The sequence below is a fragment of the Zootermopsis nevadensis genome, unplaced genomic scaffold, assembly GCF_977971745.1.
Source record: "Zootermopsis nevadensis isolate Lab colony 2312 unplaced genomic scaffold, Znev_1.0 Znev_ptg000075l, whole genome shotgun sequence".
Lineage (NCBI taxonomy): Eukaryota > Metazoa > Arthropoda > Insecta > Blattodea > Termopsidae > Zootermopsis > Zootermopsis nevadensis.
In genome coordinates, this window is record NW_028259206.1 from 588434 (window position 1) to 1165149 (window position 576716).

Sequence of the window (576716 nt, forward strand, 5' to 3'; positions counted from 1 at the left end):
TAGGAATCTGAGAGACAAGACTTATGTCACTTTGAGGGAACGAACATGTCATCGTCATGACAGAGTCACGACAACGTACGTCGAAGAGTTTGGACGATAGAGACATTTTAATGTTTCGAGATTATTCGAAAGTAAATAATTGAAAGGCAAATATCTCCCGATCTGTAGGTGTCTGAGAGACAAAACTGATGTCACTATGAGGGAACGTATATGTCATCGTCATGTCAGAATCACGTCAATGTATGTCCAAGGGTTTGGAGGATAGAGTCATTTTAATTTTTCGAGATTATTCGAAAGTCAATTTTTGAAAAGGCAAATATCTCCCGATCTGTAGGAATCTGAGAGACAAAGCTTATGTCACTTTGAGGGAACTTATACGTCATCTTCATGTCAGACTCACGTCAATGTATGTCCAAGGGTTTGGAGAATAGAGACATTTTAATTTTTCGAGATTATTCAAAAGTCAATTTTTTAAAAGGCAAATATCTCCCGATCTGTAGGAATCTAAGAGATACAACTTATGTCACTTAGATGGAATGTGTTTGTCATAGTAATGTCATAGTCACGACAATGTATGTCCAAGGGTTTGGAGGATAGAGATATTTAAATTTTTCGAGATTATTCGAAAGTCAATTATTCAAAGGGAAATATCTCCCGATCAGTAGGAATCTGAGAGACAAAACATATGTCACTTTGAGGGAACGTTTATGTCATCGTCATGTCAGGGTCACGTCAATGTATGTCCAAGGGTTTGGAGGATAGAGACATTTCAATTTTTCGAGAATATTCGAAAGTCAATTATTCAAAGGCAAATATCACCCGATCTGTAGGAATCTGAGAGACAAAAACTTATGTCACTTTGAGGGAACGTAAATGTCTACAGCATGTCAGAGTCACGTCAATGTATGTCCAAGGGTTTGGAGGATAGAGACATTTAAATTTTTCCAGATTATTCGAAAGTCAATTATTCAAAGGCAAATATCTCCCGATCTGTAAAAATCTGAGAGACAAATGTTTTGAAACTTTGAGGGAACGCATATGTCATCGTTATATCAGAGTCACGTCAATGTATGTCCAAGGGTTTGGAGGATAGAGACATTTTAATTTTTCCAGATTTTTCGAAAGTCAATTATTCAAAGGCAAATATCTCCCGATCTGTAGGAATCTGAGAGACAAAACTTATGTCACTTTGAGGGAACGTATATGTCATTGTCATGTCAGATTCACGTCAATGTATGTAATAGGGTTTGGACGATAGAGACATTTTAATATTTCGAGGTTATTCGAAAGTAAATATTTCAAAGGCAAATATCTCCCGATCTGTAGGAGTCTAAGAGACAAAACTCATGTCACTATGAGGTCACTTACATGTCAACTTCATGTCAGAGTCACGACAATGTACGTCGAAGGGTTTGGAGGATAGAGACATTTGAATTCTTCGAGATTATTCGAAAGTCAATTATTCAAAGGCAAATAACTCCCGATCTGTAGGAATCTGAGGGACAAAACTTATGTCACTTTGAGGGAACGTATATGTCATCGTCGTGTGAGAGTCACGTCAATGTATGTCTAAGGGTTTGGAGGATAGAGACATTTTAATTTTTCAAGATTATTCTTAAGTCAATTATTCAAAGGGAAATATCTCCCGATCTGTAGGAATCTGAGAGACAAAAATTATGTCACTTTCAGGGAACGTATATGTCATCGTCATGTCAGAGTCACGTCAATGTATGTCCAAGGGTTTGGAGGATAGAGATATTTTAATTTTTCGAGTTTATTCGAAAGTCAATTTTTGAAAATGCAAATATCTCCCGATCTGTAGGAATCGGAGAGACAAAGCTTATGTCACATTGAGGGAACGTATATGTCATGGGCATGTAAGAGTCACGTCAATGTATGTCCAAGGGTTTTTAGGATAGAGACATTTTAATTTTTCGAGATTATTCGAAAGTCAATTTTTGAAAAGGCAAATATCTCCCGGTCTGTAGGAATCTGAGAGACAAAACTGATGTAACTTTGAGGGAACGTATATGTCATCGTCATGTCAGAATCACGTCAATGTATGTCCAAGGGTTTGGAGAATAGAGACATTTTAATTTTTCGAGATTATTCGAAAGTCAATATTTTAAAAGACAAATATCTCCCGATCTGTAGGAATCTGAGAGACAAAACTTATGTCACTTTCAGGGAACGTATGTGTCATCGTCATTTCAGAATCACTTCAATGTATGTCCAAGGGTTTGGAGGATAGAGACATTTTAATGTTTCGATGTTATTCGAAAGTCAATTATTCAAAGGGAAATATCTCCCGATCTGTAGGAATCTGAGAGACAAAACTTATGTAACTATGAGGGAACGTTTATGTCAACTTCATGTTAGAGTCACGTCACTGTATGTCCAAGGGTTTGGAGGATAGAGACATTTTAATTTTTTGAGATTATTCGAAAGTCAATTATTCAAAGGGAAATATATCAAGATCTGTAGGAATCTGAGAGACAAAACTTATGTCACTTTTAGGGAACGTATATGTCATCGTCATGTCAGAGTCTTGTCAATGTATGTCCAAGGGTTTGGAGGATAGAGACATTTTAATGTTTCGAGATTATTCGAAAGTCAATTATTCAAAGGCAAATATCTCCCGAATTGTAGGAATCTGAGAGACAAACCTTATGTCACTTTGAGGGAACGTATATGTCATCGTCATGTCAGAGTAACGGCAATGTATGTCCAAGGGGTTGTAGGATAGAGACATTTAAATTTTCTTAGATTATTGGAAAGTCATTTTTTGAAAAGGCAAATATCTCCCGATCTGTAGGAATCTGAGATACAAACCTTACATCACTTGGAGGGAACGTATATGTCATCGCCATGTCAGAGTCACGTTATTGTATGTCCAAGGGTTTGAAGGATAGAAACATTTTAATTTTTCGAAATTATTCGAAAGTCAATTATTCAAAGGCATATATCTCCCGATCTGTAGGAATCTGAGAGACAAAACATATGTCACTTTGAGGGAACGTATATGTCATCGTCATGTCAGAGTCACGTCAATGTATGTCAAAGGGTTTGGAGGATAGAGATATTTAAATTTTCGAGATTAATCGAAAGTCAATTTTTGAAAAGGCAAATATCTCCCGATCTGTAGGAATCTGAGAGACAAAACTTATGTCACTTTGAGAAAACGTATATATCATCGTCATGTCAGAGTCACGTCAATATATGACCAAGGGTTTGGAGGATAGAGACATTTTAATTCTTCCAGGTTATTCTAAAGTCAATTTTTGAAAAGGCAAATATCTCCCGATCTTTAGGAATCTGAAATACAAAACTTATGTCACTTTGAGGGAACGTATATGTCATCGTCATGTCTGAGTCACGTCAATGTATGTCTAAGGGTTTGGAGGATAGAGAAATTTTAATTTTTCAAGATTATTCGAAAGTCAATTATTCAAAGGCAAATATCTCCCGATCTGTAAGAATCTGAGAGACAAAACTTATGTCACTTTCAGGGAACGTATATGTCGTCGTCATGTCAGAGTCACGTCAATGTATGTCCAAGGGTTTGGAGGATAGAGACATTTAAATTTTCTTAGATTATTGGAAAGTCAATTTTTGAAAAGGCAAATATCTCCCGATCTGTAGGAATCTGAGAGACAAAACTTATGTCACTTTCAGGGCACGTATATGTAATCGTCATGTCAGAGTCACGTCAATGTATGTCCAAGGGTTTGGAGGATACAGACATTTAATTAATCGAGATTATTCGAAAGTCAATTATTCAAAGGCAAATATCTCCCGATCTGTAGGAAACTGAGAGACAAAACTTATGTCACTTTGAGGTAACGTATATGTCATCGTCATGTCAGAGTCATGTCAATGTATGTCCAAGGGTTTGGAGGATAGAGACATTTAAATTTTTCGAGATTATTCGAAGGTCAATTTTTGAAAAGGCAAATATCTCCCGATCTGTAGGAATCTAAGAGATACAACTTATGTCACTTAGATGGAATGTGTTTGTCATAGTAATGTCAGAGTCACGACAATGTATGTCCAAGGGTTTGGAGGATAGAGATATTTAAATTTTTCGAGATTATTCGAAAGTCAATTATTCAAAGGGAAATATCTCCCGATCTGTAGGAATCTGAGAGACAAAACTTATGTCACTTTGAGGGAACGTTTATGTCATCGTCATGTCAGGGTCACGTCAATGTATGTCCAACGGTTTGGAAGATAGAGACATTTCAATTTTTCGAGAATATTCGAAAGTCAATTATTCAAAGGCAAATATCTCCCGATCTGTAAGAATCTGAGAGACACAACTTATGTCACTTTGAGGGAACGTAAATGTCTACAGCATGTCAGAGTCACGTCAATGGATGTCCAAGGGTTTGGAGGATAGAGACATTTAAATTTTTCCAGATTATTCGAAAGTCAATTATTCAAAGGCAAATATCTCCCGATCTGTAGGAATCTGAGAGACAAAAGTTTTGAAACTTTGAGGAAACGCATATGTCATCGTTATATCAGAGTCACGTCAATGTATGTCCAAGGGTTTGGAGGATAGAGACATTTTAATTTTTCCAGATTATTCGAAAGTCAATTATTCAAAGGCAAATATCTCCCGATCTGTAGGAATCTGAGAGACAAAACTTATGTCACTTTGAGGGAACGTATATGTCATTGTCATGTCAGATTCACGTCAATGTATGTAATAGGATTTGGACGATAGAGACATTTTAATATTTCGAGATTATTCGAAAGTAAATATTTCAAAGGCAAATATCTCCCGATCTGTAGGAGTCTAAGAGACAAAACTCATGTCACTATGAGGTCACTTACATGTCAACTTCATGTCAGAGTCACGACAATGTACGTCGAAGGGTTTGGAGGATAGAGACATTTTAATTCTTCGAGATTATTCGAAAGTCAATTATTCAAAGGCAAATATCTCCCGATCTGTAGGAATCTGAGGGACAAAACTTATGTCACTTTGAGGGAACGTATATGTCATCGTCGTGTGAGAGTCACGTCAATGTATGTCTAAGGGTTTGGAGGATAGAGACATTTTAATTTTTCAAGATTATTCTTAAGTCAATTATTCAAAGGGAAATATCTCCCGATCTGTAGGAATCTGAGAGACAAAAATTATGTCACTTTCAGGGAACGTATATGTCATCGTCATGTCAGAGTCACGTCAATGTATGTCCAAGGGTTTGGAGGATAGAGATATTTTAATTTTTCGAGTTTATTCGAAAGTCAATTTTTGAAAATGCAAATATCTCCCGATCTGTAGGAATCGGAGAGACAAAGCTTATGTCACATTGAGGGAACGTATATGTCATGGGCATGTAAGAGTCACGTCAATGTATGTCCAAGGGTTTTTAGGATAGAGACATTTTAATTTTTCGAGATTATTCGAAAGTCAATTTTTGAAAAGGCAAATATCTCCCGGTCTGTAGGAATCTGAGAGACAAAACTGATGTAACTTTGAGGGAACGTATATGTCATCGTCATGTCAGAATCACGTCAATGTATGTCCAAGGGTTTGAAGAATAGAGACATTTTAATTTTTCGAGATTATTCGAAAGTCAATATTTTAAAAGACAAATATCTCCCGATCTGTAGGAATCTGAGAGACAAAACTTATGTCACTTTCAGGGAACGTATGTGTCATCGTCATTTCAGAATCACTTCAATGTATGTCCAAGGGTTTGGAGGATAGAGACATTTTAATGTTTCGATGTTATTCGAAAGTCAATTATTCAAAGGGAAATATCTCCCGATCTGTAGGAATCTGAGAGACAAAACTTATGTAACTATGAGGGAACGTTTATGTCAACTTCATGTTAGAGTCACGTCACTGTATGTCCAAGGGTTTGGAGGATAGAGACATTTTAATTTTTTGAGATTATTCGAAAGTCAATTATTCAAAGGGAAATATATCAAGATCTGTAGGAATCTGAGAGACAAAACTTATGTCACTTTTAGGGAACGTATATGTCATCGTCATGTCAGAGTCTTGTCAATGTATGTCCAAGGGTTTGGAGGATAGAGACATTTTAATGTTTCGATGTTATTCGAAAGTCAATTATTCAAAGGGAAATATCTCCCGATCTGTAGGAATCTGAGAGACAAAAATTATGTCACTTTCAGGGAACGTATATGTCATCGTCATGTCAGAGTCACGTCAATGTATGTCCAAGGGTTTGGAGGATAGGGATATTTAAATTTTTCGAGATTATTCGAAAGTCAATTATTCAAAGGCAAATATCTCCCGAATTGTAGGAATCTGAGAGACAAACCTTATGTCACTTTGAGGGAACGTATATGTCATCGTCATGTCAGAGTAACGGCAATGTATGTCCAAGGGGTTGTAGGATAGAGACATTTAAATTTTCTTAGATTATTGGAAAGTCCTTTTTTGAAAAGGCAAATATATCCCGATCTGTAGGAATCTGAGAGACAAAACTTATGTCACTTTCAGGGCACGTATATGTAATCGTCATGTGAGAGTCACGTCAATGTATGTCCAAGGGTTTGGAGGATACAGACATTTAATTAATCGAGATTATTCGAAAGTCAATTATATAAAGGCAAATATCTCCCGATCTGTAGGAAACTGAGAGACAAAACTTATGTCACTTTGAGGTAACGTATATGTCATCGTCATGTCAGAGTCATGTCAATGTATGTCCAAGGGTTTGGAGGATAGAGACATTTAAATTTTTCGAGATTATTCGAAGGTCAATTTTTGAAAAGGCAAATATCTCCCGATCTGTAGGAATCTAAGAGATACAACTTATGTCACTTAGATGGAATGTGTTTGTCATAGTAATGTCAGAGTCACGACAATGTATGTCCAAGGGGTTGGAGGATAGAGATATTTAAATTTTTCGAGATTATTCGAAAGTCAATTATTCAAAGGGAAATATCTCCCGATCTGTAGGAATCTGAGAGACAAAACTTATGTCACTTTGAGGGAACGTTTATGTCATCGTCATGTCAGGGTCACGTCAATGTATGTCCAAGGATTTGGAGGATAGAGACATTTCAATTTTTCGAGAATATTAGAAAGTCAATTATTCAAAGGCAAATATCTCCCGATCTGTAGGAATCTGAGAGACACAACTTATGTCACTTTGAGGGAACGTAAATGTCTACAGCATGTCAGAGTCACGTCAATGTATGTCCAAGGGTTTGGAGGATAGAGACATTTAAATTTTTCCAGATTATTCGAAAGTCAATTATTCAAAGGCAAATATCTCCCGATCTGTAGGAATCTGAGAGACAAAAGTTTTGAAACTTTGAGGGAACGCATATGTCATCGTTATATCAGAGCCACGTCAATGTATGTCCAAGGGTTTGGAGGATAGAGACATTTTAATTTTTCCTGATTATTCGAAAGTCAATTATTCAAAGGCAAATATCTCCCGATCTGTAGGAATCTGAGAGACAAAACTTATGTCACTTTGAGGGAACGTATATGTCATTGTCATGTCAGATTCACGTCAATGTATGTAATAGGGTTTGGACGATAGAGACATTTTAATATTTCGAGATTATTCGAAAGTAAATATTTCAAAGGCAAATATCTCCCGATCTCTAGGAGTCTAAGAGACAAAACGCATGTCACTATGAGGTCACTTACATGTCAACTTCATGTCAGAGTCACGACAATGTACGTCGAAGGGTTTGGAGGATAGAGACATTTTAATTCTTCGAGATTATTCGAAATTCAATTATTCAAAGGCAAATATCTCCCGATCTGTAGGAATCTGAGAGACAAAAATTATGTCACTTTCAGGGAACGTATATGTCATCGTCATGTCAGAGTAACGGCAATGTATGTCCAAGGGGTTGTAGGATAGAGACATTTAAATTTTCTTAGATTATTGGAAAGTCATTTTTTGAAAAGGCATATATCTCCCGATCTGTAGGAATCTGAGATACAAACCTTACGTCACTTTGAGGGAACGTATATGTCATCGCCATGTCAGAGTCACGTCATTGTATGTCCTAGGGTTTGGAGGATAGAAACATATAAATTTTTCGAAATTATTCTAAATTCAATTATTCAAAGGCATATATCTCCCGATCTGTAGGAATCTGAGAGACAAAACATATGTCACTTTGAGGGAACGTATATGTCATCGTCATGTCAGAGTCACGTCAATGTATGTCCAAGGGTTTGGAGGATAGAGACATTTAAATTTTTCGAGATCATTCGAAAGTCAATTTTGAAAAGGCAAATATATCCCGATCTGTAGGAATCTGAGAGACAAAACTTATGTCACTTTGAGGGAACGTATATGTAATCGTCATGTCAGAGTCACGTCAATGAATGTAAATAGCTTTGGAGGATAGAGACATTTTAATTTTTCGAGATTATTCGAAAGTCAATTTTTGAAAAGGCAAATATCTCCCGATCTGTAGGAATCTGAGAGACAAACCTTATGTCACTTTGAGGGAACGTATATGCCATCGTGATGTCAGAGTCACGTCAATGTATGTCCAAGGGTTTGGAGAATAGAGACATTTAAATTTTTCGAGATCATTCTAAATTCAATTATTCAAAGACAAATATCTCCCAATCTGTAGGAATCTGAGAAACAAACTTTATGTCACTTTGAGAGAACATATTTGTCATAGTCATGTAAGAGTCACGTCAATGTAAGTCCAAGGGTTTGGAGGATAGAGATATTTTAATTTTTCGAGGTTATTCGAAAATCAATTTTTGAAAAGGGAAATATCTCCCGATCTGTAGGAATCTGAGAGACAAAACTTATGTCACTTTGAGGGAACGAACATGTCATCGTAATGACAGAGTCACGACAACGTACGTCGAAGAGTTTGGACGATAGAGACATTTTAATGTTTCGAGATTATTCGAAAGTAAATAATTGAAAGGCAAATATCTCCCGATCTGTAGGTGTCTGAGAGACAAAACTGATGTCACTATGAGGTCACTTACATGTCAACTTCATGTCAGAGTCACGACAATGTACGTCGAAGAGTTTGGAGAATAGACACATTTTAATTTTTCGAGATTATTCGAAAGTTAATTATTCAAAGGCAAATATCTCCCGATCTGTAGGAATCTGAGGGACAAAACTTATGTCACTTTCAGGGAACGTATATGTCATCGTCATGTCAGGGTCACGTCAATGTATGTCCAAGGGTTTGGAGGATAGAGACATTTAAATTTTCTTAGATTATTGGAAAGTCAATTTTTGAAAAGGCAAATATCTCCCGATCTATAGGAATCTGAGAGACAAAACTTATGCCACTTTGAGGGAACTTATATGTCATCGTCATGTCAGATTCACGTCAATGTATGTCCAAGGGTTTGGAGAATAGAGACATTTTAATTTTTCGAGATTATTCGAAAGTCAGTTATTCAAAGGCAAATAGCTCCCGATCTGTAGGAATCTGAGAGAAACCTTATGTCACTTTGAGGAAACGTATATGTCATCGTCATGTCAGAGTCACGGCAAGGTATGTCCAAGGGGTTTGAGGATAGAGACATTTTAATTTTTCAAGATTATTCGAAAGTCAATTATTCAAAGGCAAATATCTCCCGATCTGTAAGAATCTGAGAGACAAAACTTATGTCACTTTCAGGGAACGTATATGTCATCGTCATGTCAGAGTCACGTCAATGTATGTCCAAGGGTTTGGAGGATAGAGACATTTAAATTTTCTTAGATTATTGGAAAGTCAATTTTTGAAAAGGCAAATATCTCCCGATCTATAGGAATCTGAGAGACAAAACTTATGCCACTTTGAGGGAACTTATATGTCATCGTCATGTCTGAGTCACGTCAATGTATGTCCAAGGGTTTGGAGGATAGAGAAATTTTAATTTTTCAAGATTATTCGAAAGTCAATTATTCAAAGGCAAATATCTCCCGATCTGTAAGAATCTGAGAGACAAAACTTATGTCACTTTGAGGGAACGTATATGTCATTGTCATGTCAGATTCACGTCAATGTATGTAATAGGGTTTGGACGATAGAGACATTTTAATATTTCGAGGTTATTCGAAAGTAAATATTTCAAAGGCAAATATCTCCCGATCTGTAGGAGTCTAAGAGACAAAACTCATGTCACTATGAGGTCACTTACATGTCAACTTCATGTCAGAGTCACGACAATGTACGTCGAAGGGTTTGGAGGATAGAGACATTTTAATTCTTCGAGATTATTCGAAAGTCAATTATTCAAAGGCAAATAACTCCCGATCTGTAGGAATCTGAGGGACAAAACTTATGTCACTTTGAGGGAACGTATATGTCATCGTCGTGTGAGAGTCACGTCAATGTATGTCTAAGGGTTTGGAGGATAGAGACATTTTAATTTTTCAAGATTATTCTTAAGTCAATTATTCAAAGGGAAATATCTCCCGATCTGTAGGAATCTGAGAGACAAAAATTATGTCACTTTCAGGGAACGTATATGTCATCGTCATGTCAGAGTCACGTCAATGTATGTCCAAGGGTTTGGAGGATAGAGATATTTTAATTTTTCGAGTTTATTCGAAAGTCAATTTTTGAAAATGCAAATATCTCCCGATCTGTAGGAATCGGAGAGACAAAGCTTATGTCACATTGAGGGAACGTATATGTCATGGGCATGTAAGAGTCACGTCAATGTATGTCCAAGGGTTTTTAGGATAGAGACATTTTAATTTTTCGAGATTATTCGAAAGTCAATTTTTGAAAAGGCAAATATCTCCCGGTCTGTAGGAATCTGAGAGACAAAACTGATGTAACTTTGAGGGAACGTATATGTCATCGTCATGTCAGAATCACGTCAATGTATGTCCAAGGGTTTGGAGAATAGAGACATTTTAATTTTTCGAGATTATTCGAAAGTCAATATTTTAAAAGACAAATATCTCCCGATCTGTAGGAATCTGAGAGACAAAACTTATGTCACTTTCAGGGAACGTATGTGTCATCGTCATTTCAGAATCACTTCAATGTATGTCCAAGGGTTTGGAGGATAGAGACATTTTAATGTTTCGATGTTATTCGAAAGTCAATTATTCAAAGGGAAATATCTCCCGATCTGTAGGAATCTGAGAGACAAAACTTATGTAACTATGAGGGAACGTTTATGTCAACTTCATGTTAGAGTCACGTCACTGTATGTCCAAGGGTTTGGAGGATAGAGACATTTTAATTTTTTGAGATTATTCGAAAGTCAATTATTCAAAGGGAAATATATCAAGATCTGTAGGAATCTGAGAGACAAAACTTATGTCACTTTTAGGGAACGTATATGTCATCGTCATGTCAGAGTCTTGTCAATGTATGTCCAAGGGTTTGGAGGATAGAAACATTTTAATGTTTCGAGATTATTCGAAAGTCAATTATTCAAAGGCAAATATCTCCCGAATTGTAGGAATCTGAGAGACAAACCTTATGTCACTTTGAGGGAACGTATATGTCATCGTCATGTCAGAGTAACGGCAATGTATATCCAAGGGGTTGTAGGATAGAGACATTTAAATTTTCTTAGATTATTGGAAAGTCATTTTTTGAAAAGGCAAATATCTCCCGATCTGTAGGAATCTGAGAGACAAAGCTTATGTCACTTTGAGGGAACTTATATGTCATCTTCATGTCAGACTCACGTCAATGTATGTCCAAGGGCTTGGAGAATAGAGACATTTTAATTTTTCGAGATTATTCAAAAGTCAATTTTTTAAAAGACAAATATCTCCCGATCTGTAGGAATCTGAGAGACAAAACTTATGTCACTTTCAGGGAACGTATATGTCATCGTCGTTTCAGAATCACGTAAATGTATGTCCAAGGGTTTGGAGGATAGAGACATTTTAATGTTTCGATGTTATTCGAAAGTCAATTATTCAAAGGGAAATATCTCCCGATCTGTAGGAATCTGAGAGACAAAACTTATGTCACTTTCAGGGAACGTATATGTCATCGTCATTTCAGAGTCACGTCAATGTATATCCAAGGGTTTGGAGGATAGGGATATTTAAATTTTTCGAGATTATTCGAAAGTCAATTATTCAAAGGCAAATATCTCCCGATCTGTAGGAATCTGAGAGACAAACCTTATGCCACTTTGAGGGAATGTATATGTCATCGTCATGTCAGAGTAACGGCAATGTATGTCCAAGGGGTTGTAGGATAGAGACATTTAAATTTTCTTAGATTATTGAAAAGTCATTTTTTGAAAAGGCAAATATCTCCCGATCTGTAGGAATCTGAGATACAAACCTTACATCACTTTGAGGGAACGTATATGTCATCGCCATGTCAGAGTCACGTTATTGTATGTCCAAGGGTTTGGAGGATAGAAACATTTTAATTTTTCGAAATTATTCGAAAGTCAATTATTCAAAGGCATATATCTCCCGATCTGTAGGAATCTGAGAGACAAAACATATGTCACTTTGAGGGAACGTATATGTCATCGTCATGTCAGAGTCACGTCAATGTATGTCAAAGGGTTTGGAGGATAGAGATATTTAAATTTTCGAGATTAATCGAAAGTCAATTTTTGAAAAGGCAAATATCTCCCGATCTGTAGGAATCTGAGAGACAAAACTTATGTCACTTTGAGAAAACGTATATATCATCGTCATGTCAGAGTCACGTCAATATATGACCAAGGGTTTGGAGGATAGAGACATTTTAATTCTTCCAGGTTATTCTAAAGTCAATTTTTGAAAAGGCAAATATCTCCCGATTTTAGGAATCTGAAATACAAAACTTATGTCACTTTGAGGGAACGTATATGTCATCGTCATGTCTGAGTCACGTCAATGTATGTCTAAGGGTTTGGAGGATAGAGAAATTTTAATTTTTCAAGATTATTCGAAAGTCAATTATTCAAAGGCAAATATCTCCCGATCTGTAAGAATCTGAGAGACAAAACTTATGTCACTTTCAGGGAACGTATATGTCGTCGTCATGTCAGAGTCACGTCAATGTATGTCCAAGGGTTTGGAGGATAGAGACATTTAAATTTTCTTAGATTATTGGAAAGTCAATTTTTGAAAAGGCAAATATCTCCCGATCTGTAGGAATCTGAGAGACAAAACTTATGTCACTTTCAGGGCACGTATATGTAATCGTCATGTCAGAGTCACGTCAATGTATGTCCAAGGGTTTGGAGGATACAGACATTTAATTAATCGAGATTATTCGAAAGTCAATTATTCAAAGGCAAATATCTCCCGATCTGTAGGAAACTGAGAGACAAAACTTATGTCACTTTGAGGTAACGTATATGTCATCGTCATGTCAGAGTCATGTCAATGTATGTCCAAGGGTTTGGAGGATAGAGACATTTAAATTTTTCGAGATTATTCGAAGGTCAATTTTTGAAAAGGCAAATATCTCCCGATCTGTAGGAATCTAAGAGATACAACTTATGTCACTTAGATGGAATGTATTTGTCATAGTAATGTCAGAGTCACGACAATGTATGTCCAAGGGTTTGGAGGATAGAGATATTTAAATTTTTCGAGATTATTCGAAAGTCAATTATTCAAAGGGAAATATCTCCCGATCTGTAGGAATCTGAGAGACAAAACTTATGTCACTTTGAGGGAACGTTTATGTCATCGTCATGTCAGGGTCACGTCAATGTATGTCCAACGGTTTGGAAGATAGAGACATTTCAATTTTTCGAGAATATTCGAAAGTCAATTATTCAAAGGCAAATATCTCCCGATCTGTAAGAATCTGAGAGACACAACTTATGTCACTTTGAGGGAACGTAAATGTCTACAGCATGTCAGAGTCACGTCAATGGATGTCCAAGGGTTTTGGAGGATAGAGACATTTAAATTTTTCCAGATTATTCGAAAGTCAATTATTCAAAGGCAAATATCTCCCGATCTGTAGGAATCTGAGAGACAAAAGTTTTGAAACTTTGAGGAAACGCATATGTCATCGTTATATCAGAGTCACTTCAATGTATGTCCAAGGGTTTGGAGGATAGAGACATTTTAATGTTTCGATGTTATTCGAAAGTCAATTATTCAAAGGGAAATATCTCCCGATCTGTAGGAATCTGAGAGACAAAACTTATGTAACTATGAGGGAACGTTTATGTCAACTTCATGTTAGAGTCACGTCACTGTATGTCCAAGGGTTTGGAGGATAGAGACATTTTAATTTTTTGAGATTATTCGAAAGTCAATTATTCAAAGGGAAATATATCAAGATCTGTAGGAATCTGAGAGACAAAACTTATGTCACTTTTAGGGAACGTATATGTCATCGTCATGTCAGAGTCTTGTCAATGTATGTCCAAGGGTTTGGAGGATAGAAACATTTTAATGTTTCGAGATTATTCGAAAGTCAATTATTCAAAGGCAAATATCTCCCGAATTGTAGGAATCTGAGAGACAAACCTTATGTCACTTTGAGGGAACGTATATGTCATCGTCATGTCAGAGTAACGGCAATGTATGTCCAAGGGGTTGTAGGATAGAGACATTTAAATTTTCTTAGATTATTGGAAAGTCATTTTTTGAAAAGGCAAATATCTCCCGATCTGTAGGAATCTGAGAGACAAAGCTTATGTCACTTTGAGGGAACTTATATGTCATCTTCATGTCAGACTCACGTCAATGTATGTCCAAGGGCTTGGAGAATAGAGACATTTTAATTTTTCGAGATTATTCAAAAGTCAATTTTTTAAAAGACAAATATCTCCCGATCTGTAGGAATCTGAGAGACAAAACTTATGTCACTTTCAGGGAACGTATATGTCATCGTCGTTTCAGAATCACGTAAATGTATGTCCAAGGGTTTGGAGGATAGAGACATTTTAATGTTTCGATGTTATTCGAAAGTCAATTATTCAAAGGGAAATATCTCCCGATCTGTAGGAATCTGAGAGACAAAACTTATGTCACTTTCAGGGAACGTATATGTCATCGTCATTTCAGAGTCACGTCAATGTATATCCAAGGGTTTGGAGGATAGGGATATTTAAATTTTTCGAGATTATTCGAAAGTCAATTATTCAAAGGCAAATATCTCCCGATCTGTAGGAATCTGAGAGACAAACCTTATGCCACTTTGAGGGAATGTATATGTCATCGTCATGTCAGAGTAACGGCAATGTATGTCCAAGGGGTTGTAGGATAGAGACATTTAAATTTTCTTAGATTATTGGAAAGTCATTTTTTGAAAAGGCAAATATCTCCCGATCTGTAGGAATCTGAGATACAAACCTTACATCACTTTGAGGGAACGTATATGTCATCGCCATGTCAGAGTCACGTTATTGTATGTCCAAGGGTTTGGAGGATAGAAACATTTTAATTTTTCGAAATTATTCGAAAGTCAATTATTCAAAGGCATATATCTCCCGATCTGTAGGAATCTGAGAGACAAAACATATGTCACTTTGAGGGAACGTATATGTCATCGTCATGTCAGAGTCACGTCAATGTATGTCAAAGGGTTTGGAGGATAGAGATATTTAAATTTTCGAGATTAATCGAAAGTCAATTTTTGAAAAGGCAAATATCTCCCGATCTGTAGGAATCTGAGAGACAAAACTTATGTCACTTTGAGAAAACGTATATATCATCGTCATGTCAGAGTCACGTCAATATATGACCAAGGGTTTGGAGGATAGAGACATTTTAATTCTTCCAGGTTATTCTAAAGTCAATTTTTGAAAAGGCAAATATCTCCCGATCTTTAGGAATCTGAAATACAAAACTTATGTCACTTTGAGGGAACGTATATGTCATCGTCATGTCTGAGTCACGTCAATGTATGTCTAAGGGTTTGGAGGATAGAGAAATTTTAATTTTTCAAGATTATTCGAAAGTCAATTATTCAAAGGCAAATATCTCCCGATCTGTAAGAATCTGAGAGACAAAACTTATGTCACTTTCAGGGAACGTATATGTCGTCGTCATGTCAGAGTCACGTCAATGTATGTCCAAGGGTTTGGAGGATAGAGACATTTAAATTTTCTTAGATTATTGGAAAGTCAATTTTTGAAAAGGCAAATATCTCCCGATCTGTAGGAATCTGAGAGACAAAACTTATGTCACTTTCAGGGCACGTATATGTAATCGTCATGTCAGAGTCACGTCAATGTATGTCCAAGGGTTTGGAGGATACAGACATTTAATTAATCGAGATTATTCGAAAGTCAATTATTCAAAGGCAAATATCTCCCGATCTGTAGGAAACTGAGAGACAAAACTTATGTCACTTTGAGGTAACGTATATGTCATCGTCATGTCAGAGTCATGTCAATGTATGTCCAAGGGTTTGGAGGATAGAGACATTTAAATTTTTCGAGATTATTCGAAGGTCAATTTTTGAAAAGGCAAATATCTCCCGATCTGTAGGAATCTAAGAGATACAACTTATGTCACTTAGATGGAATGTGTTTGTCATAGTAATGTCAGAGTCACGACAATGTATGTCCAAGGGTTTGGAGGATAGAGATATTTAAATTTTTCGAGATTATTCGAAAGTCAATTATTCAAAGGGAAATATCTCCCGATCTGTAGGAATCTGAGAGACAAAACTTATGTCACTTTGAGGGAACGTTTATGTCATCGTCATGTCAGGGTCACGTCAATGTATGTCCAACGGTTTGGAAGATAGAGACATTTCAATTTTTCGAGAATATTCGAAAGTCAATTATTCAAAGGCAAATATCTCCCGATCTGTAAGAATCTGAGAGACACAACTTATGTCACTTTGAGGGAACGTAAATGTCTACAGCATGTCAGAGTCACGTCAATGGATGTCCAAGGGTTTGGAGGATAGAGACATTTAAATTTTTCCAGATTATTCGAAAGTCAATTATTCAAAGGCAAATATCTCCCGATCTGTAGGAATCTGAGAGACAAAAGTTTTGAAACTTTGAGGAAACGCATATGTCATCGTTATATCAGAGTCACGTCAATGTATGTCCAAGGGTTTGGAGGATAGAGACATTTTAATTTTTCCAGATTATTCGAAAGTCAATTATTCAAAGGCAAATATCTCCCGATCTGTAGGAATCTGAGAGACAAAACTTATGTCACTTTGAGGGAACGTATATGTCATTGTCATGTCAGATTCACGTCAATGTATGTAATAGGATTTGGACGATAGAGACATTTTAATATTTCGAGATTATTCGAAAGTAAATATTTCAAAGGCAAATATCTCCCGATCTGTAGGAGTCTAAGAGACAAAACTCATGTCACTATGAGGTCACTTACATGTCAACTTCATGTCAGAGTTACGACAATGTACGTCGAAGGGTTTGGAGGATAGAGACATTTTAATTCTTCGAGATTATTCGAAAGTCAATTATTCAAAGGCAAATATCTCCCGATCTGTAGGAATCTGAGGGACAAAACTTATGTCACTTTGAGGGAACGTATATGTCATCGTCGTGTGAGAGTCACGTCAATGTATGTCTAAGGGTTTGGAGGATAGAGACATTTTAATTTTTCAAGATTATTCTTAAGTCAATTATTCAAAGGGAAATATCTCCCGATCTGTAGGAATCTGAGAGACAAAAATTATGTCACTTTCAGGGAACGTATATGTCATCGTCATGTCAGAGTCACGTCAATGTATGTCCAAGGGTTTGGAGGATAGAGATATTTTAATTTTTCGAGTTTATTCGAAAGTCAATTTTTGAAAATGCAAATATCTCCCGATCTGTAGGAATCGAAGAGACAAAGCTTATGTCACATTGAGGGAACGTATATGTCATGGGCATGTAAGAGTCACGTCAATGTATGTCCAAGGGTTTTTAGGATAGAGACATTTTAATTTTTCGAGATTATTCGAAAGTCAATTATTGAAAAGGCAAATATCTCCCGGTCTGTAGGAATCTGAGAGACAAAACTGATGTAACTTTGAGGGAACGTATATGTCATCGTCATGTCAGAATCACGTCAATGTATGTCCAAGGGTTTGGAGAATAGAGACATTTTAATTTTTCGAGATTATTCGAAAGTCAATATTTTAAAAGACAAATATCTCCCGATCTGTAGGAATCTGAGAGACAAAACTTATGTCACTTTCAGGGAACGTATGTGTCATCGTCATTTCAGAATCACTTCAATGTATGTCCAAGGGTTTGGAGGATAGAGACATTTTAATGTTTCGATGTTATTCGAAAGTCAATTATTCAAAGGGAAATATCTCCCGATCTGTAGGAATCTGAGAGACAAAACTTATGTAACTATGAGGGAACGTTTATGTCAACTTCATGTTAGAGTCACGTCACTGTATGTCCAAGGGTTTGGAGGATAGAGACATTTTAATTTTTTGAGATTATTCGAAAGTCAATTATTCAAAGGGAAATATATCAAGATCTGTAGGAATCTGAGAGACAAAACTTATGTCACTTTTAGGGAACGTATATGTCATCGTCATGTCAGAGTCTTGTCAATGTATGTCCAAGGGTTTGGAGGATAGAGACATTTTAATGTTTCGATGTTATTCGAAAGTCAATTATTCAAAGGGAAATATCTCCCGATCTGTAGGAATCTGAGAGACAAAAATTATGTCACTTTCAGGGAACGTATATGTCATCGTCATGTCAGAGTCACGTCAATGTATGTCCAAGGGTTTGGAGGATAGGGATATTTAAATTTTTCGAGATTATTCGAAAGTCAATTATTCAAAGGCAAATATCTCCCGAATTGTAGGAATCTGAGAGACAAACCTTATGTCACTTTGAGGGAACGTATATGTCATCGTCATGTCAGAGTAACGGCAATGTATGTCCAAGGGGTTGTAGGATAGAGACATTTAAATTTTCTTAGATTATTGGAAAGTCCTTTTTTGAAAAGGCAAATATCTCCCGATCTGTAGGAATCTGAGATACAAACCTTACGTCACTTTGAGGGAACGTATATGTAATCGTCATGTCAGAGTCACGTCAATGTATGTCCAAGGGTTTGGAGGATAGAGACATTTAAATTTTTCGAGATTATTCGAAAGTCAATTTTTGAAAAGGCAAATATATCCCGATCTGTAGGAATCTGAGAGACAAAACTTATGTCACTTTCAGGGCACGTATATGTAATCGTCATGTGAGAGTCACGTCAATGTATGTCCAAGGGTTTGGAGGATACAGACATTTAATTAATCGAGATTATTCGAAAGTCAATTATATAAAGGCAAATATCTCCCGATCTGTAGGAAACTGAGAGACAAAACTTATGTCACTTTGAGGTAACGTATATGTCATCGTCATGTCAGAGTCATGTCAATGTATGTCCAAGGGTTTGGAGGATAGAGACATTTAAATTTTTCGAGATTATTCGAAGGTCAATTTTTGAAAAGGCAAATATCTCCCGATCTGTAGGAATCTAAGAGATACAACTTATGTCACTTAGATGGAATGTGTTTGTCATAGTAATGTCAGAGTCACGACAATGTATGTCCAAGGGGTTGGAGGATAGAGATATTTAAATTTTTCGAGATTATTCGAAAGTCAATTATTCAAAGGGAAATATCTCCCGATCTGTAGGAATCTGAGAGACAAAACTTATGTCACTTTGAGGGAACGTTTATGTCATCGTCATGTCAGGGTCACGTCAATGTATGTCCAAGGGTTTGGAGGATAGAGACATTTCAATTTTTCGAGAATATTAGAAAGTCAATTATTCAAAGGCAAATATCTCCCGATCTGTAGGAATCTGAGAGACACAACTTATGTCACTTTGAGGGAACGTAAATGTCTACAGCATGTCAGAGTCACGTCAATGTATGTCCAAGGGTTTGGAGGATAGAGACATTTAAATTTTTCCAGATTATTCGAAAGTCAATTATTCAAAGGCAAATATCTCCCGATCTGTAGGAATCTGAGAGACAAAAGTTTTGAAACTTTGAGGGAACGCATATGTCATCGTTATATCAGAGCCACGTCAATGTATGTCCAAGGGTTTGGAGGATAGAGACATTTTAATTTTTCCAGATTATTCGAAAGTCAATTATTCAAAGGCAAATATCTCCCGATCTGTAGGAATCTGAGAGACAAAACTTATGTCACTTTGAGGGAACGTATATGTCATTGTCATGTCAGATTCACGTCAATGTATGTAATAGGGTTTGGACGATAGAGACATTTTAATATTTCGAGATTATTCGAAAGTAAATATTTCAAAGGCAAATATCTCCCGATCTCTAGGAGTCTAAGAGACAAAACGCATGTCACTATGAGGTCACTTACATGTCAACTTCATGTCAGAGTCACGACAATGTACGTCGAAGGGTTTGGAGGATAGAGACATTTTAATTCTTCGAGATTATTCGAAATTCAATTATTCAATGGCAAATATCTCCCGATCTGTAGGAATCTGAGGGACAAAACTTATGTCACTTTGAGGGAACGTATATGTCATCGTCGTGTGAGAGTCACGTCAATGTATGTCTAAGGGTTTGGAGGATAGAGACATTTTAATTTTTCAAGATTATTCTTAAGTCAATTATTCAAAGGGAAATATCTCCCGATCTGTAGGAATCTGAGAGACAAAAATTATGTCACTTTCAGGGAACGTATATGTCATCGTCATGTCAGAGTAACGGCAATGTATCTCCAAGGGGTTGTAGGATAGAGACATTTAAATTTTCTTAGATTATTGGAAAGTCATTTTTTGAAAAGGCAAATATCTCCCGATCTGTAGGAATCTGAGATACAAACCTTACGTCACTTTGAGGGAACGTATATGTCTTCGCCATGTCAGAGTCACGTCATTGTATGTCCTAGGGTTTGGAGGATAGAAACATATAAATTTTTCGAAATTATTCTAAATTCAATTATTCAAAGGCATATATCTCCCGATCTGTAGGAATCTGAGAGACAAAACATATGTCACTTTGAGGGAACGTATATGTCATCGTCATGTCAGAGTCACGTCAATGTATGTCCAAGGGTTTGGAGGATAGAGACATTTAAATTTTTCGAGATCATTCGAAAGTCAATTTTGAAAAGGCAAATATATCCCGATCTGTAGGAATCTGAGAGACAAAACTTATGTCACTTTGAGGGAACGTATATGTAATCGTCATGTCAGAGTCACGTCAATGAATGTAAATAGCTTTGGAGGATAGAGACATTTTAATTTCTCGAGATTATTCGAAAGTCAATTTTTGAAAAGGCAAATATCTCCCGATCTGTAGGAATCTGAGAGACAAACCTTATGTCACTTTGAGGGAACGTATATGCCATCGTGATGTCAGAGTCACGTCAATGTATGTCCAAGGGTTTGGAGAATAGAGACATTTAAATTTTTCGAGATCATTCTAAATTCAATTATTCAAAGACAAATATCTCCCAATCTGTAGGAATCTGAGAAACAAACTTTATGTCACTTTGAGAGAACATATTTGTCATAGTCATGTAAGAGTCACGTCAATGTAAGTCCAAGGGTTTGGAGGATAGAGATATTTTAATTTTTCGAGGTTATTCGAAAGTCAATTTTTGAAAAGGCAAATATCTCCCGATCTGTAGGAATCTGAGAGACAAAACTTATGTCACTTTGAGGGAACGAACATGTCATCGTAATGACAGAGTCACGACAACGTACGTCGAAGAGTTTGGACGATAGAGACATTTTAATGTTTCGAGATTATTCGAAAGTAAATAATTGAAAGGCAAATATCTCCCGATCTGTAGGTGTCTGAGAGACAAAACTGATGTCACTATGAGGTCACTTACATGTCAACTTCATGTCAGAGTCACGACAATGTACGTCGAAGAGTTTGGAGAATAGACACATTTTAATTTTTCGAGATTATTCGAAAGTTAATTATTCAAAGGCAAATATCTCCCGATCTGTAGGAATCTGAGGGACAAAACTTATGTCACTTTCAGGGAACGTATATGTCATCGTCATGTCAGAGTCACGTCAATGTATGTCCAAGGGTTTGGAGGATAGAGACATTTAAATTTTCTTAGATTATTGGAAAGTCAATTTTTGAAAAGGCAAATATCTCCCGATCTATAGGAATCTGAGAGACAAAACTTATGCCACTTTGAGGGAACTTATATGTCATCGTCATGTCAGATTCACGTCAATGTATGTCCAAGGGTTTGGAGAATAGAGACATTTTAATTTTTCGAGATTATTCGAAAGTCAGTTATTCAAAGGCAAATAGCTCCCGATCTGTAGGAATCTGAGAGAAACCTTATGTCACTTTGAGGAAACGTATATGTCATCGTCATGTCAGAGTCACGGCAAGGTATGTCCAAGGGGTTTGAGGATAGAGACATTTAAATTTTCTTAGATTATTGGAAAGTCAATTTTTGAAAAGGCAAATATCTCGCGATCGGTAGGAATCTGAGATACACACCTTATGTCACTTTGAGGGAACGTATATGTCAACGCCATGTCAGAGTCATGTCATTGTATGTCCAAGGGTTTGGAGGATAGAGACATTTTAATTTTTCGAGATTATTCGAAGGCAATTATTCAAAGGCATATATCTCCCGATCTGTAGGAATCTGAGACACAAAACTTATGTCACTTTGAGGGAACGTATATGTCATCGTCATGTCAGTGTCACGTCAATGTATGTAAAAGGGTTTGGAGGATAGAGATATTTAAATTTTTCGAGATTAATCGAAAGTCAATTTTTGAAAAGGCAAATATCTCCCGATCTGTAGGAATCTGAGAGACAAAACTTATGTCACTTTGAGAAAACGTATATGTCATCGTCATGTCAGAGTCACGTCAATATATGACCAAGGGTTTGGAGGATAGAGACATTTTAATTCTTCCAGATTATTCTAAAGTCAATTTTTGAAAAGGCAAATATCTCCGATCTGTAGGAATCTGAGAGACAAATTTTATGTCACTTTGAGGGAACATATTTGTCATAGTCATGTCAGAGTCACGTCAATGTAAGTTCAAGGGTTTGGAGGATAGAGATATTTTAATTTTTCGAGGTTTTTCGAAAGTCAATTTTTGAAAAGGCAAATATCTCCCGATCTGTAGGAATCTGAGAGACAAAACTTATGTCACTTTGAGGGAACGAATATGTCATCGTCATGACAGAGTCACGTCAATGTATGTCCAAGGGTTTGGAGGATAGAGACATTTTAATTTATCTAGATTATTCGAAAGTCAATTTTTGAAAAGGCAAATATCTCTCGATCTGTACCAATCTGAGAGACAAAACTTATGTCATTTTGAGGGAACGTATACGTCATCGCCATGTCAGAGTCATGTCATTGTATATCCAAGGGTTTGGAGGATAGAGATATTTTAATTTTTTGAGATTATTTGAAAGTCAATTATTCAAAGGTAAATATCTCCCGATTTGTAGGAATCGGAGAGACAAAGCTTATGTCACTTTGAGAGAACGTATATGTCATGGGCATGTAAGAGTCACGTCAATGTATGTAAAAGGGGTTGGAGGATAGAGACATTTTAATTTTTTGGGATTATTCGAAAGTCAATTATTCAAAGGGAAATATCTCAAGATCTGTAGGAATCTGAGAGACAGAAACTTATGTCACTTTTAGGGAACGTATATGTCATCGTCATGTCAGAGTCACGTCAATGTATGTCCAAGGGTTTGGAGGATAGAGACATTTTAATTTTTCGAGATTATTCGAAAGTCAATTTTTGAAAATTCAAATATCTCCCGATCTGTAGGAATCTGAGAGACAAAGCTTATGTCACTTTGAGGGAACTTATATGTCATCTTCATGTCAGACTCACGTCAATGTATGTCCAAGGGTTTGGAGAATAGAGACATCTTAATTTTTCGAGATTATTCAAAAGTCAATTTTTTAAAAGACAAATATCTCCCGATCTGTAGGAATCTGAGAGACAAAACTTATGTCACTTTCAGGGAACGTATATGTCATCGTCGTTTCAGAATCACGTAAATGTATGTCCAAGGGTTTGGAGGATAGAGACATTTTAATGTTTCGATGTTATTCGAAAGTCAATTATTCAAAGGGAAATATCTCCCGATCTGTAGGAATCTGAGAGACAAAACTAATGTCACTTTCAGGGAACGTATATGTCATCGTCATTTCAGAGTCACGTCAATGTATGTCCAAGGGTTTGGAGGATAGGGATATTTAAATTTTTCGAGATTATTCGAAAGTCAATTATTCAAAGGCAAATATCTCCCGATCTGTAGGAATCTGAGAGACAAACCTTATGTCACTTTGAGGGAATGTATATGTCATCGTCATGTCAGAGTAACGGCAATGTATGTCCAAGGGGTTGTAGGATAGAAACATTTAAATTTTCTTAGATTATTGGAAAGTCATTTTTTGAAAAGGCAAATATCTCCCGATCTGTAGGAATCTGAGATACAAACCTTACGTCACTTTGAGGGAACGTATATGTCATCGCCATGTCAGAGTCACGTTATTGTATGTCCAAGTTTTTGGAGGATAGAAACATTTTAATTTTTCGAAATTATTCGAAAGTCAATTATTCAAAGGCATATATCTCCCGATCTGTAGGAATCTGAGAGACAAAACATATGTCACTTTGAGGGAACGTATATGTCATCGTCATGTCAGAGTCACGTCAATGTATGTCAAAGGGTTTGGAGGATAGAGATATTTAAATTTTTCGAGATTAATCGAAAGTCAATTTTTGAAAAGGCAAATATCTCCCGATCTGTAGGAATCTGAGAGACAAAACTTATGTCACTTTGAGAAAACGTATATATCATCGTCATGTCAGAGTCACGTCAATATATGACCAAGGGTTTGGAGGATAGAGACATTTTAATTCTTCCAGGTTATTCTAAAGTCAATTTTTGAAAAGGCAAATATCTCCCGATCTTTAGGAATCTGAGATACAAAACTTATGTCACTTTGAGGGAACGTATATGTCATCGTCATGTCTGAGTCACGTCAATGTATGTCCAAGGGTTTGGAGGATAGAGAAATTTTAATTTTTCAAGATTATTCGAAAGTCAATTATTCAAAGGCAAATATCTCCCGATCTGTAAGAATCTGAGAGACAAAACTTATGTCACTTTCAGGGAACGTATATGTCATCGTCATGTCAGAGTCACGTCAATGTATGTCCAAGGGTTTGGAGGATAGAGACATTTAAATTTTCTTAGATTATTGGAAAGTCAATTTTTGAAAAGGCAAATATCTCCCGATCTGTAGGAATCTGAGAGACAAAACTTATGTCACTTTCAGGGCACGTATATGTAATCGTCATGTCAGAGTCACGTCAATGTATGTCCAAGGGTTTGGAGGATACAGACATTTTAATTAATCGAGATTATTCGAAAGTCAATTATTCAAAGGCAAATATCTCCCGATCTGTAGGAAACTGAGAGACAAAACTTACGTCACTTTGAGGGAACGTATATGTCATCGTCATGTCAGAGTCATGTCAATGTATGTCCAAGGGTTTGGAGGATAGAGACATTTAAATTTTTCGAGATTATTCGAAAGTCAATTTTTTAAAAGGCAAATATCTCCCGATCTGTAGGAATCTAAGAGATACAACTTATGTCACTTAGATGGAATGTGTTGTCATAGTAATGTCAGAGTCACGACAATGTATGTCCAAGGGTTTGGAGGATAGAGATATTTAAATTTTTCGAGATTATTCGAAAGTCAAAAATTCAAAGGGAAATATCTCCCGATCTGTAGGAATCTGAGAGACAAAACTTATGTCACTTTGAGGGAACGTTTATGTCATCGTCATGTCAGGGTCACGTCAATGTATGTCCAAGGGTTTGGAGGATAGAGACATTTCAATTTTTCGAGAATATTCGAAAGTCAATTATTCAAAGGCAAATATCTCCCGATCTGTAGGAATCTGAGAGACACAACTTATGTCACTTTGAGGGAACGTAAATGTCTACAGCATGTCAGAGTCACGTCAATGTATGTCCAAGGGTTTGGAGGATAGAGATATTATAATTTTTCCAGATTATTCGAAAGTCAATTATTCAAAGGCAAATATCTCCCGATCTGTAGGAATCTGAGAGACAAAAGTTTTGAAACTTTGAGGGAACGCTTATGTCATCGTTATATCAGAGTCACGTCAATGTATGTCCAAGGGTTTGGAGGATAGAGACATATTAATTTTTCCAGATTATTCGAAAGTCAATTATTCAAAGGCAAATATCTCCCGATCTGTATGAATCTGAGAGACAAAACTTATGTCACTTTGAGGGAACGTATATGTCATTGTCATGTCAGATTCACGTCAATGTATGTAATAGGGTTTGGACGATAGAGACATTTTAATATTTCGAGATTATTCGAAAGTAAATATTTCAAAGGCAAATATCTCCCGATCTGTAGGAGTCTAAGAGACAAAACTCATGTCACTATGAGGTCACTTACATGTCAACTTCATGTCAGAGTCACGACAATGTACGTCGAAGGGTTTGGAGGATAGAGACATTTTAATTCTTCGAGATTATTCGAAAGTCAACTATTCAAAGGCAAATATCTCCCGATCTGTAGGAATCTGAGGGAAAAAACTTATGTCACTTTGAGGGAACGTATATGTCATCGTCGTGTGAGAGTCACGTCAATGTATGTCTAAGGGTTTGGAGGATAGAGACATTTTAATTTTTGAAGATTATTCTTAAGTCAATTATTCAAAGGGAAATATCTCCCGATCTGTAGGAATCTGAGAGACAAAAATTATGTCACTTTCAGGGAACGTATATGCCATCGTCATGTCAGAGTCACGTCAATGTATGTCCAAGGGTTTGGAGGATAGAGATATTTTAATTTTTCGAGGTTATTCGAAAGTCAATTTTTGAAAATGCAAATATCTCCCGATCTGTAGGAATCTGAGAGACAAAACTTATGTCACTTTGAGGGAACGTATATGTCATCGTCATGTTAGAGTCACGTCAATGTATTTTCAAGTGATTGGAGGATAGAGACATTTTAATTTTTCGAGATAATGCGAAAGTCAATCATTCAAAGGCAAATATCTCCCGATCTGTAGGAATCTGAGAGACAAAACGTATGTCACTTTGAGGGAACGTATATGTAATCGTCATTTCAGAGTCACGTCAATGTATGTCCTAGGGTTTGGAGGATACAGACATTTTAATTAATCGAGATTATTCGAAAGTCAATTATTCAAAGGCAAATATCTCCTGATCTGTATGAAACTGAGAGACAAAACTTACGTCACTTTGAGGGAACGTATATGTCATCGTCATGTCAGAGTCACGTCAATGTATGTCCAAGGGATTGGAGGATAGAGACATTTTAATTTTTCGAGATTATTCGAAAGTCAATTTTTGAAAATTCAAATATCTCCCGATCTGTAGGAATCTGAGAGACAAATCTTTTGTCACTTTGAGGGAATGTATATGTCAACTTCATGTCATTGTTACGTCAATGTATGTCCAAGGGTTTGGAGGATAGAGACATTTTAATTTTAAGAGATTATTCGAAAGTCAATTTTTCAAAAGGCAAATATCTCCCGATCTGCAGGAATCTCAGAGACAAAACTTATGTCACATTGAGGGAACGTATATGTGAACTTCATGTCAGAGTCATGTCAATGTATGTCCAAGGATTTGGAGGATAGAGACATTTAAATTTTTCGAGATTATTCGAAAGTCAATTTTTGAAAAGGCAAATATCTCCCGATCTGTAGGAATCTGAGAGACAAAACTTATGTCACTTTGAGGGAGTGTATATGTCAACGTCATGTCAGAGTCACGTCAATGTATGTCCAAGGGTTTGGAGGATAGAGACATTTGAATTTTTCGAGATTTTTCGAAAGTCAATATTTGAAAAAGCAAATATCTCCCGATCTGTAGGAATCTGAGAGACAAAACTTATATCACTTTGAGGGAAAGTATATGTCAACTTCATGTCAGAGTCTCGTCAATGTATGTCCAAGGGTTTGGAGGATAGAGACATTTTAATTTTTCGAGATTTTTCGAAAGTCAATATTTGAAAAAGCAAATATCACCCGATCTGTAGGAATCTGAGAGACAAAACTTATATCACTTTGAGGGAAAGTATATGTCAACTTCATGTCACAGTCACGTCATTGTATGCCCAAGTGTTTGGAGGATAGAGACATTTTAATTTTTCGAGATTATTCGAAAGTCAATTTTTGAAAAGGCAAATATCTCCCGATCTGTAGGAATCTGAGAAACAAAATTTATTGCACTTTGAGGGAACGTATATGTCAACTTCATGTCAGAGTCACGTCAATGTATGTCCAAGGGTTTGGAGGATAGAGAGATTTTAATTTTTCGAGATTATGCGAAAGTCAATTTTTGAAAAAGCAAATATCTCCCGATCTGTAGGAATTTGAGAGACAAACCTTATGTCACTTTTAGGGAATGTATATGTCAACATCATGTCAGAGTCACGTCAATGTATGTCCAAGGGTTTGGAGGATATATACATTTTAATTTTCCGAGATTATTCGAAAGTCAATTATTCAAAAGTCAAATATCTACTGATCAGCAGGAATCTGGGAGACAAAACTTATGTCACTTTGAGGGAACGTATATGTGAACGTCATATCAGAGTCATGTCAATGTATGTCCAAGAGTTTGGAGGATAGAGACATTTATATTTTTCGAGATTATTCGAAATATAATTTCTGAAAAGGCAAATATCTCCCGATCTGTAGGAATCTGAGAGACAAAACTTATGTCACTTTGAGGGAACGTATATGTCAACTTCATGTCAGAGTCACGTCAATGAATGTCCATGGGTTTGGAGGATAGAGACATTTGAATTTTTCGAAATTATTCGAAAGTCAATTTTTTAAAAGGCAAATATCTCTCGATCTGTAGGAATCTGAGAGACAAACTTTATGTCACTTTGTGGGAACGTATATGTCAAGTTCATGTCAGAGTCACGTCAATGTATGTTCAAGGGTTTGGAGGATAGAGACATTTTAATTTTTCGAGATTATACGAAAGTCAATTAATGAAAAGGCAAATATCTCCCGATGTAAAGGAATCTGAGAGACAAAACTTATGTCACTTTGAGGGAACGTATGTCATCTTCATGTCAGAGTCAAGTGAATGTATGTCCATGGCTTTGGAGGATAGAGACATTTTAATTTTTCGAGATTATTCGAAAGTCAATTTTTAAAGAGGCAAATATCTCCCGATCTGTAGGAATCTGAGAGACAAACCTTATGTCACTTTGATGGAACGTATATACCATCGTGATGTCAGAGTCACGTCAATATATGTCCAAGGGTTTGGAGGATAGAGACATTTTAATTTTTCGAGATTATTCGAAAGTCAATTATTCAAAGACAAATATCTCCCGATCTGTAGGAATCTGAGAGACAAACCTTATGTAACTTTGAGGGAACGTATATGTCATCGTCATGTCAGAGTCTTGTCTATGTATGTCCAAGGGTTTGGAGGATAGAGACATTTTAATTTTTCCAGATTATTCAAAAGTCAATTTTTGAAAAGGCAAATATCTCCGATCTGTAGGAATCTGAGAGACAAATTTTATGTCACTTTGAGGGAACACATTTGTCATAGTCATGTCAGAGTCACGTCAATGTAAGTCCAAGGGTTTGGAGGATAGAGATATTTTAATTTTTCGAGGTTATTCGAAAGTCAATTTTTGAAAATGCAAATATCTCCCGATCTGTAGGAATCTGAGAAACAAAACTTATGTCACTTTGAGGGAACGAATATGTCATCGTCATGACAGAGTCACGTCAATGTATGTCCAAGGGTTTGGAGGATAGAGACATTTTAATTTATCTAGATTATTCGAAAGTCAATTTGTGTAAAGGTAAATATCTCCCGATCTGTAGGAATCTGAGAGACAAAACTTATGTCACTTTGAGGGAACGTATACGTCATCGCCATGTCTGAGTCATGTCATTGTATGCCCAAGGGTTTGGAGAATAGAGACATTTTAATTTTTGAGATTATTCGAAAGTCAATTTTTGAAAAGACAAATATCTCCCGATCTGTAGGAATCTGAAAGACAAAACTTATGTCACTTTGAGGGAACGTTTATGTCATCGTCATTTCAGAGTCACGTCAGTGTATGTCCAAGGGTTTGGAAGATAGAGACATTTAAATTTTTCGAGATTATTTGAAAGTCAATTTTTGAAAAAGCAAATATCTCCCGATCTGTAGGAATCTGAGAGACAAACCTCATGTCGGTTTGAGGTCACTTAAGTGTCAACGTCATGTCAGAGTGACGTCAATGTCTGTCCAAGGGTTTGGTGGATAGAGACATTTTAATTTTTCGAGATTATTCGAAAGTCAGTTATTCTAATCAAATATCTTCCAATCGGTAGGAATCTGAGAGACAAAACTTATGTCACTTTGAGGGAACGTATATGTAATCGTCATGTCAGAGTCACGTCAATGAATGTCCATGGCTTTGGAGGATAGAGACATTTAAATTTTTCGAGATTATTCGAAAGTCAATTATTCAAAGGAAAATATCTCCCGATCTGTAAGAATCTGAGAGACATACCTTATGTCACTTTGAGGGAACGTATATGTCATCGTCATGTCAGAGGCGTGTGAATGTATGTCCAAGGGTTTGGAAGATAGAAACATTTTAATTTTTCGAGATTATTCGAAAGTCAGTTATTCAAAGGCAAATATCTCCCGATCCGTAGGAATCTGAGAGACAAAACTTATGTCACTTTGAGGGAACGAATATGTCATCGTCATGTCAGAGTCACGTCAATGTATGTCCTAGGGATTGGAGGATAGTGACATTTTAATTTTTGGAGATTATTGGAAAGTCAATTTTTGAAAAGGCAAATATCTCCCGATCTGTAGGAATCTGAGAGACAAACATTATGTCACTTTGAGGGAACGTATATGTCATCGTCATGTTAGAGTCACGTCAATGTATTTTCAAGTGATTGGAGGATAGAGACATTTTAATTTTTCGAGATAATGCGAAAGTCAATCATTCAAAGGCAAATATCTCACGATCTGTAGGAATCTGAGAGACAAAACGTATGTCACTATGAGGGAACGTATATGTAATCGTCATTTCAGAGTCACGTCAATGTATGTCCTAGGGTTTGGAGGATACAGACATTTTAATTAATCGAGATTATTCGAAAGTCAAATATTCAAAGGCAAATATCTCCTGATCTGTATGAAACTGAGAGACAAAACTTACGTCACTTTGAGGGAACGTATATGTCATCGTCATGTCAGAGTCACGTCAATGTATGTCCAAGGGATTGGAGGATAGAGACATTTTAATTTTTCGAGATTATTCGAAAGTCAATTTTTGAAAATTCAAATATCTCCAGATCTGTAGGAATCTGAGAGACAAATCTTTTGTCACTTTGAGGGAATGTATATGTCAACTTCATGTCAGTGTAACGTCAATGTATGTCCAAGAGTTTGGAGGATAGAGACATTTTAATTTTAAGAGATTATTCGAAAGTCAATTTTTCAAAAGGCAAATATCTCCCGATCTGCAGGAATCTCAGAGACAAAACTTATGTCACATTGAGGGAACGTATATGTGAACTTCATATCAGAGTCATGTCAATGTATGTCCAAGGGTTTGGAGGATAGAGACATTTTAATTTTTCGAGATTATTCGAAAGTCAATTTTTGAAAAGGCAAATATCTCCCGATCTGTAGGAATCTGAGAGACAAAACTTATGTCACTTTGAGGGAATGTATATGTCAACGTCATGTCAGAGTCACGTCAATGTATGTCCAAGGGTTTGGAGGATAGAGACATTTGAATTTTTCGAGATTTTTCGAAAGTCAATATTTGAAAAAGCAAATATCTCCCGATCTGTAGGAATCTGAGAGACAAAACTTATATCACTTTGAGGGAAAGTATATGTCTACTTCATGTCAGAGTCTCGTCAATGTATGTCCAAGGGTTTGGAGGATAGAGACATTTTAATTTTTCGAGATTTTTCGAAAGTCAATATTTGAAAAAGCAAATATCTCCCGATCTGTAGGAATCTGAGAGACAAAACTTATATCACTTTGAGGGAAAGTATATGTCAACTTCTTGTCAAAGTCACGTCATTGTATGCCCAAGTGTTTGGAGGACAGAGACATTTTAATTTTTCGAGATTATTCGAAAGTCAATTTTTGAAAAGGCAAATATCTCCCGATCTGTAGGAATCTGAGAAACAAAATTTATTGCACTTTGAGGGAACGTATATGTCAACTTCATGTCAGAGTCACGTCAATGTATGTCCAAGGGTTTGGAGGATAGAGACATTTTAATTTTTCGAGATTATTCGAAAGTCAATTTTTGAAAAAGCAAATATCTCCCGATCTGTAGGAATTTGAGAGACAAACCTTATGTCACTTTGAGGGAATGTATATGTCAACATCATGTCAGAGTCACGTCAATGTATGTCCAAGGGTTTGGAGGATATATACATTTTAATTTTCCGAGATTATTCGAAAGTCAATTAGTCAAAAGTCAAATATCTACTGATCAGCAGGAATCTGGGAGACAAAACTTATGTCACTTTGAGGGAACGTATATGTGAACGTCATATCAGAGTCATGTCAATGTATGTCCAAGAGTTTGGAGGATAGAGACATTTATATTTTTCGAGATTATTCGAAATATAATTTCTGAAAAGGCAAATATCTCCCGATCTGTAGGAATCTGAGAGACAAAACTTATGTCACTTTGAGGGAACGTATATGTCAACTTCATGTCAGAGTCACGTCAATGAATGTCCATGGGTTTGGAGGATAGAGACATTAGAATTTTTCGAAATTATTCGAAAGTCAATTTTTTAAAAGGCAAATATCTCTCTATCTGTAGGAATCTGAGAGACAAACCTGATGTCACTTTGTGGGAACGTATATGTCAAGTTCATGTCAGAGTCACGTCAATGTATGTTCAAGGGTTTGGAGGATAGAGACATTTTAATTTTTCGAGGTTATTCGAAAGTCAATTTTTGTAAAGGCAAATATCTCCCGATCTGTAGGAATCCGAGAGACAAACCTTATGTAACTTTGAGGGAACGTATATGTCAACTTCATGTCAGAGTCACGTCAATGTATTTCCAAGGGTTTGGAGGATAGAGACATTTTAATTTTTGGAGATTATTCCAAAGCCAATTTTTGAAAAGGCAAATATCTCCCGATCTGTAGGAATCTGAGAGACAAAACTTATGTCACTTTGAGGGAACGTAATGTCAACTTCATGTCTGAGTCACGTCAATGAATGTCCAAGGGTTTGGAGGATAGGGACATTTGGATTTTTCGAAATTATTCGAAAGTCAATTTTTGTAAAGGCAAATATCTCACGATCTGTTGGAAATTGAGAGACAAAACGTATATCACTTTGAGGGAATGTATATGTCAACTTCATGTCAGAGTCTCGTCAATGTATGTCCAAGGGTTTGGAGGATAGAGACATTTGAATTTTTGGAGATTATTCGAAAGACAATTTCTGAAAAGGCAAATATCTCCCGATCTGTAGGAATCTGAGAGAAAAAACTTATGTCACTTTGAAGGAACGTATATGTCAACGTCATGTCAGAGTCAAGTCAATGTATGTCCAAGGGTTTGGAGGATATATACATTTTAATTTTCCGAGATTATTCGAAAGTCAATTTTTCAAAAGGCAAATATCTCCCGATCTGCAGGTATCTGAGAGGCAAAAATTATGTCACTTTTAGGGAACGTATATGTGAACTTCATATCAGAGTCATGTCAATGTATGTCCAAGGGGTTTTAGGATAGAGATATTTTTATTTTTCGAGATTATTCGAAAGTCAATTTTTGAAAAGGCAAATATCTCCCAATCTGTAGGAATCTGAGAGACATACCTTATGTCACTTTGAGGGAACGTATATGTCAACTTCATGTCAGAGTCACGTCAATGTATGTCCAAGGGTTTGGAGGATAGAGACATTTTAAGTTTCGAGATTATTCCAAAGCCAATTTTTGAAAAGGCAAATATCTCCCGATCTGTAGGAATCTGAGAGACAAACCTTATGTAACTTTGAGGGAACGTATATGTCAACGTCATGTCAGAGTCACGTCAATGTATGTCCAGGAGTTTGGAGGATAGAGACATTTTAATTTTTCGAGATTATTCGAAAGTCAATTAATCAAAGGCAAATATCACCCGATCTGTAGGAATCTGAGATACAAACCTTATGTCACTTTGAGGGATCGTATATATCAACTTTATGTCAGAGTCACGTCAATGTATGTCCAAGGGTTTGGAGGATAGAGACATTTTAATTTTTCGAGATTATTCAAAAGTCAATTTCTGAAAAGGCAAATATCTCCCGATCTGTAGGAATCTGAGAGACAAACCTTATGTCACTTTGTGGGAATGTATATGTCAACTTCATGTCAGAGTCACGACAATGAATGTCCAAGGGTTTGGAGGATAGAGAAATTTGAATTTTTCGAAATTATTCGAAAGTCAATTATTTAAAAGGCAAATTCTCCCGATCTGTAGGAATCTGAGAGACAAAACTTATGTCACTTTGAGGGAATGTATATGTCAACGTCATGTCAGAGTTACGTCAATGTATGTCCAAGGGTTTGGAGTATAGAGACATTTGAATTTTTCGAGATTATTCGAAAGTCAATATTTGAAAAGGGAAATATCTCCCGATCTGTAGGAATCTCAGAGACAAACCTGATGTCACTTTGAGGGAACGTGTATGGCAACTTCATGTCAGAGTCACGTCAATGTATGTCACAGGGTTTGGAGGATAGAGACATTTTAATTTTTTGAGATTATTCGAAAGTCAATTTTTGAAAAGGCAAATATCTCCTGATCTGTAGGAATCTGAGATACAAACCTTATGTCACTTTGAGGGAACGTATATGTCAACATCATGACAGAGTTACGTCAATGTATGTCCAAGGGTTTGGAGGGTATATACATTTTAATTTTCCGAGATTATTCGAAAGTCAATTTTTCAAAAGGCAAATATCTCCCGATCTGTAAGATTCTGACAGACAAAACTTATGTCACTTTGAGGGAACGTATATGTCAACTTCATGTCAGGGTCACGTAAGTGTATGTCCAAAGGTTTGGAGGATAGAGAAATTTAAATTTTTCGAGATTATTCAAAAGTGAATTATTCAAAGGCAAATATCTCCCGATCTGTAGGAATCTGAGAGACAAAACTTATGTCACTTTGAGGGAACGTATATGTCAACTTCATGTCAGAGTCATGTCAATGTATGTCTAAGGGTTTGGAGGATAGAGACATTTTAATTTTTCGAAATTATTCGAAAGTCAATTTTTTAATAGGCAAATATCTCCCGATCTGTATGTATCTGAGAGACAAAATTTATGTCACTTTGAGGGAAAGTCTATGTCAACTTCATGTCAGAGTCACGTCATTGTATGTCCAAGGGTTTGTAGGATAGAGACATTTTAATTTTTCGAGATTATTCGAAAGTCAATTTTTGAAAAGGCAAATATCTCCCGATCTGTAGGAATCTCAGAGACAAAACTTATGTCACTTTGAGGGAACATATATGTCAACCACATATCAGAGTCATGTCAATGTATGTCCAAGGGTTTGGAGGATAGAGACATTTTAATTTTTCAAGATTATTCGAAAGTCAATTTTTGAAAAGGCAAATATCTCCCGATCTGTAAGATTCTGACAGACAAAACTTATGTCACTTTGAGGGAACGTATATGTGAACTTCATATCAGAGTCATGTCAATGTATGTCCAAGTGTTTGGAGGATAGAGACATTTAAATTTTTCGAAATTATTCGAAAGTTAATTTTTGAAAAGGCAAATATCTCCCGATCTGTAGGAATCTGAGAGACAAACCATATGTCACTTTGAGGGAATGTATATTGTCAACTTCATGTCAGAGTCACGGCAATGAATGTCCATGGGTTTGGAGGATAGAGAAATTTGAGTTTTTGAAATTATTCGAAAGCCAATTATTTAAAAGGCAAATTCTCCCGATCTGTAGGAATCTGAGAGACAAATCTTATGTCACTTTGAGGGAACGTATATGTCAACTTCATGTCAGAGTCACGTCAATGTATGTCCAAGGGTTTGGAGGATAGAGACATTTTAATTTTTCGAGATTATTCGAAATTTAATTTTTGAAAAGGCTAATATCTCCCGATCTGTAGTAATCTGAGAGACATAACTAATGTCACTTTGAGGGAACGTATATGTCAACTTCATGTCAGAGTCACGTGAATGAATGTCCAAGGGTTTAAAGGATAGAGACATTTAAATTTTTCGAAGTTATTCGAAAGTCAATATTTTAAAAGACAAATATCTCCCGATCTGTAGGAATCTCAGAGACAAACGTGATGTCACTTTGAGGGAACGTATATGTCAACTTCATGTCAGAGTCATGTAAATGTATGTCCCAGGGTTTGGAGGATAGAGACATTTTAATTTTTTGAGATTATTCGAAAGTCAATTTTTGAAAAGGCAAATATCTCCCGATCTGTAGGAATCTGACAGACAAACCTTATGTCACTTTGAGGGAACGTATATGTCAACATCATGTCAGAGTTACGTCAATGTATGTCCAAGGGTTTGGAGGGTATATACATTTTAATTTTCCGAGATTATTCGAAAGTCAATTTTTCAAAAGGCAAATATCTCCCGATCTGCAAAAATCTGAGAGACAAAACTTATGTCACTTTTAAGGAACGTATATGTGAACTTCATATCAGAGTCATGTCAATGTATGTCCAAGGGTTTGGAGGATAGAGACATTTAAATTTTTCGAGATTATTCGAAAGTGAATTAGTCAAAGGCAAATATCTCCCGATCTGTATTAATCTGAGAGACAAAACTTATGTCACATTGAGGGAACGTATATGTCAACTTCGTGTCAGAGTCATGTCAATGTATGTCTAAGCGTTTGGAGGATAGAGACATTTTAATTTTTATAGATTATTCGAAAATCAATTTTTGAAAAGGCAAATATCTCCCGATCTGTTGGAATGTGAGAGACAAAACGTATGTCACTTTGAGGCAACGTCTATGTCAACTTCATGTCAGAGTCACGTCAATGAATGTCCAAGGGTTTGGAGGATAGAGACATTTAAATATTTCGAAATTATTCGAAAATCAATTTTTGTAAAGGTAAATATCTCCCGATCTGTTGAAATCTGAGAGACAAAACGGATGTCAATTTGAGGTAACGTATATGTCAACGTCATGTCAGAGTCACGTCAATGTATGTACAAGGGTTTGGAGGATAGAGACATTTTAATTTTTCGAGATTATTCGAAAGTCAATTTCTGAAAAGGCAAATATCTCCCGATCTGTAGGAATCCGAGAGACAAAACTTATGTCACTTTGAGGGAACGTATGTGTCAACTTCATGTCAGAGTCACGTCAATGAATGTCCAAGGGTTTGGAGGATAGAGACATTTGAATTTTTCGAAATTATTCGAAAGTCAATTTTTCTAAAGGCAAATATCTCCCGATCTGTTGGAATCTGAGAGACAAAACGTATGACACTTTGAGGGAACGTATATGTCAACGTCATGTCAGAGTCACGTCAATGTATGTTCAAGGGTTTGGAGGATAGAGACATTTTTATTTTTCGAGATTATTCGAAAGTTAATTTTTTAAAAGGGAAATATCTCCCGATCTGTAGGAATCTGAGAGACATAACTTATGTCACTTTGAGGGAACGTATATGTCAACTTCATGTCAGAGTCACGTCAATGAATGTCCAAGGCTTTGGAGGATAGAGACATTTGAATTTTTCGAGATTATTCGAAAGTCAATTTTTGAAAATTCAAATATCTCCCGATCTGTAGGAATCTGAGAGACAAAATTTATGTCACTTTGAGGGAACGTATATGTGAACTTCATGTCAGAGTCACGTCAATGTATGTCCAAGGGTTTGGAGGGTAGAGACATTTTAATTTTTCGATATTATTCGAAAGTCAATTTTTGAAAAGGCAAATATCTCCCGATCTGTAGGAATCTGAGAGACAAAAGTTATGTCACTTTGAGGGAACGTAAATGTCAACTTCATGTCAGAGTCACGTCAATGTATGTCCAAGGGTTTGGAGGATAGAGACATTTAAATTTTTCGAGATTATTCGAAAGTCAATTTTTGAAAAGGCAAATATATCCCGATCTGTAGGAATCTGCTAGACGAAACTTATGACACTTTGAGGGAACGTATATGTGAACTTCATGTCAGAGTCACGTCAATGTATGTCGAAGGGTTTGGAGGATAGAGACATTTTAATTTTTGAGATTATTCAAAAGTCAATTTTTGAAAAGGCAAATATCTCCCGATCTGTAGGAATCTGAGAGACAAAAAATATGTCACTCTGAGCGAACGTATATGTAAACATCATGACAGAGTCACGTCAATGTATGTCCAAGGGTTTGGAGGATAGAGACATTTTAATTTTCCGAGATTATTCGAAAGTCAATTTTTCAAAAGGCAAATATCTCCCGATCTGCAGGAATCTGAGAGACAAAACTTATGTCACTTTGAGGGAACGTATATGTGAACTTCATTTCAGAGTCACGTCAATGTATGTCCAAAGGTTTGGAGGATAGAGACATTTAAATTTTTCGAGATTATTCGAAAGTCAATTTTTGAAAAGGCAAATATCTCCCGATCTGTAGGAATCTGAGAGACAAAACTTATGTCACTTTGAGGGAACGTATATGTCATCGTCGTGTGAGAGTCACGTCAAAGTATGTCCAAGGGTTTGGAGGATAGAGACATTTCAAATTTTCGAGATTATTCGAAAGTCAATTATTCAAAGGAAAATATCTCCCGATTTGTAGGAATCTGAGAGACAAAACTTATGTCCCTTTGAGGAAACGTATATGTCAACTTCATGTCAGAGTCACGTCAATGTATGTCCAAGGGTTTGGAAGATAGAGACATTTTAATTTTTCGAGAATATTCAAAAGTCAATTTTTGAAAAGGCAAATATCTCCCGATCTGTAGGAATCTGAGATACAAAACTTATATCACTTTGAGCGAACGTATATGTCAACATCATGTCAGAGTCACGTCAATGTATGTCCAATGGTTTGGAGGAGAGAGACATTTAAATTTTCCGAGATTATTCGAAAGTGAATTTTTCAAAAGGCAAATATCTCCCGATCTGTAGGAATCTGCCAGACGAAACTTATGACACTTTGAGGGAACGTATATGTGAACTTCATGTCAGAGTCACGTCAATGTATGTCGAAGGGTTTGGAGGATAGAGACATTTAAATTTTTCGAGATTATTCAAAAGTCAATTTTTGAAAAGGCAAATATCTCCCGATCTGTAGGAATCTGAGAGACAAAAAATATGTCACTTTGAGCGAACGTATATGTCAACATCATGTCAGAGTCACGTCAATGTATGTCCAAGGGTTTGGAGGATAGAGACATTTTTATTTTTCGAGATTATTCGAAAGTTAATTTTTGAAAAGGCATATATCTCCCGATCTGTAGGAATCTGAGAGACAAAACTTATGTCACTTTGAGGGAACGTATATGTCAACTTCATGTCAGGGTCACGTCAGTGTATGTCCAAGGGTTTGGAGGATAGAGAAATTTAAATTTTTCGAGATTATTCAAAAGTGAATTATTCAAAGGCAAATATCTCCCGATCTGTAGGAATCTGAGAGACAAAACTTATGTCACTTTGAGGGAACGTATATGTGAACTTCATGTCAGAGTCATGTCAATGTATGTCTAAGGGTTTGGAGGATAGAGACATTTTAATTTTTATAGATTATTCGAAAATCAATTTCTGAAAAGGCAAATATCTCCCGATCTGTTGGAATCTGAGAGACAAAACATATGTCACTTTGAGGGAACGTCTATGTCAACTTCATGTCAGAGTCACGTCAATGAATGTCCAAGGGTTTGGAGGATAGAGACATTTTAATTTTTCGAAATTATTCGAAAGTCAATTTTTTAAAAGGCAAATATCTCCCGATCTGTAGGAATCTGATAGACAAAACTTATGTCACTTTGAGGGAATGTATATGTCAACGTCATGTCAGAGTCACGTCAATGTATGTCAAAGAGTTTGGAGGATAGAGACATTTGAATTTTTCGAGATTATTCGAAAGTCAATTTTTGAAAAGGCAAATATCTCCCGATCTGTATGTGTCTGAGAGACAAAATTTATGTCACTTTGAGGGAAAGTCTATGTCAACTTCATGTCAGAGTCACGTCATTGTATGTCCAAGGGTTTGTAGGATAGAGACATTTTAATTTTTCGAGATTATTTGAAAGTCAATTTTTGAAAAGGCAAATATCTCCCGATCTGTAGGAATCTGAGAGACAAACCATATGTCACTTTGAGGGAATGTATATTGTCAACTTCATGTCAGAGTCACGGCAATGAATGTCCATGGGTTTGGAGGATAGAGAAATTTGAGTTTTTGAAATTATTCGAAAGTCAATTATTTAAAAGGCAAATTCTCCCGATCTGTAGGAATCTGAGAGACAAATCTTATGTCACTTTGAGGGAACGTATATGTCAACTTCATGTCAGAGTCACGTCAATGTATGTCCAAGGGTTTGGAGGATAGATACATTTTAATTTTTCGAGATTATTCGAAATTTAATTTCTGAAAAGGCTAATATCTCCCGATCTGTAGTAATCTGAGAGACATAACTTATGTCACTTTGAGGGAACGTATATGTCAACTTCATGTCAGAGTCACGTGAATGAATGTCCAAGGGTTTAAAGGATAGAGACATTTTAATTTTTCGAAGTTATTCGAAAGTCAATATTTTAAAAGACAAATATCTCCCGATCTGTAGGAATCTCAGAGACAAACGTGATGTCACTTTGAGGGAACGTATATGTCAACTTCATGTCAGAGTCATGTAAATGTATGTCCCAGGGTTTGGAGGATAGAGACATTTTAATTTTTTGAGATTATTCGAAAGTCAATTTTTGAAAAGGCAAATATCTCCCGATCTGTAGGAATCTGAGAGACAAACCTTATGTCACTTTGAGGGAACGTATATGTCAACATCATGTCAGAGTTACGTCAATGTATGTCCAAGGGTTTGGAGGGTATATACATTTTAATTTTCCGAGATTATTCGAAAGTCAATTTTTCAAAAGGCAAATATCTCCCGATCTGCAAAAATCTGAGAGATAAAACTTATGTCACTTTTAAGGAACGTATATGTGAACTTCATATCAGAGTCATGTCAATGTATGTCCAAGGGTTTGGAGGATAGAGACATTTAAATTTTTCGAGATTATTCGAAAGTGAATTAGTCAAAGGCAAATATCTCCCGATCTGTAGGAATCTGAGAGACAAAACTTATGTCACATTGAGGGAACGTATGTGTCAACTTCATGTCAGAGTCATGTCAATGTATGTCTAAGGGTTTGGAGGATAGAGACATTTTAATTTTTATAGATTATTCGAAAATCAATTTTTGAAAAGGCAAATATCTCCCGATCTGTTGGAATGTGAGAGACAAAACTTATGTCACTTTGAGGCAACGTCTATGTCAACTTCATGTCAGAGTCACGTCAATGAATGTCCAAGGGTTTGGAGGATAGAGACATTTAAATATTTCGAAATTATTCGAAGGTCAATTTTTGTAAAGGCAAATATCTCCCGATCTGTTGAAATCTGAGAGACAAAACGGATGTCAATTTGAGGTAATGTATATGTCAACGTCATGTCAGAGTCACGTCAATGTATGTACAAGGGTTTGAAGGATAGAGACATTTTAATTTTTCGAGATTATTCGAAAGTCAATTTCTGAAAAGGCAAATATCTCCCGATCTGTAGGAATCCGAGAGACAAAACTTATGTCACTTTGAGGGAACGTATGTGTCAACTTCATGTCAGAGTCACGTCAATGAATGTCCAAGGGTTTGGAGGATAGAGACATCTGAATTTTTCGATATTATTCGAAAGTCAATTTTTGAAAAGGCAAATATCTCCCGATCTGTAGGAATCTGAGAGACAAAAGTTATGTCACTTTGAGGGAACGTAAATGTCAACTTCATGTCAGAGTCACGTCAATGTATGTCCAAGGGTTTGGAGGATAGAGACATTTAAATTTTTCGAGATTATTCGAAAGTCAATTTTTGAAAAGGCAAATATATCCCGATCTGTAGGAATCTGCCAGACGAAACTTATGACACTTTGAGGGAACGTATATGTGAACTTCATGTCAGAGTCACGTCAATGTATGTAGAAGGGTTTGGAGGATAGAGACATTTTAATTTTTCGAGATTATTCAAAAGTCAATTTTTGAAAAGGCAAATATCTCCCGATCTGTAGGAATCTGAGAGACAAAAAATATGTCACTCTGAGCGAACGTATATGTAAACATCATGTCAGAGTCACGTCAATGTATGTCCAAGGGTTTCGAGGATAGAGACATTTTAATTTCCCGAGATTATTCGAAAGTCAATTTTTCAAAAGGCAAATATCTCCCGATCTGTAGGAATCTGCCAGACGAAACTTATGACACTTTGAGGGAACGTATATGTGAACTTCATGTCAGAGTCACGTCAATGTATGTCGAAGGGTTTGGAGGATAGAGACATTTTAATTTTTCGAGATTATTCAAAAGTCAATTTTTGAAAAGGCAAATATCTCCCGATCTGTAGGAATCTGAGAGACAAAAAATATGTCACTTTGAGCGAACGTATATGTCAACATCATGTCAGAGTCACGTCAATGTATGTCCAAGGGTTTGGAGGATAGAGACATTTTTATTTTTCGAGATTATTCGAAAGTTAATTTTTGAAAAGGCATATATCTCCCGATCTGTAGGAATCTGAGAGACAAAACTTATGTCACTTTGAGGGAACGTATATGTCAACTTCATGTCAGGGTCACGTCAGTGTATGTCCAAGGGTTTGGAGGATAGAGAAATTTAAATTTTTCGAGATTATTCAAAAGTGAATTATTCAAAGGCAAATATCTCCCGATCTGTAGGAATCTGAGAGACAAAAGTTATGTCACTTTGAGGGAACGTAAATGTCAACTTCATGTCAGAGTCACGTCAATGTATGTCCAAGGGTTTGGAGGATAGAGACATTTAAATTTTTCGAGATTATTCGAAAGTCAATTTTTGAAAAATCAAATATATCCCGATCTGTAGGAATCTGCCAGACGAAACTTATGACACTTTGAGGGAACGTATATTTGAACTTCATGTCAGAGTCACGTCAATGTATGTCGAAGGGTTTGGAGGATAGAGACATTTTAATTTTTCGAGATTATTCAAAAGTCAATTTTTGAAAAGGCAAATATCTCCCGATCTGTAGGAATCTGAGAGACAAAAAATATGTCACTCTGAGCGAACGTATATGTAAACATCATGTCAGAGTCACGTCAATGTATGTCCAAGGGTTTGGAGGATAGAGACATTTTAATTTTCCGAGATTATTCGAAAGTCAATTTTTCAAAAGGCAAATATCTCCCGATCTGCAGGAATCTGAGAGACAAAACTTATGTCACTTTGAGGGAACGTATATGTGAACTTCATTTCAGAGTCACGTCAATGTATGTCCAAGGGTTTGGAGGATAGAGACATTTTAATTTTTCGAGATTATTTGAAAGTCAATTTTTGAAAAGGCAAATATCTCCCGATCTGTAGGAATCTGAGAGACAAAATTTATGTCACTTTGAGGGAACGTATATGTCATCGTCGTGTGAGAGTCACGTCAAAATATGTCCAAGGGTTTGGAGGATAGAGACATTTCAAATTTTCGAGATTATTCGAAAGTCAATTATTCAAAGGAAAATATCTCCCGATTTGTAGGAATCTGAGAGACAAAACTTATGTCCCTTTGAGGAAACGTATATGTCAACTTCATGTCAGAGTCACGTCAATGTATGTCCAAGGGTTTGGAAGATAGAGACATTTTAATTTTTCGAGATTATTCAAAAGTCAATTTTTGAAAAGGCAAATATCTCCCGATCTGTAGGAATCTGAGATACAAAACTTATATCACTTTGAGCGAACGTATATGTCAACATCATGTCAGAGTCACGTCAATGTATGTCCAATGGTTTGGAGGAGAGAGGCATTTTAATTTTCCGAGATTATTCGAAAGTGAATTTTTCAAAAGGCAAATATCTCCCGATCTGTAGGAATCTGCCAGACGAAACTTATGACACTTTGAGGGAACGTATATGTGAACTTCATGTCAGAGTCACGTCAATGTATGTCGAAGGGTTTGGAGGATAGAGACATTTTAATTTTTCGAGATTATTCAAAAGTCAATTTTTGAAAAGGCAAATATCTCCCGATCTGTAGGAATCTGAGAGACAAAAAATATGTCACTTTGACAGAACGTATATGTCAACATCATGTCAGAGTCACGTCAATGTATGTCCAAGGGTTTGGAGGATAGAGACATTTTTATTTTTCAAGATTATTCGAAAGCCAATTTTTGAAAAGGCAAATATCTCCCGATCTGTAAGATTCTGACAGACAAAACTTATGTCACTTTGAGGGAACGTATATGTCAACTTCATGTCAGGGTCACGTCAGTGTATGTCCAAGGGTTTGGAGGATAGAGAAATTTAAATTTTTCGAGATTATTCAAAAGTGAATTATTCAAAGGCAAATATCTCCCGATCTGTAGGAATCTGAGAGACAAAACTTATGTCACTTTGAGGGAACGTATATGTGAACTTCATGTCAGAGTCATGTCAATGTATGTCTAAGGGTTTGGAGGATAGAAACATTTTAATTTTTATAGATTATTCGAAAATCAATTTCTGAAAAGGCAAATATCTCCCGATCTGTTGGAATCTGAGAGACAAAACATATGTCACTTTGAGGGAACGTCTATGCCAACTTCATGTCAGAGTCACGTCAATGAATGTCCAAGGGTTTGGAGGATAGAGACATTTTAATTTTTCGAAATTATTCGAAAGTCAATTTTTTAAAAGGCAAATATCTCCCGATCTGTAGGAATCTGATAGACAAAACTTATGTCACTTTGAGGGAATGTATATGTCAACGTCATGTCAGAGTCACGTCAATGTATGTCCAAGAGTTTGGAGGATAGAGACATTTGAATTTTTCGAGATTATTCGAAAGTCAATTTTTGAAAAGGCAAATATCTCCCGATCTGTATGTATCTGAGAGACAAAATTTATGTCACTTTGAGGGAAAGTCTATGTCAACGTCATGTCAGAGTCACGTCATTGTATGTCCAAGGGTTTGTAGGATAGAGACATTTTAATTTTTCGAGATTATTCGAAAGTCAATTTTTGAAAAGGCAAATATCTCCCGATCTGTAGGAATCTCAGAGACAAAACTTATGTCACTTTGAGGGAACATATATGTCAACTACATGTCAGAGTCATGTCAATGTATGTCCAAGGGTTTGGAGGATAGAGACATTTTAATTTTTCAAGATTATTCGAAAGTCAATTTTTGAAAAGGCAAATATCTCCCGATCTGTAAGATTCTGACAGACAAAACTTATGTCACTTTGAGGGAACGTATATGTGAACTTCATATCAGAGTCATGTCAATGTATGTCCAAGGGTTTGGAGGATAGAGACATTTTAATTTTTCGAGATTATTCGAAAGTTAATTTTTGAAAAGGCAAATATCTCCCGATCTGTAGGAATCTGAGAGACAAACCATATGTCACTTTGAGGGAATGTATATTGTCAACTTCATGTCAGAGTCACGGCAATGAATGTCCATGGGTTTGGAGGATAGAGAAATTTGAGTTTTTGAAATTATTCGAAAGTCAATTATTTAAAAGGCAAATTCTCCCGATCTGTAGGAATCTGAGAGACAAATCTTATGTCACTTTGAGGGAACGTATATGTCAACTTCATGTCAGAGTCACGTCAATGTATGTCCAAGGGTTTGGAGGATAGAGACATTTTAATTTTTCGAGATTATTCGAAATTTAATTTTTGAAAAGGCTAATATCTCCCGATCTGTAGTAATCTGAGAGACATAACTTATGTCACTTTGAGGGAACGTATATGTCAACTTCATGTCAGAGTCACGTGAATGAATGTCCAAGGGTTTAAAGGATAGAGACATTTTAATTTTTCGAAGTTATTCGAAAGTCAATATTTTAAAAGACAAATATCTCCCGATCTGTAGGAATCTCAGAGACAAACCTGATGTCACTTTGAGGGAACGTATATGTCAACTTCATGTCAGAGTCATGTAAATGTATGTCCCAGGGTTTGGAGGATAGAGACATTTTAATTTTTTGAGATTATTCGAAAGTCAATTTTTGAAAAGGCAAATATCTCCCGATCTGTAGGAATCTGAGTGACAAACCTTATGTCACTTTGAGGGAACGTATATGTCAACATCATGTCAGAGTTACGTCAATGTATGTCCAAGGGTTTGGAGGTTATATACATTTTAATTTTCCGAGATTATTCGAAAGTCAATTTTTCAAAAGGCAAATATCTCCCGATCTGCAAAAATCTGAGTGACAAAACTTATGTCACTTTTAAGGAACGTATATGTGAACTTCATATCAGAGTCATGTCAAAGTAAGTCCAAGGGTTTGGAGGATAGAGACATTTAAATTTTTCGAGATTATTCGAAAGTGAATTAGTCAATGGCAAATATCTCCCGATCTGTAGGAATCTGAGAGACAAAACTTATGTCACATTGAGGGAACGTATATGTCAACTTCATGTCAGAGTCATGTCAATGTATGTCTAAGGGTTTGGAGGATAGAGACATTTTAATTTTTATAGATTATTCGAAAATCAATTTTTGAAAAGGCAAATATCTCCCGATCTGTTGGAATGTGAGAGACAAAACTTATGTCACTTTGAGGCAACGTCTATGTCAACTTCATGTCAGAGTCACGTCAATGAATGTCCAAGGGTTTGGAGGATAGAGACATTTAAATTTTTCGAAATTATTCGAAGGTCAATTCTTGTAAAGGCAAATATCTCCCGATCTGTTGAAATCTGAGAGACAAAACGGATGTCAATTTGAGGTAACGTATATGTCAACGTCATGTCAGAGTCACGTCAATGTATGTACAAGGGTTTGGAGGATAGAGACATTTTAATTTTTCGAGATTATTCGAAAGTCAATTTCTGAAAAGGCAAATATCTCCCGATCTGTAGGAATCCGAGAGACAAAACTTATGTCACTTTGAGGGAACGTATATGTCATCGTCGTGTGAGAGTCACGTCAAAGTATGTCCAAGGGTTTGGAGGATAGAGACATTTAAATTTTTCGAGATTATTCGAAAGTCAATTTTTGAAAAGGCAAATATATCCCGATCTGTAGGAATCTGCTAGACGAAACTTATGACACTTTGAGGGAACGTATATGTGAACTTCATGTCAGAGTCACGTCAATGTATGTCGAAGGGTTTGGAGGATAGAGACATTTTAATTTTTCGAGATTATTCAAAAGTCAATTTTTGAAAAGGCAAATATCTCCCGATCTGTAGGAATCTGAGAGACAAAAAATATGCCACTCTGAGCGAACGTATATGTAAACATCATGACAGAGTCACGTCAATGTATGTCCAAGGGTTTGGAGGATAGAGACATTTTAATTTTCCGAGATTATTCGAAAGTCAATTTTTCAAAAGGCAAATATCTCCCGATCTGCAGGAATCTGAGAGACAAAACTTATGTCACTTTGAGGGAACGTATATGTGAACTTCATTTCAGAGTCACGTCAATGTATGTCCAAAGGTTTGGAGGATAGAGACATTTAAATTTTTCGAGATTATTCGAAAGTCAATTTTTGAAAAGGCAAATATCTCCCGATCTGTAGGAATCTGAGAGACAAAACTTATGTCACTTTGAGGGAACGTATATGTCATCGTCGTGTGAGAGTCACGTCAAAGTATGTCCAAGGGTTTGGAGGATAGAGACATTTCAAATTTTCGAGATTATTCGAAAGTCAATTATTCAAAGGAAAATATCTCCCGATTTGTAGGAATCTGAGAGACAAAACTTATGTCCCTTTGAGGAAACGTATATGTCAACTTCATGTCAGAGTCACGTCAATGTATGTCCAAGGGTTTGGAAGATAGAGACATTTTAATTTTTCGAGATTATTCAAAAGTCAATTTTTGAAAAGGCAAATATCTCCCGATCTGTAGGAATCTGAGATACAAAACTTATATCACTTTGAGCGAACGTATATGTCAACATCATGTCAGAGTCACGTCAATGTATGTCCAATGGTTTGGAGGAGAGAGACATTTTAATTTTCCGAGATTATTCGAAAGTGAATTTTTCAAAAGGCAAATATCTCCCGATCTGTAGGAATCTGCCAGACGAAACTTATGACACTTTGAGAGAACGTATATGTGAACTTCATGTCAGAGTCACGTCAATGTATGTCGAAGGGTTTGGAGGATAGAGACATTTAAATTTTTCGAGATTATTCAAAAGTCAATTTTTGAAAAGGCAAATATCTCCCGATCTGTATTAATCTGAGAGACAAAAAATATGTCACTTTGAGCGAACGTATATGTCAACATCATGTCAGAGTCACGTCAATGTATGTCCAAGGGTTTGGAGGATAGAGACATTTTTATTTTTCGAGATTATTCGAAAGTTAATTTTTGAAAAGGCATATATCTCCCGATCTGTAGGAATCTGAGAGACAAAACTTATGTCACTTTGAGGGAACGTATATGTCAACTTCATGTCAGGGTCACGTCAGTGTATGTCCAAGGGTTTGGAGGATAGAGAAATTTAAATTTTTCGAGATTATTCAAAAGTGAATTATTCAAAGGCAAATATCTCCCGATCTGTAGGAATCTGAGAGACAAAACTTATGTCACTTTGAGGGAACGTATATGTGAACTTCATGTCAGAGTCATGTCAATGTATGTCTAAGGGTTTGGAGGATAGAGACATTTTAATTTTTATAGATTATTCGAAAATCAATTTCTGAAAAGGCAAATATCTCCCGATCTGTTGGAATCTGAGAGACAAAACATTTGTCACTTTGAGGGAACGTCTATGTCAACTTCATGTCAGAGTCACGTCAATGAATGTCCAAGGGTTTGGAGGATAGAGACATTTTAATTTTTCGAAATTATTCGAAAGTCAATTTTTTAAAAGGCAAATATCTCCCGATCTGTAGGAATCTGATAGACAAAACTTATGTCACTTTGAGGGAATGTATATGTCAACGTCATGTCAGAGTCACGTCAATGTATGTCCAAGAGTTTGGAGGATAGAGACATTTGAATTTTTCGAGATTATTCGAAAGTCAATTTTTGAAAAGGCAAATATCTCCCGATCTGTATGTGTCTGAGAGACAAAATTTATGTCACTTTGAGGGAAAGTCTATGTCAACTTCATGTCAGAGTCACGTCATTGTATGTCCAAGGGTTTGTAGGATAGAGACATTTTAATTTTTCGAGATTATTTGAAAGTCAATTTTTGAAAAGGCAAATATCTCCCGATCTGTAGGAATCTGAGAGACAAACCATATGTCACTTTGAGGGAATGTATATTGTCAACTTCATGTCAGAGTCACGGCAATGAATGTCCATGGGTTTGGAGGATAGAGAAATTTGAGTTTTTGAAATTATTCGAAAGTCAATTATTTAAAAGGCAAATTCTCCCGATCTGTAGGAATCTGAGAGACAAATCTTATGTCACTTTGAGGGAACGTATATGTCAACTTCATGTCAGAGTCACGTCAATGTATGTCCAAGGGTTTGGAGGATAGATACATTTTAATTTTTCGAGATTATTCGAAATTTAATTTCTGAAAAGGCTAATATCTCCCGATCTGTAGTAATCTGAGAGACATAACTTATGTCACTTTGAGGGAACGTATATGTCAACTTCATGTCAGAGTCACGTGAATGAATGTCCAAGGGTTTAAAGGATAGAGACATTTTAATTTTTCGAAGTTATTCGAAAGTCAATATTTTAAAAGACAAATATCTCCCGATCTGTAGGAATCTCAGAGACAAACGTGATGTCACTTTGAGGGAACGTATATGTCAACTTCATGTCAGAGTCATGTAAATGTATGTCCCAGGGTTTGGAGGATAGAGACATTTTAATTTTTTGAGATTATTCGAAAGTCAATTTTTGAAAAGGCAAATATCTCCCGATCTGTAGGAATCTGAGAGACAAACCTTATGTCACTTTGAGGGAACGTATATGTCAACATCATGTCAGAGTTACGTCAATGTATGTCCAAGGGTTTGGAGGGTATATACATTTTAATTTTCCGAGATTATTCGAAAGTCAATTTTTCAAAAGGCAAATATCTCCCGATCTGCAAAAATCTGAGAGACAAAACTTATGTCACTTTTAAGGAACGTATATGTGAACTTCATATCAGAGTCATGTCAATGTATGTCCAAGGGTTTGGAGGATAGAGACATTTAAATTTTTCGAGATTATTCGAAAGTGAATTAGTCAAAGGCAAATATCTCCCGATCTGTAGGAATCTGAGAGACAAAACTTATGTCACATTGAGGGAACGTATGTGTCAACTTCATGTCAGAGTCATGTCAATGTATGTCTAAGGGTTTGGAGGATAGAGACATTTTAATTTTTATAGATTATTCGAAAATCAATTTTTGAAAAGGCAAATATCTCCCGATCTGTTGGAATATGAGAGACAAAACTTATGTCACTTTGAGGCAACGTCTATGTCAACTTCATGTCAGAGTCACGTCAATGAATGTCCAAGGGTTTGGAGGATAGAGACATTTAAATATTTCGAAATTATTGGAAGGTCAATTTTTGTAAAGGCAAATATCTCCCGATCTGTTGAAATCTGAGAGACAAAACGGATGTCAATTTGAGGTAATGTATATGTCAACGTCATGTCAGAGTCACGTCAATGTATGTACAAGGGTTTGAAGGATAGAGACATTTTAATTTTTCGAGATTATTCGAAAGTCAATTTCTGAAAAGGCAAATATCTCCCGATCTGTAGGAATCCGAGAGACAAAACTTATGTCACTTTGAGGGAACGTATGTGTCAACTTCATGTCAGAGTCACGTCAATGAATGTCCAAGGGTTTGGAGGATAGAGACATCTGAATTTTTCGATATTATTCGAAAGTCAATTTTTGAAAAGGCAAATATCTCCCGATCTGTAGGAATCTGAGAGACAAAAGTTATGTCACTTTGAGGGAACGTAAATGTCAACTTCATGTCAGAGTCACGTCAATGTATGTCCAAGGGTTTGGAGGATAGAGACATTTAAATTTTTCGAGATTATTCGAAAGTCAATTTTTGAAAAGGCAAATATATCCCGATCTGTAGGAATCTGCCAGACGAAACTTATGACACTTTGAGGGAACGTATATGTGAACTTCATGTCAGAGTCACGTCAATGTATGTAGAAGGGTTTGGAGGATAGAGACATTTTAATTTTTCGAGATTATTCAAAAGTCAATTTTTGAAAAGGCAAATATCTCCCGATCTGTAGGAATCTGAGAGACAAAAAATATGTCACTCTGAGCGAACGTATATGTAAACATCATGTCAGAGTCACGTCAATGTATGTCCAAGGGTTTCGAGGATAGAGACATTTTAATTTCCCGAGATTATTCGAAAGTCAATTTTTCAAAAGGCAAATATCTCCCGATCTGTAGGAATCTGCCAGACGAAACTTATGACACTTTGAGGGAACGTATATGTGAACTTCATGTCAGAGTCACGTCAATGTATGTCGAAGGGTTTGGAGGATAGAGACATTTTAATTTTTCGAGATTATTCAAAAGTCAATTTTTGAAAAGGCAAATATCTCCCGATCTGTAGGAATCTGAGAGACAAAAAATATGTCACTTTGAGCGAACGTATATGTCAACATCATGTCAGAGTCACGTCAATGTATGTAAAAGGGTTTGGAGGATAGAGACATTTTTATTTTTCGAGATTATTCGAAAGTTAATTTTTGAAAAGGCATATATCTCCCGATCTGTAGGAATCTGAGAGACAAAACTTATGTCACTTTGAGGGAACGTATATGTCAACTTCATGTCAGGGTCACGTCAGTGTATGTCCAAGGGTTTGGAGGATAGAGAAATTTAAATTTTTCGAGATTATTCAAAAGTGAATTATTCAAAGGCAAATATCTCCCGATCTGTAGGAATCTGAGAGACAAAACTTATGTCACTTTGAGGGAACGTATATGTGAACTTCATGTCAGAGTCACGTCAATGTATGTCCAAGGGTTTGGAGGGTAGAGACATTTTAATTTTTCGATATTATTCGAAAGTCAATTTTTGAAAAGGCAAATATCTCCCGATCTGTAGGAATCTGAGAGACAAAAGTTATGTCACTTTGAGGGAACGTAAATGTCAACTTCATGTCAGAGTCACGTCAATGTATGTCCAAGGGTTTGGAGGATAGAGACATTTAAATTTTTCGAGATTATTCGAAAGTCAATTTTTGAAAAGGCAAATATATCCCGATCTGTAGGAATCTGCCAGACGAAACTTATGACACTTTGAGGGAACGTATATTTGAACTTCATGTCAGAGTCACGTCAATGTATGTCGAAGGGTTTGGAGGATAGAGACATTTTAATTTTTCGAGATTATTCAAAAGTCAATTTTTGAAAAGGCAAATATCTCCCGATCTGTAGGAATCTGAGAGACAAAAAATATGTCACTCTGAGCGAACGTATATGTAAACATCATGTCAGAGTCACGTTAATGTATGTCCAAGGGTTTGGAGGATAGAGACATTTTAATTTTCCGAGATTATTCGAAAGTCAATTTTTCAAAAGGCAAATATCAACCGATCTGCAGGAATCTGAGAGACAAAACTTATGTCACTTTGAGGGAACGTATATGTGAACTTCATTTCAGAGTCACGTCAATGTATGTCCAAGGGTTTGGAGGATAGAGACATTTTAATTTTTCGAGATTATTTGAAAGTCAATTTTTGAAAAGGCAAATATCTCCCGATCTGTAGGAATCTGAGAGACAAAACTTATGTCACTTTGAGGGAACGTATATGTCATCGTCGTGTGAGAGTCACGTCAATGAATGTCCAAGGGTTTGAAGGATAGAGACATTTAAATTTTTCGAAATTATTCGAAGGTCAATTCTTGTAAAGGCAAATATCTCCCGATCTGTTGAAATCTGAGAGACAAAACGGATGTCAATTTGAGGTAACGTATATGTCAACGTCATGTCAGAGTCACGTCAATGTATGTACAAGGGTTTGGAGGATAGAGACATTTTAATTTTTCGAGATTATTCGAAAGTCAATTTCTGAAAAGGCAAATATCTCCCGATCTGTAGGAATCCGAGAGACAAAACTTATGTCACTTTGAGGGAACGTATATGTCATCGTCGTGTGAGAGTCACGTCAAAGTATGTCCAAGGGTTTGGAGGATAGAGACATTTAAATTTTTCGAGATTATTCGAAAGTCAATTTTTGAAAAGGCAAATATATCCCGATCTGTAGGAATCTGCTAGACGAAACTTATGACACTTTGAGGGAACGTATATGTGAACTTCATGTCAGAGTCACGTCAATGTATGTCGAAGGGTTTGGAGGATAGAGACATTTTAATTTTTCGAGATTATTCAAAAGTCAATTTTTGAAAAGGCAAATATCTCCCGATCTGTAGGAATCTGAGAGACAAAAAATATGTCACTCTGAGCGAACGTATATGTAAACATCATGACAGAGTCACGTCAATGTATGTCCAAGGGTTTGGAGGATAGAGACATTTTAATTTTCCGAGATTATTCGAAAGTCAATTTTTCAAAAGGCAAATATCTCCCGATCTGCAGGAATCTGAGAGACAAAACTTATGTCACTTTGAGGGAACGTATATGTGAACTTCATTTCAGAGTCACGTCAATGTATGTCCAAAGGTTTGGAGGATAGAGACATTTAAATTTTTCGAGATTATTCGAAATTCAATTTTTGAAAAGGCAAATATCTCCCGATCTGTAGGAATCTGAGAGACAAAACTTATGTCACTTTGAGGGAACGTATATGTGAACTTCATGTCAGAGTCATGTCAATGTATGTCTAAGGGTTTGGAGGATAGAAACATTTTAATTTTTATAGATTATTCGAAAATCAATTTCTGAAAAGGCAAATATCTCCCGATCTGTTGGAATCTGAGAGACAAAACATATGTCACTTTGAGGGAACGTCTATGTCAACTTCATGTCAGAGTCACGTCAATGAATGTCCAAGGGTTTGGAGGATAGAGACATTTTAATTTTTCGAAATTATTCGAAAGTCAATTTTTTAAAAGGCAAATATCTCCCGATCTGTAGGAATCTGATAGACAAAACTTATGTCACTTTGAGGGAATGTATATGTCAACGTCATGTCAGAGTCACGTCAATGTATGTCCAAGAGTTTGGAGGATAGAGACATTTGAATTTTTCGAGATTATTCGAAAGTCAATTTTTGAAAAGGCAAATATCTCCCGATCTGTATGTATCTGAGAGACAAAATTTATGTCACTTTGAGGGAAAGTCTATGTCAACGTCATGTCAGAGTCACGTCATTGTATGTCCAAGGGTTTGTAGGATAGAGACATTTTAATTTTTCGAGATTATTCGAAAGTCAATTTTTGAAAAGGCAAATATCTCCCGATCTGTAGGAATCTCAGAGACAAAACTTATGTCACTTTGAGGGAACATATATGTCAACTACATGTCAGAGTCATGTCAATGTATGTCCAAGGGTTTGGAGGATAGAGACATTTTAATTTTTCAAGATTATTCGAAAGTCAATTTTTGAAAAGGCAAATATTTCCCGATCTGTAAGATTCTGACAGACAAAACTTATGTCACTTTGAGGGAACGTATATGTGAACTTCATATCAGAGTCATGTCAATGTATGTCCAAGTGTTTGGAGGATAGAGACATTTTAATTTTTCGAGATTATTCGAAAGTTAATTCTTGAAAAGGCAAATATCTCCCGATCTGTAGGAATCTGAGAGACAAACCATATGTCACTTTGAGGGAATGTATATTGTCAACTTCATGTCAGAGTCACGGCAATGAATGTCCATGGGTTTGGAGGATAGAGAAATTTGAGTTTTTGAAATTATTCGAAAGTCAATTATTTAAAAGGCAAATTCTCCCGATCTGTAGGAATCTGAGAGACAAATCTTATGTCACTTTGAGGGAACGTATATGTCAACTTCATGTCAGAGTCACGTCAATGTATGTCCAAGGGTTTGGAGGATAGAGACATTTTAATTTTTCGAGATTATTCGAAATTTAATTTTTGAAAAGACAAATATCTCCCGATCTGTAGGAATCTCAGAGACAAACCTGATGTCACTTTGAGGCAACGTATATGTCAACTTCATGTCAGAGTCATGTAAATGTATGTCCCAGGGTTTGGAGGATAGAGACATTTTAATTTTTTGAGATTATTCGAAAGTCAATTTTTGAAAAGGCAAATATCTCCCGATCTGTAGGAATCTGAGAGACAAACCTTATGTCACTTTGAGGGAACGTATATGTCAACATCATGTCAGAGTTACGTCAATGTATGTCCAAGGGTTTGGAGGTTATATACATTTTAATTTTCCGAGATTATTCGAAAGTCAATTTTTCAAAAGGCAAATATCTCCCGATCTGCAAAAATCTGAGAGACAAAACTTATGTCACTTTTAAGGAACGTATATGTGAACTTCATATCAGAGTCATGTCAAAGTAAGTCCAAGGGTTTGGAAAATAGAGACATTTAAATTTTTCGAGATTATTCGAAAGTGAATTAGTCAATGGCAAATATCTCCCGATCTGTAGGAATCTGAGAGACAAAACTTATGTCACATTGAGGGAACGTATATGTCAACTTCATGTCAGAGTCATGTCAATGTATGTCTAAGGGTTTGGAGGATAGAGACATTTTAATTTTTATAGATTATTCGAAAATCAATTTTTGAAAAGGCAAATATCTCCCGATCTGTTGGAATGTGAGAGACAAAACTTATGTCACTTTGAGGCAACGTCTATGTCAACTTCATGTCAGAGTCACGTCAATAAATGTCCAAGGGTTTGGAGGATAGAGACATTTAAATTTTTCGAAATTATTCGAAGGTCAATTCTTGTAAAGGCAAATATCTCCCGATCTGTTGAAATCTGAGAGACAAAACGGATGTCAATTTGAGGTAACGTATATGTCAACGTCATGTCAGATTCACGTCAATGTTGTACAAGGGTTTGGAGGATAGAGACATTTTAATTTTTCGAGATTATTCGAAAGTCAATTTCTGAAAAGGCAAATATCTCCCGATCTGTAGGAATCCGAGAGACAAAACTTATGTCACTTTGAGGGAACGTATGTGTCAACTTCATGTCAGAGTCACGTCAATGAATGTCCAACGGTTTGGAGGATAGAGACATTTGAATTTTTCGAAATTATTCGAAAGTCAATTTTTCTAAAGGCAAATATCTCCCGATCTGTTGGTATCTGAGAGACAAAACGTATGACACTTTGAGGGAACGTATATGTCAACGTCATGTCAGAGTCACGTCAATGTATGTTCAAGGGTTTGGAAAATAGAGACATTTTTATTTTTCGAGATTATTCGAAAGTTAATTTTTGAAAAGGCAAATATCTCCCGATCTGTAGGAATCTGAGAGACATAACTTATGTCACTTTGAGGAAACGTATATGCCAACTTCATGTCAGAGTCACGTCAATGAATGTCTAAGGCTTTGGAGGATAGAGACATTTGAATTTTTCGAGATTATTCGAAAGTCAATTTTTGAAAAGGCAAATATCTCCCGATCTGTAGGAATCTGAGAGACAAAATTTATGTCACTTTGAGGGAACGTATATGTGAACTTCATGTCAGAGTCACGTCAATGTATGTCCATGGGTTTGGAGGGTAGAGACATTTTAATTTTTCGATATTATTCGAAAGTCAATTTTTGAAAAGGCAAATATCTCCCGATCTGTAGGAATCTGAGAGACAAAAGTTATGTCACTTTGAGGGAACGTAAATGTCAACTTCATGTCAGAGTCACGTCAATGTATGTCCAAGGGTTTGGAGGATAGAGACATTTAAATTTTTCGAGATTATTCGAAAGTCAATTTTTGAAAAGGCAAATATATCCCGATCTGTAGGAATCTGCCAGACGAAACTTATGACACTTTGAGGGAACGTATATGTGAACTTCATGTCAGAGTCACGTCAATGTATGTCCAAGGGTTTGGAGGATAAACACATTTTAATTTTTAGAGATTATTCAAAAGTCAATATTTGAAAAGGCAAATATCTCCCGATCTGTAGGAATCTGAGAGACAAAAAATATGTCACTCTGAGCGAACGTATATGTCAACATCATGTCAGAGTCACGTCAATGTATGTCCAAGGGTTTGGAGGATAGAGACATTTAAATTTTCCGAGATTATTCGAAAGTCAATTTTTCAAAAGGCAAATATCTCCCGATCTGCAGGAATCTGAGAGACAAAACCTATGTCACTTTGAGGGAACGTATATGTGAACTTCATTTCAGAGTCACGTCAATGTATGTCCAAGGGTTTGGAGGATAGAGACATTTTAATTTTTCGAGATTAGTCGAAAGTCAATTTTTGAAAAGGCAAATATCTCCCGATCTGTAGGAATCTGAGAGACAAAACTTATGTCACTTTGAGGGAACGTATATGTCATCGTCGTGTGAGAGTCACGTCAAAGTATGTCCAAGGGTTTGGAGGATAGAGACATTTCAAGTTTTCGAGATTATTCGAAAGTCAATTATTCAAAATAAAATATCTCCCGATTTGTAGGAATCTGAGAGACAAAACATATGTCCCTTTGAGGAAACGTATATGTCAACTTCATGTCAGAGTCACGTCAATGTATGTCCAAGGGTTTGGAAGATAGAGACATTTTAATTTTTCGAGATTATTCAAAAGTCAATTTTTGAAAAGGCAAATATCTCCCGATCTGTAGGAATCTGAGATACAAAACTTATATCACTTTGAGCGAACGTATATGTCAACATCATGTCAGAGTCACGTCAATGTATGTCCAATGGTTTGGAGGAGAGAGACATTTTAATTTTTCGAAATTATTCGAAAGACAATTTTTGAAAAGGCAAATATCTCCCGATCAGTAGGAATGTGAGGGACAAACCTTATGTCACTTGGAGGGAATGTATATGTCAACTTCATGTCAGAGTCACGTCAATGTATGTCCAAGGGTTTGGAAGATAGAGACATTTAAATTTTTCGAGATTATTCGAAAGTCAATTTTTGAAAAGGCAAATATCTCCCGATCTGTAGGAATCTGAGAAACAAAACTTATGTCACATTTAGGGAACGTAAATGTCAACTTCATGTCAGAGTCACGTCAATGTATGTACAAGGGTTTGGAGGATAGAGACATTTAAATAGTTCGAAATTATTCCAAAGTTAATTTTTTAAAAGGCAAATATCTCCCGATCTGTAGGAATCTGAAAGACATAACTTATGTCACTTTGAGGGAACGTATATGTCAACTTCATGTCAGAGTCACGTCAATGAATGTCCAAGGGTTTGGAGGATAGAGACATTTCAATTTTTCGAGATTATTCGAAAGTCAATTTTTGAAAAGGCAAATATCTCCCGATCTGTAGGAATCTGAGAGACAAAATTTATGTCACTTTGAGGGAACGTATATGTGAACTTCATGTCAGAGTCACGTCAATGTATGTCCAAGGGTTTGGAGGGTAGAGACATTTTAATTTTTCGATATTATTCGAAAGTCAATTTTTGAAAATGCAAATATCTCGCGATCTGAAGGAATCTGAGAGACAAAACTTATGTCACTTTGAGCGAACGTATATGTCAACATCATGTCAGAGTCACGTCAATGTATGTCCAAGGGTTTGGAGGATAGGGATATTTAAATTTTTCGAGATTATTCGAAAGTCAATTATTCAAAGGCAAATATCTCCCGAATTGTAGGAATCTGAGATACAAACCTTACGTCACTTTGAGGGAACGTATATGTAATCGTCATGTCAGAGTCACGTCAATGTATGTCCAAGGGTTTGGAGGATAGAGACATTAAAATTTTTCGAGATTATTCGAAAGTCAATTTTTGAAAAGGCAAATATATCCCGATCTGTAGGAATCTGAGAGACAAAACTTATGTCACTTTGAGGGAACGTATATGTAATCGTCATGTCAGAGTCACGTCAATGAATGTAAATGGCTTTGGAGGATAGAAACATTTCAATTTTTCGAGATTATTCGAAAGTCAATTTTTGAAAAGGCAAATATCTCCCGATCTGTAGGAATCTGAGAGACAAACCTTATGTCACTTTGAGGGAACGTATATACCATCGTGATGTCAGAGTCACGTCAATGTATGTCCAAGGGTTTGGAGCATATAGACATTTAAATTTTTTGAGATCATTCTAAAGTCAATTATTCAAAGACAAATATCTCCCGATCTGTAGGAATCTGAGAGACAAAACTTATGTAACTTTGAGGGAACGTATATGTCATCGTCATGTCAGAGTCTCGTCAATGTATGTTCAAGGGTTTGGAGGATAGAGACATTTTAATTTTTCCAGATTATTCAAAAGTCAATTTTTGAAAAGGCAAATATCTCCGATCTGTAGGAATCTGAGAAACAAATTTTATGTCACTTTGAGAGAACATATTTGTCATAGTCATGTCAGAGTCACGTCAATGTAAGTCCAAGGGTTTGGAGGATAGAGATATTTTAATTTTTAGAGGTTTTTCGAAAGTCAATTTTTGAAAAGGCAAATATCTTCCGATCTGTAGGAATCTGAGAGACAAAACTTATGTCACTTTGAGGGAACGATAATGTCATCGTCATGACAGAGTCACGACAACGTACGTCGAAGGGTTTGGACGATAGAGACATTTTAATTTTTCGAGGTTATTCGAAGTCAATTTTTGAAAAGGCAAATATCTCCCGGTCTGTAAGAATCTGAGAGACAAAACTGATGTCACTTTGAGGGAACGTATATGTCATCGTCATGTCAGAATCACGTCAATGTATGTCCAAGGGTTTGGAGAATAGAAACATTTTAATTTTTCGAGATTATTCGAAAGTCAATATATTAAAAGCCAAATATCTCCCGAACTGTAGGAATCTGAGAGACAAAACTTATGTCACTTTCAGGGAACGTATGTGTCATCGTCATTTCAGAATTACTTCAATGTATGTATAAGGGTTTGGAGGATAGAGACATTTTAATGTTTCGATGTTATTCGAAAGCAAATTATTCAAAGGGAAATATCTCCCGATCTCTATGAATCTGAGAGACAAAACTTATGTCACTTTCAGGGAACGTATATGTCATCGTCATGTCAGAGTAACGGCAATGTATGTCCAAGGGGTTGTAGGATAGAGACTTTTAAATTTTCTTAGATTATTGGAAAGTCATTTTTTGAAAAGGCAAATATCTCCCGATCTGTAGGAATCTGAGATACAATCCCTACGTCACTTTGAGGGAACGTATATGTCATCGCCATGTCAGAGTCACGTCATTGTATGTCCTAGGGTTTGGAGGATAGAAACATTTTAATTTTTCGAGATTATTCGAAAGTCAGTTATTCAAAGGCAAATAGCTCCCGATCTGTAGGAATCTGAGAGAAACCTTATGTCACTTTGAGGAAACGTATATGTCATCGTCATGTCAGAGTCACGGCAAGGTATGTCCAAGGGGTTTGAGGATAGAGACATTTAAATTTTCTTAGATTATTGGAAAGTCAATTTTTGAAAAGGCAAATATCTCCCGATCGGTAGGAATCTGAGAGACAAAACTTATGTCACTTTGAGGGAACGTATATGTGAACTTCATGTCAGAGTCACGTCAATGTATGTCCAAGGGTTTGGAGGGTAGAGACATTTTAATTTTTCGATATTATTCGAAAGTCAATTTTTGAAAAGGCAAATATCTCCCGATCTGTAGGAATCTGAGAGACAAAAGTTATGTCACTTTGAGGGAACGTAAATGTCAACTTCATGTCAGAGTCACGTCAATGTATGTCCAAGGGTTTGGAGGATAGAGACATTTAAATTTTTCGAGATTATTCGAAAGTCAATTTTTGAAAAGGCAAATATATCCCGATCTGTAGGAATCTGCCAGACGAAACTTATGACACTTTGAGGGAACGTATATTTGAACTTCATGTCAGAGTCACGTCAATGTATGTCGAAGGGTTTGGAGGATAGAGACATTTTAATTTTTCGAGATTATTCAAAAGTCAATTTTTGAAAAGGCAAATATCTCCCGATCTGTAGGAATCTGAGAGACAAAAAATATGTCACTCTGAGCGAACGTATATGTAAACATCATGTCAGAGTCACGTTAATGTATGTCCAAGGGTTTGGAGGATAGAGACATTTTAATTTTCCGAGATTATTCGAAAGTCAATTTTTCAAAAGGCAAATATCTCCCGATCTGCAGGAATCTGAGAGACAAAACTTATGTCACTTTGAGGGAACGTATATGTGAACTTCATTTCAGAGTCACGTCAATGTATGTCCAAGGGTTTGGAGGATAGAGACATTTTAATTTTTCGAGATTATTTGAAAGTCAATTTTTGAAAAGGCAAATATCTCCCGATCTGTAGGAATCTGAGAGACAAAACTTATGTCACTTTGAGGGAACGTATATGTCATCGTCGTGTGAGAGTCACGTCAATGAATGTCCAAGGGTTTGGAGGATAGAGACATTTAAATTTTTCGAAATTATTCGAAGGTCAATTCTTGTAAAGGCAAATATCTCCCGATCTGTTGAAATCTGAGAGACAAAACGGATGTCAATTTGAGGTAACGTATATGTCAACGTCATGTCAGAGTCACGTCAATGTATGTACAAGGGTTTGGAGGATAGAGACATTTTAATTTTTCGAGATTATTCGAAAGTCAATTTCTGAAAAGGCAAATATCTCCCGATCTGTAGGAATCCGAGAGACAAAACTTATGTCACTTTGAGGGAACGTATATGTCATCGTCGTGTGAGAGTCACGTCAAAGTATGTCCAAGGGTTTGGAGGATAGAGACATTTAAATTTTTCGAGATTATTCGAAAGTCAATTTTTGAAAAGGCAAATATATCCCGATCTGTAGGAATCTGCTAGACGAAACTTATGACACTTTGAGGGAACGTATATGTGAACTTCATGTCAGAGTCACGTCAATGTATGTCGAAGGGTTTGGAGGATAGAGACATTTTAATTTTTCGAGATTATTCAAAAGTCAATTTTTGAAAAGGCAAATATCTCCCGATCTGTAGGAATCTGAGAGACAAAAAATATGTCACTCTGAGCGAACGTATATGTAAACATCATGACAGAGTCACGTCAATGTATGTCCAAGGGTTTGGAGGATAGAGACATTTTAATTTTCCGAGATTATTCGAAAGTCAATTTTTCAAAAGGCAAATATCTCCCGATCTGCAGGAATCTGAGAGACAAAACTTATGTCACTTTGAGGGAACGTATATGTGAACTTCATTTCAGAGTCACGTCAATGTATGTCCAAAGGTTTGGAGGATAGAGACATTTAAATTTTTCGAGATTATTCGAAATTCAATTTTTGAAAAGGCAAATATCTCCCGATCTGTAGGAATCTGAGAGACAAAACTTATGTCACTTTGAGGGAACGTATATGTGAACTTCATGTCAGAGTCATGTCAATGTATGTCTAAGGGTTTGGAGGATAGAAACATTTTAATTTTTATAGATTATTCGAAAATCAATTTCTGAAAAGGCAAATATCTCCCGATCTGTTGGAATCTGAGAGACAAAACATATGTCACTTTGAGGGAACGTCTATGTCAACTTCATGTCAGAGTCACGTCAATGAATGTCCAAGGGTTTGGAGGATAGAGACATTTTAATTTTTCGAAATTATTCGAAAGTCAATTTTTTAAAAGGCAAATATCTCCCGATCTGTAGGAATCTGATAGACAAAACTTATGTCACTTTGAGGGAATGTATATGTCAACGTCATGTCAGAGTCACGTCAATGTATGTCCAAGAGTTTGGAGGATAGAGACATTTGAATTTTTCGAGATTATTCGAAAGTCAATTTTTGAAAAGGCAAATATCTCCCGATCTGTATGTATCTGAGAGACAAAATTTATGTCACTTTGAGGGAAAGTCTATGTCAACGTCATGTCAGAGTCACGTCATTGTATGTCCAAGGGTTTGTAGGATAGAGACATTTTAATTTTTCGAGATTATTCGAAAGTCAATTTTTGAAAAGGCAAATATCTCCCGATCTGTAGGAATCTCAGAGACAAAACTTATGTCACTTTGAGGGAACATATATGTCAACTACATGTCAGAGTCATGTCAATGTATGTCCAAGGGTTTGGAGGATAGAGACATTTTAATTTTTCAAGATTATTCGAAAGTCAATTTTTGAAAAGGCAAATATTTCCCGATCTGTAAGATTCTGACAGACAAAACTTATGTCACTTTGAGGGAACGTATATGTGAACTTCATATCAGAGTCATGTCAATGTATGTCCAAGGGTTTGGAGGATAGAGACATTTTAATTTTTCGAGATTATTCGAAAGTTAATTCTTGAAAAGGCAAATATCTCCCGATCTGTAGGAATCTGAGAGACAAACCATATGTCACTTTGAGGGAATGTATATTGTCAACTTCATGTCAGAGTCACGGCAATGAATGTCCATGGGTTTGGAGGATAGAGAAATTTGAGTTTTTGAAATTATTCGAAAGTCAATTATTTAAAAGGCAAATTCTCCCGATCTGTAGGAATCTGAGAGACAAATCTTATGTCACTTTGAGGGAACGTATATGTCAACTTCATGTCAGAGTCACGTCAATGTATGTCCAAGGGTTTGGAGGATAGAGACATTTTAATTTTTCGAGATTATTCGAAATTTAATTTTTGAAAAGGCTAATATCTCCCGATCTGTAGTAATCTGAGAGACATAACTTATGTCACTTTGAGGGAACGTATATGTCAACTTCATGTCAGAGTCACGTGAATGAATGTCCAAGGGTTTAAAGGATAGAGACATTTTAATTTTTCGAAGTTATTCGAAAGTCAATATTTTAAAAGACAAATATCTCCCGATCTGTAGGAATCTCAGAGACAAACCTGATGTCACTTTGAGGCAACGTATATGTCAACTTCATGTCAGAGTCATGTAAATGTATGTCCCAGGGTTTGGAGGATAGAGACATTTTAATTTTTTGAGATTATTCGAAAGTCAATTTTTGAAAAGGCAAATATCTCCCGATCTGTTGGAATCTGAGAGACAAACCTTATGTCACTTTGAGGGAACGTATATGTCAACATCATGTCAGAGTTACGTCAATGTATGTCCAAGGGTTTGGAGGTTATATACATTTTAATTTTCCGAGATTATTCGAAAGTCAATTTTTCAAAAGGCAAATATCTCCCGATCTGCAAAAATCTGAGAGACAAAACTTATGTCACTTTTAAGGAACGTATATGTGAACTTCATATCAGAGTCATGTCAAAGTAAGTCCAAGGGTTTGGAAAATAGAGACATTTAAATTTTTCGAGATTATTCGAAAGTGAATTAGTCAATGGCAAATATCTCCCGATCTGTAGGAATCTGAGAGACAAAACTTATGTCACATTGAGGGAACGTATATGTCAACTTCATGTCAGAGTCATGTCAATGTATGTCTAAGGGTTTGGAGGATAGAGACATTTTAATTTTTATAGATTATTCGAAAATCAATTTTTGAAAAGGCAAATATCTCCCGATCTGTTGGAATGTGAGAGACAAAACTTATGTCACTTTGAGGCAACGTCTATGTCAACTTCATGTCAGAGTCACGTCAATAAATGTCCAAGGGTTTGGAGGATAGAGACATTTAAATTTTTCGAAATTATTCGAAGGTCAATTCTTGTAAAGGCAAATATCTCCCGATCTGTTGAAATCTGAGAGACAAAACGGATGTCAATTTGAGGTAACGTATATGTCAACGTCATGTCAGATTCACGTCAATGTTGTACAAGGGTTTGGAGGATAGAGACATTTTAATTTTTCGAGATTATTCGAAAGTCAATTTCTGAAAAGGCAAATATCTCCCGATCTGTAGGAATCCGAGAGACAAAACTTATGTCACTTTGAGGGAACGTATGTGTCAACTTCATGTCAGAGTCACGTCAATGAATGTCCAACGGTTTGGAGGATAGAGACATTTGAATTTTTCGAAATTATTCGAAAGTCAATTTTTCTAAAGGCAAATATCTCCCGATCTGTTGGTATCTGAGAGACAAAACGTATGACACTTTGAGGGAACGTATATGTCAACGTCATGTCAGAGTCACGTCAATGTATGTTCAAGGGTTTGGAAAATAGAGACATTTTTATTTTTCGAGATTATTCGAAAGTTAATTTTTGAAAAGGCAAATATCTCCCGATCTGTAGGAATCTGAGAGACATAACTTATGTCACTTTGAGGAAACGTATATGCCAACTTCATGTCAGAGTCACGTCAATGAATGTCTAAGGCTTTGGAGGATAGAGACATTTGAATTTTTCGAGATTATTCGAAAGTCAATTTTTGAAAAGGCAAATATCTCCCGATCTGTAGGAATCTGAGAGACAAAATTTATGTCACTTTGAGGGAACGTATATGTGAACTTCATGTCAGAGTCACGTCAATGTATGTCCATGGGTTTGGAGGGTAGAGACATTTTAATTTTTCGATATTATTCGAAAGTCAATTTTTGAAAAGGCAAATATCTCCCGATCTGTAGGAATCTGAGAGACAAAAGTTATGTCACTTTGAGGGAACGTAAATGTCAACTTCATGTCAGAGTCACGTCAATGTATGTCCAAGGGTTTGGAGGATAGAGACATTTAAATTTTTCGAGATTATTCGAAAGTCAATTTTTGAAAAGGCAAATATATCCCGATCTGTAGGAATCTGCCAGACGAAACTTATGACACTTTGAGGGAACGTATATGTGAACTTCATGTCAGAGTCACGTCAATGTATGTCCAAGGGTTTGGAGGATAAACACATTTTAATTTTTAGAGATTATTCAAAAGTCAATATTTGAAAAGGCAAATATCTCCCGATCTGTAGGAATCTGAGAGACAAAAAATATGTCACTCTGAGCGAACGTATATGTCAACATCATGTCAGAGTCACGTCAATGTATGTCCAAGGGTTTGGAGGATAGAGACATTTAAATTTTTCGAGATTATTCGAAAGTCAATTTTTCAAAAGGCAAATATCTCCCGATCTGCAGGAATCTGAGAGACAAAACCTATGTCACTTTGAGGGAACGTATATGTGAACTTCATTTCAGAGTCACGTCAATGTATGTCCAAGGGTTTGGAGGATAGAGACATTTTAATTTTTCGAGATTAGTCGAAAGTCAATTTTTGAAAAGGCAAATATCTCCCGATCTGTAGGAATCTGAGAGACAAAACTTATGTCACTTTGAGGGAACGTATATGTCATCGTCGTGTGAGAGTCACGTCAAAGTATGTCCAAGGGTTTGGAGGATAGAGACATTTCAAGTTTTCGAGATTATTCGAAAGTCAATTATTCAAAATAAAATATCTCCCGATTTGTAGGAATCTGAGAGACAAAACATATGTCCCTTTGAGGAAACGTATATGTCAACTTCATGTCAGAGTCACGTCAATGTATGTCCAAGGGTTTGGAAGATAGAGACATTTTAATTTTTCGAGATTATTCAAAAGTCAATTTTTGAAAAGGCAAATATCTCCCGATCTGTAGGAATCTGAGATACAAAACTTATATCACTTTGAGCGAACGTATATGTCAACATCATGTCAGAGTCACGTCAATGTATGTCCAATGGTTTGGAGGAGAGAGACATTTTAATTTTTCGAAATTATTCGAAAGACAATTTTTGAAAAGGCAAATATCTCCCGATCAGTAGGAATGTGAGGGACAAACCTTATGTCACTTGGAGGGAATGTATATGTCAACTTCATGTCAGAGTCACGTCAATGTATGTCCAAGGGTTTGGAAGATAGAGACATTTAAATTTTTCGAGATTATTCGAAAGTCAATTTTTGAAAAGGCAAATATCTCCCGATCTGTAGGAATCTGAGAAACAAAACTTATGTCACATTTAGGGAACGTAAATGTCAACTTCATGTCAGAGTCACGTCAATGTATGTACAAGGGTTTGGAGGATAGAGACATTTAAATAGTTCGAAATTATTCCAAAGTTAATTTTTTAAAAGGCAAATATCTCCCGATCTGTAGGAATCTGAAAGACATAACTTATGTCACTTTGAGGGAACGTATATGTCAACTTCATGTCAGAGTCACGTCAATGAATGTCCAAGGGTTTGGAGGATAGAGACATTTCAATTTTTCGAGATTATTCGAAAGTCAATTTTTGAAAAGGCAAATATCTCCCGATCTGTAGGAATCTGAGAGACAAAATTTATGTCACTTTGAGGGAACGTATATGTGAACTTCATGTCAGAGTCACGTCAATGTATGTCCAAGGGTTTGGAGGGTAGAGACATTTTAATTTTTCGATATTATTCGAAAGTCAATTTTTGAAAATGCAAATATCTCGCGATCTGAAGGAATCTGAGAGACAAAACTTATGTCACTTTGAGCGAACGTATATGTCAACATCATGTCAGAGTCACGTCAATGTATGTCCAAGGGTTTGGAGGATAGGGATATTTAAATTTTTCGAGATTATTCGAAAGTCAATTATTCAAAGGCAAATATCTCCCGAATTGTAGGAATCTGAGATACAAACCTTACGTCACTTTGAGGGAACGTATATGTAATCGTCATGTCAGAGTCACGTCAATGTATGTCCAAGGGTTTGGAGGATAGAGACATTAAAATTTTTCGAGATTATTCGAAAGTCAATTTTTGAAAAGGCAAATATATCCCGATCTGTAGGAATCTGAGAGACAAAACTTATGTCACTTTGAGGGAACGTATATGTAATCGTCATGTCAGAGTCACGTCAATGAATGTAAATGGCTTTGGAGGATAGAAACATTTCAATTTTTCGAGATTATTCGAAAGTCAATTTTTGAAAAGGCAAATATCTCCCGATCTGTAGGAATCTGAGAGACAAACCTTATGTCACTTTGAGGGAACGTATATACCATCGTGATGTCAGAGTCACGTCAATGTATGTCCAAGGGTTTGGAGCATATAGACATTTAAATTTTTTGAGATCATTCTAAAGTCAATTATTCAAAGACAAATATCTCCCGATCTGTAGGAATCTGAGAGACAAAACTTATGTAACTTTGAGGGAACGTATATGTCATCGTCATGTCAGAGTCTCGTCAATGTATGTTCAAGGGTTTGGAGGATAGAGACATTTTAATTTTTCCAGATTATTCAAAAGTCAATTTTTGAAAAGGCAAATATCTCCGATCTGTAGGAATCTGAGAAACAAATTTTATGTCACTTTGAGAGAACATATTTGTCATAGTCATGTCAGAGTCACGTCAATGTAAGTCCAAGGGTTTGGAGGATAGAGATATTTTAATTTTTAGAGGTTTTTCGAAAGTCAATTTTTGAAAAGGCAAATATCTTCCGATCTGTAGGAATCTGAGAGACAAAACTTATGTCACTTTGAGGGAACGATAATGTCATCGTCATGACAGAGTCACGACAACGTACGTCGAAGGGTTTGGACGATAGAGACATTTTAATTTTTCGAGGTTATTCGAAGTCAATTTTTGAAAAGGCAAATATCTCCCGGTCTGTAAGAATCTGAGAGACAAAACTGATGTCACTTTGAGGGAACGTATATGTCATCGTCATGTCAGAATCACGTCAATGTATGTCCAAGGGTTTGGAGAATAGAAACATTTTAATTTTTCGAGATTATTCGAAAGTCAATATATTAAAAGCCAAATATCTCCCGAACTGTAGGAATCTGAGAGACAAAACTTATGTCACTTTCAGGGAACGTATGTGTCATCGTCATTTCAGAATTACTTCAATGTATGTATAAGGGTTTGGAGGATAGAGACATTTTAATGTTTCGATGTTATTCGAAAGCAAATTATTCAAAGGGAAATATCTCCCGATCTCTATGAATCTGAGAGACAAAACTTATGTCACTTTCAGGGAACGTATATGTCATCGTCATGTCAGAGTAACGGCAATGTATGTCCAAGGGGTTGTAGGATAGAGACTTTTAAATTTTCTTAGATTATTGGAAAGTCATTTTTTGAAAAGGCAAATATCTCCCGATCTGTAGGAATCTGAGATACAATCCCTACGTCACTTTGAGGGAACGTATATGTCATCGCCATGTCAGAGTCACGTCATTGTATGTCCTAGGGTTTGGAGGATAGAAACATTTTAATTTTTCGAGATTATTCGAAAGTCAGTTATTCAAAGGCAAATAGCTCCCGATCTGTAGGAATCTGAGAGAAACCTTATGTCACTTTGAGGAAACGTATATGTCATCGTCATGTCAGAGTCACGGCAAGGTATGTCCAAGGGGTTTGAGGATAGAGACATTTAAATTTTCTTAGATTATTGGAAAGTCAATTTTTGAAAAGGCAAATATCTCCCGATCGGTAGGAATCTGAGATACAAACCTTATGTCACTTTCAGGGAACGTATATGTCATCGTCATGTCAGAGTCACGTCAATGTATGTCCAAGGGTTTGGAGGATAGAGATATTTTAATTTTTCGAGGTTATTCGAAAATTAATTATTCAAATGCAAATATCTCCCGATCTGTAGGAATCTGAGATACAAAACTTATGTCACTTTGAGGGAACGTATATGTCATCGTTATGTCAGAGTCACGTCAATGTATGTCCAAGGGTTTGGAGGATAGAGACATTTTAATTTTTCAAGATTATTCGAAAGTCAATTATTCAAAGGCAAATATCTCCCGATCTGTAGGAATCTGAGAGACGAAACTTATGTCAATTTCAGGGAACGTATATGTCATCGTCATGTCAGAGTCACGTCAATGTATGTCCAAGGGTTTGGAGGATAGAGACATTTAAATTTTCTTAGATTATTGGAAAATCAATTTTTGAAAAGGCAAATATCTCCCGATCTGTAGGAATCTGAGAGACAAAACTTATGTCACTTTGTGGAAACTTATATGTCATCGTCATGTCAGACTCACGTCAATGTATGTCCAAGGGTTTGGAGAATAGAGACATTTTAATTTTTCGAGATTATTCGAAAGTCAGTTATTCAAAGGCAAATAGCTCCCGATATGTAGGAATCTGAGAGAAACCTTATGTCACTTTGAGGAACGTATATGTCATCGTCATGTAAGAGTCACGGCAAGGTATGTCCAAGGGGTTTGAGGATAGAGACATTTAAATTTTCTTAGATTATTGGAAAGTCAATTTTTGAAAAGGCAAATATCTCCCGATCGGTAGGAATCTGAGATACAAACCTTATGTCACTTTCAGGGAACGTATATGTCATCGTCATGTCAGAGTCACGTCAATGTATGTCCAAGGGTTTGGAGGATAGAGATATTTTAATTTTTCGAGGTTATTCGAAAATTAATTATTCAAATGCAAATATCTCCCGATCTGTAGGAATCTGAGATACAAAACTTATGTCACTTTGAGGGAACGTATGTGACATCGTCATGTCAGAGTCACGTCAATGTATGTCCAAGGGTTTGGAGGATAGAGACATTTTAATTTTTCAAGATTATTCGATAGTCAATTATTCAAAGGCAAATATCTCCCGATCTGTAGGAATCTGAGAGACGAAACTTATGTCAATTTCAGGGAACGTATATGTCATCGTCATGTCAGAGTCACGTCAATGTATGTCCAAGGGTTTGGAGGATAGAGACATTTAAATTTTCTTAGATTATTGGAAAATCAATTTTTGAAAAGGCAAATATCTCCCGATCTGTAGGAATCTGAGAGACAAAACTTATGTCACTTTGAGGAAACTTATGTGTCATCGTCATGTCAGACTCACGTCAATGTATGTCAAAGGGTTTGGAGAATAGAGACATTTTAATTTTTCGAGATTATTCGAAAGTCAGTTATTCAAAGGCAAATAGCTCCCGATCTGTAGGAATCTGAGAGACAAAACTTATGTCAATTTGAGGGAACGTATATGTCAACGCCATGTCAGAGTCATGTCATTGTATGTCCAAGGGTTTGGAGGATAGAGACATTTAAATTTTTCGAGATTTTTCGAAAGTCAATTATTCAAAGGCATATATCTCCCGATCTGTAGGAATCTGAGAGACAAAACTTATGTCACTTTGAGGGAACGTATATGTCATCGTCATGTCAGGGTCACGTCAATGTATTTCCAAGGGTTTGGAGGATAGAGACATTTTAATTTTTCAAGATTATTCGAAAGTCAATTAATGAAAAGGCAAATATCTCCCGATCTATAGGAATCCGAGAGAGAAAACTTATGTCACTTTGAGGGAACGTATATGTCATCGTCATGTCAGTGTCACGTCAATGTATGTAAAAGGGTTTGGAGGATAGAGATATTTAAATCTTTCGAGATTAATCGAAAGTCAATTTTTGAAAAGGCAAATATCTCCCGATCTGTAGGAATCTGAGTGACAAAACTTATGTCACTTTGAGAAAACGTATATGTCAACTTCATGTCAGAGTCACGTCAATATATGACCAAGGGTTTGGAGGATAGAGACATTTTAATTCTTCCAGATTATTCTAAAGTCAATTTTTGAAAAGGCAAATATCTCCGATCTGTAGGAATCTGAGAGACAAATTTTATGTCACTTTGAGGGAACGTATATGTGAACTTCATATCAGAGTCACGTCAATGTAAGTTCAAGGGTTTGGAGGATAGAGATATTTTAATTTTTTGAAGTTTTTCGAAAGTCAATTTTTGAAAAGGCAAATATCTCCCGATCTGTAGGAATCTGAGAGACAAAACTTATGTCACTTTGAGGGAAAGAATATGTCATCGTCATGACAGAGTCACGTCAATGTATGTCCAAGGGTTTGGAGGATAGAGACATTTTAATTTTTCAAGATTATTCGAAAGTCAATTATTCAAAGGCAAATATCTCCCGATCTGTAGGAATCTGAGAGACGAAACTTATGTCAATTTCAGGGAACGTATATGTCATCGTCATGTCAGAGTCACGTCAATGTATGTCCAAGGGTTTGGAGGATAGAGACATTTAAATTTTCTTAGATTATTGGAAAATCAATTTTTGAAAAGGCAAATATCTCCCGATCTGTAGGAATCTGAGAGACAAAACTTATGTCACTTTGAGGAAACTTATATATCATCGTGATGTCAGACTCACGTCAATGTATGTCAAAGGGTTTGGAGAATAGAGACATTTTAATTTTTCGAGATTATTCGAAAGTCAGTTATTCAAAGGCAAATAGCTCCCGATCTGTAGGAATCTGAGAGAAACCTTATGTCACTTTGAGGGAACGTATATGTCATCGTCATGTCAGAGTCACGGCAAGGTATGACCAAGGGGTTTGAGGATAGAGACATTTAAATTTTCTTAGATTATTGGAAAGTCAATTCTTGAAAAGGCAAATATCTGCCGATCTGTAGGAATCTGAGAGACAAATTTTATGTCACTTTGAGGGAACATATTTGTCATAGTCATGTCAGAGTCACGTCAATGTAAGTTCAAGGGTTTGGAGGATAGAGATATTTTAATTTTTCGAGGTTTTTCAAAAGTCAATTTTTGAAAAGGCAAATATCTCCCGATCTGTAGGAATCTGAGAGACAAAACTTATGTCACTTTGAGGGAACGAATATGTCATCGTCATGTCAGAGTCACGTCAATGTAAGTTCAAGGGTTTCGAGGATAGAGATATTTTAATTTTTCGAGGTTTTTCAAAAGTCAATTTTTGAAAAGGCAAATATCTCCCGATCTGTAGGAATCTGAGAGACAAAACTTATGTCACTTTGAGGGAACGAATATGTCATCGTCATGACAGAGTCACGTCAATGTATGTCCAAGGGTTTGGAGGATAGAGACATTTTAATTTATCTAGATTATTCGAAGGTCAATTTTTGAAAAGGCAAATATCACTCGATTTGTAGGAATCTGAGAGACAAAACTTATGTCATTTTGAGGGAACGTATACGTCATCGCCATGTCAGAGTCATGTAATTGTATATCCAAGGGTTTGTAGGATAGAGATATTTTAATTTTTTGAGATTATTCGAAAGTCAATTATTCAAAGGTAAATATCTCCCGATTTGTAGGAATCGGTGAGACAAAGCTTATGTCACTTTGAGGGAACGTATATGTCATGGGCATGTAAGAGTCACGTCAATGTATGTAAAAGGGGTTGGAGGATAGAGACATTTTAATTTTTTGAGATTATTCGAAAGTCAATTATTCAAAGGGAAATATCTCAAGATCTGTAGGAATCTGAGAGACAAAACTTATGTCACTTTTAGGGAACGTATATGTCATCGTCGTGTCAGAGTCACGTCAATGTATGTCCAAGGGTTTGGAGGATAGAGACATTTTAATTTTTCGAGATTATTCGAAAGTCAATTTTTGAAAAGGCAAATATCTCCCGGTCTGTAGGAATCTGATAGACAAAACTGATGTCACTTTGAGGGAACGTATATGTCATCGTCATGTCAGAATCACGTCAATGTATGTCCAAGGGTTTGGAGGATAGAGTCATTTAAATTTTTCGAGATTATTCGAAAGTCAATTTTTGAAAAGGCAAATATCTCCCGATCTGTAGGAATCTGAGAGACAAAGCTTATGTCACTTTGAGGGAACTTATATGTCATCTTCATGTCAGACTCACGTCAATGTATGTCCAAGGGTTTGGAGAATAGAGACATTTTAATTTTTCGAGATTATTCAAAAGTCAATTTTTTAAAAGACAAATATCTCCCGATCTGTAGGAATCTGAGAGACAAAACTTATGTCACTTTCAGGGAAAGTATATGTCATCGTCGTTTCAGAATCACGTAAATGTATGTCCAAGGGTTTGGAGGATAGAGACATTTTAATGTTTCGATGTTATTCGAAAGTCAATTATTCAAAGGGAAATATCTCCCGATCTGTAGGAATCTGAGAGACAAAACTTATGTCACTTTCAGGGAACGTATATGTCATCGTCATTTCAGAGTCACGTCAATGTATATCCAAGGGTTTGGAGGATAGGGATATTTAAATTTTTCGAGATTATTCGAAAGTCAATTATTCAAAGGCAAATATCTCCCGATCTGTAGGAATCTGAGAGACAAACCTTATGTCACTTTGAGGGAATATATATGTCATCGTCATGTCAGAGTAACGGCAATGTATGTCCAAGGGGTTGTAGGATAGAGACATTTAAATTTTCTTAGATTATTGGAAAGTCATTTTTTGAAAAGGCAAATATCTCCCGATCTGTAGGAATCTGAGATACAAACCTTACGTCACTTTGAGGGAACGTATATGTCATCGCCATGTCAGAGTCACGTTATTGTATGTCCAAGGGTTTGGAGGATAGAAACATTTTAATTTTTCGAAATTATTCGAAAGTCAATTATTCAAAGGCATATATCTCCCGATCTGTAGGAATCTGAGAGACAAAACATATGCCACTTTGAGGGAACGTATATGTCATCGTCATGTAAGAGTCACGTCAATGTATGTCAAAGGGTTTGGAGGATAGAGATATGTAAATTTTTCGAGATTAATCGAAAGTCAATTTTTGAAAAGGCAAATATCTCACGATCTGTAGGAATCTGAGAGACAAAACTTATGTCACTTTGAGAAAACGTATATATCATCGTCATGTCAGAGTCACGTCAATATATGACCAAGGGTTTGGAGGATAGAGACATTTTAATTCTTCCAGGTTATTCTAAAGTCAATTTTTGAAAAGGCAAATATCTCCCGATCTTTAGGAATCTGAGATACAAAACTTATGTCACTTTGAGGGAACGTATATGTCATCGTCATGTCTGAGTCACGTCAATGTATGTCCAAGGGTTTGGAGGATAGAGAAATTTTAATTTTTCAAGATTATTCGAAAGTCAATTATTCAAAGGCAAATATCTCCCGATCTGTAAGAATCTGAGAGACAAAACTTATGTCACTTTCAGGGAACGTATATGTCATCGTCATGTCAGAGTCACGTCAATGTATGTCCAAGGGTTTGGAGGATAGAGACATTTAAATTTTCTTTGATTATTGGAAAGTCAATTTTTGAAAAGGCAAATATCTCCCGATCTGTAGGAATCTGAGAGACAAAACTTATGTCACTTTGAGGGAACGTATATGTCAACATCATGTCAGAGTCACGTCAATGTATGTCCAAGGGTTTGGAGGATAGAGACATTTAAATTTCCTAGATTATTCAAAAGTCAATTTTTCAAAAGGCAAATATCTCCCTATCTGCAGGAATCTGAGAGACAAAACTTATGTCACTTTGAGGGAACGTATATGTGAACTTCATATCAGAGTCACGTCAATGTATGTCCAAGGGTTTAGAGGATAGAGACATTTTAATTTTTTGAGATCATTCGAAAGTTAATTTTGAAAAGGCAAATATCTCCCGATCTGTAGGAATCTGAGAGACAAAACTTATGTCACATTTAGGGAACGTTAATGTCAACTTCATGTCAGAGTCACGTTTATGTATGTACAAGGGTTTGGAGGATAGAGATATTAAAATTTTTCAAGATTATTCAAAAATCAATTTTTGAAAAGGCAAATATCTCCCGATCTGTAGGAATCTGCGAGACAAAACTTATGTCACTTTGAGGGAACGTATATGTGAACTTCATATCAGAGTCATGGCAATGTATGTCGAAGGGTTTGGAGGGTATTGACATTTGAATTTTTCGAGATTATTCGTATGTCAATTTTTGAAAAGGCAAATATATCCCGATCTGTAGGAATCTGCGAGACAAAACTTATGACACTTTGAGGGAACGTATATGTGAACTTCATGTCAGAGTCACGTCAATGTATGTCGAAGGGTTTGGAGGATAGAGACATTTTAATTTTTCGAGATTATTCGAAAGTTAATTTTTGAAAAGGGAAATATCTCCCGATCTGTAGGAATCTGAGAGACAAACCTTATGTCACTTTGAGGGAACGTATATGTCAACTTCATGTCAGAGTCACGGCAATGAATGTCCATGTGTTTGGAGGATAGAGAAATTTGTATTTTTCGAAATTATTTCAAAGTCAATTTTTTAAAAGGCAAATATCTCCCGATCTGTAGGAATCTGAGAGACAAAACTTATGTCACATTGAGGGAACGTAAATGTCAACTTCATGTCAGAGTCACGTCAATGTATGTAAAAGGGTTTGGAGGATAGAGACATTTAAATTTTTCGAGATCATTCGAAAGTCAATTTTTGAAAAGGCAAATATCTCCCGATCTGTAGGAATCTGAGAGACAAAACTTATGTCACATTTAGGGAACGTTAATGTCAACTTCAAGTCAGAGTCACGTCAATGTATGTGCAAGGGTTTGGAGGGTAGAGACATTTGAATTTTTCGAGATTATTCGAAAGTCAATTTTTGAAAAGGCATATATATCCCGATCTGTAGGAATCTGCGAGACAAAACTTATGACACTTTGAGGGAACGTATTAGTCAACTTCATGTCAGAGTCACGTCAATGTATGTCCAAGGGTTTGGAGGATAGAGACATTTAAATTTCTTGAGATTATTCGAAAGTCAATTTTTGAAAAGGCAAATATCTCCCGATCTGTAGGAATCTGAGAGACAAAACTTATGTCACATTGAGGGAACGTAAATGTCAACTTCATGTCAGAGTCACGTCAATGTATGTAAAAGGGTTTGGAGGATAGAGACATTTAAATTTTTCGAGATTATTCGAAAGTCAATTTTTGAAAAGGCAAATATCTCCCGATCTGTAGGAATCTGCGAGACAAAACTTATGACACTTTGAGGGTACGTATATCTGAACTTCATGTCAGAGTCACGTCAATGTATGTCGCAGGTTTTGGAGGATAGAGACATTTTAATTTTTCGAGATTATTCAAAAGTCAATTTTTGAAAATGCAAATATCTCGCGATCTGTAGGAATCTGAGAGACAAAACATATGTCACTTTGAGCGAAAGTATATGTCAACATCATGTCAGAGTCACGTCAAAGTATATCCAAGGGTTTGGAGGATAGAGACATTTCAATTTTCCTAGATTATTCGAAAGTCAATTTCTCAAAAGGCAAATATCTCCCGATCTGCAGGAATCTGAGAGACAAAACTTATGTCACTTTGAGGGAACGTATATGTGAACTTCATATCAGAGTCACGTCAATGTATGTCGAAGGGTTTGGAGGATAGAGACATTTTAATTTTTCGAGATTATTCGAAAGTCAATTTTTGAAAAGGCAAATATCTCCCGATCTGAAGGAATGTGAGAGACAAACATTATGTCACATTGAGGGAACGTATATGTCAACTTCATGTCAGAGTCACTTCAATGTATGTAAAAGGGTTTGGAGGATAGAGACATTTTAATTTTTTGAGATCATTCGAAAGTCAATTTTTGAAAAGGCAAATATCTCCCGATCTGTAGAAATCTGAGAGACAAAACTTATGTCACATTTAGGGAACGTTAATGTCAACTTCATGTCAGAGTCCCGTTAATGTATGTACAAGGGTTTGGAGGATAGAGACATTAAAATTTTTTGAGATTATTCGAAAGTCAATTTTTGAAAAGGCAAATATCTGCCGATCTGTAGGAATCTGCGAGACAAAACTTATGTCACTTTGAGGGAACGTAAATGTCAACTTCATGTCAGAGTCACGTCAATGTATGTAAAAGGGTTTGGAGGATAGAGACATTTAAATTTTTCGAGATTATTCGAAAGTCAATATATGAAAAGGCAAATATTTCCCGATCTGTAGGAATCTGAGAGATAAAACTTATGACACTTTGAGGGAACGTAAATGTCAACTTCATGTCAGAGTCACGTCAATGTATGTAAAAGGGTTTGGAGGATAGAGACATTTAAATTTTTCGAGATTATTCGAAAGTCAATATATGAAAAGGCAAATATTTCCCGATCTGTAGGAATCTGAGAGATAAAACTTATGTCAATTCGAGGGAACGTAAATGTCAACTTCATGTCAGAGTCACGTCAATGTACGTCCGAGGGTTTGGAGGATAGAGAATTTAAATTTTTCTAGATTATTCGAAAGTCAATTTTTGAAACGGCATATATCTCCCGATCTGTAGGAATGTGAGAGACAAACCTTATGTCACTTTGAGGGAACGTATATGTCAACTTCATGTCAGAGTCACGTCAACGTATGTAAAAGGGTTTGGAGGATAGAGACATTTTAATTTTTTGAGATTATTCGAAAGTCAATTTTTGAAAAGGCAAATATCTCCCGATCTGTAGGAATCTGAGAGACAAAACTTATGTCACATTGAGGGAACGTAAATGTCAACTTCATGTCAGAGTCACGTCAATGTATGTAAAAGGGTTTGGAGGATAGAGACATTTAAATTTTTCGAGATTATTCGAAAGTCAATTTTTGAAAAGGCAAATATCTCCCGATCTGTAGGAATCTGCGAGACAAAACTTATGACACTTTGAGGGAACGTATATGTCAACTTCATGTCAGAGTCACGTCAATGTATGTCGCAGGGTTTGGAGGATAGAGACATCTTAATTTTTCGAGATTATTCAAAAGTCAATTTTTTAAAATGCAAATATCTCGCGATCTGTAGGAATCTGTGAGACAAAACTTATGTCACTTTGAGCGAACGTATATGTCAACATCATGTCAGAGTCACGTCAATGTATGTCCAAGGGTTTGGAGGATAGAGACATTTTAATTTTCCTAGATTATTCGAAAGTCAATTTTTCAAAAGGCAAATATCTCCCGATCTGCAGGAATCTGAGAGACAAAACTTATGTCACTTTGAGGGAACGTATATGTAAACTTCATATCAGAGTCACGTCAATGTATGTCCAAGGGTTTGGAGGATAGAGACATTTTAATTTCTCGAGATTATTCGAAAGTCAATGTTTGAATAGGAAATAACTCCCGATCTGTAGGAATGTGAGAGACAAACCTTATGTCACATTGAGGGAACGTATATGTCAACTTCATGTCAGAGTCACTTCAATGTATGTCCAAGGGTTTGGAGGATAGAGACATTTTAATTTTTTGAGATCATTCGAAAGTCAATTTTTGAAAAGGCAAATATCTCCCGATCTGTAGGAATCTGAGAGACAAAACTTATGTCACATTTAGGGAACGTTAATGACAACTTCATGTCAGAGTCACGTCAATGTATGTACAAGGGTTTGGAGAGTAGAGACATTTGAATTTTTCGAGATTATTCGAAAGTCAATTTTTGAAAAGGCAAATATATCCCGATCTGTAGGAATCTGCGAGACAAAACTTATGTCACTTTGAGGGAACGTATATGTCAACTTCATGTCAGAGTCACGTCAATGTATGTCCAAGGGTTTGGAGGATAGAGATTTTTGAATTTTTCGAGATTATTCAAATGTCAATTATTGAAAAGGCAAATATCTCCCGATCTGTAGGAATCTGAGAGACAAAACTTATGTTACGTTGAGGGAACGTATATGTCAACTTCATGTCAGAGTCACGTCAATGTATGTCCAAGGGTTTGGAGGATAGAGACATTTTAATTTTCGGAGATTATTCGAAAGTCAATTTTTGAAAAGGCAAATATGTCCCGATCTGTAGGAATCTGAGACACAAACCTTATGTCATTTTGATGGAACGTGTATGTCAACTTCATGTCAGAGTCAAGTCAATGTATGTCCAAGGGTTTGGAGGATAAAAACATTTTAATTTTCCGAGATTATTCGAAAGACAATTTTTGAAAAGGCAAATATCTGCCGATGTGTAGGAATCTGCGAGACAAAACTTATGTAACTATGAGGGAACGTGTATGTCAAATTCGTGTCAGTGTCACGTCAATGTATGTCCAAGGGTTTGGAGGATAGAAACATTTGAATTTTCCGAGATTATTCGAAAGTCAATTTTTGAAAAGGCTAATATCTCCCGATGTGTAGGAATCTTGGAGACAAAACTTATGTCAATTTGAGGGAACGTATATGTCAACTTCATGTCAGATTCTTGTCAATGTATGTCCAAGGGTTTGGAGGATAGAGACATTAAAATTTTCCGAGATTATTCGAGTGTCAATTTTTGAAAAGGCAAATATCTCCCGATCTGTAGGAATCTGAGAGACAAACATTATGTCACATTGAGGGAACGTATATGTCAACTTCATGTCAGAGTCATTTCAATGTATGTCGAAGGGTTTGGAGGATAGAGACATTTTAATTTTTTGAGATCATTCGAAAGTCAATTTTTGAAAAGGCAAATATCTCCCGATCTGTAGGAATCTGAGAGACAAAACTTATGTCACATTTAGGGAACGTTAATGTCAACTTCATGTCAGAGTCACGTTAATATATGTACAAGGGTTTGGAGGATAGAGACATTAAAATTTTTCGAGATTATTCGAAAGTCAATTTTTGAAAAGGCAAATATCTCCCGATCTGTAGGAATCTGCGAGACAAAACTTATGTCACTTTGAGGGAATGTATATGTAAACTTCATATCAGAGTCATGGCAATGTATGTCGAAGGGTTTGGAGGGTAGAGACATTTGAATTTTTCGAGATTATTCGAAAGTCAATTTTTGAAAAGGCAAATATTTCCCGATCTGTAGGAATCTGCGAGACAAAACTTATGACACATTGAGGGAACGTATATGTGAACTTCATGTCAGAGTCACGGCAATGAATGTCCATGGGTTTGGAGGATAGAGAAATTTGAATTTTTCGAAATTATTTCAAAGTCAATTTCTTAAAAGGCAAATATCTCCCGATCTGTAGGAATCCGAGAGACAAAACTTATGTCACTTTGAGGGAACGTATATGTCAACTTCATGTCAGAGTCAAATCAATGTTTGTCCAATGGTTTGGAGGATAGAGACATTTTAATTTTTCGAGATTATTCGAAAGTCAATTTTTGAATAGGCAAATATTTCCCGATCTGTAGGAATCTGAGAGACAAAACTTATGTCACATTGAGGGAACGTAAATGTCAACTTCATGTCAGAGTCACGTCAATGTATGTAAAAGGGTTTGGAGGATAGAGACATTTTAATTTTTTGAGATCATTCGAAAGTCAATTTTTGAAAAGTTAAATATCTCCCGATCTGTAGGAATCTGAGAGACGAACCTTATGTCACTTTGAGGGAACGTATATGTTAACTTCATGTCAGAGTCACGTCAATGTATGTCCAAGGGTTTGGAGGATAGAGACATTTTAATTTTTCGAGGTTATTCGAAAGTCAATTTTTGAAAAGGAAAATATCTCCCGATTTGTAGGAATCTGAGAGACAAAACTTATGCCACGTTGAGGGAACGTATATGTCAACTTTATGTCAGAGTCTTGTCAATGTATGTCTAAGGGTTTGGAGGATAGAGACATTTTAATTTTTCGAGATTATTCGAAAGTCAATTTTTGAAAAGGCAAATATCTCCCGATCTGTAGGAATCTGCTAGACAGAACTTGTGTACCTATGAGGGAATGTATATGTCAACTTCATGTCTGAGTCACGTCAATGCATGTCCAAGGGTTTGGAGGATAGAAACATTTTAATTTTCCGAGATTATTGGAAAGTCAATTTTTGAAAAGGCAAATATCTCCCGATCTGTAGGAATCTGAGAGACAAAACGTATGTCACTTTGAGGGAACGTATATGTCAACTTCATATCAGAGTCACGTCAATGTATGTCCATGGGTTTGGAGGATAGAGACATTTGAATTTTTCGAGATTATTCGAAAGTCAATATATGAAAAGGCAAATATTTCCCGATCCTTAGGAATCTGAGAGATAAAACTTATGTCAATTTGAGGGAACGTATATGTCAACTTCATGTCAGAGTCACGTGAATGTATGTCCTAGGGTTTGGAGGATAGAGAATTTAAATTTTTCTAGATTATTCGAAAGTCAATTTTTGAAACGGCATATATCTCCCGATCTGTAGGAATGTGAGAGACAAACCTTATGTCACTTTGAGGGAACGTATATGTCAACTTCATGTCAGAGTCACGTCAATGTATGTCCAAGGGTTTGGAGGATAGAGACATTTTAATTTTTTGAGATTATTCGAAAGTCAATTTCTTAAAAGGCAAATATCTCCCGATCTGTAGGAATCTGAGAGACAAAACTTATGTCACATTGAGGGAACGTAAATGTCAACTTCATGTCAGAGTCACGTCAATGTATGTAAAAGGGTTTGGAGGATAGAGACATTTAAATTTTTCGAGATTATTCGAAAGTCAATTTTTGAAAAGGCAAATATCTCCCGATCTGTAGGAATCTGCGAGACAAAACTTATGACACTTTGAGGGAACGTATATCTGAACTTCATGTCAGAGTCACGTCAATGTATGTCGCAGGGTTTTGGTGGATAGAGACATTTTAAGTTTTCGCGATTATTCAAAAGTCAATTTTTGAAAATGCAAATATCTCGCGATCTGTAGGAATCTGAGAGACAAAACTTATGTCACTTTGAGCGAACGTATATGTCAACATCATGTCAGAGTCACGTCAATGTATGTCCAAGGGTTTGGAGGATAGAGACATTTGAATTTTCCTAGATTATTCGAAAGTCAATTTTTCAAAAGGCAAATATCTCCCGATCTGCAGGAATCTGAGAGACAAAACTTATGTCACTTTGAGGGAACGTATATGTGAACTTCATATCAGAGTCACGTCAATGTATGTCTGAGGGTTTGGAGGATAGAGACATTTTAATTTTTCGAGATTATTCGAAAGTCAATTTTTGAAAAGGCAAATATCTCCCGATCTGTAAGAATGTGACAGACAAACCTTATGTCACATTGAGGGAACGTATATGTCAACTTCAGGTCAGAGTCTCTTCAATGTATGTCCAAGGGTTTGGAGGATAGAGACATTTTAATTTTTTGAGATCATTCGAAAGTCAATTTTTGAAAAGGCAAATATCTCCCGATCTGTAGGAATCTGAGAGACAAAACTTATGTCACATTTAGGGAACATTAATGTCAACTTCATGTCAGAGTCACGTCAATGTATGTACAAGGGTTTGGAGGGTAGAGACATTTGAATTTTTCGAGATTATTCGAAAGTCAATTTTTGAAAAGGCATATATATCCCGATCTGTAGGAATCTGCGAGACAAAACTTATGACACTTTGAGGGAACGTTTTTGTCAACTTCATGACAGAGTCACGTCAATGTATGTCCAAGGGTTTGGAAGATAGAGACATTTAAATTTCTTGAGATTATTCGAAAGTCAATTTTTGAAAATGCAAATATCTCGCGATCTGTAGGAATCTGAGAGACAAAACATATGTCACTTTGAGCGAATGTATATGTCAACATCATGTCAGAGTCACGTCAATGTATGTGCAAGGGTTTGGAGGATAGAGACATTTTAATTTTCCTAGATTATTCGAAAGTCAATTTTTCAAAAGGCAAATATCTCCCGATCTGCAGGAATCTGAGAGACAAAACTTATGTCACTTTGAGGGAACGTATATGTGAACTTCATATCAGAGTCACGTCAATGTATGTCCAAGGGTTTGGAGGATAGAGACATTTTAATTTTTCGAGATTATTCGAAAGTCAATTTTTGAAAAGGCAAATATCTCCCGATCTGAAGAAATGTGAGAGACAAACATTATGTCACATTGAGGGAACGTATATGTCAACTTCATGTCAGAGTCACTTCAATGTATGTAAAGGGTTTGGAGGATAGAGACATTTTAATTTTTTGAGATCATTCGAAAGTCAATTTTTGAAAAGGCAAATATCTCCCGATCTGAAGGAATGTGAGAGACAAACATTATGTCACATTGAGGGAACGTATATGTAAACTTCATGTCAGAGTCACTTCAATGTATGTAAAAGGGTTTGGAGGATAGAGACATTTTAATTTTTTGAGATCATTCGAAAGTCAATTTTTGAAAAGGCAAATATCTCCCGATCTGTAGAAATCTGAGAGACAAAACTTATGTCACATTTAGGGAACGTTAATATCAACTTCATGTCAGAGTCCCGTTAATGTATGTACAAGGGTTTGGAGGATAGAGACATTAAAATTTTTCGAGATTATTCGAAAGTCAATTTTTGAAAAGGCAAATATATCCCGATCTGTAGGAATCTGCGAGACAAAACTTATGACACTTTGAGGGAACGTATATGTGAACTTTATGTCAGAGTCACGTCAATGTATGTCGAAGGGTTTGGAGGATAGAAACAATTTAATTTTTCGAGATTATTCGAAAGTTAATTTTTGAAAAGGCAAATATCTCCCGATCTGTAGGAATCTGAGAGACAAAACCTATGTCACTTTGAGGGAACGTATATGTCAACTACATATCAGAGTCACGTCAACGTATGTTCATGGGTTTGGAGGATAGAGACATTTGAATTTTTCGAGATTATTTGAAAGTCAATATATGAAAAGGCAAATATTTCCCGATCTGTAGGAATCTGAGAGATAAAACTTAAGTCAATTCGAGGGAACGTAAATGTCAACTTCATGTCAGAGTCACGTCAATGTACGTCCGAGGGTTTGGAGGATAGAGAATTTAAATTTTTCTAGATTATTCGAAAGTCAATTTTTGAAACGGCATATATCTCCCGATCTGTAGGAATGTGAGAGACAAACCTTATGTCACTTTGAGGGAACGTATATGTCAACTTCATGTCAGAGTCACGTCAACGTATGTCCAAGGGTTTGGAGGATAGAGACATTTTAATTTTTTGAGATTATTCGAAAGTCAATTTTTGAAAATGCAAATATCTCCCGATCTGTAGGAATCTGCGAGACAAAACTTATGACACTTTGAGGGAACGTATATGTCAACTTCATGTCAGAGTCACGTCAATGTATGTCGCAGGGTTTGGAGGATAGAGACATCTTAATTTTTCGAGATTATTCAAAAGTCAATTTTTTAAAATGCAAATATCTCGCGATCTGTAGGAATCTGTGAGACAAAACTTATGTCACTTTGAGCGAACGTATATGTCAACATCATGTCAGAGTCACGTCAATGTATGTCCAAGGGTTTGGAGGATAGAGACATTTTAATTTTCCTAGATTATTCGAAAGTCAATTTTTCAAAAGGCATATATCTCCCGATCTGCAGGAATCTGAGAGACAAAACTTATGTCACTTTGAGGGAACGTATATGTAAACTTCATATCAGAGTCACGTCAATGTATGTCCAAGGGTTTGGAGGATAGAGACATTTTAATTTCTCGAGATTATTCGAAAGTCAATGTTTGAATAGGAAATATCTCCCGATCTGTAGGAATGTGAGAGACAAACCTTATGTCACATTGAGGGAACGTATATGTCAACTTCATGTCAGAGTCACTTCAATGTATGTCCAAGGGTTTGGAGGATAGAGACATTTTAATTTTTTGAGATCATTCGAAAGTCAATTTTTGAAAAGGCAAATATCTCCCGATCTGTAGGAATCTGAGAGACAAAACTTATGTCACATTTAGGGAACGTTAATGACAACTTCATGTCAGAGTCACGTCAATGTATGTACAAGGGTTTGGAGAGTAGAGACATTTGAATTTTTCGAGATTATTCGAAAGTCAATTTTTGAAAAGGCAAATATATCCCGATCTGTAGGAATCTGCGAGACAAAACTTATGTCACTTTGAGGGAACGTATATGTCAACTTCATGTCAGAGTCACGTCAATGTATGTCCAAGGGTTTGGAGGATAGAGATTTTTGAATTTTTCGAGATTATTCAAATGTCAATTATTGAAAAGGCAAATATCTCCCGATCTGTAGGAATCTGAGAGACAAAACTTATGTTACGTTGAGGGAACGTATATGTCAACTTCATGTCAGAGTCACGTCAATGTATGTCCAAGGGTTTGGAGGATAGAGACATTTTAATTTTCGGAGATTATTCGAAAGTCAATTTTTGAAAAGGCAAATATGTCCCGATCTGTAGGAATCTGAGACACAAACCTTATGTCACTTTGATGGAACGTGTATGTCAACTTCATGTCAGAGTCACGTCAATGTATGTCCAAGGGTTTGGAGGATAAAAACATTTTAATTTTCCGAGATTATTCGAAAGACAATTTTTGAAAAGGCAAATATCTGCCGATGTGTAGGAATCTGCGAGACAAAACTTATGTAACTATGAGGGAACGTGTATGTCAAATTCGTGTCAGTGTCACGTCAATGTATGTCCAAGGGTTTGGAGGATAGAAACATTTGAATTTTCCGAGATTATTCGAAAGTCAATTTTTGAAAAGGCTAACATCTCCCGATGTGTAGGAATCTTGGAGACAAAACTTATGTCAATTTGAGGGAACGTATATGTCAACTTCATGTCAGATTCTTGTCAATGTATGAACAAGGGTTTGGAGGATAGAGACATTAAAATTTTCCGAGATTATTCGAGTGTCAATTTTTGAAAAGGCAAATATCTCCCGATCTGTAGGAATCTGAGAGACAAGCATTATGTCACATTGAGGGAACGTATATGTCAACTTCATGTCAGAGTCATTTCAATGTATGTCGAAGGGTTTGGAGGATAGAGACATTTTAATTTTTTGAGATCATTCGAAAGTCAATTTTTGAAAAGGCAAATATCTCCCGATCTGTAGGAATCTGAGAGACAAAACTTATGTCACATTTAGGGAACGTTAATGTCAACTTCATGTCAGAGTCACGTTAATATATGTACAAGGGTTTGGAGGATAGAGACATTAAAATTTTTCGAGATTATTCGAAAGTCAATTTTTGAAAAGGCAAATATCTCCCGATCTGTAGGAATCTGCGAGACAAAACTTATGTCACTTTGAGGGAATGAATATGTAAACTTCATATCAGAGTCATGGCAATGTATGTCGAAGGGTTTGGAGGGTAGAGACATATGAATTTTTCGAGATTATTCGAAAGTCAATTTTTGAAAAGGCAAATATTTCCCGATCTGTAGGAATCTGCGAGACAAAACTTATGACACATTGAGGGAACGTATATGTGAACTTCATGTCAGAGTCACGGCAATGAATGTCCATGGGTTTGGAGGATAGAGAAATTTGAATTTTTCGAAATTATTTCAAAGTCAATTTCTTAAAAGGCAAATATCTCCCGATCTGTAGGAATCCGAGAGACAAAACTTATGTCACTTTGAGGGAACGTATATGTCAACTTCATGTCAGAGTCACGTCAATGTTTGTCCAATGGTTTGGAGGATAGAGACATTTTAATTTTTCGAGATTATTCGAAAGTCAATTTTTGAATAGGCAAATATTTCCCGATCTGTAGGAATCTGAGAGACAAAACTTATGTCACATTGAGGGAACGTAAATGTCAACTTCATGTCAGAGTCACGTCAATGTATGTAAAATTGTTTGGAGGATAGAGACATTTTAATTTTTTGAGATCATTCGAAAGTCAATTTTTGAAAAGTTAAATATCTCCCGATCTGTAGGAATCTGAGAGACGAACCTTATGTCACTTTGAGGGAACGTATATGTTAACTTCATGTCAGAGTCACGTCAATGTATGTCCAAGGGTTTGGAGGATAGAGACATTTTAATTTTTCGAGGTTATTCGAAAGTCAATTTTTGAAAAGGCAAATATCTCCCGATCTGCAGGAATCTGAAAGACAAAACGTATGTCACTTTGAGGGAGCGTATATGTCAACGTCTTGTCAGAGTCACGTCAATGTATGTCCAAGGTTTTGGAGGATAGAGAAATTTAAATTTTTCGAGATTATTCGAAAGTTAATTTTTGAAAAGGCAAATATCTCCCGATCTGTAGGAATCTGAGAGACAAAACTTATATAACTTTGAGGGAACGTACATGTCATCGTCATGTCAGAGTCACGTCAAAGTATGTCAGGGGGTTTCGAGGATAGAAACATTTTAATTTTTCGTGATTATTTGAAAGTCAATCTATGAAAAGGCAAATATCTCCCGATCTGTAGGAATCTGAGAGACAAAACCTATGTCACTTTGAGGGAACGTATATGTCAACTTCATATCAGAGTCACGTCAATGTATGTCCTAGGGTTTGGAGGATAGAGAATTTAAATTTTTCTAGATTATTCGAAAGTCAATTTTTGAAACGGCATATATCTCCCGATCTGTAGGAATGTGAGAGACAAACCTTATGTCACTTTGAGGGAACGTATATGTCAACTTCATGTCAGAGTCACGTCAATGTATGTCCAAGGGTTTGGAGGATAGAGACATTTTAATTTTTTGAGATTATTCGAAAGTCAATTTCTTAAAAGGCAAATATCTCCCGATCTGTAGGAATCTGAGAGACAAAACTTATGTCACATTGAGGGAACGTAAATGTCAACTTCATGTCAGAGTCACGTCAATGTATGTAAAAGGGTTTGGAGGATAGAGACATTTAAATTTTTCGAGATTATTCGAAAGTCAATTTTTGAAAAGGCAAATATCTCCCGATCTGTAGGAATCTGCGAGACAAAACTTATGACACTTTGAGGGAACGTATATCTGAACTTCATGTCAGAGTCACGTCAATGTATGTCGCAGGGTTTTGGTGGATAGAGACATTTTATTTTTTCGCGATTATTCAAAAGTCAATTTTTGAAAATGCAAATATCTCGCGATCTGTAGGAATCTGAGAGACAAAACTTATGTCACTTTGAGCGAACGTATATGTCAACATCATGTCAGAGTCACGTCAATGTATGTCCAAGGGTTTGGAGGATAAAGACATTTTAATTTTCCTAGATTATTCGAAAGTCAATTTTTCAAAAGGCAAATATCTCCCGATCTGCAGGAATCTGAGAGACAAAACTTATGTCACTTTGAGGGAACGTATATGTGAACTTCATATCAGAGTCACGTCAATGTATGTCTGAGGGTTTGGAGGATAGAGACATTTTAATTTTTCGAGATTATTCGAAAGTCAATTTTTGAAAAGGCAAATATCTCCCGATCTGTAAGAATGTGACAGACAAATCTTATGTCACATTGAGGGAACGTATATGTCAACTTCAGGTCAGAGTCTCTTCAATGTATGTCCAAGGGTTTGGAGGATAGAGACATTTTAATTTTTTGAGATCATTCGAAAGTCAATTTTTGAAAAGGCAAATATCTCCCGATCTGTAGGAATCTGAGAGACAAAACTTATGTCACATTTAGGGAACGTTAATGTCAACTTCATGTCAGAGTCACGTCAATGTATGTACAAGGGTTTGGAGGGTAGAGACATTTGAATTTTTCTAGATTATTCGAAAGTCAATTGTTGAAAAGGCATATATATCCCGATCTGTAGGAATCTGCGAGACAAAACTTATGACACTTTGAGGGAACGTTTTTGTCAACTTCATGTCAGAGTCACGTCAATGTATGTCCAAGGGTTTGGAAGATAGAGACATTTAAATTTCTTGAGATTATTCGAAAGTCAATTTTTGAAAATGCAAATATCTCGCGATCTGTAGGAATCTGAGAGACAAAACATATGTCGCTTTGAGCGAATGTATATGTCAACATCATGTCAGAGTCACGTCAATGTATGTGCAAGGGTTTGGAGGATAGAGACATTTTAATTTTCCTAGATTATTCGAAAGTCAATTTTTCAAAAGGCAAATATCTCCCGATCTGCAGGAATCTGAGAGACAAAACTTATGTCACTTTGAGGGAACGTATATGTGAACTTCATATCAGAGTCACGTCAATGTATGTCCAAGGGTTTGGAGGATAGAGACATTTTAATTTTTCGAGATTATTCGAAAGTCAATTTTTGAAAAGGCAAATATCTCCCGATCTGAAGGAATGTGAGAGACAAACATTATGTCACATTGAGGGAACGTATATGTCAACTTCATGTCAGAGTCACTTCAATGTATGTAAAAGGGTTTGGAGGATAGAGACATTTTAATTTTTTGAGATCATTCGAAAGTCAATTTTTGAAAAGGCAAATATCTCCCGATCTGTAGAAATCTGAGAGACAAAACTTATGTCACATTTAGGGAACGTTAATGTCAACTTCATGTCAGAGTCCCGTTAATGTATGTACAAGGGTTTGGAGGATAGAGACATTAAAATTTTTCGAGATTATTCGAAAGTCAATTTTTGAAAAGGCAAATATCTCCCGATCTGTAGGAATCTGCGAGACAAAACTTATGTCACTTTGAGGGAACGTATATGTGAACTTCATATCAGAGTCATGGCAATGTATGTCGAAGGGTTTGGAGGGTAGAGACATTTGAATTTTTCGAGATTATTCGAAAGTCAATTTTTGAAAAGGCAAATATATCCCGATCTGTAGGAATCTGCGAGACAAAACTTATGACACTTTGAGGGAACGTATATGTGAACTTTATGTCAGAGTCACGTCAATGTATGTCGAAGGGTTTGGAGGATAGAAACAATTAAATTTTTCGAGATTTTTCGAAAGTTAATTTTTGAAAAGGCAAATATCTCCCGATCTGTAGGAATCTGAGAGACAAAACCTATGTCACTTTGAGGGAACGTATATGTGAACTTCATGTCAGAGTCACGGCAATGAATGTCCATGGGTTTGGAGGATAGAGAAATTTGAATTTTTCGAAATTATTTCAAAGTCAATTTCTTAAAAGGCAAATATCTCCCGATCTGTAGGAATCTGAGAGACAAAACTTATGTCACATTCAGGGAACGTAAATGTCAACTTCATGTCAGAGTCACGTCAATGTATATAAAAGGGTTTGGAGGATAGAGACATTTAAATTTTTCGAGATTATTCGAAAGTCAATTTTTGAAAAGGCAAATATCTCCCGATCTGTAGGAATCTGCGAGACAAAACTTATGACACTTTGAGGGAACGTATATCTGAACTTCATGTCAGAGTCACGTCAATGTATCTTCAAGGGTTTGGAGGATAGAGACATTTTAATTTTTCGAGGTTATTCGAAAGTCAATTTTTGAAAAGGCAAATATCTCCCGATCTGTAGGAATCCGAGAGACAAAACTTATGTCACTTTGAGGGAACGTATATGTCAACTTCATGTCAGAGTCACGTCAATGTTTGTCCAATGGTTTGGAGGATAGAGTCATTTTAATTTTTCGAGATTATTCGAAAGTCAATTTTTGAATAGGCAAATATTTCCCGATCTGTAGGAATCTGAGAGACAAAACTTATGTCACATTGAGGGAACGTAAATGTCAACTTCATGTCAGAGTCACGTCAATGTATGTAAAAGGGTTTGGAGGATAGAGACATTTTAATTTTTTGAGATCATTCGAAAGTCAATTTTTGTAAAGTTAAATATCTCCCGATCTGTAGGAATCTGAGAGACGAACCTTATGTCACTTTGAGGGAACGTATATGTTAACTTCATGTCAGAGTCTCGTCAATGTATGTCCAAGGGTTTGGAGGATAGAGACATTTTAATTTTTCGAGGTTATTCGAAAGTCAATTTTTGAAAAGGCAAATATCTCCCGATCTGCAGGAATCTGAAAGACAAAACGTATGTCACTTTGAGGGAGCGTATATGTCAACGTCTTGTCAGAGTCACGTCAATGTATGTCCAAGGTTTTGGAGGATAGAGAAATTTAAATTTTTCGAGATTATTCGAAAGTCAATTTTTGAAAAGGCAAATATCTCCCGATCTGTAGGAATCTGAGAGACAAAACTTATATAACTTTGAGGGAACGTACATGTCATCGTCATGTCAGAGTCACGTCAAAGTATGTCAGGGGGTTTGGAGGATAGAAACATTTTAATTTTTCGTGATTATTTGAAAGTCAATCTATGAAAAGGCAAATATCTCCCGATCTGTAGGAATCTGAGAGACAAAACCTATGTCACTTTGAGGGAACGTATATGTCAACTTCATATCAGAGTCACGTCAATGTATGTCCATGGGTTTGGAGGATAGAGACATTTGAATTTTTCGAGATTATTCGGAAGTCAATATATGAAAAGGCAAATATTTCCCGATCCTTAGGAATCTGAGAGATAAAACTTATGTCAATTTGAGGGAACGTATATGTCAACTTCATGTCAGAGTCACGTCAATGTATGTCCTAGGGTTTGGAGGATAGAGAATTTAAATTTTTCTAGATTATTCGAAAGTCAATTTTTGAAACGGCATATATCTCCCGATCTGTAGGAATGTGAGAGACAAACCTTATGTCACTTTGAGGGAACGTGTATGTCAACTTCATGTCAGAGTCACGTCAATGTATGTCCAAGGGTTTGGAGGATAGAGACATTTTAGTTTTTTGAGATTATTCGAAAGTCAATTTCTTAAAAGGCAAATATCTCCCGATCTGTAGGAATCTGAGAGACAAAACTTATGTCACATTGAGGGAACGTAAATGTCAACTTCATGTCAGAGTCACGTCAATGTATGTAAAAGGGTTTGGAGGATAGAGACATTTAAATTTTTCGAGATTATTCGAAAGTCAATTTTTGAAAAGGCATATATCTCCCGATCTGTAGGAATCTGCGAGACAAAACTTATGACACTTTGAGGGAACGTATATCTGAACTTCATGTCAGAGTCACGTCAATGTATGTCGCAGGGTTTTGGTGGATAGAGACATTTTAAGTTTTCGAGATTATTCAAAAGTCAATTTTTGAAAATGCAAATATCTCCCGATCTGTAGGAATCTGAGAGACAAAACTTATGTCACTTTGAGCGAACGTATATGTCAACATCATGTCAGAGTCACGTCAATGTATGTCCAAGGGTTTGGAGGATAGAGACATTTTAATTTTCCTAGATTATTCGAAAGTCAATTTTTCCAAAGGCAAATATCTCCCGATCTGCAGGAATCTGAGAGACAAAACTTATGTCACTTTGAGGGAACGTATATGTGAACTTCATATCAGAGTCACGTCAATGTATGTCTGAGGGTTTGGAGGATAGAGACATTTTAATTTTTCGAGATTATTCGAAAGTCAATTTTTGAAAAGGCAAATATCTCCCGATCTGTAGGAATGTGACAGACAAACCTTATGTCACATTGAGGGAACGTATATGTCAACTTCAGGTCAGAGTCTCTTCAATGTATGTCCAAGGGTTTGGAGGATAGAGACATTTTAATTTTTTGAGATCATTCGAAAGTCAATTTTTGAAAAGGCAAATATCTCCCGATCTGTAGGAATCTGAGAGACAAAACTTATGTCACATTTAGGGAACGTTAATGTCAACTTCATGTCAGAGTCACGTCAATGTATGTAAAAGGGTTTGGAGGATAGAGACATTTAAATTTTTTGAGATCATTCGAAAGTCAATTTTTGAAAAGGCAAATATCTCCCGATCTGTAGGAATCTGAGAGACAAAACTTATGTCACATTTAGGGAACGTTAATGTCAACTTCATGTCAGAGTCACGTCAATGTATGTACAAGGGTTTGGAGGGTAGAGACATTTGAATTTTTCGAGATTATTCGAAAGTCAATTTTTGAAAAGGCATATATATCCCGATCTGTAGGAATCTGCGAGACAAAACTTATGACACTTTGAGGGAACGTATTTGTCAACTTCATGTCAGAGTCACGTCAATGTATGTCCAAGGGTTTGGAAGATAGAGACATTTTAATTTTCCTAGATTATTCGAAAGTCAATTTTTCAAAAGGCAAATATCTCCCGATCTGTAGGAATCTGAGAGACAAAACCTATGTCACTTTGAGGGAACGTATATGTGAACTTCATGTCAGAGTCACAGCAATGAATGTCCATGGGTTTGGAGGATAGAGAAATTTGAATTTTTCGAAATTATTTCAAAGTCAATTTCTTAAAAGGCAAATATCTCCCGATCTGTAGGAATCTGAGAGACAAAACTTATGTCACATTCAGGGAACGTAAATGTCAACTTCATGTCAGAGTCACGTCAATGTATGTAAAAGGGTTTGGAGGATAGAGACTTTTAATTTTTCGAGATTATTCGAAAGTCAATTTTTGAAAAGGCAAATATCTCCCGATCTGTAGGAATCTGCGATACAAAACTTATGACACTTTGAGGGAACGTATATCTGAACTTCATGTCAGAGTCACGTCAATGTATGTTCAAGGGTTTGGAGGATAGAGACATTTTAATTTTTCGAGGTTATTCGAAAGTCAATTTTTGAAAAGGCAAATATCTCCCGATCTGTAGGAATCCGAGAGACAAAACTTATGTCACTTTGAGGGAACGTATATGTCAACTTCATGTCAGAGTCACGTCAATGTTTGTCCAATGGTTTGGAGGATAGAGACATTTTAATTTTTCGAGATTATTCGAAAGTCAATTTTTGAATAGGCAAATATTTCCCGATCTGTAGGAATCTGAGAGACAAAACTTATGTCACATTGAGGGAACGTAAATGTCAACTTCATGTCAGAGTCACGTCAATGTATGTAAAAGGGTTTGGAGGATAGAGACATTTTAATTTTTTGAGATCATTCGAAAGTCAATTTTTGAAAAGTTAAATATCTCCCGATCTGTAGGAATCTGAGAGACGAACCTTATGTCACTTTGAGGGAACGTATATGTTAACTTCATGTCAGAGTCACGTCAATGTATGTCCAAGGGTTTGGAGGATAGAGACATTTTAATTTTTCGAGGTTATTCGAAAGTCAATTTTTGAAAAGACAAATATCTCCCGATCTGCAGGAATCTGAAAGACAAAACGTATGTCACTTTGAGGGAGCGTATATGTCATCGTCATGTCAGAGTCACGTCAAAGTATGTCAGGGGGTTTGGAGGATAGAAACATTTTAATTTTTCGTGATTATTTGAAAGTCAATCTATGAAAAGGCAAATATCTCCCGATCTGTAGGAATCTGAGAGACAAAACCTATGTCACTTTGAGGGAACGTATATGTCAACTTCATATCAGAGTCACGTCAATGTATGTTCATGGGTTTGGAGGATAGAGACATTTGAATTTTTCGAGATTATTCGAAAGTCAATATATGAAAAGGCAAATATTTCCCGATCTGTAGGAATCTGAGAGATAAAACTTATGTCAATTCGAGGGAACGTAAATGTCAACTTCATGTCAGAGTCACGTCAATGTATGTCCGAGGGTTTGGAGGATAGAGAATTTAAATTTTTCTAGATTATTCGAAAGTCAATTTTTGAAACGGCATATATCTCCCGATCTGTAGGAATGTGAGAGACAAACCTTATGTCACTTTGAGGGAACGTATATGTCAACTTCATGTCAGAGTCACGTCAATGTATGTCCAAGGGTTTGGAGGATAGAGACATTTTAATTTTTTAAGATTATTCGAAAGTCAATTTTTGAAAAGGCAAATATCTCCCGATCTGCAGGAATCTGAGAGACAAAACTTATGTCACATTGAGGGAAAGTAAATGTCAACTTCATGTCAGAGTCACGTCAATGTATGTAAAAGGGTTTGGAGGATAGAGACATTTAAATTTTTCGAGATTATTCGAAAGTCAATTTTTGAAAAGGCAAATATCTCCCGATCTGTAGGAATCTGCGAGACAAAACTTATGACACTTTGAGGGAACGTATATCTGAACTTCATGTCAGAGTCACGTCAATGTATGTCGCAGGGTTTTTAGGATAGAGACATCTTAATTTTTCGAGATTATTCAAAAGTCAATTTTTTAAAATGCAAATATCTCGCGATCTGTAGGAATCTGAGAGACAAAACTTATGTCACTTTGAGCGAACGTATATGTCAACATCATGTCAGAGTCACGTCAATGTATGTCCAAGGGTTTGGAGGATAGAGACATTAAAATTTTCCGAGATTATTCGAGTGTCAATTTTTGAAAAGGCAAATATCTCCCGATCTGTAGGAATCTGAGAGACAAAACTTATGTCACATTTAGGGAACGTTAATGTCAACTTCATGTCAGATTCACGTTAATGTATGTACAAGGGTTTGGAGGATAGAGACATTAAAATTTTTCGAGATTATTCGAAAGTCAATTTTTGAAAAGGCAAATATCTCCCGATCTGTAGGAATCTGCGAGACAAAACTTATGTCACTTTGAGGGAATGTATATGTAAACTTCATATCAGAGTCATGGCAATGTATGTCGAAGGGTTTGGAGGGTAGAGACATTTGAATTTTTCGAGATTATTCGAAAGTCAATTTTTGAAAAGGCAAATATATCCCGATCTGTAGGAATCTGCGAGACAAAACTTATGACACTTTGAGGGAACGTATATGTGAACTTCATGTCAGAGTCACGGCATTGAATGTCCATGGGTTTGGAGGATAGAGAAATTTGAATTTTTCGAAATTATTTCAAAGTCAATTTCTTAAAAGGCAAATATCTCCCGATCTGTAGGAATCTGAGAGACAAAACTTATGTCACATTGAGGGAACGTAAATGTCAACTTCATGTCAGAGTCACGTCAATGTATGTAAAAGGGTTTGAAGGATAGAGACATTTAAATTTTTCGAGATTATTCGAAAGTCAATTTTTGAAAAGGCAAATATCTCCCGATCTGTAGGAATCTGCGAGACAAAACTTATGACACTTTGAAGGAAAGTATATCTGAACTTCATGTCAGAGTCATGTCAATGTATGTTCAAGGGTTTGGAGGATAGAGACATTTTAATTTTTCGAGGTTATTCGAAAGTCAATTTTTGAAAAGGCAAATATCTCCCGATCTGTAGGAATCCGAGAGACAAAACTTATGTCACTTTGAGGGAACGTATATGTCAACTTCATGTCAGAGACACGTCAATGTTTGTCCAATGGTTTGGAGGATAGAGACATTTTAATTTTTCGAGATTATTCGAAAGTCAATTTTTGAATAGGCAAATATTTCCCGATCTGTAGGAATCTGAGAGACAAAACTTATGTCACATTGAGGGAACGTAAATGTCAACTTCATGTCAGAGTCACGTCAATGTATGTAAAAGGGTTTGGAGGATAGAGACATTTTAATTTTTTGAGATCATTCGAAAGTCAATTTTTGAAAAGTTAAATATCTCCCGATCTGTAGGAATCTGAGAGACGAACCTTATGTCACTTTGAGGGAACGTATATGTTAACTTCATGTCAGAGTCACGTCAATGTATGTCCAAGGGTTTGTAGGATAGAGACATTTTAATTTTTCGAGGTTATTCGAAAGTAAATTTTTGAAAAGGCAAATATCTCCCGATCTGCAGGAATCTGAAAGACAAAACGTATGTCACTTTGAGGGAACGTATATGTCAACGTCTTGTCAGAGTCACGTCAATGTATGTCCAAGGTTTTGGAGGATAGAGAAATTTAAATTTTTCGAGATTATTCGAAAGTCAATTTTTGAAAAGGCAAATATTTCCCGATCTGTAGGAATCTGAGAGACACAACTTATGTAACTTTGAGGGAACGTACATGTCATCGTCATGTCAGAGTCTCGTCAAAGTATGTCAGGGGGTTTGGAGGATAGAAACATTTTAATTTTTCGTGATTATTTGAAAGTCAATCTATGAAAAGGCAAATATCTCCCGATCTGTAGGAATCTGAGAGACAAAACCTATGTCAATTTGAGGGAACGTATATGTCAACTTCATGTCGGAGTCACGTCAATGTATGTCCTAGGGTTTGGAGGATAGAGAATTTAAATTTTTCTAGATTATTCGAAAGTCAATTTTTGAAACGGCATATATCTCCCGATCTGTAGGAATGTGAGAGACAAACCTTATGTCACATTGTGGGAACGTAAATGTCAACTTCATGTCAGAGTCACGTCAATGTATGTAAAAGGGTTTGGAGGATAGAGACATTTAAATTTTTCGAGATTATTTGAAAGTCAATTTTTGAAAAGGCAAATATCTCCCGATCTGTAGGAATCTGCCAGACAAAACTTATGACACTTTGAGGGAACGTATATGTCATCGTCATGTAAGAGTCACGTCAATGTATGTCGCAGTGTTTGGAGGATAGATACATTTTAATTTTTCGAGATTATTCAAAAGTCAATTTTTGAAAATGCAAATATCTCGCGATCTGTAGGAATCTGAGAGACAAAACTTTTGTCACTTTGAGCGAACGTATATGTCAACATCATGTCAGAGTCACGTCAATGTATGTCCAAGGGTTTGGAGGATAGAGACATTTTAATTTTCCTAGATTATTCGAAAGTCAATTTTTCAAAAGGCAAATATCTCCCGATCTGCAGGAATCTGAGAGACAAAACTTATGTCACTTCGAGGGAACGTATATGTGAACTTCATTTCAGAGTCACGTCAATGTATGTCCAAGGGTTTGGAGGAGAGACATTTTAATTTTTCGAGATTATTCGAAAGTCAATTTTTGAAAAGGCAAATATCTCCCGATCTGTAGGAATGTGACAGACAAACCTTATGTCACATTGAGGGAACGTATATGTCAACTTCAGGTCAGAGTCACTTCAGTGTATGTCCAAGGGTTTGGAGGATAGAGACATTTTAATTTTTTGAGATCATTCGAAAGTCAATTTTTGAAAAGGCAAATATCTCCCGATCTGTAGGAATCTGAGAGACAAAACTTATGTCACATTTAGGGAACGTTAATGTCAACTTCATGTCAGAGTCACGTCAATGTATGTACAAGGGTTTGGAGGGTAGAGACATTTGAATTTTTCGAGATTATTCGAAAGTCAATTTTTGAAAAGGCAAATATATCCCGATCTGTAGGAATCTGCGAGAAAAAACTTATGACACTTTGAGGGAACGTATATGTCAACTTCAAGTCAGAGTCACGTCAATGTATGTCCAAGGGTTTGGAGGATAGAGACATTTTAATTTCTTGAGATTATTCGAAAGACAATTTTTGAAAAGGCAAATATCTCCCGATCTGTAGGAATCTGAGAGACAAAACTTATGTCACATTGAGGGAACGTATATCTGAACTTCATGTCAGAGTCACGTCAATGTATGTAAAAGGGTTTGGAGGATAGAGACATTTAAATTTTTCGAGATTATTCGAAAGTCAATTTTTGAAAAGGCAAATATCTCCCGATCTGTAGGAATCTGCGAGACAAAACTTATGACACTTTGAGGGAACGTATATCTGAACTTCATGTCAGAGTCACGTCAATGTATGTAGCAGGGTTTGGAGGAGAGAGACATTTTAATTTTTCGAGAGAATTCAAAAGTCAATTTTTGAAAATGCAAATATCTCGCGATCTGTAGGAATCTGAGAGACAAAACTTATGTCACTTTGAGCGAATGTATATGTCAACATCATGTCAGAGTCACGTCAATATATGTCCAAGGGTTTGGAGGATAGAGACATTTTAATTTTCCTAGATTATTCGAAAGTCAATTTTTCAAAAGGCAAATATCTCCCGATCTGCAGGAATCTGAGAAACAAAACTTATGTCACTTTGAGGGAACGTATATGTGAACTTCATATCATAGTCACGTCAATGTATGTCCAAGGGTTTGGAGGATAGAGACATTTTAATTTTTCGAGATTATTCGAAAGTCAATTTTTGAAAAGGCAAATATCTCCCGATCTGTAGGAATGTGAGAGACAAACATTATGTCACATTGAGGGAACGTATATGTCTACTTCATGTCACAGTCACTTCAATGTATGTACAAGGGTTTGGAGGATAGAGACATTTTAATTTTTTGAGATCATTTGAAAGTCAATTTATGAAAAGGCAAATATCTCCCGATCTGTAGGAATGTGAGAGACAAAACTTATGTCACATTTAGGGAACGTTAATGCCAACTTCTTGTCAGAGTCACGTTAATGTATGTACAAGGGTTTGGAGGATAGAGACATTAAAATTTTTCGAGATTATTCGAAAGTCAATTTTTGAAAAGGCAAATATCTGCCGATCTGTAGGAATCTGCGAGACAAAACTTATGTCACTTTGAGGGAACGTATATATGAACTTCATATCAGAGTCATGGCAATGTATGTCGAAGGGTTTGGAGGGTAGAGACATTTGAATTTTTCGAGATTATTCGAAAGTCAATTTTTGAAAAGGCAAATATATCCCGATCTGTAGGAATCTGCGAGACAAAACTTATGACACTTTGAGGGAACGTATATGTGAACTTTATGTCAGAGTCATGTCAATGTATGTCGAAGGGTTTGGAGGATAGAGACATTTTAATTTTTCGAGATTATTCGAAAGTTAATTTTTGAAAAGGCAAATATCTCCCGATCTGTAGGAATCTGAGAGACAAAACCTATGTCACTTTGAGGGAACGTATATGTCAACTTCATATCAGAGTCACGTCAATGTATGTCCATGGGTTTGGAGGATAGAGACATTTGAATTTTTCGAGATTATTCGAAAGTCAAGATATGAAAAGGCAAATATTTCCCGATCTGTAGGAATCTGAGAGATAAAACTTATGTCAATTAGAGGGAACGTAAATGTCAACTTCATGTTAGAGTCACGTCAATGTATGTCCGAGGGTTTGGAGGATGGAGAATTTAAATTTTTCTAGATTATTCGAATGTCAATTTTTGAAACGGCATATATCTCCCGATCTGTAGGAATGTGAGAGACAAACCTTTTGTCACTTTGAGGGAACGTATATGTCAACTTCATGTCAGAGTCACGTCAATGTATGACCAACGGTTTGGAGGATAGAGACATTTTAATTTTTTGAGATTATTCGAAAGTCAATTTTTGCAAAGGCAAATATCTCCCGATCTGTAGGAATCTGAGAGACAAAACTTATGTCACATTGAGGGAACGTAAATGTCAACTTCATGTCAGAGTCACGTCAATGTTTGTAAAAGGGTTTGGAGGATAGAGACATTTAAATTTTTCGAGATTATTCGAAAGTCAATTTTTGAAAAGGCAAATATCTCCCGATCTGTAGGAATCTGCGAGACAAAACTTATGACACTTTGAGGGAACGTATATCTGAACTTCATGTCTGAGTCACGTCAATGAATGTAGAAGGGTTTGGAGGATAGAGACATTTTAATTTTTCGAGATTATTCAAAAGTCAATTTTTGAAAATGCAAATATCTCGCGATCTGTAGAAATCTGAGAGACAAAACTTATGTCACTTTGAGCGAACGTATATGTCAACTTCATGTCAGAGTCACGTCAATGTATGTCCAAGGGTTTGGAGGATAGAGACATTTTAATTTTTTGAGATTATTCGAAAGTCAATTTTTGAAAAGGCAAATATCTCCCGATCTGTAGGAATCTGAGAGACAAAACTTATGTCACATTGTGGGAACGTAAATGTCAACTTCATGTCAGAGTCACGTCAATGTATGTAAAAGGGTTTGGAGGATAGAGCCATTTAAATTTTTCGAGATTATTCGAAAGTCAATTTTTGAAAAGGCAAATATCTCCCGATCTGTAGGAATCTGCCAGACAAAACTTATGACACTTTGAGGGAACGTATATCTGAACTTCATGTCAGAGTCACGTCAATGTATGTCGCAGGGTTTGGAGGATAGATACATTTTAATTTTCCTAGATTATTCGAATGTCAATTTTTCAAAAGGCAAATATCTCCCGATCTGCAGGAATCTGAGAGACAAAACTTATGTCACTTCGAGGGAACGTATATGTGAACTTCATATCAGAGTCACGTCAATGTATGTCCAAGGGTTTGGAGGATAGAGACATTTTAATTTTTCGAGATTATTCGAAAGTCAATTTTTGAAAAGGCAAATATCTCCCGATCTGTAGGAATGTGACAGACAAACCTTATGTCACATTGAGGGAACGTATATGTCAACTTCAGGTCAGAGTCACTTCAGTGTATGTCCAAGGGTTTGGAGGATAGAGACATTTGAATTTTTTGAGATCATTCGAAAGTCAATTTATGAAAAGGCAAATATCTCCCGATCTGTAGGAATCTGAGAGACAAAACTTATGTCACATTTAGGGAACGTATATGTCAACTTCAGGTCAGAGTCACTTCAGTGTATGTCCAAGGGTTTGGAGGATAGAGACATTTGAATTTTTCGAGATTATTCGAAAGTCAATTTTTGAAAAGGCAAATATATCCCGATCTGTAGGAATCTGCGAGAAAAAACTTATGACACTTTGAGGGAACGTATATGTCAACTTCAAGTCAGAGTCACGTCAATGTATGTCGCAGGGTTTGGAGGATAGAGACATTTTAATTTTTCGAGATTATTCAAAAGTCAATTTTTGAAAATGCAAATATCTCGCGATCTGTAGGAATCTGAGAGACAAAACTTATGTCACTTTGAGCGAATGTAAATGTCAACATCATGTCAGAGTGACGTCAATATATGTCCAAGGGTTTGGAGGATAGAGACATTTTAATTTTCCTAGATTATTCGAAAGTCAATTTTTCAAAAGGCAAATATCTCCCGATCTGCAGGAATCTGAGAAACAAAACTTATGTCACTTTGAGGGAACGTATATGTGAACTTCATATCATAGTCACGTCAATGTATGTCCAAGGGTTTGGAGGATAGAGACATTTTAATTTTTCGAGATTATTCGAAAGTCAATTTTTGAAAAGGCAAATATCTCCCGATATGTAGGAATCTAAGAGACAAAACTTATGTCACTTTGAGGGAACGTATATGTCAACTTCATGTCAGAGACACGTCAATGTATGTCCAAGGGTTTGGAGGATAGAGACATTTTAATTTTTCGAGATTATTCGAAAGTCAATTTTTGAAAAGGCAAATATCTCCCGATCTGTAAAAATCTGAGAGACAAAACTTATGTCACATTGAGGGAACGTATATGTCAACTTCATGTCAGAGTCACGTCAATGTATGTCCAAGGGTTTGGAGGATAGAGACATTTTAATTTTCCGAGATTATTCGAAAGTCAATTTTTGAAAAGGCAAATATCTCCCGTTCTATATGAATCTGAGACAAAAACCTTATGTCACTTTGATGGAATGTGTATGTCAGCTTCATGTAAGAGTCACGATAATGTATGTCCAAGGGTTTGGAGGATAGAAAAATTTTAATTTTCCGAGATTATTCAAAAGTCAATTTTTGAAAAGGCTAATATCTCCAGATGTGTAGGAATCTGAGAGACAAAACTTATGTCAATTTGAGGGAACGTATATGTCAACTTCATGTCAGAGTCTTGTCAATGTATGTTCAAGGGTTTTGAGGATAGAGACATTATAATTTTCCGAGATTATTCGAGTGTCAATTTTTGTAAAGGCAAATATCTCCCGATCTGTAGGAATCTGAGATACAAAACTTATGTCACTTTGAGGGATCGCATATGTCAACTTCATGTCAGAGTCACGTCAATGTATGTCTAAGGGTTTGGAGGATAGAGACATTTTAATTTTTCGAGTTTATTCGAAAATCAATTTTTGTGAAGGCAAATATCTCCCGATGTGTAGGAATCTAAGAGACAAAACTTATGTCACTTTGAGGGAACGTATATGTCAACTTCATATCAGAGTCACGCCAATGTATGTCCAAGGGTTTGGAGGATAGAGACATTTTAATTTTCCGAGATTATTCGAAAGTCAATTTTTGAAAAGGCAAATATCTCCCGTTCTGTAGGAATCTGAGACACAAACCTTATGTCACTTTGATGGAACGTGTATGTCAACTACATGTCAGAGTCACGTCAATGTATGTCCAAGGGTTTGGAGGATAGAAACATTTTAATTTTCCGAGATTATTCGAAAGTCAATTTTTGAAAAGGCTAATATCTCCCGATGTGAAGAATCTGAGAGACAAAACATATGTCAATTTGAGGGAACGTATATGTCAACTTCATGTCAGAGTCACGTCAATGTATGTCCTAGGGTTTGGAGGATAGAGACATTATAATATTCCGAGATTATTCGAGTGTCAATTTTTGAAAAGGCAAATATCTCCCGATCTGCAGGAATCTGCGAGACAAAACTTATGTAACTCTGAGGGAACGTATATGTCAACTTCATGTCAGGGCCACGTCAATGTATGTTCAAGGGTTTGGAGGATAGAGTCATTTTAATTTTTCGAGATTATTCGAAAGTCAATTTTTGAAAAGGCAAATATCACCCGATCTGTAGGAATCTGAAAGACAAAACTTATGTCACGTTGAGGGAACGTGTATGTCAACTTCATGTCAGAGTCACGTCAATGTATGTCAAAGGGTTTGGAGGATAGAAACATTTTAATTTTCCGAGATTATTGGAAAGTCAATTTTTGAAAAGGCAAATATCTCCCGATCTGTAGGAATCTGAGAGACAAAACCTATGTCACTTTGAGGGAACGTATATGTCAACTTCATCTCTGAGTCATGTCAATGTATGTAAAAAGGGTTTGGAGGATAGAGACATTTAAATCTTTCGAGATTATTCGAAAGTCAATTTTTGAAAAGGCAAATATCTCCCGATCTGTAGGAATCTGAGAGACAAAACTTATGTCACTTTGAGGGAACGTAAATGTCAACTTCATGTCAGAGTCACGTCAATGTATGTCCAAGGGTTTGGAGGATAGAGACATTTTAATTTTTCGAGATTATTCGAAAGTCAATTTTTGAAAAGGCAAATATCTCCCGATCTGTAAAAATCTTAGAGACAAAACTTATGTCACATTGAGGGAACGTATATGTCAACTTCATGTCAGAGTCACGTCAATGTATGTCCAACGGTTTGGAGGATAGAGACATTTTAATTTTCCGAGATTATTCGAAAGTCAATTTTTGAAAAGGCAAATATCTCCCGTTCTATAGGAATCTGAGACACAAACCTTATGTCACTTTGATGGAATGTGTATGTCAACTTCATGTCAGAGTCACGATAATGTATGTCCAAGGGTTTGGAGGATAGAAAAATTTTAATTTTCCGAGATTATTCAAAAGTCAATTTTTGAAAAGGCTAATATCTCCAGATGTGTAGGAATCTGAGAGACAAAACTTATGTCAATTTGAGGGAACGTATATGTCAACTTCATGTCAGAGTCTTGTCAATGTATGTCCAAGGGTTTTGAGGATAGAGACATTATAATTTTCCGAGATTATTCGAGTGTCAATTTTTGTAAAGGCAAATATCTCCCGATCTGTAGGAATCTGAGATACAAAACTTATGTCACTTTGAGGGATCGTATATGTCAACTTCATGTCAGAGTCACGTCAATGTATGTCTAAGGGTTTGGAGGATAGAGACATTTTAATTTTTCGAGATTATTCGAAAATCAATTTTTGTGAAGGCAAATATCTCCCGATCTGTAGGAATCTAAGAGACAAAACTTATGTCACTTTGAGGGAACGTATATGTCAACTTCATATCAGAGTCACGCCAATGTATGTCCAAGGGTTTGGAGGATAGAGACATTTTAATTTTCCGAGATTATTCGAAAGTCAATTTTTGAAAAGGCAAATATCTCCCGTTCTGTAGGAATCTGAGACACAAACCTTATGTCACTTTGATGGAACGTGTATGTCAACTACATGTCAGAGTCACGTCAATGTATATCCAAGGGTTTGGAGGATAGAAACATTTAAATTTTCCGAGATTATTCGAAAGTCAATTTTTGAAAAGGCTAATATCTCCCGATGTGTAGGAATCTGAGAGACAAAACATATGTCAATTTGAGGGAACGTATATGTCAACTTCATGTCAGAGTCACGTCAATGTATGTCCTAGGGTTAGGAGGATAGAGACATTATAATTTTCCGAGATTATTCGAGTGTCAATTTTTGAAAAGGCAAATATTTCCCGATGTGTAGGAATCTGAGAGACAAAACTTATGTCACTTTGAGGGAATGTATATGTCAACTTCGTGTCAGAGTCACGTCAATGTATGTCCAAGGGTTTGGAGGATAAACACATTTTAATTTTTAGAGATTATTCGAAAGTCAAATCTTGAAAAGGCAAATATCTCCCGATCTGTAGGATTCTGAGAGACAAAACTTATGTCACTTTGAGGGAACGTATATGTCAACTTCAAGTCAGAGTCTGGTCAATGTATGTCCAAGGGTTTGGAGGATAGAGACATTTAAATTTTTCGAGATTATTCAAAAGTCAATTTTTGAAAAGGCAAATATCTCCCGATCTGCAGGAATCTGCGAGACAAAACTTATGTAACTATGAGGGAACGTATATGTCAACTTCATGTCAGGGCCACGTCAATGTATGTACAAGGGTTTGGAGGATAGAGTCATTTTAATTTTTCGAGATTATTCGAAAGTCAATTTTTGAAAAGGCAAATATCACCCGATCTGTAGGAATCTGAGAGACAAAACTTATGTCACGTTGAGGGAACTTGTATATCAACTTCATGTCAGAGTCACGTCAATGTATGTCAAAGGGTTTGGAGGATAGAAACATTTTAATTTTCCGAGATTATTGGAAAGTCAATTTTTGAAAAGGCAAATATCTCCCGATCTGTAGGAATCTGAGAGACAAAACGTATGTCACTTTGAGGGAACGTATATGTCAACTTCATCTCTGAGTCACGTCAATGTATGTAAAAAGGGTTTGGAGGATAGAGACATTTAAATCTTTCGAGATTATTCGAAAGTCAATTTTTGAAAAGGCAAATATCTCCCGATCTGTAGGAATCTGAGAGACAAAACTTATGTCACTTTGAGGGAACGTAAATGTCAAATTCATGTCAGAGTCACGTCAATGTATGTCCAAGGGTTTGGAGGATAGAGACATTTTAATTTTTCGAGATTATTCGAAAGTTAATTTTTGTGAAGGCAAATATCTCCCGATCTGTAGGAATCTAAGAGACAAAACTTATGTCACTTTGAGGGAACGTATATGTCAACTTCATGTCAGAGTCATGTCATTGTATGTCCAAGGGTTTGGAGGATAGAGACATTTAAATCTTTCGAGATTATTCCAAAGTCAATTTTTGAAAAGGCAAATATCTCCCGATCTGTAGGAATCTAAGAGACAAAACTTATGTCACTTTGAGGGAACGTAAATGTCAACTTCATGTCAGAGTCACGTCAATGTATGTCCAAGGGTTTTGAGGATAGAGACATTATAATTTTCCGAGATTATTCGAGTGTCAATTTTTGTAAAGGCAAATATCTCCCGATCTGTAGGAATCTGAGATACAAAACTTAAGTCACTTTGAGGGATCGTATATGTCAACTTCATGTCAGAGTCACGTCAATGTATGTCTAAGGGTTTGGAGGATAGAGACATTTTAATTTTTCGAGATTATTCGAAAATCAATTTTTGTGAAGGCAAATATCTCCCGATCTGTAGGAATCTAAGAGACAAAACTTATGTCAATTTGAGGGAACGTATATGTCAACTTCATATCAGAGTGACGCCAATGTATGTCCAAGGGTTTGGAGGATAGAGACATTTTAATTTTCCGAGATTATTCGAAAGTCAATTTTTGAAAAGGCAAATATCTCCCGTTCTGTAGGAATCTGAGACACAAACCTTATGTCACTTTGATGGAACGTGTATGTCAACTACATGTCAGAGTCACGTCAATGTATGTCCAAGGGTTTGGAGGATAGAAACATTTTAATTTTCCGAGATTATTCGAAAGTCAATTTTTGAAAAGGCTAATATCTCCCGATGTGTAGGAATCTGAGAGACAAAACATATGTCAATTTGAGGGAACGTATATGTCAACTTCATGTCAGAGTCACGTCAATGTATGTCCAAGGGTTTGGAGGATAGAGACATTATAATTTTCCGAGATTATTCGAGTGTCAATTTTTGAAAAGGCAAATATTTCCCGATGTGTAGGAATCTGAGAGACAAAACTTATGTCACTTTGAGGGAATGTATATGTCAACTTCGTGTCAGAGTCACGTCAATGTATGTCCAAGGGTTTGGAGGATAAACACATTTTAATTTTTAGAGATTATTCGAAAGTCAAATCTTGAAAAGGCAAATATCTCCCGATCTGTAGGATTCTGAGAGACAAACCTTATGTCACTTTGAGGGAACGTATATGTCAACTTCAAGTCAGAGTCTGGTCAATGTATGTCCAAGGGTTTGGAGGATAGAGACATTTAAATTTTTCGAGATTATTCGAAAGTCAATTTTTGAAAAGGCAAATATCTCCCGATCTGCAGGAATCTGCGAGACAAAACTTATGTAACTATGAGGGAACGTATATGTCAACTTCATGTCAGGGCCACGTCAATGTATGTTCAAGGGTTTGGAGGATAGAGTCATTTTAATTTTTCGAGATTATTCGAAAGTCAATTTTTGAAAAGGCAAATATCACCCGAACTGTAGGAATCTGAGAGACAAAACTTATGTCACGTTGAGGGAACGTGTATGTGAACTTCATGTCAGAGTCACGTCAATGTATGTCAAAGGGTTTGGAGGATAGAAACATTTTAATTTTCCGAGATTATTGGAAAGTCAATTTTTGAAAAGGCAAATATCTCCCGATCTGGAGGAATCTGAGAGACAAAACGTATGTCACTTTGAGGGAACGTATATGTCAACTTCATCTCTGAGTCACGTCAATGTATGTAAAAAGGGTTTGGAGGATAGAGACATTTAAATCTTTCGAGATTATTCGAAAGTCAATTTTTGAAAAGGCAAATATCTCCCGATCTGTAGGAATCTGAGAGACAAAACTTATGTCACTTTGAGGGAACGTAAATGTCAACTTCATGTCTGAGTCACGTCAATGTATGTCCAAGGGTTTGGAGGATAGAGACATTTTAATTTTTCGAGATTATTCGAAAGTTAATTTTTGTGAAGGCAAATATCTCCCGATCTGTATTAATCTAAGAGACAAAACTTATGTCACTTTGAGGGAACGTATATGTCAACTTCATGTCAGAGTCATGTCAATGTATGTCCAAGGGTTTGGAGGATAGAGACATTTAAATCTTTCGAGATTATTCGAAAGTCAATTTTTGAAAAATCAAATATCTCCCGATCTGTAGGAATCTAAGAGACAAAACTTATGTCACTTTGAAGGAACGTAAATGTCAACTTCATGTCAGAGTCACGTCAATGTATGTCCAAGGGTGTGGAGGATAGAGACATTTTAATTTTTCGAGATTATTCGAAAGTTAATTTTTGTGAAGGCAAATATCTCCCGATATGTAGGAATCTAAGAGACAAAACTTATGTCACGTTGAGGGAACGTATATGTCAACTTCATGTCAGAGTCAAGTCAATGTATGTCCAAGGGTTTGGAGGATAGAGACATTTTAATTTTTCGAGATTAAACGAAAGTCAATTTTTGAAAATTCAAGTATCTCCCGATCTGTAGGAATCTGAGACACAAACCTTATGTAACTTTGAGGAACGTGTATGTCAACTTCATGTCAGAGTCTGGTCAATGTATGTACAAGGGTTTGGAGGATAGAAACATTTTAATTTTTCCAGAATATTCGAAAGTCAATTTTTGAAAAGGCAAATATCTCCCGATGTGTAGGAATCTGAGAGACAAAACTTATGTCAATTTGAGGGAACGTATATGTCAACTTCATGTCAGAGCCACGTCAATGTATGTCCAAGGGTTTGGAGGATAGAGACATTTCAATTTTTCGAGATTATTCGAAAGTCAATTTTTTAAAAGGCAAATATCTTACGATCTGTAGGAATCTGAGAGACAAACCTTATGTCACTTTGAGGGAACGTATATGTCAACTTCATGTCAGAGTCACGGCAAATTATGTCTAAGGGTTTGAAGGATAGAGATATTTGAATTTTTCGAGATTATTCAAATATCAATTTTTGAAAAGGCAAATATCTCCCGATCTGTAGGAATCTGAGAGACAGAACTTAAGTCACTATGAGGGAACGTATATGTCAACTTCATGTCAGAGCCACGTCAATGTAAGTAAAAGGGTTTGGAGTATAGACTCATTTGAATTTTTCGAGATTATTCGGAAAACAGTTTTTGAAAAGGCAAATATCTCCCGATCTGTAGGAATCTGAGACACTTACCTTGTGTCACTTTGAGGGAACGTGTATGTCAACTTCATGTTAGAGTCACGTCAATGTATGTCTAAGGGTTTGGAGGATAGAGACATTTTAATTTTTCGAGATTATACGAAACTCAATTTTTGAAAAGGCAAATATCTTCCGATCTGTAGGAATCTGAGAGACAAGACTTATGTCACTTTGAGGGAACGTATATGTCAACTTCATGGCAGAGTCACGTCAAAGTATGTCCAAGGGTTTGGAGTATAGAGACATTTTAATTTTTCGAGATTATTCGAAAGTCAATTTTTGAAAAGGCAAATATCTCCCGATCTGTAGGAATCTGAGAGACAAATCTTATGTCACTTTGAGGGAACGTATATGTCAACTTCATGTCAGAGTCTAGTCAATGTATGTCCAACGGTTTGGAGGATAGAAACATGTTAAATTTCCGAGATTATTCGAAAGTCAATTTTTGAGTAGGCAAATATCTCCCGATCTGTAGGAATGTGAGAGACAAACCTTATGTCACATTGAGGGAACGTATATGTCAACTTCATCTCAGAGTCACGTCAATGTATGTCCAAGCGTTTGGAGGATAGAAACATTTTAATTTTCCGAGATTATTCGAAAGTCAATTTTTGAAAAGGCAAATATCTCCCGATGTGTAGGAATCTGAGAGAGAAAACTAATGTCAATTTGAGGGAACGTATATGTCAACTTCATGTCAGAGTCACGTCAATGTATGTCCAAGGGTTTGGAGGATAGAGACATTTATATTTTTCGTTATTATTCGAGTGTCAATTTTTGAAAAGGCTCAATATCTCCCGATCTGTACGAATCTGAGAGACAAACCTTATGTCACTTTGAGGGAACGTATATGTAAACTTCATGTCAGAGTCTTGTAAATGTATGTCTAAGGGTTTGGATGATAGAGACATTTAAATTTTTCGAGATTATTCGAAAGTCAATTTTTGTAAAGGCAAATATCTCCCGATCTGTAGGAATCTGTGAGACAAAACTTATGTAACTATGAGGGAACGTTTATGTCAACTTCATGTCAGAGTCACGTCAATGTATGTCCAAGGGTTTGGTGGATAGAGACATTTGCATTTTTCGAGATTATTCGAAAGTCAATTTTTGAAAAGGCAAATATCTACCGATCTGTAGGAATCTGAGAGACAAAACTTATGTCACTTTGAGGGAACGTATATGTCAACTTCATGTCAGAGTCACGTTAATGTATGTCTAAATGTTTGGAGGATAGAGACATTTAAATTTTCCGAGATTATTCGAAAGCAAATTTTTGAAAAGGCAAATATCTCCCGATCTGTAGGAATTTGAGAGACAAAACTTATGTCACTTTGAGGGAACGTATATGTAAACTTCATGTCAGAGTCACGTCAATGTATGTCCAAGGGTTTGGAGGATAGAGGCATTTTAATTTTTCGAGATTATTCGAAAGTCAATTTTTGAAAAGGCAATTATCTCCCGATCTGTAGGAATCTGAGACACAAACCTTATGTCACTTTGAGGGAACTTGTATGTCAATTTCATGTCAGAGTCACTTAAATGTATGTCCAAAGTTTTGGAGGATAGAAACATTTTAATTTTCCGAGAATATTCGAAAGTCAATTTTTGAAAAGGCATATATCTCCCGATATGTAAGAATCTGAGAGACAAAACATATGTAATTTTGAGGGAATGCATATGTCATCGTCATGTCAGAGTCATGTCAATCTATGTCCAAGGGTTTGGAGGATAGAGACATTTAAATTTTTCGAGATTATTCGACAATCAATTTATGAAAAGACAAATATCTCCCGATCTGTATTAATCTGAGAGACAAAACTTATGTCACTATGAGGGAACGTATATGTCAACTTCATGTCTGAGTCACGTCAATGTATGTTAAAAGGGTTTGGAGGATAGAGACATTTAATTTTTCGAGATTATTCGAAAGTCAATTTTTGAAAAGGCAAATATCTCCCGATCTGTAGGAATCTGAGAGACTAAACTTATGACGCTTTGAGGGAACGTATATGTCAACTTCATGTCAGAGTCACGTCAATGTATGTCCAAGTGTTTGGAGGATAGAGACATTTAACCCGTCAGCTGGGGTGTTTAAATGCCGCATTCGAGCTCGTACAGTGGGGATTTTTTCGATGTCCATTTAAATTTTGCTCTAAAACACTTTTTTTATCATAACTTTTAAACTATATGAGACTTAATAATGAAATTTCACTGAAATCCTTTTAAAAGATGGTTTTATAATCTTACCTTATAAGATGAGCACTCTGTGTGAGGAATGGAAGGAGGTAGATTAGAATTTCAAAGTTGGTTTTGTAATCTTATTTTATATGATGAACACTGTGTATGTTAGCAATGGAAGATGTTGTGTTTTGTATGTAGTTCTTGAAACGTCACCACACTACACTACACAAATAAAGAGATTCTATTCTTTTCTGACGTTTTCTGTATAACAGGCAATGAGGCCTGTGTCAGGAATAAGCGTGAGGAAATGTTGCAGCCTAACCCCACCATCTGACCCCGAACTGAAGGCCAAATATATGCATCATACATAACAGTTATAACCTGTCTCTTTCTAGGAAGGCTTCTTTCCTTACGCTTGTAAATATAGGGGTGCTAAAATGTTGTTATTCTGCCACACCGAAACATGAAAACGGCATATATTATAGAAAAATTATTGAGTCCCTCACCGTTTCAGAAGCTTTTTTTCCCCTCTGTTCCTCACAGCATTAGGTAAGATTGTAAAATAAAACTTTTTGGGATAAAAGGCACGTTTCTTCCCTTCACAAACAATCACCACAGTGAAGATTCAGTAAACTCTTAGGTCACGCAATCATACACGGACTTTGCCATGACAGATCCTAAAAGGCGACGTTGCCACAACATGAACAGAAAGAGCATTTTTTCCACGACAAATCAACTACAAACATCATATATCAGTCGTTATATTTCCATACTTATGGGCATTTGAAATTAGGCTTACAGCCGCACGTCATTGAACGTGGTTCCGAAGACCTAAATTTAAATGCCAGCACGTCTGGAGACGACTTCCCTCAGCGAGGGTTTAAATTTTTCGAGATTACTCGAAAGTCAAATTTTGAAAAGGCAAATATCTCCCGATCTGTAAGAATCTGAGAGACAAAACTTATTTCACTTTGAGGGAACGTATATGTCAACTTCATGTCAGAGTCACGTCAATATATGTCCAAGGGTTTGGAGGATAGAGACATTTTAATTTTTCGAGATTATTCGAAAGTCAATTCTTGAAAAGGCAAATATCTCCCGATCTGTAGGTATCTGAGAGACAAAACTTATGTCACTTTGAGGGAACGTATATGTCAACTTCATGTCAGAGTCACGTCACTGTATGTCCAAGGGTTTGGAGGATAGAGATATTTTAATTTTTCGAGATTATTCGAAAGTCAATTTTTGTAAAGGCAAATATCTCCCGATCTGTAGGAATCTGAGAGACAAAACTTATGTCACTTTGAGGGAACGTATATGTCAACTTCATGTCAGAGTCACGTCACTGTATGTCCAAGGGTTTGGAGGATAGAGATATTTTAATTTTTCGAGATTATTCGAAAGTCAATTTTTGTAAAGGCAAATATCTCCCGATCTGTAGGAATCTGAGAGACAAAACTTATGTCACTTTGAGGGAACGTATATGTCAACTTCATGTCAGAGTCACGTCAATGTATGTCCAAGGGTTTAGAGGATAAAGACATTTTAATTTTTCGAGATTATTCGAAAGTCAATTTTTGAAAAGGCAAATATCTCCCGATCTGTAGGAATCTGAGAAACAAACCTTATGTCACTTTGAGGGAACGTGTATGTCAACTTCATGTCAGAGTCAAGTCAATTTATGTCCAAGGGTTTGGAGGATAGAGACATTTTAATTTTTAGAGATTATTCTAAACTCAATTTTTGAAAAGGCAAATATCTCCCGATCTGTAGGAATCTGAGCTTCAAAACTTGTGTAAAATTGAGGGAAAGTATATGTCAACTTCACGTTAGAGTCACGTCAATGTATGTCCAAGAGTTTGGAGGATAGAGACATTTTAATTTTTTGAGATTATTCGAAAGTCAATTTGTGAAAAGGCATATATCTTCCGATCTGTAGGAATGTGAGAGACAAAATTTCTGTCACTTTGAGGGAATGTATATGTCAATTTTATGTCAGATTCACGTCAATGTATGTAAAAGGGTTTGGAGGATAGAGACATTTTAATTTTTCGGGATTATTCGAAAGTCAATGTTTGAAAAGGCAAATATCTCCCGATCTGTTTGAATCAGAAAGACAAAACTTTTGTCACTATGAGGGAACGTATATGTCAACTTCATGTCATAGTCACGTCAATGTATGTCCAAGGGTTTGGAGGATAGAGATAATTAAATTTTTCGAGATTATTCCAAAGTCAATTTTTGAAAGGGCAAATATCTTCCGATCTGTAGGAATCTGAGAGACAAAACTTATGTCACTTAGAGGGAACGTATATGTCAACTTCATGTCAGAGTCACGTCAAAGTATGTCCAAGGGTTTGGAGGATAGAGATATTTGAATTGTTCGAGATTATTCAAATGTCAATTTCTGAAAAGGCAAAGATCTCCCGATCTGTAGGAATCTGAGAGACAAAACTTATGTCACGTTGAGGGAACGTATATGTCAACTTCATGTCAGAGTCACGTCAATGTATGTCCAAGGGTTTGGAGGATAGAGACATTTTAATTTTTCGAGATTAAACGAAAGTCAATTTTTGAAAATTCAAATATCTCCCGATCTGTAGGAATCTGAGACACAAACCTTATGTCACTTTGAGGAACGTGTATGTCAACTTCATGTCAGAGTCTGGTCAATGTATGTACAAGGGTTTGGAGGATAGAAACATTTTAATTTTTAAAGAATATTCGAAAGTCAATTTTTGAAAAGGCAAATATCTCCCGATGTGTAGGAATCTGAGAGACAAAACTTATGTCAATTTGAGGGAACGTATATGTCAACTTCATGTCAGAGCCACGTCAATGTATGTCCAAGGGTTTGGAGGATAGAGACATTTCAATTTTTCGAGATTATTCGAAAGTCAATTTTTTAAAAGGCAAATATCTTACGATCTGTAGGAATCTGAGAGACAAACCTTATGTCACTTTGAGGGAACGTATATGTCAACTTCATGTCAGAGTCACGGCAAATTATGTCTAAGGGTTTGGAGGATAGAGATATTTGAATTTTTCGAGATTATTCAAATGTCAATTTTTGAAAAGGCAAATATCTCCCGATCTGTAGGAATCTGAGAGACAGAACTTAAGTCACTATGAGGGAACGTATATGTCAACTTCATGTCAGAGCCACGTCAATGTAAGTAAAAGGGTTTGGAGTATAGACTAATTTGAATTTTTCGAGATTATTCGAAAAACAGTTTTTGAAAAGGCAAATATCTCCCGATCTGTAGGAATCTGAGACACTTACCTTGTGTCACTTTGAGGGAACTTGTATGTCAACTTCATGTTAGAGTCACGTCAATGTATGTCTAAGGGTTTGGAGGATAGAGACATTATAATTTTTCGAGATTATACGAAACTCAATTTTTGAAAAGGCAAATATCTTCCGATCTGTAAGAATCTGAGAGACAAGACTTATGTCACTTTGAGGGAACGTATATGTCAACTTCATGGCAGAGTCACGTCAAAGTATGTCTAAGGGTTTGGAGGATAGAGATATTTGAATTTTTCGAGATTATTCAAATTTCAATTTTTGAAAAGGCAAATATCTCCCGATCTGTAGGAATCTGAGAGACAAAACTTATGTCACGTTGAGGGAACGTTTATGTCAACTTCATGTCAGTGTCACGTCAATGTATGTCCAAGGGTTTGGAGTATAGAGACATTTTAATTTTTCGAGATTATTCGAAAGTCAATTTTTGAAAAGGCAAATATCTCCCGATCTGTAGGAATCTGAGAGACAAATCTTATGTCACTTTGAGGGAACGTATATGTCAACTTCATGTCAGAGTCTAGTCAATGTATGTCCAACGGTTTGGAGGATAGAAACATTTTAAATTTCCGAGATTATTCGAAAGTCAATTTTTGAGTAGGCAAATATCTCCCGATCTGTAGGAATGTGAGAGACAAACCTTATGTCACATTGAGGGAACGTATATGTCAACTTCATCTCAGAGTCACGTCAATGTATGTCCAAGCGTTTGGAGGATAGAAACATTTTAATTTTCCGAGATTATTCGAAAGTCAATTTTTGAAAAGGCAAATATCTCCCGATGTGTAGGAATCTGAGAGAGAAAACTAATGTCAATTTGAGGGAACGTATATGTCAACTTCATGTCAGAGTCACGTCAATGTATGTCCAAGGGTTTGGAGGATAGAGACATTTATATTTTTCGTTATTATTCGAGTGTCAATTTTTGAAAAGGCTCAATATCTCCCGATCTGTACGAATCTGAGAGACAAACCTTATGTCACTTTGAGGGAACGTATATGTAAACTTCATGTCAGAGTCTTGTAAATGTATGTCTAAGGGTTTGGATGATAGAGACATTTAAATTTTTCGAGATTATTCGAAAGTCAATTTTTGTAAAGGCAAATATCTCCCGATCTGTAGGAATCTGTGAGACAAAACTTATGTAACTATGAGGGAACGTTTATGTCAACTTCATGTCAGAGTCACGTCAATGTATGTCCAAGGGTTTGGTGGATAGAGACATTTGCATTTTTCGAGATTATTCGAAAGTCAATTTTTGAAAAGGCAAATATCTACCGATCTGTAGGAATCTGAGAGACAAAACTTATGTCACTTTGAGGGAACGTATATGTCAACTTCATGTCAGAGTCACGTTAATGTATGTCTAAATGTTTGGAGGATAGAAACATTTAAATTTTCCGAGATTATTCGAAAGCAAATTTTTGAAAAGGCAAATATCTCCCGATCTGTAGGAATTTGAGAGACAAAACTTATGTCACTTTGAGGGAACGTATATGTAAACTTCATGTCAGAGTCACGTCAATGTATGTCCAAGGGTTTGGAGGATAGAGGCATTTTAATTTTTCGAGATTATTCGAAAGTCAATTTTTGAAAAGGCAATTATCTCCCGATCTGTAGGAATCTGAGACACAAACCTTATGTCACTTTGAGGGAACTTGTATGTCAATTTCATGTCAGAGTCACTTAAATGTATGTCCAAACTTTTGGAGGATAGAAACATTTTAATTTTCCGAGAATATTCGAAAGTCAATTTTTGAAAAGGCATATATCTCCCGATATGTAGGAATCTGAGAGACAAAACATATGTAATTTTGAGGGAATGCATATGTCATCGTCATGTCAGAGTCATGTCAATCTATGTCCAAGGGTTTGGAGGATAGAGACATTTAAATTTTTGAGATTATTCGACAATCAATTTATGAAAAGACAAATATCTCCCGATCTGTATTAATCTGAGAGACAAAACTTATGTCACTTTGAGGGAACGTATATGTCATCGTCATGTCAGAGTCATGTCAATCTATGTCTAAGGGTTTGGAGGATAGAGACATTTTAATTTTTCGAGATTATTCGAAAGTCAATTATTCAAAGGCAAATATCTCCCGATCTATATTAATCTGAGAGACAAAACTCATGTCACTTGGAGGTAATGTATATATCATCATGTCAGAATCACGTAAATGTAATTCCAAGGGTTTTCAGGATAGAGAACTTTTAATGTTTGAAGGTTATTGGACAGTCAATTTTTCAAGGGCATATAACTCCCGATCTGCAGGAACCTGAGAAACACAACTCATGTCAGTTTGAGGTAACGTATATATCATCATGACAGGGTTACGTCAATGTAGGTAAAAGGGATTGGAGGATAGAGAAATTTTAATTTTTCAGGGGTATTCGAAACTCAATTCTTCAAAGGCATATATCTCCAGATCTGTAGGTAGCTGAGTGACATAACTCATTTCAGTTTGAGGTAACGTACATAAAATCGTCATGTCATAGTCACGTGAATGTAAGCCCAAAGGGTTTGCAGGATAAAGAACTTTTAATTTTGAAGGTTATTCGAAAGTCAATGTTTCAAATGCATATATCTCCCGAACTATAGGAAACCTGGAGACAAAACTCATGTCACTTTGAGGTAACGTATATATCATCGTCTTGTCAGAATCACGTCAATGTAATTCCAAGGGTTTGCAGGATAGAGAACTTTTAATGTTTGAAGGTTATTGGACAGTCAATTATTCAAAGGCATATAACTCCCTATCTACAGGAACCTGAGAGACACAACTCATGTCAGTTTGAGGTAACGTATATATCATCGTGTCAGGGTCACGTCAATGTAAGTCCAAGGGTTTTGAGGATAGATAACTTTAATTTTTAAGGGGTATTCAAAACTCAATTTTTCAAAGGCATATTTCTCCAGATCTGTAGGAAACTGAGAGACAAAACTCATTTCATTTTGAGGTAACGTATATATCATCGTCATGTCAGAGTCACGTCAATGTAAGTCCATGAGTTTGCATTATAAAGAACTTTTAATTTTGAAGTTTATTCGAAAGTCAATTCTTCAAAGGCGTATATCTCCCGATCTGTAGGAAACTGAGAGACAAAACTCATGTCAGTTTCAGGTAACGTATATGTCATCGTCATATCAGAGTCACAACAATGTAAGTCCAAGGGTTTGCAGCATAGAGAACTTTTAATTTTTCAGGGGTATTCAAAACTTACTTCTTCAAAGGCATATATCTCCCGATCTGTATGAAACTGAGAGATAAAACTAATGTCAGTTTGAGGGAACATATATGTTACTGTCATGTAAAAGTCACGACAATGTAAGTCCAAGGATTTCCAGGATTAACAACCTTTAATTTGTGAAGGTTATTCGAAAGTCAGTTTTTCAAACGCATATATCTCCCGCTCTCTTGGAAACTGAGAGACAACAATCATGTCAGTTTCAGGTAACGTATATGTCATCGTCATATCAAAGTTACGTCAATGTGAGTGCAGGGGTTTGCAGGATAGAAACTTTTAAATTTTTCAGGGGTATACGAAACTCACTTTTTCAAAAGCATATATCTCCTGATCTGTACGAAACTGAGAGACACAACTCATGAGAGTTTGAGCAACGTTTATATCATCGTCATGTCAGAGTCACGTCAATGTAAGTCCAAGGGTTTACAGGATATAGAACTTTAAATTTTTGATGGTTATTCGAAATTCAATTTTTCAAAGGCATATATCTCCCGATCTGTAGGAAACTGAGAGACAAAACTCATGTATGTTTGAGGTAACATATATGTCATCGTCATGTAAAATTCACGTAAATGTAAGTCCAAGTGTTTGCAGGATAGATAACTTATAATTTTTGAAGATTATTCGAAAGTTACTTTTTCAAAGGCATATATCTCCCGATCTACCGGAAACACAGAGGGAAAAATTATATCAATTTGTTGAATCATTTATGTAATCGTCATGTCAAAGTCATTTCAATGTAAGTCCAACGGTTTGCAGGATAGAGAACTTTAAATTTTTGTAGGTTATTCGAAAGTCAATTTTTCAAAGGCATATATCTCCCGATCTGTAGGAAACTCAGAGACAACAATCATGTCAGTTTCATTTAACGTAAATGTCATCGTCATATCAGTGTCACGTCAATGTAAGTCCAAGGGTTTGCAGGATAGAGAACTTTTAATTTTTCAGGGGTATATGAAACTCACTTTTTCAAAGTCATATATCTCCCGATCTCTACGAAACTGAGAGATACAACTCATGACAGTTAGAGTTAACGTATATTTCATCGTCATGTCAGCGTCACGTCAATGTAACTCCAAGTGTTTGCAGGATAGGGAACTTTTAATTTTTGAAGTTTATTCGAAAGCCAATTTTTCAAAGGCTTATATCTCCCGATCTGCAGGAAACAGAGAGAAAACTTATCTCAGTTTGAGTTATCATATATGTTATCGTCATGTCAAAGTCACTTCAATGTAAGTCCAACGGTTTGCAGGATAGAGAACTTTTAATTTGTGAAGGTTATTCGAAAGTCAATCTTTCAAAGGCATATATCTCCCGATCTGTAGGAAACTGAGAGACAACATTCATGTCAGTTTCAGGTAACATATATGTCATCGTCATATCAGAGTCACGTCAATGTAAGTCCAATGGTTTGCAGGATAGAGACCTTCTAATTTTTCAGGTGTATACGAAACTCACTTTTTCAAAAGCATATATCTCCCTATCTGTACGAAACTGAGAGACACATCTGATGAGAGTTTGAGGTAACGTATATATCATCGTCAGGTCAGAGTCAAGTCAATGTAAGTCCAAGGGTTTGCAGGATAGAGAACTTTTAATTTTTGAAGGTTATTCGAAAGTCACTTTATCAAAGGCATATATCTCCCGATCTGTAAAAAACTGAGAGACAAAACTCATGTCAGTTTGAGGTAACATATATGTCATCGTCTTGTAAAAGTCACGTCAATGTAAATCCAAGGGTTTGCAGGATAGAGAACTTTAAATTTTTGAAGGTTATTCGAAAGCAACTTTTTCAAAGGCATATATCTCCCGATCTGCAGGAAACTCAGAGAGAAAACTTATATCAGTTTGACGTATCATATATGACATCGTCATGTCAAAGTCACTTCAATGTAAGTCCAACAGTTTGCAGGATAGAGAACTTTTAATTTTTGAAGGTTATTTGAAAGTCAATTTTTCAAAGGCATATATCTCCCGATCTGTAGGAAACTCAGGGACAACAATCATGTCTGTTTCAGGTAACGTAAATGTCATCGTCATATCAGAGTCTCGTCAATATAAGTCCAAGTGTTTTTTCAGAATAGAGAACTTTGAATTTTTCAGGGGGATACGAAACTCACTTTTACAAAGGCATATATCTTCCGATCTCTACGAAACTGAGAGACACAACTCATGAGAGTTTGAGGTAACCTATATATCATCGTCATGTCAGAGTCACGTCAATGTAAGTCGAAGTGTTTGCAGGATAGGGAACTTTTAATTTTTGAAGTTTATTCGAAAGTTAATTTTTCAAAGGCATATATCTCCCGATCTGTAGGAAACTGAGATACAAAACTCATGTCAGTTTGAGGGAACATATATGTCATCGTCATATCAAAGTCACGTCATTGTAATTCCAAGGGTTTGCAGGATAGAGAACTTTTAATTTTTGAAGGTTATCCTAAAGTCAACGTTTCAAAGGACTATATCTCCCGATCTGTAGATAACTGAGAGACACAACTCATGTCAGTTTGAGGTAACGTATATAACATCGTAATGTTAGCGTCACGTCAATATAAGTCCAAGTGTTTGGAGGATAGTGACCTTTCAAAGTTTCAAGGGTATTCGAAACTCAATTTTCAAAGGTATATATCTCCCGATCTGTAAGAATCTGAGAAACAAAACTCATGTCAGAATGAGGTCACGTATATGTCAACATTATATCAGAGTCACGTCAAAGTAAGTCCAAGGGTTTGCAAGATAGAGACCTTTTAATTTTTCAACGTTATTCGAAAATCAATTTTTCAAAGGCATATATCTCCCGATCTGTAGAAATCCGAGAGACAAAACTTATGTCACTTTGAGGTAACGTATATGTCAACGTCATGGCAGAGTCAAGACAATGTAAGTACAAGGTCTTGGAGGATAGACACCTTTTAATTCTTCAAGGGTATTCGAAAGTCAATTTAAAAAGGAATATATCTCCGGATCTGTAGGAATCTGAGAGACATAACTCATGTCAGTTTGATTTAACCAATATGTCATCGCCATGTCAGAGTCCTGTGAATGTAAGTCCAAGAGTTTGGAAAATAGAGAACTTAATTTTTCAAGGATATTCAAAAGTCAATTTTTCAAAGTCTTGACAAAGAATAATTTTAAATGGATACTTTGCTGCATCATTTAATATCGGTCTATGTCCACTTCTGTGTCAGGTTTGTTTAGCTTTTTTTTCAACTTATATTATGTTTCCGTTGCGTCTGCTGATAAACAAGACTAATGTTGCAACGTTGAATATGTTCATGCCAAAATGACTCAAGTGCAAGGTTACCGTATTATAAAGTTTTTTCCGAAAAGTACTATTTTCAGCATTAAAAAGAGTTTCGCAGATGAACTGTGAAGTCTAGCGGTCGGAATTGGCACTTATACTATAACACCAAGAAACCAACGTAGTTATTAAGTTTCTTTCATGCAACTGCATTATACATCTTGAGCGAAAATTACATTACAATTTAAAAGAAGTAATGACGTTTTATTTAAGTAAAGTACTCGAAAACAAATTTTTCTACGACCTTGAACAAAAATTCAAATTTCCCAACGTATTGCTGGAGTTTCCAGGCATTTCCCTAAAAGACGTGAAGATCCTATGAATTATTAATGGCGGATAACAATCGCAGGAAGCGTGCTTTTTGCTGTTCTGTAGATAAAGAAACACATTCATCGACCGCTGCAGAACGTCCTTACCAAATAAGATTTGAGGAGCAGTCTCCTAGCAGTGTATTCAATATTATGTGGCATTCGCAGTTCAAGAAGATGAAGAATTCTTCGGGAAAAAACCGTGTTTACTGAAGAAACTACGTTTCACGAAAGTGGTTAGTAACCATTTCTAACCATGCGGGGATCAGAATCGCCCGGGTTCGTAGTTGAACATCATCACCGCTTTCCGAAACTGAACAGCTATAAACAAAAACTTTGATGTTGGACCACTGTTGTAAAGCAATCTATTTTCCAATACGTGGTCTGAATAAAAACCTTTTTTAAATCTATACTGTAATTTGCAGTCGCCCTTCAACGTTCGTGCCGCTTGATTTCAACTTTAGTCAAACGACGCACACAGTTTTTATTAAAAAGCAGTTTATCAATCTCCTACTCACCACTCCTACGCGATGACCTCGAAGATACTTGTCTTCTTAGCGCATGGAGACCGCACGCATAAGAACAAAGACTGCAGACCAACCAAGTTCTCACAATAGCAAATTATGAACGACACACGAAAAACAGTCAAACTGGGCACCAGAACAGCATTCAGCACAAGGTATACGTAAGAAACAGATGAGTCTTCACAGCCAATATGTCTTTTTAAGAAATGTAGACTATTTCACAAGAAAAAAATGCACATCACTTGGCTTGTAAATCTTAATTTGTGGCAATGACATTAAAGAATCTATACACATCGCAGTATTAATAACGAAGATTATAAATGTTACGAATAAAATCACAGATAATATCCAACTGACAACGAAATGACACAGTCAGCACATCATAAATATTATTAATTTAAATTAAAGAAAATTAAAACTGTTGTCGAAGAAATTGTATTTACTACAGTGACCCCAGTAATCGTTATAAAGAATAAATATTTTCAAATTACATAGGTCCAGCTTCTGCACATACGCGATATCTGTATATGATTTACGTGTTACTAACTCGTACAAACGTCTTTACTGAACACACATGGCATGCAAATGTCCTTTCACTGAAGTCGTATATCTCAATGTGGCGAACCGCACATATTCTTGCATATTATGTTGAATTGGTGTTCACTTGTTTCTATTCTCACACGTCACGGAGAAGACATCCTTACACTGAGATTCACTGCTTGTAGCACTCGTTAATACGTGATTGAACGGGGATAATTATTCTTGTTAATGGTCCCGAAGAACTCTATTTCTAGAGCACAAAATTAAATTGATACTGACCTCCCGAAATGAAATAATTCCAACCGTAGTTTAATGGAGAGTATTCAACCGGGACCAGCCGACTGTTCCAAGACAAAATCGGTACTGACTGACTTCTGATTGGTCCTCGATGCCATTCGAAAGTATTGATTTCTTTCCATTGAGGTCATCACAGATGGCACGTTATATATTTGGTTCCGACTTCTCCGATAGACTGCGTCTTTGTGTTTGTACGTCGTGTCCTCGAGTAAATTTGAGGCAATATTTTCGATATATTTTTTTGACATTTGACATAGGACACCAATATGTCAAGACAAGTTTGACGTGCGCCACCAATTCCGAGACCACCAAGCATTGCAATTAAAGTACTAGAGATTTATATTCAATTTTTTGTGAGGCGATTTATATTAATTAATGACGTACTATCATTCACGTATGTTTATTCTAATTCTTTCGTTACATGATACTCATTTATAGTGAGTTAGATTAGGTCATCGTTACGCATGAATCTGCTACGTATTTGCGTCAACATCTACACTGCATCAATTTTGCAAGAAATAATTCTTCTGGAAACATTATGTAATTTTAGACGTGTTATGATGTATTACACTCATATAAGCACTATTTGTGTTATATGGGGATTGTGTGAGCGCGTAATATCGTTATTGATAAGTGGTCGTGGCCGACTTATTTAATAAATTATACTTCGTGTGACAACAAATATACTTACACAATGAAATGTTCAATAGCATCATATTTAAGTGATAAGTCATTGGTGTACTTTCAATTACTGAAAGTATGTGTCTAATAAAATATCCTTGTAAAAAAATTTAATTAGGTATGAAATTGAAACCCAGAATATAATATACTTCTTAAAGTGACGGAATCGAATTTCTGAGTGTTTAATAATTTACAATTAAGCATATCGAGCTCAAGGTGCCTTCACATGCGCACGTCATACGACTGCACTGCGCAACAACATCTGCGCAGGTGCCTCACTAACCTAACATAACCTAACCTAACCTAACCTAACCCAAACCAACCAATACGGTGTAATCCGGATCAGTGAAAAATAGTTTCATGCGCACTAATTTTGGAAAAAACGAATGGATGCTCAGAAATTATTGAAATTTTGTATGGACGTCATGCCACAGGTAAGTTAATGATATTCATACTCTATTATGTCTTATTGCTTTTTAGAAATTCGCACGAAGCCAGCAAATTCTTGAGGTGGAGGATGCGCAAAGTCGGCCACGACCACTTATCATTAATGATATTACGCGCTCACACAATCCCCATATAACACAAATAGTGCTTATATGCGTGTAATACATCATAACACGTTTAAAATTACATAATGTTTCCACAAGAATTATTTCTTTCAAAATTGATGCAGTGTAGACGTTGACGCAAATACGTGGCAGATTCATGCGTAACGATGACCCAATCTAACTCACTAAAAATAAGTATCAGGTAACGAAAGAATTGGAATAAACATACGTGAATGATAGTACGTCATTAATTAATATAAAATGCCTCACAAAAAAATTGAATATAAATCTCTGGTACATTAATTGCAATGCTTGGTGGGCACGGAATTCGTGGCGAACGTCAAACTTGTGGTAACATATTGGTGTCCTATGTCAAATGTCAAAAAATTATATCGATAATATTGCCTCACATTTACTCGAGGACATGACGTACAAACACAAAGACGCAGTCTATCGGAGAAATACGGAACCAAAGATATGACGTGCCATCTGTGATGTCTTCAATGGAAAGAAATCAATACTTTCGAATGGCATCGAGGACCAATCAGAAGTCAGTCAGTACGGATTTTGTCTTATACAGTCGGCTGGTCCCGGTTGAATAATCTCCATTAAACTACGGTTGGAATTATTTATTTCGGTCGGTCAGTATCAACGTAACGTTGTGCTCTACAAATAGAGTTCTTCGGGACCATTAACAACATTAATTACCACCGTTCAATCACGTATTAACGGGTGCTACATGCAGTGAATCTCAGTGTAAGGATGTCTTCTCCGTGACGTGTGAAAATAGAAACAAGTGAACACCAATCCAACATAACATGCAAGAATATGTGCGGTTCGCCATATTGAGATGTACGACTTCAGTGAAAGGACATTTACATGCTTTGTGTGCTCAGTAAAGACGTTTGTACGAGTTAATAACACGTAAATCATATACAGATATCGTGTATGTGCAGAAGCTGGACCTATGTAATTTGAGAACATTTATTCTTTATAACGATACTGTAGTAATTACATGTAGTGTAATATAAAATTAAATAAATATTTAATAAATTATTCTTCGTGTGACAACATGTATACTTCCACAATGAAAGTTTCAATAGCATTATATTTAAGTGATAAGTCATTGGTGTATTTGCAATTACTGAAAGTATGTGTCCAATAAAATATCCTTGTAAAAAAATTAAATTTGGTATGAAAGTGAAGCCCAGAATATAATATACTTCTTAAGGTGAAGGAATCGAATTTTTGAGTGTTTAATAATTTACAATTAAGCATATCGAGCTCAAGATGCCCACACATGCGCACGTCATACGACTGCACTGCGCAACAACGTCTGCGCAGGTGCCTCACTAACCTAACCTAATCTAACCTAACCTAACCCAAACCAACAAAAACGGTGTAGTCCGGATCAGTGCAAAATAATTTCCTGCGCACGAATTTTGGAAGAAACGTATCGATGATAAGAAATTATTGAAATTTTGTATGGACGTCATGCCACAGGTACGTTAATGATATTCATACTCTATTATGTCTTATTGCTTTTTAGAAATTCGCACGAAGCCATCAAATTCGTGAGGTGGGGGATGCGCAAAGTGGGCCACGACCACTTATCAATAATGATAATACGCGCTCACACAATCCCCATATAACACAAATAGTGCTTATAAGCGTGTAATACATCATAACACGTCTAAAATTACATAATGTTTTCACAAGAATTATTTCTTGCAAAACTGATGCAGTGTAGATGTTGACGCAAATACGTAGCAGATTCATGCGTAACGATGACCCAATTTAACTAACTGTAAATAAGTATCATGTAACGAAAGAATTGGAATAAACATACGTGAATGATAGTACGTCATTAATTAATATAAAATGCCTCACAAAAAAATTGAATATAAATCTCTGGTACATTAATTGCAATGCTTGGTGGGCACGGAATTCGTGGCGAACGTCAAACTTGTGGTAACATATTGGTGTCCTATGTCAAATGTCAAAAAATTATATCGATAATATTGCCTCACATTTACTCGAGGACATGACGTACAAACACAAAGACGCAGTCTATCGGAGAAATACGGAACCAAAGATATGACGTGCCATCTGTGATGTCTTCAATGGAAAGAAATCAATACTTTCGAATGGCATCGAGGACCAATCAGAAGTCAGTCAGTACGGATTTTGTCTTACACAGTCGGCTGGTCCCGGTTGAATAATCTCCATTAAACTACGGTTGGAATTATTTATTTCGGTCGGTCAGTATCAACGTAACTTTGTGCTCTACAAATAGAGTTCTTCGGGACCATTAACAACATTAATTACCACCGTTCAATCACGTATTAACGGGTGCTACATGCAGTGAATCTCAGTGTAAGGATGTCTTCTCCGTGACGTGTGAAAATAGAAACAAGTGAACACCAATCCAACATAACATGCAAGAATATGTGCGGTTCGCCATATTGAGATGTACGACTTCAGTGAAAGGACATTTGCATGCTTTGTGTGCTCAGTAAAGACGTTTGTACGAGTTAATAACACGTAAATCATATACAGATATCGTGTATGTGCAGAAGCTGGACCTATGTAATTTGAGAACATTTATTCTTTATAACGATTCGTGTAGTAATTACATGTAGTGTAATATAAAATTAAATAAATATTTAATAAATTATTCTTCGTGTGACAACATATATACTTCCAAAATGAAATGTTCAATAGGATCATATTTAAGTAATAAGTCATTGGTGTACTTTCAATTACTGAAAGTATGTGTCCAATAAAATATCCTTGTAAAAAAATTTAATTAGGTATGAAAGTGAAGCCCAGAATATATAGTACTTCTTAAAGTGACGGAATCGAAGTTTTTAGTGTTTAATAATTTACAATTAACCATATCGAGCTCAAGGTGCCTTCACTTGCGCACGTCATACGACTGCACTGCGCAACAACGTCTGCGCAGGTGCCTCACTAACCTAACATAACCTGACCTAACCTAACCTAACCTAACCTAACCCAAACCAACCAAAACGGTGTAATCCGGATCAGTGCAAAATAGTTTGCTGCGCTCGAATTTTGGAAAAAACCAATGGATGCTCAGAAATTATTGAAAATTTGTATGGACGTCATGCCACAGGTAAGTTAATGATATTCATACTCTATTATGACTTATTGCTTTTTAGAAATTCGCACAAAGCCATCAAATTCGTGAGGTGTTAAATGCGCAAAGTGGGCCACGACCACATATCAATAATGATATTACGCGCTCACACAATCCCCATATAACACAAATAGTGCTTATATGCGTGTAATACATCATAACACGTCTAAAATTACATAATGTTTCCACAAGAATTATTTCTTGTAAAACTGATGCAGTGTAGATGTTGACGCAAATACGTAGCAGATTCATGCGTAACTATGACCTAATCTAACTCACTATAAATAAGTATCATGTAACGAAAGAATTGGAATAAACATACGTGAATGATAGTACGTCATTAATTAATATAAACGTCTCACAAAAAAATTGAATATAAATCTCTGGTACATTAATTGCAATGCGTGGTGGGCGCGGAATTCGTGGCGCACGTCAAACTTGTGGTAACATATTGGTGTCCTATGTCAAATGTCAAAAAAATATATCGAAAATATTGCCTCACATTTACTCGAGGACACGACGTACAAACACAAAGACGCAGTCTATCGGAGAATTACGGAACCAAAGATATGACGTGCCATCTGTGATGACCTCAATGGAAAGAAATCAATACTTTCGAATGGCATCGAGGACCAATCAGAAGTCAGTCAGCACAGATTTATGTCTTGAAAAAGTCGGCTGGTCCCGGTTGATTACTCTCCATTAAACTACAGTTGGAATTATTTGATTTCGGTCGGTCAGTATCAACGTAATGTAACGGTCCAAATTACATCTTCTGCTGAGGTAATTTGATCCTACCATTTAGTTCTTTTATTATTTTATTAGGCTGAATTTCTTTTTACTTTTCGTTTCAAAATTCTAACTTGTTGTTGTGTTTGGAGGGTAATACTGGGATGTTTACTTCTAGTTCATGGCATATACCTAACTGTTTAAGACAAAGACGTCCGAGGACCTTCGGTTCCCAGGAGTCTTGTGTTTCTACACCAGGGCAATAAACTGTCGTGAATTGGTTGTAGTCCCAAGTGTCATATTATTATGGCGGAAATGTGTAGAAAGTTAGTTAGACTTGATGATTCATTGTGACTCAGCAGATAATGTTGCTGGACCTTATGCATCAAATAGGTTGAGAGAGGACTCTTCAACAAACTTTCGAGGTAGCCACACGCAAACCCAAAAGTTCTGAGATCATCGTCTTGTGGCTAAAGCCAAGTATTATCATCTGCACATCTGTATTTACTCTTAAATAATTAAATTGTGTATAGATAAAGTATTATATTCAGCGATAAAGGAAGCTTCTCGTTGTCGGGAGTTACATACCGTTAACACCCCTGAAGAGAGTCAAGTGATTACCAAGGAGCGAAGCTCTTATTACTGAGCGGCTATAGCAAAAGTGGCGATCCCAACGAGGGGCACGAAGTGGTAACGACGGCAACAGATCCAGAGGGCAGCCAGCTGAATATATTCAACAACACCATCACAAAGCAGACTACAGTTACAAACAACGACCACACCAGGAGTCGTACTGTAACACCAACAAAGTTCAAGAAGAACAGATCTGCAAGCTACGAGCGCTCCAGGAGTCCGCATTTAAGAAGATCACCAGATCATCAGCGTCATACGTAAAAGTTTAGTTGGTGAAGTGAGGGAAGAATGGCAACCCGCAGCTTACGTAACAGAATTGTGACTGTTTCAGAAGAAGAGAGCAACCATTTCGGAGACAGTGAATTAGAATTGTGTCGGGTTGAAGGGTCATTGGAGGAAAATGAAAGACTAGAAACGGGTTTAGGATCGGCTTTAGAATTAGTGGAACAGGAAGAAGTTGCATTAAGAATGAACGATGGGCAGCAGGCCTGTACTAGCGTTCCACAGAGTGATTCGCATAGTTATTTCCAAGATATGTTTGCTAAATTAATGAGTGTTATGAAGGCAGACAAATTAGAAGTAATTTCTAGCGTAAAGGGGGAAATTTCTGATATAAGAAAGGAAATTTCAAGTGTAGAAAATAAGATTGAGAGTTTACAAAGAAATGTAAATAACATACGAGAAGATGTCAGACTGGAAAACGAAAGGTTGATTAAAAGAGTTGAGAGGGAAAATTCGAAATTAAACAAAGAAATTTCAGATAAATTACATTCAGAATCTGTAAGATTTTCTTGCCAGATCAAACAAGTTAGAGAGGATAATGAAGGGGAGTTAAGAGCTGCTAAACGGAATATGCAGGAATTGTCAAATGATTTACATAATAAGTTAGACCATCACATCGTTGAGGTGAATTCGGTAACAGGAGAAATAACCAGTAGGGTTATCAAAAATGAGGAACATCTAGGACAAAAGCTAACGAAATTGACTGATGAAGTTCAGGACCTCAGAAATGATATGGTAAAAGAACAAAAGAAACAAAGTCATCGGCAGGGGGAGCGTTTTGTAGAGATAAACAAGGAATTTGAAAGGGTTAACTGCGTTAACGACAGTAGGTATGAGAAGTTGAACCTTGATATTAAACATTTAAAAGGTAAGTTGTCAGAACCGACTTCCGTTGTTTACAGTGGAAATTTCTCACGATCAGCTGATGGCAATGCAGCCAGTCAAAGCAGTTTCCACGGCGAGGCTGCTGAAAACTTGGGTAGTCAGGTGTCTGGGTCAATTGATATTTCAGGGAATGCGAGTGATGTGAATTGTAATGTGTGTATGAATGTACCTGTGAGTCATGATACCATGAATGTTCGCTATTACAATGCACATAACTATTTAAGTGCTGCTGATCTATCCCTACCCATGTTTGAAGACAGCGATAAGATCAACGCCATCTACCATTTAAACCAGCTTGATGAATTTATGAAGTTGAAGGGGGTACCAGAATCATTAAAATTGGCTATATCATTGAAGTCAATATCAGACCCTGTTGCTAAACAGTGGATGTCAGCTGTGGCTCATACATTAAATGACTATGAGCAGTTTAAAGTCGCATTCACTAAAACGTTTTGGTCCAAGACGACACAGAGTCGAGTGAAATGTTCGATATATCAAGACAAATATGAAAAGCAATCAAATCTCTCAATGTCAGGGCACCTGATTAAATATGCTGTTTTGGCTTCATATCTAGGGATGAGTGATGCCTAATTTATTGACGCAATTAAGTTGCACTACCCGGTGAACATACAGAGGTGTCTGGTGGGGGTTCCCTTGACTACAGTGCAGGAAGCCATAGACGTTTTGAAGCGCCTTGAAATGCTAGAGTTTAACGAAGCAGGTAGTAAAACAAATATAAGGGCTACTTATCACCAGAACTATAATCCCGATAAGAGGCAGAACCAGAATCATCAGTACGTGAGACAAACGTATAATGACAGGAGGCAGAATTATTCTGGTTACAGCCACAGCAATAGAAATGGGAACAACAACGGTAGAGGTGCTTATTTCTCTAGAGACAGGGAAGATGACAACCGTAATAAACACGAAGTTTCTTCCTTAAACCCTGGTGCCCCACCTTACCACAGTCCGACAAGGCAAACCGATAGGAAGGAACCGCAAGGGCCATCCGAGCGTCCGGCGTTAAACTAATATCGAGCGGCGTTACGGATCGAACCCCGTTCGCATCAAAGGCAATAAAAACTTCAGATCCGGACCCAAAGCACAGTGTAGTTTGTGAGGTGGGAGATAAATTTAGAGATGTGATGATTTCCGGTAGTAGTAATTATATGGATCCTTTGAATGAATTGGTGATATATTATATTAATGACAGCCATGTATTAAATTGTCCGCAGGTGTCAATTTCATTCGGTGATATCACTACCAATGCTATAATAGATTCAGGCAGCGAAGTTAACCTTTTGACCGAAAGTATTTATAAAGACTTAGTATCTGCAGGAGTGTCCACTTTAAGTTTACCCGTTGCCAACACAGTGTTAGTGGCAGCTTTTGGCAATAAGACTCGGCGTATTAAAGATCAGATCTATGTGGAATTTAGTATTGGGGGCGATAGTTTTGAGAGTGTGTTTTTAGTGTCCCCACAACTGACTAGCTCAGTGATTTTAGGTTGCGATTATGCAAATGAGTATGGGATTGTTTTGGATTTCAAAAGGAAATGCTTCCGTTATGAGCTAGATGGAATTGAGAAAGTGCAATTGTTTAATCGAGGTGACCGGTTACGTGATGTGAGCAACGATGGACAGGAGTTGAAGGGAAGTTCTGCTTATAGCAATCATTTGATAGTTCAGGATTCCAACCTAGTTCGAGAAGGAGGAGGAAGTGAAGTTTTAGGGCGAAGGTCCTTGTTTATAGATGCCACAGAAGGTGATAATGTCTACAAGTTTGATAAAGATGAAGAGAATTATGGTAGCCGTTAGGAAGGCGAATTTTTCGACGTAGCAAATAGCCGTCGTTTTTATTGTGATAGTAGTGAGAGACGAGTTGGAGAGGAAGGTCTGATGTATCCAGTTTTGGTGCAGAATACTAGGATAGGTTCCCCTGATCCACGTTCTTTGCAAGCTGTGGACGTAACCGCTCTGATTAATGCAAATGCACACCTCAACAGTCTTCAGAAAGAGAGTTTAATTAAATTGTTGTTGAAGTACCAGGAGTATTTGACTTCGAAACCAGGTATGTGTCGCCGCTTTCAGTACGAGTTCGTACTAAGTGATCTTAAGCCAGTCACGGGTAGTTCAAGAGTGCTCCCTTTCGCTGTCAGGCCAATTATAAGAGAACAAATAGCTCAGATGTTGGATGACGATATTTTAGAGACATGCAATTCTCCGTTCACAAATCCTATCACTATTGTGTATAAAGAAGGGAGAAAACCACGCCTTTGCATAGATGCTAGGAAAATAAATTCTGTTATGGTTCCAGATCGTGAAAGAGTTTACCCTATAGGCGAGTTATTACAGCGTTTTAATGGAGTAAGGTACATGACATCACTAGATCTCACCAGTGCTTTTCTGCAAATTATCCTTAAAGAAAGTTCACGCCGCTTTACAGCTTTCCTGTTTGATTCAACTGTGTACCAATTCAAACGTGTCCCTTATGGATTCAAAAACTCATTATCAGCATTTGTTAGGGCGTTGAAACTTGTGCTGGGTTCAGATAGTAAGGAGTTTGTTGTGTTTTATGTGGATGATTTATTGGTATTTTCGCGCAGCTTTGAAGACCACCTAAAGCATTTAAACATAGTGATCGGCAGGTTGACTGAGGCAGGATTCACCATAAACGCTGCAAAATGTCGGTTCTGTCAGACTGAAGTTACATTTTTGGGGCACATAATAAGTCAGACCGGTGTGTCTGCAGACCCTGAGCGAGTAGCCGCCATTTTGAAGTATCCTGCACCCCGTAACCAAAAGCACTTGATGCAGTTCTTAGGGACTTGTAACTTTCATAATAGGTTTATTATCAATTATGCAGGCTACGTAGACGCTCTCCTTCCATTGTTGAAAAAGGGAAGTAAATGGAAGTGGACAACAGAGATGCAATGTGCTTTTGAGGAACTACGTGCGAGGTTTGCACATCGAATACATTTAGTCCATCCCAATAATGACCTACCTTACGCCGTATACACTGACGCGTGCAAGTTTGGCATTAGCGCAGTTCTGATGCAGACAGACGAAGCGGGGGTTACCAACATTGTTTCTACAGCTTCAAGGGTGTTGTCATCCGCTGAGATGAGGTTCACTACGTGTGAGCAGGAATTGTTTGCCGTGGTATATGCACTCAGAAAATTCAGACTTTATGTTTTTGGGCAAAAGGTTACTTTGTTTTCAGATAATAAGGCTTTATCGTTCCTGAAGAAATGTGCTTTGACCTCCAACCGAATTACACGTTGGGTTTTAGAAATTCAAGGATATGACATTGACATCGTACATGTAAAGGGGTCAGACAACGTCCTTGCAGATGTTATGAGTAGAAATAATGTGGGCTTAACTGAAGAAGAGATCAAGGGAATGGGAAAGCCACGAGGCATGTTAGTAGCAGCCATAAACTTGAATATCGATACCAAGTTAAAGGGGGAATTAAAGAATCTAGCGCATCACCAAGCCAGGGACCCGTACGTAGTTAAGGCCAGAGAGAGACTAGCTTCGGGGGCGGCAACCTATTTGGACAAGTACATGCTAAGAAATGAAGTCCTATACCAAAAAGGTATAAACTACCCGTATTGGAGGCCCGTTCTCCCTAGCAGCCTGAAAGATCGTGTGATCAACTTTGTACATACTTCATCGGGCCATCAAGGTACTGATCGATGCATTGCACAAATAGCTCATACTTTTTACCTGAGAGATTTAGGCCGAAAGGTTCGCAAATACGTCGCACACTGCGACATCTGTCAGCGCGTAAAACATCCTAACAGGAGTTACGAGGTAGAATCTAGGTCACATATGCCATCTAAACCTGGTGAGCTAATGTCTTTGGACCTGTACGGCGCTCTGCCTACAGGACGTGGAGGAGTGAAGTACATTCTGGTATGTCTGGATGTATTTTCGAAACACGTGAAATTTATCCGATTAAATCAGCGACTACGAGAGCTTGTTTGAATAAGTTGACTCATTATTTCCGTCAAGTAGTCCAGCCTAAATCAATCCTTTCCGACCATGGCACGCACTTTACCTCACCATCGTGGAAGAAAGCCCTTTCCAACCTAAACATTTCCGTCAGATATTCTCCAATTAGCTATCCTCAGAGCAACCCCACAGAGAGAATAATGAGAGAATTAGCTAAATATTGCAGGATATATTGTAATATCACTCAGAGAAAATGGCCTGAATTAATTCCTCTTATCGAGAATTGGTTAAATTCATCCGTAAGTGGGACGACATGTTACACACCAGTGGAACTAATGTTTGACGAGCTTCTAGTTGTCGGGAGTTACATACCGTTAACACCCCTGACAAGAGTCAAGTGATTACCAAGGAGCGAAGCTCTTATTACTGAGCGGCTATACAATGTATGACCAAGGGTTTGGAGGATAGAGACATTTTAATTTTTCGAGATTATTCGAAAGTCAATTTCTGAAAAGGCAAATATCTCCCGATCTGTAGGAATCTGAGAGACATAAATAATGTCACTTTGAGGGAACGTATATGTCATCGTCATGTCAAAGTCACGTCAATGTATGTCCAAGGGTTTGGAGGATAGAGACATTTTAATGTTTCGAGATTATTCGAAAGCCAATTTATGAAAATACAAATATCTCCCGATCTCTAGGAATGTGAGAGAAAAATCTTATGTCACTTTGAGGGAACGTATATGTGAACTACATGTCAGAGTCACGTCAATGTATGTCCAAGGGTTTGGAAGATAGAGACATATTAATTTTACGAGATTATTCGAAAGTCAATTTGTGAAAGGAAAATATCTCCCGATCTGTAGGAATCTGAGAAACAAAACTTATGTCAATTTGAAGGAACGTATATGTCAACCTAAATGTCAGAGTCACGTAAATGTATGTAAAAAGTGTTTGGAGGATAGAGACATTTAAATTTTCCGAGATCATTCGAAAGTCAATTTTTGAAAAGGCAAATATCTCCCGATCTGTAGGAATCTGAGAGACAAAACTTATGTCACTTTGAGGGAACGTATGTGTCAACTTCATGTCAGAGTCACGTCAATGTATGTCCAAGGGTTTGGACGATAGAGACATTTTAATTTTTCGAGATTAATCGAAAGTCAATTTTTGAAAAGGCAAATATCTCCCGATCTGTAGGATCTGAGTGATAAAACTTATGTCACTTTGAGGGAACGTATATGTCATCTTCGTGTCACAGTCACGTCAATGTATGTCCAAGGGTTTGGAGGATAGAGACATTTTAATTTTTCGAGATTACTCGAAAGTCAATTTTTGAGAAGGCAAATATCTCCCGATCTGTAGGAATCTCAGAGACAAAACTTATGTCACTTTGAGGGAACATATATGTCATCGTCATGTCAGGGTCACGTCAATGTATGTCCAAGAGTTTGGAGGATAGAGACATATTAATTTTACGAGATTATTCGAAAGTCAATTTGTGAAAGGCAAATATCTCCCGATCTGTAGGAATGTGAGAGACAAAACGTATGTCACTTTGAAGGAACGTATATGTCAACTTCAATGTCAGAGTCACGTAAATGTATCTAAAAAGGGTTTGGAGGATAGAGACATTTTAATTTTCCGAGATTTTTCGAAAGTCAATTTTTGAAAAGGCAAATATCTCCCGATCTGTAGGAATCTGAGAGACAAAACTTATGTCACTCTGAGGGAAGGTATATTTCAACTTCATGTCAGAGTCACGTAAATGTATGTCCAAGGGTTTGGAGGATAGAGACATTTTAATTTTTCGAGATTATTCGAAAGTCAATTTTTGAAAAGGCAAATATCTCCCGATCTGTAGGAATCTAAGAGACAAAACTTATGTCACTTTGAGGGAAGGTGTATTTCAACTTCATGTCAGAGTCACGTAAATGTATGTCCAAGGGTTTGGAGGATAGAGACATTTAAATTTTTGAGGTTATTCGAAAGTCAATTATTCTGAAGGCAAATATCTCCCGATCTGTAGGAATCTGAGACACAAAACTTATGTCACTTTGAGGTAACGTATATGTCAACTTCATGTCAGAGCCACGTCAATGTATGTCCAAGGGTTTGGAGGATAGAGACATTTTAATTTTTAGAGATTATACTAAAGTCAATTTTTGAAAAGGCAAATATCTCCCGATCTGTAGGAATCTGAGCGCCAAAACTTATGTAACTTTGAGGGAAAGTATATGTCAACTTCATGTCAGAGTCACGTCAATATATGTAAAAAGGGTTTGGAGGATAGAGACATTTTAATTTTCCGAGATTATTCGAAAGTCAATTTATGAAAAGGCAAATATCTCCCGATCTGTATGAATTTGAGAGACAAGACTTATGACACTTTGAGGGAAAGTATATGTCAACTTCATGTCAGAGTCACTTAAATGTATGTCCAAGGGTTTGGAGGATAGAGACATTTAAATTTTTCGAGATTATTCGAAAGTGAAATTTTTAAAAGGCAAATATCTCCCGATATGTAAGAATCTGAGAGACAAAACTTATGTCACTTTGAGGGAATGCATATGTCAACTTCATGTCAGAGTCACGTCAATGTATGTCCAAGGGTTTGGAGGATAGAGATATTTTAATTTTTCGATATTATTCGAAAGTCAATAGTTGAAAAGGCAAGTATATCCCGATCTGTAGGAATCTGAGAGAAAAACTTATGTCACTTTGAGGGAACGTATATGTCAACTTCATGTCAGAGTCACGTCAATGTATGTCCAAGGGTTTAGAGGATAAAGACATTTTAATTTTTCGAGATTATTCGAAAGTCAATATTTGAAAAGGCAAATATCTCCCGATCTGTAGGAATCTGAGAGACAAACCTTATGTCACTTTGAGGGAACGTGTATGTCAACTTCATGTCAGAGTCACGTCAATGTATGTCCAAGGGTTTGGAGGATAGAGACATTTAAATTTTTCGAGATTATTAGAAAGTCAATTTTTGAAAAGGCAAATATCTCCCGATCTGTAGGAATCTGAGAGACAAAGCTTATGTCACCATGAGGGAACGCATATGTCATCAACATGTCAGAGGCACGTCAATTTATGTCCAAGGGTTTGGAGGATAGAGACATTTTAATTTTTCGAGATTATTCGAAAGTCAATTATTAAAAGGCAAATATCTCCCGATCTGCAGGAATCCGAGAGACAAAACTTATGTCACTTTGAGGGAACGTGTATGTGAACGTCATGTCAGAAACACGTCAATGTATGTCCAAGGGTTTGGAGGATAGAGACATTTTAATTTTTCGAGATTATTCGAAAGACAATTTTTGAAAAGGCAAATGTCTCCCGATCTGTAGGAATCTGAGAGACCAAACTTATGTCACTTTAAGGGAACGTATATGTCAACTTCATGTCAGAGTCTCGTCAATGTAAGTCGAAGGGTAAGGAGGATAGAGACATCTTAATGTTTCGAGATTATTTGAAAGTCAATTTCTGAAAATGCAAATATCTCCCGATCTGTAAGAATCTGAGCGACAACCCTTATGTCACATTAAGGGAACGTATATGTAAACTTCATGTCAGAGTTTTGTCAATATATGTCTAAGGGTTTGGAGGATAGAGACATTTAAATTTTTCGAGATTATTCCAAAGTCAATTCTTGAAGAGGCAAATATCTCCCGATGTGTAGGAATCTGAAAGACAAAGCTTATGTCACTTTGAGGGAATGTATATGTCAGAGTCAAGTCAGAGTCACGACAATGTATGTCCAAGGTTTTGGAGGATAGAGACATTTTAATTTTTCGAGATTATTCGAAAGTCAATTTTTGAAAAGGCAAATATCTCCCGATCTGTAGGAATCTGAGACAAAACTTATGTCACTTTGAGGGAACGTATATGTCAACGTCAAGTCAGAGTCACGTCAAAGTATGTCCAAGGGTTTGGAGGATAGAGACATTTTAATTTTTCGAGATTATTCGAAAGTCAATTTCTGAAAAGGCAAATATCTCCCGATCTGTAGGAATCTGAGAGACAAAACTTATGTCACTTTGAGGGAACATATATGTCATCGTCATGTCAGGGTCACGTCAATGTATGTCCAAGGGTTTGGAGGATAGAGACATAGTAATTTTACGAGATTATTCGAAAATGAATATTTGAAAAGGCAAATATCTCCCGATCTGTAATATTCTGAGAGACATATCCTATGTCACTTTGAGGGAACGTATATGTTAACTTCATGTCAGAGTCACGTCAATGTATGTCCAAGGGTTTGGAGGATAGAGACATTTTAATTTTTCGAGATTATTCGAAAGTCAATTATTGAAAAGGCAAATATCTCCCGATCTGTAGGAATCTGAGAGACAGAACTTAAGTCACTTTAAGGGAACGTATATGTCAACTTCATGTCAGAGTCTCGTCAATGTAAGTCGAAGGGTTTGGAGGATAAAGACATCTTAATGTTTCGAGATTATTCGAAAGACAATTTTTGAAAATACAAATATCTCCCGATCTGTAGGAATCTGATAGACAAATCTTATGTCACGTTGAGGGAACGTATATGTCAACTTCATGTCAGAGTCACGTCAATGAATGTCCAACGGTTTGGAGGATAGAAACATTTTAATTTTCCGAGAATATTCGAAAGTCAATTTTTGAAAAGGCAAATATCTCCCGATCTGTAGGAATCTGAGAGACAAAACTTATGTCACGTTGAGGGAACGTATATGTCAACTTCATGTCAGAGTCACGTCAATGTATGTCCAAGGGTTTGGAGGATAGAGACATTTTAATTTTTCGAGATTATTCGAAAGTCAATTTTTGAAAAGGCAAATATCTCCCGATCTGTAGGAATCTGAGAAACAAATCTTATTTCACTTTGAGGGAACGTATATGTCAACTTCCTGTCAGAGTCACGTCAATGTATGTCCAAGGGTTTGGAGCATAGAGACATTTTAATTTTTCGAGATTATTCGAGTGTCAATTTTTGAAAAGGCAAATATCTCCCGATCTGTAGGAATCTGAGAGACAAAACTTATGTCACGTTGAGGGAACGTATATGTCAACTTCATGTCATAGTCTTGTCAATGTATGTCCAAGGGTTTGGAGCATAGAGACATTTTAATTTTTCGAGATTATTCGAGTGTCAATTTTTGAAAAGGCAAATATCTCCCGATCTGTAGGAATCTGAGAGACAAAACTTATGTCACGTTGAGGGAACGTATATGTCAACTTCATGTCATAGTCTTGTCAATGTATGTCTAAGGGTTTGGAGGATAGAGACATTTTAATTTTTAGAGATTATTCGAAAGTCAATTTTTGAAGAGGCAAATATCGCCCGATCTGTAGGATACTGAGAGACAAAACTTATGTCATTTTGAGGGAATGTATATGTCAACTTCAAGTCAGAGACCGGTCAATGTATGTCCAAGGGTTTGGAGGATAAACACATTTTAATTTTTACAGATTATTCGAAAGTCAAATCCTGAAAAGGCAAATATCTCCCGATCTGTAGGAATCTGAGACACAAACCTTATGTCACTTTGAGGGAACGTGTATGTCAACTTCATGTCAGAGTCTCGTCAATGTATGTCAAAGGGTTTGGAGGATAGAGACATTTTAATTTTTCGAGATTATTCGAAAGTCAATTTTTGAAAAGGCAAATATCTCCCGATCTGTAGGAATCTGAGAGACAAAACTTATGTCACGTTGAGGGAACGTGTATGTCAACTTCATGTCAGAGTCACGTCAATATATGTCCAAGAGTTTGGAGGATAAAGACATTTAAATTTTTCGAGATTATTCGAAAGTCAAATTTTGAAAAGGCAAATATCTCCCGATCTGTAAGAATCTGAGAGACAAAACTTATGTCACTTTGAGGGAACGTAAATGTCAACTTCACGTCTTAGTGTTGTCAATGTATGTCCAACAGTTTGGAGGATAAAGACCTTTTAATTTTTCGAGATTATTCGAAAGTCACTTTTCGAAAAGGCAAATATCTCCCGATCTGTAGGAATCTGAGAGACAAAACTTATGTCACTTTGATGGAACGTAAATGTCAACTTCATGTCAGAGTCACGTCAATGTATGTCAAAGGGTTTGGAGGAGAGAGACATTTAAATTTTTCGAGATTATTCGAGTGTCAATTTTTGAAAAGGCAAATATCTCCCGATCTGTAGGAATCTGAGAGACAAAACTTATGCTACTTTGAGGGAACGTACATGTCAACTTCATGTCATAGTCACGTCAATGTATGTCCAAGGGTTTGGAGGATAGAGACATTTAAATGTTTAGAGATTATTCGAAAGTCAATTTTTAAAAAACAAATATCTCCCGATCTGTAGGAAACTGAGAGACAAAACTTATGTCACTTTGAGGGAACGTAAATGTCAACTTCATATCAGAGTCACGTCAATGTATGTTCAAGGGTTTGGAGGATAGAGATATTTAAATTTTTCGAGATTACTCGAAAGTCAAATTTTGAAAAGGCAAATATCTCCCGATCTGTAAGAATCTGAGAGACAAAACTTATGTCACTTTGAGGGAACGTATATGTCAACTTCATGTCAGAGTCACGTCAATATATGTCCAAGTTTTTGGAGGATAGAGACATTTTAATTTTTCGAGATTATTCGAAAGTCAATTCTTGAAAAGGCAAATATCTCCCGATCTGTAGGTATCTGAGAGACAAAACTTATGTAACTATGAGGGAACGTATATGTCAACTTCATGTCAGAGTCACGTCACTGTATGTCCAAGGGTTTGGAAGATAGAGATATTTTAATTTTTCGACATTATTCGAAAGTCAATTTTGTAAAGGCAAATATCTCCCGATCTGTTGGAATCTGAGAGACAAAACTTATGTCACTTTGAGGGAACGTATATGTCAACTTCATGTCAGAGTCACGTCAATGTATGTCCAAGGGTTTAGAGGATAAAGACATTTTAATTTTTCGAGATTATTCGAAAGTCAATTATTGAAAAGGCAAATATCTCCCGATCTGTAGGAATCTGAGACAAAAACCTTTGTCACTTTGAGGGAACGTATATGTCAACTTCATGTCAGAGTCACGTCATTGTATGTCCAAGGGTTTGGAGGATAGAGACATTTGAATTTTTCGAGATTATTCGAAAGACAATTTTTGAAAAGGAAAATATCTCCCGATCTGTTGGAATCTGAGAGACAAAACTTATGTCACGTTGAGGGAACGTATATGTCAACTTCATGTCAAAGTCTTGTCAATGTATGTCCAAGGGTTTGGAGCATAGAGACATTTTAATTTTTCGAGATTATTCGAGTGTCAATTTTTGAAACGGCAAATATCTCCCGATCTGTAGGAATCTGAGAGACAAAACTTATGTCACTTTGAGGGAACTTATATGTCAACTTCATGTCAGAGTCAAATCAATGTATGTCCAAGGGTTTGGAGGATAGAGACTTTTTAATTTTTAGAGATTATTCGAAAGTCAATTTTTGAAGAGACAAATATCTCCCGATCTGTAGGAATCTGAGACACAAACCTGATGCCACTTTGAGGGAACGTGTATGTCATCTTCATGTCAGAGTCTCGTCAATGTATGTCAAATGGTTTGGAGGATAGAGACATTTTAATTTTTCGAGATTATTCGAAAGTCAATTTTTGAAAAGGCAAATATCTCCCGATCTGTAAGAATCTGAGAGACAAAACTTATGTCACGTTGAGGGAACGTTTATGTCAACTTCATGTCAGAGTCACGTCAATGTATGTCCAAGGGTTTGGAGGATAGAGACATTTAAATCTTTCGAGATTATTCGAAAGTCAATTTTTGAAAAGGCAAATATCTCCCGATCTGTAGAATCTAAGAGACAAAACTTATGTCACTTTGAGGGAACGTAAATGTCAACTTCATGTCGGAGTCACGTCAATGTATGTCCAAGGGTTTGGAGGATGGAGACATTTTAATTTTTCGAGATTATTCGAAAGTCAATATTTGTGAAGGCATATATCTCCCGATCTGTAGAATCTAAGATACAAAACTTATGTTACTTTGAGGGAACGTATATGTCAACTTCATGTCAGAGTCACGTCAATTTATGTCGAAGGGTTTGGAGGATAGAGACATTTTAATTTTTGAGATTATTCGAAAGTCTTTTTCTCAAAATGCAAATATCTCCCGATCTGTAGGAATCTGAGAGACAAAACTTATGTCACTTTGAGGGAACGTAAATGTCAACTTCATGTCAGAGTCACGTCAATGTATGTCAAATGGTTTGGAGGAGAGAGACATTTAAATTTTTCGAGATTATTCGAGTGTCAATTTTTGAAAAGGCAAATATCTCCCGATCTGTAGGAATCTGAGAGACAAAACTTATGTCACTTTGAGGGAACGTACATGTCAACTTCATGTCATAGTCACGTCAATGTATGTCCAAGGGTTTGGAGGATAGAGACATTTAAATGTTTAGAGATTATTCGAAAGTCAATTTTTAAAAAACAAATATCTCCCGATCTGTAGGAATCTGAGAGACAAAACTTATGTCACTTTGAGGGAACGTAAATGTCAACTTCCTATCAGAGTCACGTCAATGTATGTCCAAGGGTTTGGAGGATAGAGATATTTAAATTTTTCGAGATTACTCGAAAGTCAAATTTTGAAAAGGCAAATATCTCCCGATCTGTAAGAATCTGAGAGACAAAACTTATGTCACTTTGAGGGAACGTATATGTCAACTTCATGTCAGAGTCACGTCAATATATGTCCAAGTTTTTGGAGGATAGAGACATTTTAATTTTTCGAGATTATTCGAAAGTCAATTCTTGAAAAGGCAAATATCTCCCGATCTGTAGGCATCTGAGAGACAAAACTTATGTAACTATGAGGGAACGTATATGTCAACTTCATGTCAGAGTCACATCACTGTATATCCAAGGGTTTGGAAGATAGAGATATTTTAATTTTTCGACATTATTCGAAAGTCAATTTTGTAAAGGCAAATATCTCCCGATCTGTAGGAATCTGAGAGACAAAACTTATGCTACTTTGAGGGAACGTACATGTCAACTTCATGTCATAGTCACGTCAATGTATGTCCAAGGGTTTGGAGGATAGAGACATTTAAATGTTTAGAGATTATTCGAAAGTCAATTTTTAAAAAACAAATATCTCCCGATCTGTAGGAAACTGAGAGACAAAACTTATGTCACTTTGAGGGAACGTAAATGTCAACTTCCTATCAGAGTCACGTCAATGTATGTTCAAGGGTTTGGAGGATAGAGATATTTAAATTTTTCGAGATTACTCGAAAGTCAAATTTTGAAAAGGCAAATATCTCCCGATCTGTAAGAATCTGAGAGACAAAACTTATGTCACTTTGAGGGAACGTATATGTCAACTTCATGTCAGAGTCACGTCAATATATGTCCAAGTTTTTGGAGGATAGAGACATTTTAATTTTTCGAGATTATTCGAAAGTCAATTCTTGAAAAGGCAAATATCTCCCGATCTGTAGGTATCTGAGAGACAAAACTTATGTAACTATGAGGGAACGTATATGTCAACTTCATGTCAGAGTCACGTCACTGTATGTCCAAGGGTTTGGAAGATAGAGATATTTTAATTTTTCGACATTATTCGAAAGTCAATTTTGTAAAGGCAAATATCTCCCGATCTGTTGGAATCTGAGAGACAAAACTTATGTCACTTTGAGGGAACGTATATGTCAACTTCATGTCAGAGTCACGTCAATGTATGTCCAAGGGTTTAGAGGATAAAGACATTTTAATTTTTCGAGATTATTCGAAAGTCAATTATTGAAAAGGCAAATATCTCCCGATCTGTAGGAATCTGAGACAAAAACCTTTGTCACTTTGAGGGAACGTATATGTCAACTTCATGTCAGAGTCACGTCATTGTATGTCCAAGGGTTTGGAGGATAGAGACATTTGAATTTTTCGAGATTATTCGAAAGACAATTTTTGAAAAGGAAAATATCTCCCGATCTGTTGGAATCTGAGAGACAAAACTTATGTCACGTTGAGGGAACGTATATGTCAACTTCATGTCAAAGTCTTGTCAATGTATGTCCAAGGGTTTGGAGCATAGAGACATTTTAATTTTTCGAGATTATTCGAGTGTCAATTTTTGAAACGGCAAATATCTCCCGATCTGTAGGAATCTGAGAGACAAAACTTATGTCACTTTGAGGGAACTTATATGTCAACTTCATGTCAGAGTCAAATCAATGTATGTCCAAGGGTTTGGAGGATAGAGACTTTTTAATTTTTAGAGATTATTCGAAAGTCAATTTTTGAAGAGACAAATATCTCCCGATCTGTAGGAATCTGAGACACAAACCTGATGCCACTTTGAGGGAACGTGTATGTCATCTTCATGTCAGAGTCTCGTCAATGTATGTCAAATGGTTTGGAGGATAGAGACATTTTAATTTTTCGAGATTATTCGAAAGTCAATTTTTGAAAAGGCAAATATCTCCCGATCTGTAAGAATCTGAGAGACAAAACTTATGTCACGTTGAGGGAACGTTTATGTCAACTTCATGTCAGAGTCACGTCAATGTATGTCCAAGGGTTTGGAGGATAGAGACATTTAAATCTTTCGAGATTATTCGAAAGTCAATTTTTGAAAAGGCAAATATCTCCCGATCTGTAGAATCTAAGAGACAAAACTTATGTCACTTTGAGGGAACGTAAATGTCAACTTCATGTCGGAGTGACGTCAATGTATGTCCAAGGGTTTGGAGGATAGAGACATTTTAATTTTTCGAGATTATTCGAAAGTCAATATTTGTGAAGGCATATATCTCCCGATCTGTAGAATCTAAGATACAAAACTTATGTTACTTTGAGGGAACGTATATGTCAACTTCATGTCAGAGTCACGTCAATTTATGTCGAAGGGTTTGGAGGATAGAGACATTTTAATTTTTGAGATTATTCGAAAGTCTTTTTTTTAAATTGCAAATATCTCCCGATCTGTAGGAATCTGAGAGACAAAACTTATGTCACTTTGAGGGAACGTAAATGTCAACTTCATGTCAGAGTCACGTCAATGTATGTCAAATGGTTTGGAGGAGAGAGACATTTAAATTTTTCGAGATTATTCGAGTGTCAATTTTTGAAAAGGCAAATATCTCCCGATCTGTAGGAATCTGAGAGACAAAACTTATGTCACATTGAGGGAACGTACATGTCAACTTCATGTCATAGTCACGTCAATGTATGTCCAAGGGTTTGGAGGATAGAGACATTTAAATGTTTAGAGATTATTCGAAAGTCAATTTTTAAAAAACAAATATCTCCCGATCTGTAGGAATCTGAGAGACAAAACTTATGTCACTTTGAGGGAACGTAAATGTCAACTTCCTATCAGAGTCACGTCAATGTATGTCCAAGGGTTTGGAGGATAGAGATATTTAAATTTTTCGAGATTACTCGAAAGTCAAATTTTGAAAAGGCAAATATCTCCCGATCTGTAAGAATCTGAGAGACAAAACTTATGTCACTTTGAGGGAACGTATATGTCAACTTCATGTCAGAGTCACGTCAATATATGTCCAAGTTTTTGGAGGATAGAGACATTTTAATTTTTCGAGATTATTCGAAAGTCAATTCTTGAAAAGGCAAATATCTCCCGATCTGTAGGTATCTGAGAGACAAAACTTATGTAACTATGAGGGAACGTATATGTCAACTTCATGTCAGAGTCACATCACTGTATATCCAAGGGTTTGGAAGATAGAGATATTTTAATTTTTCGACATTATTCGAAAGTCAATTTTGTAAAGGCAAATATCTCCCGATCTGTAGGAATCTGAGAGACAAAACTTATGCTACTTTGAGGGAACGTACATGTCAACTTCATGTCATAGTCACGTCAATGTATGTCCAAGGGTTTGGAGGATAGAGACATTTAAATGTTTAGAGATTATTCGAAAGTCAATTTTTAAAAAACAAATATCTCCCGATCTGTAGGAAACTGAGAGACAAAACTTATGTCACTTTGAGGGAACGTAAATGTCAACTTCCTATCAGAGTCACGTCAATGTATGTTCAAGGGTTTGGAGGATAGAGATATTTAAATTTTTCGAGATTACTCGAAAGTCAAATTTTGTAAAGGCAAATATCTCCCGATCTGTAAGAATCTGAGAGACAAAACTTATGTCACTTTGAGGGAACGTATATGTCAACTTCATGTCAGAGTCACGTCAATATATGTCCAAGTTTTTGGAGGATAGAGACATTTTAATTTTTCGAGATTATTCGAAAGTCAATTCTTGAAAAGGCAAATATCTCCCGATCTGTAGGTATCTGAGAGACAAAACTTATGTAACTATGAGGGAACGTATATGTCAACTTCATGTCAGAGTCACGTCACTGTATGTAAAAGGGTTTGGAAGATAGAGATATTTTAATTTTTCGACATTATTCGAAAGTCAATTTTGTAAAGGCAAATATCTCCCGATCTGTTGGAATCTGAGAGACAAAACTTATGTCACTTTGAGGGAACGTATATGTCAACTTCATGTCAGAGTCACGTCAATGTATGTCCAAGGGTTTAGAGGATAAAGACATTTTAATTTTTCGAGATTATTCGAAAGTCAATTATTGAAAAGGCAAATATCTCCCGATCTGTAGGAATCTGAGACAAAAACCTTTGTCACTTTGAGGGAACGTATATGTCAACTTCATGTCAGAGTCACGTCATTGTATGTCCAAGGGTTTGGAGGATAGAGACATTTGAATTTTTCGAGATTATTCGAAAGACAATTTTTGAAAAGGAAAATATCTCCCGATCTGTTGGAATCTGAGAGACAAAACTTATGTCACGTTGAGGGAACGTATATGTCAACTTCATGTCAAAGTCTTGTCAATGTATGTCCAAGGGTTTGGAGCATAGAGACATTTTAATTTTTCGAGATTATTCGAGTGTCAATTTTTTGAAACGGCAAATATCTCCCGATCTGTAGGAATCTGAGAGACAAAACTTATGTCACTTTGAGGGAACTTATATGTCAACTTCATGTCAGAGTCAAATCAATGTATGTCCAAGGGTTTGGAGGATAGAGACTTTTTAATTTTTAGAGATTATTCGAAAGTCAATTTTTGAAGAGACAAATATCTCCCGATCTGTAGGAATCTGAGACACAAACCTGATGCCACTTTGAGGGAACGTGTATGTCAACTTCATGTCAGAGTCTCGTCAATGTATGTCAAATGGTTTGGAGGATAGAGACATTTTAATTTTTCGAGATTATTCGGAAGTCAATTTTTGAAAAGGCAAATATCTCCCGATCTGTAAGAATCTGAGAGACAAAACTTATGTCACGTTGAGGGAACGTTTATGTCAACTTCATGTCAGAGTCACGTAATGTATGTCCAAGGGTTTGGAGGATAGAGACATTTAAATCTTTCGAGATTATTCGAAAGTCAATTTTTGAAAAGGCAAATATCTCCCGATCTGTAGAATCTAAGAGACAAAACTTATGTCACTTTGAGGGAACGTAAATGTCAACTTCATGTCGGAGTCACGTCAATGTATGTCCAAGGGTTTGGAGGATAGAGACATTTTAATTTTTCGAGATTATTCGAAAGTCAATATTTGTGAAGGCATATATCTCCCGATCTGTAGAATCTAAGATACAAAACTTATGTTACTTTGAGGGAACGTATATGTCAACTTCATGTCAGAGTCACGTCAATTTATGTCGAAGGGTTTGGAGGATAGAGACATTTTAATTTTTGAGATTATTCGAAAGTCTTTTTCTGAAAAGGCAAATATCTCCCGATCTGTAGGAATCTGAGAGACAAAACTTATGTCACTTTGAGGGAACGTAAATGTCAACTTCATGTCAGAGTCACGTCAATGTATGTCAAATGGTTTGGAGGAGAGAGACATTTAAATTTTTCGAGATTATTCGAGTGTCAATTTTTGAAAAGGCAAATATCTCCCGATCTGTAGGAATCTGAGAGACAAAACTTATGTCACTTTGAGGGAACGTACATGTCAACTTCATGTCATAGTCACGTCAATGTATGTCCAAGGGTTTGGAGGAAAGAGACATTTAAATGTTTAGAGATTATTCGAAAGTCAATTTTTAAAAAACAAATATCTCCCGATCTGTAGGAATCTGAGAGACAAAACTTATGTCACTTTGAGGGAACGTAAATGTCAACTTCCTATCAGAGTCACGTCAATGTATGTCCAAGGGTTTGGAGGATAGAGATATTTAAATTTTTCGAGATTACTCGAAAGTCAAATTTTGAAAAGGCAAATATCTCCCGATCTGTAAGAATCTGAGAGACAAAACTTATGTCACTTTGAGGGAACGTATATGTCAACTTCATGTCAGAGTCACGTCAATATATGTCCAAGTTTTTGGAGGATAGAGACATTTTAATTTTTCGAGATTATTCGAAAGTCAATTCTTGAAAAGGCAAATATCTCCCGATCTGTAGGTATCTGAGAGACAAAACTTATGTAACTATGAGGGAACGTATATGTCAACTTCATGTCAGAGTCACATCACTGTATGTCCAAGGGTTTGGAAGATAGAGATATTTTAATTTTTCGACATTATTCGAAAGTCAATTTTGTAAAGGCAAATATCTCCCGATCTGTAGGAATCTGAGAGACAAAACTTATGTCACTTTGAGGGAACGTATATGTCAACTTCATGTCAGAGTCACGTCAATGTATGTCCAAGGGTTTAGAGGATAAAGACATTTTAATTTTTCGAGATTATTCGAAAGTCAATTATTGAAAAGGCAAATATCTCCCGATCTGTAGGAATCTGAGACACAAACCTTTGTCACTTTGAGGGAACGTATATGTCAACTTCATGTCAGAGTCACGTCAATGTATGTCCAAGGGTTTGGAGGATAGAGACATTTGAATTTTTCGAGATTATTCGAAAGACAATTTTTGTAAAGGAAAATATCTCCCGATCTGTTGGAATCTGAGAGACAAAACTTATGTCACGTTGAGGGAACGTATATGTCAACTTCATGTCATAGTCTTGTCAATGTATGTCCAAGGGTTTGGAGCATAGAGACATTTTAATTTTTCGAGATTATTCGAGTGTCAATTTTTGAAACGGCAAATATCTCCCGATCTGTAGGAATCTGAGAGACAAAACTTATGTCACTTTGAGGGAACTTATATGTCAACTTCATGTCAGAGTCAAATCAATGTATGTCCAAGGGTTTGGAGGATAGAGACTTTTTAATTTTTAGAGATTATTCGAAAGTCAATTTTTGAAAAGGCAAATATCTCCCGATCTGCAGGAATCTGAGAGACAAAACTTATGTCACTTTGAGGGAATGTATATGTCAACTTCGTGTCAGAGTCACGTCAATGTATGTCCAAGGGTTTGGAGGATAAACACATTTTAATTTTTAGAGATTAATCGAAAGTCAAATCTTGAAAAGGCAAATATCTCCCGATCTGTAGGAATCTGAGACACAAACCTGATGTCACTTTGATGGAACGTGTATGTCAACTTCATGTCAGAGTCTCGTCAATGTATGTCAAAGGGTTTGGAGCATAGAGACATTTTAATTTTTCGAGATTATTCGAGTGTCAATTTTTGAAACGGCAAATATCTCCCGATCTGTAGGAATCTGAGAGACAAAACTTATGTCACTTTGAGGGAACTTATATGTCAACTTCATGTCAGAGTCAAATCAATGTATGTCCAAGGGTTTGGAGGATAGAGACTTTTTAATTTTTAGAGATTATTCGAAAGTCAATTTTTGAAGAGGCAAATATCTCCCGATCTGTAGGATTCTGAGAGACAAAACTTATGTCACTTTGAGGGAACGTATATGTCAACTTCAAGTCATAGTCTGGTCAATGTATGTCCAAGGGTTTGGAGGATAGAGATATTTTAATTTTTCGAGATTATTCGAAAGTCAATTTTTGAAACGGCAAATATCTCCCGATCTGTAGGAATCTGAGAGACAAAACTTATGTCACTTTGAGGGAACTTATATGTCAACTTCATGTCAGAGTCAAATCAATGTATGTCCAAGGGTTTGGAGGATAGAGACTTTTTAATTTTTAGAGATTATTCGAAAGTCAATTTTTGAAGAGGCAAATATCTCCCGATCTGTAGGATTCTGAGAGACAAAACTTATGTCACTTTGAGGGAATGTATATGTCAACTTCGTGTCAGAGTCACGTCAATGTATGTCCAAGGGTTTGGAGGATAAACACATTTTAATTTTTAGAGATTTTTCGAAAGTCAAATCTTGAAAAGGCAAATATCTCCCGATCTGTAGGAATCTGAGACACAAACCTGATGCCACTTTGAGGGAACGTGTATGTCAACTTCATGTCAGAGTCTTGTCAATGTATGTCAAACGGTTTGGAGGATAGAGACATTTTAGTTTTTCGAGATTATTCGAAAGTCAATTTTTGAAAAGGCAAATATCTCCCGATCTGTAAGAATCTGAGAGACAAAACTTATGTCACGTTGAGGGAACGTTCATGTCAACTTCATGTCAGAGTCACGTCAATGTATGTCCATGGGTTTGGAGGATAGAGACATTTAAATCTTTCGAGATTATTCGAAAGTCAATTTTTGAAAAGGCAAATATCTCCCAATCTGTAGAATCTAAGAGACAAAACTTATGTCACTTTGAGGGAATGTAAATGTCAACTTCATGTCAGAGTCACGTTAATGTATGTCCAAGGGTTTGGAGGATAGAGACATTTTAATTTTTCGAGATTATTCGAAAGTCAATTTTTGTGAAGGCATATATCTCCCGATCTGTAGAATCTAAGAGACAAAACTTATGTCACTTTTAGGGAACGTATATGTCAACTTCATGTCAGAGTCACGTCAATTTATGTCGAAGGGTTTGGAGGATAGAGACATTTTAATTTTTGAGATTATTCGAAAGTCTTTTTGTGAAAAGGCAAATATCTCCCGCTCTGTAGGAATCTGAGAGAGAAAACTTATGTCACTTTGAGGTAACGTATATGTCAACTTCATGTCAGAGTCACGTCAATGTATGTCCAAGGGTTTGGAGGATAGAGACATTTTAATTTTCCGAGATTATTCGAAAGTCAATTTTTGTGAAGGCAAATATCTCCCGATCTGTAGATTCTAAGAGACAAAACTTATGTCACTTTGAGGGAACGTATATGTCAACTTCATGTCAGAGTCACGTCAATGTATGTCCAAGAGTTTGGAGGATAGAGACATTTTAATTTTTGAGATTATTCGAAAGTCTTTTTCTGAAAAGGCAAATATCTCCCGATCTGTAGGAATCAGAGAGACAAAACTTATGTCACATTGAGGGAACGAATATGTCAACTTCATGTCAGAGTCACGTCAATGTATGTCCAAGGGTTTGGAGGATAGAAAAATTTTAATTTTCCGAGATTATTCGAAAGTCAATTTTTGAAAAGGCTAATATCTCCCGATGTGTAGGAATCTGAGAGACAAAACTTATGTCAATTTGAGGGAACGTATATGTCAACTTCATGTCAGAGTCTTGTCAATGTATGTACAAGGGTTTGGAGGATAGAGACATTAAAATTTTCCGAAATTATTCGAAAGTCAATTTTTGAAAAGGCAAATATCTCCCGATCTGTAGGAATCTGAGAGACAAACCTTATGTCACTTTGAGGGAACGTGCATGTCAACTTCATGTCAGAGTCACGTCAATGTGTGTCCAAGGGTTTGGAGGATAGAGACATTTAAATTTTTCGAGATTATTAGAAAGTCAATTTTTGAAAAGGCAAATATCTCCCGATCTGTAGGAATCTGAGAGACAAAGCTTAATTCACCATGAGGGAACGCATATGTCATCAACATGTCAGAGGCACGTCAATTTATGTCCAAGGGTTTGGAGGATAGAGACATTTTAATTTTTCGAGATTATTCGAAAGTCAATTTTTGAAAAGCAAATATCTCCCGATCTGCAGGAATCCGAGAGACAAAACTTATGTCACTTTGAGGGAACGTGTATGTGAACGTCATGTCAGAAACACGTCAATGTATGTCCAAGGGTTTGGAGGATAGAGACATTTTAATTTTTCGAGATTATTCGAAAGTCGATTTTTGAAAAGGCAAATATCTCCCGATCTGTAGGAATCTGAGAGACAAAACTTATGTCACTTTAAGGGAACGTATATGTTAACTTCGTGTCAGAGTCACGTCATTGTATGACCAAGGGTTTGGAGGATAGAGACATTTTAATTTTTCGAGATTATTCGAAAGACAATTTTTGAAAAGGCAAATGTCTCCCGATCTGTAGGAATCTGAGAGACCAAACTAATGTCACTTTAAGGGAACGTATATGTCAACTTCATGTCAGAGTCTCGTCAATGTAAGTCGAAGGGTTTGGAGGATAGAGACATCTTAATGTTTCGAGATTATTTGAAAGTCAATTTCTGAAAATGCAAATATCTCCCGATCTGTAAGAATCTCAGCGACAAACCTTATGTCACATTAAGGGAACGTACATGTAAACTTCATGTCAGAGTTTTGTCAATATATGTCTAAGGGTTTGGAGGATAGAGACATTTAAATTTTTCGAGATTATTCCAAAGTCAATTCTTGAAGAGGCAAATATCTCCCGATGTGTAGGAATCTGAAAGACAAAGCTTATGTCACTTTGAGGGAATGTATATGTCAGAGTCAAGTCAGAGTCACGTCAATGTATGTCCAAGGTTTTGGAGGATAGAGACATTTTAATTTTTCGAGATTATTCGAAAGTCAATTTTTGAAAAGGCAAATATCTCCCGATCTGTAAGAATCTGAGACAAAACTTATGTCACTTTGAGGGAACGTATATGTCAACGTCAAGTCAGAGTCACGTTAAAGTATGTCCAAGGGTTTGGAGGATAGAGACATTTTAATTTTTCGAGATTATTCGAAAGTCAATTTCTGAAAAGGCAAATATCTCCCGATCTGTAGGAATCTGAGAGACAAAACTTATGTCACTTTGAGGGAACGTTTATGTCAAATTCATTTCAGAGTCACGTCAATGTATGTCTAAGGGTTTGAAGGATAGAGACATTTTAATTTTTAGAGATTATTCGAAAGTCAATTTTTGAAAAGGCTAATATCTTCCGATCTGTAGGAATCTCCGAAACAAAACTTATGTCATTTTAAGGCAAATATCTCCCGATCTGTAATATTCTGAGAGACATATCCTATGTCACTTTGAGGGAACGTATATGTTAACTTCATGTCAGAGTCACGTCAATGTATGTCCAAGGGTTTGGAGGATAGAGACATTTTAATTTTTCGAGATTATTCGAAAGTCAATTATTGAAAAGGCAAATATCTCCCGATCTGTAGGAATCCGAGTGACAAAACTTATGTCACTTTGAGGGAACGTATATGTCAATGTCATGTCAGAGTCATGTCAATGTATGTCCAAGGGTTTGGAGGATAGAGACATTTAAATTTTTCGAGATTATTCGAAATCCATTTTTGAGAAGGCAAATATCTCCCGATCTGTAGGAATCTGAGAGACAAAACTTAAGTCACTTTAAGGGAACGTATATGTCAACTTCATGTCAGAGTCTCGTCAATGTAAGTCGAAGGGTTTGGAGGATAAAGACATCTTAATGTTTCGAGATTATTCGAAAGTCAATTTTTGAAAATACAAATATCTCCCGATCTGTAGGAATCTGATAGACAAATCTTATGTCACGTTGAGGGAACGTATATGTCAACTTCATGTCAGAGTCACGTCAATGAATGTCCAACGGTTTGGAGGATAGAAACATTTTAATTTTCGGAGAATATTCGAAAGTCAATTTTTGTAAAGGCAAATATCTCCCGATCTGTAGGAATCTGAGAGACAAAACTTATGTCACGTTGAGGGAACGTATATGTCAACTTCATGTCAGAGTCACGTCAATGTATGTCCAAGGGTTTGGAGGATAGAGACATTTTAATTTTTCGAGATTATTCGAAAGTCAATTTTTGAAAAGGCAAATATCTCCCGATCTGTAGGAATCTGAGAAACAAATCTTATTTCGCTTTGAGGGAACGTATATGTCAACTTCCTGTCAGAGTCACGTCAATGTATGTCGAAGGGTTTGCAGGATAGAGACATTTTAATTTTTAGAGATTATTCGAAAGTCAATTTTTGAAGAGGCAAATATCTCCCGATCTGTTGGAATCTGAGAGACAAAACTTATGTCACGTTGAGGGAACGTATATGTCAACTTCAAGTCAGAGACTGGTCAATGTATGTCAAAGGGTTTGGAGGATAAACACATTTTAATTTTTACACATTATTCGAAAGTCAAATCCTGAAAAGGCAAATATCTCCCGATCTGTAGGAATCTGAGACACAAACCTTATGTCACTTTGAGGGAACGTGTATGTCAACTTCATGTCAGAGTCTCGTCAATGTATGTCAAAGGGTTTGGAGGATAGAGACATTTTAATTTTTCGAGATTATTCGAAAGTCAATTTTTGAAAAGGCAAATATCTCCCGATCTGTAGGAATCTGAGAGACAAAACTTATGTCACGTTGAGGGAACGTGTATGTCAACTTCATGTCAGAGTCACGTCAATATATGTCCAAGAGTTTGGAGGATAAAGACATTTAAATTTTTCGAGATTATTCGAAAGTCAAATTTTGAAAAGGCAAATATCTCCCGATCTGTAAGAATCTGAGAGACAAAACTTATGTCACTTTGAGGGAACGTATATGTCAACTTCACGTCTTAGTGTTGTCAATGTATGTCCAACAGTTTGGAGGATAAAGACCTTTTAATTTTTCAAGATTATTCGAAAGTCAGTTTTCGAAAAGGCAAATATCTCCCGATCTGTAGGAATCTGAGAGACAAAACTTATGTCACTTTGAGGGAACGTAAATGTCAACTTCATGTCAGAGTCACGTCAATGTATGTCAAAGGGTTTGGAGGAGAGAGACATTTAAATTTTTCGAGATTATTCGAGTGTCAATTTTTGAAAAGGCAAATATCTCCCGATCTGTAGGAATCTGAGAGACAAAACTTATGTCACTTTGAGGGAACGTAAATGTCAACTTCATGTCAGATTCTAGTCAATGTATGTCCAAGGGTTTGGAGGATAGAGACATTTAATTGTTTAGAGATTATTCGAAAGTCAATTTTTAAAAAACAAATATCTCCCGATCTGTAGGAATCTGAGAGACAAAACTTATGTCACTTTGAGGGAACGTAAATGTCAACTTCCTATCAGAGTCACGTCAATGTATGTCCAAGGGTTTGGAGGATAGAGATATTTAAATTTTTCGAGATTACTCGAAAGTCAAATTTTGAAAAGGCAAATATCTCCCGATCTGTAAGAATCTGAGAGACAAACCTTATGTCACTTTGAGGGAACGTATATGTCAACTTCATGTCAGAGTCACGTCAATATATGTCCAAGTTTTTGGAGGATAGAGACATTTAAATTTTTCGAGATTATTCGAAAGTCAATTCTTGAAAAGGCAAATATCTCCCGATCTGTAGGTATCTGAGAGACAAAACTTATGTCACATTGAGGGAACGTATATGTCAACTTCATGTCAGAGTCACGTCACTGTATGTCCAAGGGTTTGGAAGATAGAGATATTTTAATTTTTCGACATTATTCGAAAGTCAATTTTGTAAAGGCAAATATCTCCCGATCTGTAGGAATCTTAGAGACAAAACTTATGTCACTTTGAGGGAACGTATATGTCAACTTCATGTCAGAGTCACGTCAATGTATGTCCAAGGGTTTAGAGGATAAAGACATTTTAATTTTTCGAGATTATTCGAAAGTCAATTATTGAAAAGGCAAATATCTCCCGATCTGTAGGAATCTGAGACACAAACCTTTGTCACTTTGAGGGAACGTATATGTCAACTTCATGTCAGAGTCACGTCAATGTATGTCCAAGGGTTTGGAGGATAGAGACATTTGAATTTTTCGAGATTATTCGAAAGACAATTTTTGTAAAGGAAAATATCTCCCGATCTGTTGGAATCTGAGAGACAAAACTTATGTCACGTTGAGGGAACGTATATGTCAACTTCATGTCATAGTCTTGTCAATGTATGTCCAAGGGTTTGGAGCATAGAGACATTTTAATTTTTCGAGATTATTCGAGTGTCAATTTTTGAAACGGCAAATATCTCCCGATCTGTAGGAATCTGAGAGACAAAACTTATGTCACTTTGAGGGAACTTATATGTCAACTTCATGTCAGAGTCAAATCAATGTATGTCCAAGGGTTTGGAGGATAGAGACTTTTTAATTTTTAGAGATTATTCGAAAGTCAATTTTTGAAAAGGCAAATATCTCCCGATCTGCAGGAATCTGAGAGACAAAACTTATGTCACTTTGAGGGAATGTATATGTCAACTTCGTGTCAGAGTCACGTCAATGTATGTCCAAGGGTTTGGAGGATAAACACATTTTAATTTTTAGAGATTAATCGAAAGTCAAATCTTGAAAAGGCAAATATCTCCCGATCTGTAGGAATCTGAGACACAAACCTGATGTCACTTTGATGGAACGTGTATGTCAACTTCATGTCAGAGTCTCGTCAATGTATGTCAAAGGGTTTGGAGGATAGAGACATTTTAATTTTTAGAGATTATTCGAAAGTCAATTTTTGAAAAGGCAAATATCTCCCGATCTGTAAGAATCTGAGAGACAAAACTTATGTCACGTTGAGGGAACGTTTATGTCAACTTCATGTCAGAGTCACGTCAATGTATGTCCAAGGGTTTGGAGGATAGAGACATTTAAATCTTTCGAGATTATTCGAAAGTCAATTTTTGAAAAGGCAAATATCTCCCGATCTGTAGAATCTAAGAGACAAAACTTATGTCACTTTGAGGGAACGTAAATGTCAACTTCATGTCAGAGTCACGTCAATGTATGTATAAGGGTTTGGAGGATAGAGACATTTTAATTTTTCGAGATTATTCGAAAGTCAAATTTTGAAAAGGCAAATATCTCCCGATCTGTAGGCGTCTGAGACACAAAACATATGTCACTTTGAGGGAACGTATATGTCAACTTCATGTCAGAGTCACGTCAATGTATGTCCAAGGGTTTAGAGGATAAAGACATTTTAATTTTTCGAGATTATTCGAAAGTCAATTATTGAAAAGGCAAATATCTCCCGATCTGTAGGAATCTGAGACACAAACCTTTGTCACTTTGAGGGAACGTATATGTCAACTTCATGTCAGAGTCACGTCAATGTATGTCCAAGGGTTTGGAGGATAGAGACATTTGAATTTTTCGAGATTATTCGAAAGACAATTTTTGTAAAGGAAAATATCTCCCGATCTGTAGGAATCTGAGAGACAAAACTTATGTCACGTTGAGGGAACGTATATGTCAACTTCATGTCATAGTCTTGTCAATGTATGTCCAAGGGTTTGGAGCATAGAGACATTTTAATTTTTCGAGATTATTCGAGTGTCAATTTTTGAAACGGCAAATATCTCCCGATCTGTAGGAATCTGAGAGACAAAACTTATGTCACTTTGAGGGAACTTATATGTCAACTTCATGTCAGAGTCAAATCAATGTATGTCCAAGGGTTTGGAGGATAGAGACTTTTTAATTTTTAGAGATTATTCGAAAGTCAATTTTTGAAAAGGCAAATATCTCCCGATCTGCAGGAATCTGAGAGACAAAACTTATGTCACTTTGAGGGAATGTATATGTCAACTTCGTGTCAGAGTCACGTCAATGTATGTCCAAGGGTTTGGAGGATAAACACATTTTAATTTTTAGAGATTAATCGAAAGTCAAATCTTGAAAAGGCAAATATCTCCCGATCTGTAGGAATCTGAGACACAAACCTGATGTCACTTTGATGGAACGTGTATGTCAACTTCATGTCAAGTCTCGTCAATGTATGTCAAAGGGTTTGGAGGATAGAGACATTTTAATTTTTAGAGATTATTCGAAAGTCAATTTTTGAAAAGGCAAATATCTCCCGATCTGTAAGAATCTGAGAGACAAAACTTATGTCACGTTGAGGGAACGTTTATGTCAACTTCATGTCAGAGTCACGTCAATGTATGTCCAAGGGTTTGGAGGATAGAGACATTTAAATCTTTCGAGATTATTCGAAAGTCAATTTTTGAAAAGGCAAATATCTCCCGATCTGTAGAATCTAAGAGACAAAACTTATGTCACTTTGAGGGAACGTAAATGTCAACTTCATGTCAGAGTCACGTCAATGTATGTATAAGGGTTTGGAGGATAGAGACATTTTAATTTTTCGAGATTATTCGAAAGTCAAATTTTGAAAAGGCAAATATCTCCCGATCTGTAGGCGTCTGAGACACAAAACATATGTCACTTTGAGGGAACGTATATGTCAACTTCATGTCAGAGTCACGTCAATTTATGTCGAAGGGTTTGGAGGATAGAGACATTTTAATTTTTGAGATTATTCGAAAGTCTTTTTCTGAAAAGGCAAATATCTCCCGATCTGTAGGAATCTGAGAAACAAAACTTATGTCACTTTGAGGTAACGTATATGTCAACTTCATGTCAGAGTCACGTCAATGTATGTCCATGGGTTTGGAGGATAGAGACATTTTAATTTTCCGAGATTATTCGAAAGTCAATTTTTGTGAAGGCAAATATCTCCCGATCTGTAGAATCTAAGTGACAAAACTTATGTCACTTTGAGGGAACGTATATGTCAACTTCATGTCAGAGTCACGTCAATTTATGTCAAAGGGTTTGGAGGATAGAGACATTTTAATTTTTGAGATTATTCGAAAGTCTTTTTCTGAAAAGGCAAATATCTCCCGATCTGTAGGAATCAGAGAGACAGAACTTATGTCACATTGAGGGAACGAATATGTCAACTTCATGTCAGAGTCACGTCAATGTATGTCCAAGGGTTTGGAGGATAGAGACATTTTAATTTTCCGAGATTATTCGAAAGTCAATTATTGAAAAGGCAAATATCTCCCGTTTTATAGGAATCTGAGACACAAACCTTATGTCACTTTGATGGAACGTTATGTCAACTTCATGTCAGAGTCACGTCAATGTATGTCCAAGGGTTTGGAGGATAGAAAAATTTTAATTTTCCGAGATTATTCGAAAGTCAATTTTTGAAAAGGCTAATATCTCCCGATGTGTAGGAATATGAGAAACAAAACTTATGTCAATTTGAGGGAACGTATATGTCAACTTCATGTCAGAGTCACGTCAATGTATGTCCAAGGGTTTGGAGGATAGAGACATTAAAATTTTCCGAGATTATTCGAGTGTCATTTTTGTAAAGGCAAATATCTCCCGATCTGTAGGAATCTGAGAGACAAAACTTATGTCACTTTGAGGGATCGTATATGTCAACTTCATGTCAGAGTCTAGTCAATGTATGTCCAAGGGTTTGGAGGATAGAGACATTTCAATTTTTCGAGATTATTCGAATGTCAATTTTTGAAAAGGCAAATATCTCCCGATCTGAAAGAATCTGAGAGACAAAACATATTTCCCTTTGAGGGAACGTATATGTCAACTTCACGTCAGAGTGTTGTCAATGTATGTCCAAGAGTTTGGAGGATAAAGACATTTTAATTTTTCGAGATTATTCGAAAGTCAATTTCTGAAAAGGCAAATATCTCTTGATCTGTAGGAATCTGAGAGACAAAACTTATGTCACTTTGAGGGAACGTAGAAGTCAACTTCATGTCAGAGTCACGTCAATGTATGTCCAAAGGTTTGGAGGAGAGAAACATTTTAATTTTTCGAGATTATTCGAGTGTCAATTCTTGAAAAGGCAAATATCTCCCGATCTGTAGGAATCTGAGTGACAAAACTTATGTCACTTTGAGGGAACGTTTATGTCAACTTCATGTCTGAGTCACGTCAATGTATGTGAAAAGGGTTTGGAGCTTAGAGACATTTAATTTTCCGAGATTATTCGAAAGTCAATTTTTGAAAAGGCAAATATCTCCCGATCTGTAGGAATCTGAGAGACAAAACTTATGACACTTTGAGGGAACGTTTATGTCAACTTCATGTCAGAGTCACGTCAATGTATGTCCAAGGGTTTGGAGGATAGAGACATTTAAATGTTTCGAGATTATTCGAAAGTGAAATTTTGAAAAGGCAAATATCTCCCGATCTGTAAGAATCTGGAGACAAAACCTATGTCACTTTGAGGGAACGTATATGTCAACTTCATGTCAGAGTCACGTCAATATATGTCCAAGGGTTTGGAGGATAGAGACATTTAAATTTTTCGAGATTATTCGAAAGTCAATTCATGAAAAGGCAAATATCTCCCGATCTGTAGGTATCTGAGATACAAAGCTTTTGTCACTTTGTGGGAACGTATATGTCAACTTCATGTCAGAGTCACGTCACTGTATGTCCAAGGGTTTGGAAGATAGAGATATTTCAATTTTTCGAGATTATTCGTAAGTCAATTTTTTAAAGGCAAATATCTCCCGATCTGTGGGAATCTGAGAGACAAAACTTATGTCAATTTGAGGGAACGTATATGTCAACTTCATGTCAGAGTCACGTCAATGTATGTCCAAGGGTTTAGAGGATAACGACATTTTAATTTTTCGAGATTATTCGAAAGTCAATTTTTGAAAAGGCAAATCTCTCCCGATCTGTAGGATTCTGAGAGACAAAACTTATGTCACTTTGAGGGAACGTATATGTCAACTTCATGTCAGAGCCACGTTAATGTATGTTCAAGGGTTTGGAGGATAGTGTCATTTTAATTTTTCGAGATTATTCGAAAGTCAATTTTTGAAAAGGCAAATATCTCCCGATCTGTAGGAATCTGAGAGACAAAACTGATGTGACTTTGAGGGAATGTATATGTCAACGTCGTGTCAGAGTCACGTCAATGTATGTCCAAGGGTTTGGAGGATAAACACATTTTAATTTTTAGAGATTATTCGAAAGTCAATTCTTGAAAAGGCAAATATCTCCCGATCTGTAGGAATCTGAGACACAAACCTTATGTCACTTGGAGGGAACGTGTATGTCAACTTCATGTCAGAGTCACGTCAATGTATGTCCAAGGGTTTGGAGGATAGAGACATTTTAATTTTTCGAGATTATACGAAAGTCAATTTTTGAAAAGAAAATATCTCCCGATCTGTAGGAATCTGAGAGACAAAACTTATGCTACGTTGAGGGAACGTATATGTCAACTTTATGTCAGAGTCTTGTCAATATATGTCTAAGGGTTTGGAGGATAGAGACATTTTAATTTTTCGAGATTATTCGAAAGTCAATTTTTGAAAAGGCAAATATCTCCCGATCTGTAGGAATCTGAGAGACAAAACTTATGTCACTTTGAGGGATCGTATATGTCAACTTCATGTCAGAGTCACGCCAATGTATGTCCAAGGGTTTGGAGGATAGAGACATTTTAATTTTCCGAGATTATTCGAAAGTCATTTTATGAAAAGGCAAATATCTCCCGATGTGTAGGAATCTGAGAGACAAAACTAATGTCAATTTGAGGGAACGTATATGTCAACTTCATGTCAGAGTCACGTCAATGTATGTCCAAGGGTTTGGAGGATAGAGACATTATAATTTTCCGAGATTATTCGAGTGTCAATTTTTGAAAAGGCAAATATTTCCCGATGTGTAGGAATCTGAGAGACAAAACTGATGTAACTTTGAGGGAATGTAAATGTCAACTTCATGTAAGAGTCACGTCAATGTATGTTCAAGGGTTTGGAGGATAGAGTCATTTTAATTTTTGGAGATTATTCGAAAGTGAATTTATGAAAGGCAAATATCTCCCGATCTGTAGGAATCTGAGAGACAAAACTTATGTCACTTTGAGGGAACGTATATGTCAACTTCAAGTAAGAGTCTGGTCAATGTATGTCCTAGGGTTTGGAGGATAGAGACATTTAAATTTTTCGAGATTATTCGAAAGTCAATTTTTGAAAAGGCAAATATCTCCCGATCTGCAGGAATTTGCGAAACAAAACTTATGTAACTAGGAGGGAACGTATATGTCAACTTCATGTCAGGTCCACGTCAATGTATGTCCAAGGGTTTGGAGGATAGAGACATTTTAATTTTTCGAGATTATTCGAAAGTTAATTTTTGTGAAGGCAAATATCTCCCGATATGTAGGAATCTAAGAGACAAAACTTATGTCACTTTGAGGGAACGTAAATGTCAACTTCATGTCAGAGTCACGTCAATGTATGTCCAAGGGTTTGGAGGATAGAGACATTTTAATTTTTCGAGATTATTCGAAAGTTAATTTTTGTGAAGGCAAATATCTCCCGATATGTAGGAATCTAAGAGACAAAACTTATGTCACGTTGAGGGAACGTATATGTCAACTTCATGTCAGAGTCACGTCAATGTATGTCCAAGGGTTTAGAGGATAACGACATTTTAATTTTCCGAGATTATTCGAAAGTCAATTTTTGAAAAGGCAAATATCTCCCGTTCTATAGGTATCTGAGACACAAACCTTATGTCACTTTGATGGAATGTGTATGTCAACTTCATGTCAGAGTCACGATAATGTATGTCCAAGGGTTTGGAGGATAGAAAAATTTTAATTTTCCGAGATTATTCAAAAGTCAATTTTTGAAAAGGCTAATATCTCCAGATGTGTAGGAATCTGAGAGACAAAACTTATGTCAATTTGAGGGAACGTATATGTCAACTTCATGTCAGAGTCTTGTCAATGTATGTCCAAGGGTTTTGAGGATAGAGACATTATAATTTTCCGAGATTATTCGAGTGTCAATTTTTGTAAAGGCCAATATCTCCCGATCTGTAGGAATCTGAGAGACAAAACTTATGTCACTTTGAGGGATCGTACATGTCAATTTCATGTCAGAGTCACGTCAATGTATGTCTAAGGGTTTGGAGGATAGACACATTTTAATTTTTCGAGATTATTCGAAAGTCAATTTCTGAAAAGGCAAATATCTACCGATCTGTAGGAATCTGAGAGACAAAACTTATGTCACTTTGAGGGAACGTATATGTCAACTTCATATCAGAGTCACGCCAATGTATGTCCAAGGGATTGGAGGATAGAGACATTTTAATTTTCCGAGTTTATTCGAAAGTCAATTTTTGAAAAGGCAAATATCTCCCGTTCTGTAGGAATCTGAGACACAAACCTTATGTCACTTTGATGGAACGTGTATGTCAACTACATGTCAGAGTCACGTCAATGTATGTCCAAGGGTATGGAGGATAGAAATATTTTAATTTTCCTAGATTATTCGAAAGTCAATTTTTGAAAAGGCTAATATCTCCCGATGTGTAGGAATCTGAGAGACAAAACTTATGTCAATTTGAGGGAACGTATATGTCAACTTCATGTCAGAGTCACGTCAATGCATGTCCAAGGGTTTGGAGGATAGAAACATTTTAATTTTCCGAGATTATTGGAAAGTCAATTTTTGAAAAGGCAAATATCTCCCGATCTGTAGGAATCTGAGAGACAAAACGTATGTCACTTTGAGGGAACGTATATGTCAACTTCATGTCAGAGTCTTGTCAATGTATGTCTAAGGGTTTGGAGGATAGATACATTTAAATCTTTCGAGATTATTCGAAAGTCAATTTTTGAAATGGCAAATATCTCCCGATCTGTAGGAATCTAAGAGACAAAACTTATGTCACTTTGAGGGATCGTATATGTCAACTTCATGTCAGAGTCACGCCAATGTATGTCCAAGGGTTTGGAGGATAGAAACATTTTAATTTTCCGAGATTATTCGAAAGTCATTTTTTGAAAAGGCAAATATCTCCCGTTCTGTAGGAATCTGAGACACAAACCTTATGTCACTTTGAGGGAACGTGTATGTCAACTTCATGTCAGAGTCACGTCAATTTATGTACAAGGGTTTGGAGGATAGAGACATTTGAATTTTTCCAGATTATTCGAAAGACAATTATTGAAAAGGCAAATATCTCCCGATCTGTAGGAATCTGAGAGACAAAACTTATGTCACGTTGAGGGAACGTATATGTCAACTTCATGTCATAGTCTTGTCAATGTATGTTCAAGGGTTTGGAGGATAGAGACATTTTAATTTTTCGAGATTATTCGAAAGTCAATTTTTGAAAAGGCAAATATCTTCCGATCTGTTGGAATCTAAGAGACAAAACTTATATCACTTTGAGGGAACGTAAATGTCAACTTCATGTCAGAGTCACGTCAATGTATGTCCAAGGGTTTGGAGGATAGAGACATTTAAATTTTTCGAGATTATTCGAAAGTTAATTTTTGTGAAGGCAAATATCTCCCGATATGTAGGAATCTAAGAGACAAAACTTATGTCACGTTGAGGGAACTTATATGTCAACTTCATGTCAGAGTCACGTCAATGTATGTCCAAGGGTTTGGAGCATAGAGACATTTTAATTTTCCGAGATTATTGGAAAGTCAATTTTTGAAAAGGCAAATATCTCCAGATCTGTAAAAATCTGAGAGACAAAACTCATGTCACATTGAGGGAACGTATATGTCAACTTCATGTCAGAGTCACGTCAATGTATGTCCAAGGGTTTGGAGGATAGAGACATTTTAATTTTCCGAGATTATTCGAAAGTCAATTTTTGAAAAGGCAAATATCTCCCGTTCTATAGGAATCTGAGACACAAACCTTATGTCTCTTTGATGGAATGTGTATGTCAACTTCATGTCAGAGTCACGATAATGTATGTCCAAGGGTTTGGAGGATAGAAAAATTTTAATTTTCCGAGATTATTCAAAAGTCAATTTTTGAAAAGGCTAATATCTCCAGATGTGTAGGAATCTGAGAGACAAAACTTATGTCAATTTGAGGGAACGTATATGTCAACTTCATGTCAGAGTCACGTCAATGTATGTCCAAGGGTTTGGAGGATAGAAACATTTAAATTTTCCGAGATTATTCGAAAGTCAATTTTTGAAAAGGCAAATATCTCCCGATCTGTAGGAATCTGAGAGACAAAACGTATGTCACTTTGAGGGAACGTATATGTCAACTTCATGTCAGAGTCTTGTCAATGTATGTCCAAGGGTTTGGAGGTTAGAGACATTTAAATCTTTCGAGATTATTCGAAAGTCAATTTTTGTGAAGGCAAATATCTCCCGATCTGTAGGACTCTAAGAGACAAAACTTATGTCACTTTGAGGGAACGTATATGTCAACTTTATGTCAGAGTCACGTCAATGTATGTCCAAGGGTTTGGAGGATAGAGACATTTAAATCTTTCGAGATTATTCGAAAGTCAATTTATGAAAAGGCAAATATCTCCCGATCTGTAGGAATCTGAGAGACAGACATTATGTCACTTTGAGGGAACGTAAATGTCAACTTCATGTCAGAGTCACGTCAATGTATGTCCAAGGGTTTGGAGGATAGAGACATTTTAATTTTTCGAGATTATTCGAAAGTTAATTTTTGTGAAGGCAAATATCTCCCGATATGTAGGAATCTAAGAGACAAAACTAATGTCACGTTGAGGGGACGTATATGTCAACTTCATGTCAGAGTCACGTCAATGTATGTATAAGGGTTTGGAGGATAGAGACATTTTAATTTTTCGAGATTATTCGAAAGTTAATTTTTGTGAAGGCAAATATCTCCCGATATGTAGGAATCTAAGAGACAAAACTTATGTCACGTTGAGGGAACGTATATGTTAACTTCATGTCAGAGTCACGTCAATGTATGCCCAAGAGTTTGGAGGATAGAGACATTTTAATTTTCCGAGATTATTCGAAAGTCAATTTTTGAAAAGGCAAATATCACCCGATCTGTAAAAATCTGAGAGACAAAACTTATGTCACATTGAGGGAACGTATATGTCAACTTCATGTCAGAGCCACGTCAATGTATGTCCAAGGGTTTGGAGGATAGAACATTTTAATTTTCCGAGATTATTCGAAAGTCAATTTTTGAAAAGGCAAATATCTCCCGTTCTATAGGAATCTGAGACACAAACTTTATGTCACTTTGATGGAACGTGCATGTCAACTTCATGTCAGAGTCACGACAATGTATGTCCAAGGGTTTGGAGGATAGAAAAATTTTAATTTTCCGAGATTATTCAAAAGTCAATTTTTGAAAAAGCTAATATCTCCCGATGTGTAGGAATCTGAGAGACAAAACTTATGTCAATTTGAGGGAATGTATATGTCAACTTCATGTCAGAGTCTTGTCATTGTATGTCCAAGGGTTTGGAGGATAGAGACATTATAATTTTCCGAGTTTATTCGAATGTCAATTTTTGTAAAGGCAAATATCTCCCGATCTGTTGAATCTGAGAGACAAAACTTATGTCACTTTGAGGGAGCGTATATGTCAACTTCATGTCAGATCCACGTCAATGTATGTACAAGGGTTTGGAGGATAGAGACATTTAATTTTCCGAGATTATTCGAAAGTCAATTTTTGAAAAGGCTAATATCTCCCGATGTGTAGGAATCTAAGAGACAAAACTTATGTCAATTTGAGGGAATGTATATGTCAACTTCATGTCAGAGTCTTGTCAGTGTATGTCCAAGAGTTTGGAGGATAAAGACATTTAAATTTTTCGAGATTATTCGAAAGTCAATTTTTGAAAAGGCAAATATTTCCCGATCTGTAGGAATCTGAAAGACAAAACTTATGTCACTTTGAGGGAACGTAAATGTCAACTTCATGTCAGAGTCACGTCAATGTATGTCAAAGGGTTTGGAGGAGAGAGACATTTAAATTTTTCGAGATTATTCGTGTGTCAATTCTTGAAAAGGCAAATATCTCCCGATCTGAAGGAATCTGAGAGACAAAACTTATGTCACTTTGAGGGAACGTATATGTCAACTTCATGTCTGAGTCACGTCAATGTATGTAAAAAGGGTTTGGAGGATAGAGACATTTAATTTTCCGAGATTATTCGAAAGTGAAATTTTGAGAAGGCAAATATCTCCCGATCTGTAGGTATCTGAGAGACAAAGCTTATGTCACTTTGAGGGAACGTATATGTCAACGTCATGTCAGAGTCACGTCAATATATGTCCATGGGTTTGGAGGATAGAGACATTTAAATTTTTCGAGATTATTCGAAAGTCAATTTTTGAAAAGGCAAATATCTCCCGATCTGTAGGAATCTGAGAGACAAAACATATGTCACTTTGAGGGAACGTATATGTCAACTTCATGTCAGAGTCACGTCAATGTATGTCCAAGGGTTTGGAGGATTGAGACATTTAAATTTTTCGAGATTATTCGAAAGTGAAATTTTGAAAAGGCAAATATCTCCCGATCTGTAGGTATCTGAGAGACAAAGCTTATGTCACTTTGAGGGAACGTATATGTCAACTTCATGTCAGAGCCACGTCAATGTATGTCCAAGGGTTTGGAGGATAGAGACATTTAAATTTTTCGAGATTATTCGAAAGTCAATTTTTGAAAAGGCAAATATCTCCCGATCTGTAGGAATCTGAGAGACAAAACATATGTCACTTTGAGGGAACGTATATGTCAACTTCACGTCAGAGTGTTGTCAATGTATGTCCAAGAGTTTGGAGGATAAAGACGTTTTAATTTTTCGAGATTATTCGAAAATCAATTTTTGAAAAGGCAAATATCTCCCGATCTGTAGGAACCTGAGAGACAAAACTTATGTCACTTTGAGGGAACGTAAATGTCAACTTCATGTCAGAGTCACGTCAGTGTATGTCAAAGGGTTTGGAGGATAGAGACATTTTAATTTTTCGAAATTATTCGAGTGTCAATTTTTGAAAAAGCAAATATCTCCCGATCTGTAGAAATCTGAGAGACAAAACTTATGACACTTTGAGGGAACGTATATGTCAACTTCATGTCAGAGTCACGTCAATGTATGTCCAAGGGTTTAGAGGATAGAGACATTTTAATTTTTCGAGATTATTCGAAAGTCAATTTTTGAAAAGGCAAATATCTCCCGATCTGTAGGAATCTGAGACACACACCTTATGTCACTTTGAGGGAACGTGTATGTCAACTTCATGTCAAAGTCACGTCAATGTATGTCAAAGTGTTTGGAGGATAGAGACATTTTAATTTTTCGAGATTATTCGAAAGTCAATTTTTGAAAAGGCAAATATCTCCCGATCTGCAGGAATCTGCTAGACACAACTTATGTAACTATGAGGGAACGAATATGTCAACTTCATGTCAGAGCCACGTCAATGTATGTTCAAGGGTTTGGAGGATAGAGACATTTTAATTTTTCGAGATTATTCGAAAGTCAATTTTTGAAAAGGCAAATATCTCCCGATCTGTAGGAATCTGAGAGACAAAACTTATGTCACTTTAAGGGAACGTATAGGTCAACTTCATGTCAGAGTCTTGTCAATGTATGTCCAAGGGTTTGGAGGATAGAGACATTTTAATTTTTCGAGATTATTCGAAAGTCAATTTTTAAAAGGCAAATATCTCCCGATCTGTAGGAATCTGAAAGATAAACCTGATGTCACTTTGAGTTAACGTATATGTCAACTTTAAGTCAGAATCACGTCAATGTATGTCCAAAGGTTTGGAGGAAAGAGATATTTTAATTTTTCGAGATTATTCGAAAGTCAATTTTTGAAAAGGCAAGTATCTCCCGATCTGTAGGAATCTGCGATACAAAACTTATGTAACTATGAGGGAATTTTTATGTCAACTTCATGTCAGAGTCACGTCAATGTATGTTCAAGGGTTTGGAGGATAGAGTTATTTTAATTTTTCGAGATTATTCGAAAGTTAATTTTTCAAAAGGCATATATCTCCCGATCTGCAGGAATCTGCGAGACAAAACTTATGTAACTATGAGGGAACGTTTATATCAACTTCATGTCAGAGTCACGTCACTGTATGTCCAAGGGTTTGGAGGATAGAGACATTTTAATTTTTCGAGATTATACGAAAGTCAATATTTGAAAAGGCAAATATCTCCCGATCTGTAGGAATCTGAGACTCAAACCTTATGTCACTTTGATGGAACGTGTATGTCAAATTCATGTCAGAGTCAAGTCAATGTATGTCCAAGGGTTTGGAGGATAGAAACATTTTAATTTTCCGAGATTATTCGAAAGTCAATTTTTGAAAAGGCTAATATCTCCCGATGTGTAGGAATCTGAGAGACAAAACTCATGTCAATTTGAGGGAACGTATATGTCAACTTCATGTCAGATTCTTGTCAATGTATGTCCAAGGGTTTGGAGGATAGAGACATTATAATTTTCCGAGATTATTCGAGTGTCAATACATGAAAAGGCAAATATCTCCCGATCTGTAGGAATCTAAGAAACAAAACTTATGTCACTTTGAGGGAACGTATATGTCAACTTCATGTCAGAGTCACGTCAGTGTATGTAAAAAGCGTTTGGAGGATAGAGACATTTTATTTTTCCGAGATTATTCGAAAGTCAATTTTTGAAAAGGCAAATATCTGCCGATGTGTAGGAATCTGAGAGACAAAACTTATGTCACTCTGAGGGAACGTATATGTCAACTTCATGTCAGAGTCACGTCAATGTATGTCCAAGGATTTGGAGGATAGAGACATTTAAATGCTTCGAGATTATTCGAAAGTGAAATTTTTAAAAGGCCAATATCTCCCGATCTGTAGGAATCTGAGAGACAAAACTTATGTCACTTTGAGGGAACGTATATGTCAACTTCATGTCAGAGCCTCGTCATAATATGTCCAAGGGTTTGGATGATAGAGACATTTTAATTTTTCGAAATTATTCGAAAGTCAATTCTTGAAAAGGCAAATATCTCCCGATCTGTAGGAATCTGAGAGACAAAACTTATGTCACTTTGAGGGAACGTATCTGTCAACTTCATGTCAGAGTCACGTCAATGTATGTAAAAAGGGTTTGGAGGATAGAGACATTTTAATTTTTCGAGATTATTCGAAAGTCAATTTTTGAAAAGCCAAATATCTCCCGATCTGTAGGAATCTAAGACACAAAACTTATGTAACTATGAGGGAACGTTTATGTCAACTTCATGTCAGAGTCACGTCAATGTATGTCCAAGGGTTTGGAGGATAGAGACATTTTAATTTTTCGAGATTATTGAAAAGTCAATTTTTGAAAAGGCAAATATCTCCCGATCTGTAGGAATCTGAGACACAAACCTAATGTCACAATGATGGAACGTGTATGTCAACTTCATGTCAGAATCACGTTAATGTAAGTCAAATTGTTTGGAGTATAGACTCATTTGAATTTTTCGAGATTATTCGAAAGTCAATTTTTGAAAAGGCAGATATTTCCCGATCTGTATTAATCTGCGAGACAAAACTTATGTAACTATGAGGGAACGTTTATGTCAACTTCATGTCAGAGTCGCGTCAATGAATGTCCAAGGGTTTGGAGGATAGAGACATTTTATTTGTTCGAGTTATTCGAAAGTCAATTTTTGAAAAGGCAAATATCTCCCGATCTGTAGGAATCTGAGAGACAAAACTTATGTCACGTTGAGGGAACGTGTATGTCAACTTCATGTCAGAGTCACGTCAATGTATGTCAAAGGGTTTGGAGGATAGAAACATTTAAATTTTCCGAGATTATTGGATAGTCAATTTTTGAAAAGGTAAATATCTCCCGATCTGAAGGAATCTGAGAGACAAAACGTATGTCACTTTGAGGGAACGTATATGTCAACTTCATGTCAGAGTCTTGTCAATGTATGTCCAAGGGTTTGGAGGATAGAGACATTTAAATCTTTCTAGATTATTCGAAAGTCAATTTTTTCAAAGGCAAATATCTCCCGATCTGTAGGAATCTGAGAGACAAAACTTATGTCACTTTTAGGGAACGTAAATGTCAACTTCATGTCAGAGTCACGTCAATGTATGTCAAAGGGTTTGGAGGATAGAGACATTTTAATTTTTCGAGATTATTCGAAAGTCAACTCATGTTAAGCCAAATATCTCCCGATCTTTACGAATCTGAGAGACAAAACTTATGTCACTTTGAGCGAACGTATATGTCAACTTCATGTCAGAGTCACGTCAATGTATGTCCAAGGGTTTGGAGGATAGAGATTTTTTAATTTTTCGTGATTATTCAAATGTCAAATTTATGAAAAGGCAAATATCTCCCGATCTTTAGGAATCAGAGAGACAAAACTTATGTCACGTTGAGGGAACGTATATGTCAACTTCATGTCAGGGTCTTGTCAATGTATATCCAAGGGTTTGGAGGATAGAGATTTTTGAATTTTTCGTGATTATTCAAAAGTCAATTTTTGAAAAGGCAAATATCTCCCGATCTGTAGGAATCTGCGATACAAAACTTTTGTAATTATGAGGGAACGTATATGTCAACTTCATGTCAGAGTCACTTCAATGTATGTCCAAGGGTTTGGAGGATAGAGACATTTTAATTTTCCGAGATTATTCGAAAGTCAATTTTTGAAAAGGCAAATATCTCCCGATCTGTAGGAATCTGAGAGACAAAACTTATGTCACATTGAGGGAACGTATATGTCAACTTCATGTCAGAGTCACGTCAATGTATGTCCAAGGGTTTGGAGGAAAGCAACATTTTAATTTTCCGAGATTATTCGAAAGTCAATTTTTGAAAAGGCTAATATCTCCCGATGTGTAGGAATCTGAGAGACAAAACTTATGTCAATTTGAGGGAACGTATATGTCAACTTCATGTCAGGTTCTTGTCAATGTATGTCCAAGGGTTTGGAGGATAGAGACATTATAATTTTCCGAGATTATTCGAGTGTCAATACATGAAAAGGCAAATATCTCCCGATCTGTAGGAATCTAAGAAACAAAACTTATGTCACTTTGAGGGAACGTATATGTCAACTTCATGTCAGAGTCACGTCAGTGTATGTAAAAAGCGTTTGGAGGATAGAGACATTTTATTTTTCCGAGATTATTCGAAAGTCAATTTTTGAAAAGGCAAATATCTGCCGATGTGTAGGAATCTGAGAGACAAAACTTATGTCACTCTGAGGGAACGTATATGTCAACTTCATGTCAGAGTCACGTCAATGTATGTCCAAGGATTTGGAGGATAGAGACATTTAAATGTTTCGAGATTATTCGAAAGTGAAATTTTTAAAAGGCAAATATCTCCCGATCTGTAGGAATCTGAGAGACAAAACTTATGTCACTTTGAGGGAACGTATATGTCAACTTCATGTCAGAGCCACGTCATAATATGTCCAAGGGTTTGGATGATAGAGACATTTTAATTTTTCGATATTATTCGAAAGTCAATTCTTGAAAAGGCAAATATCTCCCGATCTGTAGGAATCTGAGAGACAAAACTTATGTCACTTTGAGGGAACGTATCTGTCAACTTCATGTCAGAGTCACGTCAATGTATGTAAAAAGGGTTTGGAGGATAGAGACATTTTAATTTTTGAGATTATTCGAAAGTCTTTTTCTGAAAAGGCAAATATCTCCCGATCTGTAGGAATCTGCGATACAAAACTTTTGTAATTATGAGGGAACGTATATGTCAACTTCATGTCAGAGTCACTTCAATGTATGTCCAAGGGTTTGGAGGATAGAGACATTTTAATTTTCCGAGATTATTCGAAAGTCAATTTTTGAAAAGGCAAATATCTCCCGATCTGTAGGAATCTGAGAGACAAAACTTATGTCACATTGAGGGAACGTATATGTCAACTTCATGTCAGAGTCACGTCAATGTATGTCCAAGGGTTTGGAGGATAGAGACATTTAAATTTTTCGAGATTATTCGAAAGTCAATTTTTGAAAAGGCAAATATCTCCCGATCTGTAGGAATCTGAGAGACAAAACTTATGTCAATTTGCGGGAACGTATATGTCAACTTCTTATCAGAGTCTTGTCAAAGTATGTCCAAGGGTTTGGAGGATAGAGACATTTTAATTTTCCGAGAATATTCGAAAGTCAATTTTTGAAAAGGCAAATATCTCCCGATCTGTAGGAATCTGAGAGACAAAACTTATGTCACGTTGAGGGAACGTATATGTCAACTTCATGTCAGAGTCACGTCAATGTATGTCCAAGGGTTTGGAGGATAGAGACATTTCAATTTCTCGAGATTATTCGAAAGTCAATTTTTGAAAAGGCAAATATCTCCCGATCTGTAGGAATCTGAGAGTCAAAACATATTTCACTTTGAGGGAACGTAAATGTCAACTTCATGTCAGAGTCACGTCAGTGTATGTCAAAGGGTTTGGAGGATAGAGACTTTTTAATTTTTCGAGATTATTAGAGTGTCAATTTTTGAAAAGGCAAATATCTCCCGATCTGTAGAAATCTGAGATACAAAACTTATGTCAATTTGTGGGAACGTATATGTCAACTTCATGTCAGATTCTTGTCAATGTATGTCCAAGGGTTTGGAGGATAGAGACATTATAATTTTCCGAGATTATTCGAGTGTCAATTTTTGAAAAGGCATATATCTACCGATCTGTAGGAATCTGAGAGACAAAACGTATGTCACGTTGAGAGAATGTATATGTGAACTTCATGTCAGAGTCACGTCAATGTATGTCCAAGGGTTTGGAGGATAGAGACATTTGAATTTTCCGAGATTAATCGAAAGTCAATTTTTGAAAAGGCAAATTCTGCCGATCTGTAGTAATCTGAGACACAAACCTTATGCCACTTTTATGGAACGTGTATGTCAACATCATGTCAAAGTCACGTCAATGTATGTCCAAGGGTTTGGAGGATAAAAACATTTAAATTATCCGAGATTATTCGAAAGTCAGTTATTGAAAAGGCTAATATCTCTCGATGTGTATTAATCTGAGAGACAAAACTTATGTCAATTTGAGGGAACGTATATGTCAACTTCATGTCAGATTCTTGTCAATGTATGTCCAAGGGTTTGGAGGATAGAGACATTATAATTTTCCGAGATTATTCGAGTGTCAATTTTTGAAAAGGCAAATATCTCCCGATCTGTAGGAATCTAAGAGACAAAACTTATGTCACTTTGAGGGAACGTATATGTCAACTTCATGTCAGAGTCACGTCAATGTATGTTAAAAGTGTTTGGAGGATAGAGACATTTTAATTTTCCGAGATTATTCGAAAGTCAATTTTTGAAAAGGCAAATATCTCCCGATCTGTAGGAATCTGAGAGACGAAACTTATGTAACTATGAGGGAACGTTTATGTCAACTTCATGTCAGAGTCGCGTCAATGTATGTCCAAGTGTTTGGAGGATAGAGACATTTTATTTGTTCGAGTTATTCGAAAGTCAATTTTTGAAAAGGCAAATATCTCCCGATCTGTAGAAATCTGAGAGACAAAAGTTATGTCACGTTGAGGGAACGTATATGTCAACTTCATGTCAGAGTCACGTGAATGTATGTCAAAGGGTTTGGAGGATAGAAACATTTAAATTTTCCGAGATTATTGGAAAGTCAATTTTTGAAAAGGCAAATATCTCCCGATCTGTAGGAATCTGAGAGACAAAACTTATGCCACTTTGAGGGAACGTATATGTCAACTTCATGTCAGAGTCTTGTCAATGTATGTCCAAGGGTTTGGAGGATAGAGACATTTAAATCTTTCGAGATTATTCGAAAGTCAATTTTTTAAAAGGCATATATCTCCCGATCTGTAGGAATCTGAGAGACAAAACTTATGTCACTTTTAGGGAACGTAAATGTCAACTTGATGTCACAGTCACGTCAATGTATGTTAAAGGGTTTGGAGGATAGAGACATTTTAATTTTTCGAGTTTATTCGAAAGTCAACTCTTGTTAAGGCAAATATCTCCCGATCTGTAGGAATCTGAGAGACAAAACTTATGTCACTTTGAGCGAACGTATATATCAACTTCATGTCAGAGTCACGTCAATGTATGTCCAAGGGTTTGGAGGATAGAGATTTTTGAATTTTTCTTGAATATTCAAATGTCAATTTTTGAAAAAGCAAATCTCTCCCGATCTGTAGGAATCAGAGAGACAAAACTTATGTCACGTTGAGGGAACGTATATGTCAACTTCATGTCAGAGTCACGTCAATGTATGTCCAAGGGTTTGGAGGATAGAGACATTTTAATTTTCCGAGATTATTCGAAAGTCAATTTTTGAAAATGCAAATATCTCCCGATCTGTAGGAATCTGAGAGACAAAACTTTTGTCACATTGAGGGAACGTATATGTCAACTTCATGTCAGAGTCACGTCAATGTATGTCCAAGGGTTTGGAGGATAGAGACATTTTAATTTTCCGAGATTATTCGAAAGTCAATTTTTGAAAAGGCAAATATCTCCCGATCTGTAGGAATCTGAGACACAAACCTTATGTCACTTTGATGGAACGTGTATGTCAACTTCATGTCAAAGTCACGTCAATGTATGTCCAAGGGTTTGGAGGATAGACAAATTTTAAATTTCCGAGATTATTCGAAAGTCAATTTTTGAAAAGGCTAATATCTCCCGATGTGTAGGGTTCTGAGACACAAAACTTATGTCAATTTGCGGGAACGTATATGTCAACTTCATGTCAGAGCCTTGTCAATGTATGTCCAAGGGTTTGGAGGATAGAGACATTTCAATTTCTCGAGATTATTTGAAAGTCAATTTTTGAAAAGGCAAATATCTCCCGATCTGTAGGAATCTGCGATACAAAACTTATGTAACTATCAGGGATCGTATATGTCAACTTTATGTCAGAGCCACGTCAATGTATGTAAAAGGGTTTGGAGGATAGAGACATTTTAATTTTTCGAGATTATTCGAAAGTCAATTTTTGAAAAGGCAAATATCTCCCGATCTGTAGGAATCTGAGACACAAAACATATGTCACTTTGAGGGAACGTATATGTCAACTTCATGTCAGAGTGTTGTCAATGTATGTCCAAGAGTTTGGAGGATAAAGACATTTAAATTTTTCGAGATTATTCGAAAATCAATTTTTGAAAAGGCAAATATCTCCCGATCTGTAGGAACCTGAGAGACAAAACTTATGTCGCTTTGAGGGAACGTAAATGTCAACTTCATGTCAGAGTCACGTCAGTGTATGTCAAAGGGTTTGGAGGATAGACACATTTTAATTTTTCGAGATTATTCGAGTGTCAATTTTTGAAAAGGCAAATATCTCCCGATCTGTAAAAATCTGAGAGACAAAACTTATGTCAATTTGAGGGAATGTATATGTCAACTTCATGTCAGATTCTTGTCAATGTATGTCCAAGGGTTTGGAGGATAGAGACATTATAATTTTCCGAGATTATTCGAGTGTCAATTTTTGAAAAGGCAAATATCTCCCGATCTGTAGGAATCTGAGAGACAAAACTTATGTCACGTTGAGGGAATGTATATGTGAACTTTATGTCAGAGTCACGTCAATGTATGTCCAAGGGTTTGGAGGATAGAGACATTTTAATTTTCCTAGATTAATCGAAAGTCAATTTTTGAAAAGGCAAATATCTCCCGATCTGTAGGAATCTGAGACACAAACCTTATGTCACTTTGATGGAACGTGAATGTCAACATCATGTCAGAGTCACGTCAATGTATGTCCAAGGGTTTGGAGGAGAGAAACATTTTAATTTTCCGAGATTATTCGAAAGTCAATTTTTGAAAAGGCTAATATCTCCCGATGTGTAGGAATCTGAGAGCCAAAACTTATGTCAATTTGAGGGAACGTATATGTCAACTTCATGTCAGATTCTTGTCAATGTATGTCCAAGGGTTTGGAGGATAGAGACATTATAATTTTCCGAGATTATTCGAGTGTCAATTGTTGAAAAGGCAAATATCTCCGGATCTGTATTAATCTAAGAGACAAAACTTATGTCACTTTGACGGAACGTATATGTCAACTTCATGTCAGAGTCACGTCAATGTATGTAAAAAGTGTTTGGAGGATAGAGACATTTTAATTTTCTGAGATTATTCGAAAGTCAATTTTTGAAAAGGCAAATATCTCCCGATGTGAAGGAATCTGAGAGTCGAAACTTATGTAACTATGAGGGAACGTTTATGTCAACTTCATGTCAAAGTCGCGTCAATGTATGTCCAAGGGTTTGGAGGATAGAGACATTTTATTTGTTCGAGTTATTCGAAAGTCAATTTTTGAAAAGGCAAATATCTCCCGATCTGTAGGAATCTGAGAGACAAAAGTTATGTCACGTTGAGGGAACGTATATGTCAACTTCATGTCAGAGTCACGTCAATGTATGTCAAAGTGTTTGGAGGATAGAAACATTTAAATTTTCCGAGATTATTGGAAAGTCAATTTTTGAAAATTCAAATATCTCCCGATCTGTAGGAATCTGAGACACAAACCTTATGTCACTTTGATGGAACGTGTATGTCAACTTCATGTCAGAGTCACGTCAATGTATGTCCAAGGGTTTGGAGGATAGAAACATTTTAATTTTCAGAGATTATTCGAAAGTCAATTTTTGAAAAGGCAAATATCTGCCGATGTGTAGGAATCTAAGAGACAAAACTTATGTAACTATGAGGGAACGTTTATGTCAACTTCGTGTCAGAGTCATGTCAATGTATGTTCAAGGGTTTGGAGGATAGAGACATTTTAATTTTTCGAGATTATTCGAAAGTCAATTTTTCAAAAGGCATATATCTCCCGATCTACAGGAATCTGCGAAACAAAACTTATGTAACTATGAGGGAACGTTTATGTCAACTTCATGTTAGAGTCACGTCACTGTATGTCCAAGGGTTTGGAGGATAGAGTCATTTTAATTTTTCGAGATTATTCGAAAATCAATTCTTGAAAAGGCAAATATCTCCCGATCTGTAGGATTCTGAGAGACAAAAGTCACTTTGAGCGAACGTGTATGTCAACTTCATGTCAGAATCACGTCAATGTATGTCCAAGGGTTTGGAGGATAGAGACATTTTAATTTTTCGAGATTATTCGAAAGTCAATTTTTGAAAAAGCAAATAACTCCCGTTCTGTTTGAATCTGAGAGACAAAACTTATGTCACTTTGAGGGATCGTATATATCAACTTCATGTCAGAGTAACGTCAATGTATGTCCATGGGTTTGGAGGATAGAGACATTTAAATTTTTCTAGATTATTCCAAAGTCAATTTATGAAATGGCTAATATCTCCCGATCTGTAGGAATCTGAGAGACAAAACTTATGTCACTTTGTGGGAACGTATATGTCAACTTCATGTCAGAGCCACGTTAATATATGTCCAAGGGTTTGGAGGATAGAGACATTTAAATTTTTCGAGATTATTCGAAAGTCTATTCTTGAAAAGGCAAATATCTCCCGATTTGTAGGAATCTGAGAGACAAAACTTATGTCACCTTGAGGGAAGGTATATGTGAACTTCATGTCAGAGGCACGTCAATGTATGTAAAAACGGTTTTTAGGATAGAGACATTTTAATTTACCGAGATTATTCGAAAGTCAATTTTTGAAAAGGCAAATATCTCCCGATCTGTAGGAATCTGAGAGACAAAACTTATGTCACGTTGAGGGAACGTATATGTCAACTTCATGTCAGAGTCACGTCAATGTATGTCCAAGGGTTTGGAGGATAGAGACATTTTAATTTTCCGAGATTATTCGAAAGCCAATTTTTGAAAAGGCATATATGTCCCGATCTGTAGGAATCTGACACACAAACCTTATGTCACTTTGATGGAACGTGTATGTCAACTTCATGTCAGAGTCACGTCAATGTATGTCCAAGGATTTGGAGGATAGAAACATTTTAATTTTCCGAGATTATTCGAAAGTCAATTTTTGAAAAGGCAAATTTCTGCCGATGTGTAGGAATCTAAGAGACAAAACTTGTGTAACTATGAGGGAACGTTTATGTCAACTTCATGTTAGAGTCACGTCAATGTATGTCCAAGGGTTTGGAGGATAGAAAAAATTTAATTTTCCGAGATTATTCGAAAGTCAATTTTTGAGAAGGCAAGTATCTCCCGACCTGTAGGAATCTGATACACAAACCTTATGTCACTTTGATGGAACGTGTATGTCAACTTCATGTCAGAATCACGTTAATGTAAGTCTAAGGGTTTGGAGTATAGACTCATTTGAATTTTTCGAGATTATTCGAAAGTCAATTTTTGAAAAGGTAGATATCTCCCGATCTGTATTAATCTGCGAGACAAAACTTATGTAACTATGAGGGAACGTTTATGTCAACTTCATGTCAGAGTCGCGTCAATGTATGTCCAAGGGTTTGGAGGATAGAGACATTTAATTTGTTCGAGTTATTCGAAAGTCAATTTTTGGAAAAGCAAAAATCTCCCGATCTGTAGGAATCTGAGAGACAAAACTTATGTCACGTTGAGGGAACGTGTATGCCAACATCATGTCAGAGTCACGTCAATGTATGTCAAAGGGTTTGGAGGATATAAACATTTTAATTTTCCGAGATTATTGGAAAGTCAATTCTTGAAAAGGCAAATATCTCCCGATCTATAGGAATCTGAGAGACAAAACGTATGTCACTTTGAGGGAACGTATATGTCAACTTCATGTCAGAGTCTTGTCAATGTATGTCCAAGAGTTTGGAGGATAGAGACATTTAAATCTTTCGAGATTATTCGAAAGTGAATTTTTGAAAAGGCAAATATCTCCCGATCTGTAGGAATCTGAGAGACAAAACTTATGTCACTTTGAGGGAACGTATATGTCAACATCGTGTCAGAGTCACGACAAGGTATGGCCAAGGGTTTGGAGGATAGACACAATTTAATTTTTAGAGATTATTCGAAAGTCAATTCTTGAAAAGGCAAATATCTCCCGATCTGTAGGAATCTGAGTTACAAACCTTATGTCACTTTGAGGGAACGTGTATGTCAACTTCATGTCAGAATCACGTCAATGTAAATCCAAGGGTTTGGAGGATAAAAACATTTAAATTATCCGAGATTATTCGAAAGTCAGTTTTTGAAAAGGCTAATATCTCTCGATGTGTATTAATCTGAGATACAAAACTTATGTCAATTTGAGGGAACGTATATGTCAACTTCATGTCAGATTCTTGTCAATGTATGTCCAAGGGTTTGGAGGATAGAGACATTATAATTTTCCGAGGTTATTCGAGTGTCAATTTTTGAAAAGGCAAATATCTCCCGATCTGTAGGAATCTAAGAGACAAAACTTATGTCACTTTGAGGGAACGTATATGTCAACTTCATGTCAGAGTCACGTCAATGTATGTAAAAAGTGTTTGGAGGATAGAGACATTTTAATTTTCCGAGATTATTCGAAAGTCAATTTTTGAAAAGGCAAATATCTCCCGATGTGTAGGAATCTGAGAGACGAAACTTATGTAACTATGAGGGAACGTTTATGTCAACTTCATGTCAGAGTCGCGTCAATGTATGTCCAAGGGTTTGGAGGATAGAGACATTTTATTTGTTCGAGTTATTCGAAAGTCAATTTTTGAAAAGGCAAATATCTCCCGATCTGTAGAAATCTGAGAGACAAAAGTTATGTCACGTTGAGGGAACGTATATGTCAACTTCATGTCAGAGTCACGTCAATGTATGTCAAAGAGTTTGGAGGATAGAAACATTTAAATTTTCCGAGATTATTGGAAAGTCAATTTTTGAAAAGGCAAATATCTCCCGATCTGTAGGAATCTGAGAGACAAAACTTATGTCACTTTGAGGGAACGTATACGTCAACTTCATGTCAGAGTCTTGTCAATGTATGTAAAAGGGTTTGGAGGATAGAGACATTTAAATCTTTCGAGATTATTCGAAAGTCAATTTTTTAAAAGGTAAATATCTCCCGATCTGTAGGAATCTGAGAGACAAAACTTATGTCACTTTTAGGGAACGTAAATGTAAACTTCATGTCACAGTCACGTCAATGTATGTCAAAGGGTTTGGAGGATAGAGACATTTTAATTTTTCGAGTTTATTCGAAAGTCAACTCTTGTTAAGGCAAATATCTCCCGATCTGTAGGAATCTGAGAGACAAAACTTATGTCACTTTGAGCGAACGTATATGTCAACTTCATGTCAGAGTCACGTCAATGTATGTCCAAGGGTTTGGAGGATAGAGATTTTTGAATTTTTCTTGAATATTCAAATGTCAATTTTTGAAAAAGCAAATCTCTCCCGATCTGTAGGAATCAGAGAGACAAAACTTATGTCACGTTGAGGGAACGTATATGTCAACTTCATGTCAGAGTCACGTCAATGTATGTTCAAGGGTTTGGAGGATAGAGACATTTTAATTTTCCGAGATTATTCGAAAGTCAATTTTTGAAAATGCAAATATCTCCCGATCTGTAGGAATCTGAGAGACAAAACTTTTGTCACATTGAGGGAACGTATATGTCAACTTCATGTCAGAGTCACGTCAATGTATGTCCAAGGGTTTGGAGGATAGAGACATTTTAATTTTCCGAGATTATTCGAAAGTCAATTTTTGAAAAGGCAAATATCTCCCGATCTGTAGGAATCTGAGACACAAACCTTATGTCACTTTGATGGAACGTGTATGTCAACTTCATGTCAATGTCACGTCAATGTATGTCCACGGGTTTGGAGGATAGAAAAATTTTAAATTTCCGAGATTTTTCGAAAGTCAATTTTTGAAAAGGCTAATATCTCCCGATGTGTAGGAGTCTGAGACACAAAACTTATGTCAAATTGCGGGAACGTATATGTCAACTTCATGTCAGAGCCTTGTCAATGTATGTCCAAGGGTTTGGAGGATAGAGACATTTAAATTTCTCGAAATTATTCGAAAGTCAATTTTTGAAAAGGCAAATATCTCCCGATCTGTAGGAATCTGCGATACAAAACTTATGTAACTATCAGGGATCGTATATGTCAACTTCATGTCAGAGCCACGTCAATGTATGTCCAAGGGTTTGGAGGATAGAGACATTTTAATTTTTCGAGATTATTCGAAAGTCAATTTTTGAAAAGGCAAATATCTCCCGATCTGTGGGAATCTGAGACACAAAACATATGTCACTATGAGGGAACGTTTATGTCAACTTCATGTCAGAGTCGCGTCAATGTATGTCCAAGGGTTTGGAGGATAGAGACATTTTATTTGTTCGAGTTATTCGAAAGTCAATTTTTGAAAAGGCAAATATCTCCCGATCTGTAGGAATCTGAGAGACAAAAGTTATGTCACGTTGAGGGAACGTATATGTCAACTTCATGTCAGAGTCACGTCAATGTATGTCAAAGGGTTTGGAGGATAGAAACATTTAAATTTTCGGAGATTATTGGAAAGTCAATTTTTGAAAAGGCAAATATCTCCCGATCTGAAGGAATCTGAGAGACAAAACTTATGTCACTTTGAGGGAACGTATACGTCAACTTCATGTCAGACTCTTGTCAATGTATGTCCAAGGGTTTGGAGGATAGAGACATTTAAATCTTTCGAGATTATTCGAAAATCAATTTTTTAAAAGGCAAATATCTCCCGATCTGTAGGAATCTGAGAGACAAAACTTATGTCACTTTTAGGGAACGTAAATGTCAACTTGATGTCACAGTCACGTCAATGTATGTCAAAGGGTTTGGAGGATAGAGACATTTTAATTTTTCGAGTTTATTCGAAAGTCAACTCTTGTTAAGGCAAATATCTCCCGATCTGTAGGAATCTGAGAGACAAAACTTATGTCACTTTGAGCGAACGTATATGTCAACTTCATGTCAGAGTCACGTCAATGTATGTCCAAGGGTTTGGAGGATAGAGACATTTCAATTTTCCGAGATTATTCGAAAGTCAATTTTTGAAAATGCAAATATCTCCCGATCTGTAGGAATCTGAGAGACAAAACTTTTGTCTCATTGAGGGAACGTATATGTCAACTTCATGTCAGAGTCACGTCAATGTATGTCCAAGGGTTTGGAGGATAGAGACATTTTAATTTTCCGAGATTATTCGAAAGTCAATTTTTGAAAAGGCAAATATCTCCCGATCTGTAGGAATCTGAGACACAAACCTTATGTCACTTTGATGGAACGTGTATGTCAACTTCATGTCAAAGTCACGTCAATGTATGTCCAAGGGTTTGGAGGATAGACAAATTTTAAATTTCCGAGATTATTCGAAAGTCAATTTTTGAAAAGGCTAATATCTCCCGATGTGTAGGGTTCTGAGACACAAAACTTATGTCAATTTGCGGGAACGTATATGTCAACTTCATGTCAGAGCCTTGTCAATGTATGTCCAAGGGTTTGGAGGATAGAGACATTTCAATTTCTCGAGATTATTTGAAAGTCAATTTTTGAAAAGGCAAATATCTCCCGATCTGTAGGAATCTGCGATACAAAACTTATGTAACTATCAGGGATCGTATATGTCAACTTCATGTCAGAGCCACGTCAATGTATGTCCAAGGGTTTGGAGGATAGAGACATTTTAATTTTTCGAGATTATTCGAGTGTCAATTTTTGAAAAGGCAAATATCTCCCGATATGTAGAAATCTGAGAGACAAAACTTATGTCAATTTGAGGGAATGTATATGTCAACTTCATGTCAGATTCTTGTCAATGTATGTCCAAGGGTTTGGAGGATAGAGACATTATAATTTTCCGAGATTATTCGAGTGTCAATTTTTGAAAAGGCAAATATCTCCCGATCTGTAGGAATCTGAGACACATTCCTTATGTCACTTTGATGGAACGTGAATGTCAACATCATGTCAGAGTCACGTCAATGTATGTCCAAGGGTTTGGAGGATAGAAACATTTTAATTTTCCGAGATTATTCGAAAGTCAATTTCTCAAAAGGCAAATATCTCCCGATCTGATGGAATCTGAGAGACAAACCTTATGTCAATTTGAGGGAACGTATATGTCAACTTCATGTCAGATTCTTGTCAATGTATGTCCAAGGGTTTGGAGGATAGAGACATTATAATTTTCCGAGATTATTCGAGTGTCAATTTTTGAAAAGGCAAATATCTCCCGATCTGTATTAATCTAAGAGACAAAACTTATGTCACTTTGACGGAACGTATATGTCAACTTCATGTCAGAGTCACGTCAATGTATGTAAAAAGTGTTTGGAGGATAGAGACATTTTAATTTTCCGAGATTATTCGAAAGTCAATTTTTGAAAAGGCAAATATCTCCCGATGTGTAGGAATCTGAGAGTCGAAACTTATGTAACTATGAGGGAACGTTTTTTGTCAACTTCATGTCAAAGTCGCGTCAATGTATGTCCAAGGGTTTGGAGGATAGAGACATTTTATTTGTTCGATTTATTCGAAAGTCAATTTTTGAAAAGGCAAATATCTCCCGATCTGTAGGAATCTGAGAGACAAAAGTTATGTCACGTTGAGGGAACGTATATGTCAACTTCATGTTAGAGTCACGTCAATGTATGTCAAAGTGTTTGGAGGATAGAAACATTTAAATTTTCCGAGATTATTGGAAAGTCAATTTTTGAAAATTCAAATATCTCCCGATCTGTAGGAATCTGAGACACAAACCTTATGTCACTTTGATGGAACGTGTATGTCAACTTCATGTCAGAGTCACGTCAATGTATGTCCAAGGGTTTGGAGGATAGAAACATTTTAATTTTCAGAGATTATTCGAAAGTCAATTTTTGAAAAGGCAAATATCTGCCGATGTGTAGGAATCTAAGAGACAAAACTTATGTAACTATGAGGGAACGTTTATGTCAACTTCGTGTCAGAGTCATGTCAATGTATGTTCAAGGTTTTGGAGGATAGAGACATTTTAATTTTTCGAGATTATTCGAAAGTCAATTTTTCAAAAGGCATATATCTCCCGATCTACAGGAATCTGCGAAACAAAACTTATGTAACTATGAGGGAACGTTTATGTCAACTTCATGTTAGAGTCACGTCACTGTATGTCCAAGGGTTTGGAGGATAGAGACATTTTAATTTTTCGAGATTATTCGAAAATCAATTCTTGAAAAGGCAAATATCTCCCGATCTGTAGGATTCTGAGAGACAAAAGTCACTTTGAGCGAACGTGTATGTCAACTTCATGTCAGAATCACGTCAATGTATGTCCAAGGGTTTGGAGGATAGAGACATTTTAATTTTTCGAGATTATTCGAAAGTCAATTCTTGAAAAAGCAAATAACTCCCGTTCTGTGGGAATCTGAGAGACAAAACTTATGTCACTTTGAGGGATCGTATATATCAACTTCATGTCAGAGTAACGTCAATGTATGTCCATGGGTTTGGAGGATAGAGACATTTAAATTTTTCTAGATTATTCCAAAGTCAATTTATGAAATGGCAAATATCTCCCGATCTGTAGGAATCTGAGAGACAAAACTTATGTCACTTTGTGGGAACGTATATGTCAACTTCATGTCAGAGCCACGTTAATATATGTCCAAGGGTTTGGAGGATAGAGACATTTAAATTTTTCGAGATTATTCGAAAGTCTATTCTTGAAAAGGCAAATATCTCCCGATTTGTAGGAATCTGAGAGACAAAACTTATGTCACCTTGAGGGATGGTATATGTCAACTTCATGTCAGAGTCACGTCAATGTATGTAAAAACGGTTTTTAGGATAGAGACATTTTAATTTTCCGAGATTATTCGAAAGTCAATTTTTGAAAAGGTAAATATCTCCCGATCTGTAGGAATCTGAGAGACAAAACTTATGTCACGTTGAGGGAACGTATATGTCAACTTCATGTCAGAGTCACGTCAATGTATGTCCAAGGGTTTGGAGGATAGAGACATTTTAATTTTCCGAGATTATTCGAAAACCAATTTTTGAAAAGGCAAATATATCCCGATCTGTAGGAATCTGAGACACAAACCTTATGTCACTTTGATGGAACGTGTATGTCAACTTCATGTCAGAGTCACGTCAATGTATGTCCAAGGATTTGGAGGATAGAAACATTTTAATTTTCCGAGATTATTCGAAAGTCAATTTTTGAAAAGGCAAATTTCTGCCGATGTGTAGGAATCTAAGAGACAAAACTTGTGTAACTATGAGGGAACGTTTATGTCAACTTCATGTTAGAGTCACGTCAATGTATGTCCAAGGGTTTGGAGGATAGAGACATTTAATTTGTTCGAGTTTTTCGAAAGTCAATTTTTGGAAAGGCAAAAATTTCCCGATCTGTAGGAATCTGAGAGACAAAACTTATGTCACGTTGAGGGAACGTGTATGCCATCATCATGTCAGAGTCACGTTAATGTAAGTCCAAGGGTTTGGAGTATAGACTCATTTGAATTTTTCGAGATTATTCGAAAGTCAATTTTTGAAAAGGTAGATATCTCCCGATCTGTATTAATCTGCGAGACAAAACTTATGTAACAATGAGGGAACGTTTATGTCAACTTCATGTCAGAGTCGCGTCAATGTATGTCCAAGGGTTTGGAGGATATAAAGATTTTAATTTTCCGAGATTATTGGAAAGTCAATTTTTGAAAAGGCAAATATCTCCCGATCTATAGGAATCTGAGAGACAAAACGTATGTCACTTTGAGGGAACGTATATGTCAACTTCATGTCAGAGTCTTGTCAATGTATGTCCAAGAGTTTGGAGGATAGAGACATTTAAATCTTTCGAGATTATTCGAAAGTGAATTTTTGAAAAGGCAAATATCTCCCGATCTGTAGGAATCTGAGAGACAAAACTTATGTCACTTTGAGGGAACGTATATGTCAACTTCGTGTCAGAGTCACGACAAGGTATGTCCAAGGGTTTGGAGGATAGAGACATTTTAATTTTTCGAGATTATTCGAAAGTCAACTCATGTTAAGCCAAATATCTCCCGATCATTACGAATCTGAGAGACAAAACTTATGTCACTTTGAGCGAACGTATATGTCAACTTCATGTCAGAGTCACGTCAATGTATGTCCAAGGGTTTGGAGGATAGAGATTTTTTAATTTTTCGTGATTATTCAAATGTCAAATTTATGAAAAGGCAAATATCTCCCGATCTTTAGGAATCAGAGAGACAAAACTTATGTCACGTTGAGGGAACGTATATGTCAACTTCATGTTAGGGTCTTGTAAATGTATATCCAAGGGTTTGGAGGATAGAGATTTTTGAATTTTTCGTGATTATTCAAAAGTCAATTTTTGAAAAGGCAAATATCTCCCGATCTGTAGGAATCTGCGATACAAAACTTTTGTAATTATGAGGGAACGTATATGTCAACTTCATGTCAGAGTCACTTCAATGTATGTCCAAGGGTTTGGAGGATAGAGACATTTTAATTTTCCGAGATTATTCGAAAGTCAATTTTTGAAAAGGCAAATATCTCCCGATCTGTAGGAATCTGAGAGACAAAACTTATGTCACATTGAGGGAACGTATATGTCAACTTCATGTCAGAGTCACGTCAATGTATGTCCAAGGGTTTGGAGGATAGAAACATTTTAATTTTCCGAGATTATTCGAAAGTCAATTTTTGAAAAGGCTAATATCTCCCGATGTGTAGGAATCTGAGAGACAAAACTTATGTCAATTTGAGGGAACGTAAATGTCAACTTCATGTCAGATTCTTGTCAATGTATGTCCAAGGGTTTGGAGGATAGAGACATTATAATTTTCCGAGATTATTCGAGTGTCAATACATGAAAAGGCAAATATCTCCCGATCTGTAGGAATCTAAGAAACAAAACTTATGTCACTTTGAGGGAACGTATATGTCAACTTCATGTCAGAGTCACGTCAGTGTATGTAAAAAGCGTTTGGAGGATAGAGACATTTTATTTTTCCGAGATTATTCGAAAGTCAATTTTTGAAAAGGCAAATATCTGCCGATGTGTAGGAATCTGAGAGACAAAACTTATGTCACTCTGAGGGAACGTATATGTCAACTTCATGTCAGAGTCACGTCAATGTATGTCCAAGGATTTGGAGGATAGAGACATTTAAATGTTTCGAGATTATTCGAAAGTGAAATTTTTAAAAGGCAAATATCTCCCGATCTGTAGGAATCTGAGAGACAAAACTTATGTCACTTTGAGGGAACGTATATGTCAACTTCATGTCAGAGCCACGTCATAATATGTCCAAGGGTTTGGATGATAGAGACATTTTAATTTTTCGATATTATTCGAAAGTCAATTCTTGAAAAGGCAAATATCTCCCGATCTGTAGGAATCTGAGAGACAAAACTTATGTCACTTTGAGGGAACGTATCTGTCAACTTCATGTCAGAGTCACGTCAATGTATGTAAAAAGGGTTTGGAGGATAGAGACATTTTAATTTTTGAGATTATTCGAAAGTCTTTTTCTGAAAAGGCAAATATCTCCCGATCTGTAGGAATCTGCGATACAAAACTTTTGTAATTATGAGGGAACGTATATGTCAACTTCATGTCAGAGTCACTTCAATGTATGTCCAAGGGTTTGGAGGATAGAGACATTTTAATTTTCCGAGATTATTCGAAAGTCAATTTTTGAAAAGGCAAATATCTCCCGATCTGTAGGAATCTGAGAGACAAAACTTATGTCACATTGAGGGAACGTATATGTCAACTTCATGTCAGAGTCACGTCAATGTATGTCCAAGGGTTTGGAGGATAGAGACATTTAAATTTTTCGAGATTATTCGAAAGTCAATTTTTGAAAAGGCAAATATCTCCCGATCTGTAGGAATCTGAGAGACAAAACTTATGTCAATTTGCGGGAACGTATATGTCAACTTCTTATCAGAGTCTGTTCAAAGTATGTCCAAGGGTTTGGAGGATAGAGACATTTTAATTTTCCGAGAATATTCGAAAGTCAATTTTTGAAAAGGCAAATATCTCCCGATCTGTAGGAATCTGAGAGACAAAACTTATGTCACGTTGAGGGAACGTATATGTCAACTTCATGTCAGAGTCACGTCAATGTATGTGCAAGGGTTTGGAGGATAGAGACATTTTAATTTTCCGAGATTATTCGAAAGTCAATTTTTGAAAAGGCAAATATCTCCCGATCTGTAGGAATCTGAGAGTCAAAACATATTTCACTTTGAGGGAACGTAAATGTCAACTTCATGTCAGAGTCACGTCAGTGTATGTCAAAGGGTTTGGAGGATAGAGACTTTTCAATTTTTCGAGATTATTAGAGTATCAATTTTTGAAAAGGCAAATATCTCCCGATCTGTAGAAATCTGAGATACAAAACTTATGTCAATTTGTGGGAACGTATATGTCAACTTCATGTCAGATTCTTGTCAATGTATGTCCAAGGGTTTGGAGGATAGAGACATTATAATTTTCCGAGATTATTCGAGTGTCAATTTTTGAAAAGGCATATATCTACCGATCTGTAGGAATCTGAGAGACAAAACGTATTTCACGTTGAGGGAATGTATATGTGAACTTCATGTCAGAGTCACGTCAATGTATGTCCAAGGGTTTGGAGGATAGAGACATTTGAATTTTCCGAGATTAATCGAAAGTCAATTTTTGAAAAGGCAAATTCTGCCGATCTGTAGTAATCTGAGACACAAACCTTATGCCACTTTTATGGAACGTGTATGTTAACATCATGTCAGAGTCACGTCAATGTATGTCCAAGGGTTTGGAGGATAAAAACATTTAAATTATCCGAAATTATTCGAAAGTCAGTTTTTGAAAAGGCTAATATCTCTCGATGTGTATTAATCTGAGAGACAAAACTTATGTCAATTTGAGGGAACGTATATGTCAACTTCATGTCAGATTCTTGTCAATGTATGTCCAAGGGTTTGGAGGATAGAGACATTATAATTTTCCGAGATTATTCGAGTGTCAATTTTTGAAAAGGCAAATATCTCCCGATCTGTAGGAATCTAAGAGACAAAACTTATGTCACTTTGAGGGAACGTATATGTTAACTTCATGTCAGAGTCACGTCAATGTATGTAAAAAGTGTTTGGAGGATAGAGACATTTTAATTTTCCGAGATTATTCGAAAGTCAATTTTTGAAAAGGCAAATATCTCCCGATCTGTAGGAATCTGAGAGACGAAACTTATGTAACTATGAGGGAACGTTTATGTCAACTTCATGTCAGAGTCGCGTCAATGTATGTCCAAGTGTTTGGAGGATAGAGACATTTAATTTGTTCGAGTTATTCGAAAGTCAATTTTTGAAAAGGCAAATATCTCCCGATCTGTAGAAATCTGAGAGACAAAAGTTATGTCACGTTGAGGGAACGTATATGTCAACTTCATGTCAGAGTCACGTGAATGTATGTCAAAGGGTTTGGAGGATAGAAACATTTAAATTTTCCGAGATTATTGGAAAGTCAATTTTTGAAAAGGCAAATATCTCCCGATCTGTAGGAATCTGAGAGACAAAACTTATGCCACTTTGAGGGAACGTATATGTCAACTTCATGTCAGAGTCTTGTCAATGTATGTCCAAGGGTTTGGAGGATAGAGACATTTAAATCTTTCGAGATTATTCGAAAGTCAATTTTTTAAAAGGCATATATCTCCCGATCTGTAGGAATCTGAGAGACAAAACTTATGTCACTTTTAGGGAACGTAAATGTCAACTTGATGTCACAGTCACGTCAATGTATGTCAAAGGGTTTGGAGGAAAGAGACATTTTAATTTTTCGAGTTTATTCGAAAGTCAACTCTTGTTAAGGCAAATATCTCCCGATCTGTAGGAATCTGAGAGACAAAACTTATGTCACTTTGAGCGAACGTATATGTCAACTTCATGTCAGAGTCACGTCAATGTATGTCCAAGGGTTTGGAGGATAGAGATTTTTGAATTTTTCTTGAATATTCAAATGTCAATTTTTGAAAAAGCAAATCTCTCCCGATCTGTAGGAATCAGAGAGACAAAACTTATGTCACGTTGAGGGAACGTATATGTCAACTTCATGTCAGAGTCACGTCAATGTATGTCCAAGGGTTTGGAGGATAGAGACATTTTAATTTTCCGAGATTATTCGAAAGTCAATTTTTGAAAATGCAAATATCTCCCGATCTGTAGGAATCTGAGAGACAAAACTTTTGTCACATTGAGGGAACGTATATGTCAACTTCATGTCAGAGTCACGTCAATGTATGTCCAAGGGTTTGGAGGATAGAGACATTTTAATTTTCCGAGATTATTCGAAAGTCAATTTTTAAAAAGGCAAATATCTCCCGATCTGTAGGAATCTGAGACACAAACCTTATGTCACTTTGATGGAACGTGTATGTCAACTTCATGTCAAAGTCACGTCAATGTATGTCCAAGGGTTTGGAGGATAGACAAATTTTAAATATCCGAGATTATTCGAAAGTCAATTTTTGAAAAGGCTAATATCTCCCGATCTGTAGAAATCTGAGAGACAAAACTTATGTCAATTTGAGGGAATGTATATGTCAACTTCATGTCAGATTCTTGTCAATGTATGTCCAAGGGTTTGGAGGATAGAGACATTATAATTTTCCGAGATTATTCGAGTGTCAATTTTTGAAAAGGCAAATATCTCACGATCTGTAGGAATCTGAGAGACAAAACTTATGTCACTTTGTGGGAACGTATATGTCAACTTCATGTCAGAGCCACGTTAATATATGTCCAAGGGTTTGGAGGATAGAGACATTTAAATTTTTCGAGATTATTCGAAAGTCTATTCTTGAAAAGGCAAATATCTCCCGATTTGTAGGAATCTGAGAGACAAAACTTATGTCACCTTGAGGGAAGGTATATGTCAACTTCATGTCAGAGGCACGTCAATGTATGTAAAAACGGTTTTTAGGATAGAGACATTTTAATTTACCGAGATTATTCGAAAGTCAATTTTTGAAAAGGCAAATATCTCCCGATCTGTAGGAATCTGAGAGACAAAACTTATGTCACGTTGAGGGAACGTATATGTCAACTTCATGTCAGAGTCACGTCAATGTATGTCCAAGGGTTTGGAGGATAGAGACATTTTAATTTTCCGAGATTATTCGAAAGCCAATTTTTGAAAAGGCAAATATGTCCCGATCTGTAGGAATCTGAGACACAAACCTTATGTCACTTTGATGGAACGTGTATGTCAACTTCATGTCAGAGTCACGTCAATGTATGTCCAAGGATTTGGAGGATAGAAACATTTTAATTTTCCGAGATTATTCGAAAGTCAATTTTTGAAAAGGCAAATTTCTGCCGATGTGTAGGAATCTAAGAGACAAAACTTGTGTAACTATGAGGGAACGTTTATGTCAACTTCATGTTAGAGTCACGTCAATGTATGTCCAAGGGTTTGGAGGATAGAAAAAATTTAATTTTCCGAGATTATTCGAAAGTCAATTTTTGAAAAGGTAGATATCTCCCGATCTGTATTAATCTGCGAGACAAAACTTATGTAACTATGAGGGAACGTTTATGTCAACTTCATGTCAGAGTCGCGTCAATGTATGTCCAAGGGTTTGGAGGATAGAGACATTTAATTTGTTCGAGTTATTCGAAAGTCAATTTTTGGAAAGGCAAAAATCTCCCGATCTGTAGGAACCTGAGAGACAAAACTTATGTCACGTTGAGGGAACGTGTATGCCAACATCATGTCAGAGTCACGTCAATGTATGTCAAAGGGTTTGGAGGATATAAAGATTTTTATTTTCCGAGATTATTGGAAAGTCAATTCTTGAAAAGGCAAATATCTCCCGATCTATAGGAATCTGAGAGACAAAACGTATGTCACTTTGAGGGAACGTATATGTCAACTTCATGTCAGAGTCTTGTCAATGTATGTCCAAGAGTTTGGAGGATAGAGACATTTAAATCTTTCGAGATTATTCGAAAGTGAATTTTTGAAAAGGCAAATATCTCCCGATCTGTAGGAATCTGAGAGACAAAACTTATGTCACTTTGAGGGAACGTATATGTCAACTTCGTGTCAGAGTCACGACAAGGTATGGCCAAGGGTTTGGAGGATAGACACAATTTAATTTTTAGAGATTATTCGAAAGTCAATTCTTGAAAAGGCAAATATCTCCCGATCTGTAGGAATCTGAGTTACAAACCTTATGTCACTTTGAGGGAACGTGTATGTCTACTTCATGTCAGAATCACGTCAATGTAAATCCAAGGGTTTGGAGGATAAAAACATTTAAATTATCCGAGATTATTCGAAAGTCAGTTTTTGAAAAGGCTAATATCTCTCGATGTGTATTAATCTGAGATACAAAACTTATGTCAATTTGAGGGAACGTATATGTCAACTTCATGTCAGATTCTTGTCAATGTATGTCCAAGGGTTTGGAGGATAGAGACATTATAATTTTCCGAGATTATTCGAGTGTCAATTTTTGAAAAGGCAAATATCTCCCGATCTGTAGGAATCTAAGAGACAAAACTTATGTCACTTTGAGGGAACGTATATGTCAACTTCATGTCAGAGTCACGTCAATGTATGTAAAAAGTGTTTGGAGGATAGAGACATTTTAATTTTCCGAGATTATTCGAAAGTCAATTTTTGAAAAGGCAAATATCTCCCGATGTGTAGGAATCTGAGAGACGAAACTTATGTAACTATGAGGGAACGTTTATGTCAACTTCATGTCAGAGTCGCGTCAATGTATGTCCAAGGGTTTGGAGGATAGAGACATTTTATTTGTTCGAGTTATTCGAAAGTCAATTTTTGAAAAGGCAAATATCTCCCGATCTGTAGAAATCTGAGAGACAAAAGTTATGTCACGTTGAGGGAACGTATATGTCAACTTCATGTCAGAGTCACGTTAATGTATGTCAAAGGGTTTGGAGGATAGAAACATTTAAATTTTCCGAGATTATTGGAAAGTCAATTTTTGAAAAGGCAAATATCTCCCGATCTGTAGGAATCTGAGAGACAAAACTTATGTCACTTTGAGGGAACGTATACATCAACTTCATGTCAGAGTCTTGTCAATGTATGTAAAAGGGTTTGGAGGATAGAGACATTTAAATCTTTCGAGTTTATTCGAAAGTCAACTATTGTTAAGGCAAATATCTCCCGATCTGTAGGAATCTGAGAGACAAAACTTATGTCACTTTGAGCGAACGTATATGTCAACTTCATGTCAGAGTCACGTCAATGTATGTCCAAGGGTTTGGAGGATAGAGATTTTTGAATTTTTCTTGAATATTCAAATGTCAATTTTTGAAAAAGCAAATCTCTCCCGATCTGTAGGAATCAGAGATACAAAACTTATGTCACGTTGAGGGAACGTATATGTCAACTTCATGTCAGAGTCACGTCAATGTATGTCCAAGGGTTTGGAGGATAGAGACATTTTAATTTTCCGAGATTATTCGAAAGTCAATTTTTGAAAATGCAAATATCTCCCGATCTGTAGGAATCTGAGAGACAAAACTTTTGTCACATTGAGGGAACGTATATGTCAACTTCATGTCAGAGTCACGTCAATGTATGTCCAAGGGTTTGGAGGATAGAGACATTTTAATTTTCCGAGATTATTCGAAAGTCAATTTTTGAAAAGGCAAATATCTCCCGATCTGTAGGAATCTGAGACACAAACCTTATGTCACTTTGATGGAACGTGTATGTCAACTTCATGTCAATGTCACGTCAATGTATGTCCACGGGTTTGGAGGATAGAAAAATTTTAAATTTCCGAGATTTTTCGAAAGTCAATTTTTGAAAAGGCTAATATCTCCCGATCTGTAGAAATCTGAGAGACAAAACTTATGTCAATTTGAGGGAATGTATATGTCAACTTCATGTCAGATTCTTGTCAATGTATGTCCAAGGGTTTGGAGGATAGAGACATTATAATTTTCCGAGATTATTCGAGTGTCAATTTTTGAAAAGGCAAATATCTCACGATCTGTAGGAATCTGAGACACATTCCTTATGTCACTTTGATGGAACGTGAATGTCAACATCATGTCAGAGTCACGTCAATGTATGTCCAAGGGTTTGGAGGATAGAAACATTTTAATTTTCCGAGATTATTCGAAAGTCAATTTCTCAAAAGGCAAATATCTCCCGATCTGAAGGAATCTGAGAGACAAACCTTATGTCAATTTGAGGGAACGTATATGTCAACTTCATGTCAGATTCTTGTCAATGTATGTCCAAGGGTTTGGAGGATAGAGACATTATAATTTTCCGAGATTATTCGAGTGTCAATTTTTGAAAAGGCAAATATCTCCCGATCTGTATTAATCTAAGAGACAAAACTTATGTCACTTTGACGGAACGTATATGTCAACTTCATGTCAGAGTCACGTCAATGTATGTAAAAAGTGTTTGGAGGATAGAGACATTTTAATTTTCCGAGATTATTCGAAAGTCAATTTTTGAAAAGGCAAATATCTCCCGATGTGTAGGAATCTGAGAGTCGAAACTTATGTAACTATGAGGGAACGTTTCTTGTCAACTTCATGTCAAAGTCGCGTCAATGTATGTCCAAGGGTTTGGAGGATAGAGACATTTTATTTGTTCGAGTTATTCGAAAGTCAATTTTTGAAAAGGCAAATATCTCCCGATCTGTAGGAATCTGAGAGACAAAAGTTATGTCACGTTGAGGGAACGTATATGTCAACTTCATGTCAGAGTCACGTCAATGTATGTCAAAGTGTTTGGAGGATAGAAACATTTAAATTTTCCGAGATTATTGGAAAGTCAATTTTTGAAAATTCAAGTATCTCCCGATCTGTAGGAATCTGAGACACAAACCTTATGTCACTTTGATGGAACGTGTATGTCAACTTCATGTCAGAGTCACGTCAATGTATGTCCAAGGGTTTGGAGGATAGAAACATTTTAATTTTCAGAGATTATTCGAAAGTCAATTTTTGAAAAGGCAAATATCTGCCGATGTGTAGGAATCTAAGAGACAAAACTTATGTAACTATGAGGGAACGTTTATGTCAACTTCGTGTCAGAGTCATGTCAATGTATGTTCAAGGTTTTGGAGGATAGAGACATTTTAATTTTTCGAGATTATTCGAAAGTCAATTTTTCAAAAGGCATATATCTCCCGATCTACAGGAATCTGCGAAACAAAACTTATGTAACTATGAGGGAACGTTTATGTCAACTTCATGTTAGAGTCACGTCACTGTATGTCCAAGGGTTTGGAGGATAGAGACATTTTAATTTTTCGAGATTATTCGAAAATCAATTCTTGAAAAGGCAAATATCTCTCGATCTGTAGGATTCTGAGAGACAAAAGTCACTTTGAGCGAACGTGTATGTCAACTTCATGTCAGAATCACGTCAATGTATGTAAAAAGTGTTTGGAGGATAGAGACATTTTAATTTTCCGAGATTATTCGAAAGTCAATTTTTGAAAAGGCAAATATCTCCCGATGTGTAGGAATCTGAGAGTCGAAACTTATGTAACTATGAGGGAACGTTTCTTGTCAACTTCATGTCAAAGTCGCGTCAATGTATGTCCAAGGGTTTGGAGGATAGAGACATTTTATTTGTTCGAGTTATTCGAAAGTCAATTTTTGAAAAGGCAAATATCTCCCGATCTGTAGGAATCTGAGAGACAAAAGTTATGTCACGTTGAGGGAACGTATATGTCAACTTCATGTCAGAGTCACGTCAATGTATGTCAAAGTGTTTGGAGGATAGAAACATTTAAATTTTCCGAGATTATTGGAAAGTCAATTTTTGAAAATTCAAGTATCTCCCGATCTGTAGGAATCTGAGACACAAACCTTATGTCACTTTGATGGAACGTGTATGTCAACTTCATGTCAGAGTCACGTCAATGTATGTCCAAGGGTTTGGAGGATAGAAACATTTTAATTTTCAGAGATTATTCGAAAGTCAATTTTTGAAAAGGCAAATATCTGCCGATGTGTAGGAATCTAAGAGACAAAACTTATGTAACTATGAGGGAACGTTTATGTCAACTTCGTGTCAGAGTCATGTCAATGTATGTTCAAGGTTTTGGAGGATAGAGACATTTTAATTTTTCGAGATTATTCGAAAGTCAATTTTTCAAAAGGCATATATCTCCCGATCTACAGGAATCTGCGAAACAAAACTTATGTAACTATGAGGGAACGTTTATGTCAACTTCATGTTAGAGTCACGTCACTGTATGTCCAAGGGTTTGGAGGATAGAGACATTTTAATTTTTCGAGATTATTCGAAAATCAATTCTTGAAAAGGCAAATATCTCTCGATCTGTAGGATTCTGAGAGACAAAAGTCACTTTGAGCGAACGTGTATGTCAACTTCATGTCAGAATCACGTCAATGTATGTCCAAGGGTTTGGAGGATAGAGACATTTTAATTTTTCGAGATTATTCGAAAGTCAATTCTTGAAAAAGCAAATAACTCCCGTTCTGTAGGAATCTGAGAGACAAAACTTATGTCACTTTGAGGGATCGTATATATCAACTTCATGTCAGAGTAACGTCAATGTATGTCCATGGGTTTGGAGGATAGAGACATTTAAATTTTTCTAGATTATTCCAAAGTCAATTTATGAAATGGCAAATATCTCCCGATCTGTAGGAATCTGAGAGACAAAACTTATGTCACTTTGTGGGAACGTATATGTCAACTTCATGTCAGAGCCACGTTAATATATGTACAAGGGTTTGGAGGATAGAGACATTTAAATTTTTCGAGATTATTCGAAAGTCTATTCTTGAAAAGGCAAATATCTCCCGATTTGTAGGAATCTGAGAGACAAAACTTATGTCACCTTGAGGGATGGTATATGTCAACTTCATGTCAGAGTCACGTCAATGTATGTAAAAACGGTTTTTAGGATAGAGACATTTTAATTTTCCGAGATTATTCGAAAGTCAATTTTTGAAAAGGTAAATATCTCCCGATCTGTAGGAATCTGAGAGACAAAACTTATGTCACGTTGAGGGAACGTATATGTCAACTTCATGTCAGAGTCACGTCAATGTATGTCCAAGGGTTTGGAGGATAGAGACATTTTAATTTTCCGAGATTATTCGAAAACCAATTTTTGAAAAGGCAAATATATCCCGATCTGTAGGAATCTGAGACACAAACCTTATGTCACTTTGATGGAACGTGTATGTCAACTTCATGTCAGAGTCACGTCAATGTATGTCCAAGGATTTGGAGGATAGAAACATTTTAATTTTCCGAGATTATTCGAAAGTCAATTTTTGAAAAGGCAAATTTCTGCCGATGTGTAGGAATCTAAGAGACAAAACTTGTGTAACTATGAGGGAACGTTTATGCCAACTTCATGTTAGAGTCACGTCAATGTATGTCCAAGGGTTTGGAGGATAGAGACATTTAATTTGTTCGAGTTATTCGAAAGTCAATTTTTGGAAAGGCAAAAATTTCCCGATCTGTAGGAATCTGAGAGACAAAACTTATGTCACGTTGAGGGAACGTGTATGCCATCATCATGTCAGAGTCACGTTAATGTAAGTCCAAGGGTTTGGAGTATAGACTCATTTGAATTTTTCGAGATTATTCGAAAGTCAATTTTTGAAAAGGTAGATATCTCCGATCTGTATTAATCTGCGAGACAAAACTTATGTAACTATGAGGGAACGTTTATGTCAACTTCATGTCAGAGTCGCGTCAATGTATGTCCAAGGGTTTGGAGGATAGAGACATTTAAATCTTTCGAGATTATTCGAAAGTGAATTTTTGAAAAGGCAAATATCTCCCGATCTGTAGGAATCTGAGAGACAAAACTTATGTCACTTTGAGGGAACGTATATGTCAACTTCGTGTCAGAGTCACGACAAGGTATATCCAAGGGTTTGGAGGATAGACACAATTTAATTTTTAGAGATTATTCGAAAGTCAATTCTTGAAAAGGCAAATATCTCCCGATCTGTAGGAATCTGAGACACAAACCTTATGTCACTTTGAGGGAACGTGTATGTCAACTTCATGTCAGAATCACGTCAATTTAAATCCAAGGGTTTGGAGTATAGACTCATTTGAATTATTCGAGATTATTCGAAAGTCAATTTTTGAAAAGGCAAATATCTCCCGATCTGTAGGAATCTGAGACACAAACCTTATGTCACTTTGAGGGAACGTGTATGTCAACTTCATCTCGGAGTCTCGTCAATGTATGTCCAAGTGTTTGGAGGATAGAGACATTTCAATTTTTCGAGATTATTCGAAAGTCAATTTTTGAAAAGGCAAATATCTCCCGATCTGTAGGATTCTGAGAGACAAAACTTATGTCACGTTGAGGGAACGTATATGTCAACTTCATGTCAGAGTCACGTCAATGTATGTCCAAGGGTTTGGAGGATAGAGACATTTTAATTTTTCGAGATTATGCATAAGTCAATTTATTAAAAGGCAAATGTCTCCCGATCTATAGGAATCTGAGAAACAAAACTTATGTCACTTTAAGGGAACATACATGTCAACTTCATGTCAGAGTCTTGTCAATGTATGTCTAAGGGTTTGGAGGATAGAGATATTTTAATTTTTCGAGATTATTCGAAAATCAATTTATGGAAAGGCAAATATCTCCCGATCTGTAGGAATCTGAGAGACAAAACTTATGTCACTTTGAGGGAACGTATATGTCAACTTCATGTCTGAGTCACGTTAATGTATGTCCAAGGGTTTGGAGGATAGAGATTTTTGAATTTTTCGAGATTATTCAAATGTCAATTACTGAAAAGGCAAATATCTCCCGATCTGTAGGAATCTGAGAGACAAACCTTATGTCACGTTGAGGGAACGTATATGTCAACTTCATGTCAGAGTCACGTCAATGTATGTCCAAGGGTTTGGAGGATAGAGACATTTTAATTTTTCGAGATTATTCGAAAGTCAATTCTTGAAAAAGCAAATAACTCCCGTTCTGTAGGAATCTGAGAGACAAAACTTATGTCACTTTGAGGGATCGTATATATCAACTTCATGTCAGAGTAACGTCAATGTATGTCCATGGGTTTGGAGGATAGAGACATTTAAATTTTTCTAGATTATTCCAAAGTCAATTTATGAAATGGCAAATATCTCCCGATCTGTAGGAATCTGAGAGACAAAACTTATGTCACTTTGTGGGAACGTATATGTCAACTTCATGTCAGAGCCACGTTAATATATGTACAAGGGTTTGGAGGATAGAGACATTTAAATTTTTCGAGATTATTCGAAAGTCTATTCTTGAAAAGGCAAATATCTCCCGATTTGTAGGAATCTGAGAGACAAAACTTATGTCACTTTGTGGGAACGTATATGTCAACTTCATGTCAGAGCCACGTTAATATATGTACAAGGGTTTGGAGGATAGAGACATTTAAATTTTTCGAGATTATTCGAAAGTCTATTCTTGAAAAGGCAAATATCTCCCGATCTGTAGGAATCTGAGAGACAAAACTTATGTCACTTTGAGGGATCGTATATATCAACTTCATGTCAGAGTCGCGTCAATGTATGTCCAAGGGTTTGGAGGATAGAGACATTTTATTTGTTCGAGTTATTCGAAAGTCAATTTTTGAAAAGGCAAATATCTCCCGATCTGTAGAAATCTGAGAGACAAAAGTTATGTCACGTTGAGGGAACGTATATGTCAACTTCATGTCAGAGTCACGTTAATGTATGTCAAAGGGTTTGGAGGATAGAAACATTTAAATTTTCCGAGATTATTGGAAAGTCAATTTTTGAAAAGGCTAATATCTCCCGATCTGTAGGAATCTGAGAGACAAAACTTATGTCACTTTGAGGGAACGTATACGTCAACTTCATGTCAGAGTCTTGTCAATGTATGTAAAAGGGTTTGGAGGATAGAGACATTTAAATCTTTCGAGTTTATTCGAAAGTCAACTATTGTTAAGGCAAATATCTCCCGATCTGTAGGAATCTGAGAGACAAAACTTATGTCACTTTGAGCGAACGTATATGTCAACTTCATGTCAGAGTCACGTCAATGTATGTCCAAGGGTTTGGAGGATAGAGATTTTTGAATTTTTCTTGAATATTCAAATGTCAATTTTTGAAAAAGCAAATCTCTCCCGATCTGTAGGAATCAGAGATACAAAACTTATGTCACGTTGAGGGAACGTATATGTCAACTTCATGTCAGAGTCACGTCAATGTATGTCCAAGGGTTTGGAGGATAGAGACATTTTAATTTTCCGAGATTATTCGAAAGTCAATTTTTGAAAATGCAAATATCTCCCGATCTGTAGGAATCTGAGAGACAAAACTTTTGTCACATTGAGGGAACGTATATGTCAACTTCATGTCAGAGTCACGTCAATGTATGTCCAAGGGTTTGGAGGATAGAGACATTTTAATTTTCCGAGATTATTCGAAAGTCAATTTTTGAAAAGGCAAATATCTCCCGATCTGTAGGAATCTGAGACACAAACCTTATGTCACTTTGATGGAACGTGTATGTCAACTTCATGTCAATGTCACGTCAATGTATGTCCACGGGTTTGGAGGATAGAAAAATTTTAAATTTCCGAGATTTTTCGAAAGTCAATTTTTGAAAAGGCTAATATCTCCCGATCTGTAGAAATCTGAGAGACAAAACTTATGTCAATTTGAGGGAATGTATATGTCAACTTCATGTCAGATTCTTGTCAATGTATGTCCAAGGGTTTGGAGGATAGAGACATTATAATTTTCCGAGATTATTCGAGTGTCAATTTTTGAAAAGGCAAATATCTCACGATCTGTAGGAATCTGAGACACATTCCTTATGTCACTTTGATGGAACGTGAATGTCAACATCATGTCAGAGTCACGTCAATGTATGTCCAAGGGTTTGGAGGATAGAAACATTTTAATTTTCCGAGATTATTCGAAAGTCAATTTCTTAAAAGGCAAATATCTCCCGATCTGAAGGAATCTGAGAGACAAACCTTATGTCAATTTGAGGGAACGTATATGTCAACTTCATGTCAGATTCTTGTCAATGTATGTCCAAGGGTTTGGAGGATAGAGACATTATAATTTTCCGAGATTATTCGAGTGTCAATTTTTGAAAAGGCAAATATCTCCCGATCTGTATTAATCTAAGAGACAAAACTTATGTCACTTTGACGGAACGTATATGTCAACTTCATGTCAGAGTCACGTCAATGTATGTAAAAAGTGTTTGGAGGATAGAGACATTTTAATTTTCCGAGATTATTCGAAAGTCAATTTTTGAAAAGGCAAATATCTCCCGATGTGTAGGAATCTGAGAGTCGAAACTTATGTAACTATGAGGGAACGTTTTTTGTCAACTTCATGTCAAAGTCGCGTCAATGTATGTCCAAGGGTTTGGAGGATAGAGACATTTTATTTGTTCGAGTTATTCGAAAGTCAATTTTTGAAAAGGCAAATATCTCCCGATCTGTAGGAATCTGAGAGACAAAAGTTATGTCACGTTGAGGGAACGTATATGTCAACTTCATGTCAGAGTCACGTCAATGTATGTCAAAGTGTTTGGAGGATAGAAACATTTAAATTTTCCGAGATTATTGGAAAGTCAATTTTTGAAAATTCAAGTATCTCCCGATCTGTAGGAATCTGAGACACAAACCTTATGTCACTTTGATGGAACGTGTATGTCAACTTCATGTCAGAGTCACGTCAATGTATGTCCAAGGGTTTGGAGGATAGAAACATTTTAATTTTCAGAGATTATTCGAAAGTCAATTTTTGAAAAGGCAAATATCTGCCGATGTGTAGGAATCTAAGAGACAAAACTTATGTAACTATGAGGGAACGTTTATGTCAACTTCGTGTCAGAGTCATGTCAATGTATGTTCAAGGTTTTGGAGGATAGAGACATTTTAATTTTTCGAGATTATTCGAAAGTCAATTTTTCAAAAGGCATATATCTCCCGATCTACAGGAATCTGCGAAACAAAACTTATGTAACTATGAGGGAACGTTTATGTCAACTTCATGTTAGAGTCACGTCACTGTATGTCCAAGGGTTTGGAGGATAGAGACATTTTAATTTTTCGAGATTATTCGAAAATCAATTCCTGAAAAGGCAAATATCTCTCGATCTGTAGGATTCTGAGAGACAAAAGTCACTTTGAGCGAACGTGTATGTCAACTTCATGTCAGAATCACGTCAATGTATGTCCAAGGGTTTGGAGGATAGAGACATTTTAATTTTTCGAGATTATTCGAAAGTCAATTCTTGAAAAAGCAAATAACTCCCGTTCTGTAGGAATCTGAGAGACAAAACTTATGTCACTTTGAGGGATCGTATATATCAACTTCATGTCAGAGTAACGTCAATGTATGTCCATGGGTTTGGAGGATAGAGACATTTAAATTTTTCTAGATTATTCCAAAGTCAATTTATGAAATGGCAAATATCTCCCGATCTGTAGGAATCTGAGAGACAAAACTTATGTCACTTTGTGGGAACGTATATGTCAACTTCATGTCAGAGCCACGTTAATATATGTACAAGGGTTTGGAGGATAGAGACATTTAAATTTTTCGAGATTATTCGAAAGTCTATTCTTGAAAAGGCAAATATCTCCCGATTTGTAGGAATCTGAGAGACAAAACTTATGTCACCTTGAGGGATGGTATATGTCAACTTCATGTCAGAGTCACGTCAATGTATGTAAAAACGGTTTTTAGGATAGAGACATTTTAATTTTCCGAGATTATTCGAAAGTCAATTTTTGAAAAGGTAAATATCTCCCGATCTGTAGGAATCTGAGAGACAAAACTTATGTCACGTTGAGGGAACGTATATGTCAACTTCATGTCAGAGTCACGTCAATGTATGTCCAAGGGTTTGGAGGATAGAGACATTTTAATTTTCCGAGATTATTCGAAAACCAATTTTTGAAAAGGCAAATATATCCCGATCTGTAGGAATCTGAGACACAAACCTTATGTCACTTTGATGGAACGTGTATGTCAACTTCATGTCAGAGTCACGTCAATGTATGTCCAAGGATTTGGAGGATAGAAACATTTTAATTTTCCGAGATTATTCGAAAGTCAATTTTTGAAAAGGCAAATTTCTGCCGATGTGTAGGAATCTAAGAGACAAAACTTGTGTAACTATGAGGGAACGTTTATGCCAACTTCATGTTAGAGTCACGTCAATGTATGTCCAAGGGTTTGGAGGATAGAGACATTTAATTTGTTCGAGTTATTCGAAAGTCAATTTTTGGAAAGGCAAAAATTTCCCGATCTGTAGGAATCTGAGAGACAAAACTTATGTCACGTTGAGGGAACGTGTATGCCATCATCATGTCAGAGTCACGTTAATGTAAGTCCAAGGGTTTGGAGTATAGACTCATTTGAATTTTTCGAGATTATTCGAAAGTCAATTTTTGAAAAGGTAGATATCTCCCGATCTGTATTAATCTGCGAGACAAAACTTATGTAACTATGAGGGAACGTTTATGTCAACTTCATGTCAGAGTCGCGTCAATGTATGTCCAAGGGTTTGGAGGATAGAGACATTTAATTTGTTCGAGTTATTCGAAAGTCAATTTTTGGAAAGGCAAAAATTTCCCGATCTGTTGGAATCTGAGAGACAAAACTTATGTCACGTTGAGGGAACGTGTATGCCATCATCATGTCAGAGTCACGTCAATGTATGTCAAAGGGTTTGGAGGATATAAAGATTTTAATTTTCCGAGATTATTGGAAAGTCAATTTTTGAAAAGGCATATATCTCCCGATCTATAGGAATCTGAGAGACAAAACGTATGTCACTTTGAGGGAACGTATATATCAACTTCATGTCAGAGTCTTGTCAATGTATGTCCAAGAGTTTGGAGGATAGAGACATTTAAATCTTTCGAGATTATTCGAAAGTGAATTTTTGAAAAGGCAAATATCTCCCGATCTGTAGGAATCTGAGAGACAAAACTTATGTCACTTTGAGGGAACGTATATGTCAACTTCGTGTCAGAGTCACGACAAGGTATGTCCAAGGGTTTGGAGGATAGACACAAATTAATTTTTGAGATTATTCGAAAGTCAATTCTTGAAAAGGCAAATATCTCCCGATCTGTAGGAATCTGAGTCACAAACCTTATGTCACTTTGAGGGAACGTGTATGTCAACTTCATGTCAGAATCACGTCAATGTAAATCCAAGGGTTTGGAGTATAGACTCATTTGAATTATTCGAGATTATTCGAAAGTCAATTTTTGAAAAGGCAAATATCTCCCGATCTGTAGGAATCTGAGACATAAACCTTATGTCACTTTGAGGGAACGTGTATGTCAACTTCATCTCGGAGTCTCGTCAATGTATGTCCAAGGGTTTGGAGGATAAAGACATTTCAATTTTTCGAGATTATTCGAAAGTCAATTTTTGAAAAGGCAAATATCTCTCGATCTGTAGGAATCTGAGAGACAAAACTTATGTCACGTTGAGGGAACGTATATGTCAACTTCATGTCAGAGTCACGTCAATGTATGTCCAAGGGTTTGGAGGATAGAGACATTTTAATTTTTCGAGATTATGCATAAGTCAATTTATTAAAAGGCAAATATCTCCCGATCTGTAGGAATCTGAGAAACAAAACTTATGTCACTTTAAGGGAACATACATGTCAACTTCATGTCAGAGTCTTGTCAATGTATGTCCAAGGGTTTGGAGGATAGAGACATTTAAATCTTTCGAGATTATTCGAAAGTGAATTTTTGAAAAGGCAAATATCTCCCGATCTGTAGGAATCTGAGAGACAAAACTTATGTCACTTTGAGGGAACGTATATGTCAACTTCGTGTCAGAGTCACGACAAGGTATATCCAAGGGTTTGGAGGATAGACACAATTTAATTTTTAGAGATTATTCGAAAGTCAATTCTTGAAAAGGCAAATATCTCCCGATCTGTAGGAATCTGAGACACAAACCTTATGTCACTTTGAGGGAACGTGTATTTCAACTTCATGTCAGAATCACGTCAATTTAAATCCAAGGGTTTGGAGTATAGACTCATTTGAATTATTCGAGATTATTCGAAAGTCAATTTTTGAAAAGGCAAATATCTCCCGATCTGTAGGAATCTGAGACACAAACCTTATGTCACTTTGAGGGAACGTGTATGTCAACTTCATCTCGGAGTCTCGTCAATGTATGTCCAAGTGTTTGGAGGATAGAGACATTTCAATTTTTCGAGATTATTCGAAAGTCAATTTTTGAAAAGGCAAATATCTCCCGATCTGTAGGAATCTGAGAGACAAAACTTATGTCACGTTGAGGGAACGTATATGTCAACTTCATGTCAGAGTCACGTCAATGTATGTCCAAGGGTTTGGAGGATAGAGACATTTTAATTTTTCGAGATTATGCATAAGTCAATTTATTAAAAGGCAAATGTCTCCCGATCTATAGGAATCTGAGAAACAAAACTTATGTCACTTTAAGGGAACATACATGTCAACTTCATGTCAGAGTCTTGTCAATGTATGTCTAAGGGTTTGGAGGATAGAGATATTTTAATTTTTCGAGATTATTCGAAAATCAATTTGTGGAAAGGCAAATATCTCCCGATCTGTAGGAATCTGAGAGACAAAACTTATGTCACTTTGAGGGAACGTATATGTCAACTTCATGTCTGAGTCACGTTAGTGTATGTCCAAGGGTTTGGAGGATAGAGATTTTTGAATTTTTCGAGATTATTCAAATGTCAATTACTGAAAAGGCAAATATCTCCCGATCTGTAGGAATCTGAGAGACAAACCTTATGTCACGTTGAGGGAACGTATATGTCAACTTCATGTCAGAGTCACGTCAATGTATGTCCAAGGGTTTGGAGGATAGAGACATTTTAATTTTTCGAGATTATTCGAAAGTCAATTTATGAAAAAGCAAATAACTCCCGTTCTGTGGGATTCTGAGAGACAAAACTTATGTCACTTTGAGAGATCGTATATATCAACTTCATGTCAGAGTAACGTCAATGTATGTCCATGGGTTTGGAGGATAGAGACATTTTAATTTTTCTAGATTATTCCAAAATCAATTTATGAAATGGCAAATATCTCCCGATCTGTAGGAATATGAGAGACAAAACTTATGTCACTTTGTGGGAACGTATATGTCAACTTCATGTCAGAGCCACGTCAATATATGTCCAAGGGTTTGGAGGATAAAGATTTTTGAATTTTTCGAGATTATTCAAATGTCAATTATTGAAAAGGCAAATATCTCCCGATCTGTAGGAATCTAAGAGACAAAACTTATGACACTTTGAGGGAACGTATATGTCAACTTCATGTCAGAGTCACGTCAATGTATGTAAAAATGGTTTGGAGGATAGAGACATTTTACTTTTTCGAGATTATTCGAAAGTCAATTTTTGAAAAGCGAAATATCTCCCGATCTGTAGGAATGTGAGCGAGAAAACTTATGTCACTTTGAGGGAACGTATATGTCAACTTCATGTCAGAGTCACGTCATTGTATGTCCAAGGGTTTGGAGGATAGAGAAATTTTAATTTTTCGAGATTATTCGAAAGTCAATTTTTGAAAAGGTAGATATCTCCCGATCTGTATTAATCTGCGAGACAAAACTTATGTAACTATGAGGGAACGTTTATGTCAACTTCATGTCAGAGTCGCGTCAATGTATGTCCAAGGGTTTGGAGGATAGAGACATTTTAATTTTTCGAGATTATTCGAAAGTCAATTTTTGAAAAGGCAAATATCTCCCGATCTGTAGGAATCTGAGAGACAAACCTTATGTCACGTTGAGGGAACGTATATGTCAACTTCATGTCAAAGTCTTGTCAATGTATGTCGAAGGGTTTGGAGGATAGAGACTTTTAAATTTTTCGAGATTATTCGAGTGTCAATTTTTGAAAAGGCAAATATCTCCCGATCTGTAGGAACCTGAGAGACAAAACTTATGTCACTTTGAGGGAACTTATATGTCAACTTCATGTCAGAGTGAAGTCAATGTATGTCCAAGTGTTTGGAGGATAGAGACATTTTAATTTTTCGAGATTATGCAAAAGTCAATTTTTGAAAAGGCAAATATCTCCCGATCTGAAGGAATCTGAGAGACAAAACTTATGTCACTTTAAGGGAACGTATATGTCAACTTCATGTCAGAGTCTTGTCAATGTATGTCCAAGGGTTTGGAGGATAGAGACATTTTAATTTTTCGAGATTATTCGAAAGTCAATTTCTCAAAAGGCAAATATCTCCCGATCTGAAGGAATCTGAGAGACAAACCTTATGTCACTTTGAGAGAACGTACATGTCAACTTCATGTTAGAATCACGTCAATGTATGTCCAAGGGTTTGGAGGAAAGAGATATTTTAATTTTTCGAGATTATTCGAAAGTCAATTTTTAAGAAGGCAAATATCTCCCGATCTGTAGGAATCTGAGAGACAAAACTTATGTCACTTTGAGGGAACGTATATGTCAACTTCATGTCAGAGTCACGTCAATGTATGTAAAAATGGTTTGGAGGATAGAGACATTTTAATTTTTCGAGATTATTCGAAAGTCAATTTTTAAGAAGGCAAATATCTCCCGATCTATAGGAATCTGAGACACAAACCTTATGTCACTTTGAGGGAACGTGTATGTCAATATCGTGTCTGAGTCACGTCGATGTATGTCCAAGGGTTTGGAGGATAGAGACATTTTAATTTTTCGAGATTATTCGAAAGTCAATTTTTGAAAAGGCAAATATCTCCCGATCTGTAAAAATCTGAGACACAAACCTTATGTCACTTTGAGGGAACGTGTATGTCAACTTCATGTCAGAGTCACGTCAATGTATGTCCAAGGGTTTGGAGGATAGAGACATTTTAATTTTTCGAGATTATTCGAAAGTCAATTTTTAAAAAGGCAAATATCTCCCGATCTGTAGGAATCTGAGAGACAAAACTTATGTCACTTTGAGGGAACGTATATGTCAACTTCATGTCAGAGTCACGTCAATGTATGTTCATGGGTTTGGAGGATAGAGACATTTAAATTTTTCGAGATTATTCGAAAGTCAATTTTTGAAAAGGCAAATATCTCCCGATCTGTAAAAATCTGAGACAAAAACTTTACGTCACTTTGAGGGAACGTGTATGTCAACTTCATGTCAGAGTCACGTCAATGTATGTCCAAGGGTTTGGAGGATAGAGACATTTTAATTTTTCGAGATTATTCGAAAGTCAATTTTTGAAAAGGCAAATATCTCCCGATCTGTAAGAATCTGAGAGACAAAACTTATGTCACGTTGAGGGAACGTATATGTTAACTTCATGTCAGAGTAACGTCAATGTATGTCCAAGGGTTTGGAGGATAGAGACATTTAAATTTTTCGAGATTATTCGAAAGTCAATTTTTGAAAAGGCAAATATCTCCCGATGTGTAGGAATCTGAGAGACAAAACTTATGTCACTTTGAGGGAACGTATATGTCAACTTCATGTCAGAGTCTTGCCAATGTATGTCCAAGGGTTTGGAGGATAGAGACATTTTATTTTTTGAGATTATTCGAGTGTCAATTTTTAAAAAGGCAAATATCTCCCGATCTGTAGGAATCTGAGAGACTAAACTTATGTCACTTTGAGGGAACTTATATGTCAACTTCATGTCAGTGTCACGTCAATCTATGTCCAAGTGTTTTGAGGATAAGGACATTTTAATTTTTCGAAATTATTCGAAAGTCAATTTTTGAAAAGGCAAATCTCCCGATCTGTACGAATCTGAGAGACAAACCTTATGTCACTTTGAGGGAACGTATATGTCAACTTCATGTCAGAGTCACGTTAATGTATGTCCAAGGGTTTGGAGGATAGAGATTTTTGAATTTTTTGAGATTATTCAAATGTCAATTATTGAAAAGGCAAATATCTCCCGATCTGTAGGAATCTGAGAGACAAAACTTATGACACTTTGAGGGAACATATATGTCAACTTCATGTCAGAGTCACGTCAATGTATGTAAAAATGGTTTTTAGGATAGAGACATTTTATTTTTCCGAGATTATTCGAAAGTCAATTTTTGAAAAGGCAAATATCTCCCGATCTGTAGGAATCTGAGACACAAACCTTATGTCACTTTGATGGAACGTATATGTCAACTTCATGTCACAGTCACGTCAATGTATGTCCAACGGTTTGGAGGATAGAGACATTTTAATTTTTCGAGATTATTCGAAAGTCAATTTTTGAAAAGGCAAATATCTCCCGATCTGTAGGATTCTGAGATACAATTTTTATGTCACTTTGAGGGAATGTTTATGTCAACTTCATGTCAGAGTCACGTCAATGTATGTCCAAGAGTTTAGAGGATAAAGACATTTTAATTTTTCGAGATTATTCGAAAGTCAATTTTTGAAAAGGCAAATATCTCCCGATCTATAGGAATCTGAGACACAAACCTTATGTCACTTTGAGGGAACGTGTATGTCAACTTCATGTCAGAATCACGTCAATTTAAGTCCAAGGGTTTGGAGGATAGAGACATTTTAATTTTTCGAGATTATTCGAAAGTCAATTTTTGAAAAGGCAAATATCTCCCGATCTGTAAAAATCTGAGACACAAACCTTATGTCACTTTGAGGGAACGTGTATGTCAACTTCATGTCAGAGTCACGTCAATGTATGTCCAAGGGTTTGGAGGATAGAGACATTTTAATTTTTCGAGATTATTCGAAAGTCAATTTTTAAAAAGGCAAATATCTCCCGATCTGTAGGAATCTGAGAGACAAAACTTATGTCACTTTGAGGGAACGTATATGTCAACTTCATGTCAGAGTCACGTCAATGTATGTTCATGGGTTTGGAGGATAGAGACATTTAAATTTTTCGAGATTATTCGAAAGTCAATTTTTGAAAAGGCAAATATCTCCCGATCTGTAAAAATCTGAGACAAAAAGTTTACGTCACTTTGAGGGAACGTGTATGTCAACTTCATGTCAGAGTCACGTCAATGTATGTCCAAGGGTTTGGAGGATAGAGACATTTTAATTTTTCGAGATTATTCGAAAGTCAATTTTTGAAAAGGCAAATATCTCCCGATCTGTAAGAATCTGAGAGACAAAACTTATGTCACGTTGAGGGAACGTATATGTTAACTTCATGTCAGAGTAACGTCAATGTATGTCCAAGGGTTTGGAGGATAGAGACATTTAAATTTTTCGAGATTATTCGAAAGTCAATTTTTGAAAAGGCAAATATCTCCCGATGTGTAGGAATCTGAGAGACAAAACTTATGTCACTTTGAGGGAACGTATATGTCAACTTCATGTCAGAGTCTTGCCAATGTATGTCCAAGGGTTTGGAGGATAGAGACATTTTATTTTTTGAGATTATTCGAGTGTCAATTTTTAAAAAGGCAAATATCTCCCGATCTGTAGGAATCTGAGAGACTAAACTTATGTCACTTTGAGGGAACTTATATGTCAACTTCATGTCAGTGTCATGTCAATCTATGTCCAAGTGTTTTGAGGATAAGGACATTTTAATTTTTCGAGATTATTCGAAAGTCAATTTTTGAAAAGGCAAATCTCCCGATCTGTAGGAATCTGAGAGACAAACCTTATGTCACTTTGAGGGAACGTATATGTCAACTTCATGTCAGAGTCACGTTAATGTATGTCCAAGGGTTTGGAGGATAGAGATTTTTGAATTTTTTGAGATTATTCAAATGTCAATTATTGAAAAGGCAAATATCTCCCGATCTGTAGGAATCTGAGAGACAAAACTTATGACACTTTGAGGGAACATATATGTCAACTTCATGTCAGAGTCACGTCAATGTATGTAAAAATGGTTTTTAGGATAGAGACATTTTATTTTTCCGAGATTATTCGAAAGTCAATTTTTGAAAAGGCAAATATCTCCCGATCTGTAGGAATCTGAGACACAAACCTTATGTCACTTTGATGGAACGTATATGTCAACTTCATGTCAAAGTCTTGTCAATGTATGTCGAAGGGTTTGGAGGATAGAGACATTTCAATTTTTCGAGATTATTCGAGTGTCAATTTTTGAAAAGGCTAATATCTCCCGATGTGTAGGAATCTGGGAGACAAAACTTATGTCAATTTGCGGGAACGTATATGTCAACTTCATGTCAGAGTCTTGTCAATGTATGTCCAAGAGTTTGGAGGATAGAGACATTTAAATTTTTCGAGATTATTGAAAATCAATTTTTGAAAAGGCTAATATCTCCCGATCTGTAGGAATGTGCGATACAAAACTTATGTAATTATGAGGGAACGTATATGTCAACTTCATACCAGAGCCACGTCAATGTATGTCCAAGGGTTTGGAGGATAGAGACATTTTAATTTTTCGAGATTATTCGAAAGTCAATTTTTGAAAACCCAAATATCTCCCGATCTGTAGGAATCTGAGAGACAAACCTTATGTCACTTTGAGGGAACGTATATGTCAACTTCATGTCAGAATCACGTAAATGTATGTCCAAGGGTTTGGAGGAAAGAGATATTTTAATTTTTCGAGATTATTCGAAAGTCAATTTTTAAGAAGGCAAATATCTCCCGATCTGTAGGAATCTGAGATACAAAACTTATGTCACTTTGAGGGAACGTATATGTCAACTTCATGTCAGAGTCACGTCATTGTATGTCCAAGGGTTTGGAGGAAAGAGAAATTTTAATTTTTCGAGATTATGCGAAAGTCAATTTTTGAAAAGACAACTATCTCCCGATCTGTAGGAATCAGAGACCACAAAAATTATGTCACTTTGAGGGAACGCATATGTCAACTTCATGTCAGAGTCACGTCAATGTATGTCCAAGGGTTTGGAGGATAGAGACATTTTAATTTTTCGAGATTATTCGAAAGTCAATTTATGGAAAAGCAAATAACTCCCGTTCTGCGTTAATCTGAGAGACAAAACTTATGTCACTTTGAGGGAATGTATATGTCAACTTCATGTCAGAGTCACGTCAATATATGTCCAAGTGTTTGGAGGATAGAGACATTTTAATTTTTTGAGATTATTCGAAAGTCAATTTTTGAAAAGGGAAATCTCCCGATCTGTAGGAATCTGAGAGACAAACTTTATGTCACTTTGAGGGAACGTGTATGTCAACTTCTTGTCAGAGTCACGTCAATGTATGTCCAAGGGTTTGGAGGATAGAGACATTTTAATTTTTTGAGATTATTCGAAAGTCAATTTTTGAAAAGGCAAATATCTCCCGATCTGTAAGAATCTGAGAGACAAAACTTATGTCACGTTGAGGGAACGTATATGTTAACTTCATGTCAGAGTAACGTCAATGTATGTCCAAGGGTTTGGAGGATAGAGACATTTAAATTTTTCGAGATTATTCGAATGTCAATTTTTGAAAAGGCAAATATCTCCCGATCTGTAGGAATCTCAGAAACAAAACTTATGTCACTTTGAGGGAACTTATATGTCAACTTCATGTCAGAGTCAAATCTATGTATGTCCAAGGGTTTAGAGGATAAAGATATTTTAATTTTTCGAGATTATTCGAAAGTCAATTTTTGAAAAGGCAAATATCTCCCGCTCTATAGGAATCTGAGACACAAACCTTATGTCACTTTGAGGGAACGTGTATGTCAACTTCATGTCAGAATCACGTCAATGTAAGTCCAAGGGTTTGGAGGATAGAGACATTTTAATTTTTCGAGATTATTCGAAAGTCAATTTTTGAAAAGGCAAATATCTCCCGATATGTATTTTATCTGAGAGACAAAACTTATGTCACTTTGAGGGAACGTATATGTCAACTTCATGTCAGAGTCTTGTCAATGTATGTCCAAGGGTTTGGAGGATAGAGACATTTTATTTTTTGAGATTATTCGAGTGTCAATTTTTAAAAAGGCAAATATCTCCCGATCTGTAGGAATCTGAGAGACTAAACTTATGTCACTTTGAGGGAACTTATATGTCAACTTCATGTCAGTGTCACGTCAATGTATGTCCAAGTGTTTTGAGGATAAGGACATTTTAATTTTTCGAGATTATTCGAAAGTCAATTTTTGAAAAGGCAAATCTCCCGATCTGTAGGAATCTGAGAGACAAACCTTATGTCACTTTGAGGGAACGTATATGTCAACTTCATGTCAGAGTCACGTTAATGTATGTCCAAGGGTTTGGAGGATAGAGATTTTTGAATTTTTTGAGATTATTCAAATGTCAATTATTGAAAAGGCAAATATCTCCCGATCTGTAGGAATCTGAGAGACAAAACTTATGACACTTTGAGGGAACATATATGTCAACTTCATGTCAGAGTCACGTCAATATATGTCCAAGTGTTTGGAGGATAGAGACATTTTAATTTTTCGAGATTATTCGAAAGTCAATTTTTGAAAAGGGAAATCTCCCGATCTGTAGGAATCTGAGAGACAAACTTTATGTCACTTTGAGGGAACGTGTATGTCAACTTCATGTCAGAGTCACGTCAATGTATGTCCAAGGGTTTGGAGGGTAGAGACATTTTAATTTTTTGAGATTATTCGAAAGTCAATTTTTGAAAAGGCAAATATCTCCCGATCTGTAAGAATCTGAGAGACAAAACTTATGTCACGTTGAGGGAACGTATATGTTAACTTCATGTCAGAGTAACGTCAATGTATGTCCAAGGGTTTGGAGGATAGAGACATTTAAATTTTTCGAGATTATTCGAATGTCAATTTTTGTAAAGGCAAATATCTCCCGATCTGTAGGAATCTCAGAAACAAAACTTATGTCACTTTGAGGGAACTTATATGTCCACTTCATGTCAGAGTCAAATCTATGTATGTCCAAGGGTTTAGAGGATAAAGACATTTTAATTTTTCGAGATTATTCGAAAGTCAATTTTTGAAAACCCAAATATCTCCCGATCTGTAGGAATCTGAGGGACAAACCTTATGTCACTTTGAGGGAACGTATATGTCAACTTCATGTCAGAATCACGTCAATGTATGTCCAAGGGTTTGGAGGAAAGAGATATTTTAATTTTTCGAGATTATTCGAAAGTCAATTTTTAAGAAGGCAAATATCTCCCGATCTGTAGGAATCTGAGATACAAAACTTATGTCACTTTGAGGGAACGTATATGTCAACTTCATGTCAGAGTCACGTCATTGTATGTCCAAGGGTTTGGAGGATAGAGAAATTTTAATTTTTCGAGATTATGCGAAAGTCAATTTTTGAAAAGGCAACTATCTCCCGATCTGTAGGAATCAGAGAGACAAAAATTATGTCACTTTGAGGGAACGCATAAGTCAACTTCATGTCAGAGTCACGTCAATGTATGTCCAAGGGTTTGGAGGATAGAGACATTTTAATTTTTCGAGATTATTCGAAAGTCAATTAATGAAAAAGCAAATAACTCCCGTTCTGCGTTAATCTGAGAGACAAAACTTATGTCACTTTGAGGGAATGTATATGTCAACTTCATGTCAGAGTCACGTCAATATATGTCCAAGTGTTTGGAGGATAGAGACATTTTAATTTTTCGAGATTATTCGAAAGTCAATTTTTGAAAAGGGAAATCTCCCGATCTGTAGGAATCTGAGAGACAAAACTTATGTAACTTTGAGGGAACGTATATGTGAACTTCATGTCAAAGTCACGTTAATGTATGTCCAAGGGTTTGGAGGATAGAGATTTTTGAATTTTTCGAGATTATTCAAATGTCAATTATTGAAAAGGCAAATATCTCCCGATCTGTAGGAATCTGAGAGACAAAACTTATGACACTTTAAGGGAACGTATATGTGAACTTGATGTCAGAGTCACGTCAATGTATGTAAAAATGGTTTGGAGGATAGAGACATTTTAATTTTTCGAGATTATTCGAAAGTCAATTTTTGAAAAGGCAAATATCTCCCGATCTGTAGGAATCTGAGCTAGAAAACTTATGTTACTTTGAGGGAACGTGTATGTCAACTTCATGTCAGAGTCACGTCAATGTATGTACAAGAGATTGGAGGATAGAGACATTTTAATTTTTCGAGATTATTCGAAAGTCAATTTTTGAAAAGGCAAATATCTCCCGATCTGTAGGAATCTGAGAGACAAAACTTATGTCACTTTGAGGGAACGTATATGTCAACTTCATGTCAGAGTCACGTCAATATATGTCCAAGGGTTTGGAGGATAGAGACATTTTAATTTTTCGAGATTATTCGAAAGTCAATTTTTGAAAAGGCAAATATCTCCCGATCTGTAGGAATCTGAGACACAAACCTTATGTCACTTTGATGGAACGTATATGTCAACTTCATGTCAGAGTCACGTCACTGTATGTCCAAGGGTTTGGAGGATAGAGACATTTAAATTTTTCGAGATTATTCGAAAGTCAATTTTTGAAAAGGCAAATATCTCCCGATCTGTAGGAAACTGAGAGACAAAACTTATGTCACTTTGAGGGAACGTATATGTCAACTTCATGTCAGAGTCACGTCAATGTATGTTAAAGGGTTTGGAGGATAGCGACATTTTAATATTTCGAAATTATTCGAAAGTCAATTTATGAAAAGGCAAATATCTCCCGATCTGTAAGAATCTGAGAGACAAAACTTATGTCACGTTGAGGGAACGTATATGTCAACTTCATGTCAGAGTCACGTCAATGTATGTCCAAGGGTTTGGAGGATAGAGACATTTAAATTGTTCGAGATTATTCGAATAACAATTTTTGAAAAGGCAAATATCTCCCGATCTGTAGGAATCTGAGAAACAAAGCTTATGTCACTTTGAGGGAACTTATATGTCAACTACATGTCAGAGTCAAGTCTATGTATGTCCAAGGGTTTGGAGGATAGAGACATTTTAATTTTTCGAGATTATGCGAAAGTCAATTTTTGAAAAGGCAAATATCTCCCGATCTGTATGAATCTGAGAGACAAAACTTATGTCACTTTGTGGGAACGTATATGTCAACTTCATATCAGAGCCACGTCAATATATGTCCAAGGGTTTGGAGGATAGAGACATTCTAATTTTTCGAGATTATTCGAAAGTCAATTCTTGAAAAGGCAATTATCTCCCGATCTGTAGGAATCTGAGAGACAAAACTTATGTCACTTTGAGGGAACGTATATGTCAACTTCATGTCAGAGTCACGTCAATGTATGTAAAAATGGTTTGGAGGATAGAGACATTTTATTTTTCGAGATAATTCGAAAGTCAATTTTTGAAAAGCGAAATAACTCCCGATCTGTAGGAATCTGAGCGAAGAAACTTATGTCACTTTGATGGAACGTATATGTCAACTTCATGTCAGAGTCGCGTCAATGTATGTCCAAGGGTTTGGAGGATAGAGACATTTTATTTGTTCGAGTTATTCGAAAGTCAATTTTTGAAAAGGCAAATATCTCCCGATCTGTAGGAATCTGAGAGACAAAACTTATATCACTTTGAGGGAATGTATATGTCAACTTCGTGTCAGAATCACGTCAATGTAAGTCCAAGGGTTTGATGTATAGACTCATTTTAATTTTTCGAGGTTATTCGAAAGTCAATTTTTGAAAAGGCAAATATCTCCCGATCTGTAGGAACCTTAGATAGAAAACTTCTGTCACGTTCAGGGAACGTATATGTCAACTTCATGTCAGAGTCACGTCAATGTATGTCCAACGGTTTGGAGGATAGAGACATTTTAATTTTTCGAGATTATTCGAAAGTCAATTTTTGAAAAGGCAAATATCTCCCGATCTATAGGATTCTGAGATACAATTCTTATGTCACTTTGAGGGAATGTTTATGTCAACTTCATGTCAGAGTCACGTCATTGTATGTCCAAGGGTTTGGAGGAAAGAGAAATTTTAATTTTTCGAGATTATGCGAAAGTCAATTTTTGAAAAGACAACTATCTCCCGATCTGTAGGAATCAGAGACCACAAAAATTATGTCACTTTGAGGGAACGCATATGTCAACTTCATGTCAGAGTCACGTCAATGTATGTCCAAGGGTTTGGAGGATAGAGACATTTTAATTTTTCGAGATTATTCGAAAGTCAATTTATGGAAAAGCAAATAACTCCCGTTCTGCGTTAATCTGAGAGACAAAACTTATGTCACTTTGAGGGAATGTATATGTCAACTTCATGTCAGAGTCACGTCAATATATGTCCAAGTGTTTGGAGGATAGAGACATTTTAATTTTTCGAGATTATTCGAAAGTCAATTTTTGAAAAGGGAAATCTCCCGATCTGTAGGAATCTGAGAGACAAACTTTATGTCACTTTGAGGGAACGTGTATGTCAACTTCATGTCAGAGTCACGTCAATGTATGTCCAAGGGTTTGGAGGATAGAGACATTTTAATTTTTTGAGATTATTCGAAAGTCAATTTTTGAAAAGGCAAATATCTCCCGATCTGTAAGAATCTGAGAGACAAAACTTATGTCACGTTGAGGGAACGTATATGTTAACTTCATGTCAGAGTAACGTCAATGTATGTCCAAGGGTTTGGAGGATAGAGACATTTAAATTTTTCGAGATTATTCGAATGTCAATTTTTGAAAAGGCAAATATCTCCCGATCTGTAGGAATCTCAGAAACAAAACTTATGTCACTTTGAGGGAACTTATATGTCAACTTCATGTCAGAGTCAAATCTATGTATGTCCAAGGGTTTAGAGGATAAAGATATTTTAATTTTTCGAGATTATTCGAAAGTCAATTTTTGAAAAGGCAAATATCTCCCGCTCTATAGGAATCTGAGACACAAACCTTATGTCACTTTGAGGGAACGTGTATGTCAACTTCATGTCAGAATCACGTCAATGTAAGTCCAAGGGTTTGGAGGATAGAGACATTTTAATTTTTCGAGATTATACGAAAGTCAATTTTTGAAAAGGCAAATATCTCCCGATATGTATTTTATCTGAGAGACAAAACTTATGTCACTTTGAGGGAACGTATATGTCAACTTCATGTCAGAGTCTTGTCAATGTATGTCCAAGGGTTTGGAGGATAGAGACATTTTATTTTTTGAGATTATTCGAGTGTCAATTTTTAAAAAGGCAAATATCTCCCGATCTGTAGGAATCTGAGAGACTAAACTTATGTCACTTTGAGGGAACTTATATGTCAACTTCATGTCAGTGTCACGTCAATGTATGTCCAAGTGTTTTGAGGATAAGGACATTTTAATTTTTCGAGATTATTCGAAAGTCAATTTTTGAAAAGGCAAATCTCCCGATCTGTAGGAATCTGAGAGACAAACCTTATGTCACTTTGAGGGAACGTATATGTCAACTTCATGTCAGAGTCACGTTAATGTATGTCCAAGGGTTTGGAGGATAGAGATTTTTGAATTTTTTGAGATTATTCAAATGTCAATTATTGAAAAGGCAAATATCTCCCGATCTGTAGGAATCTGAGAGACAAAACTTATGACACTTTGAGGGAATGTATATGTCAACTTCATGTCAGAGTCACGTCAATATATGTCCAAGTGTTTGGAGGATAGAGACATTTTAATTTTTCGAGATTATTCGAAAGTCAATTTTTGAAAAGGGAAATCTCCCGATCTGTAGGAATCTGAGAGACAAACTTTATGTCACTTTGAGGGAACGTGTATGTCAACTTCATGTCAGAGTCACGTCAATGTATGTCCAAGGGTTTGGAGGGTAGAGACATTTTAATTTTTTGAGATTATTCGAAAGTCAATTTTTGAAAAGGCAAATATCTCCCGATCTGTAAGAATCTGAGAGACAAAACTTATGTCACGTTGAGGGAACGTATATGTTAACTTCATGTCAGAGTAACGTCAATGTATGTCCAAGGGTTTGGAGGATAGAGACATTTAAATTTTTCGAGATTATTCGAATGTCAATTTTTGAAAAGGCAAATATCTCCCGATCTGTAGGAATCTCAGAAACAAAACTTATGTCACTTTGAGGGAACTTATATGTCCACTTCATGTCAGAGTCAAATCTATGTATGTCCAAGGGTTTAGAGGATAAAGACATTTTAATTTTTCGAGATTATTCGAAAGTCAATTTTTGAAAACCCAAATATCTCCCGATCTGTAGGAATCTGAGGGACAAACCTTATGTCACTTTGAGGGAACGTATATGTCAACTTCATGTCAGAATCACGTCAATGTATGTCCAAGGGTTTGGAGGAAAGAGATATTTTAATTTTTCGAGATTATTCGAAAGTCAATTTTTAAGAAGGCAAATATCTCCCGATCTGTAGGAATCTGAGATACAAAACTTATGTCACTTTGAGGGAACGTATATGTCAACTTCATGTCAGAGTCACGTCATTGTATGTCCAAGGGTTTGGAGGATAGAGAAATTTTAATTTTTCGAGATTATGCGAAAGTCAATTTTTGAAAAGGCAACTATCTCCCGATCTGTAGGAATCAGAGAGACAAAAATTATGTCACTTTGAGGGAACGCATAAGTCAACTTCATGTCAGAGTCACGTCAATGTATGTCCAAGGGTTTGGAGGATAGAGACATTTTAATTTTTCGAGATTATTCGAAAGTCAATTTATGAAAAAGCAAATAACTCCCGTTCTGCGTTAATCTGAGAGACAAAACTTATGTCACTTTGAGGGAATGTATATGTCAACTTCATGTCAGAGTCACGTCAATATATGTCCAAGTGTTTGGAGGATAGAGACATTTTAATTTTTCGAGATTATTCGAAAGTCAATTTTTGAAAAGGGAAATCTCCCGATCTGTAGGAATCTGAGAGACAAAACTTATGTAACTTTGAGGGAACGTATATGTGAACTTCATGTCAAAGTCACGTTAATGTATGTCCAAGGGTTTGGAGGATAGAGATTTTTGAATTTTTCGAGATTATTCAAATGTCAATTATTGAAAAGGCAAATATCTCCCGATCTGTAGGAATCTGAGAGACAAAACTTATGACACTTTAAGGGAACGTATATGTGAACTTGATGTCAGAGTCACGTCAATGTATGTAAAAATGGTTTGGAGGATAGAGACATTTTAATTTTTCGAGATTATTCGAAAGTCAATTTTTGAAAAGGCAAATATCTCCCGATCTGTAGGAATCTGAGCTAGAAAACTTATGTTACTTTGAGGGAACGTGTATGTCAACTTCATGTCAGAGTCACGTCAATGTATGTACAAGAGATTGGAGGATAGAGACATTTTAATTTTTCGAGATTATTCGAAAGTCAATTTTTGAAAAGGCAAATATCTCCCGATCTGTAGGAATCTGAGAGACAAAACTTATGTCACTTTGAGGGAACGTATATGTCAACTTCATGTCAGAGTCACGTCAATATATGTCCAAGGGTTTGGAGGATAGAGACATTTTAATTTTTCGAGATTATTCGAAAGTCAATTTTTGAAAAGGCAAATATCTCCCGATCTGTAGGAATCTGAGACACAAACCTTATGTCACTTTGATGGAACGTATATGTCAACTTCATGTCAGAGTCACGTCACTGTATGTCCAAGGGTTTGGAGGATAGAGACATTTTAATTTTTCGAGATTATTCGAAAGTCAATTTTTGAAAAGGCAAATATCTCCCGATCTGTAGGAAACTGAGAGACAAAACTTATGTCACTTTGAGGGAACGTATATGTCAACTTCATGTCAGAGTCACGTCAATGTATGTTAAAGGGTTTGGAGGATAGCGACATTTTAATATTTCGAAATTATTCGAAAGTCAATTTATGAAAAGGCAAATATCTCCCGATCTGTAAGAATCTGAGAGACAAAACTTATGTCACGTTGAGGGAACGTATATGTCAACTTCATGTCAGAGTCACGTCAATGTATGTCCAAGGGTTTGGAGGATAGAGACATTTAAATTGTTCGAGATTATTCGAATAACAATTTTTGAAAAGGCAAATATCTCCCGATCTGTAGGAATCTGAGAAACAAAGCTTATGTCACTTTGAGGGAACTTATATGTCAACTACATGTCAGAGTCAAGTCTATGTATGTCCAAGGGTTTGGAGGATAGAGACATTTTAATTTTTCGAGATTATGCGAAAGTCAATTTTTGAAAAGGCAAATATCTCCCGATCTGTATGAATCTGAGAGACATAACTTATGTCACTTTGTGGGAACGTATATGTCAACTTCATATCAGAGCCACGTCAATATATGTCCAAGGGTTTGGAGGATAGAGACATTCTAATTTTTCGAGATTATTCGAAAGTCAATTCTTGAAAAGGCAATTATCTCCCGATCTGTAGGAATCTGAGAGACAAAACTTATGTCACTTTGAGGGAACGTATATGTCAACTTCATGTCAGAGTCACGTCAATGTATGTAAAAATGGTTTGGAGGATAGAGACATTTTATTTTTCGAGATAATTCGAAAGTCAATTTTTGAAAAGCGAAATAACTCCCGATCTGTAGGAATCTGAGCGAAGAAACTTATGTCACTTTGATGGAACGTATATGTCAACTTCATGTCAGAGTCGCGTCAATGTATGTCCAAGGGTTTGGAGGATAGAGACATTTTATTTGTTCGAGTTATTCGAAAGTCAATTTTTGAAAAGGCAAATATCTCCCGATCTGTAGGAATCTGAGAGACAAAACTTATATCACTTTGAGGGAATGTATATGTCAACTTCGTGTCAGAATCACGTCAATGTAAGTCCAAGGGTTTGATGTATAGACTCATTTTAATTTTTCGAGGTTATTCGAAAGTCAATTTTTGAAAAGGCAAATATCTCCCGTACTGTAGGAACCTTAGATAGAAAACTTCTGTCACGTTCAGGGAACGTATATGTCAACTTCATGTCAGAGTCACGTCAATGTATGTCCAACGGTTTGGAGGATAGAGACATTTTAATTTTTCGAGATTATTCGAAAGTCAATTTTTGAAAAGGCAAATATCTCCCGATCTATAGGATTCTGAGATACAATTCTTATGTCACTTTGAGGGAATGTTTATGTCAACTTCATGTCAGAGTCACGTCAATGTATGTCCAAGAGTTTAGAGGATAAAGACATTTTAATTTTTCGAGATTATTCGAAAGTCAATTTTTGAAAAGGCAAATATCTCCCGATCTATAGGAATCTGAGACACAAACCTTATGTCACTTTGAGGGAACGTGTATGTCAACTTCATGTCAGAATCACGTCAATGTAAGTCCAAGGGTTTGGAGGATAGAGACATTTTAATTTTTCGAGATTATTCGAAAGTCAATTTTTGAAAAGGCAAATATCTCCCGATCTGTAAAAATCTGAGACACAAACCTTATGTCACTTTGAGGGAACGTGTATGTCACCTTCATGTCAGAGTCACGTCAATGTATGTACAAGGGTTTGGAGGATAGAGACATTTTAATTTTTCGAGATTATTCGAAAGTCAATTTTTGAAAAGGCAAATATCTCCCGATCTGTAGGAAACTGAGAGACAAAACTTATGTCACTTTGAGGGAACGTATATGTCAACTTCATGTCAGAGTCACGTTAATGTATGTCCAAGGGTTTGGAGGATAGAGATTTTTGAATTTTTTGAGATTATTCAAATGTCAATTATTGAAAAGGCAAATATCTCCCGATCTGTAGGAATCTGAGAGACAAAACTTATGTCACTTTGAGGGAACTTATATGTCAACTTCATGTCAGAGTCAAGTCTATGTATGTCCAAGGGTTTGGAGGATAGAGACATTTAAATTTTTCGAGATTATTCGAAAATCAATTCTTGAAAAAGCAAATATCTCCCGATCTGTAGGAATCTGAGAGACAAAACTTATGTCACTTTGAGGGAACGTATATGTCAACTTCATGTCAGAGTCACGTCAATGTATGTCCAAGGGTTTGGAGGATAGAGACATTTTAATTTTTCGAGATTATTCGAAAGTCAATTTTTGAAAAGGCAAATATCTCCCGATCTGTAGGAATCTGAGACACAAACCTTATGTCACTTTGATGGAACGTATATGTCAACTTCATGTCAGAGTCACGTCACTGTATGTCCAAGGGTTTGGAGGATAGAGACATTTTAATTTTTCGAGATTATTCGAAAGTCAATTTTTGAAAAGGCAAATATCTCCCGATCTGTAGGAAACTGAGAGACAAAACTTATGTCACTTTGAGGGAACGTATATGTCAACTTCATGTCAGAGTCACGTCAATGTATGTTAAAGGGTTTGGAGGATAGCGACATTTTAATATTTCGAAATTATTCGAAAGTCAATTTATGAAAAGGCAAATATCTCCCGATCTGTAAGAATCTGAGAGACAAAACTTATGTCACGTTGAGGGAACGTATATGTCAACTTCATGTCAGAGTCACGTCAATGTATGTCCAAGGGTTTGGAGGATAGAGACATTTAAATTGTTCGAGATTATTCGAATAACAATTTTTGAAAAGGCAAATATCTCCCGATCTGTAGGAATCTGAGAAACAAAGCTTATGTCACTTTGAGGGAACTTATATGTCAACTACATGTCAGAGTCAAGTCTATGTATGTCCAAGGGTTTGGAGGATAGAGACATTTTAATTTTTCGAGATTATGCGAAAGTCAATTTTTGAAAAGGCAAATATCTCCCGATCTGTATGAATCTGAGAGACAAAACTTATGTCACTTTGTGGGAACGTATATGTCAACTTCATATCAGAGCCACGTCAATATATGTCCAAGGGTTTGGAGGATAGAGACATTCTAATTTTTCGAGATTATTCGAAAGTCAATTCTTGAAAAGGCAATTATCTCCCGATCTGTAGGAATCTGAGAGACAAAACTTATGTCACTTTGAGGGAACGTATATGTCAACTTCATGTCAGAGTCACGTCAATGTATGTAAAAATGGTTTGGAGGATAGAGACATTTTATTTTTCGAGATAATTCGATAGTCAATTTTTGAAAAGCGAAATAACTCCCGATCTGTAGGAATCTGAGCGAAGAAACTTATGTCACTTTGATGGAACGTATATGTCAACTTCATGTCAGAGTCGCGTCAATGTATGTCCAAGGGTTTGGAGGATAGAGACATTTTATTTGTTCGAGTTATTCGAAAGTCAATTTTTGAAAAGGCAAATATCTCCCGATCTGTAGGAATCTGAGAGACAAAACTTATATCACTTTGAGGGAATGTATATGTCAACTTCGTGTCAGAATCACGTCAATGTAAGTCCAAGGGTTTGATGTATAGACTCATTTTAATTTTTCGAGGTTATTCGAAAGTCAATTTTTGAAAAGGCAAATATCTCCCGATCTGTAGGAACCTTAGATAGAAAACTTCTGTCACGTTCAGGGAACGTATATGTCAACTTCATGTCAGAGTCACGTCAATGTATGTCCAACGGTTTAGAGGATAGAGACATTTTAATTTTTCGAGATTATTCGAAAGTCAATTTTTGAAAAGGCAAATATCTCCCGATCTATAGGATTCTGAGATACAATTCTTATGTCACTTTGAGGGAATGTTTATGTCAACTTCATGTCAGAGTCACGTCAATGTATGTCCAAGAGTTTAGAGGATAAAGACATTTTAATTTTTCGAGATTATTCGAAAGTCAATTTTTGAAAAGGCAAATATCTCCCGATCTATAGGAATCTGAGACACAAACCTTATGTCACTTTGAGGGAACGTGTATGTCAACTTCATGTCAGAGTCACGTCAATGTATGTACAAGGGTTTGGAGGATAGAGACATTTTAATTTTTCGAGATTATTCGAAAGTCAATTTTTGAAAAGGCAAATATCTCCCGATCTGTAGGAAACTGAGAGACAAAACTTATGTCACTTTGAGGGAACGTATATGTCAACTTCATGTCAGAGTCACGTTAATGTATGTCCAAGGGTTTGGAGGATAGAGATTTTTGAATTTTTTGAGATTATTCAAATGTCAATTATTGAAAAGGCAAATATCTCCCGATCTGTAGGAATCTGAGAGACAAAACTTATGTCACTTTGAGGGAACTTATATGTCAACTTCATGTCAGAGTCAAGTCTATGTATGTCCAAGGGTTTGGAGGATAGAGACATTTAAATTTTTCGAGATTATTCGAAAATCAATTCTTGAAAAAGCAAATATCTCCCGATCTGTAGGAATCTGAGAGACAAAACTTATGTCACTTTGAGGGAACGTATATGTCAACTTCATGTCAGAGTCACGTCAATGTATGTCCAAGGGTTTGGAGGATAGAGACATTTTAATTTTTCGAGATTATTCGAAAATCAATTCTTGAAAAGGCAAATATCTCCCGATCTGTAAGAATCTGAGAGACAAAACTTATGTCACGTTGAGGGAACGTATATGTCAACTTCATGTCAGAGTAACGTCAATGTATGTCCAAGGGTTTGGAGGATAGAGACATTTAAATTTTTCGAGATTATTCGAATGTCAATTTTTGAAAAGGCAAATATCTCCCGATCTGTAGGAATCTGAGAAACAAAACTTATGTCACTTTGAGGGAACTTATATGTCAACTTCATTTCAGAGTCAAGTCTATGTATGTCCAAGGGTTTGGAGGATAGAGACATTTTAATTTTTCGAGATTATGCGAAAGTCAATTTTTGAAAAGGCAAATATCTCCCGATCTGTAGGAATCTGAGAGACAAAACTTATGTCACTTTAAGGGAACGTATATGTCAACTTCATGTCAGAGTCTTGTCAATGTATGTCCAAGGGTTTGGAGGATAGAGACATTTCAATTTTTCGATATTAATCGAAAGTCAATTTTTGAAAAGGCAAATATCTCCCGATCTGTAGGAATCTGAGAGACAAAACTTATGTCACTTTGAGGGAACGTATATGTCAACATCATGTCAGACTCTGGTCAATGTATGTCCAAGGGTTTGGAGGATAGACACATTTTAATTTTTCGAAATTATTCGAAAGTCAATTCTTGAAAAGGCAAATATTTCCCGATCTGTAGGAATCTGCGAGAGAAAACTTATGTAACTATGAGGGAACGTATATGTCAACTTCATGTCAGAGCCACGTTAATGAATGTCCAAAGGTTTGGAGGATAGAGACATTTTAATTTTTCGAGATTATTCGAAAGTCAATTTTTGAAAAGGCAAATATCTCCCGATCTGTAGGAATCTGAGACACAAACCTTATGTCACTTTGAGGGAACGTATATGTCTATTTCATGTCAGAGTCACGTCAATGAATGTCCAAGGGTTTGGAGGATAGAGACATTTTAATTTTTAGAGATTATTCGAAAGTCAATTCTTGAAAAGGCAAATATCTCCCGATCTGTAGGAATCTGAGACACAAACCTTATGTCACTTTAAGGGAACGTGTATGTCAACTTCATGTCAGAGTCACGTCAATGTATGTCCAAGGGTTTGGAGGATAGAGACATTTTAATTTTTCGAGATTATTCGAAAGTCAATTTTTGAAAAGGCAAATATCTCCCGATCTGTAGGAATCTGAGAGACAAAACTTATGTCACTTTGAGGGAACTTATATGTCAACTTCATGTCAGAGTGAAGTCAATGTATGTCCAAGTGTTTGGAGGATAGAGACATTTGAATTTTTCGAGATTATGCAAAAGTCAATTTTTGAAAAGGCAAATATCTCCCGATCTGTAGGAATCTGAGAGACAAAACTTATGTCACTTTAAGGGAACGTATATGTCAACTTCATGTCAGAGTCTTGTCAATGTATGTCCAAGGGTTTGGAGGATAGAGACATTTTAATTCTTCGAGATTATACGAAAGTCAATTTTTCAAAAGGCAAATATTTCCCGATCTGTAGGAATCTGAGAGACAAACCTTATGTCACTTTGAGAGAACGTATATGTCAACTTCATGTCAGAATCACGTCAATGTATGTCCAAGGGTTTGGAGGATAGAGAAATTTTATTTGTTCGAGTTATTCGAAAGTCAATTTTTGAAAAGGCAAATATCTCCCGATCTGTAGGAATCTGAGAGACAAAACTTATATCACTTTGAGGGAATGTATATGTCAACTTCGTGTCAGAATCACGTCAATGTAAGTCCAAGGGTTTGATGTATAGACTCATTTGAATTTTTCGAGATTATTCGAAAGTCAATTTTTGAAAAGGCAAATATCTCCCGATCTGTAGGAACCTTAGATAGAAAACTTCTGTCACGTTCAGGGAACATATATGTCAACTTCATGTCAGAGTCACGTCAATGTATGTCCAACGGTTTGGAGGATAGATACATTTTAATTTTTCGAGATTATTCGAAAGTCAATTTTTGAAAAGGCAAATATCTCCCGATCTGTAGGATTCTGAGATACAATTCTTATGTCACTTTGAGGGAATGTTTATGTCAACTTCATGTCAGAGTCACGTCAATGTATGTCCAAGAGTTTAGAGGATAAAGACATTTTAATTTTTCGAGATTATTCGAAAGTCAATTTTTGAAAAGGCAAATATCTCCCGATCTATAGGAATCTGAGACACAAACCTTATGTCACTTTGAGGGAACGTGTATGTCAACTTCATGTCAGAATCACGTCAATGTAAGTCCAAGGGTTTGGAGGATGGAGACATTTCAATTTTTCGAGATTATTCGAAAGTCAATTTTTGAAAAGGCAAATATCTCCCGATCTGTAAAAATCTGAGACACAAACCTTATGTCACTTTGAGGGAATGTGTATGTCAACTTCATGTCAGAGTCACGTCAATGTATGTCCAAGGGTTTGGAGGATAGAGACATTTTAATTTTTCGAGATTATTCCAAAGTCAATTTTTAAAAAGGCAAATATCTCCCGATCTGTAGGAATCTGAGAGACAAAACTTATGTCACTTTGAGGGAACGTGTATGTCAACTTCATGTCAGAGTCACGTCAATGTATGTCCAAGGGTTTGGAGGATAGAGACATTTGAATTTTTCGAGATTATTCGAAAGTCAATTTTTGAAAAGGCAAATATCTCCCGATCTGTAGGAATCTGAGAAACAAAACTTATGTCACTTTGAGGGAACTTATATGTCAACTTCATGTCAGAGTCTAGTCTAAGTATGTCCAAGGGTTTGGAGGATAGAGACATTTTAATTTTTCGAGATTATGCGAAAGTCAATTTTTGAAAAGGCAAATATGTCCCGATCTGTAGGAATCTCAGAGACAAAACTTATGTCACGTTAAGGGAACGTATATGTCAACTTCATGTCAGAGTCTTGTCAATGTATGTCCAAGGGTTTGGAGGATAGAGACATTTCAATTTTTCGAGATTATTCGAAAGTCAATTTTTGAAAAGGCAAATATCTCCCGATCTGTAGGAATCTGAGAGACAAAACTTATGTCACTTTGAGGGAACGTATATGTCAACATCATGTCAGACTCTGGTCAATGTATGTCCAAGGGTTTGGAGGATAGACACATTTTAATTTTTCGAAATTATTCGAAAGTCAATTCTTGAAAAGGCAAATATCTCCCGATCTGTAGGAATCTGCGAGACAAAACTTATGTAACTATGAAGGAACGTATATGTCAACTTCATGTCAGAGCCACGTCAATGAATGTCATAAGGTTTGGAGGATAGAGACATTTTAATTTTTTGAGATTATTCGAAAGTCAATTTTTGAAAAGGCAAATATCTCCCGATCTGTATTAATCTGAGACACAAACCTTATGTCACTTTGAGGGAACGTATATGTCAACTTCATGTCAGAGTCACGTCAATGAATGTCCAAGGGTTTGGAGGATAGAGACATTTTAATTTTTAGAGATTATTCGAAAGTCAATTCTTGAAAAGGCAAATATCTCCCGATCTGTAGGAATCTGAGACACAAACCTTATGTCACTTTGAGGGAACGTGTATGTCAACTTCATGTCAGAGTCACGTCAATGTATGTCCAAGGGTTTGGAGGATAGAGACATTTTAATTTTTCGAGATTATTCGAAAGTCAATTTTTGAAAAGGCAAATATCTCCCGATCTGTAGGAATCTGAGAGACAAAACTTATGTCACGTTGAGGGAACGTATATGTCAACTTCATGTCAAAGTCTTGTCAATGTATGTCGAAGGGTTTGGAGGATAGAGACATTTCAATTTTTCGAGATTATTCGAGTGTCAATTTTTGAAAAGGCAAATATCTCCCGATCTGTAGGAATATGAGAGACAAAACTTATGTCACTTTGAGGGAACTTATATGTCAACTTCATGTCAGAGTGAAGTCAATGTATGTCCAAGTGTTTGGAGGATAGAGACATTTTAATTTTTCGAGATTATGCAAAAGTCAATTTTTGAAAAGGCAAATATCTCCCGATCTGTAGGAATCTGAGAGACAAAACTTATGTCACTTTAAGGGAACGTATATGTCAACTTCATGTCAGAGTCTTGCCAATGTATGTCCAAGGGTTTGGAGGATAGAGACATTTGAATTCTTCGAGATTATACGAAAGTCAATTCTTCAAAAGGCAAATATTTCCCGATCTGTAGGAATCTGAGAGACAAACCTTATGTCACTTTGAGAGAACGTATATGTCAACTTCATGTCAGAATCACGTCAATGTATGTCCAAGGGTTTGGAGGAAAGAGATATTTTAATTTTTCGAGATTATTAGAAAGTCAATTTTTGAGAAGGCAAATATCTCCCGATCTGTAGGAATCTAAGAGACAAAAATTATGTCACTTTGAGGGAACGCATAAGTCAACTTCATGTCAGAGTCACGTCAATGTATGTCCAAGGGTTTGGAGGATAGAGACATTTTAATATTTCGAGATTATTCGAAAGTCAATTTTTGAAAAAGCAAATAACTCACGTTCTGTGGGAATTTGAGAGTCAAAACTTATGTCACTTTGAGGGAACGTATATGTCAACTTCATGTCAGAGTCACGTCAATGTATGTCCAAGGGTTTGGAGGATAGAGACATTTTAATTTTTCGAGATTATTCCAAAGTCAATTTATGAAATGGCAAATATCTCCCGATCTGTAGGAATCTAAGACACAAAACTTATGTCACTTTGTGGGAACGTATATGTCAACTTCATGTCAGAGCCACGTCAATATATGTCCAAGGGTTTGGAGGATAGAGACATTTTAATTTTTCGAGATTATTCGAAAGTCAATTTTTGAAAAGGCAAATATCTCCCGATCTGTATTAATCTGAGAGACAAAACTTATATCACCTTGAGGGAATGTATATGTCAACTTCGTGTCAGAATCACGTCAATGTAAGTCCAAGGGTTTGAAGTATAGACTCATTTGAATTTTTCGAGATTATTCGAAAGTCAATTTTTCAAAAGGCAAACATCTCCCGATCTGTAGAAATCTGAGAGACAAAACTTATGTCACTTTGAGGGAACGTATATGTCAACTTCATGTCAGAGTCACGTCAATGTATGTTCATGGGTTTGGAGGATAGAGATATTTTAATTTTTAGAGATTATTCGAAAGTCAATTTTTGAAAAGGCAAATATCTCCCGATCTGTAAAAATCTGAGACACAAACTTTATGTCACTTTGAGGGAACTTGTATGTCAACTTCATGTCAGAGTCACGTCAATGTATGTCCAAGGGTTTGGAGGATAGAGACATTTTAATTTTTCGAGATTATTCGAAAGTCAATTTTTGAAGAGGCAAATATCTCCCGATCTGTAAGAATCTGAAAGACAAAACTTATGTCACGTTGAGGGAACGTATATGTCAACTTCATGTCAGAGTAACGTCAATGTATGTCCAAGGGTTTGGAGGATAGAGACATTTAAATTTTTCGAGATTATTCGAATGTCAATTTTTGAAAAGGCAAATATCTCCCGATCTGTAGGAATCTGAGAAACAAAACTTATGTCACTTTGAGGGAACTTATATGTCAACTTCATGTCAGAGTCTTGTCAATGTATGTCCAAGGGTTTGGAGGATAGAGACATTTCAATTTTTCGAGATTATTCGAAAGTCATTTTTTGAAAAGGCAAATATCTCCCGATCTGTAGGAATCTGAGAGACAAATCTTATGTCACTTTGAGGGAACGTATATGTCAACATCATGTCAGACTCTGGTCAATGTATGTCCAAGGGTTTGGAGGATAGACACATTTTAATTTTTCGAAATTATTCGAAAGTCAATTCTTGAAAAGGCAAATATCTCCCGATCTGTAGGAATCTGCGAGACAAAACTTATGTAACTACGAGGGAACGTATATGTCAACTTCATGTCAGAGCCACGTCAATGAATGTCCAAAGGTTTGGAGGATAGAGACATTTTAATTTTTCGAGATTATTCGAAAGTCAATTTTTGAAAAGGCAAATATCTCCCGATCTGTATTAATCTGAGACACAAACCTTATGTCACTTTGAGGGAACATATGTCAACTTCATGTAGGAGTCACGTCAATGAATGTCCAAGGGTTTGGAAGATAGAGACATTTTAATTTTTAGAGATTATTCGAAAGTCAATTCTTGAAAAGGCAAATATCTCCCGATCTGTAGGAATCTGAGACACAAACCTTATGTCACTTTGAGGGAACGTGTATGTCAACTTCATGTCAGAGTCACGTCAATGTATGTCCAAGGGTTTGGAGGATAGAGACATTTTAATTTTTCGAGATTATTCGAAAGTCAATTTTTGAAAAGGCAAATATCTCCCGATCTGTAAAAATCTGAGACACAAACTTTATGTCACTTTGAGGGAACGTGTATGTCAACTTCATGTCAGAGTCACGTCAATGTATGTCCAAGGGTTTGGAGGATAGAGACATTTTAATTTTTCGAGATTATTCGAAAGTCAATTTTTGAAAAGGCAAATATCTCCCGATCTGTAAGAATCTGAGAGACAAAACTTATGTCACGTTGAGGGAACGAATATGTCAACTTCATGTCAGAGTAACGTCAATGTATGTCCAAGGGTTTGGAGGATAGAGACATTTAAATTTTTCGAGATTATTCGAATGTCAATTTTTGAAAAGGCAAATATCTCCCGATCTGTAGGAATCTGAGAAACAAAACTTATGTCACTTTGAGGGAACTTATATGTCAACTTCATGTCAGAGTCAAGTCTATGTATGTCCAAGGGTTTGGAGGATAGAGACATTTTAATTTTTCGAGATTAGGCGAAAGTCAATTTTTGAAAAGGCAAATATCTCCCGATCTGTAGGAATCTGAGAGACAAAACTTATTTCACTTTAAGGGAACGTATATGTCAACTTCATGTCAGAGTCTTGTCAATGTATGTCCAAGGGTTTGGAGGATAGAGACATTTCAATTTTTCGAGATTATTCGAAAGTCAATTTTTGAAAAGGCAAATATCTCCCGATCTGTAGGAATCTGAGAGACAAAACTTATGTCACTTTGAGGGAACGTATAGGTCAACATCATGTCAGACTCTGGTCAATGTATGTCCAAGGGTTTGGAGGACAGACACATTTTAATTTTTCGAAATTATTCTAAAGTCAATTCTTGAAAAGGCAAATATCTCCCGATCTGTAGGAATCTGCGAGACAAAACTTATGTAACTATGAGGGAACGTATATGTCAACTTCATGTCAGAGCCACGTCAATGAATGTCCAAAGGTTTGGAGGATAGAGACATTTTAATTTTTCGAGATTATTCGAAAGTCAATTTTTGAAAAGGCAAATATCTCCCGATCTGTATTAATCTGAGACACAAACCTTATGTCACTTTGAGGGAACGTATATGTCAACTTCATGTCAGAGTCTCGTCAATGAATGTCCAAGGGTTTGGAGGATAGAGACATTTTAATTTTTAGAGATTATTCGAAAGTCAATTCTTGAAAAGGCAAATATCTCCCGATCTGTAGGAATCTGAGACACAAACCTTATGTCACTTTGAGGGAACGTGTATGTCAACTTCATGTCAGAGTCACGTCAATGTATGTCCAAGGGTTTGGAGGATAGAGACATTTTAATTTTTCGAGATTATTCGAAAGTCAATTTTTGAAAAGGCAAATATCTCCCGATCTGTAGGAATCTGAGAGACAAAACTTATGTCACGTTGAGGAAACGTATATGTCAACTTCATGTCAAAGTCTTGTCAATGTATGTCGAAGGGTTTGGAGGATAGAGACATTTCATTTTTTCGAGATTATTCGAGTGTCAATTTTTGAAAAGGCAAATATCTCCCGATCTGTAGGAATCTGAGAGACAAAACTTATGTCACTTTGAGGGAACTTATATGTCAACTTCATGTCAGAGTGAAGTCAATGTATGTCCAAGTGTTTGGAGGATAGAGACATTTTAATTTTTCGAGATTATGCAAAAGTCAATTTTTGAAAAGGCAAATATCTCCCGATCTGTAGGAATCTGAGAGACAAAACTTATGTCACTTTAAGGGAACGTATATGTCAACTTCATGTCAGAGTCTTGTCAATGTATGTCCAAGGGTTTGGAGGATAGAGACATTTTAATTCTTCGAGATTATACGAAAGTCAATTTTTCAAAAGGCAAATATTTCCCGATCTGTAGGAATCTGAGAGACAAACCTTATGTCACTTTGAGAGAACGTATATGTCAACTTCATGTCAGAATCACGTCAATGTATGTCCAAGGGTTTGGAGGAAAGAGATATTTTAATTTTTCGAGATTATTCGAAAATCAATTCTTGAAAAAGCAAATATCTCCCGATCTGTAGGAATCTGAGAGACAAAACTTATGTCACTTTGAGGGAACGTATATGTCAACTTCATGTCAGAGTCACGTCAATGTATGTCCAAGGGTTTGGAGGATAGAGACATTTTAATTTTTCGAGATTATTCGAAAATCAATTCTTGAAAAGGCAAATATCTCCCGATCTGTAAGAATCTGAGAGACAAAACTTATGTCACGTTGAGGGAACGTATATGTCAACTTCATGTCAGAGTAACGTCAATGTATGTCCAAGGGTTTGGAGGATAGAGACATTTAAATTTTTCGAGATTATTCGAATGTCAATTTTTGAAAAGGCAAATATCTCCCGATCTGTAGGAATCTGAGAAACAAAACTTATGTCACTTTGAGGGAACTTATATGTCAACTTCATTTCAGAGTCAAGTCTATGTATGTCCAAGGGTTTGGAGGATAGAGACATTTTAATTTTTCGAGATTATGCGAAAGTCAATTTTTGAAAAGGCAAATATCTCCCGATCTGTAGGAATCTGAGAGACAAAACTTATGTCACTTTAAGGGAACGTATATGTCAACTTCATGTCAGAGTCTTGTCAATGTATGTCCAAGGGTTTGGAGGATAGAGACATTTCAATTTTTCGAGATTAATCGAAAGTCAATTTTTGAAAAGGCAAATATCTCCCGATCTGTAGGAATCTGAGAGACAAAACTTATGTCACTTTGAGGGAACGTATATGTCAACATCATGTCAGACTCTGGTCAATGTATGTCCAAGGGTTTGGAGGATAGACACATTTTAATTTTTCGAAATTATTCGAAAGTCAATTCTTGAAAAGGCAAATATCTCCCGATCTGTAGGAATCTGCGAGAGAAAACTTATGTAACTATGAGGGAACGTATATGTCAACTTCATGTCAGAGCCACGTTAATGAATGTCCAAATGTTTGGAGGATAGAGACATTTTAATTTTTCGAGATTATTCGAAAGTCAATTTTTGAAAAGGCAAATATCTCCCGATCTGTAGGAATCTGAGACACAAACCTTATGTCACTTTGAGGGAACGTATATGTCAACTTCATGTCAGAGTCACGTCAATGAATGTCCAAGGGTTTGGAGGATAGAGACATTTTAATTTTTAGAGATTATTCGAAAGTCAATTCTTGAAAAGGCAAATATCTCCCGATCTGTAGGAATCTGAGACACAAACCTTATGTCACTTTGAGGGAACGTGTATGTCAACTTCATGTCAGAGTCACGTCAATGTATGTCCAAGGGTTTGGAGGATAGAGACATTTTAATTTTTCGAGATTATTCGAAAGTCAATTTTTGAAAAGGCAAATATCTCCCGATCTGTAGGAATCTGAGAGACAAAACTTATGTCACGTTGAGGGAACGTATATGTCAACTTCATGTCAAAGTCTTGTCAATGTATGTCGAAGGGTTTGGAGGATAGAGACATTTCATTTTTTCGAGATTATTCGAGTGTCAATTTTTGAAAAGGCAAATATCCCCCGATCTGTAGGAATCTGAGAGACAAAACTTATGTCACTTTGAGGGAACTTATATGTCAACTTCATGTCAGAGTGAAGTCAATGTATGTCCAAGTGTTTGGAGGATAGAGACATTTTAATTTTTCGAGATTATGCAAAAGTCAATTTTTGAAAAGGCAAATATCTCCCGATCTGTAGGAATCTGAGAGACAAAACTTATGTCACTTTAAGGGAACGTATATGTCAACTTCATGTCAGAGTCTTGTCAATGTATGTCCAAGGGTTTGGAGGATAGAGACATTTTAATTCTTCGAGATTATACGAAAGTCAATTTTTCAAAAGGCAAATATTTCCCGATCTGTAGGAATCTGAGAGACAAACCTTATGTCACTTTGAGAGAACGTATATGTCAACTTCATGTCAGAATCACGTCAATGTATGTCCAAGGGTTTGGAGGAAAGAGATATTTTAATTTTTCGAGATTATTCGAAAATCAATTCTTGAAAAAGCAAATATCTCCCGATCTGTAGGAATCTGAGAGACAAAACTTATGTCACTTTGAGGGAACGTATATGTCAACTTCATGTCAGAGTCACGTCAATGTATGTCCAAGGGTTTGGAGGATAGAGACATTTTAATTTTTCGAGATTATTCGAAAATCAATTCTTGAAAAGGCAAATATCTCCCGATCTGTAAGAATCTGAGAGACAAAACTTATGTCACGTTGAGGGAACGTATATGTCAACTTCATGTCAGAGTAACGTCAATGTATGTCCAAGGGTTTGGAGGATAGAGACATTTAAATTTTTCGAGATTATTCGAATGTCAATTTTTGAAAAGGCAAATATCTCCCGATCTGTAGGAATCTGAGAAACAAAACTTATGTCACTTTGAGGGAACTTATACGTCAACTTCATTTCAGAGTCAAGTCTATGTATGTCCAAGGGTTTGGAGGATAGAGACATTTTAATTTTTCGAGATTATGCGAAAGTCAATTTTTGAAAAGGCAAATATCTCCCGATCTGTAGGAATCTGAGAGACAAAACTTATGTCACTTTAAGGGAACGTATATGTCAACTTCATGTCAGAGTCTTGTCAATGTATGTCCAAGGGTTTGGAGGATAGAGACATTTCAATTTTTCGAGATTAATCGAAAGTCTATTCTTGAAAAGGCAAATATCTCCCGATCTGTAGGAATCTGCGAGAGAAAACTTATGTAACTATGAGGGAACGTATATGTCAACTTCATGTCAGAGCCACGTTAATGAATGTCCAAAGGTTTGGAGGATAGAGACATTTTAATTTTTCGAGATTATTCGAAAGTCAATTTTTGAAAAGGCAAATATCTCCCGATCTGTAGGAATCTGAGACACAAACCTTATGTCACTTTGAGGGAACGTATATGTCAACTTCATGTCAGAGTCACGTCAATGAATGTCCAAGGGTTTGGAGGATAGAGACATTTTAATTTTTAGAGATTATTCGAAAGTCAATTCTTGAAAAGGCAAATATCTCCCGATCTGTAGGAATCTGAGACACAAACCTTATGTCACTTTAAGGGAACGTGTATGTCAACTTCATGTCAGAGTCACGTCAATGTATGTCCAAGGGTTTGGAGGATAGAGACATTTTAATTTTTCGAGATTATTCGAAAGTCAATTTTTGAAAAGGCAAATATCTCCCGATCTGTAGGAATCTGAGAGACAAAACTTATGTCACTTTGAGGGAACTTATATGTCAACTTCATGTCAGAGTGAAGTCAATGTATGTCCAAGTGTTTGGAGGATAGAGACATTTGAATTTTTCGAGATTATGCAAAAGTCAATTTTTGAAAAGGCAAATATCTCCCGATCTGTAGGAATCTGCGATACAAAACTTATGTCACTTTAAGGGAACGTATATGTCAACTTCATGTCAGAGTCTTGTCAATGTATGTCCAAGGGTTTGGAGGATAGAGACATTTTAATTCTTCGAGAATATACGAAAGTCAATTTTTCAAAAGGCAAATATTTCCCGATCTGTAGGAATCTGAGAGACAAACCTTATGTCACTTTGAGAGAACGTATATGTCAACTTCATGTCAGAATCACGTCAATGTATGTCCAAGGGTTTGGAGGATAGAGAAATTTTATTTGTTCGAGTTATTCGAAAGTCAATTTTTGAAAAGGCAAATATCTCCCGATCTGTAGGAATCTGAGAGACAAAACTTATATCACTTTGAGGGAATGTATATGTCAACTTCGTGTCAGAATCACGTCAATGTAAGTCCAAGGGTTTGATGTATAGACTCATTTGAATTTTTCGTGATTATTCGAAAGTCAATTTTTGAAAAGGCAAATATCTCCCGATCTGTAGGAACCTTAGATAGAAAACTTCTGTCACGTTCAGGGAACATATATGTCAACTTCATGTCAGAGTCACGTCAATGTATGTCCAACGGTTTGGAGGATAGATACATTTTAATTTTTCGAGATTATTCGAAAGTCAATTTTTGAAAAGGCAAATATCTCCCGATCTGTAGGATTCTGAGATACAATTCTTATGTCACTTTGAGGGAATGTTTATGTCAACTTCATGTCAGAGTCACGTCAATGTATGTCCAAGAGTTTAGAGAATAAAGACATTTTAATTTTTCGAGATTATTCGAAAGCCAATTTTTGAAAAGGCAAATATCTCCCGATCTATAGGAATCTGAGACACAAACCTTATGTCACTTTGAGGGAACGTGTATGTCAACTTCATGTCAGAATCACGTCAATGTAAGTCCAAGGGTTTGGAGGATAGAGACATTTCAATTTTTCGAGATTATTCGAAAGTCAATTTTTGAAAAGGCAAATATCTCCCGATCTGTAAAAATCTGAGACACAAACCTTATGTCACTTTGAGGGAATGTGTATGTCAACTTCATGTCAGAGTCACGTCAATGTATGTCCAAGGGTTTGGAGGATAGAGACATTTTAATTTTTCGAGATTATTCCAAAGTCAATTTTTAAAAAGGCAAATATCTCCCGATCTGTAGGAATCTGAGAGACAAAACTTATGTCACTTTGAGGGAACGTGTATGTCAACTTCATGTCAGAGTCACGTCAATGTATGTCCAAGGGTTTGGAGGATAGAGACATTTTAATTTTTCGAGATTATTCGAAAGTCAATTTTTGAAAAGGCAAATATCTCCCGATCTGTAGGAATCTGAGAAACAAAACTTATGTCACTTTGAGGGAACTTATATGTCAACTTCATGTCAGAGTCTAGTCTATGTATGTCCAAGGGTTTGGAGGATAGAGACATTTTAATTTTTCGAGATTATGCGAAAGTCAATTTTTGAAAAGGCAAATATCTCCCGATCTGTAGGAATCTGAGAGACAAAACTTATGTCACGTTAAGGGAACGTATATGTCAACTTCATGTCAGAGTCTTGTCAATGTATGTCCAAGGGTTTGGAGGATAGAGACATTTTAATTTTTCGAGATTATTCGAAAGTCAATTTTTGAAAAGGCAAATATCTCCCGATCTGTAGGAATCTGAGACACAAACCTTATGTCACTTTGAGGGAACGTGTATGTCAACTTCATGTCAGAGTCACGTCAATGTATGTCCAAGGGTTTGGAGGATAGAGACATTTTAATTTTTCGAGATTATTCGAAAGTCAATTTTTGAAAAGGCAAATATCTCCCGATCTCTATTAATCTGAGACACAAACCTTATGTCACTTTGAGGGAACGTATATGTCAACTTCATGTCAGAGTCACGTCAATGAATGTCCAAGGGTTTGGAGGATAGAGACATTTTAATTTTTAGAGATTATTCGAAAGTCAATTCTTGAAAAGGCAAATATCTCCCGATCTGTAGGAATCTGAGACACAAACCTTATGTCACTTTGAGGGAACGTGTATGTCAACTTCATGTCAGAGTCACGTCAATGTATGTCCAAGGGTTTGGAGGATAGAGACATTTTAATTTTTCGAGATTATTCGAAAGTCAATTTTTGAAAAGGCAAATATCTCCCGATCTGTAGGAATCTGAGAGACAAAACTTATGTCACGTTGAGGGAACGTATATGTCAACTTCATGTCAAAGTCTTGTCAATGTATGTCGAAGGGTTTGGAGGATAGAGACATTTCAATTTTTCGAGATTATTCGAGTGTCAATTTTTGAAAAGGCAAATATCACCCGATCTGTAGGAATCTGAGAGACAAAACTTATATCACTTTGAGGGAACTTATATGTCAACTTCATGTCAGAGTGAAGTCAATGTATGTCCAAGTGTTTGGAGGATAGAGACATTTTAATTTTTCGAGATTATGCAAAAGTCAATTTTTGAAAAGGCAAATATCTCCCGATCTGTAGGAATCTGAGAGACAAAACTTATGTCACTTTAAGGGAACGTATATGTCAACTTCATGTCAGAGTCTTGCAATGTATGTCCAAGGGTTTGGAGGATAGAGACATTTGAATTCTTCGAGATTATACGAAAGTCAATTCTTCAAAAGGCAAATATTTCCCGATCTGTAGGAATCTGAGAGACAAACCTTATGTCACTTTGAGAGAACGTATATGTCAACTTCATGTCAGAATCACGTCAATGTATGTCCAAGGGTTTGGAGGAAAGAGATATTTTAATTTTTCGAGATTATTAGAAAGTCAATTTTTGAGAAGGCAAATATCTCCCGATCTGTAGGAATCTAAGAGACAAAAATTATGTCACTTTGAGGGAACGCATAAGTCAACTTCATGTCAGAGTCACGTCAATGTATGTCCAAGGGTTTGGAGGATAGAGACATTTTAATTTTTCGAGATTATTCGAAAGTCAATTTTTGAAAAAGCAAATAACTCACGTTCTGTGGGAATTTGAGAGTCAAAACTTATGTCACTTTGAGGGAACGTATATGTCAACTTCATGTCAGAGTCACGTCAATGTATGTCCAAGGGTTTGGAGGATAGAGACATTTTAATTTTTCGAGATTATTCCAAAGTCAATTTATGAAATGGCAAATATCTCCCGATCTGTAGGAATCTAAGACACAAAACTTATGTCACTTTGTGGGAACGTATATGTCAACTTCATGTCAGAGCCACGTCAATATATGTCCAAGGGTTTGGAGGATAGAGACATTTTAATTTTTCGAGATTATTCGAAAGTCAATTTTTGAAAAGGCAAATATCTCCCGATCTGTATTAATCTGAGAGACAAAACTTATATCACCTTGAGGGAATGTATATGTCAACTTCGTGTCAGAATCACGTCAATGTAAGTCCAAGGGTTTGAAGTATAGACTCATTTGAATTTTTCGAGATTATTCGAAAGTCAATTTTTCAAAAGGCAAACATCTCCCGATCTGTAGGAATCTGAGAGACAAAACTTATGTCACTTTGAGGGAACGTATATGTCAACTTCATGTCAGAGTCACGTCAATGTATGTTCATGGGTTTGGAGGATAGAGACATTTTAATTTTTAGAGATTATTCGAAAGTCAATTTTTGAAAAGGCAAATATCTCCCGATCTGTAAAAATCTGAGACACAAACTTTATGTCACTTTGAGGGAACTTGTATGTCAACTTCATGTCAGAGTCACGTCAATGTATGTCCAAGGGTTTGGAGGATAGAGACATTTTAATTTTTCGAGATTATTCGAATGTCAATTTTTGAAAAGGCAAATATCTCCCGATCTCTATTAATCTGAGACATAAACCTTATGTCACTTTGAGGGAACGTATATGTCAACTTCATGTCAGAGTCACGTCAATGAATGTCCAAGGGTTTGGAGGATAGAGACATTTTAATTTTTCGAGATTATTCGAAAGTCAATTTTTGAAAAAGCAAATAACTCACGTTCTGTGGGAATTTGAGAGTCAAAACTTATGTCACGTTAAGGGAACGTATATGTCAACTTCATGTCAGAGTCTTGTCAATGTATGTCCAAGGGTTTGGAGAATAGAGACATTTCAATTTTTCGAGATTATTCGAAAGTCAATTTTTGAAAAGGCAAATATCTCCCGATCTGTAGGAATCTGAGAGACAAAACTTATGTCACTTTGAGGGAACGTATATGTCAACATCATGTCAGACTCTGGTCAATGTATGTCCTAGGGTTTGGAGGATAGACACATTTTAATTTTTCGAAATTATGCGAAAGTCAATTCTTGAAAAGGCAAATATCTCCCGATCTGTAGGAATCTGCGAGACAAAACTTATGTAACTATGAAGGAACGTATATGTCAACTTCATGTCAGAGCCACGTCAATGAATGTCCAAAGGTTTGGAGGATAGAGACATTTTAATTTTTCGAGATTATTCGAAAGTCAATTTTTGAAAAGGCAAATATCTCCCGATCTCTATTAAACTGAGACACAAACCTTATGTCACTTTGAGGGAACGTATATGTCAACTTCATGTCAGAGTCACGTCAATGAATGTCCAAGGGTTTGGAGGATAGAGACATTTTAATTTTTAGAGATTATTCGAAGGTCAATTCTTGAAAAGGCAAATATCTCCCGATCTGTAGGAATCTGAGACACAAACCTTATGTCACTTTGAGGGAACGTGTATGTCAACTTCATGTCAGAGTCACGTCAATGTATGTCCAAGGGTTTGGAGGATAGAGACATTTTAATTTTTCGAGATTATTCGAAAGTCAATTTTTGAAAAGGCAAATATCTCCCGATCTGTAGGAATCTGAGAGACAAAACTTATGTCACGTTGAGGGAACGTATATGTCAACTTCATGTCAAAGTCTTGTCAATGTATGTCGAAGGGTTTGGAGGATAGAGACATTTCAATTTTTCGAGATTATTCGAGTGTCAATTTTTGAAAAGGCAAATATCTCCCGATCTGTAGGAATCTGAGAGACAAAACTTATGTCACTTTGAGGGAACTTATATGTCAACTTCATGTCAGAGTGAAGTCAATGTATGTCCAAGTGTTTGGAGGATAGAGACATTTTAATTTTTCGAGATTATGCAAAAGTCAATTTTTGAAAAGGCAAATATCTCCCGATCTGTAGGAATCTGAGAGACAAAACTTATGTCACTTTAAGGGAACGTATATGTCAACTTCATGTCAGAGTCTTGCCAATGTATGTCCAAGGGTTTGGAGGATAGAGACATTTGAATTCTTCGAGATTATACGAAAGTCAATTCTTCAAAAGGCAAATATTTCCCGATCTGTAGGAATCTGAGAGACAAACCTTATGTCACTTTGAGAGAACGTATATGTCAACTTCATGTCAGAATCACGTCAATGTATGTCCAAGGGTTTGGAGGAAAGAGATATTTTAATTTTTCGAGATTATTAGAAAGTCAATTTTTGAGAAGGCAAATATCTCCCGATCTGTAGGAATCTAAGAGACGAAAATTATGTCACTTTGAGGGAACGCATAAGTCAACTTCATGTCAGAGTCACGTCAATGTATGTCCAAGGGTTTGGAGGATAGAGACATTTTAATTTTTCGAGATTATTCGAAAGTCAATTTTTGAAAAAGCAAATAACTCACGTTCTGTGGGAATTTGAGAGTCAAAACTTATGTCACTTTGAGGGAACGTATATGTCAACTTCATGTCAGAGTCACGTCAATGTATGTCCAAGGGTTTGGAGGATAGAGACATTTTAATTTTTCGAGATTATTCCAAAGTCAATTTATGAAATGGCAAATATCTCCCGATCTGTAGGAATCTAAGACACAAAAATTATGTCACTTTGTGGGAACGTATATGTCAACTTCATGTCAGAGCCACGTCAATATATGTCCAAGGGTTTGGAGGATAGAGACATTTTAATTTTTCGAGATTATTCGAAAGTCAATTTTTGAAAAGGCAAATATCTCCCGATCTGTATTAATCTGAGAGACAAAACTTATATCACCTTGAGGGAATGTATATGTCAACTTCGTGTCAGAATCACGTCAATGTAAGTCCAAGGGTTTGAAGTATAGACTCATTTGAATTTTTCGAGATTATTCGAAAGTCAATTTTTCAAAAGGCAAACATCTCCCGATCTGTAGGAATCTGAGAGACAAAACTTATGTCACTTTGAGGGAACGTATATGTCAACCTCATGTCAGAGTCACGTCAATGTATGTTCATGGGTTTGGAGGATAGAGACATTTTAATTTTTAGAGATTATTCGAAAGTCAATTTTTGAAAAGGCAAATATCTCCCGATCTGTAAAAATCTGAGACACAAACTTTATGTCACTTTGAGGGAACTTGTATGTCAACTTCATGTCAGAGTCACGTCAATGTATGTCCAAGGGTTTGGAGGATAGAGACATTTTAATTTTTCGAGATTATTCGAAAGTCAATTTTTGAAAAGGCAAATATCTCCCGATCTGTAAGAATCTGAAAGACAAAACTTATGTCACGTTGAGGGAACTTATATGTCAACTTCATGTCAGAGTCACGTCAATGTATGTCCAAGGGTTTGGAGGATAGAGACATTTAAATTTTTCGAGATTATTCGAATGTCAATTTTTGAAAAGGCAAATATCTCCCGATCTGTAGGAATCTGAGAAACAAAACTTATGTCACTTTGAGGGAACTTATATGTCAACTTCATGTCAGAGTCTTGTCAATGTATGTCCAAGGGTTTGGAGGATAGAGACATTTCAATTTTTCGAGATTATTCGAAAGTCATTTTTTGAAAAGGCAAATATCTCCCGATCTGTAGGAATCTGAGAGACAAAACTTATGTCACTTTGAGGGAACGTATATGTCAACATCATGTCAGACTCTGGTCAATGTATGTCCAAGGGTTTGGAGGATAGACACATTTTAATTTTTCGAAATTATTCGAAAGTCAATTCTTGAAAAGGCAAATATCTCCCGATCTGTAGGAATCTGCGAGACAAAACTTATGTAACTATGAGGGAACGTATATGTCAACTTCATGTCAGAGCCACGTCAATGAGTGTCCAAAGGTTTGGAGGATAGAGACATTTTAATTTTTCGAGATTATTCGAAAGTCAATTTTTGAAAAGGCAAATATCTCCCGATCTGTATTAATCTGAGACACAAACCTTATGTCACTTTGAGGGAACGTATATGTCAACTTCATGTCAGAGTCACGTCAATGAATGTCCAAGGGTTTGGAGGATAGAGACATTTTAATTTTTAGAGATTATTCGAAAGTCAATTTTTGAAAAGGCAAATATCTCCCGATCTGTAAAAATCTGAGACACAAACTTTATGTCACTTTCAGGGAACGTGTATGTCAACTTCATGTCAGAGTCACGTCAATGTATGTCCAAGGGTTTGGAGGATAGAGACATTTTAATTTTTCGAGATTATTCGAAAGTCAATTTTTGAAAAGGCAAATATCTCCCGATCTGTAAGAATCTGAGAGACAAAACTTATGTCACGTTGAGGGAACGAATATGTCAACTTCATGTCAGAGTAACGTCAATGTATGTCCAAGGGTTTGGAGGATAGAGACATTTAAATTTTTCGAGATTATTCGAATGTCAATTTTTGAAAAGGCAAATATCTCCCGATCTGTAGGAATCTGAGAAACAAAACTTATGTCACTTTGAGGGAACTTATATGTCAACTTCATGTCAGAGTCAAGTCTATGTATGTCCAAGGGTTTGGAGGATAGAGACATTTTAATTTTTCGAGATTAGGCGAAAGTCAATTTTTGAAAAGGCAAATATCTCCCGATCTGTAGGAATCTGAGAGACAAAACTTATGTCACTTTAAGGGAACGTATATGTCAACTTCATGTCAGAGTCTTGTCAATGTATGTCCAAGGGTTTGGAGGATAGAGACATTTCAATTTTTCGAGATTATTCGAAAGTCAATTTTTGAAAAGGCAAATATCTCCCGATCTGTAGGAATCTGAGAGACAAAACTTATGTCACTTTGAGGGAACGTATAGGTCAACATCATGTCAGACTCTGGTCAATGTATGTCCAAGGGTTTGGAGGACAGACACATTTTAATTTTTCGAAATTATTCGAAAGTCAATTCTTGAAAAGGCAAATATCTCCCGATCTGTAGGAATCTGCGAGACAAAACTTATGTAACTATGAGGGAACGTATATGTCAACTTCATGTCAGAGCCACGTCAATGAATGTCCAAAGGTTTGGAGGATAGAGACATTTTAATTTTTCGAGATTATTCGAAAGTCAATTTTTGAAAAGGCAAATATCTCCCGATCTGTATTAATCTGAGACACAAACCTTATGTCACTTTGAGGGAACGTATATGTCAACTTCATGTCAGAGTCACGTCAATGAATGTCCAAGGGTTTGGAGGATAGAGACATTTTAATTTTTAGAGATTATTCGAAAGTCAATTCTTGAAAAGGCAAATATCTCCCGATCTGTAGGAATCTGAGACACAAACCTTATGTCACTTTGAGGGAACGTGTATGTCAACTTCATGTCAGAGTCACGTCAATGTATGTCCAAGGGTTTGGAGGATAGAGACATTTTAATTTTTCGAGATTATTCGAAAGTCAATTTTTGAAAAGGCAAATATCTCCCGATCTGTAGGAATCTGAGAGACAAAACTTATGTCACGTTGAGGGAACGTATATGTCAACTTCATGTCAAAGTCTTGTCAATGTATGTCGAAGGGTTTGGAGGATAGAGACATTTCATTTTTTCGAGATTATTCGAGTGTCAATTTTTGAAAAGGCAAATATCTCCCGATCTGTAGGAATCTGAGAGACAAAACTTATGTCACTTTGAGGGAACTTATATGTCAACTTCATGTCAGAGTGAAGTCAATGTATGTCCAAGTGTTTGGAGGATAGAGACATTTTAATTTTTCGAGATTATGCAAAAGTCAATTTTTGAAAAGGCAAATATCTCCCGATCTGTAGGAATCTGAGAGACAAAACTTATGTCACTTTAAGGGAACGTATATGTCAACTTCATGTCAGAGTCTTGTCAATGTATGTCCAAGGGTTTGGAGGATAGAGACATTTTAATTCTTCGAGATTATACGAAAGTCAATTTTTCAAAAGGCAAATATTTCCCGATCTGTAGGAATCTGAGAGACAAACCTTATGTCACTTTGAGAGAACGTATATGTCAACTTCATGTCAGAATCACGTCAATGTATGTCCAAGGGTTTGGAGGAAAGAGATATTTTAATTTTTCGAGATTATTAGAAAGTCAATTTTTGAGAAGGCAAATATCTCCCGATCTGTAGGAATCTAAGAGACAAAAATTATGTCACTTTGAGGGAACGCATAAGTCAACTTCATGTCAGAGTCACGTCAATGTATGTCCAAGGGTTTGGAGGATAGAGACATTTTAATTTTTCGAGATTATTCGAAAGTCAATTTTTGAAAAAGCAAATAACTCACGTTCTGTGGGAATTTGAGAGTCAAAACTTATGTCACTTTGAGGGAACGTATATGTCAACTTCATGTAAGAGTCACGTCAATGTATGTCCAAGGTTTTGGAGGATAGAGACATTTTAATTTTTCGAGATTATTCCAAAGTCAATTTATGAAATGGCAAATATCTCCCGATCTGTAGGAATCTAAGACACAAAACTTATGTCACATTGTGGGAACGTATATGTCAACTTCATGTCAGAGTCTTGTCAATGTATGTCCAAGGGTTTGGAGGATAGAGACATTTAAATTTTTCGAGATTATTCGAAAGTCAATTTTTGAAATGGCAAATATCTCCCGATCTGTATTAATCTGAGAGACAAAACTTATATCACCTTGAGGGAATGTATATGTCAACTTCGTGTCAGAATCACGTCAATGTAAGTCCAAGGGTTTGAAGTATAGACTCATTTGAATTTTTCGAGATTATTCGAAAGTCAATTTTTCAAAAGGCAAATATCTCCCGATCTGTAGGAATCTGAGATAGGAAACTTCTGTCACGTTGAGGGAACGTATATGTCAACTTCATGTCAGAGTCACGTCAATGTATGTCCAACGGTTTGGAGGTTAGAGACATTTTAATTTTTCGAGATTATTCGAAAGTCAATTTTTGAAAAGGCAAATATCTCCCGATCTGTAGGATTCTGAGATACGAATCTTTTGTCACTTTGAGGGAATGTTTATGTCAACTTCATGTCAGAGTCACGTGAATGTATGTCCAAGGGTTTAGAGGATAAAGACATTTTAATTTTTCGAGATTATTCGAAAGTCAATTTTTGAAAAGGCAAATATCTCCCGATCTGTAGGAATCTGAGAGACAAAACTTATGTCACGTTGAGGGAACGTATATGTCAACTTCATGTGAAAGTCTTGTCAATGTATGTCGAAGGGTTTGGAGGATAGAGACATTTCAATTTTTCGAGATTATTCGAGTGTCAATTTTTGAAAAGGCAAATATCTCCCGATCTGTAGGAATCTGAGAGACAAAACTTATGTCACTTTGAGGGAACTTATATGTCAACTTCATGTCAGAGTGAAGTCAATTTATGTCCAAGTGTTTGGAGGATAGAGACATTTTAATTTTTCGAGATTATGCAAAAGTCAATTTTTGAAAAGGCAAATATCTCCCGATCTGTAGGAATCTGAGAGACAAAACATATGTCACTTTAAGGGAACGTATATGTCAACTTCATGTCAGAGTCTTGTCAATGTATGTCCAAGGGTTTGGAGGATAGAGACATTTTAATTCTTCGAGATTATACGAAAATCAATTTTTCAAAAGGCAAATATTTCCCGATCTGTAGGAATCTGAGAGACAAACCTTATGTCACTTTGAGAGAACGTATATGTCAACTTCATGTCAGAATCACGTCAATGTATGTCCAAGGGTTTGGAGGAAAGAGATATTTTAATTTTTCGAGATTATTAGAAAGTCAATTTTTTAGAAGGCAAATATCTCCCGATCTGTAGGAATCTAAGAGACAAAAATTATGTCACTTTGAGGGAACGCATAAGTCAACTTCATGTCAGAGTAACGTCAATGTATGTCAAAGGGGTTGGAGGATAGAGACATTTTAATTTTTCGAGATTATTCCAAAGTCAATTTATGAAATGGCAAATATCTCCCGATCTGTAGGAATCTAAGACACAAAACTTATGTCACTTTGTGGGAACGTATATGTCAACTTCATGTCAGAGCCACGTCAATATATGTCAAAGGGTTTGGAGGATAGAGACATTCTAATTTTTCGAGATTATTCGAAAGTCAATTCTTGAAAAGGCAAATATCTCCCGATCTGTAGGAATCTGAGAGACAAAACTTATGTCACTTTGAGGGAACGTATATGTCAACTTCATGTCAGAGTCACGTCATTGTATGTAAAATGGTTTGGAGGATAGAGACATTTCAATTTTTCGAGATTATTCGAAAGTCAATTTTTGAAAAGCGAAATATCTCCCGATCTGTAGGAATCTGAGCGAACAAACTTATGTCACTTTGATGGAACGTATATGTCAACTTCACGTTAGAGTCACGTCAATGTATGTAGAAGAGATAGGAGGATAGAGACATTTTAATTTTTCGAGATTATTCGAAAGTCAATTTTTGAAAAGGCAGATATCTCCCGATCTGTATGAATCTGAGAGACAAAACTTAAGTCACTATGAGGGAACGTATATGTCAACTTCGTGTCAGAATCACGTCAATGAAAGTCCAAGGGTTTGGAGTATAGACTCATTTAAATTTTTCGAGATTATTCGAAAATTAATTTTTGAAAAGGCAGATATCTCCCGATTTGTAGGAATCTGCGAGACAAAACTTATGTAACTATGAGGGAACGTTTATGTCAACTTCATGTCAGAGTCGCGTCAATGTATGTCCAAGGGTTTGGAGGATAGAGACATTTTATTTGTTCGAGTTATTCGAAAGTCAATTTTTGAAAAGGCAAATATCTCCAAATCTGTAGGAATCTGAGAGACAAAACTTAAGTCACTTTGAGGGAATGTATATGTCAACTTCGTGTCAGAATCACGTCAATGTAAGTCCAAGGGTTTGAAGTATAGACTAATTTGAATTTTTCGAGATTATTCGAAAGTCAATTTTTGAAAAGGCAAATATCTCCCGATCTGTAGGAATCTGAGAGACAAAACTTATGTCACTTTGAGGGAACGTATATGTCAAATTCATCTCAGAGTCACGTCAATATATGTCCAAGGGTTTGGAGGATAGAGACATTTTAATTTTTCGAGATTATTCGAAAGTCAATTTTTGAAAAAGCAAATAACTCCCGTTCTGTGGGAATCTGAGAGACAAAACTTATGTCACTTTGAGGGAACGTATATGTCAACTTCATGTCAGAGTCACGTCAATGTATGTAAAATGGTTTGGAGGATAGAGACATTACAATTTTTCGAGATTATTCGAAAGTCAATTTTTGAAAAGCGAAATATCTCCCGATCTGTAGGAATCTGAGCGAACAAACTTATGTCACTTTGATGGAACGTATATGTCAACTTCACGTTAGAGTCACGTCAATGTATGTAGAAGAGATAGGAGGATAGAGACATTTTAATTTTTCGAGATTATTCGAAAGTCAATTTTTGAAAAGGCAGATATCTCCCGATCTGTATGAATCTGAGAGACAAAACTTAAGTCACTATGAGGGAACGTATATGTCAACTTCGTGTCAGAATCACGTCAATGAAAGTCCAAGGGTTTGGAGTATAGACTCATTTAAATTTTTCGAGATTATTCGAAAATTAATTTTTGAAAAGGCAGATATCTCCCGATTTGTAGGAATCTGCGAGACAAAACTTATGTAACTATGAGGGAACGTTTATGTCAACTTCATGTCAGAGTCGCGTCAATGTATGTCCAAGGGTTTGGAGGATAGAGACATTTTATTTGTTCGAGTTTTTCGAAAGTCAATTTTTGAAAAGGCAAATATCTCCAAATCTGTAGGAATCTGAGAGACAAAACTTAAGTCACTTTGAGGGAATGTATATGTCAACTTCGTGTCAGAATCACGTCAATGTAAGTCCAAGGGTTTGAAGTATAGACTAATTTGAATTTTTCGAGATTATTCGAAAGTCAATTTTTGAAAAGGCAAATATCTCCCGATCTGTAGGAATCTGAGATAGAAAACTTTTGTCACGTTGAGGGAACGTATATGTCAACTTCATGTCAGAGTCACGTCAATGTATGTCCAAGGGTTTGGAGGATGGAGACATTTAAATTTTTCGAGATTATTCGAAAGTCAATTCTTGAAAGGCAAATATCTAACAATCTGTTGGAATCTGAGAGACAAATCTTATGTCACTTTGAGGGAACGTGTTTGTCAACTTCGTGTCAGAGTCACGTCACTGTATGTCAAAGGGTTTGGAGGATAGTGACATTTTAATTTTTCGAGATTATTCGAAAGTCAATTTTTGAAAAGGCAAATATCTCCCGATCTGTAGGAATCTGAGAGACAAATCTTATGTCACTTTGAGGGAACGTATATGTCAACTTCATGTCAGAGTCACGTCAATGTATGTCCAAGGGTTTAGAGGATAAAGACATTTTAATTTTTCGAGATTATTCGAAAGTCAATTTTTGAAAAGGCAAATATCTCCCGATCTATTGGAATCTGAGACACAAACCTTATGTCACTTTGAGGGAACGTGTATGTCAACTTCATGTCAGAATCACGTCAATGTAAGTCCTAGGGTTTGGAGGATAGAGACATTTTAATTTTTCGAGATTATTCGAAAGTCAATTTTTGAAAAGGCAAATATCTCCCGATCTGTAAGAATCTGAGAGACAAAACTTATGTCACGTTGAGGGAACGTATATGTCAAATTCATGTCAGAGTCTTGTCAATTTATGTCCAAGGGTTTGGAGGATAGAAATTTTTGAATTTTTCGAGATTATTCATATGTCAATTATTGAAAAGGCAAATATCTCCCGATCTGTAGGAATCTGAGAGACAAAACTTATGACACTTTGAGGGAACGTATATGTCAACTTCATGTCAGAGTCACGTCAATGTATGTAAAAATGGTTTGGAGGATAGAGACATTTAAATTTTTCGAGATTATTCGAAATTCAATTTTTGAAAAGGCAAATATCTCCCGATCTGTAGGAATCTGAGACACAAAACTTATGTCACTTTGAGGGAACGTATATGTCAACTTCATCTCAGAGTAACGTCAATATATGTCCAAGGGTTTGGAGGATAGAGACATTTTAATTTTTCGAGATTATTCGAAAGTCAATTCTTGAAAAGGCAAATATATGCCGAAGTGTAGGAATCTGAGACACAAAACTTATGTCACTTTGAAGGAACGTATATGTCAACTTCATGTCAGAGTCACGTCACTGTATGTCCAAGGGTTTGGAGGATAGACACATTTTAATTTCTCGAAATTATTCGAAAGTCAATTCTTGAAAAGGCAAATATCTCCCGATCTGTAGGAATCTGCGAGACAAAACTTATGTAACTATGAGGGAACGTATATGTCAACTTCATGTCAGAGCCACGTCAATGTAGGTCCAAGGGTTTGGAGGATAGAGACATTTTAATTTTTCGAGATTATTCGAAAGTCAATTTCTGGAAAGGCAAATATCTCCCGATCTGTATTAATCTGAGACACAAACCTTATGTCTCTTTTAGGGAACGTAAATGTCAACTTCATGTCAGAGTCACGTCAAAGTATGTCCAAGGGTTTGGAGGATAGAGACATTTTAATTTTTAGAGATAATTCGAAAGTCAATTCTTGAAAAGGCAAATATCTCCCGATCTATAGGAATCTGAGACACAAACCTTATGTCACTTTGAGAGAACGTGTATGTCAACTTCATGTCAGAGTCTGGTCAATGTATGTCCAAGGGTTTGGAGGATAGAGACATTTCAATTTTTCGAGATTATTCGAGTGTCAATTTTTGAAAAGGCAAATATCTCCCGATCTGTAGGAATCTGAGAGACAAAACTTATGTCACTTTGAGGGAACTTATATGTCAACTTCATGTCAGAGTGAAGTCAATGTATGTCCAAGTGTTTGGAGGATAGAGACATTTTAATTTTTCGAGATTATGCAAAAGTCAATTTTTGAAAAGGCAAATATCTCCCGATCTGTAAGAATCTGAGAGACAAAACTTATGTCACTTTAAGGGAACGTATATGTCAACTTCATGTCGGAGTCTTGTCAATGTATGTCCAAGGGTTTGGAGGATAGAGACATTTTAATTTTTCGAGATTATTCGAAAGTCAATTTTTCTAAAGGCAAATATCTCCCGATCTGTAGGAATCTGAGAGACAAACATCGTGTCACTTTGAGAGAACGTATATGTCAACTTCATGTCAGAATCACGTCAATGTATGTCCAAGGGTTTGGAGGAAAGAGATATTTTAATTTTTCGAGATTATTTTAAAGTCAATTTTTGAGAAGGCAAATATCTCCCGATCTGTAGGAATCTCTGATACAAAACTTATGTCACTTTGAGGGAACGTATATGTCAACTTCATGTCAGAGTCACGTCATTGTATGTCCAAGGGTTTGGTGGAGAGAGAAATTTTAATTTTTCGAGATTATTCGAAAGTGAATTTTTGAAAAGGCAAATATCTCCCGATCTGTAGGAATCAAAGAGACAAAAATTATGTCACTTTGAGGGAACGCATAAGTCAACTTCATGTCAGAGTCACGTCAATGTATGTCCAAGGGTTTGGAGGATAGAGACATTTTAATTTTTCGAGATTATTCGAAAGTCAATTTTTGAAAAAGCAAGTAACTCACGTTCTGTGGGAATCTGAGCGAACAAACTTATGTCACTTTGATGGAACGTATATGTCAACTTCAGGTAAGAGTCACGTCAATGTATGTACAAGAGATTGGAGGATAGAGACATTTTAATTTTTCGAGATTATTCGAAAGTCAATTTTTGAAAAGGCAAATATCTCCCGATCTGTAGGAATCTGAGAGACCAAAGTTAAGTCACTATGAGGGAACGTATATGTCAACTTCGTGTCAGAATCACGTCAATGAAAGTCCAAGGTTTTGGAGTATAGACTCATTTAAATTTTTCGAGATTATTCGAAAATTAATTTTTGAAAACTCAGATATCTCCCGATTTGTAGGAATCTGCGAGACAAAACTTATGTAACTATGAGGGAACGTTTATGTCAACTTCATGTCAGAGTCGCGTCAATGTATGTCCAAGGGTTTGGAGGATATAGACATTTTATTTGTTCGAGTTATTCGAAAGTCAATTTTTGAAAAGGCAAATATCTCCCGATCTGTAGGAATCTGAAAGACAAAACTTATATCACTTTGAGGGAATGTATATATCAACTTCGTGTCAGAATCACGTCAATGTAAGTCCAAGGGTTTGAAGTATAGACTCATTTGAATTTTTCGAGATTATTCGAAAGTCAATTTTTGAAAAGGCAAATATCTCCCGATCTGTAGGAATCTGAGATACAAATCTTATGTCACTTTGAGGGAATGTTTATGTCAACTTCATGTCAGAGTCACGTCAATGTATGTCAAAGGGTTTAGAGGATAAAGACATTTTAATTTTTCGAGATTATTCGAAAGTCAATTTTTGAAAAGGCAAATATCTCCCGATCTATAGGAATCTGAGACACAAACCTTATGTCACTTTGAGGGAACGTGTATGTCAACTTCATGTCAGAATCACGTCAATGTAAGTCCAAGGGTTTGGAGGATAGAGACATTTTAATTTATCGAGATTATTCGAAAGTCAATTTTTGAAAAGGCAAATATCTCCCGATCTGTAGGATTCTGAGATACAAATCTTATGTCACTTTGAGGGAATGTTTATGTCAACTTCATGTCAGAGTCACGTCAATGTATGTCCAAGGGTTTAGAGGATAAAGACATTTTAATTTTTCGAGATTATTCGAAAGTCAATTTTTGAAAAGGCAAATATCTCCCGATCTATAGGAATCTGAGACACAAATCTTATGTCACTTTGAGGGAACTTGTATGTCAACTTCATCTCAGAGTCACGTCAATATATGTCCAAGGGTTTGGAGGATAGAGGCATTTTAATTTTTCGAGATTATTCGAAAGTCAATTTTTGAAAAGGCAAATATCACCCGATCTGTAGGAATCTGAGAGACAAAACTTATGTCACTTTGAGGGAACGTGTATGTCAACTTCATGTCAGAGTCACGTCAATGTATGTCCAAGGGTTTGGAGGATAGAGACATTTTAATTTTTCGTGATTATTCGAAAGTCAATTTTTGAAAAGGCAAATATCTCCCGATCTGTAGGAATCTGAGAGACAAAACTTATGTCACTTTGAGGGAACGTATATGTCAACTTCATGTCAGAGTCACGTCAATGTATGTCCAAGGGTTTGGAGGATAGAGACATTTGAATTTTTCGAGATTATTCGAAAGTCAATTTTTGAAAAGGCAAATATCTCCCGATCTATAGGAATCTGAGACACAAACCTTATGTCACTTTGAGGGAACGTGTATGTCAACTTCATGTCAGAATCACGTCAATGTAAGTCCAAGGGTGTGGAGGATAGAGACATTTTAATTTATCGAGATTATTCGAAAGTCAATTTTTGAAAAGGCAAATATCTCCCGATCTGTAGGATTCTGAGATACAAATCTTATGTCACTTTGAGGGAATGTTTATGTCAACTTCATGTCAGAGTCACGTCAATGTATGTCCAAGGGTTTAGAGGATAAAGACATTTTAATTTTTCGAGATTATTCGAAAGTCAATTTTTGAAAAGGCAAATATCTCCCGATCTATAGGAATCTGAGACACAAACCTTATGTCACTTTGAGGGAACGTGTATGTCAACTTCATGTCAGAATCACGTCAATGTAAGTCCAAGGGTTTGGAGGATAGAGACATTTTAATTTTTCGACATTATTCGAAAGTCAATTTTTGAAAAGGCAAATATCTCCCGATCTGTAAAAATCTGAGACACAAACCTTATGTCACTTTGAGGGAACGTGTATGTCAACTTCATGTCAGAGTCACGTCACTGTATGTCCAAGTGTTTGGAGGATAGAGACATTTTAATTTTTCGAGATTATTCGAAAATCAATTTTTGAAAAGGCAAATATCTCCCGATCTGTAGGAATCTGAGAGACAAAACTTATGTCACTTTGAGGGAACGTATATGTCAACTTCATGTCAGAGTCACGTCAATGTATGTTCAAGGGTTTGGAGGATAGAGACATTTTAATTTTTCGAGATTATTCGAAAGTCAATTTTTGAAAAGGCAAATATCTCCCGATCTGTAAAAATCTGAGACACAAACTTTATGTCACTTTGAGGGAACGTGTATGTCAACTTCATGTCAGAGTCACGTCAATGTATGTCCAAGGTTTTGGAGGATAGAGACATTTTAATTTTTCGAGATTATTCGAAAATCAATTTTTGAAAAGGCAAATATCTCCCGATCTGTACGAATCTGAGAAACAAAACTTATGTCACTTTGAGGGAACTTATATGTCAACTTCATGTCAGAGTCTTGTCAATGTATGTCCAAGGGTTTGGAGGATAGAGACATTTTAATTTTTCGAGATTATTCGAAAGTCAATTTTTGAAAAGGCAAATATCTCCCGAGCTGTAGGAATCTGAGAGACAAAACTTATGTCACTTTGAGGGAACGTATATGTCAACATCATGTCAGACTCTGGTCAATGTATGTCCAAGGGTTTGGAGGATAGACACATTTTAATTTTTCGAGATTATTCGAAAGTCAATTTTTGAAAAGGCAAATATCTCCTGATCTGTAGGAATCTGCGAGACAAAACTTATGTAACTATGAGGGAACGTATATGTCAACTTCATGTCAGAGCCACGTCAATGTATGTCCAAGGGTTTGGAGGATAGAGACATTTTAATTTTTCGAGATTATTCGAAAGTCAATTTTTGAAAAGGCAAATTTCTCCCGATCTGTATTAATCTGAGACACAAACCTTATGTCACTTTGAGGGAACGTATATGTCAACTTCATGTCAGAGTCACGTCAATGAATGTCCAAGTGTCTGGAGGATAGAGACATTTTAATTTTTAGAGATTATTCGAAAGTCAATTCTTGAAAAGGCAAATATCTCCCGATATGTAGAAATCTGAGACAGAAACCTTATGTCACTTTGAGGGAAAGTGTATGTCAACTTCATGTCAGAGTCACGTCAATGTATGTTCAAGGGTTTGGAGGATAGAGACATTTTAATTTTTCGAGATTATTCAAAAGTCAATTTTTGAAAAGGCAAATATCTCCCGATCTGTAGGAACCTGAGAGACAAAACTTATGTCACTTTAAGGGAACGTATATGTCAACTTCATGTCAGAGTCTTGTCAATGTATGTCCAAGGGTTTGGAGGATAGAGACATTTTAATTTTTCGAGATTATTCGAAAGTCAATTTTTCAAAAGGCAAATATCTCCCGATCTGTAGGAATCTGAGAGACAAACCTTATGTCACTTTGTGAGAACGTGTATGTTAACTTCATGTCAGAATCACGTCAATGTATGTCCAAGGGTTTGGAGGAAAGAGATATTTTAATTTTTCGAGATTATTCGAAAGTCAATTTTTGAGAAGGCAAATATCTCCCGATCTGTAGGAATCTGAGATACAAAACTTATGTCACTTTGAGGGAACGTGTATGTCAACTTCATGTCAGAGTCACGTCAATGTATGTACAAGAGATTGGAGGATAGAGGCATTTTAATTTTTCGAGATTATTCGAAATAAATTTTTGTAAAGGCAAATATCTCCCGATCTGTAGGAATCTGAGAGACAAAACTTATGTCACTTTGAGGGAACGTATATGTCAACTTCATGTCAGAGTCAGGTCAATATATGTCCAAGGGTTTGGAGGATAGAGACATTTTAATTTTTCGAGATTATTCGAAAGTCAATTTTTGAAAAGGCATATATCTCACGATCTGTACGAATCTGAGAAACAAACCTTATGTCACTTTGAGGGAACGTATATGTCAACTTCATGTCAGAGTCACGTCAATGAATGTCCAAGTGTCTGGAGGATAGAGACATTTTAATTTTTAGAAATTATTCGAAAGTCAATTCTTGAAAAGGCAAATATCTCCCGATCTGTAGAAATCTGAGACACAAACCTTATGTCACTTTGAGGGAACGTGTATGTCAACTTCATGTCAGAGTCACGTCATTGTATGTCCAAGGGTTTGGAGGATAGAGACATTTTAATTTTTCGAGATTATTCGAAAGTCAATTTTTGAAAAGGCAAATATCTCCCGATCTGTAGGAATCTGAGAGGCAAAACTTATGTCACTTTGAGGGAACTTATATGTCAACTTCATGTCAGAGTGAGTCAATGTATGTCCAAGTGTTTGGAGGATAGAGACATTTTAATTTTTCGAGATTATGAAAAAGTCAATTTTTGAAAAGGCAAATATCTCCCGATCTGTAGGAATCTGAGAGACAAAACTTATGTCACTTTAAGGGAACGTATATGTCAACTTCATGTCAGAGTCTTGTCAATGTATGTAAAAGGGTTTGGAGGATAGAGACATTTGAATTTTTCGAGATTATTCGAAAGTCAATTTTTCAAAAGGCAAATATCTCCCGATCTGTAGGAATCTGAGAGACAAACCTTATGTCACTTTGAGAGAACGTGTATGTCAAATTCATGTCAGAATCACGTCAATGTATGTCCAAGGGTTTGGAGGAAAGAGATATTTTAATTTTTCGGGATTATTCGAAAGTCAATTTTTGAGAAGGCAAATATCTCCCGATCTGTAGGAATCTGAGATACAAAACTTATTTCACTTTGAGGGAACGTGTATGTCAACTTCATGTCAGAGTCACGTCAATGTATGTACAAGAGATTGGAGGATAGAGACATTTTAATTTTTCGAGATTATTCGAAAGTCAATTTTTGTAAAGGCAAATATCTCCCGATCTGTAGGAATCTGAGAGACAAAACTTATGTCACTTTGAGGGAACGTATATGTCAACTTCATGTCAGAGTCAGGTCAATATATGTCCAAGGGTTTGGAGGATAGAGACATTTTAATTTTTCGAGATTATTCGAAAGTCAATTTTTGAAAAGGCAAATATCTCCCGATCTATAGGAATCTGAGACACAAACCTTATGTCATTTTGAGGGAACGTGTATGTCAACTTCATGTCAGAATCACGTCAATGTAAGTCCAAGGGTTTGGAGGATAGAGACATTTTAATTTTTCGAGATTATTCGAGTGTCAATTTTTGAAATGGCAAATATCTCCCGATCTGTATTAATCTGAGAGACAAAACTTATGTCACGTTGAGGGAACGTATATGTCAACTTCATGTCAGTGTCTTGTCAATGTATGTCCAAGGGTTTGGAGGATAGAGACATTTTAATTTTGAGATTATTCGAGTGTCAATTTTTAAAAAGGCAAATATCTCCCGATCTGTAGGAATCTGAGAGACTAAACTTATGTCACTTTGAGGGAACTTATATGTCAACTTCATGTCAGTGTCACGTCAATGTATGTCCAAGTGTTTGGAGGATAGAGACATTTTAATTTTTCGAGATTATACGAAAGTCAATTTTTGTAAAGGCAAATATCTCCCGATCTGTAGGAATCTGAGAGACAAAACTTATGTCACTTTGAGGGAACGTATATGTCAACTTCATGTCAGAGTCACGTTAATGTATGTCCAAGGGTTTGGAGGATAGTGATTTTTGAATTTTTCGAGATTATTCAAATGTCAATTATTGAAAAGGCAAATATCTCCCGATCTGTAGGAATCTGAGAGACAAAACTTATGACACTTTGAGGGAACGTATATGTCAACTTCATGTCAGAGTCACGTCAATGTATGTAAAAATGGTTTGGAGGATAGAGACATTTTAATTTTTCTAGATTATTCGAAAGTCAATTTTTGAAAAGCCAAATATCTCCCGATCTGTAGGAATCTGAGCGAGAAAACTTATGTCACTTTGAGGGAACGTGTATGTCAACTTCATGTCAGAGTCACGTCAATGTATGTACAAGAGATTGGAGGATAGAGACATTTTAATTTTTCGAGATTATTCGAAAGTCAATTTTTGAAAAGGCAAATATCTCCCGATCTGTAGGAATCTGAGAGACAAAACTTATGTCACTTTGAGGGAACGTATATGTCAACTTCATATCAGAGTCACGTCAATATATGTAAAAGGGTTTGGAGGATAGAGACATTTTAATTTTTCGAGATTATTCGAAAGTCAATTTTTGAAAAGGCAAATATATGCCGATGTGTAGGAATCTCAGACACAAAACTTATATCACTTTGAGGGAACGTATATGTCAACTTCATGTCAGAGTCACGTCACTGTATGTCCAAGGGTTTGGAGGATAGAGACATTTTAATTTTTCGAGATTATTCGAAAGTCAATTTTTGAAAAGGCAAATATCTCCCGATCTGTAGGAATCTGAGAGACAAAACTTTTGTAACTATGAGGGAACGTGTATGTCAACTTCATGTCAGAGTCACGTCAATGTATGTCCAAGGGTTTGGAGGATAGAGACATTTAAATTTTTCGAGATTATTCGAATGTCAATTTTTGAAAAGGCAAATATCTCCCGATGTGTAGGAATCTGAGAGACAAAACATATGTCACTTTGAGGGAACGTATATGTCAACCTCATGTCAGAGTCTTGTTAATGTATGTTCAAGGGTTTGGAGGATAGAGACATTTTAATTTTTCGAGATTATTCGAAAGTCAATTTTTGAAAAGGCAAATATCTCCCGATCTGTAAAAATCTGAGACACAAACTTTATGCCACTTTGAGGGAACGTGTATGTCAACTTCATGTCAGAGTCACGTCAATGTATGTCCAAGGGTTCGGAGGATAGAGACATTTTAATTTTTCGAGATTATTCGAAAGTCAATTTTTGAAAAGGCAAATATCTCACGATCTGTACGAATCTGAGAAACAAAACTTATGTCACTTTGAGGGAACTTATATGTCAACTTCATGTCAGAGTCAAGTCTATGTATGTCCAAGGGTTTGGAGGATAGAGACATTTTAATTTTTCGAGATTATGCGAAAGTCAATTTTTGAAAAGGCAAATATCTCCCGATCTGTAGGAATCTGAGAGACAAAACTTATGTCACTTTAAGGGAACGTATATGTCAACTTCATGTCAGAGTCTTGTCAATGTATGTCCAAGGGTTTGGAGGATAGAGACATTTTAATTTTTCGAGATTATTCGAAAGTCAATTTTTGAAAAGGCAAATATCTCCCGATCTGTAGGAATCTGAGAGACAAAACTTATGTCACTTTGAGGGAACGTATATGTCAACTTCATGTCAGAGTCACGTTAATGTATGTCCAAGGGTTTGGAGGATAGAGATTTTTGAATTTTTCGAGATTATTCAAATGTCAATTATTGAAAAGGCAAATATCTCCCGATCTGTAGGAATCTGAGAGACAAAACTTATGACACTTTGAGGGAACGTATATGTCAACTTCATGTCAGAGTCACGTCAATGTATGTAAAAATGGTTTGGAAGATAGAGACATTTTAATTTTTCTAGATTATTCGAAAGTCAAATTTGAAAAGCCAAATATCTCCCGATCTGTAGGAATCTGAGCGAGAAAACTTATGTCACTTTGAGGGAACGTGTATGTCAACTTCATGTCAGAGTCACGTCAATGTATGTACATATGATTGGAGGATAGAGACATTTTAATTTTTCGAGATTATTCGAAAGTCAATTTTTGAAAAGGCAAATATCTCCCGATCTGTAGGAATCTGAGAGACAAAACTTATGTCACTTTGAGGGAACGTATATGTCAACTTCATGTCAGAGTCACGTCAATATATGTAAAAGGGTTTGGAGGATAGAGACATTTTAATTTTTCGAGATTATTCGAAAGTCAATTTTTGAAAAGGCAAATATATGCCGATGTGTAGGAATCTCAGACACAAAACTTATATCACTTTGAGGGAACGTATATGTCAACTTCATGTCAGAGTCACGTCACTGTATGTCCAAGGGTTTGGAGGATAGAGACATTTTAATTTTTCGAGATTATTCGAAAGTCAATTTTTGAAAAGGCAAATATCTCCCGATCTGTAGGAATCTGAGAGACAAAACTTATGTAACTATGAGGGAACGTGTATGTCAACTTCATGTCAGAGTCACGTCAATGTATGTCCAAGGGTTTGGAGGATAGAGACATTTAAATATTTCGAGATTATTCGAATGTCAATTTTTGAAAAGGCAAATATCTCCCGATCTGTAGGAATCTGAGAGACAAAACTTATGTCACTTTGAGGGAACGTATATGTCAACCTCATGTCAGAGTCTTGTTAATGTATGTTCAAGGGTTTGGAGGATAGAGACATTTTAATTTTTCGAGATTATTCGAAAGTCAATTTTTGAAAAGGCAAATATCTCCCGATCTGTAAAAATCTGAGACACAAACTTTATGTCACTTTGAGGGAACGTGTATGTCAACTTCATGTCAGAGTCACGTCAATGTATGTCAAAGGGTTTGGAGGATAGAGACATTTTAATTTTTCGAGATTATTCGAAAGTCAATTTTTGAAAAGGCAAATATCTCACGATCTGTACGAATCTGAGAAACAAAACTTATGTCACTTTGAGGGAACTTGTATGTCAACTTCATGTCAGAGTCAAGTCAATATATGTCCAAGGGTTTGGAGGATAGAGACATTTTAATTTTTCGAGATTATTCGAAAGTCAATTTCTGAAAAGGCAAATATATGCCGATGTGTAGGAATCTCAGACACAAAACTTATATCACTTTGAGGGAACGTATATGTCAACTTCATGTCAGAGTCACGTCACTGTATGTCCAAGGGTTTGGAGGATAGAGACATTTTAATTTTTCGAGATTATTCGAAAGTCAATTTTTGAAAAGGCAAATATCTCCCGATCTGTAGGAATCTGAGAGACAAAACTTATGTAACTATGAGGGAACGTGTATGTCAACTTCATGTCAGAGTCACGTCAATGTATGTCCAAGGGTTTGGAGGATAGAGACATTTAAATTTTTCGAGATTATTCGAATGTAAATTTTTGAAAAGGCAAATATCTCCCGATCTGTAGGAATCTGAGAGACAAAACTTATGTCACTTTGAGGGAACGTATATGTCAACCTCATGTCAGAGTCTTGTTAATGTATGTCCAAGGGTTTGGAGGATAGAGACATTTTAATTTTCCGAGATTATTCGAAAGTCAATTTTTGAAAAGGCTAATATCTCCCGATGTGTAGGAATCTGAGATACAAAACTTATGTCAATTTGCGGGAACGTATATGTCAACTTCATGTCAGATTCTTGTCAATGTATGTCCAACTGTTTGGATGATAGAGACATTTTAATTTTTCGAGATTATTCGAAAGTCAATTTTTGAAAAGGCAATATCTCCCGATCTGTAGGAATCTGAGAGACAAAACTTATGTCACTTTGAGGGAACGTATATGTCAACATCATGTCAGACTCTGGTCAATGTATGTCCAAGGGTTTGGAGGATAGAGACATTTTAATTTTTCGAGATTATTCGAAAGTCAATTTTTGAAAAGGCAAATATCTCCCGATCTGTAGGAATCTGAGAGTCAAAACATATGTCACTTTGAGGGAACGTATATGTCAACTTCACGTCAGAGTGTTGTCAATGTATGTCCAAGGGTTTGGAGGATAGAGACATTTTATTTTTTGAGATTATTCGAGTGTCAATTTTTAAAAAGGCAAATATCTCCCGATCTGTAGGAATCTGAGAGACTAAACTTATGTCACTTTGAGGGAACTTATATGTCAACTTCATGTCAGTGTCACGTCAATGTATGTCCAAGTGTTTGGAGGATAGAGACATTTTAATTTTTCGAGATTATTCGAAAGTCAATTTTTGAAAAGGCAAATCTCCCGATCTGTAGGAATCTGAGAGACAAAACTTATGTCACTTTGAGGGAACGTATATGTCAACTTCATGTCAGAGTCACGTTAATGTATGTCCAAGGGTTGGGAGGATAGAGATTTTTGAATTTTTCGAGATTATTCAAATGTCAATTATTGAAAAGGCAAATATCTCCCGATCTGTAGGAATCTGAGAGACAAAACTTATGGCACTTTGAGGGAACGTATATGTCAACTTCATGTCAGAGTCACGTCAATGTATGTAAAAATGGTTTGGAGGATAGAGACATTTTAATTTTTCTAGATTATTCGAAAGTCAATTTTTGAAAAGCCAAATATCTCCCGATATGTAGGAATCTGAGCGAGAAAACTTATGTCACTTTGAGGGAACTTGTATGTCAACTTCATGTCAGAGTCACGTCAATGTATGTACAAGAGATTGGAGGATAGAGACATTTTAATTTTTCGAGATTATTCGAAAGTCAATTTTTGAAAAGGCAAATATCTCCCGATCTGTAGGAATCTGAGAGACAAAACTTATATCACTTTGAGGGAACGTATATGTCAACTTCATGTCAGAGTCACGTCACTGTATGTCCAAGGGTTTGGAGGATAGAGACATTTTAATTTTTCGAGATTATTCGAAAGTCAATTTTTGAAAAGCCAAATATCTCCCGATCTGTAGGAATCTGAGCGAGGAAACTGATGTCACTTTGAGGGAACTTGTATGTCAACTTCATGTCAGAGTCACGTCAATATATGTCCAAGGGTTTGGAGGATAGAGACATTTTAATTTTTCGAGATTATTCGAAAGTCAATTTTTGAAAAGGCAAATATATGCGGATGTGTAGGAATCTCAGACACAAAACTTATATCACTTTGAGGGAACGTATATGTCAACTTCATGTCAGAGTCACGTCACTGTATGTCCAAGGGTTTGGAGGATAGAGACATTTTAATTTTTCGAGATTATTCGAAAGTCAATTTTTGAAAAGGCAAATATCTCCCGATCTGTAGGAATCTGAGAGACAAAACTTATGTAACTATGAGGGAACGTGTATGTCAACTTCATGTCAGAGTCACGTCAATGTATGTCCAAGGGTTTGGAGGATAGAGACATTTAAATTTTTCGAGATTATTCGAATGTAAATTTTTGAAAAGGCAAATATCTCCCGATCTGTAGGAATCTGAGAGACAAAACTTATGTCACTTTGAGGGAACGTATATGTCAACCTCATGTCAGAGTCTTGTTAATGTATGTCCAAGGGTTTGGAGGATAGAGACATTTTAATTTTCCGAGATTATTCGAAAGTCAATTTTTGAAAAGGCTAATATCTCCCGATGTGTAGGAATCTGAGATACAAAACTTATGTCAATTTGCGGGAACGTATATGTCAACTTCATGTCAGATTCTTGTCAATGTATGTCCAAGTGTTTGGATGATAGAGACATTTTAATTTTTCGAGATTATTCGAAAGTCAATTTTTGAAAAGGCAAATATCTCCCGATCTGTAGGAATCTGAGAGACAAAACTTATGGCACTTTGAGGGAACGTATATGTCAACATCATGTCAGACTCTGGTCAATGTATGTCCAAGGGTTTGGAGGATAGAGACATTTTAATTTTTCGAGATTATTCGAAAGTCAATTTTTGAAAAGGCAAATATCTCCCGATCTGTAGGAATCTGAGAGTCAAAACATATGTCACTTTGAGGGAACGTATATGTCAACTTCACGTCAGAGTGTAGTCAATGTATGTCCAAGGGTTTGGAGGATAGAGACATTTTAATTTTTCGAGATTATTCGAAAGTCAATTTTTGAAAAGGCAAATATCTCCCGATCTGTAGGAATCTGAGAGACAAAACTTATGTCACTTTAAGGGAACGTATATGTCAACTTCATGTCAGAGTCTTGTCAATGTATGTCTAAGGGTTTGGAGGATAGAGACATTTTAATTTTTCGAGATTATTCGAAAGTCAATTTTTGAAAAGGCAAATATCTCCCGATCTGTAGGAATCTGAGAGACAAAACTTATGTCACTTTGAGGGAACGTATATGTCAACCTCATGTCAGAGTCACGTTAATGTATGTCCAAGGGTTTTTTTAGGATAGAGATTTTTGAATTTTTCGAGATTATTCAAATGTTAATTATTGAAAAGGCAAATATCTCCCGATCTGTAGGAATCTGAGAGACAAAACTTATGTCACGTTGAGGGAACGTATATGTCAACTTCATGTCAGAGTCACGTCAATGTATGTCCAAGAGTTTGGAGGATAGAGACATTTCAATTTTTCGAGATTATTCGAAAGTCAATTTTTTAAAAGGCAAATATCTCCCGATCTGTAGGAATCTGAGAGACAAAACTTATGTCACTCTAAGCGAACGTATATGTCAACTTCATGTCAGAGTCTTGTCAATGTATGTCCAAGGGTTTGGAGGATAGAGACATTATAATTTTTCGAGATTATTCGAGTGTCAATTTTTGAACAGACAAATATCTCCCGATCTTTAGGAATCTGAGAGACAAAACTTATGTCAATTTGAGGGAACTTATATGTCAAACGTAATGTCAGATTCAAGTCAATGTATGTCCAAGGGTTTGGAGGAGAGAGACATTTAAATTTTTCGAGATTATTCGAAAGTCAATTTTTAAAAAGGCAAATATCTCCCGATCTGTAGGAATCTGAGAGACAAAACTTATGTCTCTTTGAGGGAACGTATATGTCAACTTCATGTCAGAGTCTGGTCAATGTATGTCCAAGGGTTTGGAGGATAGAGACATTTCAATTTTTCGTGATTATTCGAAAGTCAATTTTTGAAAAGACAAATATCTCCAGATCTGTAGGAATCTGCGAGACCAATCTTATGTAACTATGAGGGAACGTATATGTCAACTTCATGTCAGAGCCTTTGTCAATGTATGTCCAAGGGTTTGGAGTATAGAGACATTTAAATTTTTCAAAATTATTCGAAAGTCAATTTTTGAAAAGGCAAATATATCCCGATATGTAGAAATCTAAGAGACAAAACTTATGTCACTTTGAGGGAACGTATATGTCAACTTCATGTCAGAGTCTTGTCAATGTATGTCCAAGGGTTTGGAGGATAGAGACATTTAAATTTTTCTAGATTATTCGAAAGTCAATTTTTGAAAAGGCAAATATTTCCCGATCTGTAGGAATCTGAGAGATAAAACTTATGTCACTTTGAGGGAACGTATATGTCAACTTCACGTCAGAGTGTTGTCAATGTATGTCTAAGGGTTTGGAGGATAGAGACATTTTAATTTTTCGAGATTATTCGAAAGTCAATTTTTGTAAAGGCAAATATCTCCCGATCTGTAGGAATCTGAGAGACAAAACTTATGTCACTCTAAGCGAACGTATATGTCAACTTCATGTCAGAGTCTTGTCAATGTATGTCCAAGGGTTTGGAGGATAGAAACATTTTAATTTTTTCAGATTATTCGAAAGTCAATTTTTGAAAAGGCAAAAATCTCCCGATCTGTAGGAATCTGAGAGACAAAACTTGTGTAACTATGAGGGAACGTATATGTCAACTTCATGTCAGAGCCACGTCAATGTATGTCCAAGGGTTTGGAGGAAAGAGACATTTTAATTTTTCGAGATTATTCGAAAGTCAATTTTTGAAAAGGCAAATATCTCCCGATCTTTATTAATCTGAGACAGAAACCTTATGTCACTTTGAGGGAACGTATATGTCAACTTCATGTCAGAGTCACGTCAATGAATGTCCAAGGGTTTGGAGGATAGAGACATTTTAATTTTTAGAGATTATTCGAAAAACAATTCTTGAAAAGGCAAATATCTCCCGAACTGTAGGAATCTGAGACACAAACCTTATGTCACTTTGAGGGAACGTGTATGTCAACTTCATGTCAGAGTCACGTCAATGTATGTCCAAGGGTTTGGAGGATAGAGACATTTAAATTTTTCGAGATTATTCGAAAGTCAATTTTTGAAAAGGCAAATATCTCCTGATCTGTAGGAATCTGAGAGACAAAACTTATGTCACGTTGAGGGAACGCATATGTCAATTTCATGTCAGAGTCACGTCAATGTATGTCCAAGGGTTTGGAGGATAGAGACATTTTAATTTTCCGAGATTATTCGAAAGTCAATTTTTGAAAAGGCTAATATCTCCCGATGTGTAGGAATCTGAGATACAAAACTTATGTCAATTTGCGGGAACGTAAATGTCAACTTCATGTCAGATTCACGTCAATGTATGTCCAAGGGTTTGGAGGATAGAGACATTTCAATTTCTCGAGATTATTCGAAAGTCAATTTTTGAAAGGGCAAATATCTCCCGATCTGTAATAATCTGAGAGTCAAAACTTATGACACTTTGAGGGAACGTATATATCAACTTCATGTCAGAGTCACGTCAATGTATGTCCAAGGGTTTGGAGGATAGAGACATTTAAATTTTTCGAGATTATTCGAAAATCAATTTTTGAAAAGTCAAATATCTCCCGATCTGTAGGAACCTGAGAGACAAAACTTATGTCACTTTGAGGGAACGTAAATGTCAACTTCATGTCAGAGTCACGTCAGTGTATGTCAAAGGGTTTGGAAGATAGAGACATTTTAATTTTTCGAGATTATTCGAGTGTCAATTTTTGAAAAGGCAAATTTCTCCCGATCTGTAGAAATCTGAGAGACAAAACTTATGTCACTTTGAGGGAACGTATATATCAACTTCATGTCAGAGTCACGTCAATGTATGTAAAAAGGGTTTGGAGCATAGAGACATTTAATTTTCCGAGATTATTCGAGTGTCAATTTTTGAAAAGGCAAATATCTCCCGATCTGTAGGAATCTGAGAGTCAAAACTTATGACACTTTGAGGGAAAGTATATATCAACTTCATGTCAGAGTCTTGTCAATGTATGTCCAAGGGTTTGGAGGATAGAGACATTTAAATTTTTCGAGATTATTCGAAAGTCAATTTTTGAAAAGGCAAATATCTCCCGATCTGAAGGAATCTGAGATACAAAACTTATGTCACTTTGAGGGAACGTATATGTCAACATCATGTCAGACTCTTGTCAATGTATGTCCAAGGGTTTGGAGGATAGACACATATTAATTTTTCGAAATTATTCGAAAGTCAATTCTTGAAAAGGCAAATATCTCCCGATCTGTATTCATCTGAGACACAAACCTTATGTCACTTTGAGGGAACGTATATATCAACTTCATGTCAGAGTCACGTCAATGTATGTAAAAAGGGTTTGGAGGATAGAGACATTTAATTTTCCGAGATTATTCGAGTGTCAATTTTTGAAAAGGCAAATATCTCCCGATCTGTAGGAATCTGAGAGTCAAAACTTATGACACTTTGAGGGAAAGTATATATCAACTTCATGTCAGAGTCTTGTCAATGTATGTCCAAGGGTTTGGAGGATAGAGACATTTAAATTTTTCGAGATTATTCGAAAGTCAATTTTTGAAAAGGCAAATATCTCCCGATCTGAAGGAATCTGAGATACAAAACTTATGTCACTTTGAGGGAACGTATATGTCAACATCATGTCAGACTCTGGTCAATGTATGTCCAAGGGTTTGGAGGATAGACACATTTTAATTTTTCGAAATTATTCGAAAGTCAATTCTTGAAAAGGCAAATATCTCCCGATCTGTATTAATCTGAGACACAAACCTTATGTCACTTTGAGGGAACGTATATGTCAACTTCATGTCAGAGTCACGTCAATGAATGTCCAAGGGTTTGGAGGATAGAGACATTTTAATTTTTAGAGATTATTCGAAAGTCAATTCTTGAAAAGGCAAATATCTCCCGATCTGTAGGAATCTGAGACACAAACCTTATGTCACTTTGAGGGAACGTGTATGTCAACTTCATGTCAGAGTCACGTCAATGTATGTCCAAGGGTTTGGAGGATAGAGAAATTTAAATTTTTCGAGATTATTCGAAAGTCAATTTTTTAAAAGGCAAATATCTCCCGATCTGTAGGAATCTGAGAGACAAATCTTATGTCACTTTGAGGGAACGTATATGTCAACCTCATGTCAGAGTCACGTTAATGTATGTCGAAGGGTTTTTTTAGGATAGAGATTTTTGAATTTTTCGAGATTATTCAAATGTTAATTATTGAAAAGGCAAATATCTCCCGATCTGTAGGAATCTGAGAGACAAAACTTATGTCACGTTGAGGGAACGTATATGTCAACTTCATGTCAGAGTCTTGTCAATGTATGTCCAAGGGTTTGAAGGATAGAGACATTTTAATTTTTCGAGATTATTCGAAAGTCAATTTTTGAAAAGGCAAATAACTCCCGATCTGTAGGAATCTGAGAGACAAAACTTATGTCACTTTGAGGGAACGTATAGGTGAACATCATGTCAGACTCTGGTCAATGTATGTCCAAGGGTTTGGAGGATAGACACATTTTAATTTTTCGAAATTATTCGAAAGTCAATTCTTGAAAAGGCAAATATCTCCCGATCTGTAGGAATCTGCGAGACAAAACTTATGTAACTATTGGGGAACGCATATGTCAACTTCATGTCAGAGCCACGTCAATGTACGTCCAAGGGTTTGGAGGATAGAGACATTTTAATTTTTCGAGATTATTCGAAAGTCAATTTTTGAAAAGGCAAATATCTCCCGATCTGTATTAATCTGAGAAACAAACCTTATGTCACTTTGAGGGAACGTATATGTCAACTTCATGTCAGAGTCACGTCAATGAATGTAAAAGGGTTTGGAGGATAGAGACATTTTAATTTTTAGGGATTATTCGAAAGTCAATTCTTGAAAAGGCAAATATCTCCTGATCTGTAGGAATCTGAGACACAAACCTTATGTCACTTTGAGGGAACGTGTATGTCAACTTCATGTCAGAGTCACGTCAATGTATGTCCAAGGGTTTGGAGGATAGAGAAAATTAAATTTTTCGAGATTATTCGAAAGTCAATTTTTGAAAGGGCAAATATCTCCCGATCTGTAGGAATCTGAGAGACAAAACTTATGTCACTTTGAGAGAACGTATACGTCAACCTCATGTCAGAGTCTTGTTAATGTATGTCCAAGGGTTTTTTAGGATAGAGATTTTTGAATTTTTCGAGATTACTCAAATTTTAATTATTGAAAAGGCACATATCTCCCGATCTGTAGGAATCTGAGAGACAAAACTTATGTCACGTTGAGGGAACGTTTATGTCAACTTCATGTCAGAGTCACGTCAATGTATGTCCAAGGGTTTGGAGGATAGAGACATTTTAATTTTCCGAGATTATTCGAAAGTCAATTTTTGAAAAGGCTAATATCTCCCGATGTGTAGGAATCTGAGAGACAAAACTTATGTCAATTTGTGGGAACGTATATGTCAACTTCATGTCAGAGTCTTGTCAATGTATGTCCAAGGGTTTGGAGGATAGAGACATTTAAATTTCTCGAGATTATTCGAAAGTCAATTTTTGAAAAGGCAAATATCTCCCGATCTGTAGGAATCTGCGATACAAAACTTATGTAACTATGAGGGAACGTATATGTCAACTTCATGTCAGAGCCACGTCAATGTATGTCTAAGGGTTTGGAGGATAGAGACATTTTAATTTTTCGAGATTATTCGAAAGTCAATTTTTGAAAAGGGAAATATCTCCCGATCTGTAGGAATCTGAGAGACAAAACATATGTCACTTTGAGGGAACGTATATGTCAACTTCACGTCAGAGTGTTGTCAATGTATGTCCAAGAGTTTGGAGGATAAAGACATTTTAATTTTTCGAGATTATTCGAAAATCAATTTTTGAAAAGGCAAATATCTCCCGATCTGTAATAACCTGAGAGACAAAACTTATGTCACTTTGATGGACCGTAAATGTCAACTTCATGTCAGAGTCACGTCAGTGTATGTCAAAGGGTTTGGAGGATAGAGACATTTTAATTTTTCGAGATTATTCGAGTGTCAATTTTTGAAAAGGCAAATATCTCCCGATCTGTAGAAATCTGAGAGACAAAACTTATGTCACTTTGAGGGAACGTATATATCAACTTCATGTCAGAGTCACGTCAATGTATGTAAAAAGTGTTTGGAGGATAGAGACATTAAATTTTCCGAGATTATTCGAAAGTCAATTTTTGAAAAGGCAAATATCTCCCGATCTGTAGGAATCTGAGAGACAAAACTTATGACACTTTGAGGGAACGTATATGTCAAATTCATGTCAGAGTCACGTCAATGTATGTGAAAGGGTTTGGAGGATAGAGACATTTAAATTTTTCGAGATTATTCGAATGTCAATTTTTGAAAAGGCAAATATCTCCCGATCTGTAGGAATCTGAGAAACAAAACTTATGTCACTTTGAGGGAACTTATATGTCAACTTCATGTCAGAGTCAAGTCTATGTATGTCCAAGGGTTTGTAGGATAGAGACATTTTAATTTTTCGTGATTATGCGAAAGTCAATTTTTGAAAAGGCAAATATCTCCCGATCTGTAGGAATCTGAGAGACAAAACTTATGTCACTTTAAGGGAACGTATATGTCAACTTCATGTCAGAGTCTTGTCAATGTATGTCCAAGGGTTTGGAGGATAGAGACATTTTAATTTTCCGAGATTATTCGAAAGTCAATTTATGAAAAGGCAAATATCTCCCGATCTGTAGGAATCTCAGATACAAAACTTATGTCACTTTGAGGGAATGTATATGTCAACTTCATGTCAGAGTCACGTCATTGTATGTCCAAGGGTTTGGAGGATAGAGAAATTTTAATTTTTCGAGATTATTCGAAAGTCAATTTTTGAAAAGGCAAATATCTCCCGATCTGTAGGAATCTAAGAGACAAAAATTATGTCACTTTGAGGGAACGTATAAGTCAACATCATGTCAGACTCTGATCAATGTATGTCCTAGGGTTTGGAGGATAGACAAATTTTAATTTTTCGAGATTATTCGAAAGTCAATTTTTGAGAAGGCAAATATCTCCCGATCTGTAGGAATCTCAGATACAAAACTTATGTCACTTTGAGGGAATGTATATGTCAACTTCATGTCAGAGTCACGTCATTGTATGTCCAAGGGTTTGGAGGATAGAGAAATTTTAATTTTTCGAGATTATTCGAAAGTCAATTTTTGAAAAGGCAAATATCTCCCGATCTGTAGGAATCTAAGAGACAAAAATTATGTCACTTTGAGGGAACGCATAAGTCAACTACATGTCATAGTCACGTCAATGTATGTCCAAGGGTTTGGAGGATAGAGACATTTTAATTTTTCGAGATTATTCGAAAGTCAATTTTTGAAAAAGCAAATAACTCACGTTCTGTGGGAATCTGAGAGACAAAACTTATGTCTCTTTGAGGGAACGTATATGTCAACTTCATGTCAGAGTCACGTCAATGTATGTCCAAGGGTTTGGAGGATAGAGACATTTTAATTTTTCGAGATTATTCCAAAGTCAATTTATGAAATGGCAAATATCTCCCGATGTGTAGGAATCTAAGACACAAAACTTATGTCACTTTGTGGGAACGTATATGTCAACTTCATGTCAGAGCCACGTCAATATATGTCCAAGGGTTTGGAGGATAGAGACATTCTAATTTTTCGAGATTATTCGAAAGTCAATTCTTGAAAAGGCAATTATCTCCCGATCTGTAGGAATCTGAGAGACAAAACTTATGTCACTTTGAGGGAACGTATATGTCAACTTCATGTCAGAGTCACGTCAATGTATGTAAAAATGGTTTGGAGGATAGAGACATTTCAATTTTTCGAGATTATTCGAAAGTCAATTTTTGAAAAGCGAAATAACTCCCGATCTGTAGGAATCTGAGCGAACAAACTTATGTCACTTTGATGGAACGTATATGTCAACTTCAGGTTAGAGTCACGTCAATGTATGTACAAGAGATTGGAGGATAGAGACATTTTAATTTTTCGAGATTATTCGAAAGTCAATTTTTGAAAAGGTAAATATCTCCCGATCTGTAGGAATCTGAGAGACAAAACTTAAGTCACTATGAGGGAACGTATATGTCAACTTCGTGTCAGAATCACGTCAATGAAAGTCCAAGGGTTAGGAGTATAGACTCATTTAAATTTTTCGAGATTATTCGAAAATTAATTTTTTAAAAGGCAGATATCTCCCGATAAGTAGGAATCTGCGAGACAAAACTTATGTAACTATGAGGGAACGTTTATGTCAACTTCATGTCAGAGTCGCGTCAATGTATGTCCAAGGGTTTGGAGGATAGAGACATTTTAATTTTTCGAGATTATTCGAAAGTCAATTTTTGAAAAGGTAAATATCTCCCGATCTGTAGGAATCTGAGAGACAAAACTTATATCACTTTGAGGGAATGTATATGTCAACTTCGTGTCAGAATCACGTCAATGTAAGTCCAAGGGTTTGAAGTATAGACTCATTTGAATTTTTCGAGATTATTCGAAAGTCAATTTTTGAAAAGGCAAATATCTCCCGATCTGTAGGAATCTGAGATAGAAAATTTCTGTCACGTTGAGGGAACGTATATGTCAACTTCATGTCAGAGTCACGTTAATGTATGTCCAAGGGTTTGGAGGATAGAGACATTTAAATTTTTCGAGATTATTCGAAAGTCTATTTTTGGAAAGGCAAATATCTCCCGATCTGTAGGATTCTGAGATACAAATCTTATGTCACTTTGAGGGAATGTTTATGTCAACTTCATGTCAGAGTCACGTCAATGTATGTCCAAGGGTTTAGAGGATAAAGACATTTTAATTTTTTGAGATTATTTGAAAGTCAATTTTTGAAAAAGCAAATATCTCCCGATCTATAGGAATCTGAGACACAAACCTTATGTCACTTTGAGGGAACGTGAATGTCAACTTCATGTCAGAATCACGTCAAGGTAAGTATAAGGGTTTGGAGGATAGAGACATTTTAATTTTTCGAGATTATTCGAAGGTCAATTTTTGAAAAGGCAAATATCTCCCGATCTGTAGGAATCTGAGAGACAAAACTTATGTCACGTTGAGGGAACGTATATGTCAACTTCATGTCAGTGTCTTGTCAATGTATGTCCAAGGGTTTGGAGGATAGAGACATTTTATTTTTTGAGATTATTCGAGTGTCAATTTTTAAAAGGCAAATATCTCCCGATCTGTAGGAATCTGAGAGACTAAACTTATGTCACTTTGAGGGAACTTATATGTCAACTTCATTTCAGTGTCACGTCAATGTATGTCCAAGTGTTTGGAGGATAGAGACATTTCAATTTTTCGAGATTATTCGAAAGTCAATTTTTGAAAAGGCAAATCTCCCGATCTGTAGGAATCTGAGAGACAAAACTTATGTCACTTTGAGGGAACGTATATGTCAACTTCATGTCAGAGTCACGTTAATGTATGTCCAAGGGTTTGGAGGATAGAGATTTTTGAATTTTTCGAGATTATTCAAATGTCAATTATTGAAAAGGCAAATATCTCCCGATCTGTAGGAATCTGAGAGACAAAACTTATGACACTTTGAGGGAACGTATATGTCAACTTCATGTCAGAGTCACGTCAATGTATGTAAAAATGGTTTGGAGGATAGAGACATTTTAATTTTTCGAGATTATTCGAAAGTCAATTTTTGAAAAGCCAAATATCTCCCGATCTGTAGGAATCTGAGCGAGAAAACTTATGTCACTTTGAGGGAACGTGTATGTCAACTTCATGTCAGAGTCACGTCAATGTATGTACAAGAGATTGGAGGATAGAGACATTTAAATTTTTCGAGATTATTCGAAAGTCAATTTTTGAAAAGGCAAATATCTCCCGATCTGTAGGAATCTGAGAGACAAAACTTATGACACTTTGAGGGAACGTATATGTCAAATTCATGTCAGAGTCACGTCAATGTATGTGAAAGGGTTTGGAGGATAGAGACATTTAAATTTTTCGAGATTATTCGAATGTCAATTTTTGAAAAGGCAAATATCTCCCGATCTGTAGGAATCTGAGAAACAAAACTTATGTCACTTTGAGGGAACTTATATGTCAACTTCATGTCAGAGTCAAGTCTATGTATGTCCAAGGGTTTGTAGGATAGAGACATTTTAATTTTTCGTGATTATGCGAAAGTCAATTTTTGAAAAGGCAAATATCTCCCGATCTGTAGGAATCTGAGAGACAAAACTTATGTCACTTTAAGGGAACGTATATGTCAACTTCATGTCAGAGTCTTGTCAATGTATGTCCAAGGGTTTGGAGGATAGAGACATTTTAATTTTCCGAGATTATTCGAAAGTCAATTTTTGAAAAGGCAAATATCTCCCGATCTGTAGGAATCTCAGATACAAAACTTATGTCACTTTGAGGGAATGTATATGTCAACTTCATGTCAGAGTCACGTCATTGTATGTCCAAGGGTTTGGAGGATAGAGAAATTTTAATTTTTCGAGATTATTCGAAAGTCAATTTTTGAAAAGGCAAATATCTCCCGATCTGTAGGAATCTAAGAGACAAAAATTATGTCACTTTGAGGGAACGTATAAGTCAACATCATGTCAGACTCTGATCAATGTATGTCCTAGGGTTTGGAGGATAGACAAATTTTAATTTTTCGAGATTATTCGAAAGTCAATTTTTGAGAAGGCAAATATCTCCCGATCTGTAGGAATCTCAGATACAAAACTTATGTCACTTTGAGGGAATGTATATGTCAACTTCATGTCAGAGTCACGTCATTGTATGTCCAAGGGTTTGGAGGATAGAGAAATTTTAATTTTTCGAGATTATTCGAAAGTCAATTTTTGAAAAGGCAAATATCTCCCGATCTGTAGGAATCTAAGAGACAAAAATTATGTCACTTTGAGGGAACGCATAAGTCAACTACATGTCATAGTCACGTCAATGTATGTCCAAGGGTTTGGAGGATAGAGACATTTTAATTTTTCGAGATTATTCGAAAGTCAATTTTTGAAAAAGCAAATAACTCACGTTCTGTGGGAATCTGAGAGACAAAACTTATGTCTCTTTGAGGGAACGTATATGTCAACTTCATGTCAGAGTCACGTCAATGTATGTCCAAGGGTTTGGAGGATAGAGACATTTTAATTTTTCGAGATTATTCCAAAGTCAATTTATGAAATGGCAAATATCTCCCGATGTGTAGGAATCTAAGACACAAAACTTATGTCACTTTGTGGGAACGTATATGTCAACTTCATGTCAGAGCCACGTCAATATATGTCCAAGGGTTTGGAGGATAGAGACATTCTAATTTTTCGAGATTATTCGAAAGTCAATTCTTGAAAAGGCAATTATCTCCCGATCTGTAGGAATCTGAGAGACAAAACTTATGTCACTTTGAGGGAACGTATATGTCAACTTCATGTCAGAGTCACGTCAATGTATGTAAAAATGGTTTGGAGGATAGAGACATTTCAATTTTTCGAGATTATTCGAAAGTCAATTTTTGAAAAGCGAAATAACTCCCGATCTGTAGGAATCTGAGCGAACAAACTTATGTCACTTTGATGGAACGTATATGTCAACTTCAGGTTAGAGTCACGTCAATGTATGTACAAGAGATTGGAGGATAGAGACATTTTAATTTTTCGAGATTATTCGAAAGTCAATTTTTGAAAAGGTAAATATCTCCCGATCTGTAGGAATCTGAGAGACAAAACTTAAGTCACTATGAGGGAACGTATATGTCAACTTCGTGTCAGAATCACGTCAATGAAAGTCCAAGGGTTAGGAGTATAGACTCATTTAAATTTTTCGAGATTATTCGAAAATTAATTTTTTAAAAGGCAGATATCTCCCGATAAGTAGGAATCTGCGAGACAAAACTTATGTAACTATGAGGGAACGTTTATGTCAACTTCATGTCAGAGTCGCGTCAATGTATGTCCAAGGGTTTGGAGGATAGAGACATTTTAATTTTTCGAGATTATTCGAAAGTCAATTTTTGAAAAGGTAAATATCTCCCGATCTGTAGGAATCTGAGAGACAAAACTTATATCACTTTGAGGGAATGTATATGTCAACTTCGTGTCAGAATCACGTCAATGTAAGTCCAAGGGTTTGAAGTATAGACTCATTTGAATTTTTCGAGATTATTCGAAAGTCAATTTTTGAAAAGGCAAATATCTCCCGATCTGTAGGAATCTGAGAGACAAACCTTATGTCACTTTGAGGGAACGTGAATGTCAACTTCATGTCAGAATCACGTCAATGTAAGTATAAGGGTTTGGAGGATAGAGACATTTTAATTTTTCGAGATTATTCGAAGGTCAATTTTTGAAAAGGCAAATATCTCCCGATCTGTAGGAATCTGAGAGACAAAACTTATGTCACGTTGAGGGAACGTATATGTCAACTTCATGTCAGTGTCTTGTCAATGTATGTCCAAGGGTTTGGAGGATAGAGACATTTTATTTTTTGAGATTATTCGAGTGTCAATTTTTAAAAGGCAAATATCTCCCGATCTGTAGGAATCTGAGAGACTAAACTTATGTCACTTTGAGGGAACTTATATGTCAACTTCATGTCAGTGTCACGTCAATGTATGTCCAAGTGTTTGGAGGATAGAGACATTTCAATTTTTCGAGATTATTCGAAAGTCAATTTTTGAAAAGGCAAATCTCCCGATCTGTAGGAATCTGAGAGACAAAACTTATGTCACTTTGAGGGAACGTATATGTCAACTTCATGTCAGAGTCACGTTAATGTATGTCCAAGGGTTTGGAGGATAGAGATTTTTGAATTTTTCGAGATTATTCAAATGTCAATTATTGAAAAGGCAAATATCTCCCGATCTGTAGGAATCTGAGAGACAAAACTTATGACACTTTGAGGGAACGTATATGTCAACTTCATGTCAGAGTCACGTCAATGTATGTAAAAATGGTTTGGAGGATAGAGACATTTTAATTTTTCGAGATTATTCGAAAGTCAATTTTTGAAAAGCCAAATATCTCCCGATCTGTAGGAATCTGAGCGAGAAAACTTATGTCACTTTGAGGGAACGTGTATGTCAACTTCATGTCAGAGTCACGTCAATGTATGTACAAGAGATTGGAGGATAGAGACATTTAAATTTTTCGAGATTATTCGAAAGTCAATTTTTGAAAAGGCAAATATCTCCCGATCTGTAGGAATCTGAGAGACAAAACTTATGTCACTTTGAGGGAACGTATATGTCAACTTCATGTCAGAGTCACGTCAATATATGTCCAAGGGCTGGGAGGATAGAGACATTTTAATTTTTCGAGATTATTCGAAAGTCAATTTTTGAAAAGGCAAATATATGCCGATGTGTAGGAATCTGAGACACAAAACTTATGTCACTTTGAGGGAACGTATATGTCAACTTCATGTCAGAGCCACGTCAATGTATGTCCAAGGTTTTGGAGGATAGAGACATTTTAATTTTTCGAGATTATACGAAAGTCAATTTTTGAAAAGGCAAATATCTCCCGATCTGTATTAATCTGAGACACAAACCTTATGTCACTTTGAGGGAACGTATATGTCAACTTCATGTCAGAGTCACGTCAATGTATGTCCAAGGGTTTGGAGGATAGAGACATTTTAATATTTCGAGATTATTCGAAAGTCAATTTTTGAAAAGGCAAATATCTCCCGATCTGTAGGAATCTGAGACACAGACCTTATGTCACTTTGAGGGAACGTGTATGTCAACTTCATGTCAGAGTCACGTCAATGTATGTCCAAGGGTTTGGAGGATAGAGACATTTAAATTTTTCGAGATTATTCGAATGTCAATTTTTGAAAAGGCAAATATCTCCCGATCTGTAGGAATCTGAGAGACAAAACTTATGTCACTTTGAGGGAACGTATATGTCAACCTCATGTCAGAGTCTTGTTAAAGTATGTCCAAGGGTTTGGAGGATAGAGACATTTTAATTTTCCGGGATTATTCGAAAGTTAATTTTTGAAAAGGCTAATATCTCCCGATGTGTAGGAATCTGAGATACAAAACTTATGTCAATTTGCGGGAACGTATATGTCAACTTCATGTCAGATTCTTGTTAATGTATGTCCAAGTGTTTGGATGATAGAGACATTTTAATTTTTCGAGATTATTCGAAAGTCAATTTTTGAAAAGGCAAATATCTCCCGATCTGTAGGAATCTGAGAGACAAAACTTATGTCACTTTGAGGGAACGTATATGTCAACATCATGTCAGACTCTGGTCAATGTATGTCCAAGGGTTTGGAGGATAGAGACATTTTAATTTTACGAGATTATTCGAAAGTCAATTTATGAAAAGGCAAATATCTCCCGATCTGTAGGATTCTGAGAGACAAAACATATGTCACTTTGAGGGAAAGTATATGTCAACTTCACGTCAGAGTGTTGTCAATGTATGTCTAAGGGTTTGGAGGATAGAGACATTTTAATTTTTCGAGATTATTCGAAAGTCAATTTTTGAAAAGGCAAATATCTCCCGATGTGTAGGAATCTGAGATACAAAACTTATGTCAATTTGCGGTAACGTAAATGTCAACTTCATGTCAGAGTCACGTCAATGTATGTCCAAGGGTTTGGAGGATAGAGACATTTAAATTTCTCGAGATTATTCGAAAGTCAATTTTTGAAAAGGAAATATCTCCCGATCTGTAGGAATCTGCGATACAAAACTTATGTAACTATGAGGGAACGTATATGTCAACTTCATGTCAGAGCCACGTCAATGTATGTCTAAGGGTTTGGAGGATAGAGACATTTAAATTTTTCGAGATTATTCGAAAGTCAATTTTTGAAAAGGCAAATATCTCCCGATCTGTAGGAATCTGAGAGTCAAAACTTATGACACTTTGAGGGAACGTATATATAAACTTCATGTCAGAGTCACGTCTATGTATGTCCAAGGGTTTGGAGGATAGAGACATTTAAATTTTTCGAGATTATTCGAATGTCAATTTTTGAAAGGGCAAATATCTCCCGATCTGTAGGAATCTGAGAGTCAAAACTTATGACACTTTGAGGGAACGTATTTATCAACTTCATGTCAGAGTCACGTCAATGTATGTCCAAGGGTTTGGAGGATAGAGACATTTAAATTTTTCGAGATTATTCGAAAATCAATTTTTGAAAAGTCAAATATCTACCGATCTGTAGGAACCTGAGAGACAAAACTTATGTCACTTTGAGGGAACGTAAATGTCAACTTCATGTCAGAGTCACGTCAGTGTATGTCCAAGGGTTTGGAGGATAGAGACATTTTAATTTTTCGAGATTATTCGAGTGTCAATTTTTGAAAAAGCAAATATCCCCCGATCTGTAGAAATCTGAGATACAAAACTTATGTCACTTTGAGGGAACGTATATATCAACTTCATGTCAGAGTCACGTCAATGTATGTAAAAAGGGTTTGGAAGATAGAGACATTTAATTTTCCGAGATTATTCGAGTGTCAATTTTTGAAAAGGCAAATATCTCCCGATCTGTAGGAATCTGAGAGTCAAATCTTATGACACTTTGAGGGAAGGTATATATGAACTTCATGTCAGAGTCACGTCAATGTATGTCCAAGGGTTTGGAGGATAGAGATATTTAAATTTTTCGAGATTATTCGAATGTCAATTTCTAAAAAGGCAAATATCTCCCGATCTGTAGGAATCTGAGAAACAAAACTTATGTCACTTTGAGGGAACTTATATGTTAACTTCATGTCAGAGTCAAGCCTATGTATGTCTAAGGGTTTGGAGGATAGAGTCATTTTAATTTTTCGAAATTATTTGAAAGTCAATTCTTGAAAAGGCAAATATCTCCCGATCTGTAGGAATCTGAGAGACAAAACTTATGTCACTTTAAGGGAACGTATATGTCAACTTCATGTCAGAGTCTTGTCAATGTATGTCCAAGGGTTTGGAGGATAGAGACATTTTAATTTTTCGAGATTATTCGAAAGTCAATTTTTGGAAAGGCAAATATCTCCCGATCTGAAGGAATCTGAGAGACAAAACTTATGTCACTTTGAGGGAACGTATATGTCAACATCATGTCAGACTCTGGTCATTGTATGTCCAAGGGTTTGGAGGATAGACACATTTTAATTTTTCGAAATTATTCGAAAGTCAATTCTTGAAAAGGCAAATATCTCCCGATCTGTATTAATCTGAGACACAAACCTTATGTCACTTTGAGGGAACGTATATGTCAACTTCATGTCAGAGTCACGTCAATGAATGTACAAGGGTTTGGAGGATAGAGACATTTTAATTTTTAGAGATTATTCGAAAGTCAATTTTTTAAAAGGCAAATATCTTTCGATCTGTAGGAATCTGAGAGACAAAACTTATGTCACGTTGAGGAAACGTATATGTCAACTTCATGTCAGAGTCACATCAATGTATGTCCGTGGGTTTGGAGGATAGAGACATTTAAATTTTTCGAGATTATTCGAATGTCAATTTTTGAAAAGGCAAATATCTCCCGATCTGTAGGAATCTGAGAAACAAAACTTATGTCACTTTGAGGGAACTTATATGTCAACTTCATTTCAGAGTCAAGTCTATGTATGTCCAAGCGTTTGGAGGATAGAGACATTTCAATTTTTCGAGATTATTCGAAAGTCAATTTTTGAAAAGCGAAATAACTCCCGATCTGTAGGAATCTGAGCGAACAAACTTATGTCACTTTGATGAAACGTATATGTCAACTTCAGGTTAGAGTCACGTCAATGTATGTACAAGAGATTGGAGGATAGAGACATTTTAATTTTTCGAGATTATTCGAAAGTCAATTTTTAAAAGTTAAATATCTCCCGATCTGTAGGCATCTGAGAGACAAACCTTATGTCACTTTGAGGGAACGCATATTTCAACTTCATGTCAGAGTCTCTTCAATGTATGTCCAAGGGTTTGGAGGATAGAGACATTTTAATTTTCCGAAATTATTCGAAAGTCAATTTTTGAAAAGGCTAATATCTCCCGATGTGTAGGAATCTGAGATACAAAACTTATGTCAATTTGCGGGAACATATATGTCAACTTCATGTCAGATTCTTGTCAATGTATGTCCAAGTGTTTGGATGATAGAGACATTTTAATTTTTCGAGATTATTCGAAAGTCAATTTTTGAAAAGGCAAATATCTCCCGATCTGTAGGAATCTGAGAGACAAAACTTATGTCACTTTGAGGGAACGTATATGTCAACTTCACGTCAGAGTGTTGTCAATGTATGTCCAAGGGTTTGGAGGATAGAGACATTTTAATTTTTCGAGATTATTCGAAAGTCAATTTTTGAAAAGGCAAATATCTCCCGATCTGTAGAAATCTGAGAGACAAAACTTATGTCACTTTGAGGGAACGTATATGTCAACCTCATGTCAGAGTCACGTTAATGTATGTCCAAGGGTTTTTTTAGGATAGAGATTTTTGAATTTTTCGAGATTATTCAAATGTTAATTATTGAAAAGGCAAATATCTCCCGATCTGTAGGAATCTGAGAGACAAAACTTATGTCACGTTGAGGGAACGTATATGTCAACTTCATGTCAGAGACACGTCAATGTATGTCCAAGGGTTTGGAGGATAGAGACATTTTAATTTTCGGAGATTATTCGAAAGTCAATTTTTGAAAAGGCAAATATCTCCCGATCTGTAGGAATCTGAGAGACAAAACTTATGTCACGTTGAGGGAACATATATGTCAACTTCATGTCAGAGTAATGTCAATGTATGTCCAAGGGTTTGGAGGATAGAGACATTTAAAATTTTTCGAGATTATTCGAATGTCAATTTTTGAAAAGTCAAATATCTCCCGATCTGTAGGAATCTGAGAAACAAAACTTATGTCACTTTGAGGGAACTTATATGTCAACTTCATGTCAGAGTCAAGTCTATGTATGTCCAAGGGTTTGGAGGATAGAGACATTTTAATTTTTCGAGATTATGCGAAAGTCAATTTTTGAAAAGGCAAATATCTCCCGATGTGTAGGAATCTGAGAGACAAAACTTATGTCACTATAACGGAACGTATATGTCAACTTCATGTCAGAGTCTTGTCAATGTATGTCCAAGGGTTTGGAGTATAGAGACATTTTAATTTTCCGAGATTATTCGAAAGTCAATTTTTGAAAAGCCTAATATCTCCCGATCTGTATTAATCTGAGACACAAACCTTATGTCACTTTGAGGGAACGTATATGTCAACTTCATGTCAGAGTCACGTCAATGAATGTCCAAGTGTTTGGAGGATAGAGACATTTTAATTTTTCGAGGTTATTCGAAAGTCAATTTTTGAAAAGGCAAATAACTCCCGATCTGTAGGAATCTGAGAGACAAAACTTATGTCACTTTGAGGGAACGTATATGTCAACATCATGTCAGTCTCTGGTCAATGTATGTCCAAGGGTTTGGAGGATAGACACATTTTAATTTTTCGAAATTATTCGAAAGTCAATTCTTGAAAAGGCAAATATCTCCCGATCTGTAGGAATCTGCGAGACAAAACTTATGTAACTATGAGGGAACGTATATGTCAACTTCATGTCAGAGTCTTGTCAATGTATGTCCAAGGGTTTGGAGGATAGAGACATTTTAATTTTTCGAGATTATTCGAAAGTCTATTTTTGTAAAGGCAAATAACTCCCGATCTGTAGGAATCTGAGAGACAAAACTTATGTCACTTTGAGGAAACGTATATGTCAACTTCATGTCAGAGTCACGTCAATGTATGTCCAAGGGTTTGGAGGATAGAGACATTTCAATTTCTCGAGATTATTCGAAAGTCAATTTTTGAAAAGGAAATATCTCCCGATCTGTACGAATCTGCTAAACAAAACTTATGTAACTGTGAGGGAACGTATATGTCAACTTCATGTCAGAGCTACGTCAATGTATGTCTAAGGGTTTGGAGGATAGAGACATTTTAATTTTTCGAGATTATTCGAAGGTCAATTTTTAAAAAGGCAAATATCTCCCGATCTGTAGGAATCTGAGAGACAAAACATATGTCACTTTGAGGGAACGTATATGTCAACTTCACGTCAGAGTTTTGTCAATGTATGTCCAAGGGTTTGGAGGATAGAGACATTTTAATTTTTCGAGATTATTCGAAAGTCAATTTTTGAAAAGGCAAATATCTCCCGATATGTAGGAATCTGAGAGACAAAACATATGTCACTTTAAGGGAACGTATATGTCAACTTCATGTCAGAGTCTTGTCAATGTATGTCCAAGGGTTTGGAGGATAGAGACATTTTAATTTTTCGAGATTATTCGAGAGTCAATTTTTGAAAAGGCAAATATCTCCCGATCTGTAGGAATCTGAGAGACAAAACTTATGTAACTATGAGGGAACGTATATGTCAACTTCATGTCAGAGCCACGTCAATGTATGTCAAAGGGTTTGGAGGATAGAGACATTTTAATTTTTCGAGATTATTCGAAAGTCAATTTTTGAAAAGGCAAATATCTCCCGATCTTTATTAATCTGAGACACAAACCTTATGTCACTTTGAGGGAACGTATATGTCAACTTCATGTCAGAGTCACGTCAATGAATGTCCAAGGGTTTGGAGGATAGAGACATTTTAATTTTTAGAGATTATTCGAAAGTCAATTCTTGAAAAGGCAAATATCTCCCGAACTGTAGGAATCTGAGACACAAACCTTATGTCACTTTGAGGGAACGTGTATGTCAACTTCATGTCAGAGTCACGTCAATGTATGTCCAAGGGTTTGGAGGATAGAGACATTTAAATTTTTCGAGATTATTCGAAAGTCAATTTTTGAAAAGGCAAATATCTTCCGATCTGTAGGAATCTGAGAGACAAAATTTATGTCACGTTGAGGGAACGCATATGTCAACTTCATGTCAGAGTCACGTCAATGTATGTCCAAGGGTTTGGAGGATAGAGACATTTTAATTTTCCGAGATTATTCGAAAGTCAATTTTTGAAAAGGCTAATATCTCCCGATGTGTAGGAATCTGAGATACAAAACTTATGTCAATTTGCGGGAACGTAAATGTCAACTTCATGTCAGAGTCACGTCAATGTATGTCCAAGGGTTTGGAGAAGAGACATTTCAATTTCTCGAGATTATTCGAAAATCAATTTTTGAAAAGGAAATATCTCCCGATCTGTAGGAATCTGCGATACAAAACTTATGTAACTATGAGGGAACGTATATGTCAACTTCATGTCAGAGCCACGTCAATGTATGTCTAAGGGTTTGGAGGATAGAGACATTTTAATTTTTCGAGATTATTCGAAAGTCAATTTTTGAAAAGGCAAATATCTCCCGATCTGTAGGAATCTGAGAGTCAAAACTTATGACACTTTGAGGGAACGTATATATCAACTTCATGTCAGAGTCACGTCTATGTATGTCCAAGGGTTTGGAGGATATAGACATTTAAATTTTTCGAGATTATTCGAATGTCAATTTTTGAAAGGGCAAATATCTCCCGATCTGTAGGAATCTGAGAGTCAAAACTTATGACACTTTGAGGGAACGTATATATCAACTTCATGTCAGAGTCACGTCAATGTATGTCCAAGGGTTTGGAGGATAGAGACATTTAAATTTTTTGAGATTATTCGAAAATCAATTTTTGAAAAGTCAAATATCTCCCGATCTGTAGGAACCTGAGAGACAAAACTTATGTCACTTTGAGGGAACGTAAATGTCAACTTCATGTCAGAGTCACGTCAGTGTATGTCAAAGGGTTTGGAGGATAGAGACATTTTAATTTTTCGAGATTTTTCGAGTGTCAATTTTTGAAAAGGCAAATATCTCCCGATCTGTAGAAATCTGAGAGACAAAACTTATGTCACTTTGAGGGAACGTATATATCAACTTCATGTCAGAGTCACGTCAATGTATGTAAAAAGGGTTTGGAGGATAGAGACATTTAATTTTCCGAGATTATTCGAGTGTCAATTTTTGAAAAGGCAAATATCTCCCGATCTGTAGGAATCTGAGAGTCAAAACTTATGACACTTTGAGGGAAAGTATATATCAACTTCATGTCAGAGTCACGTCAATGTATGACCAAGGGTTTGGAGAATAGAGACATTTAAATTTTTCGAGATTATTCGAATGTCAATTTTTGAAAAGGCAAATATCTCCCGATCTGTAGGAATCTGAGAAACAAAACTTATGTCACTTTGAGGGAACTTATATGTCAACTTCATGTCAGAGTCAAGTCTATGTATGTCCAAGGTTTTGGAGGATAGAGACATTTTAATTTTTCGAAATTATTGGAAAGTCAATTTTTGAAAAGGCAAATATCTCCCGATCTGTAGGAATCTGAGAAACAAAACTTATGTAACTATGAGGGAACGTATATGTCAACTTCATGACAGAGCCACGCCAATGTATGTCCAAGGGTTTGGAGGATAGAGACATTTTAATTTTTCGAGATTATTCGAAAGTCAATTTTTGAAAAGGCAAATATCTCCCGATCTTTATTAATCTGAGATACAAATCTTATGTCAATTTGCGGGAACGTAAATATCAACTTCATGTCATAGTCACGTCAATGTATGTCCAAGGGTTTGGAGGATAGAGACATTTTAATTTTCCGAGATTATTCGAAAGTCAATTTTTGAAAAGGCTAATATCTCCCGATGTGTAGGAATCTGAGATACAAAACTTATGTCAATTTGCGGGAACGTAAATGTCAACTTCATGTCAGAGTCACGTCAATGTATGTCCAAGGGTTTGGAGGATAGAGACATTTCAATTTCTCGAGATTATTCGAAAGTCAATTTTTGAAAAGGAAATATCTCCCGATCTGTAGGAATCTGCGATACAAAACTTATGTAACTATGAGGGAACGTATATGTCAACTTCATGTCAGAGCCACGTCAATGTATGTCTAAGGGTTTGGAGGATAGAGACATTTTAATTTTTCGAGATTATTCGAAAGTCAATTTTTGAAAAGGCAAATATCTCCCGATCTGTAGGAATCTGAGAGTCAAAACTTATGACACTTTGAGGGAACGTATATATCAACTTCATGTCAGAGTCACGTCTATGTATGTCCAAGGGTTTGGAGGATAGAGACATTTAAATTTTTCGAGATTATTCGAATGTCAATTTTTGAAAGGGCAAATATCTCCCGATCTGTAGGAATCTGAGAGTCAAAACTTATGTCACTTTGAGGGAACGTATATATCAACTTCATGTCAGAGTCACGTCAATGTATGTCCAAGGGTTTGGAGGATAGAGACATTTAAATTTTTCGAGATTATTCGAAAATCAATTTTTGAAAAGTCAAATATCTCCCGATCTGTAGGAACCTGAGAGACAAAACTTATGTCACTTTGAGGGAACTTAAATGTCAACTTCATGTCAGAGTCACGTCAGTGTATGTCAAAGGGTTTGGAGGATAGAGACATTTTAATTTTTCGAGATTATTCGAGTGTCAATTTTTGAAAAGGCAAATATCTCCCGATCTGTAGAAATCTGAGAGACAAAACTTATGTCGCTTTGAGGGAACGTATATATCAACTTCATGTCAGAGTCACGTCAATGTATGTAAAAAGGGTTTGGAGGATAGAGACATTTAATTTTCCGAGATTATTCGAGTGTCAATTTTTGAGAAGGCAAATATCTCCTGATCTGTAGGAATCTGAGAGTCAAAACTTATGACACTTTGAGGGAAAGTATATATCAACTTCATGTCAGAGTCACGTCAATGTATGTCCAAGGGTTTGGAGGATAGAGACATTTAAATTTTTCGAGATTCTTCGAATGTCAATTTCTGAAAAGGCAAATATCTCCCGATCTGTAGGAATCTGAGAAACAAAACTTATGTCACTTTGAGAGAACTTATATGTCAACTTCATGTCAGAGTCAAGTCTATGTATGTCCAAGGGTTTGGAGGATAGAGACATCTTAATTTTTCGAAATTATTCTAAGTCAATTCTTGAAAAGGCAAATATCTCCCGATCTGTAGGAATCTGAGAGACAAAACTTATGTCACTTTAAGGGAACATATATGTCAACTTCATGTCAGAGTCTTGTCAATGTATGTCCAAGGGTTTGGAGGATAGAGACATTTTAATTTTTCGAGATTATTCGAAAGTCAATTTTTGAAAAGGCAAATATCTCCCGATCTGAAGGAATCTGAGAGACAAAACTTATGTCACTTTGAGGGAACGTATATGTCAACATCATGTCAGACTCTGGTCATTGTATGTCCAAGGGTTTGGAGGATAGACACATTTTAATTTTTCGAAATTATTCGAAAGTCAATTCTTGTAAAGGCAAATATCTCCCGATCTGTATTAATCTGAGACACAAACCTTATGTCACTTTGAGGGAACGTATATGTCAACTTCATGTCAGAGTCACGTCAATGAATGTCCAAGATTTTGGAGGATAGAGACATTTTAATTTTTAGAGATTATTCGAAAGTCAATTCTTGAAAAGGCAAATATCTCCCGATCTGTAGGAATCTGAGACACAAACCTTATGTCGCTTTGAGGGAACGTGTATGTCAACTTCATGTCAGAGTCACGTCAAGGTATGTCCAAGGGTTTGGAGGATAGAGACATTTAAATTTTTCGAGATTATTCGAAAGTCAATTTTTTAAAAGGCAAATATCTCCCGATCTGTAGGAATCTGAGAGACAAATCTTATGTCACATTGAGGGAACGTATATGTCAACCTCATGTCAGAGTCACGTTAATGTATGTCCAAGGGTTTTTTTAGGATAGAGATTTTTGTATTTTTTGAGATTATTCAAATGTTAATTATTGAAAAGGCAAATATCTCCCGATCTGTAGGAATCTGAGAGACAAAACTTATGTCACGTTGAGGGAACGTATATTTCAACTTCATGTCAGAGTCACATCAATGTATGTCCATGGGTTTGGAGGATAGAGACATTTAAATTTTTCGAGATTATTCGAATGTCAATTTTTGAAAAGGCAAATATCTCCCGATCTGTAGAAATCTGAGAGACAAAACTTATGTCACTTTGAGGGAACGTATATATCAACTTCATGTCAGAGTCACGTCAATGTATGTAAAAAGGGTTTGGAGGATAGAGACATTTAATTTTCCGAGATTATTCGAGTGTCAATTTTTGAAAAGGCAAATATCTCCCGATCTGTAGGAATCTGAGAGTCAAAACTTATGACACTTTGAGGGAAAGTATATATCAACTTCATGTCAGAGTCACGTCAATGTATGTCCAAGGGTTTGGAGGATAGAGACATTTAAATTTTTCGAGATTATTCGAATGTCAAATTCTGAAAAGGCAAATATCTCCCGATCTGTAGGAATCTGAGAAACAAAACTTATGTCACTTTGAGGGAACTTATATGTCAACTTCATGTCAGAGTCAAGTCTATGTATGTCCAAGGGTTTGGAGGATAGAGACATTTTAATTTTTAGAGATTATTCGAAAGTCAATTCTTGAAAAGGCAAATATCTCCTGATCTGTAGGAATCTGAGACACAAACCTTATGTCACTTTGAGGTAACGTGTATGTCAACTTCATGTCAGAGTCACGTCAATGTATGTCCAAGGGTTTGGAGGATAGAGACATTTAAATTTTTCGAGATTATTCAAAAGTCAATTTTTGAAAGGGCAAATATCTCCCGATCTGTAGGAATCTGAGAGACAAAACTTATGTCACTTTGAGAGAACGTATACGTCAACCTCATGTCAGAGTCTTGTTAATGTATGTCCAAGGGTTTTTTTAGGATAGAGATTTTTGAATTTTTCGAGATTACTCAAATGTTAATTATTGAAAAGGCAAATATCTCCCGATCTGTAGGAACCTGAGAGACAAAACTTATGTCACGTTGAGGGAACATATATGTCAACTTCATGTCAGAGTCACGTCAATGTATGTCCAAGGGTTTGGAGGAGAGAGACATTTTAATTTTCCGAGATTATTCGAAAGTCAATTTTTGAAAAGGCTAATATCTCCCGATGTGTAGGAATCTGAGAGACAAAACTTATGTCAATTTGTGGGAACGTATATGTCAACTTCATGTCAGAGTCTTGTCAATGTATGTCCAAGGGTTTGGAGGATAGAGACATTTCAATTTCTCGAGATTATTCGAAAGTCAATTTTTGAAAAGGCAAATATCTCCCGATCTGTAGGAATCTGCGATACAAAACTTATGTAACTATGAGGGTACGTATATGTCAACTTCATGTCAGAGTCACGTCAATGTATGTCTAAGGGTTTGGAGGATAGAGACATTTTAATTTTTCGAGATTATTCGAAAGTCAATTTTTGAAAAGGGAAATATCTCCCGATCTGTAGGAATCTGAGAGACAAAACATATGTCACTTTGAGGGAACGCATATGTCAACTTCACGTCAGAGTCACGTCAATGTATGTCCAAGAGTTTGGAGGATAGAGACATTTTAATTTTCCGAGATTATTCGAAAGTCAATTTTTGAAAAGGCTAATATCTCCCGATGTGTAAAAATCTGAGATACAAAACTTATGTCAATTTGCGGGAACGTAAATGTCAACTTCATGTCAGAGTCACGTCAATGTATGTCCAAGGGTTTGGAGGATAGAGACATTTAAATTTCTCGAGATTATTCGAAAGTCAATTTTTGAAAAGGCAAATATCTCCCGATCTGTAGGAACCTGAGAGACAAAACTTATGTCACTTTGAGGGAACGTAAATGTCAACTTCATGTCAGAGTCACGTCAGTGTATGTCAAAGGGTTTGGATGATAGAGACATTTTAATTTTTCGAGATTTTTCGAGTGTCAATTTTTGAAAAGGCAAATATCTCCCGATCTGTAGAAATCTGAGAGACAAAACTTATGTCACTTTGAGGGAACGTATATATCAACTTCATGTCAGAGTCACGTCAATGTATGTAAAAAGGGTTTGGAGGATAGAGACATTTAATTTTCCGAGATTATTCGAGTGTCAATTTTTGAAAAGGCAAATATCTCCCGATCTGTAGGAATCTGAGAAACAAAACTTATGTCACTTTGAGGGAACTTATATGTCAACTTCATGTCAGAGTCAAGTCTATGTATGTCCAAGGGTTTGGAGGATAGAGACATTTTAATTTTTCGAAATTATTGGAAAGTCAATTTTTGAAAAGGCAAATATCTCCCGATCTGTAGGAATCTGAGAAACAAAACTTATGTAACTATGAGGGAACGTATATGTCAACTTCATGACAGAGCCACGCCAATGTATGTCCAAGGGTTTGGAGGATAGAGACATTTTAATTCTTCGAGATTATTCGAAAGTCAATTTTTGAAAAGGCAAATATCTCCCGATCTTTATTAATCTGAGATACAAAACTTATGTCAATTTGCGGGAACGTAAATGTCAACTTCATGTCAGAGTCACGTCAATGTATGTCCAAGGGTTTGGAGGATAGAGACATTTTAATTTTCCGAGATTATTCGAAAGTCAATTTTTGAAAAGGCTAATATCTCCCGATGTGTAGGAATCTGAGATACAAAACTTATGTCAATTTGCGGGAACGTAAATGTCAACTTCATGTCAGAGTCACGTCAATGTATGTCCAAGGGTTTGGAGGATAGAGACATTTCAATTTCTCGAGATTATTCGAAAGTCAATTTTTGAAAAGGAAATATCTCCCGATCTGTAGGAATCTGCGATACAAAACTTATGTAACTATGAGGGAACGTATATGTCAACTTCATGTCAGAGCCACGTCAATGTATGTCTAAGGGTTTGGAGGATAGAGACATTTTAATTTTTCGAGATTATTCGAAAGTCAATTTTTGAAAAGGCAAATATCTCCCGATCTGTAGGAATCTGAGAGTCAAAACTTATGACACTTTGAGGGAACGTATATATCAACTTCATGTCAGAGTCACGTCAATGTATGTGAAAGGGTTTGGAGGATAGAGACATTTAAATTTTTCGAGATTATTCGAAAGTCAATTTTTGAAAAGGCAAATATCTCCCGATCTGTAGGAACCTGAGAGACAAAACTTATGTCACTTTGAGGGAACGTAAATGTCAACTTCATGTCAGAGTCACGTCAGTGTATGTCAAAGGGTTTGGAGGATAGAGACATTTTAATTTTTCGAGATTTTTCGAGTGTCAATTTTTGAAAAGGCAAATATCTCCCGATCTGTAGAAATCTGAGAGACAAAACTTATGTCACTTTGAGGGAACGTATATATCAACTTCATGTCAGAGTCACGTCAATGTATGTAAAAAGGGTTTGGAGGATAGAGACATTTAATTTTCCGAGATTATTCGAGTGTCAATTTTTGAAAAGGCAAATATCTCCCGATCTGTAGGAATCTGAGAAACAAAACTTATGTCACTTTGAGGGAACTTATATGTCAACTTCATGTCAGAGTCAAGTCTATGTATGTCCAAGGGTTTGGAGGATAGAGACATTTTAATTTTTCGAAATTATTGGAAAGTCAATTTTTGAAAAGGCAAATATCTCCCGATCTGTAGGAATCTGAGAAACAAAACTTATGTAACTATGAGGGAACGTATATGTCAACTTCATGACAGAGCCACGCCAATGTATGTCCAAGGGTTTGGAGGATAGAGACATTTTAATTCTTCGAGATTATTCGAAAGTCAATTTTTGAAAAGGCAAATATCTCCCGATCTTTATTAATCTGAGATACAAAACTTATGTCAATTTGCGGGAACGTAAATGTCAACTTCATGTCAGAGTCACGTCAATGTATGTCCAAGGGTTTGGAGGATAGAGACATTTTAATTTTCCGAGATTATTCGAAAGTCAATTTTTGAAAAGGCTAATATCTCCCGATGTGTAGGAATCTGAGATACAAAACTTATGTCAATTTGCGGGAACGTAAATGTCAACTTCATGTCAGAGTCACGTCAATGTATGTCCAAGGGTTTGGAGGATAGAGACATTTCAATTTCTCGAGATTATTCGAAAGTCAATTTTTGAAAAGGAAATATCTCCCGATCTGTAGGAATCTGCGATACAAAACTTATGTAACTATGAGGGAACGTATATGTCAACTTCATGTCAGAGCCACGTCAATGTATGTCTAAGGGTTTGGAGGATAGAGACATTTTAATTTTTCGAGATTATTCGAAAGTCAATTTTTGAAAAGGCAAATATCTCCCGATCTGTAGGAATCTGAGAGTCAAAACTTATGACACTTTGAGGGAACGTATATATCAACTTCATGTCAGAGTCACGTCTATGTATGTCCAAGGGTTTGGAGGATAGAGACATTTAAATTTTTCGAGATTATTCGAAAATCAATTTTTGAAAAGTAAAATATCTCCCGATCTGTAGGAACCTGAGAGACAAAACTTATGTCACTTTGAGGGAACTTAAATGTCAACTTCATGTCAGAGTCACGTCAGTGTATGTCAAAGGGTTTGGAGGATAGAGACATTTAAATTTTTCGAGATTATTCGAGTGTCAAATTTTGAAAAGGCAAATATCTCCCGATCTGTAGAAATCTGAGAGACAAAACTTATGTCGCTTTGAGGGAACGTATATATCAACTTCATGTCAGAGTCACGTCAATGTATGTAAAAAGGGTTTGGAGGATAGAGACATTTAATTTTCCGAGATTATTCGAGTGTCAATTTTTGAAAAGGCAAATATCTCCCGATCTGTAGGAATCTGAGAGTCAAAACTTATGTCACGTTGAGGGAACGTATATTTCAACTTCATGTCAGAGTCACATCAATGTATGTCCATGGGTTTGGAGGATAGAGACATTTAAATTTTTCGAGATTATTCGAATGTCAATTTTTGAAAAGGCAAATATCTCCCGATCTGTAGAAATCTGAGAGACAAAACTTATGTCACTTTGAGGGAACGTATATATCAACTTCATGTCAGAGTCACGTCAATGTATGTAAAAAGGGTTTGGAGGATAGAGACATTTAATTTTCCGAGATTATTCGAGTGTCAATTTTTGAAAAGGCAAATATCTCCCGATCTGTAGGAATCTGAGAGTCAAAACTTATGACACTTTGAGGGAAAGTATATATCAACTTCATGTCAGAGTCACGTCAATGTATGTCCAAGGGTTTGGAGGATAGAGACATTTAAATTTTTCGAGATTATTCGAATGTCAAATTCTGAAAAGGCAAATATCTCCCGATCTGTAGGAATCTGAGAAACAAAACTTATGTCACTTTGAGGGAACTTATATGTCAACTTCATGTCAGAGTCAAGTCTATGTATGTCCAAGGGTTTGGAGGATAGAGACATTTTAATTTTTCGAAATTATTCGAAAGTCAATTTTTGAAAAGGCAAATATCTCCCGATCTGTAGGAATCTGAGACACAAAACTTATGTAACTATGAGGGAACGTATATGTCAACTTCATGTCAGAGTCACGTCAATGAATGTCCAAGGGTTTGGAGGATAGAGACATTTTAATTTTTAGAGATTATTCGAAAGTCAATTCTTGAAAAGGCAAATATCTCCTGATCTGTAGGAATCTGAGACACAAACCTTATGTCACTTTGAGGTAACGTGTATGTCAACTTCATGTCAGAGTCACGTCAATGTATGTCCAAGGGTTTGGAGGATAGAGACATTTAAATTTTTCGAGATTATTCAAGTGTCAATTTTTGAAAGGGCAAATATCTCCCGATCTGTAGGAATCTGAGAGACAAAACTTATGTCACTTTGAGAGAACGTATACGTCAACCTCATGTCAGAGTCTTGTTAATGTATGTCCAAGGGTTTTTTTAGGATAGAGATTTTTGAATTTTTCGAGATTACTCAAATGTTAATTATTGAAAAGGCAAATATCTCCCGATCTGTAGGAACCTGAGAGACAAAACTTATGTCACTTTGAGGGAACGTATATGTCAACTTCATGTCAGAGTCACGTCAATGTATGTCCAAGGGTTTGGAGGATAGAGACATTTTAATTTTCCGAGATTATTCGAAAGTCAATTTTTGAAAAGGCTAATATCTCCCGATGTGTAGGAATCTGAGAGACAAAACTTATGTCAATTTGTGGGAACGTATATGTCAACTTCATGTCAGAGTCTTGTCAATGTATGTCCAAGGGTTTGGAGGATAGAGACATTTAAATTTTTCGAGATTATTCGAAAATCAATTCTTGAAAGGCAAATATCTCCCGATCTGTTGGAATCTGAGAGACAAAACTTCTGTCACGTTGAAGGAACGCATATGTCAACTTCATGTCAGAGTCACGTCAATGTAAGTCCAAGGGTTTGTAGTATAGACTAATTTCAATTTTTCGAGATTATTCGAAAGTCAATTTTTGAAAAGGCAAATATCTCCCGATCTGTAGGAATCTGAGATAGAAAACTTCTGTCACGTTGAAGGAACGCATATGTCAACTTCATGTCAGAGTCACGTCAATGTATGTCCAAGGGTTTGGAGGATAGAGACATTTAAATTTTTCGAGATTATTCGAAAATCAATTCTTGAAAGGCAAATATCTCCCGATCTGTTGGAATCTGAGAGACAAAACTTATGTCACTTTGAGGGAACGTGTTTGTCAACTTCATGTCAGAGTCACGTCACTCTATGTCCAAGGGTTTGGCGGATAGAGACATTTTAATTTTTCGAGATTATTCGAAAGTCAATTTTTGAAAAGGCAAATATCTCCCGATCTGTAGGAATCTGAGAGACAAATCTTATGTCACTTTTAGGGAACGTGTATGTCAACTTCATGTCAGAGTCACGTCAATGTATGTCCTAGGGTTTAGAGGATAAAGACATTTTAATTTTTCGAGATTATTCGAAAGTCAATTTTTGAAAAGGCAAATATCTCCCGATCTGTAGGAATCTGAGAGACAAAACTTATGTCACTTTGAGGGAACGTATATGTCAACTTCATGTCAGAGTCTTGTCAATTTATGTCGAAGGGTTTGAAGGATAGTGACATTTCAATTTTTCGAGATTATTCGAGTGTTAATTTTTGAAAAGGCAAATATCTCTCCATCTGTAGGAATCTGAGAGACAAAACTTATGTCACTTTGAGGGAACGTATATGTCAACTTCATGTCAGAGTCACGTCAATGTATGTAAAAATGGTTTGGATTATACAGACATTTTAATTTTTCGAGATTATTCGAAAGTCAATTTTTGAAAAGCCAAATATCTCCCGATCTGTAGGAATCTGAGCGATAAAACTTATGTCACTTTGAGGGAACGTATATGTCAACTTCATGTCAGAGTCACGTCAATGTATGTACAAGAGATTGGAGGATAGAGAAATTTAATTTTTCGAGATTATTCGAAAGTCAATTTTTGAAAAGGCAAATATCTCCCGATCTGTAGGAATCTGAGAGACAAAACTTATGTCACTTTGAGGGAACGTATATGTCAACTTCATGTCAGAGTCACGTCAATATATGTCCAAGGGTTTGGAGGATAGAGACATTTTAATTTTTCGAGATTATTCGAAAGTCAATTTTTGAAAAGGCAAATATATGCCGATGTGTAAGAATCTGAGACACAAAACTTATGTCACTTTGAGGGAACGTATATGTCAACTTCATGTCAGAGTCACGTCACTGTATGTCCAAAAGTTTTGAGGATAGAGACATTTTAATTTTTAGTGATTATTCGAGTGTCAATTTTTGAAAAGGCAAATATCTCCCGATCTGTAGAAATCTGAGAGACAAAACTTATGTCACTTTGAGGGAACGTATATATAAACTTCAGGTCAGAGTCACGTCAATGTATGTAAAAAGGGTTTGGAGGATAGAGACATTTAATTTTCCGAGATTATTCGAAAGTCAATTTCTGAAAAGGCAAATATCTCCCGATCTGTAGGAATCTGAGAGACAAAACTTATGACACTTTGAGGGAACGTATATGTCAACTTCATGTCTGAGTCACGTCAATGTATGTCCAAGGGATTGGAGGATAGAGACATTTAAATTTTTCGAGATTATTCGAAAGTCAAATATTGATAAGGCAAATATCTCCCGATCTGTAAGAATCTGAGAGACAAAACTTATGTCACTTTGAGGGAATGTATATGTCAACTTCTAGTCAGAGTCACGTCACTGGATGTCCATGGGTTTGGAGGATAGAGACATTTTAATTTTTCGAGATTATTCGAAAGTCAATTTCTGAAAAAGCAAATAACTACCGTTCTGTGGGAATCTGAGAGACAAACCTTATGTCACTTTGAGGGAACGTATATGTCAACTTCATGTCAGAGTCTTGTCAATGTATGTAGAAGGGTTTGGAGGATAGAGACATTTTAATTTTTCGAGATTATTCGAGTGTTAATTTTTGAAAAGGCAAATATCTCCCGATCTGTAGGAATCTGAGAGACAAAACTTATGTCACTTTGAGGGAACTTATATGTCAACTTCATGTCAGAGTCAAGTCAATGTATGTCCAAGGGTTTGGAAGATAGAGACATTTTAATTTTTCGAGATTATGCAAAAGTCAATTTTTGAAAAGGCAAATATCTCCCGATCTGTAGGAATCTGAGAGACAAACCTTATGTCACTTTAAGGGAACGTATATGTCAACAACATGTCAGAGTCTTGTCAATGTATGTCCAAGGGTTTGGAGGATAGAGACATTTTAATTTTTCGAGATTATTCGAAAGTCAATTTTTGTAAAGGCAAATATCTCCCGATCTGTAGGAATCTGAGAGACAAACCTTATGTCACTTTGAGGGAACGTATATGTCAACTTCATGTCAGAATCACGTCAATGTATGTCCAAGGGTTTGGAGGAAAGAGATATTTTAATTTTTCGAGATTATTCGAAAGTCAATTTTTGAGAAGGCAAATATCTCCCGATCTGTAGGAATCTGAGATACAAAACTTATGTCACTTTGAGGGAACGAATATGTCAACTTCATGTCAGAGTCACGACATTGTATGTCCAAGGGTTTGGAGGATAGAGAAATTTTAACTTCTCGAGATTATTCGAAAGACAATTTTTGAAAAGGCAAATATCTAACGATCTGTAGGAATCAGAGAGACAAAAATTATGTCACTTTGAGGGAACGCATATGTCAACTTCATGTGAGAGTCACGTCAATGTATGTCCAAGGGTTTGGAGGATAGAGACATTTTAATTTTTCGAGATTATTCGAAAGTCAATTTTTGAAAAAGCAAATAACTACCGTTCTGTGGGAATTTTGAGAGACAAAACTTATGTCACTTTGAGGGAACGTATATGTCAACTGCATGTCAGAGTAACGTCAATGTATGTCCAAGGGTTTGGAGGATAGAGACATTTTAATTTTTCGAGATTATTCCAAAGTCAATTTATGAAATGGCAAATATCTCCCGATCTGTAGGAATCTAAGACACAAAACTTATGTCACTTTGTGGGAAAGTATATGTCAACTTCATGTCAGAGCCACGTCAATATATGTATAAGGGTTTGGAGGATAGAGACATTTTAATTTTTCGAGATTATTCGAAAGTCAATTCTTGAAAAGGCAAATATCTCCCGATCTGTAGGAATCTGAGAGACAAAACTTATGTCACTTTGAGGGAACGTATATCTCAACTTCATGTCAGAGTCACGTCAATGTATGTAAAAATGGTTTGGAGGATAGAGACATTTCAATTTTTTGAGATTATTCGAAAGTCAATTTTTGAAAAGCCAAATATCTCCCGATCTGTAGGAATCTGAGAGACAAAACTTAAGTCAAGATGAGGGAACGTATATGTCAACTTCGTGTCAGAATCACGTCAATGTAAGTAAAAGGGTTTGGAGTATAGACTCATTTAAATTTTTCGAGATTATTCGAAAAATAATTTTTGAAAAAGCAGATATCTCCCGATTTGTAGGAATCTGCGAGACAAAACTTATGTAACTATGAGGGAATGTATATGTCAACTTCGTGTCAGAATCACGTCAATGTAAGTCCAAGGGTTTGAAGTATAGACTAATTTGAATTTTTTGAGATTATTCGAAAGTCAATTTTTGAAAAGGCAAATATCTCTCGATCTGTAGGAATCTGAGATAGAAAACTTCTGTCACGTTGAAGGAACGCATATGTCAACTTCATGTCAGAGTCACGTCAATGTATGTCCAAGGGTTTGGAGGATAGAGACATTTAAATTTTTCGAGATTATTCGAAAATCAATTCTTGAAAGGCAAATATCTCCCGATCTGTTGGAATCTGAGAGACAAAACTTATGTCACTTTGAGGGAACGTGTTTGTCAACTTCATGTCAGAGTCACGTCACTGTATGTCCAAGGGTTTGGAGGATAGAGACATTTTAATTTTTCGAGATTATTCGAAAGTCAATTTTTGAAAAGGGAAATATCTCCCGATCTGTAGGAATCTGAGAGACAAAACATATGTCACTTTGAGGGAACGCATATGTCAACTTCACGTCAGAGTCACGTCAATGTATGTCCAAGAGTTTGGAGGATAAAGACATTTTAATTTTTCGAGATTATTCGAAAATCAATTTTTGAAAAGGCAAATATCTCCCGATCTGTAATAACCTGAGAGACAAAACTTATGTCACTTTGATGGAACGTAAATGTCAACTTCATGTCAGAGTCACGTCAGTGTATGTCAAACGGTTTGGAATATAGAGACATTTTAATTTTTCGAGATTATTCGAGTGTCAATTTTTGAAAAGGCAAATATCTCCCGATCTGTAGAAATCTGAGAGACAAAACTTATGTCACTTTGAGGGAACGTATATATCAACTTCATGTCAGAGTCACGTCAATGTATGTAAAAAGGATTTGGAGGATAGAGACATTTAATTTTCCAAGATTATTCGAAAGTCAATTTTTGAAAAGGCAAATATCTCCCGATCTGTAGGAATCTGAGAGACAAAACTTATGACACTTTGAGGGAACGTATATGTCAAATTCATGTCAGAGTCACGTCAATGTATGTGAAAGGGTTTGGAGGATAGAGACATTTAAATTTTTCGAGATTATTAAAAAGTCAATTTTTGAAAAGGCAAATATCTCCCGATCTGTAGGAATCTGAGAAACAAAACTTATGTCACTTTGAGGGAACTTGTATGTCAACTTCATGTCAGTGTCAAGTATATGTATGTCCAAGGGTTTGGAGGATAGAGACATTTTAATTTTTCGAGATTATTCGAAAGTCAATTTTTGAAAAGGCAAATATATGCCGATGTGTAGGAATCTGAGACACAAAACTTATGTCACTTTGAGGGAACGTATATGTCAACTTCATGTCAAAGTCACGTCACTGTATGTCCAAGGGTTTTGAGGATAGAGACATTTTAATTTTTCGTGATTATTCGAGTGTCAATTTTTGTAAAGGCAAATATCTCCCGATCTGTAGAAATCTGAGAGACAAAACTTATGTCACTTTGAGGGAACGTATATATCAACTTCATGTCAGAGTCACGTCAATGTATGTAAAAAGGGTTTAGAGGATAGAGACATTTGAATTTTTCGAGATTATTCGAAAGTCAATTTTTGAAAAGGCAAATATCTCCCGATCTGTAGGAATCTGAGACACACACCTTATGTCACTTTGAGGGAACGTGTATGTCAACTTCATGTCAGAGTCACGTCAATGTATGTCCAAGGGTTGGGAGGATAGAGACATTTTAATTTTTCGAGATTATTCGAAAGTCAATTTTTGAAAAGGCAAATATCTCCCGATCTGTAGGAATCTGAGAGACAAACCTTATGTCACTTTAAGGGAACGTGTATGTCAACCCCATGTCAGAGTCTTGTCAATGTATGTCCAAGGGTTTGGAGGATAGAGACATTTAAATTTTCCGAGATTATTCCAAAGTCAATTTATGAAATGGCAAATATCTCCCGATCTGTAGGAATCTAAGACACAAAACTTATGTCACTTTGTGGGAAAGTATATGTCAACTTCATGTCAGAGCCACGTCAATATATGTACAAGGGTTTGGAGGATAGAGACATTTTAATTTTTCGAGATTATTCGAAAGTCAATTCTTGAAAAGGCAAATATCTCCCGATCTGTAGGAATCTGAGAGACAAAACTTATGTCACTTTGAGGGAACGTATATGTCAACTTCATGTCAGAGTCACGTCAATGTATGTAAAAATGGTTTGGCGGATAGAGACATTTCAATTTTTCGAGATTATTCGAAAGTCAATTTTTGAAAAGGCAAATATCTCCCGATCTGTAGGAATCTGAGCGAACAAACTTATGTCACTTTGATGGAACGTATATGTCAACTTCACGTTAGGGTCACGTCAATGTATGTATAAGAGATTGGAGGATAGAGACATTTTAATTTTTCGAGATTATTCGAGTGTCAATTTTTGAAAAGGCAAATATCTCCCGATCTGTAGGAATCTAAGACACAAAACTTATGTCACTTTGTGGGAAAGTATATGTCAACTTCATGTCAGAGCCACGTCAATATATGTACAAGGGTTTGGAGGATAGAGACATTTTAATTTTTCGAGATTATTCGAAAGTCAATTTTTGAAAAGGCAAATATCTCCCGATCTGTAGGAATCAGAGACAAAACTTAAGTCAAGATGAGGGAACGTATATGTCAACTTCGTGTCAGAATCACGTCAATGTAAGTAAAAGGGTTTGGAGTATAGACTCATTTAAATTTTTCGAGATTATTCGAAAATTAATTTTTGATAAAGCAGATATCTCCCGATTTGTAGGAATCTGCGAGACAAAACTTATGTAACTATGAGGGAACGTTTATGTCAACTTCAAGTCAGAGTCGCGTCAATGTATGTCCAAGGGTTTGGAGGATTGAGACATTTTATTTGTTCGAGTTATTCGAAGGTCAATTTTTCAAAAGGCAAATATCTCCCGATCTGTAGGAATCTGAGAGTCAAAACTTATATCACTTTGAGGGAATGTATATGTCAACTTCGTGTCAGAATCACGTCAATGTAAGTCCAAGGGTTTGAAGTATAGACTAATTTGAATTTTTCGACATTATTCGAAAGCCAATTTTTGAAAAGGCAAATATCTCCCGATCTGTAGGAATCTGAGATAGAAAACTTCTGTCACGTTGAAGGAACGCATATGTCAACTTCATGTCAGAGTCACGTCAATGCATGTCCAAGGGTTTGGAGGACAGAGACATTTAAATTTTTCGAGATTATTCGAAAATCAATTCTTGAAAGGCAAATATCTCCCGATCTGTTGGAATCTGAGAGACAAAACTTATGTCACTTTGAGGGAACGTGTTTGTCAACTTCATGTCAGAGTCACGTCACTTTATGTCCCAGGGTTTGGAGGATAGAGACATTTTAATTTTTCGAGATAATTCAAATACAATTTTTGAAAAGGCAAATATCTCCCGATCTGTAGGAATCTGACAGACAAATCTTATGTCACTTTGAGGGAACGTGTATGTCAACTTCATGTCAGAGTCACGTCAATGTATGTCCAAGGGTTTAGAGGATAAAGACATTTTAATTTTTCGAGATTATTCGAAATTCAATTTTTGAAAAGGCAAATATCTCCCGATCTAACGAATCTGAGACACAAACCTTATGTCACTTTGAGGGAACGTGTATGTCAACTTCATGTCAGAGTCACGTCAATGTATGTCTAAGGGTTTGGAGGATAGAGACATTTTAATTTTTCGAGATTATTCGAAAGTCAATTTTTGAAAAGGCAAATATCTCCCGATCTGTAGGAATCTGAGAGTTAAAACTTATGTCACGTTGAGGGAACGTATATGTCAACTTCATGTCAGAGTCTTGTCAATGTATGTCGAAGGGTTTGGAGGATAGAGACATTTCAATTTTTCGAGATTATTCGAGTGTTCATTTTTGAAAAGGCAAATATCTCCCGATCTGTAGGAATCTGAGAGACAAAACTTATGTCACTTTGAGGGAACTTATATGTCAACTTCATGTCAGAGTCAAGTCAATGTATGTCCAAGGGTTTGGAAGATAGAGACATTTTAATTTTTCGAGATTATGCAAAAGTCAATTTTTGAAAAGGCAAATATCTCCCGATCTGTAGGAATCTGAGAGACAAACCTTATGTCACTTTAAGGGAACGTATATGTTAACCCCATGTCAGAGTCTTGTCAATGTATGTCCAAGGGTTTGGAGGATAGAGACATTTAAATTTTTCGAGATTATTCGAAAATCAATTTTGTAAAGGCAAATACCTCCCGATCTGTAGGAATCTGAGAGACAAACCTTATGTAAGTTTGAGGGAACGTATATGTCAACTTCATGTCAGAATCACGTCAATGTATGTCCAAGGGTTTCGAGGAAAGAGATTTTTTAATTTTTCGAGATTATTCGAAAGTCAATTTTTGAGAAGGCAAATATCTCCCGATCTGTAGGAATCTGAGATAAAAAACTTATGTCACTTTGAGGGAACGAATATGTCAACTTCATGTCAGAGTCGCGACATTGTATGTCCAAGGGTTTGGAGGATAGAGAAATTTTAACTTTTCGAGATTATTCGAAAGACAATTTTTGAAAAGGCAAATATCTAACGATCTGTAGGAATCAGAGAGACAAAAATTATGTCACTTTGAGGGAACGCATATGTCAACTTCATGTGAGAGTCACGTCAATGTATGTCCAAGGGTTTGGAGGATAGAGACATTTTAATTTTTCGAGATTATTCGAAAGTCAATTTTAGATAAAGCAAATAACTACCGTTCTGTGGGAATTTTGAGAGACAAAACTTATGTCACTTTGAGGGAACGTATATGTCAACTGCATGTCAGAGTAACGTCAATGTATGTCCAAGGGTGTGGAGGATAGAGACATTTTAATTTTTCGAGATTATTCCAAAGTCAATTTATGAAATGGCAAATATCTCCCGATCTGTAGGAATCTAAGACACAAAACTTATGTCACTTTGTGGGAAAGTATATGTCAACTTCATGTCAGAGCCACGTCAATATATGTATAAGGGTTTGGAGGATAGAGACATTTTAATTTTTCGAGATTATTCGAAAGTCAATTTTTGAAAGGCAAATATCTCCCGATCTGTAGGAATCTGAGAGACAAAACTTAAGTCAAGATGAGGGAACGTACATTTCAACTTCGTGTCAGAATCACGTCAATGTAAGTAAAAGGGTTTGGAGTATAGACTCATTTAAATTTTTCGAGATTATTCGAAAATTAATTTTTGAAAAAGCAGATATCTCCCGATTTGTAGGAATCTGCGAGACAAAACTTATGTAACTATGAGGGAACGTTTATGTCAACTTCAAGTCAGAGTCGCGTCAATGTATGTCCAAGGGTTTGGAGGATAGAGACATTTTATTTGTTCGAGTTATTCGAAAGTCAATTTTTCAAAAGGCAAATATCTCCCGATCTGTATTAATCTGAGAGACAAAACTTATATCACTTTGAGGGAATGTATATGTCAACTTCGTGTCAGAATCACGTCAATGTAAGTCCAAGGGTTTGTAGTATAGACTAATTTCAATTTTTCGAGATTATTCGAAAGTCAATTTTTGAAAAGGCAAATATCTCCCGATCTGTAGGAATCTGAGATAGAAAACTTCTGTCACGTTGAAGGAACGCATATGTCAACTTCATGTCAGAGTCACGTCAATGTATGTCCAAGGGTTTGGAGGATAGAGACATTTAAATTTTTCGAGATTATTCGAAAATCAATTCTTGAAAGGCAAATATCTCCCGATCTGTTGGAATCTGAGAGACAAAACTTATGTCACTTTGAGGGAACGTGTTTGTCAACTTCATGTCAGAGTCACGTCACTGTATGTCCAAGGGTTTGGCGGATAGAGACATTTTAATTTTTCGAGATTATTCGAAAGTCAATTTTTGAAAAGGCAAATATCTCCCGATCTGTAGGAATCTGAGAGACAAATCTTATGTCACTTTGAGGGAACGTGTATGTCAACTTCATGTCAGAGTCACGTCAATGTATGTCCTAGGGTTTAGAGGATAAAGACATTTTAATTTTTCGAGATTATTCGAAAGTCAATTTTTGAAAAGGCAAATATCTCCCGATCTGTAGGAATCTGAGAGACAAAACTTATGTCACTTTGAGGGAACGTATATGTCAACTTCATGTCAGAGTCTTGTCAATTTATATCGAAGGGTTTGAAGGATAGTGACATTTCAATTTTTCGAGATTATTCGAGTGTTAATTTTTGAAAAGGCAAATATCTCTCCATCTGTAGGAATCTGAGAGACAAAACTTATGTCACTTTGAGGGAACGTATATGTCAACTTCATGTCAGAGTCACGTCAATGTATGTAAAAATGGTTTGGATTATACAGACATTTTAATTTTTCGAGATTATTCGAAAGTCAATTTTTGAAAAGCCAAATATCTCCCGATCTGTAGGAATCTGAGCGATAAAACTTATGTCACTTTGAGGGAACGTATATGTCAACTTCATGTCAGAGTCACGTCAATGTATGTACAAGAGATTGGAGGATAGAGAAATTTAATTTTTCGAGATTATTCGAAAGTCAATTTTTGAAAAGGCAAATATCTCCCGATCTGTAGGAATCTGAGAGACAAAACTTATGTCACTTTGAGGGAACGTATATGTCAACTTCATGTCAGAGTCACGTCACTGTATGTCCAAAAGTTTTGAGGATAGAGACATTTTAATTTTTAGTGATTATTCGAGTGTCAATTTTTGAAAAGGCAAATATCTCCCGATCTGTAGAAATCTGAGAGACAAAACTTATGTCACTTTGAGGGAACGTATATATAAACTTCAGGTCAGAGTCACGTCAATGTATGTAAAAAGGGTTTGGAGGATAGAGACATTTAATTTTCCGAGATTATTCGAAAGTCAATTTCTGAAAAGGCAAATATCTCCCGATCTGTAGGAATCTGAGAGACAAAACTTATGACACTTTGAGGGAACGTATATGTCAACTTCATGTCTGAGTCACGTCAATGTATGTCCAAGGGATTGGAGGATAGAGACATTTAAATTTTTCGAGATTATTCGAAAGTCAAATATTGATAAGGCAAATATCTCCCGATCTGTAAGAATCTGAGAGACAAAACTTATGTCACTTTGAGGGAATGTATATGTCAACTTCTAGTCAGAGTCACGTCACTGGATGTCCATGGGTTTGGAGGATAGAGACATTATAATTTTTCGAGATTATTCGAAAGTCAATTTCTGAAAAAGCAAATAACTACCGTTCTGTGGGAATCTGAGAGACAAACCTTATGTCACTTTGAGGGAACGTATATGTCAACTTCATGTCAGAGTCTTGTCAATGTATGTAGAAGGGTTTGGAGGATAGATACATTTTAATTTTTCGAGATTATTCGAGTGTTAATTTTTGAAAAGGCAAATATCTCCCGATCTGTAGGAATCTGAGAGACAAAACTTATGTCACTTTGAGGGAACTTATATGTCAACTTCATGTCAGAGTCAAGTCAATGTATGTCCAAGGGTTTGGAAGATAGAGACATTTTAATTTTTCGAGATTATGCAAAAGTCAATTTTTGAAAAGGCAAATATCTCCCGATCTGTAGGAATCTGAGAGACAAACCTTATGTCACTTTAAGGGAACGTATATGTCAACAACATGTCAGAGTCTTGTCAATGTATGTCCAAGGGTTTGGAGGATAGAGACATTTTAATTTTTCGAGATTATTCGAAAGTCAATTTTTGTAAAGGCAAATATCTCCCGATCTGTAGGAATCTGAGAGACAAACCTTATGTCACTTTGAGGGAACGTATATGTCAACTTCATGTCAGAATCACGTCAATGTATGTCCAAGGGTTTGGAGGAAAGAGATATTTTAATTTTTCGAGATTATTCGAAAGTCAATTTTTGAGAAGGCAAATATCTCCCGATCTGTAGGAATCTGAGATACAAAACTTATGTCACTTTGAGGGAACGAATATGTCAACTTCATGTCAGAGTCACGACATTGTATGTCCAAGGGTTTGGAGGATAGAGAAATTTTAACTTCTCGAGATTATTCGAAAGACAATTTCTGAAAAGGCAAATATCTAACGATCTGTAAGAATCAGAGAGACAAAAATTATGTCACTTTGAGGGAACGCATATGTCAACTTCATGTGAGAGTCACGTCAATGTATGTCCAAGGGTTTGGAGGATAGAGACATTTTAATTTTTCGAGATTATTCGAAAGTCAATTTTTGAAAAAGCAAATAACTACCGTTCTGTGGGAATTTTGAGAGACAAAACTTATGTCACTTTGAGGGAACGTATATCTCAACTTCATGTCAGAGTCACGTCAATGTATGTAAAAATGGTTTGGAGGATAGAGACATTTCAATTTTTTGAGATTATTCGAAAGTCAATTTTTGAAAAGCCAAATATCTCCCGATCTGTAGGAATCTGAGAGACAAAACTTAAGTCAAGATGAGGGAACGTATATGTCAACTTCGTGTCAGAATCACGTCAATGTAAGTAAAAGGGTTTGGAGTATAGACTCATTTAAATTTTTCGAGATTATTCGAAAAATAATTTTTGAAAAAGCAGATATCTCCCGATTTGTAGGAATCTGCGAGACAAAACTTATGTAACTATGAGGGAATGTATATGTCAACTTCGTGTCAGAATCACGTCAATGTAAGTCCAAGGGTTTGAAGTATAGACTAATTTGAATTTTTTGAGATTATTCGAAAGTCAATTTTTGAAAAGGCAAATATCTCTCGATCTGTAGGAATCTGAGATAGAAAACTTCTGTCACGTTGAAGGAACGCATATGTCAACTTCATGTCGGAGTCACGTCAATGTATGTCCAAGGGTTTGGAGGATAGAGACATTTAAATTTTTCGAGATTATTCGAAAATCAATTCTTGAAAGGCAAATATCTCCCGATCTGTTGGAATCTGAGAGACAAAACTTATGTCACTTTGAGGGAACGTGTTTGTCAACTTCATGTCAGAGTCACGTCACTGTATGTCCAAGGGTTTGGAGGATAGAGACATTTTAATTTTTCGAGATTATTCGAAAGTCAATTTTTGAAAAGGCAAATATCTCCCGATCTGTAGGAATCTGAGAGACAAATCTTATGTCACTTTGAGGGAACGTGTATGTCAACTTCATGTCAGAGTCACGTCAATGTATGTCCAAGGGTTTAGAGGATAAAAGATATTTTAATTTTTCGAGATTATTCGAAAGTCAATTTTTGAAAAGGCAAATATCTCACGATCTGTAGGAATCTGAGATACAAAACTTATGTCACTTTGAGGGAACGTATATGTCAACTTCATGTCAGAGTCTTGTCAATGTATGTCGAAGGGTTTGAAGGATAGAGACATTTCAATTTTTCGAAATTATTCGAGTGTTAATTTCTGAAAAGGCAAATATCTCCCGATCTGTAAGAATCTGAGAGACAAAACTTATGTCACGTTGAGGGAACGTATATGTCAACTTCATGTCAGAGTCTTGTCAATGTATGTCGAAGGGTTTGGAGGATAGAGACATTTTAATTTTTCGAGATTATTCGAGTGTCAATTTTTAAAAAGGCAAATATCTCCCGATCTGTAGGAATCTGAGAGACAAAACTTATGTCACTTTGAGGGAACTTATATGTCAACTTCATGTCATATTCACGTCAATGTATGTCCAAGGGTTTGGAGGATAGAGACATTTTAATTTTTCGAGATTATTCGAAAGTCAATTTTTGAAAAGGCAAATATGTCCCGATCTGTAGGAATCTGACAGACAAAACATATGTCTCTTTGAGGGAACGTATATGTCAAATTCATGTCAGTCACGTTAATGTATGTACAAGGGTTTGGAGGATAGAGATTTTTGAATTTTTCGAGATTATTCAAATGTCAATTATTGAAAAGGTAAATATCTCTCGATCTGTAGGAATCTGAGAGACAAAACTTATGACACTTTGAGGGAACGTATATGTCAACTTCATGTCAGAGTCACGTCAATGTATGTAAAAATGGTTTGGATTATAGAGACATTTTAATTTTTCGAGATTATTCGAAATTTAATTTTTGAAAAGCCAAATATCTCCCGATCTGTAGGAATCTGAGCGATAAAACTTAAGTCACTTTGAGGGAACTTATATGTCAACTTCATGTCAGAGTCACGTCAATGTATGTACAAGAGATTGGAGGATAGAGACATTTAAATTATTCGAGATTATTCGAAAGTCAATTTTTGAAAAGGCAAATATCTCCCGATCTGTAGGAATCTGAGAGACAAAACTTATGTCACTTTGAGGGAACGTATATGTCAACTTCATGTCAGAGTCACGTCAATATATGTCCAAGGGTTTGGAGGATAGAGACATTTTAATTTTTCGAGATTATTCGAGAGTCAATTTTTGAAAAGGCAAATATATGCCGATGTGTAGGTATCTGAGACACAAAACTTATGTCACTTTGAGGGAACGTATATGTCAACTTCATGTCAGAGTCGCGTCACTGTATGTCCAAGGATTTTGAGGATAGAGACATTTTAATTTTTCGAAATTATTCGAAAGTCAATTTTTGAAAAGGCAAATATCTCCCGATCTGTAGGAATCTGAGAGACAAAACTTATGTCACTTTGAGGGAACGTATATGTCAACTTCATGTCAGAGTCACGTCAATGTATGTCCAAGGGCTTGGAGGATAGAGACATTTAAATTTTTCGAGATTATTCGAAAGTCAATTTTTGAAAAGGCAAATATCTCCCGATCTGTAGGAATCTGAGAGACAAAACTTATGTCACTTTGAGGGAACGTATATGTCAACATCATGTCAGACTCTGGTCAATGTATGTCCAAGGGTTTGGAGGATAGACACATTTTAATTTTTCGAAATTATTCGAAAGTCAAATCTTGAAAAGGCAAATATCTCCCGATCTGTAGGAATCTGCGATACAAAACTTATGTAACTATGAGGGAACGTATATGTCAACTTCATGTCAGAGCCACGTAATGTATGTCCAAGGGTTTGGAGGATAGAGACATTTTAATTTTTCGAGATTATTCGAAAGTCAATTTTTGAAAAGGCAAATATCTGCCGATCTGTATTAATCTGAGACACAAACCTAATGTCACTTTGAGGGAACGTATATGTCAACTTCATGTCAGAGTCACGTCAATGTATGTCGAAGGGTTTGGAGGATAGAGACATTTTAATTTTCCGAGATTATTCGAAAGTCAATTTTTGAAAAGGCAAATATGTCCCGATCTGATGGAATCTGAGACACAAACCTTATGTCACTTTGATGGAACGTGTATGTCAACTTCATGTCAGAGTCACGTCAATGTATGCCCAAGGGTTTGGAGGATAGAAATATTTTAATTTTCCGAGATTATTCGAAAGTCAATTTTTGAAAAGGCAAATATCTGCCGATGTGTAGGAATCTAAGAGACAAAACTTATGTAACTATGAGGGAACGTTTTTGTCAACTTCGTGTCAGAGTCACGTCAATGTATGTCCAAGGGTTTGGAGGATAGAGACATTTTAATTTTTCGCGATTATTCGAAAGTCAATTTTTCAAAAGGCACATATCTCCCGATCTGCAAGAATCTGCGAGACAAAACTTATGTAACTATGAGGGAACGTTTATGTCAACTTCATGTTAGAGTCACGTCACTGTATGTCCAAGGGTTTGGAGGATAGAGACATTTTAATTTTTCGAGATTATGCAAAAGTCAATTTTTGAAAAGGCAGATATCTCCCGATCTGTATTAATCTGCGAGACAAAACTTTTGTAACTGTGAGGGAACGTTTATGTCAACTTCATGTCAGAGTTGCGTCAATGTATGTCCAAGGGTTTGGAGGATAGAGACATTTAATTTGTTCGAGGTATTCGAAAGTCAATTTTTGAAAAGGCAAATATCTCCCGATCTGTAGGAATCTGAGAGACAAAACTTATGTCACGTTGAGGGAAAGTGTATGTCAACATCATGTCAGAGTCACGTCAATGTATGTCAAAGGGTTTGGAGGATAGAAACATTTTAATTTTCCGAGATTATTGGAGAGTCAATTTTTTAAAAGGCAAATATCTCCCGATCTGTTTGAATCTGAGAGAGAAAACTTATATCACTTTGACGGAATGTATATGTCAACTTCGTGTCAGAATCACGTCAATGTAAGTCCAAGGGTTTGAAGTATAGACTAATTTGAATTTTTCGAGATTATTCGAAAGTCAATTTTTGAAAAAGCAAATATCTCCCGATCTGTAGGAATCTGAGATAGAAAACTTCTGTCACGTTGAAGGAACGCATATGTCAACTTCATGTCAGAGTCACGTCAATGTATGTCCAAGTGTTTGGAGGATAGAGACATTTAAATTTTTCGAGATTATTCGAAAATCAATTCTTGAAAGGCAAATATCTCCCGATCTGTTGGAATCTGAGAGACAAAACTTATGTCACTTTGAGGGAACGTGTTTGTCAACTTCATGTCAGAGTCACGTCACTGTATGTCCAAGGGTTTGGAGGATAGAGACATTTTAATTTTTCGAGATTATTCGAAAGTCAATTTTTGAAAAGGCAAATATCTCCCGATCTGTAGGAATCGGAGAGACAAAACTTATATCACTTTGAGGGAACGTATATATCAACTTCATGTCAGAGTCACGTCAATGTATGTCCAAGGGTTTAGAGGATAGAGACATTTGAATTTTTCGAGATTATTCGAAAGTCAATTTTTGAAAAGGTAAATATCTCCCGATCTGTAGGAATCTGAGACACACACCTTATGTCACTTTGAGGGAACGTGTATGTCAACTTCATGTCAGAGTCACGTCAATGTATGTCCAAGGGTTTGGAGGATAGAGACATTTTAATTTTTCGAGATTATTCGAAAGTCAATTTTTGAAATGGCAAATATCTCCCGATCTGTAGAAATCTGAGAGTTAAAACTTATGTCACGTTGAGGGAACGTATATGTCAACTTCATGTCAGAGTCTTGTCAATGTATGTCGAAGGGTTTGGAGGATAGAGACATTTCAATTTTTCGAGATTATTCGAGTGTTAATTTTTGAAAAGGCAAATATCTCCCGATCTGTAGGAATCTGAGAGACAAAACTTATGTCACTTTGAGGGAACTTATATGTCAACTTCATGTCAGAGTCAAGTCACTGTATGTCCAAGGGTTTGGAAGATAGAGACATTTTAATTTTTCGAGATTATGCAAAAGTCAATTTTTGAAAAGGCAAATATCTCCCGATCTGTAGGAATCTGAGAGACAAAACTTATGTCACTTTAAGGGAACGTATATGTCAACCCCATGTCAGAGTCATGTCAATGTATGTCCAAGGGTTTGGAGGATAGAGACATTTTAATTTTTCGAGATTTTTCGAAAGTCAATTTTTGTAAAGGCAAATATCTCCCGATCTGTAGGAATCTGAGAGACAAACCTTATGTCACTTTGAGGGAACGTATATGTCAACTTCATGTCAGAATCACGTCAATGTATGTCCAACGGTTTGGAGGAAAGAGATATTTTAATTTTTCGAGATTATTCGAAAGTCAATTTGTGAGAAGGCAAATATCTCCCGATCTGTAGGAATCTGAGATACAAAACTTATGTCACTTTGAGGGAACGTATATGTCAACTTCATGTCAGAGTCACGACACTGTATGTCCAAGGGTTTGGAGGATAGAGAAATTTTAACTTTTCGAGATTATTCGAAAGACAATTTTTGAAAAGGCAAATTTCTAACGATCTGTAGGAATCAGAGAGACAAAAATTATGTCACTTTGAGGGAACGCATATGTCAATTTCATGTGAGAGTCACGTCAAGGTATGTCCAAGGGTTTGGAGGACAGAGACATTTAAATTTTTCGAGATTATTCGAAAGTCAATTTTTGAAAAAGCAAATAACTACCGTTCTGTGGGAATCTGAGAGACAAAACTTATGTCACTTTGAGGGAACGTATATGTCAACTTCATGTCAGAGTAACGTCAATGTATGTCCAAGGGTTTGGAGGATAGAGACATTTTAATTTTTCGAGATTATTCCAAAGTCAATTTATGAAATGGCAAATATCTCCCGATCTGTAGGAATCTAAGACACAAACCTTATGTCACTTTGTGGGAAAGTGTATGTCAACTTCATGTCAGAGCCACGTCAATATATGTCCAAGGGTTTGGAGGATAGAGATATTTCAATTTTTCCAGATTATTCGAAAGTCAATTTTTGAAAAGCCAAATATCTCCCGATCTGTAGGAATCTGAGCGAACAAACTTATGTCACTTTGATGGAACGTATATGTCAACTTCACATTAGAGTCACGTAAATGTATGTACAAGAGATTGGAGGATAGAGACATTTTAATTTTTCGAGATTATTCGAAAGTCAATTTTTGAAAAGGCAAATATCTCCCGATCTGTAGGAATCTGAGAGACAAAACTTAAGTCACCATGAGGGAACGAATATGTCCACTTCGTGACAGAGTCACGTCAATGTAAGTAAATGGGTTTGGAGTATAGACTCATTTAAATTTTTCGAGATTATTCGAAAATTAATTTTTGAAAAAGCAGATATCTCCCGATTTGTAGGAATCTGAGACACAAAACTTATGTAACTATGAGGGAACGTTTATGTCAACTTCAAGTCAGAGTCGCGTCAATGAATGTCCAAGGGTTTGGAGGATAGAGACATTATATTTGTTCGAGTTATTCGAAAGTCAATTTTTGAAAAGGCAAATATCTCCCGATCTGTATCAATCTGAGAGACAAAACTTATATCACTTTGAGGGAATGTATATGTCAACTTCGTGTCAGAATCACGTCAATGTAAGTCCAAGGGTTTGAAGTATAGACTAATTTGAATTTTTCGAGATTATTCGAAAGTCAATTTTTGAAAAGGCAAATATCTCCCGATCTGTAGGAATCTGAGATAGAAAACTTCTGTCACGTTGAGGGAACGCATATGTCAACTTCATGTCAGAGTCACGTCAATGTATGTCCAAGGGTTTGGAGGATAGAGACATTTAAATTTTTCGAGATTATTCGAAAATCAATTCTTGAAAGGCAAATATCTAGCGATCTGTTATAATCTGAGAGACAAAACTTATGTCACTTTGAGGGAACGTGTTTGGCAACTTCATGTCAGAGTCACGTCACTGTATGTACAAGGGTTTGGAGGATAGAGACATTTTAATTTTTCGAGATTATTCGAAAGTCAATTTTTGAAAAGGCAAATATCTCCCGATCTGTAGGAATCTGAGAGACAAATCTTATGTCACTTTGAGGGAACGTGTATGTCAACTTCATGTCAGAGTCACGTCAATGTATGTCCAAGGGTTTAGAGGATAAAGACATTTTAATTTTTCGAGATTATTCGAAAGTCAATTTTTGAAAAGGCAAATATCTCCCGATCTATACGAATCTGAGACACAAACCTTATGTCACTTTGAGGGAACGTGTATGTCAACTTCATGTCAGAATCACGTCAATGTAAGTCCAAGGGTTTGGAGGATAGAGACATTTTAATTTTTCGAGATTATTCGAAAGTCAATTTTTGAAAAGGCAAATATCTCCCGATCTGTAGGAATCTGAGAGACAAAACTTATGTCACGTTGAGGGAACGTATATGTCAACTTCATGTCAGAGTCTTGTCAATGTATGTCGAAGGGTTTGGAGGATACAGACATTTTAATTTTTCGAGATTATTCGAGTGTCAATTTATAAAAAGGCAAATATCTCCCGATCTGTAGGAATCTGAGAGACAAAACTTTTGTTACTTTGAGCTAACTTATATGTCAACTTCATGTCAGAGTCATGTCAATGTATGTCCAAGGGTTTGGAGGATAGAGACATTTTAATTTTTCGAGATTATTCGAAAGTCAATTTTTGAAAAGGCAAATATCTCCCGATCTGTAGGAATCTGACAGACAAAACTTATGTCTCTTTGAGGGAACGTATATGTCAACTTCATGTCAGAGTCACGGTAATGTATGTCCAAGGGTTTGGAGGATAGAGATTTTTGAATTTTTCGAGATTATTCAAATGTCAATTATTGAAAAGGCAAATATCTCTCGATCTGCAGGAATCTGAGAGACAAAACTTATGACACTTTGAGGGAACGTATATGTCAACTTAATGTCAGAGTCACGTCAATGTATGTAAAAATGGTTTGGATTATAGAGACATTTTAATTTTTCGAGATTATTCGAAAGTCAATTTTTGAAAAGCCAAATATCTCCTGATCTGTAGGAATCTGAGACACAAACCTTATGTCACTTTGATGGAACGTGTATGTCAACTTCATGTCAGAATCACGTTAATGTAAGTCCAAGGGTTTGGAGTATAGACACATTTAAATTTTTCGAGATTATTCGAAAGTCAATTTTTGAAAAGGCAGATATCTCCCGATCTGTATTAATCTGCGAGACAAAACTTATGTAACTATGAGGGAACGTTTATGTCAACTTCATGTCAGAGTCGCGTCAATGTATGTCCAAGGGTTTGGAGGATAGAGACATTTTAATTTTTCGAGATTATTCGAAAGTCAATTTTTGAAAAGGCAAATATCTCCCGATATGTAGGAATCTGCGATACAAAACTTATGTAACTATGAGGGAACGTATATGTCAACTTCACGTCAGAGTGTTGTCAATGTATGTCCAAGAGTTTGGAGGATGAAGACATTTTAATTTTTGGAGATTATTCGAAAATCAATTTTTGAAAAGGCAAATATCTCCCGATCTGTGGGAATCTGAGTGACAAAACTTATGTCACTTTCAGGGAACGTAAATGTCAACTTCATGTCAGAGTCACGTCAATGTATGTCAAAGGGTTTGGAGGATAGAGACATTTTAATTTTTCGAGATTATTCGAGTGTCAATTTTTGAAAAGGCAAATATCTCCCGATCTGTAGGAATCTGAGAGACAAAACTTATGTCACTTTGAGGGAACGTATATGTCAACTTCATGTCAGAGTCACGTCAATGTATGTCCAAGGGTTTAGAGGATAAAGACATTTCAATTTTTCGAGATTATTCGAAAGTCAATTTTTGAAAAGGTAAATATCTCCCGATCTGTAGGAATGTGAGACACCAACCTTATGTCACTTTGAGGGAACGTGTATGTCAACATCATGTCAGAGTCACGTCAATGTATGTCCAAGGGTTTGGAGGGTAGAGACATTTTAATTTTTCGAGATTATTCAAGTGTCAATTTTTGAAAAGGAAAATATCTCCCGATCTGTAGGAATCTGAGAGACAAAACTTATGTCACTTTGAGGGAACATATATGCCAACTTCATGTCAGAGTCAAGTCAATGTATGTCCAAGGGTTTGGAGGATAGAGACAATTTAATTTTTCGAGATTATGCAAAAGTCAATTTTTGAAAAGGCAAATATATCCCGATCTGTAGGATTCTGAGAGACAAAACTTATGTCACTTTAAGGGAACGTATATGTCAACTTCATGTCAGAGTCTTGTCAATGTATGTCCAAGGGTTTGGAGGATAGAGACATTTTAATTTTTCGAGATTATTCGAAAGTCAATTTTTGAAAAGGCAAATATCTCCCGATCTGTAGGAATCTGAGAGACAAACCTTATGTCACTTTGAGGGAACGTATATGTCAACTTCATGTCAGAATCACGACAATGTATGTACAAGGGTTTTTAGGATAGAGATATTAAATTTTTCTCGAGATTATTCGAAAGTCAATTATTGAAAGGCAAATATCTCCCGATCTGTTGGAATCTTAAAGACAACACTTATGTCACTTTGAGGGAACGTATATGTCAACTTCATGTCAGTGTCACGTCACTGTATGTCCAAGGGTTTGGAGGATAGAGACATTTTAATTTTTCGAGATTATTCGAAAGTCAATTTTTGAAAAGGCAAATATCTCCCGATCTGTAGGAATCTCAGAGACAAATCTTATGTCACTTTGAGGGAACGTATATGTCAACTTCATGTCGGAGTCTTGTCAATGTATGGCGACGGGTTTGGAGGATAAAGACATTTTAATTTTTCGATATTATTCGAAAATCATTTTTTGAAAAGGCAAATATCTCCCGATCTGTAGGAATCTGAGAGACAAAACTTATGTCACTCTGAGGGAACGTGTATGTCAACTTCATGTCAGAGTCACGTCAATGTATGTCCAAGGGTTTGGAGGATAGAGATTTTTGAATTATTCGAGATTATTCTAATGTCAATTATTGAAAAGGCAAATATCTCTCGATCTGTAGGAATCTGAGAGACAAAACTTATGTCACGTTGAGGGAACGTATATGTCAACTTCATGTCAGAGTCACGTCAACGTATGTCCAAGGGTTTGGAGGATAGAGACATTTTAATTTTCCAAGTATATTCGAAAGTAAATTTTTGAAAAGGCAAATATGTCCCGATCTGTGGGAATCTGAGATACAAACCTTATGTCACTTTGATGGAACGTGTATGTCAACTTCATGTCAGAGTCACGTCAATGTATGTCCAAGGGTTTGGAGGATAGAAACATTTTAATTTTCCGAGATTATTCGAAAGTCAATTTTTGAAAATTCAAATATCTGCCGATGTGTAGGAATCTAAGAGACAAAACTGATGTAGCTATGAGGGAACGTTTATGTCAACTTCATGTCAGAGTCACGTTAATGTATGTTCAAGGGTTTGGAGGATAGAGACATTTTAATTTTTCGAGATTATTCGAAAGTCAATTTTTCAAAAGGCATATATCTCCCGATCTGCAGGAATCTGCGAGACAAAACTTATGTAACTATGAGAGAACGGTCATGTCAACTTCATGTCAGAGTCACATCACTGTATGTCCAAAGGTTTGGAGGATAGAGTCATTTTAATTTTTCGAGATTATTCGAAAGTCAATTTTTGAAAAGGCAAATATCTCCTGATCTGTAGGAATCTGAGAGACAAACCTTATGTCACTTTGATGGAACGTGTATGTCAACTTCATGTCAGAGTCACGTCAATGTATGTCCAAGCGTTTGGAGGATAGAAACATTTTAATTTTCCGAGATTATTCGAAAGTCAATTTTTGAAAATTCAAATATCTGCCGATGTGTAGGAATCTAAGAGACAAAACTGATGTAGCTATGAGGGAACGTTTATGTCAACTTCATGTCAGTGTCACGTCAATGTATGTTCAAGGGTTTGGGGGATAGAGACATTTTAATTTTTCGAGATTATTCGAAAGTCAATTTTTCAAAAGGCATATATCTCCCGATCTGTAGGAATCTGAGAAACAAAACTTATGTCACTTTGAGGGAACGTATATGTCAACTTCATGTGAGAGTCACGTTAATGTATGTCCAAGGGTTTGGAGGATAGAGAATTTTGAATTATTCGAGATTATTCTAATGTCAATTACTGAAAAGGCAAATATCTCCCGATCTGTAGGAATCTGAGAGACAAAACTTATGTCACGTTGAGGGATCGTATATGTCAACTTCATGTCAGAGTAACGTCAATGTATGACCAAGGGTTTGGAGGGTAGAGACATTTTAATTTTTCGAGATTATTCGAGTGTCAATTTTTGAAAAGGAAAATATCTCCCGATCTGTAGGAATCTGAGAGACAAAACTTATGTCACTTTGAGGGAACGTATATGTCAACTTCATTATCAGAGTCACGTCAATATATGTCCAAGTGTTTGGAGGTTAGAGACATTTTAATTTTCCGAGATTATTAGAAAGTCAATTTTTGAAAAGGAAAATATATGCCGATGTGTGGGAATCTGAGACACAAAACTTATGTCACTTTGAGGGAACGTATATGTCAACTTCATGTCAGAGTCACGTCACTGTATGTCCAAGGGTTTGGAGGATACAGATATTTTAATTTTTCGAGATTATTCGAAAGTCAATGTTTGAAAATTCAAATATTTCCCGATCTGTAGGAATCTGAGAGACAAAACTTATGTCACTTTGAGGGAACGTATATGTCAACTTCATGTCAGAGTCACGTCAATGTATGACCAAGTGTTTGGAGGATAGAGACATTTTAATTTTTCGAGATTATTCGAATGTCAATTTTTGAAAAGGCAAATGTCTCCCGATCTGTGGGAATCTGAGAAACAAAACTTATGTCACTTTGAGGGAACGTATATGTCAACTTCATGTGAGAGTCACGTTAATGTATGTCCAAGGGTTTGGAGGATAGAGATTTTTGAATTATTCGAGATTATTCTAATGTCAATTAATTAAAAGGCAAATATCTCCCGATCTGTAGGAATCTGAGAGACAAAACTTATGTCACGTTGAGGGATCGTATATGTCAACTTCATGTCAGAGTAGCGTCAATGTATGACCAAGGGTTTGGAGGATAGAGACATTTAAATTTTTCGAGATTATTCGAATGTCAATTTTTTAAAAGGCAAATGTCTCCCGATCTGTAGGAATCTGAGAAACAAAACTTATGTCACTTTGAGGGAACGTATATGTCAACTTCATGTGAGAGTCACGTTAATGTATGTCCAAGGGTTTGGAGGATAGAGATTTTTGAATTATTCGAGATTATTCTAATGTCAATTATTGAAAAGGCAAATATCTCCCGATCTGTAGGAATCTGAGAGACAAAACTTATGTCACGTTGAGGGAAAGTATATGACAACTTCATGTCAGAGTCACGTCAATGAATGTCCAAGGGTTTGGAGGATAGAGACATTTTAATTTTCCAAGTTTATTCGAAAGTCAATTTTTGAAAAGGCAAATATGTCCCGATCTGTAAGAATCTGAGACACAAACCTGATGTCACTTTGATGGAACGTGTATGTCAACTTCATGTCAGAGTCTCGTCAATGTATGTCCAAGGGTTTGGAGGATAGAAACATTTTAATTTTCCGAGATTATTCGAAAGTCAATTTTTGAAAAGGCAAATATCTACCGATGTGTAGGAATCTAAAAGACAAAACTTATGTAACTATGAGGGAACGTTTATGTCAACTTCATGTCAGAGTCACGTCAATGTATGTTCAAGGGTTTGGAGGATAGAGACATTTTAATTTTCCGAGAATATTCGAAAGTCAATTTTTGAAAAGGCAAATATCTCCCGATCTGTAGGAATCTGCGAGACAAAACTTATGTAGCTATGAGGGAACGTTTATGTCAACTTCATGTAGGTGTCACGTCAATGTATTTTCAAGGGTTTGGAGGATAGAGACATTTTAATTTTTCGAGATTATTCGAAAGTCAATTTTTCAAAAGGCATATATCTCCCGATCTGTAGGAATCTGAGAAACAAAACTTATGTCACTTTGAGGGAACGTATATGTCAACTTCATGTGAGAGTCACGTTAATGTATGTCCAAGGGTTTGGAGGATAGAGATTTTTGAATTATTCGAGATTATTCTAATGTCAATTACTGAAAAGGCAAATATCTCCCGATCTGTTGGAATCTGAGAGACAAAACTTATGTCACGTTGAGGGATCGTATATGTCAACTTCATGTCAGAGTAACGTCAATGTATGACCAAGGGTTTGGAGGGTAGAGACATTTTAATTTTTCGAGATTATTCGAGTGTCAATTTTTGAAAAGGAAAATATCTCCCGATCTGTAGGAATCTGAGAGACAAACCTTATGTCACTTTGAGGGAACATATATGCCAACTTCATGTCAGAGTCTTGTCAATGTATGTCCAAGGGTTTGGAGGATAGAGACATTTTAATTTTTCGAGATTATTCGAAAGTCAATTTTTGAAAAGGCAAATATCTCCCGATCTGTAGGAATCTGCGTTACAAAACTTATGTAACTATGAGGGAACGTATATGTCAACTTCATGTCAGAGTCACGTCAATGTATGTCCAAGTATTTGGAGGATAGAGACATTTAAATTTTTCGAGATTATTCGAAAGTCAATTTTTGAAAAGGCAAATATCTCCCGATCTGTATTAATCTGAGACACAAACCTTATGTCACTTTGAGGGAACGTATATGTCAACTTCATGTCAGAGTCACGTCAATGTATGTCCAAGGGTTTGGAGGATAGAGACATTTTAATTTTCCGAGATTATTCGAAAGTCAATTTTTGAAAAGGCAAATATGTCCCGATCTGATGGAATCTGAGACACAAACCTTATGTCACTTTGATGGAACGTGTATGTCAACTTCATGTCAGAGTCACGTCAATGTATGTCCAAGGGTTTGGAGGATAGAAATATTTTAATTTTCCGAGATTATTCGAAAGTCAATTTTTGAAATGGCAAATATCTGCCGATGTGTAGGAATCTAAGAAACAAAACTTATGTAACTATGAGGGAACGTTTTTGTCAACTTCGTGTCAGAGTCACGTCAATGTATGTCCAAGGGTTTGGAGGATAGAGACATTTTAATTTTTCGCGATTATTCGAAAGTCAATTTTTCAAAAGGCAAATATCTCCTGATCTGTAGGAATCTGAAACACAAACCTTATGTCACTTTGAGGGAACGTGTATGTCAACTTCATGTCAGAGTCACGTCAATGTATGTCCAAGGGTTTGGAGGATAGAAACATTTAAATTTTCCGAGATTATTCGAAAGTCAATTTTTGAAAATTCAAATAACTGCCGATGTGTAGGAATCTAAGAGACAAAACTGATGTAGCTATGAGGGAACTTTTATGTCAACTTCATGTAACAGTCACGTCAATGTATGTTCAAGGGTTTGGAGGATAGAGACATTTTAATTTTTCGAGATTATTCGAAAGTCAATTTTTCAAAAGGCATATATCTCCCGATCTGCAGATATCTGCGAGAAAAAACTTATGTAACTATGAGGGAACGGTTATGTCAACTTCATGTCAGAGTCACGTCACTGTATGTCCAAAGGTTTGGAGGATAGAGACATTTTAATTTTTCGAGATTATTCGAAAGTCAATTTTTGAAAAGGAAATATCTCCTGATCTGTAGGAATCTGAGACACAAACCTTATGTCACTTTGATGGAACGTGTATGCCAACTTCATGTCAGAATCACGTTAATGTAAGTCCAAGGGTTTGGAGTATAGACACATTTAAATTTTTCGAGATTATTCGAAAGTCAATTTTTGAAAAGGCAGATATCTCCCGATCTGTATTAATCTGCGAGACAAAACTTATGTAACTATGAGGGAACGTTTATGTCAACTTCATGTCAGAGTCGCGTCAATGTATGTCCAAGGGTTTGGAGGATAGAGACATTTTAATTTTTCGAGATTATTCGAAAGTCAATTTTTGAAAAGGCAAATATCTCCCGATCTGTAGGAATCTGCGATACAAAACTTATGTAACTATGAGGGAACGTATATGTCAACTTCACGTCAGAGTGTTGTCAATGTATGTCCAAGAGTTTGGAGGATGAAGACATTTTAATTTTTGGAGATTATTCGAAAATCAATTTTTGAAAAGGCAAATATCTCCCGATCTGTAGGAATCTGAGAGACAAAACTTATGTCACTTTCAGGGAACGTAAATGTCAACTTCATGTCAGAGTCACGTCAATGTATGTCAAAGGGTTTGGAGGATAGAGACATTTTAATTTTTCGAGATTATTCGAGTGTCAATTTTTGAAAAGGCAAATATCTCCCGATCTGTAGGAATCTGAGAGACAAAACGTATGTCACTTTGAGGGAACGTATCTGTCAACTTCATGTCAGAGTCACGTCAATGTATGTCCAAGGGTTTAGAGGATAAAGACATTTCAATTTTTCGAGATTATTCGAAAGTCAATTTTTGAAAAGGTAAATATCTCCCGATCTGTAGGAATCTGAGACACCAACCTTATGTCACTTTGAGGGAACGTGTATGTCAACATCATGTCAGAGTCACGTCAATGTATGTCCAAGGGTTTGGAGGGTAGAGACATTTTAATTTTTCGAGATTATTCAAGTGTCAATTTTTGAAAAGGAAAATATCTCCCGATCTGTAGGAATCTGAGAGACAAAACTTATGTCACTTTGAGGGAACATATATGCCAACTTCATGTCAGAGTCAAGTCAATGTATGTCCAAGGGTTTGGAGGATAGAGACAATTTAATTTTCCGAAATTATGCAAAAGTCAATTTTTAAAAAGGCAAATATATCCCGATCTGTAGGATTCTGAGAGACAAAACTTATGTCACTTTAAGGGAACGTATATGTCAACTTCATGTCAGAGTCTTGTCAATGTATGTCCAAGGGTTTGGAGGATAGAGACATTTTAATTTTTCGAGATTATTCGAAAGTCAATTTTTGAAAAGGCAAATATCTCCCGATCTGTAGGAATCTGAGAGACAAACCTTATGTCACTTTGAGGGAACGTATATGTCAACTTCATGTCAGAATCACGACAATGTATGTACAAGGGTTTGGAGGATAGAGATATTAAATTTTTCTCGAGATTATTCGAAAGTCAATTATTGAAAGGCAAATATCTCCCGATCTGTTGGAATCTTAGAGACAACACTTATGTCACTTTGAGGGAACGTATATGTCAACTTCATGTCAGAGTCACGTCACTGTATGTCCAAGGGTTTGGAGGATAGAGACATTTTAATTTTTCGAGATTATTCGAAAGTCAATTTTTGAAAAGGCAAATATCTCCCGATCTGTAGGAATCTCAGAGACAAATCTTATGTCACTTTGAGGGAACGTATATGTCAACTTCATGTCGGAGTCACGTCAATGTATGGCGACGGGTTTGGAGGATAAAGACATTTTAATTTTTCGAGATTATTCGAAAATCATTTTTTGAAAAGGCAAATATCTCCCGATCTGTAGGAATCTGAGAGACAAAACTTATGTCACTCTGAGGGAACGTGTATGTCAACTTCATGTCAGAGTCACGTCAATGTATGTCCAAGGGTTTGGAGGATAGAGATTTTTGAATTATTCGAGATTATTCTAATGTCAATTATTGAAAAGGCAAATATCTCTCGATCTGTAGGAATCTGAAAGACAAAACTTATGTCACGTTGAGGGAACGTATATGTCAACTTCATGTCAGAGTCACGTCAACGTATGTCCAAGGGTTTGGAGGATAGAGACATTTTAATTTTCCAAGTATATTCGAAAGTCAATTTTTGAAAAGGCAAATATGTCCCGATCTGTAGGAATCAGAGATACAAACCTTATGTCACTTTGATGGAACGTGTATGTCAACTTCATGTCAGAGTCACGTCAATGTATGTCCAAGGGTTTGGAGGATAGAAACATTTTAATTTTCCGAGATTATTCGAAAGTCAATTTTTGAAAATTCAAATATCTGCCAATGTGTAGGAATCTAAGAGACAAAACTGATGTAGCTATGAGGGAACGTTTATGTCAACTTCATGTCAGAGTCACGTCAATGTATGTTCAAGGATTTGGAGGATAGAGACATTTTAATTTTTCGAGATTATTCGAAAGTTAATTTTTCAAAAGGCATATATCTCCCGATCTGCAGGAATCTGCGAGACAAAACTTATGTAACTATGAGGGAACGGTTATGTCAACTTCATGTCAGAGTCACGTCACTGTATGTCCAAAGGTTTGGAGGATAGAGACATTTTAATTTTTCGAGATTATTCGAAAGTCAATTTTTGAAAAGGCAAATATCTCCTGATCTGTAGGAATCTGAGAGACAAACCTTATGTCACTTTGATGGAACGTGTATGTCAACTTCATGTCAGAGTCACGTCAATGTATGTCCAAGGGGTTGGAGGATAGAAACATTTTAATTTTCCGACATTATTCGAAAGTCAATTTTTGAAAATTTTTAATATCTGCCGATGTGTAGGAATCTAAGAGACAAAACTGATGTAGCTATGAGGGAACGTTTATGTCAACTTCATGTCAGTGTCACGTCAATGTATGTTCAAGGGTTTGGAGGATAGAGACATTTTAATTTTTCGAGATTATTCGAAAGTCAATTTTTCAAAAGGCATATATCTCCCGGTGTGTAGGAATCTGAGAAACAAAACTTATGTCACTTTAAGGGAACGTATATGTCAACTTCATGTGAGAGTCACGTTAATGTATGTCCAAGGGTTTGGAGGATAGAGATTTTTGAATTATTCGAGATTATTCTAATGTCAATTACTGAAAAGGCAAATATCTCCCGATCTGTAGGAATCTGAGAGACAAAACTTATGTCACGTTGAGGGATCGTATATGTCAACTTCATGTCAGAGTAACGTCAATGTATGACCAAGGGTTTGGAGGGTAGAGACATTTTAATTTTTCGAGATTATTCGAGTGTCAATTTTTGAAAAGGAAAATATCTCCCGATCTGTAGGAATCTGAGAGACAAACCTTATGTCACTTTGAGGGAACATATATGTCAACTTCATGTCAGCGTCTTGTCAATGTATGTCCAAGGGTTTGGAGGATAGAGACATTTTAATTTTTCGAGATTATTCGAAAGTCAATTTTTGAAAAGGCAAATATCTCCCGATCTGTAGGAATCTGAGAGACAAACCTTATGTCACTTTGATTGAACGTATATGTCAACTTCATGTCAGAATCACGACAATGTATGGCGAAGGGTTTAGAGGATAAAGACATTTTAATTTTTCGAGATTATTCGAAAATCAATTTTTGAAAAGGCAAATATCTCCCGATCTGTAGGAATCTGAGAGACAAAACTTATGTCACTTTGAGGGAACGTATATGTCAACTTCATTATCAGAGTCACGTCAATATATGTCCAAGTGTTTGGAGGTTAGAGACATTTTAATTTTCCGAGATTATTAGAATGTCAATTTTTGAAAAGGCAAATATATGCCGATGTGTGGGAATCTGAGACACAAAACTTATGTCACATTGAGGGAACGTATATGTCAACTTCATGTCAGAGTAACGTCAATGTATGACCAAGGGTTTGGAGGATAGAGATTTTTGAATTTTTCGAGATTATTCTAATGTCAATTATTGAAAAAGCAAATATCTCCCGATCTGTAGGAATCTGAGAGACAAAACTTATGTCACGTTGAGGGAACGTATATGACAACTTCATGTCAGAGTCACGTCAATGTATGTCCAAGGGTTTGGAGGATAGAGACATTTTAATTTTCCAAGTTTATTCGAAAGTCAATTTTTGAAAAGGCAAATATGTCCCGATCTGTAGGAATCTGCGAGACAAAACTTATGTAACTATGAGGGAACGTTTATGTCAACTTCATGTCAGAGTCACGTCACTGTATGTCCAAGGGTTTGGAGGATAGAGACATTTTAATTTTTCGAAATTATTCGAAAGTCAATTTTTGAAAAGGCAAATATCTCCTGATCTGTAGGAATCAGAGACACAAACCTTATGTCACTTTGATGGAACGTGTATGTCAACTTCACGTCAGAATCACGTTAATGTAAGTCCAAGGGTTTGGAGTATAGACTCATTTGAATTTTTCGAGATTATTCGAAAGTCAATTTTTGAAAAGGCAGATATCTCCCGATCTGTATTAATCTGCGAGACAAATCTTATGTAACTATGAGGGAACGTTTGTGTCAACTTCATGTCAGAGTCGCGTCAATGTATGTCCAAGGGTTTGGTGGATAGAGACATTTTATTTGTTCGAGTTATTCGAAAGTCAATTACTGAAAAGGCAAATATCTCCCGATCTGTAGCAATTTGAGAGAAAAAACTTATGTCGCGTTGAGGGAACGTGTATGTCAACTTCATGTCAGAGTCCCGTTAATGTATGTCAAAGGGTTTGGAGGATAGAAACATTTTAATTTTCCGAGATTATTGGAAAGTCAATTTTTGAAAAGGCAAATATCTCCCGATCTGTAGGAATATGAGAGACAAAACGTATGTCACTTTGAGGGAAAGTATATGTCAACTTCATGTCAGAGTCTTGAGAATGTATGTCCAAGGATTTGGAGGATACAGACATTTAAATCTTTCGAGATTATTCGAAAGTCAATTTATTAAAAGGCAAATATCTCAAGATCTGTAGGAATCTGAGAGACAAACCTTATGTCACTTTGAGGGAACGTAAATGTCAACTTCATGTCAGAGTCACGTCAATGTTTGTCAAAGGGTTTGGAGGATAGAGACATTTTAATTTTTCGAGATTATTCGAAAGTCAACTCTTGTAAAGGCAAATATCTCCCGATCTGTAGGAATCTGAGAGACAAAACTTATGTCACTTTGAGCGAACGTATATGTCAACATCATGTCAGAGTCACGTCAATGTATGTGAAAGGGTTTGGAGGATAGAGATTTTTGAATTTTTCGTGATTATTCAAATTTCAATTTTTGAAAAGGCAAATATCTCCCGATCTGTAGGAATCAGAGAGACAAAACTTATGTCACGTTGAGGGAACGTGTATGTCAACTTCATGTCAGAGTCTTGACAATGTATGTCCAAGGGTTTGGAGGATAGAGACATTTTAATTTTTAGAGATTATTCGAAAGTCATTTCTTGAAAAGGCAAATATCTCCCGATCTGTAGGAATCTGAGAGACAAAACTTATGTCACTTTGAGGGAACGTATTTGTCAACTTCATGTCAGAGTCACGTCAATATATGTCAAATTGGTTTGGAGGATAGAGACATTTTAATTTTTCGAGATTATTCGAAAGTCAATTTTTGAAAAGGCAAATATCTCCTGATCTGTAGGAATCTGAGAGACAAACCTTATGTCACTTTGATGGAACGTGTATGTCAACTTCATGTCAGAGTCACGTCAATGTATGTCCAAGGGGTTGGAGGATAGAAACATTTTAATTTTCCGAGATTATTCGAAAGTCAATTTTTGAAAATTTTTAATATCTGCCGATGTGTAGGAATCTAAGAGACAAAACTGATGTAGCTATGAGGGAACGTTTATGTCAACTTCATGTCAGTGTCACGTCAATGTATGTTCAAGGGTTTGGAGGATAGAGACATTTTAATTTTTCGAGATTATTCGAAAGTCAATTTTTCAAAAGGCATATATCTCCCGGTGTGTAGGAATCTGAGAAACAAAACTTATGTCACTTTGAGGGAACGTATATGTCAACTTCATGTGAGAGTCACGTTAATGTATGTCCAAGGGTTTGGAGGATAGAGATTTTTGAATTATTCGAGATTATTCTAATGTCAATTACTGAAAAGGCAAATATCTCCCGATCTGTAGGAATCTGAGAGACAAAACTTATGTCACGTTGAGGGATCGTATATGTCAACTTCATGTCAGAGTAACGTCAATGTATGACCAAGGGTTTGGAGGGTAGAGACATTTTAATTTTTCGAGATTATTCGAGTGTCAATTTTTGAAAAGGAAAATATCTCCCGATCTGTAGGAATCTGAGAGACAAACCTTATGTCACTTTGAGGGAACATATATGTCAACTTCATGTCAGAGTCTTGTCAATGTATGTCCAAGGGTTTGGAGGATAGAGACATTTTAATTTTTCGAGATTATTCGAAAGTCAATTTTTGAAAAGGCAAATATCTCCCGATCTGTAGGAATCTGAGAGACAAACCTTATGTCACTTTGATTGAACGTATATGTCAACTTCATGTCAGAATCACGACAATGTATGGCGAAGGGTTTAGAGGATAAAGACATTTTAATTTTTCGAGATTATTCGAAAATCAATTTTTGAAAAGGCAAATATCTCCCGATCTGTAGGAATCTGAGAGACAAAACTTATGTCACTTTGAGGGAACGTATATGTCAACTTCATTATCAGAGTCACGTCAATATATGTCCAAGTGTTTGGAGGTTAGAGACATTTTAATTTTCCGAGATTATTAGAATGTCAATTTTTGAAAAGGCAAATATATGCCGATGTGTGGGAATCTGAGACACAAAACTTATGTCACTTTGAGGGAACGTATATGTCAACTTCATGTCAGAGTAACGTCAATGTATGACCAAGGGTTTGGAGGATAGAGACATTTAAATTTTTCGAGATTATTCGAATGTCAATTTTTTAAAAGGCAAATGTCTCCCGATCTGTAATAATCTGAGAAACAAAACTTATGTCACTTTGAGGGAACGTATATGTCAACTTCATGTGAGAGTCACGTTAATGTATGTCCAAGGGTTTGGAGGATAGAGATTTTTGAATTTTTCGAGATTATTCTAATGTCAATTATTGAAAAAGCAAATATCTCCCGATCTGTAGGAATCTGAGAGACAAAACTTATGTCACGTTGAGGGAACGTATATGACAACTTCATGTCAGAGTCACGTCAATGTATGTCCAAGGGTTTGGAGGATAGAGACATTTTAATTTTCCAAGTTTATTCGAAAGTCAATTTTTGAAAAGGCAAATATGTCCCGATCTGTAGGAATCTGCGAGACAAAACTTATGTAACTATGAGGGAACGTTTATGTCAACTTCATGTCAGAGTCACGTCACTGTATGTCCAAGGGTTTGGAGGATAGAGACATTTTAATTTTTCGAAATTATTCGAAAGTCAATTTTTGAAAAGGCAAATATCTCCTGATCTGTAGGAATCTGAGACACAAACCTTATGTCACTTTGATGGAACGTGTATGTCAACTTCACGTCAGAATCACGTTAATGTAAGTCCAAGGGTTTGGAGTATAGACTCATTTGAATTTTTCGAGATTATTCGAAAGTCAATTTTTGAAAAGGCAGATATCTCCCGATCTGTATTAATCTGTGAGACAAATCTTATGTAACTATGAGGGAACGTTTGTGTCAACTTCATGTCAGAGTCGCGTCAATGTATGTCCAAGGGTTTGGTGGATAGAGACATTTTATTTGTTCGAGTTATTCGAAAGTCAATTACTGAAAAGGCAAATATCTCCCGATCTGTAGCAATTTGAGAGAAAAAACTTATGTCGCGTTGAGGGAACGTGTATGTCAACTTCATGTCAGAGTCCCGTTAATGTATGTCAAAGGGTTTGGAGGATAGAAACATTTTAATTTTCCGAGATTATTGGAAAGTCAATTTTTGAAAAGGCAAATATCTCCCGATCTGTAGGAATATGAGAGACAAAGCGTATGTCACTTTGAGGGAAAGTATATGTCAACTTCATGTCAGAGTCTTGAGAATGTATGTCCAAGGATTTGGAGGATACAGACATTTAAATCTTTCGAGATTATTCGAAAGTCAATTTATTAAAAGGCAAATATCTCAAGATCTGTAGGAATCTGAGAGACAAAACTTATGTCACTTTGAGGGAACGTAAATGTCAACTTCATGTCAGAGTCACGTCAATGTTTGTCAAAGGGTTTGGAGGATAGAGACATTTTAATTTTTCGAGATTATTCGAAAGTCAACTCTTGTAAAGGCAAATATCTCCCGATCTGTAGGAATCTGAGAGACAAAACTTATGTCACTTTGAGCGAACGTATATGTCAACATCATGTCAGAGTCACGTCAATGTATGTGAAAGGGTTTGGAGGATAGAGATTTTTGAATTTTTCGTGATTATTCAAATTTCAATTTTTGAAAAGGCAAATATCTCCCGATCTGTAGGAATCAGAGAGACAAAACTTATGTCACGTTGAGGGAACGTGTATGTCAACTTCATGTCAGAGTCTTGACAATGTATGTCCAAGGGTTTGGAGGATAGAGACATTTTAATTTTTAGAGATTATTCGAAAGTCATTTCTTGAAAAGGCAAATATCTCCCGATCTGTAGGAATCTGAGAGACAAAACTTATGTCACTTTGAGGGAACGTATTTGTCAACTTCATGTCAGAGTCACGTCAATATATGTCAAATTGGTTTGGAGGATAGAGACATTTTAATTTTTCGAGATTATTCGAAAGTCAATTTTTGAAAAGGCAAATATATGCCGATGTGTAGGAACCTGAGACACAAAACTTATGTCACTTTGAGGGAACGTATATGTCAACTTCATGTCAGAGTCACGTCACTGTATGTCCAAGGGTTTGGAGGATAGAGACATTTTAATTTTTCGAGATTATTCGAAAGTCAATTTTAGAAAAGGCAAATATCTCCCGATCTGTAGGAATCTGAGACACAAACCTTATGTCACTTTGAGGGAACGTGTATGTCAACTTCATGTCAGAGTCACGTCAATGTATGTCCAAGGGTTTGGAGGATAGAGACATTTTAATTTTTCGAGATTATTCGAAAGTCAATTTTTGTGAAGGCAAATATCTCCCGATCTGTAGGAATCTGAGAGACAAAAATTATGTCACGTTGAGGGAACGTATATGTCAACTTCATGTCAGAGTAACGTCAATGTATGTCCAAGGGTTTGGAGGATAGAGACATTTAAATTTTTCGCGATTATTCCAAAGTCAATTTATGAAATGGCAAATATCTCCCGATCTGTAGGAATCTGAGACACAAACCTTATGTCACTTTGAGGGAACGTGTATGTCAACTTCATGTCAGAGTCACGTCAATGTATGTCCAAGGGTTTGGAGGATAGAGACATTTTAATTTTTAGAGATTATTCGAAATGCATTTCTTGAAAAGGCAAATATCTCCCGATCTGTAGGAATCTGTGAGACAAAACTTATGTCACTTTAAGGGAACGTATATGTCAACTTCATGTCAGAGTCTTGACAATATATGTCAAAGGGTTTAGAGGATAGAGACATTTAAATTTTTCGAGATCATTCGAAAATCAATTTTTGAAAAGGCAAATATCTCCCGATCTGTAGGAATCTGAAACACAAACCTTATGTCACTTTGAGGGAACGTGTATGTCAACTTCATGTCAGAGTCACGTCAATGTATGTCCAAGGGTTTGGAGGATAGAGACATTTTAATTTTTAGAGATTATTCGAAAGCCATTTCATGAAAAGGCAAATATCTCCCGATCTGTAGGAATCTGAGAGACAAAACTTATGTCACTTTGAGGGAACGTATATGTCAACTTCATGTGAGAGTCACGTCAATATATGTCCAAGGGTTTGGAGGATAGAGACATTTTAATTTTTCGAGATTATTCGACAGTCAATTTTTGAAAAGGCAAATATATGCCGATGTGTATGAACCTGAGACACAAAACTTATGTCACTTTGAGGGAACGTATATGTCAACTTCATGTCAGAGTCACGTCACTGTATGTCCAAGGGTTTGGAGGATAGAGACATTTTAATTTTTGGAGATTATTCGAAAATCAATTTTTGAAAAGGCAAATATCTCCCGATCTGTATGAATCTGATAGACAAAACATATGTAACTTTGAGGGAACGTATATGTCAACTTCACGTCACAGTGATGTCAATGTATGTGCAAGAGTTTGGAGGATGAAGACATTTTAATTTTTGGAGATTATTCGAAAATCAATTTTTGAAAAGGCAAATATCTCCCGATCTGTGGGAATCTGAGAGACAAAACTTATGTCACTTTCAGGGAACGTAAATGTCAACTTCATGTCAGAGTCACGTCAATGTATGTCTAAGGGTTTGGAGGATAGAGACATTTTAATTTTTCGAGATTATTCGAGTGTCAATTTTTGAAAAGGCAAATATCTCCCGATCTGTAGGAATCTGAGAGACAAATCTTATGTCACTTTGAGGGAACGTATATGTCAACTTCATGTCAGAGTCACGTCAATGTATGTCCAAGGGTTTAGAGGATAAAGACATTTCAATTTTTCGAGATTATTCGAAAGTCAATTTTTGAAAAGGTAAATATCTCCCGATCTGTAGGAATCTGAGACACCAACCTTATGTCACTTTGAGGGAACGTGTATGTCAACATCATGTCAGAGTCACGTCAATGTATGTCCAGGGTTTGGAGGGTAGAGACATTTTAATTTTTCGAAATTATTCAAGTGTCAATTTTTGAATAGGAAAATATCTCCCGATCTGTAGGAATCTGAGAGACAAAACTTATGTCACTTTGAGGGAACATATATGCCAACTTCATGTCAGAGTCAAGTCAATGTATGTCCAAGGGTTTGGAGGATAGAGACAATTTAATTTTTCGAGATTATGCAAAAGTCAATTTTTGAAAAGGCAAATATATCCCGATCTGTAGGATTCTGAGAGACAAAACTTATGTCACTTTAAGGGAACGTATATGTCAACTTCATGTCAGAGTCTTGTCAATGTATGTCCAAGGGTTTGGAGGATAGAGACATTTTATTTTTCGAGATTATTCGAGTGTCAATTTTTGAAAAGGCAAATATCTCCCGATCTGTAGAAATCTGAGAGACAAAACTTATGTCACTTTGAGGGAACGTATATATCAACTTCATGTAAGAGTCACGTCAATGTATGTCAAAGGGTTTGAAGGATAGAGACATTTAAATTTTTCGAGATTATTGGAAGGTCAAATTTTGTAAAGGCAAATATCTCCCGATCTGTAAGAATCTCAGAGACAAAACTTATGTCACTTTAAGGGAACGTATATGTCAACTTCATGTCAGAGTCACGTCACTGTATGTCCAAGGGTTTGGAGGATAGAGACATTTAAATTTTTCGAGATTATTCGAAAGTCAATTTTTGAAAAGGCAAATATCTCCCGATATGTAGTAATCTGAGAGACAAATCTTATGTCACTTTGAGGGAACGTATATGTCAACTTCATGTCAGAGTCACGTCAATGTATGTTCAAGGGTTTAGAGGATAAAGACATTTCAATTTTTCGAGATTATTCGAAAGTCAATTTTTGAAAAGGTAAATATCTCCCGATCTGTACTAATCTGAGACACCAACCTTATGTCACTTTGAGGGAACGTGTATGTCAACATCATGTCAGAGTCACGTCAATGTATGTCCAAGGGTTTGGAGGATAGAGACATTTTAATTTTTCGAGATTATTCGAGTGTCAATTTTTGAAAAGGAAAATATCTCCCGATCTGTAGGAATCTGAGAGACAAAACTTATGTCACTTTGAGGGAACATATATGCCAACTTCATGTCAGAGTCAAGTCAATGTATGTCCAAGGGTTTGGAGGATAGAGACAATTTAATTTTTCGAGATTATGCAAAAGTCAATTTTTGAAAAGGCAAATATATCCCGATCTGTAGGAATCTTTGAGACAAAACTTATGTCACTTTAAGGGAACGTATATGTCAACTTCATGTCAGAGTCTTGTCAATGTATGTCCAAGGGTTTGGAGGATAGAGACATTTTAATTTTTCGAGATTATTCGAAAGTCAATTTTTGAAAAGGCAAATATCTCCCGATCTGTAGGAATCCTAGAGACAAACCTTATGTCACTTTGAGGGAACGTATATGTCAACTTCATGTCAGAGTCACGTCACTGTATGTCCAAGGGTTTAGAGGATAAAGAAATTTCAATTTTTCGAGATTATTCGAAAGTCAATTTTTGAAAAGGTAAATATCTCCTGATCTGTAGGAATCTGAGACACAAACCTTATGTCACTTTGATGGAACGTGTATGTCAACTTCATGTAAGAATCACGTTAATGTAAGTCCAAGGGTTTGGAGGATAGAGACATTTTATTTGTTCGAGTTATTCGAAAGTCAATTATTGAAAAGGCAAATATCTCCCGATCTGTAGGAATTTGAAAGAAAAAACTTATGTCGCGTTGAGGGAACGTGTATGTCAACTTCATGTCAGAGTCTTGAGAATGTATGTCCAAGGGTTTGGAGGATAGAGACATTTTAATTTTTAGAGATTATTCGAAAGTCATTTCTTGAAAAGGCAAATATCTCCCGATCTGTAGGAATCTGAGAGACAAAACTTATGTCACTTTGAGCGAACGTATATGTCAACATCATGTCAGAGTCACGTCAATGTATGTGAAATGGTTTGGAGGATAGAGATTTTTGAATTTTTCGTGATTATTCAAATTTCAATTTTTGAAAAGGCAAATATTTCCCGATCTGTAGGAATCAGAGAGACAAAACTTATGTCACGTTGAGGGAACGTGTATGTCAACTTCATGTCAGAGTCTTGACAATGTATGTCCAAGGGTTTGGAGGATAGAGACATTTTAATTTTTAGAGATTATTCGAAAGTCATTTCTTGAAAAGGCAAATATCTCCCGATCTGTAGGAATCTGAGAGACAAAACTTATGTCACTTTGAGGGAACGTATTTGTCAACTTCATGTCAGAGTCACGTCAATATATGTCAAATTGGTTTGGAGGATAGAGACATTTTAATTTTTCGAGATTATTCGAAAGTCAATTTTTGAAAAGGCAAATATATGCCGATGTGTAGGAACCTGAGACACAAAACTTATGTCACTTTGAGGGAACGTATATGTCAACTTCATGTCAGAGTCACGTCACTGTATGTCCAAGGGTTTGGAGGATAGAGACATTTTAATTTTTCGAGATTATTCGAAAGTCAATTTTAGAAAAGGCAAATATCTCCCGATCTGTAGGAATCTGAGACACAAACCTTATGTCACTTTGAGGGAACGTGTATGTCAACTTCATGTCAGAGTCACGTCAATGTATGTCCAAGGGTTTGGAGGATAGAGACATTTTAATTTTTCGAGATTATTCGAAAGTCAATTTTTGTGAAGGCAAATATCTCCCGATCTGTAGGAATCTGAGAGACAAAAATTATGTCACGTTGAGGGAACGTATATGTCAACTTCATGTCAGAGTAACGTCAATGTATGTCCAAGGGTTTGGAGGATAGAGACATTTTAATTTTTAGAGATTATTCGAAATCCATTTCTTGAAAAGGCAAATATCTCCCGATCTGTAGGAATCTGTGAGACAAAACTTATGTCACTTTAAGGGAACGTATATGTCAACTTCATGTCAGAGTCTTGACAATATATGTCAAAGGGTTTAGAGGATAGAGACATTTAAATTTTTCGAGATCATTCGAAAATCAATTTTTGAAAAGGCAAATATCTCCCGATCTGTAGGAATCTGAAACACAAACCTTATGTCACTTTGAGGGAACGTGTATGTCAACTTCATGTCAGAGTCACGTCAATGTATGTCCAAGGGTTTGGAGGATAGAGACATTTTAATTTTTAGAGATTATTCGAAAGCCATTTCATGAAAAGGCAAATATCTCCCGATCTGTAGGAATCTGAGAGACAAAACTTATGTCACTTTGAGGGAACGTATATGTCAACTTCATGTGAGAGTCACGTCAATATATGTCCAAGGGTTTGGAGGATAGAGACATTTTAATTTTTCGAGATTATTCGACAGTCAATTTTTGAAAAGGCAAATATATGCCGATGTGTATGAACCTGAGACACAAAACTTATGTCACTTTGAGGGAACGTATATGTCAACTTCATGTCAGAGTCACGTCACTGTATGTCCAAGGGTTTGGAGGATAGAGACATTTTAATTTTTCGAGATTATTCGAAAGTCAATTTTAGAAAAGGCAAATATCTCCCGATCTGTAGGAATCTGAGAGACAAAACTTATGTCACTTTGAGGGAATGTATATGTCAACTTCATGTCAGAGTCATGTCAATGTATGTCCAAGGGTTTGGAGGATAGAGACATTTTAATTTTTTAAAGTTTATTGGAAAGTCAATTTTTTAAAAGGCAAATATCTCCCGATCTGTATGAATCTGATAGACAAAACATATGTAACTTTGAGGGAACGTATATGTCAACTTCACGTCACAGTGATGTCAATGTATGTGCAAGAGTTTGGAGGATGAAGACATTTTAATTTTTGGAGATTATTCGAAAATCAATTTTTGAAAAGGCAAATATCTCCCGATCTGTGGGAATCTGAGAGACAAAACTTATGTCACTTTCAGGGAACGTAAATGTCAACTTCATGTCAGAGTCACGTCAATGTATGTCTAAGGGTTTGGAGGATAGAGACATTTTAATTTTTCGAGATTATTCGAGTGTCAATTTTTGAAAAGGCAAATATCTCCCGATCTGTAGGAATCTGAGAGACAAATCTTATGTCACTTTGAGGGAACGTATATGTCAACTTCATGTCAGAGTCACGTCAATGTATGTCCAAGGGTTTAGAGGATAAAGACATTTCAATTTTTCGAGATTATTCGAAAGTCAATTTTTGAAAAGGTAAATATCTCCCGATCTGTAGGAATCTGAGACACCAACCTTATGTCACTTTGAGGGAACGTGTATGTCAACATCATGTCAGAGTCACGTCAATGTATGTCCAGGGTTTGGAGGGTAGAGACATTTTAATTTTTCGAGATTATTCAAGTGTCAATTTTTGAATAGGAAAATATCTCCCGATCTGTAGGAACCTGAGAGACAAAACTTATGTCACTTTGAGGGAACATATATGCCAACTTCATGTCAGAGTCAAGTCAATGTATGTCCAAGGGTTTGGAGGATAGAGACAATTTAATTTTTCGAGATTATGCAAAAGTCAATTTTTGAAAAGGCAAATATATCCCGATCTGTAGGATTCTGAGAGACAAAACTTATGTCACTTTAAGGGAACGTATATGTCAACTTCATGTCAGAGTCTTGTCAATGTATGTCCAAGGGTTTGGAGGATAGAGACATTTTAATTTTTCGAGATTATTCGAAAGTCAATTTTTGAAAAGGCAAATATCTCCCGATCTGTAGGAATCTCAGAGACAAATCTTATGTCACTTTGAGGGAACGTATATGTCAACTTCATGTCGGAGTCACGTCAATGTATGGCGACGGGTTTAGAGAATAAAGACATTTTAATTTTTCGAGATTATTCGAAAATCATTTTTTGAAAAGGCAAATATCTCCCGATCTGTAGGAATCTGAGAGACAAAACTTATGTCACTCTGAGGGAACGTGTATGTCAACTTCATGTCAGAGTCACGTCAATGTATGTCCAAGGGTTTGGAGGATAGAGATTTTTGTATTATTCCAGATTATTCTAATGTCAATTATTGAAAAGGCAAATATCTCCGGATCTGTAGGAATCTGAGAGACAAAACTTATGTCACGTTGAGGGAACGTATATGTCAACTTCATGTCAGAGTCACGTCAACGTATGTCCAAGGGTTTGGAGGATAGAGACATTTTAATTTTCCAAGTTTATTCGAAAGTCAATTTTTGAAAAGGCAAATATGTCCCGATCTTTAGGAATCTGAGACACAAACCTTATGTCACTTAGATGGAACGTGTATGTCAACTTCATGTCAGAGTCACGTCAATGTATGTCCAAGGGTTTGGAGGATAGAAACATTTTAATTTTCCGAGATTATTCGAAAGTCAATTTTTGAAAATTCAAATATCTGCCGATGTGTAGGAATCTAAGAGACAAAACTGATGTAGCTATGAGGGAACGTTTATGTCAACTTCATGTCAGAGTCACGTCAATGTATGTTCAAGGGTTTGGAGGATAGAGACATTTTAATTTTTCGAGATTATTCGAAAGTCAATTTTTCAAAAGGCATATATCTCCCGATCTGCAGGAATCTGCAAGACAAAACTTATGTAACTATGAGGGAACGGTTATGTCAACTTCATGTCAGAGTCACGTCACTGTATGTCCAAAGGTTTGGAGGATAGAGACATTTTAATTTTTCGAGATTATTCGAAAGTCAATTTTTGAAAAGGCAAATATCTCCTGATCTGTAGGAATCTGAGACACAAACCTTATGTCACTTTGATGGAACGTGTATGTCAACTTCATGTCAGAATCACGTTAATGTAAGTCCAAGGGTTTGGAGTATAGACACATTTAAATTTTTCGAGATTATTCGAAAGTCAATTTTTCAAAAGGCAGATATCTCCCGATCTGTATTAATCTGCGAGACAAAACTTATGTAACTATGAGGGAACGTTTATGTCAACTTCATGTCAGAGTCGCGTCAATGTATGTCCAAGGGTTTGGAGGATAGAGACATTTTTATTTTTCGAGATTATTCGAAAGTCAATTTTTGAAAAGGCAAATATCTGCCGATCTGTAGGAATCTGCGATACAAAACTTATGTAACTATGAGGGAACGTATATGTCAACTTCACGTCAGAGTGTTGTCAATGTATGTCCAAGAGTTTGGAGGATGAAGACATTTTAATTTTTGGAGATTATTTGAAAATCAATTTTTGAAAAGGCAAATATCTCCCGATCTGTAGGAATCTGAGAGACAAAACTTATGTCACTTTCAGGGAACGTAAATGTCAACTTCATGTCAGAGTCACGTCAAAGTATGTAAAAAGGGTTTGGAGGAAAGAGACATTTTATTTTTCGAGATTATTCGAGTGTCAATTTTTGAAAAGGCAAATATCTCCCGATCTGTAGAAATCTGAGAGACAAAACTTATGTCACTTTGAGGGAACGTATATATCAACTTCATGTAAGAGTCACGTCAATGTATGTCAAAGGGTTTGAAGGATAGAGACATTTAAATTTTTCGAGATTATTCGAAGGTCAAATTTTGTAAAGGCAAATATCTCCCGATCTGTAAGAATCTCAGAGACAAAACTTATGTCACTTTAAGGGAACGTATATGTCAACTTCATGTCAGAGTCACGTCACTGTATGTCCAAGGGTTTGGAGGATAGAGACATTTAAATTTTTCGAGATTATTCGAAAGTCAATTTTTGAAAAGGCAAATATCTCCCGATATGTAGTAATCTGAGAGACAAATCTTATGTCACTTTGAGGGAACGTATATGTCAACTTCATGTCAGAGTCACGTCAATGTATGTCCAAGGGTTTAGAGGATAAAGACATTTCAATTTTTCGAGATTATTCGAAAGTCAATTTTTGAAAAGGTAAATATCTCCCGATCTGTACTAATCTGAGACACCAACCTTATGTCACTTTGAGGGAACGTGTATGTCAACATCATGTCAGAGTCACGTCAATGTATGTCCAAGGGTTTGGAGGATAGAGACATTTTAATTTTTCGAGATTATTCGAGTGTCAATTTTTGAAAAGGAAAATATCTCCCGATCTGTAGGAATCTGAGAGACAAAACTTATGTCACTTTGAGGGAACATATATGCCAACTTCATGTCAGAGTCAAGTCAATGTATGTCCAAGGGTTTGGAGGATAGAGACAATTTAATTTTTCGAGATTATGCAAAAGTCAATTTTTGAAAAGGCAAATATATCCCGATCTGTAGGAATCTTTGAGACAAAACTTATGTCACTTTAAGGGAACGTATATGTCAACTTCATGTCAGAGTCTTGTCAATGTATGTCCAAGGGTTTGGAGGATAGAGACATTTTAATTTTTCGAGATTATTCGAAAGTCAATTTTTGAAAAGGCAAATATCTCCCGATCTGTAGGAATCCTAGAGACAAACCTTATGTCACTTTGAGGGAACGTATATGTCAACTTCATGTCAGAGTCACGTCACTGTATGTCCAAGGGTTTGGAGGATAGAGACATTTTAATTTTTCGAGATTATTCGAATGTCAATTTTTGAAAAGGCAAATATCTCCCGATCTGTAGGAATCTCAGAGACAAATCTTATGTCACTTTGAGGGAACGTATATGTCAACTTCATGTCAGAGTCACGTCAACGTATGTCCAAGGGTTTGGAGGATTGAGACATTTTAATTTTCCAAGTTTATTCGAAAGTCAATTTTTGAAAAGGCAAATATGTCCCGATCTGTAGGAATCTGAGACACAAACCTTATGTCACTTTGATGGAACGTGTATGTCAACTTCATGTCAGAGTCACGTCAATGTATGTCCAAGGGTTTGGAGGATAGAAACATTTTAATTTTCCGAGATTATTCGAAAGTCAATTTTTGAAAAGGCAAATATCTGCCGATGTGTAGGAATCTAAGAGACAAAACTTATGTAACTATGAGGGAACGGTTATGTCAACTTCATGTCAGAGTCACGTCACTGTATGTCCAAGGGTTTGGAGGATAGAGACATTTTAATTTTTCGAGATTATTCGAAAGTCAATTTTTGAAATGGCAAATATCTCCTGATCTGTAGGAATCTGAGACACAAACCTTATGTCACTTTGATGGAACGTGTATGTCAACTTCATGTAAGAATCACGTTAATGTAAGTCCAAGGGTTTGGAGTATAGACTCATTTGAATTTTTCGAGATTATTCGAAAGTCAATTTTTGAAAAGGCAGATATCTCCCGATCTGTATTAATCTGCGAGACAAAACTTATGTAACTATGAGGCAACGTTTATGTCAACTTCATGTCAGAGTCGCGTCAATGTATGTCCAAGGGTTTGGAGAATAGAGACATTTTATTTGTTCGAGTTATTCGAAAGTCAATTATTGAAAAGGCAAATATCTCCCGATCTGTAGGAATTTGAGAGAAAAAACTTATGTCGCGTTGAGGGAACGTGTATGTCAACTTCATGTCAGAGTCTTGAGAATGTATGTCCAAGGGTTTGGAGGATAGAGACATTTAAATCTTTCGAGATTATTCGAAAGTCAATTTATTAAAAGGCAAATATCTCAAGATTTGTAGGAATCTGAGACACAAAACTTATGTCACTTTGAGGGAACGTAAATGTCAACTTCATGTCAGAGTCACGTCAATGTTTGTCCAAGGGTTTGGAGGATAGAGACATTTTAATTTTTCGAGATTATTCGAAAGTCAACTCTTGTAAAGGCAAATATCTCCCGATCTGTAGGAATCTGAGAGACAAAACTTATGTCACTTTGAGCGAACGTATATGTCAACTTCATGTCAGAGTCACGTCAATGTATGTAAAAGGGTTTGGAGGATAGAGATTTTTGAATTTTTCGTGATTATTCAAATATCAATTTTTGAAAAGGCAAATATCTCCCGATCTGTAGGAATCAGAGAGACAAAACTTATGTCACGTTGAGGGAACGTATATGTCAACTTCATGTTAGAGTCACGTCAATTTATGTCCAAGGGTTTGGAGGATAGAGACATTTTAATTTTTCGAGATTATTCGAAAGTCAATTTTTGAAAAAGCAAGTAACTCCCGATCTGTGGGAAGCTGAGAGACAAAACTTATGTCACTTTGAGGGAACGTATATGTCAACTTCATGTCAGAGTAACGTCAATGTATGTCCAAGGGTTTGGAGGATAGAGACATTTAAATTTTTCGCGATTATTCCAAAGTCAATTTATAAAATGGCAAATATCTCCCGATCTGTAGGAATCTAAGAGACAAAACTTATGTCACTTTGTGGGAACGTATCTGTCAACTTCATGTCAGTGCCACGTCAATATATGTCCAAGGGTTTGGAGGATAGAAACATTTTAATTTTACGAGATTATTCGAAAGTCAATTCTTGAAAAGGCAAATATCTCCCGATCTGTAGGAATCTGAGACACAAACCTTATGACACTTTGAGGGAACGTGTATGTCAACTTCATGTCAGAGTCACGTCAATGTATGTCCAAGGGTTTGGAGGATAGAGACATTTAAATTTTTAGAGATTATTCGAAAGTCATTTCTTGAAAAGGCAAATATCTCCCGATTTGTAGGAATCTGAGAGACAAAACTTATGTCACGTTGAGGGAACGTATATGTCAACTTCATGTCAGAGTCTTGACAATGTATGTCCAAGGGTTTGGAGGATAGAGACATTTAAATTTTTCGAGATTATACGAAAATCAATTCTTGAAAAGGCAAATATCTCCCGATCTGTAGGAATCTGAGACACAAACTTTATGTGACTTTGAGGGAACGTGTATGTCAACTTCATGTCAGAGTCACGTCAATGTATGTCCAAGGGTTTGGAGGATAGAGACATTTTAATTTTTAGAGATTATTCGAAAGTCATTTCTTGAAAAGGCAAATATCTCCCGATCTGTAGGAATCTGAGAGACAAAACTTATGACACTTTGAGGGAACGTATATATCAACTTCATGTCAGAGTCACGTCAATATATGTCCAAGGGTTTGGAGGATAGAGACATTTTAATTTTTCGAGATTATTCGAAAGTCAATTTTTGAAAAGGCAAATATATGCCGATGTGTAGGAACCTGAGACACAAAACTTATGTCACTTTGAGGGAACGTATATGTCAACTTCATGTCAGAGTCACGTCACTGTATGTCCAAGGGTTTGGAGGATAGAGACATTTTAATTTTTCGAGATTATTCGAAAGTCAATTTCAGAAAAGGCAAATATCTCCCGATCTGTAGGAATCTGAGACACAAACCTTATGTCACAATGAAGGAACGTGTATGTCAACTTCATGTCAGAATCACGTTAATGTAAGTCAAATTGTTTGGAGTGTAGACTCATTTGAATTTTTCGAGATTATTCGAAAGTCAATTTTTGAAAAGGCAGATATCTCCCGATTTGTATTAATCTGCGAGACAAAACTTATGTAACTATGAGGGAACGTTTATGTCAACTTCATGTCAGAGTCACGTCAATGTATGTCCAAGGGTTTGGAGGATAGAGACATTTTATTTGTTCGAGTTATTCGAAAGTCAATTTTTGAAAAGGCAAATATCTCCCGATCTGTAGGAATCTGAGAGACAAAACTTATGTCACGTTGAGGGAACGTGTATGTCAACTTCATGTCAGAGTCACGTCAATGTATGTCAAAGGGTTTGGAGGATAGAAACATTTAAATTTTCCGAGATTATTGGAAAGTCAATTTTTGAAAAGGCAAATATCTCCCGATCTGAAGTAATCTGAGAGACAAAACGTATGTCACTTTGAGGGAACGTATATGTTAACTTCATGTCAGAGCCACGTCAATGTATGTCCAAGGGTTTGGAGGATAGAACATTTTAATTTTCCGAGATTATTCGAAAGTCAATTTTTGAAAAGGCAAATATCTCCCGTTCTATAGGAATCTGAGACACAAACCTTATGTCACTTTGATGGAACGTGTATGTCAACTTCATGTCAGAGTCACGACAATGTATGTCCAAGGGTTTGGAGGAGAGACATTTTAATTTTTCGAGATTATTCGAAAGTCAACTCATGTTAAGCCAAATATCTCCCGATCTGTACGAATCTGAAAGACAAAACTTATGTCACTTTGAGCGAACGTATATGTGAACTTCATGTGAGAGTCACCTCAATGTATGTCCAAGGGTTTGGAGGATAGAGACATTTAAATTTTCCGAGATTATTCGAAAGTCAATTTTTGAAAAGGCAAATATCTCCCGATCTGTAGGAATCTGAGACACAAACCTTATGTCACTTTGATGGAACGTGTATGTCAACTTCATGTCAAAGTCACGTCAATGTATGTCCAAGGGTTTGGAGGATAAAGACATTTTAATTTTTCGAGATTATTCGAAAGTCAATTTTTGAAAAGCCAAATATCTCCCGATCTGTAGGAATCTAAGAGACAAAACTTATGTAACTATGAGGGAACGTTTTTGTCAACTTCATGTCAGGGTCTTGTCAATGTATGTCCAAGGGTTTGGAGGATAGAGACATTTAAATTTCGCGAGATTATTCGAAAGTCAATTATTCAAAAGGCATATATCTTCCGATCTGCAGGAATCTGCGAGACAAAACTTATGTAACTATGAGGGAAAGTTTAAGGCAAATACCTTCCGATCTGTAGAAATCTGAGAGACAAGACTTATGTTAGTTTGAGGGAACGTATATGTCAACTTCATGTCAGAGTCACGTCAAAGTGTGTCCAAGGGTTTGGAGGATAGAGATATTTGAATTTTTCGAGATTATTCAAATGTCAATTTTTGAAAAGGCAAATATCTCCCGATCTGTAGGAATCTGAGAGACAAAACTTAAGTCACTATGAGGGAACGTATATGTCAACTTCATGTCAGAGCCACGTCAATGTAAGTCCAAGGGTTTGGAGTATAGATTCATTTGAATTTTTCGAGATTATTCGAAAATCAATTTTTGAAAAGGCAATTATCACCCGATCTGTAGGAATCTGAGACATTTACCTGATGTCACTTTGACGGAACGTATATGTCAACTTCATGTTAGAGTCACGTCAATGTATGTCCAAGGCTTTGGAGGATAGAGATATTTGAATTTTTCAAGATTAATCAAATGTCAATTTTTGAAAAGGCAAATATCTCCCGATCTTTAGGAATCTGAGAGACAAAACTTACGTCACGTTGAGGGAACGTATATGTCAACTTCATGTCAGAGTCACGTCAATGTATGTCCAAGGGTTTGGAGGATAGAGACATTTTAATTTTTCGAGATTATTCGAAAGTCAATTTTTGAAAAGGCAAATATCTCCCGATCTGTAGGAATCTGAGAAACAAATCTTATTTCACTTTGTGGGAACGTATATGTCAACTTCATGTCAGAGTCACGTCAATGTATGTCCAAGGGTTTGGAGGATAGAGACATTTAAATTTTTCGATATTATTCGAGTGTCAATTTTTGGAAAGGCAAATATCTCCCGATCTGTACTAATCTGATAGACAAAACTTATGTCACTTTGAGGGAACTTATATGTCAACTTCATGTCAGAGTCTTGTCAATGTGTGTCCAAGGGTTTCGAGGATAGAGACATTTAAATTTTTCAAGATTATTCGAAAGCCAATTTTTGAAAAGGCAAATATTTCCCGATCTGTAGGAATCTGAGAGACAAAACTTATGTCACTTTGAGGGAACTTATATGTCAACTTCATGTCTGACTCTTGTCAATGTATGTCCAAGGGTTTGGAGGATAGAGACATTTTAATTTTTCGAGATTATTCGAAAGTCAATTTTTGAAAAGCAAATATCTCCCGAATTGTAAAAATCTGAGAGACAAACCTTATGTCACTTTGAGGGAACGTATATGTAAACTTCATGTCAGAGTCTGGTCATTGTATGTCCAAGGATTTGGAGGATAGAGACATTTAAATTTTTCGAGCTTATTCGAAAGTCAATTTTTGAAAAGGCAAATATCTTCCGATCTGTAGGAATCTCAAAGACAAAACTTATGTCACTTTGAGGGAACGTATATGTCAACTTCATGTCAGAGTCACGTCAAAGTATGTCCAAGGGTTTGGAGGATAGAGATATTTGAATTTTTCGAGATTATTCAAATGTCAATTATTGAAAATTCAAATATCTCCCCATCTGTAGAAATCTGAGAGACAAAACTTAAGTCACAATGAGTTAACGTATATGTCAACTTCATGTCAGAGTCACGTCAATGTATGTCCAAGGGTTTGGAGGATAGAGCCATTTTAATTTTTCGAGATTATTCGAAAGTCAATTTTTGAAAAGGCAAATATCTGCCGATCAGTAGGAATCTGAGAGACAAGACTTATGTTGCTTTGAGGGAACGTATATGGCAACTTCATGTCAGAGTCACGTCAAAGTATGTCCAAGGGTTTGGAGGATAGAGATATTTGAATTTTTCGAGATTATTGAAATGTCAATTTTTGAATAGGCAAATAACTCCCGATCTGTAAAAATCTGAGAGATAAAACTTATGAAACGTTGAGGGAACGTATATGTCAACTTCATGTCAGAGTCACGTCAATGTATGTCCAAGCGTTTGGAGGATAGAGACATTTTAATTTTTCGAGGTTATTCGAAAGTCAATTTTTGAAAAGGCAAATATCTCCCGATCTGTAGGAATCTGAGAGACAAATCTTATGTCACTTTGAGGGAACGTTTATGTCAACTACATGTTAGAGTAACGTCAATGTATGTCCAAGGGTTTGGAGGATAGGGACATTTTAATTTTTCGAGATTATTCGAAAGTCAATTTTTGAAAAGGCAAATATCTTCCGATCTGTAGAAATCTGAGAGACAAGACTTATGTTAGTTTGAGGGAACGTATATGTCAACTTCATGTCAGAGTCACGTCAAAGTGTGTCCAAGGGTTTGGAGAATAGATATATTTGAATTTTTCGAGATTATTCAAATGTCAATTTTTGAAAAGGCAAATATCTCCCGATCTGTAGGAATCTGAGAGACAAAACTTAAGTCACTATGAGGGAACGTATATGTCAACTTCATGTCACAGCCACGTCAATGTAAGTCCGAGGGTTTGGAGTATAGACTCATTTGAATTTTTCGAGATTATTCGAAAATCAATTTTTGAAAAGGCAATTATCACCCGATCTGTAGGAATCTCAGACATTTACCTTATGTCACTTTGAGGGAACGTATATGTCAACGTCATGTTAGAGTCACGTCAATGTATGTCCAAGGCTTTGGAGGATAGAGATATTTGAATTTTTCGAGATTATTCAAATGTCAATTTTTGAAAATGCAAATATCTCTCGATCTGTAGGAATCTGAGAGACAAAACTTATGTCACGTTGAGGGAACGTATATGTCAACTTCATGTCAGAGTCACGTCAAAGTGTGTCCAAGGGTTTGGAGAATAGAGATATTTGAATTTTTCGAGATTATTCAAATGTCAATTTTTGAAAAGGCAAATAACTCCCGATCTGTAGGAATCTGAGAGACAAAACTTATGTCACTTTGAGGGAACGTATCTGTCAACTTCATGTCAGAGTCAAGTCAATGTATGTAAATAGGGTTTGGAGGATAGAGACATTTTAATTTTTCGAGATTATTCGAAAGTCAATTTTTGAAAAGACAAATATCTCCCGATCTGTAGGAATCTAAGAGACAAAACTTATGTAACTATGAGGGAACGTTTATGTCAACTTCATGTCAGAGTCACGTCAATGTATGTTCAAGGGTTTGTAGGATAGAGACATTTTAATTTTTCGAGTTTATTCGAAAGTCAATTTTTCAAAAGGCATATATCTCCCGATCTGCAGGAATCTGCGAGACAAAACTTATGTAACTATGAGGGAACGTTTATGTCAACATCATGTCAGAGTCACGTCACTGTATGTCCAAGGGTTTGGAGGATAGAGACATTTTAATTTTTCGAGATTATTGGAAAGTCAATTTTTGAAAATTCAAATATCTCCCGATCTGTAGGAATCTGAGACACAAACCTTATGTCACAATGAAGGAACGTGTATGTCAACTTCATGTCAGAATCACGTTAATGTAAGTCAAATTGTTTGGAGTGTAGACTCATTTGAATTTTTCGAGATTATTCGAAAGTCAATTTTTGAAAAGGCAGATATCTCCCGATTTGTATTAATCTGCGAGACAAAACTTATGTAACTATGAGGGAACGTTTATGTCAACTTCATGTCAGAGTCACGTCAATGTATGTCCAAGGGTTTGGAGGATAGAGACATTTTATTTGTTCGAGTTATTCGAAAGTCAATTTTTGAAAAGGCAAATATCTCCCGATCTGTAGGAATCTGAGAGACAAAACTTATGTCACGTTGAGGGAACGTGTATGTCAACTTCATGTCAGAGTCACGTCAATGTATGTCAAAGGGTTTGGAGGATAGAAACATTTAAATTTTCCGAGATTATTGGAAAGTCAATTTTTGAAAAGGCAAATATCTCCCGATCTGAAGTAATCTGAGAGACAAAACGTATGTCACTTTGAGGGAACGTATATGTTAACTTCATGTCAGAGCCACGTCAATGTATGTCCAAGGGTTTGGAGGATAGAACATTTTAATTTTCCGAGATTATTCGAAAGTCAATTTTTGAAAAGGCAAATATCTCCCGTTCTATATTAATCTGAGACACAAACCTTATGTCACTTTGATGGAACGTGTATGTCAACTTCATGTCAGAGTCACGACAATGTATGTCCAAGGGTTTGGAGGAGAGACATTTTAATTTTTCGAGATTATTCGAAAGTCAATTTTTGAAAAGGCAAATATCTCTCGATCTGTAGGAATCTGAGAGACAAAACTTAAGTCACTATGAGGGAACGTATATGTCAACTTCATGTCACAGCCACGTCAATGTAAGTCCGAGGGTTTGGAGTATAGACTCAATGGAATTTTTCGAGATTATTCGAAAATCAATTTTTGAAAAGGCAATTATCACCCGATCTGTAGGAATCTGAGACATTTACCTTATGTCACTTTGAGGGAACGTATATGTCAACTTCATGTTAGAGTCACGTCAATGTTTGTGCAAGGCTTTGGAGGATAGAGATATTTGAATTTTTCGAGATTATTCAAATGTCAATTTTTGAAAAGGCAAATATCTCTCGATCTGTAGGAATCTGAGAGACAAAACTTCTGTCACTTTGAGGGAAAGTATATGTCAACTTCATGTCAGAGTCACGTCAATGTATATCGAAGGGTTTGGAGGATAGAGACATTTTAATTTTTCGAGATTATTCGAAAGTCAATTTTTGAAAACGCAAATATCTCCCGATCTGTACGAATCTGATAGACAAATCTTATGTCACTTTGAGGGAACGTATATGTCAACTTCATGTCAGAGTCACGTCAATGTATGTCCAAGGGTTTGGAGGATAGAAACATTTTAATTTTCCGAGAATATTCGAAAGTTAATTTTTGAAAAGGCAAATATCTCCCGAGCTGTAGGAATCTGAGAGACAAAACTTATGTCACGTTGAGGGAACGTATATGTCAACTTCATGTCAGAGTCATGTCAATGTATGTCCAAGGGTTTGGAGGATAGTGACATTTAAATTTTTCGCGATTATTCGAAAGTCAATTTTTGAAAAGGCAAATATCTCCCGATCTGTAGGAATCTGAGAAACAAATCTTATTTCACTTTGTGGGAACGTATATGTCAACTTCATCTCAGAGACACGTCAATGTATGTCCAAGGGTTTGGAGGATAGAAACATTTTAATTTTCCGAGAATATTCGAAAGTTAATTTTTGAATAGGCAAATATCTCCCTATCTGTAGGAATCTGAGAGACAAATCTCATGTCAATTTGGGGGAACGTATATGTCAACTTCATGTCAGAGTCACGTCAATGTATGTCCAAGGGTTTGGAGGATAGAGACATTTAAATTTTTCGATATTATTCGAGTGTCAATTTTTGGAAAGGCAAATATCTCCCGATCTGTACTAATCTGAGAGACAAAACTTATGTCACTTTGAGGGAACTTATATGTCAACTTCATGTCAGAGTCTTGTCAATGTATGTCCAAGGGTTTCGAGGATAGAGACATTTAAATTTTTCAAGATTATTCGAAAGCCAATTTTTGAAAAGGCTAATATCTCCCGATCTGTAGGAATCTGAGAGACAAAACTTATGTCACTTTGAGGGAACTTATATGTCATCTCCATGTCAGAGTCTTGTCAATGTATGTCCAAGGGTTTGGAGGATAGAGACATTTTAATTTTTCGAGATTATTCGAAAGTCAATTTCTGAAAAGGCAAATATCTCCCGAATTGTAAAAATCTGAGAGACAAACCTTATGTCACTTTGAGGGAATGTATATGTCAACTTCATGTCAGAGTCTGGTCATTGTATGTCCAAGGGTTTGTAGGATAGAGACATTTAAATTTTTTGAGCTTATTCGAAAGTCAATTTTTGAAAAGGCAAATATCTTCCGATCTGTAGGAATCTCAAAGACAAAACTTATGTCACTTTGAGGGAACGTATATGTCAACTTCATGTCAGAGTCACGTCAAAGTATGTCCAAGGGTTTGGAGGATAGAGATATTTGAATTTTTCGAGATTATTCAAATGTCAATTATTGAAAATTCAAATATCTCCCCATCTGTAGAAATCTGAGAGACAAAACTTAAGTCACAATGAGGGAACGTATATGTCAACTTCATGTCAGAGTCACGTCAATGTATGTCCAAGGGTTTGGAGGATAGAGACATTTTAATTTTTCGAGGTTATTCGAAAGTCAATTTTTGAAAAGGCAAATATCTCCCGATCTGTAGGAATCTGAGAGACAAATCTTATGTCACTTTGAGGTAACGTATATGTCAAATTCATGTCAGAGTCACGTCCATACATGTCCAAGGGTTTGGAGGATAGAAAAATTTTAATTTTCCGAGAATATTCGAAAGTCAATTTTTGAAAAGGCAAATATCTCCCGATGTGTAGGAATCTGAGAAACAAAAACTTATGTCAATTTGAGGGAACGTATATGTCAACTTCATGTCAGAGTCACGTCAATGTATGTCCAAGGGTTTGGTGGATAGAGACATTTTAATTTTTCGATATTATTCGAGTGTCAATTTTTGAAAAGGCAAATATCTCCCGATCTGTAGGAATCTGAGAGACAGAACTTATGTCACTTTGAGGGAACTTATATGTCAACTTCATGTCAGAGTCTTGTCAATGTATGTCCAAGGGTTTGGAGGATAGAGACTTTTAAATTTTTCGAGATTATTCGAAAGTCAATTTTTGAAAAGGCAAATATCTCCCGATCTGTAGGAATCTGAGAGACAAATCTTATGTCACTTTGAGGGAACGTATATGTCAAATTCATGTCAGAATCACGTCCATGCATGTCCAAGGGTTTGGAGGATAGAAACATTTTAATTTTCCGAGAATATTCGAAAGTCAATTTTTGAAAAGGCAAATATCTCCCGATGTGTAGGAATCTGAGAAACAAAAACTGATGTCAATTTAAGGGAACGTATATGTCAACTTCATGTCAGAGTCACGTCAATGTATGTCCAAGGGTTTGGTGGATAGAGATATTTTAATTTTTCGACATTATTCGAGTGTCAATTTTTGAAAAGGCAAATATCTCCCGATCTGTAGGAATCTGATAGACAGAACTTATGTCACTTTGAGGGAACTTATATGTCAACTTTATATCAGAGTCTTGTCAATGTATGTCCAAGGGTTTGGAGGATAGAGACATTTAAATTTTTCGAGATTATTCGAAAGTCAAATTTTAAAAAGGCAAATATCTCCCGATCTGTAGGAATCTGCGAGACAAAACTTATGCAACTATGAGGGAACGTATATATCAACTTCATGTGAGAGTCTGGTCAATGTATGTCCAAGTGTTTGGAAGGATAGAGAAATTTCAATTTTTCGAGATTATTCGAAAGTCAATTTTTGAAAAGGCAAATATCTCCCGATCTGTAGGAATCTGCGAGACAAAACTTATGCAACTATGAGGGAACGTATATGTCAACTTCATGTCAGAGTCACATCTATGTATGTCCAAGGGTTTGGAGGATAGAAACATTTAAATTTTTGGAGATTATTCGAAAGTCAATTTTTGAAAAGGCAAATATCTACCGATCTGTAGGAATCTGAGAGTCAAAACATATGTCACTTTGAGGGAACGTATACGTCAACTTCATGTCAGGGTCACGTCAATGTATGTCCAAGGGTTTGGAGGATAGAGACATTTAAATTTTTCGAGATTATTCGAAAGTCAAATTTTAAAAAGGCAAATATCTCCCGATCTGTAGGAATCTGAGACACAAAACTTATGTCACTTTGAGGTAACGTATATGTCAACTTCATGTCAGGGTCACGTCAATGTATGTCCAAGGGTTTGGAGGATAGAGACATTTTAATTTTTAGAGATTATTCTAAACTCAATTTTTGAAAAGGCAAATATCTCCCGATCTGTATTAATCTGAGCTTCAAAACTTGTGTAATATTGAGGGAAAGTATATGTCAACTTCACGTTAGAGTCACGTCAATGTATGTCCATGAGTTTGGAGGATAGAGACATTTTAATTTTTCGAGATTATTCGAAAGTCAATTTGTGAAAAGGCATATATCTCCCGATCTGTAGGAATGTGAGAGACAAAATTTCTGTCACTTTGAGGGAATGTATATGTCAACTTCATGTCAGAGTCACGTCAATGTATGTAAAAGGGTTTGGAGGATAGAGACATTTTAATTTTTCGGGATTATTCGAAAGTCAATGTTTGAAAAGGCAAATATCTCCCGATCTGTTTGAATCAGCAAGACAAAACTTTTGTCACTATGAGGGAACGTATATGTCAACTTCATGTCGTAGTCACGTCAATGTACGTCCAAGGGTTTGGAGGATAGAGATATTTGAATTTTTCGAGATTATTCGAAAGTCAATTTTTGAAAGGGTAAATATCTTCCGATCTGTAGGAATCTGAGAGACAAAACTTATGTCACTTAGAGGGAACGTATATGTCAACTTCATGTCAGAGTCACGTCAAAGTATGTCCAAGGGTTTGGAGGATAGAGACATTTGAATTGTTCGAGATTATTCAAATGTCAATTTCTGAAAAGGCAAAGATCTCCCGATCTGTAGGAATCTGAGAGACAAAACTTATGTCACGTTGAGGGAACGTATATGTCAACTTCATGTCAGAGTCACGTCAATGTATGTCCAAGGGTTTGGAGGATAGAGACATTTTAATTTTTCGAGATTATTCGAAAGTCAATTTTTGAAAATTCAAATATCTCCCGATCTGTAGGAATCTGAGACACAAACCTTATGTCACTTTCAGGAACGTGTATGTCAACTTCATGTCAGAGTCACGTCAATGTATGTCCAAGGGTTTGGAGGATAGAAACATTTTAATTTTTCCAGAATATTCGAAAGTCAATTTATGAAAAGGCAAATATCTCCCGATGTGTAGGAATCTGTGAGACAAAACTTATGTCAATTTGAGGGAACGTATATGTCAACTTCATGTCAGAGTCACGTCAATGTATGTCCAAGGGTTTGGAGGATAGAGACATTTCAATTTTTCGAGATTATTCGAAAGTCAATTTTTTAAAAGGCAAATATCTTACGATCTGTAGGAATCTGAGAGACAAACCTTATGTCACTTTGAGGGAACGTATATGTCAACTTCATGTCAGAGTCACGGCAAATTATGTCTAAGGGTTTGGAGGATAGAGATATTTGAATTTTTCGAGATTATTCAAATGTCAATTTTTGAAAAGGCAAATATCTCCCGATCTGTAGGAATCTGAGAGACAGAACTTAAGTCACTATGAGGGAACGTATATGTCAACTTCATGTCAGAGCCACGTCAATGTAAGTAAAAGGGTTTGGAGTATAGACTCATTTGAATTTTTCGAGATTATTCGAAAAACAGTTTTTGAAAAGGCAAATATCTCCCGATCTGTAGGAATCTGAGACACTTACCTTATGTCACTTTGAGGGAACGTGTATGTTAACTTCATGTTAAAGTCACGTCAATGTATGTCTAAGGGTTTGGAGAATAGAGACATTTTAATTTTTCGAGATTATTCGAAACTCAATTTTTGAAAAGGCAAATATCTTCCGATCTGTAGGAATCTGAGAGACAAGACTTATGTCACTTTGAGGGAACGTATATGTCAACTTCATGGCAGAGTCACGTCAAAGTATGTCCAAGGGTTTGGAGGATAGAGATATTTGAATTTTTCGAGATTATTCAAATTTCAATTTTTGAAAAGGCAAATATCTCCCGATCTGTAGGAATCTGAAAGACAAAACTTATGTCACGTTGAGGGAACGTTTATGTCAAGTTCATGTCAGTGTCACGTAAATGTATGTTAAAGGGTTTGGAGTATAGAGACATTTTAATTTTTCGTGATTATTCGAAAGTCAATTTTTGAAAAGGCAAATATCTCCCGATCTGTAGGAATCTGAGAGACAAATCTTATATAACTTCGAGGGAACGTATATGTGAACTTCATGTCAGAGTCACGTCAATGTATGTCAAACGGTTTGGAGGATAGAAACATTTTAAATTTCCGAGATTATTCGAAAGTCAATTTTTGAGTAGGCAAATATCTCCCGATCTGTAGGAATCTGAGAAACAAATCTTATGTCACTTTGAGGGAACGTATATGTCAACTTCATCTCAGAGTCACGTCAATGTATGTCCAAGGGTTTGGAGGATAGAGACATTTTAATTTTCCGAGAACATTCGACGGTCAATTTTTGAAAAGGCAAATATCTCCAGATGTGTAGGAATCTGAGAGAGAAAACTAATGTCAATTTGAGGGAACGTATATGTCAACTTCATGTCAGAGTCACGTCAATGTATGTCCAAGGGTTTGGAGGATAGAGACATTTATATTTTTCGATATTATTCGAGTGTCAATTTTTGAAAAGGCTCAATATCTCCCGATCTGTACGAATCTGAGAGACAAACCTTATGTCACTTTGAGGGAACGTATATGTCAACTTCATGTCAGAGTCTTGTAAATGTATGTCTAAGGGTTTGGATGATAGAGACATTTAAATTTTTCGAGATTATTCGAAAGTCAATTTTTGTAAAGGCAAATATCTCCCGATTTGTAGGAATCTGAGAGACAAACCTTATGTCACTTTGAGGGAATGTATATGTCAACTTCATGTCAGAGTCTCGTATATGTATGTCCAAGAGTTTGGAAGGATAGAGACATTTAAATTTTTCGAGATTATTCGAATGTCAATTCTTGAAAAGGCAAATATCTCCCGATCTGTAGGAATCTGTGAGACAAAACTTATGTAACTATGAGGGAACGTTTATGTCAACTTCATGTCAGAGTCACGTCAATGTATGTCCAAGGGTTTGGTGGATAGAGACATTTGCATTTTTCGAGATTATTCGAAAGTCAATTTTTGAAAAGGCAAATATCTACCGATCTGTAGGAATCTGAGAGACAAAACTTATGTCACTTTGAGGGAACGTATATGTCAACTTCATGTCAGAGTCACGTTAATGTATGTCTAAATGTTTGGAGGATAGAGACATTCAAATTTTCCGAGATTATTCGAAAGTCAATTTTTGAAAAGGCAAATATCTCCCGATCTGTAGGAATTTGAGAGACAAAACTTATGTCACTTTGAGGGAACGTATATGTAAACTTCATGTCAGAGTCACGTCAATGTATGTCCAAGGGTTTGGAGGATAGAGGCATTTTAATTTTTCGAGATTATTCGAAAGTCAATTTTTGAAAAGGCAAATATCTCCCGTACTGTAGGAATCTGGGAGACAAAACTTTTGTCACTATGAGGGAACGTATATGTCAACTTCATGTCATAGTCATGTCAATGTATGTCCAAGGGTTTGGAGTATAGAGATATTTGAATTTTTTGAGATTATTCAAATGTCAATTTTTGAAAAGGCAAATATCTCCCGATCTGTAGGAATCTGAGAATCAAACCTTATGTCACTTTGAGGGAACGTGTATGTCAATTTCATGTCAGAGTCACGTCAATGTATGTCCAAAGTTTTGGAGGATAGGAACATTTTAATTTTCCGAGAATATTCGAAAGTCAATTTTTGAAAAGGCATATATCTCCCGATATGTAGGAATCTGAGAGACAAAACATATGTAATTTTGAGGGAACGTATATGTCATCGTCATGTCAGAGTCATGTCAATCTATGTCCAAGGGTTTGGAGGATAGAGACATTTAAATTTTTCGAGATTATTCGACAATCAATTTATGAAAAGACAAATATCTCCCGATCTGTATTAATCTGAGAGACAAAACTTATGTCACTTTGAGGGAACGTATATGTCATCGTCATGTCAGAGTCATGTCAATCTATGTCTAAGGGTTTGGAGGATAGAGACATTTTAATTTTTCGAGATTATTCGAAAGTCAATTATTCAAAGGCAAATATCTCCCGATCTATATTAATCTGAGAGACAAAACTCATGTCACTTGGAGGTAATGTATATATCATCATGTCAGAATCACGTCAATGTAATTCCAAGGGTTTTCAGGATAGAGAACTTTTAATGTTTGAAGGTTATTGGACAGTCAATTTTTCAAGGGCATATAACTCCCGATCTGCAGGAACCTGAGAAACACAACTCATGTCAGTTTGAGGTAACGTATATATTATCATGACAGGGTTACGTCAATGTAGGTAAAAGGGATTGGAGGATAGAGAAATTTTAATTTTTCAGGGGTATTCGAAACTCAATTCTTCAAAGGCATCTATCTCCAGATGTGTAGGAAGCTGAGTGACATAACTCATTTCAGTTTGAGGTAACGTACATATAATTGTCATGTCAGAGTCACGTGAATGTAAGCCCAAAGGGTTTGCAGGATAAAGAACTTTTAATTTTGAAGTTTATTCGAAAGTCAATTTTTCAAAGACATATATCTCCCGATCTGTACGAAACTGAGAAACAAACGTCATGTTAGTTAGAGGTAACATATTATTGGACAGTCAATTTTTCAAAGGCATATAACTCCCGATCTACAGGAACCTGAGAGACACAACTCATGTCCGTTTGAGGTAACGTATATATTATCGTGTCAGGGTCACGTCAATGTAAGTCCAAGGGTTTGGAGGATAGATAACTTTTAATTTTTAAGGGGTATTCAAAACTCAATTTTTCAAAGGCATATTTCTCCAGATCTGTAGGAAACTGAGAGACAAAACTCATTTCAGTTTGAGGTAACGTATATATCATCGTCATGTCAGAGTCACGTCAATGTAAGTCCATGAGTTTGCATTATAAAGAACTTTTAATTTTGAAGTTTATTCGAAAGTCAATTCTTCAAAGGCGTATATCTCCCGATCTGTAGGTAACTGAGAGACAAAACTCATGTCAGTTTCAGGTAACGTATATGTCATCGTCATATCAGAGTCACAACAATATAAGTCCAAGGGTTTGCAGCATAGAGAACTTTTAATATTTCAGGGGTATTCGAAACTTACTTCTTCAAAGGCATATATCTCCCGATCTGTATGAAACTGAGAGATAAAACTAATGTCAGTTTGATGGAACATATATGTTACTGTCATGTAAAAGTCACGTCAATGTAAGTCCAAGGATTTCCAGGATTAACAACTTTTAATTTGTGAAGGTTATTCGAAAGTCAGTTTTTCAAACGCATATATCTCCCGCTCTCTTGGAAACTGAGAGACAACAATCATGTCAGTTTCAGGTAACGTATATGTCATCGTCATATCAAAGTTACGTCAATGTGAGTGCAAGGGTTTGCAGGATAGAAACTTTTAAATTTTTCAGGGGTATACAAACTCACTTTTTCAAAAGCATATATCTCCTGATCTGTACGAAACTGAGAGACACAACTCATGAGAGTTTGAGCAACGTTTATATCATCGTCATGTCAGAGTCACGTCAATGTAAGTCCAAGGGTTTACAGGATATAGAACTTTAAATTTTTGAAGGTTATTCGAAATTCAATTTTTCAAAGGCATATATCTCCCGATCTGTAGGAAACTGAGAGACAAAACTCATGTCTGTTTGAGGTAACATATATGTCATCGTCATGTAAAATTCACGTAAATGTAAGTCCAAGTGTTTGCAGGATAGATAACTTATAATTTTTGAAGGTTATTCGAAAGTTACTTTTTCAAAGGCATATATCTCCCGATCTACCGGAAACACAGAGGGAAAAATTATATCAATTTGTTGAATCATTTATGTAATCGTCATGTCAAAGTCATTTCAATGTAAGTCCAACGGTTTGCAGGATAGAGAACTTTAAATTTTTGTAGGTTATTCGAAAGTCAATTCTTCAAAGGCATATATCTCCCGATCTGTAGGAAACTCAGAGACAACAATCATGTCAGTTTCATTTAACGTAAATGTCATCGTCATATCAGTGTCACGTCAATGTAAGTCCAAGGGTTTGCAGGATAGAGAACTTTTAATTTTTCAGGGGTATATGAAACTCACTTTTTCAAAGTCATATATCTCCCGATCTCTACGAAACTGAGAGATACAACTCATGACAGTTAGAGGTAACGTATATTTCATCGTCATGTCAGCGTCACGTCAATGTAACTCCAAGTGTTTGCAGGATAGGGAACTTTTAATTTTTGAAGTTTATTCGAAAGCCAATTTTTCAAAGGCTTATATCTCCCGATCTGCAGGAAACAGAGAGAAAACTTATCTCAGTTTGAGTTATCATATATGTTATCGTCATGTCAAAGTCACTTCAATGTAAGTCCAACGGTTTGCAGGATAGAGAACTTTTAATTTGTGAAGGTTATTCGAAAGTCAATCTTTCAAAGGCATATATCTCCCGATCTGTAGGAAACTGAGAGACAACATTCATGTCAGTTTCAGGTAACATATATGTCATCGTCATATCAGAGTCACGTCAATGTAAGTCCAATGGTTTGCAGGATAGAGACCTTCTAATTTTTCAGGTGTATACGAAACTCACTTTTTCAAAAGCATATATCTCCCTATCTCTACGAAACTGAGAGACACATCTGATGAGAGTTTGAGGTAACGTATATATCATCGTCAGGTCAGAGTCAAGTCAATGTAAGTCCAAGGGTTTGCAGGATAGAGAACTTTTAATTTTTGAAGGTTATTCGAAAGTCACTTTATCAAAGGCATATATCTCCCGATCTGTAAAAAACTGAGAGACAAAACTCATGTCAGTTTGAGGTAACATATATGTCATCGTCTTGTAAAAGTCACGTCAATGTAAATCCAAGGGTTTGCAGGATATAGAACTTTAAATTTTTGAAGGTTATTCGAAAGCAACTTTTTCAAAGGCATATATCTCCCGATCTGCAGGAAACTCAGAGAGAAAACTTATATCAGTTTGACGTATCATATATGACATCGTCATGTCAAAGTCACTTCAATGTAAGTCCAACAGTTTGCAGGATAGAGAACTTTTGATTTTTGAAGGTTATTTGAAAGTCAATTTTTCAAAGGCATATATCTCCCGATCTGTAGGAAACTCAGGGACAACAATCATGTCTGTTTCAGGTAACGTAAATGTCATCGTCATATCAGGGTCTCGTCAATATAAGTCCAAGTGTTTTTTCAGAATAGAGAACTTTCAATTTTTCAGGGGGATACGAAACTCACTTTTACAAAGGCATATATCTTCCGATCTCTACGAAACTGAGAGACACAACTCATGAGAGTTTGAGGTAACCTATATATCATCGTCATGTCAGAGTCACGTCAATGTAAGTCGAAGTGTTTGCAGGATAGGGAACTTTTAATTTTTGAAGTTTATTCGAAAGTTAATTTTTCAAAGGCATATATCTCCCGATCTGTAGGAATCTGAGATACAAAACTCATGTCAGTTTGAGGGACCATATATGTCATCGTCATATCAAAGTCACGTCATTGTAATTCTAAGGGTTTGCAGGATAGAGAACTTTTAATTTTTGAAGGTTATCCTAAAGTTAACGTTTCAAAGGACTATATCTCCCGATCTGTTGATAACTGAGAGACACAACTCATGTCAGTTTGAGGTAACGTATATAACATCGTAATGTTAGCGTCACGTCAATATAAGTCCAAGTGTTTGGAGGATAGTGACCTTTCAAAGTTTCAAGGGTATTCGAAACTCAATTTTCAAAGGTATATATCTCCCGATCTGTAAGAATCTGAGAAACAAAACTCATGTCAGAATGAGGTCACGTATATGTCAACATTATATCAGAGTCACGTCAAAGTAAGTCCAAGGGTTTGCAAGATAGAGACCTTTTAATTTTTCAACGTTATTCGAAAATCAATTTTTCAAAGGCATATATCTCCCGATCTGTAGGAATCCGAGAGACAAAACTTATGTCACTTTGAGGTAACGTATATGTCATCGTCATGGCAGAGTCAAGACAATGTAAGTACAAGGTCTTGGAGGATAGACACCTTTTAATTCTTCAAGGGTATTCGAAAGTCAATTTAAAAAGGAATATATCTCCGGATCTGTAGGAATCTGAGAGACATAACTCATGTCAGTTTGATTTAACCAATATGTCATCGCCATGTCAGAGTCCTGTGAATGTAAGTCCAAGAGTTTGGAAAATAGAGAACTTAATTTTTCAAGGATATTCAAAAGTCAATTTTTCAAAGTCTTGACAAAGAATAATTTTAAATGGATACTTTGCTGCATCATTTAATATCGGTCTATGTCCACTTTTGTGGCAGGTTTGTTTAGCTTTTTTTTCAACTTATATTATGTTTCCGTTGCGTCTGCTGATAAACAAGACTAATGTTGCAACGTTGAATATGTTCATGCCAAAATGACTCAAGTGCAAGGTTACCGTATTATAAAGTTTTTTCCGAAAAGTACTATTTTCAGCATTAAAAAGAGTTTCGCAGATGAACTGTGAAGTCTAGCGGTCGGAATTGGCACTTATACTATAACACCAAGAAACCAACGTAGTTATTAAGTTTCTTTCATGCAACTGCATTATACATCTTGAGCGAAAATTACATTACAATTTAAAAGAAGTAATGACGTTTTATTTAGGTAAAGTACTCGAAAACAAATTTTTCTACGACCTTGAACAAAAATTCAAATTTACCAACGTATTGCTGGAGTTTCCAGGCATTTCCCTAAAAGACGTGAAGATCCTATGAATTATTAATGGCGGATTACAATCGCAGGAAGCGTGCTTTTTGCTGTTCTGTAGATAAAGAAACACATTCATCGACCGCTGCAGAACGTCCTTACCAAATAAGATTTGAGGAGCAGTCTCCTAGCAGTGTATTCAATATTATGTGGCATTCGCAGTTCAAGAAGATGAAGAATTCTTCGGGAAAAAACCGTGTTTACTGAAGAAACTACGTTTCACGAAAGTGGTTAGTAACCATTTCTAACCATGCGGGGATCAGAATCGCCCGGGTTCGTAGTTGAACATCATCACCGCTTTCCGAACTGAACAGCTATAAACAAAAACTTTGATGTTGGACCACTGTTGTAAAGCAATCTATTTTCCAATACGTGGTCTGAATAAAAACCTTTTTTAAATCTATACTGTAATTTGCAGTCGCCCTTCAACGTTCGTGCCGCTTGATTTCAACTTTAGTCAAACGACGCACACAGTTTTTATTAAAAAGCAGTTTATCAATCTCCTACTCACCACTCCTACGCGATGACCTCGAAGATACTTGTCTTCTTAGCGCATGGAGACCGCACGCATAAGAACAAAGACTGCAGACCAACCAAGTTCTCACAATAGCAAATTATGAACGACACACGAAAAACAGTCAAACTGGGCACCAGAACAGCATTCAGCACAAGGTATACGTAAGAAACAGATGAGTCTTCACAGCCAATATGTCTTTTTAAGAAATGTAGACTATTTCACAAGAATAAAATGCACATCACTTGGCTTGTAAATCTTAATTTGTGGCAATGACATTAAAGAATCTATACACATCGCAGTATTGATAACGAAGATTATAAATGTTACGAATAAAATCACAGATAATATCCAACTGACAACGAAATGACACAGTCAGCACATCATAAATATTATTAATTTAAATTAAAGAAAATTAAAACTGTTGTCGAAGAAATTGTATTTACTACAGTGACCCCAGTAATCGTTATAAAGAATAAATAATTTCAAATTACATAGGTCCAGCTTCTGCAGATACGCGATATCTGTATATGATTTACGTGTTACTAACTCGTACAAACGTCTTTACTGAACACACATGGCATGCAAATGTCCTTTCACTGAAGTCGTATATCTCAATGTGGCGAACCGCACATATTCTTGCATGTTATGTTGAATTGGTGTTCACTTGTTTCTATTCTCACACGTCACGGAGAAGACATCCTTACACTGAGATTCACTGCTTGTAGCACTCGTTAATACGTGATTGAACGGGGATAATTATTCTTGTTAATGGTCCCTAAGAACTCTATTTCTAGAGCACAAAATTAAATTGATACTGACCTCCCGAAATGAAATAATTCCAACCGTAGTTTAATGGAGAGTATTCAACCGGGACCAGCCGACTGTTCCAAGACAAAATCGGTACTGACTGACTTCTGATTGGTCCTCGATGCCATTCGAAAGTATTGATTTCTTTCCATTGAGGTCATCACAGATGGCACGTTATATATTTGGTTCCGACTTCTCCGATAGACTGCGTCTTTGTGTTTGTACGTCGTGTCCTCGAGTAAATGTGAGGCAATATTTTCGATATATTTTTTTGACATTTGACATAGGACACCAATATGTCAAGACAAGTTTGACGTGCGCCACCAATTCCGAGACCACCAAGCATTGCAATTAAAGTACTAGAGATTTATATTCAATTTTTTGTGAGGCGATTTATATTAATTAATGACGTACTATCATTCACGTATGTTTATTCTAATTCTTTCGTTACATGATACTCATTTATAGTGAGTTAGATTAGGTCATCGTTACGCATGAATCTGCTACGTATTTGCGTCAACATCTACACTGCATCAATTTTGCAAGAAATAATTCTTGTGGAAACATTATGTAATTTTAGACGTGTTATGATGTATTACACTCATATAAGCACTATTTGTGTTATATGGGGATTGTGTGAGCGCGTAATATCGTTATTGATAAGTGGTCGTGGCCGACTTATTTAATAAATTATACTTCGTGTGACAACAAATATACTTACACAATGAAATGTTCAATAGCATCATATTTAAGTGATAAGTCATTGGTGTACTTGCAATTACTGAAAGTATGTGTCCAATAAAATATCCTTGTAAAAAAATTTAATTTGGTATGAAAGTGAAGCCCAGAATATAATATATTTCTTAAGGTGAAGGAATCCAATTTTTGAGTGTTTAATAATTTACAATTAAGCATATCGAGCTCAAGATGCCCACACATGCGCACGTCATACGACTGCACTGCGCAACAACGTCTGCGCAGGTGCTTCACTAACCTAACCTAACCTAACCTAACACAAACCAACAAAAACGGTGTAGTCCGGATCAGTGCAAAATAGTTTCCTGCGCACGAATTTTGGAAGAAACGTATCGATGATAAGAAATTATTGAAATTTTGTATGGACGTCATGCCACAGGTACGTTAATGATATTCATACTCTATTATGTCTTATTGCTTTTTAGAAATTCGCACGAAGCCATCAAATTCGTGAGGTGGGGGATGCGCAAAGTCGGCCACGACCACTTATCAATAATGATAATACGCGCTCACACAATCCCCATATAACACAAATAGTGCTTATATGCGTGTAATACATCATAACACGTCTAAAATTACATAATGTTTTCACAAGAATTATTTCTTGCAAAACTGATGCAGTGTAGATGTTGACGCAAATACGTAGCAGATTCATGCGTAACGATGACCCAATTTAACTAACTATAAATAAGTATCATGTAACGAAAGAATTGGAATAAACATACGTGAATGATAGTACGCCATTAATTAATATAAACGTCTCACAAAAAAATTGAATATAAATCTCTGGTACATTAATTGCAATGCGTGGTGGGCGCGGAATTCGTGGCGCACGTCAAACTTGTGGTAACATATTGGTGTCCTATGTCAAATGTCAAAAAAATATATCGAAAATATTGCCTCACATTTACTCGAGGACACGACGTACAAACACAAAGACGCAGTCTATCGGAGAATTACGGAACCAAAGATATGACGTGCCATCTGTGAAGACCTCAATGGAAAGAAATCAATACTTTCGAATGGCATCGAGGACCAATCAGAAGTCAGTCAGCACAGATTTATGTCTTGAAAAAGTCGGCTGGTCCCGGTTGATTACTCTCCATTAAACTACAGTTGGAATTATTCGATTTCGGTCGGTCAGTATCAACGTAATGTAACGGTCCAAATTACATCTTCTTCTGAGGTAATTTGATCCTACCATTTAGTTCTTTTATTATTTTATTAGGCTGAATTTCTTTTTACTTTTCGTTTCAAAATTCTAACTTGTTGTTGTGTTTGGAGGGTAATACTGGGATGTTTACTTCTAGTTCATGGCATATACCTAACTGTTTAAGACAAAGACGTCCGAGGACCTTCGGTTCCCAGGAGTCTTGTGTTTCTACACCAGGGCAATAAACTGTCGTGAATTGGTTGTAGTCCCAAGTGTCATATTATTATGGCGGAAATGTGTAGAAAGTTAGTTAGACTTGATGATTCATTGTGACTCAGCAGATAATGTTGCTGGACCTTATGCATCAAATAGGTTGAGTGAGGACTCTTCAACAAACTTTCGAGGTAGCCACACGCAAACCCAACAGTTCTGAGATCATCGTCTTGTGGCTAAAGCCAAGTATTATCATCTGCACATCTGTATTTATTCTTAAATAATTAAATTGTGTATAGATAAAGTATTATATTCAGCGATAAAGGAAGCTTCTCGTTGTCGGGAGTTACATACCGTTAACACCCCTGAAGAGAGTCAAGTGATTACCAAGGAGCGAAGCTCTTATTACTGAGCGGCTATAGCAGAAGTGGCGATCCCAACGAGGGGCACGAAGTGGTAACGACGGCAACAGATCCAGAGGGCAGCCAGCTGAATATATTCAACAACACCATCACAAAGCAGACTACAGTTACAAACAACGACCACACCAGGAGTCGTACTGTAACACCAACAAAGTTCAAGAAGGACAGAGCTGCAAGCTACGAGCGCTCCAGGAGTCCGCATTTAAGAAGATCACCAGATCATCAGCGTCATACGTAAAAGGTTAGTTGGTGAAGTGAGGGAAGAATGGCAACCCGCAGCTTACGTAACAGAATTGTGACTGTTTCAGAAGAAGAGAGCAACCTTTTCGGAGACAGTGAATTAGAATTGTGTCGGGTTGAAGGGTCATTGGAGGAAAATGAAAGACTAGAAACGGGTTTAGGATCGGCTTTAGAATTAGTGGAACAGGAAGAAGTTGCATTAAGAATGAACGATGGGCAGCAGGCCTGTACTAGCGTTCCACAGAGTGACTCGCATAGTTATTTCCAAGATATGTTTGCTAAATTAATGAGTGTTATGAAGGCAGACAAATTAGAAGTAATTTCTAGCGTAAAGGGGGAAATTTCTGATATAAGAAAGGAAATTTCAAGTGTAGAAAATAAGATTGAGAGTTTACAAAGAAATGTAAATAACATACGAGAAGATGTCAGACTGGAAAACGAAAGGTTGATTAAAGAGTTGAGAGGGAAAATTCGAAATTAAACAAAGAAATTTCAGATAAATTACATTCAGAATCTGTAAGATTTTCTTGCCAGATCAAACAAGTTAGAGAGGATAATGAAGGGGAGTTAAGAGCTGCTAAACGGAATATGCAGAAATTGTCAAATGATTTACATAATAAGTTAGACCATCACATCGTTGAGGTGAATTCGGTAACAGGAGAAATAACCAGTAGGGTTATCCAAAATGAGGAACATCTAGGACAAAAGCTAACGAAATTGACTGATGAAGTTCAGGACCTCAGAAATGATATGGTAAAAGAACAAAAGAAACAAAGTCATCGGCAGGGGGAGCGTTTTGTAGAGATAAACAAGGAATTTGAAAGGGTTAACTGCGTTAACGACAGTAGGTATGAGAAGTTGAACCTTGATATTAAACATTTAAAAGGTAAGTTGTCAGAACCGACTTCCGTTGTTTGCAGTGGAAATTTCTCACGATCAGCTGATGGCAATGCAGCCAGTCAAAGCAGTTTCCACGGCGAGGCTGCTGAAAACTTGGGTAGTCAGGTGTCTGGGTCAATTGATATTTCAGGGAATGCGAGTGATGTGAATTGTAATGTGTGTATGAATGTACCTGTGAGTCATGATACCATGAATGTTCGCCATTACAATGCACATAACTATTTAAGTGCTGCTGATCTATCCCTACCCATGTTTGAAGACAGCGATAAGATCAACGCCATCTACCATTTAAACCAGCTTGATGAATTTATGAAGTTGAAGGGGGTACCAGAATCATTAAAATTGGCTATAGCATTGAAGTCAATATCAGACCCTGTTGCTAAACAGTGGATGTCAGCTGTGGCTCATACATTAAATGACTATGAGCAGTTTAAAGTCGCATTCACTAAAACGTTTTGGTCCAAGACGACACAGAGTCGAGTGAAATGTTCGATATATCAAGACAAATATGAAAAGCAATCAAATCTCTCAATGTCAGGGCACCTGATTAAATATGCTGTTTTGGCTTCATATCTAGGGATGAGTGATGCCTAATTTATTGACGCAATTAAGTTACACTACCCGGTGAACATACAGAGGTGTCTGGTGGGGGTTCCCTTGACTACAGTGCAGGAAGCCATAGACGTTTTGAAGCGCCTTGAAATGCTAGAGTTTAACGAAGCAGGTAGTAAAACAAATATAAGGGCTACTTATCACCAGAACTATAATCCCGATAAGAGGCAGAACCAGAATCATCAGTACGTGAGACAAACGTATAATGACAGGAGGCAGAATTATTCTGGTTACAGCCACAGCAATAGAAATGGGAACAACAACGGTAGAGGTGCTTATTTCTCTAGAGACAGGGAAGATGACAACCGTAATAAACACGAAGTTTCTTCCTTAAACCCTGGTGCCCCACCTTACCACAGTCCGACAAGGCAAACCGATAGGAAGGAACCGCAAGGGCCATCCGAGCGTCCGGCGTTAAACTAATATCGAGCGGCGTTACGGATCGAACCCCGTTCGCATCAAAGGCAATAAAAACTTCAGATCCGGACCCAAAGCACAGTGTAGTTTGTGAGGTGGGAGATAAATTTAGAGATGTGATGATTTCCGGTAGTAGTAATTATATGGATCCTTTGAATGAATTGGTGATATATTATATTAATGACAGCCATGTATTAAATTGTCCGCAGGTGTCAATTTCATTCGGTGATATCACTACCAATGCTATAATAGATTCAGGCAGCGAAGTTAACCTTTTGACCGAAAGTATTTATAAAGACTTAGTATCTGCAGGAGTGTCCACTTTAAGTTTACCCGTTGCCAACACAGTGTTAGTGGCAGCTTTTGGCAATAAGACTCGGCGTATTAAAGATCAGATCTATGTGGAATTTAGTATTGGGGGCGATAGTTTTGAGAGTGTGTTTTTAGTGTCCCCACAACTGACTAGCTCAGTGATTTTAGGTTGCGATTATGCAAATGAGTATGGGATTGTTTTGGATTTCAAAAGGAAATGCTTCCGTTATGAGCTAGATGGAATTGAGAAAGTGCAATTGTTTAATCGAGGTGACCGGTTACGTGATGTGAGCAACGATGGACAGGAGTTGAAGGGAAGTTCTGCTTATAGCAATCATTTGATAGTTCAGGATTCCAACCTAGTTCGAGAAGGAGGAGGAAGTGAAGTTTTAGGGCGAAGGTCCTTGTTTATAGATGCCACAGAAGGTGATAATGTCTACAAGTTTGATAAAGATGAAGAGAATTATGGTAGCCGTTAGGAAGGCGAATTTTTCGACGTAGCAAATAGCCGTCGTTTTTATTGTGATAGTAGTGAGAGACGAGTTGGAGAGGAAGGTCTGATGTATCCAGTTTTGGTGCAGAATACTAGGATAGGTTCCCCTGATCCACGTTCTTTGCAAGCTGTGGACGTAACCGCTCTGATTAATGCTAATGCACACCTCAACAGTCTTCAGAAAGAGAGTTTAATTAAATTGTTGTTGAAGTACCAGGAGTATTTGACTTCGAAACCAGGTATGTGTCGCCGCTTTCAGTACGAGTTCGTACTAAGTGATCTTAAGCCAGTCACGGGTAGTTCAAGAGTGGTCCCTTTCGCTGTCAGGCCAATTATAAGAGAACAAATAGCTCAGATGTTGGATGACGATATTTTAGAGACATGCAATTCTGCGTTCATAAATCCTATCACTATTGTGTATAAAGAAGGGAGAAAACCACGCCTTTGCATAGATGCTAGGAAAATAAATTCTGTTATGGTTCCAGATCGTGAAAGAGTTTACCCTATAGGCGAGTTATTACAGCGTTTTAATGGAGTAAGGTACATGACATCACTAGATCTCACCAGTGCTTTTCTGCAAATTAGCCTTAAAGAAAGTTCACGCCGCTTTACAGCTTTCCTGTTTGATTCAACTGTGTACCAATTCAAACGTGTCCCTTATGGATTCAAAAACTCATTATCAGCATTTGTTAGGGCGTTGAAACTTGTGCTGGGTTCAGATAGTAAGGAGTTTGTTGTGTTTTATGTGGATGATTTATTGGTATTTTCGCGCAGCTTTGAAGACCACCTAAAGCATTTAAACATAGTGATCGGCAGGTTGACTGAGGCAGGATTCACCATAAACGCTGCAAAATGTCGGTTCTGTCAGACTGAAGTTACATTTTTGGGGCAGATAATAAGTCAGACCGGTGTGTCTGCAGACCCTGAGCGAGTAGCCGCCATTTTGAAGTATCCTGCACCCCGTAACCAAAAGCACTTGATGCAGTTCTTAGGGACTTGTAACTTTCATAATAGGTTTATTATCAATTATGCAGGCTACGTAGACGCTCTCCTTCCATTGTTGAAAAAGGGAAGTAAATGGAAGTGGACAACAGAGATGCAATGTGCTTTTGAGGAACTACGTGCGAGGTTTGCACATACAATACATTTAGTCCATCCCAATAATGACCTACCCTACGCCGTATACACTGACGCGTGCAAGTTTGGCATTAGCGCAGTTCTGATGCAGACAGACGAAGCGGGGGTTACCAACATTGTTTCTACAGCTTCAAGGGTGTTGTCATCCGCTGAGATGAGGTTCACTACGTGTGAGCAGGAATTGTTAGCCGTGGTATATGCACTCAGAAAATTCAGACTTTATGTTTTTGGGCAAAAGGTTACTTTGTTTTCAGATAATAAGGCTTTATCGTTCCTGAAGAAATGTGCTTTGACCTCCAACCGAATTACACGTTGGGTTTTAGAAATTCAAGAATATGACATTGACATCGTACATGTAAAGGGGTCAGACAACGTCCTTGCAGATGTTATGAGTAGAAATAATGTGGGCTTAACTGAAGAAGAGATCAAGGGAATGGGAAAGCCACGAGGCATGTTAGTAGCAGCCATAAACTTGAATATCGATACCAAGTTAAAGGGGGAATTAAAGAATCTAGCGCATCACCAAGCCAGGGACCCGTACGTAGTTAAGGCCAGAGAGAGACTAGCTTCGGGGGCGGCAACCTATTTGGACAAGTACATGCTAAGAAATGAAGTCCTATACCAAAAAGGTATAAACTACCCGTATTGGAGGCCCGTTCTCCCTAGCAGCCTGGAAGATCGTGTGATCAACTTTGTACATACTTCATCGGGCCATCAAGGTACTGATCGATGCATTGCACAAATAGCTCATACTTTTTACCTGAGAGATTTAGGCCGAAAGGTTCGCAAATACGTCGCACACTGCGACATCTGTCAGCGCGTAAAACATCCTAACAGGAGTTACGAGGTAGAATCTAGGTCACATATGCCATCTAAACCTGGTGAGCTAATGTCTTTGGACCTGTACGGCGCTCTGCCTACAGGACGTGGAGGAGTGAAGTACATTCTGGTATGTCTGGATGTATTTTCGAAACACGTGAAACTTTATCCGATTAAATCAGCGACTACGAGAGCTTGTTTGTATAAGTTGACTCATTATTTCCGTCAAGTAGTCCAGCCTAAATCAATCCTTTCCGACCATGGCACGCACTTTACCTCACCATCGTGGAAGAAAGCCCTTTCCAACCTAAACATTTCCGTCAGATATTCTCCAATTAGCTATCCTCAGAGCAACCCCACAGAGAGAATAATGAGAGAATTAGCTAAATATTGCAGGATATATTGTAATATCACTCAGAGAAAATGGCCTGAATTAATTCCTCTTATCGAGAATTGGTTAAATTCATCCGTAAGTGGGACGACATGTTACACACCAGTGGAACTAATGTTTGACGAGCCGAAGCCGGACATGTTCGAGAAAAATTTTGTTAAATCCCCAGATCAGAAGCCACCAGCGGAAAGTTTGGAAATTAAGGTTCTCCGGTCATACGTTAAAATGAAAGCAAAGGCACTGGAAAGAAAGAAAAAGAGGAAAATGGGAATCGCAAAGTGGAATCCTCAGCTGTCAGATAAAGTGCTTGTGCGTTGTCAACCTGTTTCAAACGCTGCACAAAGTGTTACGGGCAAGTTCATTCGTCCGTACGAAGGCCCGTACATGATAACGAGAATCATTCCACCTTCGGTGTATGAAATCTCAGGGAATAATGGGAAAGTCAGAGGACAATTCAATAAACATTCATTGAAGCCATATTTGGAGAAAATCAGCACTGACTGATTTGATTGCACGCGGTTGCCTAAATTTCTTGGAAATCAGTAGTCACTGTTTGTAATAAATTTGGGCTCAATAATCATTTAACTATTGTAACAGCTGTAGTATGGAGTTTAATATTTAAAATTATACCAATATAAGTGCATTGTAAGAGCAGAACAATTGAATATTGTTGTCATATCCTACCAGTAATTTATTATTATTAGAAATAACTCATAATTAACGCTTAAGAAATTGTTTAGTGAACGGATAACTGTTATGTTGTAATGATCAAAACAACTATGTGAAGGTCAAGTAACCTAAAGGATTTATATATGTATGACTACTATAATTGTTAAGTGTTCATTTCATTTTGTGTATGTATCAAGTAATGTTATATTTTGTATTGTGTTTTTTTTTTCATGTAATATGGTGTAATTGAGATGAAGCTTTAGCGGCAAAAAGATATAATCTTGGACATTTCTCATAGAAAGTGACCAAAATTATACTTGGGGAGGTTGTACCGGTCAAAATTACATCTTCTGCTGAGGTAATTTGATCCTACCATTTAGTTCTTTTATTATTTTATTAGGCTGAATTTCTTTTTACTTTTCGTTTCAAAATTCTAACTTGTGTTTCGAGGGTAATACTGGGATGTTTACTTCTAGTTCATGGCATATACCTAACTGTTTAAGACAAAGACGTCCGAGGACCTTCGGTTCACATGAGTCTTGTGATTTTACACCAGGGCAATAAACTGGTGTGAATTGGTTGTAGTTCCAAGTGTCATACTTCAACATTTATGGCGGAAATATGTAGAAAGTTAGTTAGACATTATGGTTCATTGTCACTCAGCAGATAATGTTGCTGGACCTTACGCATTAAATAGGTTGAGGGGGAACTCTTCAACAAACTTTCGAGGTAGCCGCCCGCAAACCCAATACAAGTCTGAGATCATCGTCTTGTGGCTAAAGCCAAGTATTATCATCTGCACATCTTTATTTATTCTTAAATAATTAAATTGTGTATAGATAAAGTATTAAATTCAGCGATAAAGGAAGCTTCTAGTTGTCGGAAGTTACATACCGTTAACACCCCTGAAAAGAGTCAAGTGATTACGAAGGAGCGAAGCTCTTATTACTGAGCGGCTATACAATGTATGACCAAGGGCTTGGAGGATAGAGACATTTCAATTTTTCGAGATTATTCGAAAGTCAATTTTTGAAAAGGCAAATATCTCCCGATCTGTAGGAATCTGAGAGACAGAAACTTATGTCACTTTGAGGGAACGTGTATGTCAATATCATGTCTGAGTCACGTCGATGTATGTCCAAGGGTTTGGAGGATAGAGACATTTTAATTTTTCGAGATTAATCGAAAGTCAATTTTTGAAAAGGCAAATATTTCCCGATCTGTAGGAATCTGAGAGACAAAACTTATGTCACTTTAAGGGAACGTATATGTCAACTTCATGTCAGAGTCTCGTCAATGTAAGTCGAAGGGTTTGGAGGATAAAGACATCTTAATGTTTCGAGATTATTCGAAAGTCAATTTTTGAAAATGCAAATATCTCCCGATCTGTAGGAATCTGATAGACAAATTTTATGTCACTTTGAGGGAACGTATATGTCAACTTCATGTCAGAGTCACGTCAATGTTTGTCCAACGGTTTGGAGGATAGAAACATTTTAATTTTCCGAGAATATTCGAAAGTCAATTTTTGAAAAGGCAAATATCTCCCGATCTGTAGGAATCTGATAGACAAATTTTATGTCACTTTGAGGGAACGTATATGTCAACTTCATGTCAGAGTCACGTCAATGTTTGTCCAACGGTTTGGAGGATAGAAACATTTTAATTTTCCGAGAATATTCGAAAGTCAATTTTTGAAAAGGCAAATATCTCCCGATCTGTAGGAATCTGAGAGACAAAACTTATGTCACGTTGAGGGAACGTATATGTCAACCTCATGTCAGAGTCACGTCAATGTATGTCCAAGGGTTGGGAGGATAGAGACATTTCAATTTTTCGAGATTATTCGAAAGTCAATTTTTGAAAAGGCAAATATCTCAAGATCTGTAGGAATCTGAGAAACAAATCTTATTTCGCTTTGAGGGAACGTATATGTCAACTTCCTGTCAGAGTCACGTCAATGTATGTCCAAGGGTTTGGAGGATAGAGATATGCAAATTATTAGAGATTATTCGAAAGTCAATATTTAAAGGCAAATATCTCCCGATCTGTAGGAATCTGAGAGACAAAACTTATGTCACTTTGAGGGAACATATATGTCAACTTCATGTCAGAGTCTCGTCAATGTATGTCGAAGGGTTTGGAGGATAGAGACATTTTAATTTTTCGAGATTATTCGAAAGTCAATTTTTGAAAAGGCAAATATCTCCCGATCTGTAGGAATCTGAGAGACAAAACTTATGTCTCTTTGAGGGAACATATATGTCAACTTCATGTCAGAGTCACGTCAATGTATGTCCAAGGGTTTGGAGGATAGAGACATTTTAATTTTTCGAGATTATTCGAAAGTCAATTTTTGAAAAGGCAAATATCTCCCGATCTGTAGGAATCTGAGAGACAAAACTTTTGTCACTTTGAGGGAACATATATGTCAACATCATGTCAGAGTCACGTCAATGTATGTCCAAGGGTTTGGATAATAGAGACATTTAAATTTTTCGAGATTATTTGATAGTCGATATATGAAAAGGCAAATATCTCCCGATCTATAGGAATCTGAGAGACAACACTTATATCACTTTGAGGGAAAGTGTATGTCAACTTCATGTCAGAGTCACTTCAATGTATGTACAAGGGTTTGGAGGATAGAGACATTTAAATTTTTCGAGATTATTCGAAAGTCAATTTTTGAAACGGCAAATATCTCCCTATCTGTAGGAATCTGAGAGACAAAACTTATGTCACTTTGAGGGAACGTATATGTCAACGTGATGTCAGAGTCACGTCAATGTATGTCCAAGGGTTTGAAGGATAGAGACATTTTAATTTTTCAAGATTATTCGAAAGTCAATTTTTGAAAAGGCAAAATATCTCCCGATTTGCAGGAATCTGAGAGACAAAACTTATATCACTTTGAGGGAACGTATATGTCAACTTCATGTCAGAGTCGCGTCAATGTATGTCCAACGGTTTGGAGGATAGAGACATTTTAATTTTTCGAGATTATTCGAAAGTCAATTTTTGAAAAGGCAAATATCTCCCGATCTGTAGGAATCTGAGAGACAAACCTTATGTCACATTGAGGGAACGTATATATCATCGGCATGTCAGAGTCACGTCAACGTATGTCTAAGGGTTTGGAGGATAGAGACATTTAAATTTTTCGAGATTAATCGAAAGTCAATTTTTGAAACGGCAAATATCTCCCTATCTGTAGGAATCTGAGAGACAAAACTTATGTCACTTTGAGGGAACGTATATGTCAACGTGATGTCAGAGTCACGTCAATGTATGTCCAAGGGTTTGGAGGATAGAGACATTTAAATTTTTCAAGATTATTCGAAAGTCAATTTTTGAAAAGGCAAAATATCTCCCGATCTGCAGGAATCTGAGAGACAAAACTTATGTCACTTTGAGGGAACGTATATGTCAACTTCATGTCAGAGTCGCGTCAATGTATGTCCAACGGTTTGGAGGATAGAGACATTTTAATTTTTCGAGATTATTCGAAAGTCAATTTTGAAAAGGAAAATATCTCCCGATCTGTAGGAATCTGAGAGACAAACCTTATGTCACTTTGAAGGAACGTATATATCATCGGCATGTCAGAGTCACGTCAATGTATGTCTAAGGGTTCGGAGGATAGAGACATTTAAATTTTTCGAGTTTTTTCGAAAGTCAATTTTTAAAAGACAAATATCTCTCGATCTGTAGGAATCTGAGAGACAACACTTATGTCACTTTGAGGGAACGTATTTGTCATAGTCATGTCAGAGTCACGTCAATGTATGTAAAAGGGTTTCGAAGATAGAGACATTTTAATTTTTCGAGATTATTCGAAAGTCAATTTTTGAAAAGGCAAATATCTCCCGATCTGTAGGAATCTGAATGACAAAACTTATGTCACTTTCAGGGAACGCATATGTCAACTTCATGTCAGATTCACGTCAATGTATGACCAAGGGTTTGGAGGATAGAGTCATTTTAATTTCTTCGAGATTATTCGAAAGTCAATTTTTGAAAAGGCAAATATCTGCCGATCTGTAGGAATCTGAGAGACAAAACGTATGTCACTTTGAGGGAACGTATTTGTCATCGTCATGTCAGAGTCTCGTCAATGTATGTCAAAGGGTTTGGAGGATAGAGACATTTCAATTTTTCGAGATTATTCGAAAGTCAATTTTTGAAAAGGCAAATATATCACGATCTGTAGGAATCTGAGAGACAGAAACTTATGTCACTTTGAGGGAACGTGTATGTCAACTTCATGTCAGAGTCTCGTCAATGTAAGTCGAAGGGTTTGGAGGATAAAGACATCTTAATGTTTCGAGATTATTCGAAAGTCAATTTTTGAAAATGCAAATATCTCCCGATCTGTATTAATCTGATAGACAAATCTTATGTCACTTTGAGGGAACGTATATGTCAACTTCATGTCAGAGTCACGTCAATGTATGTCCAACGGTTTGGAGGATAGAAACATTTTAATTTTACGAGAATATTCGAAAGTCAATTTTTGAAAAGGCAAATATCTCCCGATCTGTAGGAATCTGAGAGACAAAACTTATGTCACGTTGAGGGAACGTATATGTCAACTTCATGTCAGAGTCACGTCAATGTATGTCCAAGGGCTGGGAGGATAGAGACATTTTAATTTTTCGAGATTATTCGAAAATCAATTTTTGAAAAGGCAAATATCTCAAGATCTGTAGGAATCTGAGAAACAAATCTTATTTCGCTTTGAGGGAACGTATATGTAAACTTCCTGTCAGAGTCTCGTCAATGTATGTCCAAGGGCTGGGAGGATAGAGACATTTTAATTTTTCGAGATTATTCGAAAGTCAATTTTTGTAATGGCAAATATCTCCCGATCTGTAGGAATCTGAGAGACAAAACTTATGTCACTTTGAGGGAACGTATATGTCAACATCATGTCAGAGTCACGTCAATGTATGTCCAAGGGTTTGGTGCATAGAGACATTTAAATTTTTCGGGATTATTCGAAAGTCGATATATGAAAAGGCAAATATCTCCCGATGCGTAGGAATCTGAGAGACAAAACTTAAGTCACTTTGAGGGAACGTATATGTCAATACCATGTCAGAGTCACTTCAATGTATGTCCAAGGGTTTGGAGGATAGAGACATTTTAATTTTTCGAGATTATTCGAAAGTCAATTTTTGAAAAGGCAAATATCTCCCGATCTGTAGGAATCTGAGAGACAAAACTTATGTCACTTTGAGGGAACGTATATGTCAACGTCATCTCAGAGTCACGTCAATGTATGTCCAAGGGTTTGGAGAATAGAGTAATTTTAATTTCTTCGAGATTATTCGAAAGTCAATTTTTGAAAAGGCAAATATCTGCCGATCTGTAGGAATCTGAGAGACAAAACGTATGTCACTTTGAGGGAACGTATTTGTCATCGTCATGTCAGAGTCACGTCAATGTATGTCCAAGGGTTTGGAGGATAGAGACATTTCAATTTTTCGAGATTATTCGAAAGTCAATTTTTGAAAAGGCAAATATCTCCCGATCTGTAGGAATCTGAGAGGCAAAACTTATGTCACTTTGAGGGAACGTATATGTCAATATCATGTCTGAGTCACGTCAATGTATGTACAAGGGTTTGGAGGATAGAGACATTTAAATTTTTCGAGATTATTCGAAAGTCAATTTTTGAAACGGCAAATATCTCCTTATCTGTAGGAATCTGAGAGACAAAACTTATGTCACTTTGAGGGAACGTATATGTCAACGTGATGTCAGAGTCACGTCAATGTATGTCCAAGGGTTTGAAGGATAGAGACATTTTATATTTTCAAGATTATTAGAAAGTCAATTTTTGAAAAGGCAAAATATCTCCCGATCTGCAGGAATCTGAGAGACAAAACTTATGTCACTTTGAGGGAACGTATATGTCAACTTCATGTCAGAGTCGCGTCAATGTATGTCCAACGGTTTGGAGGATAGAGACATTTAAATTTTTCGAGATTATTCGAAAGTCAATTTTTGAAAAGGCAAATATCTCCCGATCTGTAGGAATCTGAGAGACAAACCTTATGTCACTTTGAAGGAAAGTATATATCATCGGCATGTCAGAGTCACGTCAACGTATGTCTAAGGGTTTGGAGGATAGAGACATTTAAATTTTTCGAGATTATTCGAAAGTCAATTTTTGAAACGGCAAATATCTCCCTATCTGTAGGAATCTGAGAGACAAAACTTATGTCACTTTGAGGGAACGTATATGTCAAAGTGATGTCAGAGTCACGTCAATGTATGTCCAAGGGTTTGGAGGATAGAGACATTTTAATTTTTCAAGATTATTCGAAAGTCAATTTTTGAAAAGGCAAAATATCTCCCGATCTGCAGGAATCTGAGAGACAAAACTTATGTCACTTTGAGGGAACGTATATGTCAACTTCATGTCAGAGTCGCGTCAATGTATGTCCAAGGGCTGGGAGGATAGAGACATTTTAATTTTTCGAGATTATTCGAAAGTCAATTTTTGAAAAGGCAAATATCTCAAGATCTGTAGGAATCTGAGAAATAAATCTTATTTCGCTTTGAGGGAACGTATATGTCAACTTCCTGTCAGAGTCACGTCAATGTATGTCCAAGGGTTTGGAGGATAGAGATATTTAAATTTTTAGAGATTATTCGAATGTCAATATTTAAAGGCAAATATCTCCCGATCTGTAGGAATCTGAGAGACAAAACTTATGTCACTTTCAGGGAACGTATATGTAAACTTCCTGTCAGAGTCTCGTCAATGTATGTCCAAGGGTTTGGAGGATAGAGACATTTTAATTTTTCGAGATTATTCGAAAATCAATTTTTGAAAAGGCAAATATCTCACGATCTGTATGAATCTGAGAGACAAAACTTATGTCACTTTGAGGGAAAGTATGTGTCAACATCATGTCAGAGTCACGTCAATGTATGTCAAAGGGTTTGGTGGATAGAGACATATTAATTTTTCGGGATTATTCGAAAGTCGATATATGAAAAGGCAAATATCTCCCGATGTGTAGGAATCTGAGAGACAAAACTTATGTCACTTTGAGGGAAAGTATATGTCAACTTCCTGTCAGAGTCACTTCAATGTATGTCTAAGGGTTCGGAGGATAGAACCATTTCAATTTTTCGAGATTTTTCGAAAGTCAATTTTTAAAAGGCAAATATCTCTCGATCTGTAGGAATCTGAGAGACAACACTTATGTCACTTTGAGGGAACGTATTTGTCATAGTCATGTCAGATTCACGTTAATGTATGACCAAGGGTTTGGAGGATAGAGTCATTTTAATTTCTTCGAGATTATTCAAAAGTCAATTTTTGAAAAGGCAAATATCTGCCGATCTGTAGGAATCTGAGAGACAAAACGTATGTCACTTTGAGGGAACGTATTTGTCATCGTCATGTCAGAGTCACGTCAATGTATGTCAAAGGGTTTGGAGGATAGAGACATTTCAATTTTTCGAGATTATTCGAAAGTCAATTTTTGAAAAGGCAAATATATCCCGATCTGTAGGAATCTGAGAGACAAAAAACTTATGTCACTTTGAGGGAACGTGTATGTCAATATCATGTCTGAGTCACGTCGATGTATGTCCAAGGGTTTGGAGGATAGAGACATTTTAATTTTTCGAGATTATTCGAAAGTCAATTTTTGAAAAGGCAAATATCTCCCGATCTGTAGGAATCTGAGAGACAAAACTTATGTCACTTTAAGGGAACGTATATGTCAACTTCATGTCAGAGTCTCGTCAATGTAAGTCGAAGGGTTTGGAGGATAAAGACATCTTAATGTTTCGAGATTATTCGAAAGTCAATTTTTGAAAATGCAAATATCTCCCGATCTGTATTAATCTGATAGACAAATCTTATGTCACTTTTAGGGAACGTATATGTCAACTTCATGTCAGAGTCGCGTCAATGTATGTGCAAGGGCTGGGAGGATAGAGACATTTTAATTTTTCGAGATTATTCGAAAGTCAATTTTTGAAAAGGCAAATATCTCAAGATCTGTAGGAATCTGAGAAACAAATCTTATTTCGCTTTGAGGGAACGTATATGTCAACTTCCTGTCAGAGTCACGTCAATGTATGTCCAAGGGTTTGGAGGATAGAGATATTTAAATTTTTAGAGATTATTCGAATGTCAATATTTAAAGGCAAATATCTCCCGATCTGTAGGAATCTGAGAGACAAAACTTATGTCACTTTCAGGGAACGTATATGTAAATTTCCTATCAGAGTCTCGTCAATGTATGTCCAAGGGTTTGGAGGATAGAGACATTTTAATTTTTCGAGATTATTCGAAAGTCAATTTTTGAATAGGCAAATATCTCCCGATCTCTAGGAATCTGAGAGACAAAACTTATGTTACTTTGAGGGAACGTATATGTCAACGTCATCTCAGAGTCACGTCAATGTATGTCCAAGGGTTTGGAGGATAGAGTAATTTTAATTTCTTCGAGATTATTCGAAAGTCAATTTTTGAAAAGGCAAATATCTGCCGATCTGTAGGAATCTGAGAGACAAAACGTATGTCACTTTGAGGGAACGTATTTGTCATCGTCATGTCAGAGTCACGTCAATGTATGTCCAAGGGTTTGGAGGATAGAGACATTTCAATTTTTCGAGATTATTCGAAAGTCAATTTTTGAAAAGGCAAATATCTCCCGATCTGTAGGAATCTGAGAGACAAACCTTATGTCACTTTGAGGGAACGTATATGTCAATATCATGTCTGAGTCACGTCAATGTATGTACAAGGGTTTGGAGGATAAAGACATTTAAATTTTTCGAGATTATTCGAAAGTCAATTTTTGAAACGGCAAATATCTCCCTATCTGTAGGAATCTGAGAGACAAAACTTATGTCACTTTGAGGGAACGTATATGTCAAAGTGATGTCAGAGTCACGTCAATGTATGTCCAAGGTTTTGGAGGATAGAGACATTTTAATTTTTCAAGATTATTCGAAAGTCAATTTTTGAAAAGGCAAAATATCTCCCGATCTGCAGGAATCTGAGAGACAAAACTTATGTCACTTTGAGGGAACGTATATGTCAACTTCATGTCAGAGTCGCGTCAATGTATGTCCAAGGGCTGGGAGGATAGAGACATTTTAATTTTTCGAGATTATTCGAAAGTCAATTTTTGAAAAGGCAAATATCTCAAGATCTGTAGGAATCTGAGAAACAAATCTTATTTCGCTTTGAGGGAACGTATATGTCAACTTCCTGTCAGAGTCTCGTCAATGTATGTCCAAGGGTTTGGAGGATAGAGACATTTTAATTTTTCGAGATTATTCGAAAGTCAATTTTTGAAAAGGCAAATATCTCCCGATCTGTAGGAATCTGAGAGACAAAACTTATGTCACTTTGAGGGAAAGTATGTGTCAACATCATATCAGAGTCACGTCAATGTATGTCAAAGGGTTTGGTGGATAGAGACATCTTAATTTTTCGGGATTATTCGAAAGTCGATATATGAAAAGGCAAATATCTCCCGATGTGTAGGAATCTGAGAGACAAAACTTATGTCACTTTGAGGGAAAGTATATGTCAACTTCATGTCAGAGTCACTTCAATGTATGTCTAAGGGTTCGGAGGATAGAACCATTTAAATTTTTCGAGATTTTTCGAAAGTCAATTTTTAAAAGGCAAATATCTCTCGATCTGTAGGAATCTGAGAGACAACACTTATGTCACTTTGAGGGAACGTATTTGTCATAGTCATATCAGAGTCACGTCAATGTATGTAAAAGGGTTTGGAAGATAGAGACATTTTAATTTTTCGAGATTATTCGAAAGTCAATTTTTGAAAAGGCAAATATCTCCCGATCTGTAGGAATCTGAATGACAAAACTTATGTCACTTTCAGGGAACGCATATGTCAACTAAATGTCAGATTCACGTCAATGTATGACCAAGGGTTTGGAGGATAGAGTCATTTTAATTTCTTCGAGATTATTCGAAAGTCAATTTTTGAAAAGGCAAATATCTGCCGATCTGTAGGAATCTGAGAGACAAAACGTATGTCACTTTGAGGGAACGTATTTGTCATCGTCATGTCAGAGTCACGTCAATGTATGTCAAAGGGTTTGGAGGATAGAGACATTTCAATTTTTCGAGATTATTCGAAAGTCGATATATGAAAAGGCAAATATCACCCGATGCGTAGGAATCTGAGAGACAAAACTTAAGTCACTTTGAGGGAACGTATATGTCAATACCATGTCAGAGTCACTTCAATGTATGTCCAAGGGTTTGGAGGATAGAGACATTTTAATTTTTCGAGATTATTCGAAAGTCAATTTTTGAAAAGGCAAATATCTCCCGATCTGTAGGAATCTGAGAGACAAAACTTATATCACTTTGAGGGAACGTATATGTCAACGTCATCTCAGAGTCACGTCAATGTATGTCCAAGGGTTTGGAGGATAGAGTAATTTTAATTTCTTCGAGATTATTCGAAAGTCAATTTTTGAAAAGGCAAATATCTGCCGATCTGTAGGAATCTGAGAGACAAAACGTATGTCACTTTGAGGGAACGTATTTGTCATCGTCATGTCAGAGTCACGTCAATGTATGTCCAAGGGTTTGGAGGATAGAGACATTTCAATTTTTCGAGATTATTCGAAAGTCAATTTTTGAAAAGGCAAATATCTCCCGATCTGTAGGAATCTGAGAGGCAAAACTTATGTCACTTTGAGGGAACGTATATGTCAATATCATGTCTGAGTCACGTCAATGTATGTACAAGGGTTTGGAGGATAGAGACATTTAAATTTTTCGAGATTATTCGAAAGTCAATTTTTGAAACGGCAAATATCTCCTTATCTGTAGGAATCTGAGAGACAAAACTTATGTCACTTTGAGGGAACGTATATGTCAACGTGATGTCAGAGTCCGTCAATGTATGTCCAAGGTTTTGGAGGATAGAGACATTTTAATTTTTCAAGATTATTCGAAAGTCAATTTTTGAAAAGGCAAAATATCTCCCGATCTGCAGGAATCTGAGAGACAAAACTTATGTCACTTTGAGGGAACGTATATGTCAACTTCATGTCAGAGTCGCGTCAATGTATGTCCAAGGGCTGGGAGGATAGAGACATTTTAATTTTTCGAGATTATTCGAAAGTCAATTTTTGAAAAGGCAAATATCTCAAGATCTGTAGGAATCTGAGAAACAAATCTTATTTCGCTTTGAGGGAACGTATATGTCAACTTCCTGTCAGAGTCTCGTCAATGTATGTCCAAGGGTTTGGAGGATAGAGACATTTTAATTTTTCGAGATTATTCGAAAGTCAATTTTTGAAAAGGCAAATATCTCCCGATCTGTAGGAATCTGAGAGACAAAACTTATGTCACTTTGAGGGAAAGTATGTGTCAACATCATATCAGAGTCACGTCAATGTATGTCAAAGGGTTTGGTGGATAGAGACATCTTAATTTTTCGGGATTATTCGAAAGTCGATATATGAAAAGGCAAATATCTCCCGATGTGTAGGAATCTGAGAGACAAAACTTATGTCACTTTGAGGGAAAGTATATGTCAACTTCATGTCAGAGTCACTTCAATGTATGTCTAAGGGTTCGGAGGATAGAACCATTTAAATTTTTCGAGATTTTTCGAAAGTCAATTTTTAAAAGGCAAATATCTCTCGATCTGTAGGAATCTGAGAGACAACACTTATGTCACTTTGAGGGAACGTATTTGTCATAGTCATATCAGAGTCACGTCAATGTATGTAAAAGGGTTTGGAAGATAGAGACATTTTAATTTTTCGAGATTATTCGAAAGTCAATTTTTGAAAAGGCAAATATCTCCCGATCTGTAGGAATCTGAATGACAAAACTTATGTCACTTTCAGGGAACGCATATGTCAACTAAATGTCAGATTCACGTCAATGTATGACCAAGGGTTTGGAGGATAGAGTCATTTTAATTTCTTCGAGATTATTCGAAAGTCAATTTTTGAAAAGGCAAATATCTGCCGATCTGTAGGAATCTGAGAGACAAAACGTATGTCACTTTGAGGGAACGTATTTGTCATCGTCATGTCAGAGTCACGTCAATGTATGTCAAAGGGTTTGGAGGATAGAGACATTTCAATTTTTCGAGATTATTCGAAAGTCGATATATGAAAAGGCAAATATCTCCCGATGCGTAGGAATCTGAGAGACAAAACTTAAGTCACTTTGAGGGAACGTATATGTCAATACCATGTCAGAGTCACTTCAATGTATGTCCAAGGGTTTGGAGGATAGAGACATTTTAATTTTTCGAGATTATTCGAAAGTCAATTTTTGAAAAGGCAAATATCTCCCGATCTGTAGGAATCTGAGAGACAAAACTTATATCACTTTGAGGGAACGTATATGTCAACGTCATCTCAGAGTCACGTCAATGTATGTCCAAGGGTTTGGAGGATAGAGTAATTTTAATTTCTTCGAGATTATTCGAAAGTCAATTTTTGAAAAGGCAAATATCTGCCGATCTGTAGGAATCTGAGAGACAAAACGTATGTCACTTTGAGGGAACGTATTTGTCATCGTCATGTCAGAGTCACGTCAATGTATGTCCAAGGGTTTGGAGGATAGAGACATTTCAATTTTTCGAGATTATTCGAAAGTCAATTTTTGAAAAGGCAAATATCTCCCGATCTGTAGGAATCTGAGAGGCAAAACTTATGTCACTTTGAGGGAACGTATATGTCAATATCATGTCTGAGTCACGTCAATGTATGTACAAGGGTTTGGAGGATAGAGACATTTAAATTTTTCGAGATTATTCGAAAGTCAATTTTTGAAACGGCAAATATCTCCTTATCTGTAGGAATCTGAGAGACAAAACTTATGTCACTTTGAGGGAACGTATATGTCAACGTGATGTCAGAGTCCGTCAATGTATGTCCAAGGGTTTGAAGGATAGAGACATTTTAATTTTTCAAGATTATTAGAAAGTCAATTTTTGAAAAGGCAAAATATCTCCCGATCTGCAGGAATCTGAGAGACAAAACTTATGTCACTTTGAGGGAACGTATATGTCAACTTCATGTCAGAGTCGCGTCAATGTATGTCCAACGGTTTGGAGGATAGAGACATTTAAATTTTTCGAGATTATTCGAAAGTCAATTTTTGAAAAGGCAAATATCTCCCGATCTGTAGGAATCTGAGAGACAAACCTTATGTCACTTTGAAGGAAAGTATATATCATCGGCATGTCAGAGTCACGTCAACGTATGTCTAAGGGTTTGGAGGATAGAGACATTTAAATTTTTCGAGATTATTCGAAAGTCAATTTTTGAAACGGCAAATATCTCCCTATCTGTAGGAATCTGAGAGACAAAACTTATGTCACTTTGAGGGAACGTATATGTCAAAGTGATGTCAGAGTCACGTCAATGTATGTCCAAGGGTTTGGAGGATAGAGACATTTTAATTTTTCAAGATTATTCGAAAGTCAATTTTTGAAAAGGCAAAATATCTCCCGATCTGCAGGAATCTGAGAGAAAAAACTTATGTCACTTTGAGGGAACGTATATGTCAAAGTGATGTCAGAGTCACGTCAATGTATGTCCAAGGGCTGGGAGGATAGAGACATTTTAATTTTTCGAGATTATTCGAAAGTCAATTTTTGAAAAGGCAAATATCTCAAGATCTGTAGGAATCTGAGAAATAAATCTTATTTCGCTTTGAGGGAACGTATATGTCAACTTCCTGTCAGAGTCACGTCAATGTATGTCCAAGGGTTTGGAGGATAGAGATATTTAAATTTTTAGAGATTATTCGAATGTCAATATTTAAAGGCAAATATCTCCCGATCTGTAGGAATCTGAGAGACAAAACTTATGTCACTTTCAGGGAACGTATATGTAAACTTCCTGTCAGAGTCTCGTCAATGTATGTCCAAGGGTTTGGAGGATAGAGACATTTTAATTTTTCGAGATTATTCGAAAATCAATTTTTGAAAAGGCAAATATCTCCCGATCTGTATGAATCTGAGAGACAAAACTTATGTCACTTTGAGGGAAAGTATGTGTCAACATCATGTCAGAGTCACGTCAATGTATGTCAAAGGGTTTGGTGGATAGAGACATATTAATTTTTCGGGATTATTCGAAAGTCGATATATGAAAAGGCAAATATCTCCCGATGTGTAGGAATCTGAGAGACAAAACTTATGTCACTTTGAGGGAAAGTATATGTCAACTTCATGTCAGAGTCACTTCAATGTATGTCTAAGGGTTCGGAGGATAGAACCATTTCAATTTTTCGAGATTTTTCGAAAGTCAATTTTTAAAAGGCAAATATCTCTCGATCTGTAGGAATCTGAGAGACAACACTTATGTCACTTTGAGGGAACGTATTTGTCATAGTCATGTCAGATTCACGTCAATGTATGACCAAGGGTTTGGAGGATAGAGTCATTTTAATTTCTTCGAGATTATTCGAAAGTCAATTTCTGAAAAGGCAAATATCTGCCGATCTGTAGGAATCTGAGAGACAAAACGTATGTCACTTTGAGGGAACGTATTTGTCATCGTCATGTCAGAGTCACGTCAATGTATGTCAAAGGGTTTGGAGGATAGAGACATTTCAATTTTTCGAGATTATTCGAAAGTCAATTTTTGAAAAGGCAAATATATCCCGATCTGTAGGAATCTGAGAGACAGAAACTTATGTCACTTTGAGGGAACGTGTATGTCAATATCATGTCTGAGTCACGTCGATGTATGTCCAAGGGTTTGGAGGATAGAGACATTTTAATTTTTCGAGATTATTCGAAAGTCAATTTTTGAAAAGGCAAATATCTCCCGATCTGTAGGAATCTGAGAGACAAAACTTATGTCACTTTAAGGGAACGTATATGTCAACTTCATGTCAGAGTCTCGTCAATGTAAGTCGAAGGGTTTGGAGGATAAAGACATCTTAATGTTTCGAGATTATTCGAAAGTCAATTTTTGAAAATGCAAATATCTCCCGATCTGTATTAATCTGATAGACAAATCTTATGTCACTTTTAGGGAACGTATATGTCAACTTCATGTCAGAGTCGCGTCAATGTATGTCCAAGGGCTGGGAGGATAGAGACATTTTAATTTTTCGAGATTATTCGAAAGTCAATTTTTGAAAAGGCAAATATCTCAAGATCTGTAGGAATCTGAGAAACAAATCTTATTTCGCTTTGAGGGAACGTATATGTCAACTTCCTGTCAGAGTCACGTCAATGTATGTCCAAGGGTTTGGAGGATAGAGATATTTAAATTTTTAGAGATTATTCGAATGTCAATATTTAAAGGCAAATATCTCCCGATCTGTAGGAATCTGAGAGACAAAACTTATGTCACTTTCAGGGAACGTATATGTAAATTTCCTATCAGAGTCTCGTCAATGTATGTCCACGGGTTTGGAGGATAGAGACATTTTAATTTTTCGAGATTATTCGAAAGTCAATTTTTGAATAGGCAAATATCTCCCGATCTCTAGGAATCTGAGAGACAAAACTTATGTTACTTTGAGGGAACGTATATGTCAACGTCATCTCAGAGTCACGTCAATGTATGTCCAAGGGTTTGGAGGATAGAGTAATTTTAATTTCTTCGAGATTATTCGAAAGTCAATTTTTGAAAAGGCAAATATCTGCCGATCTGTAGGAATCTGAGAGACGAAACGTATGTCACTTTGAGGGAACGTATTTGTCATCGTCATGTCAGAGTCACGTCAATGTATGTCCAAGGGTTTGGAGGATAGAGACATTTCAATTTTTCGAGATTATTCGAAAGTCAATTTTTGAAAAGGCAAATATCTCCCGATCTGTAGGAATCTGAGAGACAAACCTTATGTCACTTTGAGGGAACGTATATGTCAATATCATGTCTGAGTCACGTCAATGTATGTACAAGGGTTTGGAGGATAGAGACATTTAAATTTTTCGAGATTATTCGAAAGTCAATTTTTGAAACGGCAAATATCTCCCTATCTGTAGGAATCTGAGAGACAAAACTTATGTCACTTTGAGGGAACGTATATGTCAAAGTGATGTCAGAGTCACGTCAATGTATGTCCAAGGGTTTGGAGGATAGAGACATTTTAATTTTTCAAGATTATTCGAAAGTCAATTTTTGAAAAGGCAAAATATCTCCCGATCTGCAGGAATCTGAGAGACAAAACTTATGTCACTTTGAGGGAACGTATATGTCAACTTCATGTCAGAGTCGCGTCAATGTATGTCCAAGGGCTGGGAGGATAGAGACATTTTAATTTTTCGAGATTATTCGAAAGTCAATTTTTGAAAAGTCAAATATCTCAAGATCTGTAGGAATCTGAGAAACAAATCTTATTTCGCTTTGAGGGAACGTATATGTCAACTTCCTGTCAGAGTCTCGTCAATGTATGTCCAAGGGTTTGGAGGATAGAGACATTTTAATTTTTCGAGATTATTCGAAAGTCAATTTTTGAAAAGGCAAATATCTCCCGATCTGTAGGAATCTGAGAGACAAAGCTTATGTCACTTTGAGGGAAAGTATGTGTCAACATCATATCAGAGTCACGTCAATGTATGTCAAAGGGTTTGGTGGATAGAGACATCTTAATTTTTCGGGATTATTCGAAAGTCGATATATGAAAAGGCAAATATCTCCCGATGTGTAGGAATCTGAGAGACAAAACTAATGTCACTTTGAGGGAAAGTATATGTCAACTTCATGTCAGAGTCACTTCAATGTATGTCTAAGGGTTCGGAGGATAGAACCATTTAAATTTTTCGAGATTTTTCGAAAGTCAATTTTTAAAAGGCAAATATCTCTCGATCTGTAGGAATCTGAGAGACAACACTTATGTCACTTTGAGGGAACGTATTTGTCATAGTCATGTCAGAGTCACGTCAATGTATGTAAAAGGGTTTGGAAGATAGAGACATTTTAATTTTTCGAGATTATTCGAAAGTCAATTTTTGAAAAGGCAAATATCTCCCGATCTGTAGGAATCTGAATGACAAAACTTATGTCACTTTCAGGGAACGCATATGTCAACTTCATGTCAGATTCACGTCAATGTATGACCAAGGGTTTGGAGGATAGAGTCATTTTAATTTCTTCGAGATTATTCGAAAGTCAATTTTTGAAAAGGCAAATATCTGCCGATCTGTAGGAATCTGAGAGACAAAACGTATGTCACTTTGAGGGAACGTATTTGTCATCGTCATGTCAGAGTCACGTCAATGTATGTCAAAGGGTTTGGAGGATAGAGACATTTCAATTTTTCGAGATTATTCGAAAGTCAATTTTTGAAAAGGCAAATATATCCCGATCTGTAGGAATCTGAGAGACAGAAACTTATGTCACTTTGAGGGAACGTGTATGTCAATATCATGTCTGAGTCACGTCGATGTATGTCCAAGGGTTTGGAGGATAGAGACATTTTAATTTTCCGAGATTATTCGAAAGTCAATTTTTGAAAAGGCAAATATCTCCCGATCTGTAGGAATCTGAGAGACAAAACTTATGTCACTTTGAGGGAACGTATGTGTCAACTTCATGTCAGAGTCACGTCAATGTATGTCCAAGGGTTTGGACGATAGAGACATTTTAATTTTTCGAGATTAATCGAAAGTCAATTTTTGAAAAGGCAAATATCTCCCGATCTGTAGGAATCTCAGAGACAAAACTTATGTCACTTTGAGGGAACATATATGTCATCGTCATGTCAGGGTCACGTCAATGTATGTCCAAGAGTTTGGAGGATAGAGACATATTAATTTTACGAGATTATTCGAAAGTCAATTTGTGAAAGGCAAATATCTCCCGATCTGTAGGAATGTGAGAGACAAAACGTATGTCACTTTGAAGGAACGTATATGTCAACTTCAATGTCAGAGACACGTAAATGTATCTAAAAAGGGTTTGGAGGATAGAGATATTTTATTTTTCCGAGATTATTCGAAAGTCAATTTTTAAAAAGGCAAATATCTCCCGATCTGTAGGAATCTGAGAGACAAAACTTATGTCACTTTGAGGGAAGGTATATTTCAACTTCATGTCAGAGTCACGTAAATGTATGTCCAAGGGTTTGGAGGATAGAGACATTTAAATGTTTGAGGTTATTCGAAAGTCAATTATTCTGAAGGCAAATATCTCCCGATCTGTAGGAATCTGAGACACAAAACTTATGTCACTTTGAGGTAACGTATATGTCAACTTCATGTCAGAGCCACGTCAATGTATGTCCAAGGGTTTGGAGGATAGAGACATTTTAATTTTTAGAGATTATACTAAAGTCAATTTTTGAAAAGGCAAATATCTCCCGATCTGTAGGAATCTGAGCGCCAAAACTTATGTAACTTTGAGGGAAAGTATATGTCAACTTCATGTCAGAGTCACGTCAATATATGTAAAAAGGGTTTGGAGGATAGAGACATTTTAATTTTCCGAGATTATTCGAAAGTCAATTTATGAAAAGGCAAATATCTGCCGATCTGTATGAATTTGAGAGACAAGACTTATGACACTTTGAGGGAACGTATATGTCAACTTCATGTCAGAGTCACTTAAATGTATGTCCAAGGGTTTGGAGGATAGAGACATTTAAATTTTTCGAGATTATTCGAAAGTGAAATTTTTAAAAGGCAAATATCTCCCGATATGTAAGAATCTGAGAGACAAAACTTATGTCACTTTGAGGGAATGCATATGTCAACTTCATGTCAGAGTCACGTCTATGTATGTCCAAGGGTTTGGAGGATAGAGATATTTTAATTTTTCGATATTATTCGAAAGTCAATTCTTGAAAAGGCAAATATATCCCGATCTGTAGGAATCTGAGAGACAAACTTATGTCACTTTGAGGTAACGTATATGTCAACTTCATGTCAGAGTCACGTCAATGTATGTCCAAGGGTTTAGAGGATAAAGACTTTTTAATTTTTCGAGATTATTCGAAAGTCAATTTTTGAAAAGGCAAATATCTCCCGATCTGTAGGAATCTGAGAGACAAACCTTATGTCACTTTGAGGGAACGTGTATGTCAACTTCATGTCAGAGTCACGTCAATGTGTGTCCAAGGGTTTGGAGGATAGAGACATTTAAATTTTTCGAGATTATTAGAAAGTCAATTTTTGAAAAGGCAAATATCTCCCGATCTGTAGGAATCTGAGAGACAAAGCTTATGTCACCATGAGGGAACGCATATGTCATCAACATGTCAGAGGCACGTCAATTTATGTCCAAGGGTTTGGAGGATAGAGACATTTTAATTTTTCGAGATTATTCGAAAGTCAATTTTTGAAAAGCAAATATCTCCCGATCTGCAGGAATCCGAGAGACAAAACTTATGTCACTTTGAGGGAACGTGTATGTGAACGTCATGTCAGAAACACGTCAATGTATGTCAAAGGGTTTGGAGGATAGAGACATTTTAATTTTTCGAGATTATTCGAAAGTCGATTTTTGAAAAGGCAAATATCTCCCGATCTGTAGGAATCTGAGAGACAAAACTTATGTCACTTTAAGGGAACGTATATGTCAACTTCGTGTCAGAGTCACGTCATTGTATGACCAAGGGTTTGGAGGATAGAGACATTTTAATTTTTCGAGATTATTCGAAAGACAATTTTTGAAAAGGCAAATGTCTCCCGATCTGTAGGAATCTGAGAGACCAAACTTATGTCACTTTAAGGGAACGTATATGTCAACTTCATGTCAGAGTCTCGTCAATGTAAGTCGAAGGGTATGGAGGATAGAGACATCTTAATGTTTCGAGATTATTTGAATGTCAATTTCTGAAAATGCAAATATCTCCCGATCTGTAAGAATCTCAGCGACAACCCTTATGTCACATTAAGGGAACGTATATGTAAACTTCATGTCAGAGTTTTGTCAATATATGTCTAAGGGTTTGGAGGATAGAGACATTTAAATTTTTCGAGATTATTCCAAAGTCATTTCTTGAAGAGGCAAATATCTCCCGATGTGTAGGAATCTGAAAGACAAAGCTTATGTCACTTTGAGGGAATGTATATGTCAGAGTCAAGTCAGAGTCACGTCAATGTATGTCCAAGGTTTTGGAGGATAGAGACATTTTAATTTTTCGAGATTATTCGAAAGTCAATTTTTGAAAAGGAAAATATCTCCCGATCTGTAGGAATCTGAGACAAAACTTATGTCACTTTGAGGGAACGTATATGTCAACGTCAAGTCAGAGTCACGTCAAAGTATGTCCAAGGGTTTGGAGGATAGAGACATTTTAATTTTTCGAGATTATTCGAAAGTCAATTTCTGAAAAGGCAAATATCTCCCGATCTGTAGGAATCTGAGAGACAAAACTTATGTCACTTTGAGGGAACATATATGTCATCGTCATGTCAGGGTCACGTCAATGTATGTCCAAGGGTTTGGAGGATAGAGACATAGTAATTTTACGAGATTATTCGAAAGTGAATATTTGAAAAGGCAAATATCTCCCGATCTGTAATATTCTGAGAGACATATCCTATGTCACTTTGAGGGAACGTATATGTTAACTTCATGTCAGAGTCACGTCAATGTTTGTCCAAGGGTTTGGAGGATAGAGACATTTTAATTTTTCGAGATTATTCGAAAGTCAATTATTGAAAAGGCAAATATCTCCCGATCTGTAGGAATTCGAGAGACAAAACTTATGTCACTTTGAGGGAACGTATATGTCAACCTCATGTCAGAGTCCTGTCAATGTATGTCCAAGGGTTGGGAGGATAGAGACATTTTAATTGTTCGAGATTATTCGAAAGTCAATTTTTGAAAATGCAAATATCTCCCGATCTGTAGGAATCTGATAGACAAATTTTATGTCACTTTGAGGGAACGTATATGTCAACTTCATGTCAGAGTCACGTCAATGTTTGTCCAACGGTTTGGAGGATAGAAACATTTTAATTTTCCGAGAATATTCGAAAGTCAATTTTTGAAAAGGCAAATATCTCCCGATGTGTAGGAATCTGAGAGACAAAACTTATGTCACGTTGAGGGAACGTATATGTCAACCTCATGTCAGAGTCACGTCAATGTATGTCCAAGGGTTGGGAGGATAGAGACATTTTAATTTTTCGAGATTATTCGAAAGTCAATTTTTGAAAAGGCAAATATCTCAAGATCTGTAGGAATCTGAGAAACAAATCTTATTTCGCTTTGAGGGAACGTATATGTCAACTTCCTGTCAGAGTCACGTCAATGTATGTCCAAGGGTTTGGAGGATAGAGATAATTAAATTTTTAGAGATTATTCGAAAGTCAATATTTAAAGGCAAATATCTCCCGATCTGTAGGAATCTGAGAGACAAGACTTATGTCACTTTCAGGGAACGTAAATGTAAACTTCCTGTCAGAGTCTCGTCAATGTATGTCCAAGGGTTTGGAGGATAGAGACATTTTAATTTTTCGAGATTATTCGAAAGTCAATTTTTGAAAAGGCAAATATCTCCCGATCTGTAGGAATCTGAGAGACAAAACTTATGTCACTTTGAGGGAACATATATGTCAACTTCATGTCAGAGTCACGTCAATGTATGTCCAAGGGTTTGGAGGATAGAGACATTTTAATTTTTCGAGATTATTTGAAAGTCAATTTTTGAAAAGGCAAATATCTCCCGATCTGTAGGAATCTGAGAGACAAAACTTATGTCACTTTGAGGGAACATATATGTCAACATCATGTCAGAGTCACGTCAATGTATGTCCAAGGGTTTGGATAATAGAGACATTTAAATTTTTCGAGATTATTCGATAGTCGATATATGAAAAGGCAAATATCTCCCGATCTATAGGAATCTGAGAGACAAAACTTATATCACTTTGAGGGAAAGTATATGTCAACTTTATGTCAGAGTCACTTCAATGTATGTCCAAGGGTTTGGAGGATAGAGACATTTTAATTTTTCGAGATTATTCGAAAGTCAATTTTTGAAAAGGCAAATATCTCCCGATCTGTAGGAATCTGAGAGACAAAACTTATGTCACTTTGAGGGAACGTATATGTCAACGTCATCTCAGAGTCACGTCAATGTATGTCCAAGGGTTTGGAGGATAGAGTAATTTTAATTTCTTCGAGATTATTCGAAAGTCAATTTTTGAAAAGGCAAATATCTGCCGATCTGTAGGAATCTGAGAGACAAAACGTATGTCACTTTGAGGGAACGTATATGTCAATATCATGTCTGAGTCACGTCAATGTATGTACAAGGGTTTGGAGGATAGAGACATTTAAATTTTTCGAGATTACTCGAAAGTCAATTTTTGAAACGGCAAATATCTCCCTATCTGTAGGAATCTGAGAGACAAAACTTATGTCACTTTGAGGGAACGTATATGTCAACTTCATGTCAGAGTCGCGTCAATGTATGTCCAACGGTTTGGAGGATAGAGACATTTTAATTTTTCGAGATTATTCGAAAGTCAATTTTTGAAAAGGCAAATATCTCCCGATCTGTAGGAATCTGAGAGACAAACCTTATGTCACTTTGAGGGAACGTATATATCATCGGCATGTCAGAGTCACGTCAACGTATGTCTAAGGGTTTGGAGGATAGAGACATTTAAATTTTTCGAGATTATTCGAAAGTCAATTTTTGAAACGGCAAATATCTCCCTATCTGTAGGAATCTGAGAGACAAAACGTATGTCACTTTGAGGGAACGTATATGTCAATATCATGTCTGAGTCACGTCAATTTATGTCCAAGGGTTTGGAGGATAGAGACATTTTAATTTTTCAAGATTATTCGAAAGTCAATTTTTGAAAAGGAAAATATCTCCCGATCTGTAGGAATCTGAGAGACAAACCTTATGTCACTTTGAGGGAACGTATATATCATCGGCATGTCAGAGTCACGTCAATGTATGTCTAAGGGTTCGGAGGATAGAGACATTTAAATTTTTCGAGATTTTTCGAAAGTAAATTTTTAAAAGGCAAATATCTCTCGATCCGTAGGAATCTGAGAGACAACACTTATGTCACTTTGAGGGAACGTATTTGTCATAGTCATGTCAGTGTCACGTCAATGTATGTAAAAGGGTTTGGAAGATAGAGACATTTAAATTTTTCGAGATTATTCGAAAGTCAATTTTTGAAAAGGCAAATATCTCCCGATCTGTAGGAATCTGAATGACAAAACTTATGTCACTTTCAGGGAACGCATATGTCAACTTCATGTCAGATTCACGTCAATGTATGACCAAGGGTTTGGAGGATAGAGTCATTTTAATTTCTTCGAGATTATTCGAAAGTCAATTTTTGAAAAGGCAAATATCTGCCGATCTGTAGGAATCTGAGAGACAAGACGTATGTCACTTTGAGGGAACGTATTTGTCATCGTCATGTCAGAGTCACGTCAATGTATGTCAAAGGGTTTGGAGGATAGAGACATTTCAATTTTTCGAGATTATTCGAAAGTCAATTTTTGAAAAGGCAAATATATCCCGATCTGTAGGAATCTGAGAGACAGAAACTTATGTCACTTTGAGGGAACGTGTATGTCAATATCATGTCTGAGTCACGTCGATGTATGTCCAAGGGTTTGGAGGATAAAGACAATTTAATATTTCGAGATTATTCGAAAGTCAATTTTTGAAAATGCAAATATCTCCCGATCTGTATTAATCTGATAGACAAATCTTATGTAACTTTGAGGGAACGTATATGTCAACTTCATGTCAGAGTCACGTCAATGTATGTCCAACGGTTTGGAGGATAGAAACATTTTAATTTTACGAGAATATTCGAAAGTCAATTTTTGAAAAGGCAAATATCTCCCGATCTGTAGGAATCTGAGAGACAAAACTTATGTTACGTTGAGGGAACGTATATGTCAACTTCATGTCAGAGTCACGTCAATGTATGTCCAAGGGCTGGGAGGATAGAGACATTTTAATTTTTCGAGATTATTCGAAAGTCAATTTTTAAAAAGGCAAATATCTCCCGATCTGTAGGAATCTGAGAGACAAACCTTATGTCACTTTCAGGGAACGTATATATCATCGGCATGTCAGAGTCACGTCAACGTATGTCTAATGGGTTTGGAGGATAGAGACATTTAAATTTTTCGAGATTATTCGAAAGTCAATTTTTGAAAAGGCAAATATCTCCCGATCTGTAGTAATCTGAGAGACAAACCTTATGTCACTTTGAGGGAACGTATATATCATCGGCATGTCAGAGTCACGTCAACGTATGTCTAAGGGTTTGGAGGATAGAGACATTTAAATTTTTCGAGATTATTCGAAAGTCAATTTTTGAAACGGCAAATATCTCCCTATCTGTAGGAATCTGAGGGACAAAACTTATGTCACTTTGAGGGAACGTATATGTCAACGTGATGTCAGAGTCACGTCAATGTATGTCCAAGGGTTTGGAGGATAGAGACATTTTAATTTTTCAAGATGATTCGAAAGTCAATTTTTGAAAAGGGAAAATATCTCCCGATCTGCAGGAATCTGAGAGACAAAACTAATGTCACTTTTAGGGAACGTATATGTCAACTTCATGTCAGAGTCGCGTCAATGTATGTCCAAGGGCTGGGAGGATAGAGACATTTTAATTTTTCGAGATTATTCGAAAGTCAATTTTTGAAAAGGCAAATATCTCAAGATCAGTAGGAATCTGAGAAACAAATCTTATTTCGCTTTGAGGGAACGTATATGTCAACTTCCTGTCAGAGTCACGTCAATGTATGTCCAAGGGTTTGGAGGATAGAGATATTTAAATTTTTAGAGATTATTCGAATGTCAATATTTAAAGGCAAATATCTCCCGATCTGTTGGAATCTGTGAGACAAAACTTACGTCACTTTCAGGGAACGTATATGTAAACTTCCTGTCAAGGTCTCGTCAATGTATGTCCAAGGGTTTGGAGGATAGAGACATTTTAATTTTTCGAGATTATTCGAAAGTCAATTTTTGAAAAGGCAAATATCTCCCGATCTGTAGGAATCTGAGAGACAAAACTTATGTCACTTTGAGGGAACGTATGTGTCAACATCATGTCAGAGTCACGTCAATGTATGTCAAAGGGTTTGGTGGATAGAGACATTTTAATTTTTCGGGATTATTCGAAAGTCGATATATGAAAAGGCAAATATCTCCCGATGTGTAGGAATCTGAGAGACAAAACTTATGTCACTTTGAGGGAAAATATATGTCAACTTCATGTCAGAGTCACTTCAATGTATGTCCAAGGGTTTGGAGGATAGAGACATTTTAATTTTTCGAGATTATTCGAAAGTCAATTTTTGAAAAGGCAAATATCTCCCGATCTGTAGGAATCTGAGATACAAAGCTTATGTCACTTTGAGGGAACGTATATGTCAACGTCATCTCAGAGTCACGTCAATGTATGTCCAAGGGTTTGGAGGATAGAGTAATTTTAATTTCTTCGAGATTATTCGAAAGTCAATTTTTGAAAAGGCAAATATCTGCCGATCTGTAGGAATCTGAGAGACAAAACGTATGTCGCTTTGAGGGAACGTATTTGTCATCGTCATGTCAGAGTCACATCAATGTATGTCCAATGGTTTGGAGGATAGAGACATTTAAATTTTTCGAGATTATTCGAAAGTCAATTTTTGAAAAGGCAAATATCTCCCGATCTGTAGGAATCTGAGAGACAAAACTTATGTCACCTTGAGGAAACGTATATGTCAATATCATGTCTGAGTCACGTCAATGTATGTCCAAGGGTTTGAAGGATAGAGACATTTCAATTTTTCAAGATTATTCGAAAGTCAATTTTTGAAAAGGCAAAATATCTCCCGATCTGCAGGAATCTGAGAGACAAAACTTATGTCACTTTGAGGGAACGTATATGTCAACTTCATGTCAGAGTCGCGTCAATGTATGTCCAAGGGTTTGGAGGATAGAGACATTTAAATTTTTCGAGATTATTCGAAAGTCAATTTTTGAAACGGCAAATATCTCCCTATCTGTAGGAATCTGAGAGACAAAACTTATGTCACTTTGAGGGAACGTATATGTCAACTTCATGTCAGAGTCGCGTCAATGTATGTCCAACGGTTTGGAGGATAGAGACATTTTAATTTTTCGAGATTATTCGAAAGTCAATTTTTGAAAAGGCAAATATCTCCCGATCTGTAGGAATCTGAGAGACAAACCTTATGTCACTTTGAGGGAACGTATATATCATCGGCATGTCAGAGTCACGTCAACGTATGTCTAAGGGTTTGGAGGATAGAGACATTTAAATTTTTCGAGATTATTCGAAAGTCAATTTTTGAAACGGCAAATATCTCCCTATCTGTAGGAATCTGAGAGACAAAACGTATGTCACTTTGAGGGAACGTATATGTCAATATCATGTCTGAGTCACGTCAATTTATGTAAAAGGGTTTGGAGGATAGAGACATTTTAATTTTTCAAGATTATTCGAAAGTCAATTTTTGAAAAGGCAAAATATCTCCCGATCTGCAGGAATCTGAGAGACAAAACTTATGTCACTTTGAGGGAACGTATATGTCAACTTCATGTCAGAGTCTCGTCAATGTAAGTCGAAGGGTTTGGAGGATAAAGACATCTTAATGTTTCGAGATTATTCGAAAGTCAATTTTTGAAAATGCAAATATCTCCCGATCTGTATTAATCTGATAGACAAATCTTATGTCACTTTGAGGGAACGTATATGTCAACTTCATGTCAGAGTCACGTCAATGTATGTCAAAGGGTTTGGAGGATAGAGTAATTTTAATTTTTCAAGATTATTCGAAAGTCGATATATGAAAAGGCAAATATCTCCCGATGTGTAGGAATCTGAGATACAAAACTTATGTCACTTTGAGGGAACGTATATGTCAATACCATGTCAGAGTCACTTCAATGTATGTCCAAGGGTTTGGTGGATAGAGACATTTTAATTTTTCGAGATTATTAGAAAGTCAATTTTTGAAAAGGCAAATATCTCCCGATCTGTAGGAATCTGAGAGACAAAACTTATGTCACTTTGAGGGAACGTATATGTCAACGTCATCTCAGAGTCACGTCAATGTATGTCCAAGGGTTTGGAGGATAGAGTAATTTTAATTTCTTCGAGATTATTCGAAAGTCAATTTTTGAAAAGGCAAATATCTGCCGATCTGTAGGAATCTGAGAGACAAAACGTATGTCACTTTGAGGGAACGTATTTGTCATCGTCATGTCAGAGTCACGTCAATGTATGTCCAAGGGTTTGGAGGATAGAGACATTTCAATTTTTCGAGATTATTCGAAAGTCAATTTTTGAAAAGGCAAATATCTCCCTATCTGTAGGAATCTGAGAGACAAAACTTATGTCACTTTGAGGGAACGTATATGTCAACGTGATGTCAGACTCACGTCAATGTATATCCAAGGGTTTGAAGGATAGAGACATTTCAATTTTTCAAGATTATTCGAAAGTCAATTTTTGAAAAGGCAAAATATCTCCCGATCTGCAGGAATCTGAGAGACAAAACTTATGTCACTTTGAGGGAACGTATATCTCAACTTCATGTCAGAGTCGCGTCAATGTATGTCCAACGGTTTGGAGGATAGAGACATTTAAATTTTTCGAGATTATTCGAAAGTCAATTTTTGAAAATGCAAATATCTCCCGATCTGTAGGAATATGAGAGACAAACCTTATGTCACTTTGAGGGAACGTATATGTCAACGTGATGTCAGAGTCACGTCAATGTATGTCCAAGGGTTTGGAGGATAGAGACATTTTAATTTTTCAAGATTATTCGAAAGTCAATTTTTGAAAAGGCAAAATATCTCCCGATCTGCAGGTATCTGAGAGACAAAACTTATGTCACTATTAGGGAACGTATATGTCAACTTCATGTCAGAGTCGCGTCAATGTATGTCCAAGGGCTGGGAGGATAGAGACATTTTAATTTTTCGAGATTATTCGAAAGTCAATTTTTGAAAAGGCAAATATCTCAAGATCTGTAGGAATCTGAGAAACAAATCTTATTTCGCTTTGAGGGAACGTATATGTCAACTTCCTGTCAGAGTCACGTCAATGTATGTCCAAGGGTTTGGAGGATAGAGATATTTAAATTTTTAGAGATTATTCGAATGTCAATATTTAAAGGCAAATATCTCCCGATCTGTAGGAATCTGAGAGACAAAACTTATGTCACTTTGAGGGAAAATATATGTCAACTTCATGTCAGAGTCACTTCAATGTATGTCCAAGGGTTTGGAGGATAGAGACATTTTAATTTTTCGAGATTATTCGAAAGTCAATTTTTGAAAAGGCAAATATCTCCCGATCTGTAGGAATCTGAGATACAAAGCTTATGTCACTTTGAGGGAACGTATATGTCAACGTCATCTCAGAGTCACGTCAATGTATGTCCAAGGGTTTGGAGGATAGAGTAATTTTAATTTCTTCGAGATTATTCGAAAGTCAATTTTTGAAAAGGCAAATATCTGCCGATCTGTAGGAATCTGAGAGACAAAACGTATGTCGCTTTGAGGGAACGTATTTGTCATCGTCATGTCAGAGTCACATCAATGTATGTCCAATGGTTTGGAGGATAGAGACATTTAAATTTTTCGAGATTATTCGAAAGTCAATTTTTGAAAAGGCAAATATCTCCCGATCTGTAGGAATCTGAGAGACAAAACTTATGTCACCTTGAGGAAACGTATATGTCAATATCATGTCTGAGTCACGTCAATGTATGTCCAAGGGTTTGAAGGATAGAGACATTTCAATTTTTCAAGATTATTCGAAAGTCAATTTTTGAAAAGGCAAAATATCTCCCGATCTGCAGGAATCTGAGAGACAAAACTTATGTCACTTTGAGGGAACGTATATGTCAACTTCATGTCAGAGTCGCGTCAATGTATGTCCAAGGGTTTGGAGGATAGAGACATTTAAATTTTTCGAGATTATTCGAAAGTCAATTTTTGAAACGGCAAATATCTCCCTATCTGTAGGAATCTGAGAGACAAAACTTATGTCACTTTGAGGGAACGTATATGTCAACTTCATGTCAGAGTCGCGTCAATGTATGTCCAACGGTTTGGAGGATAGAGACATTTTAATTTTTCGAGATTATTCGAAAGTCAATTTTTGAAAAGGCAAATATCTCCCGATCTGTAGGAATCTGAGAGACAAACCTTATGTCACTTTGAGGGAACGTATATATCATCGGCATGTCAGAGTCACGTCAACGTATGTCTAAGGGTTTGGAGGATAGAGACATTTAAATTTTTCGAGATTATTCGAAAGTCAATTTTTGAAACGGCAAATATCTCCCTATCTGTAGGAATCTGAGAGACAAAACGTATGTCACTTTGAGGGAACGTATATGTCAATATCATGTCTGAGTCACGTCAATTTATGTAAAAGGGTTTGGAGGATAGAGTAATTTTAATTTTTCAAGATTATTCGAAAGTCGATATATGAAAAGGCAAATATCTCCCGATGTGTAGGAATCTGAGATACAAAACTTATGTCACTTTGAGGGAACGTATATGTCAATACCATGTCAGAGTCACTTCAATGTATGTCCAAGGGTTTGGTGGATAGAGACATTTTAATTTTTCGAGATTATTAGAAAGTCAATTTTTGAAAAGGCAAATATCTCCCGATCTGTAGGAATCTGAGAGACAAAACTTATGTCACTTTGAGGGAACGTATATGTCAACGTCATCTCAGAGTCACGTCAATGTATGTCCAAGGGTTTGGAGGATAGAGTAATTTTAATTTCTTCGAGATTATTCGAAAGTCAATTTTTGAAAAGGCAAATATCTGCCGATCTGTAGGAATCTGAGAGACAAAACGTATGTCACTTTGAGGGAACGTATTTGTCATCGTCATGTCAGAGTCACGTCAATGTATGTCCAAGGGTTTGGAGGATAGAAACATTTCAATTTTTCGAGATTATTCGAAAGTCAATTTTTGAAAAGGCAAATATCTCCCTATCTGTAGGAATCTGAGAGACAAAACTTATGTCACTTTGAGGGAACGTATATGTCAACGTGATGTCAAACTCACGTCAATGTATGTCCAAGGGTTTGAAGGATAGAGACATTTCAATTTTTCAAGATTATTCGAAAGTCAATTTTTGAAAAGGCAAAATATCTCCCGATCTGCAGGAATCTGAGAGACAAAACTTATGTCACTTTGAGGGAACGTATATCTCAACTTCATGTCAGAGTCGCGTCAATGTATGTCCAACGGTTTGGAGGATAGAGACATTTAAATTTTTCGAGATTATTCGAAAGTCAATTTTTGAAAAGGCAAATATCTCCCGATCTGTAGGAATCTGAGAGACAAACCTTATGTCACTTTGAGGGAACGTATATGTCAACGTGATGTCAGAGTCACGTCAATGTATGTCCAAGGGTTTGGAGGATAGAGACATTTTAATTTTTCAAGATTATTCGAAAGTCAATTTTTGAAAAGGCAAAATATCTCCCGATCTGCAGGTATCTGAGAGACAAAACTTATGTCACTATTAGGGAACGTATATGTCAACTTCATGTCAGAGTCGCGTCAATGTATGTCCAAGGGCTGGGAGGATAGAGACATTTTAATTTTTCGAGATTATTCGAAAGTCAATTTTTGAAAAGGCAAATATCTCAAGATCTGTAGGAATCTGAGAAACAAATCTTATTTCGCTTTGAGGGAACGTATATGTCAACTTCCTGTCAGAGTCACGTCAATGTATGTCCAAGGGTTTGGAGGATAGAGATATTTAAATTTTTAGAGATTATTCGAATGTCAATATTTAAAGGCAAATATCTCCCGATCTGTTGGAATCTGAGAGACAAAACTTATGTCACTTTGAGGGAACGTATATGTCAACTTCATGTCAGAGTCGCGTCAATGTATGTCCAACGGTTTGGAGGATAGAGACATTTAAATTTTTCGAGATTATTCGAAAGTCAATTTTTGAAAAGGAAAATATCTCCCGATCTGTAGGAATCTGAGAGACAACACTTATGTCACTTTGAGGGAACGTATTTGTCATAGTCATGTCAGAGTCACGTCAATGTATGTAAAAGGGTTTGGAAGATAGAGACATTTTAATTTTTCGAGATTATTCGAAAGTCAATTTTTGAAAAGGCAAATATCTCCCGATCTGTAGGAATCTGAATGACAAAACTTATGTCACTTTCAGGGAAAGCATATGTCAACTTCATGTCAGATTCACGTCAATGTATGACCAAGGGCTGGGAGGATAGAGACATTTTAATTTTTCGAGATTATTCGAAAGTCAATTTTTGAAAAGGCAAATATCTCAAGATCAGTAGGAATCTGAGAAACAAATCTTATTTCGCTTTGAGGGAACGTATATGTCAACTTCCTGTCAGAGTCACGTCAATGTATGTCCAAGGGTTTGGAGGATAGAGATATTTAAATTTTTAGAGATTATTCGAATGTCAATATTTAAAGGCAAATATCTCCCGATCTGTTGGAATCTGTGAGACAAAACTTACGTCACTTTCAGGGAACGTATATGTAAACTTCCTGTCAAGGTCTCGTCAATGTATGTCCAAGGGTTTGGAGGATAGAGACATTTTAATTTTTCGAGATTATTCGAAAGTCAATTTTTGAAAAGGCAAATATCTCCCGATCTGTAGGAATCTGAGAGACAAAACTTATGTCACTTTGAGGGAACGTATGTGTCAACATCATGTCAGAGTCACGTCAATGTATGTCAAAGGGTTTGGTGGATAGAGACATTTTAATTTTTCGGGATTATTCGAAAGTCGATATATGAAAAGGCAAATATCTCCCGATGTGTAGGAATCTGAGAGACAAAACTTATGTCACTTTGAGGGAAAATATATGTCAACTTCATGTCAGAGTCACTTCAATGTATGTCCAAGGGTTTGGAGGATAGAGACATTTTAATTTTTCGAGATTATTCGAAAGTCAATTTTTGAAAAGGCAAATATCTCCCGATCTGTAGGAATCTGAGATACAAAGCTTATGTCACTTTGAGGGAACGTATATGTCAACGTCATCTCAGAGTCACGTCAATGTATGTCCAAGGGTTTGGAGGATAGAGTAATTTTAATTTCTTCGAGATTATTCGAAAGTCAATTTTTGAAAAGGCAAATATCTGCCGATCTGTAGGAATCTGAGAGACAAAACGTATGTCGCTTTGAGGGAACGTATTTGTCATCGTCATGTCAGAGTCACATCAATGTATGTCCAATGGTTTGGAGGATAGAGACATTTAAATTTTTCGAGATTATTCGAAAGTCAATTTTTGAAAAGGCAAATATCTCCCGATCTGTAGGAATCTGAGAGACAAAACTTATGTCACCTTGAGGAAACGTATATGTCAATATCATGTCTGAGTCACGTCAATGTATGTCCAAGGGTTTGAAGGATAGAGACATTTCAATTTTTCAAGATTATTCGAAAGTCAATTTTTGAAAAGGCAAAATATCTCCCGATCTGCAGGAATCTGAGAGACAAAACTTATGTCACTTTGAGGGAACGTATATGTCAACTTCATGTCAGAGTCGCGTCAATGTATGTCCAAGGGTTTGGAGGATAGAGACATTTAAATTTTTCGAGATTATTCGAAAGTCAATTTTTGAAACGGCAAATATCTCCCTATCTGTAGGAATCTGAGAGACAAAACTTATGTCACTTTGAGGGAACGTATATGTCAACTTCATGTCAGAGTCGCGTCAATGTATGTCCAACGGTTTGGAGGATAGAGACATTTTAATTTTTCGAGATTATTCGAAAGTCAATTTTTGAAAAGGCAAATATCTCCCGATCTGTAGGAATCTGAGAGACAAACCTTATGTCACTTTGAGGGAACGTATATATCATCGGCATGTCAGAGTCACGTCAACGTATGTCTAAGGGTTTGGAGGATAGAGACATTTAAATTTTTCGAGATTATTCGAAAGTCAATTTTTGAAACGGCAAATATCTCCCTATCTGTAGGAATCTGAGAGACAAAACGTATGTCACTTTGAGGGAACGTATATGTCAATATCATGTCTGAGTCACGTCAATTTATGTAAAAGGGTTTGGAGGATAGAGACATTTTAATTTTTCAAGATTATTCGAAAGTCAATTTTTGAAAAGGCAAAATATCTCCCGATCTGCAGGAATCTGAGAGACAAAACTTATGTCACTTTGAGGGAACGTATATGTCAACTTCATGTCAGAGTCTCGTCAATGTAAGTCGAAGGGTTTGGAGGATAAAGACATCTTAATGTTTCGAGATTATTCGAAAGTCAATTTTTGAAAATGCAAATATCTCCCGATCTGTATTAATCTGATAGACAAATCTTATGTCACTTTGAGGGAACGTATATGTCAACTTCATGTCAGAGTCACGTCAATGTATGTCAAAGGGTTTGGAGGATAGAGTAATTTTAATTTTTCAAGATTATTCGAAAGTCGATATATGAAAAGGCAAATATCTCCCGATGTGTAGGAATCTGAGATACAAAACTTATGTCACTTTGAGGGAACGTATATGTCAATACCATGTCAGAGTCACTTCAATGTATGTCCAAGGGTTTGGTGGATAGAGACATTTTAATTTTTCGAGATTATTAGAAAGTCAATTTTTGAAAAGGCAAATATCTCCCGATCTGTAGGAATCTGAGAGACAAAACTTATGTCACTTTGAGGGAACGTATATGTCAACGTCATCTCAGAGTCACGTCAATGTATGTCCAAGGGTTTGGAGGATAGAGTAATTTTAATTTCTTCGAGATTATTCGAAAGTCAATTTTTGAAAAGGCAAATATCTGCCGATCTGTAGGAATCTGAGAGACAAAACGTATGTCACTTTGAGGGAACGTATTTGTCATCGTCATGTCAGAGTCACGTCAATGTATGTCCAAGGGTTTGGAGGATAAAGACATTTCAATTTTTCGAGATTATTCGAAAGTCAATTTTTGAAAAGGCAAATATCTCCCTATCTGTAGGAATCTGAGAGACAAAACTTATGTCACTTTGAGGGAACGTATATGTCAACGTGATGTCAGACTCACGTCAATGTATGTCCAAGGGTTTGAAGGATAGAGACATTTCAATTTTTCAAGATTATTCGAAAGTCAATTTTTGAAAAGGCAAAATATCTCCCGATCTGCAGGAATCTGAGAGACAAAACTTATGTCACTTTGAGGGAACGTATATCTCAACTTCATGTCAGAGTCGCGTCAATGTATGTCCAACGGTTTGGAGGATAGAGACATTTAAATTTTTCGAGATTATTCGAAAGTCAATTTTTGAAAATGCAAATATCTCCCGATCTGTAGGAATCTGAGAGACAAACCTTATGTCACTTTGAGGGAACGTATATGTCAACGTGATGTCAGAGTCACGTCAATGTATGTCCAAGGGTTTGGAGGATAGAGACATTTTAATTTTTCAAGATTATTCGAAAGTCAATTTTTGAAAAGGCAAAATATCTCCCGATCTGCAGGTATCTGAGAGACAAAACTTATGTCACTATTAGGGAACGTATATGTCAACTTCATGTCAGAGTCGCGTCAATGTATGTCCAAGGGCTGGGAGGATAGAGACATTTTAATTTTTCGAGATTATTCGAAAGTCAATTTTTGAAAAGGCAAATATCTCAAGATCTGTAGGAATCTGAGAAACAAATCTTATTTCGCTTTGAGGGAACGTATATGTCAACTTCCTGTCAGAGTCACGTCAATGTATGTCCAAGGGTTTGGAGGATAGAGATATTTAAATTTTTAGAGATTATTCGAATGTCAATATTTAAAGGCAAATATCTCCCGATCTGTAGGAATCTGAGAGACAAAACTTATGTCACTTTCAGGGAACGTATATGTAAACTTCCTGTCAGAGTCTCGTCAATGTATGTCCAAGGGTTTGGAGGATAGAGACATTTTAATTTTTCGAGATTATTCGAAAGTCAATTTTTGAAAAGGCAAATATCTCCCGATCTGTAGGAATCTGAGAGACAAAACTTATGTCACTTTGAGGGAACGTATATGTCAACTTCATGTCAGAGTCACGTCAATGTATGTCAAAGGGTTTGGAGGATAGAGTAATTTTAATTTTTCAAGATTATTCGAAAGTCGATATATGAAAAGGCAAATATCTCCCGATGTGTAGGAATCTGAGATACAAAACTTATGTCACTTTGAGGGAACGTATATGTCAATACCATGTCAGAGTCACTTCAATGTATGTCCAAGGGTTTGGTGGATAGAGACATTTTAATTTTTCGAGATTATTAGAAAGTCAATTTTTGAAAAGGCAAATATCTCCCGATCTGTAGGAATCTGAGAGACAAAACTTATGTCACTTTGAGGGAACGTATATGTCAACGTCATCTCAGAGTCACGTCAATGTATGTCCAAGGGTTTGGAGGATAGAGTAATTTTAATTTCTTCGAGATTATTCGAAAGTCAATTTTTGAAAAGGCAAATATCTGCCGATCTGTAGGAATCTGAGAGACAAAACGTATGTCACTTTGAGGGAACGTATTTGTCATCGTCATGTCAGAGTCACGTCAATGTATGTCCAAGGGTTTGGAGGATAGAAACATTTCAATTTTTCGAGATTATTCGAAAGTCAATTTTTGAAAAGGCAAATATCTCCCTATCTGTAGGAATCTGAGAGACAAAACTTATGTCACTTTGAGGGAACGTATATGTCAACGTGATGTCAAACTCACGTCAATGTATGTCCAAGGGTTTGAAGGATAGAGACATTTCAATTTTTCAAGATTATTCGAAAGTCAATTTTTGAAAAGGCAAAATATCTCCCGATCTGCAGGAATCTGAGAGACAAAACTTATGTCACTTTGAGGGAACGTATATCTCAACTTCATGTCAGAGTCGCGTCAATGTATGTCCAACGGTTTGGAGGATAGAGACATTTAAATTTTTCGAGATTATTCGAAAGTCAATTTTTGAAAAGGCAAATATCTCCCGATCTGTAGGAATCTGAGAGACAAACCTTATGTCACTTTGAGGGAACGTATATGTCAACGTGATGTCAGAGTCACGTCAATGTATGTCCAAGGGTTTGGAGGATAGAGACATTTTAATTTTTCAAGATTATTCGAAAGTCAATTTTTGAAAAGGCAAAATATCTCCCGATCTGCAGGTATCTGAGAGACAAAACTTATGTCACTATTAGGGAACGTATATGTCAACTTCATGTCAGAGTCGCGTCAATGTATGTCCAAGGGCTGGGAGGATAGAGACATTTTAATTTTTCGAGATTATTCGAAAGTCAATTTTTGAAAAGGCAAATATCTCAAGATCTGTAGGAATCTGAGAAACAAATCTTATTTCGCTTTGAGGGAACGTATATGTCAACTTCCTGTCAGAGTCACGTCAATGTATGTCCAAGGGTTTGGAGGATAGAGATATTTAAATTTTTAGAGATTATTCGAATGTCAATATTTAAAGGCAAATATCTCCCGATCTGTTGGAATCTGAGAGACAAAACTTATGTCACTTTGAGGGAACGTATATGTCAACTTCATGTCAGAGTCGCGTCAATGTATGTCCAACGGTTTGGAGGATAGAGACATTTAAATTTTTCGAGATTATTCGAAAGTCAATTTTTGAAAAGGAAAATATCTCCCGATCTGTAGGAATCTGAGAGACAACACTTATGTCACTTTGAGGGAACGTATTTGTCATAGTCATGTCAGAGTCACGTCAATGTATGTAAAAGGGTTTGGAAGATAGAGACATTTTAATTTTTCGAGATTATTCGAAAGTCAATTTTTGAAAAGGCAAATATCTCCCGATCTGTAGGAATCTGAATGACAAAACTTATGTCACTTTCAGGGAAAGCATATGTCAACTTCATGTCAGATTCACGTCAATGTATGACCAAGGGTTTGGAGGATAGAGTCATTTTAATTTCTTCGAGATTATTCGAAAGTCAATTTTTGAAAAGGCATATATCTGCCGATCTGTAGGAATCTGAGAGACAAAACGTATGTCACTTTGAGGGAACGTATTTGTCATCGTCATGTCAGAGTCACGTCAATGTATGTCAAAGGGTTTGGAGGATAGAGACATTTCAATTTTTCGAGATTATTCGAAAGTCAATTTTTGAAAAGGCAAATATATCCCGATGTGTAGGAATCTGAGAGACAGAAACTTATGTCACTTTGAGGGAACGTGTATGTCAATATCGTGTCTGAGTCACGTCGATGTATGTCCAAGGGTTTGGAGGATAGAGACATTTTAATTTTTCGAGATTATTCGAAAGTAATTTTTTGAAAATTCAAATATCTCCCGATCTGTAGGAATCTGAGAGACAAAACTTATGTCACTTTAAGGGAACGTATATGTCAACTTCATGTCAGAGTCTCGTCAATGTAAGTCGAAGGGTTTGGAGGATAAAGATATCTTAATGTTTCGAGATTATTCGAAAGTCAATTTTTGAAAATGCAAATATCTCCCGATCTGTATTAATCTGATAGACAAATCTTATGTCACTTTGAGGGAACGTATATGTCAACTTCATGTCAGAGTCACGTCAATGTATGTCCAACGGTTTGGAGGATAGAAACATTTTAATTTTACGAGAATATTCGAAAGTCAATTTTTGAAAAGGCAAATATCTCCCGATCTGTAGGAATCTGAGAGACAAAAATTATGTCACGTTGAGGGAACGTATATGTCAACCTCATGTCAGAGTCACGTCAATGTATGTCCAAGGGCTGGGAGGATAGAAACATTTTAATTTTTCGAGATTATTCGAAAGTCAATTTTTGAAAAGGCAAATATCTCAAGATCTGTAGGAATCTGAGAAACAAATCTTATTTCGCTTTGAGGGAACGTATATGTCAACTTCCTGTCAGAGTCACGTCAATGTATGTCCAAGTGTTTGGAGGATAGAGATATTTAAATTTTTAGAGATTATTCGAAAGTCAATTTTTGAAAAGGCAAATATATCCCGATGTGTAGGAATCTGAGAGACAGAAACTTATGTCACTTTGAGGGAACGTGTATGTCAATATCATGTCTGAGTCACGTCGATGTATGTCCAAGGGTTTGGAGAATAGAGACATTTTAATTTTTCGAGATTATTCGAAAGTAATTTTTTGAAAAGGCAAATATCTCCCGATCTGTAGGAATCTGAGAGACAAAACTTATGTCACTTTAGGGAACGTATATGTCAACTTCATGTCAGAGTCTCGTCAATGTAAGTCGAAGGGTTTAAAGGATAAAGACATCTTAATGTTTCGAGATTATTCGAAAGTCAATTTTTGAAAATGCAAATATCTCCCGATCTGTATTAATCTGAAGACAAATCTTATGTCACTTTGAGGGAACGTATATGTCAACTTCATGTCAGAGTCACGTCAATGTATGTCAAAGGGTTTGGAGGATAGAGTAATTTTAATTTTTCAAGATTATTCGAAAGTCGATATATGAAAAGGCAAATATCTCCCGATGTGTAGGAATCTGAGATACAAAACTTATGTCACTTTGAGGGAACGTATATGTCAATACCATGTCAGAGTCACTTCAATGTATGTCCAAGGGTTTGGTGGATAGAGACATTTTAATTTTTCGAGATTATTAGAAAGTCAATTTTTGAAAAGGCAAATATCTCCCGATCTGTAGGAATCTGAGAGACAAAACTTATGTCACTTTGAGGGAACGTATATGTCAACGTCATCTCAGAGTCACGTCAATGTATGTCCAAGGGTTTGGAGGATAGAGTAATTTTAATTTCTTCGAGATTATTCGAAAGTCAATTTTTGAAAAGGCAAATATCTGCCGATCTGTAGGAATCTGAGAGACAAAACGTATGTCACTTTGAGGGAACGTATTTGTCATCGTCATGTCAGAGTCACGTCAATGTATGTCCAAGGGTTTGGAGGATAGAGACATTTCAATTTTTCGAGATTATTCGAAAGTCAATTTTTGAAAAGGCAAATATCTCCCTATCTGTAGGAATCTGAGAGACAAAACTTATGTCACTTTGAGGGAACGTATATGTCAACGTGATGTCAGACTCACGTCAATGTATGTCCAAGGGTTTGAAGGATAGAGACATTTCAATTTTTCAAGATTATTCGAAAGTCAATTTTTGAAAAGGCAAAATATCTCCCGATCTGCAGGAATCTGAGAGACAAAACTTATGTCACTTTGAGGGAACGTATATCTCAACTTCATGTCAGATTCGCGTCAATGTATGTCCAACGGTTTGGAGGATAGAGACATTTAAATTTTTCGAGATTATTCGAAAGTCAATTTTTGAAAAGGCAAATATCTCCCGATCTGTAGGAATCTGAGAGACAAACCTTATGTCACTTTGAGGGAACGTATATGTCAACGTGATGTCAGAGTCACGTCAATGTATGTCCAAGGGTTTGGAGGATAGAGACATTTTAATTTTTCAAGATTATTCGAAAGTCAATTTTTGAAAAGGCAAAATATCTCCCGATCTGCAGGTATCTGAGAGACAAAACTTATGTCACTATTAGGGAACGTATATGTCAACTTCATGTCAGAGTCGCGTCAATGTATGTCCAAGGGCTGGGAGGATAGAGACATTTTAATTTTTCGAGATTATTCGAAAGTCAATTTTTGAAAAGGCAAATATCTCAAGATCTGTAGGAATCTGAGAAACAAATCTTATTTCGCTTTGAGGGAACGTATATGTCAACTTCCTGTCAGAGTCACGTCAATGTATGTCCAAGGGTTTGGAGGATAGAGATATTTAAATTTTTAGAGATTATTCGAATGTCAATATTTAAAGGCAAATATCTCCCGATCTGTAGGAATCTGAGAGACAAAACTTATGTCACTTTCAGGGAACGTATATGTATACTTCCTGTCAGAGTCTCGTCAATGTTTGTCCAAGGGTTTTTAGGATAGAGACATTTAAATTTTTCGAGATTATTCGAAAGTCAATTTTTGAAAAGGCAAATATCTCCCGATCTGTAGGAATCTGAGAGACAAAACTTAAGTCACTTTGAGGGAACGTATGTGTCAACATCATGTCAGAGTCACGTCAATGTATGTCGAAGGGTTTGGTGGATAGAGACATTTTAATTTTTCGGGATTATTCGAAAGTCGATATATGAAAAGGCAAATATCTCCCGATGTGTAGGAATCTGAGAGACAAAACTTATGTCACTTTGAGGGAAAGTATATGTCAACTTCATGTCAGAGTCACTTCAATGTATGTCCAAGGGTTTGGAGGATAGAGACATTTTAATTTTTCGAGATTATTCGAAAGTCAATTTTTGAAAAGGCAAATATCTCCCGATCTGTAGGAATCTGAAAGACAAAACTTATGTCACTTTGAGGGAACGTATATGTCAACGTCATCTCAGAGTCACGTAAATGTATGTCCAAGGGTTTGGAGGATAGAGACATTTTAATTTCTTCGAGATTATTCGAAAGTCAATTTTTGAAAAGGCAAATATCTGCCGATCTGTAGGAATCTGAGAGACAAAACGTATGTCACTTTGAGGGAACGTATTTGTCATCGTCATGTCAGAGTCACATCAATGTATGTCCAAGGGTTTGGAGGATAGAGACATTTCAATTTTTCGAGATTATTCGAAAGTCAATTTTTGAAAAGGCAAATATCTCCCGATCTGTAGGAATCTGAGAGACAAAACTTATGTCACTTTGAGGGAACGTATATGTCAATATCATGTCTGAGTCACGTCAATGTATGTAAAAGGGTTTGGAGGATAGAGACATTTAAATTTTTCGAGATTATTCGAAAGTCAATTTTTGAAACGGCAAATATCTCCCTATCTGTAGATAATCTGAGAGACAAAACTTATGTCACTTTGAGGGAACGTATATGTCAACGTGATGTCAGTGTCACGTCAATGTATGTCCAAGGGTTTGAAGGATAGAGACATTTAAATTTTTCAAGATTATTCGAAAGTCAATTTTTGAAAAGGCAAAATATCTCCCGATCTGCAGGAATCTGAGAGACAAAACTTATGTCACTTTGAGGGAACGTATATGTCAACTTCATGTGAGAGTCGCGTCAATGTATGTCCAACGGTTTGGAGGATAGAGACATTTTAATTTTTCGAGATTATTCGAAAGTCAATTTTTGAAAAGGAAAATATCTCCCGATCTGTAGGAATCTGAGAGACAAACCTTATGTCACTTTGAGGGAACGTACATATCATCGGCATGTCAGAGTCACGTCAATGTATGCCAAAGGGTTCGGAGGATAGAGACATTTAAATTTTTGGAGATTTTTCGAAAGTCAATTTTTAAACGGCAAATATCTCTCGATCTGTAGGAATCTGAGAGACAACACTTATGTCACTTTGAGGGAACGTATTTGTCATAGTCATGTCAGAGTCACGTCAATGTATGTAAAAGGGTTTGGAAGATAGAGACATTTTAATTTTTCGAGATTATTCGAAAGTCAATTTTTGTAAAGGCAAATATCTCCCGATCTGTAGGAATCTGAATGACAAAACTTATGTCACTTTCAGGGAAAGCATATGTCAACTTCATGTCAGATTCACGTCAATGTATGACTAAGGGTTTGGAGGATAGAGTCATTTTAATTTCTTCGAGATTATTCGAAAGTGAATTTTTGAAAAGGCAAATATCTGCCGATCTGTAGGAATCTGAGAGACAAAACGTATGTCACTTTGAGGGAACGTATTTGTCATCGTCATGTCAGAGTCACGTCAATGTATATGTCTAAGGGTTTGGAGGATAGAGACATTTCACTTTTTCGAGATTATTCGAAAGTCAATTTTTGAAAAGGCAAATATATCCCGATCTGTAGGAATCTGAGAGACAGAAACTTATGTCACTTTGAGGGAACGTGTATGTCAATATCGTGTCTGAGTCACGTCGATGTATGTCCAAGGGTTTGGAGGATAGAGACATTTAAATTTTTCAAGATTATTCGAAAGTCAATTTTTGAAAAGGCAAATATCTCCCGATCTGTAGGAATCTGAGAGACAAACCTTATGTCACTTTGAGGGAACGTATATGTCAACGTGATGTCAGAGTCACGTCAATGTATGTCCAAGGGTTTGGAGGATAGAGACATTTTAATTTTTCAAAATTATTCGAAAGTCAATTTATGAAAAGGCAAAATATCTCCCGATCTGCAGGAATCTGAGAGACAAAACTTATGTCACTTTTAGGGAACGTATATGTCAACTTCATGTCAGAGTCGCGTCAATGTATGTAAAAGGGTTTGGAAGATAGAGACATTTTAATTTTTCGAGATTATTCGAAAGTCAATTTTTGAAAAGGCAAATATCTCCCGATCTGTAGGAATCTGAATGACAAAACTTATGTCACTTTGAGGGAACGTATATGTCAACGTGATGTCAGAGTCACGTCAATGTATGTCCAAGGGTTTGGATGATAGAGACATTTAAATTTTTCGAGATTTTTCGAAAGTCAATTTTTAAACGGCAAATATCTCTCGATCTGTAGGAATCTGAGAGACAACACTTATGTCACTTTGGGGGAACGTATTTGTCATAGTCATGTCAGAGTCACGTCAATGTATGTAAAAGGGTTTGGAAGATAGAGACATTTTAATTTTTCGAGATTATTCGAAAGTCAATTTTTGAAAAGGCAAATATCTCCCGATCTGTAGGAATCTGAATGACAAAACTTATGTCACTTTCAGGGAAAGCATATGTCAACTTCATGTCAGATTCACGTCAATGTATGACTAAGGGTTTGGAGGATAGAGTCATTTCAATTTTTCGAGATTATTCGAAAGTCAATTTTTGAAAAGGCAAATATATCCCGATCTGTAGGAATCTGAGAGACAGAAACTTATGTCACTTTGAGGGAACGTGTATGTCAATATCGTGTCTGAGTCACGTCGATGTATGTCCAAGGGTTTGGAGGATAGAGACATTTTAATTTTTCGAGATTATTCGAAAGTAATTTTTTGAAAATTCAAATATCTCCCGATCTGTAGGAATCTGAGAGACAAAACTTATGTCACTTTAAGGGAACGTATATGTCAACTTCATGTCAGAGTCTCGTCAATGTAAGTCGAAGGGTTTGGAGGATAAAGATATCTTAATGTTTCGAGATTATTCGAAAGTCAATTTTTGAAAATGCAAATATCTCCCGATCTGTATTAATCTGATAGACAAATCTTATGTCACTTTGAGGGAACGTATATGTCAACTTCATGTCAGAGTCACGTCAATGTATGTCCAACGGTTTGGAGGATAGAAACATTTTAATTTTACGAGAATATTCGAAAGTCAATTTTTGAAAAGGCAAATATCTCCCGATCTGTAGGAATCTGAGAGACAAAAATTATGTCACGTTGAGGGAACGTATATGTCAACCTCATGTCAGAGTCACGTCAATGTATGTATAAGGGCTGGGAGGATAGAAACATTTTAATTTTTCGAGATTATTCGAAAGTCAATTTTTGAAAAGGCAAATATCTCAAGATCTGTAGGAATCTGAGAAACAAATCTTATTTCGCTTTGAGGGAACGTATATGTCAACTTCCTGTCAGAGTCACGTCAATGTATGTCCAAGTGTTTGGAGGATAGAGATATTTAAATTTTTAGAGATTATTCGAATGTCAATATTTAAAGGCAAATATCTCCCGATCTGTAGGAATCTGAGAGACAAAACAATGTCACTTTCAGGGAACGTATATGTAAACTTCCTGTCAGAGTCTCGTCAATGTATGTCCAAGGGTTTGGAGGATAGAGACATTTTAATTTCTTCGAGATTATTCGAAAGTCAATTTTTGAAAAGGCAAATATCTGCCGATCTGTAGGAATCTGAGAGACAAAACGTATGTCACTTTGAGGGAACGTATTTGTCATCGTCATGTAGAAGTCACATCAATGTATGTCCAAGGGTTTGGAGGATAGAGACATTTCAATTTTTCGAGATTATTCGAAAGTCAATTTTTGAAAAGGCAAATATCTCCCGATCTGTAGGAATCTGAGAGACAAAACTTATGTCACTTTGAGGGAACGTATATGTCAATATCATGTCTGAGTCACGTCAATGTATGTAAAAGGGTTTGGAGGATAGAGACATTTAAATTTTTCGAGATTATTCGAAAGTCAATTTTTGAAACGGCAAATATCTCCCTATCTGTAGATAATCTGAGAGACAAAACTTATGTCACTTTGAGGGAACGTATATGTCAACGTGATGTCAGTGTCACGTCAATGTATGTCCAAGGGTTTGAAGGATAGAGACATTTAAATTTTTCAAGATTATTCGAAAGTCAATTTTTGAAAAGGCAAAATATCTCCCGATCTGCAGGAATCTGAGAGACAAAACTTATGTCACTTTGAGGGAACGTATATGTCAACTTCATGTGAGAGTCGCGTCAATGTATGTCCAACGGTTTGGAGGATAGAGACATTTTAATTTTTCGAGATTATTCGAAAGTCAATTTTTGAAAAGGAAAATATCTCCCGATCTGTAGGAATCTGAGAGACAAACCTTATGTCACTTTGAGGGAACGTATATATCATCGGCATGTCAGAGTCACGTCAATGTATGCCAAAGGGTTCGGAGGATAGAGACATTTAAATTTTTGGAGATTTTTCGAAAGTCAATTTTTAAACGGCAAATATCTCTCGATCTGTAGGAATCTGAGAGACAACACTTATGTCACTTTGAGGGAACGTATTTGTCATAGTCATGTCAGAGTCACGTCAATGTATGTAAAAGGGTTTGGAAGATAGAGACATTTTAATTTTTCGAGATTATTCGAAAGTCAATTTTTGTAAAGGCAAATATCTCCCGATCTGTAGGAATCTGAATGACAAAACTTATGTCACTTTCAGGGAAAGCATATGTCAACTTCATGTCAGATTCACGTCAATGTATGACTAAGGGTTTGGAGGATAGAGTCATTTTAATTTCTTCGAGATTATTCGAAAGTGAATTTTTGAAAAGGCAAATATCTGCCGATCTGTAGGAATCTGAGAGACAAAACGTATGTCACTTTGAGGGAACGTATTTGTCATCGTCATGTCAGAGTCACGTCAATGTATATGTCTAAGGGTTTGGAGGATAGAGACATTTCAATTTTTCGAGATTATTCGAAAGTCAATTTTTGAAAAGGCAAATATATCCCGATCTGTAGGAATCTGAGAGACAGAAACTTATGTCACTTTGAGGGAACGTGTATGTCAATATCGTGTCTGAGTCACGTCGATGTATGTCCAAGGGTTTGGAGGATAGAGACATTTTAATTTTTCAAGATTATTCGAAAGTCAATTTTTGAAAAGGCAAATATCTCCCGATCTGTAGGAATCTGAGAGACAAACCTTATGTCACTTTGAGGGAACGTATATGTCAACGTGATGTCAGAGTCACGTCAATGTATGTCCAAGGGTTTGGAGGATAGAGACATTTTAATTTTTCAAAATTATTCGAAAGTCAATTTATGAAAAGGCAAAATATCTCCCGATCTGCAGGAATCTGAGAGACAAAACTTATGTCACTTTTAGGGAACGTATATGTCAACTTCATGTCAGAGTCGCGTCAATGTATGTAAAAGGGTTTGGAAGATAGAGACATTTTAATTTTTCGAGATTATTCGAAAGTCAATTTTTGAAAAGGCAAATATCTCCCGATCTGTAGGAATCTGAATGACAAAACTTATGTCACTTTGAGGGAACGTATATGTCAACGTGATGTCAGAGTCACGTCAATGTATGTCCAAGGGTTTGGATGATAGAGACATTTAAATTTTTCGAGATTTTTCGAAAGTCAATTTTTAAACGGCAAATATCTCTCGATCTGTAGGAATCTGAGAGACAACACTTATGTCACTTTGGGGGAACGTATTTGTCATAGTCATGTCAGAGTCACGTCAATGTATGTAAAAGGGTTTGGAAGATAGAGACATTTTAATTTTTCGAGATTATTCGAAAGTCAATTTTTGAAAAGGCAAATATCTCCCGATCTGTAGGAATCTGAATGACAAAACTTATGTCACTTTCAGGGAAAGCATATGTCAACTTCATGTCAGATTCACGTCAATGTATGACTAAGGGTTTGGAGGATAGAGTCATTTCAATTTTTCGAGATTATTCGAAAGTCAATTTTTGAAAAGGCAAATATATCCCGATCTGTAGGAATCTGAGAGACAGAAACTTATGTCACTTTGAGGGAACGTGTATGTCAATATCGTGTCTGAGTCACGTCGATGTATGTCCAAGGGTTTGGAGGATAGAGACATTTTAATTTTTCGAGATTATTCGAAAGTAATTTTTTGAAAATTCAAATATCTCCCGATCTGTAGGAATCTGAGAGACAAAACTTATGTCACTTTAAGGGAACGTATATGTCAACTTCATGTCAGAGTCTCGTCAATGTAAGTCGAAGGGTTTGGAGGATAAAGATATCTTAATGTTTCGAGATTATTCGAAAGTCAATTTTTGAAAATGCAAATATCTCCCGATCTGTATTAATCTGATAGACAAATCTTATGTCACTTTGAGGGAACGTATATGTCAACTTCATGTCAGAGTCACGTCAATGTATGTCCAACGGTTTGGAGGATAGAAACATTTTAATTTTACGAGAATATTCGAAAGTCAATTTTTGAAAAGGCAAATATCTCCCGATCTGTAGGAATCTGAGAGACAAAAATTATGTCACGTTGAGGGAACGTATATGTCAACCTCATGTCAGAGTCACGTCAATGTATGTATAAGGGCTGGGAGGATAGAAACATTTTAATTTTTCGAGATTATTCGAAAGTCAATTTTTGAAAAGGCAAATATCTCAAGATCTGTAGGAATCTGAGAAACAAATCTTATTTCGCTTTGAGGGAACGTATATGTCAACTTCCTGTCAGAGTCACGTCAATGTATGTCCAAGTGTTTGGAGGATAGAGATATTTAAATTTTTAGAGATTATTCGAATGTCAATATTTAAAGGCAAATATCTCCCGATCTGTAGGAATCTGAGAGACAAAACAATGTCACTTTCAGGGAACGTATATGTAAACTTCCTGTCAGAGTCTCGTCAATGTATGTCCAAGGGTTTGGAGGATAGAGACATTTTAATTTTTCGAGATTATTCGAAAGTCAATTTTTGAAAAAGCAAATATCTCCCGATCTGTAGGAATCTGAGAGACAAAACTTATGTCACTTTGAGGGAACGTATATGTCAACATCATGTCAGAGTCACGTCAATGTATGTCAAAGGGTTTGGTGGATAGAGACATTTTAATTTTTCGGGATTATTCGAAAGTCGATATAGGAAAAGGCAAATATCTCCCGATGTGTAGGAATCTGAGAGACAAAACTTATGTCACTTTGAGGGAACGTATATGTCAATACCATGTCAGAGTCACTTCAATGTATGTTCAAGGGTTTGTTGGATAGAGACATTTTAATTTTTCGAGATTTTTCGAAAGTCAATTTTTGAAAAGGCAAATATCTCCCGATCTGTAGGAATCTGAGAAACAAAACTTATGTCACTTTGAGGGAACGTATATGTCAACGTCATCTCAGAGTCACGTCAATGTATGTCCAAGGGTTTGGAGGATAGAGTAATTTTAATTTCTTCGAGATTATTCGAAAGTCAATTTTTGAAAAGGCAAATATCTGCCGATCTGTAGGAATGTGAGAGACAAAACGTATGTCACTTTGAGGGAACGTATTTGTCATCGTCATGTCAGAGTCATGTCAATGTATGTCCAAGGGTTTGGAGGATAGAGACATTTCAATTTTTCGAGATTATTCGAAAGTCAATTTTTGAAAAGGCAAATATCTCCCGATCTGTAGGAATCTGAGAGACAAAACTTATGTCACTTTGAGGGAACGTATATGTCAATATCATGTCTTAGTCACATCAATGTATGTACAAGGGTTTGGAGGATAGAGACATTTAAATTTTTCGAGATTATTCGAAAGTCAATTTTTGAAACGGCAAATATATCCCTATCTGTAGGAATCTGAGAGACAAAACTTATGTCACTTTGAGGGAACGTATATGTCAACGTGATGTCAGAGTCACGTCAATGTATGTCCAAGGGTTTGAAGGATAGAGACATTTTAATTTTTCAAGATTATTCGAAAGTCAATTTTTGAAAAGGCAAAATATCTCCCGATCTGCAGGAATCTGAGAGATAAAACTTATGTCACTTTGAGGGAACGTATATGTCAACTTCATGTCAGAGTCGCGTCAATGTATGTCCAACGGTTTGGAGGATAGAGACATTTTAATTTCTCGAGATTATTCGAAAGTCAATTTTTGAAAAGGAAAATATCTCCCGATCTGTAGGAATCTGAGAGACAAACCTTATGTCTCTTTGAGGGAACGTATATATCATCGGCATGTCAGAGTCACGTCAATGTATGTCTAAGGGTTCGGAGGATAGAGACATTTAAATTTTTCGAGATTTTTCGAAAGTCAATTTTTAAAAGGCAAATATCTCTCGATCTGTAGGAATCTGAGAGACAACACTTATGTCACTTTGAGGGAACGTATTTGTCATAGTCATGTCAGAGTCACGTCAATGTATGTAAAAGGGTTTGGAAGATAGAGACATTTTAATTTTTCGAGATTATACGAAAGTCAATTTTTGAAAAGGCAAATATCTCCCGATCTGTAGGAATCTGAATGACAAAACCTATGTCACTTTCAGGGAACGCATATGTCAACTTCATGTCAGAGTCACGTCAATGTATGGCCAAGGGTTTGGAGGATAGAGTCATTTTAATTTCTTCGAGATTATTCGAAAGACAATTTTTGAAAAGGCAAATATCTGCCGATCTGTAGGAATCTGTGAGACAAAACGCATGTCACTTTGAGGGAACGTATTTGTCATCGTCATGTCAGAGTCACGTCAATGTATGTCAAAGGGTTTGGAGGATAGAGACATTTCAATTTTTCGAGATTATTCGAAAGTCAATTTTTAAAAGGCAAATATATCCCGATCTGTAGGAATCTGAGAGACAAAACTTATGTCACTTTGAGGGAACGTATATGTCAACATCATGTCAGAGTCACGTCAATGTATGTCAAAGGGTTTGGTGGATAGAGACATTTCAATTTTTCGGGATTATTCGAAAGTCGATATATGAAAAGGGAAATATCTCCCGATGTGAAGGAATCTGAGAGACAAAACTTATGTCACTTTGAGGGAACGTATATGTCAATACCATGTCAGAGTCACGTCAATGTATGTCCAAGGGTTTGGAGGATAGAGACATTTTAATTTTTCAAGATTATTCGAAAGTCAATTTTTGAAAAGGCAAATATCTCCCGATCTGTAGGAATCTGAGAGACAACCCTTATGTCACCGTGATGGAACGTGTATGTCAACTTCATGTCAGAGTCACGTGAATGTATGTAAAAGGGTTTCGAGGATAGAGACATTTTAATTTTTCGAGATTATTCGAAAGTCAATTTTTGAAAGGGCAAATATATTCCGATCTGTAGGAATCTGAGAGACAAAACTTATGTCAATTTGAGGTAACGTATATGTCAACTTCATGTCAGAGTCACGTAAATGTATGTCCAAGGGTTTGGAGGATAGAAACATTTGTATTTCTCGAGATTATTCGAAAATCAATATTTGAAAAGGCAAATATCTCCCGATCTGCAGGAATCTGAGACACAAACCTTATGTCACTTTGAGGGAACGTGTATGTCAACTTCATGTTAGAGTGTTGTTAATGTATTTCTAAGGGTTTGGAGGATAGAGACATTTTAATTTTTCGAGATTATTCGAAAGTCAATTTTTGAAAATTCAAATATCTCCCGATCTGTAGGAATCTGAGACACAAACCTTAAGTCACTTTGAGGGAACGTGTATGTCAACTTCATGTTAGAGTCACGTCAATGAATGTCTAAGGGTTTGGAGGATAGACACATTTGAATTTTTCGAGATTATTCGAAAGTCAATTTTTGAAAGGGCAAATATCTTCCGATCTGTAGGAATCTGAGAGACAAAACTTATGTCACTTTGAGGGAACGTATATGTCAACTTCAAGTCAGATTCACGTAAATGTATGTCCAAGAGTTTGGAGGATACAGACATTTCAATTTTTCGAAATTATTCGAAAGTGAATTTTTAAAAGGCAAATATCTCCCGATCTGTAGGAATCTGCGAGACAAAACTTAAGTCACTATGAGGGAACGTAAATGTCAACTTCATGTCAGAACCACGTCAATGTAAGTCCAAGGCTTTGTAGTATAGACTCATTTGAATTTTTCGAGATTATTCGAAAATCAATTTTTGAAAAGGCAAATATCTCCCGATCTGTAGGAATCTCAGAGACAAAACTTCTGTCACTTTGAGGGAACGTGTATGTCAACTTCATGTTAGAGTCACGTCAATGTATGTCTAAGGGTTTGGAGGATAGAGATATTTTAATTTTTCGAGATTATTCGAAAGTCAATTTTTGAAAGGGCAAATATCTTCCGATCTGTAGGAATCTGAGAGACAAAACTTATGTCAATTTGAGGGAACGTATATTTCAACTTCATGTCAGAGTCTTGTCAATGTATGTCCAAGGGTTTGGAGGATAGAGACATTTTAATTTTTCGAGATTATTCGAAGGTCAATTTTTGAAAAGGCAAATATCTCCCGATCTGTAGGAATCTGAAAGACAAACCTTATGTCACTTTGAGGGAACGTATATGTCAACTTCATGTCAGAGTCACGTCAATGTATGTTCAAGGGTTTGGAGGTTACAGACATTTTAATTTCTCGAGATTATTCCAAAGTCAATTTTTTAAAGGCAAATATCTCCCGATCTGTAGGAATCTGAGAGACAAACCATATGTCTCCTTGATGGAACGTGTATGTTAACTACATGTCAGAGTCAGGTCAATGTATGTCCAAGGGTTTGGAGGATAGAGACATTTTAATTTTTCGAGATTATTCGAAAGTCAATTTTTAAAAAGGCAAATAACTCCCGATCTGTAGGAATCTGAGATACAAAACTTATGTCACTTTGAGGGAACGTATATGTCAACTTCATGTCAGAGTCACGTCAATGTATGTCCAAGGGTTTGGAGGATAGAGATATTTGAATTTTTCGAGATTATTCAAATGTCAATTTATGAAAAGGCAATTATCTCCCCATCTGTAGGAATCTGAGAGACAAAACTTATGTCACGTTGAGGGAACGTATATGTCAACTTCATGTCAGAGTCACGTCAATGTATGTCCAAGGGTTTGGAGGATAGAGACATTTTAATTTTTCAAGATTATTCGAAAGTCAATTTTTGAAAATTCAAATATCTCCCGATCTGTGGGAATCTGAGACACAAGCCTTATGTCACTTTGAGGGAACGTGTATGTCAACTTCATGTCAGAGTCACGTCAATGTATGACCAAGGGTTCGGAGGATAGAAACATTTGAATTTTCCGAGATTATTCGAAAGTCAATTTTTAAAAGGCAAATATCTCCCGATCTGTAGGAATCTGCAAGACAAAACTTAAGTCGCTATGAGGGAACGTATATGTCAACTTCATGTCAGAGTCTTGTCAATGTATGTCCAAGGGTTTGGAGGATAGAGACATTTAAATTTTTCGAGATTATTTGAAAGTCAATTTTTGGAAAGGCAAATATCTCCCGATCTGTAGGAATCTGAGAGACAAAACTTATGTCACTTTAAGGGAACGTATATGTCAACTTCATGTCAGAGTCTCGTCAATGTAAGTCGAAGGGTTTGGAGGATAAAGATATCTTAATGTTTCGAGATTATTCGAAAGTCAATTTTTGAAAATGCAAATATCTCCCGATCTGTATTAATCTGATAGACAAATCTTATGTCACTTTGAGGGAACGTATATGTCAACTTCATGTCAGAGTCACGTCAATGTATGTCCAACGGTTTGGAGGATAGAAACATTTTAATTTTACGAGAATATTCGAAAGTCAATTTTTGAAAAGGCAAATATCTCCCGATCTGTAGGAATCTGAGAGACAAAAATTATGTCACGTTGAGGGAACGTATATGTCAACCTCATGTCAGAGTCACGTCAATGTATGTATAAGGGCTGGGAGGATAGAAACATTTTAATTTTTCGAGATTATTCGAAAGTCAATTTTTGAAAAGGCAAATATCTCAAGATCTGTAGGAATCTGAGAAACAAATCTTATTTCGCTTTGAGGGAACGTATATGTCAACTTCCTGTCAGAGTCACGTCAATGTATGTCCAAGTGTTTGGAGGATAGAGATATTTAAATTTTTAGAGATTATTCGAATGTCAATATTTAAAGGCAAATATCTCCCGATCTGTAGGAATCTGAGAGACAAAACAATGTCACTTTCAGGGAACGTATATGTAAACTTCCTGTCAGAGTCTCGTCAATGTATGTCCAAGGGTTTGGAGGATAGAGACATTTTAATTTCTTCGAGATTATTCGAAAGTCAATTTTTGAAAAGGCAAATATCTGCCGATCTGTAGGAATCTGAGAGACAAAACGTATGTCACTTTGAGGGAACGTATATATCATCGGCATGTCAGAGTCACGTCAATGTATGCCAAAGGGTTCGGAGGATAGAGACATTTAAATTTTTGGAGATTTTTCGAAAGTCAATTTTTAAACGGCAAATATCTCTCGATCTGTAGGAATCTGCAAGACAAAACTTAAGTCGCTATGAGGGAACGTATATGTCAACTTCATGTCAGAGTCTTGTCAATGTATGTCCAAGGGTTTGGAGGATAGAGACATTTCAATTTTTCGAGATTATTCGAAAGTCAATTTTTGAAAAGGCAAATATCTCCCGATCTGTAGGAATCTGAGAGACAAAACTTATGTCACTTTGAGGGAACGTATATGTCAATATCATGTCTGAGTCACGTCAATGTATGTAAAAGGGTTTGGAGGATAGAGACATTTAAATTTTTCGAGATTATTCGAAAGTCAATTTTTGAAACGGCAAATATCTCCCTATCTGTAGATAATCTGAGAGACAAAACTTATGTCACTTTGAGGGAACGTATATGTCAACGTGATGTCAGTGTCACGTCAATGTATGTCCAAGGGTTTGAAGGACAGAGACATTTAAATTTTTCAAGATTATTCGAAAGTCAATTTTTGAAAAGGCAAAATATCTCCCGATCTGCAGGAATCTGAGAGACAAAACTTATGTCACTTTGAGGGAACGTATATGTCAACTTCATGTGAGAGTCGCGTCAATGTATGTCCAACGGTTTGGAGGATAGAGACATTTTAATTTTTCGAGATTATTCGAAAGTCAATTTTTGAAAAGGAAAATATCTCCCGATCTGTAGGAATCTGAGAGACAAACCTTATGTCACTTTGAGGGAACGTATATATCATCGGCATGTCAGAGTCACGTCAATGTATGCCAAAGGGTTCGGAGGATAGAGACATTTAAATTTTTGGAGATTTTTCGAAAGTCAATTTTTAAACGGCAAATATCTCTCGATCTGTAGGAATCTGAGAGACAACACTTATGTCACTTTGAGGGAACGTATTTGTCATAGTCATGTCAGAGTCACGTCAATGTATGTAAAAGGGTTTGGAAGATAGAGACATTTTAATTTTTCGAGATTATTCGAAAGTCAATTTTTGTAAAGGCAAATATCTCCCGATCTGTAGGAATCTGAATGACAAAACTTATGTCACTTTCAGGGAAAGCATATGTCAACTTCATGTCAGATTCACGTCAATGTATGACTAATGGTTTGGAGGATAGAGTCATTTTAATTTCTTCGAGATTATTCGAAAGTGAATTTTTGAAAAGGCAAATATCTGCCGATCTGTAGGAATCTGAGAGACAAAACGTATGTCACTTTGAGGGAACGTATTTGTCATCGTCATGTCAGAGTCACGTCAATGTATATGTCTAAGGGTTTGGAGGATAGAGACATTTCAATTTTTCGAGATTATTCGAAAGTCAATTTTTGAAAAGGCAAATATATCCCGATCTGTAGGAATCTGAGAGACAGAAACTTATGTCACTTTGAGGGAACGTGTATGTCAATATCGTGTCTGAGTCACGTCGATGTATGTCCAAGGGTTTGGAGGATAGATACATTTTAATTTTTCAAGATTATTCGAAAGTCAATTTTTGAAAAGGCAAATATCTCCCGATCTGTAGGAATCTGAGAGACAAACCTTATGTCACTTTGAGGGAACGTATATGTCAACGTGATGTCAGAGTCACGTCAATGTATGTCCAAGGGTTTGGAGGATAGAGACATTTTAATTTTTCAAAATTATTCGAAAGTCAATTTATGAAAAGGCAAAATATCTCCCGATCTGCAGGAATCTGAGAGACAAAACTTATGTCACTTTTAGGGAACGTATATGTCAACTTCATGTCAGAGTCGCGTCAATGTATGTAAAAGGGTTTGGAAGATAGAGACATTTTAATTTTTCGAGATTATTCGAAAGTCAATTTTTGAAAAGGCAAATATCTCCCGATCTGTAGGAATCTGAATGACAAAACTTATGTCACTTTGAGGGAACGTATATGTCAACGTGATGTCAGAGTCACGTCAATGTATGTCCAAGGGTTTGGATGATAGAGACATTTAAATTTTTCGAGATTTTTCGAAAGTCAATTTTTAAACGGCAAATATCTCTCGATCTGTAGGAATCTGAGAGACAAAACTTATGTCACTTTCAGGGAAAGCATATGTCAACTTCATGTCAGATTCACGTCAATGTATGACTAAGGGTTTGGAGGATAGAGTCATTTCAATTTTTCGAGATTATTCGAAAGTCAATTTTTGAAAAGGCAAATATATCCCGATCTGTAGGAATCTGAGAGACAGAAACTTATGTCACTTTGAGGGAACGTGTATGTCAATATCGTGTCTGAGTCACGTCGATGTATGTCCAAGGGTTTGGAGGATAGAGACATTTTAATTTTTCGAGATTATTCGAAAGTAATTTTTTGAAAATTCAAATATCTCCCGATCTGTAGTAATCTGAGAGACAAAACTTATGTCACTTTAAGGGAACGTATATGTCAACTTCATGTCAGAGTCTCGTCAATGTAAGTCGAAGGGTTTGGAGGATAAAGATATCTTAATGTTTCGAGATTATTCGAAAGTCAATTTTTGAAAATGCAAATATCTCCCGATCTGTATTAATCTGATAGACAAATCTTATGTCACTTTGAGGGAACGTATATGTCAACTTCATGTCAGAGTCACGTCAATGTATGTCCAACGGTTTGGAGGATAGAAACATTTTAATTTTACGAGAATATTCGAAAGTCAATTTTTGAAAAGGCAAATATCTCCCGATCTGTAGGAATCTGAGAGACAAAAATTATGTCACGTTGAGGGAACGTATATGTCAACCTCATGTCAGAGTCACGTCAATGTATGTATAAGGGCTGGGAGGATAGAAACATTTTAATTTTTCGAGATTATTCGAAAGTCAATTTTTGAAAAGGCAAATATCTCAAGATCTGTAGGAATCTGAGAAACAAATCTTATTTCGCTTTGAGGGAACGTATATGTCAACTTCCTGTCAGAGTCACGTCAATGTATGTCCAAGTGTTTGGAGGATAGAGATATTTAAATTTTTAGAGATTATTCGAATGTCAATATTTAAAGGCAAATATCTCCCGATCTGTAGGAATCTGAGAGACAAAACAATGTCACTTTCAGGGAACGTATATGTAAACTTCCTGTCAGAGTCTCGTCAATGTATGTCCAAGGGTTTGGAGGATAGAGACATTTTAATTTTTCGAGATTATTCGAAAGTCAATTTTTGAAAAAGCAAATATCTCCCGATCTGTAGGAATCTGAGAGACAAAACTTATGTCACTTTGAGGGAACGTATATGTCAACATCATGTCAGAGTCACGTCAATGTATGTCAAAGGGTTTGGTGGATAGAGACATTTTAATTTTTCGGGATTATTCGAAAGTCGATATAGGAAAAGGCAAATATCTCCCGATGTGTAGGAATCTGAGAGACAAAACTTATGTCACTTTGAGGGAACGTATATGTCAATACCATGTCAGAGTCACTTCAATGTATGTTCAAGGGTTTGTTGGATAGAGACATTTTAATTTTTCGAGATTTTTCGAAAGTCAATTTTTGAAAAGGCAAATATCTCCCGATCTGTAGGAATCTGAGAAACAAAACTTATGTCACTTTGAGGGAACGTATATGTCAACGTCATCTCAGAGTCACGTCAATGTATGTCCAAGGGTTTGGAGGATAGAGTAATTTTAATTTCTTCGAGATTATTCGAAAGTCAATTTTTGAAAAGGCAAATATCTGCCGATCTGTAGGAATGTGAGAGACAAAACGTATGTCACTTTGAGGGAACGTATTTGTCATCGTCATGTCAGAGTCATGTCAATGTATGTCCAAGGGTTTGGAGGATAGAGACATTTCAATTTTTCGAGATTATTCGAAAGTCAATTTTTGAAAAGGCAAATATCTCCCGATCTGTAGGAATCTGAGAGACAAAACTTATGTCACTTTGAGGGAACGTATATGTCAATATCATGTCTTAGTCACATCAATGTATGTACAAGGGTTTGGAGGATAGAGACATTTAAATTTTTCGAGATTATTCGAAAGTCAATTTTTGAAACGGCAAATATATCCCTATCTGTAGGAATCTGAGAGACAAAACTTATATCGCTTTGAGGGAACGTATATGTCAACGTGATGTCAGAGTCACGTCAATGTATGTCCAAGGGTTTGAAGGATAGAGACATTTTAATTTTTCAAGATTATTCGAAAGTCAATTTTTGAAAAGGCAAAATATCTCCCGATCTGCAGGAATCTGAGAGATAAAACTTATGTCACTTTGAGGGAACGTATATGTCAACTTCATGTCAGAGTCGCGTCAATGTATGTCCAACGGTTTGGAGGATAGAGACATTTTAATTTCTCGAGATTATTCGAAAGTCAATTTTTGAAAAGGAAAATATCTCCCGATCTGTAGGAATCTGAGAGACAAACCTTATGTCTCTTTGAGGGAACGTATATATCATCGGCATGTCAGAGTCACGTCAATGTATGTCTAAGGGTTCGGAGGATAGAGACATTTAAATTTTTCGAGATTTTTCGAAAGTCAATTTTTAAAAGGCAAATATCTCTCGATCTGTTGGAATCTGAGAGACAACACTTATGTCACTTTGAGGGAACGTATTTGTCATAGTCATGTCAGAGTCACGTCAATGTATGTAAAAGGGTTTGGAAGATAGAGACATTTTAATTTTTCGAGATTATACGAAAGTCAATTTTTGAAAAGGCAAATATCTCCCGATCTGTAGGAATCTGAATGACAAAACCTATGTCACTTTCAGGGAACGCATATGTCAACTTCATGTCAGAGTCACGTCAATGTATGGCCAAGGGTTTGGAGGATAGAGTCATTTTAATTTCTTCGAGATTATTCGAAAGACAATTTTTGAAAAGGCAAATATCTGCCGATCTGTAGGAATCTGTGAGACAAAACGCATGTCACTTTGAGGGAACGTATTTGTCATCGTCATGTCAGAGTCACGTCAATGTATGTCAAAGGGTTTGGAGGATAGAGACATTTCAATTTTTCGAGATTATTCGAAAGTCAATTTTTAAAAGGCAAATATATCCCGATCTGTAGGAATCTGAGAGACAAAACTTATGTCACTTTGAGGGAACGTATATGTCAACATCATGTCAGAGTCACGTCAATGTATGTCAAAGGGTTTGGTGGATAGAGACATTTTAATTTTTCGGGATTATTCGAAAGTCGATATATGAAAAGGGAAATATCTCCCGATGTGAAGGAATCTGAGAGACAAAACTTATGTCACTTTGAGGGAACGTATATGTCAATACCATGTCAGAGTCACGTCAATGTATGTCCAAGGGTTTGGAGGATAGAGACATTTTAATTTTTCAAGATTATTCGAAAGTCAATTTTTGAAAAGGCAAATATCTCCCGATCTGTAGGAATCTGAGAGACAACCCTTATGTCACCGTGATGGAACGTGTATGTCAACTTCATGTCAGAGTCACGTGAATGTATGTAAAAGGGTTTCGAGGATAGAGACATTTTAATTTTTCGAGATTATTCGAAAGTCAATTTTTGAAAGGGCAAATATATTCCGATCTGTAGGAATCTGAGAGACAAAACTTATGTCAATTTGAGGTAACGTATATGTCAACTTCATGTCAGAGTCACGTAAATGTATGTCCAAGGGTTTGGAGGATAGAAACATTTGTATTTCTCGAGATTATTCGAAAATCAATATTTGAAAAGGCAAATATCTCCCGATCTGCAGGAATCTGAGACACAAACCTTATGTCACTTTGAGGGAACGTGTATGTCAACTTCATGTTAGAGTGTTGTTAATGTATTTCTAAGGGTTTGGAGGATAGAGACATTTAAATTTTTCGAGATTATTCGAAAGTCAATTTTTGAAAATTCAAATATCTCCCGATCTGTAGGAATCTGAGACACAAACCTTAAGTCACTTTGAGGGAACGTGTATGTCAACTTCATGTTAGAGTCACGTCAATGAATGTCTAAGGGTTTGGAGGATAGACACATTTGAATTTTTCGAGATTATTCGAAAGTCAATTTTTGAAAGGGCAAATATCTTCCGATCTGTAGGAATCTGAGAGACAAAACTTATGTCACTTTGAGGGAACGTATATGTCAACTTCAAGTCAGATTCACGTAAATGTATGTCCAAGAGTTTGGAGGATACAGACATTTCAATTTTTCGAAATTATTCGAAAGTGAATTTTTAAAAGGCAAATATCTCCCGATCTGTAGGAATCTGCGAGACAAAACTTAAGTCACTATGAGGGAACGTAAATGTCAACTTCATGTCAGAACCACGTCAATGTAAGTCCAAGGCTTTGTAGTATAGACTCATTTGAATTTTTCGAGATTATTCGAAAATCAATTTTTGAAAAGGCAAATATCTCCCGATCTGTAGGAATCTCAGAGACAAAACTTCTGTCACTTTGAGGGAACGTGTATGTCAACTTCATGTTAGAGTCACGTCAATGTATGTCTAAGGGTTTGGAGGATAGAGATATTTTAATTTTTCGAGATTATTCGAAAGTCAATTTTTGAAAGGGCAAATATCTTCCGATCTGTAGGAATCTGAGAGACAAAACTTATGTCAATTTGAGGGAACGTATATTTCAACTTCATGTCAGAGTCTTGTCAATGTATGTCCAAGGGTTTGGAGGATAGAGACATTTTAATTTTTCGAGATTATTCGAAGGTCAATTTTTGAAAAGGCAAATATCTCCCGATCTGTAGGAATCTGAAAGACAAACCTTATGTCACTTTGAGGGAACGTATATGTCAACTTCATGTCAGAGTCACGTCAATGTATGTTCAAGGGTTTGGAGGTTACAGACATTTTAATTTCTCGAGATTATTCCAAAGTCAATTTTTTAAAGGCAAATATCTCCCGATCTGTAGGAATCTGAGAGACAAACCATATGTCTCCTTGATGGAACGTGTATGTTAACTACATGTCAGAGTCAGGTCAATGTATGACCAAGGGTTTGGAGGATAGAGACATTTTAATTTTTCGAGATTATTCGAAAGTCAATTTTTAAAAAGGCAAATAACTCCCGATCTGTAGGAATCTGAGATACAAAACTTATGTCACTTTGAGGGAACGTATATGTCAACTTCATGTCAGAGTCACGTCAATGTATGTCCAAGGGTTTGGAGGATAGAGATATTTGAATTTTTCGAGATTATTCAAATGTCAATTTATGAAAAGGCAATTATCTCCCCATCTGTAGGAATCTGAGAGACAAAACTTATGTCACGTTGAGGGAACGTATATGTCAACTTCATGTCAGAGTCACGTCAATGTATGTCCAAGGGTTTGGAGGATAGAGACATTTTAATTTTTCAAGATTATTCGAAAGTCAATTTTTGAAAATTCAAATATCTCCCGATCTGTGGGAATCTGAGACACAAGCCTTATGTCACTTTGAGGGAACGTGTATGTCAACTTCATGTCAGAGTCACGTCAATGTATGACCAAGGGTTCGGAGGATAGAAACATTTGAATTTTCCGAGATTATTCGAAAGTCAATTTTTAAAAGGCAAATATCTCCCGATCTGTAGGAATCTGCAAGACAAAACTTAAGTCGCTATGAGGGAACGTATATGTCAACTTCATGTCAGAGTCTTGTCAATGTATGTCCAAGGGTTTGGAGGATAGAGACATTTAAATTTTTCGAGATTATTTGAAAGTCAATTTTTGGAAAGGCAAATATCTCCCGATCTGTAGGAATCTGAGAGACAAAACTTATGTCACTTTGAGGGAACGTATATGTCAACTTCATGTCAGAGTCACGTCAATGTATGTCCAAGGGTTTGGATGATAGAGACATCTTAATTTTTCGAGATTATTCGAGTGTCAATTTTTGAAAAGGCAAATATATCCCGATCTGTAGGAATCTGAAAGACAAAACTTATATCACTTTGAGGGAACGTATATATCAACTTCATTTCAGAACCACGTTAATGTAAGTCCAAGGGTTTGGTGTATAGACTCATTTGAATTTTTCGAGATTATTCGAAAATCAATTTTTGAAAAAGCAAATATCTCCCGATCTGTAGGAATCTGAGACACAAACCTTATGTCACTTTGAGGGATCGTGTATGTCAACTTCATGTTAGAGTCACGTCAATGAATGTCTAAGGGTTTGGAGGATAGACAGATTTGAATTTTTCGAGATTATTCGAAAGTCAATTTATGAAAGGGCAAATATCTTCCGATCTGTAGGAATCTGAGAGACAAAACGTATTTCACTTTGAGGGAACGTATATGTCAACTTCATGTCTGAGTCACGTCAAAGTATGTCCAAGGGTTTGGAGGATAGAGATATTTGAATTTTTCGAGATTATTCGAAAGTCAATTTTTGAAAATTCAAATATCTCCCGATCTGTAGGAATCTGAGAAACAAACCTTATGTCACTTTGAGGGAACGTGTATGTCAACTTCATGTCAGAGTCATGTCAATGTATGTCCAAGGGTTCGGAGGATAGAAACATTTTAAATTTTTAGATTATTGGAAAGTCAATTCTTGAAAAGGCAAATATCTCCCGATCTGTAGGTATCTGAGAGACAAAACTTATGTAACTTTGAGGGAACGTAAAAGTCAACTTCATTTCAGAACCACGTCAATGTAAGTCCAAGGGTTTGGAGTATAGACTCATTTGAATTTATCGAGATTATTCGAAAATCAATTTTTGAAAAGGCAAATATCTCCCGATCTGTAGGAATCTGAAAGACAAAAATTATGTCACTTTGAGGGAACGTATATGTCAAATTCGGGTCAGAGTCACGTCAATGTATGTCCAAGGGTTTGGAGGATAAAGACATTTGGATTTCTCGAGATTATTCGAAAGTCAATTTTTGAAAAGGCAAATATCTCCCGATCTGTAGGAATCTGAGAGACAAAACTTATGTCACTTTGAGGGAACGTATATGTCAACTTCATGTCAGAGTCATGTCAATGTATGTTCAAGGGTTTGGAGGTTAGAGACATTTTAATTTCTCGAGATTATACTAAAGTCAATTTTTTAAAGGCAAATATCTCCCGATCTGTAGGAATCTGAGAGACAAACCTTATGTCACCTTGAGGGAACGTGTATGTTAACTACATGTCAGAGTCAGGTGAATGTATGTCCAAGGGTTTGGAGGATAGAGATATTTCAATTTTTCGAGATTATTCAAATGTCAATTTATGAAAAGGCAAATATCTCCCCATCTGTAGGAATCTGAGAGACAAAACTTATGTCACGTTGAGGGAACGTATATGTCAACTCATGTCAGAGTCACGTCAATGTATGTCCAAGGGTTTGGAGGATAGAGACATTTTAATTTTTCAAGATTATTCGAAAGTCAATTTTTGAAAATTCAAATATCTCCCGATCTGTAGGAATCTGAGACACAAGCCTTATGTCACTTTGAGGGAACGTGTATGTCAACTTCATGTCAGAGTCACGTCAATGTATGACCAAGGGTTCGGAGGATAGAAACATTTGAATTTTCCGAGATTATTGGAAAGTCAATTTTTAAAAGGCAAATATCTCCCGATCTGTAGGAATCTGCAAGACAAAACTTAAGTCGCTATGAGGGAACGTATATGTCAACTTCATGTCAGAGTCTGGTCAATGTATGTCCAAGGGTTTGGAGGATAGAGACATTTCAATTTTTCGAGTTTATTTGAAAGTCAATTTTTGGAAAGCCAAATATCTCCCGATCTGTAGGAATCTGAGAGACAAAACTTATGTCACTTTGAGGGAACGTATATGTCAACTTCATGTCAGAGTCACGTCAATGTATGTCCAAGGGTTTGGAGGATAGAGATATTTGAATTTTTCGAGATTATTCAAATGTCAATTTATGAAAAGGCAAATATCTCCCCATCTGTAGGAATCTGAGAGACAAAACTTATGTCACGTTGAGGGAACGTGTATGTCAACTTCGTGTCAGAGTCACGTCAATGTATGACCAAGGGTTCGGAGGATAGAAACATTTGAATTTTTCGAGATTATTCGAAAGTCAATTTTAAAAAGTCAAATATCTCCCGATCTGTAGGAATCTGCAAGACAAAACTTAAGTCGCTATGAGGGAACGTATATGTCAACTTCATGTCAGAGTCTGGTCAATATATGTCCAAGGGTTTGGAGGATAGAGACATTTCAATTTTTCGAGATTATTTGAAAGTCAATTTTTGGAAAGGCAAATATCTCCCGATCTGTAGGAATCTGAGAGACAAAACTTATGTCAATTTGAGGGAACGTAAATGTCAACTTCATGTCGGAGTCTCGTCAATGTATGTCCAAGGGTTTGGATGATAGAGACATCTTAATTTTTCGAGATTATTCGAAAATCAATTTTTGAAAAAGCAAATATCTCCCGATCTGCAGGAATCTGAGACACAAACCTTATGTCACTTTGAGGGAACGTGTATGTCAACTTCATGTTAGAGTGTTGTTAATGTATTTCTAAGGGTTTGGAGGATAGAGACATTTTAATTTTTCGAGATTATTCGAAAGTCAATTTTTGAAAATTCAAATATCTCCCGATCTGTAGGAATCTGAGACACAAACCTTAAGTCACTTTGAGGGAACGTGTATGTCAACTTCATGTTAGAGTCACGTCAATGAATGTCCAAGGGTTTGGAGGATAGATATATTTGAATTTTTCGAGATTATTCGAAAGTCAATTTTTGAAAATTCAAATATCTCCCGATCTGTAGGAATCTGAGACACAAACCTTATGTCACTTTGAGGGAACGTGTATGTCAACTTCATGTCAGAGTCATGTCAATGTATGTCCAAGGGTTCGGAGGATAGAAACATTTTAATTTTTTAGATTATTGGAAAGTCAATTTTTGAAAAGGCAAATATCTCCCGATCTGTAGGAATCTGAGAGACAAAACTTATGTTCCTTTGAGGGAATGTGTATGTCAACTTCATGTCAGAGACTGGTCAATGTATGTCCAAGGGTTTGGAGGATAGAGACATTTCAATTCTTCGACATTATTCGAAAGTGAATTTTTAAAAGGCAAATATCTCCCGATCTGTAGGAATCTGCGAGACAAAACTTAAGTCACTATGAGGGAACGTATATGTCAACTTCATGTCAGAACCACGTCAATGTAAGTCCAAGGGTTTGGAGTATAGACTCATTTGAATTTATCGAAATTATTCGAAAATCAATTTTTGAAAATGCAAATATCTCCCGATCTGTAGGAATCTGAAAGACAAAAATTATGTCACTTTGAGGGAACGTATATGTCAACTTCGGGTCAGAGTCACGTCAATGTATGTCCAAGGGTTTGGAGGATAAAGACATTTGGATTTCTCGAGATTATTCGAAAGTCAATTTTTGAAAAGGCAAATATCTCCCGATCTGTAGGAATCTGAGAGACAAAACTTATGTCACTTTGAGGGAACGTATATGTCAACTTCATGTCAGAGTCATGTCAATGTATGTTCAAGGGTTTGGAGTTTAGAGACATTTAAATTTCTCGAGATTATACTAAAGTCAATTCTTTAAAGGCAAATATCTCCCGATCTGTAGGTATCTGAGAGACAAACCTTATGTCACCTTGAGGGAACGTGTATGTTAACTACATGTCAGAGTCAGGTGAATGTATGTCCAAGGGTTTGGAGGATAGAGACATTTTAATTTTTCGAGATTATTCGAAAGTCAATTTTTGAAAAGGCAAATAACTCCCGATCTGTAGGAATCTGAGAGACAAAACTTATGTCACGTTGAGGGAAAGTATATGTCAACTTCATGTCAGAGTCTCGTCAATGTATGTCCAAGGATTTGGAGGATAGGGACATTTAAAATTTTCGAGATTATTGGAAAGTCAATTTTGGAAAAGGCAAATATCTCTCGATCTGTAGGAATCTGAAAGACAAAACTTATATCACTTTGAGGGAACTTATATGTCAACTTCATGTCAGAGTCTATTCAATGTATGTCCAAGGGTTTGGAGGATAGAGACATCTTAATTTTTCTAGATTATTCGAGTGTCAATTTTTGAAAAGGCAAATATCTCCCGATCTGTAGGAATCTGAAAGACAAAACTTATATCACTTTGAGGGAACTTATATGTAAACTTCATGTCAGAGTCTATTCAATGTATGTCCAAGGGTTTGGAGGATAGAGACATTTTAATTTTTCGAGATTATTCGAAAGTAAAATTTTTGAAAAGGCAAATATCTCCCGATCTGTAGGAATCTGAGATACAAAACTTATGTCACTTTGAGGGAACGTATATGTCAACTTTATGTCAGAGTCTAGTCAATGTATGTCCAAGGGTTTGGAGGATAGAGACATTTCAATTTTTCGAGATTATTCGAAAGTGAATTTTTAAAATTCAAATATCTCCCGATCTGTAGGAATCTGCGAGACAAAACTTAAGTCACTATGAGGGAACGTATATGTCAACTTCATGTCAGAGTCAAGTCAATGTATATTCAAGGGTTTGGAGGATAGAAACATTTCAATTTTTCGAGATTATTCGAAAATCAATTTTTGAAAAGGCAAATATCTCCCGATCTGTAAGAATCTGAGAAACAAACCTTATGTCACTATGAGGGAACGTGTATGTCAACTTCATGTTAGAGTCACGTCAATGTATGTCTAAGGGTTTGGAGGATAGAGACATTTTAATTTTTCGAGATTATTCAAATGTCAATTTTTGAAAAGGCAAATATCTCTCGATCTGTAGGAATCTGAGAGACAAAACTAATGTCACTTTGAGGGAACGTATATGTCAACTTCATGTCAGAGTCACGTCAATGTATGTCCAAGGGTTTGGAGGATAGAGACATTTTAATTTTTCGAGATTATTCGAAAGTCAATTTGTGAAAATTCAAATATCTCCCGATCTGTAGGAATCTGAGACACAAACCTTATGCCACTTTGAGGGATCGTGTATGTCAACTTCATGTTAGAGTCACGTCAATGAATGTCTAAGGGTTTGGAGGATAGAGACATTTTAATTTTTCGAGTTTATTCGAAAGTCAATTTTTGAAAGGGCAAATATCATCCGATCTGTAGGAATCTGAAAGACAAAACGTATGTCACTTTGAGGGAACGTATATGTCAACTTCATGTCAGAGTCACGTCAATGAATGTCTAAGGGTTTGGAGGATAGAGTCATTTTAATTTTTCGAGTTTATTCGAAAGTCAATTTTTGAAAGGGCAAATATCATCCGATCTGTAGGAATCTGAGAGACAAAACGTATGTCACTTTGAGGGAACGTATATGTCAACTTCATGTCAGAGTCTTGTCAATGTATGTCCAAGGGTTCGGAGGATAGAAACATTTTAATTTTTCTAGATTATTCGAAAGTCAATTTTTGAAAAGGCAAAAATCTACCGATCTGTAGGAATCTGAGAGACAAAACTTATGTCCCTTTGAGGGAATGTATATGTCAACTTCATGTCAGAGTCTGGTCAATGTATGTCCAAGGGTTTGGAGGATAGAGACATTTTAATTTTTCGAGATTATTCGAAAGTGAATTTTTAAAAGGCAAATATCTCCCGATCTGTAGGAATCTGCGAGACAAAACTTAAGTCACTATGAGGGAACGTATATGTCAACTTCATGTCAGAACCACGTCAATGTAAGTCCAAGGGTTTGGAGTATAGACTCATTTGAATTTTTCGAGATTATTCGAAAATCAATTTTTGAAAAGGCAAATATCTCCCGATCTGTAGGATTCTGAGACACAAACCTGATGTCACTTTGAGGGAACGTGTATGTCAACTTCATGTTAGAGTCACGTCAATGTATGTCTAAGGGTTTGGAGGATAGAGACATTTTAATTTTTCGAGATTATTCGAAAGTCAATTTTTGAAAGGGCAAATATCTTCCGATCTGTAGGAATCTGAGAGACAAAACTTATGTCAATTTGAGGGAACGTATATGTCAACTTCGTGTCAGAGTCACGTCAATGTATGTCCAAGGGTTTGGAGGATAGAGACATTTTAATTTTTCTAGATTATTCGAAAGTCAATTTTTGAAAAGGCAAATATCTCCCGATCTGTAGGAATCTGAGAGACGAAACTTATGTCACATTGAGGGAATGTATATGTCAACTTCATGTCAGAGTCACTTCAATGTATGTCCAAGGGTTTGGAGGATAGAGACATTAAAATTTTCGAGATTATTGAAAAGTCAATTTTGGAAAAGGCAAATATCTCCCGATCTGTAGGAATCTGAGACACAAACCTTATGTCACGTTGAGGGAACGTGTACGTCAACTTCATGTCAGAGTCACGTCAATGTATGTCCAAGGGTTTGGAGGATAGAGACATTTAAATTTTTCGAGATTATTCGAAAGTCAATTTTTGAAAAGGCAAATATCTCCCGATCTGTAGGAATCTGATAGACAAAACTTATGTCCCTTTGAGGGAACGTATATGTCAACTTCATGTCAGAGTCTAGTCAATGTATGTCCTAGGGTTTGGAGGATAGAGACATTTCAATTTTTCGAGATTATTCGAAAGTGAATTTTTAAAATTCAAATATCTCCCGAACTGTAGGAATCTGCGAGACAAAACTTAAGTCACTATGAGGGAACGTATATGTCAACTTCATGTTAGTGTCAAGTCAATGTATATTCAAGGGTTTGGAGGATAGAAATATTTTAATTTTTCGAGATTATTGGAAAATTAATTTTTGAAAAGGCAAATATCTCCAGATCTGTAGGAATCTGAGAGACAAAACTTATGTCACGTTGAGGGGACGTATATGTCAACTTCATGTCAGAGTCACGTCAATGTATGTCCAAGGGTTTGGATGATAGAGACATTTTAATTTTTCGAGATTATTCGAAAGTCAATTTGTGAAAATTCAAATATCTCCCGATCTGTAGGATTCTGAGACACAAACCTTACGTCACTTTGAGGGAACGTGTATGTCAACTTCATGTTATAGTCATGCCAATGAATGTCTAAGGGTTTGGAGGATAGAGACATTTTAATTTTTCGAGTTTATTCGAAAGTCAATTTTTGAAAGGGCAAATATCATCCGATCTGTAGGAATCTGAGAGACAAAACTTATGTCACTTTGAGGGAACGTATATGTCAACTTCATGTCAGAGTCACGTCAATGTATGTCCAAGGGTTCGGAGGATAAAAACATTTTAATTTTCCGAGATTAATCGAAAGTCAATTTTTGAAAAGGCAAATATCTCCCGATCTGTAGGAATCTGAGAGACAAAACTTATGTCCCTTTGAGGGAACGTATATGTCAACTTCATGTCAGAGTCTGGTCAATGTATGTCCAAGGGTTTGGAGTATAGACTCATTTGAATTTTTCGATATTATTCGAAAAACAATTTTTGAAAAGGCAAATATCTCTCGATCTGTAGGATTCTGAGACACAAACCTTATGTCACTTTGAGGGAATATGTATGTCAACTTCATGTTTGAGTCACGTCAATGTATGTCTAAGGGTTTGGAGGATAGAGACATTTTAATTTTTCGAGATTATTCGAAAGTCAATTCTTGAAAGAGCAAATATCTTCAGATCTGTAGGAATCTGAGAGACAAAACTTATGTCACTTTGAGGGAACGTATATGTCAACTTCATGTCAGAGTCACGTCAAAGTATGTAAAAGGGTTTGGAGGATAGAGATATTTGAATTTTTCGAGATTATTCAAATGTCAATTATTGAAAAGGCAAATATCTCCCGATCTGTAGGAATCTGAGAGATAAAACTTATGTCACGTTGAGGGAACGTACATGTCAACTACATGTCAAAGTCACGTCAATGTATGTCCAAGGGTTTGGAGGATAGAGACATTTTAATTTTTCGTGATTATTCGAAAGTCAATTTTGAAAATTCAAATATCTCCCGATCTGTAGGAATCTGAGACACAAACCTTATGTCACTTTGAGGGAACGTGTATGTCAACTTCATGTCAGAGTCACGTCAATGTATGTCCAAGGGTTTGGAGGATAGAAAACATTTTAATTTTCCGAGAATATTCGAAAGTCAATTTTTGAAAAGGCAAATATCTCCCGATGTGTAGGAATCTGAGAGACAAAACTTATGTCAATTTGAGGGAACGTATATGTCAACTTCATGTCAGAGTCTTGTCAATGTATGTCCAAGGGTTTGGAGAATAGAGACATTTTAATTTTTCGAGATTATTCGAGTGTCAATTTTTGAAAAGGCAAATATCTCCCGATCTGTAGGAATCTGAGAGACAAAACTTATGTCACTTTGAGGGAATGTATATGTAAACTTCATGTCAGAGTCAAGTCAATGTATTTCAAAGGGTTTGGAGGATAGAGACATTTTAATTTTTCGTGGTTATTCGAAAGTCAATATTTGAAAAGGCAAATATCTCCCGATCTGTAGGAATCTGATAGAGAAAACTTGTCACTTTGAGGGAACGTATATGTCAACTTCATGTCAGAGTCAAGTCAATGTATGTCCAAGGGTTTGGAGGATAGAAATATTTCAATTTTTCGAGATTATTCGAAAGTTAATTTGTGAAAAGGCAAATATCTCCCTATCTGTAGGAATCTGAGAGACAAAACTTATGTCACTTTGAGGGAACGTATATGTCAACTTCATGTCAGAGTCAAGTCAATGTATGTCCAACGGTTTGGAGGATAGAGACATTTCAATTTTTCGAGATTATTCGAAAGTGAATTTTTAAAAGGCAAATATCTCCCGATCTGTAGGAATCTGCGAGACAAAACTTAAGTCACTATGAGGGAACGTATATGTCAACTTCATGTCAGAACCACGTCAATGTAAGTCCAAGGGTTTGGAGTATAGACTCATTTGAATTTTTCGAGATTATTCGAAAATCAATTTTTGAAAAGGCAAATATCTCCCGATCTGTAGGATTCTGAGACACAAACCTGATGCCACTTTGAGGGAACGTGTATGTCAACTTCATGTTAGAGTCACGTCAATGTATGTCTAAGGGTTTGGAGGATAGAGACATTTTAATTTTTCAAGATTATTCGAAAGTCAATTTTTGAAAGGGCAAATATCTTCCGATCTGTAGGAATCTGAGAGACAAAACTTATGTCAATTTGAGGGAACGTATATGTCAACTTCGTGTCAGAGTCACGTCAATGTATGTCCAAGGGTTTGGAGGATAGAGACATTTTAATTTTTGGAGATTATCCGAAGATCAATTTTTGAAAAGGCAAATATCTCCCGATCTGTAGGAATCTGAGAGACAAAACTTATGTCACTTTGAGGGAACGTATATGTCAACTTCATGTCTGAGTCTCGTCAAAGTATGTCCAAGGGTTCGGAGGATAGAAACATTTTAATTTTTCTAGATTATTCGAAAGTCAATTTTTGAAAAGGCAAATATCTCCCGATCTGTAGGAATCTGAGAGACGAAACTTATGTCACATTGAGGGAATGTATATGTCAACTTCATGTCAGAGTCACTTCAATGTATGTCCAAGGGTTTGGAGGATAGAGACATTTTAATTTTCCGAGATTATTCGAAAGTCAATTTTTGAAAAGGCAAATATCTCCCGATCTGTAGGAATCTGATAGACAAAACTTATGTCACTTTGAGGGATTGTATATGTCAACTTCATGTCAGAGTCACGTTAATGTATGACCAAGGGTTCGGAGGATAGAAACATTTGAATTTACCGAGGTTATTCGAAAGTCAATTTTTAAAAGGCAATTATCTCCCGATCTGTAGGAATCTGCAAGACAAAACTTAAGTCACTATGAGGGAACGTATATGTCAACTTCATGTCAGAGTCTGGTCAATTTATGTTCAAGGGTTTGGAGGATAGAGACATTTCAAATTTTTGAAATTATTCGAAAGTCAATTTTTGGAAAGGCAAATATCTCCCGATCTGTAGGAATCTGAGAGACAAAACTTATGTCACCTTGAGGTAACGTATATGTCAACTTCATGTCAGAGTCACGTCAATGTATGTCCAAGGGTTTGGAGGATAGAAACATTTGTATTTCTCGAGATTATTCGAAAGTCCATTTTTGAAAAGGCAAATATCTCCCGATCTGTAGGAATCTGAGAGACAAAACATATGTCACTTTGAGGGAACGTATACGTTAACTTCGTGTCAGAGTCACGTCAATGTATGTTCAAGGGTTTGGAGGATAGAGACATTTTAATTTATCGAGATTATTCGAAAGTCAATTATTTAAAGGCAAATATCTCCCGATCTGTAGGAATCTGAGAGACAACCCTTATGTCACCATGAGGGAACGTGTATGTCAACTTCATGTCAGAGTCACGTGAATGTATGTAAAAGGGTTTCGAGGATAGAGACATTTTAATTTTTCGAGATTATACGAAAGTCATTTTATGAAAAGGCAAATATCTCCAGATCTGTAGGAATCTGTGAGACAAAACTTATGTCACTTTGAGGGAACGTATATGTAAACCTCATGTCAGAGTCACGTCAATGTATGTTCAAGGGTTTGGAGGATAGAGACATTTTAATTTATCGAGATTATTCGAAAGTCAATTATTTAAAGGCAAATATCTCCCGATCTGTAGGAATCTGACAGACAACCCTTATGTCACCTTGAGGGAACGTATATGTCAACTTCATGTCAGAGTCACGTGAATGTATGTAAAAGGGTTTCGAGGATAGAGACATTTTAATTTTTCGAGATTATTCGAAAGTCATTTTATGAAAAGGCAAATATCTCCAGATCTGTAGGAATCTGTGAGACAAAACTTATGTCACTTTGAGGGAACGTATATGTAAACCTCATGTCAGAGTCACGTTAATGTATGTCCAAGGGTTTGGAGGATAGAGATATTTAAACTTTTCGAGATTATTCGAAAGTCAATTTTGGAAAAGGCAAATATCTCCCGGTCTTTAGGAATCTGAGATACAAACCTTGTGTCACCTTGAGGGAACGTGTATGTCAACTTCATGTCAGATTCACGTCAATGTATGTCCAAGGGTTTGGAGGATAGAAACATTTGTATTTCTCGAGATTATTCGAAAGTAAATTTTTGAAAATTCAAATATCTCCCGATCTGTAGGAATCTGAGACACAAACCTTATGTCACTTTGAGGGAACGTGTATGTCAACTTCATGTCAGAGTCACGTGAATGTATGTAAAAGGGTTTCGAGGATAGAGACATTTTAATTTATCGAGATTATTCGAAAGTCAATTTTTTAAAGGCAAATATCTCCCGATCTGTAGGAATCTGAGAGACAACCCTTATGTCACCTTGAGGGAACGTGTATGTCAACTTCATGTCAGAGTCACGTGAATGTATGTAAAAGGGTTTCGAGGATAGAGACATTTTAATTTTCCGAGATTATTCGGAAGTCAATTTTTGAAAAGGCAAATATCTCCTGATGTGTAGGAATCTGAGAGACAAAACTTATGTCAGTTTGAGGGAACGTATATGTCAACGTCATGTCAGAGTCTCGTCAATGTATGTCCAAGGGTTTGGATGATAGAGACATCTTAATTTTTCGAGATTATTCGAGTGTCAATTTTTTAAAAGGCAAATATCTCCCGATCTGTAGGAATCTGAGACACAAAACTTATATCACTTTGAGGGAACGCATATATCAACTTCATGTCAGAACCACGTTAATGTAAGTCGAAGGGTTTGGAGTATAGACTCATTTGAATTTTTCGAGATTATTCGAAAATCAATTTTCGAAAAGGCAAATATCTCCCGATCTGCAGGAATCTGAGACACAAACCTTTTGTCACTTTGAGGGAACGTGTATGTCAACTTCATGTTAGAGGCACGTCAATGTATGTCTAAGGGTTTAGAGGATAGAGACATTTTAATTTTTCGAGATTATTCGAAAGTCAATTTTTGAAAATTCAAATATCTCCCGATCTGTAGGAATCTGAGACACAAACCGTATGTCACTTTGAGGGAACGTGTATGTCAACTTCATGTTAGAGTCACGTCAATGAATGTCTAAGGGTTTGGAGGATAGACACATTTGAATTTTTCGAGATTATTCGAAAGTCAATTTTTGAAAGGGCAAATATCTTCCGATCTGTAGGAATCTGAGAGACAAAACTTATGTCAATTTGACGGAACGTATATGTCAACTTCATGTCAGAGTCTTGTCAATGTATGTCCAAGGGTTTGGAGGATAGAGACATTTTAATTTTTCGAGATTATTCGAAGGTCAATTTTTGAAAAGGCAAATATCTCCCGATCTGTAGGAATCTGAGAGACAAAACTTATGTCACTTTGAGGGAACGTATATGTCAACTTCATGTCTGAGTCTCGTCAAGGTATGTATAAGGGTTCGGAGGATAGAAACATTTTAATTTTTCTAGATTATTCGAAAGTCAATTTTTGAAAAGGCAAATATCTCCCGATCTGTAGGAATCTGAGAGACGAAACTTATGTCACATTGAGAGAATGTATATGTCAACTTCATGTCAGAGTCACTTCAATGTATGTCCAAGGGTTTGGAGGATAGAGACATTTTAATTTTCCGAGATTATTCGAAAGTCAATTTTTGAAAAGGCAAATATCTCCCGATCTGTAGGAATCTGAGACACAAACCTTATGTCACTTTGATGGAACGTGTATGTCAACTTCATGTCAGAGTCACGTCAATGTATGTCCAAGGGTTTGGAGGATAGAGACATTTCAATTTTTCGAGATTATTCGAAAGTCAATTTTTGAAAAGGCAAATATCTCACGATCTGTAGGAATCTGATAGACAAAACTTATGTCACTTTGAGGGAATGTATATGTCAACTTCATGTCAGAGTCACGTCAATGTATGACCAAGGGTTCGGAGGATAGAAACATTTGAATTTTCCGAGATTATTCGAAAGTCAATTTTTTAAAGGCAAATATCTCCCGATCTGTAGGAATCTGCAAGACAAAACTTAAGTCACTATGAGGGAACGTATATGTCAACTTCATGTCAGAGTCTGGTCAATTTATGTTCAAGGGTTTGGAGGATAGAGACATTTCAATTTTTTGAAATTATTCGAAAGTCAATTTTTGGAAAGGCAAATATCTCCCGATCTGTAGGAATGTGAGAGACAAAACTTATGTCACTTTGAGGTAACGTATATGTCAACTTCATGTCAGAGTCACGTCAATGTATGTCCAAGGGTTTGGAGGATAGAAACATTTGTATTTCTCGAGATTATTCGAAAGTCAATTTTTGAAAAGGCAAATATCTCCCGATCTGTAGGAATCTGAGAGACAAAACATATGTCACTTTGAGGGAACGTATACGTTAACTTCGTGTCAGAGTCACGTCAATGTATGTTCAAGGGATTGGAGGATAGAGACATTTTAATTTATCGAGATTATTCGAAAGTCAATTTTTTAAAGGCAAATATCTCCCGATCTGTAGGAATCTGAGAGACAACCCTTATGTCACCTTGAGGGAACGTGTATGTCAACTTCATGTCAGAGTCACGTAAATGTATGTAAAAGGGTTTCGAGGATAGAGACATTTTAATTTTTCGAGATTATTCGAAAGTCATTTTTTGAAAAGGCAAATATCTCCAGATCTGTAGGAATCTGAGAGACAAAACTTATGTCACTTTGAGGGAACGTATGTGAACCTCATGTCAGAGTCACGTCAATGTATGTCCAAGGGTTTGGAGGATAGAGATATTTAAACTTTCGAGATTATTCGAAAGTAAATTTTGAAAAAGGCAAATATCTCCCGTTTTTTAGGAATCTGAGATACAAACCTTGTGTCACTTTGAGGGAACGTGTATGTCAACTTCATGTCAGATTCACGTCAATGTTTGTCCAAGGGTTTGGAGGATAGAAACATTTTAATTTTCCGAGATTATTCGGAAGTCAATTTTTGAAAAGGCAAATATCTCCTGATGTGTAGGAATCTGAGAGACAAAACTTATGTCAGTTTGAGGGAACGTATATGTCAACTTCATGTCAGAGTCTCGTCAATGTATGTCCAAGGGTTTGGAGGATACAGACATTTCAATTTTTCGAAATTATTCGAAAGTCAATTTTTGAAAATTCAAATATCTCCCGATCTGTAGGAATCTGAGACACAAACCTTATGTCACTTTGAGGGAACGTGTATGTCAACTTCATGTTAGAGTCACGTAAATGAATGTCTAAGGGTTTGGAGGATAGACACATTTGAATTTTTCGAGATTATTCGAAAGTCATTTTTTAAAAAGGCAAATATCTTCCGATCTGTAGGAATCTGAGAGACAAAACTTATGTCACTTTGAGGGAACGTATATGTCAACTTCAAGTCAGATTCACGTCAATGTATGTCCAAGAGTTTGGAGGATACAGACATTTCAATTTTTCGAAATTATTCGAAAGTGAATTTTTAAAAGGCAAATATCTCCCGATCTGTAGGAATCTGCGAGACAAAACTTAAGTCACTATGAGGGAACGTAAATGTCAACTTCATGTCAGAACCACGTCAATGTAAGTCCAAGGGTTTGTAGTATAGACTCATTTGAATTTTTTGAGATTATTCGAAAATCAATTTGTGAAAAGGCAAATATCTCCCGATCTGTAGGAATCTGAGAGACAAAACTTCTGTCACTTTGAGGGAACGTGTATGTCAACTTCATGTCAGAGTCTTGTCAATGTATGTACAAGGGTTTGGAGGATAGAGACATTTTAATTTTTCGAGATTATTCGAAGGTCAATTTTTGAAAAGGCAAATATCTCCCGATCTGTAGGAATCTGAAAGACAAACCTTATGTCACTTTGAGGGAACGTATATGTCAACTTCGTGTCAGAGTCACGTCAATGTATGTCCAAGGGTTTGGAGGATAGAGACATTTGTATTTCTCGATATTATTCGAAAGTCAATTTTTGAAAAGGCAAATATCTCCCGATCTGTAGGAATCTGAGAGACAAAACTTATGTCACTTTGAGGGAACGTATATGTCAACTTCATGTCAGAGTCACGTCAATGTATGTCCAAGGGTTTGGAGGTTACAGACATTTTAATTTCTCGAGATTATTCCAAAGTCAATTTTTTAAAGGCAATTATCTCCCGATCTGTAGGAATCTGAGAGACAAACCTTATGTCTCCTTGATGGAACGTGTATGTTAACTACTTGTCAGAGTCACGTCAATGTATGTCCAAGGGTTTGGAGGATAGAGACATTTTAATTTTTCGAGATTATTCGAAAGTCAATTTTTGAAAAGGCAAATAACTCCCGATCTGTAGGAATCTGAGATACAAAACTTATGTCACTTTGAGGGAACGTATATGTCAACTTCATGTCAGAGTCACGTCAATGTATGTCCAAGGGTTTGGAGGATAGAGATATTTGAATTTTTCGAGATTATTCAAATGTCAATTTATGAAAAGGCAAATATCTCCCCATCTGTAGGAATCTGAGAGACAAAACTTATGTCACGTTGAGGGAAAGTATATGTCAACTTCATGTCAGAGTCATGTCAATGTATGTCCAAGGGTTTAGAGGATAGAGACATTTTAATTTTTCGAGATTATTCGAAAGTCAATTTTTGAAAATTCAAATATCTCCCGATCTGTAGGAATCTGAGACACAAACCTTATGTCACTTTGAGGGAACGTGTATGTCAACTTCATGTCAGAGTCACGTCAATGTATGACTAAGGGTTCGGAGGATAGAAACATTTGAATTTTCCGAGATTATTCGAAAGTCAATTCTTAAAAGGCAAATATCTCCCGATCTGTAGGAATCTTCAAGACAAAACTTAAGTCGCTATGAGGGAACGTATATGTCAACTTCATGTCAGAGTCACGTCAATGTATGTCCAAGGGTTTGGAGGATAGAGACATTTAAATTTTTCGAGATTATTCGAAAGTCAATTTTTGAAAATTCAAATATCTTCCGATCTGTATGAATCTGAGACACAAACCTTATGTCACTTTGAGGGAACGTGTATGTCAACTTCATGTCAGAGTCACGTCAATGTATGACCAAGGGTTCGGAGGATAGAAACATTTGAATTTTCCGAGATTATTCGAAAGTCAATTTTTAAAAGGCAAATATCTCCCGATCTGTAGGAATCTGCAAGACAAAACTTAAGTCACTATGAGGGAACGTATATGTCAACTTCATGTCAGAGTCTGGTCAATTTATGTTCAAGGGTTTGGAGGATAGAGACATTTTAATTTATCGAGATTATTCGAAAGTCAATTTTTTAAAGGCAAATATCTCCCGATCTGTAGGAATCTGAGAGACATTCCTTATGTCACCTTGAGGGAACGTGTATGTCAACTTCATGTCAGAGTCACGTGAATGTATGTCGAAGGGTTTGGAGGATAGACACATTTGAATTTTTCGAGATTATTCGAAAGTCAATTTTTGAAAGGGCAAATATCTTCCGATCTGTATTAATCTGAGAGACAAAACTTATGTCACTTTGAGGGAACGTATATGTCAACTTCATGTATGAGTCTCGTCAAAGTATGTCCAAGGGTTCGGAGGATAGAAACATTTTAATTTTTCTAGATTATTCGAAAGTCAATTTTTGAAAAGGCAAATATCTCCCGATCTGTAGGAATCTGAGAGACAAAACTTTTGTCCCTTTGAGGGAATGTATATGTCAACTTCAAGTCAGATTCACGTCAATGTATGTCCAAGGGTTTGGAGGATAGAGACATTTTAATTTTTCGAGATTATTCGAAAGTCAATTTTTGAAAATTCAAATATCTCCCGATCTGTCGGAAACTGAGACACAAACCTTATGTCACTTTGAGGGAACGTGTATGTCAACTTCATGTCAGAGTCACGTAAATGTATGACCAAGGGTTCGGAGGATAGAAACATTTGAATTTTCCGATATTATTCGAAAGTCAATTTTTGAAAAGGCAAATATCTCCCTTTCTGTAGGAATCTGCAAGACAAAACTTAAGTCACTATGAGGGAACGTATATGTCAACTTCATGTCAGAGTCTGGTCAATGTATGTCCAAGGGTTTGGAGGATAGAGACATTTCAATTTTTCGAGATTATTCGAAAGTCAATTTTTGAAAATTCAAATATCTCCCGATCTGTAGGAATCTGAGACACAAACCTTATGTCACTTTGAGGGAACGTGTATGTCAACTTCATGTTAGAGTCACGTCAATGAATGTCTAAGGTTTTGGAGGATAGACACATTTGAATTTTTCGAGATTATTCGAAAGTAAATTTTTGAAAGGGCAAATATCTTCCGATCTGTAGGAATCTGAGAGACAAAACTTATGTCACTTTGAGGGAACGTATATGTCAACTTCAAGTCAGATTCACGTCAATGTATGTCCAAGAGTTTGGAGGATACAGACATTTCAATTTTTCGAAATTATTCGAAAGTGAATTTTTAAAAGGCAAATATCTCCCGATCTGTAGGAATCTGCGAGACAAAACTTAAGTCACTATGAGGGAACGTAAATGTCAACTTCATGTCAGAACCACGTCAATGTAAGTCCAAGGGTTTGTAGTATAGACACATTTGAATTTTTCGAGATTATTCGAAAATCAATTTTTGAAAAGGCAAATATCTCCCGATCTGTAGGAATCTGAGAGACAAAACTTCTGTCACTTTGAGGGAACGTGTATGTCAACTTCATATTAGAGTCACGTCAATGTATGTCTAAGGGTTTGGAGGATAGAGACATTTTAATTTTTCGAGATTATTCGAAAGTCAATTTTTGAAAGGGCAAATATCTTCCGATCTGTAGGAATCTGAGAGACAAAACTTATGTCACTTTGAGGGAACGTATATGTCAACTTCATGTCAGAGTCACGTCAATGTATGTCCAAGGGTTTGGAGGTTACAGACATTTTAATTTCTCGAGATTATTCCAAAGTCAATTTTTTAAAGGCAATTATCTCCCGATCTGTAGGAATCTGAGAGACAAACCTTATGTCTCCTTGATGGAACGTGTATGTTAACTACATGTCAGAGTCAGGTCAATGTATGTCCAAGGGTTTGGAGGATAGAGACATTTTAATTTTTCGAGATTATTCGAAAGTCAATTTTTGAAAAGGCAAATAACTCCCGATCTGTAGGAATCTGAGAGACAAAACTTATGTCACTTTGAGGGAACGTATATGTCAACTTCATGTCAGAGTCACGTCAATGTATGTAAAAGGGTTTGGAGGATAGAGATATTTGAATTTTTCGAGATTATTCAAATGTCAATTTATGAAAAGGCAAATATCTCCCCATCTGTAGGAATCTGAGAGACAAACCTTATGTCACGTTGAGGGAACGTATATGTCAACTTCATGTCAGAGTCATGTCAATGTATGTCCAAGGGTTTGGAGGATAGAGACATTTTAATTTTTCGAGATTATTCGAAAGTCAATTATTGAAAATTCAAATATCTTCCGATCTGTAGGAATCTGAGACACAAACCTTATGTCACTTTGACGGAACGTGTATGTCAACTTCATGTCAGAGTCACGTCAATGTATGACCAAGGGTTCGGAGGATAGAAACATTTGAATTTTCCGAGATTATTCGAAAGTCAATTTTTAAAAGGCAAATATCTTCCGATCTGTAGGAATCTGCAAGACAAAACTTAAGTCACTATGAGGGAACGTATATGTCAACTTCATGTCAGAGTCTGGTCAATTTATGTTCAAGGGTTTGGAGGATAGAGACATTTTAATTTTTCGAAATTATTCGAAAGTGAATTTTTAAAAGGCAAATATCTCCCGATCTGTAGGATTCTGAGACACAAACCTTATGTCCCATTTTTTGGGAACGTGTATGTCAACTTCATGTTAGAGTCACGTCAATGTATGTCTAAGGGTTTGGAGGATAGAGACATTTTAATTTTTCGAGATTATTCGAAAGTCAATTTTTGAAAGGGCAAATATCTTCCGATCTGTAGGAATCTGAGAGACAAAACTTATGTCAAATTGAGGGAACGTATATGTCAACTTCGTGTCAGAGTCACGTCAATGTATGTCCAAGGGTTTGGAGGATAGAGACATTTGGATTTCTCGAGATTATTCGAAAGTCAACTTTTGAAAAGGCAAATATCTCCCGATCTGTAGGAATCTGAGAGACAAAACTTATGTTACTTTGAGGGAACGTATATGTCAACTTCATGTCAGAGTCACGTCAATGTATGTTCAAGGGTTTGGAGGTTAGAGACATTTTAATTTCTCGAGATTATTCGAAAGTCAATTTTTTAAAGGCAAATATCTCCCGATCTGTTAATCTGAGAGACAAACCTTATGTCACCTTGAGGTAACGTGTATGTTAACTACATGTCAGAGTCAGGTGAATGTATGTCCAAGGGTTTGGAGGATAGAGACATTTTAATTTTTCGAGATTATTCGAAAGTCAATTTTTGAAAAGGCAGATAACTCCCGATCTGTAGGAATCTGAGAGACAAAACTTATGTCACTTTGAGGGAACGTATATGTCAACTTCATGTCAAAGTCACGTCAATGTATGTCTAAGGGTTTGGAGGATAAAGATATTTGAATTTTTCGAGATTATTCAAATGTCAATTTATGAAAAGGCAAATGTCTCCCCATCTGTAGGAATCTGAGAGACAAAACATATGTCACGTTGAGGGAAAGTATATGTCAACTTGATGTCAGAGTCTCGTCAATGTATGTATAAGGATTTGGAGGATAGAGAAATTAAAATTTTCGAGATTATTGAAAAGTCAATTTTGGAAAAGGCAAATATCTCCCGATCTGTAGGAATCTGAGACACAAACCTTATGTCACGTTGAGGGAACGTGTACGTCAACTTCATGTCACAGTCACGTCAATGTATGTCGAAGGGTTTGGAGGATAGAGACATTTAAATTTTTCGAGATTATTCGAAAGTGAATTTTTAAAATTCAAATATCTACCGAAATGTAGGAATCTGCGAGACAAAACTTAAGTCACTATGAGGGAACGTATATGTCAACTTCATGTCAGAACCACGTCAATGTAAGTCCAAGGGTTTGTAGTATAGACTCATTTGAATTTTTCGAGATTATTCGAAAATCAATTTTTGAAAAGGCAAATATCTCCCGATCTGTAGGATTCTCAGACACAAACCTTATGTCACTTTGAGGGAACGTGTATGTCAACTTCATGTTAGAGTCACATCAATGTATGTCTAAGAGTTTGGAGGATAGAGACATTTTTATTTTTCGAGATTATTGGAAAGTCAATTTTTGAAAGGGCAAATATCTCCCGATCTGTAGGAATCTGAGAGACAAAACTTATGTCACTTTGAGGGAACGTATATGTCAACTTCATGTCAGAGTCACTTCAATGAATGTTCAAGGGTTTGGAGGTTACAGACATTTTAATTTCTCGAGATTATTCGAATGTCAATTTTTTAAAGGCAAATATCTCCCGATCTGTAGGAATCTGAGAGACAAACCTTATGTCTAATTGATGGAACGTGTATGTTAACTACATGTCAGAGTCAGGTGAATGTATGTCCAAGGGTTTGGAAGATAGAGACATTTTAATTTTTCGAGATTTTTCGAAAGTCAATTTTTGAAAAGGCAAATAACTCCCGATCTGTAGGAATCTGAGAGACAAAACTTATGTCACTTTGAGGGAACGTATATGTCAACTTCATGTCAGAGTCACGTCAATGTATGTCCAAGGGATTGGAGGATAGAGATATTTGAATTCTTCGAGATTATTCAAATGTCAATTTATGAAAAGGCAAATATCTCCCCATCTGTAGGAATCTGAGAGACAAAACTTATGTCACGTAGAGGGAACGTATATGTCAACTTCATGTCAGAGTCACGTCAATGTATGTCCAAGGGTTTGGAGGATAGAGACATTTTAATTTTTCGAGATTATTCGAAAGTCAATTTTTGAAAATTCAAATATCTCCCGATCTGTAGGAATCTGCAAGACAAAACTTAAGTCATTATGAGGGAACGTATATGTCAACTTCATGTCAGAGTCTGGTCAATGTATGTCTAAGTGTTTGGAGGATAGAGACATTTTTATTTTTCGAGATTATTTGAAAGTCACTTTTTGGAAAGGCAAATATCTCCCGATCTGTAGGAATCTGAGAGACAAATATTATGTCACTTTGAGGGAACGTATATGTCAACTTCATGTCAGAGTCACGTCAATGTATGTCCAAGGGTTTGGAGGATAGAAACATTTGTATTTCTCGAGATTATTCTAAAGTCAATTTTTGAAAAGGCAAATATCTCCCGATCTGTAGGAATCTGAGAGACAAAACTTATGTCACTTTGAGGGAACGTATACGTTAACTTCGTGTCAGAGTCACGTCAATGTATGTTCAAGGGTTTGGAGGATAGAGACATTTAAATTTATCGAGTTTATTCGAAAGTCAATTTTTTAAATGCAAATATCTCCCGATCTGTAGGAATCTGAGAGACAACCGCATGTCACCTTGAGGGAACGTGTATGTGAACTTCATGTCAGAGTCACGTGAATGTATGTCCAAGGGTTTGGAGGATAGAGACATTTTAATTTTTCGAGATTATTCGAAAGTCAATTTTTGAAAAGGCAAATATCTCCAGATCTGTAGGAATCTGAGAGACAAAACTTATGTCACTTTGAGGGAACATATATGTCAACTTTATGTCAGAGACACGTCAATGTATGTCCAAGGGTTTGGAGGATAGAGATATTTAAACTTTTCGAGATAATTCGAAAGTCAATTTTGGAAAGGGCAAATATCTCCCGCTCTTTAGGAATCTGAGACACAAACCTTGTGTCACTTTGAGGGAACGTGTATGTCAACTTCATGTCAGATTCACGTCAATGTATGTCCAAGGGTTTGGAGGATAGAAACTTTTTAATTTTCCGAGATTATTCGGAAGTCAATTTTTGAAAACGCAAATATCTCCTGATGTTTAGGAATCTGAGAGACAAAACTTATGTCAATTTGAGTTAACGTATATGTCAACTTCATGTCGGAGTCTCGTCAATTTATGTCCAAGGGTTTGGATGATAGAGACATCTTAATTTTTCGAGATTATTCGAGTGTCAATTTTTGAAAAGGCAAATATCTCCCGATCTGTAGGAATCTGAAAGACAAAACTTATATCACTTTGAGGGAACGTATATATCAACTTCATGTCAGAACCACGTTAATGTAAGTCCAAGGGTTTGGAGTATAGACTCATTTGAATTTTTCGAGATTATTCGAAAATCAATTTTTGAAAATTCAAATATCTCCCGATCTGCAGTAATCTGAGACACAAACCTTATGTCACTTTGAGGGAACGTGTATGTCAACTTCATGTTAGAGTGTTGTTAATGTATGTCTAAGGGTTTGGAGGATAGAGACATTTAAATTTTTCGAGATTATTCGAAAGTCAATTTTTGAAAATTCAAATATCTCCCGATTTGTAGGAATCTGAGACACAAACTTTATGTCACTTTGAGGGAACGTGTATGTCACCTTCATGTTAGAGTCACGTCAATGAATGTCTAAGGGTTTGGAGGATAGACACATTTGAATTTTTCGAGATTATTCGAAAGTCAATTTATGAAATGGCAAATATCTTCCGATCTGTAGGAATCTGAGAGACAAAACTTATGTCACTTTGAGGGAATGTATATGTAAACTTCATGTCAGAGTCAAGTCAATGTATTTCAAAGGGTTTGGAGGATAGAGACATTTTAATTTTTCGTGGTTATTCGAAAGTCAATATTTGAAAAGGCAAATATCTCCCGATCTGTAGGAATCTGAGAGACAAAACTTATGTCACTTTGAGGGAACGTATATGTCAACTTCATGTCAGAGTCAAGTCAATGTATGTCCAACGGTTTGGAGGATAGAGACATTTCAATTTTTCGAGATTATTCGAAAGTGAATTTTTAAAAGGCAAATATCTCCCGATCTGTAGGAATCTGCGAGACAAAACTTAAGTCACTATGAGGGAACGTATATGTCAACTTCATGTCAGAACCACGTAAATGTAAGTCCAAGGGTTTGGAGTATAGACTCATTTGAATTTTTCGAGATTATTCGAAAATCAATTTTTGAAAAGGCAAATATCTCCCGATCTGTTGGATTCTGAGACACAAACCTTATGTCACTTTGAGGGAACGTGTATGTCAACTTCATGTTAGAGTCACGTCAATGTATGTCTAAGGGTTTGGAGGATAGAGACATTTTAATTTTTCGAGATTATTCGAAAGTTAATTTTTGAAAGGGCAAATATCTTCCGATCTGTAGGAATCTGAGAGACAAAACTTATGTCAATTTGAGGGAACGTATATGTCAACTTCGTGTCAGAGTCACGTCAATGTATGTCCAAGGGTTTGGAGGATAGAGACATTTGGATTTCTCGACATTATAAGAAAGTCAATTTTTGAAAAGGCAAATATCTCCCGATCTGTAGGAATCTGAGAGACAAAACTTATGTCACTTTGAGGGAACGTATATGTCAACTTCATGTCAGAGTCACGTCAATGTATGTTCAAGGGTTTGGAGGTTAGAGACATTTAAATTCTCGAGATTATTCGAAAGTCAATTTTTTAAAGGCAAATATCTCCCGATCTGTTAATCTGAGAGAAAAACCTTATGTCAACTTGAGGGAACGTGTATGTTAACTACATGTCAGAGTCAGGTGAATGTATGTCCAAGGGTTTGGAGGATAGAGACATTTTAATTTTTCGAGATTTTTCGAAAGTCAATTTTTGAAAAGGCAAATAACTCCCGATCTGTAGGAATCTGAGAGACAAAACTTATGTCACTTTGAGGGAACGTATATGTCAACTTCATGTCAGAGTCACGTCAATGTATGTCTAAGGGTTTGGAGGATAGAGATATTTGAATTTTTCGAGATTATTCAAATGTCAATCTATGAAAAGGCAAATATCTCCCCATCTGTAGGAATCTGAGAGACAAAACTTATGTCACGTTGAGGGAACGTATATGTCAACTTCATGTCAGAGTCTCGTCAATGTATGTAAAAGGATTTGGAGGATAGAGACATTAAAATTTTCGAGATTATTGAAAAGTCAATTTTGGAAAAGGCAAATATCTCCCGATCTGTAGGAATCTGAGACACAAACCTTATGTCACGTTGAGGGAACGTGTACGTCAACTTCATGTCAGAGTCACGTCAATGTATGTCCAAGGGTTTGGAGGATAGAAACATTTTAATTTTCCGAGATTATTCGGAAGTCAATTTTTGAAAAGGCAAATATCTCCCGATGTGTAGGAATCTGAGAGACAAAACTTATGTCAATTTGAGGGAACGTATATGTCAACTTAATGTCAGAGTCACGTCAATGTATGTCCAAGGGTTCGGAGGATAAAAACATTTTAATTTTCCGAGATTAATCGAAAGTCAATTTTTGAAAAGGCAAATATCTCCCGATCTGTAGGAATCTGAGAGACAAAACTTATGTCCCTTTGAGGGAACGTATATGTCAACTTCATGTCAGAGTCTGGTCAATGTATGTCCAAGGGTTTGGAGTATAGACTCATTTGAATTTTTCGAGATTATTCGAAAAACAATTTTTGAAAAGGCAAATATCTCTCGGTCTGTAGGATTCTGAGTTACAAACCTTGTGTCACTTTGAGGGAATATGTATGTCAACTTCATGTTAGAGTCACGTCAATGTATGTCTAAGGGTTTGGAGGATAGAGACATTTTAATTTTTCGAGATTATTCGAAAGTCAATTTTTGAAAGAGCAAATATCTTCAGATCTGCATTAATCTGAGAGACAAAACTTATGTCACTTTGAGGGAACGTATATGTCAACTTCATGTCAGAGTCACGTCAAAGTATGTAAAAGGGTTTGGAGGATAGAGATATTTGAATTTTTCGAGATTATTCAAATGTCAATTTTTGAAAAGGCAAATATCTCCCGATCTGTAGGAATCTGAGAGATAAAACTTATGTCACGTTGAGGGAACGTATATGTCAACTTCATGTCAAAGTCACGTCAATGTATGTCCAAGGGTTTGGAGGATAGAGACATTTAAATTTTTCGTGATTATTCGAAAGTCAATTTTTGAAAATTCAAATATCTCCCGATCTGTAGGAATCTGAGACACAAACCTTATGTCACTTTGAGGGAACTTGTATGTCAACTTCATGTCAGAGTCACGTCAATGTATGTCCAAGGGTTTGGAGGATAGAAACATTTTAATTTTCCGAGAATATTCGAAAGACATTTTTTGAAAAGGCAAATATCTCCCGATGTGTAGGAATCTGAGAGACAAAACTTATGTCAATTTGAGGGAACGTATGTGTCAACTTCATGTCAGAGTCTTGTCAATGTATGTAAAAGGGTTTGGAGAATAGAGACATTTTAATTTTTCGAGATTATTCGAGTGTCAATGTTTGAAAAGACAAATATCTCCCGATCTGTAGGAATCTGAGAGACAAAACTTATGTCACTTTGAGGGAATGTATATGTAAACTTCATGTCAGAGTCAAGTCAATGTATTTCCAAGGGTTTGGAGGATAGAGACATTTTAATTTTTCGTGGTTATTCGAAAGTCAATATTTGAAAAGGCAAATATCTCCCGATCTGTAGGAATCTGATAGAGAAAACTTGTCACTTTGAGGGAACGTATATGTCAACTTCATGTCAGAGTCAAGTCAATGTATGTCCAAGGGTTTGGAGGATAGAAATATTTCAATTTTTTGAGATTATTCGAAAGTTAATTTGTGAAAAGGCAAATATCTCCCGATCTGTAGGAATCTGAGAGACAAAACTTATGTCACTTTGAGGGAACGTATATGTCAACTTCATGTCAGAGTCAAGTCAATGTATGTCCAACGGTTTGGAGGATAGAGACATTTCAATTTTTCGAGATTATTCGAAAGTGAATTTTTAAAAGGCAAATATCTCCCGATCTGTAGGAATCTGCGAGACAAAACTTAAGTCGCTATGAGGGAACGTATATGTCAACTTCATGTCAGAACCACGTAAATGTAAGTCCAAGGGTTTGGAGTATAGACTCATTTGAATTTTTCGAGATTATTCGAAAATCAATTTTTGAAAAGGCAAATATCTCCCGATCTGTTGGATTCTGAGACACAAACCTTATGTCACTTTTACGGAACGTGTATGTCAACTTCATGTTAGAGTCACGTCAATGTATGTCTAAGGGTTTGGAGGATAGAGACATTTTAATTTTTCGAGATTATTCGAAAGTCAATTTTTGAAGGGGCAAATATCTTCCGATCTGTAGGAATCTGAGAGACAAAACTTATGTCAATTTGAGGGAACGTATATGTCAACGTCGTGTCAGAGTCACGTCAATGTATGTCCAAGGGTTTGGAGGATAGAGACATTTGGATATCTCGACATTATAAGAAAGTCAATTTTTGAAAAGGCAAATATCTCCCGATCTGTAGGAATCTGAGAGACAAAACTTATGTCACTTTGAGGGAACGTATATGTCAACTTCATGTCAGAGTCACGTCAATGTATGTTCAAGGGTTTGGAGGTTAGAGACATTTAAATTCTCGAGATTATTCGAAAGTCAATTTTTTAAAGGCAAATATCTCCCGATCTGTTAATCTGAGAGAAAAACCTTATGTCAACTTGAGGGAACGTGTATGTTAACTACATGTCAGAGTCAGGTGAATGTATGTCCAAGGGTTTGGAGGATAGAGACATTTTAATTTTTCGAGATTTTTCGAAAGTCAATTTTTGAAAAGGCAAATAACTCCCGATCTGTAGGAATCTGAGAGACAAAACTTATGTCACTTTGAGGGAACGTATATGTCAACTTCATGTCAGAGTCACGTCAATGTATGTCTAAGGGTTTGGAGGATAGAGATATTTGAATTTTTCGAGATTATTCAAATGTCAATCTATGAAAAGGCAAATATCTCCCCATCTGTAGGAATCTGAGAGACAAAACTTAAGTCACTATGAGGGAACGTATATGTCAACTTCATGTTTGTGTCAAGTCAATGTATATTCAAGGGTTTGGAGGATAGAAATATTTCAATTTTTCGAGATTATTCAAATGTCAATTTATGAAAAGGCAAATGTCTCCCCATCTGTAGGAATCTGAGAGACAAAACTTATGTCACGTTGAGGGAACGTGTACGTCAACTTCATGTCAGAGTCACGTCAATGTATGTCCAAGGGTTCGGAGGATAAAAACATTTTAATTTTCCGAGATTAATCGAAAGTCAATTTATGAAAAGGCAAATATCTCCCGATCTGTAGGAATCTGAGAGACAAAACTTATGTCACTTTGAGGGAACGTATATGTCAACTTCATGTCAGAGTCTGGTCAATGTATGTCCAAGGGTTTGGAGTATAGACTCATTTGAATTTTTCGAGATTATTCGAAAAACAATTTTTAAAAGGCAAATATCTCTCAATATGTAGGATTCTGAGACACAAACCTTATGTCACTAAGAGGGAATATGTATGTCAACTTCATGTTAGAGTCACGTCAATGTATGTCTAAGGGTTTGGAGGATAGAGACATTTTAATTTTTCGAGATTATTCGAAAGTCAATTTTTGAAAGAGCAAATATCTTCAGATCTGTAGGAATCTGAAAGACAAAACTTATGTCACTTTGAGGGAACGTATATGTCAACTTCATGTCAGAGTCACGTCAAAGTATGTAAAAGGGTTTGGAAGATAGAGATATTTGAATTTTTCGAGATTATTCAAATGTCAATTTTTGAAAAGGCAAATATCTCCCGATCTGTAGGAATCTGAGAGATAAAACTTATGTCACGTTGAGGGAACGTATATGTCAACCTCATGTCAAAGTCACGTCAATGTATGTCCAAGGGTTTGGAGGATAGAGACATTTTAATTTTTCGTGATTATTCGAAAGTCAATTTTTAAAAATTCAAATATCTCCCGATCTGTAGGAATCTGAGACACAAACCTTATGTCACTTAGAGGGAACGTGTATGTCAACTTCATGTCAGAGTCACGTCAATGTATGTCCAAGGGTTTGGAGGATAGAAACATTTTAATTTTCCGAGAATATTCGAAAGTCAATTTTTGAAAAGGCAAATATCTCCCGATCTGTAGGAATCTGAGAGACAAAACTTATGTCACTTTGAGGGAATGTATATGTAAACTTCATGTCAGAGTCAAGTCAATGTATTTCAAAGGGTTTGGAGGATAGAGACATTTTAATTTTTCGTGGTTATTCGAAAGTCAATATTTGAAAAGGCAAATATCTCCCGATCTGTAGGAATCTGAGAGACAAAACTTATGTCACTTTGAGGGAACGTATATGTCAACTTCATGTCAGAGTCAAGTCAATGTATGTCCAACGGTTTGGAGGATAGAGACATTTCAATTTTTCGAGATTATTCGAAAGTGAATTTTTAAAAGGCAAATATCTCCCGATCTGTAGGAATCTGCGAGACAAAACTTAAGTCACTATGAGGGAACGTATATGTCAACTTCATGTCAGAACCACGTAAATGTAAGTCCAAGGGTTTGGAGTATAGACTCATTTGAATTTTTCGAGATTATTCGAAAATCAATTTTTGAAAAGGCAAATATCTCCCGATCTGTTGGATTCTGAGACACAAACCTTATGTCACTTTGAGGGAACGTGTATGTCAACTTCATGTTAGAGTCACGTCAATGTATGTCTAAGGGTTTGGAGGATAGAGACATTTTAATTTTTCGAGATTATTCGAAAGTTAATTTTTGAAAGGGCAAATATCTTCCGATCTGTAGGAATCTGAGAGACAAAACTTATGTCAATTTGAGGGAACGTATATGTCAACTTCGTGTCAGAGTCACGTCAATGTATGTCCAAGGGTTTGGAGGATAGAGACATTTGGATTTCTCGACATTATAAGAAAGTCAATTTTTGAAAAGGCAAATATCTCCCGATCTGTAGGAATCTGAGAGACAAAACTTATGTCACTTTGAGGGAACGTATATGTCAACTTCATGTCAGAGTCACGTCAATGTATGTTCAAGGGTTTGGAGGTTAGAGACATTTAAATTCTCGAGATTATTCGAAAGTCAATTTTTTAAAGGCAAATATCTCCCGATCTGTTAATCTGAGAGAAAAACCTTATGTCAACTTGAGGGAACGTGTATGTTAACTACATGTCAGAGTCAGGTGAATGTATGTCCAAGGGTTTGGAGGATAGAGACATTTTAATTTTTCGAGATTTTTCGAAAGTCAATTTTTGAAAAGGCAAATAACTCCCGATCTGTAGGAATCTGAGAGACAAAACTTATGTCACTTTGAGGGAACGTATATGTCAACTTCATGTCAGAGTCACGTCAATGTATGTCTAAGGGTTTGGAGGATAGAGATATTTGAATTTTTCGAGATTATTCAAATGTCAATCTATGAAAAGGCAAATATCTCCCCATCTGTAGGAATCTGAGAGACAAAACTTATGTCACGTTGAGGGAACGTATATGTCAACTTCATGTCAGAGTCTCGTCAATGTATGTAAAAGGATTTGGAGGATAGAGACATTAAAATTTTCGAGATTATTGAAAAGTCAATTTTGGAAAAGGCAAATATCTCCCGATCTGTAGGAATCTGAGACACAAACCTTATGTCACGTTGAGGGAACGTGTACGTCAACTTCATGTCAGAGTCACGTCAATGTATGTCCAAGGGTTTGGAGGATAGAAACATTTTAATTTTCCGAGATTATTCGGAAGTCAATTTTTGAAAAGGCAAATATCTCCCGATGTGTAGGAATCTGAGAGACAAAACTTATGTCAATTTGAGGGAACGTATATGTCAACTTAATGTCAGAGTCACGTCAATGTATGTCCAAGGGTTCGGAGGATAAAAACATTTTAATTTTCCGAGATTAATCGAAAGTCAATTTTTGAAAAGGCAAATATCTCCCGATCTGTAGGAATCTGAGAGACAAAACTTATGTCCCTTTGAGGGAACGTATATGTCAACTTCATGTCAGAGTCTGGTCAATGTATGTCCAAGGGTTTGGAGTATAGACTCATTTGAATTTTTCGAGATTATTCGAAAAACAATTTTTGAAAAGGCAAATATCTCTCGGTCTGTAGGATTCTGAGTTACAAACCTTGTGTCACTTTGAGGGAATATGTATGTCAACTTCATGTTAGAGTCACGTCAATGTATGTCTAAGGGTTTGGAGGATAGAGACATTTTAATTTTTCGAGATTATTCGAAAGTCAATTTTTGAAAGAGCAAATATCTTCAGATCTGCATTAATCTGAGAGACAAAACTTATGTCACTTTGAGGGAACGTATATGTCAACTTCATGTCAGAGTCACGTCAAAGTATGTAAAAGGGTTTGGAGGATAGAGATATTTGAATTTTTCGAGATTATTCAAATGTCAATTTTTGAAAAGGCAAATATCTCCCGATCTGTAGGAATCTGAGAGATAAAACTTATGTCACGTTGAGGGAACGTATATGTCAACTTCATGTCAAAGTCACGTCAATGTATGTCCAAGGGTTTGGAGGATAGAGACATTTAAATTTTTCGTGATTATTCGAAAGTCAATTTTTGAAAATTCAAATATCTCCCGATCTGTAGGAATCTGAGACACAAACCTTATGTCACTTTGAGGGAACTTGTATGTCAACTTCATGTCAGAGTCACGTCAATGTATGTCCAAGGGTTTGGAGGATAGAAACATTTTAATTTTCCGAGAATATTCGAAAGACATTTTTTGAAAAGGCAAATATCTCCCGATGTGTAGGAATCTGAGAGACAAAACTTATGTCAATTTGAGGGAACGTATGTGTCAACTTCATGTCAGAGTCTTGTCAATGTATGTAAAAGGGTTTGGAGAATAGAGACATTTTAATTTTTCGAGATTATTCGAGTGTCAATGTTTGAAAAGACAAATATCTCCCGATCTGTAGGAATCTGAGAGACAAAACTTATGTCACTTTGAGGGAATGTATATGTAAACTTCATGTCAGAGTCAAGTCAATGTATTTCCAAGGGTTTGGAGGATAGAGACATTTTAATTTTTCGTGGTTATTCGAAAGTCAATATTTGAAAAGGCAAATATCTCCCGATCTGTAGGAATCTGATAGAGAAAACTTGTCACTTTGAGGGAACGTATATGTCAACTTCATGTCAGAGTCAAGTCAATGTATGTCCAAGGGTTTGGAGGATAGAAATATTTCAATTTTTTGAGATTATTCGAAAGTTAATTTGTGAAAAGGCAAATATCTCCCGATCTGTAGGAATCTGAGAGACAAAACTTATGTCACTTTGAGGGAACGTATATGTCAACTTCATGTCAGAGTCAAGTCAATGTATGTCCAACGGTTTGGAGGATAGAGACATTTCAATTTTTCGAGATTATTCGAAAGTGAATTTTTAAAAGGCAAATATCTCCCGATCTGTAGGAATCTGCGAGACAAAACTTAAGTCGCTATGAGGGAACGTATATGTCAACTTCATGTCAGAACCACGTAAATGTAAGTCCAAGGGTTTGGAGTATAGACTCATTTGAATTTTTCGAGATTATTCGAAAATCAATTTTTGAAAAGGCAAATATCTCCCGATCTGTTGGATTCTGAGACACAAACCTTATGTCACTTTTACGGAACGTGTATGTCAACTTCATGTTAGAGTCACGTCAATGTATGTCTAAGGGTTTGGAGGATAGAGACATTTTAATTTTTCGAGATTATTCGAAAGTCAATTTTTGAAGGGGCAAATATCTTCCGATCTGTAGGAATCTGAGAGACAAAACTTATGTCAATTTGAGGGAACGTATATGTCAACGTCGTGTCAGAGTCACGTCAATGTATGTCCAAGGGTTTGGAGGATAGAGACATTTGGATATCTCGACATTATAAGAAAGTCAATTTTTGAAAAGGCAAATATCTCCCGATCTGTAGGAATCTGAGAGACAAAACTTATGTCACTTTGAGGGAACGTATATGTCAACTTCATGTCAGAGTCACGTCAATGTATGTTCAAGGGTTTGGAGGTTAGAGACATTTAAATTCTCGAGATTATTCGAAAGTCAATTTTTTAAAGGCAAATATCTCCCGATCTGTTAATCTGAGAGAAAAACCTTATGTCAACTTGAGGGAACGTGTATGTTAACTACATGTCAGAGTCAGGTGAATGTATGTCCAAGGGTTTGGAGGATAGAGACATTTTAATTTTTCGAGATTTTTCGAAAGTCAATTTTTGAAAAGGCAAATAACTCCCGATCTGTAGGAATCTGAGAGACAAAACTTATGTCACTTTGAGGGAACGTATATGTCAACTTCATGTCAGAGTCACGTCAATGTATGTCTAAGGGTTTGGAGGATAGAGATATTTGAATTTTTCGAGATTATTCAAATGTCAATCTATGAAAAGGCAAATATCTCCCCATCTGTAGGAATCTGAGAGACAAAACTTATGTCACGTTGAGGGAACGTATATGTCAACTTCATGTCAGAGTCTCGTCAATGTATGTAAAAGGATTTGGAGGATAGAGACATTAAAATTTTCGAGATTATTGAAAAGTCAATTTTGGAAAAGGCAAATATCTCCCGATCTGTAGGAATCTGAGACACAAACCTTATGTCACGTTGAGGGAACGTGTACGTCAACTTCATGTCAGAGTCACGTCAATGTATGTCCAAGGGTTTGGAGGATAGAAACATTTTAATTTTCCGAGATTATTCGGAAGTCAATTTTTGAAAAGGCAAATATCTCCCGATGTGTAGGAATCTGAGAGACAAAACTTATGTCAATTTGAGGGAACGCATATGTCAACTTAATGTCAGAGTCACGTCAATGTATGTCCAAGGGTTCGGAGGATAAAAACATTTTAATTTTCCGAGATTAATCGAAAGTCAATTTTTGAAAAGGCAAATATCTCCCGATCTGTAGGAATCTGAGAGACAAAACTTATGTCCCTTTGAGGGAACGTATATGTCAACTTCATGTCAGAGTCTGGTCAATGTATGTCCAAGGGTTTGGAGTATAGACTCATTTGAATTTTTCGAGATTATTCGAAAAACAATTTTTGAAAAGGCAAATATCTCTCGGTCTGTAGGATTCTGAGTTACAAACCTTGTGTCACTTTGAGGGAATATGTATGTCAACTTCATGTTAGAGTCACGTCAATGTATGTCTAAGGGTTTGGAGGATAGAGACATTTTAATTTTTCGAGATTATTCGAAAGTCAATTTTTGAAAGAGCAAATATCTTCAGATCTGCATTAATCTGAGAGACAAAACTTATGTCACTTTGAGGGAACGTATATGTCAACTTCATGTCAGAGTCACGTCAAAGTATGTAAAAGGGTTTGGAGGATAGAGATATTTGAATTTTTCGAGATTATTCAAATGTCAATTTTTGAAAAGGCAAATATCTCCCGATCTGTAGGAATCTGAGAGATAAAACTTATGTCACGTTGAGGGAACGTATATGTCAACTTCATGTCAAAGTCACGTCAATGTATGTCCAAGGGTTTGGAGGATAGAGACATTTAAATTTTTCGTGATTATTCGAAAGTCAATTTTTGAAAATTCAAATATCTCCCGATCTGTAGGAATCTGAGACACAAACCTTATGTCACTTTGAGGGAACTTGTATGTCAACTTCATGTCAGAGTCACGTCAATGTATGTCCAAGGGTTTGGAGGATAGAAACATTTTAATTTTCCGAGAATATTCGAAAGACATTTTTTGAAAAGGCAAATATCTCCCGATGTGTAGGAATCTGAGAGACAAAACTTATGTCAATTTGAGGGAACGTATGTGTCAACTTCATGTCAGAGTCTTGTCAATGTATGTAAAAGGGTTTGGAGAATAGAGACATTTTAATTTTTCGAGATTATTCGAGTGTCAATGTTTGAAAAGACAAATATCTCCCGATCTGTAGGAATCTGAGAGACAAAACTTATGTCACTTTGAGGGAATGTATATGTAAACTTCATGTCAGAGTCAAGTCAATGTATTTCCAAGGGTTTGGAGGATAGAGACATTTTAATTTTTCGTGGTTATTCGAAAGTCAATATTTGAAAAGGCAAATATCTCCCGATCTGTAGGAATCTGATAGAGAAAACTTGTCACTTTGAGGGAACGTATATGTCAACTTCATGTCAGAGTCAAGTCAATGTATGTCCAAGGGTTTGGAGGATAGAAATATTTCAATTTTTTGAGATTATTCGAAAGTTAATTTGTGAAAAGGCAAATATCTCCCGATCTGTAGGAATCTGAGAGACAAAACTTATGTCACTTTGAGGGAACGTATATGTCAACTTCATGTCAGAGTCAAGTCAATGTATGTCCAACGGTTTGGAGGATAGAGACATTTCAATTTTTCGAGATTATTCGAAAGTGAATTTTTAAAAGGCAAATATCTCCCGATCTGTAGGAATCTGCGAGACAAAACTTAAGTCGCTATGAGGGAACGTATATGTCAACTTCATGTCAGAACCACGTAAATGTAAGTCCAAGGGTTTGGAGTATAGACTCATTTGAATTTTTCGAGATTATTCGAAAATCAATTTTTGAAAAGGCAAATATCTCCCGATCTGTTGGATTCTGAGACACAAACCTTATGTCACTTTTACGGAACGTGTATGTCAACTTCATGTTAGAGTCACGTCAATGTATGTCTAAGGGTTTGGAGGATAGAGACATTTTAATTTTTCGAGATTATTCGAAAGTCAATTTTTGAAGGGGCAAATATCTTCCGATCTGTAGGAATCTGAGAGACAAAACTTATGTCAATTTGAGGGAACGTATATGTCAACTTCGTGTCAGAGTCACGTCAATGTATGTCCAAGGGTTTGGAGGATAGAGACATTTGGATTTCTCGAGATTATAAGAAAGTCAATTTTTGAAAAGGCAAATATCTCCCGATCTGCAGGAATCTGAGAGACAAAACTTATGTCACTTTGAGGGAACGTATATGTTAACTTCATGTCAGAGTCACGTCAATGTATGTTCAAGGGTTTGGAGGTTAGAGACATTTTAATTTCTCTTGATTATTCGAAAGTCAATTTTTTAAAGGCAAATATCTCCCGATCTGTTAATCTGAGAGACAAACCTTATGTCACCTTGAGGGAACGTGTATGTTAACTACATGTCAGAGTCAGGTGAATGTATGTCCAAGGGTTTGGAGGATAGAGACATTTTAATTTTTCGAGATTATTCGAAAGTCAATTTTTGAAAAGGCAAATAACTCCCGATCTGTATGAATCTGAGAGACAAAACTTATGTCACTTTGAGGGAACGTATATGTCAACTTCATGTCAGAGTCACGTAAATGTATGTCTAAGGGTTTGGAGGATAGAGATATTTGAATTTTTCGATATTATTCAAATGTCAATTTATGAAAAGGCAAATATCTCCCCATCTGTAGGAATCTGAGAGACAAAACTTATGTCACGTTGAGGGAAAGTATATGTCAACTTCATGTCAGAATCTCGTCAATGTATGTCCAAGGATTTGGAGGATAGAGACATTAAAATTTTCGAGATTATTGAAAAGTCAATTTTTGAAAAGGCAAATATCTCCCGATCTGTAGGAATCTGAGACACAAACCTTATGTCACGTTGAGGGAACGTGTACGTCAACTTCATGTCAGAGTCACGTCAATGTATGTCCAAGGGTTTGGAGGATAGAAACATTTTAATTTTCCGAGATTATTCGAAAGTTAATTTGTGAAAAGGCAAATATCTCCCGATCTGTAGGAATCTGAGAGACAAAACTTATGTCACTTTGAGGGAACGTATATGTCAACTTCATGTCAGAGTCACGTCAATGTATGTCCAAGGGTTTGGAGGATAGAGATATTTAAATTTTTCGAGATTATTCGAAAGTCAATTTGTGAAAATTCAAATATCTCCCGATCTGTAGGAATCTGAGACACAAACCTTATGTCATTTTGAGGGAACGTGTATGTCAACTTCATGTTATAGTCATGTCAATGAATGTCTAAGGGTTTGGAGGATAGAAACATTTTAATTTTTCGAGATTATTCGAAAGTGATTTTTTAAAATTCAAATATCTCCCGAACTGTAGGAATCTGCGAGACAAAACTTAAGTCACTATGAGGGAACGTATATGTCAACTTCATGTTTGTGTCAAGTCAATGTATATTCAAGGGTTTGGAGGATAGAAATATTTCAATTTTTCGAGATTATTCGAAAATTAATTTTTGAAAAGGCAAATATATCCCGATCTGTAGGAATCTGAGAGACAAAACTTATGTCACTTTGAGGGAACGTATATGTCAACTTCATGTCAGAGTCACGTCAATGTATGTCTAAGGGTTTGGAGGATAGAGATATTTGAATTTTTCGAGATTATTCAAATGTCAATTTATGAAAAGGCAAATGTCTCCCCATCTGTAGGAATCTGAGAGACAAAACTTATGTCACGTTGAGGGAACGTGTACGTCAACTTCATGTCAGAGTCACGTCAATGTATGTCCAAGGGTTCGGAGGATAAAAACATTTTAATTTTCCGAGATTAATCGAAAGTCAATTTATGAAAAGGCAAATATCTCCCGATCTGTAGGAATCTGAGAGACAAAACTTATGTCACTTTGAGGGAACGTATATGTCAACTTCATGTCAGAGTCTGGTCAATGTATGTCCAAGGGTTTGGAGTATAGACTCATTTGAATTTTTCGAGATTATTCGAAAAACAATTTTTAAAAAGGCAAATATCTCTCAATATGTAGGATTCTGAGACACAAACCTCATGTCACTTTGAGGGAATATGTATGTCAACTTCATGTTAGAGTCACGTCAATGTATGTCTAAGGGTTTGGAGGATAGAGACATTTTAATTTTTCGAGATTATTCGAAAGTCAATTTTTGAAAGAGCAAATATCTTCAGATCTGTAGGAATCTGAAAGACAAAACTTATGTCACTTTGAGGGAACGTATATGTCAACTTCATGTCAGAGTCACGTCAAAGTATGTAAAAGGGTTTGGAAGATAGAGATATTTGAATTTTTCGAGATTATTCAAATGTCAATTTTTGAAAAGGCAAATATCTCCCGATCTGTAGGAATCTGAGAGATAAAACTTATGTCACGTTGAGGGAACGTATATGTCAACCTCATGTCAGAGTCACGTCAATGTATGTCCAAGGGTTTGGAGGATAGAAACATTTTAATTTTCCGAGAATATTCGAAAGTCAATTTTTGAAAAGGCAAATATCTCCCGATCTGTAGGAATCTGAGAGACAAAACTTATGTCACTTTGAGGGAATGTATATGTAAACTTCATGTCAGAGTCAAGTCAATGTATTTCCAAGGGTTTGGAGTATAGAGACATTTTAATTTTTCGTTTTTATTCGAAAGTCAATATTTGAAAAGGCATATATATCCCGATCTGTAGGAATCTGAGAGACAAAACTTATGCCACTTTGAGGGAACTTATATGTCAACTTCATGTCAGAGTCAAGTCAATGTATGTCAAACGGTTTGGAGGATAGAGACATTTCAATTTTTCGAGATTATTCGAAAGTGAATTTTTAAAAGGCAAATATCTCCCGATCTGTAGGAATCTGCGAGACAAAACTTAAGTCACTATGAGGGAACGTATATGTCAACTTCATGTCAGAACCACGTAAATGTAAGTCCAAGGGTTTGGAGTATAGACTCATTTGAATTTTTCGAGATTATTCGAAAATCAATTTTTGAAAAGGCAAATATCTCCCGATCTGTTGGATTCTGAGACACAAACCTTATGTCACTTTGAGGGAACGTGTATGTCAACTTCATGTTAGAGTCACGTCAATGTATGTCTAAGGGTTTGGAGGATAGAGACATTTTAATTTTTCGAGATTATTCGAAAGTTAATTTTTGAAAGGGCAAATATCTTCCGATCTGTAGGAATCTGAGAGACAAAACTTATGTCAATTTGAGGGAACGTATATGTCAACTTCGTATCAGAGTCACGTCAATGTATGTCCAAGGGATTGGAGGATAGAGACATTTGGATTTCTCGACATTATAAGAAAGTCAATTTTTGAAAAGGCAAATATCTCCCGATCTGTAGGAATCTGAGAGACAAAACTTATGTCACTTTGAGGGAACGTATATGTCAACTTCATGTCAGAGTCACGTCAATGTATGTTCAAGGGTTTGGAGGTTAGAGACATTTTAAATTCTCGAGATTATTCGAAAGTCAATTTTTTAAAGGCAAATATCTCCCGATCTGTTAATCTGAGAGACAAACCTTATGTCACCTTGAGGGAACGTGTATGTTAACTACATGTCAGAGTCAGGTGAATGTATGTCCAAGGGTTTGGAGGATAGAGACATTTTAATTATTCGAGATTATTCGAAAGTCAATTTTTGAAAAGGCAAATAACTCCCGATCTGTAGGAATCTGAGAGACAAAACTTATGTCACTTTGAGGGAACGTATATGTCAACTTCATGTCAGAGTCACGTCAATGTATGTCTAAGGGTTTGGAGGATAGAGATATTTGAATTTTTCGAGATTATTCAAATGTCAATCTATGAAAAGGCAAATATCTCCCCATCTGTAGGAATCTGAGAGACAAAACTTATGTCACGTTGAGGGAAAGTATATGTCAACTTCATGTCAGAGTCTCGTCAATGTATGTAAAAGGATTTGGAGGATAGAGACATTAAAATTTTCGAGATTATTGAAAAGTCAATTTTGGAAAAGGCAAATATCTCCCGATCTGTAGGAATCTGAGACACAAACCTTATGTCACGTTGAGGGAACGTGTACGTCAACTTCATGTAAGAGTCACGTCAATGTAAGTCCAAGGGTTTGGAGGATAGAAACATTTTAATTTTCCGAGATTATTCGGAAGTCAATTTTTGAAAAGGCAAATATCTCCCGATGTGTAGGAATCTGAGCGACAAAACTTATGTCAATTTGAGGGAACGTATATGTCAACTTAATGTCAGAGTCACGTCTTTGTATGTCCAAGGGTTCGGAGGATAAAAACATTTTAATTTTCCGAGATTAATCGAAAGTCAATTTTTGAAAAGGCAAATATCTCCCGATCTGTAGGAATCTGAGAGACAAAACTTATGTCCCTTTGAGGGAACGTATATGTCAACTTCATGTCAGAGTCTGGTCAATGTATGTCCAAGGGTTTGGAGTATAGACTCATTTGAATTTTTCGAGATTATTCGAAAAACAATTTATGAAAAGGCAAATATCTCTCGGTCTGTAGGATTCTGAGTTACAAACCTTGTGTCACTTTGAGGGAATATGTGTGTCAACTTCATGTTAGAGTCACGTCAATGTATGTCTAAGGGTTTGGAGGATAGAGACATTTTAATTTTTCGAGATTATTCGAAAGTCAATTTTTGAAAGAGCAAATATCTTCAGATCTGCATTAATCTGAGAGACAAAACTTATGTCACTTTGAGGGAACGTATATGTCAACTTCATGTCAGAGTCACGTCAAAGTATGTAAAAGGGTTTGGAGGATAGAGATATTTGAATTTTTCGAGATTATTCAAATGTCAATTTTTGAAAAGGCAAATATCTCCCGATCTGTAGGAATCTGAGAGATAAAACTTATGTCACGTTGAGGGAACGTATATGTCAACTTCATGTCAAAGTCACGTCAATATATGTCCAAGGGTTTGGAGGATAGAGACATTTAAATTTTTCGTGATTATTCGAAAGTCAATTTTTGAAAATTCAAATATCTCCCGATCTGTAGGAATCTGAGACACAAACCTTATGTCACTTTGAGGGAACGTGTATGTCAAATTCATGTCAGAGTCACGTCAATGTATGTCCAAGGGTTTGGAGGATAGAAACATTTTAATTTTCCGAGAATATTCGAAAGACATTTTTTGAAAAGGCAAATATCTCCCGATGTGTAGGAATCTGAGAGACAAAACTTATGTCAATTTGAGGGAACGTATATGTCAACTTCATGTCAGAGTCTTGTCAATGTATGTAAAAGGGTTTGGAGAATAGAGACATTTTAATTTTTCGAGATTATTCGAGTGTCAATGTTTGAAAAGGCAAATATCTCCCGATCTGTAGGAATCTGAGAGACAAAACTTATGTCACTTTGAGGGAATGTATATGTAAACTTCATGTCAGAGTCAAGTCAATGTATTTCCAAGGGTTTGGAGGATAGAGACATTTTAATTTTTCGTGGTTATTCGAAAGTCAATATTTGAAAAGGCAAATATCTCCCGATCTGTAGGAATCTGATAGAGAAAACTTGTCACTTTGAGGGAACGTATATGTCAACTTCATGTCAGAGTCAAGTCAATGTATGTCCAAGGGTTTGGAGGATAGAAATATTTCAATTTTTTGAGATTATTCGAAAGTTAATTTGTGAAAAGGCAAATATCTCCCGATCTGTAGGAATCTGAGAGACAAAACTTATGTCACTTTGAGGGAACGTATATGTCAACTTCATGTCAGAGTCAAGTCAATGTATGTCCAACAGTTTGGAGGATAGAGACATTTCAATTTTTCGAGATTATTCGAAAGTGAATTTTTAAAAGGCAAATATCTCCCGATCTGTAGGAATCTGCGAGACAAAACTTAAGTCACTATGAGGGAACGTATATGTCAACTTCATGTCAGAACCACGTAAATGTAAGTCCAAGGGTTTGGAGTATAGACTCATTTGAATTTTTCGAGATTATTCGAAAATCAATTTTTGAAAAGGCAAATATCTCCCGATCTGTTGGATTCTGAGACACAAACCTTATGTCACATTTACGGAACGTGTATGTCAACTTCATGTTAGAGTCACGTCAATGTATGTCTAAGGGTTTGGAGGAGAGAGACATTTTAATTTTTCGAGATTATTCGAAAGTCAATTTTTGAAAGGGCAAATATCTTCCGATCTGTAGGAATCTGAGAGACAAAACTTATGTCAATTTGAGGGAACGTATATGTCAACTTCGTGTCAGAGTCACGTCAATGTATGTCCAAGGGTTTGGAGGATAGAGACATTTGGATTTCTCGAGATTATAAGAAAGTCAATTTTTGAAAAGGCAAATATCTCCCGATCTGCAGGAATCTGAGAGACAAAACTTATGTCACTTTGAGGGAACGTATATGTTAACTTCATGTCAGAGTCACGTCAATGTATGTTCAAGGGTTTGGAGGTTAGAGACATTTTAATTTCTCTTGATTATTCGAAAGTCAATTTTTTAAAGGCAAATATCTCCCGATCTGTTAATCTGAGAGACAAACCTTATGTCACCTTGAGGGAACGTGTATGTTAACTACATGTCAGAGTCAGGTGAATGTATGTCCAAGGGTTTGGAGGATAGAGACATTTTAATTTTTCGAGATTTTTCGAAAGTCAATTTTTGAAAAGGCAAATAACTCCAGATCTGTATGAATCTGAGAGACAAAACTTATGTCACTTTGAGGGAACGTATATGTCAACTTCATGTCAGAGTCACGTCAATGTATGTCTAAGGGTTTGGAGGATAGAGATATTTGAATTTTTCGAGATTATTCAAATGTCAATTTATGAAAAGGCAAATATCTCCCCATCTGTAGGAATCTGAGAGACAAAACTTATGTCACGTTGAGGGAAAGTATATGTCAACTTCATGTCAGAATCTCGTCAATGTATGTCCAAGGATTTGGAAGATAGAGACATTAAAATTTTCGAGATTATTGAAAAGTCAATTTTTGAAAAGGCAAATATCTCCCGATCTGTAGGAATCTGAGACACAAACCTTATGTCACGTTGAGGGAACGTGTACGTCAACTTCATGTCAGAGTCACGTCAATGTATGTCCAAGGGTTTGGAGGATAGAAACATTTTAATTTTCCGAGATTATTCGAAAGTTAATTTGTGAAAAGGCAAATATCTCCCGATCTGTAGGAATCTGAGAGACAAAACTTATGTCACTTTGAGGAAACGTATATGTCAACTTCATGTCAGAATCTCGTCAATGTATGTCCAAGGATTTGGAAGATAGAGACATTAAAATTTTCGAGATTATTGAAAAGTCAATTTTTGAAAAGGCAAATATCTCCCGATCTGTAGGAATCTGAGACACAAACCTTATGTCACGTTGAGGGAACGTGTACGTCAACTTCATGTCAGAGTCACGTCAAAGTATGTCCAGGGGTTTGGAGGATAGAGGTATTTGAATTGTTCGAGATTATTCAAATATCAATTTGTGAAGAGGCAAATATCTCCCGATCTGTAGGAATCTGAGAGACAAAACTTATGTCACTTTGAGGAAACGTATATGTCAACTTCATGTCAGAGTCACGTCAATGTATGTCCAAGGGTTTGGAGGATAGAGATATATAAATTTTTCGAGATTATTCGAAAATCAAATTTTGAAAAGGCAAATATCACCCGATGTGTAGGAATCTGAGAGACAAAAATTATGTCACTTTGAGGTAACGTATATGTCAACTTCATGTCAGAGCCACGTCAATGTATGTCCAAGGGTTTGGAGGATAGAGACATTTTAATTTTTAGAGATTATTCTAAAGTCAATTTTTGAAAAGGTAAATATCTCCCGATCCGTAGGAATCTGAGCGTCAAAACTTATGTAACTTTGAGGGAAAGTATATGTCAACTTCACGTTAGAGTCACGTCAATGTATGTAAAAGGGTTTGGAGGATAGAGACATTTTAATTTTTCGAGATTATTCAAAAGTCAATTTGTGAAAAGGCAAATATCTCCCGATCTGTAGGAATGTGAGAGACAAAACGTCTGTCACTTTGAGGGAAAGTATATGTCAACTTCATGTCAGAGTCACGTCAATGTATGTCTAACTGTTTGGAGGATAGAGACATTTAAATTTTCCGAGATTACTCGAAAGTCAATTTTTGAAAAGGCAAATATCTCCCGATCTGTAGGAATGTGAGAGACAAACCTTATGTCACTTTGAGGGAACGTATATGTCAACTTCATGTCAGAGCCACGTCAATGTAAGTCCAAGGGTTTGGAGTCTAGACTCATTTGAATTTTTCGAGATTATCCGAAAATCAATTTTTGAAAAGGCAAATATCTCCCCATCTTTAGGAAACTGAGACACAAACCTTATGTCACTTTGAGATAACGTGTATGTCAACTTCATGTTAGAGTCACGTCAATGTATGTCCAAGGGTTTGGAGGAAAGAGACATTTGAATTTTTCGAGATTATTCGAGTGTCAATTTTTGAAAAGCCAAATATCTCCCGATCTGTACGGATCTGAGAGACAAAACTTATGTCACGTTGAGGGAACGTATATGTCAACTTCATGTCAGAGTCACGTCAATGTATGTCCAAGGGTTTTGAGGATAGAGACATTTTAATTTTTCGAGATTATTCGAAAGTCAATTTTTGAAAAGGCAAATATCTCCCGATCTGTAGGAATCTGAGAGACAAACCTTATTTCACTTTAAGGGAACGTATATGTCAACTTCATGTCAGAGTCTGGTAAAAGTATGTCATATAGTTTGGAGGAAAGAAACATTTCAATTTTTCGAGATTATTCGAAAGTCAATTTTTGAAAATTCAAATATCTCCCGATCTGTAGAGATCTGAGAGACAAAACTTATGTCCCTTTGAGGGAACGTATATGTCAACTTCATGTCAGAGTCTAGTCAATCTATGTCCAAGGGTTTGGAGGATAGAGACATTTCAATTTTTCAAGATTATTCGAAAATGAATTTTTAAAAGGCAAATATCTCCCGATCAGTAGGAATCTGCGAGACAAAACTGAAGTCACTATGAGGGAACGTATATGTCAACTTCATGTCTGGGCCACGTCAATGTAAGTCCAAGGGTTTGGAGTGTAGACTCATTTGAATTTTTCGAGATTATTCGAAAATCAATTTTTGAAAGGGCAAATATCTTCCGATCTGTAGGAATCTGAGAGACAAAACTTATGTTACTTTGAGGGAACGTATATGTCACCTTCATGTCAGAGTCACGTCAATGTATGTCCAAGGGTTTGGTGGATAGAGATATTTGGATTTCTCGAGATTATTCGAAAGTCAATTTTTGAAAAGGCAAATATCTCCCGATCTGTAGGAATCTGAGAGACAAAACTTATGTCACTTTGAGGGAACGTATATGTCAACTTCATGTCAGAGTCACGTCAATGTATGTCCATGGGTTTGGAGGATAGACACATTTTAATTTTTCGAGATTATTCAAATGTCAATTTATGAATAGGCAAATATCTCCCCATCTGTAGGAATCTGAGAGACAAAACTTATGTCACGTTGAGGGAAAGTATATGTCAACTTCATGTCAGAGTCACGTCAATGTATGTCCAAGGGTTTGGAGGATAGAAACATTTTAATTTTCCGAGAATATTCGAAAGTCAATTATTGAAAAGGCAAATATCTCCCGATGTGTAGGAATCTGAAAGACAAAACTTATGTCAACTTGAGGGAACGTATTTGTCAACTTCATGTCAGAGTCTTGTCAATGTATGTCCAAGGGTTTGGAGGATAGAGACATTTAAATTTTTCGAGATTATACGAAAGTCAATTTTTGAAAAGGCAAATATCTCCCGATCTGTAGGAATCTGAGAGACAAACCTTATGTCACTTTGAGGGAACGTATATGTCAACTTCATGTCAGAGTCTGGTCAATGTATGTATAAGGGTTTGGAGGATAGAGACATTTCAATTTTTCGAGATTATTCGATAGTCAATTTTTGAAAATTCAAATATCTCCCGATCTGTAGGTATCTGAGAGACAAAACTTGTGTCACTTTGAGAGAACGTATATGTCAACTTCATGTCAGAGCCACGTCATTGTAAGTCCAAGGGTTTGGAGTATAGACTCATTTGAATTTTTCGAGATTATTCGAAAATCAATTTTTGAAAATGCAAATATCTCCCGATCTGTAGGAATCTGAGACACAAACCTTATGTCACTTTGAGGGAACGTGTATGTCAACTTCATGTTAGAGTCACGTCAATGTATGTCCAAGGGTTTGGAGGATAGAGACATTTTAATTTTTCGAGATTGTTCGAAAGTAAATATTTGAAAAGGCAAATATCTTCCGATCTGTAGGAATCTGAGGGACAAAACTTATGTCACTTTGAGGGAACGCATATGTCAACTTCATGTCAGAGTCACGTAAAAGTATGACCAAGGGTTTGGAGTATAGACTCATTTGAATTTTTCTATATTATTCAAATGTCAATTTTTGAAAAGGCAAATATCTCCCGATCTGTAGGAATCTGAGAAACAAAACTTATGTCACGTTGAGGGAACGTATATGTCAACTTCATGTCAGAGTCACGTTAATGTATGTCCAAGTGTTTAGAGGATAGAGACATTTTAATTTTTCGAGATTATTCGAAAGTGAATTTTTCAAAAGGCTAATATCTCCCGATCTGTAGGAATCTGAGACACAAACCTTATGTCACTTTGAGAGAACGTGTATGTCAACTTCATGTTAGAGTCACGTCAATGTATGTCTAAGGGTTTGGAGGTGAGAGACATTTTAATTTTTCGAGATTATTCTAAAGTCAATTTTTGAAAGGGCAAATATCTTCCGATCTGTAGGAATCTGAGAGACAAAACTTATGTCACTTTGAGGGAACGTATATGTCAACTTCATGTCAGAGTCATGTCAATGTATGTCCAAGGGTTTGGAGGATAGAGATATTTGAATTGTTCGAAATTATTCAAATGTCAATTTGTGAAAAGGCAAATATCTCCCGATCTGTAGGAATCTGAGAGACAAAACTTATGACACGTTGAGGAAACGTATATGTCAACTTCATGTCAGAGTCACGTCTATGTATATCCAAGGGTTTGGAGGATAGAGACATTTTAACTTTTCGAGATTATTTGAAAGTCAATTTTTGAAAATTCAATTATCTCCCGATCTGTAGGAATCTGAGACACAAACCTTAAGTCACTTTGAGGGAACGTGTATGTCAACTTCATGTCAGAGTCACGTCAATGTATGTCCAAGGGTTTGGAGGATAGAAACATTTAAATTATCCGAGAATATTCGAAAGTCAATTTTTTAAAAGGCAAATATCTCCCGATGTGTTGAATCTGAGAGACAAAACTTATATCAATCTGAGGGAACGTATATGTCAACTTCATGTCAGAGTCACGTCAATGTATGTCCAAGGGTTTGGAGGATAGAGACATTTGAATTTTTCGATATTATTCGAGTGTCAATTTTTGAAAAGGCAAATATCTCCCGATCTGTACGGATCTGAGAGACAAAATTTATGTCACTTTGAGGGAACGTATATGTCAACTTCATGTCAGAGTCTTGTCAATGTATGTAAAAGGGTTTGGAGGATAGAGACATTTTAATTTTTCGAGATTATTCGAAAGTCAATTTTTGAAAAGGCAAATATCTCCCGATCTGTAGGAATCTGAGAGACAAACCTTATGTCACTTTAAGGGAACGTATATGTCAACTTCATGTCAGAGTCTGGTCAATGTATGTCCAAGGGTTTGGAGGATAGAAACATTTAAATTTTTCGAGATTATTCGAAAGTCAATTTCTGAAAAGGCAAATATCTCCCGATCTGTAGGAATCTGACAGACAAAACTTATGTCCCTTTGAGGGAACGTATATGTCAACTTCATGTCAGAGTCTAGTCAATGTATGTCCAAGGGTTTGAAGGATAGAGACATTTCAATTTTTCGAGATTATTCGGAAATGAATTATAAAAGGCACATATCTCCCGATCAGTAGGAATCTGAGAGACAAAACTTAAGTCACTATGAGGAAACGTATATGTCAACATCATGTCAGAGCCACGTCAATGTAAGTCCAAGGGTTTGGAGTATAGACTCATTTGAATTTTTCGAGATTATTCGAAAATCAATTTTTAAAGGCAAATATCTCCCGATCTGTAGGAATCTGAGACACAAACCTTATGTCACTTTGAGGAAACGTGTATGTAAACTTCATGTTAGAGTCACGTCAATGTATGTCTAAGGGTTTGGAGGATAGAGACATTTTAATTTTTCGATATTATTCGAGTGTCAATTTATGAAGAGGCAAATATCTACCGATCTGTACGAATCTGAGAGACAAAACTTATGTTCCTTTGAGGGAACATATATGTCAACTTCATGTCAGAGTCTTGTCAATGTATGTCCAAGGATTTGGAGGATAGAGACATTTAAATTTTTCGAGATTATTCGAAAGTCAATTTTTGAAAAGGTAAATATCTCCTGATCTGTAGGAATCTGAAACACAAACCTTATGTCACTTTGAGGGAACGTGTATGTCAACTTCATGTTAGAGTCACGTCAATGTATGTCTAAGGGTTTGGAGGATAGAGACATTTTAATTTTTCGAGATTATTCGAAAGTCAATTTTTGAAAGGGCAAATAACTTCCGATCTGGAGGAATCTGAGGGACAAAACTTATGGCACTTTGAGGGAACGTCTATGTCAACTTCATGTCAGAGTCACGTCAAAGTATGTCCAGGGGTTTGGAGGATAGAGATATTTGAATTGTTCGAGATTATTCAAATGTCATTTTTTGAAAAGGCAAATATCTCCCGATCTGTAGGAATCTGAGAAACAAAACTTATGTCACGTTGAGGGAACGTATATGTCAACTTAATGTCAGAGTCACGTCAATTTATGTATAAGGGTTTGGAGGATAGAGACATTTTAATTTTTCGAGATTATTCGAAAGACAATTTTTGAAAATTCAAATATCTCCCGATCTGTAGGAATCTGAGACACAAACCTTATGTCACTTTGAGGGAACGTGTATGTCAACTACATGTTAGAGTCACGTCAATATATGTCCAAGTGTTTGAAGGATAGAAATATTTTAATTTTTCGAGAATATTCGAAAGTCAATTGTTGAAAAAGCAAATATCTCCCGATGTGTAGGAATCTGAGAGACAAAACTTATGTCAATTTGAGGGAATGTATATGTCAACTTCATGTCAGAGTCACGTCAATGTATGTCCAAGGGTTTGGAGTTAAGAGACATTTTAATTTTTCGAGATTATTCGAGTGTCAATTTTTGAAAAGGCAAATATCTCCCGATCTGTAGGAATCTGAGAGACAAAACTTATGTCACTTTGAGGGAACGTATATGTCAACTTCATGTCAGAGTCAAGTCAATGTATGTCCAACGGTTTGGAGGAGAGAGACATTTTAATTTTTCGAGATTATTCGAAAGTCAATTTTTGAAAGAGCAAATATCTTCAGATCTGTAGGAATCTGAAAGACAAAACTTATGTCACTTTGAGGGAACGTATATGTCAACTTCATGTCAGAGTCACGTCAAAGTATGTAAAAGGGTTTGGAAGATAGAGATATTTGAATTTTTCGAGATTATTCAAATGTCAATTTTTGAAAAGGCAAATATCACCCGATCTGTAGGAATCTGAGAGATTAAACTTATGTCACGTTGAGGGAACGTATATGTCAACCTCATGTCAGAGTCACGTCAATGTATGTCCAAGGGTTTGGAGGATAGAAACATTTTAATTTTCCGAGAATATTCGAAAGTCAATTTTTGAAAAGGCAAATATCTCCCGATCTGTAGGAATCTGAGAGACAAAACTTATGTCACTTTGAGGGAATGTATATGTAAACTTCATGTCAGAGTCAAGTCAATGTATTTCCAAGGGTTTGGAGTAAAGAGACATTTTAATTTTTCGTGGTTATTCGAAAGTCAATATTTGAAAAGGCATATATCTCCCGATCTGTAGGAATCTGAGAGACAAAACTTATGTCACTTTGAGGGAACTTATATGTCAACTTCATGTCAGAGTCAAGTCAATGTATGTCAAACGGTTTGGAGGATAGAGACATTTCAATTTTTCGAGATTATTCGAAAGTGAATTTTTAAAAGGCAAATATCTCCCGATCTGTAGGAATCTGCGAGACAAAACTTAAGTCACTATGAGGGAACGTATATGTCAACTTCATGTCAGAACCACGTAAATGTAAGTCCAAGGGTTTGGAGTATAGACTCATTTGAATTTTTCGAGATTATTCGAAAATCAATTTTTGAAAAGGCAAATATCTCCCGATCTGTTGGATTCTGAGACACAAACCTTATGTCACTTTGAGGGAACGTGTATGTCAACTTCATGTTAGAGTCACGTCAATGTATGTCTAAGGGTTTGGAGGATAGAGACATTTTAATTTTTCGAGATTATTCGAAAGTTAATTTTTGAAAGGGCAAATATCTTCCGATCTGTAGGAATCTGAGAGACAAAACTTATGTCAATTTGAGGGAACGTATATGTCAACTTCGTGTCAGAGTCACGTCAATGTATGTCCAAGGGATTGGAGGATAGAGACATTTGGATTTCTCGACATTATAAGAAAGTCAATTTTTGAAAAGGCAAATATCTCCCGATCTGTAGGAATCTGAGAGACAAAACTTATGTCACTTTGAGGGAACGTATATGTCAACTTCATGTCAGAGTCACGTCAATGTATGTTCAAGGGTTTGGAGGTTAGAGACATTTTAAATTCTCGAGATTATTCGACAGTCAATTTTTTAAAGGCAAATATCTCCCGATCTGTTAATCTGAGAGACAAACCTTATGTCACCTTGAGGGAACGTGTATGTTAACTACATGTCAGAGTCAGGTGAATGTATGTCCAAGGGTTTGGAGGATAGAGACATTTTAATTATTCGAGATTATTCGAAAGTCAATTTTTGAAAAGGCAAATAACTCCCGATCTGTAGGAATCTGAGAGACAAAACTTATGTCACTTTGAGGGAACGTATATGTCAACTTCATGTCAGAGTCACGTCAATGTATGTCTAAGGGTTTGGAGGATAGAGATATTTGAATTTTTCGAGATTATTCAAATGTCAATCTATGAAAAGGCAAATATCTCCCCATCTGTAGGAATCTGAGAGACAAAACTTATGTCACGTTGAGGGAAAGTATATGTCAACTTCATGTCAGAGTCTCGTCAATGTATGTAAAAGGATTTGGAGGATAGAGACATTAAAATTTTCGAGATTATTGAAAAGTCAATTTTGGAAAAGGCAAATATCTCCCGATCTGTAGGAATCTGAGACACAAACCTTATGTCACGTTGAGGGAACGTGTACGTCAACTTCATGTAAGAGTCACGTCAATGTAAGTCCAAGGGTTTGGAGGATAGAAACATTTGAATTTTCCGAGATTATTCGGAAGTCAATTTTTGAAAAGGCAAATATCTCCCGATGTGTAGGAATCTGAGAGACAAAACTTATGTCAATTTGAGGGAACGTATATGTCAACTTAATGTCAGAGTCACGTCAATGTATGTCCAAGGGTTCGGAGGATAAAAACATTTTAATTTTCCGAGATTAATCGAAAGTCAATTTTTGAAAAGGCAAATATCTCCCGATCTGTAGGAATCTGAGAGACAAAACTTATGTCCCTTTGAGGGAACGTATATGTCAACTTCATGTCAGAGTCTGGTCAATGTATGTCCAAGGGTTTGGAGTATAGACTCATTTGAATTTTTCGAGATTATTCGAAGAACAATTTTTGAAAAGGCAAATATCTCTCGGTCTGTAGGATTCTGAGTTACAAACCTTGTGTCACTTTGAGGGAATATGTGTGTCAACTTCATGTTAGAGTCACGTCAATGTATGTCTAAGGGTTTGGAGGATAGAGACATTTTAATTTTTCGAGATTATTCGAAAGTCAATTTTTGAAAGAGCAAATATCTTCAGATCTGCAATAATCTGAGAGACAAAACTTATGTCACTTTGAGGGAACGTATATGTCAACTTCATGTCAGAGTCACGTCAAAGTATGTAAAAGGGTTTGGAGGATAGAGATATTTGAATTTTTCGAGATTATTCAAATGTCAATTTTTGAAAAGGCAAATATCTCCCGATCTGTAGGAATCTGAGAGATAAAACTTATGTCACGTTGAGGGAACGTATATGTAAACTTCATGTCAGAGTCAAGTCAATGTATTTCCAAGGGTTTGGAGGATAGAGACATTTTAATTTTTCGTGGTTATTCGAAAGTCAATATTTGAAAAGGCAAATATCTCCCGATCTGTAGGAATCTGATAGAGAAAACTTGTCACTTTGAGGGAACGTATATGTCAACTTCATGTCAGAGTCAAGTCAATGTATGTCCAAGGGTTTGGAGGATAGAAATATTTCAATTTTTTGAGATTATTCGAAAGTTAATTTGTGAAAAGGCAAATATCTCCCGATCTGTAGGAATCTGAGAGACAAAACTTATGTCACTTTGAGGGAACGTATATGTCAACTTCATGTCAGAGTCAAGTCAATGTATGTCCAACGGTTTGGAGGATAGAGACATTTCAATTTTTCGAGATTATTCGAAAGTGAATTTTTAAAAGGCAAATATCTCCCGATCTGTAGGAATCTGCGAGACAAAACTTAAGTCACTATGAGGGAACGTATATGTCAACTTCATGTCAGAACCACGTAAATGTAAGTCCAAGGGTTTGGAGTATAGACTCATTTGAATTTTTCGAGATTATTCGAAAATCAATTTTTGAAAAGGCAAATATCTCCCGATCTGTTGGATTCTGAGACACAAACCTTATGTCACATTTACGGAACGTGTATGTCAACTTCATGTTAGAGTCACGTCAATGTATGTCTAAGGGTTTGGAGGATAGAGACATTTTAATTTTTCGAGATTATTCGAAAGTCAATTTTTGAAAGGGCAAATATCTTCCGATCTGTAGGAATCTGAGAGACAAAACTTATGTCAATTTGAGGGAACGTATATGTCAACTTCGTGTCAGAGTCACGTCAATGTATGTCCAAGGGTTTGGAGGATAGAGACATTTGGATTTCTCGAGATTATAAGAAAGTCAATTTTTGAAAAGGCAAATATCTCCCGATCTGCAGGAATCTGAGAGACAAAACTTATGTCACTTTGAGGGAACGTATATGTTAACTTCATGTCAGAGTCACGTCAATGTATGTTCAAGGGTTTGGAGGTTAGAGACATTTTAATTTCTCTTGATTATTCGAAAGTCAATTTTTTAAAGGCAAATATCTCCCGATCTGTTAATCTGAGAGACAAACCTTATGTCACCTTGAGGGAACGTGTATGTTAACTACATGTCAGAGTCAGGTGAATGTATGTCCAAGGGTTTGGAGGATAGAGACATTTTAATTTTTCGAGATTTTTCGAAAGTCAATTTTTGAAAAGGCAAATAACTCCCGATCTGTATGAATCTGAGAGACAAAACTTATGTCACTTTGAGGGAACGTATATGTCAACTTCATGTCAGAGTCACGTCAATGTATGTCTAAGGGTTTGGAGGATAGAGATATTTGAATTTTTCGAGATTATTCAAATGTCAATTTATGAAAAGGCAAATATCTCCCCATCTGTAGGAATCTGAGAGACAAAACTTATGTCACGTTGAGGGAAAGTATATGTCAACTTCATGTCAGAATCTCGTCAATGTATGTCCAAGGATTTGGAAGATAGAGACATTAAAATTTTCGAGATTATTGAAAAGTCAATTTTTGAAAAGGCAAATATCTCCCGATCTGTAGGAATCTGAGACACAAACCTTATGTCACGTTGAGGGAACGTGTACGTCAACTTCATGTCAGAGTCACGTCAATGTATGTCCAAGGGTTTGGAGGATAGAAACATTTTAATTTTCCGAGATTATTCGAAAGTTAATTTGTGAAAAGGCAAATATCTCCCGATCTGTAGGAATCTGAGAGACAAAACTTATGTCACTTTGAGGAAACGTATATGTCAACTTCATGTCAGAGTCACGTCAATGTATGTCCAAGGGTTTGGAGGATAGAGATATTTAAATTTTTCGAGATTATTCGAAAATCAAATTTTGAAAAGGCAAATATCACCCGATGTGTAGGAATCTGAGAGACAAAAATTATGTCACTTTGAGGTAACGTATATGTCAACTTCATGTCAGAGCCACGTCAATGTATGTCCAAGGGTTTGGAGGATAGAGACATTTTAATTTTTAGAGATTATTCTAAAGTCAATTTTTGAAAAGGTAAATATCTCCCGATCCGTAGGAATCTGAGCGTCAAAACTTATGTAACTTTGAGGGAAAGTATATGTCAACTTCACGTTAGAGTCACGTCAATGTATGTAAAAGGATTTGGAGGATAGAGACATTTTAATTTTTCGAGATTATTCAAAAGTCAATTTGTGAAAAGGCAAATATCTCCCGATCTGTAGGAATGTGAGAGACAAAACGTCTGTCACTTTGAGGGAAAGTATATGTCAACTTCATGTCAGAGTCACGTCAATGTATGTCTAACTGTTTGGAGGATAGAGACATTTAAATTTTCCGAGATTACTCGAAAGTCAATTTTTGAAAAGGCAAATATCTCCCGATCTGTAGGAATGTGAGAGACAAACCTTATGTCACTTTGAGGGAACGTATATGTCAACTTCATGTCAGAGCCACGTCAATGTAAGTCCAAGGGTTTGGAGTCTAGACTCATTTGAATTTTTCGAGATTATCCGAAAATCAATTTTTGAAAAGGCAAATATCTCCCCATCTTTAGGAAACTGAGACACAAACCTTATGTCACTTTGAGGGAACGTATATGTCAACTTCATGTCAGAGTCACGTCAATGTATGTCCAAGGGTTTGGAGGATAGAGACATTTTAATTTTTCGAGATTATTCGAAAGTCAATTTTTGACAGGGCAAATATCTTCCGATCTGTAGGAATCTGAGAGACAAAACTTATGTCACTTTGAGGGAACGTTTATGTCAACTTCATGTCAGAGTCACGTCAAAGTATGTAAAGGGGTTTGGAGGATAGAGGTATTTGAATTGTTCGAGATTATTCAAATATCAATTTGTGAAGAGGCAAATATCTCCCGATCTGTAGGAATCTGAGAGACAAAACTTATGTCACGTTGAGGGAACGTATATGTCAACTTCATGTCAGAGTCACGTCAATGTATGTCCAAGGGTTTGGAGGATAGAGACATTTTAATTTTTCGAGATCATTCGAAAGTCAATTTTTGAAAATTCAAATATCTCCCGATCTGTAAGAATCTGAGAGACAAAACTTATGTCCCTTTGAGGGAACGTATATGTCAGCTTCATGTCGGAGTCTAGTCAATGTATGTCCAAGGGTTTGGAGGATAGAGACATTTAAATTTTTCGAGATTATTCGAAAGTGAATTTTTAAAAGTTTAATATCTCTCGATCTGTAGGAATCTGTGAGACAAAACTTAAGTCACTATGAGGGAACGTATATGTCAACTTCATGTCTGGGCCACGTCAATGTAAGTCCAAGGGTTTGGAGTGTAGACTCATTTGAATTTTTCGAGATTATTCGAAAATCAATTTTTGAAAGGGCAAATATCTTCCGATCTGTAGGAATCTGAGAGACAAAACTTATGTTACTTTGAGGGAACGTATATGTCACCTTCATGTCAGAGTCACGTCAATGTATGTCCAAGGGTTTGGTGGATAGAGATATTTGGATTTCTCGAGATTATTCGAAAGTCAATTTTTGAAAAGGCAAAAATCTCCCGATCTGTAGGAATCTGAGAGACAAAACTTATGTCACTTTGAGGGAACGTATATGTCAACTTCATGTCAGAGTCACGTCAATGTATGTCCATGGGTTTGGAGGATAGACACATTTTAATTTTTCGAGATTATTCAAATGTCAATTTATGAATAGGCAAATATCTCCCCATCTGTAGGAATCTGAGAGACAAAACTTATGTCACGTTGAGGGAAGGTATATGTCAACTTCATGTCAGAGTCACGTCAATGTATGTCCAAGGGTTTGGAGGATAGAAACATTTTAATTTTCCGAGAATGTTCGAAAGTCAATTATTGAAAAGGCAAATATCTCCCGATGTGTAGGAATCTGAAAGACAAAACTTATGTCAACTTGAGGGAACGTATTTGTCAACTTCATGTCAGAGTCTTGTCAATGTATGTCCAAGGGTTTGGAGGATAGAGACATTTAAATTTTTCGAGATTATACGAAAGTCAATTTTTGAAAAGGCAAATATCTCCCGATCTGTAGGAATCTGAGAGACAAACCTTATGTCACTTTGAGGGAACGTATATGTCAACTTCATGTCAGAGTCTGGTCAATGTATGTATAAGGGTTTGGAGGATAGAGACATTTCAATTTTTCGAGATTATTCGATAGTCAATTTTTGAAAATTCAAATATCTCCCGATCTGTAGGTATCTGAGAGACAAAACTTGTGTCACTTTGAGAGAACGTATATGTCAACTTCATGTCAGAGCCACGTCATTGTAAGTCCAAGGGTTTGGAGTATAGACTCATTTGAATTTTTCGAGATTATTCGAAAATCAATTTTTGAAAATGCAAATATCTCCCGATCTGTAGGAATCTGAGACACAAACCTTATGTCACTTTGAGGGAACGTGTATGTCAACTTCATGTTAGAGTCACGTCAATGTATGTCCAAGGGTTTGGAGGATAGAGACATTTTAATTTTTCGAGATTGTTCGAAAGTAAATATTTGAAAAGGCAAATATCTTCCGATCTGTAGGAATCTGAGGGACAAAACTTATGTCACTTTGAGGGAACGCATATGTCAACTTCATGTCAGAGTCACGTAAAAGTATGACCAAGGGTTTGGAGTATAGACTCATTTGAATTTTTCTATATTATTCAAATGTCAATTTTTGAAAAGGCAAATATCTCCCGATCTGTAGGAATCTGAGAAACAAAACTTATGTCACGTTGAGGGAACGTATATGTCAACTTCATGTCAGAGTCACGTTAATGTATGTCCAAGTGTTTAGAGGATAGAGACATTTTAATTTTTCGAGATTATTCGAAAGTGAATTTATCAAAAGGCTAATATCTCCCGATCTGTAGGAATCTGAGACACAAACCTTATGTCACTTTGAGAGAACGTGTATGTCAACTTCATGTTAGAGTCACGTCAATGTATGTCTAAGGGTTTGGAGGTGAGAGACATTTTAATTTTTCGAGATTATTCTAAAGTCAATTTTTGAAAGGGCAAATATCTTCCGATCTGTAGGAATCTGAGAGACAAAACTTATGTCACTTTGAGGGAACGTATATGTCAACTTCATGTCAGAGTCATGTCAATGTATGTCCAAGGGTTTGGAGGATAGAGATATTTGAATTGTTCGAAATTATTCAAATGTCAATTTGTGAAAAGGCAAATATCTCCCGATCTGTAGGAATCTGAGAGACAAAACTTATGTCACGTTGAGGAAACGTATATGTCAACTTCATGTCAGAGTCACGTCTATGTATATCCAAGGGTTTGGAGGATAGAGACATTTTAACTTTTCGAGATTATTTGAAAGTCAATTTATGAAAATTCAATTATCTCCCGATCTGTAGGAATCTGAGACACAAACCTTAAGTCACTTTGAGGGAACGTGTATGTCAACTTCATGTCAGAGTCACGTCAATGTATGTCCAAGGGTTTGGAGGATAGAAACATTTAAATTATCCGAGAATATTCGAAAGTCAATTTTTTAAAAGGCAAATATCTCCCGATGTGTTGAATCTGAGAGACAAAACTTATATCAATCTGAGGGAACGTATATGTCAACTTCATGTCAGAGTCACGTCAATGTATGTCCAAGGGTTTGGAGGATAGAGACATTTGAATTTTTCGATATTATTCGAGTGTCAATTTTTGAAAAGGCAAATATCTCCCGATCTGTACGGATCTGAGAGACAAAATTTATGTCACTTTGAGGGAACGTATATGTCAACTTCATGTCAGAGTCTTGTCAATGTATGTAAAAGGGTTTGGAGGATAGAGACATTTTAATTTTTCGAGATTATTCGAAAGTCAATTTTTGAAAAGGCAAATATCTCCCGATCTGTAGGAATCTGAGAGACAAACCTTATGTCACTTTAAGGGAACGTATATGTCAACTTCATGTCAGAGTCTGGTCAATGTATGTCCAAGGGTTTGGAGGATAGAAACATTTAAATTTTTCGAGATTATTCGAAAGTCAATTTCTGAAAAGGCAAATATCTCCCGATCTGTAGGAATCTGAGAGACAAAACTTATGTCCCTTTGAGGGAACGTATATGTCAACTTCATGTCAGAGTCTAGTCAATGTATGTCCAAGGGTTTGAAGGATAGAGACATTTCAATTTTTCGAGATTATTCTGAAATGAATTATAAAAGGCACATATCTCCCGATCAGTAGGAATCTGAGAGACAAAACTTAAGTCACTATGAGGAAACGTATATGTCAACATCATGTCAGAGCCACGTCAATGTAAGTCCAAGGGTTTGGAGTATAGACTCATTTGAATTTTTCGAGATTATTCGAAAATCAATTTTTAAAGGCAAATATCTCCCGATCTGTAGGAATCTGAGACACAAACCTTATGTCACTTTGAGGAAACGTGTATGTAAACTTCATGTTAGAGTCACGTCAATGTATGTCTAAGGGTTTGGAGGATAGAGACATTTTAATTTTTCGATATTATTCGAGTGTCAATTTATGAAAAGGCAAATATCTACCGATCTGTACGAATCTGAGAGACAAAACTTATGTTCCTTTGAGGGAACATATATGTCAACTTCATGTCAGAGTCTTGTCAATGTATGTCCAAGGATTTGGAGGATAGAGACATTTAAATTTTTCGAGATTATTCGAAAGTCAATTTTTGAAAAGGTAAATATCTCCTGATCTGTAGGAATCTGAAACACAAACCTTATGTCACTTTGAGGGAACGTGTATGTCAACTTCATGTTAGAGTCACGTCAATGTATGTCTAAGGGTTTGGAGGATAGAGACATTTTAATTTTTCGAGATTATTCGAAAGTCAATTTTTGAAAGGGCAAATATCTTCCGATCTGGAGGAATCTGAGGGACAAAACTTATGGCACCTTGAGGGAACGTATATGTCAACTTCATGTCAGAGTCACGTCAAAGTATGTCCAAGGGTTTGGAGGATAGAGATATTTGAATTGTTCGAGATTATTCAAATGTCATTTTTTGAAAAGGCAAATATCTCCCGATCTGTAGGAATCTGAGAAACAAAACTTATGTCACGTTGAGGGAACGTATATGTCAACTTAATGTCAGAGTCACGTCAATTTATGTATAAGGGTTTGGAGGATAGAGACATTTTAATTTTTCGAGATTATTCGAAAGACAATTTTTGAAAATTCAAATATCTCCCGATCTGTAGGAATCTGAGACACAAACCTTATGTCACTTTGAGGGAACGTGTATGTCAACTACATGTTAGAGTCACGTCAATGTATGTCCAAGGGTTTGAAGGATAGAAATATTTTAATTTTCCGAGAATATTCGAAAGTCAATTGTTGAAAAAGCAAATATCTCCCGATGTGTAGGAATCTGAGAGACAAAACTTATGTCAATTTGAGGGAATGTATATGTCAACTTCATGTCAGAGTCACGTCAATGTATGTCCAAGGGTTTGGAGTTAAGAGACATCTGAATTTTTCGAGATTATTCGAGTGTCAATTTTTGAAAAGGCAAATATCTCCCGATCTGTAGGAATCTGAGAGACAAAACTTATGTCACTTTGAGGGAACGTATATGTCAACTTCATGTCAGAGTCAAGTCAATGTATGTCCAACGGTTTGGAGGATAGAGACATTTCAATTTTTCGAGATTATTCAAAAGTGAATTTTTAAAAGGCAAATATCTCCCGATCTGTAGGAATCTGCGAGACAAAACTTAAGTCACTATGAGGGAACGTATATGTCAACTTCATGTCAGAACCACGTAAATGTAAGTCCAAGGGTTTGGAGTATAGACTCATTTGAATTTTTCGAGATTATTCGAAAATCAATTTTTGAAAAGGCAAATATCTCCCGATCTGTTGGATTCTGAGACACAAACCTTATGTCACATTTACGGAACGTGTATGTCAACTTCATGTTAGAGTCACGTCAATGTATGTCTAAGGGTTTGGAGGATAGAGACATTTAAATTTTTCGAGATTATTCGAAAGTCAATTTTTGAAAGGGCAAATATCTTCCGATCTGTAGGAATCTGAGAGACAAAACTTATGTCAATTTGAGGGAACGTATATGTCAACTTCGTGTCAGAGTCACGTCAATGTATGTCCAAGGGTTTGGAGGATAGAGACATTTGGATTTCTCGAGATTATAAGAAAGTCAATTTTTGAAAAGGCAAATATCTCCCGATCTGCAGGAATCTGAGAGACAAAACTTATGTCACTTTGAGGGAACGTATATGTTAACTTCATGTGAGAGTCACGTCAATGTATGTTCAAGAGTTTGGAGATTAGAGACATTTTAATTTCTCTTGATTATTCGAAAGTCAATTTTTTAAAGGCAAATATCTCCCGATCTGTTAATCTGAGAGACAAACCTTATGTCACCTTGAGGGAACGTGTATGTTAACTACATGTCAGAGTCAGGTGAATGTATGTCCAAGGGTTTGGAGGATAGAGACATTTTAATTTTTCGAGATTTTTCGAAAGTCAATTTTTGAAAAGGCAAATAACTCCCGATCTGTATGAATCTGAGAGACAAAACTTATGTCACTTTGAGGGAACGTATATGTCAACTTCATGTCAGAGTCACGTCAATGTATGTCTAAGGGTTTGGAGGATAGAGATATTTGAATTTTTCGAGATTATTCAAATGTCAATTTATGAAAAGGCAAATATCTCCCCATCTGTAGGAATCTGAGAGACAAAACTTATGTCACGTTGAGGGAAAGTATATGTCAACTTCATGTCAGAATCTCGTCAATGTATGTCCAAGGATTTGGAGGATAGAGACATTAAAATTTTCGAGATTATTGAAAAGTCAATTTTTGAAAAGGCAAATATCTCCCGATCTGTAGGAATCTGAGACACAAACCTTATGTCACGTTGAGGGAACGTGTACGTCAACTTCATGTCAGAGTCACGTCAATGTATGTCCAAGGGTTTGGAGGATAGAAACATTTTAATTTTTCGAGATTATTCGAAAGTTAATTTGTGAAAAGGCAAATATCTCCCGATCTGTAGGAATCTGAGAGACAAAACTTATGTCACTTTGAGGAAACGTATATGTCAACTTCATGTCAGAGTCACGTCAATGTATGTCCAAGGGTTTGGAGGATAGAGATATTTAAATTTTTCGAGATTATTCGAAAATCAAATTTTGAAAAGGCAAATATCACCCGATGTGTAGGAATCTGAGAGACAAAAATTATGTCACTTTGAGGTAACGTATATGTCAACTTCATGTCAGAGCCACGTCAATGTATGTCCAAGGGTTTGGAGTATAGAGACATTTTAATTTTTAGAGATTATTCTAAAGTCAATTTTTGAAAAGGTAAATATCTCCCGATCCGTAGGAATCTGAGCGTCAAAACTTATGTAACTTTGAGGGAACGTATATGTTAACTTCATGTCAGAGTCACGTCAATGTATGTCTAACTGTTTGGAGGATAGAGACATTTAAATTTTCCGAGATTACTCGAAAGTCAATTTTTGAAAAGGCAAATATCTCCCGATCTGTAGGAATGTGAGAGACAAACCTTATGTCACTTTGAGGGAACGTATATGTCAACTTCATGTCAGAGCCACGTCAATGTAAGTCCAAGGGTTTGGAGTCTAGACTCATTTGAATTTTTCGAGATTATCCGAAAATCAATTTTTGAAAAGGCAAATATCTCCCCATCTTTAGGAAACTGAGACACAAACCTTATGTCACTTTGAGGGAACGTATATGTCAACTTCATGTCAGAGTCACGTCAATGTATGTCCAAGGGTTTGGAGGATAGAGACATTTTAATTTTTCGAGATTATTCGAAAGTCAATTTTTGACAGGGCAAATATCTTCCGATCTGTAGGAATCTGAGAGACAAAACTTATGTCACTTTGAGGGAACGTTTATGTCAACTTCATGTCAGAGTCACGTCAAAGTATGTACAGGGGTTTGGAGGATAGAGGTATTTGAATTGTTCGAGATTATTCAAATATCAATTTGTGAAGAGGCAAATATCTCCCGATCTGTAGGAATCTGAGAGACAAAACTTATGTCACGTTGAGGGAACGTATATGTCAACTTCATGTCAGAGTCACGTCAATGTATGTCCAAGGGTTTGGAGGATAGAGACATTTTAATTTTTCGAGATCATTCGAAAGTCAATTTTTGAAAATTCAAATATCTCCCGATCTGTAAGAATCTGAGAGACAAAACTTATGTCCCTTTGAGGGAACGTATATGTCAGCTTCATGTCGGAGTCTAGTCAATGTATGTCCAAGGGTTTGGAGGATAGACACATTTTAATTTTTCGAGATTATTCAAATGTCAATTTATGAATAGGCAAATATCTCCCCATCTGTAGGAATCTGAGAGACAAAACTTATGTCACGTTGAGGGAAAGTATATGTCAACTTCATGTCAGAGTCACGTCAATGTATGTCCAAGGGTTTGGAGGATAGAAACATTTTAATTTTCCGAGAATATTCGAAAGTCAATTATTGAAAAGGCAAATATCTCCCGATGTGTAGGAATCTGAGAGACAAAACTTAAGTCACTATGAGGGAACGTATATGTCAACTTCATGTCTGGGCCACGTCAATGTAAGTCCAAGGGTTTGGAGTGTAGACTCATTTGAATTTTTCGAGATTATTCGAAAATCAATTTTTGAAAGGGCAAATATCTTCCGATCTGTAGGAATCTGAGAGACAAAACTTATGTTACTTTGAGGGAACGTATATGTCACCTTCATGTCAGAGTCACGTCAATGTATGTCCAAGGGTTTGGTGGATAGAGATATTTGGATTTCTCGAGATTATTCGAAAGTCAATTTTTGAAAAGGCAAATATCTCCCGATCTGTAGGAATCTGAGAGACAAAACTTATGTCACTTTGAGGGAACGTATATGTCAACTTCATGTCAGAGTCACGTCAATGTATGTCCATGGGTTTGGAGGATAGACACATTTTAATTTTTCGAGATTATTCAAATGTCAATTTATGAATAGGCAAATATCTCCCCATCTGTAGGAATCTGAGAGACAAAACTTATGTCACGTTGAGGGAAAGTATATGTCAACTTCATGTCAGAGTCACGTCAATGTATGTCCAAGGGTTTGGAGGATAGAAACATTTTAATTTTCCGAGAATATTCGAAAGTCAATTATTGAAAAGGCAAATATCTCCCGATGTGTAGGAATCTGAGAGACAAAACTTATGTCAACTTGAGGGAACGTATTTGTCAACTTCATGTCAAAGTCTTGTCAATGTATGTCCAAGGGTTTGGAGGATAGAGACATTTAAATTTTTCGAGATTATACGAAAGTCAATTTTTGAAAAGGCAAATATCTCCCGATGTGTAGGAATCTGAGAGACAAACCTTATGTCACTTTGAGGGAACGTATATGTCAACTTCATGTCAGAGTCTGGTCAATGTATGTATAAGGGTTTGGAGGATAGAGACATTTCAATTTTTCGAGATTATTCGATAGTCAATTTTTGAAAATTCAAATATCTCCCGATCTGTAGGTATCTGAGAGACAAAACTTGTGTCACTTTGAGAGAACGTATATGTCAACTTCATGTCAGAGCCACGTCATTGTAAGTCCAAGGGTTTGGAGGATAGAGACATTTTAATTTTTCGAGATTGTTCGAAAGTAAATATTTGAAAAGGCAAATATCTTCCGATCTGTAGGAATCTGAGGGACAAAACTTATGTCACTTTGATGGAACGCATATGTCAACTTCATGTCAGAGTCACGTAAAAGTATGACCAAGGGTTTGGAGTATAGACTCATTTGAATTTTTCTATATTATTCAAATGTCAATTTTTGAAAAGGCAAATATCTCCCGATCTGTAGGAATCTGAGAAACAAAACTTATGTCACGTTGAGGGAACGTATATGTCAACTTCATGTCAGAGTCACGTTAATGTATGTCCAAGTGTTTAGAGGATAGAGACATTTTAATTTTTCGAGATTATTCGAAAGTGAATTTTTCAAAAGGCTAATATCTCCCGATCTGTAGGAATCTGAGACACAAACCTTATGTCACTTTGAGAGAACGTGTATGTCAACTTCATGTTAGAGTCACGTCAATGTATGTCTAAGGGTTTGGAGGTGAGAGACATTTTAATTTTTCGAGATTATTCTAAAGTCAATTTTTGAAAGGGCAAATATCTTCCGATCTGTAGGAATCTGAGAGACAAAACTTATGTCACTTTGAGGGAACGTATATGTCAACTTCATGTCAGAGTCATGTCAATGTATGTCCAAGGGTTTGGAGGATAGAGATATTTGAATTGTTCGAAATTATTCAAATGTCAATTTGTGAAAAGGCAAATATCTCCCGATCTGTAGGAATCTGAGAGACAAAACTTATGTCACGTTGAGGAAACGTATATGTCAACTTCATGTCAGAGTCACGTCTATGTATATCCAAGGGTTTGGAGGATAGAAACATTTAAATTATCCGAGAATATTCGAAAGTCAATTTTTTAAAAGGCAAATATCTCCCGATGTGTTGAATCTGAGAGACAAAACTTATGTCACTTTGAGGAAACGTGTATGTAAACTTCATGTTAGAGTCACGTCAATGTATGTCTAAGGGTTTGGAGGATAGAGACATTTTAATTTTTCGAGATTATTCGAAAGTCAATTTTTGAAAAGGCAAATATCTCCCGATCTGTAGGAATCTGAGAGACAAACCTTATGTCACTTTAAGGGAACGTATATGTCAACTTCATGTCAGAGTCTGGTCAATGTATGTCCAAGGGTTTGGAGGATAGAAACATTTAAATTTTTCGAGATTATTCGAAAGTCAATTTCTGAAAAGGCAAATATCTCCCGATCTGTAGGAATCTGAGACACAAACCTTATGTCACTTTGAGGAAACGTGTATGTAAACTTCATGTTAGAGTCACGTCAATGTATGTCTAAGGGTTTGGAGGATAGAGACATTTTAATTTTTCGAGATTATTCGAAAGTCAATTTTTGAAAGGGCAAATATCTTCCGATCTGTAGGAATCTGAGAGACAAAACTTATGTCACTTTGAGGGAACATATATGTCAACTTCATATCAGAGCCACGTCAATGTAAGTCCAAGGGTTTGGAGTATAGGCTCATTTGAATTTTTCGAGATTATTCGAAAGTCAAATTTTGAAAAGGCAAATATCTCCCGACCTGTAGGAATCTGAGTAACAAAACTTATGTCACTTTGAGGGAACGTATATGTCAACTTCATGTCAGATCCACGTCAAGGTAAGTCCAAGGGTTTGGAGTATAGGCTCATTTGAATTTTTCGAGATTATTCGAAAGTCAAATTTTGAAAAAGCAAATATCTCCCGATCTGTAGGAATCTCAGTGACAAAACTTATGTCACTTTGAGGGAACGTATATGTCAACTTCATGTCAGAGTCACGTCAATGTATGTCCAAGGGTTTGGAGGATAGAGACATTAAAATTTTTCGAGATTATTCGAAAGTCAAATTTTGAAAAGGCAAATATATCCCGATGTGTAGGAATCTGAGAGACAAAAATTATGTCACTTTGAGGTAACGTATATGTCAACTTCTTGTCAGAGCCACGTCAATATATGTCCAAGGGTTTGGAGGATAGAGACATTTTAATTTTTAGAGATTATTCTAAAGTCAATTTATGAAAAGGCAAATATCTCCCGATCCGTAGGAATCTGAGCGTCAAAACTTATGTAACTTTGAGGGAAAGTATATGTCAACTTCACGTTAGAGTCACGTGAATGTATGTCCAAGGGTTTGGAGGATAGAGACATTTTAATTTTTCGAGATTTTTCAAAAGTCAATTTGTGAAAAGGCATATATCTCCCGATCTGTAGGAATGTGAGAGACAAAACTTCTGTCGCTTTGAGGGAAAGTATATGTCAACTTCATGTCAGAGTCACGTCAATGTATGTCTAACTGTTTGGAGGATAGAGACATTTAAATATTCCGAGATTATTCAAAAGTCAATTTTTGAAAAGGCAAATATCTCCCGATCTGTAGGAATCTGAGAGACAAAACTTATGTCACTTTGAGAGAACGTATATGTCAACTTCATGTCAGAGCCACGTCAATGTAAGTCCAAGGGTTTGGAGTCTAGACTCATTTGAATTTTTCGAGATTATCCGAAAATCAATTTTTGAAAAGGCAAATATCTCCCGATCTGTAGGAATCTGAGAGACAAAACTTATGTCCCTTTGAGGGAACGTAAATGTCAACTTCATGTCAGATTCTAGTCAATGTATGTCCAAGGGTTTGGAGGATAGAGACATTTAAATTTTTCGAGATTATTCGAAAGTGAATTTTTAAAAGGCAAATATCTCTCGATCTGTAGGAATCTGTGAGACAAAACTTAAGTCACTATGAGGGAACGTATATGTCAACTTCATGTCATAGCCAAGTCAATGTAAGTCCAAGGGTTTGGAGTGTAGACTCAATTGAATTTTCCGAGATTATTCGAAAATCAATTTTTGAAAGGGCAAATATCTTCCGATCTGTAGGAATCTGAGAGACAAAACTGATGTCACTTTGAGGGAACGTATATGTCACCTTCATGTCAGAGTCACGTCAATGTATGTCCAAGGGTTTGAAGGATAGAGACATTTCAATTTTTCGAGATTATTCGGAAATGAATTATAAAAGGCACATATCTCCCGATCAGTAGGAATCTGAGAGACAAAACTTAAGTCACTATGAGGAAACGTATATGTAAACATCATGTCAGAGCCACGTCAATGTAAGTCCAAGGGTTTGGAGTATAGACTCATTTGAATTTTTCGAGATTATTCGAAAATCAATATTTAAAGGCAAATATCTCCCGATCTGTAGGAATCTGAGACACAAACCTTATGTCACTTTGAGGAAACGTGTATGTAAACTTCATGTTAGAGTCACGTCAATGTATGTCTAAGGGTTTGGAGGATAGAGACATTTTAATTTTTCGAGATTATTCGAAAGTCAATTTTTGAAAGGGCAAATATCTTCCGATCTGTAGGAATCTGAGAGACAAAACTTATGTCACTTTGAGGGAACATATATGTCAACTTCATATCAGAGCCACGTCAATGTAAGTCCAAGGGTTTGGAGTATAGGCTCATTTGAATTTTTCGAGATTATTCGAAAGTCAAATTTTGAAAAGGCAAATATCTCCCGACCTGTAGGAATCTGAGTAACAAAACTTATGTCACTTTGAGGGAACGTATATGTCAACTTCATGTCAGATCCACGTCAAGGTAAGTCCAAGGGTTTGGAGTATAGGCTCATTTGAATTTTTCGAGATTATTCGAAAGTCAAATTTTGAAAAAGCAAATATCTCCCGATCTGTAGGAATCTCAGTGACAAAACTTATGTCACTTTGAGGGAACGTATATGTCAACTTCATGTCAGAGTCACGTCAATGTATGTCCAAGGGTTTGGAGGATAGAGACATTAAAATTTTTCGAGATTATTCGAAAGTCAAATTTTGAAAAGGCAAATATATCCCGATGTGTAGGAATCTGAGAGACAAAAATTATGTCACTTTGAGGTAACGTATATGTCAACTTCTTGTCAGAGCCACGTCAATATATGTCCAAGGGTTTGGAGGATAGAGACATTTTAATTTTTAGAGATTATTCTAAAGTCAATTTATGAAAAGGCAAATATCTCCCGATCCGTAGGAATCTGAGCGTCAAAACTTATGTAACTTTGAGGGAAAGTATATGTCAACTTCACGTTAGAGTCACGTGAATGTATGTCCAAGGGTTTGGAGGATAGAGACATTTTAATTTTTCGAGATTTTTCAAAAGTCAATTTGTGAAAAGGCATATATCTCCCGATCTGTAGGAATGTGAGAGACAAAACTTCTGTCGCTTTGAGGGAAAGTATATGTCAACTTCATGTCAGAGTCACGTCAATGTATGTCTAACTGTTTGGAGGATAGAGACATTTAAATATTCCGAGATTATTCAAAAGTCAATTTTTGAAAAGGCAAATATCTCCCGATCTGTAGGAATCTGAGAGACAAAACTTATGTCACTTTGAGAGAACGTATATGTCAACTTCATGTCAGAGCCACGTCAATGTAAGTCCAAGGGTTTGGAGTCTAGACTCATTTGAATTTTTCGAGATTATCCGAAAATCAATTTTTGAAAAGGCAAATATCTCCCGATCTGTAGGAATCTGAGAGACAAAACTTATGTCCCTTTGAGGGAACGTAAATGTCAACTTCATGTCAGATTCTAGTCAATGTATGTCCAAGGGTTTGGAGGATAGAGACATTTAAATTTTTCGAGATTATTCGAAAGTGAATTTTTAAAAGGCAAATATCTCTCGATCTGTAGGAATCTGTGAGACAAAACTTATGTCACTATGAGGGAACGTATATGTCAACTTCATGTCATAGCCAAGTCAATGTAAGTCCAAGGGTTTGGAGTGTAGACTCAATTGAATTTTCCGAGATTATTCGAAAATCAATTTTTGAAAGGGCAAATATCTTCCGATCTGTAGGAATCTGAGAGACAAAACTGATGTCACTTTGAGGGAACGTATATGTCACCTTCATGTCAGAGTCACGTCAATGTATGTCCAAGGGTTTGTAGGATAGAGATATTTGGATTTTTCGAGATTATTCAAATGTCAATTTTTGAAAAGGCAAATAACTCCCGATCTGTAGGAATCTGAGAGACAAAACTTATGTCACGTTGAGGGAACGTATATGTCAACTTCATGTCAGAGTCACGTCAATGTATGTCCAAGGGTTTGGAGGATAGAGACATTTTAATTTCTCGAGATTATTCGAAAGTCACTTTTTGAAAATTCAAATATCTCCCGATCTGTAGGAATCTGAGACACAAGCCTTATGTCACTTTGAGGGAACGTGTATCTTAACTTCATGTCAGAGTCACGTCAATGTATGTTCAGTTGTTTGGAGGATAGAAACATTTTAATTTTCCGAGAATATTCGAAAGTCAATTTTTGAAAAGGCAAATATCTCCCGATGTGTAGGAATCTGAGAGTCAAAACTTATGTCAATTTGAGGGAACGTATATGTCAACTTCATGTCAGAGTCTTTCAATGTATGTCCAAGGGTTTGGAGAATAGAGACATTTTAATTTCCCGATAATATTCGAGTGTCAATTTTTGTAAATTCAAATATCTCCCGATCTGTACGAATCTGAGAGACGAAACTTATGTCACTTTGAGGGAACTTATATGTCAACTTCATGTCAGAGTCTTGTCAATGTATGTCCAAGGGTTTGGAGGATAGAGACATTTTAATTTTTCGAGATTATACGAAAGTCAATTTTTGAAAAGGCAAATATCTCCCGATCTGTAGGAATCTGAGAGAAAAACCTTATGTCACTTTGAGGGAACGTATATGTCAACTTCATGTCAGAGCCACGTCATTGTAAGTACAAGGGTTTGGAGTATAGGCTCATTTGAATTTTTCGAGATTATTCGAAAATCAATTTTTGAAAAGGCTAATATCTCCCGATGTGTAGGAGTCTGAGAGACAAAACTTATGTCGATTTTAGAAAACGTATATGTCAACTTCATGTCAGAGTCACGTTAATGTATGTCCAAGGGTTTGGAGGATAGAGACATTTTAATTTTTCGAGATTATTCGAAAGTCAATTTTTGAAAGGGCAAATATCTTCCGATCTGGAAGAATCTGAGAGACAAAACTTATGGCACTTTGAGGAACCGTATATGTCAACTTCATGTCAGAGTCTTGTCAATGTATGTCCAAGGATTTGGAGGATAGAGACATTTAAATTTTTCGAGATTATTCGAAAGTCAATTTTTGAAAAGGTAAATATCTCCTGATCTGTAGGAATCTGAGACACACACCTTATGTCACTTTGAGGGAACGTGTATGTCAACTTCATGTTAGAGTCACGTCAATGTATGTCTAAGGGTTTGGAGGATAGAGACATTTTAATTTTTCGAGATTATTCGAAAGTCAATTTTTGAAAGGGCAAATATCTTCCGATCTGGAAGAATCTGAGAGACAAAACTTATGGCACTTTGAGGTACCGTATATGTCAACTTCATGTCAGAGTCACGTCAAAGTATGTCCAAGGGTTTGGAGGATAGAGATATTTGAATTGTTCGAGATTATTCAAATGTCAATTTTTGAAAAGGCAAATATCTCCCGATCTGTAGGAATCTGAGAAACAAAACTTATGTCACGTTGAGGGAACGTATATGTTAACTTAATGTCAGAGTCACGTCAATGTATGTCCAAGGGTTTGGAGGATAGAGGCATTTTAATTTTTCGAGATTATTCGAAAGTCAATTTTTGAAAATTCAAATATCTCCCGATCTGTAGAGATCTGAGAGACAAAACTTATGTCCCTTAGAGGGAACGTATATGTCAACTTCATGTCAGAGTCTAGTCAATCTATGTCCACGGGTTTGGAGGATAGAGACATTTCAATTTTTCAAGATTATTCGAAAATGAATTTTTAAAAGGCAAATATCTCCCGATCAGTAGGAATCTGCGAGACAAAACTTAAGTCACTATGAGGGAACGTATATGTCAACTTCATGTCAGAGCCTCGTCAATGTAAGTCGAAGGGTTTGGAGTATAGACTCATTTGAATTTTTCGAGATTATTCGAAAATCAATTCTTTAAAGGCAAATATCTCCCGATCTGTAGGAATCTGAGACACAAACCTTATGTCACTTTGAGGGAACGTGTATGTCAACTTCATGTTTGGGTCACGTCAATGTATGTCTAAGGGTTTGGAGGATAGAGACATTTTTATTTTTCGAGATTATTCGAAAGTCAATTTTTGAAAGGGCAAATATCTTCCGATCTGTAGGAATCTGAGAGACAAAACTTATGTCACTTTGAGGGAACGTATATGTCAACTTCATCTCAGACTCACGTCGAAGTATGTCCAAGGGTTTGGAGGATAGAGATATTTGAATTTTTCGAGATTATTCAAATGTCAATTTTTAAAAGGCAAATATCTCCCGATCTGTAGGAGTCTGAGAGACAAAACTGATGTCACGTTGAGGGAAGGTATATGTCAACTTCATGTCAGAGTCATGTCAATGTATGTCCAAGGGTTTGGAGGATAGAGACATTTTAATTTTTCCAGATTATTCGAAAGTCAATTTTTAAAAATTCAAATATCTCCCGATCTGTAGGAATCTGAGACACAAACCTTATGTCACTTTGAAGGAACGTGTATGTCAACTTCATGTCAGAGGCACGTCAATGTATGTCCAAGGGTTTGGAGGATAGAAAAATTTAAATTTTTCGAGATTATTCGAAAGTCAATTTTTGAAAAGGCAAATATCTCCCGATGTGTAGGAATCTGAGAGACAAAACTTATGTCAATTTGAGGGAACGTATATGTCAACTTCATGTGAGAGTCACGTCAATGTATGTCCAAGAGTTTGGAGGATAGAGACATTTTAATTTTTCGATATTATTCGAGTGTCAATTTTTGTAAAAGCAAATATCTCCCGATCTGTACCAATCTGAGAGACAAAACTTATGTCACTTTGAGGGAACATATATGTCAACTTCATGTCAGAGTCATGTCAATGTGTGTCCAAGGGTTTGGAGGATAGAGACATTTAAATTGTTCAAGATTATTCGAAAGTCAATTTTTGAAAGGCAAAAAACTCCCGATCTGTAGGAATCTGAGAGACAAACCTTATGTCACTTTGAGGGAACGTATATGTCAACTTCATTTCAGAGTCTGGTCAATGTATGTCCAAGGGTTTGGAGGATAGAGACATTTCAATTTTTCGAGATTATTCAAATGTCAATTTTTGAAAAGGCAAATATCTCCCGATCTGTAGGAATCTGAGATTTAATACTTAAGTCACCATGAGGGAACGTATATGTCAACTTCATGTCAGAGCCACGTTAATGTAAGTCCAAGGGTTTGGAGTATAGGCTCATTTGAATTTTTCGGGATTATTCGAAAGTCAAATTATGAAAATTCAAATATCTCCCGATCTGTAGGAATCTGAGAGACAAAACTTATGTCACTTTGAGGGAACGTATATGTCAACTTCATGTCACAGTTACGTCAAAGTATGTCTAAGGGTTTGGAGGATAGAGATATTTGAATTTTTAGAGATTATTCTAAAGTCAATTTGTGAAAAGGCAAATATCTCCCGATCTGTAGGAATCTGAGCGTCAAAACTGATGTAACTTTGAGGGAAAGTGTATGTCAACTTCATGTCAGAGCCACGTCAATGTATGTCTGAGGGTTTGGAGGATAGAGACATTTATATTTTTAGAGATTATTCTAAAGTCAATTTTTGAAAAGGCAAATATCTCCCGATCTGTAGGAATCTGAGCGTCAAAACTTATGTAACTTTGAGGGAAAGTATATGTCAACTTCACGTTAGAGTCACGTCAATGTATGTCCAAGGGTTTGGAGGATAGAGACATTTTAATTTTTCGAGATTATTCAAAAGTCAATTTGTGAAAAGTCATATATCTCCCGATCTGTAGGAATGTGAGAGACAAGACTTATGTCACTTTTAGGGAACGTATATGTCAACTTCATGTCAGAGTCTCGTCAAAGTATGAAAAGGGTTTGGAGTATAGACTCATTTGAATTTTTCGAGATTATTCAAATGTCAATTTTTGAAAAGGCAAATATCTCCCGATCTGTAGGCATCTGAGAGACAAAACTTATGTCACTTTGAGGGAACGTATATGTCAACTTCGTGTCAAGGTCACGTCAATGTATGTCCAAGGGTTTGGAGGATAGAGACATTTAAATTTTTCGAGATTATTCGAAAGTCAAATTATGAAAAGGCAAATATCTCCCGATCTGTAGGAATCTGAGAGACAAAACTTATGTCACTTTGAGGTAACGTATATGTCAACTTCATGTCAGAGCCACGTCAATGTATGTCCAAGGGTTTGGAGGATAGGGACATTTATATTTTTAGAGATTATTCTAAAGTCAATTTTTGAAAAGGCAAATATCTCCCGATCTGTAGGAATCTGAGCGTCAAAACTTATGTAACTTTGAGGGAAAGTGTATGTCAACTTCACGTTAGAGTCACGTCAATGTATGTCAAAGGGTTTGGAGGATAGAGACATTTTAATTTTTCGAGATTATTCAAAAGTCAATTTGTGAAAAGTCATATATCTCCCGATCTGTAGGAATGTGAGAGACAAAACTTCTGTCACTTTGAGGGAAAGTATATGTAAACTTCATGTCAGAGTCACGTCAATGTATGTCTATCTGTTTGGAGGATAGAGACATTTAAATTTTCCGAGATTATTCGAAAGTCAATTATTGAAAAGGCAAATATCTCCCGATCTGTAGGAATCTGAGAGACAAAACTTATGTCACTTTGAGGGAACGTATATATCAACTTCATGTCAGAGCCACGTGAATTTAAGTCCAAGGGTTTGGAGTATAAAGTCATTTGAATTTTTCGAGATTATCCGAAAATCAATTTTTGAAAAGGCAAATATCTCCCGATCTTTAGGAAACTGAGACACAAACCTTATGTCACTTTGAGGGAACGTGTATGTCAACTTCATGTTAGAGTCACGTCAATGTATGTCTAAGGGCTTGGAGGATAGAGACATTTTAATTTTTCGAGATTATTCGAAAGTCAATTTTTGAAAGGGCAAATATCTTCCGATCTGTAGGAATCTGAGAGACAAAACTTATGTCACTTTGAGGGAACGTTTATGTCAACTTCATGTCAGAGTCACGTCAAAGTATGTCAAAGGGTTTGGAGGATAGAGATATTTGAATTGTTCGAGATTATTCGAAAGTCAATTTTTGAAAATTCAAATATCTCCCGATCTGTAGGAATCTCAGAGACAAACCTTATGTCACTTTGAGGGAACGTATATGTCAACTTCATGTCAGAGTCACGTCAATGTATGTCCAAGGGTTTGGAGGATAGAGACATTTTAATTTTTCGAGATTATTCGAAAGTCAATTTTTGAAAAGGCAAATATCTCCCGATCTGAAGGAATCTGAGAGACAAAACTTATGTCCCTTTGAGGGAACGTAAATGTCAACTTCATGTAAGATTCTAGTCAATGTATGTCCAAGGGTTTGGAGGATAGAGACATTTAAATTTTTCGAGATTATTCGAAAGTCAAATTTTGAAAAGGCAAATATCTCCCGATCTGTAGGAATCTGAGAGACAAAACTTATGTCACTTTGAGGTAACGTATATGTCAACTTCATGTCAGAGCCACGTCAATGTATGTCCAAGGGTTTGGAGGATAGGGACATTTATATTTTTAGAGATTATTCTAAAGTCAATTTTTGAAAAGGCAAATATCTCCCGATCTGTAGGAATCTGAGCGTCAAAACTTATGTAACTTTGAGGGAAAGTGTATGTCAACTTCCCGTTAGAGTCACGTCACTGTATGTCCAAGGGTTTGGAGGATAGAGACATTTTAATTTTTTGAGATTATTCAAAAGTCAATTTGTGAAAAGTCATATATCTCCCGATCTGTAGGAATGTGAGAGACAAAACTTCTGTCACTTTGAGGGAAAGTATATGTAAACTTCATGTCAGAGTCACGTCAATGTATGTCTATCTGTTTGGAGGATAGAGACATTTAAATTTTCCGAGATTATTCGAAAGTCAATTATTGAAAAGGCAAATATCTCCCGATCTGTAGGAATCTGAGAGACAAAACTTATGTCACTTTGAGGGAACGTATATGTCAACTTCATGTCAGAGCCACGTCAATTTAAGTCCAAGGGTTTGGAGTATAGAGTCATTTGAATTTTTCGAGATTATCCGAATATCAATTTTTGAAAAGGCAAATATCTCCCGATCTTTAGGAAACTGAGACACATACCTTATGTCACTTTGAGGGAACGTGTATGTCAACTTCATGTTAGAGTCACGTCAATGTATGTCTAAGTGCTTGGAGGATAGAGACATTTTAATTTTTCGAGATTATTCGAAAGTCAATTTTTGAAAGGGCAAATATCTTCCGATCTGTAGGAATCTGAGAGACAAAACTTATGTCACTTTGAGGGAACGTATATGTCAACTTCATGTCAGAGTCACGTCAAAGTATGTCAAAGGGTTTGGAGGATAGAGACATTTTAATTTTTCGAGATTATTCGAAAGTCAATTTTTGAAAGGGCAAATATCTTCCGATCTGTAGGAATCTGAGAGACAAAACTTATGTCACTTTGAGGGAACGTATATGTCAACTTCATGTCAGAGTCACGTCAAAGTATGTCCAAGGGTTTGGAGGATAGAGATATTTGAATTGTTCGAGATTATTCAAATGTCAATTTCTGAAAAGGCAAATATCTCCCGATCTGTAGGAATCTGAGAATCAAAACTTATGTCACGTTGAGGGAACGTATATGTCAACTTCATGCCAGAGTCACGTCAATTTGTGTATAAGGGTTTGGAGGATAGAGACATTTTAATTTTTCGAGATTATTCGAAAGACAATTTTTGAAAATTCAAATATCTCCCGATCTGTAGGAATCTGAGACACAAACCTTATGTCACTTTGAGATAACGTGTATGTCAACTTCATGTTAGAGTCACGTCAATGTATGTCCAAGGGTTTGGAGGAAAGAGACATTTGAATTTTTCGAGATTATTCGAGTGTCAATTTTTGAAAAGCCAAATATCTCCCGATCTGTAGGGATCTGAGAGACAAAACTTATGTCACGTTGAGGGAACGTATATGTCAACTTCATGTCAGAGTCACGTCAATGTATGTCCAAGGGTTTTGAGGATAGAGACATTTTAATTTTTCGAGATTATTCGAAAGTCAATTTTTGAAAAGGCAAATATCTCCCGATCTGTAGGAATCTGAGAGACAAACCTTATGTCACTTTAAGGGAACGTATATGTCAACTTCATGTCAGAGTCTGGTAAAAGTATGTCATATAGTTTGGAGGAAAGAAACATTTCAATTTTTCGAGATTATTCGAAAGTCAATTTTTGAAAATTCAAATATCTCCCGATCTGTAGAGATCTGAGAGACAAAACTTATGTCCCTTTGAGGGAACGTATATGTCAACTTCATGTCAGAGTCTAGTCAATCTATGTCCAAGGGTTTGGAGGATAGAGACATTTCAATTTTTCAAGATTATTCGAAAATGAATTTTTAAAAGGCAAATATCTCCCGATCAGTAGGAATCTGCGAGACAAAACTGAAGTCACTATGAGGGAACGTATATGTCAACTTCATGTCAGAGCCTCGTCAATGTAAGTCGAAGGGTTTGGAGTATAGACTCATTTGAATTTTTCGAGATTATTCGAAAATCAATTCTTTAAAGGCAAATATCTCCCGATCTGTAGGAATCTGAGACACAAACCTTATGTCACTTTGAGGGAACGTGTATGTCAACTTCATGTTTGAGTCACGTCAATGTATGTCTAAGGGTTTGGAGGATAGAGACATTTTTATTTTTCGAGATTATTCGAAAGTCAATTTTTGAAAGGGCAAATATCTTCCGATCTGTAGGAATCTGAGAGACAAAACTTATGTCACTTTGAGGGAACGTATATGTCAACTTCATCTCAGACTCACGTCGAAGTATGTCCAAGGGTTTGGAGGATAGAGATATTTGAATTTTTCGAGATTATTCAAATGTCAATTTTTAAAAGGCAAATATCTCCCGATCTGTAGGAATCTGAGAGACAAAACTGATGTCACGTTGAGGGAACGTATATGTCAACTTCATGTCAGAGTCACGTCAATGTATGTCCAAGGGTTTGGAGGATAGAGACATTTTAATTTTTCCAGATTATTCGAAAGTCAATTTTTAAAAATTCAAATATCTCCCGATCTGTAGGAATCTGAGACACAAACCTTATGTCACTTTGAAGGAACGTGTATGTCAACTTCGTGTCAGAGGCACGTCAATGTATGTCCAAGGGTTTGGAGGATAGAAACATTTAAATTTTTCGGGATTATTCGAAAGTCAATTTTTGAAAAGGCAAATATCTCCCGATGTGTAGGAATCTGAGAGACAAAAATTATGTCAATTTGAGGGAACGTATATGTCAACTTCATGTGAGAGTCACGTCAATGTATGTCCAAGAGTTTGGAGGATAGAGACATTTTAATTTTTCGATATTATTCGAGTGTCAATTTTTGTAAAAGCAAATATCTCCCGATCTGTACGAATCTGAGAGACAAAACTTATGTCACTTTGAGGGAACTTAAATGTCAACTTCATGTCAGAGTCTTGTCAATGTGTGTCCAAGGGTTTGGAGGATAGAGACATTTAAATTTTTCAAGATTATTCGAAAGTCAATTTTTGAAAGGCAAATAACTCCCGATCTGTAGGAATCTGAGAGACAAACCTTATGTCGCTTTGAGGGAACGTATATGTCAACTTCATGTCAGAGTCTGGTCAATGTATGTCTAAGGGTTTGGAGGAAAGAGACATTTCAATTTTTCGAGATTATTGGAAAGTCAATTTTTGAAAAGGCAAACATCTTCCGATCTGTAGGAATCTGAGACACAAACCTTATGTCACTTTGAGGGAACGTATATGTCAACTTCATGTCAGGGTCTGGTCAATGTATGTCCAAGGGTTTGGAGGATAGAGACATTTCAATTTTTCGAGATTATTCGAAAGTCAATTTTTGAAAAGGCAAACATCTTCCGATCTGTAGGAATCTGAAAGACAAAACTGATGTAACTTTGAGGGAACGTATATGTCAACTTCATGTCAGAGTCACGTCAAAGTATGTCCAAGGGTTTTGAGGATAGAGATATTTGAATTTTTCGAGATTATTCAAATGTCAATTTTTGAAAAGGCAAATATCTCCCGATCTGTAGGAATCTGATATATAAAACTTAAGTCACCATGAGGGAACGTATATGTCAACTTCATGTCAGAGCCACGTTAATGTAAGTCCAAGGGTTTGGAGTATAGGCTCATTTGAATTTTTCGAGATTATTCGAAGGTCAAATTTTGAAAAGGCAAATATCTCCCGATGTGTAGGAATCTGAGAGACAAAACTTATGTCACTTTGAGGGAACGTATATGTCAATATTCATTTCAGAGTCACGTCAAAGTATGTCCAAGGGTTTGGAGGATAGAGATATTTGAATTTTTCGAGATTATTCAAATGTCAATTTTTGAAAAGGCAAATATCTCCCGATCTGTAGGAATCTGAGATATAAAACTTAAGTCACCATGAGATAACGTATATGTCAACTTCATGTCAGAGCCACGTTAATGTAAGTCCAAGGGTTTGGAGTATAGGCTCATTTGAATTTTTCGAGATTATTCGAAAATCAAATTTTGAAAAGGCAAATATCTCCCGATCTGTTGGAATATGAGAGACAAAACTTATGTCACTTTGAGGTAACGTATATGTCAACTTCATGTCAGAGCCACGTCAATGTATGTCCAACGGTTTGGAGAATAGAGACATTTATATTTTTAGAGATTATTCTAAAGTCAATTTTTGAAAAGGCAAATATCTCCCGATCTGTAGGAATCTGAGCGTCAAAACTTATGTAACTTTTAGGGAAAGTATATGTCAACTTCACGTTAGAGTCACGTCAATGTATGTCCAAGGGTTTGGAGGATAGAGACATTTTAATTTTTCGAGATTATTCAAAAGTCAATTTGTGAAAAGTCATATATCTCCCGATCTGTAGGAATCTGAGAGACAAAACTTCTGTCACTTTAAGGGAAAGTATATGTAAACTTCATGTCAGAGTCACGTCAATGTATGTCTATCTGTTTGGAGGATAGAAACATTTAAATTTTCCGAGATTATTCGAAAGTCAATTATTGAAAAGGCAAATATCTCCCGATCTGTAGGAATCTGAGAGACAAAACTTATGTCACTTTGAGGGAACGTATATGTCAACTTCATGTCAGTGCCACGTCAATTTTAGTCCAAGGGTTTGGAGTATAATGTCATTTGAATTTTTCGATATAATCCGAAAATCAATTTTTTAAAAGGCAAATATCTCCCGATCTTTAGGAAACTGAGACACAAACCTTATGTCACTTTGAGGGAACGTGTATGTCAACTTCATGTTAGAGTCACGTCAATGTATGTCTAAGGGCTTGGAGGATAGAGACATTTTAATTTTTCGAGATTATTCGAAAGTCAATTTTTGAAAGGGCAAATATCTTCCGATCTGTAGGAATCTGAGAGACAAAACTTATGTCACTTTGAGGGAACGTTTATGTCAACTTCATGTCTGAGTCACGTCAAAGTATGTCAAAGGGTTTGGAGGATAGAGATATTTGAATTGTTCTAGATTATTCGAAAGTCAATTTTTGAAAATTCAAATATCTCCCGATCTGTAGGAATCTCAGAGACAAAACTTATGTCACTTTGAGGGAACGTATATGTCAACTTCATGTCAGAGTCACGTCAATGTATGTCTAAGGGTTTGGAGGATAGAGACATTTTAATTTTTCGAGATTATTCGAAAGTCAATTTTTGAAAAGGCAAATATCTCCCGATCTGTAGGAATCTGAGAGACAAAACTTATGTCCCTTTGAGGGAACGTAAATGTCAACTTCATGTCAGATTCTAGTCAATGTATGTCCAAGGGTTTGGAGGATAGAGACATTTAAATTTTTCGAGTTTATTCGAAAGTGAATTTTTGAAAAGGCAAATATCTCCCGATCTGTAGGAATCTGCGAAACAAAACTTAAAGCACTATGAGGGAACGTATATGTCAACTTCATGTCATAGCCAAGTCAATGTAAGTCCAAGGGTTTGGAGTATAGACTCATTTGAATTTTTCGAGATTATTCGAAAATCAATATTTGAAAGGGCAAATATCTTCCGATCTGTAGGAATCTGAGAGACAAAACTTATGTCACTTTGAGGGAACGTATATGTGAACTTCATGTCAGAGTCACGTCAATGTATTTCCAAGGGTTTGGAGGATAGAGAATTTGAATTTTTCGAGATTATTCAAATGACAATTTCTGAAAAGGCAAATAACTCCCGATCTGTAGGAATCTGAGAGACAAGCCTTATCTCACTTTGAGGGACCGTGTATCTTCACTTCATATCAGAGTCACGTCAATGTATGTCCAAGGGTTTGGAGGATAGAAACATTTTAATTTTCCGAGAATATTCGAAAGTCAATTTTTGAAAAGGCAAATATCTCCCGATGTGTAGGAATCTGAGAGACAAAACTTATGTCAATTTGAGGGAACGTATTTGTCAACTTCATGTCAGAGTCGTGTCAATGTATGTCCAAGGGTTTGGAGGATAGAGACATTTTAATTTCTCGATATTATTCGAGTGTCAATTTTTGTAAAGGCAAATATCTCCCGATCTGTAGGAATCTGAGAGACAAAACTTATGTCACTTTGAGGGAACTTATATGTCAACTTCATGTCAGTGTCTTGTCAATGTATGTCCAAGGGTTTGGAGGATAGAGACATTTTAATTTTTCGAGATTATACGAAAGTCAATTTTTGAAAAGGCAAATATCTCCCGATCTGTAGGAATCTGAGAGACAAACCTTATGTCACTTTGAGGGAACGTATATGTCAACTTCATGTCAGAGTGTGGTCAATGTATGTCCAAGGGTTTGGAGGATAGAGACAAATCAATTTTTCGAGATTATTCGAAAGTCAATTTTTGAAAATTCAAATATCTCCCGATCTGTAGGAATCTGAGAGACAAAACTTGTGTCACTTTGAGGGAACGTATATGTCAACTTCATGTCAGAGTCACGTCAAAGTATGTCCAAGGGTTTGGAGGATAGAGATATTTGAATTTTTCGAGATTATTCAAATGTCAATTTCTGAAAATTCAAATATCTCCCGATCTGTAGGAATCTGAGAGACAAAACTTGTGTCACTTTGAGGGAACGTATATGTCAACTTCATGTCAGAGTCACGTCAATGTAAGTCGAAGGGTTTGGAGTATAGACTCATTTGAATTTTTCGAGATTATTCGAAAATCAATTTTTTAAAGGCAAATATCTCCCGATCTATAGGAATCTGAGAAACAAACCTTATGTCACTTTGAGGGAACGTGTATGTCAACTTCATGTTTGAGTCACGTCAATGTATGTCTAAGGGTTTGGAGGATAGAGACATTTTTATTTTTCGAGATTATTCGAAAGTCAATTTTTGAAAGGGCAAATATCTTCCGATCTGTAGGAATCTGAGAGACAAAACTTATGTCACTTTGAGGGAACGTATATGTCAACTTCATCTGAGACTCACGTCGAAGTATGTCCAAGGGTTTGGAGGATAGAGATATTTGAATTTTTCGAGATTATTCAAATGTCAATTTTTAAAAGGCAAATATCTCCCGATCTGTACGAATCTGAGAGACAAAACTGATGTCACGTTGAGGGAACGTATATGTCAACTTCATGTCAGAGTCACGTCAATGTTTGTCCAAGGGTTTGGAGGATAGAGACATTTTAATTTTTCCAGATTATTCGAAAGTCAATTTTTAAAAATTCAAATATCTCCCGATCTGTAGTAATCTGAGACACAAACCTTATGTCACTTTGAAGGAACGTGTATGTCAACTTCATGTCAGAGGCACGTCAATGTATGTCCAAGGGTTTGGAGGATAGAAACATTTAAATTTTTCGAGATTATTCGAAAGTCAATTTTTGAAAAGGCAAATATCTCCCGATGTGTAGGAATCTGAGAGACGAAACTTATGTCAATTTGAGGGAACGTATATGTCAACTTCATGTGAGAGTCACGTCAATGTATGTCCAAGAGTTTGGAGGATAGAGACATTTTAATTTTTCGATATTATTTGAGTGTCAATTTTTGTAAAAGCAAATATCTCCCGATCTGTACGAATCTGAGAGACAAAACTTATGTCACTTTGAGGGAACTTATATGTCAACTTCTTGTCAGAGTCTTGTCAATGTGTGTCCAAGGGTTTGAAGGATAGAGACATTTAAATTTTTCAAGATTATTCGAAAGTCAATTTTTGAAAGGCAAATAACTCCCGATCTGTAGGAATGTGAGAGACAAACCTTATGTCGCTTTGAGGGAACGTATATGTCAACTTCATGTCAGAGTCTGGTCAATGTATGTCTAAGGGTTTGGAAGAAAAAGAGACATTTTAATTTTTCGAGATTATTGGAAAGTCAATTTTTGAAAAGGCAAACATCTTCCGATCTGTAGGAATCTGAGAGACAAAACTTATGTCACTTTGAGGGTACGTATATGTCAACTTCATGTCAGAGTCTGGTCAATGTATGTCCAAGGGTTTGGAGGATAGAGACATTTAAATTTTTCGAGATTATTCGAAATTCAATTTTTGAAATGGCAAATGTCTCCCGATCTGTAGGAATCTGAGACACAAACCTTATGTCACTTTGAGGGAACGTATATGTCAACTTCATGTCAGGGTCTGGTCAAAGTATGTCCAAGGGTTTGGAGGATAGAGAAATTTCAATTTTTCGAGATTATTCGAAAGTCAATTTTTGAAAAGGCAAACATCTTCCGATCTGTAGGAATCTGAAAGACAAAACTGATGTAACTTTGAGGGAACGTATATGTCAACTTCATGTCAGAGTCAAGTCAAAGTATGTCCAAGGGTTTGGAGGATAGAGATATTTGAATTTTTCGAGATTATTCAAATGTCAATTTTTTAAAAGGCAAATATCTCCCGATCTGTAGGAATCTGAGATATAAAACTTAAGTCACCATGAGGGAACGTATATGTCAACTTCATGTCAAAGCCACGTTAATGTAAGTCCAAGGGTTTGGAGTATAGGTTCATTTGAATTTTTCGAGATTATTCGAAAGTCAAATTTTGAAAAGGCAAATATCTCCCGATCTGTAGGAATCTGAGAGACAAAACTTATGTCACTTTGAGGGAACGTATATGACAACTTCATGTCAGAGTCACGTCAAAGTATGTCCAAGGGTTTGGAGGATAGAGATATTTGAATTTTTCGAGATTATTCAAATGTCAATTTTTGAAGAGGCAAATATCTCCCGATCTGTAGGAATCTGAGATATAAAACTTAAGTCACCATTAGGGAACGTATATGTCAACTTCATGTCAGAGCCACGTTAATGTAAGTCCAAGGGTTTGGAGTATAGGCTCATTTGAATTCTTCGAGATTATTCGAAAGTCAAATTTTGAAAAGGCAAATATCTCCCGATCTGTAAGAATCTGAGAGACAAAACTTATGTCACTTTGAGGTAACGTATATGTCAACTTCACGTTAGAGTCACGTCAATGTATGTCCAAGGGTTTGGAGGATAGAGACATTTTAATTTTTCGAGATTATTCAAAAGTCAATTTGTGAAAAGTCATATATCTCCCGATCTGTAGGAATGTGAGAGACAAAACTTCTGTCACTTTTAGGGAAAGTATATGTAAACGTCATGTCAGAGTCACGTCAAAATATGTCTATCTGTTTGGAGGATAGAGACATTTAAATTTTCCGAGATTATTCGAAAGTCAATTATTGAAAAGGCAAATATCTCCCGATCTGTAGGAATCTGAGAGACAAAACTTATGTCACTTTGAGGGAACGTATATGTCAACTTCATGTCAGAGCCACGTCAATTTAAGTCCAAGGGTTTGGAGTATAAAGTCATTTGAATTTTTCGAGATTATCCGAAAATCAATTTTTGAAAAAGCAAATATCTCACGATCTTTAGGAAACTGAGACACAAACCTTATGTCACTTTGAGGGAACGTGTATGTCAACTTCATATTAGAGTCACGTCAATGTATGTCTAAGGGCTTTGAGGATAGAGACATTTAAATTTTTCGAGATTATTCGAAAGTCAATTTTTGAAAGGGCAAATATCTTCCGATCTGTAGGAATCTGAGAGACAAAACTTATGTCACTTTGAGGGAACGTTTATGTCAACTTCATGTCAGAGTCACGTCAAGCATGTCAAAGGGTTTGGAGGATAGAGATATTTGAATTGTTCGAGATTATTCGAAAGTCAATTTTTGAAAATTAAAATATCTCCCGATCTGTAGGAATCTCAGAGACAAAACTTATGTCACTTTGAGGGAACGTATATGTCAACTTCATGTCAGATTCACGTCAATGTATGTCCAAGGGTTTGGAGGATAGAGACATTTTAATTTTTCGAGATTATTCGAAAATCAATTTTTGAAAAGGCAAATATCTCCCGATCTGTAGGAATCTGAGAGACAAAACTTATGTCCCTTTGAGGGAACGTAAATGTCAACTTCATGTCAGATTCTAGTCAATGTATGTCCAAGGGTTTGGAGGATAGAGACATTTAAATTTTTCGAGATTATTCGAAAGTGAATTTTTGAAAAGGCAAATATCTCCCGATCTGTTGGAATCTGCGAGACAAAACTTAAGTCACTATGAGGGAACGTATATGTCAACTTCATGTCATAGCCAAGTCAATGTAAGTCCAAGGGTTTGGAGTATAAACTCATTTGAATTTTAAGAGATTATTCGAAAATCAATATTTGAAAGGGCAAATATCTTCCGATCTGTAGGAATCTGAGAGACAAAACTTAAGTCACTATGAGGGAACGTATATGTCAACTTCATGTCAGAGTCACGTCAATGTATGTCCAAGGGTTTGGAGGATAGAGATATTTGAATTCTTCGAGATTATACAAATGACAATTTTTGAAAAGGCAAATAACTCCCTATCTGTAGGAATCTGAGAGACAAGCCTTATCTCACTTTGAGGGACCGTGTATCTTAACTTCATGTCAGAGTCACGTCAATGTATGTCCAAAGGTTTGAAGGATAGAAACATTTTAATTTTCCGAGAATATTCGAAAGTCAATTTTTGAAAAAGCAAATATCTCCCGATGTGTAGGAATCTGAGAGACAAAACTTATGTCAATTTGAGGGAACGTATTAGTCAACTTCATGTCAGTGTCTTGTCAATGTATGTCCAAGGGTTTGGAGGATAGAGACATTTTAATTTCTCGATATTATTCGAGTGTCAATTTTTGTAAAGGCAAATATCTCCCGATCTGTTTGAATCTGAGAGACAAAACTTATGTCACTTTGAGGGAACGTATATGTCAACTTCATGTCAGAGTCTTGTCAATGTATGTCCAAGGGTTTGGAGGATAGAGACATTTTAATTTTTCGAGATTATACGAAAGTCAATTTTTGAAAAGGCAAACATCTCCCGATCTGTAGGAATCTTAGAGACAAACCTTATGTCACTTTGAGGGAACGTATATGTCAACTTCATGTCAGAGTGTGGTCAATGTATGTCCAAGGGTTTGGAGGATAGAGACATTTCAATTTTTCGAGATTATTCGAAAGTCAATTTTTGAAAATTCAAATATCGCCCGATATGTAGGAATCTGAGAGACAAAACTGATGTCAATTTGAGGGAACGTATATGTCAACTTCATGTGAGAGTCACGTCAATGTATGTCCAAGGGTTTGGAGGATAGAGACATTTAAATTTTTCGATATTATTCGAGTGTCAATTTTTGTAAAAGCAAATATCTCCCGATCTGTACGAATCTGAGAGACAAAACTTATGTCACTTTGAGGGAACTTATATGTCAACTTCATGTCAGAGTCTTGTCAATGTATGTCCAAGGGTTTGGAGGATAGAGACATTTAAATTTTTCAAGATTATTCGAAAGTCAATTTTTGAAAGGCAAATAACTCCCGATCTGTAGGAATCTGAGAGACAAACCTTATGTCGCTTTGAGGGAACGTATATGTCAACTTCATGTCAGAGTCTGGTCAATGTATGTCTAAGGGTTTGGAGGAAAGAGACATTTCAATTTTTCGAGATTATTGGAAAGTCAATTTTTGAAAAGGCAAACATCTTCCGATCTGTAGGAATCTGAGAGACAAAACTTATGTCACTTTTAGGGAACGTATATGTCAACTTCATGTCAGAGTCTGGTCAATGTATGTCCAAGGGTTTGGAGGATAGAGACATTTAAATTTTTCGAGATTATTCGAAAGTCAATTTTTGAAAAGGCAAATATTTCCCGATCTGTAAGAATCTGAGACACAAACCTTATGTCACTTTGAGGGAACGTATATGTCAACTTCATGTCAGAGTCTGGTCAATGTATGTCCAAGGGTTTGGAGGATAGAGACATTTAAATTTTTCGAGATTATTCGAAAGTCAATTTTTGAAAAGGCAAATATCTCCCGATCTGTAGGAATCTGAGAGACAAAACTTATGTCAATTTAAGGGAACGTATATGTAAACGTCATGTCAGAGTCTGGTCAAAGTATGTCCAAGGGTTTGGAGGATAGAAACATTTTAATTTTTCGAGATTATTCGAAAGTCAATTTTTGAAAATTCAAATATCTCCCGATCTGTAGGAATCTGCGAGACAAAACTTAAGTCACTATGAGGGAACGTATATGTCAACTTCATGTCAGAGCCACGTCAATGTAAGTCCAAGGGTTTGGAGTGTAGACTCATTTGAATTTTTCGAGATTATTCGAAAGTCAATTTTTGAAAAGGCAAATATCTACCGATCTGTACGAATCTGAGAAACAAAACTTATGTCACTTTGAGGGAACTTATATGTCAACTTCATGTCAGAGTCTTGTCAATGTATGTCCAAGGGTTTGGAGGATAGAGACATTTAAATTTTTCGAGATTATTCGAAAGTCAATCTTTGAAAAGGTAAATATCTCCTGATCTGTAGGAATCTGAGACACAAAACTTATGTCACTTTGAGGGAACGTGTATGTCAACTTCATGTTAGAGTCACGTCAATGTATGTCTAAGGGTTTGGAGGATAGAGACATTTAAATTTTTCAAGATTATTCGAAAGTCAATTTTTGAAAGGCAAATAACTCCCGATCTGTAAGAATCTGAGAGACAAACCTTATGTCGCTTTGAGGGAACGTATATGTCAACTTCATGTCAGAGTCTGGTCAATGTATGTCTAAGGGTTTGGAGGAATGAGACATTTCAATTTTTCGAGATTATTGGAAAGTCAATTTTTGAAAAGGCAAACATCTTCCGATCTGTAGGAATCTGAGAGACAAAACTTATGTCACTTTTAGGGAACGTATATGTCAACTTCATGTCAGAGTCTGGTCAATGTATGTCCAAGGGTTTGGAGGATAGAGACATTTAAATTTTTCGAGATTATTCGAAAGTCAATTTTTGAAAAGGCAAATATTTCCCGATCTGTAGGAATCTGAGACACAAACCTTATGTCACTTTGAGGGAACGTATATGTCAACTTCATGTCAGAGTCTGGTCAATGTATGTCCAAGGGTTTGGAGGATAGAGACATTTAAATTTTTCGAGATTATTCGAAAGTCAATTTTTGAAAAGGCAAATATCTCCCGATCTGTAGGAATCTGAGAGACAAAACTTATGTCAATTTAAGGGAACGTATATGTAAACGTCATGTCAGAGTCTGGTCAAAGTATGTCCAAGGGTTTGGAGGATAGAAACATTTCAATTTTTCGAGATTATTCGAAAGTCAATTTTTGAAAATCAAATATCTCCCGATCTGTAGGAATCTGAGAGACAAAACTTATGTCCCTTTGAGGGAACGTATATGTCAACTTCATGTCAGAGTCTAGTCAATCTATGTCCAAGGGTTTGGAGGATAGAGACATTTAAATTTTTCGAGATTATTCGAAAATGAATTTTTAAAAGGCAAATATCTCCCGATCAGTAGGAATCTGCGAGACAAAACTTAAGTCACTATGAGGGAACGTATATGTCAACTTCATGTCAGAGCCACGTCAATGTAAGTCCAAGGGTTTGGAGTACAGACTCATTTGAATTTTTCGAGATTATTCGAAAGTCAATTTTTGAAAAGGCAAATACCTCCCGATGTGTAGGAATCTGAGAGACAAAACGTATGTCAATTTGAGGGAACGTATATGTCAACTTCATGTCAGAGTCTTGTCAATGTATGTCCAAGGGTTTGGAGGATAGAGACATTTAAATTTTTCGAAATTATTCGAAAGTCAATTTTTGAAAAGGCAAATATCTCCCGATCTGTAGGAATCTGAGAGACAAACCTGATGTCGCTTTCAGGGAACGTATATGTAAACTTCATGTCAGAGTCTGGTCAATGTATGTCTAAGGGTTTGGAGGATAGAGACATTTCAATTTTTTGAGATTATTCGAAAATCAATTTTTGAAAAGGCAAATATCTTCCGATCTGTAGGAATCTGAGAGACAAGACTTATGTCACTTTTAGGGAACGTATATGTCTACTTCATGTCAGTGTCACGTCAAAGTATGACCAAGGGTTTGGAGTATAGACTCATTTGAATTTTTCGAGATTATTCAAATGTCAATTTTTGAAAAGGCAAATATCTCCCGATCTGTAGGAATCTGAGAGACAAAACTTATGTCACGTTGAGGAAACGTATATGTCAACTTCATGTCAGAGTCACGTCAATGTATGTCCAAGTGTTTAGAGGATAGAGACATTTTAATTTTTCGAGATTATTCGAAAGTGTATTTATCAAAAGGCTAATATCTCCCGATGTGTAGGAATCTGAGAGACAAAACTTATGTCACTTTGAGGGAACTTATATTTCAACTTCATGTCAGGGTCACGTTAATGTATGTCCAAGGGTTTGGAAGATAGAGACATTTTAATTTTTCGATATTATTCGAGTGTAAAATTTTGAAAAGGCAAATATCTACCGATCTGTACGAATCTGAGAAACAAAACTTATGTCACTTTGAGGGAACTTATATGTCAACTTCATGTCAAAGTCACGTCAATGTATGTCCAAGGGTTTGGAGGATAGAAACATTTCAATTTTTCGAGATTATTCGAAAGTCAATTTTTGAAAATCAAATATCTCCCGATCTGTAGGAATCTGAGAGACAAAACTTATGTCCCTTTGAGGGAACTTATATGTCAACTTCATGTCAGAGTCTAGTCAATCTATGTCCAAGGGTTTGGAGGATAGAGACATTTAAATTTTTCGAGATTATTCGAAAATGAATTTTTAAAAGGCAAATATCTCCCGATCAGTAGGAATCTGCGAGACAAAACTTAAGTCACTATGAGGGAACGTATATGTCAACTTCATGTCAGAGCCACGTCAATGTAAGTCCAAGGGTTTGGAGTACAGACTCATTTGAATTTTTCGAGATTATTCGAAAGTCAATTTTTGAAAAGGCAAATACCTCCCGATGTGTAGGAATCTGAGAGACAAAACGTATGTCAATTTGAGGGAACGTATATGTCAACTTCATGTCAGAGTCTTGTCAATGTATGTCCAAGGGTTTGGAGGATAGAGACATTTAAATTTTTCGAAATTATTCGAAAGTCAATTTTTGAAAAGGCAAATATCTCCCGATCTGTAGGAATCTGAGAGACAAACCTGATGTCGCTTTCAGGGAACGTATATGTAAACTTCATGTCAGAGTCTGGTCAATGTATGTCTAAGGGTTTGGAGGATAGAGACATTTCAATTTTTTGAGATTATTCGAAAATCAATTTTTGAAAAGGCAAATATCTTCCGATCTGTAGGAATCTGAGAGACAAGACTTATGTCACTTTTAGGGAACGTATATGTCTACTTCATGTCAGTGTCACGTCAAAGTATGACCAAGGGTTTGGAGTATAGACTCATTTGAATTTTTCGAGATTATTCAAATGTCAATTTTTGAAAAGGCAAATATCTCCCGATCTGTAGGAATCTGAGAGACAAAACTTATGTCACGTTGAGGAAACGTATATGTCAACTTCATGTCAGAGTCACGTCAATGTATGTCCAAGTGTTTAGAGGATAGAGACATTTTAATTTTTCGAGATTATTCGAAAGTGTATTTATCAAAAGGCTAATATCTCCCGATGTGTAGGAATCTGAGAGACAAAACTTATGTCACTTTGAGGGAACTTATATTTCAACTTCATGTCAGGGTCACGTTAATGTATGTCCAAGGGTTTGGAAGATAGAGACATTTTAATTTTTCGATATTATTTGAGTGTAAAATTTTGAAAAGGCAAATATCTACCGATCTGTACGAATCTGAGAAACAAAACTTATGTCACTTTGAGGGAACTTATATGTCAACTTCATGTCAGAGTCTTGTCAATGTATGTCCAAGGGTTTGGAGGATAGAGACATTTAAATTTTTCGAGATTATTCGAAAGTCAATCTATGAAAAGGTAAATATCTCCTGATCTGTAGGAATCTGAGACACAAAACTTATGTCACTTTGAGGGAACGTGTATGTCAACTTCATGTTAGAGTCACGTCAATGTATGTCTAAAAGTTTGGAGGATAGAGACATTTAAATTTTTCAAGATTATTCGAAAGTCAATTTTTGAAAGGCAAATAACTCCCGATCTGTAAGAATCTGAGAGACAAACCTTATGTCGCTTTGAGGGAACGTATATGTCAACTTCATGTCAGATTCTGGTCAATGTATGTCTAAGGGTTTGGAGGAAAGAGACATTTCAATTTTTCGAGATTATTGGAAAGTCAATTTTTGAAAAGGCAAACATCTTCCGATCTGTAGGAATCTGAGAGACAAAACTTATGTCACTTTTAGGGAACGTATATGTCAACTTCATGTCAGAGTCTGGTCAATGTATGTCCAAGGGTTTGGAGGATAGAGACATTTAAATTTTTCGAGATTATTCGAAAGTCAATTTTTGAAAAGGCAAATATTTCCCGATCTGTAGGAATCTGAGACACAAACCTTATGTCACTTTGAGGGAACGTATATGTCAACTTCATGTCAGAGTCTGGTCAATGTATGTCCAAGGGTTTGGAGGATAGAGACATTTAAATTTTTCGAGATTATTCGAAAGTCAATTTTTGAAAAGGCAAATATCTCCCGATCTGTAGGAATCTGAGAGACAAAACTTATGTCAATTTAAGGGAACGTATATGTAAACGTCATGTCAGAGTCTGGTCAAAGTATGTCCAAGGGTTTGGAGGATAGAAACATTTCAATTTTTCGAGATTATTCGAAAGTCAATTTTTGAAAATTCAAATATCTCCCGATCTGTAGGAATCTGAGAGACAAAACTTATGTCCCTTTGAGGGAACGTATATGTCAACGTCATGTCAGAGTCTAGTCAATCTATGTCCAAGGGTTTGGAGGATAGAGACATTTAAATTTTTCGAGATTATTCGAAAATGAATTTTTAAAAGGCAAATATCTCCCGATCAGTAGGAATCTGCGAGACAAAACTTAAGTCACTATGAGGGAACGTATATGTCAACTTCATGTCAGAGCCACGTCAATGTAAGTCCAAGGGTTTGGAGTATAGACTCATTTGAATTTTTCGAGATTATTCGAAAGTCAATTTTTGAAAAGGCAAATACCTCCCGATGTGTAGGAATCTGAGAGACAAGACTTATGTCAATTTGAGGGAACGTATATGTCAACTTCATGTCAGAGTCTTGTCAATGTATGTCCAAGGGTTTGGAGGATAGAGACATTTAAATTTTTCGAGACTATTCGAAAGTCAATTTTTGAAAAGGCAAATATCTCCCGATCTGTAGGAATCTGAGAGACAAACCTTATGTCGCTTTCAGGGAACGTATATGTCAACTTCATGTCAGAGTCTGGTCAATGTATGTCTAAGGGTTTGGAGGATAGAGACATTTAAATTTTTTGAGTTTATTCGAAAGTCAATTTTTGAAAAGGCAAATATCTTCCGATCTGTAGGAATCTGAGAGACAAGACTTATGTCACTTTTAGGGAACGTATATGTCTACTTCATGTCAGTGTCACGTCAAAGTATGACCAAGGGTATGGAGTATAGACTCATTTGAATTTTTCGAGATTATTCAAATGTCAATTTTTGAAAAGGCAAATATCTCCCGATCTGTAGGAATCTGAGAGACAAAACTTATGTCACGTTGAGGAAACGTATATGTCAATTTCATGTCAGAGTCACGTCAATGTATGTCCAAGTGTTTAGAGGATAGAGACATTTTAATTTTTCGAGATTATTCGAAAATGTATTTTTCAAAAGGCTAATATCTCCCGATGTGTAGGAATCTGAGAGACAAAACTTATGTCACTTTGAGGGAACTTATATGTCAACTTCATGTCAGGGTCACGTTAATGTATGTCCAAGGGTTTGGAAGATAGAGACACTTTAATTTTTCGATATTATTCGAGTGTCAAATTTTGAAAAGGCAAATATCTCCTGATCTGTAGGAATCTGAGACACAAACCTTATGTCACTTTGAGGGAACGTGTATGTCAACTTCATGTTAGAGTCACGTCAATGTATGTCTAAGGGTTTGGAGGATAGAGACATTTTAATTTTTGGAGATTATTCTAAAGTCAATTTTTGAAAGGGCAAATATCTTCCGATCTGTTTGAATCTGAGTGACAAAACTTATGTCACTTTGGGGGAACGTATATGTCAACTTCATGTCAGAGTCACGTCAAAGTATGTCCAAGGGTTTGGAGGATAGAGATATTTGAATTGTTCGAGATTATTCAAATGTCAAATTTTGAAAAGGCAAATATCTCCCGATGTGTAGGAATCTGAGAGACAAAACTTATGTCACGTTGAGGGAACGTATATGTCAACTTCATGTCAGAGTCACGTCAATGTATGTCCAAGGGTTTGGAGGATAGAGACATTTTAATTTTTCGAGATTATTCGAAAGACAATTTTTGAAAATTCAAATATCTCCCGATCTGTACGAATCTGAGACACAAACCTTATGTCACTTTGAGGGAACGTGTATGTCAACTTCATGTCAGAGTCACGTCAATGTATGTATAAGGGTTAAGAGGATAGAAATATTTTAATTTTCCGAGAATATTCGAAAGTCAATTTTTGAAAAAGCAAATATCTCCCGATGTGTAGGAATCTGAGAGACAAAACTTATGTCAATTTGAGGGAATGTATATGACAACTTCATGTCAGAGTAACGTCAATGTATGTCCATGGGTTTGGAGGATAGAGACATTTGAATTTTTCGATTTTATTCGAGTGTCAATTTTTGAAAAGGCAAATATCTCCCGATCTGTACGGATCTGAGAGACAAAATTTATGTCACTTTGAGGGAACGTATATGTCAACTACATGTCAGAGTCTTGTCAATGTATGTCCAAGGGTTTGGAGGATAGAGACATTTTAATTTTTCGAGATTTTTCGAAAGTCAATTTTTGAAAAGGCATATATCTCCCGATCTGTAGGAATCTGAGAGACAAACCTTATGTCAATTTAAGGGAACGTATATGTAAACTTCATGTCAGAGTCTGGTCAAAGTATGTCCAAGGGTTTGGAGGATAGAAACATTTAAATTTTTCGAGAATATTCCAAAGTCAATTTTTGAAAATTCAAATATTTCCCGATCTGTAGGAATCTGAGAGACAAAACTTATGTCCCTTTGAGGGAACGTATATGTCAACTTCATGTCAGAGTCTAGTCAATCTATGTCCAAGGGTTTGGAGGATAGAGACATTTCAATTTTTAGAGATTATTCGAAAATGTATTTTTAAAAGGCAAATATCTCCCGATCAGTAGGAATCTGCTAGGCAAAACTTAAGTCACTATGAGGGAACGTATATGTCAACTTCATGTCATAGCAACGTCAATGTAAGTCCAAAGGTTTGGAGTATAGACTCATTTGAATTTTTCGAAATTATTCAAATGTCAATTTTTGAAAACGCAAATATCTCCCGATCTGTAGGAATCTGAGAGACAAAACTTATGTCACGTTGAGGAAACGTATATGTCAACTTCATGTCAGAGTCACGTCAATGTATGCCCAAGTGTTTAGAGGATAGAGACATTTTATTTTTTCGAGATTATTCGAAAGTGTATTTTTCAAAAGGCTAATATCTCCCGATGTGTAGGAATCTGAGAGACAAAATTTATGTCACTTTGAGCGAACTTATATGTCAACTTCATGTCAGAGTCACGTTAATGTATGTCCAAGGGTTTGGAAGATAGAGACACTTTAATTTTTCGATATTATTCGAGTGTCAAATTTTGAAAAGGCAAATATCTACCGATCTGTACGAATCTGAGAGACAAAACTTATGTCACTTTGTGGGAACTTATATGTCAACTTCATGTCAGAGTCTTGTCAATGTATGTCCAAGAGTTTGGAGGATAGAGACATTTAAATTTTTCGAGATTATTCGAAAGTCAATTTTTGAAAACGTAAATATCTCCTGATCTGTAGGAATCTGAGACACAAACCTTATGTCACTTTGAGGGAACGTGTATGTCAACTTCATGTTAGAGTTACGTCAATGTATGTCTAAGGGTTTGGAGGATAGAGAAATTTTAATTTTTCGAGATTATTTGAAAGTCAATTTTTGAAAGGGCAAATATCTTCCGATCTGTTTGAATCTGAGAGACAAAACTTATGTCACTTTGAGGGAACGTATATGTCAACTTCATGTCAGAGTCACGTCAAAGTATGTCCAAGGGTTTGGAGGATAGAGATATTTGAATTGTTCGAGATTATTCAAATGTCAATTTTTGAAAAGGCAAATATCTCCCGATCTGTAGGAATCTGAGAGACAAAACTTATGTCACGTTGAGGGAACGTAAATGTCAACTTCATGTCAGAGTCACGTCAATGTATGTCAAAGGGTTTAGAGGATAGAGACATTTTAATGTTTCGAGATTATTCGATAGACAATTTTTGAGAATTCAATTATCTCCCGATCTGTACGAATCTGAGACACAAACCTTATGTCACTTTGAGGGAACGTGTATGTCAACTTCATGTCAGAGTCACGTCAATGTATGTCCAAGGGTTAAGAGGATAGAAATATTTTAATTTCCCGAAAATATTCGAAAGTCAATTTTTGAAAAAGCAAATATCTCCCGATGTGTAGGAATCTGAGAGACAAAACTGATGTCAATTTGAGGGAATGTATATGTCAACTTCATGTCAGAGTCACGTCAATGTATGTCCATGGGTTTCGAGGATAGAGACATTTGAATTTTTCGATATTATTCGAGTGTCAATTTTTGAAAAGGCAAATATCTCCCGATCTGTACGGATCTGAGACACAACATTTATGTCACTTTGAGGGAACGTATATGTCAACTTCATGTCAGAGTCTTGTCAATGTATGTCCAAGGGTTTGGAGGATAGAGACATTTTAATTTTTCGAGATTATTCGAAAGTCAATATTTGAAAAGGCAAATATCTCCCGATCTGTAGGAATCTGAGAGACAAACCTTAGGTCAATTTAAGGGAACGTATATGTAAACTTCAAGTCAGAGTCTGGTCAAAGTATGTCCAAGGGTTGGAGGATAGAAACATTTCAATTTTTCGAGATTATTCAAATGTCAATTTCTGAAAAGGCAAATATCTCCCGATCTGTAGGAATCTGAGAGATAAAACTTAAGTCACTCTGAGGGAAAGTATTTGTCAACTTCATGTCAGAGCCACGTCAATGTAAGTCCAAGGGTTTGGAGTATAGACTCATTTGAATTTTTCGATATTACTCGAAAGTGAAATTTGAAAAGGCAAATATCTCCCGATCTGTAGGAATCTGAGAGACAAAACTTATGTCACTTTGAGGGAACGTATATGTCAACTTCATGTCAGAGTTTTGTCAATGTATGTCCAAGGGTTTGGAGGATAGAGACATTTCAATTTTTCGAGATTATTCGAAAGTCAAATTTTGAAAAGGCAAATATCTCCCGATCTGTAGGAAGCTGAGAGACAAACCCTATGTCACTTTGAGGTAACGTATATGTCAACTTCATGTCAGAGCCACGTCAGTGTATGTCTAACTGTTTGGAGGATAGAGACATTTAAATTTTTCGAGATTATTCGAAAGTCAATTTTTGAAAAGGCAAATATCTCCCGATCTGTAGGAATCTGAGAGACAAACCTGATGTCGCTTTCAGGGAACGTATATGTAAACTTCATGTCAGAGTCTGGTCAATGTATGTCTAAGGGTTTGGAGGATAGAGACATTTCAATTTTTTGAGATTATTCGAAAATCAATTTTTGAAAAGGCAAATATCTTCCGATCTGTAGGAATCTGAGAGACAAGACTTATGTCACTTTTAGGGAACGTATATGTCTACTTCATGTCAGTGTCACGTCAAAGTATGACCAAGGGTTTGGAGTATAGACTCATTTGAATTTTTCGAGATTATTCAAATGTCAATTTTTGAAAAGGCAAATATCTCCCGATCTGTAGGAATCTGAGAGACAAAACTTATGTCACGTTGAGGAAACGTATATGTCAACTTCATGTCAGAGTCACGTCAATGTATGTCCAAGTGTTTAGAGGATAGAGACATTTTAATTTTTCGAGATTATTCGAAAGTGTATTTATCTAAAGGCTAATATCTCCCGATGTGTAGGAATCTGAGAGACAAAACTTATGTCACTTTGAGGGAACTTATATTTCAACTTCATGTCAGGGTCACGTTAATGTATGTCCAAGGGTTTGGAAGATAGAGACATTTTAATTTTTCGATATTATTCGAGTGTAAAATTTTGAAAAGGCAAATATCTACCGATCTGTACGAATCTGAGAAACAAAACTTATGTCACTTTGAGGGAACTTATATGTCAACTTCATGTCAGAGTCTTGTCAATGTATGTCCAAGGGTTTGGAGGATAGAGACATTTAAATTTTTCGAGATTATTCGAAAGTCAATCTATGAAAAGGTAAATATCTCCTGATCTGTAGGAATCTGAGACACAAAACTTATGTCACTTTGAGGGAACGTGTATGTCAACTTCATGTTAGAGTCACGTCAATGTATGTCTAAAAGTTTGGAGGATAGAGACATTTAAATTTTTCAAGATTATTCGAAAGTCAATTTTTGAAAGGCAAATAACTCCCGATCTGTAAGAATCTGAGAGACAAACCTTATGTCACTTTGAGGGAACGTATATGTCAACTTCATGTCAGATTCTGGTCAATGTATGTCTAAGGGTTTGGAGGAAAGAGACATTTCAATTTTTCGAGATTATTGGAAAGTCAATTTTTGAAAAGGCAAACATCTTCCGATCTGTAGGAATCTGAGAGACAAAACTTATGTCACTTTTAGGGAACGTATATGTCAACTTCATGTCAGAGTCTGGTCAATGTATGTCCAAGGGTTTGGAGGATAGAGACATTTAAATTTTTCGAGATTATTCGAAAGTCAATTTTTGAAAAGGCAAATATTTCCCGATCTGTAGGAATCTGAGACACAAACCTTATGTCACTTTGAGGGAACGTATATGTCAACTTCATGTCAGAGTCTGGTCAATGTATGTCCAAGGGTTTGGAGGATAGAGACATTTAAATTTTTCGAGATTATTCGAAAGTCAATTTTTGAAAAGGCAAATATCTCCCGATCTGTAGGAATCTGAGAGACAAAACTTATGTCAATTTAAGGGAACGTATATGTAAACGTCATGTCAGAGTCTGGTCAAAGTATGTCCAAGGGTTTGGAGGATAGAAACATTTCAATTTTTCGAGATTATTCGAAAGTCAATTTTTGAAAATTCAAATATCTCCCGATCTGTAGGAATCTGAGAGACAAAACTTATGTCCCTTTGAGGGAACGTATATGTCAACTTCATGTCAGAGTCTAGTCAATCTATGTCCAAGGGTTTGGAGGATAGAGACATTTGAATTTTTCGAGATTATTCGAAAGTCAATTTTTGAAAATTCAAATATCTCCCGATCTGTAGGAATCTGCGAGACAAAACTTAAGTCACTATGAGGGAACGTATATGTCAACTTCATGTCAGAGCCACGTCAATGTAAGTCCAAGGGTTTGGAGTATAGACTCATTTGAATTTTTCGAGATTATTCGAAAGTCAATTTTTGAAAAGGCAAATATCTCCCGATCTGTAGGAATCTGAGAGACAAACCTTATGTCGCTTTCAGGGAACGTATATGTCAACTTCATGTCAGAGTCTGGTCAATGTATGTCTAAGGGTTTGGAGGATAGAGACATTTAAATTTTTTGAGTTTATTCGAAAGTCAATTTTTGAAAAGGCAAATATCTTCCGATCTGTAGGAATCTGAGAGACAAGACTTATGTCACTTTTAGGGAACGTATATGTCTACTTCATGTCAGTGTCACGTCAAAGTATGACCAAGGGTATGGAGTATAGACTCATTTGAATTTTTCGAGATTATTCAAATGTCAATTTTTGAAAAGGCAAATATCTCCCGATCTGTAGGAATCTGAGAGACAAAACTTATGTCACGTTGAGGAAACGTATATGTCAATTTCATGTCAGAGTCACGTCAATGTATGTCCAAGTGTTTAGAGGATAGAGACATTTTAATTTTTCGAGATTATTCGAAAATGTATTTTTCAAAAGGCTAATATCTCCCGATGTGTAGGAATCTGAGAGACAAAACTTATGTCACTTTGAGGGAACTTATATGTCAACTTCATGTCAGGGTCACGTTAATGTATGTCCAAGGGTTTGGAAGATAGAGACACTTTAATTTTTCGATATTATTCGAGTGTCAAATTTTGAAAAGGCAAATATCTACCGATCTGTACGAATCTGAGAAACAAAACTTATGTCACTTTGAGGGAACTTATATGTCAACTTCATATCAGAGTCTTGTCAATGTATGTCCAAGGGTTTGGAGGATAGAGACATTTAAATTTTTCGAGATTATTCGAAAGTCAATCTTTGAAAAGGTAAATATCTCCTGATATGTAGGAATCTGAGACACAAACCTTATGTCACTTTGAGGGAACGTGTATGTCAACTTCATGTTAGAGTCACGTCAATGTATGTCTAAGGGTTTGGAGGATAGAGACATTTTAATTTTTGGAGATTATTCTAAAGTCAATTTTTGAAAGGGCAAATATCTTCCGATCTGTTTGAATCTGAGTGACAAAACTTATGTCACTTTGGGGGAACGTATATGTCAACTTCATGTCAGAGTCACGTCAAAGTATGTCCAAGGGTTTGGAGGATAGAGATATTTGAATTGTTCGAGATTATTCAAATGTCAAATTTTGAAAAGGCAAATATCTCCCGATCTGTAGGAATCTGAGAGACAAAACTTATGTCACGTTGAGGGAACGTATATGTCAACTTCATGTCAGAGTCACGTCAATGTATGTCCAAGGGTTTGGAGGATAGAGACATTTTAATTTTTCGAGATTATTCGAAAGACAATTTTTGAAAATTCAAATATCTCCCGATCTGTACGAATCTGAGACACAAACCTTATGTCACTTTGAGGGAACGTGTATGTCAACTTCATGTCAGAGTCACGTCAATGTATGTATAAGGGTTAAGAGGATAGAAATATTTTAATTTTCCGAGAATATTCGAAAGTCAATTTTTGAAAAAGCAAATATCTCCCGATGTGTAGGAATCTGAGAGACAAAACTTATGTCAATTTGAGGGAATGTATATGACAACTTCATGTCAGAGTAACGTCAATGTATGTCCATGGGTTTGGAGGATAGAGACATTTGAATTTTTCGATTTTATTCGAGTGTCAATTTTTGAAAAGGCAAATATCTCCCGATCTGTAAGGATCTGAGAGACAAAATTTATGTCACTTTGAGGGAACGTATATGTCAACTACATGTCAGAGTCTTGTCAATGTATGTCCAAGGGTTTGGAGGATAGAGACATTTTAATTTTTCGAGATTATTCGAAAGTCAATTTTTGAAAAGGCATATATCTCCCGATCTGTAGGAATCTGAGAGACAAACCTTATGTCAATTTAAGGGAACGTATATGTAAACTTCATGTCAGAGTCTGGTCAAAGTATGTCCAAGGGTTTGGAGGATAGAAACATTTAAATTTTTCGAGAATATTCCAAAGTCAATTTTTGAAAATTCAAATATTTCCCGATCTTTAGGAATCTGAGAGACAAAACTTATGTCCCTTTGAGGGAACGTATATGTCAACTTCATGTCAGAGTCTAGTCAATCTATATCCAAGGGTTTGGAGGATAGAGACATTTCAATTTTTCGAGATTATTCGAAAATGTATTTTTAAAAGGCAAATATCTCCCGATCAGTAGGAATCTGCGAGGCAAAACTTAAGTCACTATGAGGGAACGTATATGTCAACTTCATGTCATAGCAACGTCAATGTAAGTCCAAAGGTTTGGAGTATAGACTCATTTGAATTTTTCGAAATTATTCAAATGTCAATTTTTGAAAACGCAAATATCTCCCGATCTGTAGGAATCTGAGAGACAAAACTTATGTCACGTTGAGGAAACGTATATGTCAACTTCATGTCAGAGTCACGTCAATGTATGCCCAAGTGTTTAGAGGATAGAGACATTTTATTTTTTCGAGATTATTCGAAAGTGTATTTTTCAAAAGGCTAATATCTCCCGATGTGTAGGAATCTGAGAGACAAAATTTATGTCACTTTGAGCGAACTTATATGTCAACTTCATGTCAGAGTCACGTCAATGTATGTCAAAGGGTTTGGAGGATAGAGACATTTTAATGTTTCGAGATTATTCGAAAGACAATTTTTGAGAATTCAATTATCTCCCGATCTGTACGAATCTGAGACACAAACCTTATGTCACTTTGAGGGAACGTGTATGTCAACTTCATGTCAGAGTCACGTCAATGTATGTCCAAGGGTTAAGATTATAGAAATATTTTAATTTTCCGAAAATATTCGAAAGTCAATTTTTGAAAAAGCAAATATCTCCCGATGTGTAGGAATCTGAGAGACAAAACTGATGTCAATTTGAGGGAATGTATATGTCAACTTCATGTCAGAGTCACGTCAATGTATGTCCATGGGTTTGGAGGATAGAGACATTTGAATTTTTCGATATTATTCGAGTGTCAATTTTTGAAAAGGCAAATATCTCCCGATCTGTACGGATCTGAGACACAACATTTATGTCACTTTGAGGGAACGTATATGTCAACTTCATGTCAGAGTCTTGTCAATGTATGTCCAAGGGTTTGGAGGATAGAGACATTTTAATTTTTCGAGATTATTCGAAAGTCAATATTTGAAAAGGCAAATATCTCCCGATCTGTAGGAATCTGAGAGACAAACCTTAGGTCAATTTAAGGGAACGTATATGTAAACTTCAAGTCAGAGTCTGGTCAAAGTATGTCCAAGGGTTGGAGGATAGAAACATTTCAATTTTTCGAGATTATTCAAATGTCAATTTCTGAAAAGGCAAATAACTCCCGATCTGTAGGAATCTGAGAGATAAAACTTAAGTCACTCTGAGGGAACGTATTTGTCAACTTTATGTCAGAGCCACGTCAATGTAAGTCCAAGGGTTTGGAGTATAGACTCATTTGAATTTTTCGATATTATTCGAAAGTGAAATTTGAAAAGGCAAATATCTCCCGATCTGTAGGAATCTGAGAGACAAAACTTATGTCACTTTGAGGGAACGTATATGTCAACTTCATGTCAGAGTTTTGTCAATGTATGTCCAAGGGTTTGGAGGATAGAGACATTTCAATTTTTCGAGATTATTCGAAAGTCAAATTTTGAAAAGGCAAATATCTCCCGATCTGTAGGAAGCTGAGAGACAAACCCTATGTCACTTTGAGGTAACGTATATGTCAACTTCATCTCAGAGCCACGTCAGTGTATGTCTAACTGTTTGGAGGATAGAGACATTTAAATTTTTCGAGATTATTCGAAAGTCAATTTTTGAAAACACAAATATCTCCCGATCTGTAGGAATCTGAGCGTCAAAACTTATGTAACTTTGAGGGAAGGTATATGTCAACTTCACGTTAGAATCACGTCAATGTATGTCCAAGGGTTTGGAGGATAGAGACATTTTAATTTTTCGAGATTATTCGAAAGTCAATATTTGAAAAGGCATATATCTCCCTATCTGTAGGAATGTGAGAGACAAAACTTCTGTCACTTTGAGGGAAAGTATATGTCAACTTCATGTCAGAGTCACGTCAGTGTATGTCTAACTGTTTGGAGGATAGAGACATTTAAATTTTTCGAGATTATTCGAAAGTCAATTTTTGAAAAGGCAAATATCTCCCGATCTGTAGGAATCTGAGAGACGAAGCTTATGTCACTTTGAGGGAACGTGTATGTCAACTTCATGTTATAGTCACGTCAAAGTATGTCTAAGGGTTTGGAGGATAGAGACATTTTAATTTTTCGAGATTATTCGAAAGTCAATTTTTGAAAGGGCAAATATCTTCCGATCTGCACTAATCTGAGAGACAAAACTTATGTCACATTGAGGGAACGTATATGTCAACTTCATGTCAGAGTCACGTCAAAGTATGTAAAAGGGTTTGGAGGATAGAAATATTTAAATTGTTCGAGATTATTCAAATGTCAATTTTTGAAAAGGCAAATATCTCCCGATCTGTAGGAATCTGAGAGACAAAACTTATGTCACGTTGAGGGAACGTATATGTCAACTTCATGTCAGAGTCACGTCAATGTATGTCCAAGGGTTTGGAGTATAGACTCATTTGAATTTTTCGAGATTATTCGAAAATCAATTTTTGAAAAGGCAAATATCTCCCGATCTGTAGGAAACTGAGACACAAACCTTATGTCACTTTGAGGGAACGTGTATGTCAACTTCATGTTATAGTCACGTCAAAGTATGTCTAAGGGTTTGGAGGATAGAGACATTTTAATTTTTCGAGATTATTCGAAAGTCAATTTTTGAAAGGGCAAATATCTTCCGATCTGTACTAATCTGAGAGACAAAACTTATGTCACTTTGAGGGAACGTATATGTCAACTTCATGCCAGAGTCACGTCAAAGTATGTCCAAGGGTTTGGAGGATAGAGATATTTGAATTGTTCGAGATTATTCAAATGTCAATTTTTGAAAAGGCAAATATCTCCCGATCTGTAGGAATCTGAGAGACAAAACTTATGTCACGTTGAGGGAACGTATATGTCAACTTCATGTCAGAGTCACGTCAATGTATGTCCAAGGGTTTGGAGGATAGAGACATTTAAATTTTTCGAGATTATTCGAAAGACAATTTTTGAAAATTCAAATATCTCCCGATCTGTACGAATCTGAGACACAAACCTTATGTCACTTTGAGGGAACGTGTATGTCAACTTCATGTCAGAGTCACGTCAATGTATGTCCAAGGGTTAAGAGGATAGAAATATTTTAATTTTCCGAGAATATTCGAAAGTCAATTTTTGAAAAAGCAAATATCTCCCGATGTGTAGGAATCTGAGAGACAAAACTTATGTCAATTTCAGGGAATGTATATGTCAACTTCATGTCAGAGTCACGTCAATGTATGTCCATGGGTTTGGAGGATAGAGACATTTGAATTTTTCGATATTATTCGAGTGTCAATTTTTGAAAAGGCAAATATCTCCCGATCTGTACGGATCTGAGAGACAAAACTTATGTCACGTTGAGGGAACGTATATGTCAACTTCATGTCAGAGTCTAGTCTATCTATGTCCAAGGGTTTGGAGGATAGAGACATTTAAATTTTTCGAGATTATTCGAAAATGAATTTTTAAAAGGCAAATATCTCCCGATCAGTAGGAATCTGCGAGACAAAACTTAAGTCACTATGAGGGAACGTATATGTGAACTTCATGTCAGAGCCACGTCAATGTAAGTCCAAGGGTTTCGAGTATAGACTCATTTGAATTTTTCGAGATTATTCGAAAGTCAATTTTTGAAAAGGCAAATACCTCCCGATGTGTAGGAATCTGAGAGACTAAACTTATGTCAATTTCAGGGAAAGTATATGTCAACTTCATGTCAGGGTCTTGTCAATGTATGTCCAAGGTTTTGGAGGATAGAGACATTTAAATTTTTCGAGATTATTCGAAAGTCAATTTTTGAAAAGGCAAATATCTCCCGATCTGTAGGAATCTGAGAGACAAACCTTATGTCGCTTTCAGGGAACGTATATGTCAACTTCATGTCAGAGTCTGGTCAATGTATGTCTAAGTGTTTGGAGGATAGAGACATTTCAATTTTTTGAGATTATTCGAAAGTCAATTTTTGAAAAGGCAAATATCTTCCGATCTGTACGAATCTGAGAGACAAGACTTATGTCACTTTTAGGGAACGTATATGTCTACTTCATGTCAGAGTCACGTCAAAGTATGACCAAGGGTTTGGAGTATAGACTCATTTGAATTTTTCGAGATTATTCAAATGTCAATTTTTGAAAAGCAAATATCTCCCGATCTGTAGGAATCTGAGAGACAAAAATTATGTCACGTTGAGGAAACGTAAATGTCATCTTCATGTCAGAGTCACGTCAATGTATGTCCAAGTGTTTAGAGGATAGAGACATTTAAATTTTTCGAGATTATTCGAAAGTGTATTTTTCAAAAGGCTATTATCTCCCGATGTGTAGGAATCTGAGAGACAGAACTGATGTCACTTTGAGGGAACTTATATGTCAACTTCATGTCAGGGTCACGTTAATGTATGTCCAAGGGTTTGGAAGATAGAGACATTTTAATTTTTCGATATTATTCGAGTGTCAAATTTTGAAAAGGCAAATATCTACCGATCTGTACGAATCTGAGAAACAAAACTTATGTCACTTTGAGGGAACTTATATGTCAACTTCATATCACAGTCTTGTCAATGTATGTCCAAGGGTTTGGAGGATAGAGACATTTAAATTTTTCGAGATTATTCGAAAGTCAATTTTTGAAAAGGTAAATATCTCCTGATCTGTAGGAATCTGAGACACAAACCTTATGTCACTTTGAGGGAACGTGTATGTCAACTTCATGTTAGAGTCACGTCAATGTATGTCTAAGGGTTTGGAGGATAGAGACATTTTAATTTTTCGAGATTATTCGAAAGTCAATTTTTGAAAGGGCAAATATCTTCCGATCTGTTTGAATCTGAGTGACAAAACTTATGTCACTTTGAGGGAACGTATATGTCAACTTCATGTCAGAGTCACGTCAAAGTATGTTCAAGTGTTTGGAGGATAGAGATATTTGAATTGTTCGAGATTATTCAAATGTCAAATTTTGAAAAGGCAAATATCTCCCGATCTGTAGGAATCTGAGAGACAAAACTTATGTCACGTTGAGGGAATGTATATGTCAACTTCATGTCAGAGTCACGTCAATGTATGTCCAAGGGTTTGGAGGATAGAGACATTTTAATTTTTCGAGATTATTCGAAAGACAATTTTTGAAAATTCAAATATCTCCCGATCTGTACGAATCTGAGACACAAACCTTATGTCACTTTGAGGGAACGTGTATGTCAACTTCATGTCACAGTCACGTCAATGTATGTCCAAGGGTTCAAAGGATAGAAATATTTTAATTTTCCGAGAATATTCGAAAGTCAATTTTTGAAAAAGCAAATATCTCCCGATGTGTAAGAATCTGAGAGACAAATCTTATATCAATTTGAGGGAATGTAAATGTCAACTTTATGTCAGAGTCACGTCAATGTATGTCCATGGGTTTGGAGGATAGAGACATTTGAATTTTTCGATTTTATTCGAGTGTCAATTTTTGAAAAGGCAAATATCTCCCGATCTGTACGGATCTGAGAGACAAAATTTATGTCACTTTGAGGGAACGTATATGTCAACTACATGTCAGAGTCTTATCAATGTATGCCCAAGGGTTTGGAGGATAGAGACATTTTAATTTTTCGAGATTATTCGAAAGTCAATTTTTGAAAAGCAAATATCTCCCGATCTGTAGGAATCTGAGAGACAAACCTCATGTCAATTTAAGGGAACGTATATGTAAACTTCATGTCAGAGTCTGGTCAAAGTATGTCCAAGGGTTTGGAGGATAGAAACATTTCAATTTTTCGAGATTATCGAAAGTCAATTTTTGAAAATTCAAATATCTCCCGATCTGTAGGAATCTGAGAGACAAAACTTATGTCCCTTTGAGGGAACGTATATGTCAACTTCATGTCAGAGTCTAGTCAAACTATGTCCAAGGGTTTGGAGGATAGAGACATTTAAATTTTTCGAGATTATTCGAAAATGAATTTTTAAAAGGCAAATATCTCCCGATCAGTATTAATCTGCGAGACAAAACTTAAGTCACTATGAGGGAACGTATATGTCAACTTCATGTCAGAGCCACGTCAATGTAAGTCCAAAGGTTTGGAGTATAGACTCATTTGAATTTTTCGAGATTATTCGAAAGTCAATTTTTGAAAAGGCAAATACCTCCCGATGTGTAGGAATCTGAGAGACAAAACTTGTGTCAATTTGAGGGAACGTATATGTCAACTTCATGTCAGAGTCTTGTCAATGTATGTCCAAGGGTTTGAGGATAGAGACATTTAAATTTTTCGAGATTATTGGAAAGTCAATTTTTGAAAAGGCAAACATTTTCCGATCTGTAGGAATCTGAGAGACAAACCTGATGTCGCTTTGAGGGAACGTATATGTCAACTTCATGTCAGAGTCTGGTCAATGTATGTCTAAGGGTTTGGAGGATTGAGACATTTGAATTTTTCGATATTATTCGAGTGTCAATTTTTGAAAAGGCAAATATCTCCCGATCTGTACGGATCTGAGACACAACATTTATGTCACTTTGAGGGAACGTATATGTCAACTTCATGTCAGAGTCTTGTCAATGTATGTCCAAGGGTTTGGAGGATAGAGACATTTTAATTTTTCGAGATTATTCGAAAGTCAATATTTGAAAAGGCAAATATCTCCCGATCTGTAGGAATCTGAGAGACAAACCTTAGGTCAATTTAAGGGAACGTATATGTAAACTTCAAGTCAGAGTCTGGTCAAAGTATGTCCAAGGGTTGGAGGATAGAAACATTTCAATTTTTCGAGATTATTCAAATGTCAATTTCTGAAAAGGCAAATATCTCCCGATCTGTAGGAATCTGAGAGATAAAACTTAAGTCACTCTGAGGGAACGTATTTGTCAACTTCATGTCAGAGCCACGTCAATGTAAGTCCAAGGGTTTGGAGTATAGACTCATTTGAATTTTTCGATATTATTCGAAAGTGAAATTTGAAAAGGCAAATATCTCCCGATCTGTAGGAATCTGAGAGACAAAACTTATGTCACTTTGAGGGAACGTATATGTCAACTTCATGTCAGAGTTTTGTCAATGTATGTCCAAGGGTTTGGAGGATAGAGACATTTCAATTTTTCGAGATTATTCGAAAGTCAAATTTTGAAAAGGCAAATGTCTCCCGATCTGTAGGAAGCTGAGAGACAAACCCTATGTCACTTTGAGGTAACGTATATGTCAACTTCATGTCAGAGCCACGTCAGTGTATGTCTAACTGTTTGGAGGATAGAGACATTTAAATTTTTCGAGATTATTCGAAAGTCAATTTTTGAAAAGGCAAATATCTCCCGATCTGTAGGAATCTGAGCGTCAAAACTTATGTAACTTTGAGGGAAAGTATATGTCAACTTCACGTTAGAATCACGTCAATGTATGTCCAAGGGTTTGGAGGATAAAGACATTTTAATTTTTCGAGATTACTCGAAAGTCAATTTTTGAAAAGGCATATATCTCCCTATCTGTAGGAATGTGAGAGACAAAACTTCTGTCACTTTGAGGGAAAGTATATGTCAACTTCATGTCAGAGTCACGTCAGTGTATGTCTAACTGTTTGGAGGATAGAGACATTTAAATTTTTCGAGATTATTCGAAAGTCAATTTTTGAAAAGGCAAATATCTCCCGATCTGTAGGAATCTGAGAGACGAAACTTATGTCACTTTGAGGGAACGTGTATGTCAACTTCATGTTATAGTCACGTCAAAGTATGTCTAAGGGTTTGGAGGATAGAGACATTTTAATTTTTCGAGATTATTCGAAAGTCAATTTTTGAAAGGGCAAATATCTTCCGATCTGCACTAATCTGAGAGACAAAACTTATGTCACATTGAGGGAACGTATATGTCAACTTCATGTCAGAGTCACGTCAAAGTATGTCCAAGGGTTTGGAGGATAGAGATATTTCAATTGTTCGAGATTATTCAAATGTCAATTTTTGAAAAGGCAAATATCTCCCGATCTGTAGGAATCTGAGAGACAAAACTTATGTCACGTTGAGGGAACGTATATGTCAACTTCATGTCAGAGTCACGTCAATGTATGTCCAAGGGTTTGGAGTATAGACTCATTTGAATTTTTCGAGATTATTCGAAAATCAATTTTTGAAAAGGCAAATATCTCCCGATCTGTAGGAAACTGAGACACAAACCTTATGTCACTTTGAGGGAACGTGTATGTCAACTTCATGTTATAGTCACGTCAAAGTATGTCTAAGGGTTTGGAGGATAGAGACATTTTAATTTTTCGAGATTATTCGAAAGTCAATTTTTGAAAGGGCAAATATCTTCCGATCTGTACTAATCTGAGAGACAAAACTTATGTCACTTTGAGGGAACGTATATGTCAACTTCATGTCAGAGTCACGTCAAAGTATGTCCAAGGGTTTGGAGGATAGAGATATTTCAATTGTTCGAGATTATTCAAATGTCAATTTTTGAAAAGGCAAATATCTCCCGATCTGTAGGAATCTGAGAGACAAAACTTATGTCACGTTGAGGGAACGTATATGTCAACTTCATGTCAGAGTCACGTCAATGTATGTCCAAGGGTTTGGAGTATAGAATCATTTGAATTTTTCGAGATTATTCGAAAATCAATTTTTGAAAAGGCAAATATCTCCCGATCTGTAGGAAACTGAGACACAAACCTTATGTCACTTTGAGGGAACGTGTATGTCAACTTCATGTTATAGTCACGTCAAAGTATGTCTAAGGGTTTGGAGGATAGAGACATTTTAATTTTTCGAGATTATTCGAAAGTCAATTTTTGAAAGGGCAAATATCTTCCGATCTGTACTAATCTGAGAGACAAAACTTATGTCACTTTGAGGGAACGTATATGTCAACTTCATGTCAGAGTCACGTCAAAGTATGTCCAAGGGTTTGGAGGATAGAGATATTTGAATTGTTCGAGATTATTCAAATGTCAATTTTTGAAAAGGCAAATATCTCCCGATCTGTAGGAATCTGAGAGACAAAACTTATGTCACGTTGAGGGAACGTATATGTCAACTTCATGTCAGTGTCACGTCAATGTATGTCCAAGGGTTTGGAGGATAGAGACATTTAAATTTTTCGAGATTATTCGAAAGACAATTTTTGAAAATTCAAATATCTCCCGATCTGTACGAATCTGAGACACAAACCTTATGTCACTTTGAGGGAACGTGTATGTCAACTTCATGTCAGAGTCACGTCAATGTATGTCCAAGGGTTAAGAGGATAGAAATATTTTAATTTTCCGAGAATATTCGAAAGTCAATTTTTGAAAAAGCAAATATCTCCCGATGTGTAGGAATCTGAGAGACAAAACTTATGTCAATTTGAGGGAATGTATATGTCAACTTCATGTCAGAGTCACGTCAATGTATGTCTAAGTGTTTGGAGGATAGAGACATTTCAATTTTTTGAGATTATTCGAAAGTCAATTTTTGAAAAGGCAAATATCTTCCGATCTGTACGAATCTGAGAGAAAGACTTATGTCACTTTTAGGGAACGTATATGTCTACTTCATGTCAGAGTCACGTCAAAGTATGACCAAGGGTTTGGAGTATAGACTCATTTGAATTTTTCGAGATTATTCAAATGTCAATTTTTGAAAAGGCAAATATCTCCCGATGTGTAGGATTCTGAGAGACAGAACTTATGTCACTTTGAGGGAACTTATATGTCAACTTCATGTCAGGGTCACGTTAATGTATGTCCAAGGGTTTGGAAGATAGAGACATTTTAATTTTTCGATATTATTCGAGTGTCAAATTTTGAAAAGGCAAATATCTACCGATCTGTACGAATCTGAGAAACAAAACTTATGTCACTTTGAGGGAACTTATATGTCAACTTCATGTCAGAGTCTTGTCAATGTATGTCCAAGGGTTTGGAGGATAGAGACATTTAAATTTTTCGAGATTATTCGAAAGTCAATTATTGAAAAGGTAAATATCTCCTGATCTGTAGGAATCTGAGACACAAACCTTATGTCACTTTGAGGGACGTGTATGTCAACTTCATGTTAGAGTCACGTCAATGTATGTCTAAGGGTTTGGAGGATAGAGACATTTTAATTTTTCGAGATTATTCGAAAGTCAATTTTTGAAAGGGCAAATATCTTCCGATCTGTTTGAATCTGAGTGACAAAACTTATGTCACTTTGAGGGAACGTATATGTCAACTTCATGTCAGAGTCACGTCAAAGTATGTCCAAGTGTTTGGAGGATAGAGATATTTGAATTGTTCGAGATTATTCAAATGTCAAATTTTGAAAAGGCAAATATCTCCCGATCTGTAGGAATCTGAGAGACAAAACTTATGTCACGTTGAGGGAATGTATATGTCAACTTCATGTCAGAGTCACGTCAATGTATGTCCAAGGGTTTGGAGGATAGAGACATTTTAATTTTTCGAGATTATTCGAAAGACAATTTTTGAAAATTCAAATATCTCCCGATCTGTACGAATCTGAGACACAAACCTTATGTCACTTTGAGGGAACGTGTATGTCAACTTCATGTCAGAGTCACGTCAATGTATGTCCAAGGGTTCAGAGGATAGAAATATTTTAATTTTCCGAGAATATTCGAAAGTCAATTTTTGAAAAAGCAAATATCTCCCGATGTGTAAGAATCTGAGAGACAAAACTTATGTCAATTTGAGGGAATGTAAATGTCAACTTCATGTCAGAGTCACGTCATTGTATGTCCATGGGTTTGGAGGATAGAGACATTTGAATTTTTCGATTTTATTCGAGTGTCAATTTTTGAAAAGGCAAATATCTCCCGATCTGTACGGATCTGAGAGACAAAATTTATGTCACTTTGATTGAACGTATATGTCAACTACATGTCAGAGTCTTGTCAATGTATGCCCAAGGGTTTGGAGGATAGAGACATTTTAATTTTTCGAGATTATTCGAAAGTCAATTTTTGAAAAGCAAATATCTCCCGATCTGTAGGAATCTGAGAGACAAACCTCATGTCAATTTAAGGGAACGTATATGTAAACTTCATGTCAGAGTCTGGTCAAAGTATGTCCAAGGGTTTGGAGGATAGAAACATTTCAATTTTTCGAGATTATTCGAAAGTCAATTTTTGAAAATTCAAATATCTCCCGATCTGTAGGAATCTGAGAGACAAAACTTATGTCCGTTTGAGGGAATGTATATGTCAACTTCATGTCAGAGTCTAGTCAATCTATGTCCAAGGGTTTGGAGGATAGAGACATTTCAATTTTTCGAGATTATTCGAAAATGAATTTTTAAAAGGCAAATATCTCCCGATCAGTATTAATCTGCGAGACAAAACTTAAGTCACTATGAGGGAACGTATATGTCAACTTCATGTCAGAGCCACGTCAATGTAAGTCCAAAGGTTTGGAGTATAGACTCATTTGAATTTTTCGAGATTATTCGAAAGTCAATTTTTGAAAAGGCAAATACCTCCCGATGTGTAGGAATCTGAGAGACAAAACTTGTGTCAATTTGAGGGAACGTATATGTCAACTTCATGTCAGAGTCTTGTCAATGTATGTCCAAGGGTTTGAGGATAGAAACATTTAAATTTTTCGAGATTATACGAAAGTCAATTTTTGAAAAGGCAAATATCTCCCGATCTGTAGGAATCTGAGAGACAAACCTTATGTCGCTTTGAGGGAACGTATATGTCAACTTCATGTCAGAGTCTGGTCAATGTATGTCTAAGGGTTTGGAGGATAGAGACATTTTAATTTTTCGAGATTATTGGAAAGTCAATTTTTGAAAAGGCAAACATCTTCCGATCTGTAGGAATCTGAAAGACAAACCTGATGTCGCTTTGAGGGAACGTATATGTCAACTTCATGTCAGAGTCTGGTCAATGTATGTCTAAGGGTTTGGAGGATAGAGATATTTCAATTTTTCGAGATTATTCGAAAGTCAATTTTTGAAAAGGCAAATATCTTCCGATCTGTAGGAATCTGAGAGACAAGACTTATGTCACTTTTAGGGAACGTATATGTCTACTTCATGTCAGAGTCACGTCAAAGTATGACCCAAGGTTTGGAGTATAGACTCAATTGAATTTTTCGAGATTATTCAAATGTCAATTTTTGAAAAGGCAAATATCTTCCGATCTGTAGGAATCTGAGAGACAAGACTTATGTCACTTTGAGGGAACGTGTATGTCAACTTCATGTTAGAGTCACGTCAATGTATGTCTAAGGGTTTGGAGGATAGAGACATTTTAATTTTTCGAGATTATTTGAAAGTCAATTTTTGAAAGGGCAAATATCTTCCGATCTGTTTGAATCTGAGAGACAAAACTTATGTCACTTTGAGGGAACGTATATGTTAACTTCATGTCAGAGTCACGTCAAAGTATGTCCAAGGGTTAAGAGGATAGAGATATTTGAATTGTTCGAGATTATTCAATTGTCAATTTTTGAAAAGGCAAATATCTCCCGATCTGTAGGAATCTGAGAGACAAAACTTATGTCACGTTGAGGGAACGTATATGTCAACTTCATGTCAGAATCACGTCAATGTATGTCCAATGGTTTGGAGGATAGAGACATTTTAATTTTTCGAGATTATTCGAAAGACAATTTTTGAAAATTCAAATATCTCCCGATCTTACGAATCTGAGACACAAACCTTATGTCACTTTGAGGGAACGTGTATGTCAACTTCATGTCAGAGTCACGTCAATGTATGTCCAAGGGTTAAGAGGATAGAAATATTTTAATTTTCCGAAAATATTCGAAAGTCAATTTTTGAAAAAGCAAATATCTCCCGATGTGTAGGAATCTGAGAGACAAAACTTATGTCAATTTGAGGGAATGTAATTGTCAACTTCATGTCAGAGTAACGTCAATGTATGTCCATGGGTTTGGAGGATAGAGACATTTGAATTTTTCGATATTATTCGAGTGTCAATTTTTGAAAAGGCAATTATCTCCCGATCTGTACGGATCTGAGAGACAACATTTATGTCACTTTGAGGGAACGCATATGTCAACTTCATGTCAGAGTCTTGTCAATGTATGTCCAAGGGTTTGGAGAATAGAGACATTTTAATTTTTCGAGAATATTCGAAAGTCAATTTTTGAAAAGGCAAATATCTCCCGATCTGTAGGAATCTGAGAGACAAACCTTAGGTCAATTTAAGGGAACGTATATGTAAACTTCAAGTCAGAGTCTGGTCAAAGTATGTCCAAGGGTTTGGAGGATAGAAACATTTCAATTTTTCGAAATTATTCTAAAGTCAATTTTTGAAAATTCAAATATCTCCCGATCTGTAGGAATCTGAGAGACAAAACTTATGTCCCTTTGAGGGAACGTATACGTCAACTTCATGTCAGAGTCTAGTCAATCTATGTCCAAGGGTTTGGAGGATAGAGACATTTAAATTTTTCGAGATTATTCGAAAATGTATTTTTAAAAGGTAAATATCTCCCGATCAGTAGGAATCTGCGAGACAAAACTTAAGTCACTATGAGGGAACGTATATGTCAACTTCATGTCAGAGCCACGTCAATGTAAGTCCAAGGGTTTGGAGTATAGACTCATTTGAATTTTTCGAGATTATTCGAAAGTCAATTTTTGAAAAGGCAAATACCTCCCGATGTGTAGGAATCTGAGAGACAAAACTTGTGTCACTTTGAGGGAACGTATATGTCAACTTCATGTCAGAGTCTTGTCAATGTATGTCCAAGGGTTTGGAGGATAGAGACATTTAAATTTTTCGAGATTATTCGAAAGTCAATTTTTCAAAAGGCAAATATCTCCCGATGTGTAGGAATCTGAGAGACAAGCCTTATGTCGCTTTGAGGGAACGTATATGTCAACTTCATGTCAGAGTCTGGTCAATGCATGTGTAAGGGTTTGGAGGATAGAGACATTTCAATTTTTCGAGATTATTGGAAAGTCAATTTTTGAAAAGGCAAACATCTTCCGATCTGTAGGAATCTGAAAGACAAAACTTATGTAACTTTGAGGGAACGTATATGTCAACTTCATGTCAGAGTCACGACAAAGTATGTCCAAGGGTTTGGAGGATAGAGATATTTGAATTTTTCGAGATTAGTCAAATGTCAATTTTTGAATAGGCAAATATCTCCCGATCTGTAGGAATCTGAGAGATAAAACTTAAGTCACTATGAGGGAACGTATATGTCAACTTCATGTCAGAGCCACGTCAATGTAAGTCCAAGGGTTTGGAGTATAGACTCATTTGAATTTTTCGAGATTATTCGAAAGTGAAATTTTGAAAAGGCAAATATCTCCCGATCTGTAGGAATCTGAGAGACAAAACTTATGTCCATTTGAGGGAACGTATATGTCAACTTCATGTCAGAGTCTAGTCAATCTATGTCCAAGGGTTTGGAGGATAGAGACATTTCAATTTTTCGAGATTATTGGAAAGTCAATTTTTGAAAAGGCAAACATCTTCCGATCTGTAGGAATCTGAAAGACAAAACTTATGTAACTTTGAGGGAACGTATATGTCAACTTCATGTCAGAGTCACGACAAAGTATGTCCAAGGGTTTGGAGGATAGAGATATTTGAATTTTTCGAGATTAGTCAAATGTCAATTTTTGAAAAGGCAAATATCTCCCGATCTGTAGGAATCTGAGAGACAAACCTTATGTCGCTTTGAGGGAACGTATATGTCAACTTCATGTCAGAGTCTGGTCAATGTATGTCTAAGGGTTTGGAGGATAGAGACATTTCAATTTTTCGAGATTATTCGAAAGTCAATTTTTGAAAAGGCAAATATCTTCCGATCTGTAGGAATCTGAGAGACAAGACTTATGTCACTTTTATGGAACGTATATGTCTACTTCATGTCAGAGTCACGTCAAAGTATGACCAAAGGTTTGGAGTATAGACTCATTTGAATTTTTCGAGATTATTCAAATGTCAATTTTTGAAAAGGCAAATATCTCCCGATCTGTAGGAATCTGAGAGACAAAACTTATGTCACGTTGAGGAAACTTATATGTCAACTTCATATCAGAGTCACGTTAATGTATGTCCAAGGGTTTGGAAGATAGAGACACTTTAATTTTTCGATATTATTCGAGTGTCAAATTTTGAAAAGGCAAATATCTACCGATCTGTAGGAATCTGAGAGACAAAACTTATGTCACTTTGAGGGAACTTATATGTCAACTTCATGTCAGAGTCTTGTGAATGTATGTCCAAGGGTTTGGAGGAAACATTTAAATTTTTCGAGATTATTCGAAAGTCAATTTTTGAAAACGTAAATATCTCCTGATCTGTAGGAATCTGAGACACAAACCTTATGTCACTTTGAGGGAACGTGTATGTCAACTTCATGTTAGAGTCACGTCAATGTATGTCTAAGGGTTTGGAGGATAGAGACATTTTAATTTTTCGAGATTATTTGAAAGTCAATTTTTGATAGGGCAAATATCTTCCGATCTGTTTGAATCTGAGAGACAAAACTTATGTCACTTTGAGGGAACGTATATGTCAACTTCATGTCAGAGTCACGTCAAAGTATGTCCAAGGGTTTGGAGGATAGAGATATTTGAATTGTTCGAGATTATTCAAATGTCAATTTTTGAAAAGGCAAATATCTCCCGATCTGTAGGAATCTGAGAGACAAAACTTATGTCACGTTGAGGGAACGTATATGTCAACTTCATGTCAGAGTCACGTCAATGTATGTCTAAGGGTTTGGAGGATAGAACCATTTTAATTTTTCGAGATTATTCGAAAGACAATTTTTGAAAATTCAAATATCTCCCGATCTGTACGAATCTGAGACACAAACCTTATGTCACTTTGAGGGAACGTATATGTCAACTTCATGACAGAGTCACGTCAATGTATGTCCAAGGGTTAAGAGGATAGAAATATTTTAATTTTTCGAAAATATTCGAAAGTCAATTTTTGAAAAAGCAAATATCTCCCGATGTGTAGGAATCTGAGAGACAAAACTTATGTCAATTTGAGGGAATGTAATTGTCAATTTCATGTCAGAGTAACGTCAATGTATGTCCATGGGTTTGGAGGATAGAGACATTTGAATTTTTCGATATTATTCGAGTGTCAATTTTTGAAAAGGCAAATATCTCCCGATCTGTACGGATCTGAGAGACAACATTTATGTCACTTTGAGGGAACGTATATGTCAACTTCATGTCAGAGTCTTGTCAATGTATGTCCAAGGGTTTGGAGGATAGAGACATTTTAATTTTTCGAGATTATTCGAAAGTCAATTTTTGAAAAGGCAAATATCTCCCGATCTGTAGGAATCTGAGAGACAAACCTTAGGTCAATTTAAGGGAACGTATATGTAAACTTCAAGTCAGAGTCTGGTCAAAGTATGTCCAAGGGTTTGGAGGATAGAAACATTTCAATTTTTCGAAATTATTCGAAAGTCAATTTTTGAAAATTCAAATATCTCCCGATCTGTAGGAATCTGAGAGACAAAACTTATGTCCCTTTGAGGGAACGTATACGTCAACTTCATGTCAGAGTCCAGTCAATCTATGTCCAAGGGTTTGGAGGATAGAGACATTTAAATTTTTCGAGATTATTCGAAAATGAATTTTTAAAAGGCAAATATCTCCCGATCAGTAGGAATCTGCGAGACAAAACTTAAGTCACTATGAGGGAACGTATATGTCAACTTCATGTCAGAGCCACGTCAACGTAAGTCCAAGGGTTTGGAGTATAGACTCATTTGAATTTTTCGAGATTATTCGAAAGTCAATTTTTGAAAAGGCAAATACCTCCCGATGTGTAGGAATCTGAGAGACAAAACTTGTGTCACTTTGAGGGAACGTATATGTCAACTTCATGTCAGAGTCTTGTCAATGTATGTCCAAGGGTTTGGAGGATAGAGACATTTATATTTTTAGAGATTATTCTAAAGTCAATTTTTGAAAAGGCAAATATCTCCCGATGTGTAGGAATCTGAGAGACAAAACTTATGTCAATTTGAGGGAATGTAATTGTCAATTTCATGTCAGAGTAACGTCAATGTATGTCCATGGGTTTGGAGGATAGAGACATTTGAATTTTTCGATATTATTCGAGTGTCAATTTTTGAAAATTCAAATATCTCCCGATCTGTAGGAATCTGAGAGACAAAACTTATGTCCCTTTGAGGGAACGTATACGTCAACTTCATGTCAGAGTCCAGTCAATCTATGTCCAAGGGTTTGGAGGATAGAGACATTTAAATTTTTCGAGATTATTCGAAAATGAATTTTTAAAAGGCAAATATCTCCCGATCAGTAGGAATCTGCGAGACAAAACTTAAGTCACTATGAGGGAACGTATATGTCAACTTCATGTCAGAGCCACGTCAACGTAAGTCCAAGGGTTTGGAGTATAGACTCATTTGAATTTTTCGAGATTATTCGAAAGTCAATTTTTGAAAAGGCAAATACCTCCCGATGTGTAGGAATCTGAGAGACAAAACTTGTGTCACTTTGAGGGAACGTATATGTCAACTTCATGTCAGAGTCTTGTCAATGTATGTCCAAGGGTTTGGAGGATAGAGACATTTATATTTTTAGAGATTATTCTAAAGTCAATTTTTGAAAAGGCAAATATCTCCCGATCTGTAGGAATCTGAGCGTCAAAACTTATGTAACTTTGAGGGAAAGTATATGTCAACTTCACGTTAGAGTCACGTCAATGTATGTCCAAGGGTTTGGAGGATAGAGACATTTTAATTTTTCGAGATTATTCAAAAGTCAATTTGTGAAATGTCATATATCTCCCGATCTGTAGGAATGTGAGAGACAAAACTTCTGTCACTTTGAGGGAAAGTATATGTAAACTTCATGTCAGAGTCACGTCAATGTATGTCTATCTGTTTGGAGGATAGAGACATTTAAATTTTCCGAGATTATTCGAAAGTCAATTATTGAAAAGGCAAATATCTCCCGATCTGTAGGAATCTGAGAGACAAAACTTATGTCACTTTGAGGGAATGTATATGTTAACTTCATGTCAGAGCCACGTCAATTTAAGTCCAAGGGTTTGGAGTATAAAGTCATTTGAATTTTTCGAGATTATCCGAAAATCAATTTTTGAAAAAGCAAATATCTCACGATCTTTAGGAAACTGAGACACACACCTTATGTCACTTTGAGGGAACGTGTATGTCAACTTCATGTTAGAGTCACGTCAATGTATGTCTAAGGGCTTGGAGAATAGAGACATTTTAATTTTTCGAGATTATTCGAAAGTGAATTTTTGAAAAGGCAAATATCTCCCGATCTGTAGGAATCTGAGAGACAAACCTTAGGTCAATTTAAGGGAACGTATATGTAAACTTCAAGTCAGAGTCTGGTCAAAGTATGTCCAAGGGTTTGGAGGATAGAAACATTTCAATTTTTCGAAATTATTCGAAAGTCAATTTTTGAAAATTCAAATATCTCCCGATCTGTAGGAATCTGAGAGACAAAACTTATGTCCCTTTGAGGGAACGTATACGTCAACTTCAGTTCAGAGTCCAGTCAATCTATGTCCAAGGGTTTGGAGGATAGAGACATTTAAATTTTTCGAGATTATTTGAAAATGAATTTTTAAAAGGCAAATATCTCCCGATCAGTAGGAATCTGCGAGACAAAACTTAAGTCACTATGAGGGAACGTATATGTCAACTTCATGTCAGAGCCACGTCAATGTAAGTCCAAGGGTTTGGAGTATAGACTCATTTGAATTTTTCGAGATTATTCGAAAGTCAATTTTTGAAAAGGCAAATACCTCCCGATGTGTAGGAATCTGAGAGACAAAACTTGTGTCACTTTGAGGGAACGTATATGTCAACTTCATGTCAGAGTCTTGTCAATGTATGTCCAAGGGTTTGGAGGATAGAGACATTTAAATTTTTCGAGATTATTCGAAAGTTAATTTTTGAAAAGGCAAATATCTCCCGATCTGTAGGAATGTGAGAGACAAGCCTTATGTCGATTTGAGGGAACGTATATGTCAACTTCATGTCAGAGTCTGGTCAATGTATGTCTAAGGGTTTGGAGGATAGAGACATTTTAATTTTTCGAGATTATTGGAAAGTCAATTTTTGAAAAGGCAAACATCTTCCGATCTGTAGGAATCTGAGAGACAAAACTTGTGTCAATTTGAGGGAACGTATATGTCAACTTCTTGTCAGAGTCTTGTCAATGTATGTCCAAGGGTTTGGAGGATAGAGACATTTAAATTTTTCGAGATTATTCGAAAGTCAATTTTTGAAAAGGCAAATATCTCCCTATCTTTAGGAATCTGAGAGACAAACCTTATGTCGCTTTGAGGGAACGTATATGTCAACTTCATGTCAGAGTCTGGTCAATGTATGTCTAAGGGTTTGGAGGATAGAGACATTTCAATTTTTCGAGATTATTCAAATGTCAATTTTTGAAAAGGCAAATATCTCCCGATCTGTAGGAATCTGAGATATAAAACTTAAGTCACCATGAGGGAACGTATATGTCAACAACATGTCAGAGCCACGTTAATGTAAGTCCAAGGGTTTGGAGTATAGGCTCATTTGAATTTTTCGAGATTATTCGAAAGTCAAATTTTTAAAAGGCAAATATCTCCCGATCTGTAGGAATCTGAGAGACAAAACTTATGTCACTTTGAGGTAACGTATATGTCAACTTCATGTCAGAGCCACGTCAATGTATGTCCAAGGGTTTGGAGGATAGAGACATTTATATTTTTAGAGATTATTCTAAAGTCAATTTTTGAAAAGGCAAATATCTCCCGATCTGTAGGAATCTGAGCGTCAAAACTTATGTAACTTTGAGGGAAAGTATATGTCAACTTCACGTTAGAGTCACGTCAATGTATGTCCAAGGGTTTGGAGGATAGAGACATTTTAATTTTTCGAGATTATTCAAAAGTCAATTTGTGAAAAGTCATATATCTCCCGATCTGTAGGAATGTGAGAGACAAAACTTCTGTCACTTTGAGGGAAAGTATATGTAAACTTCATGTCAGAGTCACGTCAATGTATGTCTATCTGTTTGGAGGATAGAGACATTTAAATTTTCCGAGATTATTCGAAAGTCAATTATTGAAAAGGCAAATATCTCCCGATCTGTAGGAATCTGAGAGACAAAACTTATGTCACTTTGAGGGAACGTATTTGTCAACTTCATGTCAGAGCCACGTCAATTTAAGTCCAAGGGTTTGGAGTATAAAGTCATTTGAATTTTTCGAGATTATCCGAAAATCAATTTTTGAAAAAGCAAATATCTCACGATCTTTAGGAAACTGAGACACACACCTTATGTCACTTTGAGGGAACGTGTATGTCAACTTCATGTTAGAGTCACGTCAATGTATGTCTAAGGGCTTGGAGAATAGAGACATTTTAATTTTTCGAGATTATTCGAAAGTGAATTTTTGAAAAGGCAAATATCTCCCGATCTGTAGGAATCTGCGAGACAAAACTTAAGTCACTATGAGGGAACGTATATGTCAACTTCATGTCATAGCCAAGTCAATGTAAGTCCAAGGGTTTGGAGTATAGACTCATTTGAATTTTTCGAGATTATTCGAAAATCAATATTTGAAAGGGCAAATATCTTCCGATCTGTAGGAATCTGAGAGACAAAACTTATGTCACTTTGAGATAACGTATATGTCAACTTCATGTCAGAGTCACGTCAATGTATGTCCAAGGGTTTGGAGGATAGAGATATTTGAATTTTTCGAGATTATACAAATGACAATTTTTGAAAAGGCAAATAACTCCCGATCTGTAGGAATCTGAGAGACAAGCCTTATCTCACTTTGAGGGACCGTGTATCTTAACTTCATGTCAGAGTCACGTCAATGTATGTCCAAGGGTTTGGAGGATAGAAACATTTTAATTTTCCGAGAATATTCGAAAGTCAATTTTTGAAAAAGCAAATATCTCCCGATGTGTAGGAATCTGAGAGACAAAACTTATGTCAATTTGAGGGAACGTATTTGTCAACTTCATGTCAGTGTCTTTTTAATGTATGTCCAAGGGTTTGGAGGATAGAGACATTTTAATTTCTCGATATTATTCGAGTGTCAATTTTTGTAAAGGCAAATATCTCCCGATCTGTTGGAATCTGAGAGACAAAACTTATGTCACTTTGAGGGAACTTATATGTCAACTTCATATCAGAGTCTTGTCAATGTATGTCCAAGGGTTTGGAGGATAGAGACATTTTAATTTTTCGAGATTATACGAAAGTCAATTTTTGAAAAGGCAAACATCTCCCGATCTGTAGGAATCTGAGAGACAAACCTTATGTCACTTTGAGGGAACGTATATTTCAACTTCATGTCAGAGTGTGGTCAATGTATGTCCAATTGTTTGGAGGATAGAGACATTTCAATTTTTCGAGATTATTCAAATGTCAATTTTTGAAAAGGCAAATATATCCCGATCTGTAGGAATCTGAGCGTCAAAACTTATGTAACTTTGAGGGAAAGTATATGTCAACTTCACGTTAGAGTCACGTCAATGTATGTCCAAGGGTTTGGAGGATAGAGACATTTTAATTTTTCGAGATTATTCAAAAGTCAATTTGTGAAATGTCATATATCTCCCGATCTGTAGGAATGTGAGAGACAAAACTTCTGTCACTTTGAGGGAAAGTATATGTCAACTTCATGTCAGAGTCACGTCAATGTATGTCTATCTGTTTGGAGGATAGAGACATTTAAATTTTTCGAGATTATTCGAAAGTCAATTATTGAAAAGGCAAATATCTCCCGATCTGTAGGAATCTGAGAGACAAAACTTATGTCACTTTGAGGGAACGTATATGTCAACTTCATGTCAGAGCCACGTCAATTTAAGTCCAAGGGTTTGGAGTATAAAGTCATTTGAATTTTTCGAGATTATCCGAAAATCAATTTTTGAAAAAGCAAATATCTCACGATCTTTAGGAAACTGAGACACACACCTTATGTCACTTTGAGGGAACGTGTATGTCAACTTCATGTTAGAGTCACGTCAATGTATGTCTAAGGGCTTGGAGAATAGAGACATTTTAATTTTTCGAGATTATTCGAAAGTGAATTTTTGAAAAGGCAAATATCTCCCGATCTGTAGGAATCTGAGAGACAAACCTTAGGTCAATTTAAGGGAATGTATATGTAAACTTCAAGTCAGAGTCTGGTCAAAGTATGTCCAAGGGTTTGGAGGATAGAAACATTTCAATTTTTCGAAATTATTCGAAAGTCAATTTTTGAAAATTCAAATATCTCCCGATCTGTAGGAATCTGAGAGACAAAACTTATGTCCCTTTGAGGGAACGTATACGTCAACTTCATGTCAGAGTCCAGTCAATCTATGTCCAAGGGTTTGGAGGATAGAGACATATAAATTTTTCGAGATTATTCGAAAATGAATTTTTAAAAGGCAAATATCTCCCGATCAGTAGGAATCTGCGAGACAAAACTTAAGTCACTATGAGGGAACGTATATGTCAACTTCATGTCAGAGCCACGTCAATGTAAGTCCAAGGGTTTGGAGTATAGACTCATTTGAATTTTTCGAGAATATTCGAAAGTCAATTTTTGAAAAGGCAAATACCTCCCGATGTGTAGGAATCTGAGAGACAAAACTTGTGTCACTTTGAGGGAACGTATATGTCAACTTCATGTCAGAGTCTTGTCAATGTATGTCCAAGGGTTTGGAGGATAGAGACATTTAAATTTTTCGAGATTATTCGAAAGTTAATTTTTGAAAAGGCAAATATCTCCCGATCTGTAGGAATGTGAGAGACAAGCCTTATGTCGCTTTGAGGGAACGTATATGTCAACTTCATGTCAGAGTCTGGTCAATGTATGTCTAAGGGTTTGGAGGATAGAGACATTTCAATTTTTCGAGATTATTGGAAAGTCAATTTTTGAAAAGGCAAACATCTTCCGATCTGTAGGAATCTGAGAGACAAAACTTATGTCAATTTGAGGGAACGTATATGTCAACTTCTTGTCAGAGTCTTGTCAATGTATGTCCAAGGGTTTGGAGGATAGAGACATTTAAATTTTTCGAGATTATTCGAAAGTCAATTTTTGAAAAGGCAAATATCTCCCTATCTTTAGGAATCTGAGAGACAAACCTGATGTCGCTTTGAGGGAACGTATATGTCAACTTCATGTCAGAGTCTGGTCAATGTATGTCTAAGGGTTTGGAGGATAGAGACATTTCAATTTTTCGAGATTATTCAAATGTCAATTTTTGAAAAGGCAAATATCTCCCGATCTGTAAGAATCTGAGATATAAAACTTAAGTCACCATGAGGGAACGTATATGTCAACAACATGTCAGAGCCACGTTAATGTAAGTCCAAGGGTTTGGAGTATAGGCTCATTTGAATTTTTCGACATTATTCGAAAGTCAAATTTTGAAAAGGCAAATATCTCCCGTTCTGTAGGAATCTGAGAGACAAAGCTTATGTCACTTTGAGGTAACGTATATGTCAACTTCATGTCAGAGCCACGTCAATGTATGTCCAAGGGTTTGGAGGATAGAGACATTTATATTTTTAGAGATAATTCTAAAGTCAATTTTTGAAAAGGCAAATATCTCCCGATCTGTAGGAATCTGAGCGTCAAAACTTATGTAACTTTGAGGGAAAGTATATGTCAACTTCACGTTAGAGTCACGTCAATGTATGTCCAAGGGTTTGGAGGATAGAGACATTTTAATTTTTCGAGATTATTCAAAAGTCAATTTGTGAAAAGTCATATATCTCCCGATCTGTAGGAATGTGAGAGACAAAACTTCTGTCACTTTGAGGGAAAGTATATGTAAACTTCATGTCAGAGTCACGTCAATGTATGTCTATCTGTTTGGAGGATAGAGACATTTAAATTTTCCGAGATTATTCGAAAGTCAATTATTGAAAAGGCAAATATCTCCCGATCTGTAGGAATCTGAGAGACAAAACTTATGTAACTTTGAGGGAACGTATATGTCAACTTCATGTCAGAGCCACGTCAATTTAAGTCCAAGGGTTTGGAGTATAAAGTCATTTGAATTTTTCGAGATTATCCGAAAATCAATTTTTGAAAAAGCAAATATCTCACGATCTTTAGGAAACTGAGACACACACCTTATGTCACTTTGAGGGAACGTGTATGTCAACTTCATGTTAGAGTCACGTCAATGTATGTCTAAGGGCTTGGAGAATAGAGACATTTTAATTTTTCGAGATTATTCGAAAGTGAATTTTTGAAAAGGCAAATATCTCCCGATCTGTAGGAATCTGCGAGACAAAACTTAAGTCACTATGAGGGAACGTATATGTCAACTTCATGTCAGAGCCAAGTCAATGTAAGTCCAAGGGTTTGGAGTATAGACTCATTTGAATTTTTCGAGATTATTCGAAAATCAATATTTGAAAGGGCAAATATCTTCCGATCTGTAGGAATCTGAGAGACAAAACTTATGTCACTTTGAGATAACGTATATGTCAACTTCAAGTCAGAGTCACGTCAATGTATGTCCAAGGGTTTGGAGGATAGAGATATTTGAATTTTTCGAGATTATACAAATGACAATTTTTGAAAACGCAAATAACTCCCGATCTGTAGGAATCTGAGAGACAAGCCTTATCTCACTTTGAGGGACCGTGTATCTTAACTTCATGTCAGAGTCACGTCAATGTATGTCCAAGGGTTTGGAGGATAGAAACATTTTAATTTTCCGAGAATATTCGAAAGTCAATTTTTGAAAAAGCAAATATCTCCCGATGTGTAGGAATCTGAGAGACAAAACTTATGTCAATTTGAGGGAACGTATTTGTCAACTTCATGTCAGTGTCTTGTTAATGTATGTCCAAGGGTTTGGAGGATAGAGACATTTTAATTTCTCGATATTATTCGAGTGTCAATTTTTTTAAAGGGAAATATCTCCCGATCTGTTGGAATCTGAGAGACAAAACTTATGTCACTTTGAGGGAACTTATATGTCAACCTCATGTCAGAGTCTTGTCAATGTATGTCCAAGGGTTTAGAGGATAGAGACATTTTAATTTTTCGAGATTATACGAAAGTCAATTTTTGAAAAGGCAAACATCTCCCGATCTGTAGGAATCTGAGAGACAAACCGTATGTCACTTTGAGGGAACGTATATGTCAACTTCATGTCAGAGTGTGGTCAATGTATGTCCAATTGTTTGGAGGATAGAGACATTTCAATTTTTCGAGATTATTCGAAAGTCAATTTTTGAAAATTCAAATATCTCCCGATATGTAGGAATCTGAGAGACAAAACTTGTGTGACTTTGAGGGAACGTATATGTCAACTTAATGTCAGAGTCACGTCAAAGTATGTCCAAGGGTTTGGAGGATAGAGATATTTGAATTTTTGGAGATTATTCAAATGTCAATTTTTGAAAAGGCAAATATATCCCGATCTGTAAGAATCTGAGAGACAAAACTTAAGTCACTATGAGGGAACGTATATGTCAACTTCATGTCAGAGCCACGTCATTGTAAGTCCAAGGGTTTGGAGTATAGACTCAATTGAATTTTTCGAGATTATTCGAAAATCAATTTTTGAAAAGGCATATATCTCCCGATCTGTAGGAATCTGAGACACAAACCTTATGTCACTTTGAGGGAACGTGTATGTCAACTTCATGTCAGAGTCTGGTCAATGTATGTCTAAGGGTTTGGAGGATAGAGATATTTTAATTTTTCGAGATTATTCGAAAGTCAATTTTTAAAAAGGCAAATATCTTCCGATCTGTAGGAATCTGAGAGACAAGACTTATGTCACTTTTAGGGAACGTATATGTCTACTTCATGTCAGAGTCTCGTCAAAGTATGAAAAGGGTTTGGAGTATAGACTCATTTGAATTTTTCGAGATTATTCAAATATCAATTTTTGAAAAGGCAAATATCTCCCGATGTGTAGGAATCTGAGAGACAAAACTTATGTCAATTTTAGGAATCGTATATGTCAACTTCAAGTCAGAGTCACGTTAATGTATGTCCAAGGGTTTGGAAGGTAGAGACATTTTAATTTTTCGAGATTATTCGAAAGTGTATTTTTCAAAAGGCTAATATCTCCCGATGTGTAGGAATCTGAGAGACAAAACTTATGTCACGATGAGGGAACGTATATGTCAACTTCATGTCAGAGTCACGTCAATGTATGTCCAAGGGTTTGAAGGATAGAGACATTTTAATTTTTCCAGATTATTCGAAAGTCAATTTTTAAAAGAAATCAAATATCTCCCGATCTGTAGGAATCTGAGACACAAACCTTATGTCACTTTGAAGGAACGTGTATGTCAACTTCATGTCAGAGGCACGTCAATGTATGTAAAAGGGTTTGGAGGATAGAAACATTTAAATTTTTCAAGATTATTCGAAAGTCAATTCTTGAAAAGGCAAATATCTCCCGATGTGTAGGAATCTGAGAGACAAAACTTATGTCAATTTGAGGGAACGTATAGGTCAACTTCATGTGAGAGTCACGTCAATGTATGTCCAAGGGTTTGGATTATAGAGACATTTAAATTTTTCGATATTATTCGAGTGTCAATTTTTGTAAAAGCAAATATCTCCCGATCTGTAAGAATCTGAGAGACAAAACTTATGTCACTTTGAGGGAACTTATATGTCAACTTCATGTCAGAGTCTTGTCATTGTATGTCCAAGGGTGTGGAGGATAGAGACATTTAAATTTTTCAAGATTATTCGAAAGTCAATTTTTGAAAGGCAAATAACTCCCGATCTGTAGGAATCTGAGAGACAAACCTTATGTCGCTTTGAGGGAACGTATATGTCAACATCATGTCAGAGTCTGGTCAATGTATGTCCAAGGGTTTGGAGGATTGAGACATTTAAATTTTTCGAGATTATTGAAAGTCAATTTTTGAAAAGGCAAATATATCCCGATCTGTAGGAATCTGAGACACAAACCTTATGTCACTTTGAGGGAACGTATATGTCAACTTCATGTCAGAGTCTTGTCAATGTATGTCTAAGGGTTTGGGGGATAGAGACATTTAAATTTTTCGAGATTATTCGAAAGTCAATTTTTGAAAAGGCAAATATCTCCCGATCTGTAGGAATCTGAGAGACAAACCTTATGTCGCTTTCAGGGAACGTATATGTCAACTTCATGTCAGAGTCTGGTCAATGTATGTCTAAGGGTTTGGAGGATAGAGACATTTCAATTTTTTGAGATTATTCGAAAGTCAATTTTTGAAAAGGCAAATATCTTCCGATCTGTAGGAATCTGAGAGACAATCCTTATGTCGCTTTGAGGGAACTTATATGTCAACTTCATGTCAGAGTCTGGTCAATGTATGTCTAAGGGTTTGGAGGATAGAGACATTTCAATTTTTCGAGATTATTGGAAAGTCAATTTTTGAAAAGGCAAACATCTTCCGATCTGTAGGAATCTGAAAGACAAAACTTATGTAACTTTGAGGGAACGTATATGTCAACTTCATGTCAGAGTCACGACAAAGTATGTCCAAGGGTTTGGAGGATAGAGATATTTGAATTTTTCGAGATTATTCAAATGTCAATTTTTGAAAAGGCAAATATCTCCCGATCTGTAGGAATCTGAGAGATAAAACTTAAGTCACTATGAGGGAACGTATATGTCAACTTCATGTCAGAGCCACGTCAATGTAAGTCCAAGGGTTTGGAGTATAGACTCATTTGAATTTTTCGAGATTATTCGAAAGTGAAATTTTGAAAAGGCAAATATCTCCCGATCTGTAGGAATCTGAGAGACAAAACTTATGTCACTTTGAGGGAACGTATTTGTCAACTTCATGTCAGAGTTATGTCAATGTATGTCCAAGGGTTTGGAGGATAGAGACATTTAAATTTTTCGAGATTATTCGAAAGTCAAATTATGAAAAGGCAAATATCTCCCGATCTGTAGGAAGCTGAGAGACAAAACCTATGTCACATTGAGGTAACGTATATGTCAACTTCATGTCAGAGCCACGTCAAAGTATGTCCAAGGGGTTGGAGGATAGAGACATTTTAATTTTTAGAGATTATTCTAAAGTCAATTTTTGAAAAGGCAAATATCTCCCGATCTGTAGGAATCTGAGCGTCAAAACTTATGTAACTTTGAGGGAAAGTGTATGTCAACTTCACGTTAGAGTCACGTCAATGTATGTCCAAGGGTTTGGAGGATAGAGACATTTTAATTTTTCGAAATTATTCAAAAGTCAATTTGTATAAAGGCATGTATCTCCCGATCTGTAGGAATGTGAGAGACAAAACTTCTGTCACTTTGAGGGAAAGTATATGTCAACTTCATGTCAGAGTCACGTCAGTGTATGTCTAACTGTTTGGAGGATAGAGACATTTAAATTTTTCGAGATTATTCGAAAGTCAATTTTTGAAAAGGCAAATATCTCCCGATCTGTAAGGATCTGAGAAACAAAATTTATGTCACTTTGAGGGACCGTATATGTCAACTTCATGTCAGAGTCTTGTCAATGTATGTTCAAGGGTTTGGAGGATAGAGACATTTTAATTTTTCGAGATTATTCGAAAGTCAATTTTTGAAAAGGCAAATATCTCCCGATCTGTAGGAATCTGAGAGACAAAACTTATGTCACGTTGAGGAAACGTATATGTCAACTTCATGTCAGAGTCACGTCAATGTATGTCCAAGTGTTTAGAGGATAGAGACATTTTAATTTTTCGAGATTATTCGAAAGTGTATTTTTAAAAGGCTAATATCTCCCGATGTGTAGGAATCTGAGAGACAAAACTTATGTCACTTTGAGGGAACTTATATGTCAACTTCATGTCAGGGTCACGTTAATGTATGTCCAAGGGTTTGGAAGATAGAGACATTTAAATTTTTCGAAATTATTCGAGTGTCAAATTTTGAAAAGGCAAATATCTACCGATCTGTACGGATCTGAGAAACAAAACTTATGTCACTTTGAGGGTACTTATATGTCAACTTCATGTCAGAGTCTTGTCAATGTATGTCCAAGGGTTTGGAGGATAGAGACATTTAAATTTTTCGAGATTATTCGAAAGTCAATCTTTGAAAAGGCAAACATCTTCCGATCTGTAGGAATCTGAAAGACAAAACTTATGTAACTTTGAGGGAACGTATATGTCAACTTCATGTCAGAGTCACGACAAAGTATGTCCAAGGGTTTGGAGGATAGAGATATTTGAATTTTTCGAGATTATTCAAATGTCAATTTTTGAAAAGGCAAATATCTCCCGATCTGTAGGAATCTGAGAGATAAAACTTAAGTCACTATGAGGGAACGTATATGTCAACTTCATATCAGAGCCACGTCAATGTAAGTCCAAGGGTTTGGAGTATAGACTCATTTGAATTTTTCGAGATTATTCGAGAGTGAAATTTTGAAAAGGCAAATATCTCCCGATCTGTAGGAAGCTGAGAGACAAAACCTATGTCACTTTGAGGTAACGTATATGTCAACTTCATGTCAGAGCCACGTCAATGTATGTCCAAGGGGTTGGAGGATAGAGACATTTTAATTTTTAGAGATTATTCTAAAGTCAATTTTTGAAAAGGCAAATATCTCCCGATCTGTAGGAATCTGAGCGTCAAAACTTATGTAACTTTGAGGGAAAGTATATGTCAACTTCACGTTAGAGTCACGTCAATGTATGTCCAAGGGTTTGGAGGATAGAGACATTTTAATTTTTCGAAATTATTCAAAAGTCAATTTGTGTAAAGGCATGTATCTCCCGATCTGTAGGAATGTGAGAGACAAAACTTCTGTCACTTTGAGGGAAAGTATATGTCAACTTCATGTCAGAGTCACGTCCGTGTATGTCTAACTGTTTGGAGGATAGAGACATTTAAATTTTTCGAGATTATTCGAAAGTCAATTTTTGAAAAGGCAAATATCTCCCGATCTGTAAGGATCTGAGAGACAAAATTTATGTCACTTTGAGGGACCGTATATGTCAACTTCATGTCAGAGTCTTATCAATGTATGTTCAAGGGTTTGGAGGATAGAGACATTTTAATTTTTCGAGATTATTCGAAAGTCAATTTTTGAAAAGGCAAATATCTCCCGATCTGTAGGAATCTGAGAGACAAACCTTATGTCACTTTAAGGGAACGTATATGTCAACTTCATCTCACAGTCTGGTCAAAGTATGTCCAAGGGTTTGGAGGATAGAAACATTTCAATTTTTCGAGATTATTCGAAAGTCAATTTTTGAAAATTCAAATGTCTCCCGATCTGTAGGAATCTGAGAGACAAAACTTAAGTCCCTTTGAGGGAACGTATATGTCAACTTCATGTCAGAGTCTAGTCAATCTATGTCCAAAGGTTTGGAGGATAGAGACATTTCAATTTTTCGAGATTATTCGAAAATGAATTTTTAAAAGGCAAATATCTCCCGATCAGTAGGAATCTGAGAGACAAAACTTATGTCAATTTGAGGGAACGTATATGTCAACATCTAGTCAGAGTCTTGTCAATGTATGTCCAAGGGTTTGGAGGATAGAGACATTTAAATTTTTCGAGATTATTCGAAAGTCAATTTTTGAAAAGGCAAATATCTCCCTATCTTTAGGAATCTGAGAGACAAACCTTATGTCGCTTTGAGGGAACGTATATGTCAACTTCATGTCAGAGTCTGGTCAATGTATGTCTAAGGGTTTGGAGGATAGAGACATTTCAATTTTTCGAGATTATTGGAAAATCAATTTTTGAAAATGCAAACATCCTCCGATCTGTAGGAATCTGAAGGACAAAACTTATGTAACTTTGAGGGAACGTTTATGTCAACTTCATGTCAGAGTCACGTCAAAGTATGTCCAAGGGTTTGGAGGATAGAAATATTTGAATTCTTCGAGATTATTCAAATGTCTATTTTTGAAAAGGCAAATATCTCCCGATCTGTAGGAATCTGAGATATAAAACTTAAGTCACCATGAGGGAACGTATATGTCAACTTCATGTCAGAGCCACGTTAATGTAAGTCCAAGGGTTTGGAGTATAGGCTCATTTGAATTTTTCGAGATTATTCGAAAGTCAAATTTTGAATAGGCAAATATCTCCCGATCTGTAGGAATCTGAGAGACAAAACTTATGTCACTTTGAGGGAACGTATATGTCAACTTCATGTCAGAGTCACGTCAAAGTATGTCCAAGGGTTTGGAGGATAGAGATATTTGAATTTTTCGAGATTATTCAAATGTCAATTTTTGAAAAGGCAAATATCTCCCGATCTGTAGGAATCTGAGATATAAAACTTAAGTCACCATGAGGGAACGTATATGTCAACTTCATGTCAGAGCCACGTTAATGTAAGTCCAAGGGTTTGGAGTATAGACTCATTTGAATTTTTCGAGATTATTCGAAAGTCAAATTATGAAAAGGCAAATATCTCCCGATCTGTAGGAATCTGTGAGACAAAACTTATGTCACTTTGAGGTAACGTATATGTCAACTTCATGTCAGAGCCACGTCAATGTATGTCCAAGGGTTTGGAGGATAGAGACATTTATATTTTTAGAGATTATTCTAAAGTCAATTTTTGAAAAGGCAAATATCTCCCGATCTGTAGGAATCTGAGCGTCAAAACTTATGTAACTTTGAGGGAAAGTATATGTCAACTTCACGTTAGAGTCACGTCAATGTATGTCCAAAGGTTTAGAGGATAGAGACATTTTAATTTTTCGAGATTATTCAAAAGTTAATTTGTGAAAAGTCATATATCTCCCGATCTGTAGGAATGTGAGAGACAAAACTTCTGTCACTTTGAGGGAAAGTATATGTAAACTTCATGTCAGAGTCACGTCAATGTATGTCTATCTGTTTGGAGGATAGAGACATTTAAATCTTCCGAGATTATTCGAAAGTCAATTATTGAAAAGGCAAATATCTCCCGATCTGTAGGAATCTGAGAGACAAAACTTATGTCACTTTGAGGGAACGTATATGTCAACTTCATGTCAGAGCCACGTCAATTTAAGTCCAAGGGTTTGGAGTATAAAGTCATTTGAATTTTTCGAGATTATCCGAAAATCAATTTTTGAAAAAGCAAATATCTCACGATCTTTAGGAAACTGAGACACAAACCTTATGTCACTTTGAGGGAACGTGTATGTCAACTTCATGTTAGAGTCACGTCAATGTATGTCTAAGGGCTTGGAGGATAGAGACATTATAATTTTTCGAGATTATTCGAAAGTGAATTTTTGAAAAGGCAAATATCTCCCGATCTGTAGGAATCTGCGAGACAAAACTTAAGTCACTATGAGGGAACGTATATGTCAATTTCATGTCATAGCCAAGTCAATGTAAGTCCAAGGGTTTGGAGTATGGACTCATTTGAATTTTTCGAGATAATTCGAAAATCAATATTTGAAAGGGCAAATATCTTCCGATCTGTAGGAATCTGAGAGACAAAACTTATGTCACTTTGAGATAACGTATATGTCAACTTCATGTCAGAGTCACGTCAATGTATGTCCAAGGGTTTGGAGGATAGAGATATTTGAATTTTTCGAGATTATACAAATGACAATTTTTGAAAAGGCAAATAACTCCCGATCTGTAGGAATCTGAGAGACAAGCCTTATCTCACTTAGAGGGACCGTGTATCTTAACTTCATGTCAGAGTCACGTCAATGTATGTCCAATGGTTTGGAGGATAGAAACATTTTAATTTTCCGAGAATATTCGAAAGTCAATTTTTGAAAAAGCAAATATCTCCCGATGTGTAGGAATCTGAGAGACAAAACTTATGTGAATTTGAGGGAACGTATTTGTCAACTTCATGTCAGTGTCTTGTCAATGTATGTCCAAGGGTTTGGAGGATAGAGACATTTTAATTTCTCGATATTATTCGAGTGTCAATTTTTGTAAAGGCAAATATCTCCCGATCTGTTGGAATCTGAGAGACAAAACTTATGTCACTTTGAGGGAACTTATATGTCAACTTCATGTCAGAGCCACGTCAATGTATGTCCAAGGGTTTGGAGGATAGAGACATTTTAATTTTTCGAGATTATACGAAAGTCAATTTTTGAAAAGGCAAACATCTCCCGATCTGTAGATATCTGAAAGACAAACCGTATGTCACTTTGAGGGAACGTATATGTCAACTTCATGTCAGAGTGTGGTCAATGTATGTCCAAGGGTTTGGAGGATAGAGACATTTAAATTTTTCGAGATTATTCGAAAGTCAATTTTTGAAAATTCAAATATCTTCCGATATGTAGGAATCTGAGAGACAAAACTTGTGTCACTTTGAGGGAACGTATATGTCAACTTCATGTCAGAGTCACGTCAAAGTATGTCCAAGGGTTTGGAGGACAGAGATATTTGAATTTTTCGAGATTATTCAAATGTCAATTTTTGAAAAGGCAAATATATCCCGATCTGTAAGAATCTGAGAGACAAAACTTAAGTCACTATGAGGGAACGTATATGTCAACTTCATGTCAGAGCCACGTCATTGTAAGTCCAAGGGTTTGGAGTATAGACTCAATTGAATTTTTCGAGATTATTCGAAAATCAATTTTTGAAAAGGCATATATCTCCCGATCTGTAGGAATCTGAGACACAAACCTTATGTCACTTTGAGGGAACGTGTATGTCAATTTCATGTTAGAGTCACGTCAATGTATGTCCAAGGGTTTGGAGGATAGAGACATTTTAATTTTTCGAGATTATTCGAAAGTCAATTTGTAAAAAGGCAAATATCTTCCGATCTGTAGGAATCTGAGAGACAAGACTTATGTCACTTTTAGGGAACGTATATGTCAACTTCATGTCAGAGTGTGGTCAATGTATGTCCAAGGGTTTGGAGGATAGAGACATTTCAATTTTTCGAGATTATTCGAAAGTCAATTCTTGAAAATTCAAATATCTCCCGATATGTAGGAATCTGAGAGACAAAACTTGTGTCACTTTTAGGGAACGTATATGTCAACTTCATGTCAGAGTCACGTCAAAGTATGTCCAAGGGTTTGGAGGATAGAGACATTTAAATTTTTCGAGATTATTCGAAAGTGTATTTTTCAAAAGGCTAATATCTCCCGATGTGTAGGAATCTGAGAGACAAAACTTATATCACGTTGAGGGAACGTATATGTCAAATTCATGTCAGAGTCACGTCAATGTATGTCCAAGGGTTTGAAGGATAGAGACATTTTAATTTTTCCAGATTATTCGAAAGTCAATTTTTAAAAGAAATCAAATATCTCCCGATCTGTAGGATTCTGAGACACAAACCTTATGTCACTTTGAAGGAACGTGTATGTCAACTTCATGTCAGAGGCACGTCAATGTATGTCCAAGGGTTTGGAGGATAGAAACATTTAAATTTTTCGAGATTATTCGAAAGTCAATTCTTGAAAAGGCAAATATCTCCCGATCTGTACGAATCTGAGAGACAAAACTTATGTCACTTTGAGGGAACTTATATGTCAACTTCATGTCAGAGTCTTGTCAATGTATGTCCTAGGGTTTGGAGGATAGAGACATTTAAATTTTTCAAGATTATTCGAAAGTCAATTTTTGAAAGGCAAATAACTCCCGTTCTGTAGGAATCTGAGAGACAAACCTTATGTCGCTTTGAGGGAACGTATATGTCAACTTCATGTCAGAGTCTGGTCAATGTATGTTTAAGGGTTTGGAGGAAAGAGACATTTCAATTTTTCGAGTTTATTGGAAAGTCAATTTTTGAAAAGACAAACATCTTCCGATCTGTAGGAATCTGAGAGACACAACTTATGTCACTTTTAGGGAACGTATATGTCAACTTCATGTCAGAGTCTGGTCAATGTATTTCCAAGGGTTTGGAGGATAGAGACATTTAAATTTTTCGAGATTATTCGAAAGTCAATTTTTGAAAAGGCAAATATTTCCCGATCTGTAGGAATGTGAGAGACAAAACTTCTGTCACTTTGAGGGAATTTATATGTCAATTTAATGTCAGAGTCACGAAAATGTATGTCTAACTGTTTGGAGGATAGAGATATTTAAATTCTGTGAAATTATTCGAAATTCAATTATTGAAAAGGCAAATATTTCCCGATCTGTAGGAATCTGAGAGACAAAACTTATGTCACTTTGAGGGAACGTATATGTCGACTTCATGTCAGAGCCACGTCAATGTAAGTACAAGGGTTTGGAGTATATACTCATTTGAATGTTTCGAGATTATTCGAAAATCAATTTTTGAAAAGGCAAATATCTCCCGATCTGTATTAATCTGAGACACAAATCATATGTCACTTTGAGGGAACGTGTATGTCAATTTCATGTTAGAGTCACGTCAATGTATGTCTAAGGGTTTGGAGGATAGAGACATTTTAATTTTTCGAGATTATTCGAAAGTCAATTTTTGAAAGGGCAAAAATCTTCCGATCTGTAGGAATCTGAGAGACAAAACTTTTGTCACTTTGAGGGAACGTATATGTCAAGTTCATGTCAGAGTCACGTCAAAGTATGACCAAGGGTTTGGAGGATAGAGATATTTGAATTGTTCGAGATTATTCAAATGTCAATTTTTGAAAAGGCAAATATCTCCCGATCTGTAGGAATCTGAGAGACAAAACTTATGTCACGTTGAGGGAACGTATATGTCAACTTCATGTCAGAGTCACGTCAATGTATGTCCAAGGGTTTGGAGGATAGAGACATTTCAATTTTTCGAGATTATTCGAAAGTCAATTTCTGAAAATTGAAATATCTCCCGGTCTGTAGGAATCTGAGAGACAAAACTTATGTCACTTTGAGGGAACGTATATGTCAACTTCATGTCAGAGTCACGTCAATGTATGTCCAAGGGTTTGGAGGATAGAGACATTTCAATTTTTCGAGATTATTCGAAAGTCAATTCTTGAAAAGGCAAATATCTCCCGATCTGTAGGAATCTGAGAGACAAAACTTATGTCCCTTTGAGGGAACGTTTACGTCAACTTCATGTCAAAGTCTAGTCAATGTATGTCCAAGGGTTTGGAGGATAGAGACACTTCAATTTTTCGAGATTATTTGAAAGTGAATTATTAAAAGGCAAATATCTCCCAATCTGTAGGAATCTGCGAGACAAAACTTAAGTAATTATGAGGGAACGTATATGTCAACTTCATGTCATAGCCTTGTCAATGTAAGTCCAAGGGTTTGGAGTATAGACTCATTTGAATTTTTCGAGATTATTCGAAAATCAATTTTTGAAAAGGCTAATATCTCCCGATCTGTAGGAATCTGAGACACAAACCTTATGTCACTTTGAGGGAACGTGTATGTCATCTTCATGTTAGAGTCATGTCAATTTATGTCTAAGGGTTTGGAGGATAGAGACATTTTAATTTTTCGAGATTATCGAAAGTCAATTTTTGAAAGAGCAAATATCTTCCGATCTGTAGGAATCTGAGAGACAAAACTTTAGTCAATTTGAGGGAACGCATATGTCAACTTCATGTCAGAGTCACGTATAAAGTATGTCCAAGGGTTTGGAGGATAAAGATATTTGAATTTTTCGAGATTATTCAAATGTCAATTTTTGAAAAGGCAAATAACTCCCGATCTGTATTAATCTGAGAGACAAAACTTATGTCACGTGGAGGGAACGTATATGTCAACTTCATGTCAGAGTCACGTCAATGTATGTCCAAGGGTTTGGAGGATAGAGACATTTTAATTTTTCGAGATTATTAGAAAGTCAATTTTTGAAAATTCAAATATCTCCCAATCTGTAGGAATCTGAGACACAAGCCTAATGTCACTTTGAGGGAACGTGTATGTTAACTTCATGTCAGAGTCACGTCAATGTATGTCCAAGGGTTTGGAGGATAGAAAAATTTTAATTTTCCGAGAATATTCGAAAGTCAATTTTTGAAAATGCAAATATCTCCCGATGTGTAGGAATCTGAGAGACAAAACTTATGTCAAATTGAGGGAACGTATTTGTCAACTTCATGTCAGAGTCTTGTCAATGTATGTCCAAGGGTTTGGAGGATAGAGAAATTTCAATTTTTCGAGATTATTCGAAAGTCAATTTTTGAAAAGGCAAATATCTCCCGATCTGTATTAATCTGAGAGACAAAACTTATGTCACTTTGAGGGAACGTATATGTCAACTTCATGTCAGAGTCACGTCAAGGTATGTCCAAGGGTTTGGAGGATAGAGATATTTGAATTTTTCGAGATTATTCAAATGTCAATTTTTGAAAAGGCAAATATCTCCCGATCTGTAAGAATCTGAGAGACAAAACTTAAGTCACTATGAGGTAACGTATATGTCAACTTCATGTCAGATTCACGTCAATGTAAGTCCAAGGGTTTGGAGTATAGACTCATTTGAATTTTTCGAGATTTTTCGAAAATTAATTTTTGAAAAGGCAAATATCTCCCGATCTGTAGGAATCTGAGAGACAAACCTTATGTCACTTTGAGGGAACGTGTATGTCAACTTCATGTTAGAGTCACGTCAATGTATGTCGAAGGGTTTGGAGGATAGAGACATTTGAATTTTTCGAGATTATTCGAAAGTCAAATTTTGAAAAGGCAAATATCTTCCGATCTGTAGGAATCTGAAAGACAAAACTTATGTAACTTTGAGGGAACGTATATGTCAACTTCATGTCAGAGTCACGTCAAAGTATGTCCAAGGGTTTTTAGGATAGAGATATTTGAATTTTTAGAGATTATTCAAATGTCATTTTTTGAAAAGGCAAATATCTCCCGATCTGTAGGAATCTGAGAGATAAAACTTACGTAACTATGAGGGAACGTATATGTCAACTTCATGTCAGAGCCACGTCAATGTAAGTCCAAGGTTTTGGAGTATAGACTCATTTGAATTTTTCGAGATTATTCGAAAATCAATTATTGAAAAGGGAAATATCTCCCGATCTGTAATAATCTGAGACACAAACCTTATGTCACTTTGAGGGAACGTGTATGTGAACTTTATGTTAGAGTCACGTCAATGTATGTCCAAGGGATTGGAGGATAGAGACATTTTAATTTTTAGAGATTATTCGAAACTCAATTTTTGAAAAGGCAAATATCTCCGATCTGAAGGAATCTGAGAGACAAGACTTATGTCACTTAGAGGGAACGTATATGTCAACTTCATGTCAGAGTCACGTCAAATTATGTCCAAGGGTTTGGGGGATAGAGACATTTAAATTTTTCGAGATTATTCGAAAGTCAATTTTTTAAAGGGCAAATATCTTACGATCTGTAGGAATCTGAGATACAAAAATTATGTCACTTTGAGGGAACGTATATGTCAACTTCATGTCAGAGCCACGTCAATGTATGTCTAAGAGTTTGGAGGATAGAGACAATTTAATTTTTAGTGATTATTCTAAAGTCAATTTTTGAAAAGGCAAATATCTCCCGATCTGTAGGAATCTGAGCGTCAAAACTTATGTAACTTTGAGGGAAAGTATATGTCAACTTCACGTTAGAGTCACGTCAATGTATGTCCAAGGGTTTGGAGGATAGAGACATTTTAATTTTTCGAGATTATTCGAAAGTCAATTTTGAAAAGGCATATATCTCCCGATCTGTAGGAATGTGAGAGACAAAACTTCTGTCACTATGAGGGAAAGTATATGTCAACTTCATGTCAGAGTCACGTCAATGTATGTCCAAGGGTTTGGAGGATAGAGACATTTTAATTTAACCAGAATATTCGAAAGTCAATTTTTGAAAGGGCAAATATCTTACGATCTGTAGGAATCTGAGAGACAAAACTTATGTCACTTTGATGCAACGTATATGTCAACTTCATGTCAGAGTCACGTCAATGTATGTCCAAGGGTTTGGAGGATAGAGACATTTTAATTTTTAGTGATTATTCTAAAGTCAATTTTTGAAAAAGCAAATATCTCCCGATGTGTAGGAATCTGAGCGTCAAAACTTATGTAACTTTGAGGGAAAGTATATGTCAACTTCACGTTAGAGTCACGTCAATGTATGTCCAAGGGTTTGGAGGATAGGGACATTTTCATTTTTCGAGATTATTCGAAGTTCAATTATTCAAAGACAAATATCTCCCGATCTGTATTAATCTGAGAGACAAAACTTATGTCACTTTGAGGGAACGTATATGTCAACTTCATGTCAGAGTCACGTCATTGCATGTCCAAGGGTTTGGAGGATAGAGACATTTAAATTTTTCGAGATTATTCGAAAGTCAATTTTTGAAAGGGCAAATATCTTACGATCTGTAGGAATCTGAGAGACAAAACTTATGTCACTTTGAGGGAACGTATATGTCAACTTCATGTCAGAGCCACGTCAATGTATGTCCAAGGGTTTGGAGGATAGAGACAATTTAATTTTTAGTGATTATTCTAAAGTCAATTTTTGAAAAGGCAAATATCTCCCGATCTGTAGGAATCTGAGCGTCAAAACTTATGTAACTTTGAGGGAAAGTATATGTCAACTTCACGTTAGAGTCACGTCAATGTATGTCCAAGGGTTTGGAGGATAGAGACATTTTAATTTTTCGAGATTATTCGAAAGTCAATTTTGAAAAGGCATATATCTCCCGATCTGTAGGAATGTGAGAGACAAAACTTCTGTCACTTTGAGGGAAAGTATATGTCAACTTCATGTCAGAGTCACGTCAGTGTATGTCTAACTGTTTGGAGGATAGAGACATTTAAATTTTTCGAGATTATTCGAAAGTCAATTTTTGAAAAGGCAAATATCTCCCGATCTGTAAGGATCTGAGAAACAAAATTTATGTCACTTTGAGGGACCGTATATGTCAACTTCATGTCAGAGTCTTGTCAATGTATGTTCAAGGGTTTGGAGGATAGAGACATTTTAATTTTTCGAGATTATTCGAAAGTCAATTTTTGAAAAGGCAAATATCTCCCGATCTGTAGGAATCTGAGAGACAAACCTTATGTCACTTTAAGGGAACGTATATGTCAACTTCATGTCAGAGTCTGGTCAAAGTATGTCCAAGGGTTTGGAGGATAGAAACATTTCAATTTTTCGAAATTATTCGAAAGTCAATTTTTGAAAATTCAAATGTCTCCCGATCTGTAGGAATCTGAGAGACAAAACTTATGTCCCTTTGAGGGAACGTATATGTCAACTTCATGTCAGAGTCTAGTCAATCTATGTCCAAGGGTTTGGAGGATAGAGACATTTCAATTTTTCGAGATTATTCGAAAATGAATTTTTAAAAGGTAAATATCTCCCGATGTGTAGGAATCTGCGAGACAAAACTTAAGTCACTATGAGGGAACGTATATGTCAACTTCTGGTCAGAGTCTTGTCAATGTATGTCCAAGGGTTTGGAGGATAGAGACATTTAAATTTTTCGAGATTATTCGAAAGTCAATTTTTGAAAAGGCAAATATCTCCCTATCTTTAGGAATCTGAGAGACAAACCTTATGTCGCTTTGAGGGAACGTTTATGTCAACTTCATGTCAGAGTCACGTCAAAGTATGTCCAAGGGTTTGGAGGATAGAAATATTTGAATTTTTCGAGATTATTCAAATGTCAATTTTTGAAAAGGCAAATATCTCCCGATCTGTAGGAATCTGTGAGACAAAACTTATGTCACTTTGAGGTAACGTATATGTCAACTTCATGTCAGAGCCACGTCAATGTATGTCCAAGGGTTTGGAGGATAGAGACATTTATATTTTTAGAGATTATTCTAAAGTCAATTTTTGAAAAGGCAAATATCTCCCGATCTGTAGGAATCTGAGCGTCAAAACTTATGTAACTTTGAGGGAAAGTATATGTCAACTTCACGTTAGAGTCACGTCAATGTATGTCCAAAGGTTTAGAGGATAGAGACATTTTAATTTTTCGAGATTATTCAAAAGTTAATTTGTGAAAAGTCATATATCTCCCGATCTGTAGGAATGTGAGAGACAAAACTTCTGTCACTTTGAGGGAAAGTATATGTAAACTTCATGTCAGAGTCACGTCAATGTATGTCTATCTGTTTGGAGGATAGAGACATTTAAATCTTCCGAGATTATTCGAAAGTCAATTATTGAAAAGGCAAATATCTCCCGATCTGTAGGAATCTGAGAGACAAACCTTATGTCACTTTGAGGGAACGTATATGTCAACTTCATGTCAGAGCCACGTCAATTTAAGTCCAAGGGTTTGGAGTATAAAGTCATTTGAATTTTTCGAGATTATCCGAAAATCAATTTTTGAAAAAGCAAATATCTCACGATCTTTAGGAAACTGAGACACAAACCTTATGTCACTTTGAGGGAACGTGTATGTCAACTTCATGTTAGAGTCACGTCAATGTATGTCTAAGGGCTTGGAGGATAGAGACATTATAATTTTTCGAGATTATTCGAAAGTGAATTTTTGAAAAGGCAAATATCTCCCGATCTGTAGGAATCTGCGAGACAAAACTTAAGTCACTATGAGGGAACGTATATGTCAACTTCATGTCATAGCCAAGTCAATGTAAGTCCAAGGGTTTGGAGCATGGACTCATTTGAATTTTTCGAGATAATTCGAAAATCAATATTTGAAAGGGCAAATATCTTCCGATCTGTAGGAATCTGAGAGACAAAACTTATGTCACTTTGAGATAACGTATATGTCAACTTCATGTCAGAGTCACGTCAATGTATGTCCAAGGGTTTGGAGGATAGAGATATTTGAATTTTTCGAGATTATACAAATGACAATTTTTGAAAAGGCAAATAACTCCCGATCTGTAGGAATCTGAGAGACAAGCCTTATCTCACTTAGAGGGACCGTGTATCTTAACTTCATGTCAGAGTCACGTCAATGTATGTCCAATGGTTTGGAGGATAGAAACATTTTAATTTTCCGAGAATATTCGAAAGTCAATTTTTGAAAAAGCAAATATCTCCCGATGTGTAGGAATCTGAGAGACAAAACTTATGTCAATTTGAGGGAACGTATTTGTCAACTTCATGTCAGTGTCTTGTCAATGTATGTCCAAGGGTTTGGAGGATAGAGACATTTTAATTTCTCGATATTATTCGAGTGTCAATTTTTGTAAAGGCAAATATCTCCCGATCTGTTGGAATCTGAGAGACAAAACTTATGTCACTTTGAGGGAACTTATATGTCAACTTCATGTCAGAGCCACGTCAATGTATGTCCAAGGGTTTGGAGGATAGAGACATTTTAATTTTTCGAGATTATACGAAAGTTAATTTTTGAAAAGGCAAACATCTCCCGATCTGTAGATATCTGAAAGACAAACCGTATGTCACTTTGAGGGAACGTATATGTCAACTTCATGTCAGAGTGTGGTCAATGTATGTCCAAGGGTTTGGAGGATAGAGACATTTAAATTTTTCGAGATTATTCGAAAGTCAATTTTTGAAAATTCAAATATCTTCCGATATGTAGGAATCTGAGAGACAAAACTTGTGTCACTTTGAGGGAACGTATATGTCAACTTCATGTCAGAGTCACGTCAAAGTATGTCCAAGGGTTTGGAGGACAGAGATATTTGAATTTTTCGAGATTATTCAAATGTCAATTTTTGAAAAGGCAAATATATCCCGATCTGTAAGAATCTGAGAGACAAAACTTAAGTCACTATGAGGGAACGTATATGTCAACTTCATGTCAGAGCCACGTCATTGTAAGTCCAAGGGTTTGGAGTATAGACTCAATTGAATTTTTCGAGATTATTCGAAAATCAATTTTTGAAAAGGCATATATCTCCCGATCTGTAGGAATCTGAGACACAAACCTTATGTCACTTTGAGGGAACGTGTATGTCAATTTCATGTTAGAGTCACGTCAATGTATGTCCAAGGGTTTGGAGGATAGAGACATTTTAATTTTTCGAGATTATTCGAAAGTCAATTTGTAAAAAGGCAAATATCTTCCGATCTGTAGGAATCTGAGAGACAAGACTTATGTCACTTTTAGGGAACGTATATGTCAACTTCATGTCAGAGTGTGGTCAATGTATGTCCAAGGGTTTGGAGGATAGAGACATTTCAATTTTTCGAGATTATTCGAAAGTCAATTCTTGAAAATTCAAATATCTCCCGATATGTAGGAATCTGAGAGACAAAACTTGTGTCACTTTTAGGGAACGTATATGTCAACTTCATGTCAGAGGCACGTCAAAGTATGTCCAAGGGTTTGGAGGATAGAGACATTTAAATTTTTCGAGATTATTCGAAAGTGTATTTTTCAGAAGGCTAATATCTCCCGATGAGTAGGAATCTGAGAGACAAAACTTATGTCAATTTTAGGAAACGTATATGTCAACTTCATGTCAGAGTCACGTTAATGTATGTCCAAGGGTTTGGAAGGTAGAGACATTTTAATTTTTCGAGATTATTCGAAAGTGTATTTTTCAAAAGGCTAATATCTCCCGATGTGTAGGAATCTGAGAGACAAAACTTATATCACGTTGAGGGAACGTATATGTCAAATTCATGTCAGAGTCACGTCAATGTATGTCCAAGGGTTTGAAGGATAGAGACATTTTAATTTTTCCAGATTATTCGAAAGTCAATTTTTAAAAGTAATCACATATCTCCCGATCTGTAGGATTCTGAGACACAAACCTTATGTCACTTTGAAGGAACGTGTATGTCAACTTCATGTCAGAGGCACGTCAATGTATGTCCAAGGGTTTGGAGGATAGAAACATTTAAATTTTTAGAGATTATTCGAAAATCAATTCTTGAAAAGGCAAATATCTCCCGATCTGTACGAATCTGAGAGACAAAACTTATGTCACTTTGAGGGAACTTATATGTCAACTTCATGTCAGAGTCTTGTCAATGTATGTCCTAGGGTTTGGAGGATAGAGACATTTAAATTTTTCAAGATTATTCGAAAGTCAATTTTTGAAAGGCAAATAACTCCCGTTCTGTAGGAATCTGAGAGACAAACCTTATGTCGCTTTGAGGGAACGTATATGTCAACTTCATGTCAGAGTCTGGTCAATGTATGTTTAAGGGTTTGGAGGAAAGAGACATTTCAATTTTTCGAGATTATTGGAAAGTCAATTTTTGAAAAGACAAACATCTTCCGATCTGTAGGAATCTGAGAGACACAACTTATGTCACTTTTAGGGAACGTATATGTCAACTTCATGTCAGAGTCTGGTCAATGTATTTCCAAGGGTTTGGAGGATAGAGACATTTAAATTTTTCGAGATTATTCGAAAGTCAATTTTTGAAAAGGCAAATATTTCCCGATCTGTAGGAATGTGAGAGACAAAACTTCTGTCACTTTGAGGGAATTTATATGTCAATTTCATGTCAGAGTCACGAAAATGTATGTCTAACTGTTTGGAGGATAGAGATATTTAAATTCTGTGAAATTATTCGAAATTCAATTATTGAAAAGGCAAATATTTCCCGATCTGTAGGAATCTGAGAGACAAAACTTATGTCACTTTGAGGGAACGTATATGTCGACTTCATGTCAGAGCCACGTCAATGTAAGTACAAGGGTTTGGAGTATATACTCATTTGAATGTTTCGAGATTATTCGAAAATCAATTTTTGAAAAGGCAAATATCTCCCGATCTGTATTAATCTGAGACACAAACCATATGTCACTTTGAGGGAACGTGTATGTCAATTTCATGTTAGAGTCACGTCAATGTATGTCTAAGGGTTTGGAGGATAGAGACATTTTAATTTTTCGAGATTATTCGAAAGTCAATTTTTGAAAGGGCAAAAATCTTCCGATCTGTAGGAATCTGAGAGACAAAACTTTTGTCACTTTGAGGGAACGTATATGTCAAGTTCATGTCAGAGTCACGTCAAAGTATGACCAAGGGTTTGGAGGATAGAGATATTTGAATTGTTCGAGATTATTCAAATGTCAATTTTTGAAAAGGCAAATATCTCCCGATCTGTAGGAATCTGAGAGACAAAACTTATGTCACGTTGAGGGAACGTATATGTCAACTTCATGTCAGAGTCACGTCAATGTATGTCCAAGGGTTTGGAGGATAGAGACATTTCAATTTTTCGAGATTATTCGAAAGTCAATTTCTGAAAATTGAAATATCTCCCGGTCTGTAGGAATCTGAGAGACAAAACTTATGTCACTTTGAGGGAACGTATATGTCAACTTCATGTCAGAGTCACGTCAATGTATGTCCAAGGGTTTGGAGGATAGAGACATTTCAATTTTTCGAGATTATTCGAAAGTCAATTCTTGAAAAGGCAAATATCTCCCGATCTGTAGGAATCTGAGAGACAAAACTTATGTCCCTTTGAGGGAACGTTTACGTCAACTTCATGTCAAAGTCTAGTCAATGTATGTCCAAGGGTTTGGAGGATAGAGACACTTCAATTTTTCGAGATTATTTGAAAGTGAATTATTAAAAGGCAAATATCTCCCAATCTGTAGGAATCTGCGAGACAAAACTTAAGTAATTATGAGGGAACGTATATGTCAACTTCATGTCATAGCCTTGTCAATGTAAGTCCAAGGGTTTGGAGTATAGACTCATTTGAATTTTTCGAGATTATTCGAAAATCAATTTTTGAAAAGGCTAATATCTCCCGATCTGTAGGAATCTGAGACACAAACCTTATGTCACTTTGAGGGAACGTGTATGTCATCTTCATGTTAGAGTCATGTCAATTTATGTCTAAGGGTTTGGAGGATAGAGACATTTTAATTTTTCGAGATTATTCGAAAGTCAATTTTTGAAAGAGCAAATATCTTCCGATCTGTAGGAATCTGAGAGACAAAACTTTAGTCAATTTGAGGGAACGCATATGTCAACTTCATGTCAGAGTCACGTATAAAGTATATCCAAGGGTTTGGAGGATAAAGATATTTGAATTTTTCGAGATTATTCAAATGTCAATTTTTGAAAAGGCAAATAACTCCCGATCTGTATTAATCTGAGAGACAAAACTTATGTCACGTGGAGGGAACGTATATGTCAACTTCATGTCAGAGTCACGTCAATGTATGTCCAAGGGTTTGGAGGATAGAGACATTTTAATTTTTCGAGATTATTAGAAAGTCAATTTTTGAAAATTCAAATATCTCCCAATCTGTAGGAATCTGAGACACAAGCCTAATGTCACTTTGAGGGAACGTGTATGTTAACTTCATGTCAGAGTCACGTCAATGTATGTCCAAGGGTTTGGAGGATAGAAAAATTTTAATTTTCCGAGAATATTCGAAAGTCAATTTTTGAAAATGCAAATATCTCCCGATGTGTAGGAATCTGAGAGACAAAACTTATGTCAAATTGAGGGAACGTATTTGTCAACTTCATGTCAGAGTCTTGTCAATGTATGTCCAAGGGTTTGGAGGATAGAGAAATTTCAATTTTTCGAGTTTATTCGAAAGTCAATTTTTGAAAAGGCAAATATCTCCCGATCTGTATTAATCTGAGAGACAAAACTTATGTCACTTTGAGGGAACGTATATGTCAACTTCATGTCAGAGTCACGTCAAGGTATGTCCAAGGGTTTGGAGGATAGAGATATTTGAATTTTTCGAGATTATTCAAATGTCAATTTTTGAAAAGGCAAATATCTCCCGATCTGTAAGAATCTGAGAGACAAAACTTAAGTCACTATGAGGTAACGTATATGTCAACTTCATGTCAGATTCACGTCAATGTAAGTCCAAGGGTTTGGAGTATAGACTCATTTGAATTTTTCGAGATTTTTCGAAAATTAATTTTTGAAAAGGCAAATATCTCCCGATCTGTAGGAATCTGAGAGACAAACCTTATGTCACTTTGAGGGAACGTGTATGTCAACTTCATGTTAGAGTCACGTCAATGTATGTCGAAGGGTTTGGAGGATAGAGACATTTGAATTTTTCGAGATTATTCGAAAGTCAAATTTTGAAAAGGCAAATATCTTCCGATCTGTAGGAGTCTGAAAGACAAAACTTATGTAACTTTGAGGGAACGTATATGTCAACTTCATGTCAGAGTCACGTCAAAGTATGTCCAAGGGTTTTTAGGATAGAGATATTTGAATTTTTAGAGATTATTCAAATGTCATTTTTTGAAAAGGCAAATATCTCCCGATCTGTAGGAATCTGAGAGATAAAACTTACGTAACTATGAGGGAACGTATATGTCAACTTCATGTCAGAGCCACGTCAATGTAAGTCCAAGGTTTTGGAGTATAGACTCATTTGAATTTTTCGAGATTATTCGAAAATCAATTATTGAAAAGGGAAATATC